A 564,393-nucleotide genomic window follows, 5' to 3' on the forward strand; every position below is an offset into this window, starting at 1 on the left:
TGAAATAATTTAATAATTAACTGACCTTGAAATTCCACTAACATTTCAAGCATGTAGGAATGAAAATATGCATTCATTTATTAATTACTGACCTCCAAATTTCATAAAAAGGTCAAGTAAGCAGCTTTAATTTGAGAAGTACGAGCTGACGTCTTAATCTTTGAAACAACTCGTGCACAAAAGTTACTTGTTGTGTCAGTTAGAACCGATTAAACATTAATAAAAAATAAAATATTAATATACAGTATAGTGACATCTTAAGATCAAAGAAAGCATTAACAAATGATGGTTAGATAGGCACTAAAACGAAAATATAGACAAAAAGATGTATTCAGGTGGTAAAAATTATTATACATTTACGAACCTCCCCTCAGTTTTTCCTCCCTGTTTTGATAACTGAAGTCTTACATTGTATATTCACGTTATCAGTGGTTTCATTATTTAAACAATAGGAAAGCCTTGAACATTGCATACGGTGAGAACATGATTAAATGAGAATGATAGAAAAACAACACACATAAATATCCTGATGTTACATTCACAACATGAGCTAATGAGTGAGACAAAGGAGCATAGGAAATGTCAGACACAAACAACAGTAAGTCAGCAAGGGAAAAAATTAACTATTTGTGGGTAATTACTTTTACTAACATTTCATCAGCAGCATTACGTGTATTATGATTGGAACTAATCCGGTATGATGAACTAATCAAACGTTTTGATAAAGTGAAAATAATACGAAGTAAAAAGTAGAACTGATGATTGGCATCGTTTGAAAGTGTTTGCTCTCTCTCTTTCTCTCATAGGTATTTGGGTATTGATGTTTATATACCCGAGAGGGTCAGGTTTCGTCGATCTCTCCTCCTTCCTTTATATTTGTTTTTGCAACTGTCAAGTGTATTTATACCCTGTACACGGGGGCAGAGTAACCCGTACTTACTCAGGCCCCTTTCAGGGCAATGTCCATGCACTATCTACACGTACACTTGGTGCAAAAATCATTTTTCTTTATAGTTCCATGATTATTTGTACTTTCGTTAAATAGGTATTAACTATAAAACATTTACATTAAAAAACCCTTTCATCGTTTAGTAATTAACCCCTAAACTAATGTGTAGTTTAGTTTATAGATTACCTTTTCTCTTTATTTAGAAAATATATATTCACTGGGAAAAGGTGTTTAGGTCTATCCTCATCATGTATACAGTACCTGTGTAGTTCGCTTACCAGTTCGTTTTTACTCCAATTTTTGTCAAAATAATTCATTGTACTATGTAGGACTCTGTCTGCTATTGTTTTGTGTGTGCGTATTTATGCATGAATTCTGATAATGTTGTTCTGGGTACTTTATAAGCTGTTGTAAGTAGTGTATTGTGTTTTGTTTGTTGTTTTGTTTGAAGTAGTTTTTTGCTTACATTTATCCATGCAGGGACTGCATAATCAATGACGGGTCTAATGTACGTTTTATATATTTTTACGCTGTTATCTGCCGTAGTTCCACTATTCTTACATTAGACTCTTAGCATAGTTTGTTTTTCGCCAAATTTTTCTTCTAATATCACTTATGTAGTTTAACCACGTTAGTTTTGAGTCAAATGTAAGTCCTAAAACTTTTGCAGATGTAGCAGTTTGAAGGGAGTGCCCCATTCATATAGATCTGAGGTTGTGTTTTTTTTTATGTTTAATTAACTTTATGAATACTACTAGTTGTGCTTATTTTGATTTTTATTCTATTTCATTGTGGTTGTATGTTTGTGGCTGCTATTTCTGGTGTTGGTACATATTTTTAGATTGCTACATCGTCTGCAAACTGTGATGAGTATCCATTATTTGGATCTTTTAGAGACATATCATTCACGTACATGATGAATAAGATAGGGCTAACCACCCCTCCTTGAGGGACACCAGCTTCTAGAGTAAAACACTCGGAGAAGGTCCCTTGAACATTAACTCTACATAATTTGTTTCCCACAAAGTTAGATAGCCAGTGAATAATTCCCCGCGGTAGCCCCATTTCTTGTATTCGGAACCGGAAACCGTTATGCTCTACAGTGTCGAATGCCTTCTCAATGTTGAGAAATCAAGCGACAGTGCATTCTCGTTTATTAAAACTATTAACAATTGCTTCGGTTAATCTCACTAAATGGTCTGTAGTTTGTCTGAATTTTCTGAAACCATTTTGTTCTTCTGGTAATTTTGATGTTGTCTCCAGGAATGTGGAGAGTCTGTTACTGATTATTCTCTCAAGAATTTTGCCTACACAGCTGGTCAGGCTGATTGGTCGGTAGCTATTTGGGTTATTAGCTGGCTTTCCTTCTTCATGGAACAATAATACGTTTGCATGCTTTCAAGAAACCAGGATACAACCAGAGTATAATGATCAATTAAAAATTGCTATGAGATGTTCAAATAATTTCGGAGTGCCTCTTTCAAGAAGAATGGCTTGTATACCATCTTCTCCTCGTGATTTAGTTTTTGTGTTAGTTATTGCATCTATGAGTTCTTGTGCGGAAATTGTATTTGTGTATTCGTTTGTGTTGTTGATTTGATAGTTATTTAAGTTGTCTGGCAAGAGTGGTTCAAATACTTCACTGTTATTCGTTATGAAGTTGTTTACTTTGTTATAAAAGTGTGTGTTCATGTCTGAGTCGTTGTGTGTTTTAAACGTGTTTTGAAGTTGTTGTTTGAATGTTTTGGCTTTTTCTTTATTTGTATGTGTTGTGGTATTATTATGTTCTAGTGGTGGGTATTTTCTTGTTGCTGTGTCTCCATTTGTGAGTCTTTTTAGGTGTGTCTAAAATTGTTTCGGATCTGTTTTTCATTAAGTTGGGAGAAGAAATTGTCCCTTTTTTCTTGTTTTAATAATTGTACTTCTGCTCTGATATGGTTTCTTATTTTATTTATTTGTTTTTAATTCTCTATTTCTTGTCTCCATGTATTGTTTTCTTAATTGACGTCTATGCTTGATTAGTGTTATTAGTTGTTTGTGTGGTTTCCATGTATTATTAATAGTTTTATGTTGTTGTTTTGGTATTGCTTTATTTGCTGCGGTTTGAAGGCACTCCGTGATAATTTAACAGTAATTATCAATATCTATTTTATTTTTAGCTGTTTTCGTAATTTTGTTTGGTAGCCAATGGTCTTTTTGGTATTCCTTCCAATTTGCTTTTTTGAAATCAAATTTTTCTTTTCTGTATATTGTATTTTTATTGGGGGTGGGACCAATGGATGGGACACACCATCTTGGTAAATGATCGCTGTATACATCTTTTCTCACATGAAATTTAACTAGTTTTTGGCTCATGTTATACGAGGTTAGTCATACGTTTAGTATGTCACTGGTATTAGTGACATACATAATACGTGTAGGCGTGTCGTCATTCAGGAAGACTATGTTGTGTTCATCTATGAATTGGAGGAGAAGTCTTCCATTTGCATTTGTTGAATAGCATCCAAGGTTGATGTGTTTACTGTTTAAATCTCCAATTAAAATGACGTTTTGATTGTGGGAAAAGATGCTGTTAATTAAAGTCTATTTGTTTTGTAAGTGAGCAATAAATTACTGCTATTGTGATTATAGAACTATTAATTAACATGATATCGGTAGTTATGTGTTCGTTGTTGCTGCTGACTTGAGTTTTAGTAACTGATAGATTTGTTTTGTGTAGCAGCAACATTCCTCTGTTTTCATCCTGTTTATCTAACCTGTCTTTCCTGTTGGTTGTGCAGTATGGTATTTCAAATCTACTGGTTTTGTATAGTAAAGTTTCACTTAATATTACAATTTCTGGGTTAGTTTGTTGAATTATGTCTTCGATCTCATGTTTCTTGGAACCCAGTGCACCTTGGATGTTGGTATATACAAGAGTGAATTGAGGTTGATAGCATGTATCCTGTAATTGTTCTTAATATTTGTGGTATACAAGATATGATGTTTCTTTATGCTGTGTTTATTAAGAAGTCAAGGTAAGTTGTTGTTTGTGTGGGTTTTGTGTATTCGGCTATAAAGTTTGTGATGAAATTTGTAATTATATTTACAAGTAAGTTTATCTTGTCATTTGTGTATGTTTCCTCAGTGGAGTTGTCATTATCTTGTGGTTTTGGTGTATGTGTATTGTTGTGTTTTATCTGCGTGCTATTGTTTATATAATAATAATATTTGGAAGTGTTACCAATTTCAGTCTTAACGTTTGGAGTTAAGCACAAAGCTATGTGATTGGCTATCTGTGTTTTTAGCGTTGAAAGTCTTTAAATTTACCTCTCAGCCACTAGAGGGCCTCTTTTAGTGGAATAAATGCTCACTTTATTTATCTGTAAAAATTGCTTTATTCACAAGTTTTTCTTTTGCAAATAAAAACTTTAAACTATTTTGTTAAGATGTTAATTTTTAAACTTCTGAGTTAGTTAAATAGCGGTTTGTTTTAACGAAAATAATAGAGCGTAATTTGTTTTCATAATTGAAAACTACTGAAAACTCCTGTTAAGTCTCCCACCCCCTCACCTCCAGTGGCACAGAGACATGTCTGCAGACTTATAATGCTAAAACCGGGTTTTAATAATTATGGTGGGTAGGCAATAGATAACCCATTGTATAGCTCTATGCTTAATTACAAACAAAGAAACTATTGTTAAAATATGTTTATAAATACTCAACTTTGCAAATTCTTCAAAATTAAGTATTTCCAGACCCGGTGGCTAGGTGGTTGAGGCGCTAAACTCGCAATCTGAGGATTGCGGTTTCGAATTCTAATCATACCAAACATGCTTGTCCTTTTTAGTCGTGAGATCATTATTATGTGTGGTCAATCCTGTTATTCATTGGTAAAAGAGTCCCCAAGAGTTGGCGGTGATGACTAGTTGCCTTTCCTCTAGCCTTACTGTGCTAAATTAGGAATGGCTAGCGCAGATAGCCCTCGTGTAGCTTTGTGTGAATAGTACTATACCTGTACTATTTTTATGACCCTGGCACAGAGAGGTCCTGTATATCTTCAGTTTAATAGGAAATATAAAAAGGACAGTATATAAAAAAAAACTATGTTATTATCGTCTACTACCTATGTTACAGTAACTGATGTTATAGAATGAAATTAATCTATTTGCAAAATGTTACGTATCTGTACATACCAACAGAACGTTTTTGACGACTCCTTGTGCACCCACCCAACCACCCCTAGCGCAGGATTGCTTCCTCCTTTGCCCCCCGCTGGTACAACGGTAAGTCTTCGAATTTACAACGCTAAAATAAGGAGTTCGATTTTTCTTGGTGGACACGACAGATAACCCGGTGTGACTTTGCCATAAGGAAACACACATACACACTTATGCTGTTTACTGATGGGTTTCAATACTTGTGGCAGGCACAGCACAGATAGCTTATTATGTAGTTTTATGCTTAATTACACACACAAACATTGGCATCGAAACCAGATTTTTAACGTTTTAAGCCCTATTACCTACTTCTCAGTAAGTAGAAGGCATAAGTGTTCCTTCCTATAACTTCTTTAGTTAGTTTAACCAAATATTCTTTGTTGGGGCGTACCTAACTCTACAGTAGACGCTAATACAACAACTTGGTTTAATTGTTGGAAGCACATGATGCTAATATAACAATAAATTAACAAACAACAATTTATAAACATGTTGAAGTGTTTTATATTGTTTATGGATCGTTGTTTTTCAATTTACTATTAAATAATCGCCAGCGGTCGCCTAGTCGGCTCGGATATAAAAGACATAGTAGTGACAAACGATAAATATACTATGAAATTACATAAACTAACATTGTGAACTAGATCAGGTTGGAGAACTGTATTTTTTATACTTTTGTATGAGCCAATTACAAATCAGAATTAGAGCAAAGATTACTAACACAGTATCATTTATTAATTTTAATACCAATAATTTGTCATTATTATCTATTTTAATTTAAATTAATTTTAAGAATCACTTAAAATAACCGACAAATCAGGATCAGTTCCCTTAATGTTTTTCTCCTCATTGTGAGTATTAGTTGGAGGGATAAAACTGTATCTCTCAAATTGGTTCTTTTACCATTTAGTATATAAAATCATCCTGAAACAGTTAATCAATCCCCTTAATAAATAACCACCTTAGCCTCACTTTTAAACACCATATCACTATTAAATAAGTGATAACCTGGCATGTCAGAATAATTCCTATTAGCAATATCTGACAAACATATCTTTAAAGTTGTCACCTAACCTGTAATGCTTCCCCCAATTTCCTCGTTATCTTAATTATTCTAATTTGTTTATTCCCATTTTCACTCACCCCTGTGCAAGTTTAATTTATTCTGTGTTAAATTAATTTCTTTACAGCTTTACATAATATCTTGTTTTCTAGCCCGTTTCTAGAGCCCAAGCTCATTTCTAGCGTGTAATTCGCTCTTACCTTGTGAACTATCCCGCCAGCCCAACCCAACCCAACCAACCCATCTGTTGCCCTAAGTATATTTTGACAGTCTTTTACTTAAGGTTTAAGTTCTGCTAAGTAATTCATTCTCGTACATAGCCTGAGGGAGATAAATAAGAAATCAAATAACTTATGACCGAATCTTATAAGATATTTTTACATTTCGTAATATCTACTTAATATTGCTCTAGATTTCTACCAGAACGGTAACCTAGACAGGAAATTCCATCTCTATAAAACAAAAACGGCGTATGACTACGATAAAAATTAAGGTCACAGAACAAGAAAGTGACGAATGTTCAATTCATCATGAACTCAACATGAATTTGGTTCTTCCCTCTAGAAAACATACTAAACTGAAAGTATGAGGCTTGTTAGCACTGAATAGCATCAGTATAGAGTTGGTTCTTGCAAGATCGACTGAACTGAAATAATCAGATCTCTTACTGAACGTGTATACAACTTAGTTCTCTACGCGAAATATGACACAAAAATAACATGGTCTACTTAATAAAATTAGTAAAAATAAGTAAACCTATTACCAAATCAGCATACATTACAGGTGGTTCTCTGTAAGACATTCTGATGTGAGAAATTTGGGTCTTCTTATTAGAATAAGCATAATGTTGGTTCTCTGCAAAAGTATTTTGTTTTTGTTTTTTTGGAATTTCGCACAAAGCTACTCGAGGGCTATCTGTGCTAGCCGTCCCTAATTTAGCAGTGTAAGACTAGAGGGAAGGCAGCTAGTCATTACCATCCACCGCCAACTCTTGGGCTACTCTTTTACCAACGAAAAGTGGGATTGACCGTCACATTATAACGCCCCCACGGCTGGGAGGGCGAGCATTGGCGCGAACCCCGACCCTCAGATTACAGCGCACGCCTTAACGCGCTAGGCCATGCCAGGCTTGTTTTTGGTTTGTTTTGGAATTTCGCACAAAGCTACCCGAGGGCTATCTGTGCTAGCCGTCCCTAATTTAGCAGTGTAAGACTAGAGGGAAGGCAGCTAGTCATTACCATCCACCGCCAACTCTTGGGCTACTCTTTTACCAACGAATAGTGGGATTGACCGTAACATTATACACCCCCACGGCTGGGAGGGCGAGCATGTTTAGTGCGACGCGGGCGCGAACCCGCGACCCTCGGATTACGAGTCGCACGCCTTACGCGCTTGGCCATGCCAGGCCTCTGCAAAAGTAACTAAACTGAAATAATTAGGCCTATTATTGAATCTTCGTAAATTAGTTTGTTTGTTTTGGAATTTCGCGCAAAACTACACGAGGGCTATCTGCGCTAATTAGTTAGTTGCCTGCAAGAAATAATAAACTGAAATAATGAGGCTTACTGAAAATTATCAGCAAAAGTAATTAAATTGGAATAATTAGGTCTATTACAGAATCTGCTTAAAACTTATAGTACTATACAAGATACAGGGTGGCCTATAAGTCCCTACCATCCATATATCTTATGTATCCATGTATATGTGTGCTGTCCCTCATTCTTGCTGCATAATATTATGCGACGATTATATCACAATACGCTCTTCAAGTGTAAATGGGTTTACATCGGCCATATTTCTCTCAAAAAAAGAAACAAATTTATAATATACGCGTAATTGAATATAGCATAATAACATATGGATGGGTAGGGACTTACGGGCCACCCTGTATAATAAAATGAAATACAAAGGCCAGGGGCGTGGATTTTTTACACCCGATGGGGGGGATGATTTTTACAACCACTTATGTGGACTGTTCAATTTGTAAATTGGTAGTCTCTGATTACGTGAACCTGAAAGCTGTAAACATGCAGTCACAGAGTAATCTTGTTGCCACGATACTTCAAGGTTTCCATGTAGGTTTGTATAAGTGAGGTGTAGTGAACAGTTTTCAAAATGTTAGTAGAATAAAGACAAATGTGTCACAAATTAACTGCCACATGAATTTATTCCTGCACACTGCACAGTATAAAAGATAGCCATTATACTTGACATTGCATAAATTACGTTTTCAAATATTAATGAAATTAGTAATTACTCTTGATAAGTTTATATCTACTGAAAAAACTGTTTATGTTGTTTGATAAAAATATTCAAAATGTCTTTGTGAACTCTTGAAAAATACACATCAATACAATGTAGCAAATAATTATTCATACTTTTCATTGAAGTAAGATTCATTTAGTCCTCTAGTCTTCATGTTCCCAAACGTAGACCGCATTTGTGATGATCTGTTTATGAATTCTTTCATAAGCTCTTCTATATTTATCTTGTTGACCTTATCTTTGTGAGTGTGACAAACTGCCACATGGTTGAGGCGGCACTGAGACATAGTTGACCTTAACCACGTCTTCAACCGTCTTAATGCAGAAAATCTGCGTTTACATTTCCAGCTGGATACTGGACATACAAGCAAAATTTTCATGAGAAGAAACACTTCACTAAACATCTGCTGGCTTGTTTCATGCATTTTACAATAAACATCCTTCGCACCTTTCAGAGATACTGCTTTTGTTGTTCCTTTGAACATGGGCAACTGAAACTAGGGATAGAAGTTTATAACTGAGTTGTCAATCTTGCCAGATGTGATCATGTTCTCAAGTGCCAAATATTGCCTCAAGTCATTGTTGTCTGCATTGAATCTAGTGGTCAGATGTTCTATGACTGTGTCCATAAATTCAAAATATTGGCTTCTGTAGTAATCTCTAACTGTTGCAAATGGTGTGCTGAGCCATCACCTGTGATCCTTCTGGGGGGTCTGCGAATGCGTGGTAGTTCAATAGGCACCAGATCTAGGGAAGTTACCTTTTTCTCAGCTTCATCAAATATCTTGTTGTAATTTTCCTCTGTTCGCAATACCCGCAATTGCTCAACTGTCATTTCAGATGCTTCAGTCATGCCAGATACTGTCGCTGATTTTGCTTGGAATGCACGGTTTAGTTCCTCTAATGCAGCTAATGGATGCTGAGCCATCAATAATCCTAAAACTGTCTTTCCTTTATCATATCTGTCAGGCAGACCTCGCGCTTTCACTGCTACATTTGATTTTTCATTTGCTAATTCAGACAAAGAATCAACAATGTCACTGTAGTGATCATTAGCACGTGTAATTGCAGATAGGCGGCACAACCAGCGTGTTGGACACAGTGGGCGGATGTATTTAACTGGACCATTGTGGCTGTCTGACGATACAATATTTTCAAAGATTCTCTTGTATTTGCCTGACTTGTGAATCAAGACACCAAGTTCATGTACTCACTGGATAGAATCTCGAACACATTCACAATCTTCAACTGCATGTTACATTATTAAATTAGCCTTGTGTGCTCCGCAGTAAAAAAACAAAGCTGACAGTTGCTTCTTTTTTATTTTTGCCTGGTATCAACTGTACGCACCATCATGTTAGCGGCTCCATCATAAGTTTGTGCTCTTAATCCTGACAGTGGTAAATTGAGTCTAGTTAGTACATCAAGTATAGTCGAGGATATTGTTTCACCAGTTGTATTTGAAACACTCTACAAACCAAGAAATGTCTCATGGACGTCAAGGTTCTCATCTACGTATCGTACACACATTGCTTCCTGTACGGCACCTGTAACATCTTGTGTGCCATCAATCATCAATGCAAAGATTTTACTTTGCTGCACTTTGTGTGCTATGTTCCTCAGTATTTGATGGCTGAACATCTCCATTATTTCATTCTGAGCCTGGGGTGATGTGAATGTGGTTTTCTTTGACAAGTAGGCCGTCAACTCAGGATCTTCCTCTTCCAGGAGCTTCATTAACTGCAGGAAGTTCCCCTCCGTATCAATATGTCCACGTAATGCTAAATCTTAATCAGTGATGTCGAGAAAACCCACTTGTAAAGAAATATGTATGCAAAAACGGCTCGTTTGGGTTGATAAAATATTTTACGTAGAAGAGCGAACAACGTTTCGACCTTCTTCGGTCATCGTCAGGTGAACCTGACGTAAAATATTTTCTCAACCAAAACGAGCCGTTTTTGCATACATAATGCTAAACCTTGACGCAGTAAGAAACGTAAGTTTGGCTAGACTTCTTTTGCATTCTTCCTGCTGCTTCTTTTTTCCATCATGTAGCTGGACAGTCACTTGAGTTACACTGAACCTTCTGGAGATATGGCGAATCTGTGCTAAGAGGAGGATTGGTGTTCGTTGAATTTCTGTTTTGCCTTTTTCCAGTTGCAAAAACCGGTGGATATGAAGGTATACTTCACTGGCCTCTCCGATTTCCCTGTAAAAAGGCCTCTATTTTTCGCCTTGGCACAATGAAAACATATGACTTTTTGAGTCTAATTGTCGAAGTGCAGCAATGGGAACTCATCAAACCACTTGCCCTGGAAGTTGATATTTTGAGATTTTGCTTTCTGTCAAGGTATCAGTTGTGTGTCCGGATGATATGGCTTTCCACACTGTATCTGTGAAGTGTCAGATTTTTCATCACTGCATAAACTTGTTTCACAACTATCTGGTGGTTCATGATGTGCAATAGTTGCACAAGCATTTTCAGACGGCCCAGCATGGCCAAGCGTGTTAAGGCGTGCGACTCGTATCTGAGGATCGCGGGTTCGCATCCCCGTCGCGCCAAACATGTTCGCCCTTTCAGCCGTGGGGGCGTTATTATGTGACGGTCAATCCCACTATTCGTTGGTAAAAGAGTAGAGGTTTTCAATAAAGACTGTATTTTAGCCTGTTGAGTCATCTGGGAAACAGATTCCAATTATAACAAGCAAGCGTCTGAAACTGTCCGATATTAGACAGTTCTGCAAGCCGGTTACTGGTACTGCAAGTGACAATGCAGATGCAGATAATCCAACAACCTCAAGCAAAGGAATAGAAACTTGCCATACAGAGGAAATACCATGTTCATCAGAGGACGAGTCTCAAAATGTTTTGTTTGTTTTTGAATTTTGCACAAAGCTACTCGAGAGCTATCTGTGCTAGCCGTCCCTAATTTAGCAGTGTAAGACTAGAGGGAAGGCAGCTAATCATCACCACCCACCGCTAACTCTTGGGCTACTCTTTTACTAACGAATAGTGGGATTGACCGTCACATTATAATGCTCCCACGGCTGAAAGGGTGAGAATGTTTGGTGTGACGGGGATTCGAACCAAGTAACCCTCAGATTACGAGTGAAGCGCCCTTATCATCTACAACAGACAGTACTATTAATTATATTTATATAGATGGCGCCAGTGCATTAGATCCGTGTATGACGTATTCGTTACATCATATCTGTACTTCAAAATTGGAGAAAAAATAGTTCTTCATAACGGGAAACAAAGGTGAAACGGAAAAATAGTGACCCCTATGGCAAACTTACATGCACGAGGATAAAATTTTCGTGAAGATGGGGATTACATATCGCGTAATAAAAAAGTTTTTCCAGTATCATATAAGCAAGAATTCCATTATAGTATGATGTGCCACTTGAAGATTTCTATTTGTAAATATATACTATCGCTATGTAATTATTATTACAAGCGTAAATTTGCTTTTATTACGTTTAATCAATGTGAGAATGCAGCTCTTCCTGCATCTATTTGGTAGTTAGAACTTTCCTGTGCAATCTGAAACAATGCAAGTTTTTTATAACGAAAAACAGAAATAATGCATTAAATCACTCATTAAATGTTTATGGTTACAAATTACAGCTGAAGAAACAGTAAGTTTTCTTTTTATCTTATTCAGTGAAACTATTAAGAAATATGTCCGACATTTTCCTGGTAATTTTGGCTGTTTAAACCGGAAGGTTTGTTATCTGAATTATCGAGGTATTTAATGGAGGTTTTGTTTCTTCTCCAGAATGTAATATTTTAAACAATATTTTTTCTAGTAACCTTTTTATTAGAATAAAAACACAAGTTTAGAATTAATTAAAAGCTAACAAAATAACTACTGTAACAGAAACACATTCCTGGTCGGACCGACCTCAAGTCCATTTTTTTAAACGGTACCACCTCATGCGGTGTACTATTGCGACTTCCCTGCGGACAAGTGAACGTCCCAAAACCGTGTCAGTAGCGCCAAGCCACTCACAGTTCGTGTTTGCCTTAACGGAATGTGTTGTAATAGAATGTCTTTTACAGTCATATAATCTGTTCACACACTATGATTGGTTAATCTCACCTTTTTGTCGGCCAACTAGTAGCATTGGAAGAAAACAGAAATACAAAATAAAAACTTACACATTCGCATCTAGTATTTGTTTTGGAATTTTGTTTGGTAGATATTTCCAAGATGTCTAACACTTTTCATTAAATTTTATGTGAACGAACTAATTGGTATGGTTCATTAAAAACGATCAATTTTGGTAATTACTGTAAGCCCAACTGATGCTAGCCAACCATAAACATCACTCTATATCTACACCTTGGCGTGCGGGGGCAGAACGGGGTCAGACTGGTCTCCTATATAAACTCTACCTGTTTACGTCATCCACCATTTCACCTCTCTGTGCGCAGAATTGAGATTGCCTTATTGGTTTTCCTTTTACCTTAGTGGTGAATCGCTTTTCATTCGTTGTATCATATTTAAGTGCAAGACAAGTCGAGTAAGAGATATCACACAGGAAGTGTACAACTTGTCACTGAAACTGAAGTGAATAGACTGTTATGTGGCTCAGGTAAGACTATGTTCTTCCTCTCTTTGAAGAATCCCTATGTAAAGTTTAATGCTCATTAAAACTTAAAACAAGCTTGGTACAAGCGAAATCAAGTAGCTGTTTTTGCCTTCTTTTACATATGTATTATGTATGTATTTGATGTGTAGATCACATATGTCTTTATTCACTGCCACGCTTACGAGTATGCAAATCAAATATTCGCTGACATAACTTTTGTATACCCGTTATCTCTAACTCGAAGCTAAATATAGTTTCACTACGTATGCCTAAAGGAAATGTTCGAATATATTTATACTTTATCAGGTACATTACGTCTATACCGTTATTTCTGAGCAATTACAAACGCCAATCGTAGATAGTAGAAATTGTTTTAATGTTTTCTGTCTTGATCGATTTTTTAACATTGTAAATATATTAAACTCGGGAGAATTTCTAGTTGTTATTTTGTAGGTTATGTCAATGTTAGTTTAAAATTACAAACTAGTCGGTTTCAAATTTGTAGTTTATGGAAATTTAGAAACACAAAAGTTGACTTCATTTGAAATCTGGAAGTGATAATCAATCAGTGTCTAAAAATTAAAAACATTTTTCTGCAGTTATGATATATTAAACGTGTAAAGTAAACATGTTTTTTCCCACGCAACCCGCAAGTTTTTACTTACAAATCACATTAAGGTTCTTTGAAATATTTCATTAAGTTTTTAATTTAATTTTCAAAAGTTTTTAATTTAATTAAAAATACTTTCATTGCTTCATCTCTGATACCGATACACAATTTTACACTACTTCCTTTTATTGTAAACCTGCGTCTGCTTGAGGAGTAACACAAGAATTGTGAATATTTCTAGGATGTTTTTAACGAAATCGGAGCATTGAGAGTCGGAAAAAACCTTCTCACTTTTTTACTATTTTGTTACAACTTGTAACGGATTTACTATAATGCATTCATTTTAACATCGATGTTTGTTTCAGTTGAATATATATTTAGAAATGTATGTTACTTATAGTGTTAAATGTGTATTTCGAAAGTCACGCCTACTCTCTAAATTTGTACAAGAATCTCGAGACTAAGAATCAACAATGTAAGATGTGTATGTAAAGTACTAGTGATTGCCAGATTTATTGTCAAATGAGCTTTCGAGAACCTCATCTTTAAGCTTGTAAAAGATAACCAAAGCAACGCGGAGAGACAGTTTAATGTTGTCAATTTGCTACAATTAATAAACTATAAACCTTATTAATCGAAAAACTACAGATATTTTATCAGGAACGTTTATAGATTTCGAACATTACAAACCGTTTAACTTCAGTGAATTAACTTCGGTCGCTAGTATTTCTATGAGGATATTAGATATTTTCGTCGATGAAAGAGCTGATTTGTAAAGAAGCTAGCTAGCTTCCCGTCCAGTTAAGTATACCCATGTATCAATATAGAATTAATTCGCTCATCGTGAACTGTCGATAAAATATTCAGTTCCAAACCAGTTAAAATACTCGGTATTGTTTGTAAGTTTATGAATTTTTGGCACATAAATGTAATAATTATTATAAATTGTGTTTTTGTTTTTGTATTAAAATACATGTGTTAAGTTATAAAACTGTGTGTATCAATCTTGTTGGCAAATATCATAAATGTTATACATATCGGCATTCAGTTCACTTCTAAATTAAACTTAAAATTATCGGCTATCTGAAATCGTAACGTATATAAATCGCAATAACTCGGAAAGTCGTTCGAAATAAATTATTATACGTATCATGACAAAGTACCTTTCCGGAACATTATTAAAGTTATTCAAAGATATATATATATATATCCTTCGATGTTTCTTCTTTGAGGGGGATTCTTGGGAAAACCTTGTTGCGAAACTTGATCTTCACGTGTGTGAACATTTACATGAAATATCCGAGAACTGCATACTGACCTTCACATGTGTAAGTAAATACTTGTATTAAATATTCTGGAACTCCATACAATTTACACAGAGTAAGTTTCGATGTTTCGAAATAAGAACAATATTAAAATAGAAATAATTTTTTATTTGTTTGTTTGCAGCGAAGCACGAAGCTATACAGTGAGCTATCTGTGCTGTGCCCACTACGAGTATTAAAACTCGCTTTTTAGCGTTATAAGTCTGCAGTCTTACAGCCGTCCCGTCCCGATGGGAGACAAAAATAATGACTATTAAACTTTAAAAAAAAAAAAATACGGAACTGGATCATTACAGCATAAATCGTAGAAGCCATCACTCCATGTTCGTGGACTAATGGCCAAAACACCCTCAAGACTTATGTTTGTCAACAGTATTTTCCGCAACAATTCACATATCAACAAACCCAGGGAGCTCACTGAAATGGAAAGACATGTTAACACTGATTCACTCCAGTGAGGTTTATTAGTATCAATGAATGTTAACGCTCTGTTTCCCAGGATACGTGTCAATATTATAATCACTGTTTTAATTAGGAAATATATTTTGAAAACTTGGCACAAATATGTACACGGTAATTGGATTTTAATATACTGTCAGAAATTGTTTCTGACTTCGTGATAAGATTTTAATAATTTATAAATTTTGTTGACAGAATCATTGTAGGTGTCTAACTCACGACATCATTACAAGACAAGAGTTGATAAACATATTTTGGTGCCCTATATGTTTCACGTTTCCTTCAAAATGTCGCTATTATATATAATTACACAATGATATATATTTGTTTGTTTTTTATGTAAAGATATTTGTTCTATAAAATATCTCATCTATTTGATCGCTATCCCGTTATTTATGTTTGTCACACTCTAACATACTTCTCCGACTTGTAACTATCACTATACTATCAAGAAAATTATCCTGTCACATTCTGTGTCCTTTATCATTTAGAGTGGAATACACTATCTGTTAATAACAGCCATACCATCCCACTCCTTGTTCATCTGTCAATAATAGCTATACCATCTCACACCTTGTTTATCTGTTAGTAACTGCTATACTATCCCACTCTTTGCTTATCTGTCATTAAAAACTATACAATCCCACACCCTGTTTATCTGTCATTAAGAGCTATATTATTCTATTCTCTGTTTATCTGTTAGTAACTTCTATACCATCCCACTCCTTGTTTATCTGTCAGTGAGAGCTATACCATCGGACTTACCGGTAAGAGTTATAATTTCACAGTTTTTATCCATTATTATAGCAGTGTTGTGTACCCAAATATGCTGTTTTACCATCAGCAACGAAAGTTTCGTATAGGTACCGGAAATTAAGGAAAAAAATCTCGTGCATTTCATTGACCTATATGCGTGTGGAATCATTAATTCACTTTGAAATAAAACAAAGAAAGTAAAGGGGTGTAAAGTATCACAAAACAGCATTAATGGGGCTTAGCTTTACTTCCGGGTAATTTTATAAATAACAACACCAGTAGAAGGTTCTGCCATACCACTATAGCACTAAGAAGTCACACGAGAAATATACTGTCCTCAATCGCAAAGTAATCATATGTCCATTGTGAAAGCTGTATGTTATTTGTTTTGTGTTTGTATAACAGAGTGAGTTACAGTTGAATAATACAAAATCGCCCGGTAACAGATTTATACAATGGTTAAGGCCACATCGAGGCCATTGATTTTACATGTAATTTCCTACTTCATATAAGCCATAACTATGTTTAGGTCAAACAATCTAGATGGCTCTCTTGCAGACAATGACCGGTTCCTAGGAGGACACACGAGAAATATACTGTCCTCAATCGCAAAGTAATCATATGTCCATTGTGAAAGCTGTATGTTATTTGTTTTGTGTTTGTGTAACAGAGTGAGTTATAGTTGAATAATACAAAATCGCCCGGTAACAGATTTATACAATGGTTAAGGCCACATCGAGGCCATTGATTTTACATGTAATTTCCTACTTCATATAAGCCATAACTATGTTTAGGTCAAACAATCTAGATGGCTCTCTTGCAGACAATGACCAGTTTCTAGGAGGACCGCGTGTTGACAGAACAAAGTATTATAAGAAAACATCATTTTGCACATATTGGACAGTTTTTAAAAGGACCACGTGTTGACAGAACAAAATATTATAATAAGACATGGATATCTTAGGCTGTCTATTCCAAGTAGTACCTTTAGAACTATTCTTTCAAATTATGTACGGCTCTTATCTTTTACTTCTACATTTTTTATCTTTTCAATAGAAAGAAATATTAGTTCGTGCACTATGAACTTTCTGAAAACGGATAAAGACGTGCTAAAAAATGTATGTTTATATATAGTAACAAATCAGACTGACAAGCTGTCCATTCACCTTTCTCATTGACCTATATACGAACAAGTTGTACTTGAAAATGGATCTTAACGAGCATCGTCCATTATCCTTTAGATCAGTATTTCTATGGAAAAGACAACTTCTTATGTGAAAACCTGAATCATGAAGAGTACAAAGGAAGACGGTGTTTGTATATCGGCAAACTTTCCGCAGTCACTGACTTATGTACAGATATTATTTTGGTATATATTACCATCTTTGTTACTTGTGTTCTGAAAAAGTGATGTCATTGACACGCTTGATGGAGTTTACTGATATGCATCGCCGGTTGAGAGAAACTCACTCCACGTTTCTAAGATAACTTTCCTACACGAACAAGAATTAGTTAGGCTAGAGATACGTGTTGCTCTCTAATGACTTAAGGTTCGTTTGTGTGTAGTTACGTACACTATGGATTATCTGTGCTGTGCGTACAACGGGCGTCGAAACCTTGATTTTAAAGTTATAAGCCCGCAGACTTGCCGTTGTGCCACTGGGTAGTGTTGCTTAAGAAAATTCATATTATTGAAGTTGTTTATAACTCCGAAAGATGACAAAGCAATGAAAATCAGTAAGCCTAATATCTGTGATACAAATCAAACAATACTAGAAACATTTTGTTTCGTTTCTGCATCTCATTTAATTGGTCCATCACGGATTTCCAGTCAAAGTTGTGTGAAAATAGCATTCTATATCCATCTTTTGGGTGCTGCATGTGAAGGTAGGTACACGCGGTATCGTTAGTAGTTATCTGGGTTTGATAGTAGGGACACTCAACTTGGAATATATGGGTCGCGGGTTCGAATCTCTTAGTGAATATGGTTGCTCTTTCAGCCATTGGAGTGTTATAATATGCAGGTCAATTTTGATTGATTAGCTCAAGAATGTTGGTGTTGAGTAGTAGGTAAATTAGGGATGCTTAGCGGAGCTCAAAAGTAGAGAAAATCAACATGCTGACAATAACATATAAAAGTTTATCTCGCAGGAATTTTTATATCCAGTAAAAATATAAAACAGTTTTTATTTTTCAGCAGCGCGTGAACAGTATGATAGACAATCTTACTATAATGAACAAAAAAGTAAATTCCATCTGATTTAAACGATTAATGAATGACAAACTGAATATTCAATTAACATTGCCACCTGTTGTTAAAATTTTATTTGTTATATATATATATATATATATCAGTTATTTTTATCATTATAGAAATATCCTTTTTGGCAACTTTCAACCAAACAAGTTCCATTTATCAACAACTACTGATGAAAGTAATGCAACTGTAGAAATGAATGAGACATTGTTTAAAAGATAATTTCCCCTATATTTATTAAAACCATCATTTTTAAATAGTTATATCCCAGCTTATTCGTCTGTACGTCACATATAGTCTTCTAAAATAATGAAACGATTATGTTTTACCCACGCCACAAATATGACCATGACGTCATGGTTGATATGCTGAGCAGCTATCGTGAAACAAACACGATAGTAGTTCATAATAGGGAGCCCATTGAACTGCACAAAACCCTAACAAAACGTTAGTAGTAAAGACTCAATTCAAAAACACTTTAAAACCTTCATAATTGACTGTTAAGTCTGTATACATATAAACATGCACAAAACAACCAAGCAAGTTAAATCTTCAAGGAAAATGAAATAGACTGCCTGTCTATTAGTATATTGTACCAAAACCTTTTGTAGAACACTAAATAGGGAACAGCGAAGATCGTGAGTGTTTTGAAAACTCTATTTGTTTTTTCTATATTTTATATTAGCAAAAAAAGTCATAAATTTAGTGTACGCGATGTTATAATTACCCCTTGAAGGTAGCTTTCTTACAAATACTTCATGTTCCTTTGGAAAGCTCAAGTATAAGTTGAAACAAGAATTACCAGCCTATAATAAAGGAGCATTAGATTACTGTTAGATGTGGATACTCAATGCTTTGAACACCATACAATCGGTGTTTTTAGGGAGCCAATCCTATATTATGTATGAAGTGAAGAGTAAAAAAAAGTCACATAATGTTAAATTTGGCTACACAAATTAGTAGAATAATTACTTTAAAATACACAAATGCTTATAGTGATGTTTTTAAACGTATATGTTTTATTGAAAAGACTACTTTTCTGCTTGTAAGCTTTTATACGCGCTTAGTGGGAGCTGTCTTAGTTTAGATGTATATTTGCCCATTGCTATGCATCATATATATAGATAGAATTTAGTTACACAGAAACTGTAAATGCTCATTATATTCTCAGACAAATCTCTCTGACAATCTCCAGTTGCAGTTTAACATTTTACATCTCGAATTAATGCGATCAAGTGTTCAACAGCTACAATAAATCATCATGAACCGTATTAAATTGCTACCAGCTGCGTTTATTGTCATTACAATGCATAAAGTTAACTACCATACCAAATAATTATTTGCCCACAGTTAAACATAAAAAAATGCAGCAAACAAGATAAATAAAAAATTTGGAGTTTAGAAAAATATGATAACATTATATTAAAGAAAAGCCTTTCCAATGAGAAACAAACATTAATACAGGAAAACTGTTAAGTAATATTGAAACAATAGACAGAAATCCTATCAAAAGAAATGGAAAAATAATATAATAAGGGCTTTAGGAGGGCAACAGGCACGATACTGCATCACAAACAAATCTACATTCGCAAAGACAAGGAGATGGTTGCGAAAAGGTACCCTCTGACCCAAAAACTATTTGCGTTGATGCTTGTTATATCTCCTGACTCTGTCACCAAAATAAAATGTGAGATTTAACCTCGCTATCGTGTTATTGTGACTATCAAACTGAACTAGAGCCTCATGAAGGTAGTACTTCACGAGAAAAGCACGAGACCCATAATATTGTTCTCATGGGACACGATAACCTCTGTGGAAGAAATACACTCAAGTTGAGTAAAGTTGGTTAAACTAACAAGAGCGATGGATGTAGATTGAAAATATTTTGTTCGATGGAAATTCCTGATGGATGTCTGATAAATCTGAAGTTCAAACAGATAATAGTACACGTACATTAATAAAGGAATAGTTTCCATATCTTTCAACCATTAATATTTAATCATTTAAATCTACTGTGTTATGACATTGAATTGCTTCTCACTCACAATATTATCCAACAAAGTTAGCAAGGCCTCATCCTACACGAAAGAATCTTATTTTCAAACATGTCAGAACAACTACCTCCTTTTTATATCTCTTACGGCGCTTGTGAACTGTTCTTTGTATTAGAGAAGTAATTAAATAAAATGAGGTTCTGTTTCATGTTGGTATTTGGTAAACGAGCATTTTTTCCGGTGTTAAACTCGAGGGTGCACATGACATTCATCTACTTTTATTGGAAGGAAAGATGGCGCCCACCCTCTGTTCTTGAAGAAATGCCAGTTCTTCCATACCACTGTCTACACTTTTATTTGTCTTGAATAGTGAGTAATTTTTGAAATTTTGCTATTTTATTTCGACGTTGGATAACCCTACACAGTCTACGCCCCTTTTCTGTAGGAGTCTAACCCTTCACCAGTATAGCTTTAAGCGACTACTTCACGAGCATGCTTGTCTTCGTTGCTTAGCAGTATTTTTTCATGTGATAAATTTGATATTTTATTTCGTATTGACTGTCTTGAAGACGCACCAGAAAACAAGTTGGTTGATTGTTTCGGATGTTCATATAAAACTAAATTGATTGGTTGGCTGTTTTGGACCTTTCTGCAAACTAAGCAAGGGCTAACTGCGCCTAATCTTTCGTAATTATGAAGTTAGGTGAAAGGAACTAGTAAAGAGCGTTAACCCCCAATTCTTATGCGACCGAATAGTGGGATATGACTGTCATTCTTATAAATTTCCCACGCCCCGAAATTGTGAAGCCTGTTTTTACAGAAATAGCACATGATCTTCGAACCCTCAGATTCATGGGCAGAACACTTTAGGTACTAAGTCACGACATACCCTAGAAGTTGGGAATTGTTCATCACTAGAAAATAACCCTTGCATTACCTTTGTTTTCATAGACACTGATGACGTAAGCGATAACTTCAGCAATTCAAAGAAGTAAGAGCACCACCTGCTGCACGTGAATCCGGTACGTGATGGCTTGTTCTCCATATTTGGGTAGAAGAACAGTATGTTGATGCTGTAGTAAAGTAACAAATAACAGTTTACAAGCACGTCCATATTTACTGTATTTTGTGGTTTGGTTTGTACCATAAATATCATTGTACTTAGAAATCTTAGAATTTCCCACGCATGTAATCAAAGTGTCTCTGTTAATCCTTTGTCCACTTTCTAACTCAGGTTGCGGTGTCGTCCAGTATACGTTTCCAAATGATTCTATCGTCAATTGCGATTTTCAGAAATTCTCAAAAGGTTAGGATGAATATTATTCGGTAGACATGTTTTTAGTATTTCAAGTAATAACTTCTCAAAGTGAGTTTTAAATTATGGAAAAATTTAGAAATATATATATTTTGTATACCAAAATACGATCGGTATATATTAGACGAAGCAATGTATTAGGTGTTATATGGGGCCAGTTGTGACTAGTGGTCAACGTGTCGGGCTGCAGGAGGGTGGTCAAGGACTCGAGAAATAAAACCACTGAACAAGCTCCGCTATGGTCGCGCTATAAAACCGTCAATCTTGTTACTCGTGACGGCGAGTGTTGCTGGCTGCTTTCCATCTAGTCAGTATTTCAAAATAAAAAAATGGCTATATTTAAAGTTTATTTATGTTAAAAAAGACTACATTTCAATAATATTTATGTTAAAAATGGTTATATTTGAACACTGTTTATGTTTAAAACGGTTATATTTAAATTCTATTTATATTAGAAAATCTCATTCCAGTTGTTTTCATTAAACATAAAAGTACCCTTAACAACAAATGTTACGAAAACAAAACTTTAAGCAAGTCTAACGTAATTTATATTTAAATTGATCAAACATTTAATGGTGTTTAAGAGGAAAACTATTCCTTTAACAACTTCTTTTTAACTAAGGTTTTGCGTTTCATTCTGTTTATTTCCTAGAGGACGTACATTCTGCATTCTCGTCGCACCAAACATGCTCGCCCTTTCAGCCGTGGGGGCGTTATAATGTGACGGTCAATCTCACTATTCGTTGGTAAAATAGTAGCCCAAGAGTTGGCGGTGGGTGGTAATGACTAGCTGCATTCCGTCTAGTCTTACGCTGCAAAATTATGGACGGCTAGCGCAGATAGCCCTCGTGTAGCTTTGCGCGAAATTAAAAAGACAACATCTGTCGTCTTCTAGTTTATCACGGATCATAAATCTAAATACTTTCACGGGTAGGCATGAAATAAAAACAGCTGGAACTAACAATCCACGTTATCATGTTTTGGAGGTTTGTTTTTTTTGTTTTTTTTTAAGGAAGAGTGTACAGGAAAATAATAAATAATTGAAGAAACTAAAATTGTTTTGATCTACTTTACACGTATCCATAACAGACGAATACCACAACGTATGACATTAGGCCTGAATGTCAGGGAAAAACTGGTTCTGCCAAAATAATTTATGGCATATGAAATGAGTGGAAAAAAACAACCTGAGCTCTACTTTGTTAAGACCTATTGCCTCAGGCTCAGGGCTATTAATGCACCCAAGTAGTGCATACTGAAGGTTTAGACTATAGAGGAAGGAAATATCGAGGTCAAAAGGAATTTCTTGCTCCCTGAACGCTTGCACAATTAATTCAATGGATATTTGTTAGGGTTAGCTGAAGAGAGGCTTGAGGTATATACCGATATATTCCAACGTTGCAGATAGCTACTGTTACTAGAATGTCATTACCGACTTAGAAATACTTCATCTGGTATGTTAGGTAAGGGTTGTATTCTCATCAGCTTTCACACTGAAGTTTCTTTTTGTTAGATATCAAATGGCTAATTCGAGCATTTCAAAATTCTAGAAATGTACATCACGTTTCTGATGACTTATCTTGTGGTGGTAACTCACACACATTTTACTGATATAGTTTGATATCGTCAAAAGTAGACTTACGTCTTATTTAAATAAACTGTATAAGTTCATTTCATAGAACAATAACATTAAAAAATAATAACATAAAGCATTTACGAAATATCTTAAGATTATGGTCTTCATTAGTAGTTCCATGTATTACTGTATCTATTTCTGATGAGAGATATCTTCATGTGGTACTATATCGATTTATTTTTGCCGAGAAATATCTACTTTAAAGTCAGGAAATATCAGTAGCTTGGGAAAAGAAAGTGAATTAACACATTTATCGACACTAGATGGCACTACTAATGCATGAATTTAACACCTTTTTTTTCTATTTTCATAGCAGTATCCTGCAAGTAAAACTAGCCACTTTAAACAACTACGTTGTCTGTTTCATTTGCTATAATAGTAACTCGAACACAAACAACTAGCGGCACAATGTTCTGATAGTAACTCCTAGTTTTAACTTGAACCGAATATCATTTTGTTTGTTTTTTGTCTGTTACTTATTTAATTACCTTTAATATTACCAAATAGAAAACACATTACTATAGAAAAATGTCTTCAGTCTCTCTCTAAACTTTCATTTTAATGTGTTTCTACGAAAAATAATATTAAAAAAATGAAAGAAAGAGGGACGAGGAGAGAGAGAGAAAGAAAAGGATAGATAAGTTGAAAAATAGAAAAATAGATACCATTCGACTCTATAGTTTGAAATATATGAAAAGAAAGGAATTTATCACGTGATCTTATCTGACATCACTAACTGCCTGAGTAGTTGTACCAGCCTGACACCATTCACACTATGTTTCAACTTATTCATTTACTTCACTCTTATCCTCAACTGGAGATTTATTTTTACCTTTGTGATTCTTTACCTTCATTGATGACAGTTGTAACAACTCATATTTTTGCTAGTATTTCTCTTAGCCTAATTGCCTTGGACTCAAATTATTATATTTATAATTCTTGCTTGTTTTCCCTCTTTTCTATAACAAGCTGGGACGTTTAGAAATTTGTATTTGGCCTTCACTTCCGAAGAAAGAACACCTCTTAAATTTCGAAAGAGAAAGTTGCTCCTATGGGGTATTTGAATATCAGCCAAATATTTTGTTTGAACAGAGGCACATAAACATTGAGAAAACTGTGTGACTATTTCACTAAACCCTGACCTCATTTTTTCTTGAGATGACATGTTGTTTACTTGCTTTTCATACCTTATCTAAAATGACTGGCGATTAACGTTTCGAGAAATTGATGAAAAAAGTGAGGTTAAATAGTTCTTGGTTTAACGTTTGTACTAATCACACGTTCATCAGTTACGTAACTAAGATACACCAGACGTAGTAACCAGACTAATGTTGCTAGGCAATGCTGCTGAGAAATAGAAGTTTAAGCTTCTAGATGACACTGTAAGACTTATAACAGTAAGTTTACAAATTACTAATTACCAAAATCTTTAAAAGTTTGAAATGTGCAAAAACTCTGTTATACAAACATAAGACACCAGAATCACTTTCCTACTTAAAACTAAAATCTTACTTCATTATCTTATTACATCATGACCATTTATCTATTCAGAAACGCTACACGAGATCCAATTTACGCTTTAAAACATATTTTCAGTCAGAGTTATTTTCCTGTCCATAAAATTCATTATGGTAGGGCCAGTTTCCTGCTTGAAAACATACCTCATCATCGAGGCGGGATTAAAGGTTTTATTGGCCTTAGGGTTTTCGACTTATAAAAGCCCCCTCGACGAAACCTCTACGTGCAATACATTTATAGTCATAGCTTGAGACCCTGTAGTTAGTGTGACGCTCTGGACTTCAGCCTGGTAAGCCCATGCCTTAATCAGGGGTTTCTCATTATCTTACTCTACCAGGATTTTTTCTCTGTCTGGAAACAAACCTAATCCAGAATCTCTTTACATAAGAAGCATTTTCTATTCCCCCAAAAAATTACCGAAATCACAAGCTCGCGTTATATAATTGCTGGGCTAATTTACAAGTTATAATACTCCAAAGTTAAGTTTCTCATCTGTTTGTGACTACAGACTTGATTGTCGGTACGAACTAATACGTTACCACTCCTTATGTTTATAGTATGGTCTAGAAGTTGTCATGGTCTACTGATGTTCTGCACATAGGTGTCAAGAGGTTAATTTACTCATAAATAAATACCTATAGGTGTAAACACCAGAAACGTTTGTTGTAAGTAAAATAGAAGGCAAGAGTTTTAATCTACAAACATGCAAAATAAATCCCTGACGTTTAATCTTACTACGATTGATTATAAAGATAAACAATAACAAAAATATTTGATAGTGTCAGGAAAATACGCAAGTTTAAAACAATCATTTAAAGGCAAAAATAAAAAAACTCTATAACCTAAGCACTTTCTTCATCAGGAGCAAATTGGGGTGTGACAAAAAGTGGGATGACGTCACCATCACGACCAGAAAATATTCTGATTAGTTTTCAAAGAATTGTTGCAGGTGTAACTCATTTCTGTTGCGCAATAACACAGGATACGAGGACGTTAGATATAAAGAGGTCAGAAAGGTTTCGTTTTAAAAAGTTAGAAACAACTCGTAGTCTTGCGTGAAATTGCAAGCCAAACAAAGCCTCTTTTTTTTTTAAGTAACACGGTAAAATGTTTTAAAATATTCACCTAGTTCACGTAACAAAAACATAAGCTAAAGAAAATAACCATACCTGGAAACGTGTGCTTTGATACCTGAAGTCATATTTCGTAACGTCTAATTCTACCTTGACCTAGAAACGGTTGCGTGGGAGAAATAGAAACGCCTTTTGCCCAGAAAAACAGCTATCCTGATCTTGTACTGTATGCCTGGCATAGCCTAGTGGTTAAATACCAATCTGTCACAGGTTCGAATCACTTTGATTGAACATTGTTGTATTTTTAGTTGTGGGGATATAATTTACGGTCAAACCCTCTATTCGTGAGTAAAAGAGTAGCTGAAAAGTTGGCGATGGGTGGTGATGACTATCTGCCTTCCGTATAGTCTATCTCTGCTAAATTAGGAACGACTAACACAGAGTAATTTTGTGCGAAATTCAAGTCAAATTCTTGTACTTGAAAGATGGCAGTCATACACATCTACTTAATGAAGTTAGTCCATTAGTGTTTCCAATGTTTAAGTAGTTTCCAAGACCAATGTAAGTTTAACAAAGTTTGAACAATATTAGTTTTCCTTACGAAAAACATTGTTTTGTTACGATAATCCCCTGACAGCAGTGAGTTTGAGTTTCTTGTTTTGCACAGAAAGAAACTCGTCTTCATAACATATGTTACAAATAACACTTCATGGTTTCAGTTTTGTTCTTCACTTGCTTTTTACCAAAAATTTACTTAAACAAAACTGATGTTACCAAAAAGTAACTTTAAATAAGATTTTGACACCGAAACTATGTCAGAAATTAGAAAACCTATGGTGTTAGCTAAACGGCTTGTATTAGGTGTATCGTGTTAACTATACAAGTGTCTTTTATGTATAGTTTTAACTATACAATATATATTATATATATGATTTTAGCTGCACAATGTGTCTTAAGTATGTGGTGCTAGCCAAACAGTGTGTTTTAAGTGCTTCGTCTTAGCTATACAGCATTTTTAAGTACATGACGTTAGCTATATAGCTTGTCTTAAGTGTTTAGTGTTAGTTATACAGGGTGTTTTAAGTGTGTCGTGTTAGCTATAAAACGTGTCTTATGAAAACGTTTGTTTGTTTTGTGAATTTCGCACAAAGCTACTCTAGGGCTATCTGTGCTAGCCGTCCCTAATTTAGCAGTGTAAGACTAGAGGGAAGGCAGCTAGTCATCACCACCCACCGCCAACTCTTGGGCTACTCTTTTACCAACGAATAGTGGGATTGACCGTCACATAATAACGCCCCCACGGCTGAAAGGGCGAGCATGTTTGGCGCGACAGGGATGCGAACCCGCGACCCTCAGATTACGAGTCGCACGCCTTAACACGCTTGGCCATGCCGGGCCTGATTTAAGAGTTAAATAATAGCACAAACTATCAAATGTGTGTTAATTTGATTGTAATTAAGATTTATATGAGTTTAGTTTTGCAGCTGTTATATTAAGTTAAAAATAGCTATGTCTTGATTTTGAAGTAAATTTCAATTTTCATATAACGGTATGACATTTATTTCCAACTAGGTTATCAGCTGTCGTGTTGTCACTGCTGGTGGTGACACACGCCCATGTGTCACGCGAGAAACGTCAACTGTCTTTGAATGGTCAACGGGAGAACTACGAAGTTTATGTAAAACCCTTACTGGAGAATAATCCAAGTGGACAGTTCCAGCCTTTACAGACACCAGAAACCCCTCAGAAATTCCAATATCAGCTTCCTTTACCTCCTCAACCTAAACCCCACTTAAATGTGCAGCAGCTGCCCCCCGGAGTTACATATAACGTTCAGACTAATGTCCAGGCCACTCCTCTTCGTTCTCAGAAACAACAGTATGAACCATTAATCCAATCAACTGCCCAACAAGAGAGAAATCGCCCACAGTATAAACTCCCAATTCTTCCGCAACACGTTAACTCCCAACCTCAGTTTAGTTTCCATCCACAATCAGAGCAACATCAAAATCTACAACTGAAACCCCTAGGTCAGCAGCCCAGTCCACAGCAGGGCGGAAACCAACAGGTGATTTATATTAATGGTCAGCCAGTAGTCATTAATGCCCCTAAAGACCAAAGCCTAGTAACACCTACAATTCAGCAGCAGTCTGGATCACAGGGTATTTCTTTTTCAACCTCTCACTCCACGGAGGTGATCCGTCAGGGGAAGATCGGATCTGTGCAGCCATCTGTGCAATCTGTGATCCAGAAAGCACCAGCCTCTGAGATCGAATTCAACAAAGGACCTGCCGTTAAAGATAAAGACGGTAAGCAGGACGAGTACGTTATTTACTATTACTATTATTATGATGACGACACCAATAAAACTAACCCAACACTCAACTTTGATGATATTCCAAATCTCGAAACGTATGACCAGTCCCAAGGAGGCAATGCCAAAGACAAAGCACAAAGAAACGACAAAAGAACTGGTATCCCACAAAACGTGATAAACAATGCCTTCAAGGACAATAACGATTTTTCAGTTTCCCAGTCAGCTTCCCAAGCCTCTGATCAAGATGGAGCATTGACTGGAGATCTCAAATCAGGCGGAGTCTCTTCAGTATCAGTGTCTGCAATTGACGATTCTCCTATTTCCAATATTTATCGGTATGGAAATAATGTTCCCAGATTCCCTATATCACCAAATTTAGTAGATCGTCACGATGGTGGTTCATCAGAAATATCCAATAAGGGAATAACTAACGATCACAAATCTGACTTGAAAACATTGATCAATGGTTCTGGTGGGTCAGATAAAACTCCTTTACCAACATCGGCTCTCTCTGTTAATAAAGAATCGAACAAGGAGGAAAAATTTGAACGTAATAATGAAGTAATCGAAGCTAAAACTGAACCAGAAACTACAGAGGCAATTACCACTACGACTGAAGTTACAACTACAACCGAAGAGCCCACGACCACAACAGAAAGAAATCGAAGACGTACATTTGGTTCTCGAAGTAGGTTCGGGACAAGAAGGCGAAGGCCAGGAGCATTTAATATACACCCTAGAAGATCTAAGTCAAGAACGACGACAACCTCTGAGTCCACTACAGATGAAGAAACCTCAACAAAAGGATATCAGCCACGCACTATAGGTAGACAAAGAAATCGCTTTCGATCTTCTTTCCGAAGAAATCGTTTTCGTAATTCCAATGTTGATAAGGAAGAAGCAGAGGATGAGAAAAAGGAAATTACAACAATCGAACCTTCTTCTTATGGCACAACAAGAAGACGTTTTGGGAGTTCCAGGCGTTATGGAACTACCAGAAACTCGGGTCGATCTTCTACAGAGGACAATGAAGAGGTCTCAACATCTAAACCCACTCGTGCTCCAACAAGTTTCTTGAGTCGTAGACGAAAGCTAAACAGACCTCGCCTATCCTTCTTGCGTGGTGGTCGAAGAAGATTTGGACATCCTGATGAGGAAAAAGGAAAAAAAGAAGTAGTAGAAGAAACTACCATTACCTCCACGTTAATCACAGATGCTCCAGAGACTACTGTGACGACCTTATCACCCACAGAATCCCCTGAAGAAAAAGAGGACCAGGAACCAGGTGATGTAGTCGCCCAAGAAACTACCACTACTGAAAGCAGTCGTTTTTCTGGACTTTTTAGGCGAAGGAAGAGACCATCTCTATTTGGAAAACGTCCAAGCTTCTTGAATAGATCGCGTTGAAGAAACGAAGATGAAAAGAAAAATTAGAATTGACACATATTGATGTGTGTGTCAGACTATTGACACATATTGATGTGTGTGTGTGTGTCAGATTACTGTGACTTCTCTTGTGCACTAAAAATTATTGTCAAATTCTAAGTTAAAGCATTAAAAACTTATTTCAGATGTCATGTACAACGATAAATATTATTAAATGTTTTTACCTATTCGTGCCCTAAATAGACCCACTTCGTTTAATTCTCAAGTATCAATAAAGTTAGCGGGAAATCAATGGTAATGTTGCATGATTGAATTTTTTTTCGAATCTACAATATAAAAAGAGAAACGATAAATTTAAATTGAACAATTTTTTTCTTTAAAAATGTTTGCATTATTTTATAAATTTAGGGGAAAAATTGACATTTCATACGTAATATTAAAAATTAATCTGACATATTGTTAAGTTTGGTGTGTAAGTTAAGAAAACCGACAGTTACATCGCCAAATCGAAAACGTTACAATAGCTAGTTTGTGTAATGTTGCTGTTTTTTCTGTAAACGAAACTTTAAAGAACAACTTGTGTGTTTGTTTGTTAGTTAGTATTAACTCTCACGTGTTCCCTAACTTCTCAGGATTTTTTATTGATAAAACGTTATTGTACTTTTGTTGGACACAATGGACAGAAGAAAATGACAAAACAGCAAGTATAGTTTCGGTCTCAAACTTTATAAAATAAGCATGGTATCCTAAACACTTAGCGTAGGGAAACTTCCAGTGATGTGAATATACTTTTGTATTATTATATTGACGAATCTCTGGTACGGTAAGGTTTGTTGTCAAGGTGAGTAAAGGTTATAATGTTATTAAAATGACGACAGTTTGGTATGCTAAGATTTATTGTCAAATTCAGTAAAGAAGTACAAGATATTCGCCAGAGCTTTGCAGTTTAATAGTGCAGCCTTAAACCATTGAAAATATATGTGATGTCATTACAAGATCAAAAACACACAATTGGACTATCACTGTTAATAAAACTAGAATCCAGATTCACCTAAGATCCCTTTGTAATGACCAATATCACTTAGCTCGTCTTAAAATTCAAGATAACAGTTTGAATAGATTAGTAAAATAAATCTTGAATAACTAAAACTTTTGGTAGTTTTATTCTTAGTTTTGCTGTAAGAAAAACTACCATGTAAATATTTTATATGTATAAAATGTTTAATATCCTTGCATAAGGGGTGACAGTTAATACGAAACTTATCAAAAGATGCAATACAGAAGTCACCAATGCGTGTAATACGAAACTCATTATAGCATGAAACATAAAACTCACTACAAATGTAAAACGAAACATACTATAAACATAAAATGAAATTCATAAAAACATATAAAACTAAACTTACCAAAATAAGCACTAAAAACTCACCAAGACATGTAACACGAAACTCAGATAGTCGTACAATACTAATTTCACCAACACGTGTTATTCGAAACTCACCAGGTATTTAGTACGAAATTTACCAAGGGGTGAAATACAACTATACACCAAAGTTTACTCTCACCTATCTGTGCCTCTGTGTATTTCACCCAAAACTTCACGTAACATAAAAATTCTCTCTCTACCTATAAAAAAATTTAACCACTAAAAATTAAGCTTTAAAAAGAGTGCAGAAATTCAATTGTATTATCAGTGTAGCATGAACAGTAATTATATAACCCTAAAGATAAGTATCTAACCCTAAAAATATTTACGAAACCTTATCTTCAGTTGTTAATCTCCATCTCAACGAAGGTATTTTTTTATTGTTGTTTTTGTTTTTACAATATGTGCACTTAGAATTTACGTGGTAATAATTTTATTAAGTAAATTATTTTAAGCATAATTATTTTGAATTCCTTGAAGCAAATATATTTATTCTTGTCATAACTGCGTATGTACTTAAAAGACTCGATTTTATGCACGCTAAGCCTTTATTCACATATTATTTCTATTAATAAGTTTTAGCTTTAACTTTTATCATATATATATATGTGTGTGTGTGTGTGTGTATAAGCTAGAAAATTTTATTTTATTTTTTAGTTTGACAATGTATGGCCTTCTTAAACGCTCAATAAAACGTTTCATTATTTGCGTGCTTCAGAATGTAAAATTTGATTGTTTGTTCTCAAACAAAGAGCTATACTGTGGACTATCTGTGCTGCGTGCGTCACGAGTATCAAACTCCAGTTTTTAGCTTTCAGACCAACTTCTGAGCCAGTGGTGCGAAAGGATATATGAAAAAGAGTAGAATTATAATTTAAAATATAAACTATCACACTAAACAAATTTTATTATTAACAAAATGCAATTTAATGTCCTTTATAGTCCTTGTTCTCTCTTTTTTACGTCTTTTTTTGATAAAAATAAACACTTTACGACAACTCATTATTTCAAGGGCATTTTTATACATCATAGAGGTAGTAAAATTTGGACTTGAAGTAGGCCTAATTAGAAGTAGAAACGTCGTCCCACTCTTTAAACAGGTAATAATAGTCCAATCATCTCACTCTCCAAACAAGAAGTAACAGACTAAAACTCTACAATTGTCATCAAATCTCGCTAGTGATGAAGTAACAATAAAGTTACTGTAAGCAGATAAAGAAGTAAACGAGATGGTACATCTCATGTTATAGACTGTAGTAACGTTAAATTTATAAATAAGATTGAGTTGTACTTTGAAGTAAATGTTAAAGAAACAAAAGAGATTGAAAAAAACAACAACAAACATATTGCGCTGAACAGGCTTAGTGATGTAAAGTCCTATTTTATATAACCTGAATGTTTCAACTCTAGATGGCGCTAAAAGAATCCAAATAATTATGTCGTATGTTAGTCGACCAAATTTCAACTCTAACTGCTGAAGATTGTGGCATAAGAACGCCAAAACAAGTAGAGTCATTTTATAGCTAGTTCCTGATTTAATAAATTAATTATTGTAGCGTTGTAGTTCTTTTAACTATGTTCATGTACAATAGTTGTTTTTATTGTATCAATGGCTTATATAAATTGTTCTAACCATTACTGGTCTGAAACAAAAACAAAGTAAAATGTAATAAATTTTGTTATTTATTTATCCGTAAGGTACAGTTGTGGGTAAGAATCGTAGAATTCGTATCCGTATATTCTGGACCGAAAACCACATTTATGGCATTATAAACTGGTATAGCTTTTAAACTATGACTCTGTTGTTTTAAAAACATGCACGTATGTAATTTTTTCAGACAGTTTCTGATAACAGAATCTTCTACGTGACACCTAAACTTTTCGTTACAAGGAATGATAAAGCAGATCCCAAGAAATATATTAAATGTAGGGTTCGTTTTCTGGGCTTAGTTCCAAAACTGAAAATTCCTGAAAAAGTTGGCCTACATTGGACTCTAGCTATCAGATCAACCTGAGAAATGAATACTCTGAATACACAAACTTTGTTTGTAACAGTAACATTCTCCATAACGTTAGATGTCCTAACTTTTGATTGTCCATAACATCAGATGACCTGACCTATTATTGTCTATAACATCAAGCTACCGATCTTATTATTGTCCATAACATCGGATGACCATACCTATTATTCTTCGTAACATTGGATGGTCTAACCTGTTATCATCCATAACATCAAATGACGTAGTCTGCAATAGTCTATCACATCAGATGATCTAATCTGTTATTGTTCATAACATCAACTGACCAAACCTATTATTATCCATATCATTAGATGACTTAACCCATTGTTTTTCATATTATCAGACAACTTAACCCATTATTGTCCATATCATCAGACGACTTAACCTATTATTGTTCATATCATCAGATGACTTAACCTATTATTATCGCAGAAATTCTTGGGTGTTATAAAAGTTGCTTCACAGAAATGTTGAGCTATTGGATTATTTTGTCCAAAGTCTATTTAAATTACGGTTTGAAAACATTAGAAGTAGTAGACGTATACAGTTCTTATATGGTAAAATATTATCTTGTCATTTCACTCATAGACACACTAAACAGAGTTTTAAGTTTTCCCTTCTCTTTAATATTTATTTAGGTTAATCGTGAACGTTACACGCAAATATTTCCTTGATGTTTTAAACTGGGTTATTTGATACAAATCTCTAGAATGACTTTCTATAGATTAATATATCATTCAGACAACTTTAAAAAACAGAAGGAAAACAACTGCAATTATTATTAAACGCTGGCTTTTACTGTTGGTACTAAACGAAGAACACAAACCATTTAATGTAAAAATAGAATAATGTTACGAAGTGAATAACACATCAAATTGTAGCACCACTTCCAGCTCGTGTTGGACTTTCTACTTTTCGCTTTCAAAGTTTTCAGCTGATCTGTTCTATTTGTGTTGATTTTGAAATGATATCTTCATGTTTGGCGATAAACGAGGATATTTTTCTTCCTCAAGTTTGGTGTTCAAACAGAATTTAAATATACGTAGTAATTTGCTACAGTGAAAATTGGAGTTCCGAAATGAACAGTTTATTGATGCACTAATTCAAATTAAAAAAAAAATGTTTCGTTTATTTGTTTAAAATAAAGGTGCGTGATTGTCAGTTTTGGCTCTGTGCAGCGCGAGAAATCAAACCTCGGATTTTAGTGTTGGAAGTCCATAAACTCACCCGAGATCCAAGTGGAGACAGAATCATAAAAGTATACAACGGTCTGTCTGTATTGTGCCCACCGTGACTATTAAAATCCAAGGAGTTATGATAAGTTCGTTTAAACTAGAATTATGTTTTTTTTAAAATTACTACTAAACAATGACATCGTACACTACCCAGAAACACAAAGAGTGGATTTAGGTTTAAACTCACGTGGGTAATGAAACAATTGTACAGCATTCTCGACTAAGACAAGTAGAAGAAAGATGAATCATTTCGTGAGTCAGTGACTTTCTGTCTTGGTATCTTAGCAGTGTTCCTTGTCTTGTTTTTTGCTTGTTGGGTAGAGAAACAAAAGTTAAACGCTGTATCATTTTTTTAATCTTTAGTTGTATATTTGTATTAATATTATGTCTGTGGAGTACTTTGGTTATCCCTACATATACAGTCTACCTAGATGAAAATAAGAGAGTTGTATTTATTACCAAATTCTTATTAACTGCTTGTTTTTTACAGACCACCTCCTATTCGAAATCAACTGATGAAAAAAGAGAAGCACGATAAGTTGCATCTATAGTTAAATACAGTTTTTTATCACACAGCTAGGCCTAATCAAATCTGTTTTATCTAGCAACTCGATCTACTACTTCTGACTGGATTTTCACCTTTCGTCTGCTTTGTTAACACAAGGCGTTAGATATTTTGCAGACTTTAACAAAGCAAAATTTTATCTTAATCATCGTTATTTTAATAAGAACCATATTCTTGAACCAAATTTTAAGTCATTAATTAAAATTTAAAATCAACTAAATTTTCAATTAAGAGTCTTATAACCCGCCAGCTACAAAATAACGTTACCCATAATACCTTGTGAAATGAACTCTTTTTTTAACATTTAGACAAATACTAGTCATTTATTAACGTCGCCGTTTGTAAATCTCAATCCATGTAAATGTTTTAAGAAAACAGACAAGACTTTTGCTGAAGTATAGTATTTGTTTTATCATATTTTAGTGTTGGCATAGCCAGGTGGATTAAGGCGTTCTACTCGTCATCTGAGGGTCGCGGGTTCGAGTCCCTGTGGCAACAAACATGCTTGCCCCTTTCACCCGTGGGGGCGTTATAATATTACAGTCAATCCCACTATTCGTTGGGAAAAGATTAGCCCAAGAGTTGGCGGTGGGTGGTGATGACTAGCTGCCTTCCCTCTAGTCTTACACTGTTAAATTAGGGAAGGCAAGCGCAGATAGCTCACGAGTGGCTTTGCGCGAAATTCAAAACAAAAACAAACAAATTTTAGTGTACCAGCCATAACTGTGTTGAAATAATTAAATCTACACATTTTAACACGCTTTTTCTAGCACATAACTCAATATAACGTGTTTGTGAATGTGTGTTTTTCCGATAGCGACACCGAAGTACATAAGAACTCCATACTATGACGTAATGATTAACACCAATATTTATCAGATTGAGTGGTTAATAAAACACATGATAAGATGTAATTAACAACATCTAAGCTTTTCAGGGTGACTATATAATAACTCTTAAGTATGACGTATCCATTAACACCAAATTTTATCATACTGAATGGGGAACAATTTTTTAGCAAAATGTTTAATTAACTGGAGTGTGCAACACTTACAACAAAGTAGAAGAATTCTTGGTGATTAAAAATAGTGTATAATGAACACGGTTACCTTATGATTAGAGAACTGATAAAAACTCTTCTTAAAGGAGAAATATTATTGTCAAATTTCACAAATTCAATGAAAAACCTCAACCAGATATTTTAAAGAAATGAGATTTCACTGAATAAAGCAAAGGAAGGGTGTGCGTTGACCCAATGGTAGAGGACGCTCTCGATGTCGAAGTTAGGAGGCTGGGTTCGATTTTTTGCGATACACAAAATATTCCCTCACTTTATGCCTGTGGTTGCATTATAAGCATGATAATCAATCACTTAGCAAGGTTATTGGTTGATTCCGATTGTCTTTATCCCATCTAGTCAATTGTTCAAAATCACAGACAGAGCGGATATCTTTAGACATTCGAAATTTGATAATAATCAAAAGAAAATAATGTATTTAATGCAGCAGACGAAACATATACATAAAAAATAAAATACAGATAGCGCTTTTTCGGAACGACGGCGCCTCGTCTTTTGTGTTGCCGCCATACTGGCGTCATTTGGACGATGGTCCAATCAGTATTTAATACATCTAGTTAGCGACAGAGATGGTGTCGAGTTATAAGGGCTACTTCATAGAGTTTTCTTGATGTTTAAAACACGCTGTTCCATGTCATCTAGTTTGGGGATATAAGACTAGCCTTTCGGCGTAAGTATTCCTATTTAATACTAGTTGAGGTATCCATTCAACGCACGGGGAAAACATACAAAAGATTACTCCCTCTGTAACCCTAAAATTATACGTGCTAGATTTGGTGAAAATCGGTCTAGCGGCTCGCCTGTTATAAACAGACACAAGTTTATCAAATAATGGCTTGGGTAGCTTAAGTTAAATTATTTTAATTTCTGTTTTATGTTACCTATTTCCAAAAGAACGTTTTAAGTCTTCGATAAATGTCCAATTTTTATTCCACTGATGTAATCTCCAAGCTTTGTTCTCAATGTTTAACAACCATTCAAACCGTTCAATCAGAGAAAATTCAGTTCAACAAACACACCGTAAGTCGGCACCTTTTAGTTATTGTTATTAAACACAATCGTAGTTGGCTCCATATTCTTCATTATCTGTGTAAGCGATATTTCTCTAACTGACACTAATTTCTGTTTTATTTCAGAATTAACGGATGATGTAGTATTTTTAAACTCCCTCCATAGTAGCCACAAATTTATGTTCCGTGATTGTGATTAGGCTTACTAATACTACACTTTAAGGTACATCTAAGATGCGCGCCGATACTCCTCCATTCACATCTGTTAAACATCTGGCCTTTTAACGTCTTTGAACTAAAATTTAAAGAAACGTCATATCAATCATGTAAACATTTTGTAAAGATTTTTATTTTTTTATTGGAATTCCACAACGAAAAAAAACTCAAAATTTTGAAAATTATTTTGATTGCAGGAATAATAACGTAATTTATTTTGAATGTTCTATTTGTGTAAAATTGTATGTTAGAGAACTGAATTTGGGAATAAGAGTCGAGTTACGTCCAGTTAGAAATTCGGAAAATTGTCCCCTCCCAGAAAGATTTTTTAAATATTTTATTTGTGTTATTATAAATATTTTAACAAATCAATTTAAACTGTTGTTATTTGTTTGTTTTTATTTTTTTCTATATTGGAATTATAATGAAACGAAATTTTAATATTTGAAAATACTTTAATTGATCGTTTTGACGCTTCCATAAATTTTTAATTTAAAACCGTTAGTAGGCTAGATGTTTAATAAATAGGGGTGCAAAGGTATTGTTTATTTTAAGTGTACCTTAAATTCAAGTGTCGTTATGAAACTTAAACAAAGGTTATCAAGGTTATTCAGGACAAAGTAAGTAAAGCATTTGAAAAATTAAGGTGTCGAACTTTTGTTTTTTTATTTTAATAAATTTTAGTTTTAACGTTAAAATATCTTAATGATGATTTTAGACTCGTTTTGATGTTAAATCGTTAGAAAACAAAACAATTTAACCATAGATTTAAGAAACAAAAGAACTTTAATTAGAAAATAATAACTTATTTGTTATATTTATTTAAACTACAGATTTTAAACTTTAACCTTTTTTCTTTCAAAAAAGTGTTTAGTTATTTTTTATTTTTACAATTTTGTGATTGAAAATATAACGGACTGAAAACACCACTGCAACAAGGGTAGAAAAACAATTTCTTAAACTGTAACAACAACAGAAATCTGAACTAAGACTTTCAAATAATTGTAACAAGTGTTATAACTTGTAAAACAAAAACAAATTGATGTTAGTAAGTCCGTACGTAGTAAGAACTTAATTCAAACGTTAGTGGACGATAAAACATAAATATTGATGTTAATATTGTTAGTAACTTAAAGAGAATCGGAAGGAAAAAAGACACGGAAAGGACCCAATATTCCAAAATTAAACCATCTTCTCAGAATCAATAACAATATTGACAAATTTTAACTATATTTCGTGAACTAATTTATTTAAGATCAAAAAGAGGTTCTTATTTACTGCTTAGAACACGAGTTTACAGCTCATGAGACTAGCTAATTTGCATAGTTTTCACAATATTAAGATGTGTGCGCAAAAGATAGGGGAAGATTGTGTCAGTTTCAATGTGTTGTAGCTAGAAGGCGAGTTAATGCTTTAATATAATTAAAATTTATGACTGAACTAAATGGTAAAATGAATAATGAGTGAACGGTAAAGAAAACCATAACAAAAGAAAAGTAAAATTTGCTGTCTTAAGTGAAGACAGAGTTCGTTTTCTTATACATGTTCACCTTGTAATGAAACTTTAAATTGTAGTTTGAATAAATATGTAAACGATACGAAGTCCTGTATCATGAGAAAAATGAACTTTTTCGATGTTTGTTATTATCACTGATACATGTCTATAATACAACAAAATTTGATAATGAAAACATCTTAAACTAGTGTACTGAGTTGATTATATTATATAAGTTAGATATCCGAGACTGTTTATTTGTAATTAAGCACAAATCTACACGATGGGCTGTGTGTGCTCTGTCCACCACGAGTATCGGAACCCGGACTTTTACTATTGTAAGTTCGAAGACATACCTCTATGCCACTGGGGAGAGGGGCGTATTCGAAACGTTTTAAAACTACCAGTGTTTCCATTAACAAATTTACCTCGCCGAAAGCAAGTTGAACCAAGAATTGGTTAGGCCTATTGGTAATATTTGTTGTTTTTTTTAGAATTTTTCGAGTGAATTTGCTATCAATTAGCGTATAGACGCTCTTAATATTAAATTCGTATACTAGAGTTAGGGAGTTAAGACTTAGGATTAATTTAATTGATATAATTTTGTCGCTAATTGTTTTATTTATAAGAAATAAATCAAATATTCAAGTATGGTTTTACAGATGTCGAGAAGGTATATAATTTGGGATAAAATTGTTGGTTCATTTTGTGGCGATTGTTTTTTCTAGATGAGAACGTAATAAAACCACCAGTTCTAACAACGCAGAATTCTTAGAGGTCGATACAATGGTACTGTCAGAAGTAGGTTAGTTCGCCCTTTCAGCTTACTGTTCATACATGATCGATACAGTGGCGCGAATTGTTGAGGGAAGGTGGTTATACTGTATCGGTGTGCATGTATTTAACAATTTTAAGAACGTTTTTGAAAGATACCAGAAAGGATGAATTACCAAGAGGAACATGGAATGCAGATGATAGTAAGATATGATTTGAAGTTTTAAACTGGAGTCGATAATGGAAATGCAAGCGTCAGAGAATAACTAAAGAAATTGTTTTCAAACTTTCAGTGTAAACAAAGTAAATAAATCCGTTTTAAAACGACATCATGGTGCAGAAACCACGTACTGAACCGGGAGGTGTTATAGTGAAAAAAAACAATGACCAGAAAATTGTAGAAGTACTGTAGAAAATGATTTGGCTTAGAGTATAGTGGAATGATGTGGTTTGAAGAACAACATGACAATGGAAAGTAGTGTCACAAAACTGAAGTTAAAGAAATGCATCTTAACCATTTTCTGACTGATCAAAACAGAGTAATAAACCTTACAAGGGTAATATAATTTAAAACAGTTAACATTTTGTTTCCTTTCCATGTGTTTTGAGTTTTATCAATTAACAAATTGTTTTCGGCTTTACTTTTCGTTTGTGACGTGAATATTTGAAGGACGTTCCAGATCAGAATTTTCGTTTGAACAGACAGCTCACGTTTTTAGTTTCTAACTGAATAAATCCTATTTCTAACTAGACAGTTATGATGAGAATAACCTTAACCCTAAAACATCGAGAATGTTGTAGGTAGCAGCATCAAATGGTGACAGCCGTTTAAGGGTTAACGGAGCTGTGAACTAGAAATATCTTGGTGTCATAGTTGATCAGTCTTTCAAACCAACCAACCATGTTGTTGTTAGTAACAGGGCAAATAGGATTTTAAGTTATGTACATAATACTAGTTCACTGTACAGGTTATTAGTTAGATCATAATTGTCTTAAAAATGCACAGAATCCCTGGAAAAAATATTGGAGAAGGGATAACACCTTGGATTTATTATACGAGAACAGGTGAAGATCTCTGAAACTGTTGTCTCTAGAAAAAAGGAATTTGATTGATGTGCATAAGATTGTTAATGAAATTGGTAGTATTGATGGTCTTTTGTTTTTTTTTTAAGGGGATGCTTTATAGGACAGGAGTCATAGCTGACAGCGTTCTTTTTCTAACAGGACGATTGGCTTTTGGAATGAGTGTTACCTTCGTACGTGTTGGATGAAATTAGTTTAAGAGGATATTTTGACAATAAGGTTTTCAAAGTTTACTTTAACGAATGTGGCATTTTAAAACTACCAACATGTGTCCTGTTGTATTAAAATTATATGTAAATTACTGTTACTAAGTTAAAAAACAACTATAAATTACGTTCCAGTTAGTTGATCGCACCACAGATAACTTTGACATTCGTTTCCTAATGCTTCGAGAAGTTTTCTTTTCTTTTCAGTGGAATAGTTATTGTGTGCATTACGTTTAATTGTTTAGTCGTATAGACAAAGTTGGTAGATATGCTAATTAACAATGCGCTGAACTAAAATGTACACAATAATTAAGATTCTAATAAACCATGAATAAAAAAAAAAACCCGTAAGAAAACAACATTCTAATAAACTATGAATCGGACACGTTAGGCTTAAAATACAGTAAGGAACATGGTAACGTTTTTCACTCTAAGAAAACGTCTGTTCTGTAAGTTTCACATTCTGAGGACCCCTGCCGTTAGTTACCTCTTTACCCCCACCAGTGGCTTAACTGTAAGGCTGAAGGATTACGATACTAAAATCTGGGCTACCCATATCCTTGGTAAGAACAACACAGACAACCTGTTGTGTAATTTTGCACTTAACAACAAAAACAAACAAGCTGATGGAAAGGGCTATAAACTTCGTATTTTTCTAAAGTTGTATATTAATGATATATCTCTTCCACTGATCTTAGGCCAGAAATATTAAAGAATTCCTAACCTCCCTCAGAACAGAAATAACTTCACTAAAGTTGTTATATACACAAAAGATCATAAGACCGGGGTGGGGATATTTAGTCTACATTTATTCACCTTACAGGAGAGTTGATTATTTTAAACAGTTGTCTCGTGAAAATACAACAATTTCATTTAAACTTGATTTAGATGACTTTAACTGGGAAAACCCCGTCAGGCGGACAACTTTTATTTATATTTTATCCAAGAAATTATACAAGAGAGCCAGAGATAAGGAAATCGCTTCCCAAAAATAAGCTTTAGCAAGTCATTATAAAGGGCTAAGAAAGCCGTTTAACAAACATTTATTATTTTATGTCTCCAGTATGATTTTATTTTCTTTAGTATTACTAAGTTTTATTTATTTTTAGGGTTTAATGTAAAAGTTTTTTTGTCAGGCTGTTGGTGTTACTGCTACAAGTAATTTCGACAAATGTCCGAACGATCAATAGTAGGACGCTGGGTTTTTCAACTCAGGATAATGTATTTTCAAGACGGCTGGTACGGGTATTAAAACTTTCATTGAAATAAAGTACAGAACAGCGTTTTGAGAATACATTTTTATTTCAAGTGGGTTTCTCACCATCATGAACAAAATAAGATAAATTCATGAAATTTGTTTATTTTTTGTTCACTATGATCGCTCCCGCCAGTAACGTAAAGTTTATACTGAGTCCACTGATAGCCTACTATCGAATCCTAATGACCATTAATGATGGCCGTTATTGCGTGGGGTAGCGAACCTTCTATTGACATATGGCGACCTTGTCGGCTATTTAATATACCAGCATTTCGTCTAATTGAATATTCCACTGAATGAGCTGCCACCGAATTCTGTGTTTGTCAGGGTTCCAACATTTTAACACATCTGGCAATTTGTACTTTCGTTCCAACACGCAATCACGGGATCGAATTCTCGTCACCGAACATGTTCGCCCTTTTAGCCGTGGATCGATATAATTTTACGGCCAATTCCACTGTTCGCTGATAAAAAGGGTAGTTCAAGAGTTGTGGTGTTAACTAGCTGACGCCCTTGTAGTCTGGGCCCAGCATGGCCAGGAGGTTAAGGCATTAGACTCGTAATCCGAGGGTCGCGGGTTTGAATTTCCGTCACACCAAATATGCTCACCCTTTCAGCCGTGGGGGCGTTATAATGTGACAGTCAATCCCACTATTCGTTGGTAAAAGAGTAGCCCAAGAGTTGGCGATGGGTGGTGATGACTAGCTGCCTTCCCTCTAGTCTTACACTGCTAAATTAAGGACGGCTAGCACAGATAGCCTCGAGTAGCTTTGCGCGAAATTCAAAAAGAAAAAAACCAACAATAACAATACACAAACCGTCCCATCACCAAAGAGCGTTGTCACACAGTTGTGCAGAAACAATGATCAAATCTGAAAACTAACCGAGGGTTCTGTGTTTTGTAAGTAGACTACACGTTTATCCTCACCCCAGGACCACTTGTACGTCATGTGAATATTTTTTTTAAACTACAGTTTAGTTACATTTTCCAAAATTATAACTAGGTTAAATTACTTACGACGAACATAATAATCTAAGTATTTATTTATTCCTAATTTCATGTTTGGTTTTCAGAATAAACTAAGTAATGTTCGTTCCTGTGCCCGAGGCCTTCGTCCCGTACTCTGTGTTATTATTCAACGTTGTTTTCTTCAAGATTATGCGGAATGTGACGTTTGCTATCGTGCCTTCACACATACGCCTTCTGGTGGCAGAACTTGTTTCGACTTTAGAACTCTGTAGCGGCTACGCAGAATTAGGTAAAAGTATATTTATTTGCTTTTAGCAGAAGTTTTACAAAACAGAAATGTTACTAAAATCTATAACATTAATCGTATTATTAATATCTCGATCCACACCTGATATAAAACAGGAAACAAACACCTTATTAAGGCTATCTGAGTCCTTGATCAGTAAGATCAATTATATAATCGCCTCGCATAGGTCAAGAACATTTGCGTTCAATAAAATTTTGTTTCCTTGTTTGAATTACTGTTATACATGCTGTTTGTATTTTTTCTTGTGCCAAGAAAGTTCTGTGGTTTGGTGACAGAGATAGAAATCCGCTACCGTCAGGTCACGAGCCGAACGCCTAAACTACCTTAGGCCTAAGTTCTGAATACTCGTCTGAAACTAACATCTACCGCGTTTATTACTCTATTTCAAGTGATTCTCCTACATAAATGAAGACTCGTTTTATATTAATATTCATCTTTATCTAAAATTCTGAGTTTTTTTTTAATTAGTTTTAAAATAATATAGATTTTGTTTCAGTTTTTTCGAAATTATCCAGATTATCAGTGCTTGTATTCAAAATATTTTTCCTAAGTTTGTCCTAGATAGTAAAACAAATTGCTGTAGATTATTGGGAAGGATTAGACTGAAATATTTTCTCTTCTTCTAATAAGCAAAGCTATTTTGCGATTTAAATGTAACTATTAGTGTATAATTTTAGCGGTTATCACATAATTCTTAAAAGTTGCATGGTGTTAAGTTGAAAAGTTGATAACGATAAACCCACTTTGAGGAAGAATAAACGTTTTGAGACAGCTTGATCATATAAAGGAAAGTTTTGTTATAAATGTACGACGTTTTGATGAGATTTAGTCAACCTCATATTTCGGGTAATAGTTGTTAGTTTTGTTGGTAGGCAGCGATATATATTGAGTGTTACTGAAAGGAGCGTAACACGAAGACAAACTGAATTAAAATCTAAAAATGGGTTTTACGTTACATTTTTGTGGGACACTTGGTGGGAATTTTACCTCTTCATGTCTCTAAGTGTCTAGAGACCGTAGTAATCGCCAAGTTTGATGGTGATTGATCAAATAATATACAAGAAGTTAGTTAGTGGACAGACAAACATACAATATCACTTATACTGATTCTACATTTTTTTCTGATTATAATTAACCATCAGGTGTAGTCTACGAACGCCAAGGCTATGTTGCGTTAGGACTAACCCTGACTTTATTAAGTTATTGGTGGTATCAAGTATTTGAAGATACTGAGGCTTGTCCCTGCTGTCCCGTTGAAGACTACGTACTTAGATGTCCGGTGCCATCTGGTGACATAACAAGGAAATTAGTTGGTCAAATTCTGGGGGGAATTTACTCAGTTAGGTAATGTTTCAGATTTTATTCATATATTAATAGTAGACAATAAATCTGTCGTTTTAATTCATGTTTATCGTTTTTTGGCATTTTGGCAGTTATTTTTAACATAATAAGACTATTAGATCTTATCAGTTTGAAAATAAAATGTAAAGAAAATATTTTAATGTTTATTTTACAGCAAAGCCACATGGGGCTATCTGCTGTGTCCACGACGGGGAATCGAGCCCCGAATTTTAGCATTTAAGTCCGTAAATTTACTGAAATAATAATATATATTTTAATTACCTTTATTTAAATATTTTTCTTTGTTTCTGTGTTTTCAAAATTTCTTTTTAGTCATAAGTTCTGGAAGTAAATCGGAATAATAGAAAACATTTCACTTTAAAGGAATTAAACTTAATGAGAAATACCTAAGTAATTATCAAACTGAGTAAAGTAATAGAACAATGACTTTTTTTCAGAATGGTGAAGGTGAAAAACTGTTTGTTACACATGCGCCGAGGAGGGCAACCCGGCATGGCCAGGTGTTTAGGCACTCGCCTCGCAATCTGAGGGTCGCGGGTTCGAATTCCTGTCACACCAAACATGCTTACCCTTTCAGACGTGGGGGCGTTATAATGTGACGGTCAATCCCACTATTCGTTGGTAAATGAGTAGCCCAAGAGTTGGCGGTGGGCGGTGATGACTAGCTGTCTTCCCTCTAATGTTACACTGCTGAATTAGCCCTAGTGTAGCTTTTCGCGCAATTCAAAACAAACAAACAAGCGCCAAGGCGGAATTAATAAAATATATACAATTTTTTAAATTCTGTTTTTCTTCAAAGCCACAAGTAAATAGTTGATAAATAATTTGTTCAGTTAAGATATTATGGGATATGTTTCGGAACGATCCCATGCAGTTATAAAATGTTCGTTACACAGGTAAGCGTCAAGTGTCTGAGAATGAGTGGTAGTGGGATAAAGTTCTTGTTTAACCACTTCAGCCCCTTGGCTTTAAGATACTGATCAGCCGTATAAAATGACTTGTATCGCACACAAAAAATATACGTTTTGTTGTTACAATTGTTTTTTATGATGTGTGTTTTTTGAGCAACATCTTATATCATATACATTCAATTTTTCAAATGTTTCAAAATATATCAATACAAATATATAAAGAAACCTTGAAAGTCGTACATTAATTGGTCACTTTTTATACACACACTCGTGTCATTCTGTTTATTTGTATAGAAAGGGATATGATAATGAGTTGTTTAGAATCTGCGCCATTATTAAAGATTATTTTAAAAGTCGTCTGTTCTGAAATATCTGTCATAAGGTTGAGCATGCTTATAAACTAAAATAAACGCCAGACTTTGTTCCAACTGACTTGTGATACATGATTAAACAGACATGTAAATTTAAACAGATGTCGGATTGTGTCATAAATTATTTCTTGGAAAGTCAACAATCTGCAAGCGCGCGATGCGAAGGACATTAAAAACTGCCGCATGGAAGCCGACAACTGTAGTCTCGTTATGCTTAAAGCGCAAACTTTAGTATTTAATGACCATGTTGTATACTGTGGGTTACAACATCGTGACAGAAGTGAGGTCTTTCGATTTTTCTAGAAGGTTAGATAATTAGAAAGTACCTACTTTGGTGACCGCTCCATATTTATATCTGACAGCAGGATATAAAAGTAGCTCTTCCTTGGCCAACACGATCAAATTATCTCCATTCGATTGTTGTCTTAATATCTTGTTTGAACATTGCACTGTCCCATGCGAGACAACTATGAACTCGTTTCGGACCTAGAGTCCTCAAAATATTTATTACAAATGAACAAAATAACAACCAGAAGTCTATAGAGTGTCCGTCATACCAAGTTCAACCTGGAAGAAGGTTCATCCCGATTTTAAGTAATATCCTAATAAAATCTCCTTTCAGTGAATCTTGTTTATAACTTCCTGAGATCTTAAATATAGCTAGCGTCCCATCAAAGTGATTTAGTTTGTAAAACGTAAAAGGATTAATTAAGTAAACAGTTTTCGTGACAAATTCAAAATTCGTAGGAGTATTTTATGTATACGAATACCTAACTGACTCCACCCTAAAATATGAACATTTCATACTATAACTTGCACTAGCACGAGATCGCTGTAAACACAGATGATTGGCGGGAGTTCAATGTAAACATGAATTACTTACCCTAGCACGAAACGTTGTAAATACGAGACTAAGCCACTGTAACTACGGAAACGTGTAATTAATTATTGTAGATCGATACATAATTTAAACGGAGTTTTTATAACCTCTTCAAAGACTATTATGCATCTAATCGTTTGTTACGATATATTTTGCAAGAGAATCGAAAAACGTCAAACAAAGTATTCGCATTTCACATTATAAACAAGGACAAAAAATACCAGAAAATATCAACTTACATTTATTAGTGGTACTAAACTCAATATCTATGTCTGTGGTATTTACAATTTATTTTAGTATTAGTTACGAAATATCTGATTTTATTTGTAAAATATGAAATGTCTTTTGAATCTGAATACCTAAATAACATTTCACCTAATTTTCTTTTATAACGCTCTCTGAGGAGTTATCGCTTCACTGCTTATAAGGCTAAAATGAGTGATCGATCCTCGCGATGGGAACAGACCAGATAACCATTATGCAGGTTGGGTTTAACAACGGCCAAAAATTATTCTCATGTCGACCGCAACTAGTTTTCAAAATGGAATTTATTAATTTAAAATGTAATATATTTTATATTCATTATTAATTAAAGTTTGTTTCTGCAGTAATATAAATATAAGTAAATTTGGTTTTAATTTAATTTGTAATTAAAGTTGTTTGTTTATGAACAGTCTAAAATAAATCGTACAACTGTGTGATTCGAATTGTCCGGAACTTTGAATCACACGTTTTTTTTTTTTTTTGCTCTCAGTTATTTTTTTATGCGAAAAACAAACTACAGTATAGATCATGTAACCAGGTAGAAACGGAAATAGTTGAGTAAGAAGAGACAGCCACCAGGGCGCCGTAATATATTTCAGTTGATTTAAAATATGTTGTTCTCTCTCATGGAGTGATTAATCTCACTCAAACTTTGATTAAAATTTCCAATTTTGTTTTCAGGTACACAAAGCTAATGTGGTCCTTTCATCTAATATCAGAGCATCGTGTCTTTCACACAACTCAAGTTTGCAAAGCAGGACTAAAGGTTTATATTACTACGTTGTAATATAAGTTTCAAACAATACGTTTCTTTAACTATTTGAAATTCTTTTTTAAAATATAAGATGTAAAATGTTTTAACAACTTTTACCTTTTCAAAGATTATAACTGAATATGTCTGATTATTTACAAGCCCGGCATCGCCAGGTGGTTAAGGCACTCGACTCGTAAGTTTGATGGTTGCGGGTTCGAATCCCCTTCGCACTAAAAATTCTCGCCCTCCCTGCCGTGGAAGCGTTATAATATTATGGTCAATCCCACTATTTGTTGGTAAAAGAGTATCCCAGGTGGTGATGACAAGCTGCCTTTCCTCTAGTTTTACACTGCAAAGTTAGGGATGGCTAGCGCAGATAGCTCTCGTGTAGCTTTGTGTGAAATTCAAAAAACAAACAAACAAACTTTGAAACGGAGAAATTGACGGAGAAGTTGTGTAAGCGCCATGTTAAGAAAAACTGAGTTAAGCCTAATCTAAAAAAATAATTTTCGATAGAAAAACCTCTATTTCGTTGGCCAAGTTGTCTTTCCTAAAATTATATCGACTGAATGGCAGACAATAATATTTATAGTAAAATTTAATTTTAATTCAAGGAACAACTATTATATACTTTTTTATTCTCTTCCGTTCCATTTAAGTTTTAAACGCAAAATTGAAATGGTATTAAGTGTTGTTGATTTTCTACAAGTACTATTTTAAAGTTATTTCAGTTGTAAAACCTAGATATCATGTCTACAGTAAACCTCCTTTGAAGGCCTAACTTTAAGTTAGAAGGCTCATACCGATAAAACTCCAAACTTGATCCCTAAAGTAGGCTTAACGAGGATAGTCAGCCTACTATATAGCTTTGCACTTAATAACAAATAATCTATAATAAATATCTGCCAAAGCTTTACGGTGGTGACATTTCTTTTATCACATGCCACGTGATTTGTGCGTACAATAGCAGGAAAATTCTTCAGGTCTAGAAGCTTAAGAAAATAATTGTTAATATTATGCAATAAGATGTGCAAACTTCCCTGTGACAGTGTCTTCGAGATCATGTCCTGCAGAAAATTTGTTAATACACATGGTATACTAAACTCCTTAGCGGCAAAGATATAGACAATAACGAAGAAAGATGTTAAACCACAAATGACCAAAACTGTTCCACAACAACAACATTTGTAGGTATAAACGCAAATGAGGTAAACATTATAATATTTTACAGAATGGTGGCAAATAATATCTCGTGCAATGCTCGAAGTGTCAAACGCTAATAATCAGTTTTATTCTCAATAAAGTTTGGTGTTTTTGTTCTGTTCACGCGGTGTTTATGAGTAAATGAGCCTGTAGTACGCAGTCGGTGACAACTATTTCCTGATATATAATACGAAGGATGACATTTATCAGGGAACCAGTCGGAATATAATCTGATAGCAACAAGGCATTTTGGTGACTGTTTTCCTTACAGCAGGATCTCATGCAACCGTTTTTGTTTGTTTTTTTATTTAAATACTGTTTCAAGATTTACATGATTTGGGAGCAGCTGCAGTAAACGATTGTATGCTACCTTATTCAGAAGTTTTATTTACCACTTTTAAACCTTTTTATTACCATTTGAAGACGCAGCGAGGTGCTTAACCACCTCAAACCTTGGTTTGCGTAGCAACTAACAATCTCTACTGTGATCACAATTTGATTTTTTGTGACACACTTTTTACGTGTTGAAGGAATTCAAATAATTGTTCTTGACGAGAGATTTTGATAAATTGTAGTTTAAAATGATTTATTTATTTTGACGTTTTGAGTATGTGATATTCGTTAATATGACCTGGAATGATGGTTACAAGAACGACGCGTCTCATTCCATCGCTGACAGTTATTTTCCTGGAATGATGGTTACAAGAACGACGCGTCTCATTCCATCGCTGACAGTTATTCTCCTGGAATGATGGTTACAAGAACGACGCGTCTCATTACATCGCTGACAGTTATTTTCCTATAACTCTCAATTCGTGAATTACTAAGTACAAAGCTACACAATGGACTACCTGTGCTCTGCCCATCATGGGTATTGAAACCAGGTTTCTAGCAGTGTAAGTCTGCAGACATACCGCTCTGCCACGATGGGTATTTCACTATTGGCTGGACAAAACTAAAGCTAACTGTAACAATAAAGCCACATAAATTCCTCTATACTTGTTTATGTAGTGAATCAAAATTACACTATTTCAACTAATTTTCATCTAAGTAAGTAAGTGACTTTTCCAGACGAAAACAAAACACAACGAAACTTCTTGCTCTAATTATTTCACAGCACTCGTCTGTCTGGGATCCAAATTATTCCATTTCTTATACCGAAAAGGATACTAGCGTGTGTGCAGCGAATGCGCTACTTTGGGTTTGTAATTAGATTTCATGTAGGTTCGTAGAGATTCTAATGAGTAATGAAACTGAATCAAGTATAGGTGCTTCTTCCGCTTGGTTTTGATTGTGTATAAAAATATAGCTAATGAAATGGAAACAAACGAGCATAATAATTATAAAAAGTTAATGAAGACAAGTGGGGATAGATATATGCGTAACATAGCTAGCTGTAATAATACAGAAAGTTTTAGTACCACAAGAAGTGTTGAAGCAAGAATATTGAAACTGTAAAAACTCTAACACTAGTTTAACTTCTCACCCTGAACATCAGACATATCTACACTGTATGATGAAGTTTTTTGACCTATGTATGTATAAGTCGACACGTGATGGACTTTCAATCGGATTTTTTTCACTTGTATTTAGGTAACTGTGCTATGTGGTGCCTTGATTGAAGGTTTTATTACTTTCGTCAGCCGGCTGATGGCGCTTCAATCTAGAAAGTGGGATGTAAGAACAGCTGGTGTCGCCAACTCCATCACTACTGCGGTTCTATCGTTAGGAGGTGAGAGAACCGTACTGTGAGTAAAAAATAAACTACTCGTTTAATCCTGAGAACGAGATTCATCTCCATACATAATTAATTTCTAACATTTATCGACGAGTGTAAAAAATAGTGAAAATGCATTTCAAATACCAATATTTTACTCTCCATTTGTATTCCAGCTCTCAGTACAACGGGAGGATTTTTTAACCCCATCTTAGCGTCCGCCTTAACACTTGGTTGCCATGGTAACACATTTATGGAACACATTGTCGTTTACTGGATTGGAGCTTTTCTTGGTGGACTGGTTGCTAGATTACTTCATCAAACACTAGAGGAAGTTACAAAACAGGAAGAGACTTAGACTTTACTTGTTTATTGTAAAGCACAAACCTGTTACGGTGTGCTGTGCTCACTGCTTGAATCCAGCCCCGAATTTTGGTGTCATAAGCCCTCGAGTTTGCTGCTGAACCACCATGGGGCTGAAGTTTAATAATAATGGATCCTGATTGAGTTCACGTTCAATATTTAAGATACATTGTATTTGCTTTCACACTTTTAACAGATAATGGTTTTCTTTTCTTGAATTACCCGGATTTCTGGATAAGAAAAAAAATAGTCCATTTCTCTTACGTGAAGGTGTATTATTTTAGAAATAAAATGATAAAAACAATGGCATGATTTGTCACATTTTATGAGCATCAGTTTGTCACAGGTTGACGTCAGTTTTAATATTTGACATCAAAATGTAACTCTGATTAATTATGTGTTTATTTTTAGCGATCACTAATTCCTATTTTTACACTTAGTTTTCTCAGTATAAATCGGTTATTTTTAATTATCCTTCCTTAACAGTTTATGTTTTAAAAATAGATAACAAGGAACATGAAAACTAAGTAAAGTTATCTAATTTACTTTATGGTAGGCCCAGGTGGGTTAAAGCGTTCGACTTGTAATCCGAGAATCGCGGGTTCGAATCCCCGTCGTACCAAACATGCTTGCCCTTTCAGTCGTGGGGGCGTTATAATATGACAGTCAATCCCATTATTCATTGTTAAGAGTAGCCCAAGAGTTGGCGGTGGGTGGTGATAACCAGCTGCCTTCCCTCTAGTCTTACACTGCTAAATTAGGGACGGCTAACACAGATAGCCCTCGAGTAGCCTTGTGCGAAATTAAAAAAAAAAAAAAAACTACGTTATGGACCACCTCTTTCTACTTATTAGAGCTTCGAAAGATGAAAATAAGAAAAGGGAAAATAAAAATTAAACTTTTTTAGCATTTAATAAGGAAAATGTGAACACTATGAAATTAGCCTGAATACTAGCTGGTCAAAAATTTAAGACCATACTGAAACGAAGTGTTGGAAGTCCATAAACTCACCCGAGATCCAAGTGGAGACAGAATCATAAAAGTATACAACGGGTTGTCTGTATTGTGCCCACCGTGACTATTAAAATCCAAGGAGTTATGATAAGTTCGTTTAAACTAGAATTATGTTTTTTTTTTAAAATTACTACTAAACAATGACATCGTACACTACCCAGAAACACATAGAGTGGATTTAGGTTTAAACTCACGTGGGTAATGAAACAATTGTACAGCATTCTCGACTAAGACAAGTAGAAGAAAGATGAATCATTTCGTGAGTCAGTGACTTTCTGTCTTGGTATCTTAGCAGTGTTCCTTGTCTTGTTTTTTGCTTGTTGGGTAGAGAAACAAAAGTTAAACGCTGTATCATTTTTTTAATCTTTAGTGTGTATATTTGTATTATGTCTATGGAGTACTTTGGTTATCCCTACATATACAGTCTACCCTAGATGAAAATAAGAGAGTTGTATTTATTACTAAATTCTTATTAACTGCTTGATTTTTACAGACCACCTCTTATTCGAAATCAACTGATGAAAAAAGGAGAAGCACGATAAGTTGCATCTATAGTTAAATACAGTTTTTTATCACACAAGCTAGGCCTAATCAAATCTGTTTTATCTAGCAACTCGATCTACTACTTCTGACTGGATTTTCACCTTTCGTCTGCTTTGTTAACACAAGGCGTTAGATATTTTGCAGAATTTAACAAAGCAAAATTTTATCTTAATCATCGTTATTTTAATAAGAACCATATTCTTGAACCAAATTTTAAGTCATTAATTAAAATTTAAAATCAACTAAATTTTCAATTAAGAGTCTTATAACCCGCTAGCTACAAAATAACGTTACCCATAATACCTTGTGAAATGAGCTCTTTTTAACATTTAGACAAATACTAGTCATTTATTAACGTCGCCGTTTGTAAATCTCAATCCATGTAAATGTTTTAAGAAAACAGACAAGACTTTTGCTGAAGTATAGTATTTGTTTTATCATATTTTAGTGTTGGCATAGCCAGGTGGATTAAGGCGTTCTACTCGTCATCTGAGGGTCGCGGGTTCGAGTCCCTGTGGCAACAAACATGCTTGCCCCTTTCACCCGTGGGGGCGTTATAATATTACAGTCAATCCCACTATTCGTTGGGAAAAGAGTAGCCCAAGAGTTGGCGGTGGGTGGTGATGACTAGCTGCCTTCCCTCTAGTCTTACACTGTTAAATTAGGGAAGGCAAGCGCAGATAGCTCACGAGTGGCTTTGCGCGAAATTCAAAACAAAACAAACAAATTTTAGTGTACCAGCCATAACTGTGTTGAAATAATTAAATCTACACATTTTAACACGCTTTTTCTAGCACATAACTCAATATAACGTGTTTGTGAATGTGTGTTTTTCCGATAGCGACACCGAAGTACATAAGAACTCCATACTATGACGTAATGATTAACACCAATATTTATCAGATTGAGTGGTTAATAAAACACATGATAAGATGTAATTAACAACATCTAAGCTTTTCAGGGTGACTATATAATAACTCTTAAGTATGACGTATCCATTAACACCAAATTTTATCATTCTGAATGGGGAACAATTTTTTAGCAAAATGTTTAATTAACTGGAGTGTGCAACACTTACAACAAAGTAGAAGAATTCTTGGTGATTAAAAATAGTGTATAATGAACACGGTTACCTTATGATTAGAGAACTGATAAAAACTCTTCTTAAAGGAGAAATATTATTGTCAAATTTCACAAATTCAATGTAAAACCTCAACCAGATATTTTAAAGAAATGAGATTTCACTGAATAAAGCAAAGGAAGGGTGTGCGTTGACCCTATGGTAGAGGACGCTCTCGATGTCGAAGTTAGGAGGCCGGGTTCGATTTTTTGCGATACACAAAATATTCCCTCACTTTATGCCTGTGGTTGCATTATAAGCATGATAATCAATCACTTAGCAAGGTTATTGGTTGATTCCGATTGTCTTTATCCCATCTAGTCAATTGTTCAAAATCACAGACAGAGCGGATATCTTTAGACATTCGAAATTTGATAATAATCAAAAGAAAATAATGTATTTAATGCAGCAGACGAAACATATACATAAAAAATAAAATACAGATAGCGCTCTTTCGGAACGACGGCGCCTCGTCCTTTGTGTTGCCGCCATACTGGCGTCATTTGGACGATGGTCCAATCAGTATTTAATACATCTAGTTAGCGACAGAGATGGTGTCGAGTTATAAGGGCTACTTCATAGAGTTTTCTTGATGTTTAAAACACGCTGTTCCATGTCATCTAGTTTGGGGATATAAGACTAGCCTTTCGGGGTAAGTATTCCTATTTAATACTAGTTGAGGTATCCATTCAACGCACGGGGAAAACATACAAAAGATTACTCCCTCTGTAACCCTAAAATTATACGTGCTAGATTTGGTGAAAATCGGTCTAGCGGCTCGCCTGTTATAAACAGACACAAGTTTATCAAATAATGGCTTGGGTAGCTTAAGTTAAATTATTTTAATTTCTGTTTTATGTTACCTATTTCCAAAAGAACGTTTTAAGTCTTCGATAAATGTCCAATTTTTTATTCCACTGATGTAATCTCCAAGCTTTGTTCTCAATGTTTAACAACCATTCAAACCGTTCAATCAGAGAAAATTCAGTTCAACAAACACACCGTAAGTCGGCACCTTTTAGTTATTGTTATTAAACACAATCGTAGTTGGCTCCATATTCTTCATTATCTGTGTAAGCGATATTTCTCTAACTGACACTAATTTCTGTTTTATTTCAGAATTAACGGATGATGTAGTATTTTTAAACTCCCTCCATAGTAGCCACAAATTTATGTTCCGTGATTGTGATTAGGCTTACTAATACTACACTTTAAGGTACATCTAAGATGAGCGCCGATACTCCTCCATTCACATCTGTTAAACATCTGGCCTTTTAACGTCTTTGAACTAAAATTTAAAGAAACGTCATTTCAATCATGTAAACATTTTGTAAAGATTTTTATTTTTTTATTGGAATTCCACAACGAAAAAAAACTCAAAATTTTGAAAATTATTTTGATTGCAGGAATAATAACGTAATTTATTTTGAATGTTCTATTTGTGTAAAATTGTATGTTAGAGAACTGAATTTGGGAATAAGAGTCGAGTTACGTCCAGTTAGAAATTCGGAAAATTGTCCCCTCCCAGAAAGATTTTTTAAATATTTTATTTGTGTTATTATAAATATTTTAACAAATCAATTTAAACTGTTGTTATTTGTTTGTTTTTATTTTTTTCTATATTGGAATTATAATGAAACGAAATTTTAATATTTGAAAATACTTTATTTGATCGTTTTGACGCTTCCATAAATTTTTAATTTAAAACCGTTAGTAGGCTAGATGTTTAATAAATAGGGGTGCAAAGGTATTGTTTATTTTAAGTGTACCTTAAATTCAAGTGTCGTTATGAAACTTAAACAAATATCAAGGTTATTCAGGACAAAGTAAGTAAAGCATTTAAAAAATTAAGGTGTCGAACTTTTGTTTTTTTTATTTTAATAAATTTTAGTTTTAACGTTAAAATATCTTAATGATGATTTTAGACTCGTTTTGATGTTAACTCGTTAGAAAACAAAACAATTTAACCATAGATTTAAGAAACAAAAGAACTTTAATTAGAAAATAATAACTTATTTGTTATATTAATTTAAACTACAGATTTTAAACTTTAACCTTTTTTCTTTCAAAAAAGTGTTTAGTTATTTTTTATTTTTACAGTTTTGTGATTGAAAATATAACGGACTAAAAACACCACTGCAACAAGGGTAGAAACAACAATTTCTTAAACTGTAACAACAACAGAAATCTGAACTAAGACTTTCAAATAATTGTAACAAGTGTTATAACTTGTAAAACAAAAACAAATTGATGTTAGTAAGTCCGTACGTAGTAAGAACTTAATTCAAACGTTAGTGGACGATAAAACATAAATATTGATGTTAATATTGTTAGTAACTTAAAGAGAATCGGAAGGAAAAAAGACACGGAAAGGACGCAATATTCCAAAATTAAACCATCTTCTCAGAATCAATAACAATATTGACAAATTTTAACTATATTTCGTGAACTAATTTATTTAAGATCAAAAAGAGGTTCTTTATTTACTGCTTAGAACACGAGTTTACAGCTCATGAGACTAGCTAATTTGCATAGTTTTCACAATATTAAGATGTGTGCGCAAAAGATAGGGGAAGATTGTGTCAGTTTCAATGTGTTGTAGCTAGAAGGCGAGTTAATGCTTTAATATAATTAAAATTTATGACTGAACTAAATGGTAAAATGAATAATGAGTGAACGGTAAAGAAAACCATAACAAAAGAAAAGTAGAATTTGCTGTCTTAAGTGAAGACAGAGTTCGTTTTCTTATACATGTTCACCTTGTAATGAAACTTTAAATTGTAGTTTGAATAAATATGTAAACGATACGAAGTCCTGTATCATGAGAAAAATGAACTTTTTCGATGTTTGTTATTATCACTGATACATGTCTATAATACAACAAAATTTGATAATGAAAACATCTTAAACTAGTGTACTGAGTTGATTATATTATATAAGTTAGATATCCGAGGCTGTTTATTTGTAATTAAGCACAAATCTACACGATGGGCTGTGTGTGCTCTGTCCACCACGAGTATCGGAACCCGGACTTTTACTATTGTAAGTTCGAAGACATACCTCTATGCCACTGGGGAGAGGGGCGTATTCGAAACGTTTTAAAACTACCAGTGTTTCCATTAACAAATTTACCTCGTCGAAGGCAAGTTGAACCAAGAATTGGTTAGGCCTATTGGTAATATTTGTTTGTTTTTTTAAGAATTTCCGAGTGAATTTGCTATCAATTAGCGTATAGACGCTCTTAATATTAAATTCGTATACTAGAGTTAGGGAGTTAAGACTTAGGATTAATTTAATTGATATAATTTTGTCGCTAATTGTTTTATTTATAAGAAATAAATCAAATATTCAAGTATGGTTTTACAGATGTCGAGAAGGTATATAATTTGGGATAAAATTGTTGGTTCATTTTGTGGCGATTGTTTTTTCTAGATGGGAACGTAATAAAACCACCAGTTCTAACAACGCAGAATTCTTAGAGGTCGATACAATGGTACTGTCAGTAGGTTAGTTCGCCCTTTCAGCTTACTGTTCATACATGATCGATACAGTGGCGCGAATTGTTGAGGGTAGGTGGTCATACTGTATCGGTGTGCATATATTTAACAATTTTAAGAACGTTTTTGAAAGATACCGGAAAGGATGAATTACCAAGTGGAACATGGAATGCAGATGATAGTAAGATATGATTTGAAGTTTTAAACTGGAGTCGATAATGGAAATGCAAGCGTCAGAGAATAACTAAAGAAATTGTTTTCAAACTTTCAGTGTAAACAAAGTAAAGAAATCCGTTTTAAAACGACATCATGGTGCAGAAACCACGTACTGAGCCGGGAGGTGTTATAGTGAAAAAAAACAATGATCAGAAAATTGTAGAAGTACTGTAGAAAATTATTTGGCTTAGAGTATAGTGGAATGATGTGGTTTGAAGAACAACATGACAATGGAAAGTAGTGTCACAAAACTGAAGTTAAAGAAATGCATCTTAACCATTTTCTGACTGATCAAAACAGAGTAATAAACCTTACAAGGGTAATATAATTTAAAACAGTTAACATTTTGTTTCCTTTCCATGTGTTTTGAGTTTTATCAATTAACAAATTGTTTTCGGCTTTACTTTTCGTTTGTGACGTGAAGATTTGAAGGACGTTCCAGATCAAAATTTTCGTTTGAACAGACAGCTCACGTTTTTAGTTTCTAACTGAATAAATCCTATTTCTAACTAGACAGTTATGATGAGAATAACCTTAACCCTAAAACATCGAGAATGTTGTAGGTAGCAGCATCAAATGGTGACAGCCGTTTGAGGGTTAACGGAGCTGTGAACTAGAAATATCTTGGTGTCATAGTTGATCAGTCTTTCAAACCAACCAACCATGTTGTTGTTAGTAACAGGGCAAATAGGATTTTAAGTTATATACATAATACTAGTTCACTGTACAGGTTATTAGTTAGGTCATAATTGTCTTAAAAATGCACAGAATCCCTGGAAAAAAATATTGGAGAAGGGATAACACCTTGGATTTATTATACGAGAACAGGTGAAGATCTCTGAAACTGTTGTCTCTAGAAAAAAGGAATTTGATTGAAGTGCATAAGATTGTTAATGAAATTGGTAGTATTGATGGTCTTTTGTTTTTTTTTAGGGGGATGCTTTATAGGACAGGAGTCATAGCTGACAGCGTTCTTTTTCTAACAGGACGATTGGCTTTTGGAATGAGTGTTACCTTCGCACGTGTTGGATGAAATTAGTTTAAGAGGATATTTTGACAATAAGGTTTTCAAAGTTTACTTTAACGAATGTGACATTTTAAAAATACCAACATGTCTCCTGTTGTATTAAAATTATATGTAAATTACTGTTACTAAGTTAAAAAACAACTATAAATTACGTTCCACTTAGTTGATCGCACCACAGATAACTTTGACATTCGTTTCCTAATGCTTCGAGAAGTTTTCTTTTCTTTTCAGTGGAATAGTTATTGTGTGCATTACGTTTAATTGTTTAGTCGTATAGACAAAGTTGGTAGATATGCTAATTAACAATGCACTGAACTAAAATGTACACAATAATTAAGATTCTAATAAACCATGAATAATAAAAAAAAAAACAAAAAAAAAAAACCGTAAGGAAACAACATTCTAATAAACTATGAATCGGACACGTTAGGCTTAAAATACAGTAAGGAACATGGTAACGTTTTTCACTCTAAGAAAATGTTTGTTCTGTAAGTTTCACATTCTGAGGACCCCTGCCGTTAGTTACCTCTTTATCTCCACCAGTGGCTTAACTGTAAGGCTGAAGGATTACGATACTAAAATCCGGGCTACCCATATCCTTGGTAAGAACAACACAGACAACCTGTTGTGTAATTTTGCACTTAACAACAAAAACAAACAAGCTGATGGAAAGGGCTATAAACTTCGTATTTTTCTAAAGTTGTATATTAATGATATATCTCTTCCACTGATCTTAGGCCAGAAATATTAAAGAATTCCTAACCTCCCTCAGAACAGAAATAACTTCACTAAAGTTGTTATATACACAAAAGATCATAAGACCGGGGTGGGGATATTTAGTCTACATTTATTCACCTTACAGGAGAGTTGATTATTTTAAACAGTTGTCTCATGAAAATACAACAATTTCATTTAAACTTGATTTAGATGACTTTAACTGGGAAAACCCCGTCAGGCGGACAACTTTTATTTATATTTTATCCAAGAAATTATACAAGAGAGCCAGAGATAAGGAAATCGCTTCCCAAAAATAAGCTTTAGCAAGTCATTATAAAGGGCTAAGAAAGCCGTTTAACAAACATTTATTATTTTATGTCTCCAGTATGATTTTATTTTCTTTAGTATTACTAAGTTTTATTTATTTTTAGGGTTTAATGTAAAAGTTTTTTGTCAGGCTGTTGGTGTTACTGCTACAAGTAATTTCGACAAATGTCCGAACGATCAATAGTAGGACGCTGGGTTTTTCAACTCAGGATAATGTATTTTCAAGACAGCTGGTACGGGTATTAAAACTTTCATTGAAATAAAGTACAGAACAGCGTTTTGAGAATACATTTTTATTTCAAGTGGGTTTCTCACCATCATGAACAAAATAAGATAAATTCATGAAATTTGTTTATTTTTTGTTCACTATGATCGCTCCCGCCAGTAACGTAAAGTTTATACTGAGTCCACTGATAGCCTACTATCGAATCCTAATGACCATTAATGATGGCCGTTATTGCGTGGGGTAGCGAACCTTCTATTGACATATGGCGACCTTGTCGGCTATTTAATATACCAGCATTTCGTCTGATTGAATATTCTTGAATATTCCACTGAATGAGTTGCCACCGAATTCTGTGTTTGTCAGGGTTCCAACATTTTTAACACATCTGGCAATTTGTACTTTCGTTCCAACACGCAATCACGGGATCGAATTCTCGTCACCGAACATGTTCGCCCTTTTAGCCGTGGATCGATATAATTTTACGGCCAATTCCACTGTTCGCTGATAAAAAAGGGTAGTTCAAGAGTTGTGGTGTTAACTAGCTGACGCCCTTGTAGTCTGGGCCCAGCATGGCCAGGAGGTTAAGGCATTAGACTCGTAATCCGAGGGTCGCGGGTTCGAATTTCCGTCGCACCAAATATGCTCACCCTTTCAGCCGTGGGGGCGTTATAATGTGACAGTCAATCCCACTATTCGTTGGTAAAAGAGTAGCCCAAGAGTTGGCGGTGGGTGGTGATGACTAGCTGCCTTCCCTCTAGTCTTACACTGCTAAATTAAGGACGGCTAGAGCAGATAGCCATCGTGTAGCTTTGCGCGAAATTCAAAAAGAAAAAACCAACAATAACAATACACAAACCGTCCCATCACCAAAGAGCGTTGTCACACAGTTGTGCAGGAACAATGATCAAATCTGAAAACTAATCGAGGGTTCTGTGTTTTGTAAGTAGACAACACGTTTATCCTCACCCCAGGACCACATGTACGTCATGTGAATATTTTCTTTTAAACTACAGTTTAGTTACATTTTCCAAAATTATAACTAGGTTAAATATCTTACGACGAACATAATAATCTAAGTATTTATTTATTTCTAATTTCATGTTTGGTTTTCAGAATAAACTAAGTAATGTTCGTTCCTGTGCCCGAGGCCTTCGTTCCGTACTCTGTGTTATTATTCAACGTTGTTTTCTTCAAGATTATGCGGAATGTGACGTTTGCTATCGTGCCTTCACACATACGCCTTCTGGTGGCAGAACTTGTTTCGACTTTAGAACTCTGTAGCGGCTACGCAGAATTAGGTAAAAGTATATTTATTTGCTTTTAGCAGAAGTTTGACAAAACAGAAATGTTACTAAAATCTATAACATTAATCGTATTATTAATATCTCGATCCACACCTGATATAAAACAGGTAACAAACACCTTACTAAGGCTATCTGAGTCCTTGATCAGTAAGATCAATTATATAATCGCCTCGCATAGGTCAAGAACATTTGCGTTCAATAGAATTTTGTTTCGTTGTTTGGATTACTGTTATACATGCTGTTTGTATTTTTTCTTGTGCCAAGAAAGTTCTGTGGTTTGGTGACAGAGATAGAAATCCGCTACCGTCAGGTCACGAGCCGAACGCCTAAACTACCTTAGGCCTAAGTTCTGAATACTCGTCTGAAACTAACATCTACCGCGTTTATTACTCTATTTCAAGTGATTCTCCTACATAAATGAAGACTCGTTTTATATTAATATTCATCTTTATCTAAAATTCTGAGTTTTTTTTAATTAGTTTTAAAATAATATAGATTTTGTTTCAGTTTTTTCGAAATTATCCAGATTATCAGTGCTTGTATTCAAAATACTTTTCCTAAGTTTGTCCTAGATAGTAAAACAAATTGCTGTAGATTATTGGGAAGGATTAGACTGAAATATTTTCTCTTCTTCTAATAAGCAAAGCTATTTTGCGATTTAAATGTAACTATTAGTGTATAATTTTAGCGGTTATCACATAATTCTTAAAAGTTGCATGGTGTTAAGTTGAAAAGTTGATAACGATAAACCCACTTTGAGGAAAAATAAACGTTTTGAGACAGCTTGATCATATAAAGGAAAGTTTTGTTATAAATGTACGACGTTTTGATGAGATTTAGTCAACCTCATATTTCGGGTAACAGTTGTTAGTTTTGTTGGTAGGCAGCGATAAATATTGAGTGTTACTGAAAGGAACGTAACACGAAGACAAACTGAATTAAAATCTAAAAATGGGTTTTACGTTACATTTTTGTGGGACACTTGGTGGGAATTTTACCTCTTCATGTCTCTAAGTGTCTAGAGACCGTAGTAATCGCCAAGTTTGATGGTGATTGATCAAATAATGTACAAGAAGTTAGTTAGTGGACAGACAAACATACAATATCACTTATACTGATTCTTTTTTTCTGATTATAATTAACCATCAGGTGTAGTCTACGAACGCCAAGGCTATGTTGCGTTAGGACTAACCCTGACTTTATTAAGTTATTGGTGGTATCAAGTATTTGAAGATACTGAGGCTTGTCTCTGCTGTCCCGTTGAAGACTACGTACTTAGATGTCCGGTGCCATCTGGTGACATAACAAGGAAATTAGTTGGTCAAATTCTGGGGGGGGAATTTACTCAGTTAGGTAAGGTTTCATATTTTATTCATATATTAATAGTAGACAAGAAATCTGTCGTTTTAATTCATGTTTATCGTGTTTTTTTTTGGCATTTATAATAAGTTTGTTTGTTTGTTTGTTTTTGAATTTCGCACAAAGCTACTCGAGGGCTATCTGTGCTAGCCGTCCCTAATTTAGCAGTGTAAGACTAGAGGGAAGGCAGCTAGTCATCACCACCCACCGCCAACTCTTGGGCTACTCTTTTACCAACGAATAGTGGGATTGACCGTCACATTATACACCCCCACGGCTGGGAGGGCGAGCATGTTTAGCGCGACGCGGGCGCGAACCCGCGACCCTCGGATTACGAGTCGCACGCCTTACGCGCTAGGCCATGCCGGGCCAACATAATAAGACTATTAGATCTTATCAATTTGAAAATAAAATGTAAAGAAAATATTTTAATATTTATTTTACAGCAAAGCCACATGGGGCTATCTGCTGTGTCCACGACGGGGAATCGAGCCCCGAATTTTAGCATTTAAGTCCGTAAATTTACTGAAATAATAATATATATTTTAATTACCTTTATTTAAATATTTTTCTTTGTTTCTGTGTTTTCAAAATTTCTTTTTAGTCATAAGTTCTGGAAGTAAATCGGAATAATAGAAAACATTTCACTTTAAAGGAATTAAACTTAATGAGAAATACGTAAGTAATTATCAAACTGAGTAAAGTAATAGAACAATGACTTTTTTTTCAGAATGGTGAAGGTGAAAAACTGTTTGTTACACATGCGCCGAGGAGGGCAACCCGGCATGGCCAGGTGTTTAGGCACTCGACTCGCAATCTGAGGGTCGCGGGTTCGAATTCCTGTCACACCAAACATGCTTACCCTTTCAGACGTGGGGCGTTATAATGTGACGGTCAATCCCACTATTCGTTGGTAAATGAGTAGCCCAAGAGTTAGCGGTGGGCGGTGATGACTAGCTGTCTTCCCTCTAATGTTACACTGCTGAATTAGCCCTAGTGTAGCTTTTCGCGCAATTCAAAACAAACAAACAAGCGCCAAGGCGGAATTAATAAAATATATACAATTTTTTAAATTCTGTTTTTCTTCAAAGCCACAAGTAAATAGTTGATAAATAATTTGTTCAGTTAAGATATTATGGGATATGTTTCGGAACGATCCCATGCAGTTATAAAATGTTCGTTACACAGGTAAGCGTCAAGTGTCTGAGAATGAGTGGTAGTGGGATAAAGTTCTTGTTTAACCACTTCAGCCCCTTGGCTTTAAGATACTGATCAGCCGTATAAAATGACTTGTATCGCACACAAAAAATATACGTTTTGTTGTTATAATTGTTTTTTATGATGTGTGTTTTTTGAGCAACATCTTATATCATATACATTCAATTTTTCAAATGTTTCAAAATATATCAATACAAATATATAAAGAAACCTTGAAAGTCGTACATTAATTGGTCACTTTTTATACACACACTCGTGTCATTCTGTTTATTTGTATAGAAAGGGATATGATAATGAGTTATTGTTTAGAATCTGCGCCATTATTAAAGATTATTTTAAAAGTCGTCTGTTCTGAAATATCTGTCATAAGGTTGAGCATGCTTATAAACTAAAATAAACGCCAGACTTTGTTCCAACTGACTTGTGATACATGATTAAACAGACATGTAAATTTAAACAGATGTCGGATTGTGTCATAAATTATTTCTTGGAAAGTCAACAATCTGCAAGCGCGCGATGCGAAAGACATTAAAAACTGCCGCATGGAAGCCGACAACTGTAGTTTCGTTATGCTTAAAGCGCAAACTTTGAGTATTTAATGACCATGTTGTATACTGTGGGTTACAACATCATGACAGAAGTGAGGTCTTTCGATTTTTCTAGAAGGTTAGATAATTAGAAAGTACCTACTTTGGTGACCGCTCCATATTTATATCTGACAGCAGGATATAAAAGTAGCTCTTCCTTGGCCAACACGATCAAATTATCTCCATTCGATTGTTGTCTTAATATCTTGTTTGAACATGCACTGTCCCATGCGAGACAACTATGAACTCGTTTCGGACCTAGAGTCCTCGAAATATTTATTACAAATGAACAAAATAACAACCAGAAGTCTATAGAGTGTCCGTCATACCAAGTTCAACCTGGAAGAAGGTTCATCCCGATTTTAAGTAATATCCTAATAAAATCTCCTTTCAGTGAATCTTGTTTATAACTTCCTGAGATCTTAAATATAGCTAGCGTCCCATCAAAGTGATTTAGTTTGTAAAACGTAAAAGGATTAATTAAGTAAACAGTTTTCGTGACAAATTCAAAATTCACAAACTGAACCTGACGATGACCGAAGAAGGTCGAAACGTTGTTCGCTCTTCTATGTAAAATATTTTCTCAACCCAAACGAGCCGTTTTTGCATATAAATTTCTCAACAAGTGGGTTTCTCGACATCACTGATTATTATTTCACTACTTTGAAGTTAATTTTTTGTTCAGTTTGTTTGTTTGTTTGTTTTGGAATTTCGCACAAAGCCGTTTTTGCATATAAAAGAATACCTAACTGACTCCACCCTAAAATATGAACATTTCATACTATAACTTGCACTAGCACGAGATCGCTGTAAACACAGATGATTGGCGGGAGTTCAATGTAAACATGAATTACTTACCCTAGCACGAAACGTTGTAAATACGAGACTAAACCACTGTAACTACGGAAACGTGTAATTAATTATTGTAGATCGATACATAATTTAAACGGAGTTTTTATAACCTCTTCAAAAACTATTATGCATCTAATCGTTTGTTACGATATATTTTGTAAGAGAATCGAAAAATGTCAAACAAAGTATTCGCATTTCACATTATAAACAAGGACAAAAAATACCAGAAAATATCAACTTACATTTATTAGTGGTACTAAACTCAATATCTATGTCTGTGGTATTTACAATTTATTTTAGTATTAGTTACGAAATATCTGATTTTATTTGTAAAATATGAAATGTCTTTTGAATCTGAATACCTAAATAACATTTCACCTAATTTTCTTTTATAACGCTCTCTGAGGAGTTATTGCTTCACTGCTTATAAGGCTAAAATGAGTGATCGATCCTCGCGATGGGAACAGACCAGATAACCATTATGCAGGTTGGGTTTAACAACGACCAAAAATTATTCTCATGTCGACCACAACTAGTTTTCAAAATGGAATTTATTAATTTAAAATGTAATATATTTTATATTCATTATTAATTAAAGTTTGTTTCTCCAGTAATATAATTATAAGTAAATTTGGTTTTAATTTAATTTGTAATTAAAGTTGTTTGTTTATGAACAGTCTAAAATAAATCGTACAACTGTGTGATTCGAATTGTCCGGAACTTTGATTCACACGTTTTTGTTTTTTTTTGCTCTCAGTTATTTTTTTATGCGAAAAACAAACTACAGTATAGATCATGTAACCAGGTAGAAACGGAAATAGTTGAGTAAGAAGAGACAGCCACCAGGGCGCCGTAATATATTTCAGTTGATTTAAAATATGTTGTTCTCTCTCATGGAGTGATTAATCTCACTCAAACTTTGATTAAAATTTCCAATTTTGTTTTCAGGTACACAAAGCTAATGTGGTCCTTTCATCTAATATCAGAGCATCGTGTCTTTCACACAACTCAAGTTTGCAAAGCAGGACTAAAGGTTTATATTACTACGTTGTAATATAAGTTTCAAACAATACGTTTCTTTAACTATTTGAAATTCTTTTTTAAAATATAAGATGTAAAATGTTTTAACAACTTTTACCTTTTCAAAGATTATAACTGAATATGTCTGATTATTTACAAGCCCGGCATCGCCAGGTGGTTAAGGCACTCGACTCGTAAGTTTGATGGTTGCGGGTTCGAATCCCTTCGCACTAAAATTCTCGCCCTCCCAGCCGTGGAAGCGTTATAATATTATGGTCAATCCCACTATTTGTTGGTAAAAGAGTATCCCAGGTGGTGATGACAAGCTGCCTTTCCTCTAGTTTTACACTGCAAAGTTAGGGATGGCTAGCGCAGATAGCTCTCGTGTAGCTTTGTGTGAAATTCAAAAACAAACAAACAAACTTTGAAACGGAGAAATTGACGGAGAAGTTGTGTAAGCGCCATGTTAAGAAAAACCGAGTTAAGCCTAATCTAAAAAATAATTTTCGATAGAAAACCTCTATTTCGTTGGCCAAGTTGTCTTTCCTAAAATTATATCGACTGAATGGCAGACAATAATATTTATAGTAAAATTTAATTTTAATTCAAGGAACAACTATTATATACTTTTTTATTCTCTTCCGTTCCATTTAAGTTTTAAACGCAAAATTGAAATGGTATTAAGTGTTGTTGGTTTTCTACAAGTGCTATTTTAAAGTTATTTCAGTTGTAAAACCTAGATATCATGTCTACAGTAAACCTCCTTTGAAGGCCTAACTTTAAGTTAGAAGGCTCATACCGATAAAACTCCAAACTTGATCCCTAAAGTAGGCTTAACGAGGATAGTCAGCCTACTATATAGCTTTGCACTTAATAACAAATAATCTATAATAAATATCTGCCAAAGCTTTACGGTGGTGACATTTCTTTTATCACATGCCACGTGATTTGTGCGTACAATAGCAGGAAAATTCTTCAGGTCTAGAAGCTTAAGAAAATAATTGTTAATATTATGCAATAAGATGTGCAAAACTTCCCTGTGACAGTGTCTTCGAGATCATGTCCTGCAGAAGATTTGTTAATACACATGGTATACTAAACTCCTTAGCGGCAAAGATATAGACAATAACGAAGAAAGATGTTAAACCACAAATGACCAAAACTGTTCCACAACAACAACATTTGTAGGTATAAACGCAAATGAGGTAAACATTATAATATTTTACAGAATGGTGGCAAATAATATCTCGTGCAATGCTCGAAGTGTCAAACGCTAATAATCAGTTTTATTCTCAATAAAGTTTGGTGTTTTTGTTCTGTTCACGTGGTGTTTATGAGTAAATGAGCCTGTAGTACGCAGTCGGTGACAACTATTTCCTGATATATAATACGAAGGATGACATTTATCAGGGAACCAGTCGGAATATAATCTGATAGCAACAAGGCATTTTGGTGACTGTTTTCCTTACAGCAGGATCTCATGCAACCGTTTTTGTTTGTTTTTTTATTTAAATACTGTTTCAAGATTTACATGATTTGGGAGCAGCTGCAGTAAACGATTGTATGCTACCTTATTCAGAAGTTTTTATTTACCACTTTTAAACCTTTTTATTACCATTTGAAGACGCAGCGAGGTGCTTAACCACCTCAAACCTTGGTTTGCGTAGCAACTAACAATCTCTACTGTGATCACAATTTGATTTTTTGTGACACACTTTTTACGTGTTGAAGGAATTCAAATAATTGTTCTTGACGAGAGATTTTGATAAATTGTAGTTTAAAATGATTTATTTATTTTGACGTTTTGAGTATGTGATATTCGTTAATATGACCTGGAATGATGGTTACAAGAACGACGCGTCTCATTCCATCACTGACAGTTATTTTCCTGGAATGATGGTTACAAGAACGACGCGTCTCATTCCATCGCTGACAGTTATTTTCCTGGAATGATGGTTACAAGAACGACGCGTCTCATTCCATCGCTGACAGTTATTCTCCTGGAATGATGGTTACAAGAACGACGCGTCTCATTCCATCGCTGACAGTTATTTTCCTGGAATGATGGTTACAAGAACGACGCGTCTCATTACATCGCTGACAGTTATTTTCCTATAACTCTCAATTCGTGAATTACTAAGTACAAAGCTACACAATGGACTACCTGTGCTCTGCCCATCATGGGTATTGAAACCAGGTTTCTAGCAGTGTAAGTCTGCAGACATACCGCTCTGCCACGATGGGTATTTCACTATTGGCTGGACAAAACTAAAGCTAACTGTAACAATAAAGCCACATAAATTCCTCTATACTTGTTTATGTAGTGAATCAAAATTACACTATTTCAACTAATTTTCATCTAAGTAAGTAAGTGACTTTTCCAGACGAAAACAAAACACAACGAAACTTCTTGCTCTAATTATTTCACAGCACTCGTCTGTCTGGGATCCAAATTATTCCATTTCTTATACCGAAAAGGATACTAGCGTGTGTGCAGCGAATGCGCTACTTTGGGTTTGTAATTAGATTTCATGTAGGTTCGTAGAGATTCTAATGAGTAATGAAACTGAATCAAGTATAGGTGCTTCTTCCGCTTGGTTTTGATTGTGTATAAAAATATAGCTAATGAAATGGAAACAAACGAGCATAATAATTATAAAATGTTAATGAAGACAAGTGGGGATAGATATATGCGTAACATAGCTAGCTGTAATAATACAGAAAGTTTTAGTACCACAAGAAGTGTTGAAGCAAGAATATTGAAACTGTAAAAACTCTAACACTAGTTTAACTTCTCACCCTGAACATCAGACATATCTACACTGTATGATGAAGTTTTTTGACCTATGTATGTATAAGTCGACACGTGATGGACTTTCAATCGGATTTTTTTCACTTGTATTTAGGTAACTGTGCTATGTGGTGCCTTGATTGAAGGTTTTATTACTTTCGTCAGCCGGCTGATGTCGCTTCAATCTAGAAAGTGGGATGTAAGAACAGCTGGTGTCGCCAACTCCATCACTACTGCGGTTTTATCGTTAGGAGGTGAGAGGACCGTACTGTGAGTAAAAAAATAAACTACTCGTTTAATCCTGAGAACGAGATTCATCTCCATACATAATTAATTTCTAACATTTATCGACGAGTGTAAAAAATAGTGAAAATGCATTTCAAATACCAATACTTTACTCTCCATTTGTATTCCAGCTCTCAGTACAACGGGAGGATTTTTTAACCCCATCTTAGCGTCCGCCTTAACACTTGGTTGCCATGGTAACACATTTATGGAACACATTGTCGTTTACTGGATTGGAGCTTTTCTTGGTGGACTGGTTGCTAGATTACTTCATCAAACACTAGAGGAAGTTACAAAACAGGAAGAGACTTAGACTTTACTTGTTTATTGTAAAGCACAAACCTGTTACGGTGTGCTGTGCTCACTGCTTGAATCCAGCCCCGAATTTTGGTGTCATAAGCCCTCGAGTTTGCTGCTGAACCACCATGGGGCTGAAGTTTAATAATAATGGATCCTGATTGAGTTCACGTTCAATATTTAAGATACATTGTATTTGCTTTCACACTTTTAACAGATAATGGTTTTCTTTTCTTGAATTACCCGGATTTCTGGATAAGAAAAAAAATAGTCCATTTCTCTTACGTGAAGGTGTATTATTTTAGAAATAAAATGATAAAAACAATGGCATGATTTGTCACATTTTATGAGCATCAGTTTTTTAACGCTTTGTAATAATAATTTTTGTCTGTCACAGGTTGACGTCAGTTTTAATATTTGACATCAAAATGTAACTCTGATTAATTATGTGTTTATTTTTAGCGATCACTAATTCCTATTTTTACACTTAGTTTTCTCAGTATAAATCGGTTATTTTTAATTATCCTTCCTTAACAGTTTATGTTTTAAAAATAGATAACAAGGAACATGAAAACTAAGTAAAGTTATCTAATTTACTTTATGGTAGGCCCAGGTGGGTTAAAGCGTTCGACTTGTAATCCGAGAATCGCGGGTTCGAATCCCCGTCGTACCAAACATGCTTGCCCTTTCAGTCGTGGGGGCGTTATAATATGACAGTCAATCCCATTATTCATTGTTAAGAGTAGCCCAAGAGTTGGCGGTGGGTGGTGATAACCAGCTGCCTTCCCTCTAGTCTTACACTGCTAAATTATGGACGGCTAACACAGATAGCCCTCGAGTAGCCTTGTGCGAAATTAAAAAAAACAAACTACGTTATGGACCACCTCTTTCTACTTATTAGAGCTTCGAAAGATGAAAATAAGAAAAGGGAAAATAAAAATTAAACTTTTTTAGCATTTAATAAGGAAAATGTGAACACTATGAAATTAGCATGAATACTAGCTGGTCAAAAATTTAAGACCATACTGAAACGAAGCGTTAATCGATAAATACGTAACGAAATTTAGTCATTTGTGTTCAAGCATTAGTGTTGTCACCATCTCCCACTGACATCTCCTGTGTTACATTGGGTAAAAACATGGCAAAGGCTAAAAAGTTGAAAGAGCTTGAATGTGGCAGAATTGTCGAGGTGCAAAAGCAAGGTCTCTCTCAACGTGCCATCTCTGGTGAGATTGGGCATAGTAAAACTGCTGTTACAAATTTCTTAAAAGAACCTGAGGGATACGGAACGAGAATTTCATGTGGTCGGCCCAATAAAATTTCGCCGGCGTTAAGCAGGCGGATTCGATGGGTTGTCCGGAAAGATACCAGCCGATCGTCGAACCATATTAAGACCCTTACGGACTCAGAATGCAACTCAAGAACAATAAGACGGCATCTACGAGAGAAATGCTTTAAAAACCGTAAACGTCTTCAAAGGCTACACCACGAAACAGCTCGGTTAAACTTTGCTGAGAAGCACCAAACATGGGACATAGAAAAGTGGACGAAGGTTTTGTTCTCTGTTGAGAAAAAATTTAATCTGGATGGTCCAAATGGCTTCCAACGTTACTGGCACGATAAGAATATCCCACTGGAGACATTTTCTACATGATACAGTGGAGGAGGTTCCATCATGATTTAAGGTGCTTTCTCCTTCCATGGAACAGTGGAGCTTCAGGTTATACAGGGGCGTCAAACAGCAGCTGGCTACATTGGCATGTCGGAGAGAGCATCCTTATTGACTGAAGGCCCTCGCTTGTGTGGAAATGACTGGATCTTTCAGCAGGATAACGCTGCAATCCACAATGCCCGCAAGACAAAAGACTTTGTCATGGCGAATAATGTGAGTCTTTTGAACCATCCAGTGTGTTCGCCCAAACTAAACTCCATTGAAAATGTTTGGGGGTGGATGGCAAGGGAAGTCTATAGAAATGGACGTCAATTCCAAACTGTATGATTTTTGTGAAGCCATCTTCACCACTTGGAATAACATTTCAGCAAGCCTTCTCCAAACGCTTATATCGACCATGCCAAAGCGAATGTTTGAAATTATTCCCAATGACGGCCGTGCAACTCACTACTGAGACCTCTTGTTGGGCATTTCCTACCCTGTTTAGGACTTCTTTTTGGTATGGCCTTAAACTTTTCACCTAGTATTTAGGCTAATTTCATAGTGTTCACATTTTCTCTATCAAATGCTAAAAGTCCCCCCCCCTTTTCTTGTTTTCATCGTTCGAAGCTCTATTCAAATAAGTGTTTGAGTCTGACAACGCAAAATGCATATTTTTTCTTTATGTTTACTGGCCTTAAGATTTTGGCCAGCAGTGTAAGTTAAGAATATATTTATTTTTAATTTTACTGTATTTACGTATTATCCCTTGCTACTTTAACGCCATGAGTACTTGTACAATATCTGATTTTTAATATTTTTACTTATTTTTTATTATAATTAACCTGTTATTACTTAACATAAATCAGCTAGAATTAATTTTCTTTTTTTATAATTGTTGAATTCAAATTAACTGTTCCTCTATTTCTTTTTTTTCCTTTTCACTGGTGTCTTGCTTAAGATGCAGTTAACTGTTTTTCTTTACTAACTTAAATTTGTAGTAAATCACCTAGTTTCAGTTTTTTTAGTTAGGCCTATTGTACATGAATAAGTTATATAAGCTCTTACTTAAGGTAGTTTAAATATCTGCTTTCTCATGTTGACATAAATTAAAACTATTTTTAGTTAACTCTAACGCAGATAAACTATTTCTGCTTGTATTTTTATCCGTTTGTTTGTCATTGAGCACAAAGTTACAGACTGCACTATCTGTGCTCTGCCCATTGTTGGTATCGAAACCCAGTATTTTAGCTTTATATAATCCCAAAACTTGCCACTGAGAAAGTTCATTCTTTGACCGTGAAATTTAACGATACATTTATAATAATTCTCTCTACTGTTTACAGTAGAATAGGTTCCTTTACAGTATTTTTGTTATCGGTGCTGTTTCTTTATTTTATGATACAGGCCAATTATCTTTTTCATATTTCTGCTTATTTATCACAAAGCTTATCTTCATCCGTTCTGTTGTAGCTTTATACTAGCTTAAGTGAAAAATTTATAGAATTTGAACAGATTCAAAATGTTATTTAAATATTTGATTTGATCATTTTTGGATATTACGAGAAAACATTAGATTATAAAATGTTTTTTAATAAACACATTAAATCTGTTATATACCTCTTAAATTAGCCAAAAACAGCTATGGAAAACAACCAAAGCACTTCAGTATTTTAAAACCGATTTAAACATGAGGTGAAGTTAGTATAGGACATCTATCTCTTTACAGATGTATTAACTGGAAACGTTATTGGATTTGTATGGACGTCTATCCAATCAACCTGTTAACAATATACAATTTGGCCTTCTTCGCATCTAGTCCAACCAATCTTTCAACAATAAACAAGTTATCTTTCTCCTCACTCTAGCCTAATCGTTCTTTTAGTAATAAAAAAAATAACCCTACTCGCCACTTACCCAACTATTATTTATATTATTTTTTTTATAAAGTTATCAAAAGAAAATCACACAAACATGTTGTGTAATATCGTATTTTAAAGTATTGTGTGAGATAAGTGAAATGTTTGATATCCACTGTGTATAACTAAATGTAATAGAACAAGCTATATGTGGTGTGTTCACACGAACATTAATCACCGAACTTGTATGTTGGTATTTCCAATTGTGAGTCAATAGGTTAAACGAAAGGCAGATAGTCAACAGCATCCTCCGCCAACTGTTGGAATACTCTAATTAAAGTAGCAATTATTTTCGTAGCGTATCGATGGCTCCAAAGTGTTGAGCGTGAACGGAACATAGATAACTGAATTTACAGTTTTGGCATACTAAGCTATAGACTATGTCAAAAGCAAAAACGTGACTTCCAGTAACGAGTTAAAATCTAACCATTAATGATGACAAACTGATGCATAAATGTTAAGAACACCCGTGTATAGGAGAATTGATATGTATAGATTATCTAGAACCAGTGGATATGTCGGGTCTTTTATGGAAGACACAGAATAGCATAACTTCAGTAAGTTTATTTTTTTCTAGCTTAGCTTTATTTGTTACCCTAATTAATTATGTTCTAAATACATAAATACATGTATATACGACTAAAAATATGGAAAATGTTTGTTTGCTTTTGAGCGCAAAGCCACACATTAGGTTATCTGTGCTCTTCCCACCACGAGTGTTGAACCCTGGATTTAAAGTTTCTTAACTCTGCAGGCTTACCGGAACTGGAATATATTAATTTGACACATATGAAAATAATTTTTTTTAGTTACTAAACGTTGGAAACGTAAAAGGTGCAAATTAATTATATCTACTCAACACCATTAAACATATTTTGTAGATAGTTTCACACGTGCTTTCTGTTTTTAATTTAGTGTGAATTTCGATAAATTCACTTCTTCTGCGTCGTTATTTTAACATAATTAATTAGATCGCTCTAACGTCGTTTGGAAAATATCGCATTTTGTCCACAACTTAAAAAAAATTATAACGTTTACGTAATTAATAATTCTTTATCACTTGTTTCCCACATGATTCGTTAGATTGTTTTTTGAATTTCGCGCAAAGCTACTCGAGGGCTATCTGCGCTAGCCGTCCCTAATTTAGCAGTGTAAGACTAGAGGGAAGGCAGCTAGTCATCACCACCCACCGCCAACTCTTGAGCTGCTCTTTTACCAACGAATAGTGAGATTGACCGTCACATTATAACGCCCCCACGGCTGAAAGGGCGAGCATGTTGGGTGCGACGGGGATTCGAACCCGCGACCCTCGGATTTCGAGTCGAACACCTTAACCCACCTGGCCGTGACGGGCCGGTTCGTTAGAAGCTGACATCTTTGCTGCAGAATTATATTCTATATTTGATTGGTTGTGGTATCAAACACTGGATAGTTTTGAAAATATCTTATACAATGTATTTAATGATATTCCTACGAGGTCTTTAAAAATCGTTTTGTCTTTACTACGCTTCTCTGTCTCACATTGTATAGTAGATAAAAGAGGATGAGTGTTGTGCTACACAGTATATATAGTACTACGAACAATCTATTAGGAAAGGGAAAAAGGTCAATATTATGGTAATCGTGGTTTGTATTGGATATATGTGCAAAGCTTTGCAAGAGCTATCAGCGCTAGCTGAAATTAATTTTGAAATAATAGGCTAGGAGGAATGAACCTAGTCAACAGCACCCACCATAAACCCTTAGGACTACTCTTAACTGACATAGAAATGGGATTTTTTTTTCTAGCAAAGAGAAACAAACGTGACTTTGGATCCACAGTTCGACAAGTGAGCTACGCCCGGGTCCATGATTTAAAATTAAAAATTGCTATCGTCATACAGATACACAAATTATAATGCATGTGATATTGTTGTATAGCTAATTACTAAAATTAAAATTATTGTATTGAGATTCTGTAAAATTAAAACTAATCACAACACGCGTTCAAAACTCAAAAGTACCAGATTAATTATGAAACATTCAGAAAAGCTTTAATCTTATACACTGTAGTTAGGGACGTTTTGAATTACTTGATTTAATGGATAATTTTTTCAAATATTCTACCTACTGAATTGTGCGTTCAAAGGAAACATCTTTTCAAAACCCCTTAAATATCGAACCCATCACGAGTTTTAAATTAACTGTTAAACCAATCAATAAATAAACTAATTAGAGATCGTTGTCACGAGGGTTTTATTCACAGTGTGGTCATTACTTGTTTTTTTTCTTTAAATTCTTCAAAATGAAATTTTATTTCATTTTAGAGTGTGGGAAAAAGACAGCATTTTTAAACACGTAGTTTGTCAGTTATATCATAATAATAAATTTAAAGCCACCAACGCCTTCGGTTTCGTAAATATTTTTAACATATTATTTTAAAACAAACAAACTTGTATCCGGTTAGCAAACATTATTCACGTGGCTGGAAAAACCGCTTCTTCCAAAAGCGTACCTGAAACAAACAAAAATAAACGTTATTTCTTAGCTACATTTTGACAGGTAGACCTTGATTAATCATGAGGTAAAATAGCTGATAGAAATTTTTCATTGGTTCTTTAAAGATGTTTTTCGTATTATACAACACATTTCTCGTGCCTCTATTATTTTCTTGGTTACAGGGTTACTAATAACGCACGAGCCACATACTAAAGATGTAAACATACTTTCATTAATATTTCTGTTTTCACTGGGGTTCGTTTTGTACTTAACACAGACCCCCCAGAGGCATAGCGGTATGTCTGCGAACTTATACCACTAAAACGGGTTTTGACACCCGTAGTGGTCAGAGTACAAATTGTTCTTTGTGTAATTTTGTGATAACCAACAAACACTTAACAGAGAAAACACGTAATTTCACCCGATATTTCATAAACTATTTACACTAACTGACGTAACAGGGTAAACATAAAATTACTCAATATGATGCAATAAGTGGACCCTAACGGTCATAAACAGTATTAAACCAAGTCGGTAATTTGGGGGTTAAATGTGAAAAAAAATATATATATAGTATTGTAATTGGCCCGGCATGGCCAAGCGTGTTAAGGCGTGCGACTCGTAATCTGAGGGTCGCGGGTTCGCATCCCGGTCGCGCCAAACATGCTCGCCCTTTCAGACGTGAAGGGGGGGTATACTGTGACGGTCAATCCCACTATTCGTTGGTAAAAGAGTAGCCCAAGAGTTGGCGGTGGGTGGTGATGACTAGCTGCCTTCCCTCTAGTCTTACACTGCTAAATTAGGGACGGCTAGTACAGATAGCCCTCGAGTAGCTTTGTGCGAAATTCAAAAACAAACAAAACAAGTATTGTAATTAATTAAGTGTGTGTATGTGTTTTCTTATAGCAAAGCCACATCAGGTTATCTGCTGAAATTAATTAAGATAACAGTATATAAAAAAAAAAGTACTATGAATTGCGACCTTTTATAACGTGAGGACGACCTGTTACTATGGTAACTGTGACTGCTTGTCATAAAATCAATCAGATTGCCCCATCAGTATAAAAACTACAAAAGTTCTGGTAGCCATACTATGTCCAGTAGTATTGGTATAATTATATACTTGGCTCCCGAAACTGAACCCATCTAACGAATGTGTAGAAACAAAAAAACGTTGGTTTATCATGAATAATGAATCAAGATTTTTCAGGCGAAGTTGTATGAAAAGACGGTGCATGAAACTCGCACGGTTAATATTAATAGAATTTGTTTGGACAGGAAACAAACAACTCTTCAAAAGTGATGTGTCCAATATCTCAGGGTATGTTCTTTACTAGACAGAGGGCAGTTAGGTATAGATCTCGCAAAGGTGCTTTCTGTAAATTGTAAGTACAGATGTTACCTCCTGAGCAGGAAAGGTTTTGTTATGTTTGTTTTACTTTCGAGCAAAGCTACACGATGGCTATCTGCGCTAGCCGTCCCTAATTTAGCAGTGTAACACTAGAGAGAAGGAAGCTGGTCACCACCACCTACCGCCAACTCTTGGGCTACTCTTTTACCAACGAATAGTGGGATTGACCGTTACGTTATAACGCTCACACGGCTGAAAGAGCGAGCATGTTTGGTGTGACGGGGATTCGAACCCGCGACCTTCGATTAACCACCTGGCAATGCCAGGCCTAGCAGGAAAGGGGAATCTACGAAAACCACTGCTGTGAAGTTAACCAAACTAAACTTTGAAATAAGACTGGAATACAAACAGTGGAATGATTAAAGAGTGAGATGTGTTCTAAAACAGTGGAATAATTAAAGTGTGGGAACCGTTCTAACAAACAGTGGAATAATTAAAGTGTGAAAAATGTTCTGACAAACAGTGGAATAATTAAAGTGTGAGAGGTGTTCTACAAACAATGGAATAATTAAAGTGTGAGACATGTTCTAGAAACAGTGGAATAATCAAATTGTGAGATGTGTTATACAAACAGTGGAATAATTAAAGTGTGAGAAGTGTTCTAACAAACAGTGGAATAAGTAAAGTGTGAGACGTGTTCTAACAAATAGTGGAATAATTAAAATGTGAGAAGTGTTCTACAAACAATGGAATAATTAAAGTGTGAGACGTGTTATACAAACAGTGGAATAATTAAAGTGTGAGACATGTTCTACAAACAATGGAATAATTAAAGTGTGAGAGGTGTTCTACAAACAATGGAATAATTAAAGTGTGAGAAGTGTTCTAACAAATAGTGGAATAATTAAAGTGTGAGACGTGTTATACAAACAGTGGAATAATTAAAGTGTGAGACATGTTCTACAAACAATGGAATAATTAAAGTGTGAGACGTGTTATACAAACAGTGGAATAATTAAAGTGTGAGAAGTGTTCTACAAACAATGGAATAATTAAAGTGTGAGACGTGTTATACAAACAGTGGAATAATTAAAGTGTGAGACATGTTCTACAAACAATGGAATAATTAAAGTGTGAGAAGTGTTCTACAAACAATGGAATAATTAAAGTGTGAGAAGTGTTATACAAACAGTGGAATAATTAAAGTGTGAGACATGTTCTACAAACAATGGAATAATTAAAGTGTGAGAAGTGTTCTACAAACAATGGAATAATTAAAGTGTGAGACGTGTTCTACAAACAGTGGAATAATTAAAGTGTGAGACCTGTTTGTATGATAAACTATTTTCTACCACCTGCTCATCGTTACTCGCTGTTTGTGACTTCTACATACCATAAACAGTAAACAGGGAATTATAAACAAAGACAACGTTTACCTGCAATACAAGCAGTCATGAAGCAAGCAGCAGAACCAGCCAACATAGCCCGAACAGCAAGCTGGGCTAAATCTGGCTTTCTCTCAGGAGCCATTGCTCCTAGTCCCCCTATTATGATCCCTATAGAAGCTATGTTAGAAAATCCACAGAGAGCGTACACTGCTATAGCGTTAGACCGGGCCTATGAAAAAAAAATGTGTGAAAACATCAACAACAAAAAGGGTTTATAACAATAAAAGTGTGTAATTACAACAAGTGTGTATAACGACGTAAATAATCTATGACTTTTAAAAACAATAGCAGTGTTTAATTACATTCAGTTTTACAAATATTTTCCTTTTTTTACTTTTTGATACTGTAAAATATATAACATAAGTAGGAGTTTACCCTGAACACAGCTGCTGTAAAAACTGTAAAATATATAGCATAAGTAGGAGTTTACCCTGAACACAGCTGCTGTAAAAACTGTAAAATATATAGCATAAGTAGGAATTTAACCTGAACACAACTGGTGTAAAAACTGTAAAATATATAACATAAGTAGGAGTTTACCCTGAACACAGCTGCTGTAAAAGCTGTAAGATATATAGCATAAGTAGTAGTTTACCCTGAACACAGCTGCTGTAAAAACTGTAAAATATATAACATAAGTAGGAGTTTACCCTGAACACAGCTGGTGTAAAAACTAAAATATATAACATAAGTAGGAGTTTACCCTGAACACAGCTGGTGTAAAAACTGTAAAATATATAACATAAGTAGGAGTTTACCCTGATCACAGCTGCTGTAAAAACTGTAAAATATATAACATAAGTAGGAGTTTACCCTGAACACAGCTGGTGTAAAAAACTGTAAAATATATAACATAAGTAGGAGTTTACCCTGATCACAGCTGCTGTAAAAACTGTAAAATATATAACATAAGTAGGAGTTTACCCTGATCACAGCTGCTGTAAAAACTGTAAAATATATAACATAAGTAGGAGTTTACCCTGAACACAGCTGGTGTAAAAAACTGTAAAATATATAACATAAGTAGGAGTTTACCCTGATCACAGCTGCTGTAAAAACTGTAAAATATATAACATAAGTAGGAGTTTACCCTGAACACAACTGAACACAGCTGCTGTAAAACTGTAAAATATATAACATAAGTAGGTGTTTACCTTGAACACAGCTGCTGTAAAAACTGTAAAATATATAACATAAGTAGGAGTTTAACCTGAACACAGCTGCTGTAAAAACTGTAAAATATATAACATAAGTAGGAGTTTACCCTGAACACAGCTGGTGTAAAAACTGTAAAATATATAACATAAGTAGGAGTTTACACTGAACACAGCTGCTGTAAAAACTGTAAAATATATAACATAAGTAGGAGTTTACCCTGAACACAACCGGTGTAAAAACTGTAAAATATATAACATAAGTAGGAGTTTACCCTGAACACAGCTGCTGTAAAAACTGTAAAATATATAACATAAGTAGGAGTTTACCCTGAACACAGCTGCTGTAAAAACTGTAAAATATATAACATAAGTAGGAGTTTACCCTGAACACAGCTGGTGGAAAAAACTGTAAAATATATAACATAAGTAGGAGTTTACACTGAACACAGCTGCTGTAAAAACTGTAGAATATATAACATAAGTAGGAGTTTACCCTGAACACAGCTGGTGTAAAAAACTGTAAAATATATAGCATAAGTAGGAGTTTACCCTGAACACAGCTGGTGTAAAAACTGTAAAATATATAACATAAGTAGGAGTTTACCCTGAACACAGCTGCTGTAAAAATTGTAAAATATATAACATAAGTAGGAGTTTAACCTGAACACAGCTGGTGTAAAAACTGTAAAATATATAACATAAGTAGGAGTTTACCCTGAACACAGCTGCTGTAAAAACTGTAAAATATATAACATAAGTAGGAGTTTAACCTGAACACAACTGGTGTAAAAATTGTAAAATATATAACATAAGTAGGAGTTTATCCTGAACACAGCTGCTGTAAAAACTGTAAAATATATAACATAAGTAGGAGTTTATCCTGAACACAGCTGCTGTAAAAACTGTAAAATATATAACATAAGTAGGAGTTTACCCTGAACACAGCTGCTGTAAAAGCTGTAAGATATATAGCATAAGTAGGAGTTTACCCTGAACACAGCTGCTGTAAAAACTGTAAAATATATAACATAAGTAGGAGTTTACCCTGAACACAGCTGGTGTAAAAACTGTAAAATATATAGCATAAGTAGGAGTTTACCCTGAACACAGCTGCTGTAAAAACTGTAAAATATATAACATAAGTAGGAGTTTACCCTGAACACAGCTGGTGTAAAAACTGTAAAATATATAACATAAGTAGGAGTTTACCCTGATCACAGCTGCTGTAAAAACTGTAAAATATATAACATAAGTAGGAGTTTACCCTGAACACAACCGGTGTAAAAACTGTAAAATATATAACATAAGTAGGAGTTTACCCTGAACACAGCTGCTGTAAAAACTGTAAAATATATAACATAAGTAGGAGTTTACCCTGAACACAGCTGCTGTAAAAACTGTAAAATATATAACATAAGTAGGAGTTTACCCTGAACACAGCTGGTGTAAAAAACTGTAAAATATATAACATAAGTAGGAGTTTACACTGAACACAGCTGCTGTAAAAACTGTAGAATATATAACATAAGTAGGAGTTTACCCTGAACACAGCTGGTGTAAAAAACTGTAAAATATATAGCATAAGTAGGAGTTTACCCTGAACACAGCTGGTGTAAAAAACTGTAAAATATATAGTATAAGTACCACAGTTGTATTTTTATATTGATAGTTAAAATAAAATAAAATGTTATATAACTCATTTGATCAGTAAATTTTTATCAACAACATATATATGTGGACATAACCAATGTATAAATAAACAAATATATCCAAACAACACTAAGAAAGGTCAGAGGTTAACTGGTGTTTCGTTGTGGTGGTTTAATGCACACACATTTGTAATTAACTAATGACAGTAAACACAAATATCGTTGAAAACTTACTCAACTTACAGATAGCAAATTTTGATCGTTCATTTCTTTCAGTTTCTGATAAGCAACGAACTCGTTAACTATAGTTTTCAGACCAAGTAACTGTCCAACTTCGCCACATTCTGACCAGTCAACTCCCATTAGGAAAGCTAACGGCATGAAGACTTTTGACAAAATCCACTGTGAAAACAAACAAACAAAAACGCAGAGTTACAGAATAAAATAATAAATCGATTATTAAAAAAGAAAGGTTTAATTTGACTTGAAATATCCGCAGCTACAAACTACAAATCTATGATAATATATAGTAAAACAAAGAACATCTAAAGCCTTAAGTGCTTCTCCGAATTTAAACAAATTGCATTGTTAGTCATAAAGTTACACAATGGGCTAGCAATGCCGTGCCCATCACGAGTAGCGAAACCCAGTTTTTTATTTATACGACTTCAGACTTGCTGCCAACCCACTGGGGATGGGGATATTCAGTGAGACATGGACTACAATTACTAATTTCTAATAGAAAATAAATTTAACATTTTACAGAGTGTTGAGCTTAATGACCATTAATATTAAATATTATTATTTATTTAAAGCATGTGTTTATTTTAATAACCACGATTACGACTTGAAGATATACATTAATTGTTGTAACAATTTCAGTTTTGGTTTCAATTCTCCGAACTACCTTTAGTAATTGTTGTTTTTAATGTAGAGCTACACAATGGGCTATCTGCGTTCTACCCACAAACTTACACCTTGCTCACCAGAGGGACGCTGTCTTTATAATATTGTATTGCGTTTAAGAAGCAAGTATCCGAAACATCTTCTCAATGAATGATAGTTAAATGTGTCTTTTCTCTCTAATAGACCAAAATTATTTGGTAAGACGGCTATAATTCTGAGGGCTCATACCACTAACAATTGGGTTTCAATACCTCTAGGGCCAAACCCCACTGTGTAACTTTGTGCTTATCTAAAAAACCAAACCTAATAATAAAACAGTAATACTTTATGTAGTTTACCAACCAAGAGATAAAAGTAGTTAAACTAATTAAATAAAAATTGATGGTGCAGTCCATGGGTTAAGGCGTTCGACGCGTAATCTGAGGGGTGCGGGTTCGAATACCCGTCACACCAAACATGCTCGCACTTTCAGCCATGGGGGCATTTTACTGTTACGGTCAATCCCACTATTCGTTTTTAAAAGAGTATCCCAAAAGTTGGCGGTGGGTGGTGATGACTAGCTGTCTTCCCTCTAGTCTTACACTGCTAAATTAATGACAGTGGAGATAGCCCTCGTGTAGCTTTGCGCGAAATTTCAAAACAAACAAAAATACAAATACCATAGCAGAATATACGACCAATCAAAGATCGCATTAAACCTATGCGTCATAGGTTCTCTTTCGAATTTCACTTATGGTGAAAAATTATAAAAAAAACAACAATTTTAAAACACGTATATACAATAACTAATTAGTGTTTTTACTGTCGAAACCGTTGTCGTAATAAATGAAATATTTTTTAAACGTACAGTCTCATTGTTTTTGTTTGTTATTTTTCCCTCAGTTCTGTAATTGTGGAGTTTCAAAATGTAACAATGGTTTCAAGTATCAATTGTAAATTAATCAACCTATAAACAAGAGGCAAAATATTCTAATAGAGCGCTATCTAGTGATACATCTACTAACTTTACATGCTATGATAATTTACAATTACAATTTAAGATCATGTTGTTTAGCTGAAACCATGAGGAGAGCTTATGAATAAGGTAAAACAGTTGTCGACATAGATATAAGCACAAAGAAAATTTATTATTATTTTGTTAAAATAAATTATTGTTATTGTAATATTTTGTTCTTCTACTGTTGTTTGTCATAATTAATGATTAAATCAAGTAAAAATAAGCAAAATGAACGTTAAAGGTAGGAACGAAACAGTTTAATCGTAAGTAAAAGTAGAATTATTTATAACTTCTTTCAAAAGGCACTAGATGGCAGCTCCTTCTGTTCAATTATGTTGTGTTTCACTTTACTCTGGAAAGAATGCTGTTTACGGATGTGTTTTATATTAGGTTAATACAATAGACTATACCTTGAATGTATATTAAATTAAATCATTCATGTATAAATTTGCAATAATATGCACATAGAAGATAAAAATTGATTTAGTTCTCTGAGTGGGGTCACGCGATGGGACAGCGGTAAGTTTATCGATTTACCATGCTTAAATAAGTTTGAATCACCTTAGTGTACACGCAGAGAGCTTAATGTGGCTTTGTTGTAAGTAAACACGCACACTCTACCTGGGACGATTGCTTTCGTGAAACCTTTTCAAACCTTACTGTGTTTACATTGTTTAAAACAATAATAAAATAAAGATAAGTCACATCTAAGTTAGTTTAAAATAAACCCCTTCATGTATCAGAATAAAAGCTCATAACATATTACTTAAATGTATATCAAAACTTAGTAACGCCAATTAACTACGAGTCGCAAGTGTAAAAACTGAACATGGATTAGGATACTTTCTCTGTTCCTTTCCGACAACATTCACAAGCTTAACGACTGGCACCTGTGAGCATGTGGTTACAAATGTTAAAAGTCTTATAATATAGACAGGCATCAAAAAGGATTTTATATTATCCTTTCGAAAGGATAGACAATATTTAAATTACTTACACTATGGACTTAAAACAGTTTTAGTAGTATAGAGCTTAAGTTTATAAAATAAGATGTGGATACAATACCTCATTGAAACTACCTTTGACTGTCTACAGCCAACTGTAGTAATATAAATTTTAATCGTGAAAAGGTAAGACCACCTCTGGTGGTAGAAGTATTAATTAATATTTTAATATTTATGTTTACCATAACAGTCTGATCTCCTAGTTTGATTCACGATTTACTTATTTATTTGTTTCTTTATTTGCTTACTTATTCATTTATATTCTATTCGATAACTAAACATACTATGTAAAATGATTATTCACACAAAACGTTTCAATACAGGTAATTAATATAGTAATTTAATAAAAAGATAGTTTCAACAACGTTGGATCAGTAGTCCCGGAAAGTGGTGGTTCATAACTTTCACACTGTGAATTTACAGAAAAGGAGAATTTGTTTTTGTTTTTGAATTTCGCACAAAGCTACTCGAGGGCTATCTGTGCTAGCTGTCCCTAATTTAGTAGTGTAAGACTAGAGGGAAGGCAGCTAGTCATCACCACCCACCGCCAACTCTTGGGCTACTCTTTTACCAACGAATAGTGGGATTGACCGTCACATTATAACGCCCCCACGGCTGATAGGGCGAGCATGTTTGGCGCGACGGGGATGCGAACCCGCGATCCTCAGATTACGAGTCGCACGCCTTAACACGATTGGCCATGCCGGGCCGAAAAGGAGAAACCCAACTTAATAAGCGAGAGATATCAAAGTCAGTGTAATGTTAATTATTACCGCACTGTGTGGTCTAAACCGAACCAATTTTTTATCTTGGTTTAACTGCGCTTTCTTTTCAAACTAATAGATTTTTCACAAGATTAAAACTTACAGTGAGAAAATTAAAAATAAAATTAAAATAAAACTGCAGGTTACCTCGAACGTTAGGAAGTCCCAGCCTACTAGGTTCCCACACCATTGCAAAATTGCATCCAAAAATGCCACAAAAGCGACAAATGCAACCAGATTGGCAACAATATTGGCAATCACTTTTATCGCCGAACTAGCGCCATTGGCTGCTGCCTCCAAGGCATTGGTTTCCGTACTGTAAAAATAACAATGTTACATCTGAGAAACGAAAACAGGGAGCACTGTTAGAACAGTTAGCAAAACATCTGGAACCTACTATCGTGAGAGTTTCACCAAACGAAGAATAATCAAAATATAAATAAAATATACAGAAGCATGTCCTCACTGAAAATAGTTCAGAAACCCCTGCTTTAAATAATCGGGAAAAATATGAATCGTTTATTTTAGTTATAAGGATTCGGTTCCCAGAAAAATATCATAAGTAAATGAAAGAAAATTCATGCAGAAGGTTTGTAACACATACAGATAATGGGTCATATCTTAATTACATTCAAAATACATTAAATAAAAAATTAGCTATGCCTTACTTAAATTCAAAATGCGTGCAATAAAAAAGTAAGCTGTGTCTTACTTATATTCAAAATATATAAAATAAAAAATTATGACACGTGTTCCTGCGCTACAATCTATACAGATTAGTAATTCATGATCTTGAATACTGATACTAGAATGAACATTTAGGCCTAACAATTGTTTCTTTCACCACCATTATGGTATCTTGATTGTGGACAGTAACACGACTACCACTACAGGAGAATTTGACACAATAACCTAAGGTCATTGTATTTCCAGTCCTCTTTACAATCTTTTTAAGGATATCTATCGACTTCAAATGACGACCTGTGAGGATCCTCAGAATTCATACAAGCCCAGGACTGGTATCTCATAAAGTTAAGGCATATACTACCATTCGTTCTTGGGTACAGTGATGTAGCCCAGACTGTAACTGGTGAGACACTTGCCCTGCCCCTGCTTGAACGAGAAACGGCAAATTCTCAATCTATAAAAGTACTGCAGCATTAAAATAAAAAAATTAGTTTCTGTATGAAGGCAAAAAGTGTAATGATTGGGAACAAATGGCTGACGTAATCACATAATTCATCTATTAGTTTGTATTGTTGAATGTTCCCAATGCATATAAGAGGTAAACTCACTAGTTGCTTAAGAACGATTGTTTAGATGTAGTTACACACTATGTAATGGAATAAGTTATATATTTATACGACCACAGACTCAAACATGTTCTACATATATAAATATAAGGCCAGTGTGATGTCTGTAAAGTTAACATATCTGATAGTACATGGACAGTTTTAATGGTTGGTCTGTGACAGTGGTCACATCTTGTGGAAGAAATGGTACTTTGACTTCGACGTATCAATGGCTGGTTTGCCTTGGTGGAACCATAACTTCTTGACATCAATTACACATAAAGATAGTAGCGCCTTACGGTATACAACAACCAGGATATTAGCCTGATGAAAAATTCACTTTATGTTTACTCAATTTACAAAATGATTAAATTATCATTGTAGGTGTCACCTGTAAACTCGACAGGCACTTTTGTAACAAGATTTATGTCATACTTAAAATGTTGGATCACCAACAGTATCACGTTGCAGATATTTAATAAATAAAGTTGTGTTTCATCCAGTGTGGCTAATACTTTCATTTTCACGTGCAAAGTTTCTGACAGTTAGTTAACCTTCCCTTCAACTATCTTGATACCAAGTGTAAAGTTCCTGACAGTTAATTAACTTTCCATTCAACTATCCTGATACCATGTATAAAGTTTCTGACAGTTAACCTTATATTCAACTATCCTAATACCACGTGTAAAGTTTCTGACAGCTAGTTAACCTTCCCTTCAACTGTCTTGATACCACGTGTAAAGTTCCTGACAGTTAATTAACTTTCCATTCAACTATCCTGATACCATGTATAAAGTTTCTGACAGTTAACCTTATATTCAACTATCCTAATACCACGTGTAAAGTTTCTGACAGCTAGTTAACCTTCCCTTCAACTATCTTGATACCACGTGTAAAGTTCCTGACAGTTAATTAACTTTCCATTCAACTATCCTGATACCATGTATAAAGTTTCTGACAGTTAACCTTATATTCAACTATCCTAATACCACGTGTAAAGTTTCTGACAGCTAGTTAACCTTCCCTTCAACTATCTTGATACCACGTGTAAAGTTCCTGACAGTTAATTAACTTTCCATTCAACTATCCTGATACCATGTATAAAGTTTCTGACAGTTAACCTTATATTCAACTATCCTAATACCACGTGTAAAGTTTCTGACAGCTAGTTAACCTTCCCTTCAACTATCTTGATACCACGTGTAAAGTTCCTGACAGTTAATTAACCTTCCATTCAACTATCCTGATACCATGTGTAAAGTTTCTGACAGTTAACCTTATATTCAACTAGCCTCACCATTTTTATAGTTTTTGACAGTTAATTTCAATTCAACTATGTGTTTTGGGAGTAGCCTCTGTACACTGTTTTTGTTGACCGACTTCCGTGTTAATTATTCTGTTTTCAGTTCCAAGACAGTTTCTTTCTTTGTTTATAGTGTACCTCTGTGTTCTTGGATTATTTCAGTTAACAACTTATTCATATTTCTTCACTACTGGTAGCAGCCAATCCTTCTCTTGTGTTGTCTTGATGGTTCAACATTAGATATTAAAAATGCGCCTTACATAATCTGATAGTCGCAGGATAGAACTTTGCCTCAGAAAGTCCAGTAAGGTAATTAATTACTCCTTCTGTAAATCACCACACTTCAGGTGTGTTGAGTCTTTCAACCTTTGTATATAACACATATTTATATCGTATAATTACGCTATACACACACACATATATATATAATTCACAATATATTTACCAATACATACCCTTTAGTTATTACAATGTCGTGTGCTTTGGTTTTGCTTTGTTCTAATTCTGGATAGAATAACTTGGAATATGCCAGTGCTGCAGGAGCAGACATAACCGAAGCTGTCAGTAAATGGCTAGCATTAACCTGTGAAAACAGAAAACTGTGACGTTTATTTCACCAAACGTATAAGCGTTCATAAAAAAATAACGTTGTAGAAGTTCTATAACAAGACTAATACATTATCTACGTTAAAAACTTTATCACAGATATAAAAGTATCGCAGTATGTATGCTCTGTAAGACGTAGCCTCTTCCTTCTACATTAACATTGGAAGGTTGAAACGCTTTAACAAGTGTAGTGTCAAATATATTTATATTTATAATATATTTATATATGTTTTATTCTTTAAATCATCGTTATAAAATATATTCAAGAAGTTGTGAGTTTTATGTACAGTTTCTTTGTCGCTGATCCAGGATTCACGAACTGGAATAAGTCTTCGACGTTTCAACAAACGTTCATCATTAAGATCTTGTGAAATTAAAGCATCTTTCACCTGCATTATAAATATAACGTGTGTATCGATGAATCATTATATATACCTTATAGATATATTTATACCTAAAAAATGTGTACTTTGAATTCACGGTGTTCCATTCTTAACATTATCTACAGTACTAGGGCACGTGATGCGCATATAGAGAAAACGACGCGAGAGAATTTGTTGTCGCCATTTTGAAATTTCGCCAGGCCTCGTTAAGCCTAACAGGAGCTGAGCTTATAACTTAAAGAACTAAATCATATTACATCTGATAGTTTTATGGTTGTATTCGCCTTCGTTCAGCTATAGTCTGAACTTATATCACACGTATAATGTTATCAACTAATAACATGGTTAAATGGACCAATAAAATCGTATTGTTGATGCCATAAGCTACGGAAATCAAACATCACACCTCGCTCTGCGCACTTCAAGACTGTAGGTGCGTTATAAGTGTAACAGTGAGATCCTCCTATTTAATTAGAGAAACTCAAGGATTGGTAGTGGGTGGTGTTGACTAGCTGTCTTCCATTTAGTCTATCAGTTGAAAACTAGAGGAGTACGATTAGTCCTTGTCCAGTTTTGTACAAATTTTCGAAACAAACCAAATGTGTTTTACTTTTTTTTTTTTCTGTCATGATTCGTCTGATGTAGTCTGTTGAATTTCACATAAAGCCACTCTAGGGCTATCTTCTCCTGATATCCTTGGGTATCTCCTCTAGATATTCTTGCCTATTTTCTCTAGATATTCTTGAATATCTTCTCTAGATATCCTTGGGTATCTCCTCTAGATATTCTTGGCTATCTCCTCTAGATATCCTTGGCTATCTTCTCTTGATATCCTTGGCCTTCTCCTCCAGATATCCTTGGCTATCTCCTCTAGATATCCTTGGGTATCTCCTCTAGATATTCTTGGCTATCTCCTCTAGATATATTTGGCCATCTCCTCTAGATATCCTTCGGTATCTCCTCTATATATCCTTGGCTATCTCCTCTAGATATTCTTGGCTATCTCTTCTAGATATTTTTGGGTATCTCCTCTAGACATTCTTGGCTATCTCCTCTAGATATCCTTGGGTATCTCCTCTAGATATTCTTGGCTATCTCCTCTAGATATATTTGGCCATCTCCTCTAGATATCCTTGGGTATCTCCTCTATATATCCTTGGCTATCTCCTCTAGATATTCTTGGCTATCTCTTCTAGATATTTTTGGGTATCTCCTCTAGACATTCTTGGCTATCTCCTCTAGATATCCTTGGGTATCTCCTCTAGATATTCTTGGCTATCTCCTCTAGATATTCTAGAATATCTCCTCTAGATATTCTTGGCTATTTCCTCTAGATATTCTTGGCTATCTCCTCTAGATATTTTTGGCTATCTCCTCTAGATATCCTTGGCTATCTCCTCGAGATATTCTTGAATATCTCCTCTAGATATCCTTGGCTATTTCCTCTAGATATTCTTGGCTATCTCCTCTAGATATCCTTGGCTATCTCCTCTAGATATTCTTGGCTATCTCCTCTAGATATATTTGGCCATCTCCTCTAGATATCCTTGGGTATCTCCTCTAGATATCCTTGGGTATCTCCTCTATATATTCTTGGCTATCTTCTCTTGATATCCTTGGCTATCTCCTCTATATATCCTTGGCTATCTTCTCTTGATATCCTTGGCTATCTCCTCTAGATATTTTTGGCTATCTCCTCTAGATATCCTTGGCTATCTCCTCTAGATATTCTTTAATATCTCCTCTAGATATTCTTGGCTATCTTCTCTTGATATCATTGGCTATCTCCTCTAGATATTCTTGGCTATCTCCTCTAGATATTCTTGGTTATCTCCTCTAGATATCCTTGGCTATTTCCTCTAGATATTCTTGAATATCTCCTCTAGATATCCTTGGGTATCTCCTCTAGATATTCTTTGCTATCTCCTCTAAATATTCTTGAATATCTCCTCTAGATATCCTTGGGTATCTCCTCTAGATATTCTTGGCTATTTCCTCTAGATATCCTTGGCTATCTCCTCGAGATATTCTTGAATATCTCCTCTAGATATCTTTGACTATTTCCTCTAGATATTCTTGGCTATCTCCTCTAGATATCCTTGGCTATCTCCTCGAGATATTCTTGAATATCTCCTCTAGATATCTTTGGCTATTTCCTCTAGATATTCTTGGCTATCTCCTCTAGATATCCTTGGCTATCTCCTCGAGATATTCTTGAATATCTCCTCTAGATATCTTTGGCTATTTCCTCTAGATATTCTTGGCTATCTCCTCTAGATATCCTTGGGTATCTCCTCTAGATATTCTTGGCTATCTCCTCTAGATATTCTTGGATATCTCCTCTAGATATCCTTGGCTATCTCCTCTAGATATTTTGGCTATCTCCTCTAGATATCCTTGGCTATCTTCTCTTGATATCCTTGGCTATATCCTTTAGATATCCTTGGCTATCTCCTCTAGATATTCTTGGCTATCTCCTCTAGATATTATTGGCTATCTTCTCTAGATATCTTTGGGTATCTCCTCTAGATATTCTTGGCTATCTCCTCAAGATATTCTTGGCTATCTCCTCTAGATATCCTTGGGTATCTCCTCTAGATATTCTTGGCTATCTTCTCTAGATATTCTTGAATATGTCCTCTTCAATAAATAATTACTGTGAGGGGTGCGAGAACTTATTAAAATTTGTTAGGGGTGCGGGGCATAAAAAAGGTTGGGAACCAGTGCTCTAGATATTCTTCAGTTATTAATGCGAGACAAACCAATATTCTACAGTTAACTCCCCCTTCCCCACTCCTCTCAGATTGGTATTTCCTTATCTACTCTACTTACTCCAAATATGTTAACATAGAGGGCTAACACCGTCCCTGCGATGGTTGCAAATCCTCCTGTCATCACAGCGTGTAGTTCTGATTTCGTCAATAGAGGGAGATAGGGTTTAATCATCAATGGAGCCTCCGTCTTGTAAAAAAAGGAAAGAAAAAGAAATGTTAATAGATATATTATACGAAAGCGTTATGTTCCTCAAAAGAAAAATATCTCATGTATTTTAAGACTTTGCCCGACTTTCTTTACTTTTAATTTAATCATAAGATTAAAAAAAAAAAAGATACCAAAGGTGGAACGGTATTATTAATAAATAACATAATGGGGAAACTGGGTACTCACTCACCTGTGTGTAAAGATATGTGTCTCTAATATTACATGAATGAACTATTAATATTCTGTTATATGAAATACCATATGTCTGCGATGGCTTTATTATCATGATTTTTTTACACGTTTAGGAGTGATTCCTGTACGATTAATTTGAAATTGATATCAATTTTACTCTATCACGTACACATTTTTCACATATGCAGTTTTACACAAATGAACCGTTTTCATCGAAATCACGTAACGTTTTGTTGTTATTAAAATGCTAACAACCACTAGCTACAGACTTCTTTAGACTAATCGCGACATCACAGTCTTATCGGTCGTTCCAGAACCCAAATATAACAAATATAATAATAAAAAAATACTATTGTGGTAAACGAAATAATAATTTGATCCAAGCAAGACTGTTTTTTCTTCCCAATTTGTAAAATGTAAGTATGTGATATGAAAATAAATATAATTTTCGAAACCTGCGTAGCTGAATTATGAAAAATCAGTTATTAAAACTGAACAACATTTATGAAGTTTAAATTCGCAGGTCTGTGTAATCCGTTTCGGTTTTCTGGTTAAAAGTTGTTTTTTTTTCGTGGATAAATATGATATGGTTTACTTAACATGTGACCTGCTAGAATAATTAAAACAAATACACAGATAAATAAAACATATTTATCACCATTCCCAGGAAGATGTTTCCAGCTGCGTTCATTGATTCACATGCTGTAGTACCAATCGTTACTTGTAGAAACCAACCAGTTTTAGAAACCAACCACTGCATAATCCCGTAATAGTATAAAATGGACACGATGAAACTAAAGAAGATAATCACCGGAAGCCCCTGGTGAAAGATCAAAGTTTCCATTAGTTTCTAATTATTAATATCATGTAGCTTGTATTACAGCCACCAAGGTTGATAAAACACATGCAACGAACCTTATCTGTACAATGGGATTTTATTAAAAGTTGATAAGGGTTTACACTATAATATGATGCGTATTTTATTTCGAGGTTTAATCAATATATTTGAATATATGAAATAATCATATACTTGTATTACGACATTTTGATTCTTTTTAAATCGTACATAATCACAATTCGAGAAAACAGAAAAAAAGGTAATAAAAGTCGGATGTTTTGTGGCAGTTTTAAGTTTTATTTACTATTATTTATTGGCACTGTCTACATGAAAAGGTTAAACCCACACCTTCATTTCTTCTTTTATTGTTGCTTTATCTCAACTATAATTGTTCCACAAGGGTCATAATGTCACATTGGTTATTCTTATAACTACATTTACCGGATCCACACGAACCATTACTTTAACTAGAGCAAAACAAACACCAATAATACACGTTTTATCCTTATCGCTGAAATTGTGTATTTTGATAAAAATAAAATTTGGGGTTCAACTGGATTACAGTGGTTTCAGGGTAACCCACCCCTCATCAGTAAGATACTCAAAAACACAAGAAAAGGCCACATTAAGATAAAGTAATTTTGTTCTGTGTCCGATGATGAATTTGGTGAGAGAAGGACATTACAGAACCAAACAAAACTCACTTAAACATCTACTTACATTCTGAGAATTACTACACACTTTCTATATACTTTTGCAGTCATATACCAATAATTACCGCTCTTATATGTAAAAGACAGATAAAAAAAACACAAATGAGCCACACATGAGTTTAGCAATCATGAGTTTCACCTTAAAAGCAAAAATTCCTGCTTGAGTTTGTGACACGCCCTCTAGATTTCCGGTAACCAGGTAACCGAACACGAACGAGGAACCAGCATCAGTAAACGACAGAAAGACTTCGATCTTGTCCCCCAAACATTGAAATACTTTTCTTCCAATCGGCAACCGCAAAATGACGAAACCAAAAACGAACTGTAGCATAACACCCCATAAAACTTGTCTCCATATAATCTGCAAAACATAAATAAAGGTGTCACTACCAGAACTAGGCTATATAAATACACCAAAAACATGTGAACTCGCAAAAATATAATCCTCTGCACTTTGGCGTTACTTTTAAGCCAGTATAAGTGAGTCATGTAAGTCAAGTTAACAGTGAACTGTTTACCACGTTCACCAAAGAAAATGACGATAAGTCCCAAAGTTGCTGGTAGGATGTTTTACAATAGTACAAAAAAAAAATCATATGAAAATCAGTTGCAGGAGATTCTTAATCAATTCGGAAATATAACACAAAAGTAGACTAAAAAAATAACATTTACAATTATTGTTTATATGGAACTGCCCCCTTGTGTTTTAACAGTAAGTCTGCAAGTTAACGACGCTATAAGTCGGGCTTCGATATCCATAGTGGTCAGAGCACAGATGGCTCAGTGTACAGTTTTGTGCTTGACTAATCAACATAACAACTGACCACAAATACGTCATAAAGTGATACTGTTCTTGAATCAGATGAAAATTATTAATACACTGATAACGTCGACAGCCAGAAATATACACTTTTATCTCAAAAGAAATAATCTACTAATATACAGTCATAATTAGATCCTAAGAGACCATAGGAAAAATTGTGCTACCCGCCTATTCAATTAAATTAGTTTCCGTGTATGTTACTTAGTATTTTCTTCTTAACTTTGGTATTCGAAATTTCAAATACGACTTTAAAATACAAGTCCCTGGACTATGTACTAGCTGTATCACCTATACAGTAGTTGTTGAAATAGTTCCTTTGCCCCTTTCATTGGTATATGAAGAGTTTGGAAGTAAAAAAAAACCCAATGTGCTTTGGGTGAAGGAAGATCCTTCACAGATAATAGATGGGTGCCGTAAATTGTACCAACTAGTGGCCATGTTGTAACTTAAATGAAAAGAGTTGGTAAAAGTTTTTCAAATACTAATTAAAAAAGAAAATCCCATTGCATCGGCCGGGAATCGAACCCGGGCCGCCCGCGTGGCAGGCGAGCATTCTACCACTGAACCACCGATGCTCCGATAAAAGTATTATGTAAGTTCTTATATCTACATTAAAAAACACATTATCAGTATTACACAATCGATTACATTTTATGGATTTATCTCAAATACAAACCTCAACATCAATTGGCTTCCTCCAAACTAGCAGTAATTCTGAAAAATGGCTTCTAAAAAAAAAAGTAACCCTTGAACCTATACGACGCGATAACTGTTTCTGATACCAGATATAAGATATATACAAAGGACAAAACCCTCAAAGTAAATTTATACTCAGATAAATTCCAAACTGGGATAACAAGACTTATAATGTGAGTATATATACTCACATGATAAGATATATAGGTACTTAAAACATTCCTATATAATACAATTAAATCAACATTACAATGTTCTCAACAAACTATCCTAGACCGTCTTGCCAGTTGGATGCAAATACATGAGGAAATAGATTCAAACTAAACCTTCCAAAAGCGTTTAGGTCTTCCCTGATCTCTGTGGCTGTTCAGGTCTTCCCTAATAGATGTTTTTTTTAGGTATTTTTAAATGGCTCTGATTGCTACCTATATATTTGCATTGCTACCAGAATAGCTACATCCAAGTTATCCTTTTAAATAGTAAATATTTACAAAATATTTTTCTTTATTACTGTCTTGACTTACTGAAGATACAGTAAATAAAACGCGTATCAAAGACGATACAGTGTATACAGCAGTTGACTTACGTTTTTCCTATGGGCTGAGAAGATATAGCCCACAGCTAGAAGTACAAGAAGCCCTCCGGCAGACACAAGTCGTTTCCGGTTGTCTTTGGTATCGATGACCAAAAATGCAACCACTCCCCCAAATACAAAAATCCAGGCCACCCTAAATCAGATGTCGACCGATTCAGGATAAGTTGTTTGAAATATTAAAACTAAAGAAACACGAAAAATTCCAAAAGTGAAAAAAAAAAAACTTCCTAAGAATGAAAAATAAGGATCTTTTTTTCAAGCTTTTTTTTTCAGTGGAAAACAAAAATGGAAGGATACACCTATTTATATGTACAATGTGATATTAAGCTGTCTTAGTGTTAAGCTTGCTCGGATTGTGAACGCAAGGATTTAAGGTTCGAGACTCGTTTTCTCAAAGACTCGCACCTTACTTTGAAGTCGTGGATGCGTTCTAAGAGTGAAAACGAACTCCCGCTATTCGGTCGTACAAGAACAGTCTAAGAGTTAGCGGCGGGTGCCGTTGGTGAGCGGTTTTACCTCTAGTCTACAATTTCTAAGTGTATCAATCATACTAGTAGAACCCAATATCACACGTTGATCAAAATGTAGATCGAACTTGACCTCCTCTGACCTTAGATTTTAAGTTTAAATAATTTTCAGTAAACTAAGTTTATTTATTAGTTATACATGTATGGAGGCATGCACATATAACCACTTGCATAGATAGGTTTGAAACAAACATTAAACTACACTTATCTACCCAAGCCCACGTGTTACAGTAACTTATGCTTAGTTCTATAATAATGGATTAAACGTAAACTTCAATTTACTAACCTGAAGATGGCCTAAGAACGACGAAACGTTGTTCTGTACATTATCTCGTTTAAAGCTTCAATACCCATGCCAGCCATCTTTCGAAAGACCCGGTATGGTCAGGTGGCTAGGGCGCTCGATTCGTAATCTGATGATCCCAGGTTCGAATTCCTGTTTCACCAAATATTCTCGCCCTTTCAGCCGCTGGAGCGTTATAATGTTACGGTCAATCCCACTATGCGTTAATAAAAGAGTAGCCCAAATGTTGGCGGTGGGTGGTGATGACTAGCTGCCTTCCCTCTAGTTTTACACTGCTAAATTAGGGACGGCTACCCCATGTGTAGCTTTGCGCGAAATTAAAAAAAAAAAAAAAATCTTTCGAATACGTGCCAATTACAAAAGTATTACGTTTTCGGAATAAGAAAAGTTACAACCAATTACTAAGGAAACATGTTTTCAGGATAAAAAACGTTACACCCAATTAATAAAAGTATCATGATTTTAGGATAAAACCAAAAAATAATAAATTTAATATATTGTCAAAAACGAACTACGACTTTTCAAATGATAACATGTACCTTCCATTAATGTAGATAATAGTTTTTATTATATATAAAACAAAACAAATAATTAATCAACTTGATTACAGTGAGACTTAGTAAAGCATTTGAGGGCTTATAAAGCTAAAATTCAGGATTGGTGGCTGCGATGGGCACAATACAGGTAGCCCGTTGTGCAGCTTAGTAGTTAATAACAACTAAACACAGAATCTTACCATATGTGTGGAATCCTTCTCACAACTTTTGCCATAAAATTAAAAGTAGGTCCAAAAATCCAGCGTCCGAGAAAGATATCATAGAGCATGAAAAAATAAGCCACTGTAGTTACAATAACTAAAAACTTCACTCCGTCACACCAAGTTGGCGTTTCTTTCCAGGAACGGAAAACAGCAAATCCTAAGTATATGTTATATAAAACAAAAATCAATCCCAGCGAGATTCTTTTACCCCATTTTTTCACGTAAGACTTAACTTGAATCAATATTCTATCAGTAAAACCATCGGGTCTCGTTGCTTGGGGTACGTTTGCTGTTTCTACGCTGTCAGACTTCTCATGAGATTCAACCGTCTTGTTAATATCGTCCGTCTATAATAAAGACAAAAAACGTATCATTAAACATTATCTTAAAAAATACTATTTTTAATGCCACTAAGGAAATATTTTGAAATTTAAGACATTGCTATATCTTTATGCAAATAAAATAACCTAAAAAGGGAGAATAAACATCTACCCCCGTCTGTAGGGTGATCAAATTATGTTTGATAAAAATAAATATATAGGTAAACAGTATAGGCGACAAAGACATCAAAATTAATAATCGCCAAGTTTTTATATAGTTTTATTTAAATTAGATTGACGTTCTGAACTAGCGGTCTTCTTAAATCGTACAGCTTACAATACAAACGCATGAGCAAGATTCAAATACACTGCGTGTGTAGTATTTTGTATATAGGAGAGAAAATCGTTCATTTAAACCAGATGGTTGAAGTGTCCACAGATTATAGATTAATCTACTTTTCAAATACTCTCTAGAATGTTTGTTGGACCACTAACAAGCCTCAGAATAAAAAGTCCTCAACTGTATAGTTATTGATGGTGAAATGTTTGCCTATAGGTATACACTGGTTCGGCAGTTTAATATAGTTTAAATGTTATTGTGCCCTATCACCTAGGACGTTATGTGCAATGCATAAACTATTGAAAACTTTTACAAATTGTACAGCAAATGAGACATCCAGTGATAGGTAAAGAACTGTCTTATATTGAAGGTTGTGTTCTTCCCTAGAATATGTGGGCAGAGGACACACCTGTTTGATTTATACGTGCGAGTGTTTGGATTATCATTTTATTTTTAAGGTTATTGTTCACCAGGATTACCTGTTAGGATTTTGTCATATTTGTAACAAAAAATGTGTGTACGTGGCCCTTGAAGAGATATTTAGGAGTAGGGTATTCAGTAAATATTGTGAAATTGTTAAGTAAAATGTTGTTGGTCTAATAGTATGTTAACACACGCGGAATATGATACGTGTGTTTTTTCTTTCTAGGATTGAGTGTTTGCTTCAGGATATATGAAAAAGCTTTAGTAGCAACATCGTGAATGAGAGAATCAAAGTAGTATTTTTTAGAAAAGAAAGTTTTTTATGTATTTGGATTTTGATTTATAGTTGTTACTAACATTATATAGTTCGCGTCGTCGTGGAAACTGAGAGTATGGTATTGACTGTTCATTACTATATAGGTGGGAAGTTTGGTTTGGGTTTGTTTTGAATTTCGCGCAAAGCTACGCGAGGGCTATCTGTGCTAGCTGTCCCTAATTTAGAAGTGTAAGACTAGAAGGAAGGCAGCTAGTCATCACCACCCACTGCTAACTCTTGGGCCACTCTTTTACCAACGAATAGTGGGATTGACCGAACATTATAAAGCCCCCACGGCTGAAAGGACTGGCATGTTTGGTGCGACGGCGATTCGAACCCGCAATCCTCAGATTACGAGTCGAAGTACGTATAGGTACGTGTGTAAATACATTACAAAGATGGTCATCTCTTATGCATTTGTTAATTTTTAAAGAAGGGTGGAAAAATAATAGAAAGTGCAGAAAAGTATGTCTTCAATGTCGCAACGACACATCATGGGTACTGGTCCGTTGTATTCCTTAAATATGAGATTTTTGGTGTATCCATTGGCAATAGTGAGGCCCATTTTAGTCCCCATAGTGGTCCCACGGATTTGTTTGTAGCAAACACAATTAAAAGATGAAACACTAAGTATGAGTACAGGTTCGACTAACATGCGTGTTGAAGGATCCAGTATGGGCCTTTGGTCTAAGAAATGTTTTAGTGCAATTAAACCCCTATTGTCGGGATAGATATGTATGGTGAATTTACATCCATGGTAAAAATTTAGTTATTCATACCAGTTAGCCCTTAAATAGCAGGAATGTTGTTGGTACCAGCATCAATTTATGATGACCACCATTTAAAGGTTAAACGTGTTTTTAATTAAATAAATGACACGAGAGGTATCCTTTATCTGTGTTGGTAAATTCATGACAGACGGTGATATAGTTCAAGATAACTAGAAATTTTCTCAACAGAGAAACTGCATACAAATACAATGGGGCTGCCCGGAAGTCCATCTTTGTTTATTTTAGGGAGATAGAAAGTAGGAGTTGTAGGTCCATTTACAATGAGATTTTTGGCTGTAGTAAAAAATTCGTCGGCATCGACCATATTACCAATCGTAAATGTTACTATGTTGTTGAAGTTAAAAACTAGAAAGGAATGGGAAAAGGATATATAAAGTACTGATGTTGTCTCAAAGATTGTTATAATTAAATCCTTGAGCAAACTACTGTGGCTCCACCTTTTGTTTACTGGTTTTATAACAGTGCCGTCTTTTTGTTGCAAATTATTCAAAACTAACCGTTCGTCGTGAGAAATATTTTTAGCTTAGCTCTTCAGGTTTAGATCCAATTCATGCTTTCATTCCTACACTTATGAATGAATTAATGAAATACGATGAATTCACCGGAGGGTGAAGTCCGTAAAGAATGTTTGAAGAAAAATTTGAGATCAAAGGGGGTTTATTTTAGAAAAATAAGAGTCTAAGATTTTAGAAAAATGAGTTTTCAGTCTTAACATACGAAAAATACATTCGCTATCTTCCACTGCGCGAAAGATGTCGATACTACATTTAATAAAAACAAACTTTGTTTTGTTTGACTGCTTTCAGTAAAGTTAGTTTATCACTAGGACACATTTCTAGAAAATCATTTAATGTTCTTACCATAAAGCTCTCGAAACTAGTTATGAATAACTTTTAAAGTACACACAATTTTAAAAAGATAATGAAGTTAGTAATATGGAAAATATACTTAAGCCTAGACTTATCGGTAATAGTCATGGCTACTAGAATATTAAAGAATTGTGTTGATTAAAATGGCATACCTATCAGAAATCAAACGTGAATAACACTGTTAGAATAATGTACCTAGTTAAGATCAACCGTGAACAACGTTATAAAAACATATCCAGTACATAGCAAATGTTAATAACTATGTTAGAACAGTAAATCCAATACAGATTTAAATTATGAAAACATGCCTGTGCTAGACTGATTACTTGAGAATATTTATATTTGTACTAGTTATATCAATAGCATACCTTGTTCTAAAAATAATCGTGTTGTAACTTGTAATAAAATAATAATTAATCAGTAAATTAGCCCAAAACAAAACTATTAATTCAAATTACACTGTCAATTACAGTTTGTTCATAGAATTTTGTTATTTTCTCTAACGCCAATCTATTCTATCACCTTTTTCTTTTGCCATTACGTTTATAGGCCTAACCCGATTCCTCGAAATACCACCTCAGACAAAATACTATCTAAAATTCGTAAGAAACAGGGCAATTACGTGTATCTCTAACCTTTTGTAACTGCAATTATAGTTTCATTTTCTTTTCTCGAATTCTACAAAAGCGAGTTAACCCTAATGTTATCATAAACTTCAACAACCCGTCCATGTTAGAGTACTTGAAAATGATCTCACCAACATTCAATCAATAAGTAAACTCAAAACGAAAGTATTAAATTAATCTCTTAGTTTTATCAATATTGAACTTTTATTGTTTCATGTTAAACTTAAATGCTCATCATATTTTATAATGTTTAGATATTCGAATTTTATTTTTTATTAAATAATAAAAACAATTCTGAAAGGTTAATATAAAAAAATTTGTTTTCCAAGAAATAAATAGAGAGAACTTACGTCTAACTCGTTTTCATAAGCTCTATTAACAAAATCAGTTGCGGTCTGTAGTTGTGCATCTTTTTCTGTATCCTGTTCATCAGTTATTGTGAAAATTAAGGACGCCATTTAATCTAAAAAACATAAAATATAAAAGTTTCAGTAATTATAACAGAATATGCATATGAACGTACTTAACTGTCAATCGAAGCATTATGTAGTAACAACTAAATTTTCGCAAGACTAGATATATGTTATAAAATTACACGTTTATTTTTTTTAACAGTTGAATTAAGTTTCGTGACATAATACAAAGAATGTTACATGTGTTTGTAAATAATACATGCGCTAACAAATCAATTACATCAAAAGTATACGGGTATTACTTGTGTTGTTCGTTCGAACATTAGGTCTTCTCGGTGATATAACGGTAAGCTTACCGAATTACAACGATAAAACAAGAGATTAGATTCTCCTCGGTGCATGCGTCTACCGCTTTCAATCAAACGCTGAGTTTTAGCTTTGTAAGTCCGTAGACTTACCACTGTCTCATCGAAAGACTCCAGGGTTTGTTCCCTGTCGTGGGAAGAGAGACCATCATGTAGCTATGCGCTTAAAATTTTGTTTGTAGTTAAGCATAAAGCTACACAAAGGGCTATCTGTGCTCTGCCCACCAAGGGTATCTAAATCCGATTTATAGCGTTGTAAGTTCACGCCAAAACAGACAAGTAGCGGGCGTAAGGTAGACGAACATAAAAAAATATATCGAACTTACGTTTATTTATTTTTATATACTGTCGATCGTTAATCAACAGCAGAGCAAAGCGAGTTATTGTTTTTCCAGAGCTTGCATCCACACTGAGGTAAAGAATCTTCTTATAAAACAACTTCACAATTAGTTCGTGTTAACTACACATCTATTATCCGTGGTTGGAGCTTAGTCAATACGTACCTACACTAAAATAATCAGTTTTATAAAGCACTCGCACAGCAAGCCTTTCTTATCTAGTTACCTAGTCACGTATCTGTTCCACATTTAAATCAGTTTTGTTCAAAGTTCGAGTAATGCTTTTGTCATGGAACTGCCTGTTAGTATTAATAAAGTAAACTCATAAGAGCTGAAAAAGGAGAATAACATAAGCTGGTAGGTTATTACGTTCAATGGAAAATAATAATAATCATATATAGTTTTCTTGTTATTTTATTGAAGCCAACCGCGGCCACTCAACAATACATACATGTTTTTACACTCATACGCAAATAATTAGGAATCGTTTTCCATTTTATTTATCATAAGTGATAGCGTCGATCAACAGGTGGCACTGATAAGAAACGTTTTCTACAACTAAATCTAAGGAATGAACGATCATTTAACTATCACTCTTCGTTAGTCCTCCTCTGGTAGAGCAGTTAGTCTACGGATTTACAACTCTAAAATCAAAGGTTCGATCCCCTTTGATGAACTAAGCAGAAGGTGGCTTTGTTATAAGAAATCCCACACTCTCTTCTTTAGCATTTTTTTTTTATTCAGTAAAGGACTTTTTAATAAATAAAAGTAGTTTCGTCATAACCAGTGTTGTCATCGTTAAATGTATAAATCTGGCGATAATGAATTGCTTTACTTCATGTGTGATGGCCCGGCATGTCCAGGTTGTTAAGGCACTCAACTTGTAATCCGAAGGTCGCGGGTTCGAATCCTTGTCATACCAAAGATGCTCGCTCTTTCAGCCGTGAGGGCGCTATAAAGTTACGGTCAATCCACTCTTCGTTGGTAAAATAGTAGCCCAAGAATTGACGGTAGGTGGTGATTACTAGCTACCTTCCCTCTAGTCTTACACTGCTAAATTAGGAACGCCTACTGCAGATAGCTCTCGAGTAGTTTTGCATGAATCATGTGAATAATTATGCACTCTGTACGCTATAACACAGAATTAAGACTGAATTTGAAAATCAATAAATAAAAATAAATATTTCTCTTAATTTTTCAAACAGAACATTTTTGGAGACCCTGCGGAAGTACATTGAGTTTATGAATATATTTTGCATCCCAAACACTAATGCCATCAGTTTTTTAGGGGTTGGTTTGATTTGAATTTCACGCAAACCTACATGAGGGCTGTCTTCGCTTGCCGTCCCTAATTTTGCAGTGATGAGCTAGAGGAAAGGCAGCTAGTCCTCACCACTTATTGCCAACTCTTGGGCTCCTCTTTTACCAATGAATAGTAGGTTTCATTGTCACATTATGATGCCCTCACAGCTGAAAAGGCGAGCACCTTTGGTGACTGTCTTCGTGCCACGCTCCTTTTTTTAAAAATAATGTTCAGTAAGTTATATCGTTGCTTAGCAACAAACCTACCACATGGTGCTTATATACATGTTGATTTCTTAGAAACGTTTGTTTTTCTATTCTTTATTTTTGCATAACGACAGTGATATCTAGGGAAAATGATTTAATTCAGAAATTATTTAGATTTGGAATTGATATTTTTTCTTTCATTGGAAGTTTTATTCACTTGGGCATAGGGCAAGTTATATTACCCTGTATATTTACTTTAGACTTAATTACAAAACAAATAGTACTTTAGGCTCACTTATCGTGTTAAGGCGTGCGACTCGTAATCTGAGGGTCGCGAGTTCGCATCCCCGTCGCGCCAAACATGCTCGCCCTTTCAGCCGTGGGGACGTTATAAGTGACGGTCAATCCCACTATTCGTTGGTTAAAAGAGTAGCCCAAGAGTTGGCGGTGGGTGGTGATGACTAGCTGCCTTCCCTCTAGTCTTACACTGCTAAATTAGGGACGGCTAGTACAGATAGCCCTCGAGTAGCTTTGTGCGAAATTAAAAAACAAACAAACAAACCGATTCATCATGTTAGGTACTTTACGTATTACAGTTTCAAGTAGCCGGAAATTTGAATTTAGAAGTTGATTGAATGTTGATATGTATCATATTTATGATATTTGCCAACAAGATTGATACACACAGTTTTATATCTTAACACAGATATATTTTAATGTACAAACAACAATACAGTTCATAGTAACGGTTATTGCAAACAGTTATTACAAATAATGATTTATATACAAAAGTTTTCCAAACTTACAAATAACACCGAATCTTTTATGTAGGCTGAAACTGATGATTTTGTTTAAGATTCAAGACAAACGAATTAATTTTATGTTGATATCGGTACAATTCATTTAGCGGGTAAGCTATCTCTCTCTGCTCACACGCGAGTTTTTCACAAACGAAGATACTTAACGTCCTTGTAGAAATATTAACATCTTACGTTAATTCACTGAAGGTAAGCAGTTTGTAATGTTCGAATTCTATAAACGTTCTTGGCCAAGTATATGCAGTTCCCCGATTAATAAGCGTTAGTCATATTATAGCTTTTGAGATTTATAGTATACCAACTGTAGGAAACCAAAAATATTAAACTGTGTCTCCACGTTGCTTTGGTTACCTTTTACAAGCTTTAAGGTGAGGTTCTCGAAAGCTCATTTGGCAATAATACTGGCAATCACTAGTACTTTACATACACATCTTACATTGTTGATTCTTAGTCTCGAGATTCTTGCATAAATTTAGAGAACAGGCGGGACTTTCGCAATACATTTTTAACAATAAAAGTTACATGCATTTCTTAATATATGTCAAACTGAAACAAACGTATATATTAAAATAAATGTATAATATTAAATCCGTTACAAGTTGTAAAAAATATATTATTTGTTTCTAAGCACAAAGCTACAAAAAGGGTCATCTGTGTTCTGCCCACAAAGGGTATAGAAACCCAGTTTCTGTAAGTCCGCAAACGTACCACTTTGCCACTGAGTGAATGTATAAAAAAAAAGGAAAATAAAACTTACAACATATTTCAAGAAAGTAGTGTTTAAGCTATGTTTTACGTTTCGTTTATGTTTTAGGCTTAATGCTTTTTAATCTGACTATAAATATACCTACTATTGTTAAGGTTATCATAAAAGAATGACTTTTTCCTTATACAGCAAAATATGTTTTTTAAAGATAAGTACTTCTTTTTCAATCAGTTACATGATGTGTGCGTGTTTTCATATAGCAAAACCACATTAGGCTATCTGCTGATAGTTACATAATCACCTTATAACTAATTATAATAAGTCATCTTTTAATCAAGCTTTCAATTATTCGTTGATAAAAGGAAGCTTCGTTTTAGAGAACTGTCCACTGATGGGACAGAAATAAATCCACGGATTTATAACGTTAAAATCAGGGATTGAATTCCCCTCGGTGTGCCCAGCAGATAGCCTGATGTGGCTTTGCTAAAGAAAAACATAAATCTGAGAGAGAAAATTCTACGAGGGCAGTTTGATATAATCAATAGTTTTGAATGTTTAATCTCCGAAAAAAATATCGTATAGATCAAAATAAATGGTAATCTGAATCGGTAATATAGGGGGAGTGTGAGGCAAGACTCACCAATCCAAATCTGTGATCTTGTTTCCAGTCATCTTGCACTCTCGTGTTACAGAGTGATCCCTTTTCTGTTGATCAATTATGGATGTTTTTCACTGAGATCCTGATACCTGCAGTCCAGCTGTTGGCAATAAAGGTCTGCTGTTGTAGTCTAATTCCATTTCGATAACTAAGAGTAAATTAAGCCGACTCTGTCCCATCAAATGAACAGCAATACTTTATGTGTGTGTAAACCTGGTTTGGCTGTCAAAATTGGTCTTAAACCATATCTAAGCCATTACTTCTTGCACTAGATGTTGACAAAAAAATCCAATTTCTTATCTCCTGGTTCTTTCTCGTGTCTGGTTATAAATGAATTGCAAATTGCCATATGTTAAGAGTTTGGGTTGAATTTAAACTCTATTGACCTTTTCGAACTGTTTAAGATGTTCTTCAACATCAGTTTAAATTTTTGTGGCAACTGTTGGACAGTGTGATGTAGGGTTTGATTTACCCTCTGACATCAGGAGGTCATTCCCCAACTCTACTGGTCTCCCTGAACGATGGTAATCTAAGAGATCAAAACCACCTGACCACAATTTTCTGAACCACCTCTGACATATATAGGCACTCAAAACATCATACTATTGAAACTCTTGTTTATATGATACCGGAAAAAAAAATCAATTACGCGATGTGTAACCTCCAGCTTCGTGAAATTTTTTATCTTGTATGCATGTAAATTTGCAACAGGGGTCATGATTTTCCCGTTTTCAGTCACTGAGAACTTTATTTTTCTCCATTCTCAGGGTGCAGATATTTCATAAATACATCACAAGCAAATCTACCATATTAGCGCCATCTATATAGATATAACAGTACTGTTCATGTAAACTCTTCGCAGAATTTTGATTGATCTTCACCAAAATTGGTATGAAGGTTCATTAGGTCCGTTGGGAAATACACATACATTTTTAATTTCTGCGGTTTTCAAGAGCGTTTTTTTTATCACTACTACACCCCTATTGATGGATCTTCACCAAATTTGGTGTGAAGGTTTGTTGGGTACATGAAGAGATACATGTAAATTTATGGTTTCACATATTCTTGTTTTGCTTTTTAGTTTAAAAATTATATATAAAGAACGTTTGTTTTTTGAATTTCGCTCAAAGATATTCGAGGGATATCTGCGCTAGCCGTCCCTAATTTAGAAGTGTAAGACTAGAGGGAAGGCAGCTAGTCATCCACTCATTGCCATGTTTTTGGCTACTCTTTTACCAACGAATAGTAGGATTGACCGTCACATTATAACGTCCCCACAGCTGAAAGGGCGAGTATGTTTGGTGCAACGAGGATTCGAACCCGCGACCTTCAGATTATGAGTCGAGTCCCTTATCCACCTGGCCATATACAAAGCAAACAACTTTTCATGCTCTAAGATAACCTTTCATTAATAATGAATTTACATAACTTTCGTACAGGATACGGACAAAGCAGGCAGTATCGAAACTGATTTTCGTTTGGTACGTTTTTTTTCTTTTCTAATTAGAAGAAAACTATTTTTGTTAAGAGAAAATTGCTAAAGAAGAAAGATTATCTTGCTGCTAAATCAAAATTCACTTGAGAAAAAACGAAAGCATATACTTAGAAACGATTAAATTTAAGGTATCAAAAACGACATTGCTTTCCGGTACCCCTTATATTAACGTTAATAAGTTATATAATACGTAGTTACGTGTGAACAAATATTTAAATTACGCTATTAAAGATATTTGTTTGTAATTAAGCACAAAACGGCTTATCTATGCTCTGCTCACCACGTGAAGAAATATTAACGTTAGAGACATCATTAAGAAAGGTTACCTACGTCTTACGATTCATATCAACAGTTTATTTAAATATTACTTTATGAATTATAGTGTAGAATTCCTTCTTCCTGTAATTTTTAATTAATTTATACCAGTCTTTACTGAGCTTTCTCAACACCCGTCATTTCTAACGAGCTATATACTAAACATAAAATACAAGATAGACGCCAAGTGAACCAGACAGAACAGTGTGTATATAAGTGTGAAGTGAAAAAAAAAAAAAAAAAGGCTTTGCCATCCAAATGTGTAGATCATCATTGGGTCGGACACACTGATCGTGGTAATTATAGTTCCTCTCCTCAATTCAATAGATGGCAATGTTTTTATAAATACACTTTGATTAAAATCATTTAACGTATAAAAAGAATAGTGCAGCCAAAAAAGGATTAGAATTTAAATTGTTGTTAAACTGGGAGGTACGTTTACAGCATTGATAACAACTTTACAGCAAATATTCATTTATTAATTAGCCAAGCCGCGTTTATTCAGCTTGAGTCATGACGGTGGTAAAGATATCTAATGATAACAAACGATGCCGATGTATCTTAGATACCACAATACATTCTATGTAAATAGAGACGTCATCTTAACTAAATAACAAATCTGTGCCGAAATGTCATACTTATAATATAATAGCAAAATTGTTGTGAAAATACAGGGTGTTCGGAAATTCACTGTGCATTTATATATTTATTAATAGACGTTTCAATACAGAAGGTAACTATGAATGACAATTATGTTTTTTTTTTTGTTTGTTTTTTAGAATTTCGCACAAAGCTACTCGAGGGCTATCTGTGCTAGCCGTCCCTAATTTAGCAGTGTAAGACTAGAGGGAAGGCAGCTAGTCATCACCACCCACCGCCAACTCTTGGGCTACTCTTTTGCCAACGAATAGTGGGATTGACCGTCACATTATACACCCCCACGGCTGGGAGGGCGAGCATGTTTAGCGCGACGCGGGAATGACAATTATAAACAATGTTGAAAGTGATTCCCGTTGGCATCAATACAGGCCTGGATCCTTCTTATTTTGTTCCTAAACACCGCTATCAGTTGCTGGCTTGAAATAGACTGAATAAAATATGATTACAAAACTACAGTGATTTTCCGAACACCCTGTAGATGCTGTCCCTATATCTTACCTGAATAAAAATAACTCTAAGTTATACACTGAACGCTAAGGAACTGGCGTACTTTTTTCATCAGAAACACAACTGTCAGTTCTCAAAAGTTTTTAAAGCTATTATAAAATTAGAAATACTCTCACAAGACTCCACCTTTACAGGTTCGTGCCACATAAAACCTAGTTCAAAATGGTGCAGTTTACATTTATTTGAAGAATGTCGTAGATTAAAACTCATTGGGTTTTAAATAAGCCACTAATTCAAGTGTGGCTAGCAAACGATTGTCGTTAAATATATTGTAAAATTTCAGTGGAATTTCTTTGATTTTGTTATTTATTATGGATGGAACAGAAACAATCACTACATCTTTATGTGGACGGGACTCAGTGTACAGTGTATTTAAAATTTTATTTATCAGGTGAAGGGGTATAACTTTCCAATAGAGATTATTCTTTCCACAATCCCTGTACAAACTCCTTGGATGCGTAACAAGTTTTGAAAGTATTAACCCGTTTAAGGGAGCTCGTGGCCATATGGTGACCTCAAAATACGGTTTGAATTACTCGCTAAAATTATGAATCTGGCACAGGAAATCAACAGACAAGACAAACTGCAAGATGACGCTCTCAGCCGCCAACTCGTGCCCATATAAATTCTTACTTTACACAACGATTCTCGTGATTACAACGACTGATTCTTAGATTACTTTCTTGTATTTTTAAGCCTGTTGTGTTTGATAGTTTGTTTGTTTTTTGAATTTCGCGCAAAGCTACACGAGGGATATATCTACGCTAGCCGTCCGTAATTTAGCAGTGTGTGACTAGAGAGAAAGCAGCTTGTCATCACCACCAACCAACAATACTTGGGTTACTCTTTTACCAACGAATTGTGAGATTGAGCGTCACGTTACAGCATCCACAGTTGAAAAGTTGAGCATGTTTTGGTTTGACAAGGATTCGAACTGCGACCCTCAGATTAGGAGTCAAGCGCCCTAATCGCTTGGCCAAACCGAGCCTATTTAATAGAGAGACATTCACGGGTACAACAGAGCACCATCTTCACAGTAGGCTTAAGGATTATCTTCCCAACATTTCCACATTATCAATGAGAGATGAAATACTGAATATCACCTGAAACCTTTTCTGTTTGTTCTTTACAAGAGAAGTTTGCATACTGATTAACAAATAATAACAAACAAAACATCTTCAATAAAATGGTATTTATCGTTAGTATAATACATAAAATGATAGAAAGAACACACATCATGATGGCTATCTTTGGCAAACATTTTCTGAAGAGTCAGCATAAACTTTACAAAAAAAATAGCAGTTACCCAAAAAAAATCCTTGAAACAACACAAGCCTATTACACAAGATCTGAATAAAATTACTTGAGTATGATTCTTGCTTAATATATTAGGGCCGGTCTTCAAACACTGATAAAATCAGATGTCTACCACTCGTAGTTACAATATGACTGTGGATTGATTTTATACAACTACAGAGGAATATTTCTTTTAGAAAATTTAAATGATGTGTTTAGAAACAAAAAAGTTCACAAATTAAATTAAAACATTTGAAGCTGTGACTAAAAGTTTGTCTTCTACTACACCACATTACTGAATACTTATAGTTGAAATCTAGTGTTAACAAGTTGTTTTAGCCTTTATATCAGAGAGACAAAGATGAGTCATGGAATGACTTCTATAAAACTGGAATGCCTTAAATGGTTGTGAAAGTCTATGTCTACACTCACAGTAGTTCTATGTAAGCAACAACAGAACTGGTTTTGTGCAAGATATTCTATTTTAGATATTAAATATGAATAAAAAACATACAGCAAGTTTATAAACATAAATATTTATAAAATATCCTTTTGTATGTTCATTGTTCAGCTTTCACCCCCTAGTGTTTGTTTAAGGCAGAACAGTCCAATATAGCAAGTTTCCTAAAACATGAAATAGGGGTGTAATTGGGTTTTAATTCTGGTATATATTTGGTCACTAAGAAATTAACTGGTTTGAAAAAGTTGAAACAGATGTAACTGCTAATTCTTGTTTCCTAACAACTTCTACAGTTTTACATTAAGGTTAATTAGTAAATCAGATTTTTACACCAAATGATGTTAATATCAAAGAAAGAATGATCTATGCATACAGACACCCTGTGAGGTATTTGAGGGTTTGACTGAAGATAAAATAAAATGAGTTTCTGAAAAAATAAAAATTCAGTAATTTGTTCTAACAAAAGTTTTCTTGTTGACAAGCACTGATAAGATGATCCTATAAAAAGAACAACTTGAGTAGTAAAATACATGTTGAGCTTGAAGTAAGTGCTACAAGCCACCTGTTTGTTCTTGGTATACTTCAATTACATCATCATTTTCCATCTCCAACTGAAAAGAACAACAAAAATTGACCATAAAATTTATTACTAATTTTAAGCTTTTAAATGTAAAACAATTTCTTATACTTAAAATTAAAACTTATTCTTTTATTTATACAACTTCAAGATACAACAAATATCTTGTAAGATGTATTCCTAAATACTTGAAAGTGAACTTTTCTATTATAATTTTTTTTCTTGAGTGAAAAGAATACTAAAAACAACCATGTCTTTCATAACTCATCTTTGATCACAAAAAAATTTTAAAAAGTTGAGAAAGAGTAATAGACTTGTTTTGTTCAAAACTCAGTCAGTGGTAGAATTAAATATATATAGTACTTTGATCTTATGATCAGTTTGGATAAAAAAGCTATGAGTTGTTATTTATCAATAACTTTCAAGAAAAAGAAAGCTGATATTAGTATTATTTATAAATTAATGAGCCTAAACTCACTAGTTAAAATATTAGAAGCTTCAACCTAACAACACATTGAGCCACCATTTCCCTTGACTACAGCCTGGATATGATGTGGAATTGACTGAAAGGTATCTGCTTCAATCTTTGATCACTCCTTAATCAATAGTTTCCAATCTAGATAGACAGTAACCAACTGTGTCCAAAAAGCTCACTAAGAATCTGATAGGAGTGCACTGTGCAGGCCAAGGTAGATGGAAATCTTTATCAAGTAAAATGAACCAATCACAAATTATTTTAGATATCAGTTGGTAGAATTATCAACCAGGAAGTAACCAATCTCCATTAGGGTAGAACAACACTGAGTTGTATCTGGTCAACAAGGATGGTTAAATACTCACAGAGTTACAGCCATTCTAGAGAAATGAAGAACCTAGCCCGTATAAATGAGTCCGATAACAATACACCACTTCAGAATCTTGTATTATGTAATATTGGTCCATGACTTTAATTAGGTTATCACCACATGCTAATCCTATCATCACCATGTAATTACATGAAATCTGATTCATCTAATCACATCACACAATCCAATCTTGTTGACGTAGGCACCAAGGTAATTGTTTTGACTGTTAGCAAAAATCAGTGTTTTATATAACTGGGCATACTTACCAAACTTAGTTTCACACACTTTTCTATGTATCTGACCACTATTAATGTTATTAGTCAGTTGAACATCTGTTAGCCTAAACAATCCCCAGTATGTGCCTCCTATCTCTCTTTGGTAGTTTTCTTCTCTGACTCCCACCTTTTTTTGACCTAATAACCACATAGTTTACATTTGAGACACAGCAGTTCTTTTTATTTTTCAGTCAGCTAAATCATCTTTAAAACTGACATATTTGTTCATCATGTCCTCATGATAACTTATTCAAAGCTTGATAAGTCTTCCATCTTTTCCATACTAAAACTGATGTTCATACAATTTACTACCTGAACTTATGAACCTGGTAGTTTTATTACTCCGGAAATGTAAATACCTGTTTTATAAACATGAGGTGAAGGTCAGTTTATTCTGTAGGTAGATGTTTCTAATAACAATGATTTGTATATGACCCATGTAAATACTAAAACTATTAGTTCTGTTACTAGTCAGGCAATAGTAATAAATATTATTGACATTTTCTGATGCTTAAAACTAGGCAATAATTTAGTTGTGGAATTTTATCACTAACTCATTACTTGGATGTTTTCACAATTTTGCAATTCCAAAATCCCACGAGGTTTGGCCAACCACATGCTGAGCTAACAATACAAATAAACCTTTGCAAGTATAGAGTGTAATACTGATATTTATAACAATGTTAATACTCAAAATTACATCATACTCACAATGTTTATTTAATATGATTAACAGTAATCACATTTATACTTTCTGAAACTTCTGTGTTTGAAAAAAAAAACTTCCCTATCATTGATACCATACATTCACATAAAATTTGAAGTATTACTTGGAAACTATTATAAAAACTTTAAAATAGTTACAGGTTATTTAAAACTGTGATCAAATGGGTATAAGCCTAATGGTCAAATATCTAAGCAGTACTGAAATATAGCTTAAAAAGTACACTAATTTATCACTTATCCAATTCATAGTAAGTTCTGTTCAACCTCACCCCTCATTTGTCTATACTGTTTCCAAATGGTGGGTTAAAATGTCTATAATAGAGTAATTTTATGTTCGTGCCTGTTACAACACTGAGTGTTAAAATCTGACCAACATATAAGAGACCCATGTACTACTGATGATATCTTTACACTAATTCTGTGAAAATGTTATGTTATTAAGAACTCAGAACCCTGTAATACATATGGGCATTAGCCATGAGCAAGTCAGTGAATAAATAGTTTAAAAAGTGTCTTTCAAATAACTATGGAATCTACAGATATCTCAACCTGTATATCAATCACTGAATGCTCTTGTTTTAAGTAGCTATTAATATCACTTGAGGCATCCTAATCTAACTGAAATTTTTATATCAGAGGATTTGATGATGTCAATCAATGAAACAAAAGATCTGAAGTTTCAAAAAGTAGCTAAATAAACTGTTTCACAATAATGAAACCCTGGTTTCTAACAGAGAAACAAGTACCTTATTTCTTTATGACTAGCATAACAATCCACCATACCTGTTTAGGTGTTTCATCATCATTTATTCTTCTGCCATCAAAGAGAAACCTCAAGGAACTAACTGGAACTCCCTGATGTTAAAAACAGTTACTTAATGATTTTGTACATACACACAGAAATATGTACCAGAAAGTTTTCATTTAAAGTGACAACTTTTTCAATAAAAAACATGTGAAATACTAATTATATAAACTATTGTATCAGTATGTGCATTTGTCATGGAAAATGTAAAAGGATGAACATCAGTTTACCAACAACAACCAAGTTATCTTTTTAAAGATATTAAGAAATAAAACTGTAAGAATCAGTCCTTTTCTAACCAATTATATGATGCAGTTTTGGAATCAGAAACATGATTACTGACTTCCAAGTAACTCTAGCCACAATAAGATAATTCATACTGCCACATATAGCCAAGGACAATTAGTGCTAATGGATTAAGTTCATTAATAGTTTATTGTCAAATGGAATTGATTTCCTATGTTCAGATCCTTTTGGATTCTATAAGATCTTATTAAACTACTACACATTTTAATGATACATACAAAATTTAGACTTAAATACCTTTTTGAATTCTAAATTGTTGTAAAAAACAGCATGTAGTCAGTGTAATACAGAACTAATAACAAGTTGAAAATAACATTGTGTAGATTTCTTCCTTCCACAAAAATACTGTATACTGGCAGACAAAATGAACATTGCATCCAAATCAGAAAAATATTTAACAGAGACTAGTGAAATTACTATTGTATAAAGGTTAAAATATGTAATGTATGTTTAGTTCTAGAAATCGAGATTACTATTTTACACAAAGCACTATACTGAGACAATACAAAACACGGTGGTGAACAGAACATACACAATTCTAGTGTAGAAACAAAGGATGTCTTCACTAACAGCAATTTCACTTGTTAGACGATATATAATAAAATGATTGATAGTTAAATATATCAATGTAAATTTAAATATTTTTACTACAAATTCATTAATTAATTTACATCTGCAATTTACTATTTTAACTGTCAAAGATTCAAGTCCAATTGCCACCAAACATGCTTGCTCTTTCAGTCGTAGGTGCATTATTGTTACAGGCTGGAGAATAAACAAAGACAATTACTTCATTCATCATTAACTATGGTTTTGTCAGTAGAGGCATCGTCATGTCTTGGTGAAAAGTACATTTCTCTTTGGTTCTTTCCTCCTCAATTCTGTAATTATAGAGTTTATTCTCGGTAAAACTCACTGTTTATTGATCCAAAACAATAACTTAAGAGTTGGTGGTAAATGTTGCCTTCCCTCTGGTCAGCAGATTAAAATACAAGTTCCAATTAACAGACTACAAGTAAGGCCTAAACCAAAGAAGTGAACACTTAAACAATGATCAGGAGATTCAAATAATGAACATGAAACTGGTAGTTAAACATAAATCAGGTGTCTCTTTAATGTGATCTGGATGAATCCAGAGCTGACACAAGTTAAAGATAACACTAAAAATAAAAAACAAGTGTTCGTGTGGACCAAAAATCTTCTTAAGTATAAAATAAAAAAACCAACTAGGCAGCAAACACCAGGAAGAAATCAGTGAGGACAGAGTCAAGAAAGATAGCGACAAAAGTGAATAGTTATTCAGTGACAAAGAAGCTAACCCATATATTTTTGATCATTTTTTTTCTGAAACCTAAAACATACAATAAAAATAAAAGCATTCTACAGTAACAGAAACCCCTATTACAAACTATTTCCTATGCTATATATTATACAGAACAGTTTCTCAAAATCATTAACCCCTACTACTTTGTATTTCCTATGCTATATATTACACTGAACAGTTTCTTAAGATCATTAACCCCTACTACTACTTTGTATTTCCTATACTATATATTACACAGAACATTTTTTCAAGATAATTAACCCCTACTACCACATATTTTCTATGCTATATATTACAAAGAACAGTTTCAAGATAATTAACCCCTACTACTAAACAGTTTCTTAAGAAACCTACCCCTGCAACAAAGTATTTCCTATGTTATATGTTACACAGAACAGTTTCTAAAGGTAAATTACCCCTACAACTAAAAGTATTGCCTATGCTATATATTACACAGAACAGTTTCTCAAGGTAATGGATATTAGTGGTAAAAATGGGTTGAAAATTGATATTGCTCTTAGGTCTTAACAATCGAAAGATGAAAAGAAATTAAAGAAAATTTTCAAACAAAATATATGTTCATTAAATCAACAAATTGATTACTTAAAGCATAAACATATAAATAAAGGAAGTTTCACCAGTATGTTTCTTTATTTAAATAAATGCTAGTAATAGAATCTGACAGTACTTTAAAATAAGAAAAAAAAATCAGTGTAATTCTAACCCAACTTTTTTTATACAATGAATAGAATACTTTTTTCTTATTTGCATTAACAGACATCACATTTTATTAGATGCACACTATATGCTTTAATATCGATTTTCTTTGATACGTGGACTAAGTATATCAAAAATGAATTGTTTGTTGCAATTTTTATGAAGTATAATACAACAGGCTCAAAAATATTTAGGACGAATGTAAACCAACCTACCACCCTCTCACTGTAAGACTTCTTAAGTTTACCCATCTGAGTTGTCATTTTAACTCTGAAATGGATTTCGTTGCTGTCCTAAAGAAAGATCCACACAACAAAATGTTAAAGTTTTGTTTATTTCAAACTTATGATTACTTTCATTAATATATTAAAGCAGTCTTAGTCCTTGATTAAGTAACTTAAGGAAAATGTATTTAACAATCAATTCATTAACATGTTTCAACATTTCTGTATTTTTTAGTGAAATTTTTATTCAAATGCTAAAGACAAATTTGGTAAAATTTTTTAAAATTTTGTTATCATATAACTTAAAATTAAATGACCCAACAGAAGTGTTTGAATTAAAAGTGACTGAAAACTTCCCTAGAATCCAATAAATATACACAGACATTTTGAAATTGTTCAAACATGCAATACAGATGTGTCATAATAGTAAACTAACAAACAACAATTTACTAGCATAATAAAGTGATTTGTTTTGGGGGAAATATTCTACATCTTTTAACAGAACATTGGTCTTCAGAATTGAAAAAATATATAGTAAGTTCTTCAAATTAAACTACTTCATTATGCTTGTAAATCCTTGTTTGTGAATTTACTGTTACATTAGCATAATGTGCTTCCATATGTAAGTACACATGTACAACATATCAAAACTAAAACTGGTGTTATTCAATAGAGAAAGGATGATTCTCACATACACCCATCTTTACTATTAGAACTTAAGTTTCCACATCAAACAACCATCTTTCAAATAGGCATTTTAGCCAAGTCTTAAGTAGAGAAAACCAGCATTAAAAAGTATTTCAGAAATATAGCACATGAAGTATAGAAATATACCATTTTTTAACACTCCTACGAAAAGACGTTTCTAGACCTGATTTCTCCAAGCCCGTTCCCCTGGCTGTGGTTTCGCTAGATAGTAGATAGGGACAGTGGGAATCTCGTTAATCCATTCATTAATGGATTTAAATGGCAATTTCATTTAAATACAAAATTATTAGCCTAATATTAATAACCTTTCAAGTTGCTCTGGGGCCTATTAGGCCCCACTTTTCATAGGAGTGTTAAAGAATTTGTTTTCCATCCATTTATTAAAAAATAAGCCCTCTTTTTTCTTTCCCAAGATAATTCTTTTTCATAGCTTTCCCATCTGGACACACTGTATCACTTAAGAAAGTTGTTAATCTTATGTTACTCTAAGAGGAAAACAGGTCTTTCACACAATTTATAATTTTGGCTCTCTTATGGGAATAGTGTAGCATTTTCCTGTACGTAAATCAGACAATAGCTGTGAGTAGCAATACCCTTTGTCTGAACCTCCTGCTGGCTAGTTAAGTGAACAAGAGTCGATCACAGTACTTGCATGCTTCATGGCCAAAACTTATCAGCGTATTTAAGTTCACGTTTGGAGCTTGACAGATGTTTGTCATCAGACTCTTTGAAGTTAGAAGTTTATGTTGTTTATTTGGTATGTATTTAACAGAATTACCCTGTATAGATTACCAGTCTACTCTAGAAGACAGTGAGGTAATCGAGAGGTTTTTAGTTAGCACTGTCCATAACTGATAGACTGGCAGAACAAGAGTGACACATTTCAGTGCACATAAAGAAAATTATATAGATCAAGGAACTAATTTCAACCTGACAACTGTTGGTACCAAAAACTCATACTTGAGTTTTAACCTCAACTATATTTAATTAAAGCAATAATGAATGTCATCTCATACTTACCTCTTGTTAAATTTTCATTCCAGATTTATGATCAAAACATCTAAAGAGCCTGCTGTTATAATTTTTTTTTTCCCAATCACAATTCTAATTATCGTTATTCTTAATAAGAGCTCAGTGTTTGGGGTAGTTGTGGCTATTTATATTCCTTGTACCATTATTAGAACTAATATTAAAAAAGATGTAAAATAAAATTAATATTGAAATTTGAAGTAATATGCATTCGTAAAGTTCATCCTTTTTTTTTTTTCAACTTAAAATTTATTTGTGTTAGCGGTCTTTATCATTGTTTGAAATTTCTTTGTGTTAACACGATAATTGGAATACTCAATCCTGAACACCGAAGCAATATGATTTACTAGTGGCTGTCGTGCAGTGGCTGTCACTTCGCTAGATTTATTTATTATACACTAAGACATATTAATGTTATTACTGCTACGTTAATTAGGCCTAACTCACCTGACCAACAACTTTAAGTTTAATGTACTCTGATCCTGCATCACCTCCTTCTGGTTTCTGATTCTGAAAAAATTAAAATGAACTGAACTTTGGAAATTGGGAAACTTTTAAATTTAAAACAGATAGATAAACCAAAAACACTACCTGATGATCTGCCATCCTATTATTCCGGCAAATGCTATGCCACTTTTGTTTCGCTGCTTTCGAATACCTCGTTAGGTGGTGCCACACAATATTTTGAAATAGAAGAATGGCGGGAAAATATATTTTTATGTATAGTATTTTATTACTGGAAATAAAAGTAAACCTGCATTGCATGTTTTTACAATAATATATATATATTTCTCTCGCAATATACCATTCATGCAAAAATATTTATCTCACTTTAGAATACTCAGAGGACGTATCACAGTGCCTAGATCTTTGTATAAATTAGTTAATATTAGAAAATAAAATGTCTGCGTCATGTATTTTTAAAAAAATATTGGAAAGTAATGAAAAAAAGTATTTAATTGCTATATCACTTAAAATGTGAAACATATTTGGTTGGATTTCAATAGTTTCAGAAAATTAAATACTTCCGAACAGTTCATTAGTCTAAAATAAGTTGTTCTGGGTCTTTCAAAACCCACTTCATTTGTTTTTGTAATCCTCTGTTTTAATTATTTCATCATGACTAACATAAATTTTATCATATTGGATAACACATCTCATATCATAATGTCCATGGTAACTCAGCGATAAGTTTAAGGACTTATAATGCCATTCAATTAGATTTGAATGTCAGATGTAGGCAGATCAAATCTTGTAGCTTTGTGCTTGATTTCAAACGAACAAATAAACTCTTACAAGTATCTAGTTATAACATATATTTAAAATGATAGTGCTTATTTTCAAAAGTACGGATAAAGTAATTATAAAGTTCCAAACCACATTTTAAAACAATGTTTATGGTTAACGAAAACAATGCTAAAGGTTCCTCATTATTTAGAATTTGAGAAAAGGCTTAGCTCACATTACATAAAGCCCTATTATTTTCCATAGTAAAAAAGTAATACGACGTAGAAGTTCTCTTTATTCTTAATAGAGGTTGGAGTTAAAAATATGTTTGTGTGATGATTCTTTTCAGACACGATATTATTAATTGTGCTGCACGATCTGTTGTTAATGGCTTTGACATTGCACTCTCGCTGTATTTAGGATAGAACATGTAAATTCACCACAGCTGTTTACATGAATTCACAACATGAGCAAAACTTTCTAAACGTCAGAATTTGTTTCACTTGCTAAAATTTGCGTAAATCTACTCGAGGGCTATCAACGCTAGCCGTCCATAATTTTGAAATAATAGAGTGGAGGGAAGGCAGTTAGTTAACATCACCCACCGCAAACTCTTACTCTGCTATTTTATCAACAGATAGCGAGAGTGGCCGAAACTTTATAATAACCCCACGGATGAAAATGAGAGCATGTTCAATGACAGGAAATTGGAGTCGAGTGTTCTTGCTACTAGGTTATGTGAAGCTTAGAAAAGCTAAAATATATAACTTAATCCCATAGATCTTTGTCATAGTCGAATATCTCTCCCAGTCTTTAAAAGTGAATTTTTTTTACTTCATAGTTTATAAGAATAAATTTTACAGTGAAAATTCTTAATCTTGTATGATCAACTGTTTCTGTTTGTTTCTTAACTTTCACATGAAAGTAAAATCCCATATATGTATAAGGGAAAACCAAACCTTTAAAAGAAATAACTACGATACGACTAACAACTCTTTATAGTTCCCTCAAAATATTTTATGTATATGTATTCCCCAGATTGTAGGACCTCTTTAACTGTTTGTTTGGTTTGAATTTCGTGCAAAGCTACAAGAGAACTATCTGCGTTAGCTGTCCCTAATTTAGCAGTGTAAGACAAGAGGGAAGGCACCTAGTCATCACCACCCACCGCCATCTCTTGGGTTACTCTTTCACCAACGAATAGTTGGATTGGCCGTCACATTATAACGCTCCCACGGCTGAAAGGGCGAGCATGTTTTGTGCGACGTGGATTCCAGCCCGCGAACCTCGGATTACGAGTCGAGTGTCTTAATCATCTGGCCATGCCGGTCCCTCTTTAACTGACATTAATGGTTAAATGTCAGAGACAATTATTACTCGAAGAAGCGATGTCAATTTATTACAGTCTTAACATAGGCTACTGCTATGAAAATTACAGTTTTTGAGTTTTATTTTTACCATGGTTCGTAAAATAATTTGATTAGATCATGTAGATGGCAGGAAGTAGAGAAGTTCTGTGTGTCTAATTGTGCTGTTACCTTTGGTTTCACACTTTCTGCCCAATCAACTGGTTCCCACAGTTCTGTTTTTTGTTTGTCAGTTTATTTTTGCATAAATAAAAATAGTAAAATCTCGAAAAGTGTTTTTAGGCCGAAATATATATATACATATCTTTCAATGTATGTTTATTAATCAAAACCTTCAAGTTATTCGTGCAACGTTTGGAGGGGTGGTTACAATAACATCGCTATCGTGTCCCTTATAAGTAGCCTACAAAGCGAAATTATGTTGTTTATCTGTGTTTGCGGACTTCATAGAATGTGGATATATGTGACTCATAATCATAGCAGCATGACTCTGAATTATCAGCACATGTTAGTATTTTGTATTCCTCAGCATAGTGTGTAAAGATTTTCTTCACAATTTGATATTGACAGGTTGTGTACCTCGTATTATACAAACCATCTGGAACATACTGATAACGGATACAGCTACTAAAAGATTTACATTACAGGGGATTCAAACAGCGTCCGTCACACCAAACATGCTCGCCTTTTGAGCCGTGGGGGCGTTATACTGTCACGATTAATCCCACTATTCGTTGGTAAAAGAGTATCCCAAGAGTTGGCGGTGTGTGGTGATTACTAGCTACCTTCCCTCTAGTCTTACAATACCAAATTAGGGACGGCTAGAGCAAATAGCCCTAGTGTAGCTTTGCGCGAAATTCACAAAACAAACAAACAGCGTCTTACCTTGAAATATGGTGGCTCTGTGATATTTATTATCTCCATGGTGACCTGCATCCACTATTTAAATCATACACAGATATTCTTTATCAGACGAATTTTATTTTATTTTTTAATATTTGGCACACAGCCATGCAACTTTCATTCCAATGGCCCAGAAATTCAATTCAGGGCATTTACGTTCAAAGTCAGAGCAATTAATGCTTATGGCAGTCATTACACTAGAAAGGTAGGCCTTATTTATGTGTGCAAGAACACGTACATTAAATTTGTTTTATAACAGGATAAAAGATCCAATCATAAATAGTATGTATACAATTTAATGTTAGATCGGTATATATAGAGTAAGATTTAATTTTACTCGTTTCTTCAAAAATGTTTAATAATTATCCATTTACCTTTACATTGTGATAATTTTAATTGAAATAAAAATATATATAGCTAGGTAATTACGAGCATTTCTTTGCACTTAATTGACCGGTAGCAATTGGCAGAATTCTGCTAATTCTTTAAGTATTTTCGGAACTAAATTATAAAATATGCTTATATCTAACTTCATTTTTACATTATATAGAATAGGAATAGCAGTGTAAACACATTTTTTCACACAAATCACCATTCGAACTGTTTTAATACATTAAGACTATTAAACACGTGGTTATTTATATGTAAATATCGTTTGTTCTGCACTATCTCCATTTATAGTCCAAGTTACTCTGGTGTTATGTATTTTAGACAACATCCAAGTATGCGCATGCTATAAACACGAACACACCAATGTGATAAGGTCTTGAGAGTATTCGGTTTACATTAGGACTGCTGTAATTGTGTTACATAACGTAATGTATAGATGTTTGCAACATGGCGATGTTTAGTTCTCCTTATAACAACGCAAGAATGTTTAAATACGTTTCCATGTGTAACAATGTTTCTAGATACTAATATACAACTCCGGATTAAGGTATGGGCTCACCTGGCTGAAGCCCAGGGCCTCACACTAATTAGGGGGCTTCAAGCTATGACTATAAATGTATTGAACGTAGAGGTTCTGTCTCGAGGGTGTCTCTATAAGTTGAAAAGCCTAAGGCCAATAAAACCCTTAATCCGACCTTGCTGATGTAGAAATATATACCTTTGGCTACAAATGGCCCTCTGGTATTATCGTTCGCACACTTCAGGTACTATTGCTTCTTCACTTATGTACATTTCACATTTGTGTGTACGAGACAATATTGTGATTGTTGTAAATGTCCCATTCCAAATCTATACCTGAGAGAGGAAGGCCTATCGGGTTTCTTGTTCATTCTCAATCCGTACATGAAGCACTCCTGTCAATTGTGTGTACCAGTGATGTATTTCTTTATTATAGATCTTTCACTTCTGTACATACCACAACTGTGTGCGCAAGTAATACGCTATGATTATTATAACTCATTCATTTATAACCTTCTGTAGTTGAGGTGAAGAGAAAGACACACTTTCGGTCCAACGATTTTTCTCTTTCCCATTTATTTTTAACTACAAGATCTATAACCTTTATCACACATAATTCGACTATCAACATTTCTGTCCTCAGAATAACTGAGAAAAACGTTTTCATTGATCAGGTAAATTCAGCGAATATGTGAGAACAATTTTTTTAAGGGTTCGTGATATCACGTTCGTGTAACATAAGCAAACATTTTCATTTATAGAATACTTACACGAATAGACTCGTTATAACTACTTATAAAAATAAAAATTTCATATAAGCCATCTACTATAACCGACTTGTATTTGTAATAAGTTTGTTTTGTTTGTTTTTTGAATTTCGCGCAAAGCTACACGAGAACTATCTGCGCTAGCCGTCCCTAATTTAGCAGTATAAGACTAGAGGGCAGGCAGCTAGTCATCACCACCCACCGCCAACTCTTGGGCTACTCTTTTACCAACGAATAGTGGGATTGACCGTAACATTATACACCCCCACGGCTGGGAGGGCGAGCATGTTTAGCGCGACCCTCGGATTACGAGTCGCACGCCTTACGCGCTAGGCCATGCCGGGCCGTGGTTTGTGTTAAAAAAAATTGTGTATCAGATATTTATATGCAAAAACGGCTCGTTTGGGTTGAGAAAATATTTTACATAGAAGGTCGAAACGTTGTTCGCTCTTCTATGTAAAATATTTTCTCAACCCAAACGAGCCGTTGTTGCATATAAATTTCTCAACAAGTGGGTTTCTCGACATCACTGTGTATCAGATAACTTTTAAATTCAAATTTCTGATTGTTTGAAGTAGTAATATGTAACATACATAAAATAATAAATCGGAGACTTGTCCGAAATAAACTATAATACGTAATAACTGTTAGTTTAGACTGACTTGTATAGTCACCATCAACCCATCCGGTGTCTCAGTGGTGACCGATGGTTCATAACACTAAAAATCGGATTTTTCGATACCAGTAATGGGCAGAACAGGCATAGCCTAAGGCCATTTCATCGACGGGAACAGTTAACTTAAAATTTTGTAAAAAACATAACTGTATGTTTACTTATTCTTTTATCAGTTTGTTTATTCCAACAGGATTCATTTCTTTTATATAGTTTGATAGTGTAATATGCAAAATTGTTAGTCTGGTAATTCTTTTGGGGGACACGTATACTCTTAGGCACGTTTTTTTAATATACTCTCGACTACAGAGTTTCATGATGCCAAATAATAGCTGTGTCCACAATGAGAAGCACCGTCACACCAGTAGACAAGGAATAGAGATAAAACTGATATAACACCGGTAACACTTTAGCCACTAGTATCTGAACCTTAACACACGATCAGGTGTTTCTACTTTATCCTGTTTTAAATCTAAAATGAAACGCCGCGGGCATATAATACGTAGTAAAGAATTAAAAATAGCAGACATACATCCGTTTCACAAATGTTTCCTTATGTCTAATTGAAGCATTTTTGTTTTCGTTTCTTCCTTGAACTGACGTGTATTATTTCTGCATTACGATGTATGGCTAACAAACCAAGTGTCAGTAATGTAAGTACTTTATTAGCTTATTTATATTATTAATTAACAGTGTTTGTAAGAAAAATATCCGAGTGTAATTTTCATTATTCGTGCATAACGTCACTGGTCCAAATTACGTTACATACTAAATTATCAAAAGTACATCATTTGTCTAAATCAGGGTATATTCTGTACCATCAAAAGTACATCATTTGTCTAAATCAGGGTATATTCTGTACCATCAAAGTACATATACAGCATTGGTCCAGGTCACGATACATTCTAAATCATCATCAGTCAATTCGGCTGAGCTCGTGTAAAAAGCATATTGATAAAAAAAATGATATGAACACAGGGGTTGATAGACAAGTTTAATTTAAAAGCTAATAATATTCGACAAAAAAGTCCAGTAGTACTTTACTAAAAAAAAAACAAAACTAATTCCTCTTACCACCCATCATTGTAAGATAATGAATTACGAAAAAAACAGTCATTTACTTTCACTCAAATATCTTGTAAAAATAAAATTTCCCAAAATTTTAAGAAAGAAAAACAAATAAGTCAGAATTAAAAGATTTATTTCTAGCTATATGATTGACACACAAGTCCCACAACATCTGCACCATTCTGTTTCCACAAATTTTAAATATTCTTTTAGAAAACAAGTCAAATGATGATGAATAACTCATCTAAATTTATCTTCTTCACTTTTAAATGTTATAGATATTTTATAGTTCTAGTTTCAAATGCTAAAGATTGTGTGAAAAAGTCCACTTTCCACTCTATTGATACTTAAGTTATATGGTTTATAACTACACACAGTACTATAAGTAAATAAAAAGTTTGTGAGTGACATTCGTCACAAGCTGTAACTTATAGAATTGAAAAAAAAATTCCTCATTGGTTTCAACACTACCAGGGACGAAGCAGCAAAAGAAACCAAGTGCTGATTAAACAGAGACAAAAAGCGAATGTAAGAAGTGGGCAGTTTACATTTCATCCGTGTTTTAACTTTACACTTACAGGCCTCACGAGAACGATTGGAAATGTAAGGTAGTGTCTGAAGACAGTACCTATCTTACGTAAAAAAAAAAAAAAAAGTTCAGTGTTTTCCAAGTTTTTATAAAGTTAATCTTTTTTATAAACAAAGACACAAACACTAAACTATATTTTAAAGGTTTTATGTGTCTTAATAATGTAGATAAAAATATTGTAAGAAACACATTCAACATAAGGAAAAAATTAGTTACGTACATTGTTAGCTTGTTTTAAAATAAGAGGGGTGACAGAAGGAAAGTAACATTGACCTAGGTGTGATTATAGGAGCTAAGGGTCATATGAAGATGAAACTGTAATTTACAAGATGTAATTCGATATGCACTTAACACAAACATCTGCTTAATTAAAGTAAGCTATATTTACTCAACTCAAAACCAAAAATCAATCAATACAGTTACCTAGATAGACTAATTTTGTGTTCCAGCTTGTAAACATAATAATTGGCTGCTTCATCATTTGAGTACCTCACTGTTAACGATATTTTTTAGACACACTGTGTTCAACTTGCTGTAGTTCATATAGTTATCTTCAGGTTAACAAAATATTTTTTCAGTAAAACAAGATTTTGGTTTGCTTTGAATTTTGTGCAAAGATATCTGTCCCTAATTTAGCAATGTGAGACTACAGGGAAAGCAACTAGTCATCACCACCCCTTCCTAACTCTTGAGTTACTGTTTTAACAATGAATAGTGGGATTGACCATCACATTACAATACTACAACAGCTGAAAGTATAACTTTGTTTGGTGCGTTGAGGGTTCAAACATGCAACCCTCAGGTTACATGTCAATCACCCTAACCACCTGGCCATGAAGCGTTATTGGTTACTCAATATTACGATTTCTAATGATAACTGTAGAGCTCAACAAAAAATTACATGAATACATCTCCCAGTTTTTCATTATTCATGTACTTTATTTTATGAATAACTGTAATTTATTCTGTTTAAAATAACAGGAAGCAAAAACATTTTTTAAGTTTCTGAAGTTAATATTTATCTATTTTCATAGAATTATTATAATCATTAGAAAGATGCACAGTGAGATTTTATCTGTTTAAGATTTACTAATCCAATAAAACCTTCATTCAGTCAAATCTCAAAAGTGAAATTTACAAACAGATTGCAAAAATGGGGTCATTGAAATAAATATTTTATTTACATTAGCATAAAGCTATTCAATGTCAGTTCTTTAAGATCTTAAATGAAGTATTAAAAAAGATAGCATCAAACGTAATGGAGTGAATGTTTCTTCAATAGCTGTAATGTGCATACTATTACTATGCTGCTCTTAAGATAAGCTTAAAAAGATCAAGTTTGAGCCTGTAAGTATAAGTACACAAAGAAAATACCTTAGATGATAGTATTGTAAAGTACAGTGTAAGTTATAAACTTTGTTGTTTCAAGAGATTTATTCATGTGAGATTAAAGCCTTTTTTTTTTTTTGCAAATACTTTATGTAAGAACTGGTTTGTTTTGAATTTCACACAAAGCTACTCAATGGCTAGCCATCCCTAATTTAGCAATGTAACACTAGAGGGAAGGCAGCTAGTCATCATCACCCACTGCTAACTCTTGGGCTACTCTTTTACAAATGAATAGTGGGCTTGATCTTCACATTATAATGCCTGCACAGCTGAAAGGGCGAGCATGTTTGGTGTGACGGGAATTCAAACCTGCGACCCTCAGATTTTGAGTTGAGTGCCTTAACCACCTGGCCATGCCGGGCCTTTATGCAAGAAAAAAAGATTATTAGTACATTGTGCACAAAACATTTTTCTAAACACTTCTATTTAATCACAAACATTGACAATTTGAAAATGGAGAAACAAAAAATATTTTGAAAAAGGTTACAATATAAATATTTTTGCCATAAGTAACTATTGTTAACCACCATTCAGAAGTTTTCTTGAGGTTCAAGTGACTCCAGTCTTGTTGTACAAATAATTTTTTATAAATATTAATGAGAGGAGTTGAGAAGCAATGAAACCTAGAAACTTATTGATAACAAGTCACAAATAAAGTGGGCTAGATGGAAGTCACTTTTTAAATGGTAAGAAGAAAAATCTTTAGTGGTCTTGCCTGCTCAAGATCTACTTTAAAGAAAAGTATCATGCCACAACTGGGTAAACCTGCTGAATTGTGAAGAGAAAAACAGGAGTCTACAATTATGAGAGTACATAGCAAGTCCCCCCTGTCATTTGGAAGTGTATAAAACTGTACAACCAAGAAATGTAAAGACAAATTATTCAAAATATTTTAAAACAAATCTGTATAAAGCAAGTTTAATTTGAGTCAAGACTAAGTGGCTAGATGTTCTTGTTTTTAATACTTGATGTGCATATTTGTACAATGCAGTCCACCCCACCATTAACATACCACTGTATTAAAGGGTATAGGATACAGAACACACTATAAATACATTTTATGTTCATTTTGATTTGAATTAACATACACCAGATTAAATTCAGAGTACAATTCTCATCATTAAAAAAATAATAATAATCTTCCGACATAAGCCAACCATCTGTATCTTCCAATAGAGAGCACTGAAACCTCAAATTTCTAACACAGAGTGCCAACATCTTTATATAACTTGTGCATGCCAAATCATGTGTACATATGAAAATGAAGTTGCTATTTATTTTTAAGAAAGTCAAACTATTAGTCAAATGTGAACTACCAAATTCAAGAAGTATTAAAAACAAAGCATCAAATATGGAACTTATCCTTGCAATAATATAATGAAGGCTTCATTGTTTTTAAAGATTGTATTAAACAAACAGTATTGTTGATCAACAACAAAAGCTGTTTAGCAGTAACAGAAGAAAGAGAATGACATTCAACAAGTATCAGATATTGTATTTCTCAAAACCATTACACCAGCCACAGAACAAAACTGACCATCCATCTTCAGAATGCAAAGCAACTTCCAATGTGGTTGGTCAATACTGTTCAATGTCTTTTATTATTATTAGAAACAAACACTGCCTATAATATTGCCTAACTCTGCTATTAATTAAAACAGCTCCAATTATAATGACCTACTGATTATGGGAACATTATTACAAAAAAGTAAAATAAATGTAAACATCATGACTTAATTTAAAAAAACAACAAAACATTAACTGATCTGTTTGTATTTTTACTAATGGGGAGAATTCTTGTGTTGATTGTTATATTTCTGAACATTCATACAACACTTTGAAATTATATATATAACAAAGTTAGTACAAAGAACAATTGCTTGTATTTGAAATTAAACCCCCCCTCCCCCATCACACACTCATGGAAATATAATAAGTCACCATATTTAAACAATAAAGGGTTAGTTCTTTTTATACATGGTCACATACAACTGTTTGAATTCAACTTCTCAATGATGCAGAATATTCAATACATAGAGAAAGGTGATGTTTAACATATCACTGCATAGTAATTTTGATGTTTAGATATCAAATAACAGAACATCTTTGGCCAAACTCACTGCATTTTTAATGATGAAATGTACAATTTACCTTTGAATCACATATCAGAACACATCTCCCTTGATGCTAAGCTTATGTAAATGATAACTATTTCCATTTTTGGATTGACAAAACCAAATATTGATGACATTCATTGTTTAGATGCAAAAGTACAAAGAAATGATTGAAGCAGTTGTGATAAATACAAAAATGTTGTCAAATGACCTTCACTTCGGCCCTGTCCATTTTGCCGAAATATAGCTTACACTTCTGTTCCTGTCTCTTACATATAATTTAACCATTTATTTGTGAAGAATTATCATATTTTTATTCATCACTTCTAAACTGTATGTTAATTTATTGAACAAAATATGTTAATGGTGCAAGTTTATCCAACACCTTTCTAAAACCAAGAAAGAGTAAGATACACATGGGTAGCATTCAGAAAACATTTAAAACATTTTTATTTATTTTTTAGATTACGTACTTTTCTAGTAATATATAACAACCTGAAGGGAAGTTTAAACAAATGTTTTTGTAATTCATTTAAAAAAAATTAATTAACACAAACCATTATTGCTGAAAGATAATTTTACAAAATATCTGTACTGGTCTCATACGTTTAAAATCAATGATTAGTAATAGAACATTTGAAGGATTTACAAAATACACAAACTGTGTTTGGTGGTAATTAAACAAGAGTTTTAGTAAAAGAATCTTTAAACTGTTGTAGTTTGTTTTGTTTTTGTTTCCCTATAAACACTTTTGTTAAAGGCTTAAACAGTGTGCAATTACATTAAACTAAGTTTGATATATTCAATACCACAATTTACTTCCAGTATCCCAATTATACACATTTAATAAACGTATGCAAAACTGTTGTAGTTTGCTTTGTTTTTGTTTACATATATAAAAGTAAATGCTTTTGTTAAAAGCTTAAACAGTGTCCATATGTAATTACATTAAACTAAGTTGATACATTCAATACCAGAATTTATTTCCAGTATCCCAATTATATGCATTTAAAAATGTTTGTAAAACTAGGCTTATAAACATCAACAACAGAAATTGATTTGTCCACACCGTTATTGAATTTTACTTTTCAAACAAGATAGACTTCATCAATAACATTAACAAATATATAAAAATACATTGTGCTTCAAAACAAACCACTCTTCTGAACCTTTATTAATAAACATATTCTTTATAAGCTACTTAACATTAATCTCTCACATAAACAGGTCATACATAGTATGGTAAATATTGGGTAGCTGTGGAGCTATGCTGTAACCCTAATTATACTTGTCACAACTCATTAGTATTAGGCCTATTATATTTCTTAACACTAATTTTTATTCAGTCCCTGAGGTTTTATCAAGAAGAATAGTGTTTAAACCCAAGAGGTTGAACAAGGCATGTTGCATTAAAAACATGATAGACCCAATAGTAACTATGCTATGACCTGTATAATAAATCATATTTCTAGGTTAGAAAAGGCATTGACCATTTTTAAACACTTCACTTTTACATTTTAAATGTGTATGTCAAATTTGGAAATCTGTTTAAGCATGAGAACATATAACATTAATATTTATGTTGGATTTGATGAACTAGCATTCTCAAAAATATTCATACAATACAATACTAAGCAAGTTTCTATACATTCCAATTTGCAAATCTTCAAATACATAAAATAAGCAGTTTAAATACCATTATCACATGATTAAATTTATTCAAATACATTAGCATCTGAAGCACAAAGATGGGTTTTTAATTTACAAACTATTTCCATGATCTAAAAAAGTAATTTCACATAATTTCATACATTACACGTGTGAAATAAAATATGCTGCCAATAGGCCCATGTAAATATTGTGATAACCTTTAAACAGTACTTTTTTCCAAAACACAAAAATCCCAGTTGGGTCAGTTCTCCCACTGATAAACCAGTTACATGCTCCCTTAAGTAATTTCACACTTACTCCTGTGATTCTCTCTCAAAAGTATTCAGTAGTTACAAAGTACAAATATCAATTAAACAAATACTAATTTGAATTGATGATTTGAAACTTTTTACTCTACATGTAGTTTAATAAAATTGATGAAATAGTTACAAATATCTGAATATTTCTTACTAGTCTAGGAGTGAATGTAGTCAAATTAAATTGCTTATGAGACATTTTCTAAATGCACAGGATTTATTACATCTCATCCAATTTAATATTGTTCAAATCCCCCATTCATTATAAATGCACCACATTATCGATTCCACTGATATAGCTACTATTGTTTTTATGATAACCCATTTTATCTAGCAGCACTTGAACAGCATATTTACCAATAAAAAAAAAACTTTCCTGCATACTTAATACAAATGTCGATAAATCCTGCGCAGAATAGGCTGGCTCAGCCAACAGATCACAGTATTTCACTAAATTTTAGGAAGTTATTACAAAACCAAACAACCTTACTGGAGTCCTTCACAAGAATAATAAATGAAATAATTTAACACCACACATGTTCAAAGAACAGAAGTTTCTTTCATAGAGGAATTCCACGGTGTATTGCAGTCAGCATTAAAAAAAGGAGGAGGGGGGTTCAGGGATACATCTGATGACAAGCACAAGGGGTAGTCCTAATGGGTCGAGTGAAGAGAACTACAATTATCCTGTTTTAAAACATGCATTCAAATGTTGTGATTTTTGATACAAGCCCCAATTGAAATTTTCTGCTACCTACTTTAAATTCCACATTTCATACAACAAAAAAAATATTTTAACACTTAAGTTTTCAGTTAGTCGGTATTAGTGTAATTTTAACCTTCAGTAACAACTGCAGCATTCCAGACAAAAGTAAGTTTGTAAACATAGCTTCCATAATCAGACAGTATTACTTTCATTGTCATTCAAGACTTTTAAGACCTCTGAAATGTTGTCTCAAGAAATGTAGAGTTCTGAGGCAATATTAATTTTCATCTTTGGCTCAGTTGATGTTAATTTGCAATGAATTGTTGGAAAGTGTGTGTACATATCTTTACATATGCCTCCTTCATACAAGTAACTGAATAACACCTGAACTGTACTTCTTGGATTGATTGATCCTATCATATGGTTTTCACACACGTGCTAGTGTTAGCTGTATGTACAGGTCAGAAATGTTCTGTGTACTTAGACAGATATGCAAAGTACAATAGCTGAAAGATGTGAAAACAGGACTTTATAAAGGTTTTTGCTGGTGGTCAGATAACTGTACAATAGTATACTGGTTGAAGTAACAGAGGAAACCTCCAGTGTAAACCCCAGTAACTGATATTCCATTGTTAGCTGCCAACAGGGACACTATCCAATTCCAGGTCAGGTAGAAAATCCATAGTTACTGCATGCCCAGGTAATCCAAAGGTAACAGCACATACATACACATGCTATGTGCTGTGAAGAGAAATGTTTTCCAACAACCTGCCTTCAAATTGATAAGAACTGTGCAGATATACAGCAGCACCATAAGACATTCTCTCTCCAGAATGGGGATTCAACAGAATAACAGCTAGGTGCAAACTGCTCCTTAATCACACAATATTAGGTTAAGTTTCCAACAGGCTACAAGAATGTAAATAAAGGCTCTTGTACTTTGGGACAATTTAATTTTTTATGAAAAGATCAGGTTATCACAATTCCTTCCTGATGACAGTAATGTTTTCATGTGGTGCTACCCACTTCAGGAGTACTTACTACATCTGCAAGCCACGAAAAAGCTATGGTGATTGTTCTGTCATGGTGGTGTGGGATCAAGCTTGAACAACTGGTCAGTCACAGCTGGTGTCTTGTCATGGTTCTGGATCAAGTTTGGACAAGTACACCACAGTTGGTGTCTAGTCATGATGTAAAATAAAGTTTGGACAACTGGTCAGTCACAGCTGGTGTCTTGTTATGGTTCTGGATCAAGTTTGGACAAGTACATCACAGTTGGTGTCTAGTCATGGTTCTGGATCAAGTTTGGACAAGTACACCACAATGATGTAAAATAAAGTTTGGACACAGAGCTGGTGTCTAGTCATGGTTCTGGATCAAGTTTGGACAAGTACACCACAGTTGGTGTCTAGTCATGATGTAAAATAAAGTTTGGACAACTTGTCAGTCAGAGCTACTGTCTAGTCATGGTTCTGGATCAAGTTTGGACAAGTACACCACAGTTGGTGTCTAGTCATGATGTAAAATAAAGTTTGGACAACTGGTCAGTCACAGCTGGTGTCTTGTCATGGTTCTGGATCAAGTTTGGACAAGTACACCACAGTTGATGTCTAGTCATGATGTAAAATAAAGTTTGGACAACTGGTCAGTCACAGCTGGTGTCTTGTCATGGTGCAAGATCACATTTGAACAACTGGTCAATAACAGTTGATGCCATGGTGTGAAATAAAGTTTGGGCAACTAATTGGTCTAAATTGGTGTCTATCAAGACTAAACTGTCTGCAACCCAAGATTTATGACCTCATTTGTAAGTGGAGGGTAGATGAAAGAAATAAGTTCATTATTTCCTTACTTATGGGGAAGGCAGTGACAACATAAAAGATAATTTAACAAAGTGCTAGAGATTAATTAAGCTACAGGAACCTCTCATTCATCCACTTTAGAGCACAGTTTCAACACAACCTTTAAATGAATTTAATACTAAGTGAAAATAAAACATTTCTGAATCTTGACAATAAAGGCTAGTTACAAATAAAGAATTAGTTATGATTCTTTTTGAAAATACAGAAGAGTTTTCTTTCTTTTGAAATACTGACAAAAAATAAAACATTCAATCTTGGGAAGAAGAATACACATTTCTAATGGCTAGGATAGAAACAAAATGTTTTATCCCTTTCTGTTATTAAATTATAAGCTTTATACTGAAAACAAAAGTACTTAAATATGTAATGGAATTATCATCATCTTAAAAAGAGAAAGACACCTATCTATTGCTCATAAAACAAAAGATTCCACTTTTTAACATTCTGAATCTCACAGATTTCCATAATAAGATGTTCACTTGATCTTCCTTCCTTCACTCCCAAACACAAGCCAGCTGCCATGTTGTAAAATGGAGTGTTTACCTGTAAATATATAAATGTTACAGGATGTGTGAACTCTGATAAAGTATTTCTTAAAATTAAATAATAATAATAATTACACACACAGTTCAATGGGAAACATACATATAGTTTACTAGTAAAAAAGAAAATATAAACATTAAGTTCATCAAGGGTTATTTCAAGATACTACGTAATAATCAGTATATTTTCTAAATAATTTTGTATTTATGGCAAAGCTACCAAGACCATAATTTTGAATAATTGATCAACAGGAAAAGTACCAGTTGGGAAGGACACTAGTGTCCACACTAAGGGTCTGATTGTTTCTTTTATAATACCTCCACAACTGGAATGTGGAATGTTTTATAACACAACCTGGATTCAAAACAGGCTTGACAGCTCAAAAATATGGAACCCTACCAACCTGCAATGTTAGCTTATTTATTAACCTGAATACAAGTGTAAGTGATTGGTTCAACATATATGTACATGCAGGTGGCAATGTGAATTTGTATAACAAAGTGAAAACAAAACTGCACAAATACACTTGTATAGCAATTAGTTCATCACACTAAAGTTACTGTTGTTTGTTTAAGCATAAAGTGGAACAATGAGCTTTTTGTACTGTGCACACTGCAGTAGTTTGTTTCAAATTTCACACAAAGCTATGAAAGTCTTCCTTAAGTTATCTAGTGATAAACTAGAGACAGTGCAGCTAGTCAACAATGCCAACTCTTCAGATACTCTTCTACCAATGAATAATGAGATTGACCATTACATAATAACATCTACACAGTTTGAAGGGCAAGCATTTTAGGTAATGGGGATTTGAATCTGCAACATGCAGATTGTATATGGCAAAGCCTTCAGAGGTCAAATACAAAATTTTAGTATTCTAAGTAAAAATGAGAGAACTATTGTAATTTCACCAAATAAAGTAATTCTTTAGTTTATTTTTTCAAAGTGGAATTTTGTACATAACATGTAGTTTTTTTTTCAGCAAATTTGTTAATATTAATTTTGAGAGTTCACAAACATTTTTTACTCAGATTTTGTAAGATGTTTACTTTTTTGTAACTTTACAAGTTTTTTTTTTTTTTTTGAGTGTGTGTAAGTTCCAAACTGTGATTCTCCTTCCCAAACACACTATTCTACAGGGTGTTTGGAAAGTCACTGTGCAGTTTTGTAATCATATTTTATTTAGTCTATTTCAAGCCAGCAACTGATAGCGGTGTTTAGGAACAAAATAAGAAGGATCCAGGCCTGTATTGATGCCAACAGGGGTCACTTTCAACATTGTTTATAACTGTCATTCATATTTACCTCCTGTATTCTATATTGAAACATATCTGCTAATAAATATACAAGTGCACAGTGACTTTCTGAACACCCTGTACGTTCTCTTCCCTACACTGGGACAAGTCTAACAATTAAAGTAACCACTCAAATGTATGTCCATGAAAAACTGCACTGTAATAAATTTCTGCAAAACCAGAAAAAATCTGCTAAGTGTTACAACTAGACCTCAACAGAGAAATTTAGAAACTTTGTGGAGCATTTTGTGTTTAGTATTTTCATTAATAATTCTTTTTATATATATATATATATATACGTGCAAAACACAGTTCACAGGATGTTTCCATAAAGATTGTTTGCCACAATTTACAAAAGTGAATATAATGGTTTAAGTATCACTTCTGATTAGACCCTGTGAAGTTAAACCGGACCATTTCTACAATCCTCAGGAGGTTATTAAACAAATCCAGTTATCCTAAAGAGGTTAACAAATTAATAAACAAACCAAGATTATTTCAGTTAAATATGTTTTTTTTTCACTTAAAGAAGTAAGAACAAACTAAAAATCAATTGTTAAATAAAAGAGTAATAATAAAAATGTGCATTTTTAATTTTATAGCCATCTTTGACATTTCCTTTAATCTACTTATATCTGTCATAAAGGATTTCAAGGAAGATCATTACAAGGATAACTAGTCTTATAAATAAATATTCAAAAGGTATGAACATAACACTGAGATCTGGAAAATTTCAAGGAGAATTCTGAATCAAAGAGGCCAGAAACTGTAAGGGAAAAAACAGAGGAAAGAAAAGAAAGGGAAAATAGAAATAATGTCTGTTGACTTCTGGGCATTTTCTATAAAGCTATACCACTATGGCACTGTTATCAACCATTGAGACATGGCAATAAATTAGATGAATAATTTTAGCAGTCTTGATTGAGGGTAAAGCAAAAACTGATCTGATTGGAAAATGCTTTTTTGTGTTGGGCTACTTAATTTGAAATTCACAACCTTGAATAATAATGTTTACGTACATCACTAGAATGCCTCCAATCTTGGGTTCCACCCATTTCGTGACACTTTGCTAAACGAGGATATCTTTCGGCAGCATCTAAACACAGAAGCTCAGCCAGTCGCAGGTCATTCTTCTCAGTCTCGTGCCATATCTACAATTACAAAATATATTTTCAATGGCCATGAAGATGCAGATATTTGAAGTTTGACTGGACTGTGTTTTACTTTCACAAAACAGTACAAGTGTTCGGGAAGTTAGTGCACTTAGTTAACTTACAGTGACAAAAAATAAGCTTTGTTGAGCCTTCTAGAACCACTTCTGTCAAAAGAACTTTTAAAAACCATGGAAAAGAAGGGCTTATAGAGCTGAAAAACCAGATCTCAAGATCTCATATTTTGTAGGTTATTTTAGATTGTGGTATGGATTTTACTCCACCAAAGCCTAAAAAATAGTGCAAATTTGGCCATATTGGTGGAAAATTCAAATTCCACATACCACAAGGAACTCAAGCCTCTGTTCAGAAGTTGAAAAGAAAAGGAAAGTACCAGAAAACTGTTTGAGAATCATCCCACCAAATTCATACCCCTGACAAACATTGGGTGTTAAACCTAAAAATACAGAAGCACAATTTGTACATCAGAAAACAAAGTTTCAAAAGAAATTAAGATTTGTGTTAACTGGTAGACTAAATAAATATCAAAACTAGAGCTTTATAAATGCATCCAATTATTTTTAATTTACAGATAAAAAATACATGTATTATTTTATTTCAATAACTATTAAGTAAATGTAGCAATATAATTTTAAAGAACAGTGATCACAATTTCCTAGATCAACATGCTTCTTTCAGTGCTTAATCATACTTGTTACACACAAAATAATATGGCAGTGATGTACAAAACTACTAACAGATGGTGCTGAGGTATAAGTATCTTGTGATGAGAAACATCACATTGTAATCAATACATTTACGGTAGAGTAAGTCTTCAAACATTACACATCAGTATCACACCTAAAAAACAACACTCATACAATATAAATTTACCAATGTAAACAAGGCATATGCTTAACTGCCATAATAATAAAAATACAATATTTTAAATAGGAGAAATGTAAATTCTCTTCTTAAAGTTCACTGCACTTAAAATTTTTATTAATTATCTTCCTCTGATATTTTTCTCCATTTGGCTTGTACGTCTGATATCTTCTACACAATTAACTTTTAATAACAGACCCAACATACCTGTTTTTTAGTATGAACACATTTCTTTAGTATCAGTAATGTACCCTTTGTGGTTAAATCATCTTCTGATTCAATGCAAAGGTTGGTTCCTGCCAACTGGATCTAAATTGAGAAACACATAAACATACTAAGACTGCCAAAGCAATTCCATGAACTTTGAAGGGAGGACATCATTTCTAACCCTGTGATGAGTGTTAAATATATCAATTTGAAAGTTCAGGTCAAAACAAACAAACAAGGAAATAAACTACAGAACAAAGTCAACATTATACAAAGATTGTACAGGTTGTAGTACAATAATTTTAAATATACAAATCAGCAAGTCATGTGACAATCACACTGGTATCAAGTTATGATGGAACAGAATGTATCAGAACTACACTTTGACATTACTTGGCATAATCAGGGTAAATAATAGTGCTTTGTTATGTAAAATATTCATACACATGGGCATAAATGTGTGTTTATATCAGGGATTTACAAGTTCCCAGACAGAGACACTGTTTGTAATCAGTGATGTTGAAAAATTAATGTGGATCAATTTACAGAACAAAATTTCTCCGGTAAAAAAACAACAACTGAACATGCAACAAATCATTCCACAGCCATGATGAGCAAAGTGTGGCATCTTGTAACAGACAAGAAACCATGAACTCAAATCTCAGTGGGTAAAACTGTACTTGTACCCCTAGCAATAGTACACAATACAATCAAAAGTTTCCATCTGAAAATGAGGCCAACATTCACCAAGATAAAAATTACACTGATACCTCTTGTTGAAATGTTACATGCTTCAAGCAGCTGGTTGATTTAGTTTTATGGCACAAAGCAACTAGGCTATCTGTGCCAAATGTCTGGTAAAAGGTAAAAGTAAATTTAGTAAAATTCATAAAAGGAAATTAAGGTAAAACAAAACAAAGTTAAAAAATAAATGAATAGCATAAAACCAGTGTTTATATCTAGTCTACAATGTCAAGAGAAAAACTACAGTAATTCAAGTTGTAAAGGACTTTCTGTAGAGTGACTGTAATAATCATAACTCACCAGGAAGACTAACAGGTAAGTACAAAAACCACCATCAGTCACCTGAAGTTGGCCTTTCCAGTTCTGGTTTTGAGTTACTTAATATTAGAGCCAGTTTCTAATTTCAAATTGAACTAGATGAACTGTGATTTTTAAAAGAGAACCACATTAAAAAGGTGTAATGTATAAATTACAAAAATTTAAATGGCATTAAAAAGATTAATGGCCTTTAAAAACTAAAAACATTACCAAGGTAGACAGTGTCATTATCACCAATAACACTGTCTAACGTTATGGTCAAACCTTAGGACAGAACATGTTTAAAATGGTGCCATCGTTATGACTCTCAATGACAACAAGAAAGTAAAATGTGGCTTATTGTGATCTGAGTGTTACACAAGCTACATATTGGTGCATCAGTTCCAGATAAAAAAAGATGAGTTAAAAAACTGTGACCAATGCTTAGTCTAGTTAGAACAACTTACTCTTTCCAATCCTAATGGAAGCAAGACAGCCAAAGTCCAATATAGGGTTGTATTTGGAAAAGCTTGTTTTCATGTTGCTCACTCCAGGTTGATTGCCAGCTAGGAAAGGCCCCGAGCCTTGAATACATGACTACAGTCCATGTATGGGACAGGCACAGCAGTGATAGTGCCAAAACAGATAGATTTAGCTGCGGTGTCGGCGAGCTCATTCCCGTGAATACAAACATGGCCCAGTATCCAGAAAAACTAGATAGAAGTAGATGTTAAAGAGAAATGGGCCAGTCGGTTTTGAATATCAGCGAGAACAGGGTGTGGACCAACGTGAAGCAATTCCAGGGCCAGTAGAGAACTAAGCGAGTCAGTATAAATCGTGCAGTTTGAGTACTGCTTAACTTCTATGTGATCTAGGTCCAGAGAAATGACATACAGTTCAGCAGTGAACACAGAAGCTGTAGAGGGGATTCTGCACGCAACCACCAAACCAAAACAAACCATGGCAGAGCCCACACAATCACCTGATTTCAAACCATCTGTTTAAATAGGAATGGAAGGATGGTTCAAAAGATGTTCAGGAAATAGCAGACAGTATTTCCTAAAAGGAGTGTCTACTTTTCTCAAATGACTTAAAGATAGGTCACAATTGGAAGCAGTAAGAAGCCATAGTGGGATGGGCTGACTAGTGGATAGAGCAATGTTATCCAACGACCAACACAATTTACCCAACTGCACCTGGATACGAAAGCCAAAAGGAGCAATGGCAGACCATCTGGTCTGAAAAAACATGGCTCATCAAGGAAGGAAAACACAACCTCAGGTTGGTAGGATGCTTTTGTAAGGAATGAAGTTTCGAAGCATATAGTAAAGACAGTTGCAAATGGCCGCGATGCAAAGAAGGTTCATGAGACTCTATGTATAAGCTCTGAACTGGGGAAGTGAGGAAAGCCCCAGTGCAGAGCTGAAGTCCTTGATAATGAATAGGGTCTAGCATCTCTAAAGACATTGGTCTAGCAGAGCCATAGACCAGTGATCCATAATTGAGTTTTGATGGAATAAGAGCATGATATATCTTTAGCATAGAATGTTGATCCAATCCCCAAGTGGTGGAAAAGAGCCCGTTCAGTGATGGCATTAATTTTGATACTGAAAAGTGTGACACTCAGAACACACTCCCTGAGGGCAAGTTCCTGTAGAAATGAATGGGAAAATGTCAAACCCACACAAACTCGGAATCTCCTGTCCATTCAAAAAGTTCTAATAAAAATGGGCAAATGGCCACGCAACCCATATATATGGAGGTCTCGCAAAATGCCATACCTCCATGTTGTATCATAAGCCTTCTCAATGTCAAAGAATATTGATACAAGATGTTGTCGTTTGAGAAAGGCTTCTGTGATTGACGCTTCAAGTCGAATTAGGTGATCCATGGTGGAGCGCTGTTGTCGAAACCCACACTAGGTGGGTGAGAGGAGGTTGTTTGATTCGAGAAACCAAACAAGACAAGCATTAACAATCCTCTCTAAGGTCTTACAGAGACAGCTTGTCAAAGTAATTGGATGGTAGTTTGAAGGAATCTTGGGATCCTTCCCAGGCTTGGAAAAAGGCAGGACAATAGCCTGGTGCCAGGCATGAGGAAAAACATTCTCCTGCCAGATCTGGTTAAAAACAACCAGAAGGATAGGGAGAGAAGCAGGTGATAGATGGTGCAGCATTTCATAGTGTATATCATCAAATCCAACCAATGTACTGCAAAACCAATGAAGGGCCAGTTTGAGTTCCACCAGTGTAAAGGGACAATTATAGTTATAGAGACATTCAGCTTGAAAGAAAAGAGGCGACTGTTCTGCCCGAGTCTTGATGGCTAAGAAGGTGGAAGAAGAAGCAGAAGTGCTAGATACCCAGCAAAAGTTTTCACCTAGATTATCAGCCATTTCCTGGCCATCAGAGAGCAAGATCAAGAGGGAGACAGAGTGATATTGCACACTGACCTTTCGAATCTTTTCCCAAATAACTTTGGAACTAGTTGTAGAGGATAATACTGGTTGTGAACTTAATCCAAGATTCCTTCTGGCTTTGATGTCTCACCCATCAAACATGTGCATGGGCCCGCTGGAAAGCGATGTGGTTTGAGAGTGTGGGATGCCTACAGAAAGTATCCCAGGATCGTTTTTGAGCCTTCCATGCCATGTGGCAGGCAGTATTACACCATGGACGAGGATATAGTGGAAAACGTGTTGAGGTTTTAGGAATACATTGAACAGCTGCTTATATAATACAGTCAGTTACTGCTGCCACACAGTCATCTATTGATGGCTTACAGACAATGGCAGGATCAAGTTCTGCAAGAACAGTGAAAGATGGCCAGTCTTCCTGATCCAGCTTTCACCTGGGTACGTGGGTCGAGTGGCATCAACCACAGCCAGTCTCTCTCCAGGTTAGAGGAAAATGATCACTGCCTCGTGGATTATTGTCAACCCTCCATGAAATATTGGAAAATAATGAAGAGGAGCAAACTGAGAGATCAATAGCAGTAAAGAACTGACTAGGCACATGTAAATAAGCAGAAGAACCAGTATTGAAAAGAGAAAAGTTATGATCAGAGAGCAAACGCTCTATAGAGCGAACCCTCCAATCAATATCAGCACTTCCCCAAGGGGAATGATGTCCATTAAAGTTCCCCAGGATGAAAATGGGAGACAGCAACTGTTCAATGAGAGCATCAAGGTCTGATTGATCATATGTCTCTCCAGGTGACAGGTAGAGAGAACAAACAATGATGGTATGACCCAAGGAAACACGGACAGCTACGGCTTCCTAGGGTGTGTTGAGTTGCAGAGACAGAGTGGGCACATGCTGATCAACTAACAATGCCACCTCTCCATGCACTTGCCCATCACACAGCCTGTCATTTCTGTATAAAGAAAACTGCCAAAAGGTGACTGTATAAGCAGGTTTCAGAAATGTTTCCTGTAAGGAGAGACAAACATGATGGTAGGAAGCAAACAGAGTTTTGATGTCATCCAGATTAGAACGTAAATTTTGACAGTTCCATTGTATCAGGGTGGCCATTTTTATTTATGTGTAGGCGAATTGGGTGGAGAAACCTTCTGTTTATCACCACGTCTTTTCCCTTACTTTTTATATTCGAAGGAGATTTATCAACCTCCATGGATCCTGCTCTGGGTTGACTGGGCAGGTCTTTGCTGTTGAAGGGGATTCCAGACACTGAGGATGTGAACAAATGATTGTTTTGCATTTTGGGGTGAGAGAAGAAAATGGATCCAAGGAAATGCCTGTACCTGGAACTAAAGGATGTAAATCTTGGGGTTTGGTGGAATGTATATAAGGGACAGAGATAGGTGCTGAAGTTGATTCATCAACTTTTTTAACCATGGAGGTCAAAAGACTTTTTATTTTTTTGGAGAACGATTCTTTAGGAGGCACAGAGAGATCTGTCTGCACTCCTGCAGTAGATATGGAGCAAAGTGCAGCAACATACGTTCGAGATGAAGTGGTCAACAGCAATTTTCAAGGATGGGTGTGAATCATTGCAATTGATGCAATGAGGGTCTGTTTCACATTCATAGGCATCATGGTCTTTGCCACTGCAACAAGCACACGTCAAGGAACCACGACATGACGTCTTTGAGTGACTGAACCACTGATACTGGAAACATCGGAGAGGGTTTGGAATGTATGGCCATACTCTGCAATTAAGATAACCTGCTTTGATGGTGGTAGGCAGACGTGGTGACGTAAATGTCAGAATGAGGACAATGATCGGCACCATAATTTGCGAGTGGAAATACGCCTCACTGCAGAAACTCCTTGGGTGGAGAAATCAGCAAGACTCTCTGACTCTGGGATATTCTTCAAATTCCTCTTAATAATAACTCCTTGTGACGAATTCAAAGTAGCATGAGGTGTAACCTCAATAGGTATATCCCCAATTGTCTTTGAATGCAAGAGGAGTTCACTGTGTTGAGACATGGATGTTTCCACTAATATGTCACCAGATCAAAGCTTTTTTACTGACTTTGGAAAGCCAGCAAGCCCACCTAGTCCCTTCTGAATGAAAAACGGAGACATTTGCCTTAAAGATTTGTCTGAAAGTGAGTGCAATACAAGAAAATGAGGAACAACAGGTGGTACGGATGGTGAGGATTGCTGCTCAGAATCTTCAAGACGTGGTCATTTACCTATAGTCTGTTTTTTCACTATTTTATTAAGATTTTTAATGGGAGTATCCATAATAAAGAAAGGGAAATTTCGGTGCCCACTGACCCCACCTACCGTGGTGCCCTATGAGGGGATGCGTACAATGTCAAACAAGAACACTGCAGCAATGCCAGGGTTTCGTGAGCACTATACCCAAACACCAGCATCAGATATTATGTCCACAACAACTGTTGAGAACATCCAGCACTGGCACTTCGTTGACCATAGCCTGACTGACCCAAGGGGGGCCACCCGTCTACAGGAATTCAAGGCCAAAGTGGTGTGTCAGGGTTGGACCCCTCAACCACCAGGATCCTCTTCTCCCCCTTCATGGGTTGCCACACACAGCAAACACGTGGGTGGATATTTAAATCCCAGAGGAGGTAAACTGAAAGAACAGGACATTCCCTGGGAGGTCCCATCACCACATTCAAGCAGCTGAGGAATAAAGTTAGTATTTATGCTATTTGATATAAAGACATAGTGGTAAGAACATGGATTTTTGAAATATTAGAATATTGAAACATGTGCTAGGAAACCATCATTCTCAGACACTACTGGATCATGGAAAACATGTTGGAAGTATTGGTGTGCTTTGGACATGACAGCATTAGAGATATCCATTTGTAACAAAAATTACACTACAGGCTGCTGTCAAGATAAAACTTCATCAGACAGGTACATAACCAGACATGATAAGTACTACTGCAATGTGGTAAGACTTCAAAATAAGTTTAACATACTCCACCCTCATGTTACAACTGTAAATGTAAAATGCAGGTACACATACTAAAGCTCATACCATTCCTGATCTGTAATGTCCTTTACTGTCTACCTCCAGTTGCAAGGAGGTCTGGCCAGCATAACAGTACGTAAACATTTGCTGACTTGTTTAAACTCACAAACTGAACTTTCAAAATAAAATTCTTAAATTTAAAGTAAAATAAAAGTTGGTTACTTAGTACAGCTTAACCTCTGAACTCTTAACCAGTTTATACAAGATATATAAAATCTACTGTAGATCAGTAGGATGATATACATTTAAGTTTTAAATCCTAGAAACAATTCAGAACTTACATTATGATGGGAATATTAACCAACATTCTTCCTCATATCTTTTAAGATATGATCAGTTTGAAATATTATTTGTATCATAGAAACCTGCAGGGAACCTTATAAAATTGTTTTTTTGTAATTTATCTTTTACCCTGCCTCACCTCATGAATATAAAATGTATTAGAAAGTTGCATGAAAATTTAATATTTTTTCCACCATGGTTAGAATTCAACATAAAAAGAAAATCTTACCTGATACTGAGAAAGCGTTCTTGGTTTCGTATTTTTTTTCCCAATAAACTTTCCTATTTTATGATTTTTCTGTTTAACATGGTTTAATTTTTCCTTGTCTGTTTTAGGTGGTGGTGGTGGACCCAAATCAGGATAAACATTTTTTAAGTACCAATCAAATGACTTGCACTGAAGCTTCTCTCGAAGTTTCTTCCTTTCAGTTATGTCTCCATAGTTTTTGTCTTTGACATCACCACGTGTTTGGAAGTAATAATCCTGAAAAAAACACAGGAACACAGCATTACAAAGACCTTACAAACATATTTGTTTGTTACTTGCTATCTATGCTAGTTATCTCTAATTTTGAACTGATACACTAGAATAAAGACAGTTAGTTAAAAGCACCCACTCTTAACTTGTTGGTTTATTCAATGCAGTTGTGGTATTTTATGATCACTCTCATGCATGCAGAGTCCTGAAGCTGCAAACCAAAGTTCATAGCAACAAAACACAAAACATGTATTGTTGGATTCAAAGTTTAGCATGCTAACCACTAAGCCACCATCTGAAGAGACTTATCTGAAGGAACAAAGTTATTGCTATTGTAGAGATGTTTCCAAAACTGTATATCAAATAATCAATTAATACACAAGGAGACTTTCATTCATATAACAGTGAAAGTGATATCCACGTGTTGAAATGATTCTTAATTAACAAAATCATTAAAACTTATAACCTCAACACTATGCACCTTTCTCACCTGAGAATAACTACATATAATAATAATCTGTTTAGATGATTTCTTAAGTTTATGTCAAGTGGTTTTCTAAAATTCCAATGTATAAAAATCATTTTTAGCTAAACAGGTTCCTGCTTTTATCCAGGTAAATAACAGTTGTTTTCATCAGTCAGAGTCAACATTATTACTCCCACAATGGAGAAATTCAATAATGATTGGAAACATTTTTTTTCTTTACTCTAGTGAGTTTTAGTGAAGGCATACAAAATTAAGAATTCTAGACCCACAACTTTTCAGTTACATAAAGGTGACAGGTGTTTTATAGTTTTTATTCTACAAAAAAAAAATTGTTCATACTTTATATTTGTCCATCCATACGTGAGCAACACGCAGAGAATTCCTAGTCAATGTGTCCTCACCAAACGGAGAGCCATATGGTCTTCTACGTCGAAACACGTGGCCTACTCTGGAACAAGGAATTATCTCGAGCATACCACCACACATCCAGATCTGGTGTGGAGGTATAATATAACTAAGATTTCATTTGTAATCTTTCAATAATTCAGTTAACTAGATCTAAGTAAGAAATTTAATGATCTCTGAAGTTCACTTACATATCAGTTTCTTTGAAACAGAATGATATCCATATTAATAGCCTACAGGCATTAATTGCCTTGTGTATTGTAACCATTAACAAGTGAAAAAAATGCATACTTCTGACACTAATCAAACTCAGTTCTCAGTGTTATCACCAACAAATTCTTATATTTCAGGTGTCCCTAAAAAAAAATCTAAATGTAAAGTCGACAGCAGTTATTACTTAGCTCAAACAGTCATGCTATTGACTTTAATAAAAAGAGCTCAAACTAGGATATACAGAGGTCAAAAGAAGTTAAAAACAGGAATGACAACAGGGTGTTTGTTATAGCTGCAGAAATCTAAAATTAAGGTAAAAATTTGATAAAACACTTGTAGTAATGAAAATCTATTAATTGACTCATGTAGATGCTCCAATAAGAACATGACAAATGACAGCATTTCAGTTATGATTGTTATAAGACAAAGTTGACTTCATACACAAAATGGCAATTCATATGCTACAGTTCTCTCAAGGATAATGACAGAGTTGACCTGAGGAAGGGTGAGAACCATTGCAGTTGATGCAACGTGGGTCCGTGTGACACTCATAGGCATAGTGGTCCTTGGCACCACAACGAGCACGTCAGGGAACCACGACAGGACGTCTTTGAGTGGATGAACCTCTGACATTGGAAACATCGAAGAGGGTTTGGAATGTACAGCCGTACCCTGCAAATTAGATAACCTGCCTTGATGGTGGCAGGTGCATGTGGTGATGTAAATGTCAAAACGAGGATATTTGTTGGCAGTGTAATTCCATCTTTGTGAGTGGAGATGCACCTCACTGCAGAAACTCCTTGAGTGGAGAGACCAGCGAGAATCTCTGACTCGGGGATGTTTGTCTTGTCCCTCTCAACAATAACTCCTCGTGATGAATTCAAGGTAGCATGAGGGATAACCTCAACAGGTATATCCCCAATTGCCGTTGAATTCAAGAAAAGTTCACTGTGGTGGGTCATTGATGTTTCAACTAATTTTGCCCTAAAGATTTTTCTGAAAGAGAATGTAATATAAGAAAATGTACAGGTGTTACAGATGTTGAGGATTGCTGCTCCGAGTCTTCAAGACATGGTAGTTTACCTATTGACTGTTTTTTCACTATTTTATTTAAATTTTTTGTTGGAGGATCCATAGGAAACAAGGAAAAGTTCAGTACCCACTGACCACACCCACCATGGAGCCCTATGAGGGATGCACTACAATGTCATGCAAGGACATTGGAGCAATGCCAGGGTTTTGTGAGCACTATACCCAAACACCAGCATCAGACACAATGTCCACAATACCCGTTGAGAACTTCCAACACTGGTACTTAGTTGACTCTAGCTCAAGTGGACCAGCCAATTGACCCAAGGGGAGCCACCCAAAGGCTGCCCGTCTACATGAATTCAAGGCCAAAGTGGTGTGTTAGGGTTGAACCCCTCAACCACCAGGATCCTCTCCTCTCCTTCACAGGTCGCCACTCATGGCAAACACGTGGGTCGATGTTTAGATCCCAGAGGAGGTAAACTGAAAGAACAGAATCCTCCCTGGGAGGTCTCCCCACCACGAACAGGAATCCACACCGAGGGGCTTTCAATAATTTAGTTAATAATTTATCTGTACAAATAAATGTGGATATACACATCAATATACGAGTGTATCAGTGGAGTGTATGTGTGTAAAAACATATGGTTAGGATACATGTTAGGTCATACTGTTCTGTACAGTTCAGAACATTTTAACATTCTATAACCTACATATGTACATGATTATTTATCAGAATGTAAATTATTATAAAGTACTATAATATAAAAATGTAGCACTTATCATTAAAAAAAAAAAACTTACTCTAAAGGAAATTTCTAGATTTTCACCACCCCAAATGTCCATGCCACTATCATATTCTCCTAGGTCATGAAAATACTTTCTGTCCATAGCAAAAAGGCCACCAGCCATTGTAGGAGACCTAATCAAACAAAACAATGTTTACATTAAAGTATTTGACAGACATATGCTAATAATATACAGAAGTAATAACAATGCATTAAGAAACCACGTGTTAAGTGTACTTGTATACTTCTTCGATTAATGCCATTAATCCTTTCATAATGGACTCGGTATAAAATACTGAGTACACGTATGCTTTTGCATTTATGTATTTATACTATATTTTTCAATATGTCTATCTTCAAAAAACTTAGTAGAAATTTTAAAAATGTTACAAGTTTTGTGCACACAATAAAATTAGATTTTGAAATGAAGAATGTTTACTAAAAAAGATTTATTTACAAATATCTCAAATTTGTTTTGTTACTAGTCCAAGTGCAAAGTAATTTTCGTGTTATGATTTAAAATATTTTTCGTGATCCCAAAATATATTTAAATGTTTGTTTTTACTAACAGTTTATACTTTATCTGTTATTTTTTCTACCATAACTCTATACAAGGCTGGTCAATTCGACTGCCTTCGTAACCACTAAAACAAAAATTGAAGTAAATTACCTTTTTTATTTTCTAGAACAACTTCAAATTGTAACATGAAACTGCATTCATTTACTCTAAGTAACTTTAAACTCATAACAGTGCAACTATTTATACACAAGTGTTTTATTGCCTTTGAACTGTGTCTAACTACTGTTAATGCCATTATAAAGCGTAAACTTCTTGGGGAATGAGAGGCTCACATTACACTATCAAATTACATTACTCATGAGGTACTTCAAGCTGCTTGGGTGAGTGCCTCATGAGTAGGTTTTCAAGTTCACTAAACCTGATTCTGGCTTCAGAATTTCTATTCCTATCTCCACTAAGGATCTACAGGAGCACAATGTCTGAAATTCTATTAATACCCCAACACAAAAGCTAATGAAACCAAAATTGATACATGTGTTCAAGTATTGCCAGTAGATATTTGAGTGGCCTCCTTTATTGTAGGTGTAGAAGTAATTGGGACCTTCAAAAATAGGAGGAGAATGGCTCTGAACCATGTAGCATAAGTGTTTTATGCTAGTATTTTTTTCTCAAAATATTCTGAACAAATATGATTTGGATAACAACATGAAAACTTACTGAATGGGCTTAATGAAATCTTCTTTATTTCTCAGTTGATGATGTGGTAATGGGTCCCATTTAAAATGAAGACCCCAATTAAAGCCTCCACGAACAACTGGTGAGGCAGTGTATTCAAATGTGTCTGCATTAATAATATCAATTACTGGGCAGACCACAGTGGTGCGATTTTTGTGTATACGCTCCAAAAGAGGTTCCAACCAGTTCCTGTTTACCTCACAGTGACTGTCAAGAAACACCAGAACCTAAATGAAGAAAAGCTAATTACAATAACTTCCCACCAGCCAACTGAGAAATATGTTCTGAACTAGATTCAAAATGTATAGACACAAAAAAGTGAATGTCATTGAAAATATCTGAGAATAGAAAACACATTTATACCCAACACAAGGCTAAGACAACAGTTTAACATTATCCTATTGGATATTTCTGGAACTTCTTCAAACTTAAGTATCATAAATATATTTCTTTTTTATATGTATATTTATATATATATAACTTTTTTAGAAGAACCTTACATCTCCTGTTGCTTGTCGAGCTCCATACATTCTTGCTCTGATAAGTCCTTCCCTCAATGGTGTCCTCAGGAGTTTAACTTTCAAAGGGAAGTTGGCCTTAACGTACTTGGTTAGGTCCTTTTTCAGTATTACTAAATACAGATAGAAAACATTTATGAGGGAGCATGCCAGCATTCCAAAACACTGCCCATCTTTCCAACTACCTCACAAAGTGTAAATATTACACTTTTGTGAATTCTGTCGACCTTTCTACTAGTTGTTTTTTGTTATACAGTTAAATACCTTTTCAACTAAACTATTAAACCTACATATTACATTATTTATTTTTATATAGATTTTTAAATCTACAAAATTGTATCATATTCAAATTGAGTTTTTTTTCCAGTTTTCAAAAAATAAGCAAATAATTACAAAAATGCCTTTTCAAATACAATGTTAATAATAAACTTATTTCTTAATAAAAAAAAAGGTATTTATTTCACATACTTTAGCAAGTAGTAATTTATTCTTTAGAGATATGTCTGATACCATAATATAGAGGAGCATCTAATACTGATACTATAATAAAGAAGATTGTCTGACAATGCATTTCATTATATATTGTGGGCAAAAACTAATTTCTGTGTTGTACCTTTCACCAGATTGCTAGTGCAAAGTACCCCATCCCTAGGTAGCACTTTTTGCAAAATGAATGCATGAGGAAGGGATCTAGCATGACTTTACATGATTTTACCAAAAATATTAAGGAAAATATAATATTTTGATACAACAAAATAGTATGCAATATGCACTGTTTAAAAACAGTGCCATGATAAATGTATTTACTGATAATATCATAAAAACCTTTAGTGCATGTCTGTCAGGTCCTGCACTTTGCAGTGTTGTTTGCAATAAAATAACTGTAGTAAATCTAATACAAGTTTTAATTCTCTACCAAAATTTTGGGGTAAACTCTTTAATATTTCCAAATTTGTAGATAGTTTTCATCAACACGTCTGAAGCTACTTCAATCCATTTAGGGTTTGAATCTAATTTGATTAGATTTTCTCAGTTACTTTAAATAGTATAGTTGCCCATCCAATGTCAGATTCTCCATGAGACTATGTTTTATGTACAAAGTTTTTCTTTCTAAGGTAGTCTGTGAGTTGCTACAGAGACATTATGATGCAGATAATACTTCTAATTTAAAGTAGTGTTCAACTAAAACTTGCAGCAAATATTCTGAATATTATAGAAAGGTCTTGAAAAGCATAAGCATTACAACAGGTAAAAGTTACACAGGTTACAAAGATCTTGATGGCAAGATACATTACTTCAAGTATTTACTATCTCTGAATATATTTTTGATGTCCCATTAGTCAAAACACACTTTAGTTTTTTATTTTGCAGTATCTTATATCATTAGTTTGGTATTTTCCATTGACAAAAATGAAAGCTTCAGACTTACGTTTTCCACAGTTGAATTGTAAAATTAAAATCACGTGTTTTCAGTAAGTAAAAGCATCATTCATACACACATAAAAGTATGATACTAAAGTTAGAATAAAAGTAATTAATATTTTATAAGCAAAAGGTCTAAGCTTACACTTCATGAATGTCTATATAATCCATTATATTCTCTATCACCACAAAGTCAAGTGTGTAGAAGCATTCAAAATGTACATTTAAACTTACCGTCACTGCTATTGTCATCTACAACAATGACTTCATGAAGAAGAACTGATGCAGTTCTATCCAGAATGCTGTGAATTGTCCGGAGCAAGGTAGACAAAGCTTCATTGTAAAAACAAATTATAACACTAGCAGCTGGGAGACTAGACGAATAAGACTGTAATTTACACCTGAAAAAAGTTAAAGCAAATTTATGTAAGTAAATCTACAAAAGTATTTAACCTTAGTTTTGAACGTACGATATATAACATCTATCATAACTATAACATACAGCATACAGTTAAGTGACATGTAGGACTACATGTCAATAACCTAGGTAAGTGTGGAAGGATGTAAGCAAGACTATTCTCAGGTGTAGAGTATGGGTCTCGGACATCAGAAAAATGTATCATACAAGGTCCCATTGACTTTACAAACCATGTCCTTCTGTCTTAAAAAACAAACAAAAAAACAATAGCAGTAGTGCTTTGTTGTATGTTAAGTAACAATAAGTTACATGTACCATTACACACATCTGAATCTTCAAGTTTTTTCTTCTTTCTGTGTTAAGCACAAAGCTACATAATGAGATGTCTGTCCTACTTATCACAGATATCAAAACCCAATGAGACTCGGATGGGGGGGAGAGCTTGAAACATGAATTACATATTTTAGAAAGACAATGTGATCTTGATTTGCATAAAATGTCTGATACTAAGCGCACAGATAACATGAGGTACTGCAAGTCACATATTTCAGCCATTATCATGACCTTTTATAGTACCACTTCATCCTCAATGTTTAACCACTGATATCCTTCACATGTAAGAACAATAGGTTTAACTGTATGTTCACTTTCATGTTTAATTCAGACTAAATAAACATTACTTTCTATAACAAGAAAACTAGAATAATAACCACTGATAAAGATGTTACACAAGTTGTATGAAAACCTTGTACATCATGACAGATTACACTGTAACACAAATTTTGTTCCTGGATAGTATGTGTTATTTCTTAATTACTTATATTGTAAAAGTACAGAAAATTGCCATTATTCCCTTCAAACTTTGCTTTTGTAACCTGGATAATGAAATTTAGAAATTAACCTATTTTCTATGTTAAAATAGGCAATTTTGCACATTTTTATTTACACAAGGTTTGAATAAAATAACATATGAATCGAGATTTACATGTATTTATGCTAAAGTTATACAAAAATGTTTAGAAGTGAGTAGTTTTCGAGATTTGCAACTGTCATGTAAATCACTTTCACAAATCAGCCCCCAAAATTTGTCTTCCATCATGTTTTCGTTATATGCCCCTTAGTAACAGCGTTCAAAGTCCAGTACATTTTAGTGGAAGCTCTCGCCTTGTTCCTCTGAGTATACTCCCATGTTCTCTTTGAAATTATCAAGATGAGTGTTAAGGATATGGACTTTCAAGGACATCCTGCAGCCCCTTTTGCTGTAGTTCTCCACCAGAGCCTCAACAAGTTCCACATAATTTTTGGCCTTGTGGTTGCCCAAGAAGCCTCAAACCACTGTGACAAAGCTGCCACAAGTTTGTTTTTTTCTTTCCTACTGAACTTCTTGGGAAATTCTGTGCACTCCAGGACCTTCTTTATTTGTGGTCCAACGAAGACACCAGCTTTGACCTTTGCCTCAGACAGTTTAGGGAAGAAGTCTCAAAGGTACTTGAAGGCTGTAGACTCCTTATCAAGAGCTGTGATAAATTGTTTCAAAAGACCCAATTTTATGTGCAATGGTGGGAACAACACCTTCTGGAGATCCACTAGTGGATCACACTTGACCAAGTTCTTTGTGGCCAATGCTTCCTGTTGTAGTGCACTGTGGTGTCCCTGCTGCCCCAAAGCCAAAGATAACAGGGAAGCATGGTAAAGCCTCCTTGGAGACCCATCAGGAATGCCACCATCTTGAAGTCTCCAATAACCTCCCAGCCATACTCATCATACTTCAAGACAGATGCTATCACAGAGTACTTTTTAGCTTGTCTTAATAAATTGGCCACATACATAGCAGAATGCATCTGGAGAATGCTTGCAGCTTCTTGATGCCATCTCTAATAAAATGAGATAGGTCTATGTGTTCACTCAGACAGCTAGAACTAAACTGAAGTGGTGAGCCCCTGATTATATATAACTATGGAAAGTTCTAGAAAATTCTCTATCAGCTACTCAGCACTGAATCTTCCTGAAATGTTAAGAAAAATGGGTAAATTTGAAAATTTCATTACCCAGGTCACAAAAGCAAAGTTTGAAGAGAAAAATAGGTGTTTTCCATTTACTTTAGGCATAAGAAATTGTGAAATAACACTTTCTGCCCAGGAACAGGAAAAAGTAAAACTTTTTTTTACATAGTGTTATCAACAGTCAACATTCAAAGCAAGTTCCTCTAATTCAGTCTCTTGTCCACCAGAGTTCTATGCTACTGTCAAAACTGTAGTAAGTTCCCATAACCTAACTTTCTAACATTATTCTACAAGATTAAATATTTCAAAACCAAAGTATTATTGATGAAACTTTGTAGAAGGGACAGAAAAGAATATCAAACAGTCTTATTGTAATAATATTCTATAACAACTTTAAAGTGTACATGTTCTCTATTTTCTAAATTGTGAATTGCTTTCTCTTAGCATAACAAATAATTTGCACCAACTCACACAGTTAATGATGTGTTGTGACTCAAAGTAACAATGTACTAGATTTTCACAAACATCACCAAAGGATTCACTTGAAGATTAACGACAAACTTTCAACCACCATGTCTCCAATTTTAAAACACTAACATCACAAAATATGGAAAGTAATGATATAACTAATATTTTTTCACAATGTACATATGCTTATAAATGATCTAAATACTAAATTTTTGGATTATGTATGCTGAAAAATATGTTCAAAAATGAGAAATTTCAAATTAAATTACATTCTGCTATTGGTACAGTTTAGTCTTCTAAATAAAAAAGAAACAAAGATTTCTCTAAGTTAGCCTCTTCAACTTTGACAGATGTATCTGTGTTGTTGTGAAGTAGGACACATTTTGGTTCTGGAATAGATGTACGTACGTACAGAGATTTATAAGTTGCACAAAATTACTCAAAATGCTTCTCTCCAAGACATACAATGACAAACAGTACATCAGTATAAAACTGATGACAACAAATAGTTCATTACCACGCGAGTTATTATTACATTTAAAGTTATCTAAGATTAATTATAAACTGTTCACCATTCAAAGTTAATTTCACACCTGACAACATGTAATTTTCAGGCATTAAAATCATGTGTTTTGTTTATATAAAACATTTTATTTAAAAATGTTAAGTTATAAGAAACAACAAAGTTTAAATCCTATGTTGCAAGCACAAAAAAGTCTACACATAAAAAAAAGTGCACAAATTTCCTACAAATGATATATTTAATTGGTAGTAGAAAAAGATTAGATGTAAATATACAAGGTCACAGCCTGACACCTGGAAAAACCAGTATAACATTTACTTACATAATTGAACTAACCTCACCAGGTAGCTCTGAAGAGGCATAAATTAATGTTAGTTTGTTTAAATAAGCACACACACACACCTAATATGGTTATCTATCCCATAAACTTCTGTAAACCTAGATACATGTACTAAAATTACCTAATGTATAGGGTACAATGTACCCATGTATCTGGGGAAAAATGCTAGAATATGAACTGCCATATTTTTATTCCAACATTTGTACTAAGATCATAAAGTAATCAAGTTACTGTAACACAATGAAGTGAAACAGGTCAAAAAAATTTGTTAATAGTAGTCTTTTATATGAATCACACAAAATAAATTTATTATTTATGTGTAATAATGCTCAACAGGCAATATGCAAGTTTGTTATTACCATTTAAAAACAGTATTTTGTACTAAAAATGAATTAAAAAACATAATTATGAGAAGAACACTTGAAAATACTTCCAAATAAATTTTATTCTACAATAACAGATTAATTGATATATATATAAATAATATATTGCATCATAAATGCTTTCAAATGTTGATGAAATTGGAGATTAGTTGATCGACAACAGGAGATACCATGAGTTGGATTAAAACAACAAATATGACCCAGTTTTGTGGGGATTGAAGTTACAAATACAGCACAATTATATGGGGATTAAAGTAAGACAAATATAAGACAATTATACAGGGATTAAAGTAAGACAAATATAGCACAATTATATGGGGATTAAAGTAAGACAAATATAGCACAATTATATGGGGATTAAAGTAAGACAAATATAGCACAATTATATGGGGATTAAAGTAAGACAAATACAATTATATGGGTATATGTATTTCTAAACGATGAAAAAATGATTATTTACACAATTTCCAATACATTTTCACTATTATTTCTGTTTTTCTTTCATAATAACTAACATATTCTAGTGCTCATGTTAAAGCACATTCAGTAATAACATCAGTAAAACGTACTTCTCTGAATTCATCACAGAATTTAAACCTTTGTCACTATTCTATTCCAGAACATTAATTGAATACTCCATTCTTATATTCCAATTTACAAAAAATGTACCACAAATAATTATTATACAAAATGCTTCACCTGGATTGTAATTGTGTAAATACATTAATTAATTTTATTCCAAACTTTTGCTTACTGTATTTTGGAGCAAACAAGCTACTTCAGAAGAAAAAAAACCAAAACCAACTTACAAAGAATGCCTAGTATCAGGAATATCCCTGTGGTAACCAAGACGACTACTAATCAAAAGATTAAAAGCATGATGACGATCACCTTCCTCTTTCAGCCGTTGGTCCTGAGGATTTCTGATGACACCAAGTCCCAGCAGATCTGTCGAAAATAAACCCCCAACATTTCCACCTGATACCCCTGAATAATTAAAGTTTTTAAACTGTTTTTCATCAAGAACCTCGTCATTATTAATCATATTATCCTCTATTACAGGTCTCTTTAAACTTGAATATTTGGAAACACCATGACCGTTCCTGTCTTTGCTGATTTTTGAATCAAGGTCATGATGAACATTTTCATAGCGAGGTTTCAGTTTTTTTCTAAATAAATGATTCAATGATGGAATGTTTGGTCTTTTTGTATATGCCAAGTCAGAATACATGTATATAATCACAAACCAAGTAAACGAAGTAAGTATCATCCCTAGACAAAACGAACGGTAACGTAAGGCAAACATGATATTGAGAATACTAGCTAACACAGATATAAATGGAAAGACAAGTTAGACCACAACCAAGATCTGATAATATTCCTTTTGTTCTCAAATTCACCTTTTTCTGAGTGTACAGAAATTGCATTTTTCTGGTGTGTACTGTCTGATTTTCTTTAATCCTTCTAGCACAGGTCTGAAATCTACAATTTCAGTTGATTCTTGTAGAAAGTTCATTTCACGCTACTGGTACTGCAAAATCCACAACAAAAATAACAGTAAAAAAATGCTAGTGGTGTTGGTAGTAGTACTAATAATAACATACAAACAAGTAATACATTATAATTTATACAACATAATAACCTTATTTCAGAACTGTACTGCAGCTCAAAATTCGTTTACGTTTTAAATCATATTCTCAGCAAACTTACGACAGTAACAAAAACTTGTAAGTTAAACTGAAAGCTAAGAATAAAACAAATCTGAGGCCCAAACTTTGATTGCATGCCAGTGCTAAAGTTCGATATGCGGTTTTAACAATCGCAGGGTTTAGTACTACATCACGCTTCAAAAGACCGTTTCGTGTTTGTTAATAAACTGGTATTTGAATTTAAACTTTCATTACGTTATTTTTTCATTTAGATAGTATATACTCTTAAGCGAGCAGTATTCATATTTAAACGAGCCATACTTTTAAATTTAAAAACGATTACTGTCAGTTGCTTTTCCAATGTAACTGCCAACTTGGAAAGCCGGTCACTATGGTACACCAATCCCGTTTCCGACTTTAAACTAGGTTATTTCTAAGGGTGTTTTCTATGTATTCATACTCTTGAGCCCTAGTATGCCATAAATATCAAATTATAATTTGTGGTATCATTCAAGTTTGCTGATAGCCTACAGTTTTATTAAAAAGTTAAACTTCAGAGTAAAAATTGCCATAAAGCATCAAGGACAAGTTACTCACCTACTTCCATGAAAAACAAAATAATAATTTACTCTCACTCAGTATTACCATACATCGCTGACACATCCGAAACATTCCTAATCGAATATGTTAAGCTAACTAGAGCCATCTATGCGAACTATGTAGAATATCCAAAACGCGGATGAATTTTTAAGTTGTATTATTTCGTGAAAGTCAAAGTAATGAAATAGAAAGAAATCGCGCAGATAGCCCTCGTGTAGTTTCGCGCAAAATTCAAAACAAACCAAACAAACAAGAAAGAAATAACAGAGATACTAATAAGGCTGTAGCAAAGAAAACATTCAGTATATGAAAGTTTTTTTATAGATCATCATACACGTATTTGCAAGAGAGTAAAAAGAAACTAAGTTATTATTTGAAGATGAAATTAAAATTTTCAAGATCCTTTAAACTTATGGTCAGTTTCATTTGGTCCTTAATTTAGCAGTGTAAGACTAGAAGGAAAGAAGTTAGTCGTCACCACCCACCGTCAACTCTTTTACCAACGAATAGTGGGATTAACTGTATCATTATAATGACCCCACAGCTGAAGGGGCGAGCATGTTTGGTGGGACGGGGATTGTAATTCGCGACCCTCAGATTACGAGTCGAGCGCCTTAGCCACCTGGTCAAAACTATTCGACTATTGCCAAAAAATCTAGAATTATTGGCTAGAAACTGCTGTTTATTAAATAATTAAAATGTGTATTAATAAATCTACCATGTAAATAAATGCATGTAAACAACTACATAAGTTTTTATGAGAAAGAGAAGATATCCATTCAGAGTTACTGACTATCATATAATAATCTTATATGCAATTTGCTACCCATGAAAACATATTAAAAGTGAATATGGAGTCCAAACTGTTATTTTAGTCCTCACTTGTTACTCCATTATATTGTTTTTGAAAATTATCGCTCAAAGAAATAGTGATTTCAAACATCTATCAAAAATACACCCAGCTGCCATTTCCTATACTTCTACAAGCTTACTAATTCTGGTTTGGATTGAAATATTACAATAATGGAAAATGATTAATCTCAAGAATATGAAACATCTTCATTGGATTCTGTATATTTTTAAATTTATATCTGTGGTTAGACTTCAGAGTGGCTAAAGCACATTAAAAAATTAATCTTTAATTTTTCAGAAAACATAACGAGGATGGTTAACTTCGATTACTAAAAAAAAAAGGAACCTGTACAAAACACAGTGAGAGTAACTATGATATATCTATGTAAACTACAGTCATTACCTTCCCATCAAACAATACATTGATACTATGTTTAATACTAACATACATATATAACATGTAAACTGCAGCTGTCACCTTCCAATAAAATAATACACTAATACTGTATGTAATAATAACAAAATCTTTGTGTTTGGGCTTGGGTTCGTTTTAAAGTGTAGAAAGTTCTACTACATTGTAACACTGATGCACACATACCAAAATCGGTAAAATATAGATGGTACTCTAGAATCAGATAATACACAGATCTAAGATAAAATGATACATGTACACTATAACATGTAGAGTAACAGTGGTTACCCTCCATTTAAATAATACCCTAAATATTTGTTAATGTATGCACAGCACAATTATTAGAATATGTCCTTAACACCTGTAGTAGTGATGAAGATAACAAGTAGCAAACTGTTTCCAGATACTATCTGTAAAACTAATTATTGTTTACCACAATATAGTGTTTATATAGAGTAGTGATGGATGTAACAGGTAGAATACAACCTTTACTGTCTTCATAGGCAAAATAATAATAGCCATAAAAGTAGTTATCTCACAAGAGTGGATGGGGTAAAAAACAGAAACAAGATGACCCTATAAACTGCAGTACACAGTTGAAGTTTGGAAACTTACCCAAACAATACAGACTAAAGGATGAGTTTATATTTACAAATGTATTAACAAAGCTTTACTATATCACATACTTTTTATATTAAAATTACATATTATTTCTTAAGTGTCTCAGGAATGACCCATGATTAAAAAACAAAACAGCTGCTGGTTGAATAACAATACAGTTAGTAATCTATCTAATTAATCCCACTTATTTTGTAACATCTAATACCAACGTTAGGGAAGAACCATTACAGTCAAGCATTCTGATAACAGCAAGTGATGATTAAATGTATTCTAATCAATAGTGATTTTAGTTTTCTAATGAACTAGTTTTGAGACATCATGTGACATTATTATTATGTTCTATAATACAAGGAAACTGTCTATTACATCAAATTTAATGAGGACAGAGGATATCTGTGATACAAGATTTAACATGTTACAAAGTGTTACTAAGAATAAACAATTATATTTAGTTAACAGGACTGTTTTGCTAGTTACTTCCACTTTTAAAAGATTGTCGTTACTATTCTGCAAGAACTTACATTTTCAAATCAAATTCTTCAGTAATCTATGTGGTTCATTTGATATGCTAATTAACTCTGCTGATCTGTATGGATGTGAAATATTAGATAGGAGGTGGTTTCGATCACCTTTGTGGATGTAACACTGGATGAGTGAGCTAGCTGTGCTTGACTAGAACATAAAATTTATACTAACATCGTCAGTAGTAGTTCAAAAGTTTCTTTCGAGTTGTATTACTATACTAGTTTCTGTGTTTTGTTGCTTGTAATATAAATCATAATACAAGGGATCTTAGCCTTCATTTACATATACACGTACAATAACAAGCCACACGTAACAGGAGGAAACATACAATCCATCATCCACCAGGACATATTAAGTGTGACTGACACTTCAGTTGCTCACCATAGAATCAAGGATTGTCAATACAATAATGATTTTTAGCCTCACAATGAATTCCTTAGAATTTGATACCATTGATTTACGATTTGTTAAAAGTGTTGCTTAAAAAATTTGCACCATAAACACTTGTTCAGTAAAATATAGGCCCACATGCAGAGATTTGGTTTTGTATGGTCAAATTGGCAGGTGCACAGTTTGTGTACCATCCTCAAAAAGACACTTTAAAAAATTTGGAATTTCCCCCGATTTTGTGGTCTTAGCACAGCACTGATTATGCACTTCAACACAGAATTGTCTTTCTTACTGTTACAAGTCATATTTTGGACTTAAGCTAAACAGTTAGTTCTTGCTTTTAGAAAATTATGAATTGATTTAAACCTGTATGATTGGAAATCACCTTTATTACATTATATATATATATATTCAGCTTGTGATGTTGAACTTATAGAAGTGTTTTATGTTACAATTAGGCTGTCAAAAATTCTATTTTAAAGAACTGTAAAACATTGATATGTTGTGCTTGTTTTTATTTCCTTCACATTATATTACATATTTTTCAGTTTGTAACTAAATTAGCTCCTATATCTAGATCTTTAAACATTTTGTAAAGTCAAGAACATTTTTATTGCCTATTACTTCTTTAAAAAAATGGAATTTCAGTCCACAACTTGTCATATTTACATAATTTGAAGTAAATGAACTTTCTAACTGCTAACAAATCAGTCATCAGAAACAGCAATACCTTCATATTTTATTGCAACAACAACAAATGAACTTCAAAACTTTATTCTGTGAATATAACAAAATTATTATTACCTGAACCACAACATGAATAAACAAAACCAGACATTTGGTTCCAAATTCTGAAAGTCATCAAAAGTAATTTTTTTTCAAATTCTAAATTAATACTGTCAATCTTCTCATATTCACTGAGGCAGCTGCACGTTGAAGAGAATTCATCTTTTTTGATCTATATTAATTAAATTTTTATATTATATCACCATTAGAAAATTTTTCAAATAAAAAGAGTTCAAAAATCTTTAAAATAGCTTTTAGATATAGATAAAAATTACTGAGAAAATTAGATAAAAGCCAAAGAATACAAACTGACAGCTGAAAATATTAGTTTTCTAGAACTTACATAGTACATTTTTTTTACGTGTCACATATACTGCTATCAAAAAGTGTTTGTAAAATGCATTAACCTTACATATGAAAAAGTATTTATACAAAAATAACATGAACATTTCAGTTTTCTCTTTTCTTCTGGACAACCTTGTGTATATTATGTAATCATCAATACAAGACATACAAACCAAAAATGGAATAATACCAAAATAAAATTAAAAATTCTTTAGGGGAAATTCAAAGGTTAAAATATAACCTTTGACATATAGCAACAGACTCTAGAAAGAAGAGAACAGGATATAAACATGCCACATTTACCAACATTCACAAATACTTTATTAAATAAAGAAACAGAGCAACAGAATCATGGACTGATGAAGGGGATGGAAGTTACAAGAGTGAAATTCCAAAGTATGAAGTTAAAGGAAAACCTTTTGTACATATCACATTAATATTGTTGATCAGTAAGTGAGAGTCAACCATTGAAAAAAATTAAGGTCTAAAAACTGATGTATGATGCCTAAATAATTCAATACATATCAATAATCAGAGCACAACTTAGTCTGGTCACTGGCACACTTGAAATTTCTATAACTGCTACAAGCAAGGATGTTAAGATGCATAGGCTATTAAAACAGATACCATATCCATCAGGGGGTAGAATAACTTATAACTCTCAGATTAAAATATGATGTAAAAAACTACAATTGGGCAATCATTTGTATTTATACAGATAAAGGTGAAACAGTTGAAAGTAACTGTGCTGGATTACAGTAAATACAGCTGCTACGTGTGACAAAATTCTTCAGGCACCATCTTTGTATTATAAATATTAAGAGCACTGGAGACATGCTGCACATCATACTCCCAAAATGTACATTACACATCCTATACAATGATGATAAACATGTGATGAATGAGGAAATTATTCATTGGACCCTAATCAATTATTTACACAAACACACACCCAGAATAACACAGAATTGACTTGGCAGCAACAAGGCAATTAAACCTAATTTTACACACCTCCATAAAGGGCCACAAGTAGTATTTGAAAACATTGCTTTACTGTCCCGATGTTCAATATATGACTTTGAAGAATCAAACTTGGCTGTTTCTTATGTTTAGTCATTATCAGAAAGACTTGAGTTTTTTCCACCATAAGTTCTGTAGCACCTAACATATTTTAAGAAATATTTTATTTTCAGAGTTTAAAAGTTTAAGTGTATAACAAGTTTAGAGGAACTAAACTTTGTTTCACTGGGTAACAAATGTTTATAACTTTCATCACTAACTGATCATAAATTACTAATTTTCATTCTTTCACATAAATATTAATTGAATCATCTTGCCATAAATAGTTCAGGTTCTATTTAAATGTTATTTAGCTTCTTAAAATTCTTTACATTTTGTAACATTTATAAACAGTCATTGCTTCTCTTGATATCATTAATGGATACTAGAGTTTAGATACCTAAAGATGTTAGTATCAAATAGTTACTACAATTATAACAGCTTATAAAACAATAAGCTGAAATTAATTATGTTCATTTTAAATTCTGATAAATCCCCACATCCCCAAAAAATTATTTTCTAACTTTTTTTATAAAAGTAATTCAATGTTATTCATCAACACAGTACAGTTTCAAATTCAAAAGTAAGACAAATGCTGTCAGTACTGGCATTTTTAAAACATTCAATTAAGCATAAAAACTTATAATTCTTTGTGTTAAAACTAAAATATAAACATTAAGATTATTATATTGTAAAAATTTAAGTTCAGTTCCCAATTAGCTCCACATAGCTTATGGACTTTTTGCTACTGCAGAAACCTGACTTAGAGACCACAGTAATGCAAATTAGACCCTGCTAATAGAGTATGGAAACAAGATTAACACAGTCTAACAAATAAGTGCATGAACCAAGTAATAAAACTGGACAGACCAGACAGATTTTTATTCCACGTTTGTAGAGATTTTTTAATTTCTTAGACTGAAGGTAATTCTATACAAATTATTATTCAATTATATAACGTCTTTGATAATAAATTTCCATAATCTCTCTTTCACTTATGGTAAATACAATTATTTAATAAATGTAGCCTTCCTTACAGCCTAGCATTAAGCCTTTTCATGACTTCTGGAAAACCTTCATACCAAAATCTTAACATAAAAGATATAAATACAACTTTCACAAATGTTTGTTATTTGAAGTTTCCACATTTAAACATGCAAGATGAAAACCTTAATGGTACAACAGTACTGGTTGTTGAACTATGGCTCCTTTTATTTCTTTTTCATAGGGTTCTTCCATCTCATTCTTCACGTAATGACCCTGATTTTTCTGGTGCTTTGCATGTAGCTGTTCTAGTTGTCTTTCACGAAGTTTTCCTGTTATAACAGTGGGGGATCTGGTCAGGAAATAGTTGGAAGTACTTGGAGAAGGAAATCGAGCAGATCCATAAACTGCCAAGTATTTTCGGTCTCTGTCAACTAGTTCCTGGTATTGCTTCAATATCCTGAAGAATACATTTTCTAAATATGTATTTATTTCATCAACACTTAAGTGCTATCTATAACCAGAAGAATCATACAGAAAAGTTCAACATTTTCCGAGATATAAATTACAAAATAAAAGTAGAAAATACTGGCTATTTCTAATGAGCCTGCTGCAAAGATCTAGTCTAGAATCTTAGGATCATAAGCCCTCAACCTTACTATCAAGCTATTAAGACTCATTTTGTTAATTTACTTGCCACAAATGACATAATGACTGATATTCTTTAGTGACCATTTGAAATTCTGTAAATACCATATATAAAAATTAAGAAATGTTAAGATTTAATTTCTTTTGTTTTACAAGTCTGTAAAATGCACCATACTACTGCACCATATAAAGTTCTTGATAAAATGATGTTACTAAAACAGAGTTGTGAAGGATAGGCAAGACATTCTCCCATATACAGAGTAATGAAGAGGCAAGACCTCTTTCCATAGAGTTTTTGTATAAAGCTAGACTACAATTTCCTACATACAGGTAATAAAACTTGTATTTCCAAGTATACTTGACATATTTGAAATAAAAGTTAAGATAAAAGTACATTTATACACAATTTTTGTTTCATCATTTTTTTTTTACTAAACATTAATTAACACAGCCTTAACTAACTTCAGTCAACATGGTGAATGTACTAATAACCATTAATTTTTTATCAACAACTATTTATATCTAAATGTTTCATGATGTATTAACAAATACATTCTATTGTTGAACCTATAAATCATTAAAGTTAGAAATAAAAACACAAACTGACTGCCCAGCTGATCAAAATTATTTAATCCCAATTACTGAATACATGTAAATCTGTCTCACAAAACTGCTGGAATGAAATATTATATGATGTACTTTTGTCAATAAGAATTGACAATTTTTTCTTTGATACAACAAATCAATATATCTAAAGGTAGTATCATTCTGAGTAAGAAACAAGAAAATATAAATAAACCATTTCAGAGTCAGTTGGTTAAACATACAGTTCCAGACTGCGAGCAAAAAGAAGGAAACCAATTCATATTTAAATTTCCAACCACATTAACAGACTTACGAAAACTCAACAAACTGGTATTAATAATTAACAAAAGTATATCAGATATGCTTTTGAATGCTCTTCATAAGCATAAATTTATTTCATTAGATTTTTATAAGAATTGTTGCCATACATTGGTATTCCTGTTACATTTTGTTTTCACAATGAACTAGGAAAAGTACAAAAACAGACAGTTTTTTAATAAAAAAAAATATAGCATTATCAAATACAAGATCTGAGCAATGTATAATAATAAACGTAACAAGAGAGCTTCATTAAGCTAAATTTGACATGTACACTAATGCTAATATTGTAACAAACTTAGTAAATCTTGATGACGAGAAACCCACTTGAAATTTGAAATAAAAAAGTATCTCAGAACTGCTGGTTATGGGTATTAATACTTTTATTGATAAGGAGATAACGTTTTGACTTTCCTAGGTCATCTTCAGGAAGGTCAAAACATTGTTCTCTTCTTATTAATAAAAGTTTTAATACCCATAACCAACAGTTCTGAGATACAAACTTAGTAAATCACATCATGATAACTTACTCACTTTTCTTGTTGTTTGGTTTTCCTGGTTTTATCTATTTCACCCTCTTCTATTACCTCCTGGCTGATTTTTATCACCTCTTGTGCTTTCTTGTTTTTGCCAACCCTGAAAACAATTTTAATTATTACTAGCAAAAACCCATAAAACATTTAGAATCAAATTAATCTTTATTGCCACAGTACTTTAAATACAGGATTACTAGAAATACACAGATATTCTAGTCAAGAGTTAAAGTGTTAAAGTACACTTTAACACATAATATCAGTTAAGTTTTTTGTTAAGAGTAAACTATAGTTGATAAAGAAATAAGTAAACACCAACGTGTATGTTTTTCGCTTCAGTTAGGTTTAATTTTAACGTATCTATTACCGTCAGTAAATAAACTTAATGTAATTTTATGGCTTAATGTTAGACCTTTTCAGAAACTGTTAAGCTAATACATTGTTGTATAAAATACCTACTATTTGTAAAAATGAAGTAAGCACATGTACATTTAGATAGTATAGTACACAAGCATTTTCAAGACAGACAAAACTGAGTATTATTATAATAGATTATTCATGACACAATACTGATTTTAAAAAAATCAATCATATATAAATTAAACTAAAGTTTAATAGTAACTCTTGAAGAGGTATAACTATATTGTTACTAAGACTAATGAAACAACACAAAATGCCTAAAGGCATTTTAAAATAATACCAGCTACCTTTAAAATAATGTACATTTTGAAATTTTAAAACAAGTTCACTGGATCAGGCCAGTGACCTGACCTGAGACCATGAGAGCCAGCATGCAGTTGTTAACTTGTAAATATAAAGTAACACAAACAAAACTGATATGTTTTGGATGTGGTTGTGAATGTGACGATCCAACTGTAGTGATTAAACTAAACTGTGGGTCCAGGTCGGGTAAGGGAAGAACTTAATCAAAAAGTTCCCCAATTGATTTGATATACAAACTAAATAGGAGAATCATTGAGTGAGCACTGCATTGAAAGTAAAACATCTTCAGAAAACAGACACAGTGATATAATTATCTTTAAACAGGGGGAATGGAATCATACACAATCAATTATTAATTTCAAAATTTTGTGAAACTAACAAAACAGTGAATCCCAAAGATGAAGTGTTGAAGCTGAAGCTAATACATTACAAGATGATTCCATATTGATTATCAAATTACAAATATCATTTTTGAAATGATTGATTGATTTAGTATTTTATGGCACAAAGCAGCTAGGCTATCTGCACCAAACGTCTGGTAAAAATAAATTAAATGTAGTAAAATACATAAAAGGAAATGAAGGTAAAACAAAACATCATTGAAAAACAGAAAAACATAAAACCAATGTTGACACCTAGTCTACAATGTAAAGAGAGAAAGCAGAGTAAGAGAAGTTGTAAAGGACTTTCTCTAGCAAAATGGTAATGATCATAACCCACCAGGAAGACTAACAGGCAAATACCAGAACCGCCATCAGTCACCTGAAGTTGATCTTTCCAGTCCTGGTTCCAGGTTACGTGGCATTATGGCCAGTACCAAAGGGTAAAGTAATAAAAGTTTAAAAGACATGCAGCAAAATTGGAATAACAACTCGCCAGGACTTCTAACGGGTAGTTCAAACAGCAGCATTAGTCACCTGAAGTCCTGGTGTTGAGTTATTTAATGTTCTGGCCATTTTACAATCTCAAATTGAACTAAAGAGAATGAAACTGTGAAAAGGGAACCACAATTAAAAAGGTGTAATGAATAAATATCCAACACTTAAATGAGATTAAAAAGATTAATGGCCATTAAAAAACTAAAAACTTTATCAAGGTGGACAGTGTCACCATCACCAATAACATTGTCCAATGTTACAGATAAATCCTGGGAAAAAACATGTTTAAAATAGTGCCGTCGTTGAGAATCGTAACGATGGCAAGAAAGTAAAATGTGGCTTATAGTGATTTGAGTGTTATACAAGCTACATATTGGTGCATCAGTTCCAGATAAAAGAAACCGATGAGTTAAAAAACTGTGACCAATGCGTAGTCTAGTCAGAACAACTTCCTCCTTCCGAACCTTACGGAAGCTAGATGGCCAAAGCCCAATACAGGATTTTATTTGAAAAAGCTTGTTGTCACGTTGCTCACTCCAAGTGGACTGCCAGCTGGCATGGAGCCGAGCCTTGAATACAAGATCATAGTCCATGTATGGAATAGGCACAGTGGTGATAGTGCTGGAGCAGATAGATTTAGCAGCCATTTCTGCAAGCTCGTTTGGGGGCTGTAATAAGCAATAGTGGGATGAGCTGACCTGTGGAATCTGCAATGTTATCCAAGGACAGACCCAATTCATCCAATTGCACCTGGATGAGAAGGCCAAACGGAGCAATAGCAGATCATCTGTTCTGAAAAAGTATGGCCCACTGAGGAAGGAAAACACATCCCCAGGTGAGATGCTTTGGTAAGGAATGAAGTTTTGAAGAATATAGTAAAGATAGTTGCAAACGGCAAAGAGACAGAGAAGGTTCATGAGATTCAACGTATAAGCTTTGAACTGGAGAGGTTCAGAGTCGAAGCCCTTGGTGATGAATGGGGTCCAGCATCTTTAAGGCCGAGGGTCTGGCAGAGCCATAGACCATTGATCCATAGTCGAGTTTTGATCGAATAAGAGCACGACATACCTTTAACATAGAACATCGATCTGCTACCCAACTGGTAGTAGAGAGGACATGGAGGATGTTCAGTGCTCTTGTGGATTTGACCTGTAGCTGCTTTAATTGTGGTATAAAGGTCAGCTTACAGTCCAAGATAAGCCCCAAGAACTTGGTCTCAGAGACCACTGGCAGTGAAACTTCACCGATATGAAATTCAGGATCAGGGTGAATACCCCGTTGGCGGCAAAAGTACATGCAAACGGTTTTAGAGAGAGAGAAATTAAAGCCATTTGCCATAGTCCACATCAGTACACGATTGAGAGCAGTTTGTAGTTGCCGCTCAATATATCTCATGTTCGAAGACTGACATGAGATGTGAAAGTAGTCGACATACAGCCCATTTGCAACAGTGAGAGGGAGTTGGTCAGTGATGGCATTTATCTTTATACTGAAAAGTGTGACACTCAAAACACAGCTCTGAGGGACCCCAAGTTCCTGTAGAAAAGAATGGGAAAGTGTCAAACTCACATAAACTTGGAATCTCCTGTCCATTAAAAATATTTTTAATAAACATAGGTAAATGGCCACGTAACCCATATGTATGGAGGTCTCGCAAAATACCATACCTCCACGTTGTGTCATAAGCTTTCTCAATGTTAAAGAATATTGATACAAGATGTTGGCATTTGAGAAAGGCTTCTCTGATTGATGTTAAGTCCAATTAGGTGGTCAGTGGTGGTGTGCTGTCGTCAGAACCCACACTGGGTGGGCGAGAGGAGGTTGTTTGATTCGAGGAACCAAACAAGACGAGCATTAACCATCCTTTCTAAGGTCTTACAGAGACAGCTCGTCAAAGCAATTGGACAGTAGTTTGAAGGAATCTTGGGATCTTTCCCTGGCTTAGAGATAGGTAAAATAATAGCCTGGCACCAGGCATCAAGAAAAACATTCTCCTGCCAGATCCGGTTAAAGACAATTAGAAGGACATCAAGAGAAGCAGGAGATAGATGGTGCAGCATGTCATAGTGTACATCATCAGGTCCAACAAATGTACTGCCAGACCGATGAAGGGCCATTTTCAGTTCCACCAGTGTAAAGGGACAATTATAGTCAAAGAGACAATCAGTTCGAAAGGAAAGAGGTGTACGCTCTGCCCGAGTCTTGATGGCCAAGAAGGTGGAGGAACAAGCAGAAGTGCTAGATACCCGGCAAAAGCTTTCACCTACAGTATCAGCGATGCTCCGGACATCAGCCACCTCCAGACCATCAGAGAGTAAGATCGAGAGGGGGACAAAATTGTAGTGCCCACTGACCTTTCGAATCCTGTCCCATATGACCTTGGAACTGGTGGTAAAAGATATACTAGTTGTGAACTTAATCCAAGATTCCTTCTGGCTTTGACATCTTACCCACCTAGTATGTACACGGGCCTGTTGGAAAGCTACGAGGTTCGAAAGTGTGGGATATCTACGAAAAGTATCCCAGGCCCATTTTTGAGCCTTCTGTGCTAAGTGGCAAGCAGGATTCCACCACGGACGAGGATATCGTGAAAAACGTGTCGAGGTTTTAGGAATACACTGAGCAGCTGCTTGTATAATACAGCCAGTTACCGCTGCCACACAGTCATCTATTGATGGCTGATTCACGATGGCAGGATCAAGTTCTGCGAGAGCAGTGAAAGTGAACCAGTCTGCCTGATCCAGTTTCCACCGGGGCACGCGGGTAGGGTGGCATCGACCACGGCCAGTCTCTCTCAGAAGTATAGGAAAATGATCACTGCCTAGTGGATTATTGTCAACCCTCCATGAAAAATGGGAGAATAATGAAGGGGAGCAAACTGATATCAATAGCGGTAAAGGACTGACTAGGTGCATGAAAATAAGTGGAAGAACCAGTATTGAAAAGAGAAAGATTGTGATCAGAGAGCATATGCTCTACAGAGCGACCCCTCCTATCAATAACAGCACTTCCCCAGACGGAATGATGTCCATTAAAGTCCCCCACGAGTAGAAATGGAGACAGGAACTGTTCAACGAGAGCATCAAGGTCTGATTGATCATATGTCTCCCAGGAAACAGGTAGAGAGAACAAACAGTGATGGTATGACCCAAGGAAACACGGATGGCTATGGCCTCCAAGGGTGTATTTAATAACAAAGACAGGGTGGGCACATGCTGATCAACCAATAGTGCCACCCCTCCATGTACTCGTTCATCACACAGCCTGTCATTTCTGTACAGAGAAAACTGCCAAATGGTGACTGTATCAGCAGGTTTTAGAAATGTTTCTTATAAGAAAAGACATACAGGATGTTAGGAAGCAATCAGTGTTTTGATATTATCCAGATTAGAACGTAATCCTCGACAGTTCCATTGTATTAAGGTGGCCATTTTTAACGATGGGTACGCAAAGTGGCTAGAAAACCCTTCTGTTTACGACCACGTCTTTTTTCCTTACTGTCCTTATTCGGAGGAGGTCTATCGACCTCCATGGATCCTGCCCTGGGTCGATTGGGCAGGTCTTTGTTATTGGAAGGGGATTTCAGTGACTGAGGACGTGAACGAATGATTGTTTTGCATCGTGGGGTTGGAGAAAAGGATGTATCAGAAGAAATGCCTGTATTTGAAACCCGAAGGATGTGGATCTTGAGATTTGTTGGACTGTATGGGAGGAACAGAGATGGGTGTAGAAGTCGATTCATCAACCATTTTAACCATGGAGGTCAAAAGGCTTTTCATTTGTTTTGAAAATTATTCTCTTGGAGACACAGACAGATTTGTCTGCACTCCCACTGTAGTTGTGGAACGAAGTGCAGCAGCATATGTCCGAGATGGAGTGGTGAACAGCAATTTCCGAGCCTCAGGATAACTAATGTTATGAGTCGTTTTGAAACGCTGCACCTCTTTTACCTCCAACCATTTTGGGCAAAAACGAAAGTAAGAAGGGTGAGACCCATTGCAGTTGATGCAATGTAGGTCCATGCCACATTCATAGGCATAGTGGTCCTTGCCACCACAACGAGCACATGTCAGGAAACCAAGACATGATGTCTTTGAGTGGCCGAACCTCTGACACTGGAAACATCAGAGAGGGTTTGGAATTTATGGCCGTACCCTGCAAATTAGATAACCTGCCTTGATGGTGGCAGGTGCACGTGATAATGTAAATGTCAAAATGAGGGTATTTGTTGACAGTGTAACTCCATCTTTGTGAGTGGAGATGCGCCTCACTGCAGAAACTCCTTGAGTGGAGAGACCAGCGAGAATCTCTGACTTGGGGACGTTCTTCAAATTCCTCTCAACAATAACTCCTCAAGATGAATTCAAGATAGCATGAGGGGTAACCTCAACAGGTATATCCCCAATTTCCGTTGAATTCAAGAGAAGTTCACTGTGGTGGGTTGTGGATGTTTCAACTAATATGTCTCCAGATCGAAGATTCTTTACTGACTTTGGAGAGCCAGCAAGACCCTCTAGTCCCTTCTGAATAAAAAAGGGGACAATTGTCCTAAAGGTTTTTCTGAAAGAGAATGTAATATAACAAAATGAGGTACGTGTGTTACAGATGTTGAAGATTGCTGCTCAGAGTCTTCAAGACGTGGTCGCTTACCTATTGACTGTTTTTTCACTATTTTATTTAAATTTTTTGAAGGAGGATCCATAGGAAAAAAAGAAACATTTCGGTACCCACTGACCCCACCCACCATGGAGCCCTACGAGGGGATGCACTACAATGTCATGCAAGGACAATGCAACAACGCCAGGGTTTCATGAGCACTATACTCAAACACCAGCCTCAGGCAAAATGTCCACAACACCAGTTGAGAACTTCCAACACTGGTACTTGGTTGACTCTAGCCCAAGTGGACCAGCCGATTGACCCAAGGGGGGCCACCCAAAGGCCACCCGTCTGAAGGAATTCAAGGCCAAAGTGGTGTGTTAGGGTTGAACCCCTCAACCACCAGGATCCTCTTCTCCCCTTCATGGGTCACCATGCACGGCAAACACGTGGGTGGAGGTTTAGATCCCAGAGAAGGTAACCAGACAGAACAGAACCTTCCCTGGGAAATCCCTCACTACAGGAATCCACACCAAGGGGCTTTGAAATGACGAGTAAATACAAGATTAATAGTATAATACCCAGTATAGTACCACCATAGTATAATCTATACAGATTCACTTATGCAATCTCTTCATTAAACATTTAGTTGTTTGTTTAAAGTTGTGCCAAACTCCACTAATTAAAATCTATTGAAGTAACCCTAAATTACAAGTTTATGGAATAACCACTATTGATAAAGCCCAGTACTAAATATGCTGGATTGGCTTATGTGTAAGGTGTTAAAATATATGTTTTATTTTTTGCTTGGAAACAGGCTTATTATTTTCACCGATAACATATGTAGCCTGTAAAGGAATGACTAGTTGAAATTATCTCTGTATGTGTAGTATCTGGAACAAATTTTGGCTTTCTAATGCCTTGTATTGCATATATAATTTTAAATGTAATAAAATTTTAAAATATTGGACCCATCATAACAATAGATTTTCAGTTTTATCACAAAATTTGGATGAAAAACAGTTAAAAGTACAAAATTTCATTCCTCCTGTTTCTCATCAGTAACCCTTGGACAGTGAAAAAGAAAACTAATGAGAGTGTTTGTTAGGTAAGACATCACTTTTTCACTTCCTAAGCAACTGTGCAGTACTTACTTAAACACAGCTCCTAATCCTTTCCATAATCCCTTCTTCTTGCTTTGTTTTGAGGATTTACGATGAGGACTGAGAACCTCATCAAGGATATGACCAGTACCAGAAGAAAAGCTGAACACAGCTGCTAGGGAAGCACATCCATGATTTCTAGAATTAATCAGGCTTCCATTTTCACTCGCTTCATTCTCTGTCATTAAAAAAGATACCAAAAGCTTTGCAACACAAAGAAAAAACATTTTATTTACCCACAGAAACTCAATTTTTTCAATACAAGCTCTAAATAGGAACATGAAAAACAGCCAAATATTACTAAATCTCTCATCAATTCCAATAGCTATAGCTATTGTGATTACAAGTTAACTCTTAAATAGATAAAATATGCCAAGTTAATATGTTTGTGAAGTCTAAAGGTACATTTAAGTAGAAATCTGTAGCTTGTACAGTTATGCCTTGTAAAGATCACTATAATTTTTACTTAGTAATTAATACTGGAATTGCTCCATGTGATAAGGGGGGGATTGCTAATGTTTCAAGTCCACTGAAAAAAATCTCTTCATGAGATTCTCAATTACTGTTATACTGATACAGTCAAGGATAATTTTAAACCATCAAAGCCATGACACTGTATTTTTAAACATATCAACTTACGGGTTTCTGTTTGAAGAGTTCCTTCTAAAGGCTGATCACCTGCAGTTTCTTTATCATCTGTGGTTTCCTCTCTTGTTAGTTCTTGTTTAATTGTCTGAAGACTTTCTAAACTGTTAGATTTTCTCATACCTAAGAAAGGCCTAATCTGTGGCTGCTTTACATTTCCTTGTGAGAATGAATGATAGAATTAGAGATCTCATATAACAATAATCAATAGAATACTTATTTTACTAGCATGTCTCTTGTAACAAAGGGTAACAAAAATATGGTACTTTTTTATACTTGTAATAAACTTGAACAATGCAGTTCAAATAGTCAGTCAGTCTTACTGTATAACATTAAAATTCATCATCATTACACAGTATTATCAAACTCCTTTTATTATCATCTGTACTACAACACTATTCTTCTCGGTGATCAAAGTAAGCTACCTACATACAGGGTGGACAAATGTCTGGGCACCTCTATTAAATACCGTACGTTAAAGAAGTTACACTTCTTTAATTAATTTTCCATCGTGATTGAAGATTTATTCAAAAATTTAAAATGAAAAACTAAATATCATTCAAAATATAATTAATTAATTTACATGAAATCTACAATTTCCACAGAAACACATACATGTATACATAGCATAATATAAGAAATGAAAAATACACAGAAAAGTATTAAAACAAATTATACACTACATAACAGGTAAAGTCACAACTGACTTGAGATGTTGTGGGTACAAGCACTCAGCTCTACACCATCTGATCTTCTATGATTGTTAAATAGTTCATCTGCACTTGAATTTTATCTGATAAGTGGGGTATCCCCAACACTTTTGGGTGCTATCAACCACAGACAATTTCTGTTACAACTTTAAGGTTATGACTGAGAAAAATAGAAATAGAGTTTAAAAATATTAATTTAAGACTTAATTTATATTAAATTCATTATTGTTACATAGTACTAATTTTACTTGCCTATTTATAACTAATGTAATTAATTTAATAATAGTTTTGAAGCTATTTACATTACTATATCATATATACATACAAAAAAACAATGTGCCTGAAAATTCACTTTTAATGAAGATTTAAAAGTACAGTGATACTTACAGACAAAAATATATAAATACAAACCAAATCAAAGTAAAAATAAAGTTTCTGTAACAAGTACCAGTATGTTTACAAATTGTTTGTTGCCAAACAACTTGAGCTTGAATCCACCTGTGATGAACACTTCTCTACCTTTACTTGTTTTATTTATATTTTTTGGTGTTTCCATACAGTTCTAACATTTCATCTCAATTTGTAGCACAGCTGTCTCTACCAGCTAAAACTTTAATTTCTACATATTTGTTATTTCTGTCCAGAAAGCTCTGCATGTGTTCAACCATAATACTACAGGTAAGCTTTTACAAGCATTATGCTATCACAGTACTGTCTGAATGGTTGGATAACAGCCAATTGCTCTTTAAACCACTAACACATGGCCATACTATAGGTGCAGCTAATTTTTACACAAAGGAAGGGTAGGGTAGAGGGAATCCTATAATATATCCATTTTACTAACTCCTGCAATCTTCAATCTATAAGTAAACAATGAAAATTATATTTTTCTATGCTATAATGAATAATAACCCAGGATGAATATAAAATATATCAAGACATAAATATTATACTTTATAAAAATAACGTTAGAAACATTTTAGTCAGCTACACTTCTCACCATCTGTATGGTTTTCTTCAGAAACTTGATCTTTACAGCATGGATAATGGGATAGTTTGTGATTTTCAGTTGTTTCTCCTTGTGTCCAATGTTCTGTTTCTACTGTACCCTTTTTTTCGCTCTGAATCTGCTTTGGATTCTCTCTTTCTTCCCTGACGTGTTTCTTTTTCTGTAAAGTGTCCACATTATGAACATCCAGGTGAGCATTACGTTTTTCTGAAACACTTTGTCGACCAAAACCATCTCGGGAGAGATTGAAAGGGTTTCCATCATCACCAGGAATGCTATGGAAGTTGAGGATACAAAAAACTGAGCTATTTTCATTAATTGGATGGACAGAAATTTATTTATATGCAACAGTATCATAATGTTTTGTTTAACATTATTACAATTATACCATCTTGATTTTTAAACAAGTTATGAATAAAAGAAGGAACAAAAATATCAGATGAAAAATGTATAAAATAGGATTTAAACAAGTTAGAATTATTATTGAGCTCTTCTCTGAAGATTACAATAATTGAATCTTCAAACATACAAAAGTTGTAGACTAATAATAACATCAAAAACAACTAAGTTATCAGTGCAACTAGTACATTGTACTAGATACAGGAATCATAAGGAATAATGGTTGAAATACACACAGCTACTATGCAATTCAGAATTTATATTTAATTATTAGAAAATGAATCGTGTTTGAAGTTAATGGAAGAAACTTACTGGCTGGCTATGATGCTGACTGTACAACCATTTTCCTCATGATGATTATCTTCTCTTTCGTGATTTGTACGAGGTGTTGACAAAAAATGTTCAGGGGTTCCTGGTCGATGTTTACCACAGGCTAGTTGGTTTTCATGTAGGGATTCTACTTCAATCATCACTATCGGAGATTGTACTAAATCACTGTAGGTGCTACCAACCAGTTTGGTTTGGTCACAGATAGACTTGTAAAGTTGTTTATCACCTAAACGTTCACGACTGCTACAGAAATAAGATTCATTATAAAAAAGAGTCGTCCTATCTGTTTGTATTTGAGATTTCTGTCCTGTTAGTTGGTCGATTACAGGATTTCTGCTTGTATTAAGTGGACTGATAACTTGATTGAGATATTTTTCTTTCTTGTTTGTATTTTCATCAAAGTTTGAATTAAATTTAGGCTTACATACATTACTATGATTTTTCAAAAGGCTTTCCTCTTTTTCTTTTCCAAAGCTTTCACTACCTGTGTATTCCATTTGGATAGATGAGTTCTGAATCATATTGCCTTCTGAAAATTTACATCTAATGTCACTTCCAGAGCTAAACACGGAGTCATTTAGACAATTTTTCTTTGGTGAGCCTTGACTATCACCTTCTGTATCAACTACACTGAGAGTCGACACCCTACGAGCAATCTTCACAGTGATGGCACATGGAACAATATTTGGGCCTTCCTCTGGAGCCACAGCCTTTCTTAGTGTTTTCATAGCTTCTGTATTTGTCATGTTAAGCAAGGATATTCCATTAATATTTAATAGTTGATCATTTGGTTTTAGTCGTCCATCCTTTTAGGAAAGATTAAAAAAATAACTTAAAATTAATAAAAACAAGATTGTTAACATAAATGGTGAACACCTACAATGATATCTTACAAAAGTATTAAATATTCACTTTAAATGTTTCAGAGACATGAAATGGATCTAAGAATAAATATGGATATAACAGATAATCCACACAACTCTTCACATCAAAATAAAAAATACCTATTGAGCAACACAACACAGTAAATCACAGATCCATGCACTTGGTATTACTTTTACATCAAGGTTTAGCCTATCATTTATGATTACACACTTATATATTTTAGTACTGGAGACTTTCACGTAACAATTAATGTTTAATAAACAAAACAATAAATGACATTTTCCAAAAATAATGTGATAAATTATTGCTCTTTTAGATATCTTTATAATACATTTAAAAAGACATTACGTTTTTTCTTACATATTCAACTAAAATACGTCAGGCACAAACTACAGAGGATTGTAGATGCTATGATCACTATTTTCTATAATAACATGTAGTGCTGTGAAGAACTGATGAATAGGAACAACATTGACGATGTAAGGTTCCTACTGAAGCCACTGATATCATCACTATAGTGACTTTTGTTATGGATAAAAAAAGTTTATAAAGTAAGAAGAGAGGTTAAAAAAAACAACACAAGAATCAGGACAGACAAAGTCAGTCAATTAAAAAAATACAGGAATAATAAAATCATAAACTGCTAGTCCAGCTAGAGGGATATCTATATGTACACACACAGGTACACAATAAAGGTGAAATACTCAGAACAAATCTATTCATTACAACTTTTGTTAGCATCTTAAAACAGTATACAAAGGGGTACAAGCAGTAAATGTGATGTAGATAGGTAGCACAATAAGAAAAAATTATAGTAAAGAATGAATAATTTGTTTATGTCTAAATTCTAATTCATACATAATCCATAAGTTACTTTTAAATACTTTCAAACCTTGAAAGCAGCACCTCCATAAATAACAGACTTCACAAAGATCCCTAAATCTACTGGTCCAGTGGAATTCACAGATGTGCGACCTTTGACACTAACTCCTAGTCCTGCCAATTCTGTGTCGGCTACAGGAACGTCAAAAGTTAACACTTCTTTGTGAAGCCAAGGGTATATTCCAACACTGTCACCCAATTTTCTTGGAGGCTAATAATAAAACTAAGAAAAGTCAGTTTTCCTTGCACTAACCTAAACATTTAAAACAGAAGGGTTAAAAAGGTCTGATTCTCATTAAAGGTCACTTAAACAAGCATTCGTTAACACTATCTTCATACTATGGCAACACAAGATAGATATGCTACTTAATTTTCCTGAGTTCTTAAACACGTTAGAACCCAATGTCACAATTTCCACCCATGAACTAGAATCTAAGAGTTGTCTTCCCTTATTAGACATGAATGTAAAAAGAGAAAGTTAACAATGTATACAGAAAACCCCAGTTGGTCACCATTCTGCCAGACATGACATCTAATCACCAGCTATCACATATCTTCCTACTCCACATACATAAATCATTCAATACAATGTTACACCCACTTAGACTTATTACATAGAACTATTTAAAGAACACAGAACTACCTACAGGTTTGAACACAAACTTTATAGACAGGACTGGTATCAAGTTTTTAAAACAATAAGGTATGTTAAATCTAACCTTTCACCTATGAACAAAATAAAACAGCATATCTGTACTGGTAATAAAACACATAAAATTAGATATTCCATTGAATATACAAGACCAACTAAATTAAGAACTGTTCAGAGAAAATCTAGAAATTATAATTACATCAACATCTTGTCTCGACAAAACAAGATGTACAGTGCCACCTGGTGAGATATTCCTCAAAATTGTTGCTGCATCAGCCTGGGAGAGACCTGTCATTTTAATTCCATTTACCTAAAAAAAAAGTAACATTGTTTCATAATTAATTTCTAAACAGTGTAATCTACTAACTTAGAGCAATAATAAAATTTACTGTGGTATTGCTAATAAGCATAACTAATTAAATATACATTCTTCTTACTTTCTTATTTATAAATATTACAATGATTTGTCAGTTGTTAATGTTTTTGGCTAAGTTCCAATAACATCACAAGGGCTTCAACTCTTTCAACCCAAATATCCTTTATTATGAATGACAAAGTTTCAGTGTCTTATATTCAGAATTAATTTAGCAAAAAATCTTAACTAATAATCCATATTTTAGCAAGTTTCACATCCCTAATTCTACAAGTAAATATAAAAAACAAAAATCCCAAATTTCCCCTAGTGCGATACATTTTCTCTAGGCAATTAGACCTATCTATATTTTCTACCACCTCTTGAAAGAGTGAGAATTTAAATATAAATCACTCATTATAGAAGTGTTATTGTTCAGACAAACCATAATTTTTTTAGTCTTCAATTATATTTGGTTACAGAGTTATCAATAGAAAATAAAACCCTTCCTGCTACATCCATCCATCACATCTTTTCTAACAACATACATTTAGTTCTCTCTTACATTTAATTATATACTACATATAACCAATAGAAAGCCAAGGTTTTCATCTATCAAAAGACATAGTGCATAACACTGTGTACTAAAAATAGTCAATTTCACTTACAGTACAAGCAATATTCCAATGAGAAACTTGATGACTAAGCTTGGATAAATTTGTAATAGCACATGTGACATAGTAAGACAGCCAGAAAAACTGAAAGGTAAAGAAAATTGTCTACTTTCTGATTGTTATTAGTGTGTGTTCTTTGGTGCATTATTTAATTAAATAAAAATTTATGCCTTATTTCCACGAGTATAGAAACATGGGCTTAAATGTCCTTCACAACTGACAGCAAAAAACATTGGGTAAGTACTTTATTTATCATTATAAAAGTAACTAAAATGTAAAACTGTGGATCTTTTTTAGGTTACTTTAGATTAGGTAACATAAATAATAAAAATGTTTCATGAGGCAAGCAATCAATCAGCACACAGGTAATGTGACTTGATAGCACAACCTGAGCTGCAAATGTTTTGAGTAACTTACAATTTAGAGGTGAGGAGAGCAGTTAGACATGGTTCAAAAGGCTATTCAAAATGGCACTAAAATAATAAAATTTAATTACAAATAGACATATATTGGTACAAGCTCAAAGCTACTGAGGGTAAACAAATCTAGTTTCAATGTTACACTTTTAAATCATTCCAGAAAGAAAAAAGGGTAATTTACATTTATTTCTATTTCTTTTTGGTGACTACTAGGTTGGTCGAATTGGCTGAAACCCCCTTTAAGATAGGACAGAGAAAATAACAAATGACATACAAGTTTTAGTGAAAAAAGTTTGAAATGTATTTAGAAAGTTTTGGGGATTATATGGAGAAATCAGATTTTTGAAATGAAAAAAAGTATTTTTAATTTTAACATGAAAATTACTTTGAACATGTGCTATTCAAAACAACTACTTAATACATTAATGGAAATGTTGTTTAATTTATTAAAAATACTTTACTAAAGAAATATGACTTTGGATTTAAAAGACTTGTGTTAACTGAGAGACAGTCATTTTGTAAAAAATATAAACTACATGGAAAGCTAAAACTATTAAATCAGTAAATACTTTAAACAAGTACAAATATCAGGTGATAAGTAAAATTGTCTAAGCCTATATTGACAGAGTTAATGAGCATAGAAGATTGATGTTAGTTCTGGATTCATGTATTAAGCTAGCAGCAAAAAATAATCTTTATAATAAAAGTATAACAATGAAAAGCTAAAAAATTAATACAATCAGATATTTTAAACATTTAAACTAGTGCTATCCTTTTAACAAATATGGCCAACAAATTGCAATTTCAACTTTAATGTTGAAAGTAAGCAGAATAAGAAAATAAATAGACAGATTTAACAAAAGTTCACACTAAGAATTGTAATTAAAGACAATCACAGCAAATCTGACACTGAAGAGTTAAGGTATGACATGGTAAACAAGTTGTAGTTTTTTGTTGTTTTTTTTTATAAAATGAATAACAGAAGAATTTAAAACCAACATTGTAATTACATCTTTTCTCAATCATTAAGTAATTACTTTAAAATTAAATTATATACATGTTCACTTCTAAGGAGGGAATCTGTTGTAAGGGAAAAATGATTTAAACATTTAATGCTATACATTATAAAAAGTAATACTGTATCACTACATCTAAGCCCTCCAAAAAACTAACAAAAAACAGCTGATAACTGGAATAAAAAACTTTCAAATTACAATCTTAGTACAGCAATATGAAAAACACTACCACTTAGAATACTGTATGAAAAATAATCTCTAAAGAGTATTTCTTTTGCAGTCTTAAACAACTGAGTAAAAAATGTGATGTCAAACCAAAAGGATGGTTTACTTTGTACAGTGTCCTTTAAATCTCTATTTTTCAACTGTACAACAGACATTTATTTTTCAATGAAAGTATACACACATTCAAAGCTATGATTGAAACATTACTTCCAAGAGTCTATCTCCTGTTTTCAATCTACCATCTTGTACTGCAGCTCCTTTGGGTAAAATATTCTTGATGTAGATAGGACAATGGCCACCAGCGGGATTATCTCGAGTAGTAATACTAAAACCTAAACCATCAGAACCTGAAAGTAGCAGATGTTATTTTCTTTGGTTAGCTTGAAATATACATTAGTAAATAAACGATAAAGAAAAGTAACAGAAGTTCAAAAAACAGATTATTCCAACAATTTTCATTGGTTGGTAACATCACAAACAGGGTTTACAAGAGTAAAAATTGAAATTGTACAAAAAAGTTGTTAGCAAAAGTGGCTTATGGTAAAATTATTTCTGTTTTAAGTACAGGGTTTACAACAATCAAAATTAAGTACAGGGTTTACAACAATCAAAATTGTATAAAAGTTGTTAGCAAGAGTGGCTTATGGTAAAATTATTTATGCTTTAAGCAATAAAGAAAAAAAACCCCACAAAGCTGTTACAACATATTAAATATTTTAGTTTTTAAATATGAGGATATTTATTGTAATCTCTTTGCTCTAACACTGTATAGAATATATGGTAGTTTGCTTAACACAAGACTTGAAACTTTTGAAGAGTTATTACCTTTTGTTAATTTTAAATCAAGTTTTCTTCCCATTTTTCTAGTATTGGATGCAAGAAGTAGATTTTTTTGACCAAATGAGCCTGGCTGTCCTTTACTGTAAGATGCCGATGAGGGTTCTACAGGTTTTTTGTTATGTAAAACAGAAATTACTCTATTACAAATTGTTTATAAATCCGACATATGATAAAACATTTATTTAAAAAATAATTTATGGTATTCAGTGGAACACCACAGAACAGTCAGTGCTTTGAGAATTTATTTTTATACATTTTCAACATGAAAAATTAACTTTCGCCATTTCAACTACAATATTTGTTGTATGTTTCTACTACTTGTAATATCAGAACTCTTCAAATAGGCAGCCCAAAATGTTTAGTCTCAATTAATGCATTATTTAGTGTTATCACAAATCCATTTGACTTGTATCAAAAAGCTATAATTGTGGGTTATTTGCACCTGGTCAACTACAAATAATCAAACCCCAAATTTTACTTTGGAGAAGGGGGTGCATATAGTTATCAGACTTTTATTAAAGGAAGTATTTCACCAACATTATGAAAATATACAATATTTTAAGTAATGATAACACTTCAATGGGTAACAGAAAACGTTTGACATTTAGAAAAATGATGTTATAGTTCACCCAACGTATTCCACATATCCCCAAAAAGCAAAAGTTCTTAAACTGTTTCAAAACATGTCTATTTGCTTTCTACAGCCTGAAAAGTAAATGGTCTGCTACTAATGACGTATGCAAAAATAACATTTTGCTTTTAAACTTCAGTCTTACCTAGGTTTACATAGGTCAGGCAAAAAAATTACTTTAATGACTCCTCATTGAATACCACAGGCCTAAATTGGTAAGTGTTGAAAATTATTAACATTGTTCTAGTGATGTTCTGCAACAGTATATAACTAAAAAGAAAGAAGTTGTGCATTTTGAATAGTTTGAAATATTTTTTTACATTTTCCCAATTGCTGTATTATCTTCCAAAACCTAATATAATAAACACATTATCAATTTCTACTTTATTTCCAACTGTATGATTACGTAACACCAAAACACAATACTGTAGGAAATTTACTGGAACATGAAATACCAATATTTTTTTTGGATTACATGCAAGATTTAAAATAAAGTATAAAAAACCCAAACTGCTTATGGGTCTCCAAATTTTATGGTTATACACCCCCTAATAAGAGTCACACATACACACAAAACAGTGTCAATATTGAAATTAATCCAATTAATTACTATAGCAGGTTATTTGTGTATAGATAATAGCTGAGTTTATCAATTGTCCTGGTCAGTTTTATATACTGTTGTAATGGGCCAATATGAAATTATTCAATAAGATGTAGAATGTTGATCCTTCTAGTAGTAAATGGTACATAAACAAGTTGAGAGTTTAACTGTTGTTTAAGTTGGCATCCAATAAGCTTAAGTCATAACAATAAAACAAGTTGATATTGTTGTTTGGAAGTGTTAATCCAAGTTGAGACTTTCATGATGACTAGTTTTATATATTAAGTAATTTGAAGTATTAAAGTCAAATGACATAACCAAATACTGTCCTTCTGAAGACAATACTTCCCAAAACAATTCTGTTAGTATGCCATTAGTAAGACAGCTGCAAAGAATAGTCTTTCTAGAACAAATACAGTTTACTAAAGCTATACAAAGAACCAGACAATGTAACACTGCTTTCAGCAATGAATCAAGAAGGTCCAACTGAGAATTAAATACCTTTTCCTATTTCTTCCATTTCAGAATTTTCACTTGTTTCACTTTTTTCTTGAGAAGAAACATTTTCTGGTGATAAAAGAAAGTTCTTCAAGGATGGCTCAGTTCCTGTTCTGAATTGGATGCATACCTCCTGGTCTTTAAGAGCATTCTTAAATATTTCTTGAGCTTTCTGAAAAGTGACATGAAATAAACTCTGCCCATTGATACAAACAATCCTATCACCAACTTGCAGCCTTCCATCTCTGTCAACTCTACTACCTGGTTCCACTCCTTGAATAACTAGTCCAGTATTCCTGAATCAAGTATATTGATAAATATATTACAACAATTTCTCATGAGAATTTTCAGGTGAAGCATCCAATTTATTATTTTTTAACTATGATTCTGAATGTACACAAGAAATACTATTTTGTTATTAAAACTCAATTCTTTTATTCTGTCCAATCTTTCCATAAACGTCCAGTTGTAATCCTAACAATATAGAACCTACAAAAAAAACCTGTACACGTGAAAAGAACAACCAGCTACCACAAATGGATAAATATAATACTATTAAACACATTAATAGCAAATAGGTGATCAAATCAGCACTATATAACAATAAAAAAATAACACTAGTTATTCACAATGAGACTAAAAAAAATTGTTACCAGTCCTTGACATGAACATTCTGCTATAAGTTAATGACAAGGACTGGTAACAGAAATGTTTAATTTTGATTTGTTGTTTCTTTGCTACTGTTTTACATACACGTGAATTTAAGGAAATCATTTGTAAGTATATATTTTATTAATAATGTGGTGAATATAATATTAATAATGTGCCCCTTACATTCAAGCCACAGTAAATATGTATGCAAGGGTATTCCAGCAAAGAAGTTAATATTTTGTTGAAGTATATTTAAATAATATATGCAAAAGAATACAAACAATTCATGTTAATTTTACAAAAACTGGAATTTTTATTAGAATGAAATTAACCTCAGCTTAGCTTCACACACCATTTTATCACACCTTGATGTTTTGTATCCTAACCAAGACAATACTGGAGGGCATTCATACATTATCATGTTCACTATGTTTGACATTCATGCATTATAATGCATTTAGTAGGTAGAGCTTTAAAACACTGTTGTGTTTAGTAGGTATGGGATTCATCTATTATTATACACTGTAGAATGGACACTGATGCATTATCATGCTTTCCTTTCACACTGAAAAAGTCACTTGTAACAGTTACAAAAACATCCCAAGCTGAATGATAATAAAATGAATGAAAATGCATTTTGTAACATTGAAAGGGCAAATTAAGTAACAATATCCTTTTCCAATTTTTCCTGCAAGAATTTCAAAGAATCACTTTTAAAGACTGTTTTTATGAAATTTCATCCAAAGATGGGGAACTATATCTACACAAAGAAATAACTGCTCTAAGTGTTGTTCCTTTTGTATTTGTTACCACAATTTGAAAAGCTAATTTTAAAATTTCAACAACAAAAAAATTGCCTTCCAAATACATCTAGAAAAAGTTTTTACTTTTACATTAGAATGATTTCAGAGTTAACACATAGAAGTGCATTTGTGCCATTAATGTTTTTCCCAATCTTTGCACTACATTTTCACTAGTAAGCTTTTTTTCAGGTGGGGATGGGGGACATCCAAATAAATGTATAAAAGGAACACATCACCACACCAGCATAATTTTATTATCCCTATTTTACATTAGTTAAGTAAAATGACCCTTTCAAAATTTACACTAATACCTTTTTACACAACATTCAAGTTCTAGATATCTACAAACACATGATTAAAAGCAACTTCTTTCATACAATCTTCAATCTCTAGTCCTAAATATGTACAAACGCATCATGATAAAATATTAAGAAAGAGTAGCACCCTCCTTTTGACTTAGAATCTTTAATGAAAGGAGACAAGACCTAATGATTCAATCTTTACTCTTAGTATTTTAACATTCTAATTAATTAACTTTACATTCTCAGAAGTCCACACATGTATGCTTTTGTCTGTTTTACCCTCTAGTTTTGCATACATCAACAATGTCATGTTGAAGATCCTACACCATGTGGATTTTCTTAAATATTCACTTAAACACTATAATAAAGCATAAAAAGGTATAACATTTGCAAGGAAAAGGGTTTTAAAAATGAACACAAAATCTTTTTTTGCAATCTTTAAAAAAAAAAATTAAAACAAATATATTTCCTGCCCAAAAGACAAAAGATTTAACAAGCCACACCCTTATAAAAGAAAACAGATAAGTATACCTTCCATCAGAATCATGTCCAGGGACAACATGTATGCCTAGAGGTCCAGGTTCATATTTAAGTGATATTATCCTACAGAGAGTAAGAAATAAATATTAGATATAATTCTCAAACATCAGTGACACTAAACTGGTGTTCATAGGGAGTGTCAACTTTGTTTTTAGTTTTATTTTACTGAGTCCAACATATGTTAATGAATGTTTCACACAAAGAATTTAAACAAAAAAGCACAAATATATGTGAATGTTTGGAAACTTTTAACAAGTTATGTTTTCAATGTTAAGAAACAGCTTCACTCAGATTGTGGTCACTTTTATAGCTTTCTTACAATAGCAGTTATGGCTAATACCAGACAAATATAAAATTACAAAATCCAAGGAACAATACAACTATAGATTAAACAAACCTTGAGTTATCAATCTTATGTAAACATATTATTATTCACTTTCCAACAGAAGTCTGATCAAAGATGTCTAAGCCCAACCTACCCCACCTTCACCTCAGAAAAAACAAAACAAACATGACTTCTTAATCAGTTTTTTTTTTTTTTTTGAGAAACTAAATAATGCAATGTTTCTGAAACATATATCAAGTTATTTGTCCTAACACACTAGTATTCAGTATTCTTACACACAAATAAATCCCATTATAAACTTGAAAAATGCTGACATAGTATAACATCCATCCAACATTTTGTTTTTGGAGTAACTAAGCTAAAATATATACCAAATAATTTTCCACCCTCAAGTCTGCAGGTATAAGCACCAAGATATTTTCCTAACTCAGTTTGTTTTTTATATCTCCAAAAATCTCAATTTGCAATAACACTAATCACAAAAATGGTTTACTTTCAGTGTGGCCTTTACCTTTGAGATATTTCAATCAAAAGTTCATAAATTAGTTCAAGGAAACAAACTTTTTACTAAATTTGATCAAAATCAGATGGTGAGTTTGAGCTATGACATTCACTTAGTGAAAGCAATAACCACAACTGTTGGAAAGGGATAATCATTAAGGAACACATAACATAAATTATGGCAACATCTCAGATATGACAAATGTCCACACATTCTGATGACATTATAGAAATGGATTCTGAAGGAACAAGACAGAGAACAGGAAAATACTAACTTTTCATTATCTTCTTCAGTTTGTGCTGTTAGTCCCTCTGGTGATTCTTCTCTCTTCACTTCTGGACTCTTCAAAAATTTGTGAAAAGTAAGTCTTCTATTTCTCATTCAAGTAAATCAAGTCTTATTGAAGAACACGCACACACACAGACACATTTGGTGAGGTTTTCATTCCCTCCATAAGTTAACAAATATATCCTAACAAGAACAGATTCATCTCACAATAAGAATTTTACACATACTTACCTTTATTTACCTCAGTAATCTGACCCAACTTCAATAAGTCACCTCTATAGATCTTGTCTCACCTGAGTAGCCTGACCCAGCTTCAATAAATCACCACTGTAGGTAGGACAACAAGTGAAACAAGATCTAACTTTAATAAATCATCACTAAGGATCTTATCTCACCTCAGCAGCCTGACCAAACTTCAATAAATTATCACTATAAATCTTGTCTCATCTGAGTAACGCAACTTTAATAAATCATCACTAAATTAGTTTATGTGTGACAATATATAGCATATATAAGAATTGTCCAGACAACACTTATTGAATTTTTTTACTTGTTTAAGTTAATTGTGCTGAATTTAATACTATAGAAACCTTAAAAATGGTTCTGGTGCACTATATTTATGATCTAAAGCAAATAAACAGTAACAGCTTGTACTATAAAGCTGTCATCAGGATATAGAAGTTCACAGGTCTTTTCTTGCTTAAATAGTATTTGTAAATAAATACGAATAATTAGCCACACAAAGACTAACACAGACAACAATAATACTACCAAAACACTGCACAGATGAGTTCTGGTATCATCAGGAACCTTGCACTATTAGGTTTAAGTTCTTACAGCTTTGTTGTACAAATGTTCACCTAATCAAACTTCATCAATTTACCTGCATTAGTTGCTGAGCTGCTTCTCTCCACCTAGTAGCATCTACACCATTAAGGAATAGAGACTTTCGAGCAGAACTACAGGCCCCAAAGGATAAAAACCCCGTTATTTCCTCATCTGTAGTCGTACTGTTGTCTAAAGACATTGGTTCAGGTTTATCCATACTCTTCTTCTGGGTGATAAAAAAAAAAAAAAAAAAAAAACTTTTGGTTTTGAGTAGCTACACTCTCATAAGATGCATTGTTCTCCAAGACAGAACAAACAACTCATTTCCAGTAATAATATATTATGAAAGAAAATACAATTTCATCACTTAACATACGATATTACATGACCTAGTACACAAAAACCTTTTCTGTATTGTAGAGAACCTGCTTGACATAAAATATGTTTCATTTGCTATGGTGTTTCCAACTGATATCAATACAATTGTTAACACTATGAGTGGTTCCATTTTACTGGAAGGTAAATAACAAAACTACAACAACAATTAAACAAAAAGCATAAAACTAAATAAAGGAAAATTATTTGTTTCACCAAAACAACCATATTCTATGTTGCATTCACAGGTGTCAAACAGAGCATTTCTTTATGTGATCATACTTCCGTTTGAAATATTGATCTTTTACACAAAGAATACGTCTCAAATACTCCAAATAAATTCACGTATTCCAAAGTTCTTAACCAATACAAGTATATCACACTTCAGTCCAAGAATTGAGACATTGGTTGAAATTGACTTAACGAATCTCATGTACTCTCTCTCTCTCTCTCTCTCTCTATCTATCTTCCCATAACTGTTCATGATGTCACATCATTTACGACTTGGAGATGAAAACTCTTCTAAAACTTTAAATTACAAAGAATATTTACAGTACCAAATTATATCTCAAAAATAAGGTTCACTGTAGTCCATGAATAAAAGTAACTTGACTTGTAACAAGATTATGAGTATCTTTTTAAGCTAAGAAAAGTTAGGACTAGTTTGTCAGCTTTCACTTTTAGTCTAATCAGTGTAGATTATACTTTACGATATGCTCTCCTGTAAGAGTTTCAGTGTTGAGTTTCCCTTCCCACAACTTTTATTTAATTAAACCTTTATACTGAAAGAAAAAACAAAAACAACTTGCATTCAATTGTTTCTCACCAAAAAGCGAATAGAAACAGCAGATACAAAATATTTTAGTCTTCATATAACACACAATTAATGTACTGTATTTGAGGTCCTTCTTCAGGGTAGAGTAAGAAGAGTTGTTTAAATAACATGCAATATCCCATCCATTATTATTTGCATTATATATTTTGTCTTTCTCCAAATGAATTCATTTTTTAAAATCTTTAAATTTTTTTTAAAATGTGCAACAATAATAAAAATAATAATAATAGGAGTTCAGAAAGTGAACCCAGAAATTTGTACCCATCGGATCCCATCCTGATAAATTTTGGCTAACAAGTGAATCCTTGAAATAGCAATTTAATCATTTACCTACAAGCATCAGTTATATTGGTTAGCGTCACAAAAATAACAAACCAAACAAAATTAGTTTCTGAAGACTATATCATTAGATAAGTCCAACTATCCATGTCATTTATTACAGTCATTATGTATGTATGTAAAGCCAAAGTTATACAATGGGCTGTCTGCTCTTTCAACTGGGGATATTAGAAAGTAACTTTAGCATTTTTTTTTTTTTTTTTAAAGATCACTTAGCTTAGAGCTAGCATGATCTTGTTACTTATAGGTGGGGTTCTCAAATTCCATTCCAACCACTATCAAACTTGGGCAATCTGTCTAAGGCAAAGCTACTAAGGTTTCATGCAACTGTCAATAATTTTGAATTTTGAAATGTTAAATAGTTCCTTGGTGGATCAGTGGTAAGTCTATAGATCTACAATGCTAAAATCACAGGTTTTATTTTCCTACAAACTGAAGCATCTATAAGCAATGTCTCTTCAATTGAAGTACAGTTAAAACTAGTAGTAGCAGTGAAGAAGAAGAAGAAAAAGAAAGATTACCTCAGCGTGCTTTGAAGAACCGTCATGTGAGAGGTTATTAACCAATGTGCTTGGCACAGCTGTGGGTGATTCTGAAATTGTTTCAGTTTCTAATGGCACAAGACTGTTAAGTGCAGGCTCACTTCCTCTCCTGACCTGCAAAACGGATGAACCTAAAGTGACCAAAGAAAATTATAATTAATTTAAGACTACTAACCAATATGATTACAACAGTAACTGTACAAAATGTTTTAAAGTTATTTAGTTTTTATGTATGACTAATTCACGAGGTTTAACACACACTTGGTTGTCATTTGTTTAATATCACAAAATTTTACTTACAGGAATGCAAGTATTTATCTTATAAAAAACAAAACTGTCTTAATACTGTCTCACATTTCAACTGTCATCCAACCTAACTTTGACAACTGTTTCTATAAACAGCTAAAAATCTATTGTCTGCCACCCACACACATGAAGGTATAAAACTAATGCCCTGTTCACTGTTTAAACAAACCTACACCTTACTGTTCCTTACCAGAAGAAATCTGAGCTGCAGTTATCTCTACATCTGTGGAACTGCAAGAATCTTCATCCTCCTGGACAATGTCCAGTTTGTTTCCACTAAATGTAGCTAGACTATCAGTGTCGGAGAAACCAGATCTGATATCCTTTTCAATGTTATGTGATGAACAAGATGATGGATCCTCCTTGTAAACAGCAATAATCTAAAAAATAAATTTGTAATAAATAGTGGAAAAATTTTAAATTAAAAAGTCAGAAATGACAATAAAATTATGCAAAAAAAAGAATTAAATGATAATATGTTCACAATGCTAGCTTTTCTTCACTTTATCATTATTTATTCAGGATTTTCACCCTTGATTAAATTTAATTTTCAATTAATTTTAGCTATTTTTCATAACAATAGCTTTGCATCACCTCCTCACATCATTCCATCCTCATGCATTTTATGTTTTTGTCTTATTTAATTCACGACCTTTGAATATAGTTCTTTAACTGTTATTACGTATAATGCATTTCACAGTCATTGATTTTCCTCACTTTTTCAGCAATTCTACATTTATCTCCATTTTACGACTTTTACGCACTTAGAAATAAACTTCAAAAGTTTTTCAAGTTTCCAGAGTGTGTAGGAACTCTGTAGTTGTCTGTTATACAGCTTTCTGCATCAAACATACACATTCTGTGATATACTTTTCACTTAATCTGTTGTACTCAAATGTATTTCAATTTCTTTAAGCAACCTAGGGGTAATCAACAGATTTAAAATTCTATCTACATACAGTCTATAACAAGAATTACAATATGTTCTACTTATAGAAAATATGAAAAAAGGTACATGTTGGAAACCAATCCAACCAAGTTTCTACCAATACATAGTGGATACTGCCAGTTATATTTAATTCATACACAATTGTTTCTCAGTGGTGAAATAACCCAAACTCACTGGCTAAATACCAGAACAATGTGGTTACACTAAGGCAAGACAAATATTTATGCTTCAAGGTTTATCAATAGTTCAAGGATCAAAAGGAATTGGAATGCATGCTACACTAATCTGAACACAAAACACCTTACTTGGCATGTCTCCCCTACTGTTTGTTGTGTTAGGTCTACTAAAATGTGATATTAAAAGCCAGTGTATTTGAGTGGTTTAGAAATTTGGGAATAACAGTGTCTGTTAATGCTTGACCACTGAAAATTATTGTACTGTGTGTACTACACATTCTTAAAGTGTACAAATTTGAACAAACTGAACAAATTATTGTATAAAAATGTATAAACTTACATGAGATAATTACTATTTGTATAGTAGAATTCAGACAATCAACTTGTATTAAATTGAACTATACTTAAATATTATATGAAAAGCAAAGCAAAAGTACAAACACTACTCAGTCTATTAAAGCTTGGCAATTCACTTTATTAATTAACATAATTATCTATAAGCATCAGTTACACTGACTGGTATTACATTAGATAATCAGTTATGACTACATCTGTTACAAAATAATCAAGTTGAAACTACTGTTTTTAAGTTATTCCAGTTATCCAAGTAACTCAAATATTGACATTATTGAAATTGAGGTTTCTAATTATTAAAGTCTCACATGAGAGAAGTCATTTAGTTAAAAATTAACTGATCAACAAAGCTAGACAATTAACCAGTTATTGAATTATACTAACTACCCAGCTTTAAGTCAATTAATGGTTAACTTAACTCCACTTAAAAAGCAGATAAAATCCAAAATTCCACTCTGTTAACATGCACATTCTTGAACACCATCTCAATACTTAATGTTACAATACTAGTAATGCTCCAAGGAATAAAACTGAATTATCATCTTGGTGAAGATACTTATATAAAAATTAACTGTTCAGATATCCATGGTTAAAATCAATGTACAACAGGTATCAAGTGTTGTACTTATCATAAAAAAAATTAAAGTTCTTAATGTGAATTAACTTGAACATTTAGACATTAATCTTGGATGAGATGGCCTTACATTTGGATGTCTGAACATAAAGTACAAGGTAGGAATTGTTTTTAGAGAACAAGGTTATTTTAGACACAGAAAAATTTCTCATTTTTAGCTAACTGTAAACATCAGCGTCTTCAGTATTGTGTTTCCTAGTTACTGTTACCCTTGACTATACATGCATATTTTAAAAGGTGTATTTAGACACTGATCCAATAAACATGGTATGAACTTTACTGTATGTTTATTAAAAGCACCTATTATAAGTTTTGAATGTTCACTTCTCTAGCAAATTGAAAAAATACATTCATTAATTTGTTATTTTCGGAGCAGCCTGTACTGCAATGACACGCGTTTCACTGCTTCAAAAATATAAACAAGAATTAGTTTATATACATGAATCAGCAACACAAGCAGTATAATGCAGTGCACTTTGTGATATAGTCTAGGTCTAATAAACCTTTCACAAGTTTCAATAACCAAGTACAATGACATCAGTTAAATTAAAATGATAATTAATTATCGTTAGCTTTAAAAATTAATGAACACTGAAAGAAGGCGAAACAATCGGAGAATATCGGATATACCTCTTCAGTGATGATAAGGTTAAAGAAACTGTTTTGGAGCAGCAGTTTCAAATAGGTAGTTGTGATTAACTATCGGTTTATTTTAATTGGTCTGATATAAAATTAAAACCTAAATTTATGTACTAAATGATATTAATTTAATTAATAATCACCCCCATGCTTATTTGAAGTGTGAACTAAAGTTTTGTACAACTTTATGCGGTGAAAAACAGTTCTGTATTTGAGTTCTATTAACATACATGTAATTGTCAATATTAGCAGAATTCCACTTTAAACAAATCAAAACTGTTTCAAACAAATACTTCACTTTGTAAAATAGATATATTCACTAACAATTAAGTTCTTATATATATATATATATATATATATCTTGTATAAAAATATACGTAATACAGCCCCTTAACAAAAACAATATTTGATCAAATATCGGCTAATACACAAAAAATATTTACTAAACGTAAGCACTCATTAATTAAAAAACGAAATACATCACTGCATTTTAACTCTTGTTTACAGTGTCATTTTAAAAAGTTATGCACGAGTTTCTTCTAGTCGCACGTGCGTGTGAAGGCGCCGAAAGGAGCATACAGACAGATTCGTCATCACAGCTAATGGAACATAATATCTATTAACTGCAAGTGTTTTGGGTAGACTTTTCTTTTAAAAACTAATTAATATTCCTAAAATATCGACCGTATACAGGTGTTAAAGAACAAAACAGTTTACAAGTAACATATGGTTAGGTTTAACTATGAACGTATATCGCTGTAAGCCCTTTCGTATCGAGTTTCATATGATGTACGTTTTATTGATTCACACAGCCCGCTAGACACTGTATTTCTGTTTCCTTGTTCATTGTGTTGTTCAACTGTCAAACAGACTTAATAAATTCCGACTTCCTAATCTATGTCAATTATGCACCATTATATAAAAAAAACGAAACATGTCAACCGTGACCGGACGATGTTTTGAATGTCACTTCCTTGTCATCTGTAAGTTGTTCACAGGAACTATGCGATACATTTTTGACCGATTCACGTTTGTAAATTAACCTAGATCGATAACGAACACATGTTCAAATTTATTTACTTCTGTAAAAGTAATGCTGTAAACAGGAGTGTGTTGTCTGCTTCTTTCCACTGTTTTCAGCCGTACCACCTTTTTGATATCGTTCCGGTTCTACTAAAGACGGCAAAATGGAAATTAATGCCAGAATCGAATCTATCGTACGATCGCTTGTCTATTTGAACTCGACCTTTCGCGGGTCTATCCGGACTGTATCGAATTTCATAATTTCAAGTACGTTAGCGTTTTTCTAGTGAATATTGCTAAAATACAATTTCTCAGGTAATTCCTGAAAACGCAAAGTTCACTTTTTGATAAATAGTATTCCATTTAATATTGCTGGAAATAGAATTAGATATCCAAGGCTTACAGTAATCCGACTTGTATTTTATGTAATATTTGGCGCAAAATATCACGTATAATAAAAAGGAAAGAATAACAAAATTTTACGGAAATTGCTTATTGTACACTTTCCGTTGTATAGCCTTCAATTAAAGTAAGGTTATGACGGTCGGATATCAAATCTTAGTAGCCTGCAGAATCAAGTTGATAACCAATATAATTACTTTAATAGTTGTAAACTAATTAGTCTTGTATTTGATGTATGACAAAGCTACTAAGATTATCTGCCCCTGTCCTTAATTTTAAACTATTGATCAGAAGGAAGGCAGGAAGTAAGCACCAACCCTAAAAGATTTATTGTCACCCTTATAACGCACCCACAGCTTAATGAGCAAGAACATTTTGTGGGTTTACACGAATTCGAACCTGGTTCGCTAACTCCGAAATATAAGAGTTCTACTACATGGATTACCCACGCTTTCAACTAATTAGTTAATTAGTAACTAGTAATTAAATTAAAACTAATTAATGCTTAGAGCTGTAATGTCACTACGATAACCTAAACCAAAGGCTATAATTAAATATGACTATAACAGAACGATCACCTACATATTACACTAAAATGTATTTCATCCAGCTGCATTTACGGGATCACATATATACCAATCATAGTCAGTATAAGACATGAATAAAGTTATTCTCTTCCAATTGCTTATCACTATACTTTTCTATTTTGTCAATTTTGGAATCGTTATTACAATACTACGATTCCAAAAACACATCAATGCCACACTCAAACATGTAAAATATGTCGTAGAAAAAAATATTTAAAAAGAATCGGAGAATCAACAAGAAAGCTTCAGCACCTGTTCGCGATCGTCTGCTACATGACTCAGTTGGTCATCAGGGTCGAGAATACCGCCATCACTGGAGCTCTTCAATTTAAGAATTGTCACCCACGAGTTCTAAAAAAAAAAAAACCTGAAAATTTTTGTTCATTTTTATGACATGCTTAATCTAGAAAATAATGTTATTTTACTACTGTAATAAAGAAAATAGACTGTAATCCTCCTTATTAAAATGACAGTAGAACTGGAGAAAGCACGGCCACAAAACAATATCATACTGATAAACAAACTTAACGAACTTGTCCTAGTTCATACTGAAACAGTTGTTACTGATAACTCGAATACCATCTCAATTACTACTTTTGTTCTTTCTATCGGAGCTGGCCTGATGGCTCCTGGTATTCGACGAAAGGCTTCTTCGGTTCTGGATACAACAGATTGTTTGTTTGTTTTTTGAATTTCGTGCAATGTTACACGAGGGCTATCTGCGTTAGCCGTCCCTAATTTAGCAGTGTGAGACTAGAGGAAAAGCAACTAGTCATCACCACCCATCGCCAACTCTTGGGTTACTTTTTTTACCAACGAATAGTGGAATTGATCGTCACATTACAGCACCTCCAAGGCTGTAAGGGCGAGTATGTTTGGTGCGACGGGGATTCGAACCTGCGACCCTCAGATTACGAGTCGAGCACCTTAACCACCCGGCCATGCCGGGCCGTATAACAGATTAGTGACATTATACATTTGTTCTTAGCTACATTTATAAACTGTTAGAATTACGACTGTCATATTCATACAGACGGCTGTGTATTTCTCGCTATATTAAGGTAACTAAATATGACGTTTCCATACATTTTAAGAATATTCGACTGAAGTGAAAGTTTGAGCCTCCCAAGTCCCCCTGTTATATGGCTGGATTAGGTAATTACCCCGCCCACTTCAGATTTCCACTCTTTAAATTCCGTCGTTTTTGTGTGTAACTTATACAACATAAGCCATTTACATAATTTCTCTTGAGTATTAACACTGGTCCGGCATGGCCAAGTAGTTAGGGAAAGAAATCGTGTGATCGAATCGCTGTCATACCAAACAAACTTGTATTTTCAGCCGTGGGGGCGTTATAAAGTCACGGTCAAATCCCACAATTTGTTTGTAAAAGAGTAGCACAAGAGTTGGCGATGGGTGGTGATGACTCGCTGCCTCCCCGTCAGTCTTTCACTGCTAAATCAGTGATGGTTAGCGCAGTACCTTTCGTGTAGCTTTACGCGAAATTTAAAAACAATGTTATTATACATCTTCCAGGATATGTGTCGCAACCAGCCCCAAAGAAACGACAATTCATTTCCTTGATAACACCAATATCAAAAGCTACGTGCCAAGTGCTGTCAGACATCAGGATTTATTCGCCAATTAGTACTACAGAAGCAGCTATAGAAATGAAAAACAAATACATTTACTGAAACAACTTATTACTATAGAAACAGCACCAACAACAGGAAGTACTTTAAATCCAAACTGACAGTCGCTCTAAATTATAACACACCCAACTGGTACTATCTAATACGAGCACGACATAGCCGTAAGGCATAAGCTTAAGGCTTAGATTTGACAGATACGTAATTTCCTAGCCCTCATGAAAGAAAATTACCTGATTGTTCGTTTAAAATATATCACATATATCGAAGTTGCCTTAATCTAGGGTCAAGTTCCAATAAACGATAATTTTCTCCCATCTTCTCGATAGGAAACCGCGAGTGACATGGATTATGCGATTTTTCGTTTCGCAGCACTGATATTCTTTCACTGTGGTCAAATAAACAACTGAAGTGAGTTACATGAATTCCACTAAATACCATAGCATTATCAAATACCCAAGTTAACGTATGTTACTATACGATGAAGTTAAACGGACTCAAAACCCCGTGGAAAATAACATACACTGTCAAACTAATATAGGCCCGCATTGGCCAGGTGGTTAGGGTGCTCAACTCGTAATTTAAAGGTCGCGAGTTCGAATCCCCGTCAGTATTTGACGTTATAATGTTGGTCAATCCCACTCTTCGTTGGTGATGGGTGGTGATCACTAGCTTCCTTCCCTCTACATTGTTAAATTAGGGATGGCTAACTAGTCCTCGCGTAGCTTTGCGCGAAATTCAAACCAAACTAATAAATATATTGCGATGATAAACACAAAAGCCCGGAGTCGCAACAACAAAAATCATTAACAGAGTTTCCAATTATCACATACTAAGTTTCAAGGTAAGCTTGTGAAACTTAAACACAACATTATTTCCATGTGTACTATTTAAGCTTATGTATTTAGATATTGTATCTGTCAGAAGCTGGGGACTGTTCGTGATAACGTAGAATCGTAAAAAGGTAAAATAGGCCTACGTTATTTCAGATAGTGAATTTTATGAGTAAGCGTATTAGTCGGGCATGTATAATAGGTCTGCCTGCACCCCCCTTTCACCATGATCCTCTGAAACCAACTTTTTTGAAAGTTTTTAGGATACGTTTGAATATTAAATATGTTTCCGGTTGCGTTTTCATGGTATAAGGGGGTTTTCGGGCCATTTTCAAAATGGCCGCCACCGAAAATCGTAAAATTACACAATGTATATGAAATGATCATTATTTGCATCCACTTGGCCTATAATATTTAAATTGTTGATATTCACTTATGTATAAAGCACAAATTGGACCAAAATATGGAATTTTGAAATTTTGTGACTTGGCAGAAATCCAAGATGGCGGCCAAATTTTGGTGTATTTTCGCAAAATCGCTCACAACTTTTGAACCAATTAACGTACAAAGTTGATTTTGGTGCCTAACCATATGTTTTACCACATAAGGAATTCAATAGAACCATAATTAGAATGATTCATCCAACCCTAGCCATATTAGCAACATATTAACTGTGCACAATGAGTGCAAAGTGATTCATGCCATTTTCCGAAAAACGCCCACTCTATACTCAATGCTTCGTACATTTGATTTCCAACATTTTTCTGAACTAGGTACATAACAAATGACCTTATTCAGCAATTTTTAGAAATATTTTGTACAAGTCTATACTGAATAAACACTTGTTAAAAATATTTATTTCTGGTCACATATGGCACACACATATACTACACATCAGTAAAACATATAAAAATAACAGTAATCACATAAGATAAGTTGCAATATATACATGTATTGTAAAAACACTATAAACATGACGAGTAATGCATTGTAACATGTCATTTTAAAATATCTTTCTTTGTTATAGGTGGCATAATTACCAATCAACGGTGGTTAACAAGACTCACAGACTTAGAGCTTTCCTATTCCTAGCGGTGTCGTGATCTAATATTGCAGTTGTAAAGACACTTTGACATCCGTCTGCATTACCATGCCCAAAGCAAAATCTAAAACTTGTGGTGGTGGCACTGACTCTGGTGATGGTCCAGCTAAAAAAACAATCACGCCTGCCAGTTTGTATTATACACACTGATGGCATCAAAAAATGCAGGGAACCTGACTTTGATTTCCAGCCTTTCAGATCCACAAAGAAGGTACAATGAAATTTGTAACGTAAGGGACAGGCAATTGTTGCTACCAAAAGTTTCATCAGAAAGGAGAGAGTCGGCATGTTCCCTCATCCAAGAAATTCTCCAAGATCACCATGGGTATGACAGAAATTGCAACCAGCGATTCACTGATCATCTGGACCAGCTTCTCTTGCTTGATCCTACCAGTGTATCACAAAGCACCGCACGTCAAGACTCTGCAAGGCACATCAAATCCTTCTCGTAGATCCTTCACACAGGAGATCACATTCTGTTCAAGAAAGACTGTATATTCTGCAACAAAGTTGGGCGTATCAAAGTCGAGATTGCAGGAAATTGGGAACAGCAGTCCACGTCAACGTTCGAGTACGGTGGCGGTCAAATTATTATTGATATTGCCACAAGCCACAATGATGGCAGACTTCTAACACGCATACGTGGGAAAGACCTCTTTGCTTGTGAAGCCCAGTATCACCCGAATTGCAGAAAGAAGTATACATCAAACCCTGCGCAATGGAACAGCAAAGACCTTGAGAACATCAAACAACAAGCAGGTCTGGAGGAGGCACACCAGAATGCCTTGCAGAAAGTTGTCGATTATGTTTCCAACACCATAATAGTGGAGCAAAATGTTGTCATGTTATCGCACCTTCGACGTTTGTATGCTACTGAATTGCAGCAAACACGCTATGACAATTCACACTACAGAGCTGAGAAACTGAAGGACAAATTACAGAAACACCCAGAATTAGGTTCCAAACTTGAGTTCACATTGGTTGAGACAGGTCGTGGCAAACTGCCATTTTATCTTGTATTCAACAGCAGCACCAAAACATCTAGTGCTATCGCCAAGGCTTACCAGCTTGCTTCACAAGATCCGATGAGAGATGTGGCCATGATCCTTCGTGGAGCTATCTTGCAGGCATATGAGCAAGCAGACGATGCTCAAGAGAAATGGCCCCCAGACCCAATGGAATTGATTGTCCAAGATGGGGTGATTCCACATGTACTTCAACGGTTTCTGGGTCTGGTTTTGACAGGTAGCGAAACGGTTAAGACAACACGAGCTAAACGCATTATGCTCTCCATTGGCCAGGGCATATGCTGAGCCGTAACTAATGGAGAGTAGAAGCTGCCTAAACACCATTGAGTCCTTCTCCTCAGACGACGACTTGGACAATGAAGTATAAAGAAACAGTGTGGTTTCATGATGATGTTTTTTGGTTTGTCCATGTTCAAATGGTTATTCTTGTAACAATGTAAAGTTTGATTACATTGATTAAAGTTTTATGAATACTTACTTGGTTTTTCTTTGTATGCAGTGATATTAATACCATATAAAATAGCGATATTACCTTATAAAATAGCAGAATAAGGTCATTTGTTTTGTACCTAGTTCAGAAAAATGTTGGAAATCAAATGTACGAAGCATTGAGTATAGAGTGGGCGTTTTTCGGAAAATGGCATGAATCACTTGCACTCATTGTGCACAGTTAATATGTTGCTAATATGGCTAGGGTTGGATGAATCATTCTAATTATGGTTCTATTGAATTCCTTATGTGGCAAAACATATGGTTAGACACCAAAATCAACTTTATACGTTAACTGGTTCAAAAGTTATGAGCGATTTTGCGAAAATGCACCAAAATTTGGCCGCCATCTTGGATTTCTGCCATGTCACAAAATTTCAAAATTTCATATTTTGGTCCAATTTGTGCTTTATACATAAGTGAATAACAACAATTTAAATATTATAGGCCAAGTGGATGCAAATAATGATCATTTCATATATATTGTGTAATTTTACGATTTTCGGTGGCGGCCATTTTGAAAAGGGCCCGAAAACCCCCTTATACCATGAAAGCGCAACCGAAAACATATTTAATCTTCAAAAGTATCCTAAAACTTTAAAAAAAAGTTGGTTTCAGAGGATCATGGGGAAGAGGGTGCAGGCAGAACTATTATACATGCCCGACTATATGTTAACAATCACACTATTTTGTACAAATAAACTGGTTTTACTTTGTATAGTACAGTTGGCGTGGCTGAAAACTCGTATCTATAAGTACATTAAATCTGTTCATGATTGTTATAATGTTAAAAGAAGAAAAATTGTTTTCATTTAAGTGGGCAAAACGTTGAATTATTTCCACGAGATAATTTAAAAAGAACCACGTCATAATACAATAAATTATGGTTTTGTTATATGTTCTCTACTAATCGATAACATATCGATGTTGAGTTATTAAAAATCATATTCATGTGCAGGTGGTAATCTCCCAATACCTTAAAAACATTTTTTGTATTTTTTAATTCGTGCGTTATTCTAAATAACTTTGTAAACTTCTAAAGTGAATTTAAGCACAAAATGCGAGATTCATTTGTTGACTCTGTACGAAGCAAACGAAACTATAACAATTACAACTTGAAACACACAAATGTGGATAAAGATAAATAACCAATAAAACAAGGTTAATTACCTTAAATCTTTTAATTATTTAAAAAGTGGAAATTTAGACTTTAAGACAATATAAAACATCTGTTATAAACACGTTTTTCTCAGACTTGTTTAAACTTATTATGACGAAGGGTAGTTACACCTAACAGTTCACGTTCCTTGTCATTATGCCTGACCGTTCTTGCTTGTTGTGATGGTTGTAACACATGGTTTATATAGTGTTCCGACCAACACCATACTTGCTGTGTACTAGTTGGCCTGATTAGCTCTGGATTGAGCGAAACGCGTAGTAGGTAATGAATATGGCGAATACACTGTGGTTGAAAAACTATTCTTCTACATTTCTCTAATTCTTGAAAATCCCTAAGAAACAAGATAAAGAATGTAGTGTAAAAAAAACGTGACAAAACTAATACTAATATCATATGACAAGTAATATTAACTCTGCCCAATCTCACGTTTCTGTCAAAAGTTGGATACTAGGCCTAGTCTTTCAGGTTTCCATGTGGTTGGACACTAGGCCAAATACTGCAAGAGAAAACTTGTAGAAAACCGTACACATATCTTACCACCATACAAAATACAGATGGAACCTTTAGCAATAACTACCAGAATTTTTAATTCAAGGAAATCGTTGACCAAACGAAGGTGATTTAAAGACTTGCGTAAGTAAACCTTTCAGTACTGTCTTAATATAGCATTTTAACTGTATAGATATAAACAGAACACACAACTTTCAGATGTCTGAGAACCTAACTTTAAAGCTGAATCTCCAAATACCGGTAATACAGTATAGAACTTTTTGGAAAAGAAAGTATAGCAAAAACAAACCGAACATCACTATTTTAAATAAACCTTAGAACTGCCCTTGGCTAAATACTTGTACCCTGGATGTCAAATGAAATAAAAATTTTCTAGTTAAGAAAATTCTTGCAAATACTATGAAACAATAATTAAAGTCCATAGATTTTAATCATTAAACTGGTGGGTGTGAAGACTGTATGTTATGTTGTGGTGAGACAGGATGTTGTAAAGGGTTACTCAAAGAATTTTCATTGAATGTTTATCTGGTACTCTATGAAATTTTCCCAAACAAATATTTTGCATTATGCATTGTGAATGCAATATGAACGGAAAAAACAAAACAAAACAGAGAATAACCTGGTATTCTGAAACGTATGATGGGATTTTGTTGTCACTTTTATGTGAAAGTAGATTTAATTTAAGACAGACATGATAAAGTTGAGATACAACGCTTAAAGAAAATTATAACTTAATCTTTAATCTAGATAATGCGATTGTTGTCAGTCATCTCGACATCCAAGCGGAACAATCAACTATCCCATGACAAAGTAGCATGTATGGATTGATAAGTCACAAATTAATCATATAAACTCAGTTGGACAACGATCAACCACGTGCACTGACTGAGAATGTTGCAATTAAGCACGGATAAAGATTTATACCACAACGTTGTGCTCAATGATGATAAGCCACTAATGTATCAGATGGTGAAATACAGAAACGTCACTTGTTGAAACTGGAAACCGCCTCCTTCCGTACACAAATCATCAGTTACGTGCATTGATTGGTAAATCATCAATACGAGACATTACCATCCTCTAAACAGCATCCTAAATTCTCAAAGAAGGGCTGTACACGAAAAGAACTGCAATTCGTTGTATGCAACTGGCTCAAAGACTACTAGAAAATTCTTCGGCAGTTTGATTTGATTGTTGTTAAACGCAAAGCTGTACCACGATCCGCGCTCTGCTCGCCACGAACACAGAAACCCGATTTTTTAGCGTCAGTAAGCCTATGAACTATTCGACTTTTAGACATCTTCAGAAGAAGAAAAAAAGAGAGTGGGAAAGAGGGGGAAAATAACCACGTGACAATTTTTCCCAAATTTCTAACGGACAGTGGACTGAGGTGCACTTAACTCAACATTAACATTCAGTGGTAATAAATGTTCCATTGGTAACTAAATCTGGGGTAAATGATGCATGTATAAAATAGTGGACCAATAGCAGTTACACCTTAACGAGGGCGAGAGAAAATATCTCAGGTGGCTGGTATGGGTATTAACACTTTTATTAATGAAACATTGTTTTCTGCTTTATTAGTAAGTGTTAATACCCATATCAACCGTCCTGAGATATATTTTTACTTCAAGTGGGTTTCTCGTCATCATGAATTACTTCATGAGGGCGAGAGAAAGCTAATTTGGCCATTCGATAAGAGCCAAACACTAGAACCAAATAAACTGAAATTTAAAACTTAATACACGTTTAACAGGCAAACAAACACACAGTATCAGATCATCAATATGGAGTTCTGGTTAAAAGCAACTCATTACTTAATTTAAAAAATCAAAATAAGCCGGATAATGAGTATAGCTACCCAAATATCACACTATTACTTTTTAAAATAGGTTCATCAGTCAGTTACCCGGACATTCGCTGATAGTATTACTTGCGACCGTAAAGATTATTATTTCGAGTTTTCCCAAGTCCCGCTAAACGCATTTTTTTAATTTATTTTTCTTAATATCGTTTATTTTAACAGCAAGATATCTTTGGTGTTAGTTTGGTGTGTGTTAAATTTCGCGCAAAGAAACTCGAGAACTATTTGCGCTAGTCATCCATTAATTTAGTATTAATAGATTAGTAGGAAGGCAGCTAAGTCAACACCACCTACAACCAGCTCTTGGACTACTCTTACCAAAGTAATAGGACTGACCGTAACATTTTAACGCACTTACAACTTAAAATGTCCGGTGACGGACGTTCGAACCAACGACCCCATAAACTCTCCAGCAAGCTGTGTATCACGTGTGTTGGTTTTTGAATTAAAAATAAAATCCAACCACAATTATAAATAAGGCAAACATCTGATGACATCCACTTTGGTCTTCGTAGAGCAATATCATATTAAAATACCATAATTGTAATCGTATAAAAAACAAACAAAACGACGAGCCCATTCAAGCCTGAAGGTCACATTGAATTTTCTTAAAAACCTTTCAACAGCCTCCAAGGTGGCTTAGAGAGAAGTATAAACGTATGAAGAAGGTAAACCTGGGGTTTGAACATTCTTAGGTTAACGACAGATTAAAAGAAAACAAAAAAAAACCTAACACGAGTTCCAACACACGCAGTAACGATGAACTTGGTTACACGTGCGTACATGCAAATATTGTTTTATAGTACGGTTCCTATAGAACAGAACTGATATCATGGTAAGATACCGTAACGTGTTTTCGACCAAGTTACGGCAAGAAAATTATGCAAATCCTTTATGGATGAAGAAATTTAATAAATATCCCACTGACATGTAAAGGCATATTCCTTGTACACAACACATTAAGATAACTCGAGGCAAATCAATTTGCTGTATATGCCAGTAGACATCCTACCTTCAGTAGAAATAAAAGTTAACATTACGTGATATCAAATTCGTATACACACATTTGTAATTCTACGTAACAGGACAGTAATTTTTTTTACTTATGACGGGCTGGGACTACAGGATTAAAACTTGGAAAACTATAGTTTATTACTTATAAAAGGTGCCAGAATTGGACTTTCTGCTGAAATTACTTGTGGACAAAAAATAAATAAAATAGAATTAGAGATTCGTGTTGAATTTCAATTAAAAGTTGCTGTGAATTACAGCAAGTGTGAGAGAAAAGAAAACTTAATCATTAGGCCGGGTGTGGCCCGCAAGTTTTAGTGTGGCACGCCTATAACCTTCAGCGTAGCGTGACAATAAGGGATTGTGTAAGACTGCTACAAGTTTAACACTTCCCTAACAATTTATTACTCTATGAAACGATGTATACAATGGATTAATCCTAGAATTCTTGACACAGTTTTCTAATGACTTCCTAGATTGTTTGGTGTGTGGCCGAGGACAAAAAAGCAAAATAGATCTGGTCAACGTTAAGAAATATCATGAGGGAAGAGAGAGAGAGAAATATGAGCTATATTTATTTATTTATTTTTTATAATTCCGATGACATTTTGATAATTGACAAAACTCACGAAAGGAAGTCTTAACAAAATCTATGTCAAAATTCACTAAGGTTAAAACAAACTTTAAATTTAATTTTAGAAGTGTTCACTTTCTAAACAAAGGCTGTACCGAGTGAAAGTGATACCAACAATACAAGACGTTCACTTGCTTCAGTTTTACCATTAAACAATTATAAAATGTTGAATTAAATTAATAAATAATATTTACTTTTATATGTGACGGACTCCCTCGCCATATAATTTTTTTACTATGCACAAAGTCTAACAACATTAATAAGATATTATCCAATGATTATCAAATTCGACTCTCTTTTTTTTTTTTATATTCACAAGTTAAAATATTTCAATATTGCCGAACAAAGAGCAAACTTACCCTCGGTGTTTTCTTTTTAGTGGCCTTATTAAAGTCATACTTCCGGTTTCGTCGTAACAGCCTCACTGCTATACTACCAAGCGTTTCCATATGATAATTTAGGCCTAACACTTTTCCAAACTTACGTTTAGAATATGCTGTCCAGAGAACAGCAAATATCTAACAGATCCTTCATAGAGTTTCCAAGTGCTAGTACCAAACAAATTACTGTATATTTATAATAGAGTTAAAGTTATCTTCTCTTAGTAATTAAATACAAAACCTCCTTTTACCGAATACGTAATTTCATATACTTATAATAGAACTTCAAATAGTTGACAGTTCGCGCTAATCGAGTTTTATTATAAAAGAACCAGCGTTGTTATTATCTCTTAAGTTATTGAATGTGCGGAACGAAAACGGATCATGTGGCTTATAGGTTAATTACGTCAAATACAGCTACCAATCACCTGACGGTCCATCTGCAGTAAATTACTGGTAGCAGTATTCTACACGAGAAACAAATCTTGCTCCGTACAATGACAACGGGTAGATCTCGGAGCCAATATCTGACAGCCACTACATTTTATATTATAGTTTTAATATCGTAAACGTTTAAGAACTGTAAAACCTCAAAGCGTACCCGGTCAAATCTGGCGGTAGAAGGGGGAAGAGACAATATGTAATCAAAATATCTTAAGTCCTTACATATATATTTCGCGTATGATCAACAATAACGAATAATGGCGCAATAATAATATTAACACCTATATTATTGTTCATTTTTAATCGCAAGTTTGAATACACATTTTTCAACATGGCTAAGTGAACCAAAATCTCTAACTTTTTTTCCCTAACTACAATCTTTTAGCTCATGCTCCATCTCTTGACTGATTTGTGAAATAATTACAGCCGCGGCTGCTGATAATTTTCTCGTTTATTTTATAATTTGTTTCCTAGATTTCTCTCGTCACGGATTTACTGTTATATATTTATTTAAAGAATGATGTTTGTTTCGGCTCTAGCTTATTCACTAAATTTGTAAAAGATTCTCGAATGTAAGAATGAACAATGCATATATGTATATAAAAACCAACATTGTTGCCTTAGCTGAAATTTCTAGGAACACTCCAGTCAAACTAATAAACCAACGTGATACTCCAAGAGACAGTTTAAATTGTTGGTTTTCTACAGATGGTGAGTAGTTATAAACCTTGAAAGCTATAACTGTGATTAACGCGTATTAATCGGGGAACTACATAAATTGGACCAGAAACGTTTATAGATTTCTAACATTATAAACCGTTTAACTTCAGCGGATTAACTTCGAACGTTAGCATTTCTACGGAGACGTTATGTAACTTCAACAGAAAAAAACAACAAAAAACTCATATGTGAAGAATTAGCTAAGTTAAATGATTGTTTTTTTTTAATTTCGCGCAAAACTACTCAAGGGCTATCTGCGCTGGCCGTCCCTAATTAAGCAGTGTAAGACTAGAGGAAAGGCAGCTAGTTATCACCACCCACCGCCAACTCTTGGACTACTCTTTTACCAACGAATAGAGGAATTAACCGTCACAATATAACGCCCCCGCGGCTGAAAGGGCGAACATGTTTAGTGCGACGGGGTTTCAAACCCGGAACCTTCAGATTACGAGTTGAATGCCTTAACCCACCTGGCCATGGTGGGCCTAAGTTAAATGAACTTTACCCATATCAACTCGAAATCAATTCGCTCTTTGAACCATCGATAAAATATTCAGTTTTAAACGAGATAGTAGACTCAGTGTTTTTTGTAAGTTTGTAAAATATCTGTATATAAATCGTTATTTGTAATAACTGTCATTATAAATTGCATTATCATTTATATGTTAAAATATACTTGTATTAAGAATGAAAATATTATTTATCAATCTTGTTGGAATGTACCATAAACAAATATATCTTGACATTTAATTAACTTCTAACTTCAAATCAACTCAGTTTTAGGCTAGTAAATTGGAGGTTCGACCGAGATAAATCATAATACATAACAATCTCTTCACGTAAACTTACCTGTTCAGCTACATCATTTACTTGTTCCGTTTTTCTTTATAGTTTCTTATACTAAGTCTTACTGGTTATGATGTTCAAAACGATTATTAATAATGTTTAAGATGTTTGTCAGCTTATTATAGGGATTAATGACTTAACTTAAAGCTTTTATGTCATGTGAGATATTGAAATTAAGCCTGTAAGTATCGTTAACATAAGAAATACCTAACTTACAGTTACTAGATCTTAAAAAAAAACAAAAAAAAAAACAATGAGAATTTCATATTATGAAAGGTGGGTGTGGCGATCTATTGTAGGTATAGTAAAAGATGTAATAAACAAAGTTGAAGTCAAAATGAAATTAAAAGTATTTCAACACAGTATTTGGTTATTGGCTATAAACTGGTAATAGAACGTTTGTAAATAAAGTATTTTAAGTGAAAATATATGGAAATAGTTAATATGTGTTTAAATGGTGAGGATATAATACAACACTCAACGATAGAACTTTCACAGCAAGTTTTAACTCTCTCAGTAACGAAGAGCAATACTTTCATCACAAGTTGGAACTGAATCTGATCCGTAAACAATAAAACTGCATTCATAATATGTATATAACCTCTCTGTAACCGACCAATAAAAAACAGGTGCCAAAATTCGTAAATCTCTCTTTCATTTGACAGTCTCGAGGCATCCCCATACACAAGTTAAAATATGATATAATGAAACTACCCCATGAAACAGACGATAGGTTCATTGACTGGTAAAGTTACAAAAAATAACAATCCAAGTTGGATTTAGCATGTAACTTCAACTGGATATAGGATTATCCAAATCATAATTCAAAATTTCATAGACAGAAAGTGTATACTACAATCAAAACGTCAAATGCGATCCAGTGAAACTGGATCAAAATCTCGACAGTCATACTGACATTACGAACCAGCAATATAATGAATACTGTAAATAAACACTTCATAGGAGATTCACATGTATGATTAACGAACTCAATCAATGCATAGTGCTAAATAAAACAGGCAATACATGACAAGGCAAATACGATAACCAACCACTTAGAATACATTAAATGAAACACAGAATATACATGTAACACAAAGAACCCTTTAAAATTACAATAAATGAAACTTTTTAAACTCTGAATTACAAAATTAATAAATCAAACACTTTATCAGAGAAACACAACTAACCAATTGGCTAGAAAATTAATCCTTTACTTTCAATAGAGAAAGGAAAGAAAAATCCTTTTATAATAAACAAAATATATCGAATTAATAAAAAACAAACATGAAGTGTCAGAGGATTAGAAAAGAGTGGAAACATACAAAGGGTAATATGTAAAAGAATAATAATATTAAAGAAAAGGAATTACTAAATAAAGTAACCAGAGCTAAAATATGAGTTCAAATTAGTTTACATAATACCAATAATCAAACCAAAAATAATACGCCAAAATTACATGACAAAAATTATTAAAAGTACAATTTATTTGTTTTGTTAATTCACAAACACACACACAAAGTAGAACAGTTGGGATATTAAGTGTTTTCATTGCCAGGCTCTGCACTATAATATGTTATTCCTATCAGTATGTGTACCCAACATTACTAACGCGAAAAGAAAGTAAACAATTCACCACACTAAAACTTTCTATAAAAAAGTAGTACATAAAATTGTTGCCTGGTGTAAATCACACTTCGTTCGTGATGTGATCACGAGAATTATGGACACCAGTGTTGTCTGTCTGTCTTCACTAAATACCAGACTTGTTATTCACTTTAGAACGTTTTCACAAAATGTTTTTGAGGTAAAGAAAAATAAAGTAATCCAAATTGTCCAAGAAGTAACATCCACATACGTGGTAAAGTTATTTCCATCTCATCCAAGGAAAATAGAAATACCAATAACCAAAATACACGAACGTTGTAAGTTCTCTAGCGATTTCCAGTCACCATTTCTAAAAACTAAGTTCCAGTGAATAATATCAAATTTTGTGTATATACCTCCCTATGAAACTTCACTTGATACTTCAAACAGTAAGGGTGATAAATCATTACCAGCTCTCTACAGGTTTAAATTCGTAGCAGTTATCTCCAGCCATTTAAACTATTGTATTATATCTATTATCATAAGGTATCCTAACAGGTGAAAGAATTTTGGTATAACTTAGTGAATTTTGGTATAGGTATAAACATTTATAAATATGTACACATAAATGTTGAAAAACTGTATATTTTCACTAAGTATCCCGGAAAGTATAGGTCACAATTTCCTTTCACTGTTTACTCGATTGAACAATTTGTTTTCCTAGCTTTTGAATAATCAAGTGGCTATTACACGATGTGGTACGCACACCATACCATGAACCACTACTTGACAGCTCGGAAAATAAGGGTTGCTAAGATACTCTCCTGAGTTTTGAGAATTGTCCTTTCTCTTAACTGATAGAAGCACCACCCTTATTGAATACGAGATTCTTGTCGCTACGTGGAGTCAACTTCTATTTTCACAACGAACAGGCTCCGGGGTACATCATGCATGGGGTGGAATGGTGCCCAAACCACCTGAAGATAAAGAATGTTGAATTGGCGAATACCGTCCGCAAACTGCTGCTAATTTATAATCACGTCCAAGAGATCCAACTATTTTGATGCTTCACGAGTGCTGGGTTCCGATCTTTGTGATTTGTTGTACAATCCGCCTCAGAAATTACAGCATTACCAAGTGGACATAAATATTACAGCATTACCAGGTGGACAAATATTCTTCTTCCCTTCCACCTCCAGTCTCAACCAATTCGTCCAAGATCGACTGACATTATTAACAGTACACCACATACCATCTCATGGTAGAAGGTTAAAAACACGAAGCTCAAAAACACCTGGTGTGGTAGAGAACAACATCCAGCATTAAAAAAAACAAGACTCCCCCAACTTTACTGGAGGCTTTCCCCCTCTCTGCTAAAATTAACATTTACAGAATTAACATGCAACTCTTGAACATAACCTCACAAAGTGGTCGTTGTTTTTGTTATTGTTGAATTTCAAGAACTATTTGCACTCTATTTTTAAAGTGACAAATTGAAGTGAAATCAGATAGTCAGTACCACGCACCGCCAATCGGTGGACAATTTTCATCAAATAGTAGAAGTTGAACGTCTCTCTTATAATGCACCCATGGTTCCAAAGTATAGAGTAAGATTTTGTTTAGGGGGGCAGTGGCGGTATCGGATGTAAGCCTTGGAACCTTACCTCAAATCCACAGTATGGCATGTTAATCTATGAGCCAAGCCCGGTCAGCACAAAAAAACAAAAAGAAGGAATTGAAGACACAAACAAACTGAGACTTCTACATTAACAGACCCTTTTAGTGAAACCATAATTTGTTTAATTAAAGTTATCTGTGGTAATTCAAGAATAGACCTAGCTCACATCTACTCGCTCTTTGCAAAAAACAATAAATTCATGGATATAAGGCACAGAAAGACAGCAATTTATTACAGATGAAATAAAACAGACAAGACACAATGCTGACGTCAAAACAAATATAAAACAGTAGCAGTAACACCGTTACTAAAATACAACAGCAACAGTAGAACCGATACAAAACCACAACAGTAACAGTAAGCTAACTGTAAATAAATGAAGACAGTTAAGCTTTTTTTTAATACAATAAAGAAATACATGCGATTGGCTATCACAGAAGGAACTACTTTTCTAAGAATTCAGTGAATCTGAACTGAAAGCGCCATGATTGCATTCATGTAATAGAATCTCTTAATCTGACCAATTAGAAAAGGAGTAGATAATGTCGAAGTGTCTGTTCCCCATACTATAATCGTGAGGTATCCTTATACAAAAGATTGCAAATGACATATTACAACTATCCTACGAAACATTATACTGTGTGACCCGTAAGTTCCTACCCATCCATATGTTAAAGGGCATTGTGTCTAAACGTTATAATACTAATGATGAGTTGAAAGCAGCTGTTACCGCAGCATTTGGAACAATAACCACTGCTATGTTGAGGAAAATGTCTCAGAGAACACGGTGTCGCATTATATTATGCAGCGAGAATGAGGAACAGCACCCATATACACTGGATACATAAGATATGTGGATGGATAGGGACTTAAGGACCATCCTGTACAAGTTTGTTGACTGATAAAGCTATAAGTAACAACTCAAATTGAATTCATCATGTGATCTCGACCAGATTTAGGATTGTCAAAACAGGATCTTATAATTCTTTTAAAAACTTTGTGGTTAAAACATGTGTTCTGTAAAAGAGTAAGGTGTGTATCATGATAGTATTTCACTGTATTTCGCATGTACTGCACTTTCCTTTTCCCTCAGTTTAGGCTTGTCAAGAAAACTGGTTTAACTTTAAATTCCATTTAAACATTACATAGATGATAGCCAACTGACGATTTGAGGCAGTCCAAACATTATAGCTCATAATAACTATAAGTTAATACGATCTTAAACATTCATAGTCAATAACGAGAGAGCTTTGTAAAACAATCTATTTTTATGAAGCGTCATCTGATACGACGCCATCTATTGAGAAATACTATACCTATGTGTCATAAAAATTGAGCTTCAAAGTTTGGACCGGTGAGTAGATTTGTTACTTATCCGAGATATTAATTACAAGATTTCTTAAATACGACTAATTTAAATATATTTTGATATTATTTTCATATTTTAGCATTCGTTAGATGCATTTGTTTGTTACTTTCCTACACGTTATGTAAGATAGCGGTTAACAACCAGTGACTTAAGATAAAGGTTGAACAATAGATGGCTTAAAAGTGGATCTCTCACTTCTGGTAGAGGAAAGTAGTCTGTTACTTTCCTACATGTTATATAAGATAGCGGTTAGCCGCCAGTGACTCCAGATAAACCTTGAACAGTAGAGGGCTCTCACGGTGAATCTCTAACTGGCGACAGAGAAAATTAGTTGTTTATTTGTGTTTTTTTTAGCAAAGCCACATTGGTCTGTTTAACGTGTCCACCGCAAGGAGTCGAATCACGAATTTTAACGTAGTAAATCCGCATACTTCTCAATGTCCCACTGCGGGACCGTAGAGAAATAACACATAATAAAAAGTGTGAGATGTCAGTAAAGGTTCTGCATGGCACCTATGATAATTTGATGTAAAAAGGAAACGTCTATTTTTAATTCGATTGTATTCCATAAGGTCAAGTCGACATTGGCGAATAGCAATACTAACGAAGTAAAAAACTATAGAAGAGCAACAATATAAAGTTACTGAACTGGTCACATTCTGCAGAGGTTGGTTAATTTGTTGTTGTGTCGATTTTTAGTCAGAAAAAGAAGAAAATAAAGCAAGGAAACAATACTTCAACGTACAAGATATTTTAAATGAGAAATATTACACGTAACTAGTCCTAGGGTTCTTAAGAGTTCTGTGAAGGCTTATAATTACTCGTTATGGGAATAGTAGAGATAGCCCATTTTTGTGCAGCTGGGTTTACAGTCCATGATAAATGTAATATACTTTAAAATGGCTTGTCTGGTACAGAAAAAAAAAAGTGCAAGGTGTCATTGATTACTCATATTAATTTGTCACAGTTTTACTATCTTCACAGCCGTAAGAAATAACACACATTTTCAGTTCCTCAATTAAGGAAAAACAGCTTTCGGAAGAGTGTACACCGTTGCTAAGTTATTGAAGTTAAAGTATATAGTTACGTATGCTTAGAAGATCTCGGAATATTTTTAATGACCTAATAGACAGACAAAACACTATATTCTACACAAATCATCTCGGAAGAAAACGTTCAATGCAGCTTGATCTATTCACTTCAGCGCCACAAACACACACATGTCCTCAAGCTATAGGAGAGACCAGAACCTACGTGACCTTTCTGAAGGTCAAAAACATGTATGGAATACATTTCGCTAGACTGATTCTTCCATCCAAACTATGGCTGTTATATTTTTGTTGTGAAAATGTACAAGGTTAAGGAATTTATTTACACAGTCGCCTCAACTACAACAAAAACCAGCGACCTTTGACCATTTGATATAAATATCTAGTATTATGAGTATGAATAAACCTTCACCATATTTCGTCAAACTCGATCGTAAACGGTCTTCTTCTACTTGTTGAGAGAGCAAACATTCAAGATGGCTAACTACGCATTAAAAAGCAATAACACGACTTAAGTATCTTGGTCAAGAACACGTAACGGTCAAGTGAAATAAATGCGACTTTGATGTAATTCTTTCACTAGACATGTACACGCACTAGTTAAAATACAAAATTCGAATCAGGCACACACATATATATGAAAAATCAAAATTTATCATAACATTTTAATTGTGTTGTTGGGCTAACAAAATATACGGTTGATGTCGGAATTGTTTGGTTTTTCTGTTATTTTTTGCCAACCTGTCTTATTACGTGAGAATTAAGAAGTATTTAATTTAATTCTGTCTGTTTTGAATTTCGCGCAAAGCTATATGAGGGCTTTCTGCGCTAGCGATTCCTAATTCAGCAGTGTAAGAGTAGAGGGAAGGCAGCTAGTCGTCACCACCCACCGCCAATACTTGGGCTGCTCTTTTACCAACGAATAGTGGGATTTACCGTCACCTTATAACGCCCTCATTGCTGAAAGAGCTAGCATATTTTGTGTGACGGTGAATCGAACCCTCACCTTCAGACTACGAGTCGAGGGCCCTAACCACCTGGCCATGTCGAGTCAAATTTAATTCTGACGTATACCTTTTTCATATAATTTAATCAGGTTAACTACGGGGAAATACGGTCTCGTCAATTTAGGTTTTCGTAAAAACATCTTCATAAGAATGTTGTGATTTGATTAAAATCCGTACATTACAGCCATATCTAGTATTTTAAAAAACATGCTTATAAATTTTACGTACAAACGTATAATGACTTGTTCTAATTCTAGATTTTGAATTTTCTGACTCATTATTGGTTTTGTCATACAGAATCTTCCCAACGAAATATTTGATATTTCTTCACATAATCAAGTGAGTATGTTAAGTTAAACAGGAAGTGAACACCGTTAGATTATTTTAGAACTTCCACTGCCATAATAAGCGTGCTGTTATTGAAGGTTACAAACTAGAAAGTCCGAGATTCGTTTTTAACTCCATAAAGTATCGATAAAAAATCTGGAAAGAAGGCACGTAACCGAAAAAAGTAATTAAGTTTAGTACACCGTGTACTAGAACACTAGCAGCAGTTTTATGATCCAGAAGTGTTTAACTGAAGTTCGTTACTAAATACAATATATTTCAGGGCTTCTGGATACTTTATTAATGAACTGAGTTTGTTCCAATGTCTTAACATATGTCCGCAGAGGGTTACAGTTAATTGTAATGATCTATACTTACAGTGGTCAACGCAGATGGTTGAGGCCACTGCTTTATTTTCTGAACCAGGAACGTGATTGATTGTTGAACAGTTTTCTGGAAAGACCCTTAATGGGTATAATCTGTAGCATTTTTGAATGAACATGATTGATTCTAACGGTCGCATATATTTTTCCATATTAGATATTCTAGAAGAACCAAAGAACCCAACTTTTCCATGAGGATGTTCGTCACATCGTTAGAATACCTTCAGCAGTTGACTGTTCGAAGAATAAAAGCAAATATTTCATGTGGTATAAAAAAATTACTTTATTAACAATATGTGAAAACTGGAATGCAGTTCAAGACGTCATATTACATATTTCTAGTTGTTCACTTCTAACAGTTTGTACTCTAATTATTACTGAAGTCAGGTTTCATTTTCGTTTCTGAGGTAAGAAGTTTTTCTACGAGTTTATCAAATGGCGCAGTTGGGGGTTAATAGAACCCTCACCACTTTTAAAGGAACTTATCAGTTAAATCATATTCTAACATACTGTAAGCTGGTCAAATCACCCTTTTCTTGCAATTAATCAATCCCAATAGTTGCCATCCATAGTTACTCCTAAGAGCAGGATATCCACTTTGAAATACTGATAAACTTTAATATGTTTTTGAATAACCAATCAAAGATTCGAATCCCCTATCACACCAAACATGTTCACCATTTCAGTCGTAGAGGCGTTATAATGTCACGATTAATCCCACTATTCCTTCATAAATGAGTAGCCCAAGAGTTGACGGTAGGTAGGCTGCCTTCCATCTAGTTTTACGTTGCTAAATTAAGGACGGTTAGCGCAGACAGCCTTCGTGTAGCTTTGCGCAAAATTTAAAACAAACAAATAAATACAATATAGTGATTACGCAGGTTCGAATTCTGCAGGTTAATAGTCTTTTTTTAAAAACAGCTGTAAACATCCACAGACCTGACAATGGAAAAACAAAAACGGCATTAACATGTGGAGTTCTTGGTTTAAAGAGCTCAAAGCTTAACATAAAAAGACAGATCTGAGTTGGGCACCATTTCAGACCTGAGATGTCAAATAATTTAACTACTCAATATTTTAATGGTTGAATCACCTTCTCACTCTATTTTGCCCTAAAAATGACTATATCTTTGACATTAATATGTGGTCGATTTACTGTAATCCACTACCTTTAAAATAACTTCTTTATCTTACTGTCTTTACATTAAATTCAATGTGTATACAGTCACATGAAAAATTTAGGGCACCCTATGAAGCCTGTGTATTTTTGAAACATTTATGAATACATAGATATTTAATCTCAATTTTAACAATACTGAGAGATTATAGGAATATAACTAAACAATTAAAACTGAAGAAAAGACTTTAAAATCTTCTGTAAATGTAATTCTACAAAAATGCATATTTTAACTGAGGAAAGTGTTAGGACACCCCGACATTCATTCTCACTTAAAATGGCTCAACTCACACACAGGTGTATCACACCAGGTGCACATGGTTAGTAGATCGTTACTCAGCATTTTGAATGAGGCTTGCCCTATTTAAACCTCAGACATTTAGTTTGGTGTGCTCCTGACTGTTGAAGTGAGAATGAGCACCATGGTGAGAGCAAAAGAGCTGTCTGAGGCCTTCAGAAAGAAATTGTAGCAGCTTATGAGTGTGGTAAGGGATTTAAAAAGATCCAAAAAAGTTTGAAATCAGCCATCACACTGTCCGGAAAATAGTCAACAAGTGGAGGGCTTTCAAAACAATTGCCAACATGCCCAGGTCTGGTCGTCCAAGCAAGTTCACCTCGAGAGCAGACCGCAAGATGCTAAAAAGAGATCTCCAAACACCCTAACATGTCATCACGGGACCGACAGCAGGCTTTGGCTACTGTTGATGTGAAAGTGCATGCCTTTACAATCAGAAAGAGACTGCACAAGTTTAACTTTCATAGGAGGTGTGCAAGGAGGAAACCTTTGCTCTCTAAGAGAAACATCGAGGCCAGACTGAAGTTTGCCAGAGAGAATGTAGACAAAGACCAGGACTTCTGGAATAATGTTTTTTGGACAGATGAGTCCAAAACTGAATTATTTGGACACCAGAACAGAGGACATGTTTGGCGTAAACCAAATACAGCATTCCAGGAAAAGAACCTCATACCAACTGTGAAGCATGGAGGTGGAAGTGTCATGGTTTGGGGCTGCTTTGCTGCAGCAGGATCTGAACAGCTCACAATCATAGAATACTGCATGAATTCTACTGTGTTTCAGAGGGTGCTTGAGGAACATGCGAGACCATCTGTACGAAAATTAAAGCTGAAGCGGAACTGGACCCTGCAACACGACAATGACCCAAAACATACCAGTAAATCCAACAAAGACTTGCTGAAAACCAAGAAATGGAGAGTCCTGGAATGGCCGAGTCAAAGCCCAGATCTTAATCCCATTGAGATGCTGTGGGTGACTTGAAACGGGCTGTACATGAAAAAAAAAACAACCCTCAAACATCTCACAGCTGAAAGAATTCTGCATTGAGAAGTGGGACAAATCTTTTTCAGACCGACGTCAGAGACTGGTAGATGGTTACAAGAAGCGTCTCACTGCAGTTATTTCAGCCAAAGGTGGTAAAATTAGTTATTGGGGGTAGGGTGTCCTAACTTTTTCCTCAGTTAGAATATGCATTTTTGTAGAATTACATTTACAGAAGATCTTGAAAAGTCTTTTCTTCAGTTTTAATTGTTTAGTTATATTCCTACAATCTCTAAGTATTGTTGAAATTGAGATTAAATATCTATATATCCCAAAATGCTACACAAATACACAGGCTTTCATAGGGTGTCCTAACTTTTTCACATGACTGTATATAAGCTCATCATTGCGTTCAAGTTCCAAAGCATTATTATTATTATTATTTTGGGAAAACCCAGGCGAACCAGTCTCGCCCTAACTTCATCAAGGAGAATAACGATATTGGAAATAAAGATACGAAAAATTAAATTTAAACTACTCACATATAAATATCCAGGGTGCGTCAGATACAAAGTAATACCATACGTGATGAAGTACATCAGAAACTCGAGAGTAGTGGACCACAAGAACTGGACTTTGGGGGTGATTCTGGTATCAGAGAATATAGCTAGACTAGATCTATTTCAAATGTGTATGACCTTATACGTCTGTTAATATCAGACTAACGTTCACTAATTTGAATTGGTTCACAGAGACAACACAAGGTAACAAATTAGCATTTTATTAACAGAATACTAGAAAAACAACAGAAAAAGCTAATTCGTGTATGCGAGTATTGTCTGTTAATAATATTTTTATATACTATATACATATTTAGATTCTTTTGTTTATAAACATGTTTCATATAAAATATGCGTGGATTTCTTTTATAAATGCATACAGAAGTTATTACTTAACTTTAAAATTCAGCAATGATTGTTAAATGTTCGTTATTTAAAGTCTAGTTTGTCATAAACTAATTTTTATTCATAATGGTGTCCCAGTTGCCAAGTTTCTAGTTTTTTACAATCTATCCTGATGACTTCTAGACGTCTGAATTAAGTTTTAGTTGATTATACAAAACTTGTATTCTTTGAAACAAATCTCACACTGCGAAGACTTAAGTGATGTTACGCTGTTAAATATTTCTCTGATCTACAATCACGTTAACAAAATTGGAAAGTTAAGTCTAATTTTTATTGTCAAGTGTTTGTAATTAATTTCCACTAATCTCCTTTTGGAACGTTTGAAGACTTACGTCACGCTTTATAAACAAGCTCATCATCAAACATTATAGTTAACCACAAAGTTACCCAATAAGTTATTTGTGCTGTTGCCAAGTACGGGTATCAAAACCCGTCTTTTAGCGTTGTAAGTACGTAAACTAACCGATATTCCGCTACAGACATCACACTCTGTAAAAGTAAATTTAACTTGTGTGATACTGCAAGAGGTCCACTGAACTTAGATCGATAGACACTTCGTTCAGGGCCGTCACCTACTGGTCAAAACAGTTTTGGTACAGAGATAATAAACTTAGCTCACCAATGCTATGTCACAGAAGTTATGACCTGTTATGATACGTGTATTTTGTTGCACACACTAAAGGACATCTCATGAGGTTGTAAAAGTTTTATTGAATGTTTCATCGGGAAACGTCTTACCATTTTATCTATCCAAAACATTAAGTTGTTCCATTCTTTAGTTAAGTTGTTATATAACCTACTTGTTTGTTTGTTTGTTTTTAAGTTAAATACACGCTGCACTATGTTACAGTAAAAACAAACTAAAACATGATGCACTGTAGTGTTCTTTGACCAATGACTCCCAGTGTCTCAGTGGGAAGTGTTCAGTTTCCTAACGCTAGAAATCAGGTTTAGATACCCGTGATGGGCGTAGCACAGATAACCCAGCGAGTATTTCTGCTCTTACCAATAACCAAACAAAGCCTTTGATCACACTTAAAATGCAATAACTACAATAGCGTAAATACAGAAATACACCGGTCATCTAGTACTCGCGGTATAAAATTTTAAAGCTGGCCTAGTTTGTATCGCTATGGTAACTCCTTCCCCCTTTCTGTTTTACATAAAGATTATTTGTTCTTGAGTTTCGCGCAAAGCCACACGAAGGCTATCTGCACTAGCCGTCCCTAATTTAGCAGTGTTAGAGTAGAGAAAAGGCAGCTCGTCATTACCACTTATTGCCAACACTTGGGCTACTATTTTACCAACAAATAGTGGGATTGACCAAACATTATAACGCCACCACGGCTGAAAGGGCTAGCATGTTTGATGTAACGGGGATTCGAACCCGCGATCCTCAGATTACGAGTCGAGTGTCTTAACCATCTGGCCCTGCCGGGCCACTTTATACGAAGAAGCAGCTAGAAAAAATGGTCACGTTCAAAAAGACTTTGGCTTTTTTCGTGGTATACTGACCTCCAACAATTTTTTTTGTCAGTGACAACTATACAACTTTTTTTAAAGGTCGTTTTATATTTACACAATCATGCGTTTAAAAATGTGTAAAAATTACTTTCTTGTCTCTTACTACTTAAATGTTAAAGCGGATAACCTAACGAACATGAACTTCATCAACAGTGACCTCTAAAAACTTCTCCAACCGGTTTATCTAATCTGGACTTCTAGATGTTTGTCTTCTTTACGTCCTCATAAAAACCATCTGTTTTTTGTATAGGCTGACGCACAACGTAATACTGACATACTGTATACCAAAGTAAACACTTCTAGTTAAGTCGACTATTTAGTAGTAACTTATTTAAAAACACGTTTTTGTGTTTTGCAACTTTTTCCACCAATGGCGGATTATTAGTTTGTTTATTTTTAAACTAAGGTAAAACATTTAGGTAACTCTACAATTATATAAACTACTTGACAGTTCAAAGCCTTTCAAGCTGTTGGGCCTACAAACTTTTTCCTCACCATTTATCCACTGAAGTTGCGTTCAAATGTCACGTGCCTTATCCAATTTAGACAGGTAACCAGACGTTTATCATTTACATTTTGTTCAGAAAACATTTTTCCGCCATATACAGACATGTTCCATGATAAAAGCTCTTTGTATAAAAAGATGTCTAAAACATGACTGAATCATACATAGTGTTAATAACCAAAATATGAAATAAATGTTTTTGTTTGTGGTTAAACACAAAGCTACACAAAGTACTATCCGTGATCTTCTGATCACAGGTATCGAAACTAGGGTCCTAGCGTTGTAAGCTTGCAGACATACCGCTGTGCCCCTGGGGTGGTGGTGGTGAAAGATATGTTTATTTCCTTTTGCCGTGTACGATACAGTGTATCAGCAGTTTTATTTTTTTACAAAGGAGAAATCTCTCCTTTTGTTTGTTGTTTTTTTTGGGGGAAGGGGCGACAGCACAGGCCTAAGTGTTATCAATACTTTTCGTACAAGCTACATTTTATTGTAGGATATTGTTTATAAAATAACAGAAGTATGATTATTTTGTCACTTTTTATAGTAAAACGTTCTGCAAAAAAAGGGGTAAAAGATATACGTTTATTGTACATTATTATACAGAAGTTAATAGATGAGTAAAAGCAGTAGATATGGTCAGTGATGTCGAGAAAACCCACTTGTAGAGAAAAATATACATGTTAAAACGGCTCGTTTGGGTTGAGAAATTTTTTTACGTTTCAAAACGTTGTTCGCTCCTCTACGTAAAAAAATCTATACGGTTTTAACTATATTTTACTAACCTTAGCCACGGTCACAGTTTGAACTCTGTGTTAATACACACAGGTACTATGGTTAACTTCTCTAAAAACAATGGTTCAAGGCCCACTAGTAGTGGTTACTTTCCAAGAATCCTCCACGTGATCTGAGAACTGGTCCCAAAATGCCAATCACATCAAAAGTAGCGCTACCCTTTCCATTAATTCTGATGCCTTTTGTTTTTTTGGGTAGCAAGCAAAACAGAGTGGGATAAGATAGGTGGATAGTTCGTGGGGTCTTTAAGCTACCGAAGTGGTCCGCAGACGAAAACGTTTGATAACAACTGTCCTACAAAGGAGCCTCCCATGACGATAGACTTTGAGGTATGTCCTCTAATTAAAGCGACATTCTAAAAAGACCTGTTCGATTTGATTTTGGTCGTGAATCTAAGTTTATTTCTCACAAACTCCTGCTGGAAACGGAACAGAACTTTACGAGTCACAATACGAGTCATCATGGTTTAGTTAACCATGAACTGAAGCAGTTAAAATCACCTCCCACCCACAGCCTTTCCTTGTTGCTGTCCACCCTAGATATGCCCGTCCCAAGTTAAGGATTAGCAACTACGTTTATAACTCCAGATAATATTTTCACATTGATACTGTCACATACAAGTTCTGCACGCCTACTTAATCTTTACTTTGGACAATACATGCCTCAAACGATTCAAACTCGTGACTACTACGAGTCTATGGTCTGCACAGTTGCACCGCTAGCAACACACGTGGTTACGGTCCTCTTTTCATAATAAGAAAAGTATAAAAAAACAAGCAAATGTCACGCGCAGATGTTGGTTGCCACGTTTTATAAAGTTATCTGTTTGATTTAACATTTAATTACAAGTATAATCATTAGTTCATTCAGAGTTACAGTACAGTATGTACATTTGTTAGTTTATGGTTGAGTTGCTATCACAGTTACGGGGAAGTATGTATATTTGTATGTTTAGAGCTAAGCCGCTATCATTGTCTACCTCGATTTCTAATGTTTTATTGCCTTTCCTGTAATCAACACCCACCGCCAATTCTCGAGCTACTCTTTATCAACGACAAGTAGGATGGACCTTCACATTATAAAGCTCTAACAGCGACTAGTTTCGATCCCGATCCCGTAGATTGCATCTCAACCGTCCTAACCAACCTGCACCAACTCTCTCACACACACAAACTCTGAATATCTCCAACTACGTCCAATAACAAACAAGCACCCAGGGCGTACAAATAGTTGAACAAAATATCTTTGTGTAAATATTATCTAATGAACAGCCGCGAACAACGTCGAAAGGACGGAAGGGGGGGAGGGAGATTTTAGAGAACCAGCTTTGTATTTTACTTTATTATGCTTCGATAGCAAACATAGCAAAAAAAATCACGAACATCGCTAAAATTGTCATTTCAAATGACAGTAACGATCATAGCTTATATGTAAGCCTGAAAATCACGAACATCCCTAAAACTGTCATTTCAAATGACAGTAACGATCATAGATTACATGTAAGCCAGAAACAGTAGTAACAGCTAGAAAATCACGAACATCGCTAAAATTGTCATTTCAAATGACAGTAACGATCATAGATTACATGTAAGCCAGAAACAGTAGTAACAGCCAGAAAATCATGAATGTTTTTGTAAATATTTTTCTTTTAAACATAAAACTTGAGTTTCTCGACTGTGTTATAAAAAGAAATGAGAAAACAGAAGTTATTGAATAGATTTTGATGTCTGTGCTCTTAGTCAGTGTTTAAAACAACGTTTGTATTACCACAAAGATGATTCATAGTGTCGACAGCCATCATTCACAGCTGGCTGGTTCGATTAACATTGTGTTTTGTTTGGTAACCAGAAAATGCCCGACAACGTACGTGGGCTACGTTGTTTTAGCAGTTTTGCCCGAGAAGGGAAATAAAAGCACCTTGATATGGAGTACATTTACACCTTCCTGTAGAATTTTGGTTTTGAACTTACAGACAAAAGTACTAATTTAACTAGTTATTATTACCTTCCACATAGCAGGGTATGCGAAGAGGTCATTACGGATTTGATAACAAAAGAAAGAAGAATGGGAGACATTATCCGTCGTTGTTTTTTATGCTATTTTTCATTGTTAACAAGCACCCATAACTAGTACAATGTGAAAAGTAAATCGTATACGTTTATCCGATGTCAACTGCGCACGCGTATTCTGACGTAGAAGTAGACGACGCATGCTCTATACAAAATAATTAATTAGAAACTAAATTGTTATCTGGTTTCGTCATATCAGAATTAATGTTCTTCAATACGTAAGATAAACATAACAGAATCTGGTTTATTATAGTCCCTGGCAGGGTGTAAAGCAGTAATTATCGTATCCGGGCTGTGAAACCGTAGATTCGTGGTTTGTGGGCCGTAGCCACGTTTTGGGTCCTTGGGTGGCTAAAAATGATAGTTTTTACTATGAGACGGGTGTTGCAAACTAGTTACTTTACCTCTTGTTCAGTGTTTCTCAAACTGGGGACTACGAGACATGTCAGAAATTTCATAGAAATATTTTAATATTTGCATTCTAAAATTAAATTATATAAACTAAAACACTTGAGTTTGGAATACAACTTTTTACGTAAACGTATTTTTTTTTTCAAAACAAAAATATCGATGGGTCTGGGGGGGCAGAAAAAAGTGAAAAAGAGGTCCTGGGATTACTAATGCTTAAGAATAGCTGCCCTAGTCTATTCATTATCCTTTAAAATCGAAGACGGTTCTGTAGAAATAGCCTTTGTGTAACTTCGCCAAAAAAGTCCAAAATAAACCTACAACAGAGTATTGATATAAGTGTTATAAGGCTTCAATCTGAAATACACAATGTAGTTCTATTCAAAAAGGTTTGAAAGTTTTTATGGAATGCAACTATCTGTCGCGTTTGTTTGTTTTTGAATTTCGCGCAAAACTACACGACAAGATTAGACAGAAGACAGCTGGTCATCACCACCCACTGCCAACTCTAGGGCTAATGTTTTACCAACGAATAGTGGGATTGACCATTACATTATAGCGCCACACGGCTGAAAGGGCGAGCATGTTTGGTGCGACGGGATTCAAACCCACGACCCTCAGATTACGAGTCGAGCGCTTTAACACTCCTATGAAAAGTGGGGCCTAATAGGCCCCAGAGCAACTTGAAAGGTTATTAATATTAAACTAATAATTTTGTATTTAAATGAAATTGCCATTTAAATCCATTAATGAATGGATTAACGAGATTCCCACTGTCCCTATCTACTATCTAGCGAAACCACAGCCAGGGGAACGGGCTTGGAGAAATCAGGACTAGAAACGTCTTTTCGTAGGAGTGTTAACCACCTGGTCCATCTGTCGAGTGAAAAGAGAAGTGTTTTGACTTGTATACTGAAGAACACCTAGCTCTCAAACGTACCATGTCTACTCAGCGAATGAAACAACATAGTTAACCCAATAATAAGCAGAAAAGTTATGATAAAAGTCACGTTACAATTTTGTTTTTCTCTCCACATTGCTCATAGTCTGGCAATTACAGGTTAAAAACCAGAAAAGCGTAACTTTTTTGTGTGATATTATTGTTGTTTCATACATATTCAAAGTACACGATGGTCAGATTTTAACTGCTGGTGTATCATCTATGTATCACATTTTATATTTGTTATTTTAATGTTTGTTTTTGATTTTCGAGCAAAGCTACTGGAGGATGGTTGTCCGCTGTCTGGACCAACCATCCTTAACTTTGGAGTGACAGAAAATACCTAGCCACCACCATCAACAGCCAAGGGCCCGGCATGGCCAGGTGGATTAAGGCGTTCGACTCGTAATCTGAAGGTCACGGGTTTGAATCCCGGTCGCACCAAACATGCTCGCCCTTTCAGCCGTGGGGGCATTATAATGTGACGGTCAATCCCACCATTCATTGGTAAAGGAGTAACCCCAAAGTTGGCGGTGGGTGGTGATAACTAGCTGCCTTCCCTCCAGTCTTACACTGCTAAATTAGGAATAGTTAGCGCAGAAAGCCCTTGTGTAGATTTACGCGAAATTCAAAAACATCATCATCAACCACCAACTTCTCGTGCGCTGTTTTAATCGAACAGTGAGATTTGACCATCACTCTAATAACACATATAGAGAGCAGCGCCTTTTTTTTTCCTTTTTTTGTTACGCGAACTATGGAACTTCGTATCCACAGTCCAGTAGGCTAAAAAACAGGACCGATTTTATACACCTTTCAATACTTTATTATTATTATTTTGTTATGGATATTTCATTTCACATTTCATGATTAGAACATTTTTTACACTTCAATATACTCCGGCGATATATGGATATATTTATGCAATTTTTATGAATATTCTAAATAATTAATATATTTTTTCTTAACACCAGCAAATAATATTACAGTTCACACAGGTCTGCAGTGTGTGAAAAAATTAGTTTTGGTGGTGTTTGTTTCACGATGCTGAATAATCGGACATAAGGGAAAGACAGAGCCACCAAGCGGAAGAAAGAGTTAGTCACCGGACGGGTATTCTCAGGGTGTATCCGGCAGGATTGGTGACACATGGACATTTGTCAAATCATGGTTTAGACGGTGTACAATTCCTTAATTATCTCAATAAAAATATAATTATTATTTAGAATTCTCCATTGAGGTTTTCGCAAGTGTATACACAAGTAATTTGTCTGTTTGAAATATATAAGCCCTTGAAATTTATAAGGAACGAATATTTGACTAGTTTCTAATGTAACCATTGTTTCAACTTTTTACGAGGGCATCCTAAGAAACAATTCCAAGCTCACAATTACCATTGCCGTCTAGGCTCTATTTCCATACTGGGAATATCACAGACAAGAATTTGGACTGGAAGAACTACTGAACCCATAGGGTTCAACGGTCTGTCCGATTTTTTCACAGAGAGACTGTTGTGTACAGAAGAGGAAGGGGGGCAGAAGAACAGGGTTACTTTATGATGGACGACTGATTTATCTTCTTGCAAACGTAATGGGAATAGTGAGGTAAACTGGTACCGCAAGGCCTAAAGTAAAACCTGTTCTTAACTTTACGTTTCATCCTTGCAAACGGATGTCTGAAAGCCCATTTCAATAGATAAAAAAAGATTCTGCAAGCTGTTTACGTAGCTATTAATAACGAAACTTGGAGTACGGTGTATCACTGAAACAGTAACACTATTTATGACGTTTACACGAATATTGTCAAGGTCACTGCAATAACTCGAGTTTTCGACGGTGTAACTGCAGGAGGAAACAGACAAATCATTACAAAACCACCCTAGGTATCACACGACACCAGGAGGCTAAAGGTAGTATTTTTATATATCGTGATGCCACATCTCCAAATACAGTACGATCTTCGTAACATTACAAATTACCAAAGATAGTTCTTATAAACGTCATCAACATGTAACACATTCAACACATAAGGCCAGTATTATACCTCGAATGCGCACGTGTAGTTAACACACATACTTTGGACTAGCCTTCAGCTGAGAATTCATGATGTCTGAGGGTATCACATCACTTTACCGCGAGACGTTCGATTAGGGTACTCGGTAACCTTGACCTTAACCTTTGAAGCTAGGAAATTTACAAAACAAAAAAACAACAACACACATTTGTGTAAACGACACTGATAATTTAATGTTTTTTTAACATGTAAAACTGTTTTATCATCTTTATAAGATTACACACAAAATACTCCCCTTTTAAAAAGAAGTTTAAAAGTAATTTAAGTAAAATAGTTAATGAACATGACCAAAAACTAACACTTTGTAAAGGACAATGATTCGTTACGTAAACTGGTGACACAGAGTGACATCGCAACAACAGGAGATTCCTTACTTACCAAGAATGAACTGCCTGAGGCTTATTAATGTTTATAGAAAATATACATAATATGCTACTTGTAACTATTTATTTGACTAAATTAATACCAATTTTTTACACTTGAAAGAAAGCAGCTTGTGTTTATAAAGAAAATTTTCAACTTCTCAGCCCATGAACGTTTGCCAGGTTATTAGGTATGCCTAAGAGAGATTATAGAAACTCTACATTTTTATCATTTTATTGTATTTATAAGTTTCAGAATCACTGTAATCTCTCTCCACTTTCAGTTACTAGATAAGTTCCCATTTTTCAAAAGCTTCCAGAGACTCCATGATAAGATGTTTTAATTGGGTGTGCAAGTGACATGTGGTCATTCCCAGTAATTTAAAGTTAGTGGACAAGTGTAGTAGAGAAAAAAAAATTCTGTCAAACTCATGCATTTTTTTAAACAAACGTAATAAATGATGAATTACACTTGTTTAATACTAATCCATGATGACAAAAAAAACCACTTGTAGAGAAAATTATATATGTAAAAAATAGCTGGTATGGATAGAGAAAGCACTATATAGAGGAGCAAACAATGTTTCAACCTTCTTCAGTCATTGTCAGGTTCTTTAAAGTATACTGTTATGACGTACTGCCACATGAATCATAACACGTTTGGTATGTATTTCATAAAGTCTCAAGACTAATAAAAACTTCATATCTCACATTAAACTGGTAATATCACTAACATTGATGATTTCTGGTTTAAATAATGATGGTAACATACATCTGTGTTATTACTCCAGTTCAAGAACATGGACCAATGATGAAGAGTCCAAAGATGGAAGTTCTGTTTCCACAAAGAAATTGTAAACCCTGTAAGTTTAGCTTATATCCTGTTTACTTTACTATTTCAAATTAAAGGTCAAGGTAAGTAAACAAAAGTCAATCAATATGGATGAGTTTACGTTCTGTGGGGGCATTTATAAAGTGGTAATGTACAGTTTTTCAAGTTTATTGGTTAACTAAAGTTTGTCTTGAACAGTTAACTAAAAAATGACACATAAGTACTCTGAATGTTAAGTAATTTTAAACATTTTACAAGTTGAATGTGAAATAAAATGAATTTTTTTAATTCATGAATCTGGTTGTTATTTTGTGAACTACATAGTATCTTCTGAATTATAAACATTACTCCTCATTCACAGATTTTTTGGTTCACTTTAACCCTTACTGATGGACCCTCACTGCTCTTTTCTAAACTATTTTTGCACCAAATTTCTTGTCAATCTTCTGTTGTTAGTAATAAAGCTATTAAAAGCATTAGATATATTTACAAAAATAATTAGGAGAAACTTTAAAAAAAGCAATTATCTCTTAATACATAACTAGTCATAGCTCACTTGATATACTGTTTAGAGTTTTAATTACCTTATTTATCAAACAATAATGACTTGATCCAGATTTACTGAATTTAAAAAAACTATTGAGGGGTTGATAGCATTAAGGCCTCAAACTTTTTATACCATATTTTGACAACAATAGGGCAAAAAGACAGATTCAAGAACTGAAAAAAAGGCAGACTAAACTCCAGTTGAGACAGTTATATTTTAACATGGTGACTAGCTAATACAATAAGTTATCTCCAATATTAAGAAAAGTTTGTTATTTACATGAACTTAACAAAAGAACAGATGACTTATTTGTTGTTGTTTTTTACCATTTATTAATTAAATGGAAGGCTAGTCAACAGTTTTCAGCATCAGTTCTTCTCTGACCACAGAGTGGGACCTGACTGTCACCCATACAACACATCAGTGACACCAAAATGCAGAGTGAGACTGTATATTCCTCTGAGAGGTAACAAGGCACAAACTACAGTTTAGCATAGTAGACATTGGATTCAGCTTGACCGGGATCAAGTTTCCTTGTGGTCCACATAATGTGTCAAAAACATCTGTGAAAGTTAATGACATGTACCAGACACACCTATGTTTGTTAAAGGAGACAAGGTATAAACTAGTCATATAAAGATACCTTTAGATAAGCTTGAATTTTCTAACCTAAAGCATCAGGGACAAAGATGTGGTGTAACACTATGATAACCAGCAAGAAATACAGTCAAATGCAGATATATCAGCTCATATATACAACAGTGAACATCAGCCATATTTGTGCCCTGCTAGCTGTATACAAAATGTTGTGTAAGATAAAAGCATGCTGTGTTTTTTCAAAAAATAATCCAAAGATAATTAGTTTCATAAATAAAACATCTGTTGTGCCTCTGTAAACCACAGGTAAGATTTGTTCCCCAGTTATACCTAGTGATTATTGAAATTTGATAATTAAATAATGAAGTTAATGATAAATCAATTAATTCAACTAACTGAATATTCACATTAAACTTGAATAGGTGGAACAATAGTAAACACTATTAATTTGAAACACTAATTTAATTACTAATTATTTTTAATGAAATTAATTGAATTAGTCAATTATTTTGCATGACATTAACAGGTGTCCATGGGTCATTGATTACATCAAGTTAATCTCTCAGTCCTAACCAAATCTTTTACATGTTTAGATACTCTATGGTATACCAAGATGGGAACTTCAATTAGATCTAGTTTGAAGGATGGAAAAGATTGCTTCATCCCATCTAGAGCAGAGGTCTCATCTGGTTGTGGTTAGCCTGAACACTGTTGTAGCTGTTATTGAGTTTGGCTACAAAACACTGATACTACAATGTACATGCACATACTTCATTCTCATAGGTGAATCAGCACTGTTTTTTCATGGGAACTAGTAGAGCCAGTGGCCACTTTTAAGTAGGACTACCTGTTTGAGTCAGTCGGATTTATCTGTGACTGTAAGTAAACAAAGTCATTTGACTAAAACATTGACCATATAATTCTCCTTCCTTCTTCATGTAATGATTTTAGTCACTTCTTTATATTTTTGATGTTATTGTGTTTAAGTGACATTTGGTTGTTACTCATGAACCAATGAAAACTCTCCAGAGAAATGTTCATCTGTTGCAGGTTGGATAAAAAAAAACACATCACCCTTCCAGTAGTAAGTACAAAATCTTGGAGATCTCTCTTTCTTACTATCCACATAAACGTGGACAACAATTTACTTTGTTATAGAAGTAATTTTTACAGTTAAGTGGTGAAGTAAACATAAAATCAGAAATAAAAACCCACATGAATTCACAGTCAAAGTTGTACATACAATTTCAGTAGCATTAAAGAAAAACTCTAATTACACAGTTGATTTAGAAGTGCTTGTTTTCAAACTAACAAAAACTTGAAAAAGTCTTTAACATGTATTCACCAACCATTAATGTGTAGCCAACAGGTAGAACCAAGAAAAACTTCATTTAGAAAGCTTTTTTTTTTATTCAGCACAGGAAGATAATTTCAGATGATGTTATATACTTCTTCTGTATGTATTGTTAAGCTTTTATTTTAATGTAAATTATTCAAATTACATGTACATAGGAAACAGCTTTTCTTTAAGTGTATTTATAGAGATAGATAGTTTCTTGTTTCACTATTCCTCTCTACTTAAACCTATATCTAGAACTTTTGTGTCATGAAACTTTGAAAGGAACCTTTTCTTATTTCAGTATGGTAATAGTGAGGAGGTCTACTTACCTTAGCCAGTGCTTTCTTGTATCTGGTGATGGCTAGTTCCATAAGATCTCGTACCAGGATGCTACCATCTCCACAAGGCACTATGACACCAATATCTCCAAAATTCACAGTCACTTTCATTTTGACTTTAAGTTACCATTTGGTGTATTTCTAAGGTGGAACATCACAAAAAAGAAAAAGGTTCAAGTATCCAATGTATTATTATAAGCTACCAAAACGTAACTTTTGTAAATAAAACTAGGCCAAAGTTTAGTCCTGAAGCTTAACAGACTTAGATTTCTCTCTTGAGATGCACTAAAGCTGAAATTGTAAAATATGTAACTAAACTTAGGTAGTTAACAACTTAAAATACAGTTTATGTGCTCTTATGTTCTTTTAAGATCAGTGTTACATAAATAAGAGTGTCTTGGTTTGTTTGGAGTAGCTTGTATTATAGTTTTAACTAGATTTTATGGTAGATTCCACTTGATTAAGCATCAGTTTTACCCATCACCTGTAAAATCATTTAGTGCTGGTACAGCCTTTGAGACATTATCAAAATTAAATGTAGACAATATGAATAACTTTTGTTTACTTGTTATTTATATGTAATAATAAGAGGTCAGTCGAAAGGCATAAGCTTAATATTATTAATAACAGCCAACGGTTTTACCACACCAAGAATGAGCAAGTTTATCGATAAATACGATATACCACAAAAGTTTAAATTACAACATTGACTCGCATATAAACACCCATCGCTGGTTTCACTTTTAACTTATTTTTGGAATAACTTAAGATTCGTCTTACTGACAGTTCTCACTCTTAAACTAAATTAAACTGATCAACTCAGTCGTCTTGTAATGTAGAAGTTGTAACCGTAAACTGTAAACTGGCACGTTACAATAAAGTAAAAAAGAATGACCGTTACGCTCAGGCGTCGGCGTTAGCGGTTATTCATTAAACGAAACACTAGTAATAGTGCTAAAGAACGGGGAATTCCTCACCAGTTCAGATACCTAGGCTTACCATCTTCACAGTTGTTCAAAACACTGTTTATTCTATCAGTATCACTACTTGGTACATTAAGTAATATTATTACTTACATTTACCTGGAATCATGATATAGGTTTCCCATAGAAAAAACAAGCTGTATCCTAAAATAGTTCATGGTGGCTAAAAACTCAGAAATATACTCTTGCTGTTTAAACTATTCATCACTCAGAATGGACGACGAACCACCTAACAACGTGTCTCAACTTCATAAATTTTTCATTGGCGTTTGAATCAAAGGTGATGGGCTAGCAGACGACGAAGTTAAACAGAATAGATGTCGCTAAAATTACAGTATTGTAAAAAATAGTAGAAACACTTTCTAAATGAAAGTATCCGCGCTACGAGTTTATATGGAATGATTAAAAATAAGTAAAATGATTTATAAAAGTTTAAGAATGTTTGAAAACAAAACCACGTGCTTTTAAAAAAGAGAGTTTATATGTACGTATATATATATATATATTTCTAATATTAAAGTATCAGGGTGAAAATCAAAATATTGTAACAGTACACCTGAAAATGACTAATTTCTTACATCTGGTCCAGATAGTAATAGGAAGCGAACTGAAAACTGACATTATTGAGAACCTGAATTATGTTTCTAACACTGACATTATTGAACCTGAATTATGTTTCTAACACCCCTAATAGCTCAGTGGTATGTTTGAGGGGTTCACACTCTGAGTGAGCACAGATACTCTATTTTGTAGCTTTTGTTTAACAACAAATAAATAACATAATACTTGCTCCAGTAGTTAGTATATAATTAGTAAAATAAAGTATAATACTCTTTAAAAGTAGTTTCATATTTAGATAAAATTCGAAATATATCCTTTCTTACTTTCAGAGTTACAATACGTCCCAAGGCAGATTTTGGATATTATTTTTCCCAACAATAATTTTTTAAATTTCTTAAGGAATTTTCCAATTCTATTCTGGAACAGTGAATCAATACATATATTCACAGTCACTTAATACTGGATTTACCATTTTTATCATAAAACGATCAGTCTTAACAGAACATAAACTGTGCGAGATACTTAAGGTTTCCTTGTTCGATAGTAGCCTATTTGTTGGAATGTGTAAACAAAAATTAGTTCATGGATCTCGAAAGATAAAAATGGCAGTTAATGCGACGTTCGCATATACATCGAATTTGTTCAATGGAATTAAAATAAGTGGATTGAAACTGTTATGAAAGATAAATGAAGATCGTCAAAGTTGAAATACAGTATTATATTGAATAATATAATATTATATTATAATGCAGAAACGTTATTTAAAATTCTAAACTGAAAACGAACCCCCTGTAAGAAATCAGGCGTGGTGGTTTTGGAAACAAAATATAAAGATTATGTTGTAAGTTAAACCATCAAAGGCAGTAAAGTGTTAATTACACATATTTATAAATGTTAATTTATAATACTGATATAACACACCGGCAATTAATTTTCTTCTTCAGTAGCTCGGTAGTGGTTAGGGGCGTTCGACACATAATGAAAGGGTAAAACTACAGTTCCTCCTTGTTGTTATGGTTTGATAAAAACATAATTTCGGTACTCATTTCCAGATAAATGGAATTTTACATTTCTAGATAAATGGGATTTTACATTTATGAGCTGAATCAGATTATTATAATGATTACAGGAATGTTTTGATTATATTGTTCGATTAAAAGCAGAGGCTAGTGAATGAATGGTTCCTTCTAAACGACACGTCTAATGAAAACTGATGGACCTATATTGAGGGCAATTTAGAACTCGTGTCTTCCAACTTCATCCTCACTCGCTGCGGATGCATTCATCTAATACAAACTATCTGCCATAAATACGTCAATTAATAGTGAGGATACCATAGTAATCCTAAATAATAAAAATATCACCCTTATCCCTTGCAAGTACTTGCAATAAGCAAGTTAGATAAAAAGTAAAGATTGGTAAACATACGTACAAAGGAACACCAGAATATAATATTAGCTTAAATTCAAGAAAAATGTGTAAAGTAAATTAAGACTTAAATATTTTGTTCACACAGCCCATATTTGATAAAAGTAATTTTATTTTAAAAATTCTTTATTTTTCACTTAAGGTGTAATTGTAGATATTGCTTTATTCCTTCAGAGAAGAAAACTCCATTTTTGATCGTCTCACGTTGGTACAGCGGTTAGTCTACAGATTTACAATGCTAAACGCAGAGGTTCGATTTCCCTCAGTGGGTTCAGGAAATAGCCCGATGTGGCTTTGCTATAAGAAAACATATACGCACGCACCTTTTTGATCACGTATGCATTTGTGCTGCTACCTAGTGCATTAAATTATAACTAGATTAAATAATAAAAATTAATTCCTGAAATATTGAGATGTTAAATGCAGTTTATGGATTAGATGACTGTTATTTATTTGTATTTCTACAGTATAAAAACATCTTTGGTAAAAGTAGAGAAAAATAATGCTAGTATAATCTGATTAACCATGCACGCCCTTTTTATTTAATAAAAAATATACTTTGTAATTAATTAATCACGCGTTTATGCTACCGTTCTCCAATAGTACAGCGGTATATCTACGAATTTATAACGTGAGAGAGCGGCGTTCGATACCCGTGGTTGGGATACCTCAGTGGGTAGTTTAGTTTTAAAGACAACCTTATGATAACGAGTAGAAAATGTTATTATATACATTCAATATGTGAAAAACCCCCTTGAGCATGTCTTCTGTTAATTGTTGTATCATACAGTAATGTAACAGTGGTGAAATATTATCTTGCACTTATCTCTGTGACCAAAGTTTATTTTTCAAAATATTACAAACCATAAGAATGTAATATTGATTATAATATAGTGCTGAATCTTTGTTGTTAGAGTAGTAAATACAGTTTTAATATAATTAGTGACGAAACTTACGAAGACAATAGTGTTATATCACGAGCATTCCTCTTATTTTAGAAATACTTTATATTTATTTGAAATGTTGTTTATACAAAAGTTTCAATCATAATTCAAGATTAAAATACCATCTACGTCTTTATATCAACAACAAATGTAAAAAAAAGTGAAAGAAAGATTTTAAGTTAATATGGATTTTGTTATTTTGTGGACTAACGTGTATCGTGTTAATGTTTCTGTTGAGCTAAGGAAAGAAAATGGTTGATATTTTAATGTTGGTTTGTTTTGAATTTCGCGCAAAGCTACACGAAAACTGTCTGCGCTATCCGTTCCTAATTTAGCAATGCAAGACTAGAGGGAAGGCAGCTAGTCATCATCACCCACTGCCATCTCTAGGGCTACTCTTTTACCAACGACACATTATAACGCCCCCACGGCTGAAAGGGCGAGCATGTTTGGTGTGACAGGGATTCGAACTAGCGACCCTCAGTCGAGTGTCTTAACCACCTGGTCATGTCGTGCCAAGACTAGAGGGAAGGCAACCAGTCATCACCATCCACCGCCAATTCTTGGGGTACTCTTTTATCAACGAATAGTAGAATTGACCGTCACATTATAACTCCCCGATGGCTATAAAGGCAAGCATGTTTGGTGTGACGGGGATTCGAACCTGGAACCCTCGGATTAGAAGTCGAGTGCCTCAACCATCTGGCCATGCCGAGCTATTTTAATGCTGAAACAGATTAAAAGATTTAAATTGAGGAAATCAAAATCTTTTCATTGGAACTCGTTATAAATGACAGTGGTAGCTTGTTTATGAACTATTTATATATGTATTAAGTATACGTTTAATATACATTTTACTATAATGATATTATCAAACATCATAGTTAAACAACAAACTTTCATGGATTAAAAGTGCAATAAATAGGAAGAAATCTATATTCATATAATAGTGCTGTCTATTGTATGTCCATTTAACTACTTCGCAGGGTGTGAATGAATCTTCACCAAAATTGAAAAATTATATGTAATGCCGCACTGACCTAATGAGCCTCCATATCAAGCCTGCAGCACATTTGACATGGATGTTCACTGGGTCCGTGGAGAAATACATACAAATACTCATTTTTGAGTATTTCGGTTTTCACGAGTGTTTTTTATCACTATCTAATTTTCTGTAAATGGATCTTCACCAAATTTGTGTATAGAGGTTTTTTGCAACCATGGTGAGATGCATACAATCTTCAGTTTTTAATTTTTTTTGTATTTGTTTTTCAGTTTTTATAAACATTTTGCCACTATTTCACCTCCTGTTGATGGATTTTCTCATACATAAAAAAGTTGCGGTTTCACACTTTGTGTTTTGGAGTTTTTATAGCGTGTTTTCTTGTTTTTTTTATAGTTACATGTAAGAGAAGCAACTTTTCATGTTCTAAGATTTACATAACTTTCGTCCAGAGGGCGTGTACTCCAGCTAGTAAAACAATAAAGTAATATTCGAATGGATAACTAAAAATATCTTAAAGTACAGAGAATTTACCATACAACGTCTGATTGTCAGTCCCCGAATTGTAGGTTAAAAAACACTGAATATGGAAACAGTTCAATTACAGGAAAACTGGATATATCTGAATTCTACGAATATAACGTTTAGTTACCTTTGTTTACTTAATTTGGTAAGCGTTGTTGGACTCTATAAAGCTAATTATATTTAGTTCATTAACCATATTTATTAAGTATTTTATACATTAATTTAAAACTATTGCTTATTACTGAAACATGTCTTTCTTGAGATATATCACACACTAATATTTTTAGCAAATAAGAAAGTTCTATACTTCTAATTATAATTCGCATGTGGTAATTTTCAGCCTGTAAGTCATGCAACTTACATTTCGTAGCAGACTCTTCTGAGACCTTAGAATTAGGAATCTGTTATGTAAGAATGGGTTATCTAAGAAAAAACAAAAACAGAATTATTACATTATTTACTGAATTAAATTCTATTGAATTGTAAATATTTGTTTCTCGCAGCTTCATTACTAAGTTATCTACTTCATTATTCTATAATTCATTAATGCAAGTACAGACGTTTGTTGTAATTTATTTTATAGTAATAATTACGAAACTTGCTCACATTTTTATCCTCGGCGCATAGAATGGCTCTGAAGTATTTGGTATACAAACTTTTAACTCATAGCTCCGCCATTTCTTGACTGATTTGAAATGAAATCACAGTTTTGGACTCAGGAGATCAACCCATTTTGATTGGTATATATTGTCATGCGCGATATTTCACACACCAATTTACTCTAATCTCGCTAAAAATAATTTCTATTTGAGGATAGGCTGGTAAAGATCCTGATGAGTAATAAAATTTAATAGGATATACGCATGCTCCACGATTGGTATTGCTGGCACACAAAATTATAGGTAATAAAGATGGGAAAATGGCCTCATACATTAATTTACTCTAATTTTACTCAAAAGATTTCAAGTGTCGCGGCTACTGACGATTCCTTCTTATTCACTTATTCGAAATTGACAAGGGAAGGGAGAAATAAAATATTTCATCTTTTTTTTTCTAGTTTAGGTAATTGTTTCGTCACTGAATATAGTTGACATTTATTCGTGTGTCCTAGGCCAATGAAAGTTATAATATGTTGGTGTAATCTTTATTCCGTTTATGAAATTAACATTCGTGGCTTATAATATAACCTTGTATTCTAAAAAATTCAAATACTAAGTAAAAAACCACGTTGAAATGCTGCAGATGAAGAGCTTTTACCTCACGCTTTGGCTCTTAGGTTTGAATATTTCGCAATCTCTCATTGGCTATTATCACACGAATGGAAACAAAGTTTCGAAGTTAAAGGCTGTGCCACGATGTGTATATTCAGATTCTATGTTCTCTACGCGAGTTTGCTACGGTAGGCTTCGGGGTTTGGTAAGTCAATGTATAGATATTTATATTTATCTTTACAAAAGGATATTAATATCTCATTAAACACTTGATGTCAGTATTTATGAGTTGTGTGTTTTGTTTTTGTTTATCGTGAACGGCATTTAAACTACAAAAGCGCTAATTCCAAAATAAGTTTGTAAATTCGAGATTTAGAAAGTAAAAGCAATATAAGTAATCTCACTGACAAACATATTTAAAATTGTTGACTTTGTAGTTATTCATTTAGGTCTCTTAAGTAACTCATGAACTTCAGGTCGTTGGACCGAAATGATTGTTGTATCGAATACGTGTATATTCATGTCATGTCCCATCCAAATCTCTACAGTATAAGTCACTATTTAATTAGTGAAGTTGTGAAACTTCATTGTCGCATTTCTGGATATAATAACGAATACGTAGGCCTAACAATCACTCTTGCAGAGTGCAAATTTATTCTCCGACTATTTATACGTTTTAAATTTAATAATCAGATGCGCTAAAATTTAAATTTATTTATTTTTACCAAGTTACGAATAGTAATTAGTAGGACTAATATAAATCAATGCCAGATTTGTAGCTCGCTTTTTGAGAATCTTCGTAAAAGAGTTTTTCACGAACTATCTGCGTTGTGTTTGGTGCAAAGTTTTTTTCTTTGTGCAAACCTCGAAACCAAGATAATTCGTTTGGTACCATTGAGAAATTTGTGTGACTGGATCTGATTATATGGATTCCTGAATTATATTTTATTCTTTGAAATTCGAGGCTGGATGTCTGAGATTAAAATTATTTTTCCGTAATGTTCATAACTCGGTAAAATGGAAAATGAAATGAAGTAACAAGACTTGTGTATAGTTACATATGAATTGTTTATACTATTTAGTTTATTTCATAGTTTTATTTGAAATACTTATAACACAGGATAAAATCGACAATATACCAAATACAAATGTTCTTGTATTTAAAAACAATAACACACTTCCCATTTGATAACTCTCTAACGTTTACTATTCAACAACACAAACTATGGTAATGGATAGGTATCGCACAAAAATCTGTTCTAAACCCTAAATTAACATTCGGGAAAACCACTATAAAAAACTTTTTTTTTTCGTGAAACCACACCCCATCCTTCCTTTCTAATAGTTAAAACCACTCAAACATTGATAGTAATAATAGTGATTTCACAACTGTTAGACAAAATTTGAATTACGGAGGTACCCTAATAATAGGGAACCGCGATGAAACAAAATGGCGGCCATAAAATTCGTCCGTTTAAAATCCTCTTTAACATGTTTGAATATTAACAATAATAATTTCGCAGTATTAGCTGAACAAAACTAAAGCTTATTTCACTTATAAAGCCGCTTAAATAACTATATACCTGCTTATGGAGTGAATCAAAATTACACTATTTCAACAAATTTTCATTAAAGCATACAGCGAAAATGACAAACCTTATAAGTCTATTTTTTTTTTCAGAACTTTTCGTCTTGGGTACCAGTGATTTATTTTTTCTACCAAAAATTAAAGTAGTACATATATATGCGTTAGTTTTGGCATATAATTAGATTTGAGGGTAGGTTGATAAAAGTAATGATGATTAATAAAATCTGATTGGGTAAATACGCGACCACGTTTGATATTACTGGCGCACAAAACTCAATAGGTGTAAAAGTCAAGTGTCGGTCGGCCACATTAGATGTCTCCAAATGTCTGAGTTACATGTTTGCTCCTATTGTACTTCCTAATTTTGATTGCCTGTTCTTATTTTAGGTGAATTTAATCACTAACATAGGTATAAATAGTTCCTAAATTTTGGCTTTTGTTTCCGCCATATAAAAGCCTGTTAAGGAGGGAATTAGTAGGATCAGATCACGCATGGCGTTATGAGTGTGACACACATCATCAACGTCATTATGACGTCAAGCTAGGTAAAATCCAAATAGGAAAGCCGGGATGACAAGGAAGTGCAACCTTATCAACGCTTGAAAAAAAAAACACAAAAAAAATGTTTTTATATTCTTCAGGTACGGGAGATATTCTCATGATAGGGTTTGGTTTCCCGAAACCAGAAAACCCTGTATTTTCATTATGTCTATTTACAGGCGGCAAAATTGTTAGCACGTAATGAAGGATACAAAAATGGTAGGATTTGGCTTCCCACCATTTTTGAAGGGATTTGATGCATTATAGTTAATAAAAAGGAAACAAACAACTATAATATCTTTTTTTTTTAAATTTTTATAAAGACAAGTAGGGTTAGATATATACGTAACCGAGTTATCCATAGTAACATAGAAAGTTTGGATGCTACGGAAATTAATGAAACAAGAAAGTCAACTACAAAACTTAGTTACTTACAATTGAAAAAGTATCCCTACCTTAACTCGGAATAACACAATTAAAGTTATTTGGCCAAAGTAGGAATAAAAACAATTTAATTTGAAGTAATTTAATTTTCGTAGTTTTGACTTTTTCATTAATTACTGTAACAATGAAACTTTCTATATTACTATAGCTAGCTACTAGGTGATGTATATATCGGGACCGACATGGCTAGGTGGTTAATGCATTCGACTCGTAATCGTGGTTATGATATATTTAGTTCGTCAATGTACAACATATCAAAAGTAGTTCCAGATGAAACATTTCCTGTGTAATTACACCCGGCATGGCCATGTGGTTAAGGCACTCAACTCGTAATCCAAATCCCCGTCACACCAAACATGCTCGTCCTTTCAGCCGTGAGGGCGTTATAATGTGTCGGTCAATCCCACTATTCGTTGGTAAAAGAGTAGCCAAAGAGTTGGCGGTGGGTGGTGACGACTAGCTGCCTTCCTTTCATTCTTACACTGCTAAATTAGGGACGGCTAGCGCAGATAGCTCTCGAGTAGCTCTGTGTGAAATTCAAAAAACAAACAAACGTTCCCTAATTTGTTTTTATAAAATTAAAAATATATATATCCACCATACTTGTATTGTTATTATTCATATTATTGTTGCACAAGTGTACATCCAAATCAGTTGGTTATTTTACACGACTCGAATGTTTATGGCTCTTTTTAAGTTGATTTTACGTTGTTACTTTAAATATATAATAGATGCGAGGTTGTTATAAATGCCTGCCTTTGTACTCGACACTTCTTTACACGAAACCTCAGGCATAAAGCTATCTGGTTCGGCAAGTAATGACTGGGTGAAAAAAGAAGTCAGCAAACTGTTGATAAACCATGTACTATTCAATTAATCATTATTCAATTATATAGCTTAAAATGCGTTCAACGTGAGTTGATTTAAAAGAACTTAAAAAGGAATATTAGTAAAAACTGTTAATTTAAAAAGAGAGAATAGGGATCGTCGAAAAAGTGCAGAAACAAGCTGAATCAAAATGGAAATGTTATATTTTCAAGCCTACAGTTAGGAACTTCATTTTGACTCCATGTCTACAATAGTTATCAGTTTTAGTGGAGTCAGAATAGGGATTTGTATCTTGAGAGAATAATGTGGACAATATATCAGGTCATCCCTTAAGTAATGTCCTATTTTAGGTCCAGAAAAACAGAAAGGATTTGAAACGCTTTTAATGTAATTTAATCTATAAAGTAAGATGTAAGAACTTAACTGAACAGGATTTGGAATATTTAAATGAAACTGGGAAAAGTTATGAATGTGATTTTTGTATGAGAAAAAGAAAGTTAAGCCTAAATAGTGAAACTCCATTAAGAAGGACTGTGTCCATTTCGTTAGAGGGGAGACAGTTAATCTTGTTGAGAATAGTGAGCTTGATTTAAATATGGGGGAGGCAGATATGAAGTGGCTTAAGACAAAAGTTACTGAAATTTTGTCAAGACTTGATGACTTTCACTTAATTAAAGTAAAGGTCGAAGAATTAGTGACTTCCTTTCAATATTATTCAGAGAAGGTAGAAACTATGAGTGAGGATATCACAACTTTGAGAGCTGAAGTTAAGGAGTGTAAACAGGAAAATAAAACATTAAAGCATGAAAATGAAGAATTGTGGAAGGAGATGGCAAGTTTTCGGAGGAAGATGTGTGAAGCGGAACAATATTCTTATAACTATAATGTTTTGATTGGAGGTATTCCAGAGAAGCCTGATGAGAATTTGCAAGAAGTTGTTGAGAAGATTACAACTACTTTTGGGGTTGACTGTGCTCCTACAGATATTGACACTGTTCATCGTATAGGAAAGAAAACAACTGAAAATAAGAGTCCGAGACAGATTGTTGTTAAGTTTTGTCGTAAGCAAATTAAATTTGATCTGCTTAAACTTAAGAAAACTAAATTTCGCTCTCTTAATACTAATGATATTAAGGTCTGTAATGAATCTTATCCAGTTTATGTTAACGAACATCTCTCCCCATATTATCGTGATATTTTCATGCAAGCAAAACGAAAACAGAAAGATCTTGGCTATAAATTTCTTTGGGTATCGAATGGTAATATTCTTATTAGGAAATCAGAAACTACTCAGCCCATTGTTTTACGTTGCTTGATTGATCTTAATAATTTATAAATACTGCAATGGCTGATGATTTTGATGATATTGTTGGTGTTACACCAACTTTGTCTTCTCTTTCTGATTTACCAAATGTTTTTTCTGTTGGTCATTTAAATTTAATACATGTTAATATTCGAAGTTTTACTCAAAATTTTGACCAATTTCTTGTTTTTTTTACAATCAAGCGTTGTTAAATTTCATATAATAGCTTTTCTGAAACTTGGTTTGTTGAGGATGGATTTGTTTCCTTTTCGATTCCAGGTTACTCCTTTTATTCTTCATCTTCTGGTCTAAATAAGGCTAGTGGAGTGGCAGTTTTGTTAAATTTGAGATACTGACTATGATAAAAGAAGTGCAGTACATTAAGTCTGATGCTTTAATTTTATTTTGTATGATTCAAAATAAGAAATTTAATCTCTTTGTTGTTTATCGATCTCCTAGATTGCCTGTATTGAAATTTATTGATGAGCTTTCATTAGAATTGAATTTATACAAATATGATATTAATATACTTGTTGGTGATTTTAATATAGATGTTTTGGCATTTGATGATGTTTGTTATAAGAATGCATATTTTAAGTTTTTGTCTGAGAACAATCTTCGTATTATTATTTCTTCTCCTACACGGATAACCAATGTTACTAATTCTTGTATTGATCATTTTTTAATTAGTGGAAATACTGTTAAAAATTGTTATTCTTATATTGTTGAGAGTTTTTTGACCGATCATTTTCCAATTGTTTTATGTATAGACATTTTATCGGATCTAGAACATGTCTCAAATGTTCAAAAGATTAAGTTCAATGAATTGAGTTCTTGTTTGAATTTTCAGATTGGTCCTGTGTTATGAATTGTTCTGATGTTAATGTTGCTTATGATAATTTTGCTGAAGTGTTAACTGATTGTATTCAAAGTTGTACTACTACTGTTTCTGTGTCACGAAAGTTTAGAAAAATTAAGCCATGGATTACCAGTGAATTGGTTTTGTTAATGATTAAAAGAGATAAGTTAAAAAAAGAAAGTACATCAATTTCCTGATGATATTTATTTAAAGATTAGATTTAAGTGTTTAAGGAATTATGTTGTTAGCTTGACCCGTAAGACTAAATGGACTTATTATCATAATTTGTTTAAGAATGCTAAAACTATTAAACAAAATTGGAATATTGTTAACTCTATTATTGATGTTAAAAAAAAAAAAAAGAAATTTTGTAATTTTGGTACTACTGATTTATCTGATTTGAATTATTTTTTTGTTAATGTTGCTAAATCTACTTGCTCCAATCCTAAATTTTGTTCTCAGGGCATGCCTCCTGCTCCTTCTTCTTCTTGTTACCTATATCCTGTTACTGTATCTGAAACTATGAATAATATTTTCTCCTTATCAAATTCAGCTTCTAATGGTGTAGATGGTGTTTCGGTTAAGATTTTGAAAGCTAATGCTAATCTTTTTGCACCAATTTTGACTTTTTTAATTAATTTATCTTTTACTCAAGGGAAGTTTCCTAATGCTTTAAAGTTATCATTGGTCATTCCTATTTATAAATCTGGTAATATTTCTGATTTTACGAATTATAGACCTATTTCCTTATTAATACATTTCTCTAAACTATTTGAAAAATCTATGAAGATTAGAATTTTATCATTTCTTGATAGACATTCAGTTTTGTCTCCTTCTCAATTTGGCTTTCGGCCTGGGCTTGGAACGGAGGTTGCTGTTGCTAAACTTGTGGGAAGTATTACAGAAGCTTTGGATTCTGATCTTCATCCAATTGCTGTTTTTCTTGACTTAGCCAAAGCTTTTGATTCTGTTAATCATAAAATATTGTTAAATAAATTATCTTATTATGGTTTTAGAGGCATTGTTTTGATTGGTTTTTTTCTTACTTTCACAATAGAAAGCAATCAGTTTGTATCCATAATAATTATAGTGATTGGCTTACAATTAATGTTGGAGTACCACAAGGTTCTGTTCTGGGCCCTTTATTATTTCTCATTTATATAAATGATATTCTTTACCAACAGTTTTTGGAGATATCCAAGCCTATGCCGATGATATTGCTGTTGTTTATAGTAAGCCAAATCTAATTAATGAAGCCATTATTTCTAGTGATCTTAATAAAATTAAAATTGGCTTTTCTGTAATGACTTATCCTTAAATATATCTAAATCTTTTCTTCTTCAGTTTAACCTTTATGGTGTCATTCCAGCTTTTCCTTCTATTTTTTATCATTCTAGTGATTGTTATACTTACCCTAATTGTAAGTGTCCCAAATTGACTCAAGTTTCCTCTGTTAAATATTTAGGAATTATTTTAGATCGAAAATTAAATTGGCAATTTCATATTAATTCTTTAGTTAATAAATTAAAATATAGTTCTATGCTAATTTTGAACTTAGTCATTGTGCTCCTTATCATATTTTGTTAAGTGTATATTATGCTCTCTTTCAATCTTTCTTACAATATTGTATTTCAATTTGGGGTGGCACATATAAGACTTTTTTAATTCCTATTCACAAGTTGCAAAAAAGTGTTTTCTCTCTTATTTTTACTCATAGGCTTGATACCGATTTCAGTAAATTTAACTCCCTCTTTCATATGATAAACTTTATTTATATTTTTTAGCTTTATCTACATTGCATGTTTCTTTTAATAGGCCTTTTAAAGTCACTTCATATTTTACACGACATCAATCTTTTTTTCCAATTAATGTACCCACACCACGTAAAACAGTTACACTTCATCAATATCTTTATTTGGCACCTCGTATTCATAATTTTATTCCCTATAGTATAAGATCTTCTATTAATCGTGTTAATCAAAAGAAATACTTAAAACAATGGATCTTAAATACTGATGATAATATTCTGGGAACTTTATATTGATTTTGTAAGTTTTGATTTTACATTATTATGTGTTTAACCATCACAGGACGAGTTAACTCTTTGTTGATGGTTTTATATTGATATTTGATTTTTTGTGTCTAATTTATTGCTTAATAAATTTATTATTATTATTATTATTATTATTATTAAAGTATGTTCCATTATTATTAATTACTTCCTGCCAACGATTCACATGTTTCTGAAAGCCACTTTTATAAAATTCTTGGGGTTTGGAGGATAAGAATGTAGAGAGGGTAGAGTTTTAACATCTTCATGTGTTCCAAGCTCTTTTCCATCAAGATAGTTCTGCAAACTTCGGAATAGATGATAATCAGATGGGACAAGGTCTGGAGAATAAGGAGGATGTGGAAGATTTTCCAGTCCAGCTCTTCAATCTTTGTAGATGTGATCCTTGCTGTAGGGACCGCGCATTATCATGGTGTAACACAGCATCTTTACGATTGATCAAAGCAGGCCTCTTTTCTTTCAGTGCAACATTCAAGCGCTCTAACTATTGATAATAGAAGTTTGACGTAATCGTTACACTGAGTGGCAGCAACTCAAAGTGGATCACACCAGCAATATCCTACCAAGCGCTTAAGAAAATTTTCCTAGGGTGGAGGTCCAATTTGGGCTGTGAGTTACGTTCACGAGAATGCAGAGAATTGCAAATGTCCACTCTTTCTTTAAGGTTGGCTTCTGTCAAATCATGGGAGACCCTTTTCCATGCTGTTGCAGATTACAATGAACTGTTGAATGGGTTGAATTAAGCTTCTGTGCTAGTTCTCCAACTGTTACAGCACAATCTTCATCAAGTGTAGCCAGCAGCAAGTCATCATTAAACTTAACAGGAGGACTTGAATGTGGTGCACCTCTTAAGCTGTAGTCATCTGATCCGAACTTCTGATACCACCTTCGAAATTTTCTTTCATTGAGAGACCTCGCACCATAAACACCTTGAATGTTTTGTGTAATTTCTGCTGCACTATTGCCAATTTAAATCTCATAAAGCATTATATGTGGCCTGGCATGGCCAAGCGCGTAAGGCGTGCGACTCGTAATCCGAGGGTCGCGGGTTCGCGCCCGCGTCGCGCCAAACATGCTCGCCCTCCCAGCCGTGAGGACGTTATAATGTGACGGTCAATCGTTGGTAAAAAAGTAGCCCAAGAGTTGGCGGTGGGTGGTGATGACTAGCTGCCTTCCCTCTAGTCTTACACTGCTAAATTAGGGACGGCTCAGTGCAGTGGGCTAACAACCTACTCACTCAAATACTTGTTGAAGAATCCGCAAGCGATTCCTAGATGGAATCTAATGGTGATAACTAAAGCATTATATGCCAAATGTGCTCCTCAGATACATCTATCTTCATAAGGGTTTATTTGATGAATTAGCTGGAAAAGTGGAGTTGGGTTAGTTTTTTTTGTTTGTCTGAACATTTTTATACACGTCCTGCTACATATTTTAGTCATTAAAGCCTTCTACAAAAACAGAAATGATGATGTACTTTCTGTATTAAATTTTCGGACATTAGTTATGAGATAACCTGATATATCATATTTGGGGTCGCTAAAAGTAGGATACAAATACTCAGAAAGGGTAACTCGGTGAAAGGCTGTTTAATAACTGTTTAAACTTTCAATATTTTTGTGTGGACAATACAGCGGAAACATTTAGGCACAGCAACTTTTGTAAATTTACAAATATTTAATGCAATACTATTTATTTATTTCAGAGAGGTGCTGATAGCAGATGTATGTGGCAAGTCATGATACTGTTTACTTTAGCTGAACGTTTGGTACAACCGATTGCTTTCAAACTTCAAATATCGTTTCAGCAAAGGCCCTGTCTCCTGCAAAGTACAGCGTAATATTAATCTGATAATGTACAGATCAGAATTTGTTTGTGTGAAATCAAGCACCACGGAAATGAGGATTCTAGTGTTGATATTTAATTAGTGTTTATTTTAATTTGATATTTAATTAGTGTAATTATTTTTATAATTTCATTTCTCTTATTTTCGGGTTGAAATGTTAGTTTTCAAGTTGTTATAAGTCCAGGATGTTAAGAAAATTCTCTTCGGTGGATTAGCGGTAAGTCTGAAGAAATATAAAATACGGATTTTGGTATCTGTGGTCAGCAAGACACAGATAATTCATTGTATATTTCTGCACTTACTAACTACCATTTAGATATTTCAAACTGTGTTGTTCATAATAAAAGTTCGTAAATATACCAGTTCACTTACAAATCTTCAAAGTTCACAAAGCTGAAAATTAATGTTTATGAATATTTTAATCGTCTGCCTTGTGCTGTTTTGTGAAGACGACTTATACTAAAGATAAACGACAGTTGGTCGTTCTGTGACTGTTTTTTTATATTTTTTGCTAAATTAAGATCAAATTCTAAATATTTTATTCAGGACGGTGGACGTAAAGTGACCTAAATACTAGATAAGTTCACGACACCCAATAAAAGGTTTTGAAAAGTAATGACAAGTCGATAATAGTTTTGAAATAAATAAAATTTGTGAAGGTTTGTTAGTTTGAGGTGAAGCACAAAGCTACGAGATGGGTTATCTGTTCCTTGCCCACCACAGGTATCGAAACGTAGATTTTAGCATTGTAAGTCCGGAAACATGCCGCTGTGCCACTACGTATGTGTGTTTGTGTGTGTGTGTGGGGGGGCAATTTGTAAAGAAAATAAAAACACACAGTCACAATAAGTTTCGTCAGCGAACATAACCATTTTAACAGTTAAACTTGACATTAGTTCAATTGAAGTCAAATTAGGCTTAGTTGTTGCTCTTTGATCCAACATAACAAATTAAATTATGCAAGCTTTTATACATGCCATCTAGTGATGAGCGGAGCACGGACAGCGCATTGCGAAGTTTTAATAAAAAGTAATTTGAAATATTTATTTCCACTAACACAGATTCTCTGTTCTTGTAGTTTACAATGTGAAAACCTTTTTTCGAATTTATATATTATGAGATGATAATAGACACACTACTTTCAATGTCGTATACGAAATATTTTCGTTGATGAATGTGTTTCACAAAGAATGTTTAGTACTTACGTGTTATTAGGGGGCCATTAAAATCACTTGAATGTATGACAAATTTAAACATACATTTTTCATACATTCAAGTGATTTCAATGCCCCCCCCCCACCTGATAATACCTACGTACAACATGTTTTATATAAAATATACGTTTGAAACATATACGCTTGTTAGTTCTACTTTAGTTGTACGTAATAGAACGTGACACTGCTTTACTCTGTATTTATTCAGGTCGTGAATGTATAGAAGGGCGAAATAGACAGTAATCACCTTCCAGGCTGCTGAGTACCACTGGACCAATAACGTATCATATTCAGGTGCGTTTTCGCGGAAAAACCAACATGAATTTACAGACCGTATTTTTGAAATATAATATAGAGGTGAAGAACAGATAATTACACTTTAGTTAACACGCAGTTGTCAAATAAGAGGAATGTATGATATTTTTTCGTTCGTTCGTAGTCAGTTAGGAATTACATTATCGCGTTTCCGACAGGTATTATCGCTCATTGTCTGTCGTAATGTTGAGGATACATATGACAAACCACCACGTTCTCGGATGAGAAAGGCACCTGGACTGTCTCGTGTAACGTTAGCTTTGCGATGTGATATTCAATATATTTCTCTATTGAATTATCAATGTTATTAAAGGAGTCTTCGTGGTGATTGGTAGAAATGCCATGACAATACCTCTGGTATTGACGTTAGTTTTGCGGATTTTAGCCCATGTTATTAAAGAAAAAAAAGTATTTGAATTTAATCTAACGAGCAGAAAAGTGTTGTGTAATGGTGTGTTGTTAAAATTAATTTCTTTCATATGGAAAATGTCCAGTTCAATCCATGTCATCTAGCCAGAATAAACATACATCTAATACCAATAATCGGGAATACCACCATCAAGGTTTATCGGTACACCTAAACACACACATATATAAGTACAGTAAAATATACAATTTTATAAGCACACGTCGATTTATACGTAACCTTATAGTCAGGACTGTAAGGGGCTATTTATAACAGTATTTTTGTATTATATAGTGCATGAATTTCAATGTAGTGCATTGAAAAATAGGTCACATTTGCCCAAACATTATTTGTAAAGTTTCTGTCATTATGTTTGAATATATATAAATCGAAACTGGTACCTATTTACCTACATTTATTCATTAATACAAGTGACAATGTAGTAAGTTATAATACAGCTTTCTTATAAATAAGTCAAGTTAATAATTCGTTGGTTTCTATCCCTCTAGTTCCCCGCTAGGACAGCGGTAAGCCTTTGGATTTACAACTCTAAAATCAGGTGTTCGATTCCCCTCGATGGACACATCAGATAGCCCTATGTGGTTTTGTTATAAGGAAACACACGCACACACACTATCCTTCTGATGTATGTATGTATGTTGTAGCTTCGGCCCCTTTCCTTGAATACCATTTTCTCTTCAAATGTATTGCATTCTGAAGAATAACTTGAATGAGGGGCAGGGGATACATTGTACTTGTGTGCGAATGTTGGAACTTCTAGTTTTTAATTATCTTCCGAAATTCCGAATTACCACCGTATTTGTATAATATCGTTTCAATACAATGTCTCTCGTTGTTTTAGTCGGAAAATGTGACCTTTATGTAGCTTACTATTGGCATCGAGTTTTTAAATACCTGTATCATTATTTATCCATTTAATGTTCTGAAATAAAATTGAATACCCTTCTTGAATATGTCAGTACCAAGAGAAGGTTAGGAGACAAGGTTCTTTGTATATCCTCGAATTTCTGTTTTAAAGAGAAACACACAGCGTTACTTCAATTTTTTTTTTAAAATTCTATGGACGGAAAGATATAGCAAATAAAACCAAAACATTCTAACTCCACTAAAAGATAAAATTATATCTATCTGATCACTTACTCCTGGGAAGAAAAATATAGCCTGTAATGCTCTTTCCACGCATTATTGGTTTAAAATTCGAAATGGACAAACAGAAAGAAACGTAACAAAAACTTCCTAGGTAATTATTTCTTATATGAGAGCTATTGAATCTCGGTACACCGACACTTTTCAGCGTTGAAACTGATTGACTAAAACGTTTTACTAATAAAAACTTGTGTTATAAAGCAAGCACCACTGTTATCGTCTCATTTGCAGGTTTTACTGAGAGCATAGCTTTCTGCCATCTTCTAGAGAAGAGAGAAAAAAAAGGTGGAATTTTAATAACCTTGAACGTACAATGGGTTCCAGAGGTTTACGGGTTGGTGTTGCTCAGGTAAGACTTTCATTTTTCCAAATTCTAGATAATTGGGCATTACTCTGACGTGTTTGTAATTTCTAGCGCTTCTCTTTGATCTTATAGGCAAAAGTAGGCAAATGGTTGGTGTTGGGTGACATTGATTAACTAGTTTGTTATTCAAAATTATGGAAAGCTTGAGTAAGTAGCGTTTGTGTCATTTTGCAACAAAATGAACAAACCTACCAAAATCTTGCACAGTTTTGCATGGAATATCTTTGATAGCTTGCCATACAGAACTTATCCTAGAAGCTATGACTGGATTTATAGTGCTACTGATGGGCCTCGAGTGACTGCGACGACTTTTATAGGCTTTATACTTGCGTGGCATTTGCTGGTTGATTGGATTACAGTCAGGTGTAATCTGTATTGTAAAGACATTCTGAGCTCTTAGTCTCAATGTTTGAAGACAGGAATTACTCTGATAACAACTTATATACGTCACTCAATTCATGTTCGAAGACTAGAATTACTATAACAATTTATATACGTCATTCAATTAATACTGCTGCTTAGGCAGATCCAAAGGATTTAGGTTTTGTGTTGTTTGTTTATAGTTAAACAAAAAGATACACATTAGACTATCTGTTGTCTGCAGGTGTCGAAACATGATTTATAACGCTATAAATTCCAGACTTTCTGCTGAGCCCCCGAGAAAGGGGGTCAGTGTAAGTAATATAAATTTTGAAAAATTTGATTAAATTGATTAAACCCTCTCTTTCGTAGGATAGTTTGCTCTTAGTTGTAAAACAAGAAAACCACTTGAAATAATTTATGGACAAACAAAATGATAACAGTATCAACTATACTTAACTTCCCGGCTGGGAAAAGGCTGTAAAGTCTTCGAATTTACAACGCTAAGATCAAGGGTTCATTTCCCTACGGTGGACATAACAGATAGCTCATTGTGGCTTTGCTGTAAGAAAAAAAAACACACACATCCATTCGTAACGTCCCCTAGTGGCGCAGGGTATGTCTGTTGACTTAGACCATTAGAAACAGGATATCGATACCCATAGTGGGCAGAGCACAGATAGCTCCTAATGTAGCTTTGTGCTTAATAACAAAACATATAATCAAACATGCTCGCCCTTTCAGCCGTGTGGGCGTTATTATGTTTCAAACAATCCCACTATTCGTTGGTAAAAGAGTAGCCCAAGAATTGGCGGTGGTTGGTGATGACTAGCCGCCTTCCCTGTAGTCTTACACAGCTAAATTAGGGACGGGTAGTGCATATAGCCCTTGTGTAGCTTTGCGCAAAATTCAAAACAGACCAAAACCCTCTAGTTTTGCGCTGCTAAATTAGGGACGAGTAGCGCAGATAGCCCTCGTGCAGCATTGCGCAAAATTAAAAAGCAAACAAACAAAACATATTAATACTCTTTTATTCTTTATGTTTTTAGTGGTTTCCCTGGGTGGATGTTTTCAACAGAAATGGAACTGTTACAATTGGTGGCCCGATGGCTGAAATATTTGAATATTTGTCTTCGTCCATGAATTATAGGTAAATTTCTTACGTACATACAAGGAATCCGTTTTAAATTTATACGGTTTAAAAATCTAATATTATAAAAAATATCGTCAAAAAGTTTATTTTTAGGCTAACAGACATTGTGGTTAGTTAATTAAGTCTCTCAGTGTTTTTCTAATTACTTGTTTATTTTTTATGGTTTATATTTCACTGTTATTCGACAACTTCTACCAATAATCACAATAGTCTTTTAGTTTCGTAAATTTACTGTATTATATATCTATTTCATATTTATGTCAAGTCTCCGGTAAGTCTTCGGATTTACAACGCTAAAAACAGGGGTTCGATTCCCCTCGGTAGATATAGCAAATAGCCCTATGGCTTTGCCATAAGAAAACACACACACACTTATGTCAAAGTTACTAAGCCTATTTACTGCGGTCCCTAATTTTGAACACTGACCAGAGATTAAATTGAGGAGAGCAATATTTTGGTTTCGCACCTACTTAAACCCGACTCATCATCTGTGAAATTCAAAGCTCTATCAAAGGGCCAATTTGCGCCCTACTTTTTATTGTAAGTTAAATACTTTTTTAAATTAGTTCCATTACATTATTATTTAATGTAATACTTCCTTTTTTTTGTAAAATTCTCCACTGTTTTGATACTTCTAGAAAAATATGTCGAATATTCTAAAATGTATGATCGATATTTTCTGTTTCGCACAATACCTCAACAAACAATGCTTAACTCTATTGGTCTGCAACTACGAAAAACCACTTATTTAGGTGAACTTTTAAAAGTAGTTCAAGTCCACTTGGGAAACATAAAAATGCCAGATACGGCTTGGGAGTTAGCATGTGAAGTTGCGAATGTCAAGGCCTATGGTACATGTCCTGTGTTTCGAACTTTGGGGTCGCAGTTGGAGGCGGGTGTTGTTGATTTTACTCTAGTGTATCAGTTCAAAATAACGTCTTTTAGCGGTTATGTACGAGTATCAGAAAACAGTTGAAGAAACCTTCTGTGGTATAAAATATGTATTTTGGCAAATATAGGCTAACCGCTGGTTCGTTACTAGTAGACCCGGCATGGTCAGGTGGTTAAGGCGTTCGACTCGTGATCCGAGGGTCGCAGGTTCGAATTCCGTTGCACCAAACATGCTCGCCCTTTCAGTCGTGGGGGCATTGTAATGTGACAGTCAATCCCACTATTCGTTGGTAAAATAGTAGCCCAAGAGTTGGCGGCGGGTTGCCTTCCCTTCAGTCTTACACTGCTAAATTAGGGACGGCTAGCGCAACTAACCTTGGTAAAGCTTTGTACAAAATTCAAGAACAAACAAACAATCCTCATTAGTAAAAACCACTCTCTGAAATATTTCAATATGACGTTCTCAAAATATTAAATTTTCTTTCTTAAATGAACTATTTTTGTGACCAATTTACAATTGAGGACCTCTAGAAGATTAGAGGTGAACGTTGAAACTACTTTTAATAACGAAATATTTAAAACAAACAAGTATAACAAGGAACAATAATGAATATGTGAAAACCCACTTTAAAGTAACTTATATCCTTTAAATGTAAAAAAATAAATAAATCACAATTTATTTTGAATTAATTTTCAGTGTTTTCCTTAGTAAAGAATAATTCTTCACATTCCAATAAAGTCTGGGTTCACTTTCAAGATGTCGTGCTTGAAGTTGTCAGAAACGTAGACTTGTTTTTATTATATTCAAATTAGCCGCAGTGGTCCTGTTATACTGCATGTGCTAGAATATGTCTTTGTAGCAATTTGAGTACATTTTCAGTGTAAAAGGTGTCACTGTTAAGAAACACGCATTATGAAACTGACAAGGAACATAAGTTAAAGCATATTTGAGAACTAAGCATGCATTAGCAGGTCGCATTGGCTTACGTCAGTGGTTCCCAACCTTTTTTATGCCTCGCACCCCCAAAAATTTTAATATGTTCTCGCACCCCTCACAGTAATTATTTATTTAAGAATAAAGAGTAAGGTGGCCAAAACAAATTTTATCTCGCACCCCCAAGGGGTGCGAGCACCTCTGGTTGGGAACCACTGGCTTACGTGAAGAACCAAAGAAACAACAATATACGTTATTGTAAATTCAAGCCTTTAAAGTTACAATGATTTCTATTCAGCTTTACTTACGTCACACCAATAAGCGGTATAACTGGTGGACGGTTGCCGAATGGAAGCTACTCTGGAGCAATTGGATTACTCCACAGAAACGTAAGGAATTCTCATCTATTCTAAGCCTAATTATGACTTGTTAACATAATCATTAAATAAACGATTTCCAACTAAACATTTATAAATACATTTGCATTAAATTTTAAAAGTATCGATTGCTAGAGGGCATTATTAACAGTGACCAGAACTTATCATTCTACCATTTCCTTAGCCTTACCAGCCGACCACCATGTTAACTTTTGTCACTTCGTTATGACACTAACACATCTTCTTCAAATTTCGAAAATTTGTCGACTATTTTCAACAAAATGTTTACCTTTGAACTAATTATGTTTATGTTAAAGGCTTGGTCGTGGTTTCTTACCGAAATGTACGCGTTAATTAAATACAACTTGTTTTTGGATTCATCATTCCTAAACTACACCACTACTATTACCACATAACCAGTTTCACAGTAGATATTTGTGATTATATCTACGTACAAGTTGTTTCATTATTAAATATAACACTATATTCTTGTATACAATATCAATAACAGCTTTTCGATGTTAAGAACTTGTTTATTTTCAACATGTTTAGATGATGCACGTGAGCAACTTAGCCGGTGACAGATTCTTTGAAATGTAAACATGTCACTTGTGTAGAGATTGAGGTAGGAGTGTGACAGGTTTCTTGAAGCATAAACATGACTAATTTATAGAGATATTCAGCGAGGCATCTGGTTATGCAATATCCTCCATTCGTATTAGTTTTAATAATTTATAAGTATATGAAGTCTACCAAAAACAGCAAAGAAAGAACTATGAATATCAGTATAAATAATTATAAAAATTATGTACTAATGATAGAAAGGTACATTTAAATAACACCTCTTGTGACATTGGTTTTTCTCGGACGTATTTTAATTTTGTTTGTTTTTTAGCTTTTGTTTCCAAAATGCTTGCTTGTGGCCTCAGAAGTTTAAGTAGAAACATCTGCATGACGTCGACAAAATATCGTTATTATATTTATTTTGTTGCATACTAATACATTTACTAACGATTAGAAACTATTAATTATGAATTCTTCCCCTATAGGAGGCAGACTTGGCTGTGGGTCCTTTCACTGCCACTTACGAACGCTCTCAGATATCAGAATTTACAGACCCCATCTATGTGGACTACTTGACCGTTCTGACTGGCGTTCCTCAAAATTCGAAGAATATCTTCAGCTATTTAACGGCGTTTGAGTGGAAGGTTATTAGGGCTTGAATCAGATAGTAAAATTTTGATAAAGCTCTCAGGTCAGTGGTTTCCAAACTGTGTGTCGCGGCAAGTTGGTATGGGTGTTGGGAGTTTAAACAAAACGAGAAGGAATTAATAAAACAAAATCTTCAAAACTACTGCTTTCAGAAGCAAGAGTATCGCGCATATCAAGGTAAGTGGACTAGAGTGTCATCAACAAAAACAGCTTGGAAACTATTGGCTTAGCTTCTCCAATATCTACATCACTGTAGTTGGTATTAAAGTTATTAAATGTTACAAGACGAAATAAGTGAAAGTTTGTTTGTTTGTACTTAAGCACAAAGCTACATGATGGGCTGTCTGTGTTTTGCTCACCAAGAGTATCAAAACTCTGTTTCTAAAGTCGTAAGTCCGTAGGTAAGTCACCGTGCCACTGGGGGGACAGTAAACTAAGGAACCAGTATTTGGATAGTCTGAAAATTATTCTTCATCTGGACAATCAATTTCTAGAAATCTAGAATAACTATTCTGCAAGAGGACATTGTGTTTGTACTTAGTTCGTTAATAAGGAGTCTTTATTTCATGTATTACTCGTGCTCAGGCACGTTGTTTTGTTTTACAAAGACTCGGTTAGGTGAGAGTTTTAGTTTCACTTTGTAACTAATATCGTAAACAAATGTCCTGTTACTGAGCGAGTCTATCTAATAACTCAAACATGTATTCACTTCACCTGAACACATATAAAATGTCTTCTTTTTATTAGGAATATATTTGCATTTTGTTTATTGTATTTCATTTTGACCTCATGAGTAAAAGAATATTGAAGGAACACGTGTAGAATTGGATGAAAATATGAAAAGAGGGGGTAACATAACTCTCATTTTTATATATTTATGTGCGTGTCTGTGTAGGGGATGGACACAAAAAGTGGCCTCCCTTCAATCTGTTGTTAATTTGTCATATCTTTTATTAGATAACAAAAAAAAAATGTAAAACTACATGTTTTTCAAACGCACTCGGCGAGGTCTGTTCAAATATGATATCAAATCCTAATTTGATCACTGGCTTTCGTAAACACCTGAACTTTTCTTGAATTTAGTTAGATTTTTTGGATTAGCTTAAATTTCAGTAAAAACCAAACCCTTCATATTGAACCTATTTCTAACAATGTAAATTAATATTTAAACTTGAATATAAAAATAAATAAATTAAATCACGTTAATCTTGAAGAAACTTGAATTCTGAGAATAATCGAAGTGAAACATAATACCATTTGAATAATTTATAAAGTAGCTTCATTATTGTTTTATTTGACATATTAAATAATTATTATAGCTGCTCTGTTTTTCAGGTGTGGTTAGCCATGTTCAGTGCATTATTTCTAATGGCTGTTACGTCAACGATAATGGAGGGTGTCATCAAGAAAGAACGACGTTGTTCGATTTATAGATTTCTGTCATTTTTGTGGAACTTCTACCGTTCCCTGTGGAACCAAGGTATGTAATACTTACTTTCCAAACTTTTTATTTCATGTTTAGGAAGCTCGACTCCTAATCTGTCGATGGCGGAATCGAAATCCATCACCGAACATGATCGCCCTTTCAGTCGTTGAGGAATTATAATGTGAGGAGCAATTCTAGTTTTTGTTGGTAAAGAATGGTCCAAGAGTAGGCGGTAGGTGATGTTGACTAGCTGCCTTCCCTCCAGTCTACCACTTCTAAATTAGGGACGGTTAGTGCAGATAACCCTCGTGCAGCACAGTAAAAAAATTTAACAGACAAATGTTCTATTGATATTTTCATTTTTTATAGTTTTGAATTGCTTTATTCAAAATGATTCGTGTCGTTTTTGCAAAATTCATTTTTTTTTGTATCTGGGGTTTAAAAATATTTTTGATCCATTATTATCAAGGACTTTAATGTTGATTATAGTAATATATAGAAGTAGGTCTAAGCTATTTTATAATGGCACAAGATGTATCACTCTTTCTGTTACAAGCTATAACAATTTAGTTCAAATGTTACATAAAAAGACCACTGTAACTAAGTCTTTTTTATTTTTTATATTTTTCTTTATTTTTAATGCCACTCGCTAGTACAGCGGTACGTTTACGGATTTACAATGCTAAAATCAGGGGTTCGTTTTCCCCTCGGTTGGTATTACTATTCTGAGTAACAAACGCTATAGTAGCTGCCTAAAGTTTCATTGATGTTGGAATGAACTTGATTTGACCAAGGAAAGTTTACATTGGTCAGGTAGCTCAGAATAGTGTGCAAAATACACTTTTGGAACGAAAAGCATCTCGGTGTTTTTTGGAGAGGTTCTGAGAGCATACCTCTCCTAGAAACTCAGGTTCTTTGAGATTAAATTTTGTGGTAATTTCATTGTAACTTATTGACGGTATTAATCCTTTGTAAGCACCTCTCCATGATTCACAACAATAAGTGCTCACTGACACTTTTACTCACTATAGTTATATGTAAACACAAGTAGGTACACTTTGAAATTACACGTTATTCATTATGCCTTGTTATAGTGATTCATACGTATTACTATAAGTCTCTGCCTAATTACATATAAACAATTTTTAAAGTGCAAGTTAAAGCTTAAAAAGCTCTTCAGCTACTCTTATAAAATGTTGGTCCGGCGCACATGATGAGTCACCTGTGGGTTACACTGGAATACTTTAACACTCCTACGAAAAGTGGGGCCTAATAGGCCCCAGAGCAACTTGAAAGGTTATTAATATTAGGCTAATAATTTTGTATTTAAATGAAATTGCCATTTAAATCCATTAATGAATGGATTAACGAGATTCCCACTGTCCCTATCTATTATCTAGCGAAACCACAGCCAGGGGAACGGGCTTGGAGAAATCAGGACTAGAAACGTCTTTTCGTAGGAGTGTTAAGGGATAATGATAATTATTATTATTTGTAATTTTGAGAATGTAGATTACTGATTATATCTACAAATCTAGAGACTGAAATTTGGAACTGGCTAAATAAGAAATATCTTGCTCTGTAGCCAGATTGTTTCTGATTGTTATTATCATAATTACCAGTACTGTGTTACTATAGATTACTTGCCATTCGTCTTGCATATTAATACAGACAAAAAAGGCTTACCTATACCTTTTCTTACTTCTACCATGACTGAATAGTTAAACCTCTATTTTCAACTTTCTCAGAACGTTTCAAGTTTAGAAAACAAGGATTGATGGTTGAAAATCATTCTACGTGACACGTTTTCACATGGATGATTCACATTTAGAAAATAGAAAGGAAATAAAATAGTGAATTCTTTTTATTTTAGAAAATTAACATTTCATCAGATATCTAGTTGAATCAGGACTTGAGTTGAAGAGGAAGGAACCAGAGTGTCATTCCTATTGTATAAGAAACTGTTGTGAAAACGTTCCTGTTTTAGAATGTCTAAGAATATATACGTAAATTTAAAGATAAGTTATCATAATCTTAACAATTCATACCGTTTAAGTAGGCCTACATTTGAGTTACTTTGTTTTGTCAACATGCATTGTGATGTCACCAAATAATCGAAATAAGAGACTCTGGCGGCTATAAAATGAAGCTCCACTTGATAACTTTACACAATTCAAGCCCTAATTGAATCTCAAAAGCAAATGCTGTTAGGTCCAGTCTTTCCAGTTTTTGTCTTCTACTATCATCTTGTTTACTTGACAATAAAATGACAATTAAATGTTTTAAATAGATTTCTGTTATTTATTTTACATTAAGAACCTTTCTGTTAAACCCACATCATTGTTGTACCTTTCACCTAGTTTTGTTTTCTGTTCTTTATCATCCATATTTCTCTCGAAACTTGGTGGTATATTGGAAAATTGTTCTGTGATTTTTTCTTTAAAATGTAATTGTAATTGTGGTTACGGTACATTTAGTTCGTCAATGTACAACATATCAAAAGTAGTTCCAGTTGAAACATTTCCTGTGCGATTACGCCCGGCATGGCCATGTGGTTAAGGCACTCAACTCGTAATCCGAGGGTCGCGGGTTCGAATCCCGGTCGTACCAAACATGCTCGCCCTTTCAGTCGTGAGGGCGTTATAATGTGATGGTCAATACCACAATTCGTTGGTGAAAGACTAGCCCAAGAGTTGGTGGTGGGTGGAATGACTAGTTGTTTTCCTCTAGTCTTACACTGCTAAATTAGGGATGGCTAGCGCAGATAGCTCTCGAGTTGATTTGTGCGAAATTCAAAACAAACCAAACCTGTGCAATTACTTAGAAATTAAAAATGTGTCAGTTGTGATTCAACGCCCTCTGGATTTTTAAACCGGCTTTTATTGTTACGCCATCGTTTCTCCACGCTTCATCCACAGAAACGAAATTATTTAATACGTAAATTGAGGATGTGTGGAACGTTGAAGCTGTAATGTATATCCTTGCTGAACCTTCTGTCTTTTATTTTTAAATATCGCTTACGAGAGTTTTCTCAAGTTCAGTACAGAATTATATAGTCAGATTTTTGGTCAAACTAAAATATTTTAATGTTAATTTAACGATCCGTTTCAATCAGCTTTTGGTTTTGAATTGTTGGTATGAAAATAATTTATTTTGTGGCCCGATAAATTTAAATAATAATAAATAAACTAGAACATGTAAAGTGAAAATATAAAACTTTTGTTTTATTTAAAATTTTAAACTTAAATTTGTTTCTACTAATTTTTAGCCCGAGCTGCTGCGAAACCGGTTAAATAAAGAACAGTTTGATTTCACGTCTTGTTACTCATATATATGTTGAAGTGAAACCAGCTTGAATTGTAGTTTATATTCGTTTCTTTGAAATTTGCAAGAAGATAGATGAACGCTGTTTGCGCTAGGTTCCCCTAATTTAATAGTAAAAGACTCGATGAATCTTTAGTTCATCTTTTACCAACAAATAGTGGGACTCACCGTCACATTATAACGCTGAAAGGGCGAGCATATTTGGTGTGACGAGAATTCAATTATGATTCGAGCGCCCTAACCACCTGACCAACCAGTTTATATAACATTTATATATATACACAGACTTATTGGAGTTTAATGACATGAAACCACTTTTTGAAGATAAAAGTTTGTAGACGATTCGAATGGCTGCCTGGTTGTTTGTAGCAAAGCACAGCTACGTTGAGCTGCCTGTTGTATTCACAGCAAAGAATTGAACCCCATATTGTAGCGTTGTAAATCCGTGAAATGAAGAATAGCTTTAAGGGGTAAGAAAAAACTATTTTAAATGTACGATCTTATAATAGTTTATTTTTGTAGCTATTGCAGCCGTCTCCACACTTTAATCAAATAAATATATTTTACTTTTGGCTCAAACTGCCAGTCATTGTTCATATTGCATGTTTTGAAGGTTTAACCCGACTTCCCGAGCTTGTTACCATGAGGCTACTTCTGGCGTCCTGGTTGCTAGCCGTACTAGTGTTCATGGCAAGTTTTGGTGGCCATCTTCGATCTACTCTTTTACTCGAAAAACAAAACGATCACATACGGAACTTAGACGATGTTTTAAGGTTTCCAAACGTCCAGCCCCTACTAGAGAGCGGAAGTTCAGCGGAAGCACTGTTTCGTGTGAGTAGGTGTCTTATCACATTGGTGCTAGTTAAAATTTCAAGAACAAACTTTTATTTAAGTTTAGTGAAACGAATAGAATACGTTCATTTGTCGATTATTTAGGAGGGGGTATATGTTAAGGTCAGAAAGGCTTAATGAAGTTCTGCAAAGTTGAAACATTTGGACTGATTCCGTTCAATAATTTCAAACCAGGCGTGTGATTTTAATATTAAAATAAAATAGGTATGTGCCAGTTTAAAATCTATTTTGAAAACGCACTACTTGAGCGACTCGCCATCTGTATAATTATTTATTTATTTCTATTTTACAGTAAGAAGTAAGTAGACCTTAAACTTGCGAACACTTTCCACTAGGGCGACCAATAGTTGACTTATAAAATCTATGTGGATAAAACATTCTGGTTATACAGTAGTAAAGCATACTTTTATAGGATAAAACATTCTGGTTATACAGTAGTAAGGCATACTTTTATAGGATAAAACATTCTGGTTATACAGTAGTAAGGCATACTTTTATAGGATAAAACATTCTGGTTATACAGTAGTAAGGCATACTTTTATAGGATAAAACATTCTGGTTATACAGTAGTAAGGCATACTTTTATAGGATAAAACATTCTGGTTATACAGTAGTAAGGCATACTTTTATAGGATAAAACATTCTGGTTATACAGTAGTAAAGTATACTTTTATAGGATAAAACATTCTGGTTATACAGTAGTAAAGTATACTTTTATAGGATAAAACATTCTGGTTATACAGTAGTAAGGCATACTTTTATAGGATAAAACATTCTGGTTATACAGTAGTAAGGCATACTTTTATGGGATAAAACATTCTGGTTATACAGTAGTAAAGCATACTTTTATAGGATAAAACATTCTGGTTATACAGTAGTAAGGCATACTTTTATAGGATAAAACATTCTGGTTATACAGTAGTAAAGCATACTTTTATAGGATAAAACATTCTGGTTATACAGTAGTAAGGCATACTTTTATAGGATAAAACATTCTGGTTATACAGTAGTAAGGCATACTTTTATAGGATAAAACATTCTGGTTATACAGTAGTAAAGCATACTTTTACAGGATAAAACACTACAGTATTTTACTTTTACAGCATACATTCTGGTTATACATAGGATAAAACATTCTAGTTATACAGTAGTAAAACATACTTTTATAGGATAAAACATTCTGGTTATACAGTAGTAAATTCTGGCATAGTAAAGCATACTTTTATAGGATAAAACATTCTGGTTATACAGTAGTAGTAAAGCATACTTTTATAGGATAAAACATTCTGGTTATACAGTAGTAAAGCATACACATTCTGGTTATACAGTAGTTACAGGATAAAGCATTCTGGTTATACAGTAGTAAACTATACTTTTATAGGATAAAACATTCTGGTTATACAGTAGAAAAGCATACTTTTATAGGATAAAACATTCTGGCTATACAGTAGAAAAGCATACTTTTATAGGATAAAACATTCTGGCTATACAGTAGTAAAGCATACTTTTATACATGTGTGCTTGGGCTGTTTGAAAATCACGAACAAGATTTTTAAATGCAGTTCCAGGCGGAATCACTGGTTATTATACATAAATAAAATACTACATGAACAGAGTGAACCAATATTTATAATAAAATCTTTATTATCTCTGGCTTAGATTTAAATGTATATATTTAGAACAATTTGTTTATTGTCTTTTCTTTCTAACTAGTGGCACATCGGTATGTCTGCGAACTTCTACCGCTGGAAACGACGTTTAATACCCGTGATGGGCAGAGCACAGAAAATTCATTATGTAGGGTTACGATAAAAACAAAAAAAGAACTTATTTCTTTCCTTGAAGTTAAGCACAAAGGACTATTTTAGCTCTGCCCACGACAGATATCAAAATCCGGATTCTGACATTGTGAGTCTGCACACATACCGCTTTGTCACTGGGGGCGTTAAACACAAGTAAAATGTGTGGGGAGTTCACAATGAATGTCGCAAAACCTAACACCTTTCATTCTTTGTGATTAACTCTCAGTTTTATTATTAATCAGAATTATTTCGAGTGAAGAATTTCATAAAATCTGGAATAGTTGATTCCGATTACAAACAAACGTTTATTTATTTTATTTTTACGAATTGTATGGTACCAAATAAGGTAATAATCTTTTGATAACTTAGTCCTATTGAATTTCTTTATATAAATATTTATTTATTGAATTATTCTATTACGTAACAGAGCGGGTCTCATCCTACTTATAAAGCTATATGGAAGAGAATTTCTGGTAAAATCCCCTTAGACGATCTCCTCTCTGAAGAAACTTTGGATAAAGTAGAACATGGCAGTCACATTGTCATTACAGAAGTAAGCAGTTTGGTTGGAGGGCTCGCTAAACGTTACGAGAAGAAGAAGACATGTTCGTATTACATCAGCGACACCTTTTTTCCTAAAAATATGGTCATCATCATGAGAAAAAATCTTAGTAATACGCTTCAAAGAGAAGTGAAGAAAAGGTTGTTTTTGTGCTTTACCAATAGTCAGAATACGTTAAGTGTGTCTAAACTTAAATTCCAACAAGTGTTAAAATGTGATATGTAATATCCTACAAAATGAAGTATATTGTTGTTGTTTTTTTAATTGAATAATTGGTCGCAAACACTGGAATTTTCTATCAACGAAAATAATTGTCAGTACACCAGGAAACACACGTGTAATCATTAGGTATATTTAAAACTTACGGTACACTGCCTCTTTTTTTCCTTTTAACGAACCAGATCGATAAGAAGGCCCCCTATAAAGCCGTGGGGGCGTTATAATGTTACGGTCAATCCCACTATTCGTTGGTAAAAGAGTAGCCCAAGAGTTGGTGGTGGGTGGTGATGACTAGCTGCCTTCCCTCTAGTCTTACACTGCTAAATTAGGGACGACTAGCTCAGATAGCCCTCGAGTAGCTTTGCGCAAAATTCAAAACAGACCAAAACCCTCTAGTTTAACGCTGCTAAATCAGGGACGAGTAGCGCAGATAGCCCTCGTGCAGCATTGTGCGACATTCAAAAACAAACAAACAAAAACAAACCTTCCTTTCACGATCTGTTGAACAGCAACAAACGCCAGCCTATAAACAGAATCAAAATTATCCAATAAAACGTAATGGATAACTACTATTGGTCGAAGGTACAGTTGTGGTGTCGTTAAGGTTTCATGATAAAATCATGAGGCCTTGAAGATTTTCAAGTAATTTACATTTTTGTTGCCAGCATTTGAGATACAATACTGTTCAACTACTTGAACTAGTTATACCATTTTACAATAATCTAAGATTTTCCATACAATTCGTTCTACTAACGTTGATATAAAATTAATGTGTTTTTATTATATATGTTTAGGGTTGCTCGCTTTTATCCAATCGGAGTGGTCAAGCATAGGGTCATGGACCGTACATCGAATTCCAGAAAATGTCTATACACATATAAAACCACCGCCAGTGTAAAGGTCATGACTGTTACAGATTTTCAAGGCGTTTTTTATCTTTGGATGAGCGGAATTCTTCTGTCGTTTCTTTCCTTCGCGATGGAAATTTTGGTGTACAGAAATTCTTCAAATTCTGATTGAAAACACTGAGAAGAACATGTAGACTCTGAAGAGGTTCTTTCAACACCCACTAGGAGAGCTATAAATCTTATGTTTTACACTTTATCTAAAAATAACACTTTTCTAGTATTTGTGTAATTCCATTACTTTATCGGGTTTTATCAAGTTTTTTATTGCACACGGCTAGCTACGATTGGCTAACGAAATAGGATCCTTTTTTGGCACTTCACGTAAATTCAGATCTGAGCCTGATAAGACTTGCTATAAAAATAAAACTATTTTATCATGTTCTAAATCCAAGTGAAGTAACAATTATCCAGCAGTATACCATTAAATTAAGAGTAGTGGTATTAGTAGTATATGTGGGTACAAAATAGTGTCCGTGTAGAATTGTAGTAATATCAGTAGTATATGTGGGTAGAAAACCGTGTATATGTAAACACGAAACATTCTAAATGTTTACAAATATTGTAAAAATGTTGTTGTTTTTTGAGAACTATTTTATAAATGTACAATGCCGGCACTTCAAAACAATAAAGTCCCAAAATTAGCTATAAATCAAGTGTTGTTTCTGTATTTCTTTATACTAAAATATAAGACATTTAAAGAAATTTAATCCAGTTTTGTTTTAACTAACTAGAAGGTTTATTACGATTGGATAAATGTTTGTTTGGTTCAAAATTTTTGACCAAAGCTCCGCAAGAAGTCATATGCAAATACCCACTCGTAAGGGTGAATTGAAATATAAGAGAAATCTCTTGCTTTTACCTTGCTCTTACTTGAATAAATAGTGAGATTTGACTGTCAACTTTATAACCACAGCTCCAAAGTGCGGAATGCGTTTTATAGCAGCGGGTTGTGAACCATGAACCATCACTAAGTCACACCCTAAAGTAATTTTAGCTTTCGCATAACTAAAACATTGGACTAATATCTATTATACTTATCGACATTCGAACAACTTTCTTTCATACTTTATTTCAATATCTGTGTAACGACTTTGTTATTTTCATAAACATTCACATGACCCGTTGACGTCACTAAGTAAAAATTATATGGAAAGTATCTGAATTTTTTTAAACCTAAGCCATAGTTTGATAGTTAGCAAATATAGCTCTGTTAATTGGTGTATCCCAAAGGTCGTTGCTGTTTGTGATTATAAAAATGGGAGTGTATAGATAATAAAATGTTTTTAAATTATTAGACCAGCTATAATTTAAAGCGTACGAAAGTTTCATCTAAGTAAAAAAAAGTTCTTTGTTTTAGAACATTTGTGTATCATAGTTCATACTGATGGATCTAAGTAAAATTATGTTTCTCTACCGTGATAGTTACTAATAAATTAGGGTTCCTCTATGGATGTCAAACTTGCGCAGTAAATAATATTCAGTATGCAACGTACAATATAACAAATCCACAATCTCCACTTATTCTTTACCCAGTCCTACTCTATGTTTCGTATGATAACAGTAACAAAAGTCTGTAGATATAAACATTACGGAAGTTTTTCTAGCATTAAAACCTTCTCTTCTAAATTCATCAAAATTTAACTCGTCAATACGTAAATTTTCGCTATTATAATTGTAGTCAGGTCTGTGGACTTCGACACAGAAACGTTCACCGTACAAGATGACTGTTGTTGGCTCAAAATTATGGACGGTTATTGTCAGTTAGCTGTTATAGTTTTGTACGAAAATTCGAAACATATTTAAATTACTCTGTTGGTAAAAAGGAACAATACTTCTCCAGTAAAACTTCTGGTACATTAGATTAATTAAATCGCATAAAAAAATCATTGAGCTGCTTTTAAATATTCTATTGTCACTACAGATACTATTTTAGTCGAATCCATGGTCTAACAAGAGCTTTACAATTAGACAGATCGTTACTACGTGGAGACCAATAAATATCTACATAATACGTTAAGCTATTACTTTTCTTTTACCAATTTAACCAACCAGAAGAGACGCAACACGTTTCTTTAAAAGCCTGCAATAACAACTAGTTCCAGTTTATACTGCAGTCCAAAAGCGAATCGACAACACGGCTGCGAAGAATGTGTCTTTTACACAATCAAATAATGGGCAGTCATGCTTATAAATTATTCAACAAATGTATCTTATGAATACAGTAGCATCTAAAACCTACTCCTAATGTCGCTGATAGAAAATATGATTATAGATTATACAATAATAAAATGGATAACATAGAACCATATTTCAGCTTACGAGACATTTATTTATTGTTTCTATGCGATTTATAAACGAAGTTGTCACACACACACGTAGCAAAATGTCTACGATAATCATGTATCAAACGTGATGTTTTGTGAAACATTTATTACTGAGTGTTTTATATGTAACTTTGAAATGTAAATTTTTTATCAATATGAGATACATATTTGTATGTTAATAGTTAAACTCCAAAAATATTTTTTACATATTAATTTTATGGACATTTTAGCACTAGAATATTATAGAAAGCGAAGGAAGACATTCTACTTTTAAATTTATTTAAAATACAATTATTGATAAGTACCATCTTATTCTTCCTAACCAGTATTTAAAATCTAAAACTGGGTAGAAGAACAATCGTCCAGAACTTAATACTTCGACAAAGATGTGATTTATCCGTTTAGAAAAGATAGAAGTTTAAACAAGTATTTGATAAACAAAATTAAATTTCAGTCCTGGTGGTTAAGGCGTTTAACTAGCAAATTCAGGGTTGGAAGATCAAATTCCTGTCACTGAACGTGCTCGCCCGTTTAGGTATGAGGGAGTTATAATGTGACGGTAAATGACTCTATTCTTTAGTAAAAGAGTAGCCCAGAAGTTGGAAGTGGGTGGCGTTGACTACCTGCCTTCCCTCCAGTCCATCATTGTTAAATTGGGAACGGTTAGAGCAGATAGCACTTGTTCAGGTTAGAAGATGCTGTGAAACGCTGTCATTAACTTTGGTAATAAATAACTATCTACTTCGAAACCGGAAAAACCAACAAGTAATAATCTAAAGTTAACATTGTGGCTGTATTTATACATTTAACTGAATAATTTTATCACAATGTAATAAGCAAGTAAATATAGGAAACTTATGTTCTCTATACCACCGTGTGAAAATCATTGTACACCATAGTAATAATAGAATATTGAATTATTGTACAGCATGGCAACAGCAGAATATTGAATCACTGTATATAATCACAGTAAAATGTTAAACTATGTACACCATAGTGACAGTAGAATGTTGAACTATGTACACCATCGTGACAGTAGAATGTTGAACTATATACACCATAGTGACAGCAGAATGTTGAGCTGTGTACATCACAGTGACAGTTGAATGTTGAACTATGTACATCACAGTGACAGTAGAATGTTAAACTATGTACATCACAGTGACAGTAGAATGTTGAGCTATGTACATCACAGTGATAGTAGAATGTTGAGCTATGTACATCAAGTGATAGTAGAATGTTGAGCTATGTACATCAAGTGATAGTAGAATGTTGAGCTATGTACATCACAGTGATAGTAGAATGTTGAGCTATGTACATCACAGTGATAGTAGAATGTTGAGCTATGTACATCACAGTGACAGCAGAATGTTGAGCTGTGTACATCACAGTGACAGTTGAATGTTGAACTATGTACATCACAGTGACAGTTGAATGTTGAGCTATGTACATCACAGTGATAGTAGAATGTTGAGCTATGTACATCACAGTGATAGTAGAATGTTGAGCTATGTACATCACAGTGACAGTAGAATGTTGAACTATATACACCATAGTGACAGCAGAATGTTGAGCTGTGTACATCACAGTGACAGTTGAATGTTGAACTATGTACATCACAGTGACAGTAGAATGTTAAACTATGTACATCACAGTGACAGTAGAATGTTAAACTATGTACATCACAGTGACAGTAGAATGTTGAGCTATGTACATCACAGTGACAGTAGAATGTTGAGCTGTGTACATCACAGTGACAGTAGAATGTTGAGCTGTGTACATCACAGTGACAGTAGAATGTTGAGCTATGTACATCACAGTGACAGTAGAATGTTAAACTATGTACATCACAGTGACAGTAGAATGTTGAACTATGTACATCACAGTGACAGTAGAATGTTGAGCTATGTACATCACAGTGACAGTAGAATGTTGAGCTATGTACATCACAGTGACAGTAGAATGTTGAGCTGTGTACATCACAGTGACAGTAGAATGTTGAGCTGTGTACATCACAGTGACAGTAGAATGTTGAACTATGTACATCACAGTGACAGTAGAATGTTGAGCTATGTACATCACAGTGACAGTAGAATGTTGAGCTGTGTACATCACAGTGACAGTAGAATGTTGAGCTATGTACATCACAGTGACAGTAGAATGTTGAGCTATGTACATCACAGTGATAGTAGAATGTTGAGCTATGTACATCACAGTGACAGTAGAATGTTGAGCTATGTACATCACAGTGACAGTTGAATGTTGAACTATGTACATCACAGTGACAGTAGAATGTTGAGCTATGTACATCACAGTGACAGTAGAATGTTGAGCTGTGTACATCACAGTGACAGTAGAATGTTGAGCTATGTACATCACAGTGACAGTAGAATGTTAAACTATGTACATCACAGTGACAGTAGAATGTTGAGCTATGTACATCACAGTGATAGTAGAATGTTGAGCTATGTACATCACAGTGACAGTAGAATGTTGAGCTATGTACATCACAGTGATAGTAGAATGTTGAGCTATGTAAATCACAGTGACAGTAGAATGTTGAGCTATGTACATCACAGTGACAGTAGAATTATTACTAATTTTGTAGTATAAAACACTGTAACTATACTAATTATGTAGTATAAAACACTGTAATTATACTAATTATGTAGTATAAACACTGTAATTATACTAATTATGTAGTATAAGACACTGTAATTACACTAATTTGGTAGCATAAGACACTGTAATTGTACTAATTATGTAATATAAAATAATGTAATTATACTAATTATGTAGTATAAAACACTGTAACTATACTAATTATGTAGTATAAAACACTGTAATTATACTAATTATGTAGTATAAAACACTGTAATTATACTAATTATGTAATATAAAATACTGTAATTATACTAATTATGTAATATAAAATACTGTAATTATACTAATTATGTAGTATAAAACACTGTAATTATACTAATTATGTAATATAAAATACTGTAATTATACTAATTATGTAGTATAAAATACTGTAATTATACTAATTATGTAGTATAAAACACTGTAATTATACTAATTATGTAGTATAAAACACTGTAATTATACTAATTATGTAATATAAAATACTGTAATTATACTAATTATGTAATATAAAATACTGTAATTATACTAATTATGTAGTATAAAACACTGTAATTATACTAATTATGCAGTATTAAACACCGTAACTATACTAATTATGTAGTATTAAACACCGTAACTATACTAATTATGTAGTATTAAACACCGTAACTATACTAATTATGTAGTATAAAACACTGTAAGTATACTAATTATGTAGTATTAAACACCGTAACTATACTAATTATGTAGTATTAAACACCGTAACTATACTAATTATGTAGTATAAAACACTGTAGGTATACTAATTATGTAGTATTAAACACTGTAATTATACTAATTATGCAGTATTAAACACTGTAATTATACTAATTATGTAGTATAAACACTATAACTATACTAATTATGTAGTATTAAACACCGTAACTATACTAATTATGTAGTATAAAACACTGTAAGTATACTAATTATGTAGTATTAAACACTGTAATTATACTAATTATGCAGTATTAAACACCGTAACTATACTAATTATGTAGTATTAAACACCGTAACTATACTAATTATGTAGTATTAAACACTGTAATCATACTAATTATGTAGTATAAACACTATAACTATACTAATTATGTTGTATTAAACACTTTAATTATATTAATTAGGTAGTATAAGACACTAATTATACTGATTAGGTAGTATTAAACACTGTATCTGCACTAATTATGCAGTATTAAACACTGTAACTATACTAATTATGCAGTATAAGACACTAATTATACTGATTAGGTAGTATTAAACACTGTATCTGCACTAATTATGCAGTATTAAACACTGTAACTATACTAATTATGCAGTATTAAACACTTTAATTATATTAATTAAGTAGTATACTCTTGAAAACAAGAAACGCAAAAGGGATATTTTTGTTATTTTAAAGAGAAATATATGTAATAACGTTACAAGCTCAGAGTATGTGATGCTACACGTGTTAAGGCACTGATTGTCAGACCAAAATGACAATAAAAATTGTGCACTTTGAAAACGGAGGAAAACATCGGATGTTTCGCCAAAATGCATGCGTGTCCAATAACTTTGTTTGAGAGATCTGCATGTTCTGCAAGTGCAACATGTGAAAAATCCCAATAAAAGTGACGGGTTCTTGGTTTCCATACCTCAGTATTAAGCCACCGACACGCAATACAGTTACGCCAAGACTGACTGAAGCACAACGCAACAACGCCATTTGTCGCTTGGAAGCAGGCGAATCTCGATCAGATGTTGTCAGAGCTGTGAATGTCCACCCAAGCACCATCACAAGGCTATGGAATCGTCACCAACAACATGGATCAACTCGTGACCGTCCACGATCTGGCAGACCTCGTGTGACCACGCCCGCACAAGATCGCAACATCCGGTTACGTCACCTTCGGGATAGGACCACCACTGCGATGTCTACTGCCTCAACCATACCAGGGCTGCGTAGGATTTCCGATCAGACCGTACGCAACCGTCTACGAGATTCGTAGGCCCCATGTGCAACCCATCATGGTGAACGTCAACGATGTTTTTCAACATGACAACGCCCGTTCTCACACAGCCCGACTCACCACTGTCTTCTTGAGACACTACAACATCAACGTTCTTCCCTGGCCCTCCAGATCACCAGATTTAAACCCCATCTTTGGGACGAGTTGGACCGACGTCTGCGACGGCGACAACCTCAACCGCACTCTACCTCAGCTTGCAGCAGCTTTGCAGGCTAAGTGGACAGCCATTCCACAGGATGTGATTCGTCATCTCATCGCTTCCATGGGCAGGAGATGCCAAGTAGTTATTGATGCTCACGGGGGGCATAAGCGTTATTGACGTTGAGTGACGTTAAACTTCACCTAGTGAGCGTGGACTTCGCCTTTGCAGACTTTGAATGTTCAGCAGTGAATGTGCAAAGTTTTACACATGTCATACAGAACTACGCGGAATAAACTTCGTAACAATTTGTCTCATATTTTACCTTTTGCGTTTCTTTTTTGAAGAGTATATAAGACACTAATTATTCTGATTAGGTAATATTAAACACTATTATTACGTAGTTATTTTCGTGTCCCTCGCCAATTCCTGATTAGTCTAGCTATCCCGTAGTTCTCCAAATTATCCAGAGTTGCTTAGAATCTCCACTGCATCTCCAGATCCAGAATGGAGATACTACAGAGTCTTGTGCATATTTGTCGTACAAACACCTTGCGAGTAATTCATGCTCTTATCTGGTCTAACAAGGAAGAAATATTAGCTGTCTAGTAGATTTCACAAAGTTGATAGATGTATTAGAGTTATTAATAAGCATATCTGAAGAATTATTATTGCAAAAGTACAAGCGGAATTATGTATAAAAGAATATATTGGGATAAATTGGTTGGTAACTTGTTCATTGTAATTTCAATGATAATGAATATAACAGAAGATATAATTAATTAACATATTGTCGTTGAGAATGGAAAGCAATAATTTTGACATCGAACTGTTTCAAAATAGTTTGGAAACTTTGATGGAGACGAGTGTATGAATATCTCGTATTAAATGTTATATTAAACAGTCTCCACGTGAATTTTTTTTATTCCAAACGTTTGCCTCCTCCAGTTGGTGGTTTGTATGCTTAACTCATGACTGCATAACCTGGCATTAAAAATGAACAAATGTATTTCTAACTGGTGCTGAGTCGAACCCAAACAACTTCATACTTGTCAGTTCGTTACGTAATAAATATCCAGCTATATTTCTAAACCCTGAAGTGTTTTCGTTAATATCTGAAGACGTTGACGCAAAACCTCTTTTCGTCTCTTAAGATTTTCTTCCATAATTAATGCTTCCTTAATAAGTTCGTCCAGTCGCTTCAGTGAGAAGTTTTCAAAAGCTCCACTGTCACTGAAATAAAAAGTTGTCATAACAAGTCATTCCCAAAAATGTAACTTTTTCTGTCCATACCAATAAACTTTTATAAAGGTTATGCCATCAGTTCTCACCTTCGTTAACAATACATTGAAGATTATAATGGATATAAGTTAATACATGAATATATATACATGTATAGATATACTGTCAGTCGCTTATAATAAAGAATATAAGAAATGATGTTAAAACAGGCTACCAAGAAAACTGTAAGGCTTTCATTTGACAGAAACGTAAAACAAATAGTATAGTCTGAATTCATGTAAGAAAAATAAACACATTAATGTTGTGTTTACAACTCACCTCAATGCTCCAATCCACTTTATACACACCATTTTAGCTTCCTGTCCTTGGTCTGTATGAATAACGTAAAACAAAACATTCTTTATAATTAAAACAGTAGATATGGCTATGACTTACATGGTTATATTTCGTATTTTTACGATAGGAATTCTTTATCTAATTTCTACATATTCTCACATTCCACTGCAGATAAAGGATTTCACTTTGCTTACAACAGAAATTGTGTTAACTGATATTTGGACCCTTATATTATACAGTTATCAAACGGTATCATTAAGCCTAATATTTATAAATTTTTGAAGCACAAAAAGTGTTTCCAGAATCATTGTTTTGTAGCATTATGCACATTTTGGTAGCCAGCTTACCTTTAAGTAATTTCTCCAGAAAACGTTTGGAGTCACCTTGATGGATCGACTCCTGCTGTATAGTATCACCTCCACCACATTCTGGGTCTAGGTAGACGAAGGTTCTTAAATTACTGCTCAGGAACTTTCTATTAAACTTATTCTAACTTTAACCAGGACTGAAGTTAGTTGGTATCTTCCTCTAAAGACACTGACTTTTAAATTATATTTTTCTACTTGATTAAAACAACGAGCATAAAAGTTTATCATTATGAAATACTTTTAATGGTGTACTTTAAAGTATATTTTACTGTTAACATGTATCTTGTTATTTTTGTTATCCAGTTTCCAACCTTGGAAGAAGCAGGTCGGTGGCTTTTTGGCTAGTCACTTAAAAAACTGTAGCTTCCCATGAAAGGGTATACAGATTGTGTACACTTGGTTTGTTTCTTTTGTGAAAAACTACACAGTTGCTATATGTCCCCCACACACACACACTAATTTCGAACCGACAGTCATGAGCGAAAGTTGTCATTGAATGGTACATCGCCAAAATGTTCTTTGATTCAACAAATTTCGATGTTTGAGAATATTCGGAATTCTGTTTGTATAGCAAGCATTACATGTGAAACTTAGACAGTCCCAATTGTCTAAGATGGCCCATATGTTGTCGCTATAAACCCAGTATATATATGATATTATACCACCATTAACTGGGTTAGTGATACCACTTTATTTTACGTCTGACAATAATAACTTTATAAAATTATACAGTTATGACAAAGTGTTCGTACCCTTGCGTCCCGAGTAGTTTTTTGCTCATAATTTAAAAAAGTCTCACGATTAGGCGAATAGACGTAAGGTATATTATAAATATTATACTAACACACATTTACATAAATTTCTATGTAAACTGAACAAAAAATAAACTGTTTAAAAACAAATAACCAAAAATAGGAGGAGCAGAAAGTGTTCGTACATTTCAAAACGTGTGAAAAACTGATATTCCCGTAAAAATTTTGTTTAGTTTGGCGAATAAACTACATTATACCATTCCAACTTAGCGCCGTCTCCGTCATTATCTGCTTGGTCATCATGGCTAACAGGAAACAACTGTCCAGTGATTTAAAAAAACCGAATTATTGTAAAATACAAGTCTCGTGTGTCTCTTTCCGGTATTGCTACACAACTTAATGTGCCGAAATCTACTGTTCAAAGCACAATTGCCAAGTTTAAGATTACAGGATCAACTGCTAGCCTCTCTCGTTCCGGACGCCCCACCAAAATTCCAGAGAGAACCAAGAGGAAGGTTCTCAGAGAAGTTAGTAGGAATCCTCGTTTAACACGAAATGACATACAGAAAATGGTAAGAAAAACTGGGGTTGAAGTAAGCACCTCTACAGTTACGAACATATTACGCTCTCCTGGATTCAAAGTATGCCGTCCTCGTAGAACTCCATATTTAAAGCCTGTTCATTTAGAAGCACGATTGAGGTATGCAAGAAAGTATGTAAATAAACCCTTTACCTATTGGAAGAGTATTCCTTGGTCAGACGAGACTAAAATCGAGCTTCTCGGCCACAATGATGTTCGCAATATTTTCCGTAAGAAGGGGGGAAAGAAATCTTCCAAATAACACCGTCCCTACAGTTAAACACAGAGGTGGCTCGATCATGCTATGGGGTTCCTTCAGCTCTTCTGGTGTAGGCAGCCTTCACCGCGTCAACGAAATCATGAAAAAGAAGAGTACGTTGATATATTGTTTGTTTGTTTTGGAATTTCGCACAAAGCTACTCGAGGGCTATCTGTGCTAGCCGTCCCTAATTTAGTAGTGTAAGACTAGAGGGAAGGCAGCTAGTCATCACCACCCACCGCCAACTCTTGAGCTGCTCTTTTACCAACGAATAGTGGGATTGACCGTCCCATTATACGCCCCCACGGCTGGGAGGGCGAGCATGTTTAGCGCGACGCGGGCACGAACCCGCGACCCTCGGATTACGAGTCGCACGTCTTATGCGCTTGGTCATGCCAGGCCATTAGTACGTTGATATATTAGGCACTTATACTAAGAATGATGCTCGGAATCTTGAATCTTCCAGCATGACAATGACCCTAAGCACACATCGAAATATGTGCAATCGTGGTTGCAGAAGAACAATATAAGCGTTCTGAAGTGGCCATCGCAGTCACGCGATCTCAATCCAATTGAAAACGTTTGGCATGAGTTGAAGACCAGGGTTCATCAGCGTCATTCGAAAAAACTTGCAAGAGTTGGAGGCCTTCTGTAAAAAAGAATCGAAGAAAATGCCAGTCGAGTGATGTCAAACGATCATGGAGGACTATGAGGAGAGATTGCGCCAAGTAATTCACCTAAAAGGCTACACAACTGACCATTAAAGTAGACGCACAAACACTTTCTGCCCCTCCTATGCTTGGTTATTTGTTTATAAACAGTTTATTTGTTGTTCAATTTACATAGAAATTTGTGTAGATGTGTATTAGTAGGGTATTTATAATATACTATACGTCTATCAGCCTAATCGTGATACTTTTTTTAAGTTATGAGCAAAAAACTTCTCGGGACGCAGGGGTTTTGTTTTGAATTTCGCACAAAGCTACTCGAGAGCTATCTGTGCTAGCCGTCCCTAATTTAGCAATGTAAGACTAGAGGGAAGGCAGCCTGTTATCACCACCCACCGCCAACTCTTGGGCTACTCTCTTACCAACGAATAGTGGAATTGACCGTCACATTATAACGCCCCCACGTCAGACGTAAAATAAACTGGTATCACTTACCTAGTTATTGGTGGTATAATTTTTAATCATACACTGGGTTTATAGCGACAACATATGGGTACGAACACTTTCTGTCGTAACCGTACCACCGTTTCATGTTTTATTGAAATATCTCTCTATTTTTCTTTGCAAAGCAATTTTCTTTATTATAATGTGTTTAGATTTTTTTTCCCTGAATGATACATAATCTAATTGGTCACTAAACACCATGTTTCTGAAAGTTTGAAATGTAACTGACAAATTAATTATACTTTTCATAATATATTACTACTAGGCCTACTATAATTTTTAACACTGTATTATTTACCTACTTCCATAGGGATTTAAAATAATTAAAAAAGTGTATTACAATAATATTCCAACTACGTTATGTTCACTACATCTGTTGCTGAGGCCGCGTTTCGCTCAGTTTAGAGCTCATCAGATTGGTTGGAATACAACAAATACAGTAGAGCGTATCAGAGAACGCGGCAAGTATTTCGGTTTAAAATTTAACTGGCCCTAGCCGGAGCTCTGACGCAAAATCAACAGTAGGCGCTTAGAAATTTATTTTCTCTCTTCACAACTACAGTTTGTTTGTTTGCAAAGCTACTCGAGGGCAATCTGCGCCAATCGTCCCTAATTTAGCAGTCTAAGACTACAGGGAAAGCAGCTAGTCATCACCACCCACCGCCAACTGTTGGGCTACTCTTTTACCAACGAATAGTGGTATTGACCGTACCTTTATAACGCCCCCACGGCTGAAAGGGTGAGCATGTTTGGTGCGATCGGGATTCGAACCCGCCACCGTCGGATTACGAGTCGAACGCCTTAACACGCTTGGCCATGCCGGGCCCACAAATACAGTTCTCGTTGGAACACTATTTTTACAAACCATTTGTTACAACAGTTCTTTTGGTGTGTACACAGCAGCAACTGTTGTTGTTGTTGTGGTTGACAAATATAATTTTTTTTATTCTATGGAGAAAATAAATTTTTATTATTAAAATTTATTCTGTTTCAAAAATTGAATAAAACATCAAAGACAAAAATATTAGATTAGAATTTTCAGGTAAAGGAACTAAGAACATAATACCAACTAAAAACAAAACTTAAAACTCAAAACCTTTGATTTTAATAAGCGTTTATAAACTTATATGGCCCGGCATGGCCTAGCACGTAAGGCGTGCGACTCGTAATCCGAGGGTCGCGGGTTCGCGCCCGCGTCGCGCTAAACATGCTCACCCTCTCAGCCGTGGGAATGTATAATGTGACGGTCAATCTCACTATTCGTTGGTAAAAAAGTAGCCCAAGAGTTGGCGGTGGGTGGTGATGACTAGCTGCCTTCCCTCTAGTCTTACACTGCTAAACTAGGGACGGCTAGCACAGATAGCCCTCGAGTAGCTTTGTGCGAAATTCCCAAACAAACAAAATAAACTTATATAGAAATGTTCATTCAAATCAATAATTATATTAAATGTCTCGATGTTAGTTTCTGTATATTATGACGTACATTTTATTGTATTATTGATTCAAAATTTCAATGTTAGAGATATGTGAATGTTTAAAACAAAATCCCACTTCATCATACCTGTAAGGCCCATTTTATGTCAACAGATTGACTGATAAATTCACGTAAGTCATTACATTTCTTGGAATGGCACCTGTGTAGTTTTGTGCTTACCAATAAAAAAACAACCGAGGTTTAAGGTACAAACCGTAATAGTTTAATTCCATATATGTATATTTTGTTAGACGTAATATATGAAAATTGTAATACAAGACTTCAGTAAAAATGTATAATGTAACTGAACAAAATTCTCGTTGTTTTTTATACGTCTTAACCTTAAAATTAAATTTATTTTTTCAAATCATTGTTTAATGTTACAATTCATTATGGATTAGACTCCAAACCACACGGATTTATGGTCATAAAATATTGTATTAAATGTCCTCGGTTGTATAATTTGAGAGACAAAAATACATAGTGTTAAATTCAAAATTTCTGAATGGGGTAAAATATAGCGTTATAGCTAGCTGCAATATATACAATAAAAGCACCCAAATTTAAAACGTATTACAACAAATTCATACTTTCCATCCAAAGTTCAAAACTGTCTTTCTTTGGAGAAGAATTTCCTAACGCCAACTCCAAATTACTGGGAGCCTATAAGCAAAGGAAATTATGTTTAGATGTCATTATTGGACGTTGTGGTCAACATATAATAAAAAACGCAACAAATAATGTTACCTGTAAGTAAAATTAATAAAATATTGATTTAGGAGTTTGAATAAAAATGGCTTTGATAACAACCAACCCTGACGTTACGTATTTATAAAAATTAAACCGTCTACCTACATCTGAAATTGTACGTTTATCACTGTTACTAATGTAAAACAATATCCAAGATAAAGAGAGAAAAACTAACTCACGTCCAATCAAAATGAGTTAAGACGTACTCAGTTAAAATATACAGTAATGTCAGTTTTAGGTCAATACTGATTAAGCTGTTAAAAAAGTTAAAACGTGACTACATAAATATCGTCGTGTCATGGTTCCTTGGAGGTCCTAGATTTTATAGTTCGACAGTCATGTTGCCTAATAATATCAAGCTTCAAAACTGACGGTTGTAAGCAGATTAAAATATGTTCACCTCAGTTTTAGCCATCCTTGATAGGTCCTCTTCAATATCGTTCTGACTGTTGGTAGATAATGTAGGTTCCATAACGGTCTAGTAAAAACATAGAGACTTAGATAACATAAATAGATGTTCCTTTCTTTATAATGAATACACAATTTTAAATTCTTTATCGATCTCAACATATAAAATTATAATTATTTTGTTCAATTTCGCCGAAGTTATTCCAGGGCTATGTGGTTCATTGTCCTAATTTCGAAGTGAGAAGATAGCTATTCAACACCACCCATTACTATTTACCTATGAAAAGTGCGATTGACCCATTATAACTCGTCTATTCCTGAAAAGTCGAGCAACTTTGGTGACTGATTTTGATTCCGCGACTCACAGATTATGAGCGAAGTACGCTCACCATCAGGCAGTGTCAGGTTCCTAAAACTGTAGCATTAATAACTATTTTGTAGAATAATTTGAGTCAGTAATTGTTTCTTTAATTTTGCGCAAAGCTATTCGAGAACTAACTGTGCTAGCTTTGTGTAATTTAGAAGTGACAGAAAAGAGAGACGGAATCAGACAACACTACCCACCGCCAATTCTTCAGCTAGTCTTTATTAGCGAAACGTGGAACGTAGGAATGACCGTCATATTATAATGCCCCCACAGATGAAAGGGCAAGTATGTTTGATGATAGGATTGGAACTGGTGACATTGCTTAGCACCCTAAGTACGTAATGTATATCTACTTTAATATTTAGTTTAAAGCATGTTTAATGACGTGTACTTGCATCACAAACAATGAACAGACAAATGTTAAAACATTTTGTAAAAGATGTGCGTGTTCGTGGTTATTCTGGATAAAAAAAAACTTATAAAATAGTAAAACATTAAAACGAAATGTTTTTCTTCATAACTGTTTAGTCATTTTATGACTCTGAAAAAAATCACGTTTATTTTTTGCTAACATTAAAAAAAATGTCATACCACGCAAAAACTACAACATGGAAATCAATGATGTTAAGTATTTCCATCATGCTATAAATACCTTATATTAATTTTATGTATTCATGTAGAACACTAAATATGTTTGCCAGTTTGTATATTAAACAATAATTTAATTACATTGTAAAACTCGAAAGATTAATTATTTGGTCCATCGGAAAAATATTGTATTTGGGTGTTTTATCTTATATAACGCGTTCTCCTTCCAATTGTTCAGCGGTAAACTTGAATACTTATAACGCTAAAATTCGGGGTTCGAGCTCTGCAGAAGACACATCACAGAAAGTCCATTGGCTCTTAACAATAACAACAACAGAAGGACAATGATATAACTTTTAATAAGCTTCATATGAAAATAAACAGATATATACCAACATTTTCCCCAGTCGTTGTTAGTGTTGGAATCCATGATATAAATACAAAAAAAAAAAAAAGTGTCGTTAAAGAGTTAAGTCTTGAAATACATATTGTAAATGTAGAACTGTCTTCAATGACGAAAATCAGGTACGAACAATAATAGTAAAACAAATATTAGAAACATATGTAAGAAATTCTTCACGTTAACTTTTTCAGTAGCTCCCTAGTGGCACAGTGGTACGACTGCGGATTTACAACACCAGAAACCGGGTTTCGATACCCATGGTGAGCAGAGTACATATACCCCAAGTGTATCTCAAGACAGCTGGTATGGGCATTAAAACTTTATTGTAATAAAAGTAGAGAACAACGTTTTGACCTTCTTAAGTCATCTTTAGGTTAACAAAGAGAGAGTTTGCAAAGAGAGTTTTAATACCCAAACCAGCCGTCTTGAGATAATTTTTACTTCAAGTGGGTTTCTTGTCATCACAAGATATCCCAAATGTAGCTTTCTGCTTAACTTCGAATAAACATTTTCAGTAATATGGCTTCCATAAAAGTAATAAGGTATTAAGTTTTGTTATGCATTTAATAGTCTCCGAATTTATAGCAGGGTTCGATTCACCCTGGTGGGCACAGCAGATGTGGCTTTGGTCTAAAACAGACAAAAGCTCAGTTTATTATGAAGGATCATATTTTCTAGCTTGATGTAGAATATTATTACATCTGGCTTATTCAATTAATTTAAGTAGAATAAAGCACTTAATTATTTTCCAGTAAGAGTTAATTAATAGGGATTATATGATAAATGATATCTACATTTTCTACACTCCTCCTTTTAATAAATTTCATCTTGTATTACACCATCTTATGCAGACAGAAAGACAGGTTAGTACACAGATACTAAAACTATTTTAAACTTAAATTACCGTTTTGTGTGAGTTTAAGCAACGTTAGACATACTGACTTTGAAAATATAATAAGCCTAAATGTAAATGCTAAGTTATCTCGTTAATAATTCAAATGCAATTTTTTTAAAATTTAAAAACATGACTCTGATGTACCCATATATATATATATATCAGCTAAGCCTATAATAATTTGATAATACGTCTATTTATATCACTATTATTAGTTTAATGTGGTGTTTAAGTCCTGGTACGATATATAATATGGAATAATGATTTAGGCACAAGTTCTAACATTATTCAAACACCTAAATTATTTCAGGTTACCTTAGTGATGATACCAAATGACTTAAAAACCATATTAATGTTTTATAAAAATCAATTTTATAAGAGGCCTAACAGTATTTCATTCTTTGCCAGCCCAAGCTGTGCTGATGAGCCTTGAATAGGCGAAACTGGAGTTCACAGCAGAAGGTAGGGTCAATCAAAGAAAGTATTAGGCCATTGCGTCACAGATTCTCGTTTCGATTTTACCTTTGGTAAGAAAGAAAATAAATCTGTAACATATATATTATTAGCTTAGTACTTCTTTTATTCTTAAGCTGAGCCTAAGCGTTACCAGCTAGTGCCTATAATAGTTCCAACATTAGGCTTATTGGTTAGGCCTGAGCTTACATATAAATTGTAATTTAGTTTTAGAAAATAAATGATTATATTATAATTTTGTTAAAATAATTAACTAAGTCAGTAAAGGTTTATAATAAATGATTTATAAACATCTTACAGTATGTCTTATTTTAAATCTGACAGTTAACTTAAGCCTAAAATGTTAACAGCCACACTTTTGATAACTTTACCTTTTTCTAAATCTCATGTCAGAATGTATACAGATGATGTCATCATTCTGATATAATCGCACAATAGTAATAGAAATTGAAAATATTGAAAAGTTTGTTGTTAGGGGTAAGACCCATTCATTTTATTTTTTCTGATGTTTTTCTTTTGTTATTGCTTTTAATGAATCTAAACTTCATTATTCTGGTTGTATAAGATACAAACATATATATTGAAATACTTCACTAAACAGTGAATCTTTAAATATAACACTGAACATTTAAATAGACTATGAACAGGTTTTACTCCACATGGAAATATATTCACTACAGTAAATAAATTTTATTGTGGTGTAAATCCTATACATTTTCTATTTGTTGATTGTTTAATCACATACGTTATGAACTTTAAATAACACAAAAGCAGCCTGACAGTTATATCAGTCTTTGTGTTAATATAATAAAAGTTACAGTTTGAAGATTCCACAGCAGAAAAAAATATTTTTGTCGGTCAAACAACTAAGAAGATAACTGCAGATATATATTCCATAGTGTCGGTCTGCTCCACAATGGTACAGTAGTGTGTCTAAGGACATACAACCCTAGAAACCGGGTTTCGGTACCTGTGGTGAGCAAAGCGCAGAGAGTCCATTGTGTAGCTTTGTGCTTAGCTTCAAACAGCAAACAAAGTGTCGGTCTATTGCAGAGATATTACTTTCAGATTTCATTTAGGAAATACTTTTTGGCATATCATAAGATTAGACTAATTTTAGTGCCATTACAGATTAATATATTTCTTAAAGAATATAGAATATTTCATCTCTGTCAGACAATATTCCAAATGTAGAGAAAAGATTAAAGTTAAATAAAATGACACCAAAATATGACTTGTTAAATCTTTTTGCGTGAATGTATAAAGATGCTGTTAGGTAATACAAATTTCGTTGAATATTATTTCATACTTATAAAAGTTTTATTGAAACTTGTACGTAGTTATCTTAGGGACCGCGCTAGGACAGCGATAAGTCAACGGATTTACATCGCTAAAATCAGGGGTTTGATTCCTCTCGGTGGATACAGCAGATAGCTCAGTGTACCTTTGCTGCAAGAAAAACACACACACACAGTTATCTTAGGAATTTTATGGTTGTTTGTTTGCGAACAGTGATTTAAGTGCTAAATGATATACATAGTGCTAAGCGTTTTGTGTAAAGTGTGAAGTTACTTTCACTTTAAAAATATTTAGAAGCTAATTTTTATTGCTGGATTTCGTCACTATGACTGTGACACTCCCCTGGTTATGAACTTTGTAACTAATTGCCAAAACTGTATTCACAAAGAGCTTTGTGGTGTTTTGAGTGATAAATCCCATTAGCGCGGATCAGGTAGGGAGTAATTCCCCTTTGCTCGTATGATACTGATACATATTACTTTGAAGTAACATATTTTGTTTTCCAGATTGCAACAGTTGTATCATTTTCCTGCTCGGAAAACGACATGTAAAATAGTTATTAGTGACCTTCGTAAGAGATCTACTCTTCCCCTAATGTAAACTGAAACACGATCTCCACCCCTGTCTTAGTATAGACCAGCTTTTTTGAACCCCCCAAGCATTTTAGTGTTTTTCTCTATAAACCTATACTGCAGATTTAATAAGACATATTAGGTCACCTGCAACTTTTGGACAGTCGACTTATATTAAGTTTGTTGTAAAAATAGCGTTTCTTTCTTACCCCTTTCCCAAACGGACATGGTTCTACTATAAGCCAGATCAAATAGCTTTCGGAACATAGGCCACAGGCTTGCAACCCATGGCCTTCAACATAAGTGGGAGTTAAGATGAAAAAAAAAGATGCTCTTGAAATATTAGATTTTTATTTTGAGATAATTGTATGTATTTTGTATGAGTTTTATATATTATAAGTTAGTGAAATTGCACAGATACTCGATCTTCATTATTGAAGACAGCATATTCTATCAAGCTGAACAAACATTTTTTATTTGGAATTACGCAAACAAACAAACAAAAACTATAAAAGAGAAAATGCTGGTGAGGATTCCTTAAAAATACATTTGTTCAAATTTCCACATTTCGATTTCCCGAAACAACATTCACCGACTGCTGCTCTCGCCATAAAAAATAGCCCATCCAGATTACAACTGAGGCGAATCATGTTTTATCATATTTTAAAAGCCAGTCATTTTCTCTAAGTGTATAACTGTAATGAACTTTTTAAAAGCAGCAAAATAACTTTAATCGATAAAATTCCGAGTATTAGTTTTTGATAAGTGCTAAGGATTTATTGTGCTACGTAAAACAGCATACGAACAAAAAAACTGCTTCACGTTTATATAAAAGGATCATATATTTAAAAAAAATGATATTAACCTAACAAATAGGATTTAAAACAAGGTCAGAGAAGTTCTGAACACCGTTCTTCTATTCTACAAAACTTATGAAACTCTTTTAAGCTTACGAAAAGCCACATGTCGGAATTCTTCAGAGTTTCTCAAAAACAACAATTCTCGTCTGTCCTGGAAGTCAATAATTTGATGAAGGTTGACGTAATAAAATATTCTGCTTGGATGTCTCTTATTTTTGTATATGGTGTCGTCATATCAATCAATCAAAGAATACAAACAATAGAGAGACAAGTTTTTTTTTAGTATTTGATGGAACTTGCACGTTTCGGTAAGATTGGTAATTTTTATTCATTAAATTTAAGTGTCACTTCATTCTCATAGATGGCGACACCATATATAAAAATAAAAGACATCCAAGCAAAATCTTTTATTACGTCAATTTTTCTTCCAGGAAACATTTAAGAAATACTTCTAGCAAGAAAAAAAACAAAACTATTTCCGTCTGTATAATTTTCTTACTATGCGAACACTAATTTATAATTCTAGACAAATAATTATTCAGCTAACTTATGAAAATATTATACAGGTTAAGAACAGTAGTTCAATCACTACTAGGCTTTTTTTATTTCTTCTTCAAAGAGATGAAGCGTTACTAAATTGTTCTGTTAATGCTTGTTATCATTTACCACTTGCTTCAAATGTATAAAGAAAACTCACAAGAAAGTAAAGTATTATATGAACCTTATACTTCAAGTAACACTTTGCTATTCTGTCTAAAAACTATTGTATTGTATGTTCTTATTTACTTGTGTGAAGCATAAGGACTTTTGATAAACCAAACAAGTGGTGGTTAACTAAACATAAAGACTTTTGATAAACCAAACAAGTGATGGTTAACTAAACATAAGGACTTTTGATAAACCAAACAAGTGATGGTTAACTAAACATAAAGACTTTTGATAAACCAAACAAGTGATGGTTAACTAAACATAAGGACTTTTGATAAACCAAACAAGTGATGGTTAACTAAACATAAGGACTTTTGATAAACCAAACAAGTGATGGTTAACTAAACATAAAGACTTTTGATAAACCAAACAAGTGATGGTTAGCTAAACATAAAGACTTTTGATAAACCAAACAAGTGATGGTTAGCTAAACATAAGGGCATTTGATAAACCAAACAAGTGATGGTTAACTAAACATAAGGACTTTTGATAAACCAAACAAGTGATGGCTAACTAAACATAAGGACTTTTGATAAACTAAACAAGTGATGGTTAACTAAACATAAGGACATTTGATAAACCAAACAAGTGATGGTTAACTAAACATAAGGACTTTTGATAAACCAAACAAGTGATGGTTAACTAAACATAAGGACTTTTGATAAACTAAACAAGTGATGGTTAACTAAACATAAGGACATTTGATAAACCAAACAAGTGATGGCTAACTAAACATAAGGACTTTTGATAAACCAAACAAGTGATGGTTAACTAAACATAAGGACTTTTGATAAACCAAACAAGTGATGATTAAGTAAACAACTTAGTCGACCTCTTCCTCGCAGCTTTTGATTATAGTACCTGATATCAAAGATTTCCAAACTCTTTTAGTCTGAGGCTCCCTTGATGTGAATAAAAGTGTTTGAGGCCCCAAACCTATAACTTTAGCATGGTGAGTGAAAAACAGTATCACAGTAAAAATAACATTTCCTTTCAACATACTGAAGTATTTAATCAATTCAATATAATTTTTATGGGCTTATTGTTTATTTATAATTAAAATTAATTGACAACTTTGTTTTTGGCCCATTTTTTTGAAACACTTTAATATATATAAATTTACTTCGTCACGTTTTAATGAGGAAATTGAGAATTACTTTTTATCTCGCAGTTCACCGTATTATGTTTAGATAAAATACTGAGAGCTAGTTATGAGTAATATCAATTCTTTTGAAAAGTGTGCTACTATAATGTTCCGAAAACAGTGTACCGAAGTGATCAGTTAGGGTACATGTAAAGCAATGATGTGAATACTTCTGTGATGACCAATAACTTCAATATTCAAATATTAGAGTAACGAGTTAATAATATTTGTGAATTATTGATGGGAAGTTTTAAAACTGTAGAACATGTGTGTTGTTTTCAAAGTAATGAAAATAAATATAATAAAGAGAAAAGCACAATGTGAAAGCAACGAAAAATCGGAGGCAAAATCAAGTTTCCTGATTTTCAATTTTAAATTCACGTATCGCCCCTTTATGTTGGTGTAAAATTTAATTATTAAAGCAAAATTGAATTTCTCAGACTACGAAATAATAATAATAGTTACAGGTGGCATCCTTGGTCAGTTACTTTGAAGTTGTTGACAAATAAACAATATAGTTCACGTCAAGAATTGGTAAGCCTTAGTTTTGAAATGTATGAATCTTTTTCTCAACATATTGCATCTCTTGCTAGCGCTCTCTGGTGTACGAAAGTGTTGCTAATGTTAATTTTTCGACGCTTTTCTGCACTGATATTTTCTCTTTTGTCCGTATTTTTAGAAAATGTCTGAGGTTTGCATAATTAGAGTGGAAAACGGTAGAATTTCTAAGGTGATTATTTTCTTTACAACGTTAATTAATAAATGTTTAACACTGGAAGAAGGACCTTATCATATGACAGAATATGCGAAAACGGATATTAAAATCTGGAGTGAACGATCGACAGCAAAGCAACCGAAAATGAAAAAGAAAGAGCTAAAGTCATTATGTCCCTTTCTTTTAGCACAGACGGAGAGACGTGCGAACTTACGGTTTCTCATTGTATGTTTTACAGTTTTTATGATCGTTTTTTACAATTGCATATAAGGGAAGCAACTTTTCATGTCCCAAGATAACTCATTAATCATGAATTTACATAACTTCCATCCAGAGAACGGATACTCCAGTTAATTATAAATATATATACATGCATGCATGTATATGTATACGTTAATAAATAATTAAATAAAATAGACGTGATTTTAAGCTTTATCTGTTCTTTTTCAAATAGCTCTTTAACAACTTCCTGTGTCCGCACTTCATTTTGTTATTAAACAAACTTTTCTTAAAGAAAATTTAAAATGTATCGTAATATTAACTTAACCCAAATATATAAAGTGAACTAGATAGAAGTGTCAACAAAAAGTTACTTATCCTCGGGCAATAAAATACTAAATCTGGGATAAAATGCTAAAAACTTCCCTAAAAGTAAAATAGCATCTAAGCCTACAAGAACCTAAAGCTAGTTACTAAGATGTTATAACGTCTCAGCAACTGGCTTTAGGCTTTAAATATATTTCATACTTTATTTTTTACATCCAGTTTTCGTATAATATTACTGTTTCCGTGTTGAAATCATTCTTTTAGGCCATCGTGTAGTGCGAATGGTAAACAGGAAAAAAACAAATTTACAGACTTTTCTTTAAATATCAATGTATGCTCTCTGGTGCATACATGGAAAAGAAGCGAATTTGGAACAGAGAGAACTTAAAGCCTCTGGCGGCTCAGCGGTAAGTCCGAGAACACTTGACGCAAGGAACCGAATTTCGATAGCTGGGGTGTGAAGAGCACGCATCACCCATTGTGTTTACACACAAATGAATAAATGTTCTCTTGAAATCTATTCCACAAAAAAACATGAATTGTTCATCAATGGAAGAATATACGACAAAACAAAACAAAAACCATCATTACAATTTGATGATAGATTATTAAAGTTTTGGTTGTGATAATAATTCTTTGTTTTGTTTTCATTAAAGGAAATTTCTAATTTTAGAAACAGTGATGTGCACAATATACAAAGTAACGGTTTTGTAGAAATGTAGTTTGAGCTCTAACATACGTAAATAAAATGACAAATTTAAGATTGATGCTCTGAACTGGGTCAACATATAGTGGTTAAGATTTCACTCAATATAACTACTTTTCTTTTCATAAATTCACTTTTATACGTATATGTTGACAAAGCTTTTGTATAAAAATACCAGATAAAAACTCCTAAAAAGGTGTTTATTTTTACAGATGTCTGTACGGTGTGGTACTTTAGTGTAGGGCCCGGGGTGTTTATTTTTACAGATGTCTGTACGGTGTGGTACTTTAGTGTAGGGCCCGGCATGGCCAAGCGCGTTAAGGCGTGCGACTCGTAATCTGAGGGACGTGAGTTCGCATCCCCGTCGCGCCAAACATGCTCGCCCTTTCAGCCGGGGGGGCGTTATAATGTTACGATCAATCCCACTATTCGTTGGTAAAAGAGTAGCCCAAGAGTTGGCAGTGGGTGGTGATGACTAGCTGTCTTCCCTCTAGTCTTACACTATTAAATTAGGGGCGGCTAGCACAGATAGTCCTCGAGTAGATTTGTGCGAAATTCAAAAACAAAACTTTAGTGTAACTAGATGGTGTGATACATGTTTTTGTACTATGTTTTGCCGTTGTAACATTCTAGTAGAGGTTTGATATCAGCTACAAACTGAGATATCATACATTTTAAGTGGATAGAGACTGAAGATACAGAACCGTGGTACTTTTTAATAAAATCGGATGATTATATCATCACTATATCCAGTTCAGTTTTATAAAAAGTTTGTAAACACCTGTAAACTGAAAGTCGTGGAAAGAAACAGTTATAGGTTTAGTAAATTTTCTTACGTACAAATAGGTTTCATAGTGTGTCATTTTATTTACAGGGTTCGAATGTTTCCCGATCATGTATCCATTGATAAACAGTTATTTTATATCACATGTAAAGTACAATTAAGCAAGTGTGACGTCACTATCATGTCTTCGGAGTATGTTAAATTTATTCGCTGTATATGATCAAGTGTTGAGTCTCTATATGTCCTGTTATCCATTTACGATCAGTGAACTTTGTTAGATATTAGACTTTGCTTTAAAAAATGGCTATGTGGTATGTTTGTCTGTTATACGCAGTTCACTTAAATGCCTACACAATCCTCTAGAACAGGGGTGTGCAACAGGCGGCCCGCAGGCCACAACCCGGCCCGCCAAGCCATTTAGTGTGGCCCTAGTTGTTGTAATCTAACCATGTGGCCTGATCTGTAATCCAACGCAAATGGAATATTTTTAAAAGCATCGATCCTACGGGATTCCTAGGCTTCGACTCGACAAACTTCTAAAATTATCTTTGCTAGAGAGGAGCAGGCCGAATTCGATTGGTCGGCCTCCTTAGGGCATGAATAGGTGACGTGCACTAGCACTATTGTCTACGACTCAACGTCATGTCCTGAACCTCGCCTTCGCCCGCTGGCAACAATTTTCCCTAACCTCTGCTGTCCGTCATTCATTATTGGTGAAAATTTTATTACCTTTTACAGTTACTACAAGAGATTGAAGGTAAATTGATTATTATTTAGCATATTGTTGTGACTTTACTGAATTTATTAAAATTTTTGCTTTCAGATGCATTTGATTCTATGTACAGTGTGACCTCGTTATTCGCGGGGGTTACGTTCTTTACCCTCCCGCGAATAGCGAAAAACCGCGAATATTGGATGCAGTTTTAAAACGTATATGTATGCGATTGTATACTATATGAAATGCTTCCCAAACACTAATGATACTTATACTCATTGATGCAGTAATAATGTAGCAATATTGCATACTGTTATGTATTTCACTAAATTGTACCGTGCGTTACCGGGCTGTGCTTTGCCGTTTGCGTTGTTGGGGAAGCTGAGGCAGTCAGCCAATAGCAGTCAATCTTGTTTGGTGAAGACGACAATTGATAAAACGGCTTGATTGAGTAAATACAACAGAAATCTCCTCGAAAAGCCCTTTCAGTCTCTGTGACCTACAAAACGCAGTTCGCGCATAACCCGCGAATATGCGGGGCCGCGAATGGCGAACCGCGAATAGGCGAGGTCACACTGTATTTTGCTATTCTCAATTAATTTAAGTACCGGAAGGCTATGATCGGGATGCCAATTTAGAAACATGTGTTTCTGTCCATAAGAGGTTCCATGTGTAAATAAATTCTATGTTTTTTCTACCTTGCTATTTTCGTGAGAATAATTTTTGTTTTGATTTCAGGGCTAGTAAAATGTCAGCAGTTAAGAAACGAAAATTGATGATGAGGGAAGGTTATTCAACAGTGAATGGTGCACAAAATATCTTGTTGTCCCACATAATCAAGGTGTTGTCTGCCTCGTCTGTCAAACTACAATTGCAGTCATGAAAGAGTACAATATTAAGCGACATTACGCAACTAAGCACTCCTCCCAGTTTGATGAAATTGTTGGTCAGGCACGAAAGGACAAAATTGAACATTTAAAACAACCATTGAAAAGCAACAAGGTGTTTTTACCACTTTCAAGAAAAATTCAGAACTGGTGACAAAACTGAGTTTTAAGCTTTGTGAATGTATGGCAGAAAAGAGAAAGCCTTTCAGTGATGGAGAATTTATTAAAATTGTTTAACAATATTCACAGAATATGCATGTCCAGAGAAAAATATTTGGTGGAGCAAACTAGGCCTTTCCGCTTTACTGTCTCACGCAGGACAAAAGATCTTTCAGAGGACATCAAAGAAACTTTGAAGAGAGATTGAATTCGTGTGAAGCTTTCAGTCTGGCTTTGGATGAAAGCACTGATATCAATGACACATCCCAACTTGTCATTTTCATCAGAGCTGTTACTGCAGGCTTTGATGTTTTCGAAGAGTTTTTAGATATGGCAAGCCTTTCCTCCACAACCACAGGACAGGATATTTGTGAACAAGTGCTTAAGGTTGTAGAAAAGTTTGAACTGAATCCTTATAAATTATGTGGTGTTACAACAGATGGTGCTCCTTCCATGACAGGTAGGACAAATGGATTCACCAAGAAATTTCTAACTGCAATTGGAGCACAAGACGTAGTTGTAAGCCATTGCATTATTCACCAAGAGAGCTTGTGCACCAAAGTTCTGGATTTTGCAGAAGTCATGAAAAATGTCGTCCAATGCGTAAATTATATTCTAACACGAGGATTAAATCATCGACAATTTTAAACTTTTTTAGATGAGCTGGACAGTGAGTATTCAGATGTTTTGTACTTCTCTGCTGTACGTTGGCTTAGTAGAGCTGCTACTTTGAAGAGATTCTGGAATCTGCGAGAGGAGATTAAGTTCTTCATGGAGAGCAAACGTCAGAATGTGGACTTCTTGAGCAATGAGAACTGGCTGAATGACTTAGCATTCCTCACAGACATTACACAGCATCTGTCTGATTTAAACTTAAAACTACAAGGGAAAAGTCAACTTGTGAATAAGTTGTTGAGCATATTTGTGCTTTTGAGAAGAAATTGGAACTTTTCCAGGTTCAGTTGAGAAGAGCCATATTGACCCATTTTACATGTCTTGCAACCAGGAAACTGGAATTTCCTAATCTGGATTGCACCAAATATGGAACCAGTGTACAAAAGCTGCGTGATGAGTTTGCAAACAGATTTCCAGATTTCAGACAAACTGAAATTAGATTGAAATTGTTCGCTCAACCTTTTGATTTGGCAGTGGAAGACAGTCCTGATGATTGCCAAATGGAACTCATTGAACTGCAGGCTGACATGGACACTAAAAGGAAATTCTCTGAAAACAGTTTGCTAGACTTTTACAAACTCTGTGTACGTGAAAAGTTTCCCAATTTGTCCCGTCATGCACAAAGAATTGCCTCCCTTTTTGGTAGCACCTACTGCTGTGAGCAATTTTTCTCCAAAATGAAGCTCATCAAAACCAAATGTAGAAGTCAGCTGACTGATGAACATTTGACCAGTCAGTTAAGAGTGGCAACCACTTCTGTCAAAGCTGATATTGACAAGCTCTGCAAGGACTCTAAATTTCAAGTGTCGCACTAAAATGATCACTCATGCAAAAATATAAAATATTATTGCTTGCATTTTGAGAATTTTTTTTTAATTTATTGTGCATGTACACGAATAAGCTTGTTTTTTAAGTGGCCCCGCTTGATTGATGAGGTTGGTTATATGGCCCACCGACGAAAAATGTTGCACACCCCCTGCTCTAGAATATATGCCATATTTACCAAGTAAAGAAACTTCGTAACCGACACAATGCATTATTTTGAAAAATAAATGGTTTTACTTACAACATCTAAACGTTTTCCAAGAACTTTATCATATTATTAAATGGACTTTGTAAATAGCATACAGTTTCTCTGTGCTGGGAAAATAAAATTCGAGGACAAAATACACACTTAAGTTTTTCTAAAACAAAACTGATGTGAAACTTTACCTTAGCATTGAGGCCTATAAATAGTATAACTGTATTATAAATAGCAAGTCACCGCAATAACTGGTCAACAATCGTTTTATTGGGAACCTTTTATTCTGGTTCATTGATACTGGTCATCAATATATAATAGTAAGTTGACGACAAATGACGAATTTGTTTGTTTCAAACGTCAACGGAAATGTAACTTCATTAATACAAAATAAAAAAACAACAACATTCACGATAGCTTTCGTCAACATTAAACGGTACCTGTGACAACAAACACCGAAAAATGTAATTTTGTTTTCATTAAACACAAGACAACACAGTAGACTATATGTGCCATGCCCACCCTAAAAACCAGGTTATATAAGCCTTCAGACTTGCCCCTAAGCCACTGAGGTGAGGACAAATTTTAAAACATTCAGAACTAACTTTGTGTTAAATTGTTTGTTTTTGAATTTTGAGCAAAACTACGCGAGGGCTGTCTGTGCTAGCCGCTCCTAATTCAGCAGCGTAAGACCAGAAGGAAGGCAGCTAGTCATACCAGCCAGTGCCATCTCTTGGACTACTCTTTTACCAACGAATAGTAGGATTGATTGTCACATTATGACGCCTGCACAGCTGAAAGAGCGATCATATTTGGTGTGACAGGGATTTGAACCCGCAACCCTCAGATTACGAGTCGAACACCCTAACCACCTGTATTAAATTGCATAGGTTTTGTTTGTTTTCTTTGAATTTAGACACAAAGCTGCACAATCTATGCTTTTCTAACCACGGTATCGAAACCTGAGTTCTAACATTGTAAGTCCGGAGACATAATCACCGTGCCACTGGGAGACAAATTGCATAGGACAATTATTAGAATATAAAGGAACCTGAGATCAAAATCCCTGCACTGATTTTTTTTTTGTTTGGTTTTGAGTTTGTTTTCATAAGTCATGAAATATGAGAAGGTAAAATTATTATTTATTTTAAAATATACTTCCTGTTGATTTATTAATTGGTTCAGGAAAAGGAAGTCACAATTAATTGCACTAACAGTATGAAACTGTTGTACCAAATAATTCTTTACTTTCGTAGAGTTGTAATATTTTCAAATACATGTTACATTGAAATCGAGGCTCAAAACTATAATTTTTTTAAAATTTATTTATTTGTATACGGAAAAATAGCAGCAGAAAAACTAATGATGTTTTATAACATGATAATGTCTGATCTTAATAATATCAAGTTACACTAATAAAACTATTGAACTAACAATTTGTATGGCGTTGACGCCTTTTACTAGTTGGCGGAGCACGATTATACTCAATTATACTTGTAACATGTAGGCCTATTAATTTTTTTTTTTTTTAAACTGCGTATTTGATCTAAACCTTTAAAGGACTAGATTAAGATGGCCTAACGTAATGTTTTATGACGGTTATAACTTATAACTGTGTATAAACGGTTATACTACTGTTTTATAACTGTTAAATTTGACGTTAACTCTAGAATTAATTGTTTTATAAATTATATTTAGTTCTATTAGTTCGTTTTCTTCTAGTATTCAATATGTCTTTTATACTCCCATGTGCACTAAAATTAAGAAACGAAACATTATGAACGTGTCCCACCTGAACTTCTTTTTTCCACTTTCCACAATTTCAAAAGAAATGTCATTTTTTGACATTTTAAATCGTACAATCAGGGCCTGGCATGGCCTAGCGCGTTAAGGCGTGCACTTCGTAATCTCAGCGTCGCGGGTTCGCGCCCGAGTCGCGCCAAACATGCTCGCCCTCCCAGCCGTGGGGGCGTTATAATGTGACGGTCAATCCCACTTTTCGTTAGTAAAAGAGTAGCCCAAGAGTTGACGGTGGGTGGTGATGACTAGCTGCCTTCCCTCTAGTCTTACACTGCTAAATTAGGGACGGCTAGCACAGATAGCCCTCGAGTAGCTTTGTGCGAAATTCCAAAACAAACAATCAGATTGTGTACCGTCAGACGATTTCGACTTACCAAATAAAATATTGCGGTATTGGAACCTGCCACCTCTGTAAGTACTGTTTCAGTTGCTTTTTTTTTTTTAAATTTAAAGCTTGCCAGTGTATATCGTAATTTGTTTCATGTACTACTTTTGTCGTTGTATTTCAAAATGTTCTTACAAAAGTGAACCGTTTCTCTCTCTTTTTTAACAGCCGTAATATATGACGTTTTTGTTCGAAGTGTTGAATGAGGACTAGCCACGTGAATAGTTCGGAAGTGTGGCACTATTACGACATTCTACGCTGGTGTAACGAATCTCTTTTATTGTAACGGAATTCACTTAGTGCTGCCTCCAGTGACACATCGATACGTCTGCAGACATACAGCGCTAGAAACCGGGTTTCGATACGAGTGGTGGACAGAGCACAGATAGTCAATTGTGTAATTTTGTGCTTAACTACGAACAAACAACCCCTAAGCGCTCTGCTAGAATAACTTATACACATCTTTAAATTAATATATATATACATATATAATAAAATCGGGCATTCGATGCTTTTCAATTCTGAAACCAACAAATAAAAAGAAAAATATAAGAAATAAAAACGTGAATTAATTAGCATAGTTTGAGGCGTAGACCTGTATCACCCATTTACTTATGAACGAAGACTTGAGACTGAATACGCGTAGCCATTGTAGCCATTGTTCAAAATCTTATCCTTCACATAGCACAAACAAACACTTCTATCAATATAAGTCCTGGCAAACCCTGTGTAACAATAAAGTATGAAATATTCCGGTTCCAATTTTATTATGCATGACAGCTGAAAAACCACAGCAAAGAAAACGTCCTGGAGGTTTTGTGTTTGTTTGTTTTTTATAGCAAAGCCATATCGGGCTATCTGCTGAGCCCACCGAAAAGAATCGAACTGCTGATTTTTGTGTTGTAAATCCGTAGACTTACCACTGTACTAGCGGGGGGCTATTTGGGAGGGTATTGAGTTTGTTATAAAAGTGATAATCAGGTTCCACTGTTTAATTACAGTAGCCCAAGCATTGACAGTGAGTAGTTGCTGTTAACTAGACATTTTTTTTCTATTACATAAGTTTGAAATTAAAGACAATTAACGTAAATAGACCTTATCTTTAGGTTTGCTCGAATGTCCCGAACGAACCAAAATGATCAACATTTTAATAAATTAACAATTCAGTTTTTTTAAATACACATGACCATATTTGGTGTTTGTTGAAATTCTCAAAGTCAAAATTACCTGTTTTCTACGAATATGTATCTAGGCAACCACATGCCACACGCTGTTGTCACCAAGCGACGGATGAACTTCCCGCTGCTATAAATAGATCCAGGCTTCGCACCATGTTTCAGAATGCAGTCACGGAGGTTGCCTAGGGATTATGCGGGGGTGGAAAAGTAGTTGTTGCAACGCTTGTAGATGGCGCTGTACAGCAGGGGAGATGACAGCGTTTTCTCGTGCATCAAATGACGTTGTGTCTTCGTTAAACGAAGAATAGAAGTTTTCTCCGTCCGCGATATCGATACTGATGTAGAAAGCATAAAAAAAAACCTTGGCGATTTAACTGTTCGATTGGAGATTTCTGTGTTGGTCGTAGAAAACCATAATCAAGGTTTATTGTTCGTCACGTTGGTGTTGTTGGTTGGAAAAAACTAAATCACTGGAAGGAACAAAGGTAATTGTATAAATCATATCTATAGTGCAATACAAATCATAACTTATTGCTTGGTATTTAAAACTTCGCATGAAAATATATCTAAAAATGTAGCTGACATAACATATTTACAAGATAATATTACATAGTATGATTTTATTGCCATTACCGTTATAAAAACTGTATTTTTAAAATAATTATAAATAACTAAGAGCGTGTATATGAATGTACTGTAAATATATTACTTTTCTGCCTTCTATCCATTCAGTGTCTCACTGTTTATGTCTTTCACCACGTATGAACAGGTGACGAATTTACGTTCCTTAATACAAACGTACAATAATTGAAGATAACGAACATCGTTCGTTATGCACAGTAAATATTCAGATTAAAAAAACAATATATAAAAATAAGGAGAAAATGTGGTATGAATTTATAATATTGAGGATGTTGAGGTACAATTTTAATTTAGAGAAGTAACATATATACAGGCGTTCGTGATGACAACTGTTTTAGAAATAGCATACGTTAATGTTAATTGTTATTATGTGACATGATTTCCATTACCCACAAACTAAATTTAAGTGTTGTAAATGAATATCAAATAGTTTATTATTATTGAGCCTAACTCAAGAACACCTACAATAGTTGTTACGAAAACACCAGTTTTCTACACAAATATTAAATAAAAGTTTTATATTTTTAAGATACCTAAACTTTTGTGAGATATATTGTATAGTTGTATTGACACTTAAAAGAGTTATTGCTCGAATATGTGCAGTGAAAAGGGCTTGAGCCCCTGCCCTTATGCCCAAAATTACCATTTTTTTTTCTCTGTTATAAAAATAAACAAAGACGTAAAACGTTCACCTGATTGAGGGTCATTACTATTACGGAAAAGAAAATTACTCAGCTTTAAAATGAATGAAACAAAGAGACTTGCTGGTCTTTATGGTTGTAAAATAATTTAGATGCGTTATTACGTGTTAGTACGCGATAGCTTACTGTTTAGTTTTATATCGTAAAAAATGGTTCTGAGACAAACTCAGTAGGAAGTGAGGAGAATTTGTTTGCTTCTTGTAGGCGAAACACGCATCTACACCTAATATCCCTATTAATTGTAGCCTAAGCTTCTATCGACATCTAACATCCCTATTACTTGTAGGCCAAATATGCATCTACACCTGACATCCCTGTTACTTGTAGGATAAACTTCTATCGACACCTAACATCTCTGTTACGTGCAGGCTAAACTTCTATCGACACCGAAAATCACTATTACTTTCAGGCTAAACTTCTGTCAACACCTTACATACCTATTACTTGTGCTAAACATGCATCTACACTTGAAATCCCTGTTAGTTGTAGGCTAAACTTCTATCTACACTTGACATTCCTATTACTTGTAGGCTAAACGTCTGTGGACACTTAAAATCCCTGCTACTTGTAAATGGCATATTTATTTTATTTATTTATTCACAACACAGACTCACTAATAATAAGTAGCTTTGATTTAGAGAACTGTAACCACATTCGAGTAACAAAATAATTTCGTGAAATCTTCTGTACTGTTGTTTTAATGTGTGGGAAGATCTTCAAATAACCTTGCTTTAGGCAACTCCTACGTACAAACAGATGCCAAGTACTATTATCTCGTAACAGTAAATTCTAACCTGTTCTTCGGATGAGTAGATACACGATAAGTTTAGTGTTTGTAGCTATTAATATACGTAATATTGTGAAAAATCTTTCAGCTTATTGGGTAAAATTCTGTCTCTGAAAAATATTTGTTGCGAGTGTCAAATGAAAGTTTGGTAAAAATATTTCTATAAAAGCATTTTAAACATTATGAACATATTTTAAATCTGAATAAGGAATTTCTCAATTGATAACACCTCATAAAAAATTAAAAGATAGTAGAAAACGTTTCAAAATAATTACTTCAAGTGATAATACTACAAGTCATAATTATCATTTTACGATATTAATAAAATGGCAGAATTATTCAACGGTCTATTTTACGTAGAAATAAAATATACATTTTCGTAAACTAAATCTGATCGTTTATTATAAACAAAAATTACGGTTTTTATGCTGTTTTTTTTAGAATTAAAGAAATTACCTTACGTAGTTTTTAACTTAAAACTAATGGAAAATTGCTACTTCTGATGCAACCAACTAGTTTTATTAAATTCACGGTTCATCAAAGGTGTGTAAAAATTGCTGAGAATTAGAAAAAAAAATTCTTACCATTAGTGATAATCGTGTTATAAATATGATGCATTATGTGTGTATATATGTTAATAGTGTGGCTGGTTTGGTTGTTATAAGTTTTGGTCTAGCAACTGGAAACTCTTTGACAGTAAACGTGAGCTATTTTGTTTTATAAATTTTGAATGAAAAAGTTGATGAAAAAGTCCCTCAAATGAAGTTAATATTGAAATTTCCGCAAAGCTACACAAGGGTTATCTTCCCTTAACAGGCCCGGCATAGCCAGGTGGTTAAGGCACTCGACTCGTAATCCGGTTAAAATTCCCGGATTAACGTATTCATTGATATAAAGATATATTTTTAAAACCAGATGCTTAAATATCATAATCATTTTATTTATTTCGCAAATTAAGAAGTTTTTGTTTGTTTATTTGTTTTAAGTGCGTGGATTGGTTCTTTAGATTATAGGAAAATATATTGGAGCGAAATTATAAGCTGTGAAGAATGTGACCTGTTCTAGAAATTATTAAAATGTTTTATTTCGTAGAAAACATTTCCTTTTGTTTCTTGACTCGTAGATCTTGTTTGTTTTTGAATTTCGCGCAAAGCTACACAAGGCCTATCTGCGCTACCCGTCCCTAATTTAGTAGTGTACGACTAGGGAGAAGAGAGCTAGTCATCACCACCCACCACTAACTCTTGGGCTACTCTTTTACTGACGAATAGTGGGATTGACCGTCACTTTATAATGCCTCCACGACTGAAAGAATGAGCATGTTTGGTGTGATGGGATTTTGAACCCGCGACTTTTCAGATTGCAAGTCAAGCACCTCAACCACCTGGCCATGTTGGGCCCATCACAGTTCTACTCCCCCTATGGGCAAAGTCAAGCACCTCAACCACCTGGCCATGTTGGGCCCATCACAGTTCTACTCCCCTATGGGCAAAGTCAAGCACCTCAACCACCTGGCCATGTTGGGCCCATCACAGTTCTACTCCCCTGATAGATATTGTTTATAGCCCAATGAGGGTATGCCCTAAAATAAGCAAACAGTTTCACTTTTTTTTTTAAATGCAGCCTTCCAGTAATACAGTAGTATGTCTGCGGACTTACAACATTATAAACCGGGTTTCGATACCCATGGTAGGCAGAGCACATATAGTTCATTGTGTAGTTTTGTGCTTAAATTCAAACAAACAGAGGATTTGTTTATTAAACTACATAATGCCTTTTGAAATCGATAACCCAAATTGCCTGAGTGTGTTATTTTAAAAACCTAATTACAAAAAATGCATTTCGAAGACTGAATAAGAGTAAGTAGGATCAGATAATTAAGTTATTAATCCGCTTAGCCTTTTATCAGTGGATAAAAGATTAGATTAAGAAACTACTAATACACATAATCTGCTAATAGTTGATTAAGCATCGAATGAAGAAACTCTTCATATAAATATGATTCCCAACTTATCGTTCGTTTCACCTCTTGACACTGATTGATATTTTGGTTTCGAGGAGTTCGTCTTCTCTTACTCTTGTGTTGTCGACACCTAACATCCCTGTTACTTGTAGGCTAAACATGCATCTACACCTAACATCCCTGTTGTTTGTAGGCTGAACATGCATCGACACCTGATATCCCTGTTACTTGTAGACTGAACTTTTATTAACACCTAACATCCCTATTACTTGTAGGCTAAACATGCATCTACACCTGACATCCCTGTTACTTGTAGGATGAACTTCTATCGACACCTAACATGGGTTCATATTTATTTTCGGTGGTTTAAACAACTGAATAATTCCGAGATAATATGTTAGTGGCATGAATGCTACGTAGTTTTTAATTCCTATATAAGTTCACTGAGTTGGCTGGGTACAAGAACCTTAAAACACGTCACATGTTGTTTACACTATAAGAAGCCCAGTCTAACTGTTTTGTCTGATTATCTTGTCAAGTGGTAAAAGCTAAGATTATTAAGGTAATAATCTAGTTATCTAACCGCTTTATCTATTGAGTAGCAGAATGCCGTATTTTGTTTGTTTGTTGTTAAGTGCAAACTACATGATGAAATACTGTCCACCTCGAGTATCGAAACCCGATTTTTATCGTTACGCGTTCTCGGACTCGCTGCTGGTGTACCGGTGGTGAAGAGGGCAAAGTATCAACGAAGGAAACAAGAAGAAGTGAACTTTATGTTACTGAATCATTAGATCAGTTAACAATGGTCCTGATACCTTAGATACTTAACAAACACCTCTCAGTAGCATAACGGAATGTCTGCGGACTTACACTCCAAAAACATGGGTTCCGATACTTGTGATGGACAGAGCGCAGATAACCCATTGTGTAGCTTTGTGCCTAACTACAAACAGACAAACACTTAACAAACATAGCCATTATAAATTAAATTAATGGACGATCTGCCTTTCAATAATTGATAAAATTTCAAATCAGTTAGGTTGTTTCCAGTGAAATATGTTATTTATTTTTTAATAACGAGATGTGTATATCCGCCCTCACCCAAAGCTACACATATATCAGGATAACCGAATTGTGATTTAAAATGCTGGTTTTCACTTAGAGTGGTCCAGTGGTTCTGTGAGCCTGACTGTAGGTCTATGGTGCACGTTCCGTCACCCCATCTCCTAAAGAAATCGCGTTCTTCTCTTTAAGGCTCAGGGTAGGTTATAAAAATGCAGCTGACGATCTCTAGTTTTCTATATCACTTAACTTATGATACTATCTACTTAGTTTTAACCTACAAAGCACCACAACGTGGCGACACTCATAGTGGTCACAACACAAATAACCCATTGTGTAGGCTTGCGCTTAACAACCAACATACAATTAAATTAAAATAAGACAAACGAAAATTAAATTCTGATACATACGATTAATAATTATGAAAGTAGACGTACAAAACAATAAGTCTTAATACACTACTATTGTGAATTAAGACATAATCTTATGAAATAAGATTAACAAAATAAATAAAATCCATATATACGACTATTGTGAAATCAGGTTATCAGACCCGTAGTCGCATCGCGGTAAACCTGCGAACTTATAATGCTAAACTTAGGCTTCGATACCCGTGGTCGGTACAGCACAGATGGTTCATTGTATAACTTTGTGTTTAACTACAATCAAACGAAGACGAGCAGGGTGTATTCTACTGAGGTAAAACACGTGCATCGTACCGTTAAATCTCGCAATGCTGCTATCGGTCCACCATAAAGAAATGTATGTTTATGTTTTCCTTATAGCAACACCACATCGGGCTATCTGCTGAGTCCACTGAAGAGAATCGAACCCCCCAATTTTGCGTTATAAATCCATAGACTTGCTGCTGTTCCAGCGGGAGGTACGCATAAATAAATACAGGTATTTTAGTTCTTATCAGGACATCGTTTACCCTCATAAAGACATGCTGATAAAAAGGTAATAGACAAAAAAAGGTCAGATAGCGTAGTAGCTTTTGCCCAGGGCTGTGAAAGATAATGCACTACTTTTCCGTTTTCTTTTTTTAACTCATTCCGAGAAGAAAAAAACTGGTTGCACAGGCTATATTTAGTCATTTATTATACAAACACTGTATTACATATCCACACATATGGTCATGTTGAGACCGTAATGTCTGACACCCTCGTCTAGATAAACATGTGTTCAGTCCGTTAAACTACTGTGCTGGGAGTCTTTATGCTATATATATGAATGTCTATACTGAATCATTCTATATATACAAACAAAACTGGAAAAAAAAAAGGACGCTCACACACACATATTGCCAGTAAAATGGTTTGAAAATTTAAAGTAAAATAATTTACTGAGATCCTAAAACCCAAGTACTTAACGTCACACCAGTGAGAATATTTGTTTAGGCTTAGTTGGCGAACAACGTTACTGATTTTTTCTGAAATTCAGATTTTAAATATTCTTAAGTTCAAAAGTATTACTTGTTTTTAGTTTGTGTTCTGTTAGTTTTTATTTGTTTCTGAGGTATTTAACAGTTTGTCTTCCATAGCTTGAGAGTGTTAATTAATAATGAATTATTTTAAAGATAATTAAGACCTTTCTATACAAGTTCGTTCTACGTTCAATCCGTTGGTTATGGCCCCCCCAGTGGCTCAGCGGTATGTCTGCGGACATACAACACTAAAAACCGGGTTTCGATACCCGTGGTGGGCAGAGCACAGATAGCCCATTGTGTAGCTTTGTGCTTAAATTCAAAACAACAACAACCGTTGGTTATGTATTTGAATCGTCTATTTTCACATACCTTACTACTTTCTATTTAAGATTTCCGCTAAAAATGACATCTTGTTCTAGTTGAAGTAGTTAGGTATCGCATGTCTACTTTGTTTCTTTTTGCTTCGAAATAGGTCTTCATTCTTATTATTAACGATGTTATTAATACCAGAATCATGTCCATTGAATTATGGGCGAATTAGTTTAATCATAAGAACCCTGTCGGGGGTTCGTCATCAGAATTAGTAATTTGATGTGTGGAAGGGGATATTGGACAGAAACGATTTCGTGGTAGTATCTTGTGAGGGAATAATTCTAAAACCAGGGGTTCGATAACGCGCGGTAGATAAATATCCTACTGTGTATTTTCGCGATTAACAATGAGGCTAACAAGTATTTTCTGTCTTTAACTAATATTCAAATACATTTATTTAGAGTAACATACGATGTTACTATTTTACTGGTGGCGTGTCAGAGAGCTCTCATGATGTTTATTGTTACTTAACCTTTGAGCTTTGATATTAGTTCTAACCCAGAAGCATTCGGAGAGAATTCTGCGGTCATTTGTTGCGTCTTACAGTAGTTTATAAAGTAAAATGTTTTGTACTACTTAATGTTTACTTTTGTTGATTTCATAACTCACAGTTTGGCTTGAATTTCGCGTAGATAGAACAAGATATAATTTGAATTGTTTCTTTATATTAAGAGGTTTCAGAGAATTGACCGATATATTATCATCTACAAGATGAAGAAAAGTACACAGTTTCTGTTCTTTAACTGCTGACAAGATTATAAATTAAAAGTATCGCTTATTTTCTAACGACCAAAAACACATTCTTATGGTCTAGTTTGCTTTGAATTTCGCGCAAAGCTACACGAGGACAGTCCCTAATTTAGCAGTGTAAGACTAGAGGGAAGAGAGTCATAACCACCCACGGCAAGTCTTGGGCTACTCCTTTACCAACGAATAGTGGGATTGACTGTTACATTATAACACCTCCACGGCTGAAAGGGCGAGTATGTTTGGTGGGACAGAGATTCAAACCCGCGACCTTCAGATTGCTAAAAGAATGTTCTAAACAGTGGGCCATGCTGGGTCATTTTGTAGGTTACGCCCTTGGATAATGCTCCAGCTACTCTCAGTGCTGTCCCCCTGCGGAACAGCGGTACGTTTGCGGACTTAAAGCGCTTTAATCGGGGGTCGAGTCCTCTGGTGGACAAAGCCCAATGTGGCTTGGCTCTAAAAAACAAACTCTTTCAACTTTATGAGATCCGTGTTGAAAGAACTTGGACAACAGTATGTTACGAAAGTAACAATAACAATTAATCACCCTGAAAAAGCGTCGTTTTTATTCCACGTGTCAACATGAAAAGCAAAACGGGAACCAAACACGTGCAAAAGCCTTCGTAAACTGCTATCTTCTATTTTATACGTAAACTGGTAAAATGTTATGCTATACAATATAATCATGAGTTATCTCAGTAAATAAGTATTAACAATAAATACACCGTTTCAATTAATAAACACATTTAGTAAAATTTTATTGGGACACACTGTGTTACTATGGGTTATTGTTATAAAAAATTAATGTCTTTTGTATCAATAAATATATACATTGGTAAAATTTTGCAGAGACACACTGTAATATCGTGAATTCCCTTAATAAAACAAAACAATACATGCTTCATATCAATAAACATATGTAATAGTTACATTTTACTTGGTCACGTTATGTTACCACAGATTAAAAAAAATCTGTAACAAAGTTAATGCTTCGGTTAAGCACTAGATCCTAATAGGAATTCATGGTGATGTTTTGATTTTGGTTCCTTTTGGGAGTTTTTAATTTTCCCCACTATTGATAAGCTAAAATAAATGAGACGTTTCCTGGTAGACGACATTTTTGGTGATGGTTGTAGGGACAAGGTGATTGGATAAGCACAGAGTTATCATAAGGAACTCTTCTGTTGGCTCAACTCATGGATAAATCACGGACCTATAACGCAAAAAATAGGGTTTCAATACTCGTAGTAGGCACAGTACATATAACCCATTGTAGCTTTTTGTTTAACACAAAACAAGCAAGTTATTATAAAAGGTAACTAACCCTTTATAGAAACGTAACGTAATTAGTTTTCCGGGTCTAGATCCGATGGTTTGTTATTGGACATTGTCAAATGTTTTATGTTCTCAACTTACTTGTACTGTGTTGGGTTTTATAATAGAATTTGACTAATAGTTTTTGCCTACCACGTGTTTATGTAGACTTTAGTGATTAAGACCTTTTAATGCCATCTTCTAGTGGAACAATAATACGACACAGATACAGACAGCAGATTTTAAAGCATTTTCAGTAAAAGAATCTATAATTAGTCGCGAAGTAAATATTGACACTCGTCATCTAGGTTTGGTTTCGTTCGTTTTATTAGTTATAATAATTTTAATATTATTATTATTGTTATATTTATGTAGGTTATTCCACATTATTATCTTAATACATAATTTAGAATTAACTAAATCTCATAAACTGACCGAACATTCTGAGATATTATTGGATTTACGGCCAAAAAGTATTTAATATCGTGGATAACTAACTGATGTAGTTCTTATCATTATAAGTTTCAGTTTTCTTTTTGTGTTGATTTGTAATATGTATTTTTTGTCAGTTTGTTATACTTTTTATGTATCTGAAGACGGCTGGTATGGGTATTAAAACTTTTATTAAAATAAAACAGAGAACAACATTTTGTTAACCTGAAGAGGACCTAAGAATACCGAAACGTTGTTCTGTATTTTAATACCCATACCAGCCATCTTGAGACACATTTTCACTTCAAGTGGGTTTCTCGTCAATCACTTTTTAGTTCTGATTTTTATAGGTAGGTTATATTTAATCAAAAGTTATAAATTATCAGGTAATTTAATACTTAAATCTACTTCGTACCTTGTCAGTTTACCCGATAAATTATAATCAGATGCGTTGTTGGGTATACATAGTAAACTATAGTGTATTTGCATATATGTCACAATTAACTCATTGACCAAGATTACCGGCCATATTGGAGGTGTCAAAAAGTAAACTGAGCGCTGGACCACCACAAAGACAGACAGTATTCGATATAAATCAAATGCAAAATCGATTAAAGCTACAGAAAAATTGCACGAATTTGCTTTTAAGTATTGAGATAATATTGATAAACAAAAAATATGAGGGTAAGTTGAAGCTTGTAAATGTAAATTTAAGCTGAACTGTGCATGTCCAAGTATGAAAAACAGTAATTAAAAAAACATAGTAACATTTTTACTTTTGGTATATGCTGTGACATATTATTCATGAAACACAGAACTTTAAAATATCACAAAATCAAAGTTTTTAGATAAAATTTTCCTTACTTAGTTAAAATAGACAACATATTTACACATGTACGACAGACAACACCAATTCTGTTAATCAGTGTTAAGTTTTAGTTTGCTTTACACATAAGAAAATCGACGGGTAATAGTCCTCCTAATATAGTATATAGTTCTAGTTATTCTATCCATATGAATTCTCACATGTGTAATGTTTTTGGTTGTTTCTACTTCAATTGATGCCAGCTGGCTTTTTCCTCGTTTAAGGGCAGGTATTTTTAAACCTGCCATCACAGTACCCACGCTAGCTTCAACATTGAACCCGCTCTAAGCAAAGATTAAGTCACTGGGCACAATATTATTGAGAAATTCACTATTTTCTGTTGTGTGTTTGTCACTTAATCTGTCAACTCATGGTCTCGATATAAATGATATGTTTTTCGGTGTAACACCAGTCACAAACTTGACAGTATTGTAGTACTTATAGAAAGACAATGTTTCAGCTCCGGCCTTGAAATTAAATGTTTGTTTGCAATTAAGCACGAAGCTACACAATAGTATGTCGGTGCTCTGCCCACCGGGGGTATCGAAACCCGATTTCTAGCGGTGCGAGTCCGCAGACATACCGCTGTACCACATGCGGGCTACAATTAGATGGTTTGTCAATAAACATATAAAAACAAATCTATATTCATACATGTAGCTCAAAACATGGCCAGGTAGTAAAGGAATCCGACTCGTAATCTTAGGGTCGCGGGTACGAATCTTTGCCATACCAAACATTCTCGCCCTTTCAGCCATGGGAGCGTTATAGTGTGACAGTCAATCCCACTATTCGTTGGTAAAAAAAGTAGCCCAAGAGTTGGCGGTGGGTGGTGATGACTAGCTGCCTTCCCTACAGTCTTACACTGCTAAATTAGGGACGGCTAGCACAGATAGCCCTCGTTTAGCTTTGAGCGAAATTCAAAAACAAACAAACAATACAACAAGAGGCCACGTGCGTACATCATATCAAAAATAACTATAGACATTGTTGCAATAAAAACCTGGAATTCACATGACAAGAAAGTGGCACTAATCCTAATTTTATAAGTTTAAGTATTAACATTTGATACTTACTCATATAATTTTTAGTGGCAAAAATGTTTCTAAATAAGTAAAGAAAAGAGATAACTTTTGGTAAGATAGCAAGTCAATGCAGAAAATAGTTGTTCATGTTTACCGCCAACGTATGCAACATCGTTCTTTTGAGTTACGTGTTTCAACTGCGAACTAACTTAAATGTTTTCAATCATTAATTTTTACCATTAATTTATCATGTATGTCAATAATTCCCCATTCAAATCCATGTGGGTTTCAGTTTCTGTTCCCACCTGTTCTTCAAATGCTTCCTGTCCTATTTTTTGTGATAAAAACAATGATTGGACCAAATCCGTGTTTTTCTTGTTTTCAGTTCTTCTTTCTCTATGGTTAAATCGTGAGACATCTGATGACAATAGAATTTTCTCTCTAGTTTTTGTAGCTGTGGTATCATGTTGACAGGAAGGACCCAGTATGGGTTATTTTTCCAGTAAAGGTCCTAAAAATAATTAAATTACACTGTGTAACAAATTTTTTACTTTCTCTTGTTCCTGAACAAAAAGTGTTATTTCCCAATTGCTTATGCCTAAAGTAAATGGAAAAGACCTATTTTTCTCTTCAAACTTTGCTTTTGTGACCTGGGAGCGTATAACAAAAACACGATGGGAGACTATATTTGGGGGCTGATACGCGAAAGTGATTTACATTACAATCGCAAATGTCGAAAAACTACTCACTTCTAAACATTTTTGTATAACGTTAGTGTAAATACATGTAAATCTTGATTCATATGTTGTTTTATTCAGACCTTATGTACATGAAAATATGCAAATTTGCCCGTTTTTACATAGAAAATAGATTAATTTCGAAATTTCATTATCCAGGTCACAGAAGCAAAGTTTGAAGGAAATAATGGTCATTTTCTGTACTTTTACAACATAAGCAATTAAGAAATAACACATACTATCCAGGAAGAAAGTTTGTGTTACATGATGTAATTGAAGATTCAGACAACTGTATACGTATAAAGGTACAATGTTCAGTACTAGCCATTTTCTAATCGGTGTACTTTAGTTTTGACTAGAATTCGTATAGTATTTTTTCTCATTTTACATGTGTATAAAAATAAACAATAAATTACTACATTACAAAAGCAGACAAATACCTGCAGATTAAGACCATACAAGGATGGTTGAGGTCGGAGACTTGAATAATGTTTGGAGAAAATAGGAGCTTAATTTTTTTCAGGCTGTTGCATATGAAATATTCGATTTTTAAAGGAAAGTTTGAAACAAATACATCTATTTGTTGTTTAATTTATTTGATCAAAATAAGCTTCTTCAGACTCGATACACTTCTGCTAACAAGTTGTAAGTTTATAAATGTCATCTTTAAAGAACTGAACATCCTTTGATGCAGTGAAGTCTTTGAAGGCACTTTCAATTGACTTTTGGCTTGCAAACATTTTTTCTTTTAAAAAGTGTTCAAATGTTTAAAAAAAATCATAATCTGTAGGGGAAAGATCTGATGAATATGGCGGATGAGGTAAACTTTCATATTGAAGGTCATTTAGTTTTTGGACTGTAATGTGTGGGACACGAGGTTGAGCATTGTCATGAAGCACTGTGAGTTCACTGTGATTAATTATTTCTAGATGTTTTTGTGACAACTTTTGATGTATGATTTCAAGTTCACAGCACTATTTTTCTGCTATTATTGTTTCTCTTGGATTTCATGGATCGCACCTGCTGATGACAACCAAACACTGACCATAAGCTTCTTAGGGTGAAGAACTGGTTTTGTAATATGTTTTGGTACTTCTTCACAGTCAACCCATTGTCCAGATTGTCGTCGATTGTCATAAATAATTCATTTTCATCACAGGTTACAATTCTGTGGAGAAATGGGTCATTTTTGTTGAAAGTATGGAATGAGGAACAAATTTCAACTTGTCTTGTTTGATGGTTTCCAGTCAATTTCTGAGATACCAGTTTATCAAGCTTTTTCGTCTTACCACTTGCTTCAAGATGCTGGGAAACTGTTGAATAATGAATATAATGTTCTCTCATGGTTTGAAGAGTGTCTAATTCAACTAAGTCTTTCAACTCTTCCTCCTTAGTGACTGCCTGAGTGTGGCTCCGAGATTCATTTTCAAGGCTTGTGCCACCGGAGCGAAATCTCCTAAACCAATACTGTGCTGTGCATTTATTGGCTGTGCCATCATCAAATGCATGATTGATATTATAAGCTGCTGTCACCACATTGAACTCGTAGAAGAAAATTACACGAATATCAATTTATTCATGGTGATGAAAACCAATATAAGTATGAGTTAGTTTCTGGAATAATAAAAATAAAGTTAACTTGAAATGAACCAGACAATATACTATATTATTATGATAATTTTACGATAATGCTTCTCGTTCGGCCACTAAAAATTGTCTTTCAAATTTGCACATGAAAACCCAACATTTCATATTTAACAGTCTGATAGTTTGTTTCCAAGCCAAGGAAGACTAAAATATTCAAAGCTATGCCCATTTTTAAACCAACGAAGACTATAAAATGTTCCAAACTACGCCCATTTCCAAGACAAGGAAGACTTAAAATATTCAAAGCTATGCCCATTTTTAAACCAAAGAAGACTATAAAATGTTCCAAACAACGCCCATTTCCAAGACAAGGAAGACTTAAAATATTCAAAGCTATGCCCATTTTTAAACCAAAGAAGTCTATAAAATGTTCCAAACAACGCCCATTTCCAAGACAAGGAAGACTTAAAATATTCAAAGCTATGCCCATTTTTAAACCAAAGAAGTCTATAAAATGTTCCAAACTACGCCCATTTCAAGACAAGGAAGACTTAAAATATTCAAAGCTATGCCCATTTTTAAACCAAAGAAGACTATAAAATGTTCCAAACTACGCCCATTTCCAAGACAAGGAAGACTAGAATATTTAAAGCCACGCTTCTTTCCGTTTTGTTTGTAAAACAGTTGGTTGTTTAAGACAGATGAGAATTGTATTAAGAACAAAACGTTCCATGTTACTATACAAAACAATATATAGATAAAGATTGCCAATAATCACTGGAACTCACTGATAATAGGTGCTATATGTCTACTGCTGTTTTCACAAACCGTTGCTCAGTAATACATATTTACTCACGAAGTAATTATGAATAGAAATATATCTATTATCATATTACAAAAATATTTCTTACCTGAAATAATGAGCTGAGGACACTCCAGTATTCTTAGACACTTAGTTTTTTTAGATGACATCCAATCACGCAACATAATAGCGATCATTGTTACTAGTATTTAAATATTAAAGGCTACACAGGTTATCTCACGAATCATAAACAAATAAAAAATCGATATCCCCAATATGGCTGGCTTCCGTTTTGATGGCGTCACATGAAAACAGTGTATAATCGGATGTGACGTTCATTACATTCGTGTAATTACATGGATTTTATATTTATCATGCTACACACTGTCTTAAAGTGACACTACGAAATGAATGTGTTCATCTGAATTATCGCATCCTTAAGTGTGAACTACTATTTTGAGGTGTAGCAAGAAGATGAATTTATGCTGCTGAAATTACTACACGAATTTACACAAAACAAGGTCATAAAGAAATCCGAAAGTATTTTTAACCGTGAATCGTCAGAGGAAAATGAGGTTGAGTTGCGCACAGAGGGAGGGTGTGAATGGGAAGGGGGTTGTAGTAACGGAAGTCGTGGAATGTAGCCGATAACTGACATTTTAAACCACCTCTTCCACAGTTTTCAAGAAAAACAAACAAACAACCTCATCCAAGAATGTTTGGTAATGAAAATTTAGTACCTCATAAAGAGTTCTGACTGAAGCTTAATGTAACAAATCCTTCTTTTCGTAAAAACTGCTAATTAGTAAGTGAAAAATACACTACAAACAACACCCAATAGAAAATACCGTATAGTTTACTTCACCAAGTGTTTGGTAAGGCCTAGAAGTTAGGGTACTCGACCCGCGATCTGCGGTTCGCAGGATCAAAACCTGGCGCCGAATATTGTCCCTCAGCTTTATAATGTGACGCTCAGTTCGTTGGTAAATAGTGACCCAAAAGTTGTCGGTTTGTACTGCCAACCGATTGCTTTCCAATGGTCGACAGTTCAAAATTATGGACGGCGGCAGATAACCCTGGTAGCATTGCCATGAATAAACAAACATACGTCAACTGTCCACAGTCAAATGTGACGCCGAGAGTATAGTAACATAAACCTATCACCAATTAAATCTTAAAGCGTATAAATCTGTTCAAAGAAATTTCAAACAAGAGTATACAAACATGAAATATACATAAAAACTATCATAGCGGGTTTCCTTACATAAAATTCTTAGAGCAAGATTTGCTAACATAAAAATACACAAAAAAATCCCTTTGACATAATGTACCCACAAAACTTACAGCTAGATTTTACGTACATGAAACTACACATAAAACCCTCATAACTATAGTTTACGTACATAAAATCTCACAGCAAGATTTTACGTACATGAAACTACACATAAAACCCTCATAACTATAGTTTACGTACATAAAATCTCACAGCAAGATTTTACGAACAAAAACTACAGATAGAAATTCTCACAGCGAAAGTTTACGAACATAAAACTACCCGTAAAAACTCATTGCGAGAGTTAACGCACTTTAAAAGAATATACTGAATACATACTGAATGAAAATGATCCATAAAACGTTGTCAAGGCAATAGTTTGGTTTCCTAAAACTGTTAAAGTTAAGTCGATGTCAAGTGTGATATATTCTACAGTGTAGCGGTTGACTTGTTATCTTGCTCACTTTTTACAAGTAACACACAAGCTTTACTACCACCACCCCAGACGACATAAAAATCATACACTTAGATGAGCAGTTCGTGAATACCCGACTTTTGAATCAGCAGTAAAATGTTTATTATTTTATTTTGTGGTTGTAATGATAACAACAAATGTATATCTTTAGGCTGTTGTTACGTAAGAAAAAGTGAGCTCTAATAACGAAACTAGTACATGTGATCTTACCAATCCGTTGTACTACTTCAAAATGATTTGTGACATTTCAGTCCAGTTCCACCCAGTAAGGAAACTGCCGGGTCTAGCAAATGGCTGTGCCCTCTCAGCGTGAAAAAGATAAAAGTTCGTTTGTTCTATTTTAGCACAACGGTAAACAATGCTATGTCCACAACCTGCCCACCAAGGAGTTTCGAACTCCGGAGTTTAGCGTTGTAATTTCTACAAAACTATGAGGGAAGTGGGGCAACAGAGCGTTTTGTTTGCGGCTCAGAAAGGCACAGCGTGCTATCTGTGCTGTGTTCATCTCTACTGTCAATTGTTAGCGTAATAGGTCCTCGAACATACTGCTGAACCACCAGGTTGGGGATTGAGGGCTTAGAGCCTTAGACAGAAGAGGTGACTGATCGAAGTGGATATAGGAGATGGTGTAACCGTGTTACTCTGGTACCAGTCCAAACAGTATGGTGGTGTAACTGCGTTATTCTGGCACTAGTCCAACCAATACGATGGTGTAACTGTGTTACTCCAGCACCAGTCCAACCAATACGATGGTACTCTATATGGTGTATTTTCGTTACAATGTTGCTTGAAGCATAACTCTTTATCTCTTCCTTGGATCAACATCAAAAGTATCAACGTAATCCCTTCCTTTCACGAAAAACGTATTATTGGATTCTAAAGTAATCTGATTTATATATATTAACTTGCACAAGAAATTGGATCGCATACACTTCAAAAAAGGTAAGAGACTAGTGTAATCTAATAGAGTGCAAATTTAACAATGGATTAGATTTTTTTTTCATTGTTAAAGTTGTTGTTACCAGCTCCAGACTTTATATAAAACATTATAGTTTTAAAGTTTGTGACAATATAAGTATATGAATCTAGAAAGTTCTTACTGTTAAATATACCTCGGTTTTAAAAGTACTATTGAAACATTTTTTTTCTTAGAAAAATAACTTGGCTTCGTACAATAATTTCTTATATTGGTTGTAGAAAAAAAACATAAAAAACACTGGATTCTTTTGTTTGTTTCGAATTTTGCACAAAGCTACACGAGGGCTATCTGCGCTAGCTGTACCTAATTTAACAGTGTAAGACTAGAGAGAAGGAGATTAGTTATCACCACCCATCGTCGACTTTTGGGCTACATTTTTACCAACGAATAGTGGGACTGGCCGTCATATTATAACGCCCCCACGGCTGAAAGGGCGAGCGTGTTTAGTGTGACAGGGATTCGAACCTGCAGCCCTCAGATTGCGAGTATAACTTCCTACCCAGCTGGCCATGCCGGGCCTACAAGTTCTTTAATCATTGGTTTGGTTACGTTAACTTTTTGGTAACTAAAATTCGCAGATCGGTGCGTTAATATTCATTGATACAAACACTTACGATGACGTGTGTTAATTGCTTTAGTCACACTAATACCTCTGTAGTATGTTAGTTGGTTTAATCCTTCTACCTCAACACTAATACTTGTATAGCATGTTGGTTGATTCAGTCATTCTACACCAACACTAATACTTGTATAGCATGTTGGTTGATTTAATCATTCTACACCAACACTAATACTTGAATAGTATGTTAGTTGATTCAGTTGTTCTACACCAACACTAATACCTGTATAGTATGTTAGTTGGTGTGATCCTTCTACGCCAACATTAATACTTGTTTTGTATGATAGTTGATTCAGTCCTTCTATATGAACACTTGCCGCAAAAGTCACAATTTTCAATATACAAAACGTATTGTTTTTAAGTGTCTATGGTATAACAACTAGGATCTTATACGAAAAGGTGTATTATTTTGGCGACAGCACTTTTATATTTATCTTGTATAAAATACCTAATTTCGTTGTGAAAATAAATGTTTTTTCTGAAAGTATTTATTTATGCAGAATTATACTCACAGTAAATTATACCTACAATCAAGTATGACTTTGCTCTTAATCTGCTTAGTTCCACTGCACGTGCGGACGACTGTTATAAAAATGTTCGTAACAGGAGTTTTGTTTGAATGTTGTGACACATTTCAACAAAGGGTTCCAAAGGCCATCTGGAAAGGTCACCAGTTTTAACCACTCGCACCATCAGTAAGTCAGTCAGTAGACACTAAAATGACGTCACATAAGTGACGCTTAACTTTGCAATTTGTACTGTCTTAACGTCAGTAAAATGTCTGCATGCCTTTAATCACGAGAAGAATTATACACTGTGTAGGCTACAACACAGCATGACGTAGGAACTTCAAAAGCAAGAAAAAGTATTTGTTACTCTTAATTTTGGTATTATTTACTCTTGAAACAGAATATTTTCGGTGACCCCGCGGAAGTATATTTAGTAATAAACTATTCAGGTTACCAAACATTAACGGTTACTGTTTGAGACCCGCTGATTTAATTTGCAATCTTAAACCCGTACGTCACACTTACGCACGTGGGCTAAACTATCAAGTCAGAGTTTTAGATGTAGCCGTCCATAATTTTGAATTGTTAACCATGAGGAAAACGGCGAGAAGCACCTCCGTCTTGAGGGCTTTGCCTGGCTTTTACAAATTTAAAACAGAATTGACTGTCGCATTCTGTAAGTTGACAACTAAAACTGTGATGCATTTTCAGCAGCATTGCACCTCGACCTTCGATCCGTAGCCCGGTTCATTAAACTCTGAGCCAAGTTAGTCTCGTCCCATTGCCAACTGACGTAAATTTTTAGGACTAATATATTATGAAAAGTTTTTTGAGTTTGATTCCACGTGATACCGTCTATAAATAATAGTCACCATGTACTGAAATATACGTATGATGTTTAAGTCTTGCTTGATATCTGCCATACAAGTTAACTAACCTTACCAATTTTGTAAACGCTGCCCTTTTAAGGGAGTGATTTTGTCTGTTATGTATAGAGAAACGGAAATATGAGGAGGCGTTTTGAAAGCAGAAATGGTGTTGTTTACATATTAAGTGACGTTTGTCACATCCGTGAATGCGAAATAAAGTTTTATTGGGTTTCGTCTTCTTTCTTCCTGTTTTGGTTCTTTCTGCGAACCACTGTACCCTGAATGTTGTGGTAAGGGGTATGCAGAAATAAAGGTGATTTTATTTTAGCTAATTTCTTCCATGTTACAGCCAGTAGGTGGACATTAGTTGTATTAATGTCTGTAATTTTCAACATGATAAATACATTTCTTTTATTGTTGCATGATAATCATCTCAGCGGCAGTTGAATAAAATCCAAGTGTAGTGTTATCAGATCAAATGCATACAGTTAGCTAGTTAAGGTTCTTGACTCGTAACCTGAGGGTCGTTGGTTCAAATCCCGTTCCACAAAATGCTCACACTTTCAGCCATGGAGGCGTTATAATTTAACGATCGATCTCACCATTCGTTGGTAAAGGCTAGCCCAAAATATGGCAATGAGCAGTATTGATTATTTGTCTATCACTTCAAAATTGGGTGCGACGAGTGCATATAACAATCGAGTAGTTTTGCTTTAAACGTTGAAATGAACAATCGTATAACTGCCTTAAGGACATAAGTTGTCTGCAAGGGTTGGCATCCTTAAGAATAGGCCAAAGAATCGGTCATCGCATGGTGGTAGGTGGAGAGACTATTTCCAGAAGGAGAAAAGAAGAATTGTTTAAATTAACGTTTCGTTAATTAAAACAGCTTTTTCTTAAAGTACTTCACTGACGTGTAATATGATAGGACCTGAGTTTGCAGGATACTAACCTATTAAAAAAATTATTACTTCGTCGAATTATATCCAGGAAACGTGGGAAAGATCTGTAAAAATAGCTCTTGTAGTCTTGGTATTGTAGCTCTAAATATATACGTAACGAGCCAGGTGGCTCACATGTTTACCTCTTTGTGCTAAAATAGTAACAGAACACAATGCCAAGTTCTGCTTCAATTTAATTAACGGTTTTATAAACGGTAAATGACGAAGATTTGACAGAATATCAAATCTAGTAAATACGAACTCGCTAGAGGTTTGGAACACTTTATATTCTGAAGATAATGAAATATATATATATATTTTTTTATTTTTTGTGGTCTGTTTTTGTTCTTCGTCTTTATTTCCCTTAGTAGTAGGCAATACAAAATAGTGTCAAATAACCGGAATTTTCTGAGGTAAACAATGTGCAGGCGCTCTAAGATAACATTTCCGTTTTAGTTCCTTATACATATGTATGTAATATAATTTTACAGTACATAACCTAACCTGAAAACTGTTCCTTGTTTCCTGCAAAAAACAATGTACGCGTGTATCACAACAGAGTTAGTAAAGTATACTTTACGATACACGCGTTTGTAAAATGTTGATGCGTAAGAAAAACGAAACGTTGAGCATCCTATTTTTGCAACGATTGTGTGAATAAGAAACTCAAGTTGACACACCCATTCAGCCCATGGAGGATGACGTGAGAGGTTCGGGTTTAAATGCTGGAGTATACAGTCATGTGAAAAAGTTAGGACACCCTATGAAAGCCTGTGTGTTTTTGTAACATTTTTGAATATATAGATATTTAATCTCAATTTTAACAATACTGAGAGATTATAGGAATATAACTAAACAATTAAAACTGAAGAAAAGACTTTTCAAGATATTCTGTAAATGTAATTCTACAAAAATGCATATTCTAACTGAGGAAAAAGTTAGGACACCCTACCCCCTAATAGCTAGTGTAACTCCCTTTGGCTGAAATAACTGCGGTGATACGCTTCTTGTAGCCATCCACCATTCTCTGAAATCAGTCTGAAGAAAGTTTTCCCAACTTTTCAATGCAGAATTCTTTCAACTGTGAGATGTTTGAGGGGTTTCTTGCATGTACAGCCCATTTCAAGTCACCCAACAGCATCTCAATGGGATTAAGATCTGGGCTTTGACTCGGTCATTCCAGGACTCTCCATTTCTTAGTTTTCAGCAAGTCTTCGGTGAATTTACTGGTATGTTTTGGGTCATTGTCGTGTTGCAGAGTCCAGTTCCGCTTCAGCTTTAATTTTTGTACAGATGTTTCTCTTAGAGAGCAAAGGTTTCCTCCTTGCACACCTCTTATACAAGTTAAACTTGTGCAGTCTCTTTCTGATTGTAGAGGCATGAACTTTCACATCACTAGTAGCCAGAGCCTGCTGTAGGTCCCGTCATGACATGTTAGGGTGTTTGGAGACCTCTTTTAGCATCTTGCGGTCTGCTCTCGGGGTAAACTTGCTTGGACGGCCAGACCTGGGCATGTTAGCAGTTGTTTTGAAAGCCTTCCATTTGTTGACTATTTTCCGGACAGTGGAATGGCTGATTTCAAAATCTTTTGGGATCTTTTTAAATCCCTTACCAGACTCATAAGCTGCTACAATTTTGATTCTGAAGGCCTCACACAGCTCTTTTGCTCTCATTTTGAATTTATTTACAACAAAGAAAACAGGACAAAAAGGCAAGACGTGAAATATAAACAAGCGAAAAAACATGAATATTTGCAAATGGAAAAAAAAAACAAGAAATATATACAAACATGAATATTTGCAAATGGAAAAAAAAAAAGAAATATATACAAACATGAATATTTGCAAATGAAAAAACAACCAAGAAATATATACAAAAATGAATATAGCAAATGGGAAAAAACATGAAATATATACAAACATGAATATTTGCAAATGGAAAAAAACATGCAAACAAAAAAACACAAGAAGCTACAGTGGAGGCAGGGCAGCTCAGAAGCCGATCTCCACCCGAACCCCCACCAACGCACAAAGAGGCGAGACGTCCGACCGCCATAGATGGTAAAACGTCCAAGAACCCAGGCGCTGGTAGTCCGCCTCAAGTCAGAGTAATCGCCGGTACCTTGCCCTACCAAGTATCGAAAAGTACGACACTGGAGCTTGCTCGAATAGCAAGTCGTTTTGAGCAAGCCAGATGACGTACTTAAAGATGATAAGTGTATACTGAAAGGAAAAGGCCAGGTGGCTGGGAACAGGGACCAGTACGTGATACAGGAAGGTCTCTGCCGAGAGTGGCGGGACCCGGAAAAGGCCCGTAACCCTTTCCAGGATCTCTGCCGACGTCAGACAGAGGACCAACCTGTGCAAGACAGACTCCACCTGGGTGTGACACACGGGACAAAACTCAGTTGTACATGAGTTCCACAGGTAGGTACACTCCCTCACCGGCAGGATGTTATGCACCACACGCCAGTTGAAAGCCTGGAGGTAGCGATCAACATGGTGTAGTGCAACTCGGCCTCAAACCACGTCCCACGGCAGAGCAGGGTGGCATCGCTCGATCCTGTGGGGACCAGCAGGCGGTAGAGAGAATGGGGTCCGTCGGTACATCAGCAGACATAGTACGACACCGCCGAATCGCAGCAGCAGCGCCGACGTACCAGGAAGGAGGGTCAAAATACATAGGTGTCTGCAGGCTCAAAGGAATACCAAAGAGCCTACACCCCGTGCCAACCAAGATTCTCATCAGGTAGCAACAGGGGTGACCCTCCAAAACAGACAGCAAAAGGTAACAGACAGAAGAAGGGAAAGACACTGGGTCCGGACACGTGGGATGCCCAGACCACTCCACAAGGCGGCAGCTTCAAGGAGAGCCGAGACACTGCCTCTGGCTTGCTGCCCCACAGGAAGGCAAAGACATGGTGTTTGATGGCTCGTGCAGTACAGTCATCCAGAGGAAGGATAGCCCCAGGTACCAGACCAAGGGGAGGATCCTCCTCTGCACAACCTCTGTCCTGTCGAACAGGTTGACAGGGCAGTAGTGGTAATCGTACACCATTGAACCACCACACTGAACCACCCCCTCCCATGCAGCCCCAGGGCCCATGATAAAACGAACCCTGAAGCAGGTGATCGGGGAGGGGGTCAATCCAAACCACACGGGGAGTCGGCAGACGAAGCCCACTTGCTAAAGCCCCGCGCATGAGACTTGGGGACATTTAGCTGGGCGGCGCTGGCCCGAGAGTAACGATGTCGTTAAAAAGTCGGACGAAGGAGGGTCTGACGACATGCCACACGTGGCTGTAAAATTCCACTAGCAGCCCATCCGGCCCAGGACACTTACCGAACGGCATGGACCTAATGGCCGACCAACGCTCATCCATGGAGACTGATTTCACCAGCTGTTCATGAAAGGAAGTGTCGAAGGAGAGCAAAAACCAAGTAATGTCGTCCCACAACCCATCGTCCATGGGTGAAGCCGAAAATAAACGGCGATAGTAGCCAAGGCAAGCGTTCAGAATGTCGGAGATGTCAGATGACGATCGACCATTCTCCAACATCAGACTGGAGAAATGTCTGGTCTTAGCCATCTCCCATGCCTTGCACAGCGAACCCTGGTGGCAGTTCTGGGATCGAGCGACTCGATCAGACTAGAAACACTCACTGCACAGAACAGGTTGAAATAGTCCAAATCTATTTCCCTATGGAGTGTCTCAATGTTTGAGAAGACCCAGAAATCAGTCTGTCCACCATGAAGCAAGAAAGCCAAGATGTTCTGCTTGCCCTGCAAGGCCAGACGGCGGGCCCGCGAAAGCCGCATGTTAGCTTGCCTCAGTAAAGAGACACAGGCCTCCTTGAGAACCGCCCACCAAGACCCAGTGACAGACTCGTCAGAACAGAGCTCCCAAAGAAGGGCAAGCAAAGTGTCTCCAACCTCATCCTTGGCAAGGAGGGAGACGTTGAGCTGCCACACACCAGGGCCCCGAAAAACGGAGACAAGTTCCCGGAATGTGGTGAGAAACGCCCGATGGTCAGACACGTAAAACGAGACATCTCCAACCCGATGAACAGCAGCCCCGCCGAGGCTCTGCCGAAGGCCAAGTGTCACATAGAACCTTTCAAAGCGACAAGAAATGCCCTGATTAGTCCAGGTAGCCACAAAAGCAGACCCATGCAGTGCACGCCAGACATAAGAAAAGTCGAAATCTGACAGCACTGCACACAGAGATTATATACACTGATCACCCCCAATCTTGTGGAGGTGAGGATCCAAAATACAGTTGAAGTCGCCACCAAGGATTATATCGGCCTGTGTTACCATGAGCCTGTCCAAGTCTGAAAAGAAGGCCTCCTGCTCCCTGGTCTGGACAGGCACATAGACATTGACAAGCCGAATTTTATGACCCCAATGACAACATCAACGTACACCACCCGCCCCTCAGCATCACTATGTGATGCGAGGATGGTCCCATTAAAATGCGGGTGGAATAGGATCCCCACCACACCCGAACGTGCAGTGCCAAACGACCAGAAAGCACGGACAGGGTAACAGGAAGAAAATGAAAAATGGTCCCTCCGAGAAGCAAAATGGGTCTCCTGCAAAAAAATAGGATCAACAAAGCGGTTGATCAGGGAGAATGCGTAGAATTGCTTAGCAACGCTGTGTAAGAGTTAAGAGTAAGGCAGGAAAAATACATCAACCAATCAGAGGGGAGGACTCAGTGACGCTGCAGCTTCGACAAAGTTGACAGAGACAGGGGAGCATGTGGCCTCTTGAGGCTACCCGAACCCACCCCCTCTTTGCAGCAGCGGCCGTCAACATCCGACCACCGCCGCTGCACTACAGGAATATTTGGACCAAAGTCCAGCAACAGGACAGGGCTGCAAGGCCCTTGCACCTCCCCACTGTCCTTACTCAGTTCAGATAAACAAGGAAGACTGGGGAAGTCTAAAAAACTTGCAAACGAGCTGGGAGACGGCAGCTCGTCCAGAGTCCAGGGTCGGCCAACAACCCTATGGCTAGTGCCGAGGGTCCCTCGAAATCCCCAGCCTCTGCAGCATAAGCAGGGAAAGCCAAGGTATCATTGGAGTCCCTAACAACCCCATTGACCCAATCCAAACAGGGAGGCAGGACCCTCCTCAGAGGGATCCACCCCAACATTGATGGGGGACAGGACCCTCCCTATCACGTACAGGGGTGGCAGGATCGTGGGCGTCCACACAGTCCCCAACCCCCACACCACCCGACAGGGAGGCCTGAACCTCCATAGAGACAGGGGATGCCTCAGAGCCACCCGGGCCCGAAGGATGGGCCGAAGCCTTCACAGAGACCCCCTCCACCCGAACAGCACACGAAGTGCTACCCTCCACCTCAGAGGGCACAGCCTCCACCATCTAGGTGGGCGAGACATTGCCCCTCTCAGAGGACCAAGGCTCCCCCTCCCCTGACATGTTAGGCGCCGGGACAGGTGCCCCCTCGGGGACCCCAACCACGGACGACGCGCGAAGACGAACGACCGACCCCGCCTTCTTAGCCCTGGTCTTTTTGGGCCGCGAAACTGTCAGCGGCCCCGCAGCCACAGCCACCGAGGCATACGTCGCCACACGCCCTCGCGATGTCCGAACAAATACTACATGAGACAGTACACGAGGCGTCTACAAGTCCATACGCCAGACATATCCTGCACCGTGGGGTCTGGCACTCTGCCAATATGTGGCCCACGAGGCCACAGCGGCGACACATCCGTTGCATTCCCGGTTACCCGGGAATGACACATTACCTGGAACCTGTTAATGGACACGAAGTTCAGAACCGGCATCTTCATGAGCAAACAAAGACACACGACGGTTCCCCGTACACACGGTCTGCCGTGTCTGTTGCGCTATTTTGCACACCGTTCCGTACGCCGTCAACACGTCCTTGACGACGTCATGAGACAGTTCATAGGGAACCGATCTGAGGGTGATCCACTTTACGTTCAGGCTGGCCGGGTCCACGGGCACACGCTGGTCCCCCAAGGGAAAGTCCTCCTGGTCCAGCAGGCGACGGGTGTGAGCGGCCAACTCCAGCATCCACATAACGCCCGTCGCCAAGGTGTTGGAGGCACTCAACGTGGCTACCCTCGACAGCGGCATTCAGAGCGTCAATCACGGTGGATGGTAGTGAGGCCGCGGGCACTACTAGGCGGATGGGCCGCGGCCGAGCAAAGTATGGTTGGATGGCCGTAGCTATACCGACCTACACACACACACACACACACACACGAAAACCCAGACACCAACACAGCACAGAGGCGACACCCGAACAAGGGCCACGAAAGATACGTAACACGGTACTGGACACGATACACACGATATGCCGGTACAAGCAATCACAGTCCCAACGCCACAGACGGTAGGGACCACTCCACACTTGACGGCCCGAACACGGAGAACGACACGAAAGGCGCGACAGCCGGAGAAAGAAATTCGAAATTTATTTGCAACAAGGAAAACACTACAGAATGCATGACAGTAAAAGTGGACAATCGAAAAAATTCGAATATGTACAAATGAAAAAAACAGGAAATATATACAACATTAAATACATACAAAGCAAAAAAACATGAATATATACAACATTAAATACATACAATGCAAAAAAACGGAAATATATACAACATTAAATATATACAATACAATATATATATATATATATACAACAGTAAATATATACAAAGCAAAGAAAACATGAACATATACAACATTAAATATATACAATACAAAATATATTTATATATACAACAGTAAATATATACAATACAAAATATATATATATATACAACAGTAAATATATACAAAGCAAAGAAAACATGAATATATACAACATTAAAGACATAGGAAAAAATAAATATATACAACAATAAATATATAGAAAGAAAAAGAAAAGGAAATAAACATAAGCGAAAAAACACAATAAACACTAAAAGCGAGAGTGGAGGCTGGGCGGCTCAAAAGCCGATCTCAACCCGAACCCCCACCAACGCAGAAAGGGGCGAGACGTCCGGCCGCCAGAGCTGGTAAAACGTCCGGGAACCCAGGCGCTGGTAGTCTGCCTCAAGGCGGAGTAACAGCTGATACCTGGCCCTACCCAGTATCGAAAAGTACGACACCGGAGCCTGCTTGAAGACCAAGTTGTTCCGAGCAATCCAAATGACGTACTTAAAGATGGTAATTGTGTACTGAAAGGTAAAGGCCAGGTGGCTGGGAACAGGGACCGGCACGTGATACAGGATGGTATCCGCCGAGAGGGATGGGACCCGGAAAAGGCCCGCAACTCTTTCCCTGATCTCCACCGACGTCGGACAGAGGACCAACCTGTATCAGCTATACTAACGTCATTTAGCTGTTAATAATAAAGTAGGAGCAATAGTGACGTATATCTGCCAAATGTTTAATATTATCTTATACAATTACTGTTAAAAAGAAAAATCTACGTGAATATATAGGTAGTACATACACCAATTATTTCTGAAGATTATAACGTGATTGACTACATTAAAAAAAACAACACAAACAACCTCTACTTCAACATTAATTGGATCATATTTTGTGACACACTGAAAGTATCAGATGATATCAGTGGTTCTAAAAATGACAGTTTTACGTCAAAACGTTACTTGAAACCCATGGGCGATAGGTTAATACACATATAGTTTACACTAATATTTATTATAGTTGCTGGACTAAGCTACAGATATCACTGTTGACGTATCATGTGTTTTATCCAGTAAGATAAATAGTCATGATTTCTAACGACATTGCTATAGTGGTATAAGTTCTGTAGAAATAATAGCAGTTTAAATGTATATTCTCCTTTATAACAGTTTTAATACATGTGCATTCTGTTTGGTAACGGTTTTAAAACATGTGGGTTATATTTTAACAATGGTTCAACTAATGTCCGTGCTATACTGTAGTGTTTAACACATACCAATTCTACTAATGTAGTGTTTAACACATACCAATTCTACTGTATAAAGTTTTTAAAAGAGGTACTTTTGAATAAAGGTGGATTCTGCTGGTAAAACGGTAAAAAGGTAAATTATTCTTTGTAATGGTTTCAATAATAATGATTTATACTTTAATAAAGGTTACAATAGAGGCGGATTCTACTGTGTAAAGATTACTATAGATGTGGATTTTGCCGCATAAAGATTACAATAAAGGAGAATTCTGCCATATAAAGGTTACAGTAGAGGTGGATTCTACTGTATAAAGGTTACAGTAGAGGCGGAGTTTGCTTTATAAAAGTCCCAATCGAAGTATATGATACTTTATAAAGGATGCAATACTGAATTTTTACATACTCAAATTATCATTAATTCAAAAATTGTAACCAATTTTACAGCCTGGCTGGGACCGTAACTATTTGATCACAATGTTTACAGCCTGGCTGGGAGCGTAACTATCTGATCACAGTGTTTGTAACCATACTAGATCCGTAACTGTCTCATCACAGTGTTTACAGCCTGGCTGGATCCGTAACTGTCTCATCATAGTGTTTACAGCCTGGCTAGATCCGTAGCTGTCTCATCACAGTGTTTACAGCATGGCTAGATCCGTAAACATCTGTTCACAGTGTTTACAGCCTGGCTGGGACCGTAACTATTTAATCACAGTGCTGCTTACAGCCTGGCAGGGGCTGTAACTATCTGATCATATTGTTTACAGCTTGGCTAGATCTGCAACCATCTGATCACCGTATTTACAGCCTGGCTGGGGCTGTAACTTTCTGATGAAAATGTTTACAGCCTGGCTAGATCTGTAACTGTCTCATCAGTTTTTACAGCCTAGCTAGATCCGTAACCATCTGTTTACAGTGTGTACATCCTGGCAGGCGTCGTAACCATTTAATCACATTTTTTACAGTTTGGCTACATCTATAACCACCTGATTACAGTGTTTACAGCTTGGCTAGATCTGTAATTGTCTAATAGCAGTGTTTACATCCTGGCTGGGGCCGTAATCGCCTAATCAAAGTGTTTACAGCCTGGCTAGTTCCACAACCATCTGATCGGTGTTTACAACCTGGCTGGGACCGTAACTATTTAATCACAGTGCTAACAGTCTGGCAAGGGCCGTACTATCTGATCATATCGTTTACAGCCTGGCTAGATCTATAACCATCTGATCAAAGTGTTTACGGCGTGGCTGGATCCGTAACTGTCTAATCACAGAATTTACAAAATGATATCGTACAACTGGCGACTGGAGCTCCACGTGTAATGTAAAATACACCGGGATATTTAACTGCGTATGTAGGATTGATTCCAGTGGTGATGGTTTATTTGTTAAAATTTCTTTGTGTTATACAGAAAGTTTTAGTGCTTTTATAACGAACAAACTTGATGGTCCAACAGACTTTACGTACATAAATAATTTATAAAGATATTTTTAGATGAAACGAAAGAATCTATTTTTTTGGCTCCAATCGGTACTTTTAAATATAAAGAAATCTCCTACTGAGTGCTCGAAAATTGATAATATAAGCTGTGCAGTTCGAGATCTAGATTGGAGAAAAGGGCGGAAATTCAAAAATCCTGAACTGTATATCAGATGCATATATTTGATCTTTTCGTTAATAGTTTGGGTGTCACTTGTTTCCTGTTTGTGCTGTATCATTTCGATGTGATAAGTTCAGTGACGTCTCGAATAGTTCCTATTATTACGTGTTTTTTTTCATTGGTCACACAGGAAACGAAACCTGTAGTTCTGGAGATTGTCACCATATTGGCGTATTTTCGTTATAGTAACACTGGGATTCCTAGAGTAATGAACTTGCTGTTTATCGAAAATGCCTTGTTTCGATACCCGTAGTTGGCATAGCACAGATATCCCACTGTGTAGCTTTGTGCTCTAATTACAACGAAAGAAATAAACCTTGTGTGAAAATCAGTTTATATTACTCTGTTATGTATCCAAGGGTCATGGCATGGCCTGGCGGTTAGGGTGCTTGATTCGCAATGTGCGGATCGCGGGTTCAAATTTCCATTACCGAACATGCTTGCCCTTTTAGCATTTGGACATTATAACGTGATGGTCAGTCCCACTATTAGATGGTAAAGGAGTAGCCCAAGAGTTTTCGGTGGGTGGTGTTAACAAGCTTCCTTCCCTCTTGGCTATCACTGCTAAATTAAAGACGGTTAGCGTTGATGATTCTTCGTGCGGAATTAGAACCAACCTAAAACGAATCTATTTTGATAAGAGTTCTGCCATCAAAGAAACAAAGATCGAAACCTAAAGCTTTCACTTTCAGTAAACCACCTGGAAGTATAACATACCTTAAACATATAATATACTTTATATGATCATATAACATATTTTATGTACAACATATATAAAATTACGCACTGAAGACTTCAAACATTGCATTGTTAAATCTATATAAATATAATAGTACTGTCTGTTGTGTGTCCATGTAACTACCTCTCTATATAAATATAATAGTACTGTCTGTTGTGTGTCCATGTAACTACCTCTCTCTATAAATATAATAGTACCGTCTGTTGTGTGTCCATGTAAATACCCCTCTATATAAATATAATAGTACCGTCTGTTGTGTGTCCATGTAAATACCCCTCTATATAAATATAATAGTACCGTCTGTTGTGTGTCCATGTAACTACCTCTCTATATAACTATAATAGTACTGTCTATTGTGTGTCCATGTAACTACCTCTCTATATAAATATAATAGTACCGTCTGTTGTGTGTCCATGTAACTACCTCTCTATATAACTATAATAGTACTGTCTGTTGTGTGTCCATGTAACTACCTCTCTATATAAATATAATAGTACTGTCTGTTGTGTGTCCATGTAAATACCCCTCTATATAAATATAATAGTACTGTCTGTTGTGTGTCCATGTAACTACCTCTCTATATAAATATAATAGTACTGTCTGTTGTGTGTCCATGTAAATACCCCTCTATATAACTATAATAGTACTGTCTGTTGTGTGTCCATGTAAATACCTCTCTATATAAATATAATAGTACTGTCTGTTGTGTATCCATGTAACTACTTCGCAGGGTGGATGGATCCTCACCCAAATTAGTATGTAGGTTCAATAGGTTCATACGGGGGTACATACAACTTTTCAGTTTTGCATTTTGCGTTTTTTGCCACTACTACGCTCCCTGTTTATGGGTCTTCACCAGATTTGGCATGCGGATTTATTGGGTCCATGCGGTTTCAAATTTTATGTTTGGTAGTTTTTTATAGCCGTTTTTTTTACAATTACATATAAGGGAAGCAGTTTTCCTTATCCTAAGATAGCATTCTCTTAAACATAAATTTACATAACTTTCGTCCAGAGGATGGGCACTCCAGCTAATATCCAATAATTCTAGAGTTGGATAGATGCACTTTCGACCAATGAATCGGTGAGAAAGTTGTCATTTTGTTTTCAAAGTTAGAAAGAAGGAACATCACTATGGTAGCAACTTTTCCAACTTTATTATTTATGACCTGCGAGATTTTACGAATAGTGTATTGAACCTTATAATACATACCATTCAGATCGTAACTGTAACCTAACAGAAAGAAAATGTTGGGATTAGTGTAACGTATTAAAAATCTGTTTGTGTGAAATGTGAAAACTTTTAGTAATACAAATATGTTTGTATGAAATGTAGAAACTTTATTATTCAAGACTCTTTGTGTGTGAAACACAAATTAATATAAATCTGTGTGTGAAACGTAGTAGTTTATTAACATAAATCTGTTTGTATGGAATGAAACGATTGTTAATTGACATAAATATGTTTGTGTGAAATGTAACAATTGTTAACTGACTTAATTCTGCTCTATAATTTTTATATATCACTTGCTCCATATAATTGTTCCATAATAATTGCTCTATATAATTGTTCCATATTAGTTGCTCTATATAATTATTCTCTATTAGTTACTCTATATAGTTTTTCTATATTAGTTAATCTGTATAATTGTTCTACATTAGTTAATCTCTATGGTATATATTATTTAATCTGTATAATTGTTCCATATTAATTACTCTATATGGTTTATATATATTATTTAATCTGTATAATTGTTCTATATTAGTTACTCTATATAGTTTATATATATTAGTTAATCTGTATAATTGTTCTATATTAGTTACTCTATATAGTTTATATATATTAGTTAATCTGTATAATTGTTCTATATTAGTTACTCTATATAGTTTATATATATTAGTTAATCTGTATAATTGTTCTATATTAGTTACTCTATATAATTGCTCTGTATTAGTTACTCTATGCAATTGTTCTGTATTAGTTGTTTTATATAATAATTCTCTAACAGTTGTTCTGCAATACAGTTTAGTATCAGTTGCTCTATAAAATGGTTCTATATGTGTTGCTCTTTATTTCTCTCCCCATCAATTAGAGGATCAGGATCGTTAATGGCCTGAATGAAAAGAAGGTCCTGGCCCCATTTAACAACTGGTAGCTCACTTTAAATAAAGCTCAATATTGCGTCGATTGAGGTCACTGTTTCAAAGTTCAATACGAGAAGACTCGATAAAAAGATGTCAATGACTCAGGTTTGCTAGGTAAAAACAGACGTTGCTACATAAGGGACATTTTGTAAACCAATCCTTAAATTCATGGAGCGAAGTAACTTTACAATCATTATATATATATATATATCAATGCTCTTTATTGGTTAAAAATAACTCTACCATTTCAGTTCGAAGCGGACCAAAGTAGGTGTATACTACATAGCTGAAACACGTGCGCGTCGTTATATCTAGATGGTTATAATGTTTTTTTGTTACAACACTAAAAATTTTTATTACTTGTGTTTTGTCTATTCCTTCGCATTTATTCCTTCCTTTGCCTCCTCCACTTCCCTTTATCTTATCCAGTAGCTCAACGGTAAGTGTGAACGCTGGTAACTCTAACATCAGGGTTCTAATACCCTTGAGGAACAGAGCACAAGTATTCCATTGTGTAACTTTGTGCTTAATTTAAAATGAAAATCTTTCTCATAGATTATGACTATATTATACTATAAAACACAGTTTTTATTTTTTCTTGTTCCTGGACAGTATGTTTTTTTTTTTTTCCAAATTGCTTGTGCCTTAAGTAAATGGAAAAGACTTATTTTTCTCTTCAAACATTGCTTTTGTGACCTGGGTAATGAAATTTTCAAATTTACCCATTTTCCAGAACATTCCAGGTAGATTCAGTGCTGAGTAGCTGACAGAGAATTTTCTCGAACCTACAAGAATTTTCAAGAACTTTCTAGAATGCTGTAGAACTTTCCATAGTAATATATATACAGGAGCTCACTGTTCACCACTTCAGTTTAGTTCTAGCTGCCTAAGTGAACACATATACCTATCTGATTTTATCAGAGTTGGCATCAAGAAGCTGCAAGCATTCTCCAGATGCATTCTGCTATGTATGTGGCCAATTTATTAAGACAATCTAAAAAGTACTCTGTGATAGCATCTGTCTTGAAGTATGATGAGTATGGCTGGGAGGTTATTGGAGACTTCAAGATGGTGGCATTCCTGATGGGTCTCCAAGGAGGCTTTACCATGCTTCCCTGTTATCTTTGCCTTTGGGACAGCAGGGACACCACAGTGCACTACAACAGGAAGCATTGGCCACAAAGAACTTGGTCAAGTGTGATCCACTAGTGGACCTCCAGAAGGTGTTGTTCCCACCATTGCACATAAAATTGGGTCTTTTGAAACAATTTATCACAGCTCTTGATAAGGAGTCTACAGCCTTCAAGTACCTTTGAGACTTCTTCCCTAAACTGTCTGAGGCAAAGGTCAAAGCTGGTGTCTTCGTTGGACCACAAATAAAGAAGATCCTGGAGTGCACAGAATTCCCCAAGAAGCTCAGTAGGAAGGGGAAGAAAGCTTGGGGCAGCTTTGTCGCAGTGGTTTGGGGCTTCTTGGGCAACCACATGGCCGAAAATTATGTGGAACTGGTTGAGGCTCTGGTGGAGAACTACAGCAAAAGGGGCTGCAGGATGTCCTTGAAAGTCCATATCCTTGACGCTCATCTTGATAATTTCAAAGAGAACGTGGGAGCATACTCAGGGGCGCAAGGCGAGCGCTTTCACCAAGATATACTGGACTTTGAACGCCGCTACCAAGGAGCATATAACGAAAACATGATGGGATACTATATTTGGAGGCTGATACGTGAGAGTGTTTTACATTACAGTCGCAAATCTCGAAAAACTACTCACTTCTAAACATTTTTGTATAACTTTAGTGTAAATACATGTAAATCCTAATTCATATGTTGTTTTATTCAGACCTTATGTTAATGAAAATGTGCAAATTTGCCAGTTTTTACACAGAAAATAGGTTAATTTCGAAATTTCATTATCCAGGTCACAAAAGCAAAGTTTGAATGGAATAATGGCCATTTTCTGTACTTTTACAACGTAAACAATTAAGAAATAACACATACTATCCAGGAACAAAATTTGTTTTACATAGTGTTATATTTTACGCATGCTTTTTTTCTATTTTTACCTTTTCATCAAGTTAGTATTTTTCTGCATTATTCACTTCATTTATTAAAACGACTTCTTTTCTTCACTTCATTATGAACGTTATTCTTAATTTCACCTCTAACTTCAATATTTTTACAACTTTGGTGTAATTAATGCTATATTTATTCAACACCCCATCTTCGCGTACACACAAATATGCTTAAGCTTTTCGTGGTATATTTAGGGCTGAATGAAGCCCAATGGCTAGCGTGCTGCTAAGATTGTGAATCGGCGGATTCAGGGTTCACGCCCATCTGCCGCTAGAAACTGCACTCCACACTTTAGTCCTATTGGTGCGCTATAACACTGAATTTTGAACATTTAATTTGGTATGACCTTTTTACCTTCAGTGTCATGTTTTCTTCCACTGTTATTTATTTTTTACTTTAAATATCTTTATACATTATATAAATTATATTCAGGGGTGTAGTGCTGTTGTCGTGGAGTTAACTTGCGACGGACTGATATCCCATCCAGGTTAAGGAAATAGGGTAACCATTCTCATCAGCTTGTGCTACATGAAACCAGAGTTCAAAACACCGGTTCTTTGTGCCTTGTACAGGCAGAGCAGTTATTTAATTTTTAACTCAACCAACATAATCAAACTCCTAGAGTGTCAGAGGACACCCTGAATAGTTTTTATTCCCCGTGGCCACTCGTAAAACTCTTTCAGACATTACAGCACACTCTATCACACTCCCTCAGGAGCTGGCGTCAGGCACAGTGTAACTGTTTCAACTTAAGTGCTAGTTTTAGAAAGTTAAAGTGTTTTTCGTACATACTACATGTTTATTAAGAAATATTAAGAATATGGTACTCAAACATTACAAATAATTTTACAATTGTGCCATGGGTTTAAAACATACTCATTATTTTTACAATATGTAACGAAAGTTGCTTTATTTAACTTATTCATGTTAGCAGGACAGAAAGTGCACATAACATTATAAAAGTCAAAACTCAGTGATGTTTTTGCATATATAAAAGTTGAAACTGTTAATACTGTTTGCAGACTGTGGTAACTAAACTGTAGTTGAAAAAGACTAAAAGCGTTGTACAAATGGTAATCAGTTGTCTTTTGTTCCATGGTGCCTAGCTTGTAGGAAGTTTAATTGCGTGTTTTCTCTTGTTAACTTGTACTCATCCAATTTATTAAGTTTAAAATTGATGTTAATAAATAGAAGTTAGGTTTTGAATATAGCGATGTTACACATCTGACAAATTTTGATACGGATTGTTTGCTTGCAGGTTAGCACAACACAACACAATGGGCTATTTCTGCTCTGCCTACCAAGAGTATCGAAACCCACTTTCTGACGTTTTAATTCTAGAGACATACCGCTCTGCCACTGGGGGAAGGGGCAATTTCGACATGGATCCTACACTTTCAGATATAGCACTTTGAATTCACAAAGTCTGTTTTCTTACAGCAAAGCCATATCAGCTATCTGTTGTGTCCTCCGAGGGGAATCGAACCCCTGATTTTAGCGTTGTGAATCCGTAGACTTACCGCTGTACCAGCAGGGTCACACAGTGAATTTATGCTTTCTGCATTATCTCAACACATTATTTTTGTTTTAGTATTTTTTTATCTGTATGATACGGGCGTAAAATCATACCGGGCTGTGGATCCAAAGATTCAAAGCTCAACAGGTGATACCGCTGAACATGCTCCGCACTTTCAGGTGTGAGTGCGTTATAATAGTGAATGTTTATTTTGTTAATTGCTTCAAAGAACCGGAAATCCACTGGCGTTTACCGCAGCTAGAAATCTTTTTCTAACGTAAATAATGTCTCAGCTTTTCTTAAGTCTACCATATCCCACCAGGTCGGAAGAGCCATGGTATACGAAAGGCATCTTCGTCATCGGATATGATAGATACAGCGTCGTTGACACATACTGTTCTTTACTTTCTCTCTTGAGTTCAAAATTAGGTATGAGCTATACCTGAGCATTAACGATCTCTGACCTGGTCTTCAGCACACGTGCGCATAAGATACCGTTCGAGTTATTTTTTTTAATTCAGTTTTTATTGCCTCTCTGTTGGTTTACCTCCATACATATTCTAATCCCAATAGTTTTTTAGAGTTATATTTATTAAAAGCTTTAGCCTTAACAGGTTATTTCTTGGGGAGAATCACGTCTTTACTATACGTATTCTGTATATATTTCGTCACTAGTTGAACTTCGAAGTTCTGGTTGCTATTTGTAGTTTTACAACATTTCAGTTTACTGATTGTAATGATTACTTCGCTCATTTATAACTTGGTGGCTAGAGGCGCGGGACTCGCAGAATATAAACAGAATATACTTGCCCTTTCAGTCTTGAGAGCGTTATAATATAACAGTCAATCTCACTATTCATTGGTAAAATAGTAGCCTAACAGATGGCGGAGGATGGTGTTGACTAGTTGCCTTCCTTCTAGTCTATCACTGCTAAATTATGGACGGTTGGTGCAGACAGCTCTCGTTTAGCTTTGCTCAAAATTGAAAACGAAGCAAAACCAGATTATTTAACTTGTTTAAAGCCTCTTTTAATCCGGTTTGCTACAACACAAATATCATATAACCAGATTAATTTTAACACAATAAATACACGCAACGCTATCTTTCATTAGATACGCGACACAAATTTCATTCGGAAAGTTGAATATAATAATACTTAAATTTATTCCACGACATGTAGCAGTAACTAATTTTGTCGCACTTAAAACCACTTTCGATAAAGCATATTTTTAAAATTATGTAATTGTTTTTGCAAGTCAGAAAAAAAAACCCAACAACAACAAAAAAACGTTTCTAGCGTGGAGAAATTCTGTTCAGTCTATAACTTTTGCGTTTATGTTTTCTTCCTGGCGTTATAGTTTTTGAACAACTGCCAAACCAAATAAAAGGTCTTGTTCATTTTTACACACGCCGTGGGGGCTAAAAATAGTAGGCCTAAATATACAGTATTTCAAGTCACGGCCTCTAAAACAACCAAAGTCATGACTTGCAAACAAAAACTGAAAAACCGACGAATTAGTAAGAGGTCACTGGGGGGGGATATTGGCTCCAAATTTTTAGCCGGATAGTACGGTCTTAAACTCTGAACCAGGTGTATTACGCGAGAAGTCATGTAGCTGCAACGTAGCCTCCGTTAATCAAGGTTAAGTCCTTGGATTCAGTTAACCCTGACTCACTTCCCGCTTTTCATTTAGAATTCCATGAATAGGTTGTTCTATTTTCGTGTTTTACTCATAATCTCTGCTATGTATAAGCTTCCAAAGTTTCAACTTTAGAAAAGCGATACAAGCCTTGAAAGAACGGGTTAATGAGGCTATCCTGAAAATTTGGCTGAAATACATATTAAAGCAAACTGTGTCTCCACATTTTAGCCATGTACACTGCTGGCCAAAATCTTAAGGCCAATGAACATAAACAACAAATATGCATTTTGCGTTGTTAGACTCAACCACTTATTTGAGTAGAGCTTCGAAAGATGAAAATAAGAAAAGGGAAAATAAAAATAAAAACCTTTTTAGCATTTAATAGGGAAAATGTAAACACTATGAAATTAGCCTAAATACTAGCTGGTCAAAAGTTTAAGACTATACCAAAACGCAGTCCTAAACTGCAAACATTCGCTTTGGCATGGTCGATATAAGCGTTTGCAGAAGGCTGGCTGGAATGTTATTTCAAGTGCTAAAGATGGCTTCACAAAGATCATGCACTGTTTGGAATTGACGTCCATTTCTCTAGACTTCCCTTGCCATCCACCCCCAACATTTTCAATGGGGGTTCAGTTCGGGCGAACACGTTGGATGGTCCAAAAGAATCACGTTATTCACCATGAAAAAAGTCCTTTGTCCTGCGGGCATTGTGGATTGCAGCGTTGTCCTGCTGAAAGATCCAGTCATTTCCACATAAGCGAGGACCTTCAGTCAATAAGGATGCTCTCTCTAACATGCCAATGTAGCTAGCTACTGTTTGACGCCCCTGTATAACCTGAAACTCCATTGTTCCATGGAAAGAGAAAGCACCCCAGATCATGATGAAACCTCCTCCATTGTGTCGTGTAGAAAATGTCTGCGGTGGGATATCCTTATCGTGCCAGTAACGTTGGAAGCCATCTGGACCATCCAGGTTACATTTTGTCTCATCAGAAAACAAAACCTTTTTCCAATTTTCTACGTCTCATGTTTGATGCTTCTCAGCAAAGTTTAACCGAGCTGTTTCGTGATCTGGAAGGAGGCGTGGCATTTGAACACATTTACGCGGTTTTTAAAGCCTTTCTCTCGTACATGACGTCTTATTGTTCTTGAACTGCATTCTGCGTCGCTAAGGGCCTCAATCTGGTTCGACGATCGGCTGGTGTCTTGCCGGACAACCCGTCGCATCCTCCTGCTCAACGCCGGCAAAATTTTCTAGAGCCGACCATTTGAAATTCTCGTTCCGTATCCCTTAGGTTCTTTTAAGCAATTTGCAACGGTAGTTTTACTATGCCCAATCTCACCAGAGATGGCACGTTGAGAGAGACCTTGCTTTTGCACCTCGACAATTCTTCCACGTTCAAGCTCTTTCAACTTTTTAGCCTTTGCCATGTTTTTACCCGATGTAACACAGCAGATGTCAGTGGTTGATGTTGACAACGCTATTGCTTGAACACAAATGACTTAATTTCGTTACGTGTTTACCGGTTAACGCTTCGTCTCAGTATGGTCTTAAACTTTTGACCAGCTAGTATTTAGGCTGATTACATAGTGTTCACATTTTCCCTATTAAATGCTAATTTTTTTTATTTTCCCTTTTCTTATTTTCATCTTTCGAAACTCTACTCAAATAAGTGGTTGAGTCTAACAACGCAAAATGCATATTTGTTGTTTATGTTCATTGTCCTTGAGATTTTGGCAAGCAGTGTATCTTAATAGACAAAAACAACTTATTTCATCCAGATAACCTGACAAATTATCTAAGTTTTAAAAATATATATACTCACTTTAAACTAGTTTGTTTCAGATATTAACATAAAGCTACGTTAACTGCCCCTAATTCTCATTTGATAGATTTAAATCAAGCATCCAGTCAATAACACCCGCCGCCAACTCTTTGGTTACTCTATTCAAATGATGAGATTCGACCTTCATTCTTAGGGCTCACCAATGGATTCAAAATGCGAAGCGTGAATATGGGGTAGTGGGACGCGAACATTGCGCCCTCAGATCCTCAGACCGGCGCCAACCACTATGACACTCTCCATTATCTGTAAGAAACTTCTTTTTATGTTATTATTATTATAATTTGGGTCGTAAAATGAAATCATGTTAAAAGTACAACTTTGTTCACATACATATTTTATATTTAAAAAAGTTTCCGTCGATGGTTCTTTCGGCGTTTGAAGGTTTTACCTGAAACACTTGTCTCAGGTATTATTAATTCTCCGGTAAAAACAATTTTGATTAAAATCGAAACTGATCGTAGGTGACATATATAAAAGGTTAGTGGTGGTTGTAGTATTTACTCCACCCCACTGTTTAAGCCAAGAATTGTATCTCGCTCTCACGTTCTTTAAACCAAAATAACTAAACCTTTTTTTTTTTTTGAGTCTAAGATAAACCAATCACCAAGCTCTCGTATTATTCTTAGTGTAATATAATTGAATGTTATAACTGTGGATCATTTTTTATAAAAGAGGCCTCACGTGAGTATTAATTTTTAATATATCCCAGCATCCTTTTACACAGTTCAAAATAGCTAACTGTTCCACAGAAAACATAGGAGTTAATGATGAAGTCTAGCCATGTGAAACGTGTAATCCAAGTTTCATATAAGTAAGAGGAATACTCACATTACTTATTTATTTTTCTATAGTTCACTAGGGTCACATGCTGTACCATATTGTGTATATTTCTTACAACACCTATTGTAAAGAACTGAAAAACAACATCAGGTGAAGTCACCATTTTCTATTTTAGCAAACTGTATTTTCGAGGTTATAATTTAGTTGTTTGACAGAGGGTCTACTAATCGTGATTGTGATGTACTATCATGCTAATGATGATGAAATAATCAAGAAACTGGTTGGACTATGTAAAACTATGATATTATTTGTCAGTAAAATTACGCACAAAACTAGCCTCCTAATTCTGAAGTGATAGACCAGATGGAAAGTCAACACAACTCATCTTCAACTCTTGGGCTACTTTTTATAAACTTACACTGCTAAATTAGGGACAGCTAGCGCAGATAGCTCTTGTGTAGCTTTGCGCAAAATTCAAAAACAAGCAAACAAGTATCATCACAACTTCGGATATTTGAAAGCCGCAAGACACGAACAAATATTACACGTTTTTGTTATTATCTGCACATTTTGTTACATAAATTTTATGTAAATATTAAGGAACATATGTATGTAATAATATTTATTAATGTATGTAATTTTTAAACTGTTAATTTGTATTAGTTTTGATAATCACAAAGTACACATATATATATATACCAAATATTTTCAAAATCCTGGCTGATTTATTGTTTTAACTACATTGAGTGTATTTAATATGGTAGTGAACTACAGAAACATCTAAGAAAAATATGCAAATTTGCATTTCATTAACGTCAAACGAGACTGACAAAAATAAAAATAAAAGGGGTAAAAACGGATATTTTTAATGATATTTATTTGTCTCAGAAAATATCTGATCTAAACATGGAGGAAAATATGTAAAACAATAAAACTAGAGATATTCTAATCAGATACCGCCTTAGAAAAGTTTAGTCTTACCTTTTTTTTTACATAAACAGACATTTATAGAATTATGAGGCTATTTACTGCTTGTAGAGGTCTTGTGAGTTTCTATCTTGATTGTGAGTCGTTGAAATTCTGACTGATATGTTGTCAAGGCTGTATGAATCAGCTCCGTATTGATTTGTAAGGATTACAAGTATTGATTTGTAATTTCATTACAGATTACAGTGATCCACAGCAGTATGATGTGCTGAAAATTGAAACTAGTCGCACACTAGTTTTCTTCAATTCAGGATATTTTATTTCTTGAACTTGCTTCTAGAACTCAATTGTAGATTGGGATTTATGGGTCATCTTCAGGCCCAGGTCCTCCTGTAGTTTTATTAGTTCCATTCATTGATGACATTAACTATGAATGAATTTACAAGAAAGGCAAATCAAGGCTTCAGCTTCTGCAAATCCTCAAACCTGTCTAGGAAATTATTAAGCAGCCCTTGTATTTTATCTTTGTATTATTACAGTTTGTGGTATTTTATTTCAATATCAGGGAATGTATTTACTCTTGTTTTGAAACTTGGAAAGTAACTGAAGTTTCTTGACAATATGTCTCTTTGAAAAAGTCTTATTTTATTCTGAAAGCTAAAAATTGGCTGAGTAAGAACAGAAACAATCTTAGCCTTCCCATGGAGTGCCAACTTGAGAGTTTGTACATGATTCATTATATCAGTAAGAAACGTTAAATCTTGTATCCATTCATCATTTCCCAGTTGAGGATAGAATTTTTTTTCTTTTCTTCAAGAAAAGTAATAATAGGCTCCAACAGATCCACAAACCTATTTAAGACATTGCTGGTTGACAGCCACCTCACAGTGCAGTAGAAAGAGACATCACTGGATTTATCTTCAAGTTCTTCAATAAAATTTTTGAACTGTCGGCGGGTCTTTCCGTTTAAGCGTATGAAATTGACAACTTCAAAATCAAATTTCATAACATCTTCATACTTAAAGTATCTGGCTGCCATGTGTTCATGATGAATAATGCAATGAACAGGGAGAAACTCTGGAAAGCTGGGATCACATTTCATAAGTGCAATTAATCCTCCATTTTTCCCCACCATTTCAGTTGCTTCATCTGTTGCAACACTGGCGACTTTATACAGTAGAATATCAGCATTTTTTAAGGCTCTGTCAAGCGTATTTTTAATGTCAACACCACGAGTTGTTTCTTTTAATGCCACTAAGTCCAACATCTCTTCCTTCACAGGTACATCAGAGGAAACATAACGAACAAATACCTCCAGTTGTGGGTTGTCTTGTTTGTTTGTAGATTCGTCAAGGGCTAGGCTGAGTGCAAAGGAATTCTTTAACTCATTTTGCATTTTGCCTGCAACGTCATCACTTATCTGGGAGATACGTCTCTCTGTAGTGTGGTGTGAAGTTGGTGTTTGTGCTATTAGTCGCTGAAGTTTTGTGTTATTTGGATCTAACACTGCAAGAACTTCAGCTATATTCTTCTTGACAAATTCACCATCAGAATATGGGCGTTTAGCACGAGCAATATTCCATGATATAACAAAACTAGCTTCAGTCATTGTATGAGCTTTCTTACTAAACGTTGTCAACAGTGTCTGCTGGCTGTTTAGTGATGATTTTAACACAGTTAACTTGTTTTCCCATAATTCTTATTTAAGTGGGTAATCAGACGAAAAGTTTTTGCGATTTGTTTCATAGTGGCATTTCAAATTACTGGTTTTGTAATGACTGAGTAACACATTGCAGTTAAGACACAAAGGTTACCTCTTTTAATGGTGAATGCAAAATATTCCTCCCACTTTGTCTAAAAATTTCTGTTTTCATCTTCATACTTTTGCTCCTTACAATTTGATGACGCCATCTTTCTTCACAAACATTTCACAGACACTTCCGAAAAATTAAAGTGAAAAGAAACAATAAGCTCCAACACGTACAATGCAACCAAAATCTACAGCGTCCAGTATCACACTAACACCCCGCTAACTTCATTGCCCGCAATACAGCCACACAAACCACAATCACGCTATCACAAGCCACGCCCACTAAAACTGATATTGTCAGCACTGGCTTGTACGATCACTGATTCTCCAGCACAATTCCTTTGTAATCCTTGCTGATCCGAAATTTATTTAATCCCTAACTAAAATCTAGCATTAAAATTAGGATTTAAATTCTTAAATATATTTACTCACCATGAACATTAAACGTACGTTTTAATCCAGCGGACTCTCAGTTTATACCCGGTAAATAATTATAAAGCTTGAAAATTTTTTATTTACCTTTTACATTAATTGTGATGCAAAAAGGAGCTCAGCCGACATATATCTGCAAGCTGCACATTATACGTGAAAGAGCCGCATGTGGCTCGCGAGCCACGGTTTGGCCGCCACTGATATAGCTTAAATAACATTGTTAACAGGGGAATATAATAAAACAGTTATGATGAGGGTATAATGTAACAATTATGGTAGGGATATAATAAAACAATTATGGTGGGAGATATAATGAAACAGTTATGTTGAGGGTATAATGAAACAATTATGGTGAGGGTATAATGAAAATATTATGGTGAGGGTATAATGAAACAATTATGGTGGGAGATATAATGAAACAGTTATGTTGAGGGTATAATGAAACAATTATGGTGAGGGTATAATGAAAATATTATGGTGAGGGTATAACGAAACAATTATGGTGGGAGATATAATGAAACAATTGTGGTGAGGGTATAAGTAAAAAATTATGGTGTGGGTATGATAAAACAGTTATGATAAGAGTATAATGAAACAATTATGATGTGGGTATAATAAAAGAGTTATGGTGAGAGGAAAATGAATCAATTATGGTGATGGTATAATGAATCAATTATTGAATGTTAATTTTGGTAACAAATCATTTGTTGTCATCGAGAGTGAAAATTTATAGCCAATCTCAATTTCTCGGAAAATAAAATAATCTATCGTATTCATAACATGTCAATAATTGTTCGTTATTCTCTCAGACAACTACATTTAGGCTAATCTACTAATTATATCAACCACTAAGCTTTATAAAGATGGCGGAAGGTATACATTGTAATAAAATGATTCTACAATTTTTCTTCAGTGGTTTGTAAAACGTAACTTCTAGATCTAGGTTTAAGTGGCTGTGGTTGAGAATTAGACACATTACCCTTAATAATAAGATTATAAAAACTTATGTTTTTTTATGGAAATTTACCTATTAAAGAGCCATATGTTGGAAAATAATTAAGCTTATTCTTACAATCAGTGCTATTTAATTATGAAACATAGCGAAATATACTTTTATAAAGTTATTGAATAAAGTGCCAACACATTAGCCACGACAATGAAACGTTGGTTTATATATAGATATATATATACTGAGAATAAATTCCATAAATTATCAATACTTTAGCCATGACAATGAATGGCTAATATGTGTGTGTATTATATATATATATTTATTTATTTATTTAGAAAGAATTTTATAAATCTTTAATACATCAGCATTTTATTTCATTTAAATGTCTAGTTACATCGGATCTTAATGGCTAACAACATATACCATGTATTAATGGCTGACAACACATAGGCATTTATTCTGAGCTACACCACTAATTTTTAACCTTTCTTTATTTCTTTTCAGAAACGTGGTGTTTTTTATTATTTTCTAGAAAGCCCCATGCTATTACAGCGGTATGTCTCCAGATTTACAATGCTAAAATTAGGGGTTCGATTCCCCCCGGTGGGCTCAGCAGATGACTATAAGAAAACACATACACACATTTTCTAGAGAACCTGACCATTTTATTTAATTTTAATATTTTCACATAAAAGTGTTATTGCTAAGGGGTATACCTTAGCATGTTCATTTTACTTATCCGGTTCTATTTAATTGAACTTGGCAACAAACAAAATTTTTAATTTTTGACAAATCTGATTACCTATGTTCGTCTTTTCGAGGTTTTGGAACCCTCCAATCGTTATTTTTTAACTGCAGTGTTTTTAGTCCTTAATATTCATTTATTTAAATACTGCGACGGAAAAATGTGTAATTTTTCATAGAGTGCTTTATTTGTTTCAGAGAACGTTAGGCTTACCTCGGACATGGAGATGAACCCTTGTTACACCTACCTTCAAGAGAAAGGTAGAATTCAGTTTTATTATTCAAATATAATAGAAGTTTTATAAGCTATACTTATTTGGAAACTTATATTAAAAACAAATTTCTGAAAAATAACTTATTAATAAAGAAACAATTGTTTAAAAAAAACATCTAAAATAACACAGATAATAATTTTTTTTTTCATGCATACCAGTCCTCGAGATAAAACTTTTCCACTGCGGATTTCTAATTTCACAAGTACTGTGTTTATTTAAAAGCTTGCGAAGTGTCAGTACAAGAGTACATTAAAAATACATGTGTGATAACGATGTTATTTTAAACAATACTGATTAAAGCTTGACGTCAGCACAAACTTGAGAGTTGCAGATGAACAGACATTGTTTATTTACGTCTTGATCACTGATATCTAAATCATTCATGGAAAGTTTGAAGCATAAACGTTGGAGACAAAAGGATAATCTCTCAATAGAGAGAAGACAGAGACAGTGGAAATTTGAAACATTGATACTTTGAGACTAAATGGTAGGCTTTCAATGGAAAGAAGATAGAGACATTGGGAAGTTTGAAATAGTTATAATTGGAGATTATGTGGTAAGCTCTTAAAAAGGAGAAGATAGATACAGTGGGAAGTTCGAAACATTAATACTTTGAGAATACATGTTAAGCTCTCAATCTCAGTCTCTTTACTTATCACCAACAGAGCAGTTGTACAAACCAAAATTGTGGACATGTCACTAATATAGCCTGGGACCGTTTCGGCCAGCAACTAACAACCGACTCACAACTGGCACTGAGCAGAGGATCCGACTATCTAGTTAAAACAAAACATTGCAGTGACTGTTGGACAATGCTGACGCAATGTGATTTCTGCCCAGTGATCCGAATGTCAAAGTGAAGAAAATCAACCAAGCTCGGGTAATCGGCGAGAGTAACTAATGACTCTCTTAAAGAGTTATAGATCCCCAGCACTGTGGCTCTCTAAGTATCTCTTTTACTCTGTTTCTCACTTACTGTTATTATTATTTCGCTTTATTTTCATAATCCTTTATTTCTCTTTCTCTACTCCTCCTTTTTCTCTCTCTATCTTCCCTCTTTTATTTTGTTTCTTGCCCCAACGTCTCCAGAAACGCTGAGTCCAACATTTCCCTGCTCAACCTTCGACTATCGTCAATCGATGTGGTTTCTCCACATCTCCATCGCGGATTCTCCCGACGCTCATGGCTCATACTTTACTATCCAAGCGACACACCACCGAACCGTCAAGCTGAGGCCTAACTTTATGTCGATAACACATAACATCAATATCACGCGCGGAGCTAAAGAGAAACAAATGTTTCTAAGCGACCCTAGTTGTCTCGCAAGCCTCGAAGGGGCTTGCGAGATATTAAACCAAAATGAATGACCTGTATGATTGGATTGATAATCTTTTAATAAGGAGAAGATAAAGACAGTAGGAAGTATGAAACATTGATACGTGGAGAATAAATGATCAGCTTTGAATAGAGAGAAGATAAAGACAGTGGGAAGTTTGAAACATTTATACTTGGAGAGTAAATGATCAGCTTTGAATAGAGAGAAGATAAAGACAGTGGGAAGTATGAAACATTGATACGTGGAGAATAAATGATCAGTTTTGAATAGAGAAAAGATAGAAACAGTGGGAAGTTTGAAACATTGATACATGGAGAATAAATGGTAATCTCTAAATAGAGAGAAGATAGAAACAGTAGGAAGTTTGAAACATTGATATGTGGAGAATAAATGGGAAGCTCTGAACAAAGAAAAGATAAAAACAGTGGGAAGTTTAAAACATTGATACTTGAAGAATAAATGGTAATCTCTGAATAGAGAGAAGATAGAGACACTGGGAGCTTTGTAACATTGATACTTGTTCTGAAAATATTTATACTTTGTTAACCGTTGATACATACAAGAGTTCAGTAGTTTACCGTGGTTTGTGCGTCATTTTTTTCATGGCGTCACTGTAACACGCAACACCACTACTTTAAGGCATCAAGTTCAGAACCTAACACTTTATAGACAATGACCGAGAGCTATTTCCGAACGTAGAAAGTTCTGTGAAAGACGACTGTCGTCTTTAATAACCATTTCCACTTCCCACTCCTTTTTTTCCTTTTTTTCTGCCTTACTTTGGAGAAATCGAAGAATTGCCAATTACATCATCTCGTTTTCCAAATAAAGATTTGATTTCTTTAGGGAAAGAACTGCCTTTTTTGAGTGTATTGTTAAATCATTTATTCAAAAGAAGATTTATATGTTTTAAAATTTAAAACAATATTTTATAGTGTTATAAAACAGCTTTATAGTTTAAATAACTGTTTGTGTCGAAAATGAACAGCATGTGCTTTCTTACGGTTTTGGCTTCAGAGGAAATCATCAGTTTCTTAGATCCAATGTTTATTACTAGGTTGGTGATAATATAGTTTTTTTCTTCAGTTGTGTCTAATTTACATTTATTTACCACACAGTAATTGTCGAGATAACGAGAAACCCACTTGAAGTAAAAACGTATCTCAAGACGTCTGGTCTAGGTATTAAAACTTTTATTAAGATAAAGTACAGAACAACGTTTCGACCTTCTTAGGTCATATTCAGGTTAACAGAGAGAGAGTTGTAATAAAAGTTTTAATACCCATACCAGACGTCTTAAGGTGCAGGGTAGTTGTTGGTTGTAGGACAAACAGGTTTTGTGTTTTGTTATAGTTTGGTACATATTGAACAAGGATACTCGTCATGTATTTCCCGTCGTAAATTTTAACGTAGTCTTTTTTTATTACCTGTTTGTACTTAAGAGGAAAACTACACCATGGGCTATATAGGATCTCAGTTTGGAGGGGAGCACATAGGTTAGGGAAAGGGGAAGAAGACAATACTACAAGAACACGCACAACACTCATGAAAACACAAAATTCAGCCATTGAAGAACACACTGTGTATTTGTTTCTTTGTTTTTTCAATTTTGCGCAAAGCTACTCGAGGGCTATCTGCGCTAGCCGACCCTAATTTAGCAGTGTAAGACTAGAGGGAAGGCAGCTAGTCATCACCACCCACCGCCAACTCTTGGATTACCCTTTTACCAACGAATAGTGGATTGACCGTCACGTTATAACGCTCCCACGGCTGAAAGGGCGAGCATGTTTGGTGCGAAAGGAATTCGAACCCGCAACCCTCGGATTACGAGTCGAGTGCCTTAACCTATCTGGGCCATGCCGGGCCTCACACCATGTGAAATGGATACAAAATAAACTGGGATAAAAACTTCAATCATTGACAGAGACATTTTGGAAAACAAGAGAAATTAAAGAACATTTCTACAATAACATATTACAACCTTCACTAAACAGAGATTCGGGGTTAGAGGTTAGCAATCTACGGCTACCAATCAGAAGTAGGGATAAACAAACCAATCAGAACACGCCTTTCACATTCCACCAGGATACTGTAAACACCTGCAACATCTTATACTCGCTGACCCCAAAGATGGAAGACCTTCAAAACGTCGTCCTTGACACTTGTGTTTCTACAACAGGCAGTTGTTGTCCACTTCAGTTTACCCACTGTGAATATCAATCCGTTGAAGAGTAAGTGAATATTATATACAAGCTTGACTCATAAATAAATGAAAAGAATGGATGAGCCAATCAAAAGATACCGACTATCTCACATACTCAAGGAAAATCACTCGTTTTAATTCTCTTCAAAACCGAGATAATATTGTTTATTGTAAGCTGTGATGACGTAAGCTCTCAATAGGAAGTTCAGTTCAATAAGTCACTTCCGAATAAACCGTCGTCAGTGTTTAAACTTTAATAAATATTGACATAATGTCGTAGTCGTTTCCAGTTGGTCAGGCTGAATAAACCTGACATTTCAAACTGACCTCAACAATGGGGGTTTGGTTTGGGTTGAATTTCGCGCAAAGCTACACGATTGCTGTCTCATAGTGTGTATGTGTGTTTTTTTTATAGCAAAGCCACATCGGGCCATCTGCTGAACCCACCGAGGGGAATCGAACCGCTGATTTAAGCGTTGTAAATCCGTAGACTTACCGCTGTACTAGCGGGGGGGCACGCTTTATAGACGTCCTTAATTTTATAATAAAATAAGAGGGAAGGCAGGTAGTCATCAACTCCCACCGCCAATTTGATAAAATTGACCGTCACCTTATAAAATTCTCACAGCCGAATGGGCGAGAATGTTTAATGGATAAAGATTCGAACCCGCGACCCTCATATTGCGAGTCAAACGCCATAACCACCTGGCCATGTCGGAGCCTAATAATGGGCACACTGCACAGTTTAAAATTATAAAATGAGATGAACTAAACTCATGCATCCATGTATTGAATCAAGCGTTGTTATTTTAGGGGATATGTGGTCTAAATAACATTGAAGATATTTTGAAACTCCCCAGAAATATTCGCCTAATTTTGTTCGCCTTCTACTCTAATGATTCAAACGTAGTTGGTGTTTAGTTTGTTAACTTAGCGCAATTACGTAAACACGCGCTTCTTTTTTCTGCTGGGATATTTGGTATAACATTTAATTTAATAAGGCAGCTTTCATAATTAATTCCTGGATTTTCATGGCGTGTAGGGATTTTCTTTAACTAAAGGAGTAACAGCGCTGTCTAATAGTTCAGGCTTCTCTTCTCACGTGCATAACATGTGGAGTCACAACATATTTGTTGTTGCACGTACGAAAAACAAAAAGCGTGGGCGCCATTATTCGATGCCATTACGAAAACCTTAACCAATGGATTAATGAAAATTACATATTTTTGTATAATCGTTACTCGTATATACGTACAAATATCTGTCACGTACACAAGTGGGTAACTTTGTGCCGGTCGCTACTGCCTCTATAATTAATGTAAACTGAAAATGGTTTTACTGATGAAGTCTTATGTTGTTAAAGCTCTGACTAATAGAGTTTTACTGATGAAGTCTATGTTGTTAAAGCTCTGACTGATAGTTTCATATTCTTCTTTTATTAGTTTAAAGAACTTTCATGTTTCATTTCCCTGACTATAAATATATCATTTGAGTCCCGGGGCAATCACTCGAATAGTTTGTTTGCTTTTTGAATTTTGAATTTCGCACAAAGCTACTCGAGGGCTATCTGTGCTAGCCGTCCCTAATTTAGCAGTGTAAGACTAGAGGGAAGGCAGCTAGTCATCACCACCCACCGCCAACTCTTGGGCTACTCTTTTACCAACGAATAGTGGGATTGACCGTCACATTATAACGCCCCCACGGCTGAAAGGGCGAGCATGTTTGGCACGACGGGGACACTCGAATAGTAATAAAACTACTCTTTCTGACACAGGCGCTGGAAATTCTGTATGTAAAAAACGTCAAATGCACCAAAAGATTAGTAATCCCATAACATCATTGAAATATAGTACAGAAATGCATGCTAATAAATCAAAAAGGTAATCTAGTACGTTTTTCCTGTATACTTTAAATCACTCAGTTTTCTAAACGCAGGACAAATTAATTGAATTCAAATTTTCTATCCATGAGGTGATTACTAAAACGTTTTGTTCTTCTTGTCAAGCACAAAGCTGCCCAATGAGCTATTTGTGCTATACCCACCACGGATATCGAAATTGTTTTTAAGTGATATTAAGCTTTCGTACTTACTGTGAGTCACTGAAGTAATAAAATCTGTAGTCATAAGAAATGTGTTTAATCTTAACTTTATTGGAACGATGGACTCTACAGTGTTTGTTTGTTTGTTTGTTTTTGAAATTTCGCACAAAGCTACTCGAGAGCTATCTGTGCTAGCCGTCCCTAATTTAGTAGTGTAAGACTAGAGGGAAGGCAGCTAGTCATCACCACCCACCGCCAACTCTTGGGCTACACTTTTACCAACGAATAGTGGGATTGACCGTCACATTATAACGCCCCCACGGCTGAAAGGGCAAGAATGTTTGACGCGACGGGGATGCAAACCCGCAACCCTCAGATTACGAGTCGCACGCCTTAACACGCTTGCCCATGCCGGGCCGACTCTACAGTGAGTAAGCAATGTAACATTAGGAACATGTTATGGACTTTACAGTGAGTAAACACTGTATCATTAGGGCCATGTGCAACGAATTATCGTTAAACACTGTAATATTAGGACTATGTTGCATTGGGACCATATGTTTATAAGCCGTAATAAACTAACTTGCATGTTCATACGAAACATTGGTGAGTGATGTCACATGAAGACTGAATAGGCCCGACATGCACAGATGGTTAGAAGTACTCGACTCGAAATCTGCAAATCGCGGGTTCAAATCTCCTTGACACCAAACATACTCGCCCTTTTAGCAGTGGGTGCGTTATAATATAACGATCAATCTCACTATTCGTTAGTAAAAGAGTAGCCAAAGCATTAGCGATGGGTAGTGATGACTAGTTGTCTTCCCTCTAGTCTTACACTGCTAAATTAGGGACGACTAGCGCAGACAGCCGTATATAGCTTTGCGCGAAATTAAAAACAAACCAAACCAATCAAAACTGTATGAGATCATGATGACGCCCTAATTTCTTGGAAGTAATGTCACATAAACATTGTATCAGATCGTAAGTTTTATCTGGTTATTAGAACGTGACGCGTAAGAACTGTACTATAAGGACGTAGTATATTCAGTCCTACACAATCAAATCTAGTTAGAAGTGATGTAACACGACAGTCCTCTTATTTCAAGAACATGATTCATTGAACTATACATATGAAGTTAATATGCATAATTATGAGTGGATTCTTATTGTAAATAGAAAACTAGCAAATTTTCTATTTTGTTTGTTTCCGTGTAGAGTGCTTACTTTTTATTTAATTGTTAAATGTATCTTTAAAACCTGTTTCATGGCAGTAAAATGACCTCTCTGGTAAAAAACAATTTTACAGCGGCAAGGTGACCTCTCTGTTGTGAAACTGTTTTACAGCAGCTAGGTGACCCATCTGTTGTAAAACCGTTTTACAGCAGCAAAGGGGCCTCTCTGTTAAAAACAGTCTTACAGCAGCAAGGTAACCCCTCTGTTAAAAAAAGGTTTTACAGCAGCAAGGGGACCTCTCTGTTGTAAAGTGTTTTACGGAATGTAGGTGACCCCCTCTGTTAAAAACAGTTTTATAGCAGCCAGTTGACCCCTTTGTTAAAAAACGTTTTACAGCAGCAAGGTGACCTTTCTGTTAAAAAAAAAACAGTTTAGCGGCAAGGGAACTTTCTGTTGTAAAGTGTTTTACGAAATCTAGGTGACCCCTCTGTTAAAAACAGTTTTACAGCAGCAAGGTGAATTCTCTGTTAAACAAACAGTTTTATAGCAGCAAGAGGACCTCTCTTTTGTAAAAAAAAAAAACTGTTTTAAATAACGACAAGACCTATTATATTTCGCTTTGTTTATTTTGTAACATCACATTAAAGTTTTATGGTTGAAACGTTTTGAGGCTGTCTACCTCGAAAGAATAACAAAGTAGGGTTACTGGACTGGTTCGAGAGTCTTACGGAAAGCAACATGGACAAAATATGTAAATCATGCTAAATAATAAACAAAACATGACACAAAATTTGAATGTCTTTAAAATATAAGATCATAAAGTCATCTCATTCGTACTAATATCTGTTTTAATTAAATATTTACTTACATGTACAACCTTAGTTCACCTGGAAATTTGAATCTAAAACATTAAAGATAATCATATAAGTCATAACTCATCAGGGAATTTGAACCTAATATACTATAAGGGAAACCTAACCCATCAAGAAATATTAATACGTAATTCCCATAAATCTTATATACATAGCTATTAAACTAAATGACTACAATAACAACTTGTCGTTGATAGGATCAACTTGATTCTACATCATGTTGTATGTCGGCATCAGTTCAAGAAATACGTAATAAAAACACATTTTAACGACTTTTCACATATGCTACGTTTCGAATTCTCTCAGACATTATGTTAAACATTTTCAACCACATTAAAAATGTTAGAAAACAGGTGAATTGTGATTTTCAGTTGTGACGATATGTTTTGCCTCACCAGGTATCTCTAATATTGATAGTTGCGTTTTGTGCTTGAAAGTGGATTGAATGTGTAAAACTTGTTTTTTGTTTTAAGCACGAAGCTACGCAATTGGCTGTGTGTACTTGGGGTATGTGTATGTGAAAAAGATTTATTTTATTTGTGAGTTTCGAAATGTGATTTTTAGGAGGGGACGTCCCAGTGATTCAGTGGTGTTAGTCTATAGGCTTATAGCGCTAAAAACCGAGTTTTCATATATGTGATTGGAACAATACAAACAGCTTATGCTGTGGCTTTGTGCTTAACTACAATTTGTTTTTCTTCGTTTGCTATGAAAGATCTCTAATAATAAATAATCCTACCCGATTGCTACTTCCAAAGATTCACTGTTTTTTGTTTTTTCTTTTTAGTAATCCAAAGGTATAATGTTGTTTAATATCGCCTGCTACCCATCTGTCATCACGTAAATAAAGAACTCCTCCCTGAAAAGCCTTTTGGTGGCTCAGTGGTAAGTCTATGGGTTTGTTACTCCAGAACTCGAGCTTAGGTACTCGTGGTGAGTACATTACAGATAGCTCGTTATATAGCTGTACGCTTGACAACAAAAATCTCTTCTTTTAAAAAAGGGTTATGATTATTATTTGTTTATACTAATTCTGATACCTAAACAAATATTTATATATTGTATTTAGGTGCTAAATTTATTGTGCTCATCGCGAGTTTCGAACCACTATTTTTAACGTTATAAGCTCTCAATCTTACCGCTGAGCAACATTTCTCCGCATTTGAATAAACTTGTGTAGGAGGAACCATTTTTGTTCTAAACGGCTATGAAAAAGCTCTTCGAATCTAATCAATAACTAATTAATATTTGTTTTAACATCTTCTTCGAAGAAAACATATCCATCGCATCATTTAGGTTTTTATTCAGCATTCTTCAGTTATCCTGTCTGTGATGTCAGAAGACATGTTTGTACACATTTACTTGGTTATGTCACGTCGAGATCTCTTCTAGTTTCATTTTAGATAGGCCCGACATGGCCAGGCGGTTAAGGCACTCGACTCGTAATCTGAGGGGCGCGGATTCGAATCCCCGTCACACCAAACATGTTCGCCCTTTCAGCTGTGGGGGCGTTACGATGGAACGATCGTTGGTAAACGAGTAGCTCAAGAGTTGGCGGTGACTAGCTGCCTTCCCTCTAGTCTTACAGTGCTAAATTATGGACGGCTAGTGCAGATAGCCCTCGTGTAGCTTTGTACTAAATTCGAAACCAACAAACAAATCATCGTAGATAATAAATGTATCGGTAACATTACTAATTTTAACATCTTAACTCCAGTATGTTTGAATGGTTCCGATTCTGCCTTGGCCAGTATGAACAACACTCTCACCCCTGCACTCCGAGAACAACAGATGAAGTTTCAGCAACAACTGTTTCATTTGAAACAACAGCAGCAACTACAACAACATCTTTTGATCCAACACTTTCAGCAGCAACAGCAACAACTTGTCCAGCAACATGAGAAACAGCTACAGGACAGTTTTAAGGTAACTGTTTCCTGGTGCATGCAGTTTTTGTGAGGTGTTATAACTGTAACAAAAAAAAGATTGATCTACAAATCAGTGTGTGACAGTGAAAGCTGAATGACTGGTTAGTAAGTAAACATGTACGCTTTCTCTAGTTATAAAGCTTTGTATTTGCTAATATTTCTTCAGTTTTGATGTCCAGAATATTTTACTGTACTGACTGAAAAAAGAGGTAATTAAGAAGTGTTAGTAACATTTTTTTCCTACTGTGTATGCGATAAAAAAAACTTAGAAATTTGTCGATTAGGTTTGTTAGTAGTTAAGCGCAAAGCTCACAATGGGCCATCTGTGTTCTGCCCACCATGGAGCATCAAAACCCGGTTTCTAGTGGAGTAAGTCCGCAGATATACTGCTGAGCTACTGGGGTCGGGTGGAGGGGCTATCGATTAGGCATTCGTTTCATGGAAAACGTCAATCATTATAAATCACACGTGCTGTTTTTGTTCGCACGTATGAATCATGTTAACGGTGTTACAAGATATTAAAAATGTTTTCAGTAATCGGAACAAAGAGGCAAAGTGCGATCAAATCTTACATGATAATATTTTAACCTTGAATTAAAGGCCAAAATCATGTAGGTATTCGCACTAGTAGGCAATCTATCTAGTTTAAAACTCTTTATTTTCGTGAACGTATTTCCTCTCAATGGCCAGGCATGGTCAAGTAGTTCAAATACACGGTTATGGATCATAAGGTCCAAGGTCCGACATGCAATATGCTACTGGAAACGTTTTGCATTTTGAGTTGTGGAGATTTTGCAATCAATCTTGTCAGTCGGTTAAGTTGATTGGTGAGTCTAAAGGTTTTGAATACACACTTTTAACAAACTATAAATTTCGATGACTTTTTGACTAAAAAACATACATGTACAAGTTATTAAAATTAGTAACAGGTATTGATTTTTTTTATAATTTTATTTATTTAAAAATCGGTGGGGTGGATCTGAAGCCCCACATATAGATGCATTCATGTGTTTCTTTTTCATGGTGCATTGTTCCTTCTTCCAGGTATATTTACATCAACAGACATTGGAGGAGCAACAAAAACGTGAAAGAGAAAGAACCGAAAAGGAAATTATTGACACAATAAAGAAAAAAGAAAAACGTGAACAAAGTAGGTGGCGTTAGTCTTGTAGTTTTCTCTTATTTTACTTGTAAAGCTGTGTTGTTGATTTCTTATTTTACTTATAAAACTGTGTCGTAAGTTTCTTTTATTTTACTATTAACACTGTGTTGTTCAAATTTTTTTTACTTATAATGCTGTGTTGATGCGATTCTTTCAAAGGTAAATTTATATGTTCTAAACAGAATCAATCTGAGAAATATATTAGTACGTTAGAGCCGGGCGTGGCCTACTGGTTAAAATTCTCAACTGTAAAACTAGGTTCCTTGATTCGTGTCTTTTTGCCATAAACCAACACTTTGCACTTTGGAGCACTGAGTGAATTATCAATGTAACGGTAAAAATCCAACTATTCGATTAGATTAGGGATATTCTGGTGCGAGTAACACATGTGCAACTAATCAACTTATGTGCTAATGTGGGAAATGTGCGAGAAAACGAATTAGATATTCTCACTATGACGCAGACCACAGTAAAGAATGGTAATTAGTGTTAGAAATATTTGAAATATAAACTTCAGTTCAGAGTTACATATATTTTTCTTTTTATTGTTGTTTTGTATGTGATAAATATTGAGATATTTAAAGTATCTTTTGATTAAACTATTCAAACGAAAAAAAAGATTGTAAAGGATGTTTCTTCCTCTAGGTGCCGTTGCTTCCAATGAGGTTAAACAGCGTCTTCTGGAGTTTGTATTGAACAAAAAGCAACGAGAAGCGGTGATAAGTAGTGTCAACAACTGTCCAACTGGAAATAAAAACTGGTGAGTGTCCAGTCTTATCACGCTCTGTAATTTTTCTTTTCGGACCTGCACGTGCTTTTCCTAACGGTAATGCATTTAGTTGCTAATTGTTATACGCTTCGAAGAAAAACAAATTATTTAAAACAAAAGGTGCTTTGATAGTTGTTTGCAGGAAACAAAAAGAAAGTTTTGAAATTGAATTAATATATTGAAATGAAAGGTCGTACCAGGTAGCCACATAAGCTTTTACTGATGCACATGCCCGTAGGAACTGTTTGGAATGTGACAAGACCATGTGAGTGGCTGCACAGCAATTACGTCACTACAGAATGCTGTCGTTTTCGCATTTACACGATGTACTTGTACAAAAAAAAAACGTAAAGAAAAACAAAACTGCACGTGTATTGTGCTTCTACCAAACAAGTAAAAAATAATAATTTATTTTGGTCCCATGCATAGCTCCCTAGATGAACTCTTTAGTTCTGCCAGAGGACTAGTAGACTGCCAATGTACACAAGTATATTTATATAGAACAACAACAATGACAAAAAATAATATTCTTTTCAAAACGGGGAAAAAGTGGCACTGCCATCTGTTGTACTGATTCTCACAACCCCTTAGCAGTTTTTGAATTTTAAAATGTTTTAAAATAGTTTAATCGATTTAACTAAAAGAATAAGGCATTTTAATACCAAATATTTGTATAATAAAGACGTACATTGGTATATAAGTCCTGTGTGTGAGTATTACAAACATTTGGTATACCACTCCATAGCAGATCACGACAAAACCATCTTGTTAATTAACAGTTTCTTCAAACTGTATTCTATATAAAGGACCACGAACTGTTTTTGGTCGTCGCTTTTCCAGATTAAAACAAATGTTTACTAAGTTAAGTCGTCTGTTAAAGACATTATAATGAAAAGTGCAGAATTCAGATTGAACACTGTTATTCATTTCCATGTTTTGATTGAATGATGGGATACTTCATCTGTGTTATTCATCTCATTCTGCGTTTTCTCAGAAGAAAACTGGAGCCATAAGAATACAGTTGACAACACTAACTCAAAGGAATGACACACGAAGTCTGACACCAGTACTTTAAATAACCACATAGCTGTGTGCACATTTGCGCTATCTGGTGAGAACTTACATGCTGTGTATCTGCTTTTCATCAACAAGCACATGATCTCGGGTCCTACAGTTAGCCCTAATTTTCTCATCCATCACGGTGCAAGTCCACAGAAACAGCTTAAAAATACTCTTTAACGTTGAAAATATTGTGCAGGAAAACTAATATAAAATAAATATTATTATAACGTTAATACTAACGTGAACATCTGAACGTAAACAAACCACGTGCGACTTTGTACACTATCAGGTTGCTAAGGCAATTTTGGAATAGTCAAATACCGTCAGCCTTTATTATTACACCCAATTAAACATCTTATGAGTGAAAATATAATTCCCATGTTTAGTTAAGGGTTGATAGCTTAACTTCTTTAGGTACACAGTAAGAAAAAGCCTTACTGTAAGAAAGTTATGGCTATCCAGGAGCTCTTAAAAACGAAAAGAAATTAAATAAGTAACGCAATAACTCGAGTTTTTACTCTGTTTAAATCCTAAAATATGATTATAACTTTTAAATGCCTGCAGTTCTAGGGCTCCAGTTCCTACCTTCAAATTAAACCTCGAATTGCTTCGCTGTCCAGGTCTTATATTATTGTGTCTCGTACCTGATATTGTCCAATAATCAACTGTTAATAATTATATAAATTTATATTTCTAACACTTGCTTCTATTTTAGCCACTATTTTAATTTTAATTGCCGATATATGAGTAATTCATTTTAAGGAACTGATAGAGAAAGAAAAAAATACGCGAAGCACTTGAAAGCCACTGGACAAAACTGACGACTTATTTTATTTATAATTATTTCACAAATTATATCTCTTTCAGTTATTATTACGTAACAGTTAGTGGTGCAACAAGAACCTGAAAAGTTCCTGGGTCAAGAATTTCCTGTTGGAAGAGATGATGACACACCTTCTACCAGTTAACTCTTCTCCCATGGTCACTTAAATGCTTCAAACCCTTTCCTTTATTGTATTACCAGTTTTCTTAACAATACAAATACATTTCGGCAAACGGTGCTATCAGTTTAATTTTTTTTTCTTGCATCTCATTTGTAGGCATACTATTTTGGATAAGTATAAAGAAGAATATCCTCTCCGTAAAACTGGTAAGTCCGATACTGAGTCTCAAGTTAGAATACTGTCTGTGATTTCACATTTTGTCAAGTTCATCAGCTGTTTATGTTTCAAAATAACTTTAGGTCATTCCATGCCAACTCACCCAGCAAAAAGAAACTTTCCCAGTTCAAGTCATAGATTTTCTTGAAAAAAAAAATCAAACAAAAACTTCATTTTGATTCATTCAGCCATGCAAAATCCTAAAGCTCCACAGCATGACTGAATAAATCAAAATAAAATTTTCGGTGAAATATTTTCAAGGAACTTTATGACGTGAACTAGGAAGCGAGTGGTGAATTGGTATAAAGTGACCCCTATATTAATGACGTAAGGTAAAGTATTAATAACAATTTCTTTATTATTATTAAAGTACGTTGTGCTAGTGTATTAAAAATAGTAATTACAAAAACGTCTTTTTTAAACAGTAATAAGTTATATTGTATAATTTTATTTATTATTATGCCAAAAAATGTTTTTAAAGTGTTACTCTTAAAATAATAAATTCACCATTTAATGCGACACACCCGGGAATTCCGTTTATTGAATGTGCGTATAAATGTATTCTCAAGATTAACCTGAAGATGACCTAAGAAGGTCAAAACGTTGTTCTGCACTTTACTTTAATTAAAATATTAATATCTATACCATCCGTCTCGAGAATACATTTTTATTTCAAGTGGGTTTCTCATCATCATAAATTGTGTGTATACTTGAATTTCTTGTTTAATGTTCCAGAGCTGCTGAAATAATAATAATAATAGGTGATAAGCAAATGTAAGGGGGACTGGATCGCGCAGATTTTCCAATTATTACTTTTATATTTTTAGGAGGCGAATGACATTCACAATTCATTCTAAGTTTAAAGTGTTCAAATAAAAATACTAAAATAAAAAGTAGGGCGAATAAAACGCAAGTTCTGAACTTATTTTTATTATATTTTCTTTTCATTTAGACTGAAATATCAAAATAAAATATAAGGGGCAACTGAAGTGCGTAAATCTTCAAATTATTATTGTTTATTATATTGTTTTTATTTAGAGAAAAAGACTGGAGAAAGTGAATCAGAAAATATTTATTTTATGAATTCAGTGTAGTTTATCGGAGTATCTTCGGATAATCTAAATTTTTATGAATGTTATGTAAGTTAGTTTACTACTGTTGAAATATAAAAGTAGGTTAGGTTGAGTATATATATATATAGTTATATTTATATATTCAGGGGCAGATCTAGCACAATTTTATTTAATGAAACATTTTCTTAAAGACTTGTTTTTGTATTAGATCATTGGAAAGGGGTATAACCCCCAGTCTGGATCCGCCCCTGATACAGTTTGGTAGGATTATCTTATGGATATTTGGTTTGGAATTACAGTTGCGAATATTTAATTTCTCTAATGTATCCAAAGAAAGATAATTTTTACAAAAGTAAAACTCTAACCTATTAATTATGGATGGTTTTAACATTTAGCTTCTGGTAATTAAAAGTTTGCATCTAACAGCAGTTTTTTTTCCTATATCTAATTACCATAATGTAATAAAAATATCTTGTTACTGTCGTACACTTTTTATTTCTATTTTTCATAACAATTTGCTTGTTTTTGTTTTTTGGAATTTCGCACAAAGCTACTCGAGGGCTATCTCTGCTAGCCGTCCCTAATTTAGCAGTGTAAGACTAGAGGGAAGGCAGCTAGTCATCACCACCCACCGCCAACTCTTGGCCTACTCTTTTACCAACGAATAGTGGGATTGACCGTCACATTATACGCCCCCACGGCTGGGAGAGCGAGCATGTTTAGCGCGACGCGGGCGCGAACCCGCGGATTACGAGTCGCATGCCTTACGCGCTTGGCCATGCCAGGCGAACAATTTGCAATAATATACATAAATTCCAGTGTGTTATTTGTTTACTGTGTTGGCTGATGGTGCCAACCCCGGAAATGTTGCTAGTGTTGTAATAGTTAACTTGTGTTCTTATTTTGAATGGCTGTAATCGCTTCTAACGTCTGCTAAACTAACTGTCACTGTCTGTCTCTGTGCTTGTCTGTGTCAGTTACATAAGTAGTAGTACACGTTGTTGTCCATTAAACCTCCTTAGGCCTCACTTGTTTAAAATATATAAAGTTGAATGCTAATAATAGGCTTACGTTAGACGCACATTTTCACGTACTTTTAGTTTTCACTTTCCCAGATTACAGGTTGACATCGTAGGCTTTTTAAAAGACGTTTTTTTCCAAACAGTTTATGTATTAAGTTGCTTATGGGTCCAGAATATTGTTCGTTACACAGCCCCAATAATAACGACATACGACTCTCTATCAAAATGTAAAAAATAAAATAAAAAATATTGAAATGAATTCCACTAATTAATCTCTTTTAGGATCCCCCTATATATATAAACTAGATAATTTCAACAAGTATATGGTTAGTTATTTACAGTGAATGGTGCAACTTCAATTAACTGGAAACCGCCGGTAGTGAAAATTATAAAAAAGGGTTTTTAGTTTAAGGTCAGTCTGTATTCAAGTCTGTTTGTTAACTTTCCGGTTGGATTATTCGATGTTACGATAATCATGTTTCTGTCATCGACCATACTTTTAGACTGCCTAACAAAGAAAAGGTGACCGACAGGAAGCACCAACCGCGACTCTTGGGCTATATTATTATTCCCAGTGAATAACGGAATTAACTATTACAATATAATACCTATACACCTGTAAGAGAGACAACGTTCAGTGCTGAGTTTCGATCCCTTAACTCTCAGATCGTTAGTTGAGTATTCTAACCACCAAACTAAAACTTCCAGACTCACCGTTTTTTGGGGGGTTGCTTTTAACCTCTTTATTTTTGAACTATAACATAACCAAAATTTAAAAATATGTTCCACGAACTTTTTGGAGAGTTGAATTAATCTAATGAAAGTTGAATATTGGTTTACTTTAGCCGATTATAATGCCAAAATTCTCCTGAGTTTTTACGGTTATAATAAGCTACTGTCTCAATTTATGCCGATGGTGTTAAAGGTCTTGGATTTGTGCATTCTTCTAAACAATAAATATAAAGTAGTTATTTTTTATTTTTTTACTATCTGATAATTTTTGTTTCATAGATAAATTCTCTTGTTTTTTATTGTTTGTTTTTGTCGTTACTCTGAATGAGTCAGCTTGTAGTTAGAGCGCTCGACTCGTAGTTTAAGAGTCACATGTTCTAATCCCTATCACGCCAAATATTCTCGCCCTTTCAGCCGTAGGAGCGTTATAATGTAATAGTCAATCCTATTATTTGTTGATAAAAGAGTAGAGTAAGAGTTGACGGTGGGTGGTGATGACTAGCTGCCTTCCCTGTACTTTTAAACTGCTAAATTTGTAGCTTTGTGCGAAAATTAAAAAAACAAACAACAAATCCTTCAGCTTAGATATATCAGTTTGTCTGCAAATATGTAGATGATCATGTTAGAGAGCAGCTATTTATTCCTACGGATTTACAACGCTAAAATCAGAGGTTCGATTTCCCTCGGTGGACTCTGCAGATAGCCCGATATGGCTTTGCTATAACAAAACACACACACACAGCTATTTATTCTAGAACGCCCCCTAGTGGTACAGCGGTATGGCTGTGAACTCAGCGCTAAGAACCGAGTTTCAATAACTGTGGTGGGCAGAGCACAGTTAGCCCATTGTGTAGCTTTTGTGCTTAATTCTAAATAAACAAACGAATAGTTCTAGAACTGTTATAACTTCTATCACGCAAATAAAGTAAATATGTGAAGGTACATGGTCAGTACTGTTGAGGTTAGAGACCTTTTTTGTTCTAATGTCGTATAAAACTAGAGCCCAATATACAAAGTTATCTAACTTTCACTAACTTTATGACGTCGGTTGTTTTTCCATTTTGTTATTAGCGCTGTTACTAAATCCAAACTAACACACTGTTTTGTATGTGCTGAGTAGTTTGTGAGGCTAATATATCTTATACGCAAAGACCATGAATACATACTGTACGTAAAATGTTAGGGGAATATAAGATCCTGCTACACAGTAGCTTGCTTACCTTTTAGCCTCGGAACCAAACCTAAAAGTTCGGTCTCTGCTGAAGCAAAAGGTGACAGAAAGGCGGAATAGACAAATTCTGAGACGTAAAGAAAAATGCCCCTTGAAGATGAGAGAATCACCATTCACAAGTAGGAAATAGACATTGTCTTTGTTGCAGTCTGTACCTGCACAAGCTTGTTCATGGTGCATGCCTAAAGATTAACCACTACTAATGTGAAAAAACTATGATAAAATTGAACAACGTTTAAAGAAATATATTTTCAAGTTAGATAATGTGCACAATAAGCACGTAAATCTCAAATAATTACGTGTTATTCGAGGCTAATGTTGTCATGACATCGATAGGACGTTCAGGTTTTCTGTTTTATTTTATTTCTGATGGGTATTTATATTAATACCTTTTGATATATCTAAAAATAATTTGAACTTTCAAATTTTACAACGTTAAGACGTCAACTTGAGGATTCTGGTAAACCAAAACAGTAGTCAAGCTGGGCTTTTTGGAGGTCAAGAGTTTCGAATCAGTCCCACCAGGAATTTCAAATTGGACCTGGAGTTCTGTATGTGCGTGTGATAGGTTTGAGAAGCATGATTTATTAGTGCATCAGTTATGTTAGTATCTGAGGTTCGAATCCTAGGTAGGTCTGAGTTGGTTGAGCGACTCAGTATATTGATTGAGACAGTTTAGAGTTTAAAAAAAATTGTAAAACTGTGAAAAGTTTCACATTCTCAGGGTTTGTCCAAAATATTCATAGTTTCACTGCATACGAAATAAGTACTCCAATAATTTCTAACTCCTTAATTTTGTATTGTCATGATTTTGAATGGCTAGTCAGAGGAGTATGAAAATTTCCCTTTTTTTGTGTGTATTTTAGAAAGTGGAAATAACAAATCAGACTCTGGGCCTAGTTCTCCTCAAGAGTACACTTCAATTCCAAATGTATCTCAAGCAACAAGCATAAGTAAACCTCTTTCCCAGGTAAGTTCATAAATGAGTAAGAAACATGGCTATCAAATATATTTATTTATATGGCTTCCACAAAGGGTTTGGTGGTGTTCATAATTTCTGAGAATGATTGCATACAAATAACAATCTCCACATTAATAAATACCTCCAGCTAATGCACCATAGTTTTAGGCAACCAGGAATCGAGTAGTAATTTCTTTCCATTTAATGTTGTGGCCCTCAGTTATCTCATACTGATTACAAGTTTGTGAACTTTAACCTAGTAGTATTAATAAGATATTAATGTGTGTCAGTCAAGTTACTGAAAGTACTTTAATAGCATTATTGGGATGAGTTCAGTAGAAAGTTTTGTATGTTAATCAGTGTTCAAATAGAAAACTGAAAATATATACTGACATTTATCAAATTGTGTGTTGGTACTTTGACACAAAATGCATTGTTTTAAAGTTCATGTGTAAACTATTCCAACTAAATAAGAATACTCAGTAATAGCATAGTAAACACTAGCCACGTATTGACTGATGTAGCATGTAACACTTAACCTAGGATACTCTGCTGCTTTATAATACACTTGACTAGATGTAACATTATACATTTTCCAATATTAGCTATATATGCTTCCTCACACCATAAAAACTGAACAGAAACATATGTTTGGTCCAGGTCAAACTGTTATCTGAGTTACTTGGTCCATCACAGGCTTTTAACTCAGTCACTAATTCCAGTTTAACAGAATTACTAAACCCAGAATAAGTCTTATACTTTCTTACTAAGTATAACGTAAGCCTTCCAAAATAAGACTTAAGCTTTGTAAATAAGTTCTACATAAAACTTTAGCATAGGCCTGTAGCTCAGTTACTGAGTGTAGCATAAGCCTTTAACTGTTACTAAGTCCACTGTAAGTCTGTAGCATAGTTACTAACTCCAGTGTACAACAGAAATATGATGTGTTTCGTTTATTGCAATGCTCTTAAAATTTATCCTTATATTTCTGACTTGAGTTGTTCAATAAATGCTTAAATGTTTGTTATAAATTATGGAAGAAGGCAACAAGCTAAACATCTACCTAGACTGTATGAATGAACTGAATCTATGTATGCTGTTCTTCAAACATTTAATATAAAAGGACAGTTTTTATCTTCTAACTATTTTTAACACCTCAAGTAAGTATATAAAATATGTAAAATTCAGGAATTCATAAGACTTATCAAAATGTTTTGTTTCAGAAATATCCACATAAATTCCCTTTTTTTACATTTTAAATATTGTGAAAAAAACTTTAAAAAGTTTGTATTTTTGAATCCTAGGATGCTGGAAGACATCCATACGATGCATCCATTGGTCAGTCAAGTGGATTGATACTCGGTTCATCTTCTATGCCAAACATTTCTCTTGGCCGTCCTCCGACACACTGCAATACCAATGTGAGTGTTGTAATATGTCAGGATTTATTTTTGTGTAGAAAGTAAGGCAAATTAGATTTGATGGTACTCCATCATTATAAAGTTATCAAACTGGAGTTTTCAGAGTCAATAACTTACCTTTAATTTTAATGCTTTTGAAAATTTCTAAAGTCATTCCATTTTCAACATACTTTTACTGATAGTGTTTCCTTATCTAGCTATATAATGGGATTGACAGATCGTCTTTGTGTAATTGAGTTAAAAACAAACAAACAGTTGAATATAAGTGTTCTCCAGTTGTGAGTGTACAAGACTAGGGCTATTGTATTGATTAGTAATGAATTCTTTTATTCTTTCTCAAGTGTCAAAGGTCAGTATAGGTTTTTGTTGCCTGTGAAATATTCCAGTTATGGTAATCAAGCAAACCTTTAATATTACATAGCATCTTTATCTTGGTCCATCTTTGTATCTTGGCCCTAAATACTGGTGTTAGTATGCCTGATACAGCTAAGTGTTACAGTGGAACAATTGTAAATGGCCAAATCACTTCACCGTTCAATTTGATGAAATATGGGACAAAGGGGAAGACTCCATTTCTTTTAGTTTGAAATTAATAGTCTTGCTGGGACACTGAAACAAAGAGCTGGAATTCTTTTATTGCCTCTGTTTTCATATCCAGCCTGGTTTTTATTTGGAAAAGTATTCAAAATAGACTAGTTTATGAAACAGTTTTAATTATTATTATATAATTTATGGCTTGTAAACACAGTTTCTCAATTATAAGTGTATACAATAAAAATAAATGGGGTATTGTTTTGCTAAAACTCTCACCTTTCTTGGGAATTCAATATGTGAGACCGTTGAATGTTGCAGCTAAGTCTATTTTGGAAGTCACTTTGTTGTTTTACAAATTTCAGTATAAAAACATATCAGACTGGTTCATGTTATTTAAAAAAAACACCTTACTACAGTAATGTAAGAGGTGTAGTTTCAAGCAGTATCATAAGTTTGATAACAAACATCTCATAGTGAATTTCATGCTAGTGTTTATGGTGCAGTTTGTTTATCCATTTTTTATGCTCTTCCAAAGTTAAATTAAACTGTTAATCTATCATTAATTAGCTTTACCACTCCCACTGGATTAAAATGTATATTAATGCAAATGTTATAATTAGTTGTGAAATGTATAATCAGATCTTGAAGTAATTTTTGATGCAATATTTACCTATTGCTTAATAATTGTGATATTTTTCAACACTGCTGCTGACATGAAAATTCTAAATTTTGTTTCCAGGTTTTCACATGCTTCTATGAGCCAGGAGTGTCAGTCATAGCAAAATGATTTTCACTTGTTTTACATTGTTACAGAATTGTTAAAGACAGATTTGTTTTTCTTTTTCTTTACATTCTATAGATTATAAAATGTGAGAAACTAAAAGGCTTAACCTATGTAGCTTGTAACTGGTACTTATGAAGTTAATATCTTTGTGTGAGTGTTATTATTTGAAATTGAGATACCGCTTTCCATTGAAGATAGAAAGTTCCCAAACTCAATACACTTTGCAGCTGAATGTATATGTTTGATTTACAATTGTAACTGTACTAGACATAAACATTTTGCTTGGTTTGCTACCCCTGTGTAGTGGACAAATATAAAAGTACTTGGTTTGAAAAAGGTTCAAGTTCCACTGGTTTTAGTTTGGTCTTCTGTATATTTGTATGTTTTATTCTTTAACATTGTTATGTAGCTTGTTAGTTGAAGTTCATTGAAAAGATAAAAATAGAAAAACAAATTTTTGCCCTTTATTGCCTCCCCCGTGAACTTCTGTGGAATTGGGGGGGTGTATAATGACCTCACATTTCTCACTAAAGCAACATTATCTAAAACATTTTAAAGCATACAACATTGCTTTAGTAATGTATTCTGTCTAATGTTTGTGTATTATGAGAATGGTATATTTTGGGCTGTGACCCCCTTATCCACACACAGATTGATAGCAAAATACTGTGTGTACTCTGATATGACTATTATTGCAATATTGGCTATGATCTTATGGCCACCCTTTTGTGTTGTGACCCCCAATTGTGAAAAATGCATATTATAACATTAACGTTTATTTACTTGGTATAAAAAATGGTATTATCAAATATTTTGGTTCATAATATGTCGTTTCTCATGCAAATAACAGTAGTATGTTGCAACATTTTGCATATTAAGAGCACCATTTGTTTGTAATATTTCAGAATATTTGATTTGAATAATTAGACAAGTAGTTCATTAAACATAATCATGGACGGATAACTGAGTATTTTACAAAGTTATAATTGAAAGTGATGTAATGTCTGGATAATTTTTACTTCAGAATTGACATTCAGTTAGTCGAAAAGCTTTCAACTTCCATAATAAATCTGGAACTTATACCAGAGTTTGATGATTTACTTCTCTTTTAACCACTTTTGAACTAAATGTATGAGCCAAAATTATTACACAAAAATCATTATTATTGGTTTTTCCACTTAGAAGTTTCAGAAAGATAATTGATTTCATAAAAGTCATTCCTGAATTTGTTTTTAAAGGAAATTACATACTTTTTTTTTCACAAACTAGCCTAATTCAAAACTCACAGGTGAACGTTATTCTCTGAAACATAATAGGAAAAGCAGGTAGTAAAGTTTTTACAGTTAGAATTAATTTCATACTTATCAGTTGTTTTCATTCTTTCCAAATTAGCTGGACCAACTGGAAAACATTTCAAACACAATGAAAATTTTCTTTATGGGAAATATGCATAGTCAATAAATGGTTTAACATGTACAGTGCACTTGAAAGACAACATCAAGTCAGACTTTTCTTGCTGTTGTGTATGGGTTTTGAATTTGGGTTTCAAAGTAAGAAAATGGAACTGAATGTGATTAAATTATCTCAGATATTTCAGGTACTTTAGCCAAAACTACTAATAATATTGATACACAAAGATGTTCACTACTAGGTAATGTTACACCTTGTTAAAGACTTAGAAAACCAACTATCTGAAGTAGAAGAATTTAATGATAAACGTGTATTTACATATATTACTATCAGGAGAGTCACTTATATTATTATGTATAACAACTTTTGGGGAGGTTTAATTTTCACGTAGTTAAAGATTAAAGTGCTTGGTAGTTGGTGAGTAAAATAATTGACTAGCTGAGGTCAAAGAGTTATTGTGATAGTTTTGTATCTTTAAAGAGAACTGGTTTGCTGATGCTTGTTATAGAAAGGTGGTGATATGTTAGTTTAGAATTGGATCAAAACAAATAGTTTTCTGACCTGTGTTAGGAATCAAAGGATATAACGGCAGTGTCTGAGGCCCAGGCTAGAGCCACAGCTGCAGCACAATTAGGGTTACCACTGACGTCTCACAGTCTTTGTTCCTCTCTTCCATTCTACCCATCCCTACCAGGTACATATTTAATACTGCTTTATGGTACATCCTTCTTGTGGGAATTATTGTCCATTTAGTTAGTAATTGTTTATATAAGTTGTAGAAATATTATTTTCAGCTGTTGTAATATTAGACATGAGTGTTGGGATGTTGGGCATTCATTATCGAGGTTATAGTTAATGCTTATTTTTTGTTAAGCCAATAAAATGGTTTTCATTGAAGAATGTATGGCATTCTTTCAAGTATTTTAAATGTCATGTGTGAAGTGTGTATGTGTAAATACAGAATAAGGTGTAACAGATATTAAATATATATATTAATTCTACCCAACTTTATTTTAAATCAGGTAGTATATGAAAGAATGTAAATAAAACTGCTTTGTATTTAAAAAAAAAAAATAGTTTTTGAATTTTGTACTCCCCATCCTCAAGAGAATCTTCACATCACTGAAAGCCTTAATTCACTTTGTGTTTTTTTTGTTGTAGTCATAGATGGAGAATTTTCCTCACCGACAAATCCTGCTTATATCCAGCATCAGATGAAAGCACTAGAACAGACTTCATCTTCGAGACAGGACCTTTCAGTAAATGAAGTTATGTCTGCTGTCTCTGAAGTTTACTATCCTGTCAGTGGTGTTACAGAGGCTCAGGCTAGACTACATCGGTAGGTACTCATCTTTCATGTATTGACACTTAACTGTGGTCTGGTTTTGTAATACAAAGAAAATTTTGTATTATTTATTTGCTCTGATCTGAGTTTGGCCACCTTGCTTCAGCAGATGTTTCATCAAAAATATCTGACATTTACACTTGTTCATAATCCACTGTTTTTACCAAAGGTAATCATGGAAGAACTCTTTACAACTATTTGTATATATATACACTGTGATTGTTGTATTTGAAAAAAAATTGAAATATTGGGAAACTTTAATAATTTTAATTGTCTTTACTCTCCCAGGAACATCAGCCGTCCTTTAGGCAGAACTCAGTCGGCTCCTTTGCCCCTTGGTCATCCCCTTTTACAGTCTCAAGGGATTGTTCTTTCATCCCCTCAAGGTGAATCTTTCTTCTGGGACCAACAACATTGTCTGTTGAGGCAGGTGGGTAACTGCAGTATAAGCTGAGATGATTTTAAAAGCATTTTATTGTATTTCAAACATCTTTATGAAAAGGTGGACTCTGTGCTAGACACTTTGTGTATCAGTTGTACAAAGGTAAATTATTAAAAGTAGCATACTTAACATCCACTTGTCATCCTGTAACCTTTGTTTTTGTTTGATGCTATAACTTGTTAAACCTACACCAGATTGGGGAATATTTTGTACTCTGGATTGATAAAATGGGAGGGGCCTCACTAATCAAGTTGGATATGTCTCATGAGCTGAGCTGAAAATTATGAGGTGTTGCTTTTTTTTTGTCTCAGCCCTTACTAATACTTATTAAGATTATTACTGGATGACTGAATACTGAAGCACCTAGTGGTCCAACTATTAAGTAATCAGATCAGTATTAAAAATATTCTGTAGATAGATGTCATGCCTTATATGGTGTTGATTGGTTTACTACATTCATTTAGCACATCCGACAGACAGTACTGACACGTGCCAGCAGCAAAAATCAAGTGGAAAATGTTGAGGAAGAAACAGAAGCTGCTGTGGCTCAAGAGATGAAGGATTCATCTTCCTCTGATCAAAAGTGTCTCATCCCTGTGGAAACTATTGACTTGACCGAACCCAAATTAAAGGAGGATAATGGTGAAGTTAATATGGGACCCAGCTGTTCCACCAAGGACAATTTTCTTCAAGTGCCTGATGGTATATTAGATAAATATATGATGACTATGCAGAAATATGTTTAAATCAGTGGATTGTTCAGGATATAGTACCTTACTCAATCAAGATATGTAAAACATATAGACAATTAGGATGCATATTTTACTTTGTAAAAAAAATTGAAAGGCATTAACCATGGTTTTTATATTTTAATCCTGTATTTTTAAATTTTTATAATCATTCCAAGATAATTTCTCTAAATTGTTTGTAGGGCCAGTTTTTGCTTCTCGTAATCACGTGGCTCGCCCATTGTCTCGTGCTTTGTCCAGTCCATTGGTGAATCTCAGTTCTGTCGGAAATTCTCAAGAGAAGTTCGTATCCACTCATCATCCATTTACTACAGGTAACGTCAGGTGTTGAAGACCATAGACAATGCGGTGATTGATAATAAAGTACTGGTAATTTCTAATTGTGTTCTTCAACACCAAAAGTACTGGCGTGTAACAAAATAACTCTTAAACTTGTGTAACACTTTCTAGATTTGAGTGTATGCTAGTAATACTGTTACTTTTTTGACACTTTTATTTAGAGATAGTCATTATAAACTTTTTTTTTTCCAAATGAATAAATAGTGTATGTAGATTAATATATATTTGCTATTCTTGTTCCATGTTTATTATTATATCCTTTATGACCTTTTTATTTCAAAATTAAATTTAATTTTTATTGATCTTATAATCTTCTAATGTTGAATTGTGTTTTTTTGTGTGCTTAGGCTTAGTATATGACAACTTGATGTTAAAGCATCAGTGTGTTTGTGGGGAAAACTCTCATCATCCTGAGCATGGCGGAAGGTTGCAGAGTATCTGGGCTCGGCTTCACGAGACTGGCCTTGTGGCACGGTGTGAGGTAGCTTTAACATGGTTCTTAAAATGTGTCAATAGAGAGTATTATTTGAATAAAGTACAGATGTGATTGATGTTTTGAATAGATGCTTTCACTTGAGGTGTTTTGGGCCCGGCATGGCTAAGCGTGTTAAGGCATTCGACTCGTAATCTGAGAGTCGCAGGTTCGAATCCTGGTTGCACCAAACGTGCTCGCCCTCCCAGCAGTGGAGGCATTATAATGTGACGGTCAATCCCACTATTCGTTGGTAAAAGAGTAGCCCAGAAGTTTGTGGTGGGTGGTGATGACTAGCTGTCTTCTCTCTAGTCTCACACTGCTAAATTAGGGATGGCTAGTGCAGATAGCCCTCAGGTAGATTTGTGCGAAATTCAAAAAAAGAAAAAAAATTGAGGTGTTTCATAAGTGTTATCTGACTTTTAGTCAACATGACTCTTAAAATGCATTGTTTTAGGTGTTATATGAAAATCTTCTTGACTTTTAGAAAGTGAGGTTATCAAGAGAAAATTATGTGAGAAAGTGTTTCATATTATTTGGAATGGTATGGTGAATAGAGCACTTAAGTTGTAAATTCAACTCACTGAACATGCATACCCTCTCGGCCATGGAGGCATTATAATGTGATTGTTCATCCCATATAAGTAGCCCAAGAGTTGGTGGTGGATGGTATTGATTAGGTGCCTTCTATTTAGTCTGTCACTTCTAGGTAGCTCTCAAATAGTTTTGCATGAGATTCAACAAATAAACAAGTGTTTGATGATGTTTACATGTAGAATGTACCACCTAAAATCATAGATTGGAATCCATTATTAGATATTACACAAGAAGCCACTTCATCCTAGAATTGAAGGAAAACAATAATAAAAAAAAAGGATGACATCATATTGAACAAATTAAAAGACATTTCGATTGAGCACATGCATCAGCAACCTCAATTTGCCATCTTCATGCATGGTTGTCATAACAGGTGATTTTAAAACTTCAGTACGTGCTTTTGATTGAATCAAGATGGTGTTGCCTGTTTAATTGTTTTATAATTACTGGTGGTTGTGGTGCTCAACTAACATGTGGATTGCAGGATCGAAACGTGGTAATGAACACACCCTTTCAGTCCTTGGGGTGTCATAATGTTATTTATTGTCAGTCCCGTTGTTTTTTGGTAAATATTTGTCCAAGAGGTATTAGTGGGTGCTGTTGGCCATTTATTCTTTCTTTGGTCAGTGGTTAAAAATTAAAGACAGTAGCGGATAAGTTTAGTAGCTTAGCTGTAAACAAACATTAATTAATTAAAAAATTCTTCAAATGCTAATATACACTCTTTCCAGAAAATAATATTAGGCCAGAAAAAATTTATTCTTAAAATTGTGTCTTGTTATGTACAGTAACAAACCCACTACATAGTAAAAGTGTGTTGTGCACACTCATTGTTTTAACATTACCTCTGAGTACATTTAAAGATTAAATTAAAAGATTTTATTAATTTGGTTACTAAATAAATTTTGTTTTTGAAATATACTTTCTGTTATACATGTGAGTCAACATAATGCTAAGTTTTATTTCATGAATTATGTTTCAGTCAAAATTAATATTTTTTATGAAAATCTAAATGCTAAATTGATAAGCAAATTTATTTGTTTTATCTTATTACAGAGGGTGAAAGCAAGAAAAGCCAGTTTTAATGAAATACAGATTTGTCATAGGTAAGAATTTTTTTATTAAACTCTAAACTGACTCTTATTTTTAAAGTTTGTAGGAGGTCCTGGCATGGCCAAGTGATGAGGGTGCTTGACTCACAATCTGTTGGAAGCAGGCTCAAATCCCCTGCAGCCATGGGGACATTTAATTTTAATGTGATTGTCAATTTGATAAAAGAGTAACTCAAGAACTAGTGGTAGGTGGTGATGGCTATTTGCTTTCTCTCTAGTCTTTTGCTGCTATATTAGGGATGACTTGCACAGATTGCCCTCATGTAGCTTTGTGTGAAATTATTACTGCATCGTGAAAATATTTCTAATGTCACAGAAATACTAATCATTTTGAAGAACGTTGATCTTTCATGTCAAAAGATTTTGAGTAAATAATAAACTTTCTTTCTACTTAAATATACAAGAAGTATTAATATTTTGTGTATGTATTTTCTCAAAGTTTTATAATTTTTCTCTTGTTCTAATTCTGAGAAATGTCTTGCACGACCTAGTTGTTAGGGGAACTTGACTCGCAATGTGAATCATGGGTCCATATCCTGTAATGAATATACTTGTTTTTTTATCCATGGAGTCATTATTATGTGTCAGTCAATCCCAATATTCAGCAGTCAAAGAATAATCCAAACGTTGGCAGTTGGGGGTGTTGACTAGCTGCTTTCCCTCTGGTCTGTAACTTCAAAATTAGGGATAATTTGTTCTGCATAAAATTCAACACACATGGAAACAAAAATAAGAAATATAAAGCTAAAACAACTAAATGGGTTTTACAGTGTATGTGTTTCATAGCACTAAATGGTAAGAGAAAGAATGACAACAGATCTCTGTTTAACTGCAGTCGCAACAGGGAATTATAAAGTGTCTTATGTCTATCCTAGAGCTCACTCTTTAAGCCTATTAAGATTCTACAGTATTTTCGTCTGCCCAATACAATTCAAACTGATATTCTGTTGGACTGAGTTTTTAAATGTGTGAAGATCCTTTAATATTTTACTTCAAACCTGTAACTTATCAAGATATTTGTTACATGTTGTTGTAAGCTATATTTTAAAGGTTTTAATTCAGATTTCTTCTAGAGGGAGCTAGTCATGAAGATGATACAATATATCTGGAAAGTTCATGAAAGCTAAGTAGGCTAGTAGTTTTGGACAGAAACAAGGAAACAGTATAAATATGAAGACAAGCAAAGAAATAATTAACAAGTAGTGAGTTACTAAGTAGCAAATATTATTGAAGGAATAAATTACTTCATTATCATCATGTGCCCTTATTTATCAGATAATCCAGAAATATCTGTCCAGTAATACCCCAAAAAATGGTATGAACATTTTTATACAGGTTTATTAATGAAATACCATTCAAACAACTTCAATGCAGTACAAATTACATGTGAACATTACACACAACTTCTTTTAAACTTAAAAAAAATACACTTACAGATTTAATCATTTTCTAAGAAGAGAGCAGTATGGTGGTTTTATGGAGCATTGATTGCATACAAAAGTGTTCATGTTTATATCCTGATGAAAATTTGTTAAGGCAAGTCCTGCAAACCGATGGTACTCCGGAACTATGTTTTAAGATGACAAAAAGTGCAGAAAGAGTATCTAGGTAATGTTCTAAGTCAGTGTCAGTAAAAACTACAACACAATTACATACCTTCTACACCAAAATATATAAGGGAAAATTGGAAACAGTTTTCATAAGAACTATGCATAAGCAGTATATATGTGAAATGACAGTAAAAGTCAGTTCGGGAAAAACTGAAATCATATTTTATATTGTCATATAGACTACAGGTCTAGGTCTATGAATATAACTGTTTAAATAAAGCAACACTAGCTGACATATAAAGACACAATAACAGACTTACACTGGGAATGTTTATTAACTGGTCATGGTTCTTCAAGCATGATTGAGAAAAGTTTGTTCATGTACATGTGTATACTGTATCCCCCTGTGGGTACTGCTGGAACAGATTACAACAGTATCTAATAAAATTATGTTCTTCCTTTATGTGTTTTTAGTACATTTTTCTAAAAGTCAGAAAGTTGAGATATATTAAAAATGTGTCATGTCATTGAAATTTACACTTTTCATCCCATAATCTGATAACATTTGATGTAAATGACATTTGACATATACTTGTAATAAAAATGTACAGAACCTTGTCGTTCCAACTTGGAAACACTTTTATCAAAAATATTAAACATATTCACATCAAGCTAATAGAAGTTATCTTATTTATTAAATTGTGGGTTAATAAAATTACCACATAAACATTTGTCGAATATAGTTCTACAGTCAGTATACAGAAGTTTGTCTTTAATTATTCTCAAGTTGCAGAAAATATAATTAATTATTTTTTGGTTGTATTTCCAGTAATCACATTTATTCAATGTTGTGCTAATCTTAAATTCTTTAATACACCCCCGATAAGATAAAACAAACTTTCTAATGAACAGACTTTAACTTCCTGTTTCTCATATCTCTTCTAGTGAAGCCTACACCATGTTGTTTGGTACAAATCCTTTAAACAGACAAAAGCTCGACCTGAACAAGCTAGGTGAGTTTTTCATTCAAGAGTGTGTATCATGTGTATGATAGTCAACTTAACATTTAACTAGACCTATCACAGAGCAACAGGTTTGGAAAATAATTATGCACTCCACTTGTATTATAACTGTTGTGATTAAAAGGCTGAATTGTTTTGAATCTTCAGAGAAAAATCAAGGTGGGTGAGTGTTGATCCATTGCTGTATCACCTCTGACACAGAAGATTGATTGATAGGTAAAATTTAAATTACATACATAAGAAATAAGTTGTCATTAGACATAAACTGGCAGAAAATATAATGTACAAAGTTATGTTATGGCATTCGGAACACATCATCTCAGCAGATTATTATTTGTTTGACCTACTATTGTCATGTTTGCATCTTATTGCTTTAAAAGTATTTGGCTTGATACCCATGTATTAAAGTAAACACCAACAGGAAAGCATTATTTTTATTTAACATAGGTTAATAGGCAATTATATTACATTAAACCTCTTTCTGGTTCATTAAAATTAATCTTAAAAATAGTATAAGTTTAAAAACACAGGACAGACTGTTGGTAAATTTAAAATAACATTTAACATTTAATGTTTTTTTTTTATTCCTCACAAAACTGCAGCAAAGTAACAGCTGTTCAGTCTCTTAAGATAACACTTAGGACACTTAATTAAAAACCTGACTTAGAGAAATTTCAGTTAAATGACTCAAATTAGATGTCAAAAATACACACTCGAGAAACAGACCCTTAATCTTGGTTATGTAAACCTAATTTACAGAGCAAGACAGTTCTTGGTCTTTAGGTCCTAACAACACAGATGTCTATACTTTATAGCCATGACATCTGTAGCTTCTGGTTTTTACATCTATGATAACACAAACATCTATACTTTATTGCCATGTCATCAATAGTTCTTGGTCGTTAGGTCCTAATGACACAGATGTCTATACTTTATAGCCATGACATCTGTAGCTTCTGGTTTTCACATCCATGATAACATAAACATCTATACTTTATTGCCATGTCATCAATAGTTCTTGGTCTTTAGGTCCTAATGACACATATGTCTATACTTTATGGCTATGACATCTGTAGCTTCTGGTCTTTACTTCCCTAATGACAGACATCTATACTTTATAGCTATGACATCTATAGCTCCTGGTCTCAATAAAATGTGTTAAAAGCCTTAAATTAACTTTTGAGTGGTTTATTCTTTTAGTTTCTTTATATCACCACAGTGTGATCAATATTGTTGAAAGAAATCAAAATGTTTAAAGAAACTTTCCTTTAGTGGTGAATTTTATTCACTTGTAAAGTGGTTTGATTGTCTTCCACAGTGTTAAATATTCTACTGTGTTGCAAAGAATATAGTGGATAAACATAAATACTAGAAATACCTAGTTATATTTGTCCATTCTTGTGAAATACTGGTGTTAATTCTGTCTCTCTTCTAGACACTGTACTTAGCAGTGCTCTACAACTTTTTGTACGTTCTTAAAAAAAATAACTTGTTTTAAGTTAATTGTATATGTTTTGATATCATCGTCATTTCAGATTTACCATTAAAGAACTTTGTAAGACTTCCCTGTGGTGGTGTAGGAGTTGACTTGGACACTGTTTGGAATGAGTTGCACACAGCAAGTGCTGCACGAATGGCAGCAGGGTGTGTCACAGAGCTGTCTCTTAAGGTTGCCACCAGGGAAGTAAAGGTAATACCAGTAGCACAGTTATGTTAGATATTTTCTTTTGTTTCAGTATTCTCTCTCATAACACTCACATAGTTTTTTGAGTAACAGTGAACTTTATTTTTCTCAATTACTGAAACAAATCAGTTTATTGCTAGTGGGCCACAAGATAATTAGAATAAAAAACTTATTAATTGCACTATGTATGGTGATAATTGTACTCTTTTCATTGTTGGTTAATTTCTAAAGCTAACTAAAAGATATTTGTTGCTTGCTAGTGTTTCAGAAATTTATTGGTTCTACTTAACAAAATGTGTCTTAAACTTGGCTTGAAATATGAGACAAGACAGAATTTTAGAGTCCTAAGTTTAACAACTTTTTAAGTTAATTTTATGATATTTAGGAGTCTTCATTTTTCTTTTTCCTCATCACTTATTTATAAATATCAGTTTTTTTCACTTTACATTCTATGAAAACTATAATATTAAAACTAATATATCAATTTAATCAAGTATTGATATTTTCATTTTTACCCCAAATGTATTTTATGTCTTGTCCTTGCAGAATGGTTTTGCTGTTGTTCGACCTCCAGGTCACCATGCCGAATCTCAGCAGGCCATGTAGGTTGACAGTTATGATCATTGGCAGTATTTTAATCAAGAAGCTATCTTCCTAAACAATATGCATTTTTCATGTAATAAATGTTGCATTGTAATAGAATGTTTCAACAACTTTTACAGGTGTAAGAATTAATTCATTAATAATGTTTACTTAAAGGGAAAATATTGGAAGTAAATTTGGATAATGTATATTCTAGTACTTTGTTTTGAATATAGGACTTTTCAAACTGTATTTTAAAGTATGTTACTGTGTTGTTATTAATTTAACATATATTACGTTGAAAGCCAATGTAGGAGTCTATGTTTTATTTTGAAGCTTAGAATACTAAATCAGTCTTTGTATTGAAATTATAATTTAATATGTAATTTTAAATTCAAAATTAGTGCATTAATATACCGGAATATATTCATAGTAATTTCTGTGGTAATTTAAGTTCTGGGTTCATTTACCCACTTGAAACAGGCACTACAAACCTATGTAACAAAATTTGTAATTTATTACAGGTTATTATTAAATTGTGACTGTTATGCATAATTTAATTAACATTTAACATACGAAGTTATATTGTATTTTTCTAGGGGTTTTTGGTTTTTCAACTCATTGGCTATTGCTGCAAGACAACTCCAACAAAAGTTGAAATTAGAGAAAATCCTCATAGTTGACTGGGTAAGAATCAGTTATTGTGTTATGAGAAAACAACATACATTTACGACAGAAAGTGTTTGTACCCCTGCGTCCCGAATAGTTTTTTGCTCATAACTTAAAAAGTACCACAATCAGGCTAATAGATGTATGATGTATTATAAATATTATACTAACACACATCTACATACATTTTTATGTAAATTAAACAACAAACTTTATAAACAAATAACCAAAAATAGGAGGAGCAGAAAGTGTTCGTACATTTCAGAACATGTGATAATACTGATATTCCTATAAAAACTTTGTTTAGTTTGGCGAATAAACTACATTATACCATTCCAATTTAGGGCTGTCTCCATCATTATCTGCTTGGTCATCATGGAGAACAGGAAACAACTGTCCAGTGATTTAAAAAACTGAATTATTGTAAAATACAAGTCTCCTGTGTCTCTTTCCGGTATTGCTACACAACTTAATGTGCCGAAATCTACTGTTCAAAGCATAATTCCCAAGTTTAAGCTTACAGGATCAATTACTAACCTCCCTCGTTCCGGACGCCCCACCAAAATTCCAGAGAGAACTAAGAGAAAGGTTCTCAGAGAAGTTAGTAGGAACTCTCGTTTAACATGTAATGACATACAGAAACTGGTAAGGAAAACTGGGGTTGAAGTGAGCACCTCTACAGTTATAAGCATGTTACGCTCTTCTGGGTTCAAAGCATGCCGGCCTCGTAGAACTCCATATTTAAAGCCTGTTCATTTAGAAGCATGATTGAGGTATGCAAGAAAACATGTAGATAAACCTTTTACCTATTGGAAGAGTATTCCTTGGTCAGATGAGACTAAAATCGAGCTTTTTGGCCACAATGATGTTCTCAATATTTTTCATAATAAGGGGAACGAAATCTTCCAAAGAACACCATCCCTACAGTTAAACACAGAGGTGGCTCGATCATGCTATGGGATTCCTTCAGCTCTTCTGGTGCAGGCAGCTTTCATCGTGTCAACGAAATCATGAAAAAAGAAGAGTACGTTGATATATTAGGCACTTATATCAAGAATGATGCTCAGAACTTGCAGCTTGGGTGTCACTGGATCTTCCAGCACGACAATAACCCTAAGCACACATTGAAATATGTGCAACTGTGGTTGCAGAGGAACCATATAAACATTCTGGAGTGTTTAACACAGTCACCCGATCTCAACCCAATTGAAAACGTTTAGCATGAGTTGAAGACTCGGGTTCATCAGCATCATCTGAAAAACTTGCAAGAGTTGGAGGCCTTCTGAAAAGATGAATGGAAGAAAATACCAGTCGAGTACTGTCAAACGATCATGGAAGGCTATGAGTAGAGATTGTGCCAAGTAATTCACCTGAAAGGCTACACAACTGACCATTAAAGTAGATGCATGAACACTTTCTGCCCTTCCTATGTTTGGTTATTTGTTTATAAACTGTTTATTTGTCGTTCAATTTACATAAAAATGTATGTAGATGTGTGTTAGTATAGTATTTATGATATACCATACTTTCATTATCCTAATCATGATACTTTTTAAGTTATAAGGAAAAAACTACTCACAACGCAGGGGTACGAACACTTTCTGTTGTAACTGTACCTATGATCAATATATTTTGAAAACTGTGAGATATAATTAGTTGACTACTTAGTTATGCTACTTTTTTAAAATATATTGTCACTAAATGTAGTTACGTCATATCTCAGGACAGCTGGTATGGTTATTCTTCAGGCTAACAAAGATGACCTAAGAAGATTGTAATGTTCTTCTCTGCTTTATTAGTAAAAATGTTAATACCTATACCAGCTGTCCTGAGATGCATTTCTACTTGAAGTGGGTTTCTCATCATCACATAGTTATTTTGTATTGTTTTTATACATTGTTGCATAAGAAGCCTCAAAACTCTCATCACAAGTTTCCAGATGTTTCTTTTCAAGTAAAAATTTGAGTTATGAAATAAGACAAGAGACAAAATATACATGATTTCTCTGTTGTTGTTTCTTAGTATTTCTTTCAGTAACATTTTTACTGTTCCAGACAATTCCAATTAGTGTTTAGTAACAAGGAAAATTTGTTATTTTGTCAAACATCATCATAAACAGTAGAGTATTTTGTTGGAGAAAGAAAGAACTGTGTGAAACACTATTCAAGGTCCAAGAAAGTCAGTGACAGTTCATAAATATAAATCTAATAACATGAGGTTATAAAAGTTTTTATTCACCAAACTTTGAATATGCAGAAGCAAAGCTAAACACTCAAATGACACATTTTTCCTGTCGGTATTGCTTTGAGTAGTTGTACATTTTAAACTATTGTAATAGATATGGGATGTGGACTCACTATAAAATAAAACACTATTATCTTCACTGATTTCAATTTTCTTCATTTTAGTAAATCTTAGTTTTGATAGGTTTTGTAAATATTACAATATATGTAGCAGCAATGTGTTGAAGTTTGCCAGTATGATCATTGTTGTGGTATATTCACAGTAGGATATCTTATATTTTAGAAATCTGTCGTGACATTAATTTCTGTATACTGAGGTTGATTAATTTAATACAAAGGATGTTCACCATGGCAATGGACTTCAGCAGATCTTCTATGATGATCCCCAGGTTCTTTATATTTCTCTTCATCGCCATGATGATGGGAACTTCTTTCCAGGAACAGGTGCTCTTGAAGAGGTAAGTTCAGTTTGTTTCGTATTCGTGAAGGAACAGTTTTCCTTATTCCGATATTCTGAAAACTTTTTATTTTATAAGTTTACCCCAATGTATGTATTGTTCATATCATATGATTTGATGTATATTATTTGTTTTATAGACCTTTGATAACTTGTAATTTTTAGCCATGACATGGCAGTTCATACATTGGTTCTGAGTTTCTTTCAAGTACAAACTTTTATCTCGTATCTCCATCTCTTTACCAACTTTGGATCTAATTACAGCCAACAGCTATTGAGGCTCTCTCTAGTTTGACTTGCAACTTCGTATGTGCCCTTTTCTTATCATGAAATGTACACAGTAACAAATGAACTTTTGAAATCCATTGTTTTAATTTTGTAGGATATAACTAATGATGTAATACATCTCCTACATATTTTTACCCAGATTTTTTCCTCACATTTGATCTATGAATCAAGGAGGGTTATCTTTTGTTAGGACAAGATCATTTTCTAGTAGATATTTTTGTCAAAATGTTCTATTTCCATCTCTAGGATAGTGTTTCAATAACTAAATATAATTTTTTTTAAGTTACTACCAATGTTTAACTTATTTCACCTGGTTGTTTTAGTTTCATGTCTTGCATTATGTCTGCGATTGCTGAGATTCATGTTGTTACTTTGATCTGTATAATTCTGCATTTTTTTTTGTATTATAATTATTGTTTGAATTGTTGTTTACTTCATAACTATCTAGCATTTTTCATGTATTAATTTTCTGTAAATAATATTTTTACATTTCTCATTCCTTGGTGGGACAGCAGTAGCTCTATGAACTTACACTGCCAAAATCTGGAGTTTGATTCCCTTTGGTGGGCATGGCAATTAGCCCAATTTGGCTTTTCTCTGAAATGACTAAATCAATCTAAATGTATGTTTCTCTACCTGTTTTATATCTTTGGATATTCAGGGTTCTTTTTTGCTGTTCTTTCTGTGTTACCTTCCAGTTTATGGAATTCTACATCATTCTTCTTGTGAACATTTTTTTTAATCATCATTCTTACCATATTTAAGAACAATAGGTCTGTTGGTCCATCTTCGCTGCATAATTCTCTGAATTAAACTCAAACAATAAAATAAAACAGTTTTTTTAAACATCTTAAAGCCAGCCCTTATCATTCATATACTTATCAAGTTCTTTCTTAAACTCACACAAATTTACTGCCTTTCCAACGTCTGAAACAACACACTCTAGAGTCCAACCAACTTGTTAAAAAATAAAACTGTCTTAGCTGAAGATGACTCCTATCTAACCAAAATTTATATTTGTGTCCTCTGGTCCTTTCCTATGTTTTAAAAGATTCATTGTCACTCTTCCTGTACAGTACATAATATTAAACCACTTGTAACCTCATCACATCATCAAAGTCCATATTGTCATGTCCATCCACGCTCAGGTTCGAATTCCCGTTGCACCAAACATGCTCACCCTTTCAGCCGTGGGGGTATTATAAGTGATGGTTAATCCCACTATTCGTTAGTAAAAGAGTAGCCCAAGAGTTGGTGGTGGGTAGTGATGACTATCTGCTTTCCCTCTAGTCTTACACTGCTTAATTAGAGATGGCCAGTACAGATAGCCCTCATGTAGCTTTGCACGAAATTATTTAAAAAAAACAACAACAAAAAACATCCATGCTCCACCTGACAATCATCTGTCCTTTAAAAAGCCCTTTGACATTGCCATCACCTACAGTGCAAAAGGCTTCATTATAAGGTTGTCATGTTTGAAAAACACCTACCTTCTAACTTTCCATGTGAAAGCTATTGTACAAGGACAGTGGCTTCTAATGACCTGTTTCAATAGTCAAATAGCACAGAAACCCATAGGCATTGTATTGGGGAGCTTTACTGGTATATTTTCATCTGGAAGAGTGTGAATATCCATTTCATTCTCCTGCTAGTTGAGGTGCGTGATGGTGAAACTAACATATTTGTGAAAGCAACTTGTGTACATGTAAATTGTGTTGTTTTTCCACATAAAAATCCTTTTGTGATAACATAGCTTTGGTCAAGTTTACAGCTTTTACTACTGAACTTTGTCTTCATAGCTTTTCACCCATTACAAGATGCTGCTCACTATGCTTATTGCAACTGTACTGAAACTTATTACAGTTCTCTTTCTGGATGGTTCTGGCACCCCAAGTTGATTCATATTCTTTTGTTTTCCAGTATACTTAAGTACAAAGGATGTCCCTGTCTTAAATTCTAAATCCCTAATCTGAAAACATCTTTCTGATTTGAATGTATGAATATATCTTGTTGGAAAGGGATGTGACATACTGTATCAAAAAGCAACAAGTTTTTTTGATGATTGCACACTGTCTATCGATAGAAATGCCAAAATGTAATTTTGGTAAATGCCATTCCAGTGTGACTTTATATCAGTTATCATTATCATGCAACTTGTTGATCTGCATATTCAGAATTGTTTAAATGGAACATTCTCAGCCTGTAATAACACATTATTCTATCTTTGCACTAGATTATTCAATAACACATCATTCTTCCATGACATTGGTTTGTGTAATAACACATGATTCTGCAGTTACACTGGTTTGTATAATAACACATCATTCTTCCATGACATTGGTTTGTGTAATAACACATCATTCTGCAGTTACACTGGTTTGTATAATAACACATCATTCTTCCATTAAACTGTTTATGGAATAACATGTCATTCTTTTGTGACATTGGTTTGTGTAATAACACATCATTCTTCTAGTACACTGTTCTATGGAATAACATGTTATTCTTCCATGACATTAGTTTGTATAATAACACATCATTCTTCCATTACACTCTTCTATGGAACAACATGTCATTCTTCCATGACACTAGTTTGTATACTAACACATCATTCTTCCATTACACTGTTGTGTGGAATAACGTCATTCTTCCATGACAATGTTCTGTAGAATAATATGTCATTCTTCCATGACACTGGTTTGTATAATAACATGTCATTCTTTCATGACACTGGTTTGTATAATAACATGTCATTCTACCATGACACTGGTTTGATAATAACACGTCATTCTTCCTGTACGTTAGTTTTCACAACCACATCATTCTTGTGTAGTTTTCCAAATTTTTTGTTTTTTAAATTATTTTCTCTGCTCAGTATCAATCCAAAGATCTCTCATTCTAAGTGAGTGTTCTACCATCTGAGCTTAAAGGATTAATCCACTTGCAACTTCTAGTAAAGACACCTCTCAACAACTCAGATTAGCAATCTTGTGTGCTGTTTTTCTTAGATTTCCACATCTTTCATCTTGTACACTTGTTGTTATATTTTGTAATCCTGTCTGTTTTGTTTTGAACACAGTTTTTTCTTCCATGTCATTATTTTCTGTGTAATCTCTTCTGTAACACTTTGATTGTTACTTTGTTTTTCTATTAATTTGATTTTGGCTTTTGTTATACAATTGTCTTTTTTTTTTTTTTTTTGGAACAGGTGGGAACTGGTGATGGTGTGGGGTTCAATGTGAACATACCCTGGGCTGGAGGACTTAACCCTCCCATGGGAGATGCTGAGTATATTGCTGCTTTCAGGTAAGTTCTGCTTGCATGTGCCAAAATTGACTGTTTGTTTTTTAAATGCATACCCATTAACACATGGTATGAACATAGCGTTGTTTCATTGTTTTCACCAGTAGCTAGCTGGTTAATGATATATTCTGAAGGTTTCAAAAGAAGGTTTTATATTCTTTTATCAAATAAATAATTCACAAACAGAGAACTGTAGTACTAGCACAATGTGTACTATATTCTACCTTTTATAACCTGAAAATTGTCAGTGCACACCACTAGTAATACAATACTTGTAATGGTTAAACAGCACTTTTAAAAAATCCTTGTACCAAAGGAAATTTTCTTGTTGAAGTAGGTTATCCATACATGAGATAAATTCTACTTTACATGATATCTTAGTAAAATGTTAGGCTTACAGTCTTATCCAATTAAATATCAAAAATTAGTAAAAGAAAAATCACACACACACACAAACACAAAATTAAATCAAAAGACTTTCTGGTATGGGAACAGTTTACACATGGAAGTAAAAAATTCACTTTGACCAAAAATGAAGAAAACATTAAATTAAATGAAGATATAAACAAAATAGTTATGAGTTTATGGTACTAAATTATATAAGGAATGCCATCAGTACCAAAAATTATAATCTCAAACTTTTACGTGAATTATTCTCTGATGCTTGAGAAATAGATTTAACATCTAGAGCAGTAGTTCTTAACCTTGTTGGAGGTACTGAACCCCAGAAGTTTTGTACTTGCATTCACTGAACCCTTCATAATTGGAAAAATAAAATATGATTTTTTTCAAATCCAAAACATAAGTAGATATTTTATTAGTGCACAAAATGAACCATGCATCAGTTGCACACAATATCACTGTGTTCAAAGAACAAAACCAACAAAACATGAATTTCACACAAAAACATAACTCAATGAATATTTACTGCAAATCAATGTGACTTTTGCTGTTGTTTTTCAGAGACAAGTTCAAAAATGAGCAGCTTCACCTTGGCAAGTGCCACTCTCATATCATTTTCGTGACAAAGTCTGTTCCTTTTCTTTGTTTTTGTGTCTACCATCCTCGAAAAAGATTGCTTGCAAAGATACGTTGCAACAAACAGCGTGAGTATCTCAAGGGCTTTCTTAGTAATAAGAGGGTACACTACAATTTGATGACACCAAAACGTTGAGAGCATTGTTGTTCTGAAAAGTTGCTGTTGAACCTGGCTCTGCTGAAGTTCAATGATTTCGTCAAAGTATTCATCATTGACATCTGCTTTCACAACAGTAAACATGAATGGCTGTCTCACCCATACTGGATATGACTCTCTGGTGTTTCCATATCCGTCAGAGACTTTGCGAGCTCATCTAAATGCATGGCAGTTGCTTGCTTCAGTTCCCCGGGTACTGAAATGTCTCCAATTTCAGACACATCTTCGATCTTACACAATCATCCAGCAGGGCAAAGTTTGCAAAGTTATCATTCTCTGTTCATCCTTTCCATAACGATAGCTTTTTTTGAAAAACCTTCAGGTTTTCTTCTGCTTCAATGATGTTGACTCCACCACCCTGCAGCTGTTGATTGAGATGATTGAGAGCATTGAAGATATTGGCCATGTAAGTCAAAATGAGAATGAACTCAGATTTTTCAAAGCAATCTGCATGACAATGTTGGTACTTTTGCAAAAACAGGGCTAATTCCACACACATGGCTAAAACACGATTCAACACCTTTCCTCGGGATAACCATTGAGTGTTAGAATGGTACAGAAGTACCTCTAATTCAGAGCCCATTTCATTACACAGCTCCTTGAAGATGCAGTGCTTCAGGGCACTATTTTGCACAAAGTTCACACATTCCAATACAATTTTTAATACTTCTGCCAGTTTTGAAGGCAAGGTTTTGTTGCCAACACACGCCTGTGCAGAACACAGTGTGTTACAATGATGTGTGGTGCATTGGCTTTCACCAGTGCACCAAAACCAGAGTTTCATCCTAGCATGACTGGAGCTCTGTCCGAACAAACTGCAGAAACCATATCCCACAAAAGAGCGCTGTCTCTGAAGAAGTCATCCACAAGTTTCTTCACGTCAGCTGCCTTAGTTGTTGTTGTAAGAGGCTTACAAAATAAAAAATCTTTTATCTCGTCATTCTTCACATAGCGCACGAATATAACAAGCTGGCTTAGATTGGAAAGGTCGGTGGTCTCGAAGAGTTGAAGGCTGAATGTTGCTGGGCTTTAAATCAGATCTGCAACTACTTGAGCCAAAATGTCATCTATTCTGCTGCTGATGGTGTCATTTGAAAGAGGAATTTGGGATAACTTATTTTCAGCAGCTTTTCCCAGCATGATATTCACCATCTTCAATGCAGCTGGTTTTACGAGTGCTTCACTAATAGTGTGTGGTTTGCCCTGCTTTGCAATCAAGTACGCAACTTCGTACGATGCTGTGAGGATTGGTTTGTCGATTAGTACAAAGTCGAGAACAAGCAAAGTAGCCTTTTCATTGAACCTGGCTCTCTTTACCTTGAATTCAGCAAGAATTGTGTTTTTGTATTTCCCATCTCCATGCAGCTTTAGGGAGTGTTCTCTTAGTTTTGCTGGTACTAGACTAGAATTTCTCAACTTGGCATTGCAAATCATGCATTGAGAACGCTGACTCCCATCATGTTTCGTTATACACGTGAACCCATATTGTACGTATTCGTCTGACCACTTTCTGTTTTTGCTCGACATAGTTAGTATGAAGGGATTGAAAGATTAGGAAAAAAATCACAAATGATGTACAATTACTACAGTCACAAGTCGACTGCTAAGCGCACGAAGTTCCCTGCAGAACAGATATTAAGGCCAAGTGATGCAACATGATCAGCCGCAGCCAATGATGGCCAAGTGGAGCATGACATCACGAACCATACAAGTGGGGTGAATGGAACAGACACACACACAGTGTGTGTGTCTTGACCTCCATCAAACTCCTGGGGTTCAATTGAACCCAGGTTAAGAATCACTGATCTAGAGGAAGAATCAGTTTAATAAGAAGACATGTTTAGAAATTGTATACAAGTTTCTACATGGCTCATTATATGAACATATGTTTTGAAACATGCTTCCTTAGGGTCAAAAAGCAATAGGAATTTTATGCTAAAGTGAATTTAAAAAGTAGCTCTGCATGGAATTAAGAGTATATAAAAAAAAGACTGAACACTAGAGTGACTAACACATATTTTATTATCTTGACAGATCCATTGTGATACCAGTCGCTCAAGAGTTTGATCCTGAGATAGTTCTTGTAGCAGCAGGATTTGATGCAGCACAAGGCCACCCCCCACAACTAGGGGGCTATAACATCTCTCCAGCTTGTAAGTGACAGGAAAATTAAAGCAGGATTAATTGCAGAGGTCAAAAGTTAATATTCTTTAAAATCCAGTTGTGAGGAAGGCATGACTCGGTGACTTCTCACTTTGAACTCATAGTTGGATGGTTGTGAATTCAAAATTAGCCAACATTATGTTTTTGGTCCACTGAGAGAGACACTTTATCTCACTGTGGGGAACACTGTAGTAATGGTTTAGAATACACTGTCCATGTAAAAATCATAGAGAGCAGTATAGTAATAGTTTAGAATACATTATCCATATAAAAATCATAGAGAGCAGTATAGTAATAGTTTAGAATACATTGTCCCTCTAAAAATCATAGAGCAGTATAGTAATAGTTTAGAATACACTGTCCTTGTAAAAATCATAGAGAGCAGTATAGTAATAGTTTAGAATACATTGTCCCTGTAAAACCATAGAGAGCTGTATATTAATGGTTTAGAATACATTGTTCCTGTAAAACCATGGAGGAGCAGTATATTTATAGTTTAGAATACATTGTCCCTGTACAACCGTGGAGGAGCAGTATAGTAATAGTTTAGAATACATTGTCCCTGTAAAAATCATAGAGAGCAATATAGTAATAGTTTAGAATACACACTCCATTTAAAAATTATAGAGAGTAGTATATTAATGATTTAGAATACATTGTTCCTGTGAAATTGTTTCTCTCATGTATAACAGCTGTAATAAAGTGAAGATGTAGAAACGATTTATAACCATAGTTTTTGAAACTTTATTATGCATTAGTTGGTTTGTAGTTTACTTTTGGTTGTGTCTATCTTGTTAGCATTAACTCAAGACTGAAGTGCATTTGAACATATATGTGCATTCAGATTAAAATACCACTTGCATATTAATCGTTATTTTACAGTAAGTTCAAGCTTTATTTCAAATTTTTCTTTCAAAATAGGTATCTGTTGTAAGGGTTTTAATTCTCTGTCACTTGAACTTCATACTCTTTGTTTATTGTTTTAATTTTTTACACTAAAACGTGTTTGGTTTTTTATATTATGCTTGCTTTATAATTTATATAAGCATTTTTTCTTATGTTTCAGGTTTTGGATTTCTTACTAAACAACTGATGCAGTTAGCTAAAGGGAAAGTAGTAATGGCCTTGGAAGGAGGGTCTGTATCTAAAATTCCAGAAAACATTTTACCTTGGTTTTCTTTTAATTTTTATATAGTAGAAAAAATGTATTCCTGTAATCTGTCTTTGGTTTTTAATTTGTTTTAGATTTAATATAAATTTCAATTCAGGCAAGCAAGAATATTTTGTTCTTTCTTGAGTAAGTAAATTACAACAATTCTTTTTTGTACATGTTCAGTTTTAACACTAACATCGATCTTAAAATTTACGTTCGTGAAATATTTTATGCATAAAGAATAAAATATTCCAACAGATATGACCTACCAGCAATCTGTGATTGTTCACAAATGTGCATTGCAACACTTCTTGGTGAAACTTGCTGTTCATTGACAGATGAAGAAATTGTTCGACATCCCCACCAGGTGGCAGTGGATGTACTCAAACGTGTGATATCCATGCAAGGTATTTATTGTTGATTCAAAATTTGAATTATTGATTATATTATAAAAAAATAGTTTTGGAAGTTCCATTTCTTTCCTGAATTTTACTAAATAGTTGATGTTAGCTGGACAAATCATTTAACGTATATATTTGATTCTGTGGTATCTTAACAAGATAATTTAATATGTTGTAAGATGTATATATTTTTAATGCTGTAATTTATTTATAAGGTTAAGGAGAGTTGCAGGTTTTCAATAGTAATGTTAAGTTTTTGGAATGAAGATAGGCCCAAGACTTCTAGAGAAAATAAGAATGTGCTGTAAAGTGTTCTAGCACTTTCAGACATAGGTTACAAAGAACAAAGTTTGAAGATAGGCCTAGAACTTCTAGAAAACACAAAAATGTGCTGTAAAGTGCCTGGCACTTTCAAGTATAGCTTATAAATAACAAAGTTAGTTGCAGTAAAAGAGAATTATTGTAATACTTTATGCGAGTGGGTTACTTATATGTTAGTCTTAGTACCATTGTTTGATAGATATAATGTTGTTTGTAGGCCTAAATAGTTTACAACATTTTATGGCACTGTTTAACTTCAAACTTATAAAAACATTTAAAGGGGAAATAGCTTAATTTCATTTCATTAAGTAGCCTGAATATTGAACTATTTACACCAGCTAATTTGAAATAAGTCACCAGCCAAAGAACTAACCCTACAACAGTAACTTCTACTGAGGCCACTAATTTGATATGTGTATCAAATTGGTGGCCTCAGTAAAAGTTACTGCTGTACCATAGGTGATAGGACAAAAAGTGACTATACAGCTCTTTGATTTAGAAGTGTAGTTTAATTCATGATATAGCAACAGTGAAATGATGTGTCTCCAGCAGTATGGAAAGCTAAAGAACAGGATCTCAAAAGATTATCTTTATAACAGCTAAAGTAGTATCTTGCATGAGGAATTTTATCAACATGCACTTCCTACATGTAGGGCTGCTCATGGAAAGGTAAAGAATTGCACAAATATAGCTTATCAAGTAAGCCAAAAGGATGGTGAGAAAAATTATTCATCTGCAAATTAATAAAAAACTGTTAGGAAAAGAAAGAGGAACTTTTCTCAGAGAAATGTTAGAAGTAAGCTAGATTAATAAAAGTGGGACCTAATCAAACATGTGGTTACCTATCTTAAACAAGTTGTAATGAAGGAAACGTGAACAAGAATTATATTTATTCAGGGCATGGTATAATTATGTTATAAGGTAGAGATAAACAAATCTTTACAAACCAAAAACAAATGATAGAACAATCAATTAACAGTAACTAAATTAGTTAATTTTGTTAAGCCTAATGTTTAACAAAAAAAAACGATTTAATCATACCATACAAACAGTCCCCCAGTGCTGAACATTTGTTTCATTGATTTGCTTTTTTTTTTTTAAACAGCACTTTAGTGAAAAGAGCTGGAATATATAATTGTATTATTGGACAGTTAAAATTATGATAGTATGTTACAAGGAAAGCTAGGGATTTACTTATATTCTTTTTTTTTTTTTACATAACTCTTAATCAATAAATGGTTATGTTATTAATTCTACTGTTAATGTTTCATTCACAACTGCATTGTAAAGAAATTTCAAAATTCTGAAATGGGTATCTTTTTGAAGCTTTAATTCTTTTTATGTATAATTGTTAAAAAATGATTCGGTGGATCTGAAAAAAAGATTATTTGCTGTTTCCTGTAGTATCACACTGGCCTAATATCAGACGAAAGGCACACTTGATTGGTTGTTCATTACTAGAGATCCAGCAAAGAGAGACTGGATTGGTAGACACCATCAATAGTACATCGTTTTCTGTGACAGTTGTACAAGAGTGAGTAACTTACATCAAACTATGTCTTAGTTTCTACTTGTACATTTTGTAATGTATTCACATTAGATTTTTAAAAAATTATCTAGCAAATTAATTTTGTTGTCACTTAAGCCTTAAACTTTCATGAAATGTATAGCAACTGTGTTTACAGTAGGGCTGAGGCATTCTGATATAAATCACTGCCATGGTTCCTTATGTATACTAGTGATTCTTATTAACCAGTGAGTTATGGGTCCTACCAGATTGGGAAAAATGTGAATGCCCTAAACTAATGAGTCATAAATTGCATATCTAAGCTTTTACTGTTGTGCCAAATAAAAATGTGGCTTTGAAATATTAAAGTTTGAGAAACCTAGCCTATACTATCACCTAGGTCAACTAATTAGTAGTTTGTTTTAATACCTGGAAACTAATTAGTTTTATCCTTATTTATTGTGGCTATTTTACAGGTTAGATAGGTTAGTGATAATTGGTATCTAGTTGTTAAAAATTCCTAATCAACAATTAGATGTAGGTGATCTTATAGACTACTATATATATAACCTAAAAAGTGGTTGAGATATCATTTGTGCCTACTTATGGTCCAATTATTCTGAACCTTATAAAAAAAAATTACCTAATAGCATTGCAGGACTCGCATGCTCAATGTAAAAACACAACTTAAAACATTAGTGATGCATGTGTATACTAATTTAATGGAACCATGTGTTTAATCAAAGCAGTGATACAAATATTTATATGTATTTTTATGCTTTGTTCTTCTTATTTTTACTGTTTCTTATTTATAGGAATTTCATAAATTACATAATAATATATTGTTACATTAAAATTACTTAGTTTTAAAGTTTACAAGGTGTTGTCTTCTTAAATATATTGTATAAGTTATTTTGGGAAATTATACTAATTGTTTTTCTTCAAACTTTATCACAGAAAACAAAGGACAGTGGTCAGTGCTAATCAGAATGAAGAATCTATGGATGTAGATAAGTAAAGATACTCAGGTTTAAGTCATTACTGACAAGAGTTGAACCACTAGAAGACAGTGTCTGAACTGTAGGTTTGTGTACAAAGAATCTTGTTGGAATAAGAGTCAACATGAACAGTTTGGTTTGCAAGCATTTAAGCAAGAAGACAACTTAGAGCAAGTCAGACTTGGCATAATCAGTTCACATAGAAAAAAATAGGTGTGATACAAGAATATAGTGGAAAACACACCAGGACCCATTGGTTCTAGAGTGTATAGCTAATACTGTGAGAATAGATATTCAACATCTCATATTCTGAAAGTTTTGTAATGAACTTGTTATCGTACACTGTCAATCATATACAAATGTGTGTAACATATTGTCAAAGCATCTGCTTTGAACTTACTTAGGAATTGTCTTGTGCAGTCAGCTTAATAACAGTAATATATTGTTGTTTTAGTTTTCATGAGTATTTCTGTATCTCTAGGTTCAACCACCACCTTCAATTCATGTGTGAATATGTCAGTGTAATGTTATTCCTAAACAGCATTAAAATGTTTGAAATAAATTTGATTTTGTTAAGGAATATGGAAGTAGTTAAAGAACATCTGTTTTAAAGATAGCAGGGGAATGTCTACACCAAAGATAGTTGGGAATATTTACACCAAAGATAGTTGGGAATATTTACACCAAATATAGTTGTGAATATTTACACCAAATATAGTTGTGAATATTTACACCAAATATAGTTAAGAAATGTCTGCAATGAAGATATTTGGGAATATTTACGCCAAAGATATTTGGGAAATGTCTTCAACAAAGATAGTTCAAGAATGTCTTCTATGAAGATAGTTGGGAAATGTCAACTGTATAAAAGTATTTGGGGAATATGTGCATCAAAGGTAACTGGAAAATGGTTGCTCTGGAGAAGTTTACTCATGTTTATTTCCAGTGCTATTAATTTCAATTACTTTGTACAAAAGCAGGCAAAATTTGAAGGGATAAACTGGTGTAAACTATTTGTTTAGACATATTCCTGATCTGAGCTGACTATTTTCTAATACATTACTGAATGTATTTAATCACCATTTACAATATTTAACACAACAATTCCTGTTCTGGATATATTTCAGTGAAATATAAAATTGCTCACAAAATGTCTCATTAAAATATATTTGACTGTTATCTACATACAGCTATAAAAAATATGTCGTACAGCATTCTATGTGATTGCACTTCTTGCATATTTGTAGTGATCCAGTTGTAGTTGAACTTGGCAAAATAGCATTTTCTTTAGAAATAGTACTTTGTTTAGAATGTCTATGTATCACATTTTCATCCAAATTGATCAATGTCTTGATTATATTTAAGTTGGAATATAAAAGTAATATCTTTTTAAATATGCAGATGAGACCTTTACATAGGAAATTCATATAACTGTATAACATTTTTTTAAAATGGATTAAGTTGTACAATTATCAATTGTTACAAGTGTTTATGACATATTCTCATTGGTTCACATTTTTGTCATGGAAAGCCAGTAAGTGTATGTAATCAGACCACATTGTGTATTAATTTCTTCCAAATGGTCAAATTGTATCACAATAAGCTTAAAGATGTTAAGTATCTATTTGTGGAATTCTATGTGTTGGAAAAATTAAGTGTATCGACAGTGGTTTCCATACTTATAAGCATGTCTGTCTGTGTATCATTACTTAATATAAACTTAGTAAAAAGAAGGAAAGATTTCTTGAAATTGAATTATTATGGAATGAGGGAATGGCCTAGGTTTTTCTGGCTAAATCGTAAGTAAATACTCTGTCAAAGATGGAAAGTTACTGGTGCTTGAAACAATGCTTTAATTTTCTCTGTAATGTTCATGAAGTTGATTTTCTATGCTTTTTAACTAAAATATTTAATCTGTAGTTTACTACCATTATTTTCATATGTTTATGTCTGGATTTAAGTATTTTCCAAATCGCTCTGACAGAAACTCCTCATTACTTCTATAGATTGTAACAGAAATTATATTTCTCATACTATGGATAAATAAATAGGTGTATTTTTTTAAGTATTTATAAAACACTGTTACTGTGATTTTACACCTTGAAAACAGAATCATTCACATAATTTACTATTACTGTTTTGACTTAAATTTTAAAATTGATAACACTTAAAGAATAAATCAGGCTGCCACAAACGAGATCTTAAATGTTCAAAGTTCTCTAATGAACAGAACCATTGTTATTAATAGTATTGAGAAAGAATACATTATTTTTCCATTTAAAAAAAAAAGATTTTAAGATGGACTTTAGATCATAAACAACTAATGTTTTTTTTTATACATAAAGAATAAAGGTTTATTTTTCTAAAGTATATTTTTTCTATATTTAGAAATTTAAAAAAAATTATGTTTTGAAATAGCTGAAGCTTGTCATCATATTTTCCCAAATTTTGTTTTAATTATTCTATAATGGTGTTGGTGTTGTAAAAAAGTTGACTATAACAACTATAGGTTTTGACTATAAGAAAAAAATTGGTTCTATAGTTTGAACTATATTTAATTCAAACTTAAATGATTCTACAAAATTTGCCAACATTTCAGGAAGGTTAGTTTTATTATACATTTAAAAAAGTATCTTTATTTATTTTTCTTTAGTTTAATTTGTGTGATTCTAGATGTATTTCTATTTAGATTAATAACTACTAAAAGTTGTGTATAATTGGACATCTAGAACTCTGAAAGTTACCATATTTCACTGAAGATAACTTAAGAATTGAGACATACTATAGTGAATTGTGCTCATTGTATAAACCACAAATCCACTAATACTGTTTTGACTAGTTTCTGAACATTGGAATGCATTCTCTAATTTCAGCCATTTAGAATGTTTTGGGGTTTTTTCTGTAACAGATATTGGAACTGTATTACAACAGAGGTACTTTTCGAATGATGAATTTTAAAACTATTTTAAAAATCAGTAAATAAGCTGTCGGCAACAGGAGTAGTTAATTAAGATGAGACAAAATTGAAAGAACTTTTTTATGAATTTCTATTTTATGATGATAAGTATCTGATTATCTGTAATTTTATATTAGTATTAATAATTCTGATTTTCTTCTAAGCCAATGATGTACTTGTAAGCAAAGAAAAACATTATAAAGTCTTATTATCTTTTAATGTTTTCATTTCCTGTAAAACATGTAGCAGCTTAAATTTGAGATGTAATAGTGCTTACAATGACTGAGCCTTCAGTTTCCCATCTTGTACAGAAGCAGGGTGTCAGTTATAAATATTGTGGATTGTTATTGTCAGTCTGACTTCTGTATTATTAAAATGAAAATGTCTAATCATATTTTGTTCTATATCATGATCAGTTATCAAGAAGAAACAAAAAAATATTCCTCAATTTTTAGAACAAAGTTTCTGTTCCTGTTACGTTAAAAAAAGGTTTATTTGCGCTAAATTGAAGGTATTTATAACTTTCAATGAATAACAACATCTAAGTTAGTTTGTAAGTTTTATGTTGCTATGATTACATCTGTATTACACTAAGTGTTGTGTCACTATCACCATATTTACTCTACTTTATAAGTTTGGTATTCTCTTACCACACATAATCTGTTTTATAAGTTGTGTTGCTGTAACTACATTTAAACTGCTCAATGTGTTTGATATTGCTATCACCACAACAAAGCTACTGTGTAAGTTTCGTATTTCTGTAACTACATCTATGTACAATATAAGTTTCGTATAGCTATGACGACATCTAAGCTACTCTACAAGTTAAGTGTTGATAGCTTTGCTAGTATGTTTGCATCCAGCTAACTAGAAATAACAAGTTTCTTTCTAGAGTTTGATCTACAGAGTATTGGTAGGCTTTCTACCTGATTTCAATTAATTATTTTCAATTAATCTTGTTTTCATACACAAAAACCTTTCTCTCACCCATTTACTAAACATAGCTTTGATACTATTTACTAACAAGTTAATCTTGTTTTTGTATACAGAACCTTTCCCTGACTCATTTACTAAACACAGTTTTGGTACGATTTACTAACAAGTTAATCTTGTTTTTGTATACAGAACTTTTCCTTGACTCGTTTACTAAAGACAGTTTTGGTACTATTTATTAACAAGTTAATCTTGTTTTTGTATACAGAACCTTTCCTTGACTCATTTACTAAACACAGTTTTGGTACTATTTACTAACAAGTTAATCTTGTTTTTGTATACACAACCTTTCCCTGACTCATTTACTAAACACAGTTTTGGTACTATTTACTAACAAGTTAATCTTGTTTTTGTGTACAGAACCTTTCCCTGACCCATTTACTAAACATAGCTTTGGTGCTGTTTACTAACTGTCATTTTCACAGACTAATTTGAAAGTCCAACACCACCTTGCATTAATAATGCATCCATAACATAACCACTGATTTATTCACACCTCAGATGTGACAGTTTCAATATAAATATTAGCAGTATTTGTTCAAGGTTTAACTAGGTGTATCTCCATGTTGATATGTGTTTTCAGTGTCACTGATTATTGTTTTTATAATATTAGTTTTGTACTTTAACTTCATAATTATATCATACAAAATGTGCATTTTTTACATCATTATATGTACAAGATCTCAGTTTATTTGATCTTTTGATGTGTAATCAAAAACTTTAAATTCGTTTTTTTAATGATTATTTTCTTAAAGTATCGGAAGAACGTTTTTAACATCATACATATATATATAAATCTGATGGATTAAGAAACTTTCTAAAAAAAGTGACTTGACCCTTGGTTATAGAGGTGGTCATGCTCTGTTTTAAACTCTTGTGAGTAGTATGTTTTCACTAAATATTTATCCAGAATATGGCATAACCTGTTCAAATTTTGAAGTGTTATAAATATTGACGTGGTAATAAATGTTCAATGTGTTGTTATCAGGTTAATATTCTACTTTTGTTGTAAAAAAATTTATTAATGGTTACTAAACATAACCATCTCTATTAATACTTTTAAATAGTTGATTTAAAAAAAATTTCAAACTCCAAATGGAACCTGAATTAAAAAGGCTTAAGGCTTACTTATTTTTTAGAAAAGCATTTAACCTCAAGACACTTAAGTTTTATTTTAATATCTGCATTAAATCATACAGTGTTTAAAAACTTTTTAAATGCTATAAGGATTTATGAAACTTTAATTCAAATGTGCATTAAGCTTGTTTAAAGATTTTTTTCAATAATATTTATAAGTTTTTGCCTGTTATTTGGATACTGAACTACTTAATTTGATAACAGCTGACACTTAGAACAGATGTGAGTTTGATGAAAGTAAATTTTATTTTGTAATTCATAATTTTTGTACACATCATCCTGTTTTCTAAGTCAGATTAACTATGCTCCAAAAATCATCTTTTGAAGTAATAACTTTGGTAAGTGTTAATTAGTTTCCAAGCTGGTAGATTTATGTGTGCATGATGTGTAGCACTTTGTTGATACTGTTTCTTGTTACACGAAGCATGTGTGTGTTTGTAGACCAAATTCCTTCAGAACTAAGTTTTAGTCAGGAAACCTTTCAAGTTACATATTTTTGTTGTTTTTGTGCTCACAAAAATTGTAGTTTCTATATCTAGTGTATCCTTGTTTCTTTAAGTTACATATTTTTGTTGTTTTTGTGCTCACAAAAATTGTAGTTTCTATATCTAGTGTATCCTTGTTTCTTTAAGTTACATATTTTTGTTGTTTTTGTGCTCACAAAAATTGTAGATTCTATATCTTGTGTATCCTTGTTTCTTTAAGTTACATATTTTTGTTCTTTTTGTGCTCACAAAAATTGTAGTTTCTATATCTTATGTATCCTTGTTTCTTTAGCAAATAGTATTTGTGTATTTATAGTTTTTAATGTCATGCTAGTCATATTCCAATACTGTAGTGATATTTCATGTTTTTTTTATTTTTTACAAATCATCCATTTAAAATGTAAACTTATGTTTTTGTTGTTTTTTTCTGTTGAGAAAAGTTAAATAAAAATTGCTTTTCATTTTATTTTGTAAAATAAAAAGTGTGCTCACTCTAAAATAGAATAATTAATTGAAAACAAGGTAAAAATTTGTCCTCTGTGGGGATAATTATTTTAAAATAACAAAATAGTATGGTGAGAAAATCATTTGGAAAACATTACATTCCTGTAATGTTTACAAAATTAAAAATTTTAATAGAATTGAATACTTGAATGATATAAAATTAACCTAAAATATCTTTCCTTATTTGAGATAATGGACACCTAAGAACTGTAATTACTTTTATGTTAACCTAAATGAAACCTGTTTGAATGAAAAATTCTACAACCCAGTGGCAAGTGTACCAGGGTGTAGTTCTGTGGTTTGTACCCAAAATTGTTTTGGGGTCATGGGTGCATTAAAGATTGACAGTAAAGTTCTGCTATTTGATTAGAGTAGCCCAAAAGTTGGTAATGTGTGGTGTTGACTAGCTACTATAACTGCAGAGTTGAAGATAGCCAGCACAGATAGTCCTCAATTAGTTTTATAAAATATTTAACAAACAACATGTTGCAATAAAGTGCACTTAATAAAACTTCCACTTCTGTAAATTTGTAGATTATTTTTATACAAAGATAAAGATGACTTTTCTGTCTTCCAGAACACTACTCTTGACACCAGAGCTCTCACCTAGTTGATACCCAACCTTAACCAGCAAAGAATTACTTACAGTGACACTTGTCTAGTGTTTCTTAGAATTAAAGGTAGCCCACTTTTAGAAACATCACACCAGATCACATTACTAGATAGCAAAGAGTTTCTGTTTTTCTGGGTGACTTTCCTTGCTTTACAAACTGTCAGATGAATTCTTGTTTGATGTGATGAAATTATCTAAGCAAAATAATGTTTTCAATAGATATTGACTTATAGCAGTATAAAGTATTCTATGAGGATAAAACACTGACTAGTCTCCACATCTTCCAGAGAGTTTGATTTGTTTGTTTTGAATCTCGTGCAAAGCTACTAGAGAGCTATCTGCATTAGCCCCTAATTTAGTAGCGTAAGACTAGAGGGAAGGCAGCTAGTCATCACCACCAACTCTTGGGCAACTCTTTTATCAATGAATAGGAGATTGAATGTAACATTATAATGCCCCCATGGCTGAAAAGGAGAGCATGTTTGGTGTGACATGGATTCGAACCTGCAATCCTCAGATTATGAGTCAAGTGCCTTAACCACCTGGCTTTGCTGGGCCTATGGAGGGTTTATCACCCTCATTCAGAGCAGCAAGGACTCTTGTACTAATATAGAAAATAACCCTTACAAAGTTATCAGTCTCTAGCATCTAATATGTTTCAAACAGTGATGGCACTCTTCACAGGTATGTTAAATATATAGGTTCATGTGTTCGTAACTCCATCAACAATTCACTCATCTTTATTTTTATAAAGCAAAATCTCTTTAACAGTTGACTCTACAACTACTTTAATCATGATATTATAAACTTTTAATTTTACATTTTCATTGGTTTGTGTTACTACTGTGGAAAATATTTTTATTTGCAGTTGTATTGCATCAGGTATTTTCCACTCAACAATGGTTAACCTTGATCTAAGAGACTGGTTTTAACCTCATGGTTAGCTAACAAACCTGTGAACCTGAGATATTGTAAAAGTGATAGTCAAATCCCAGTATGTGATTGGAACAGTCCAAGAGTTGGTCATGGGTGCTATTTGTCAGTTAAACCTTCCTCAAATATCGTCCATCAGTTCATAATTAGGAATAACTGTATTCAAAAGTAACCTTTGAGTGTTTTTGTGTGTGTGTGTGTAACAAAATTTCCAAAAGTAAATTCTGAATTTTAAACATAGTGCACATTTAGAGCTTCAAAAACCACCTGGTATCTCATCCATAATGACTCCTAGTAGGCCATTGGTAAGTTTATGATACTTACAAAGCTAACAATCAAGGGTTGAAATATCCGCATTGGAGAGACAAAAACAACAATAACCTAAAATTATTAATATTGATTATTCAGAGAGTAGACAGATCTCTTTTGCCTTATACTCGACCATAATAGTCCGAAATTTCTCCAAATAAAACCAGTGAAAATGTAAACTGCTATAAAAATCGATAAATTTGTTGCATATAATTTATATAAGCAATTTGAGCGTACAATGTACGAGACACGGAATGTGTTGTTTCTGTTTTTTTAAATATATACGTATGCATTAATTGTCAATATGTTCTTAAACCGTAATATTTATCATATAAATACCTGTGCAGACCAAATGTTCTTCAAATAATTTGACCATCGAAGTTTGTAAACTGAAGTTCCTTTAAAATCAGACTAGGTATGACCCAGCACTTGGCTTTTTTGACTGCAACGTTAAATGCCTTGAGCTCAAGACATAATGCTACCAAACACTCTCCACACAAGGACCAGATTTATTAAAAAGTAGAGCAGATCATCAAACAGAACTTAATAAAAACTAATGTGAAATATATGTCTCTAAATCATTATTTAAAATATCATACATTTCCCAATGGACCTGCGGTACGTTTGTGGATTTAACAATGCAAAAAATATATAAAAATCTGGGATTTTATTCCTCATAGTACACAGAGTGCAGATAACTCATGATGACGATAAACTGCTTTATTAGTAAGAGCGCAGATAACCTGTTGTGTGGCTTTTCGTTAAAACAAACGAAACATCATTAATTTTCTGGAATTACACCTGAATACAATTAGTGATAAAATAATAAAATTAAACATTTAATTAACTAACTAATCACATCCCTAACTCATTCTCCGTTTTGGTTGTTGAACGTACATTATGTATCAGGTCATCCATTAAGTAATGTCCAATTTTAGGTTCAGAAAAAGAGGAAAAAAAGATAATGTAAAGAGAGTAGTTTTGACATCTTCACGTGTTCCAAGCTCTTTTCCATTAAGATAGTTCTGCAAACTTCGGAATAGATGATAATCAGATATGGTAAGGTTTGGAGAATAAGAAGGATGTGGAATTGTTTTCTAGTCTAGCTCTTCAATATTTGCAGATGTGATCCTTGCTGTATGGGGCCGTGCATTATCCTGGTCAACACAACACCATTACGATTTACCAAAACAGGCCTTTTTTCTTTCAGTGCAACATTCAAGCGCTCTAACTGTTGACAATAGAAGTCTGATGTAATCGTAACATTGAGTGGCAGCAACTCAAGGTGGCTCACACCAACAATATCTCAACAAATGCTAAACAAGACTTTCGTAGGGAGGAGGTCCATTTTGGGCTGTGCTTTAGCCAGTTTACCTGAACTGAGCCATTGTCTGCAGTGCTTAACATTTTTATAATATATCCATTTTTCATTTTCAGTCACAAACCTGTCCAAAAAAGGTGAGTTACGTTCATGAGAATGCAGAGAATTGCAAATGTCCACTCTTTCTTTAAGGTTGGCTTCTGTCAAATCGTGGGGGACCCATTTTCCAAGTTTTGACACCTTTCCATGCTGTTGCAGATTAGAGTGAACTGTTGAATGGTTTGAATTAAGCCTCTGTGCTAGTTCTCCAACTGTTACAGCACAACCTTCATTAAGTGCAGCCAGCAGCAAGTCATAATTAAATTCAACTGGACGGCCTGAACGTGGCACATCACTCAGGCTGTAGTTACCTCATCTGAACTTCCGATATCACTTTCGACACTTACTTTCATTGAGAGACTCCGCACCATAAACAAATTGAATGTTTCGTGTAGTTCCTGCTGCACTATTGCCTTTTTAAAACTGATAAAGCATTATATGCCTAATATACTCCTCATACACAACCATCTTCATAAGTGTTTATTTGATTAATGATCTGAAAAAGTTGATTTGAGTTAGTTTCTTTTATTTGTTTGAACGTTTTTAAACACGCCATACTAATATTTCAGTCATTAAAGCATTTTATAAAGACAGAAATGATGATGCACTTTCTGTATTAAATTTTCGGACATTACTATCCACAAAGCAAAGGTATTACAAGAAGATACATCGTTAATATTGTATTAAAGCTATTACAAATTGTACTAATATAACTGTTGATAAACATGAATTTTTATTTAATATTTTCTGGGGTTAGAAACTTGCATGCAACGGCAGTATATATAAAAATAATGAAACCTTCATACAGCCAATTCGGCCCGGCATGGCCAAGCGTGTTAAGGCGTTCGACTCGTAATCTGAGGGTTGCGGGTTCGAATCCCGGTCGCACCAATCATCCTCGCCCTCCTACGCGTGGGGGCGTTATAATGTTACTGTAAATCTCACTATTCGTTGGTAAAAGAGTAGCCCAAGAGTTGGTGGTGAGTGGTGATGACTAACTGCCTTCCCTCTATTCTTACACTGCTAGATTAGGGACGGCTAGCGCAGATAGCCCTCGAGTAGCTTTGCGCAAAATTAAAAAACAAAACATGCAGCCAATTCAATTTAATGTCATTCTTCTACTCGTCTGTTTTGATATGCAATTTTAATATTCTGGACTTATAATTTGGAATATCATAAATGTGGAATTTTTAATCTAGCTAGTGTTGTTTGTTTTAACCAAAATGTATCAACCTTTATTTGTAATATAATTTTAAACTGATCAATGCAATGAAAATAGGGCATTACGTCGGTAGGAGAAGGTCTTCGATATTTTTTGTTCTCAAGTCGGTGTACGTAGTGCATTTATGAGAAGACGGTTAAAAAATAAAAGTATGATGTTTTAAAATTATAAATGGGCACGATCTCGATTTACCGACGTTAAAAAAAAGTTTCAGTTCAACTTTTAATATGTTTCGAACGTAAAGTGAAATTAAATGTTGCAAAAGCAGAAACACATTTTGTTAAGAAATATTGTTGTTAGGCCTATTTTCTCTCAGTCTCTACTTTTGACGACTCGGACTGATAGTAGTATAACTTCTCGTCGATTTATTACAGCAGTACTTAAGCTTAGTATAAATTTGAGAAGATCTGGAATTGTTTTGAGGGTGATTGGTCGGTCTTGTCATTATTCTGACATAAAAAATTTTAATATTTCATCAATGGCCCAAAGTAAATTTGAATACGTCAGGAAATTTGAAAGCGATGACAGATGTTTACCAAACTGCTGGTTGGTTGTTAGGTTGGATGGAAAAGGCTTTCACAAGTTATCCAGTGAACATTACTTTGAAAAACCAAATGACAGTCGTGCTTTGGCTTTAATGACCAAAAGCGCTGTTCATGTAATGGAAGAATTTAATGAAATCTGCTTGGCATATGGTCAGAGTGATGAGTATAGTTTCGTCTTTAGGAAGGATTCAGAACTCTACAACCGAAGAACAAGCAAGATAGAGACAAATATTTGTAGTTTGTTTTCCTCATCTTTTGTATATCATTGGAATGATTTTTTTCCACAGACGTCTCTGAAGTATCCACCAGCATTTGATGGGCGTGTTGTGTTATATCCAACTAATCAAAATCTTCGTGACTATCTGAGCTGGCGACAAGCTGATTGTCATATCAATAACCTGTATAATACAACATTCTGGGCCTTAGTGCAGCAAGGTGGTTATTCCCCAAGAAAGGCTGAAGAGAGGTTGAGAGGTACTGTTGCATCTGATAAAAATGAAATTTTATTTTCAGAATTTGGCATGAACTACAATAATCTTTCAGAATTGTATCGTAAGGGCACCATTCTGTTACGTACAAGAATGGACAAAGAACACCAGAAAAGTGTTGACCAAAATGGTGTTCTGGAAACACAAAAGTATACAAAAAAAAGGATGACCATTCTTCCTCTAAACGTGGACATTATTGGAGATAAGTTCTGGGAAGAATATAGTGACATATTGGGGTCAAATATATGACAAACTGTTATTTTGGAGAAAAGTAAGGTTTTATAATATTAATAAGCCCTAAATGTTAAGTGTCATCTAGTTTAAACTAGAGCATTGTTTTAAAATATGTATATATGACTATTTAAAGAATGAAATGCTATTATGTTTTTAAGTGATTAATTTGTAAGTATGGATTCCAGTACCTAGTAATCTTTTTATGAGTTCACACATTGTGTACATGTCAGTTGATATTTTTAATTATTTTTCATTGTGTATTGCTGTAAGAAAAGTTGATAATGAAACTTAATTATTTGTATTTTTCTAGTTGCTTTATTTGAAAAAATAAAATTTGATAATTTGATTATTACAGTAGAATATGACTATCCCTCAATGTTGTTTATACTGTTAAACTTGTAGAACTTTGTGATATCTACAACCTTGCCATTTATTTATTTGAGTGAATTATTTTTGACGATAGATATGATATACATAAAAACAAGCTTGGGTCGTGTACATCAAACTCTTACTGAACAAAAAAACTGCATTCAGTGTAAATACATACTGTTAAAAACTATATAAAATTAAGTAATGATATACACAGGTTTAATAAAACACACTAGGATATAGATTTGGAAGTGTTGCTACATAAATATTTTCACAATGAAAGTATGAAATCTTTCTTAAAACATCTGGTTGAAGGTGTATTATTTAAGAAGTATCATAATATTTTATTAGTAGGTTGGGGCTAGGGGCATAACTGTCCTGTTTCTAAACAAGATGAAGCTATGGGCACAGCTGCTGTGTTTGTAAGTGAAATATTATGCTGATAAAGAAGTCTGCAAATAAGTACATTTTATGTAAGCCCTTAGAGGGAATTAAAAACAGAAGTTAATAAAAAATAAGTGAATTTGTTGGAGCACACCATTCTTTGGAAGACCAGGCATGCTTTTACTCTGTACTTTTACTTATAAAATGTATTCAATCACTTACAAAGAGTTTGCTGTATCCTTGAGCATAAAACTGATTAGAATTGGTGTTTTAAGTATGATTTTGTAAGTAATAATAGAATTTTTCATATATGTTTTCATGGCTATACCTGTAAAGCAGTCAACAGAGATTGTCGTATTTTCACATCACTGTACAACCATTACATGGTAAGGTGTACAACAGTAAAAGTGTTAATATATATAAATAGGAAAGTTGCATAGCATCAGATTATGCCAAATAATACCAGCTCCTTTGGTTCCAAAACTTATTGCGATTAAAACCACAATAAGAATGCCCAAATTTTGACAGTTGTTAAGTCGTTTTTCTCAAATTTGTACTTAGATATGTATGTAATAAAAGGCTTTGCTCTGCCTTACAAGATTTGTGTTATACCTGGTTGACAACTATTACAATCCTTAAGCCTTGAAACAGCAGAGTCTAACAAGTTTCATTTTGTGTACAGAGACCTATACAGTGTTCACACATTCTTTCATTTCATATCAAACATAAGGAAATAAAAATGTAAAAAGGTAACCAGGTTCCTTTCTGCTGAAATGTAGATTAAAAAAAATATTTATGTAAAAATATGTAAAAACGGCTCGTTTGGGTTGAGAAAATATTTTACGTAGAGGAGCGAACAACGTTTTGACCTTCTTCGGTCTTCATCAGGTTTACAAAGAAAGAAAGAGGTAACTGACCAGAAGCTGACCACATGTTAGAAAGGGGTTGTGTAACTAAGTGTCAGAATGTAGTGGGCAGTGTCAAATGTTTGAATATATAATTTTATATTATTTATTTTATTATTTTTAATATAGATATAAAGGTGTTCCTTTGTATTGGTTTAAGTTGTTGTATAAGTAAAGCTTTTTTAATTTTGCATTTGTTTATGTTTGTTTGTTTATTTAGTATTTGAGTGTTTTCTATGGTTATGTTGTGTTTATTTGACTTGCATTGTTCGAAAACGTGTGAAGGTGACTTTTTTATGTTCATTGAATCTGGTTTCCATTTTTCTACTTGTTTTTCCAATATAGAAGTTGTGACAGTTATCACATTGTATTTTATAAATAATGTTGGTGTGGTGTTTGTCAGTGTAGTTGTCAAACATGTGGTCAGCTTCCGGTCAGTTACCTCTTTCTTTCTTTGTGAACCTGAGGATGACCGAAGAAGGTCGAAATGTTATTCGCTCCTCTACGTAAAATATTTTCTCAACCCAAATGAGCCGTTTTTACATAAATATTTCTCTACAAGTGGGTTTTCTCGACATCATTGATGTCCATCATCTGTTTCTCTGTTTTGTTTCTCTCACTCTCAATTAAAATATTGTCTATTTGCCTTGTTGCAAGGTAATAGCTGCCACCTACATTTTTATATACAGTGGTATTCTTCCTAGAGAGACTATCATCGAGTCAAATGTCAATTTCACACTCGGTTCCCAGTACATTAAATGCAGTGAAGTGATCCAGTGTGTTGTGGTTACACAAATTTACCCTGGCATTTATCAGCCTGCAGGGTGATCCCTTTTCAGTAACACTGATGCAGCATTAATGTAAGTGGCATGCAACATTTTGTGAACTTAAGCATAAGTCAGTGATAGTGAAGTTATAAGTATGCTTTGTATCTCAATAATCTTGTGACAGGCCAGGGATAAAACGTGAGTTTGTATAAACTTTTGCACATGTTAAGTATTTATACTATAACTTTTAATGCAGTGTATGCACCTTCAAAAAATTGGTAGACATTTAGTAATGAATCCTAATCTTTTTTTCACACAAAAATTTATGTTTTTTTAATGAAGTATTTTTTACTTAAGATTTGTTTGTGAATATATCGATTCTGTTTTGTTACTGGTCTAAGTATGAAGTGATTTCCATGTTATGATTAAAAACCTATTCTTTCTCGAAAAAACCTCAAATGTCATATGTGTAATCTTTATAATCTTTTAAATGCATTTCAATTGCTGTTTTTTTTTCTGGTAAATCTTATTTAATTGTTACTATGCAGGGTTGGTCTATTTAACCAAACCTTTAACCAACATAAAAAATTAGGAAATATAAATTATGCTTTGTTCTATAATAACTACAAATTGTGGCACAAAATACGAATGTTTAGTCTAAAGTGGTTATATCATGTAACATTATACATTTATATATATATGTATTATTTTTATTATACTGACTTTTTCAGTCATGCCTGGCTAACAGTGCAGAAATTGCAATGATGTAGAGCACATTCACTTATGTCACCAGCATGGCATGGTTAAGGTGCTTGACTTGTAACCTGAGGGTCAAGGGTTCAAACCCCTATCACACCAAACATGCCTGTCTTTTCAATTGTGGGTGTGATATAATGTTATGGTCAATCCCACTATTTGTTGGTAAAAGAGTAGCCCAGTATTTGGCAGTAGGTGGTGATGGCTAGTTGCCTTCCCTTTAGTCTTGCACTGCTAAAATAGGGGTAGCTAGCACAGATAGCCCTTGTGTAAGTTTGCACAAAATTCAAAACACTTATGTTGCCATATCTAATAATATAAAACTGACCTTCAGTCTTTAAAATGTGACCTGTCTTGACTTGTGTTTTACTGGACTAGTATCTTGTAAATTTGTCTATGAGGTATAAATATCACAGTTAATAAATTATTGGCACAAACAACTGCTTGTAGGGTGGCATTTCCACTAGTATGGTAAGTATTGCAAGTAAAGTAATAGAATATCTCAGTCAAGAAGGCAACATTTACAGAAAATCTCAGTTTTTAAGTGAGCTACATAACCCATTCTTTGCTGAAAGCATGTGGTATATAATTACTTTAAGTGACAGACAAGTTACATATTCCATTTCGAACTGGTGATGCATTTCAGTATCTAATATTTTATCATAGGTTAAGCTTCATAACTGAACTCCCAATATAATGGGTTTACCTGGTGAACTCATCTCACAAGAAACCAAATAAAATATTACAAGAAAATTGTCCAAAGCTGTTGTAATTACATGTCTGTTTTGAAAATGTTTCAACATCTTTTCTGCTGTTTTATAAGAAGGTCTGTTTAACTTTCCAGAAATTATGTATTTCACTTTTTAAATGTTTTGTATACTAGGACTGTACAGTATTACATGAAATACAGAGGGGAGGCAGCTAGTCATCACCACCCACTGCCAACTCTTTTACCAACAAATAGTTAGATTGATCGTCACATTATAACACTCCCATGGCTAAAAAGGTGAGCAAATTTGGTACAAAGGGGATTCAAACCAATGACCCTCAGATTATGAGTTGAACACCTTTACCCACCTGGCCATGCCAGGTCTATTTAATAAGGAAAATTGTAAAATAAATGTATTCATTATAAATCATTTAACATTAGTAACATTCCACAGGTTAAAGTATGTTTTATTTAATGCTCATTAAAGCAATATGTAGAACTTATAGCACTATTAATACATTTGAAACACAGCTGAGAAGGTTATATAACTAACAAAAAGTTGTATACCAAAAGTAATGTATTTATAAAAGCAATAAGAAACTGATTCACAAAGGGTATAGCTTTTCAGCTGTTACAACAAAATATTGTAATTTTAATTTTTACTGCAATAACCAAAGCATTTCATCAAGACACACTTAGTACTAGAGATTTTGTTAACAAATCACTTTATAAAGAATCATAAAATAATCAGAAAGTAGTGATATATTTAGTTAATAAAGTGTTTAGTTTTTATATATCAAAATAGTTTCTCCTAACAAAACTATGTGAAAACTGCCCTTACAACCAACTACAAAAAACTATAATTAATTTTGTTTAGAAAAACAGATTGATAAAATGTCTATGGTTATCATGTTGCATAGGTGAAATTCATCTTTAATATTATATTATACAATCTGTGATTTTTGAGAAGTGTCACCAATAAGTAAAGACAAGAATTACAAAACACAAATCCTGTAACAGGAATTGTCACAGAAATATCTCATTAGTATATAACATCTGTTGGCGTACTCTTTAACTACCCTGTTGGTCTTCTCGGATGTTCCACTAGATAAGCTTTCCCTGAATTGTACATGCCCGCATCAAACAGTTTAATATTGTATTTGGCCCTAAGAAGATTGTAATTTTAAATTTCCTTCCATTAACCACTTCTGTCTACTGTTTCCATCACACACTCTCAAAAAAGACACTGTAATATCTCGTTCTTGACCCATTGTTAGACAGTTTCCTGTATACATGTGTTGAATTGTTTGGTCCTGTAAGAAAATTAGAAGGTTGTTGACTGGTAGTACAATCTACAAAAATAAACATTCATTACACTTTACAGAAAGCATTTTTTACATGCTTGAATAGTTAAATGATATAATTAACTTAATTACTTAGAGAAATAAATATTTTTTCACAATATAATTTGCAGTTCCAGCTGAAGAAGGTTGAACTGAAAACTTGTACTGCATTACAAATATGAAGTTTTATATCTATAAACAATGACAGCTCAGCAGAAAGCATTGCTAGATAACTGTGAAAATAGGAGCTGTTATAGGTGATTTGGAGCAAAAAGAATTGACTGGGCTGGTGGATGACCTTGGATGCTTGGAAACTAATACCTATTGCTCTTGAGCAGATGAAAACTTGATGATTGTACATAGACAAACTAATATAGAATTACTAAGAACCAGAAATGAAGGAATTGTGGCAATATATGAACTTCCTTGTTAAGTGGTTTCACTATGGTGTCAAAAGACACTAATTTCACTGACCTTTTTAATTAATCTGAATTAATACTTAACTCAGTAATAAAGTGTGATCCAGATCCAGTCCACTTTCCAAACATTTTGCCAAAACTATTTATATTCCAAGATTTTTGTAGGTATGGGACGTTGTTCAAATTCAACATAAAATTTCATTAAAAGAAAAAAAGTGCCATAAATACTGTAATTAATACAACTAATTAATTTTTCTCTCAGTTATAGAATTATTTCTGGTTGAGTCATAGTTTTTCTGTGGTAAGCTCTACAGCTTAGGGTCAAACCTGAGACTTCTTTGACTCCAGACTGAGGTAAATGGTTAAACCATTTACATTTCCAAGTAAGAAATCACTACAACTCACTTTACCACAAGTGCTCACTAGGCTTCTGCTAGCCATTAACCACATCACCATTGGCGAAAAGAAACAGCCTGTGGCTAAAAAATCTAGTGTTGGTTTTGCCACAGTGACAAAAGATAATAATTTTTCGGTCTTGGATGGTTTTCCTTTATTTATTCTGCTCAAGTTTCGGTCTTAACAGCTTTCGTGGTTTTTATCACCATCCACGCCATTAATGATGACAAATGACCAGAGGTGCCCCCCAGCGAGTTGAAGAAACAAGAAATGTCTTTAAAAACTACCACTGACTGTAATCTATGTTTTCTTTATATATGTACTTTTTATGATTTCAGGGATATGACAACTAACAAATTAAATTAAAAAAAAATTATTAATCAGCTGTGCTAATAATTTCTTTTATTTTTATTTCTTATGCTACATGTTTGATTCTGCCCTTGGTACACAAACAGTAATCAGAGAAAACCTCACTTTCGTCAAACCAACATATGGTCTGTATCAAAGTGAAAATCCCATCTTGAGATCATGACAACTCCTAGATAAGATAAAAAGACATCCAAACAGTTAGATATATCAAGTTTTTTTCAAATGAAGGTCGAAGCAACAACATCAACTGATGGTGGGAAATCCACTTCCAAAAGAAAAGACGGCTCTGAAGAAACTGAAGCTTGCAGCAGTGATCGGTGTGAAAAAAATATATACCCGCAATTTTCACAGAGTTGTTAAAGAAACTTGGTTTTCACAGTTTCCTTGGCTGGAACATGTTTCCCAACAAAATACATTTCATTGTAAATTATGCAGGGACAACAAGAAGACAAACATTTATGCTACCACTAGGAAAAATGCTACTAAGCATAAAAAAGACAACTTGGTGAAGCATGCATGGTCAGAAGGTCATCACAGTGTAGTAGCATCAAAAGTTTTGAAGAAGGACATGTCAACTGCTGCTTTGAATGTGTATATGGGGTGTAAATGTGGCATTCAGGCACAGATGGCCACATCACTTGTACAAGCAAAGGAAGCCATCCCAACTGTGAAGTTTTATTCCCTCCTTTCACTACAAGTGTTCAGTGTAAGAATATTCTTCATTCTAGTATTAATAAGATAGTTTCTGTTTTTCACAGTATTTTCTTAAAACAAAAGGCAATTTGACAATTTTCTAAAAGTGAAACATTTTGAAAATATGTATCAAAAATTAAGTAGCTAGCCAACTCTTTCAAATATCTTTGTTTATTACTTTAATTGGTGGTCTTATTTCAAAACACAAGTTCTTATATATTTTTTAACAGGGAGTGACCTCTCAAAAGAAACTACAGACTCAGTCACAAAGTGGAACAGAGAGCTTCATATACACCCACAACCAATCTCTGGATGGTATGTACAGTGCCCTAAATCATGTAGTTCAAGATGAAATGCAGGCAGACTTTTGGACATTGCCTTTCCCATTGTTTGCTCTTGAAGCAACTGATGCAAGAAACACCTCTATAGTGATAATTTATATCAGGTATCTTTCATCATTAGGTGAGGTTACAAGTCGATTCCTTGCTGTGCATGAGCTGACCAACACTGGGGCTGATTCTATCTGTAACACAATATGCTCAGTCATGGCAGATCGATGTTTGATGTTGATTTGGTTGGACTTGCAACTGATGGTGCAAATGTCATGGTGGGAATAAAAACAGGTGTTGCTACAAAATTTGAGGATTGCCTCTGGATAATAACAAGTCATTGTTTGGCACACAGATTATAGTTGGCAGCTGAAAAGGCAGCAAACCAGGTGCAATACCTTTTGAAGTACATTTCAGTTTTGAACCAGTTTGCAAAAAGCCTGAAATATTCTCCCAAGTTGTGTTGGGTTCTGGAAGAGAGCAAAGCATTGCATGGAGAGAAAAGCAACAAAATCAAGCAAGTGTTCTTCACACAATGGTTCTCTTTTAATGATTCCATCCAAGCACTGGTCAACTGTATTGCATCTATGATTAGCTGCCTGCAGGTCATAGCAATGGAACGTGGTACTCCAGGCCGAGCCTTGCTACATGGTCTAGTCCAGCAAATGTCATGTTACAGCTTTGTCATGATGACACATTTTTTGGCTTATGCTGTTGGCATTCTTGGACTTTTGTCAAGATCTCTACAGAGAGCTGATTTATCTTATGATCAGACTAAAACAATTATTGATGGGTCAATTCTGTCAATTCAGTCACTGGTATACATCCCTGGTCCCACAGACTGCACCAAAAGAACTCCCAGAAGCTCCTGATGCCAGTGGTTACACTTATTACAGAGGCCATGACATTAAAGATACTGATAAACAATGTGAAAAGTACAGATCAGCTGCTGAGTCATTTGTTGAAGAGGTGGTCACAAGACTACAAGTATCATTCCCAGACACTAACATCGTGTCATTTTTTTCAACATTTAGCCCATGTCATAGCAGAGGAGTATCTAATGAGGATGACCTGAAGAAACTCATCCAGCACTTCACTTCATTTGTAAATGAGGATGACGCACTGACTGAATGGCTGCTACTAAGGAACATAATGGAACAGGATGCTCACAAAAACAGAAACATGAAGAGCTTCTATAAGGAATACATCCACCAGACCCATTAAACTTTTCCAAATCTGTCTCAGCTTGCAGCAATTGGATTAATAATTCCAGTTACATCTGTTGACTGTGAGCAGGGAATTAACAGGTACAACAGCATCAAAACAGATGCCACGAGCAGTCTGTCTGTAGCCAAGACAGAAATGTTACTGAACTTATTCATGGAATCCAAACCTTTAGATCATTTTAACTTCGACTCTGCATTCAGATACTGGGTCACTCACAAAGACAGATTTGGTTACCATTCCCTGTTGAAGAAATGTGCTTCGGAACCTCAGGTGTCAACTTCTACCACATCTTCTGTTGAGAATGATTTGGCTGAAGAGCTGCCATTGGATTTATCTACTTATTAGTCATGCTACCGTATTCTAGTTTTAAGTTGTTTTTTTTTTCTGTGTTATTTTGAGAAATGTATCTCTTTATTTTCCTCTTTATCATGTTTATTTTGTTAATTTGTTTGCTTTGATATTTTTTGGTGGGGAAGATTGCTGGAGAATAAAAAAATAGTACAAAACTTAATGTCTTGTAGATTTTCACATAATTACAACTATTTTTTACTGGATGGAATTGATGCATATTGAAAGTCACACACCATACAGTTTCAGGCAACCTAAAATTGTAGCTAAACAACTGTCACTGTGGCTAAAAGAAAATTATTTTGTTTAGCCACAGTGGCTAAGAGAGTTATTTTTCTAGTGGAAGCCCAGACTCATATACAAACTTCCCAGATTCAAAAAATGCATCCATATGAAACTTTTCAACACGAATGTATATCATATTTAGTTCTTAAAATTTACCTTATTGTGATATATCCACTTCTGATTTCCTCCCAATCCACTGCACCTTATTAGTCTGACAGGTGCATTAGCTGATGTTCCATCCAAACAGTTTTCATCAGACATTATTTGGTGTTGTTTTGTGTAGGCAAAAACCTGGAACGAAAAACATATTCCCTCTTTTTTTTTTAATATCTTTTCTACAATCAAAAAAAATTATGTAAGTGGTATGAAAAACTGTACAACAGAAATAAACTTAGCATGTACATTTCAGTTAATACAATGTTTTTATAAAAAGGGGTGTTAAAATTCACTCTGTTACATTTCATTTTTCACACACCCACAAATTATGTGAACCTAAGGTGTAGCATACTGTAATGGTATCATCATAGATTCTGTAACTCGTAACTGTCTTTTTTTTTTACCATATTAACTGCTGATAGGGTTTCACATGCAGTATCATACTTGGTAGTTTTACATTTTTTTCCTGTTACAATATGCATTGTAAAACTTTGAATAAAGTTATCCATTTTGCATGTAATGTGAAACAGAGGACCCAAGCTGTAATTAATGCAATTAACTGTAGTCTTTATGGTATTGTTTACATAAATCATATCTCACAAGGACCCTTGTAACTAACAATCATTGACCAAAAAGCAGTTGGATACTTTAATAATTACCAGACAGGACTAAAATTTAAAAAAACTATCCTTAAGGATAACATATTCTCTTAAAAATTGTTACATGCATCTGTGAATACCATTCACAAACATACTAATTAAAAGTGTTTCTTCATATGTTATCTTTTATGGTATTTTAATGCTACACTTGTGTTTCTGGTGATTAAACATGATTAGCTGATTATAAAATGCAGTGTTCTTTTAACAATGGATACCTGATATATTATTCCCAATAACTGCATATTCTTTTACTACAACATATCTTTAATCACTTAGTTACTAGTACATCAGATTTAATATAAAATATGTGATGAATTTTCACTTTATTTCAGCTTTTATATACGAATAATTTGATGTTACTAAGACAATGTGTTCTTTTAACAGATTTGTTTGTTTTTTAATTTTGTGCTAAGCTACACGAGGGCTATCTGCACTAGCCATTCCTAATTTACCAGTGTAAGACTAGAGTGAAGGCAGCTAGTCATCACCACCCACCACCAACTCTTGGGCTACTCTTTTATCAATGAATAGTGGGATTGACCATCACATTATAATGCCCCATGGGTGAAAGGGTGAGCATGTTTGATGTGATGGGGATTCAAACCCACGATCCTCAGATTACAAGTTGAGTGCCTTAACCACATGGCCGTGCCAAACCCAACCGATTTGTTTGTCGCTGTGTTGTGCTCACCACAGGTATCAAAACCTGGTTTAAGCATTATAAGCTTTTCGACTTGCTGATGATTACTGAGTAGCTATCCTTTTTAATAAGTATTTTCTCATGTTTTTAAAGTATCATATTGTATGTTATCTAAAATCAAGTTTTTTATATTCATCTTGATGATGCCACATTCTGTCATTCACCAAGATGTGTACAATAAAGGAAGGCTGATAAAATCTCATAACATTTTTAAACAAGAATAGCACAATTTGATCCCTGCTTGCTTGATGTGAGATCAAGTTCAAAGTGTTAACAAAACAAATCTTGTTTATAAGGATAGATAAAGAGAGAGTTATAAAGGTCTGTATCTGTAGATACTGTATCTAATACAAATACTACTACATTATAGTTCTTGTTAACAGCATGCTGAATTGAGTGCTTTTCAAGTTTTCCTTTAAATACATAACATCATGATTTAACTAAAGGTGATATCTTGGAAGAGTAGACCATGAAAGATGCAGTATTGGCTGTGATGAACATAAACAGAATACTGGTTTTAAAGCATACTGAAAGAGAAGGTATGGAATCTAGCTAAAAATACTTACTTGGTTTCCTCCATATCCATGACAAACAGTGACAGCAATGTTTTCTCCACTTTTGCGATCCAGTGTATCAAGGCACATTCCCAAATCTGAGTTCTTTATCTATTTTGTATGTTTCAAGGAAATACATCATGTACATATTTACACAAAAAATTTAATAATAATAGAAAGGGTTTATATTTGTTTAGCTATTCTTTTAAGTAAGAAAGAACTAGAATGAATTGTTTTTACTATAAACTGGAAAGTCTTGATGAAAAAATATATATATAACTCACTTAATTAAAAACATTTTCAACTCAATTTTGGAAGTGGCAGAAATAAAACATACTTCCCCAAGATGGTAGTAATTTAGTGGCATTTGTGATTCTGGATATATATTTTCCAGGTACCAACGAAAACTTTTACATTTCAGCTTTTCTCGTAGCTGTTTCCTAGCTGTAATGTCTCCCACCTCAACTTCCTTGGCTTCTACAATGAATAAAATTAAGTGTAACAGAAGTTGTTGTCTACATTCAGTTAAAAATACAGTTTACTAATATTGTATTTTAATAATTACTATTACACATGGTGCTATATAGGAGTGCAGATGGTTTCCATCACTGTTCACTTGTTTAGTTTCTTATCACAAGTGCTAACCTCCAATCCTATAGTTGAAGATTTCATCTGTGGTTATGTATACAGCTCTCCCCCCAATTTTTTTCTTCTAAAATGCTTGTTACGGAAAAGCATGTTTTTACAGCTATGTTGGTTTTGTACATGTTTAGCAGATACCAACTTTAAATGTTGCAGATGAATATTTTTTATTACTTTATTTTAAAAGTATAATTCAGCTATAAACTTGTGATTTTTATTATTTCAAATTTACCCCCAACCTGAATTTGTGCAGCTGTTTTTTTTTTCTAATTTTCACCTTTACTGTATTCCATAGATATTATTTAAGTAGTGAAATTACATGTGATTTTGTTTCGTCTATTCCTTTTCTGTTATTATTTAAAAGGATGACAAATCCATATACAACCTTTCTCCTCTCCCCATTCTTTTTGTTTTGACATCTTGTAAAACTAAAATGGCTGACATGACCACTGATCTTACCCAGTGTTATAAAAGCACATAAGTTGTGTTTAAATACAGCTATATCAGTACAAATGCTCGAATGGATATGACATCCTGGTTTCATGTCATGCTTGTAAGAAATTTACTGGATAATGTTTTACCAAATTTTCAGAAGATATTTTTAAATCTAATTTTAAAGGCTGTTGTTATTTTATTAATAGTTACAGGTTGTGTAGTAAGGAAGATTATTTTTATCAGAACAAGTACAACGTTTCGATCACTTGTGTGATCGTTCTGGAGTACACAGGTTTTAACAGTAAATAAGGTTCTAGTATTTAAAACAACATTCAACAATCTAACAATGAATTTAAATTTTATAACTGATAACAGCTACTTATGCATGCATGTGTTGGTCCACATGAATTGATAGATTATTGATTTACAGCTGAAATGAAAAACAAAACAAGTGAACAGATGTGAAAATGTGGAATATGTTGTGTGAAATAATAGTATAACATTAGGAATGTCTGAACAAATAATGATACATACAGAGATGGATTATAGCTTGTAATAAAATAATAATTAATCAGTAAATACTAAAAAAAAAACTGATTGTAATGGTATAAAATGGTGCTATAAAATCATAATAATTCCCTCAAAATCTCAATGGCTGTCATCTGTGGTTTATTATAACTGATTTTCTTAAACATGACAAGGATTTACCTTAGAGAAAATTCCCAAGTGGCTTATATATGGATATCATTTTTTCTACTCATGATAATTTTAATTTTCAAAAGTGGAACTAGGTTATTGTGCTTTTCAAATAGAAGTTTGTGATTTTATAAGCACTAAACTATCAAAAACAGCACAACATTACTTGAGCTTAATTTAAATTTTGTGTTAACATATATGACCCTAACCATAACAGTTAAAAACACATTGTCAGAAGCTTTACTGGTGCATTTAGCTGGTAAATTAACCTTAAACCTGATTGAAATTTTATTATTAACAATGTACTTGTAATAGTATAGTTTGTTAAATGACATGTAGAGATACAAAACATCATTTCACTTTAGAATCACAGTTTTGTATAATACATTTTTCACTGAGTTTCAACTGATCTCCTCACAGTAACATTCTCTATTCTAGTGCAAATATGGGAACTTGTTAATTGCATGTAAAGCAGGCTTTTTGTCAGGTTTTTACCTTGAATTCCAATAAAGAGAAACTAACCTAAAATTTATAATTACTTTATTAAAAAATCTCATTTTGTTTGTTCACTTACACTTAAGCCAGGCTCCATGGAACAATAAATCTCTTACCTGGATTGAACATATAATAAAAATCTTTCCATTCATCCAGCCAAACTGATGCAAGTCGTGCACGGTTTTTATTAATAATATTCCTTGTACCTCCAGGAAAGGTGTATGGTGTTGATTTACGGAAAACATGACCAACATGAGAACAAGGGACAATTTCAAGTGTTCCTCCACACATCCATATCTGGAATAAAATATAAAAAATGTTTGTTTATTTTTATTTTTTTATAACATATCTTATTTTTGAAATGATAAATACACCAAATAAGAGTAGGTAAGGAGTTTTTGTAATATTGTAAAATACAAACAACTAACAGCTAATTCACTTTTATATCATACTCTTATCCCTAAGACATGTACCCAGTAATGGTCAAGCATAGAAAGAAAAATAACAATCACCTAGTCTTTTTTAAATCATGTTAAATTTTTATCTCTTTGCTCCTACATGCTTACTGTTATTATCACACAAGATATTGATATACAAAAAGGTATAGGTTATTCTGTGAAGAGCTTTATTTCTTTATAATATACATTTATGCTTTTTCGTAAACATATTTTGATAAATTCTGAAAATTATCTTGTATGACCACTTTCTTTTCCCATGGTTTCTGGGATATCAGCAAGGCTTTATTTAGATATATTTTATTCTAGAAGTATTATACCATGAAAACTACTAAATCTTTTACTTTACATAAATTTTAACCTTCAGATCAAAAGGGTAGCTTCAAGAAAACAAACCCTCAATGACAATTCCAGGTTTTCACTCCCCCAGATGTCCATCCCTTCATCATACTTTCCTATATATTCAAAATAGTCTTTATCTATGGAAAATAACCCTCCTGCAATGGTTGGAGATCTGAATAATTAAGAAGGAAAGTATATTGAATATTTTCTAGGAGCTGGAACAAAACAATCATTATTTTTATAATTAAAAAAGATAGGAAGTATATTTAATATTTCCTAGGAGCTAGGACAAGGCAATAATAAATTTTATAATTAAAAAAGATAGGAAGTATATTTAATATTTCCTAGGAGCTAGAACAGACAATTATAATTTTTATAATTAAAAAGGATAGGAAGTGTATATTAAATATTTTCTAGGAGCTAGGACAAGACAATTATAATTTTTATAATTAAAAAGAAAGGAAGTATATTAAATATTTCCTAGGTGCTAGGACAAGACAATTATAATTTTTATAATTAAAAAGAAAGGAAGTATATTAAATATTTCCTAGGTGCTAGGACAAGACAATTATAATTTTTATAATTAAAAAGAAAGGAAGCATATTAAATATTTCCTAGGTGCTAGGACAAGACAATTATAATTTTTATAATTAAAAAGAAAGGAAGTATATTAAATATTTCCTAGGTGCTAGGACAAGACAATTATAATTTTTATAATTAAAAAGAAAGGAAGCATATTAAATATTTCCTAGGTGCTAGGACAAGACAATTATAATTTTTATAATTAAAAAAGAAAGGAAGTATAATAAATATTTCCAGAAGCTAGGACAAAACAATAATAATTTGTTTCTATAAATAATTTGCATTATTAATGTGACCATGAGTGGCTCAGTGGTAAGTCTAAAAACCTAGAATGCTAAAAACAGGGTTTCAGTACTCATAGTGGGCTCAACATAAATAGTAAATTATGTAGTTATGTGCTGAACAACAAACAAACATTGATGTGACAGTTTACAGAGGTATATATGTGTATATAAATATGTATATATTTAATGTTGAAGTTATTTGTTAGTTTAAACCATTTATGCTCTTACAAAAGAACTAATAAATATGTAAACAACAAAACTGGTTAACTTCTAACAACTGTCTTTTCATGTGCATTTACTAATTTCACTTTTTTTGCAACAGTTTCAGCTCTTATCTGTGTTGTGAGGCCTGTTAAATAAAGGTAAGTAGAATAGATGAGTTTTTTTCCAACACAATGAAACTCAAGTATTTCAATAAACACTTCTGCTAACAAGATATTGTACAACATCCTGTTTATTGATTATTTAAATAAAATTCCAAGAAACATCTTACCGGACAGGCTTAGTTCTGTCACCATCACGGCGATCAATTTCCCTTTGAGGAATTTTGTACCATCGAAAGCTTAGTTTCCAATTGAACCCACCCCAGGTCATGTCTGATACAGGGATGTATTCAAATGTTTCATCACTAATAATATCAATTATTGGAGAAACTATTCGGCTCCTGTTTGTTACAAAAAGCAACAAATGTTATTAGTTTTCGTCCCTAAAAACATCAATTATAAAAAAAACTACTCAATTCCTGTTTGTCACAAAAGCTACAGGTTTTATTAATTTTCCAAAGTATGACTCTTATCAAATTAACACTTTGGTTTCTTTTTTTTTGCTTTTTTTCTATTTAATTTTGTAAAAAAATTTCTTAAAATTATTTCATTCCCTATGCATGTTGTTTCCACAACATACATGCCCTTACAAGATACAAGTTCTTCCCGGCATTAAAACTAGTTGCAAAATGTTTTGTATTGGAAGATAAAAATTATATTTTCTTTCTTCTACCAAAACTGACTGGGTAGGCCTGGGTGTTGATTGGTTAGATTACGACTTGCTCACACCCACTCCCTGGGTTATGGTACTGTAATCTAAATAGGACTGGAATATGGCCTTTTGATTGATCTAACTGAAATACTGACATACTGATAGTACAGGGTGTTCGGAAAGTCGCTGTGCAGTTTTGTCTGTTGATAAATATATAAGTGCACAGTGACTTTTCAAACACCCTGTACATGTATGTAAACCAGTTGTATGCTCCATTATTTTTACTTAAAACCAGACATGTTTTTTTCTGAATGAGCAATGTAAAGGTTAAAAAAATGAAAATCAGTTTTGCTAACTAATGTTTTGATAAGGAGGATATAAAGTTTCACACTTTCCAAATACTTTACAATTAAAACTATTTCTCCTAAATGTATTGCCATAACAAAATTTATTTTATTATGCAGTTTCAAACAATAAGATAAATACTTTAATTTTTTAGGACTAAAATGCAGTTCAGTATCTCTTTTGGATTTTTAAGAATTTAATATGCTTACCTTATTTTCTTCTCTTGTAAACTCTTATATGACACACAAAAAATATTCCCACTTATAAAAAGTCATTATTTCCAGCTATATCAGTGAGTCGTATTTCAAGATGTATCTCTTTAAAATGATTGGATAGGAATTAAGTCCTTTAATTAGCTTATTAAAATGTTATCTTTCATCAATATAACTGAGTTATACTGTATTTTTGTATAACAATGTCAACAGACATAAATTGTGTTCATTCTTAGTAAAAGTTACAACACTGACTAATGAGTATGACCATTGCTGCCAGTTAGGAAATGTTAAATATATTACTGTTTGTGAGTACCATAAACCTTAAACATGTGATGGCAGACTAGTTTGTTGGTTTGCCATTTCTTGAGAATGATGATAAAGGTACTTTGACCCCAGTGGTACAATGGTATGTCCGAGGACTTACACCTCTAAAAACCAGGTTTAAATACCCGTGGTGGGCAAAGCATAGATAGCCCATTATGTAGCTTAGTGCTTAATTCTAAAAAAAACAAAATAAAGTTACTTCAAATATAATCAAATAATAATACAAATATAGTTACCATAAAAACCTAATGTGTGAGTGAGCTAAATGAAACTGATAATGAGTACAGTGTAACTGTTTAATCTGTGTAACATTGTAACAGTTATTGTTGATGATACATCACCTAGACCATTACTACAACATATTTTAATTCCAAGTGTCACAAGATGGTTTGTCTCACCAGGATTGTATTTACCTGCAAACAAGCACTTCTGACAAATGACTATGTGACTGGTCAAGTGAATAATTTTTAAATATTCCTGTCAGAAGCTCACCTTAAGAAATATTAAAAAAAACTCGGTTACTGAAATCTGAATTGAATTTAAATTAAGCATGAATCTCTTTGAGGCTCACTCTGTCAAGATGTTGTTTTTCTGATTGAAAATTATACTCTTAAACAACAGTTAAAATGTAAATCAAATTTTCCAAATCTGTCACTTCTATGTGTTTTGAAATAATGATGTAAAAATGGCTTTTAGTATCCAAACTATCAGTTCCTACAGATATATCACTTCTATATATTTTGAAATAATGATGTAAAAATGGTTTTTAGTTCCCAAACTATCAGATCTTCCAAATCTGTCACCTCTATGTGTTTTAAAATGGTTTTTAGTTTCTAAACTATTAGTTCCTTCAAATATATCCCTTCTATGTGTTTTGAAATAATGATATAAAAATGGATTTTAGTTCCCAAACTACCAGATCTTCCAAATCTGTCACCTCTATGTGTTTTAAAATAATGATATAAAAATGGTTTTTAGTTTCCAAACTATAAGATCTTCCAAATCTGTCACTTCTATGTGAAAATGGTTTTTAGTTTCCAAATTATCAGATCTTCCAAATCTGTCACTTCTGTGTGTTTCAAAATAATGATATAAAAATGGTTTTTAGTTTCCAAACTATCAGTTCCTCCAGATATATCACTTCTATGTGTTTTGAAATAATGATGTGAAAATGGTTTTTAGTTTCCAAACTATCACATTTTCCAAATCTGTCACTTCTATGTGTTTTGAAATAATGATGTGAAAATGGTTTTTAGTTTCCAAACTATCACATTTTCCAAATCTGTCAATAATGATATAAAATGGATTTTAGTTCCCAAACTACCAGATCTTCCAAATCTGTCACTTCTATGTGTTTCAAAATAATGATATAAAAATGGTTTTTAGTTTCCAAACTATCAGTTCCTCCAGATATATCACTTCTATGTGTTTTGAAATAATGATGTGAAAATGGTTTTTAGTTTCCAAACTATCACATTTTCCAAATCTGTCACTTCTATGTGTTTTGAAATAATGATGTGAAAATGGTTTTTAGTTTCCAAACTATCACATTTTCCAAATCTGTCACTTCTATGTGTTTTGAAATAATGATACAAAAATGTTTTTAGTTTTCAAACTATCAGATCTTCCAATTCTGTCACTTCTATATGTTTTGAAATAATGATGTAAAAATGGTTTTTAGTTTCCAAACTATCAGATCTTCCAAATCTGTCACTTCTATGTGTTTTGACATTATGATGTAAAAATAATTTTTGGTTTCCAAACTATCAGATCTTTCAAATCTGTCACTTCTATGTGTTTTGAAATAATGATATGAAATGGTTTTTAGTTTTCAAATTGTCAGATCTTCCAAATCTGTCACTTCTATGTGTTTTGAAATAATGATATAAAAATGGATTTTAGTTCCCAAACTACCAGATCTTCCAAATCTGTCACCTCTATGTGTTTTAAAATAATAATATAAAAATGGTTTTTAGTTTCCAAACTATCAGTTCCTCCAGATATATCACTTCTATGTGTTTTAAAATAATGATATAAAAATGGTTTTTAGTTTCCTAACTATCACATTTTCCTAATCTGTCACTTCTATGTGTTTTGAAATAATGATGTAAAAATGGTTTTTAGTTTCCAAACTTAAGAAAATTCATAACTGAATTAAAGAAAAAAAAGGCAGTAATACATGTTTAAATAAAAACTATACATCTAATCACAGTGGGTGAGGAGCAACAATACCTACTACGACTTACTTGTCCTCAGCAATTCTGGATAACAGTGGCTCTAGCCAACCCTGAGAACACTCACAATGAGCATCCAGAAATGTGATGATCTGACCTTTAGTCTCAGCTGCCCCTTGAAGACGTGCTCTGGTCAACCCAGACCTTTTGTCAGTATGCATAACCTGCAATGTTAAGAAGAAATTCAGTATGTAAGTTCATGTGATGTTGAGTTGTCTATAACCATCTTTAAGTATATCTATTTTCATTGTTACTAGTCTCTGTGACCACATTTAAGTATGTATGCTGTATCTGTTGTTGTAGTCTGTAGTCTATGTGACCACATTTAAGTATGCTGTATCTGTTACTGGTATTTTGTGTTGTAAAACTATGCTGTTTGAAACGTATAAAAACTATTATTATTAACTATGACTTTTAAATCTTAAGAAGCTAATTAGGATTTTTTTTCATAAAACATTACCAACAAAAGAAATGTTACCAAGAAGAACTATTCATAAGCCAATTTGGCAGAGAGCATAAAATATAAACATTTAGTTTAATACCACTAAACAGATTTATCTTTATGTTAGGTAAAAAGTTGTACACAAGGATAAGATAAAACACTTACTTTAACTGGAACTTCTAGCTTTGAGACATAATCTTCTAATTTCTGTTTGAGGTAGCCTTACCCAAAATAAAAAGCATAATTTAGTTTTTGTTTTCGCATTAACCAATTACATTAACTTTTAATGAGAGATTTTATAGAGAATTCACAAAAGAAAAATAACACTAAATTAACTGCTTCCTTGGGTTTTGTTATTATTAAAAGAATCTCTGTTAAATGAACATTGTATGGTTTGATGTTTTTTGTAGAATTACTATCTGTTAATATAAACTATACACTTGACAATATGTAAACTTGCTGGCTGTCAATAAATTTTTTTCTTTTCTGCTTATTCTTAGGAAAATTCTGATGATTGTAAACTTTGTTGTTGTTTTTTTCATAATATTGTTTTATAAAATGTAATAATTTATTAGCAGAAATTAGAGTAACATTCAAAGAAATTCAAATACACTCTTAATGGTGTTAAGTGATGTGATAAATTGTTTAATGTCTTCACAAGAAAGGAGCTGGGCTACTGACTGAGTTTGGAATTATGTTTGTTACAGTGTGAAGTATATTTTGGTTTGTCATGTTATGGCCAAAAATAAACATTTCTGACTTAACTAATAAGTTGTATTGTTTACACTACATATTGACAATAGTTCTTTTATCAAATATTGATACCAACTATAGAAAGTGTTTGTTTTGAATTTTATGCAAAGTTACACAAGGGCTATCTGTGCTAACCATTCATAATTTAGCACTGAAAGACTCTACGGACGTTTGCTAGTCAACGTCATCCACTAAAAACTCTTGAGATACTCTTTTACCAGTGAATAATTAGATTGACTGTCACATTATAATGCTTTCATGGCTGAAAGGATGAGTGTGTTTGGTGGGATGGGAATCCAAACCCGTGAGTCAGTTGCCCTAATGACCTGCCCATTTCAGGCCTACAGAAAGTTCTTCCTTTATAATAACTTGAACCAAAATATAAGATAAAGTTATTATAAAAGTTCTCTGTTTATTTTTGCTCAGGTGAAGGCTACTGCCTCTTAACTTAATGCACATCCTAAACCCAGAGTATTTCTGTAAATTTAATCTGTATCCCCATTTCTTTTCCTAATTTATTGCTCCTAATTATTGTGTGAAACTGCTAATAAAATTCTGAAATAATTAGTTTTCCTTAAGGCCTAAAAATCTTTTTTTGAAATCAACTTCATAGCATTTCAAGTTTTTCACTTAATAATTAATATGAAAACTACTGTGTGTGTGTGTGATTATTGATGTAATAATGGAAAAAAAGTTTCACTAAAATTGGTAGACACTAATAAACATCAAAGTGTCACATAGAATTATTAAAGTTCTGTGACACTTAGATTGTTGCTTTCCATTGGAAAATGACACATAATAGGTGTAAAGCCATAAGTATATAGTTTGAGAAGCTTTTATTTACATATATGTAAAAAAATAATAATAATAAAGTCACAAAATAAGTTCCTAATTTTGGATTTTTCTTTGCTTCATTCTCATCCAAAATATAAGAAATTACAAACTAATTAATTCAGAATGGATAAATTCCTGATTGGATGATCCCAGATATTCTATGTACATTTTTTTTTCTTTTACAAATTTCAGCTACAGTTTATATATGATTTAAAAAACTTAATTTTAATACAAGGAACAAAATATTGTAACAAGATGTTCAAACTCACCATGCTCACTGTAATCATCAACTAAGATAATTTCTTCCAACAGCTGTCTCGGAGACGTACGAATGATGCTGTGAATGGTACGTAACAAGGCCGACCAGGCTTCATTATGAAACACAATCACAATGCTGGTTGTTGGCAGTTTCTCAGGGTATATCTTTTTTTTACATCTTAAAATAAAAGTGCATTATTCTAAATTTTATCATACTGTACTATTATTTAACAGTTTTACATAATCTGAAAAATGTTTATGGTGAATACTGTCTCCTGTATTTTCATTTACATTATTAGAAAAACTAGTAATAATTCTGATGAATATAAATATTTACCTGGTTGAGATTATATGGTGCAATTGTTGAAAACATTTATGCAACAGAAATAAGGTAACCCTGCATTCCTCTGAAAAGCTGATAAGATTTTGTTAATGTTTATAGTACTTTGTAAACAATGAATGACCTTTATGATGATGAGAAATCAACTCGAAGTAAAAATGCATCTCCAGAAAGTTGGTGTGTGTATAATAAAGTAGAGAATAATGTTTCAACTTTCTCAGGTCATCTTCAGGTTATCCTGAATGTTTTTTTTTCACTTTAAATGTAAAAAATACCTTTCTTCATTTTATTCTTTTCATATTTTATTTCCATAAACTCTAGAGTTTCCTAAATGAATATCTGACATTTTTATATTTTATTATTCTTTATCAAAAGCTGTTATCATTAACATACAATGAAATGAAAAGATTAAAACTAGTAAACAGAAAAAAGTACTTTGGTAATATTTGTAATTTCAAGTTTTTCCTTTTCATATATAGTTCATTTTTAATTTTTTCTTTTCATATGCTTTACCATTTATTATTCATCTCAACACAGATCAGCAGTTCCTTCAAGGCATACTACAGCATCTGTAGCAGACATGTGCAATATTTTGGCAAAATGTTCATGCACCATATAATACCATAAGCCTTGAGAACTGGCACAAAGTATGATGTATATTTAAAAAATGTTTAAACCTTTTAATGATACATTTTAATTAAGTAAAATATAATAGTAAGACCGACATACAATTTAAATTGTATATTCAACAATAACATATTTAGGTAAAAAACAACTGTCATAGTAAATCAAGCAGGCAACAGTATTACACATCAGTGTTACAATAACTGTTATTAGATTATTGTATAAATTGAGCTCTTTCTAGTGATTAGACACATGGTGTAACATCTATATGAATGCTATAAAACGTAAATAAATTTGAGCATGGTATCTTTAAGGAATTGAAACAGGTTATTACTTATTTCAACTGCATTCATTCAGAGAATGTTGAAATGTGCAAGTTAAAAGGTTATGTAAGCATTGTAGAGTGTATTTTAGTAGCTCATTGGTCACTTGACAATACGATATAATGCCAATTTCATTCACATACATTGATGAAAAGGTATATCATGAAACTTTGAATGTAACATGGTGACTTACACAGAAAACCATTTAAAGGGGTACCTGTTGTGAAAGGATTAAAACTTTTAATCAGCGATGACAAGAAAACCCACTTGTAGAGTAAAATGTATGTAAAAACGGCTGGTTTGGGTTGAGAAAAATTTTTATTCTCCTCTGCATAAAAAATTTTCTCAACCCACACCAGCCGTTTTTACGTATATATTAAAACTTTTAAATTTGGTTTGAAATAATCCTGGAGATACTTTTTAGTTTTAAAAGAACTTTTAAAAAGAGCATATTTTAGTGGTAAAATCTTTGATATTTTTGGTTAAGTAAGAATGTGAACTGAGTAGGAATACCTCAACTCTTATGTTTTGTTGAATTCTAACACATTCTACAAGTAAAACAATAAAACTGTACACACAGTTTTCTGACATTCTACAAGCAAAACAATAAAACTGTACACACAGTTTTCTGACACATTCTACAAGTAAAACAATAAAACCCTGCAGGGTGGCCCGTAAGTCCCTACCCATCCATATATGTTATGTATCCAGTGCATCTGTGTGCTGTCCCTCATTCTTGCTGCATAATATTATATGACACCATGTTCTGTGAGACATTTTCCTCAACATAGCAGGGGTTATTGTTCCAAATGCCATGGTAACAGCTGCCTTCAATTCATCATTAGTATTATAACATTGTTTAGACACAATGTGGATGGGTAGGGACTTACGGGCCACCCTGTACACACAGTTTTCTGGCACATTCTAGAAGAAAACGATAAAACTGTACATACAGTTTTCTCAAAATGAAAGTTGTTAAGATAGGAAAAGCAACAGAATTATTTTGTACTTCTGTCATAAATATATTTCTCATATCATACAGCAAACTGTTTTTATATTTACATATTAGTTTATTTCAAAAATAAATTTAATAGAACTTTTGAAGGTAGGTATGGTCCAATGAAGTCTTGATTTTACAGTATAATGCAACAATATATTTTTCTTTACAAAGAATGTTAACTTATAACTGTCTAAACCTCTTCAGCTGCTCTCTATGAAGGTTGATTTCTTATCATACATAGCTAACTTTATATTCTACAGAATCTAGAGAGGATATGTCAATAATGTTTGTAGAAAAATTTCTGTTTGGGTAATTTTTTGAAGCGAAAATCAAGTATAGACAATAAAGTTTTATGTAAATATGTGTTTAAGACAATACTTCTGAAAAATTATATGAATTAATTACATCTGTGAATTTAAATAAGTATAATTTTCTGAAATTATCTGCTACCAGAACTACAATTACATGACATTAAAAATTAATTTTTTCACAGTCATGCTGTAAAGTTGTAAACATATTTGAACAATACTTAACCTAAAAACAATGAACTAGATCATGACAACATCCTTACCAGTAGTAAAGGTAAAGTATAGATGTGTTTGATACTTACAAAGATCTTATAATATGTAACATTGCATTAGGCCAACCACTCACATGTCTGGTAATAATTTTAAACATATACTATAACATCCATAATGTTCTTTAGTTATACACTTTTACTATCAACAGCTTACTCCCATGTGTACTTTCTATAACATCTAACAAAGTACATTGTTAGCTTTATATACTATATTTAACAAAGTACACTGTTACCTTTATGTGCTGTAACATCTAACAAAGAACACTGTTACATTTGTATATTGTAACATCTAACAAAGTACACCATTATCTTTATATACACTAACATTTAACAAAGTACAGTTAGCTTTATACACTGTAACATCTAACAAAGTACACCATTATCTTTATATACACTAACATTTAACAAAGTACACTGTTAGCTTTATATACACTAACATTTAACAAAGTACAATTATCTTTATATACGCTAACATTTAACAAAGTACACTGTTAGCTTTATATACACTAACATTTAACAAAGTACAGTTATCTTTATATACACTAACATTTAACAAGGTACAGTTATCTTTATATACACTAACATTTAACAAAGTACACTGTTAGCTTTATATACACTAACATTTAACAAAGTACACTGTTAGCTTTATATACACTAACATTTAACAAAGTACACTGTTAGCTTTATACACTGTAACATCTAACAAAGTACAGTTATCTTTATATACACTAACATTTAACAAACTACATTGTTACCTTCACTTACAGTTGTTGAAATCTGTGTTCATTTTAGCAAAAACTTGCACAATGGGCTATCAACATACTATCCAGCCACAGCAGAGAATTAAACCCCAGATTTTTTAGCTATAAGTCTATGCACTCACTGCTAACTTATCAGAGGACAGTAAATGTCTTAAAAGATTACATTGTACATTTACATATATATAATAAGTAGACAAGCACAAGTGTTATCTATTATTTAAAGATGCTACATCATATTTGGATTGAACTAACACATTCTTTCAGTAATTTGTTAAAATGCTAATAATCCTAATATTTCTTTTCAAACCTTAAAACTAGTCTTACCTTTCCATTCTACCATCAGGAATAGATCTATTGAAAGAGATTCGATCACTGGCAAGCAGGTTGAACAGATTGACCTTAAAAGTTCATTTTTCAAAGTTTCTTCCTCTTTACCAATAATCACTGCTTTTCCATTTTCTCCTGGCCAGTGAGGTGGATTATTTTGTAAAACTGAAGGGGTGGGAGGGAAGAAAGATATTTTTATTAGGCAAAACACCAAATTTCCCAGCATTTATCTTACTGGAAAGCCATATTTCATCTCTTAATAAAAACATCAGTATGGAAATACAAGATAAAATTACTTTGTAGAAAAACACTAACATTCACACTAATTCTGAGATTTGTGATGTCTTTTTAACATGCCATATAAAAGAGCCTGAGAACTTTACTCCAAATAACTTTACTTTTTTACTTTAGGGCCTGAAAAACTAGTAAAATGTAACATGATTTTAACAAAGTACTTGATTATTTCAGGATAACCAAATGTTCTCTATTGTCAATCTGTCTTCATTCATACTGATACAGTGTACTAAAATAGTTTCATCATGAAGTACTGGTACCTATGATGATGAATAGATTACACTTTATGATACTGAAGCATCCTTCTTCAGTTTCTGTGAGCTTTCATTAATTCTAAACTGTATGGAAAAGATTGTGGTTCACATTCAAAATGTACTAAAAGTTAACTTGCATGAAAAAGTAGTTTGTGAAATTTATTTGTACATCAAATACATGCATAGAATTGAAAAATGAGTCACGTTTTTTTGCAACAAGGTGGAAAGTTTGTATCATAGTGACAACCCACAAGACTGAAGGATAGCTATATCATCGTGGCAGAACATATCATAGTGACAACCCACAAGACTGAAGGATAGCTATATCATCGTGGCAGAACATATCTTAGTGACAACCCACAAGACTGAAGGATAGCTATATCATCGTGGCAGAACATATCATAGTGACAACCCACAAGACTGAAGGATAGCTATATCATCGTGGCAGAACATATCATAGTGACAACCCACAAGACTGAAGGATAGCTATATCATCGTGGCAGAACATATCTTAGTGACAACCCACAAGACTGAAGGATAGCTATATCATCGTGGCAGAACATATCTTAGTGACAACCCACAAGACTGAAGGATAGCTATATCATCGTGGCAGAACATATCTTAGTGACAACCCACAAGACTGAAGGATAGCTATATCATCGTGGCAGAACATATCTTAGTGACAACCCACAAGACTGAAGGATAGCTATATCATCGTGGCAGAACATATCTTAGTGACAACCCACAAGACTGAAGGATAGCTATATCATCGTGGCAGAACATATCTTAGTGACAACCCACAAGACTGAAGGATAGCTATATCATCGTGGCAGAACATATCTTAGTGACAGCCCACAAGACTGAAGGATAGCTATATCATCGTGGCAGAACATATCTTAGTGACAACCCACAAGACTGAAGGATAGCTATATCATCGTGGCAGAACATATCTTAGTGACAACCCACAAGACTGAAGGATAGCTATATCATCGTGGCAGAACATATCTTAGTGACAACCCACAAGACTGAAGGATAGCTATATCATCGTGGCAGAACATATCTTAGTGACAACCCACAAGAGCTATATCACGTGGAAGATAGCTATATCATCGTGGCAGAACATATCTTAGTGACAACCCACAAGACAAGGATAGCTATATCATCGTGGCAGAACATATCTTAGTGACAACCCACAAGACTGAAGGATAGCTATATCATCGTGGCAGAACATATCTTAGTGACAACCCACAAGACTGAAGGATAGCTATATCATCGTGGCAGAACATATCTTAGTGACAACCCACAAGACTGAAGGATAGCTATATCATCGTGGCAGAACATATCTTAGTGACAACCCACAAGACTGAAGGATAGCTATATCATCGTGGCAGAACATATCTTAGTGACAACCCACAAGACTGAAGGATAGCTATATCATCGTGGCAGAACATATCTTAGTGACAACCCACAAGACTGAAGGATAGCTATATCATCGTGGCAGAACATATCTTAGTGACAACCCACAAGACTGAAGGATAGCTATATCATCGTGGCAGAACATATCTTAGTGACAACCCACAAGACTGAAGGATAGCTATATCATCGTGGCAGAACATATCTTAGTGACAACCCACAAGACTGAAGGATAGCTATATCATCGTGGCAGAACATATCTTAGTGACAACCCACAAGACTGAAGGATAGCTATATCATCGTGGCAGAACATATCTTAGTGACAACCCACAAGACTGAAGGATAGCTATATCATCGTGGCAGAACATATCTTAGTGACAACCCACAAGACTGAAGGATAGCTATATCATCGTGGCAGAACATATCTTAGTGACAACCCACAAGACTGAAGGATAGCTATATCATCGTGGCAGAACATATCTTAGTGACAACCCACAAGACTGAAGGATAGCTATATCATCGTGGCAGAACATATCTTAGTGACAACCCACAAGACTGAAGGATAGCTATATCATCGTGGCAGAACATATCTTAGTGACAACCCACAAGACTGAAGGATAGCTATATCATCGTGGCAGAACATATCTTAGTGACAACCCACAAGACTGAAGGATAGCTATATCATCGTGGCAGAACATATCTTAGTGACAACCCACAAGACTGAAGGATAGCTATATCATCGTGGCAGAACATATCTTAGTGACAACCCACAAGACTGAAGGATAGCTATATCATCGTGGCAGAACATATCTTAGTGACAACCCACAAGACTGAAGGATAGCTATATCATCGTGGCAGAACATATCTTAGTGACAACCCACAAGACTGAAGGATAGCTATATCATCGTGGCAGAACATATCTTAGTGACAACCCACAAGACTGAAGGATAGCTATATCATCGTGGCAGAACATATCTTAGTGACAACCCACAAGACTGAAGGATAGCTATATCATCGTGGCAGAACATATCTTAGTGACAACCCACAAGACTGAAGGATAGCTATATCATCGTGGCAGAACATATCTTAGTGACAACCCACAAGACTGAAGGATAGCTATATCATCGTGGCAGAACATATCTTAGTGACAACCCACAAGACTGAAGGATAGCTATATCATCGTGGCAGAACATATCTTAGTGACAACCCACAAGACTGAAGGATAGCTATATCATCGTGGCAGAACATATCTTAGTGACAACCCACAAGACTGAAGGATAGCTATATCATCGTGGCAGAACATATCTTAGTGACAACCCACAAGACTGAAGGATAGCTATATCATCGTGGCAGAACATATCTTAGTGACAACCCACAAGACTGAAGGATAGCTATATCATCGTGGCAGAACATATCTTAGTGACAACCCACAAGACTGAAGGATAGCTATATCATCGTGGCAGAACATATCTTAGTGACAACCCACAAGACTGAAGGATAGCTATATCATCGTGGCAGAACATATCTTAGTGACAACCCACAAGACTGAAGGATAGCTATATCATCGTGGCAGAACATATCTTAGTGACAACCCACAAGACTGAAGGATAGCTATATCATCGTGGCAGAACATATCTTAGTGACAACCCACAAGACTGAAGGATAGCTATATCATCGTGGCAGAACATATCTTAGTGACAACCCACAAGACTGAAGGATAGCTATATCATCGTGGCAGAACATATCTTAGTGACAACCCACAAGACTGAAGGATAGCTATATCATCGTGGCAGAACATATCTTAGTGACAACCCACAAGACTGAAGGATAGCTATATCATCGTGGCAGAACATATCTTAGTGACAACCCACAAGACTGAAGGATAGCTATATCATCGTGGCAGAACATATCTTAGTGACAACCCACAAGACTGAAGGATAGCTATATCATCGTGGCAGAACATATCTTAGTGACAACCCACAAGACTGAAGGATAGCTATATCATCGTGGCAGAACATATCTTAGTGACAACCCACAAGACTGAAGGATAGCTATATCATCGTGGCAGAACATATCTTAGTGACAGCCCACAAGACTGAAGGATAGCTATATCATCGTGGCAGAACATATCTTAGTGACAGCCCACAAGACTGAAGGATAGCTATATCATCGTGGCAGAACACTATCTATATAGTGACACAACCCACAAGACTGAAGGATAGCTATATCATCGTGGCAGAACATATCATAGTGACAACCCACAAGACTGAAGGATAGCTATATCATCGTGGCAGAACATATCATAGTGACAACCCACAAGACTGAAGGATAGCTATATCATCGTGGCAGAACATATCATAGTGACAACCCACAAGACTGAAGGATAGCTATATCATCGTGGCAGAACATATCATAGTGACAACCCACAAGACTGAAGGATAGCTATATCATCGTGGCAGAACATATCATAGTGACAACCCACAAGACTGAAGGATAGCTATATCATCGTGGCAGAACATATCTTAGTGACAACCCACAAGACTGAAGGATAGCTATATCATCGTGGCAGAACATATCTTAGTGACACCCACCCACAAGACTGAAGGATAGCTATATCATCGTGGCAGAACATATCTTAGTGACAGCCCACAAGACTGAAGGATAGCTATATCATCGTGGCAGAACATATCTTAGTGACAGCCCACAAGACTGAAGGATAGCTATATCATCGTGGCAGAACATATCTTAGTGACAGCCCACAAGACTGAAGGATAGCTATATCATCGTGGCAGAACATATCTTAGTGACAGCCCACAAGACTGAAGGATAGCTATATCATCTGGCAGAACATATCTTAGTGACAGCCCACAAGACTGAAGGATAGCTATATCATCGTGGCAGAACATATGGCAGAACATATCTTAGTGACAGCCCACAAGACTGAAGGATAGCTATATCATCGTGGCAGAACATATCTTAGTGACAGCCCACAAGACTGAAGGATAGCTATATCATCGTGGCAGAACATATCTTAGTGACAGCCCACAAGACTGAAGGATAGCTATATCATCGTGGCAGAACATATCTTAGTGACAACCCACAAAACTGAAGGATAGCTATATCATGGTGGCAGAACATATCTTAGTGATAACCCACAAAACTAAAGGATAGCTATATCATGGTGGCAGAATATATCTTAGTGACAACCCACAAAACTGAAGGATAGCTATTGCATGATGGAAGAACATATCATGGTGACAGTTGACAGAGCTGGTGGATAGCTATATCATGGCAGCAGAACATATCACAGTGACAACCCACAAAACTAAAGGATAACTATATTGTGGTGGCAAAACATATCATAGTGACAACCCACAAAACTGAAGGATAATGACATTGTGATGACAGAGTTAGTGACCATATGATAATCTCATCAATGACCTAACCACATTCACATAAGATAAAAGTACTTACTATGACTAATAAGCTTTCAGTGATTCATATTTCTGTAACACACATAGGTGGTTTCTTCTTCAGAAACCACGAATGAGTGTGAATTTGCCTTTGAAGATCAACAGGAAAAACTGCACCAAGTCTTTCAAAAATGAAGTGAAATGTCCAAAAAAGCATGTGTTGCTTCTGCAATGTTGTCAAAATTTGGTAAACAAAGGTTAAAATTTACTATTGAAAGCTAAAGTGAAAATATTGTGAAAAAAAAATTTAACACTTCAAAGTGCTAGTGTGGAATCTCAAAACTAGCATGTGTAATGTATGTCTTATGCTAACCATTGTGACATCCATCAGTTGTTCTTAAGTCAATTCTTAAAAGTTCTATATTTAACTGGTTGTCTTTTCATATCAATTACACTTAGAAAATGAATGTTGATAAAATAAGTGTAGGTATAACAGGATGGACAAATGAATTTCACATATACAGGGCAGGTGATAACATCATAACAATGAACTGAAAACAAAACTGTCATCTAGAAGCTGACAAATAACATTCCATTACTTTAGCAGCAGCTACTTCAAAACAACTTAGGGGTAAATATAAGCTAAACGAAGCTCTTTTGAAAACTGTAAATCTTGTTACGTGTCTTAAAAAAAAGGAAATTATTTCAATTTAGATAAATACTCTTTTAGTTCTAAGTTGAGAACCTGGATGAACATGTGAGGTTATTTTTTGCCCTTTTAAGCACAGTTTCAAAAACTGTGATGAACAAGACAAACTAAGAACAACTCATAAGACACATTCAGATTAAAAGGAATTAAGGTAATTAATAACCTGTCAGTTATCCATATTTTTATTAACATATGTCTATTTGTCCTTGGATTATCCTTTAGTCAAATGAAATTACATGTGAAGACATAACAAGACCTTTGTTCATTATATTTTAGTGGCTACAAATTAATATGATCTAACCCTTGACACTTTTATTCATTAAATAATAACATCAGCACGTATATTTTAACTATTTACATTGACTGAAGATAAAAAAAAAATCTTACCAGGTTGCTCCCACCTTCTGAACTCCCCAGCTGGTGAGTTAGATGGTACATCAAAATGTGCTGACTCTTCCTGTTGAATTACTCCTTTTAAACTATTTTGGTTTTCATGTGATGTGTCAATAAAGTCTGTGTAGTACATTAAAACACAAATTCCCAAGAAAAACAACACTAACGAAGCTGCAAAAATAATTTTGCATCTATGCAAAGACATTTTAATGGATATCATTATTTATGAGTCACTTTATGAATAAACTATAAACTAGTATTTACACATCAGAATTAACTTTTCTTTAAAAGAGTTTCTCCATTGCCCCACTTTTTCTGAAACTTTAGTATAGCAACAACAATATGACTAGGGTTAACAAACTCTTCATCAGTAGATAAACTTAAAAGGTTTTCAGACAACTTCATACCACCTGTAGAAGACCTCTGGTGCCTTTCATGACAGTCACTCTTTTCACATCAGCTTTTATGATCTTCTGTTAAAAAATAAAAGAAAGATCTGACATTTTGTGCCCAATAACCATAGCATAACTTATATTTTTCTTAGATGTAATACAAATTTTCATGTTGTCATAAAAATAAATTACGGCTATGGTTGTCTAATGTCAAAATAAACTTGCAAATGTTCATCATGTACTTAAAATAATTTTATAAAAGTCAACGATTACCCATAGTGTATGTTTCTTATAACTGTAATATGTTTACACAAGTGTTCTGTTTTATATCTTTACTAAACAGAAAATCTAAACTCTTGGATGATATCTTAATAATAATAAAAACTTTATTTCAGCCAACATTTCACCATTGTGCCTTCATCAGAGCTAGTAGTACAAGAATTGATGAAGATCAAACAAACATTCTTATTGGCCTGCCCATGGGGGCATTAAAATGTGATGGTCAATCCCACTCTTTGTTGGGAAAAGTAGCCCAAGAGATGGCAATAGGTGGTGATGACTAGCTGCCTTCCCTCTAGTTTTCCATTGCTAAATTAGGGATGGCTAGTGCAGATAATCCTTATATAGCTTTGAGTGAAATTCAAACCAAACATTCTTATTATTATCTACATAGTAAAGGTCTTTTTTTTTTTTTTCTAACTTAATTACTAAAATATTTAATAAGTTATGCAGAGACCAGTCCAAGTTTTTGACGAGCTTACCAAGAAGTTTTTTAGTGTAAGTGCAACATTTGCTCTTTGGCACAGCAGTGTAATGATCTGGGGTGTAATGCTGCCAGAGCACTGCTCCACCACTTCAAATTGGAGATGAATTCTAACATTTCAAAAACTAAAAATATGTTCAGTTTGCACCCATAGTCAAGTGTCTTTCATAATTAAACACTCAGAATGCCAGAGAACTCTGGATGTTTACAATCTTCCACATACATTTTGTAGAACTCTCTTAGACTGCCCAATTTACATACACCCACAATGACACTCTTCCTCAGGAACTGGCATTAGGCACTATGTGACTGCTCTGGCTCAAAAGCAGATATCAGGGCATTAAAATGATTGAAATGTTTCTTTTCATATGTTACGTGGTATTAAACCACTAAATAAAATACATTTTACAATTGTACTGTGTGTTTAAAACACAATTTGAAAAGGCTCATTGTTATATACAATGAAGTTTGATTTATTTTAGTTATTTGTGCTGATATGGCAGGACGTAAGCAAAGTATTATTAAACTCAAAATTGTTAATGTTGCTGAAACTGAAGCAGACTACAAGTATTGTCTATATGCTATCCAGTTGTTTCTTTTTAATCCTTGTTACTGAATTAAAGGGTGTTGTGTGTTTTCATTCAATATGTGTATTCAATTTGTTACTAATGAAAGAATTCTCAAATAATTAATGTTTCATACATTTTCTCTATTTAAAATGGACTAACAAAATTAGAAATTAAGTTTTGAATATGACATCTTTGCCCCAATGGTGGCATAACATGTGGCAAGTTTTTGCAGGGTTTAAATACTGTAACACTTATCCTTATACCACTGATAATCCTTTTGAATCAGCTTTCTTTTTTTTTAATTTATGAAAAACAATTTGAAATTAGTAAAGACAGATTAACCAAAACAAGAAAAATTAATCATCATCTTGTGACAAATTGTTACAACTCTGGACCTGTGTGTACGTATATGGGCAAGAAACATTTTGAGGTGGGGGAAGGGGTAAAATCAAGTCTACATATGTGTAAATATTCTCTGTCTCTCATAACTTTATTACGAAAGATTGTTTATTTTTTTGAATTTCACCTAAAGCTACTTGAGGGCTATCTGCGCTAGCCACCCCTAATTTAGCAGTGTAAGATTAGAAGGAAGGCAGCTAGTCATCACCACCCACCGCCAACTCTTGGGCTAATCTTTTACTAACGAATAGTGGGATTGACCGTCACATTATAACGTCCCCACGGCTGAAAGGGCGAGCATGTTTGATGTGACGGGTATTCGAACCCGCGACCCTCAGATTACGAGTCGAACGCCTTAATCCACCTGACGATGCCGGGCCTATTATGAAAGAGTTTAAAATGAATTACTCACTGTATTCCATTATATTTCTAGACAATAGTGACAGTTTCTTCAACAACTACGTCACTTTACACCTAGTGTCACAAACACATTCAAATATTCCGTTGATTAATATTATTTAGTGTGATGAATGCTGTGTTATTGCATAATGTATCGTAGCAATCACTTAACAGATAAAACTATCAATCAAATCGATGTATGTTTCAGTTAACTTGTATTTTTCACTGTTGTGACTGAAATCTAAGCTGATATACAGTAATAAATATTGTAGGACAAAACAATATACAAACAATATATATACAATAAAGTGCAGAAATCTGTTTCTTTGTCCGTTATTTAACTAATCCAAAGTCGACAGGCCAGTCTTATCCAGACTTTGTGTGATGACAGTTAGAGGAGTTTACTATCCCTTCCGCACCCCATTATTGCTGTTATTGAACGTTTATTATCTCTGAACCAAGTCAACTACATTCATAGATGGCGCTACGTCCTTACATGAAAAAAAAAAAATATTGCATTTTCTATAACAAAACATACATACAGTGTAGGGGTAAGGCATGCAAATGTCCTGTATATCTCGGAGTTTGCATTAGCACTCGTATAGAGAAGAACACAATGGGAAAAAATTGTAATAACACATAAACCCAGATGAAGCTTCTATTTCAATAGCCACCATGAAGCTGATATAAAGAGCTATTTTTGAGTTATACTAACCAAATACTCTGACCCGTGATCTTTCAACTTCTGCCTGTAACACCCTTTTCTTACTCGAACTAATGCGGTCAATTATTCAGCTACAGTAAACCCTCATGAACAGTAATGACATGCGATGTTTATAATAATGTATAAAGCTATCTAACATATTAAATAACCTTTTACCAATAGTTAAGCATAGAAAAACCCAGCAAACAAAATAAATATAAAAACGGGATCGTGAAAAAGTAAGGAAACAAAATTGGAGATGCTGTAAATATAATTTACTGGACTTACGAATGTCTATTTTGACTTCACTAAATATAATTATAGGTAACAGCATAGAGCTAAAACAGTTTTTAGTCATGTTTGTCAGCCATGTTTCCTTACTTTTTTGTGATCCCTATCTGAAGGTTTTTTAATTTCCAATTTTCTATTTGTCCCTCACCTTCCAGCCCAAGTTCGAATTTCTGGCTGTGAATGAAAGCCCCCCCTCCAAGTGGCACGGTGGTATGTTTGCGGACTCATACCGCTAGAAACTAGGTTTCGATACCTGTGGTTGGCAGAGCACAGATAACACATTGTGTAGCTTTGTGACAAAAATCACTCTTAACTGTAGGTGCTTCCCCCCTCACCCACGTTCCTTTTATTTGTCCACTTAAGATTTAAAATCTGGTGTGTGAAAAAAATAAAATTTGGGATAATATTTTGTCACCTGCTAGTCGCTGCCCAAGAGTACTTTCATTGACTGATTGATTATTTCGAATCAGGCACAAAGCTAAATATAGGTGTATTGTTGAAAGAAGTTATGAAGTCAATAATCAATCCAAAACAAACAGATATACAACTTCTACTTTGTATAAAACAACTCATGAGTGATTTGTGCAATTATTATAATTTCCCAAAACCTTTAAGAATAATTATTTCATTACACATCTCTTTACCTGTTGACGTATTCTCCATTCATTTGTTTACACTTTCCTTTATGCTGTCAGTCCTTTTGTTCCAACACATACGTACATCTAATCTATACCACTCTGTCTAACTAACACTTAAACTCTGAGAGATACTGTGTAGTTTCAAGTCTGTTTTTGGCCAGTTTGGCTTTTGTTGGACCAATAATTAACCCTTGTCCCTTTCCGGTTTTTTTTTTTTTTTTCATCAACAGAGCTACTTATCAAGCAAACTAATCATCCCTGTGCCAAGTCATCAACACAGTCAGCACTTTTCTACTTGTTTAAGTGCTACTCCTTTATCTGAACTTTCACCCAGTCATGTTCACCTTATAATCCATCTACTTGACAGATTTACTATTAAATAACGTTTGTTTGTTTAAATTTGTGAACAAGACTACACAATGGTTCATATCTACTCTGGCCACCGCGGGTATCTTAACATGATAACCCATCATTCTTACCGCTCAGTCAACTAGAAGCATTAGATTTTGAAATACTTCACATGTGAAATACTATTTGAATGCATTCCGTCTAAGGGCTTATAACGCTAACAATAGAGTTACGATACCCGAACTGGGCAAGGCACAAGTACCCACAGTAAAATACAAGGAACTGGACATAACTACATTTAACTACTGTGTTTATTAGCTACACTCATGTAAATACTGCATTTTCACAAAATACTTCTGACACAAATGAATCAGTACGAGGGTGCAAAGTTATCTTTTTCTTTTAACGATTTTTTCAACTATAATAAACACAAGTAACCATATTTGCTATAAATTGACCCCAGGTTTCTGTATCAATAGGCTTAAAGAGTTGGTGTTTCTTATTCCCACGCTGTTATTTTGCGACAGCTCTGTATTACTGCCAATTTAATGTCATCTGCTTTCTTTAACTTTTAAATTACATATTAACACTTTTAAAAAAATTAATAATACGAACACACGCGTTATTTTAGTGATCCTGAAGCTAAGAAATATTTATGGTTTGGTTTGTTTTGAATTTCGCTCAAAGCTGCAATAGGGAAATCTGCGCTAGCCGTTCCTAACTTTGCAGTGCAAGACTAGAGGGAAGGCAGCTAGTCATCACCACCAACTCTTGGGTTACTCTTTTACCAACGAATAGTGTGATTAATCGTAACATTATAACGCCCCCACGGCTAAAAGGGCGAGCATGTTTGGTGTGACGGAAATTCGAACCCGCGCTCCTCGGCTTACGAATCGAGTGCCTTAACTACATGGCCAGAAATATTTCTGTTAACTAATCAAAATTTACATTCCATTTTTTAAAAAGATTTTTGCGAAAGAAAATGCTTATACAATAACACAGTCTTGCGAAGTTTTTAAATATTGCTACATGTAACACATGCCATTTACCAACAACATCGCATAAACTAGTGATGACTCAGTTTTTTAAATTAAATACTAAAGAAAAAAACCTGAATGAATATCACATTTCACTTATGTTTGCAAATAAAAAATAAAAAAACATTTTAGCACACGTGTGATTGATATCTTTAATGATATTTAATAACTTTCAAGTTAGATATTCTTACACTTTGTAATAATCATGCCAATATCGTACGGTATTTGTACCCATATCTAATATTTGAATAAACACAAAAAAATGTATAAGCTGTAATAATTATTAATAGTGTGCGCAAGTTAAATGTTTGTTTTTGAATTTCGCGCAAAGCCACACGAGGGCTATCTGCGCTAGCCGTCCCTAATTTAGCAGTGTAATACTAGAGGGAAGGGGCAGCTAGTCATCACTACCCACCGCCAACTCTTGGGCTACTCTCTTACCAACGAACAGTGGGATTGACCGTCACATTATAATGCCCCCACGGCTGAAAGGGCGAGTATATTTGGTGCGACGGGGATTCGAACCCACAACCTTGAGAGGAGGAGTCGAACGCCTTAACCCACCTGGCCATGCCGGCCCAAGTTTAATAATAATGTTAATTGTTAATTATGACTTGCTTCAGATCGGTTTGTTTGCTTTGAGAGCAAACCCACTTTGAGGTATCTATTATGTGTACCGCAGGTAATCGAACACCGGATTTTAGCGTTGTAAGTCTTTAAACTTATAGCTTTCCCATGTGGGCTGCCTCAAATCGAGCGAACATTATAAAATATTATTGTTTCTGTCTTATTAAATTGTTGATGAAACAATATAAATCATTTTGCAAGTAATTACAACTTAGACTTTGTGTATTAACAGGTAATGACAAATAACGTTTAACCATTCAAAAGCCGAATAAAGTTCACCACAAAAGTTGCGCATCATAGTTTGAGAAACGCTAAATTTTAAAAGCATCGAGACCTTGGAATCGATTTGCTTGTATTTTGAATGTAGTAACTGAAACTCGTTACGAGACCAAAACGACACTGGTCCATACCGTGTGCAGTAGCCATTCAGGCAAGCCTACAAATTAACAAGTTCATCCAATTAGAACAAAATCTTTGAATCAAATCCACAATAAAACAAAGCTTACAAATAATACCACTCACTGCAAATACGTAATTCGTGAAAACTTTTACCTCTCGTTAAGTATGTATAGTGTAATATTTGAGCATTTTTATTATTTTGGCACAGCGTTTTAGTTTTATGCATTCAACACGAGCATAAACTTTCTGTATGGAACTCTGTCACTCAAATTAAAACCATTATATTCTAAGAATTAAACTAGATAAAGGAGTATATATTGTAAAAATATCACATTCCTCTTAATTTACTGTTGCAGCAAATTCCGACAGTTGGCGTGATATTACAAACAAATAGGCCTAACACTTTTGAGAATTTTGAATCCGCGATGGGCAGATTAGGACGAATGTTGAGGAAAACGTGCAGTTAACGCGATTTTTATCATAAATTTTAAGATATACTCTTGTACGTTGTTTAATCACTAAAATACAGCGGTCTCAATTAGAGTGATAGTTTACTGTAGAAAATGTAGTTTCTAATAATGACGTAGATTCTAAACATTGTGTAAATAATTTTAAAATAAATTGAAATATTGTTTGGAGTTATGTACGCCAGTAGGCATTAATTAAAAAATATATAAATGCTTATCATAGTATTTTTGATATAAACAAAATATGTTTATATGTTTGTTATTAAGCACAAAGTTACACATTAAGGTATTTGTGCTACGCTAATAGTGAGTATTGAAATCCGATTTTTAGAATTAGAAGCACTGTGGTTAGGCTATTGTTATATTACTTAAATAGAAAAACCATATTATTTTGATTAAAATAACTTGTCTTCTGGCTCACTCATTTATTGAGTGTTCATAGTTATCTTTAGAAATAGTATTCTTCCCTCGCTAATTTATTCAACTAATTTGTACAATACAATAGGCCAGGCGGTTAGGGCCTTCTTCTCATAATCTGAGGATCGCGGATTCGATTCCCTATCACACCAAACATGCTCGCCATTTCAGTTGTATGGGCGTTATAATGTGACGGTAATCCAATTATTCGTTGGTAAAGGAGTAGCCCGAGAGTTGGCGGTAGGTGGTGATGACTAGCTGCCTTTCCTCTAGTCTTACACTGCTAAATTATTGACGGCTGGCGCAGATAGCCTTCGAGCAGCTTTGCGCGAAATTCAAAACAAACCAAGCCTTTCCTTTGGTTAGCAGTCACTATCGAGAAAAAGGAGAAAAATACAAAAAAAAATATATATATGAAAATACAAAAAATAAAAAATAATAAAAAATGAAGAAAAAAAAATAAGAGAAATAATAAAAGGAAAAAGAAGAAAAAAACTTCTTGTTCGTCCATGCATGGACTGAGCCCTGAAATGGGCCTGAGTATGATGATATACTTTTACTCTGGCCCAAAGCTTAAAAAAAAAAAAAAAACCCTAAAGACAGACGCTATAATCGTTCGGGAGGGAGGAAGAGGTCAAATGTACCTGACCCTCCTGGGTATTTAACAACATCAATACCTAAATACCGATACAGTGAAACTTGGAACTTGGAACTTTGTTAGCAGTTTTAAACCAGAGATGACTGTGCCTGAACCTTAGGACTTTTGACTTATCCATTTAGTCCATCTGTCGCAAAAAAATCTAGTTCCAATTTAAAATACTAACTGCAAGCACAGTATCAAATTTATTTCAATATTCACTGTCATAATATATAAACGTACATCTACTTTACTGTAAGGGTAAGATATAGCCTAGTGGTTAGAGTGCTTGAACTGTGAATCTGATCATTTGTGGTTTCGCACCCACTTGGCACGAAAACATAATCCACATTTTGGAACGGTGGGTGCTTTTAAGGGTGACAGTTAGGTTCTATTATTCGATCAAATAACAGTTGGCGGTCTATGCTGTTGACCAGCTGCTTTGGGGCGGCTAAACACGTGCAACTTTTCGTATAGCATTGCGAGAAAATTCTGAAACACGGTGTTGTATTGTTCATTTTTCACGAACAGCTCGATCGAAATATTAAATTATTAAACCAGTTTCCACACGAACTTTTCACATTATCTCAACATGATTGTTTTGACGATGCCAAAAACTCATCAACAGGGCTGTAGCGAAGTATCGATGTAAAAATCAATACCAGTGTCTCGTAAATGGCTAAGAAAGTTTATTATTAATAAAGCGAAGTAAGATAAGTACCTCTGTACTTCAATAAAGTTGGTATTAATATACGGGTAATATAAAGATCATTAGAGAACCAATACTTTTTCGTTTTCTAATTCTGGATATTGTTCTACAGAACAACGTTTTGACCTTCCTAGGTCATCTTCATGTTAAGAAAGAGAGAGTTTGCAAGTGACCGTTGCCGGACACATGTCTTAGGGACGAGAGCATAAACGGGTACGGGATTGTAAGGGGCGTTATAGTTGGATGTTAGGTTACATTGCACAACAATTTTTTTTGAAAAATTTTGCTTCCTGAAAAGTTTTTACTGATTGTGACAAGTACCTGGTGGGTATGCACAAATATAGTTTTGGTTTTGCTTCATCACGTAGGAACTCTGAGAAATAGACAGTTAACTGTTTACCGGCAATAACATATTTAATTGCGATTATGTTTCCAATACGCTGTTAAGTTAAATATAATTAAAAGTGTTTTGCTCCTGATTTTCGTTTGTATTCAAAGTCCAGTGCATCACGTTGCAGTGTCCAACAGTAGTCAGCAAGCATTGACGGATTCCAGTTGTCTTGATATCGTTTTTCCACTGTAGCAAAACTGAAGATTTTGATGAAACGGTACGTGATGGGCAAATTTGGATGTGATTTTCGTGATCAGCAGCCAAAAATCTATAAGGAACACCTAACAGTGTTCAAGAAGCAAAAACTTTGTTGTGCAGTGTTATTAATTAGTATAGGTAAAAAGGTGTTACTTCATATTGGTTTAATTTTGGTTTTAGTCTCTCTTCGATCAATTCATCCTTACACCCACCACTATACTGGTACAGGTATGTTGATGATACAATTGCAGGATTCACATCTACAGAACACACACTTAGTTTTTCAATCACATTAACTTGATACACCCCAACATTAAGTTCACCTGTGAACAGAAAAAACTAACCAAAAAGCCTTTCTTCACCTCAAAATCACTAGAACTGATACACAATTTAAAACAGAAATCTACAGGCAAATCACCCATACTGGATTATACATTCTATGGGACTCAGCACATGAAACAAAACAAAAACTCAACATATTAAGAAACCAAATAAACACAGCCACAAAACTATGCTCACCTGCTAAAATTAACAATGAAATCAACATCAACAAATTTCCTCAAAAAACCATGGAAGAAATTATACACACACATCCAGACCAACAACAAACAAACAACAATAAATCCCAACATACAACAAACTACAAAACCTTATACCACTGCATACCATACGTTCCCGACATCAGCAAAAAAATAACCAACATTTGGAAAAACTTATAATAAAACACAACATTCCAGTAAACACCAAATTTATTCAAAAACCAGGTATAAAACTAAAGTCCATACTATGTAAAAACTGCACTGACAAACACAACACCAACACAATTTATAAAATACAATGCAACAACTTTCACGACTTCTATAGTGGAGAAACAAACAGAAAGATGGAAACTAGATTCAAAGAACACACACACACAAAAACAACAACACCTTCACACGTTTTTGAACTCTGGAAACCAAATAAACACAGCATAACCATAGAAAACACCCAGATATTAAGTAGGGAAACAAATATAAACAAACGAAAAATCAAAGAAGCCCTACTTATACAGCAACTAAAACAAAATTAAATCAGTATAAAGGAACACCTTTATACCTATACTAATTAATAACCTAACATCCAACTGCAATGCCCCCTACAATCCTGTACCAGTTTATACTCTCGTCCCTAAGACATGTGTCCGGGAAGGGTCACTTGTAAACTTGTTTGTATGTTTTTGAATTTTGCGCAAAGCTACACGAGGGTTATCTGCGCTAGCCGTCCCTAATTTTGCAGTGTAAGACTAGAGGGAAGGCAGCTAAGTCATCATCACCCACCGTCAACTCTTGGGCTACTCTTTTATCAACGAATAGTAGGATTGACCGTTACATTATAATGCCCTCACGGCTGAAAAGGCAAGCATGTTTGGTGCGACGAGGATTCGAACCCGCAACCCTCAGATTACGAGTCGAACGCCTTAACCCACCTAGCCATGCCGGGCCCACTTGTAAACTCTCTCTCTTTTAACCTGAAGATGACCTAGGAAGGTCGAAATGTTGTTCTCTCCTTATCAATGAAAGTGTTAATACCCATACCAGCTGTTTTGAGGTACAAATGTGTTTATTTCATTTGAATTTAATAACTATGTCAACTTAGTAATAACACGCTTTTACACCATAATTACGAATAGGATTTCAAAAGTAGGTTTAAATTAATTTTAAAATGTTCAATGAAAATGTCTGGTCCATTTTCAGATTTTTGTATGTACGTTTATTGGTTTATTTTTTTAATTTCGTGCAAAGATACACGGGGCTATCTGCGCTAGCCGTCCATAATTTAGCAATGAAAGATTAGAGAAAAGGCAACCAGTCATCATTACTCACCGCCAACGTTTGAGCTACTCTTTTACCAATGAATAGGAACACGGATATTTCATGTTAGTTATCATTATTCAGGTTCATCACTCCCTTTTCTGGAAACAATAAAGTCCAAACGCAAAAAAACAACAACTTAATTCCTGTAATCTTATCACCTAGATCAACTTTAACTCATTTTATAGCTAACACAATGGACAACATAGATAACAAATAAAAACACGAAAGTTTCCTTTCGAAACGGAACCTTCTGACAGCACACAAAGTTCTACAATCTTGGTGGACGAAAAGACGGGAGTTTCAAAGTGTCTTAATAAATTAACCCTAACTTTCTCCGATGTTCCTGAAATAGTAGACACGAATAGTAATTTAGTTAAAAGTGTCTTAATGGCAGGTTTACGTGACTGAAGCCAGTTACAAGACTAGAAGACTGCACATGCCATCTGGATTTTCGGAACTATCTAGAATGTATCTATTTAGTGTTGCCGAATACAACAAGTTTAATCAGTGACAAGACATGGTATCAAACGCTGCGAACACTTATTACTACAGCAATATTGTAGAAGAATAAATGTGTAAATTTGTTTTTGAAATTCGCGCAAAGCTACACGAGGGCTATCTGCGCTAGCCATTCCTACTTTAACAGTGTAAGACTAGAGGGAAGACAGCTTGTCGTCATCACCCATCGCCAACGCTTGGACTACTCTTTTACCAAAGAATAGTGGGATTGACCGTAGGATTATAATACCCCCACGCCTGAAAGGGTGCGCATGTTTGGTGTGAAGGGGATTCGAACCCGCGACGCTTGGATTATGAGTAGAGTACCTTAACCACCGGGCTATGCCAGGCCAGTGTAATTTTGTAAGAAGCTAAAACAACTTTGAATCCACCATCTTTAAAATACTGATCTTTGAAACTTGTTACCCATGTTTTGTCATAGCTCAACTGTATAATAGAAATGAGGCCTATAAAGTAGTGACTCAGTATTTATGCAGAATGAAAAATATATCTATGGTTAACACAATTATCGTGATATTTAAAATTATGGTGTTATATAGTCATTGTGACTGTGTTTTTACCTGTCTCACTAGTGATGGGTCAGTAGCGTAAGTATACTCCCGCAGTGGCTCAACTCATTTATATGCGTGTGAGGGGATCATCTATTGTAGTTACGCCACTGAGTGAGGCTCACATTTTACGTCATATTGGATAATTGTATGCTTTTTTGTTTTTCAGAGAACTCACTCGAAAAATTTGGTCTAATCAATAATTTCCATGCAAACATATAGGGTGCCCTAACAGCTATCAGTGGAATTAATAGTCATATTTTGCTTGTTTCGTACTAAATACAAAGCTACCCAAAGGGCTATCTGTGCTCTGCCCAATACAGGTATCGAAACCCAGTTTCTAGCAATATAAGTCCGCAGACATTTGTTTCTTACCACTAACAACACAACTGAAGCATTTTATAACAAAGTTATAGAGTATGTTCACGAGTTAGTTTTACAAAACAATTGTCTCTCGGTGGGTGAATGGTCAGTTGACGAACTTACAACGCTAAAATACGGGATTAATTTTCCCTCTATGAATACAGCAGACAGCCCAATATGGCTTTGCTTTAAAACAAACAGTTCTTCAATATCCGCTTTTTCAGAGCACATTTCTTGTAAACTAATTATGTGCCTAATATCTTGTAGACCCACAAGTTCTGTTGTTTGTAGGGGCCCTAGTAACGAAAGATCCAGACAATCCCCCATCAATATTGTAGTTTATCCCGTTAATTATTTCTGGGCCCATTGTGTGTTTTAAGCAGCGCTCGAGTTGTAGCGAAAGCATCAGAAAGCCATTGCAGCACTTGTTTTGGAATATTTTTTTAAAATAAATAAACATATTTTTAGTGCAAACTTGGACATAGATATGTAAAAATATATCAAAAAATTCACTATCGTGGCATCACCTCGATCTGAGATGTTACAAGAAATTCACACTGACTAAACAGTAAAACGGAATGGTCTATTTGTTTTGTAAGGGTGTGCTAGATTTTTGTTAGAGTTACTTCAATTTACATCTCTTTTAAGTTCTATAAACACCACATGTGAAATGGGCAAATAATAACTAACTATATAATTCTAACTATTTAAATAAACTAATATACACTGTGGATGAAATAAATGGTAAATTTTTATCGTGTCTGTATACATATATATATATATCCGTTACGCTCACAGTTCATTATTTAAACCCTTGTAGCACAATTTAACAAGCTAATTACTGTTAACATAGTAACAGTGAATAAAAATATTGCAAAACTTCTTCCGAACAGAATATTTAGTTTTCGAACATTTTTTTTAGTTTCTTTATCATTCATTTATTGTTTTAATATTTTGTTTGGCTGTTTTGTTTTCGTTCACATGAACTTAAAAAAACACAGAAACACTAATAGCGGTACAGTATTTTCAGTTGATTAAAAATCAACTGGTAGTTTGCCAACATTTTTTTGAACTCGAGCACTGATTTTACACAGAAAACGAATGAATTCTCACAATTTTTCATTGTCAGTTTTTACACTGAGTATTGTAGTAGATAAAAACATAAAATAAGTAAAAAATATGTTATTTCTGAAACCCCACCACCAGCAATGAATAACCTTTAAAAATCAGTAATTTTAAGGGTTAAAAATTTAAGCAGAACGTCGTTGCTAAATGATCAATACAATAAATAAGTCATCAAACAGGTAAATAACTGATTGGTACGAACGATAAAATATTATTTATGTGTAACAGAAACTGACGAAAAGATGTAGAAAACTGAAAATCTACAGAATCAGTACGACCTCACGCTCATGCATACAATTTACACATCTATACAAATATACTAGATGACGTTATGTAGGACAGATTAACCTTTAGGTTCAAATATATACAGTGCTCCTGTTTTAAAAGTATAAGAAGTAACGTATACAGTAAAATCATCTGTATTGTTTTTCACAGGTTATTAGGAAGTGGTGATTTCATATTAGCCCTAAAACATGTTTACAACTCGAATTTGTTCGAGAGAAGCAATATATAAGTTCTGGATATTTCATCAACATAACAACAGATGGCACTAAATATCCCATAAAAAAAGAAACTGCAACTTTATCTAAGTGCTGTCATCATCAAATTTTACTTTAAGACTTAACATAACCATTTTGTAAGCAGTTATATGTATGGTGCACGTGTCTCTTACTCAAACGAATAAGTACTGTCGTATGCATCAGATTAATTTGCGACACTTTTACAACTTACACTTCACGTACGCTTACCTCTGTTAAGTGTATGTTTGAGTGGAAGAAACTATAAAGAACTAGTGATAGAAGGAGGCGAGCATTTTTTTTATAAAAGTATTTAAAAGAGGGTGGAAAGTGTCTCTTATGTCCCCCCTCCTCCATCGTTTAGGCATCTATGTACAACATTTAATAAAACTGCTCTTCAAACAGAATTATCAGATTAGTTTTACAGAACACATCCTTAGACCCAGGTCAAAGTTTTCCGTACAGTACAAAAAAGAAGCACCGTATTATTACATGCTTAATGGACGAAATTATATACTTTTTTTCTTTTAAGAAAATTATTTCATTTACTTTAGCAACATTTGGGAACCAAAGTTCATTTGCTGGATACGTGAAATTTTGATGAAAAGATAAACTATTTTCTGATGAAGCAATTCTCATTTACAAGTACAAATGCTGTTTCCATAAACAAGAATTCCTTTTCTATGATATACAGATTAAAGTACCCGTCCTTTTTCCCGGTTATGAACTTTGAGAAAATGTGTGGGTGGATGCTATGATAAATAACATAAAAATTCTAACCTTCACACAATTTATTTATAACATAACACGTTATTACAGTATTCATTATAACATAACCAAAAGTTCTGTATAAGTTTAAGAACTCAATATCTATATATTTAAAACGTACTGTACACTGTGCAACGGTGAGGATAACTTGTAGGAAGAGGTAGCAGTAAAGAAGTGGCACTTTCAACACCCTTCCACAGTATTTCACATGATTAATTAACTGACAGTCACTGATCGCAGAAGTGTCTCAAAGCTGAAGCTGAAGAGCAGCAGGAGGTTAATACAACTGAAAAAAAATTAGCCCTCTGGTGGCTGTAGGAGTAAAAACTTCAGCTGAGTTTATGTATTATTGCAACATTGTTGGCCAGAACTTTATGTAACAATCACCATTCCAAGCACGTTAAAATTTATGGTCGTTCTAACATAAAATTGTTGATTAATTAAACATACTTAATGAACATAACAATAAACAATAATATATATGCAAAAACGGCTCGTTTGGGTTGAGAAAATATTTTACGTAGAGGAGCGAACAACGTTTCGACCTTCTTCGGTCATCGTCAGGTTCACAAAGAAAGAAAGAGGTAACCGACTGGAAGCTACCACATTTTTGGAAGGGGTTGTGTAACTGAGTGTCGGAATGTAGAAGGCGGTGTTAGATGTTTGAATATATAATTTTATTTTATTATATTTAATATAGGTATAAAGGAGTTCCTTTATATTGGTTTATTTTGGGTTTAAGTTGTTGTATAAGTGAGACCCTAACCAAACTATAGACATTCCCAGCAACCAATTAACAACCCTCATAGAATTCACCACGATAAAGACAAACTTCATGTTCAACAACCACAACTATACACAAACAAATGGTCAAAGCATAGGCAACCCAGTATCACCAGTTCTAGCCAATATTTTTATGACACAAGTTGAAACACAAGCAATTAACACAGCATTACATCCACCACTATACTGGTACAGATATGTAGATGACACGGTTGAGGGATTCAGATCTACAGAACACACGCTTAATTTTTTTAATCACATTAACTCTATACATCCCAACATTAACTTCACATGTGAACAGGAAGAAAGCAATCAAATATAATTTCTTAACCTCAAAATTACAAGAACTGACACACAATTCAAAACAGAAATCCACCGAAAAATCATCCATACTAGACTATACATTCCTTGGGACTCGGCACATGAAACAAAACAAAAACTCAACATACTAAGAAACCAAATAAACACAGCCATAAAACTATGCTCACCAGATAAAATTAAAAAATTAACGATGAATTAGACAAAATAAAACAATACTTCATCAACATCAATAAGTTTCCTCCACAAACCGTAGAAAACATTATACGCACACACCTAGACAAAAAGCAAAATCAACCACCAACTAAAGTAAATACAGCTCAAGAATCAAAAAACCACGAAACCATATACTGCTGTATACCATATATTCCTGACATCAGCAAACAAATAACCAACATTTGGCAAAAAATTAGTAACAAAATATGACATTCCAGTTAATACCAAATTTATTCAAAAACCAGGCACAAAACTGAGGTCTATACTATGTAAAAACTACACTGACAAACACCACACCAACATTATTTATAAAATACAATGTGATAACTGCCACGACTTCTATATTGGAGAAACAAGTAGAAAAATGGAAACCAGATTCAAATAACATAAAAAAGTCACCATCACACGTTTTCGAACACTGCAAGTCAAATAAACACAACATAACCATAGAAAACACTCAAATACAAAATAAAGAAACAAACATAAACAAACTCAAAATTAAAGAAGCCTTACTTATACAACAACTTAACCCCAAAATAAACCAACATAACGGAACGCCTTTATACCTATATTAAATATAATAAAATAAAATTATATATTCAAACATCTAACACCGCCCTCTACATTCCCACACTCAGTTACACAACCCCTTCCAAACATGTGGTCAGCTTCCGGTCAGTTACCTCTTTCTTTCTTTGTGACCCTGACGATGACCGAAGATGGTCGAAACGTTGTTCGCTCTTATACGTAAAATATTTTCTCAATCCAAACGAGCCGTTTTTGCATATATATTTCTCTACAAGTGGGTTTTCTCGACATCACTGATTAATAAACAATAAAAAAGCAGATGAACAATAACAGCTCGATCACAAAATAAATATGGACGTACAAGTGTAATAGTAAGTTACAGTTATTGTCATAAGTTGTGTATTTTTAACAACGTTGGTTAATTGAACACGTGCCTTGGATAAGGATGTCAGCCAAATGAATAAATAAAAATACTTACACATAGATAACACAACAGTTATAAAATAACACGGCTCCTATCACTTGGTATTCGATATATTTTACTGAAGTAATGTAGCCGCTAAATGTAACCCCCTCCACTTTTGTTTGAATGAAGATATTATGCAAACCAAAAGATCGAAATTTCCATGCGAATAACATTTGATGCCGGATAACTTCTGTTAAACAAGACATAATAAAAAATAACCCGACACTGTTTGAATGGAATTTGACGAATTTTCGAACACAGTCTTATAACTGATTGGTTAAATGGTTATGCGGGTTTGATAGTTATATCATCAGTTATCGTAACAATGTGCAATGAGACGACAGGAGTTACAACTCACTAAAGAAAAGAAGAAAAGAAAAGCGTAGACAAGGCTCAGCTCTCATGTAAAAATCTAGGCATATTGATCACCTATTCTTTATCAGCTTTTATATATAATAAACTCTTTTTGTATAACTTATTTAAACTTTGTTTGTTTGTTTGGGAATTTCGCACAAAGCTACTCGAGGGCTATCTGTGCTAGCCGTCCCTAATTTAGCAGTGTAAGACTAGAGGGAAGGCAGGTAGTCATCACCACCCACCGCCAACTCTTGGGCTACTCTTTTACAAACGAATAGTGGGATTGACCGTAACTTATACATCCCCACGGCTGGGAGGGCGAGCATGTTTAGCGCGAACCCGCGACCTTCGGATTACGAGTCGCACGCCTTACGCGCTTGGCCATGCCAGGCCTAACTTATTTAAACACTATTACACTTGATTTGTTTTAATAACAATTTATTAAAAATTTAAATCATTTTCAGCTTTTTAATTTATTTGCGCCCCCACTAAAATTTTCCGAAAGGTTTCGAAGTTTATTTTAAGCATGAAAGGTAGGAAAGATCTGTTTGTTTGTGAGATAAGTGATATTAAGATCGCCAGTTCTATTGGGTATATTTGGATCGAAGTCTCTGAGAAGGAAAATCGATGTTTTTTTTTTTGTTTGAATTTCGCGCAAAGCTATACTACTGACTACTGACAGGTAAATTAGGCCACTAATAGAAATAGGCTTAATATTTATAACAGTAGCAACGTGCATAGAACATTAACAGAGTATGCTTTATCGAAAGAAAAACAATTTTCCAGTTAGTGAAGTAAGCCTTGAGGAGGGCTGAAGTACTAGGGAGACCATGACTTAATTCTAATACGCACAGGTAAAAAGAAAAGAACGATAAAAAACAAATATTGTTTTATTCCAATTCAACTGGTTTTATAAACTTCTAAAATTTAAAACCAAACAGTCAAGTCTTAACACTTGTTATCACAGTCTTTTGTTTTTACTCAAAGGTACTACAAGTCTCTGTGTTCTATTCATTTTAAAACTGGAATATTTTTTCATCATAATAAATCGTAGCAAGGAAAGTATGAAACGACTTTTCTGTGGGGAAACTTGATAGTAGGAACTTAACTTCTTATGAGGCTATATATTTTAACTTGGTGGAAACCGTTTTTTCACTTAGCTTTTCTTAGTAGCATCATTATTATATACCATTATGTTGCCATAATGCGCCTGTAACAATATTTATTTGTAAATATCTCTACCAAAAACCACACATAGTTACTGAAACCCATATTAGACAATAAATTTTAATATACGTTGTTGTAAACTGTATTTTCAACGTTGTTAGAGAAGCTGCTAACACAATAGTGACGCCAAATTTAAGCTTAAGATACTTGTCCCAGAATACGTAAAATATCTAAAAATAAATACGACAATCAGTGAAGAGATGAAACAGTTTTCATTTCTTTAACTGATTAAGAAGAGAGTGAAGTATTCAGATAAGTGTCAGTTATCGCGTATATTCAGTTACTCGATTGATTTGTATAAAGTTTATTTTCACGCTAGTCTCAGTATCATTAGCGAGGAAATTTCAGTTGAAAATATTATTTATGAACTCTTGGCTACAAGTGCAACTGCGTACAAGTGTACTAGTCCGGGGCAAACGTTAAACTTTTGTTATTATCATGTACGGTCACCAAATAATTATGTGTTTGGAGTGTTTTGTTTTTTAATTGGCGCAAAGCTACTCGAGGGCTATCTGTGCTAGCCGTCCCTATTTTAGTAGTGTAAGACTAGAGGGAAGGCAGCTAGTCATCACCACCAACTGCCAATTCTTGGGCTACTCTTTTACCAACGAGTAGTGGGATTGACTATAACATTATAACGCCCCACGGCTGAAAGGGCGCGACGGGGATTTGGACCCACGACCTTCAGATTACGAATCGAACGCCTTAACCCACCTGGCCATGCCGGGCCAGTTTGGAGTGAGTGCTTGGTTAACCCAATACCGTTTTTCAGAAGTGTGATTTTATGTTTGTTTGGAACTAAGTGCAAAGCTACGCAATGGGCTATCTGTTGTGCATTGTCCACCACAGTTATGGAAACCCGGTTTTTAGCGGTGTAAGTCCGCAGACATGCCGCTGTCCCACTAAGGGCGCAGAAATTTAATACTTTAAGAACACAAATTTTCCTACTAATAATAAAAAAGATACTATTTTACACAAAATATTTGAATATACTTAAATTTAAAAATCAAGTTCCCGACTATGAACAGAAAGTATCAATGCCTTATAGTTTTTATAAAATTACTCAAAGTTTACTGTACGTACATATGTGACATACGTCAAATTTTCTACACGTTGTAAGCACGCTTACACAAATTACTTATACATTTCAATGCTATTACTTTTCAAAACATATGCACACCAAACTTCAGTCATTTTGCTATCTTACGATTTATGGATTATGTGCTTACACTGAAACTTTCCATGTGTTTGCCAGTTTACCTTTGCGTGCTATTTTTAATTCAATAAGAAACAGAATTTGAATATATATATATATAAAAAAATGTTACGATGTAGTAACAACACTACTTCTTAGCTTACGTGTCTTGACGTCTTCCAGTTAAACGTTCAATCAAACCCTCTTGAAGATGAAAATATAACACTGATAGAACACGGATCGGCAGACGATAGAGGCGGTGAACTCATAGTACTTTACTTACATAGTATCACTACGTTCTTACCGATGGCGGCAAATTACACGAGCGCCAACTTATGAACAGTGAAACGTACTAATAAATTAATATCTCAAACGGTTTCGTTTATTCATTAGCACGTGAAACAAAGCACCAGATGTAGCCACTTATGTAATTTTCTTCTTGTTAGATGATAAATTACTTTAAAACTTAAGTAAAAGCGTAAGAAATAGAAAAGTCAATTAATTAACTTAACATTAATTAATTTTCATGAAGTAATTACAGAAATTTAATAAGTAATTACATAACACAGACTAGAACTTTTCACACTGATCGTTTATTACTAAGTTTTGAAATCATGTGACACGATCACACATTATGTCATCAAGATACATTAACTTGCGAGTAATCATTAACAAATCACCGTCTGTCTTCATTCCAAAGAAAGCTATTCGGTGTTCGTTAGTCTTAAATACAGCTTTTTCTTGTCATCAATATTTGAAAATTTTATTTATTCACTTTATCCTAAAATAGTGTTACTATTCTAGAACTTATATTTATATATACAATATTTTTTATCACAAGTTGTTTGCTATTCATATTAATTTTTCTTTTAAGTTTAACTTTTTAACATAAATTATACGACAACTCAAAGCCAGCCCTTATCATTAAAATATAAAGGGTGTCCCAGAAGTCTGGACCCATAGGGAAAATATACATTATAATCTTAACGTTGAACATAAACATTTCTAAAGTCAGCTGTACATATTTCAGGAAACTAAATACTACGATGACACAGCACACTAAGAACTGATATATTTATGGTTGTTAACAACATAAAATTTCAATAATAAATAAATTTTGCATTTTTCTTTACGAGTCCAAACTTCTTGGATACCCTATATATGAAGCTTTCACTTACATACCCTTTAAGCGCATCCAGTACATTCGAAGGAAACTTATTCCAAAGCCCAACCACTGTTAAAAAAGTAAGGTTGTCTTAGCTGAAAATGGCTCCTTCCTTTCCAAACGTCACTCTTGTTTCTTCTAGTCTTACCATTTTCACCATTAAATATGAAAAATGATGACACATTAACATTATTAGCTTCTTTAATAATATTAAACACCTCAATCAGGTTCCCTCCAACTCGTCTTTTTTCTTAAACTCTCCTCGTATGACAACCCCTCCATCCCAGATATATCCCTACTAGTTCTCTGCCGAATCTTTTCCAACAATTCAACGTCCTTTCTAAAAAAAAGGAGTGCAAAACGACTGAACGCACATAGTACTCCAAACGTAGCCCAATGACCTATACAATAACATTATAACCTCTTTAAACTTGTATTTACTATTACTGTAGATACTTCCTAAGATCAAGATCTGTCACTTCTATCACACTGTTAAGGTTCCCATCAATATTATAATTACTTAAATTGTATTTTCGCACATATACCATCTTATGATACGTAGAATTAATTATAAACATGCTATACCAGCTTGGAAATGGTATTCATACCATGAGGTTAATTCAAATAAATAATATCTCAAGTTAACCACTATTATACTCTCCAATGCCACTAAGTTTAGAACAATTCACACATAATTTTGAAGCTACTTTTCTTTCCATTTAAAATAGTTTTAAAGGTGAAATGACATTCTACTTTAAAAGTGCATTTTTCATGTAATATGCAGGGATTTCAGGACATCAAAAAAAGTATTCGCAAGATATTTAATTATTTTCTTAACAGAAAACCATGCTGTTTATGTCTCAAAATCAAAGGTAGTTAGCAAATTATTAAAATATCTGAAAGAATAAAATGTTTTATATGCAGGATGGGGACAGTAAGGTGGAAATAATACACTAGCACAGGTCTTTCCCACTTTTATAGATTATTGATATTGGCACACATTATCAAAGAACTTTCAAGTGAAGTGAAATTAAGTTATAATTTGATGTTAATTAACTTAATATGTACGTTTTTTATGAAACATATTAATCTAAATTACTGGTAAACATCCTGAAATAACAGCAACTAATATAAGTTATTATTTATTAAATTAGATTTTACACACAATTTGTTTCACATATATAAGGTCTTCTAGAAAATTTAGCTTACTAACACATTCACTTCTATGGTCATATCTGTGGAATTTCACTTTGATCAAACTTTTTTTTTTTTTAAATAATAATAATACGAAGTATTGTAATTTGCCAGATTTAGGGTTGTTAGGTATAAATGTTTTTTCTTGGTAAATTTCAATAAATAAGTGACTTGGGCCTCTGTGAAAGCACACATCCTTCCAGGACCATGGATCTCACATCGTTTTTCTTCTAACAAGATGTATATTTTATTTTTAATATAAATGACCTAGTTTAAAAAAAAATGTTTTTCTAAAAGGGCATACAGTTGTAATTAAGTGATTTCATGCAGGAACATTATTTTCAAACCATAAAAAAACACTCAAATTTAAAGTTATGTGAATCACATTTGTGTGATGTGGATTTAACCATATACTGTGCGTTACTCATATGCGAGTGACAATGTGTTACCCTAAAACTATGTTGGTCAAATACCAGTGCAAATGTTAAAGGTAAAGAAGTGTCAATTTGTTGTCATTATATAAAACAAAAGTTTCTCTTTTCAACTGTTACTACTTTCACCTCTTGTGAATCCTTGTTAGAGGTACAGGATCAAGAAACATATGGTGCCAGCAATGAAGCAGCAAAAATATAGTTAACTTGTACTGAATTAGCTATGTGGATAATAAGAACTTGTCTCATAAGTTTTATGGACAATGCTAAGCACATAAATCTGTTCTGAGTTCCTTAGAATGTAGCTAATTATGTCTACAATGTTTACTGACTACTTATTACAACTTTTTGTTAACACTATCCTTCCATGAATTATAATTTTTAATTGTGTGACACTACTACATTTGGATTTTAATATGCCAATTTTGTTCTTGACTTTAGAGATTGAGATAAAACAATGTAGCCCTAGAGTCCATAAAATATGACTGGAGAAAAGAAACCTATGTAATTCAAACAGCAAATGATGAAGGTAGGATCACCCAATCCTTGTCAAGAAGTGGAAACCAGAAGAAAAAGTATGTATTGGAACAATCAGGGTCATTCAGAGACGGGGGTAGGCAGCTGAAGAAATGGAAGGACAAAAATTCCAAGAATCCTGGATATGAGACAAGAATGGAAACAATTATCTGGAGCGTACTGGCAGTCTGGTCATCGATTTTCAATGTTTTCAGTCACCACTACAGGAATTGGTAACCGCTCTTGAGGAACATCATAACTTTAGATGTAATGTAAAAACACGAGGTGATCCACAAACCATCTTATATGTGTGTGTGTATATACACTTTTTCCAAACATTTCTTTTTTCTTAAGAAAAACACATCTGAATGCAGTAAGGTGAAGGAAAAGAACAAACCTTTGATGTAAAGCTAGTGCTTGTGGGATTTACTGAGCATGGAATTTGTTCCACCATCCAACTGGTTAAAGGCTGTAGTTCAATCATGATTACATTATGGGATGGTGCAGTCTACATTAACACCTATAGGGATTGGATTTGCAACCTGTACAAAACTATCATGGTAATAGCTCTTTGTTCTACAGATTGGTGAGTACTGTTTTTTAAATACAATGCATCAACATGTTTATGACTATATGCTTCTACTGTTAGATTTGATATTTTCATAAATTTATTAAGAACATAAATGCAATGTGCCCTAATGTTTTCTTTTATTATTATTATTATGAAAGTGCAATTGTAGAAAGACTGAAGAAGTTTAACATATTCTCTCAAGCTGAAGGTTAAACCACATTGTCAGTTGATATTATTTTAAACGTTTCTACAAATTAGTTTCTTCAAGTCATGATCAAGTAACAATAGCTTTCACTCCAAACTTTATTGTTATCTCATTACACTCTACATAAAATATAAGTATTCTCTGGTCAAAATATATCTCATCAACATACATATTTAAATGTTTACAGTCAATTTTTTCGTACAAAACAAAACTTCTATACAGAAAGAAAAAAGGAAAGAAAAGCTCTTCTCAATGGAATAATGTTTCAGTTATATTAATAACTTATAGCTAAACAAACTTGATTGATACTGACATTTTGTAAGATGGCTGGTAAGCTACCACTTTGAACATTTTGTTACAAAATAATTTAGATGACTGCCTTAAATATAGCTGTTTACCGCATGTACGTACATTTTTTCTTCAACATTAAATACGTCACATACACCAAGTTGATCTTTCCAAAATGGAAGGGTGTACTTAAAAAAAAAAGCACTTCAAGGTAAGTAATATTAGTATAGTTTGATTTCTTGTCTTCTTGGAACAATAAAAATAATTTTACAGACTTTCTTACTATGAAGCTACAGATTTGTTTTGATGTTATAACAACTAAAACATACAACATATCCTGCTTTGAAACAGGTATACGAATTCTAACAGCATTTGACAAAATTACAAATCAGTGTCCAGGAACTTCACAGATAAAATCACTTTCAAATTTAGTTTAGGATGAATATAAATGGCAAAAAACTATGTACGTTTAATATAGTTTAAGAGTATGGAAAAACAACGTATAAAAAAACGAGTCCCCAGCACCCATCATAAACTTAAATGAATGTCTTGTGGTGTTAAGCCTGTCTCAGAGGTAGATTTATAAGCAAAACCCACACAAAGCAATATAGGAAATAGTTTGATTTTGAAATACTGAACCAAATGAGTTAATAACATTTCTCATGGTATACTAACAAAATCGTGTTTAGTAATAATGAATACAGAAACTAGAAGTTCAGAAAAATTAAACAACTTGTGTAATCTAAAGCTACTTTATATGGTTCCATGAGATTTATTTATTACACTTACTTCATACACAAAAGTTAAAAAGGAAATTTTTATTGTTTTTTTTAAATAATCCTTCAAGTTTATAAAACCCTAACCCATACTTGCAGCAGAAAAAAGTGTATTTTCTACTTTTAATGACATTATTTTATTTATGTTGTAAAAGACTACTCAGTAACTTGTTTTTCTTTCATGGTCCATAAAGCTTTTGTTAAATTGACAAAACCCTTCCCTGAAAACAATGAGACATCTTATGTTATGAAAACTGAAATGATTAAAAATAGGCAAATGAAACACTGTTTCATAAGTTAATGTCTCATTCACAACATACTTTATATCATTTCCTGTTTTCAGCCATTTAATTTTAAGCACACAAACAAAATCAAGATGGATCAAATTAATCTCATTAAAACGTTCCTTAATATTTAACCATTTCTGCCAAGAAAGACCCAACCAATGCAACTGCCTGTTTTAGCATTACATAATACCACCTTTTTATCCCAAATTCTTTTTCCCTGCTTGTACCAACACACAGAACTTTGACTGTCTGACAGCCCACACCTGACTGGATTCAACGTATGCTGCAGATATGAACATTACGATGTTGGCCTACAGTGAATACAAAGGTAAAATGATAAGGTTACCAATCTCTAGTAAACAAACTTGCAGTGTTCTAATAAACTCATAAACCAACTGTCCTGTCACATACTAGTCAATCTTCATGAATCACATTAAGATCTCACACAAGTTAATACAATCTCCCTCATCAAAAGTTAAAAACAAAAAATGAATTTTTGAAACTTGGACAAACTGATTTTCATCTTTAGTTTGTTTTGACCCCAAAGGTTTTACAAAGCTGACTGAAACCAAGTAATAGTTATTCATGCATGATAGTCTTTACTGTCATAAATAAGACTTTTTATTCCATAAGTGATTACAGAAAACTTTAAAACTGTGAAACAGTGAGAAAATGCTTCACATTCATTTATCTCTTTAATTTCCATGCATTTATCAGATAATGCAATGTAATGGAAATGTCAGTAATGTAAATAGTTGTTTTTAAAACATTCTCACTTAGCCATGAAACAAACCTTTAAATCAGTAATTCGATACTAAATTGGAATCATGCCTCTTCCTTTTTTCCTATCTGACTGGACCCTACGATTATGGTTACCTATTCGATGTTTGTGACGATCTTTAAAATTCCTGTTATGAACAGTTTGTTCTTCTTGACCTTGACCTTTGGGTTTTCCTGAAATTGAAGATTTTTTGTTTGCATTGTAACAATGAAAAAACTTAAATCTTATCAAAATGTTAAAAGTTCTCTAAGATAAATTTTATTAAAAAAAACTGTTCTGAGAAAACCATGTAGAGTTGCATGATTACTTATCTTTTAATATTACTCCTGAAGGTGTAATATGTTACAATATAACAAGGTTGTAATACTCAACATCTGTGGCCCATCTGTTTACTTGATAACATTATAAGATCTAACATGGGATATACACATCACAGTGCTTATGGAACAGGAGTCACTAGACATGATTCATTGTGATATAGTGGGATAAAACTTTATACAGCATAATGCCACATTACAGAAACTAGTAAACATGGTAATCAACATAATACAATATGTTTAAATACACGAACAGTATTCAATGAACATGGCACAATACAGTTAAATCAGGAAGAGAATCTAATGAGCATAACACAACACAAAAAAATAAGGAAACACAATCTAATGAACATTAAGCAATACAGTACATTACAGCAGCGCCATCTAATGAGCATGAACAAAATATATTAAATATACGAATACTGTCCAATGAACATAACACAATACATAATACAGGAAATATAAAACAGCCAAATGAATGTAAGATGTCAAAAACTACCAACAAAAACAAAACAGTGTACACACACATGACAAAAGCTATGAGAAGCTACATACATGAATGACACTGAGACCTTCAGTTAAAGGTGAACCAACAAAGGCAATTTCTGTCTTTTTAAAGGAACCTATAGGCAAAAACTTCATTATGGTACTTTTAGCCATGATAGAAATTATAAGCATAAAGATTACTGTAATACTTTCAACTATAATGTAAACTACATTGGAAATAAACAGCACAGTACATATCAGTGAAAGAAATAGCAAAGATTACTGTAATACTAGAGAAATACAACACTGTAATACTTTCATATAAGAGAGAAACTAGCAAAAAACAACACTGTGATACTTTCAGATGTGAGATAAACTAGAGAATAACAGATACTTTGAAATTAGAGATAAACTAGAAAAAAACACTACCAATACTTTCAGATAAAAGAGTAACTAGAGAAAAGCACCACGATACTTTCAGGTAAGAGAAACTATAGAAAAACAACAGTGTGATACTTTTAGATATGAGAAAAACTAGAGAAAAACAACAGTGTAATACTTTCAGATATGAGATAAACCAGAGAACAACAACAGTGATACTTTCAAATTAGAGATAAACTAGAAAAGAACATCACCAATACTTCTAGATAAGAGAGACTCTTAAAAAAAACAGCATGATATTTTCACATAAGAGAAACCACAAAAAAACAACAGTGTGATACTTTCAGATAAGAGAGAAACTAGAGAAAAACAACACTGATACTTTTAGATATGAGAGAAACTAGAGAAAAATAACACTGTGATACTTTCAGGTATGAGAGAAACTAGAGAAAGACAGTAGTGTGATACTTTCAGATAAGAGATAAACTTGAAAAAAAAACAACACTGATACTTTCAGATAAGAGAAACCAGAGAAAAATAACACTGATATTTTCATTTTTTTATCACTTTAAATACTTAAATTTCCTCACTAAACAAATTTCTTAAAAACAGAAATTTAAGAATAAAAATAAAATTACTCACCCCTACAACTCCTGTTCTGTGGGGACCTGTGTTGATGCTTATCCTGCCAACGCTGTTGTGCTTCAGCTCGTTGCTGTGCTGGATCAGAAACAAATTCATCTGTTTTTTGTACTTCTTCAACATTTTTCTGAAAATTGAAATTATCTCTGAGTCATTGTATTTAATTAAAAAGATGAACAGGACTTTTCTAGTTTTCTGTAACTGCATAACTTGTATAACCTTGAAGAAAATAAATTCCAATAAAGCTATTTTATTACTTTTGATTGTTTAATGTGTTCCAGTTATAAACTATGCTGTTAATCATGTTTAATTAACACCAGGGGTAAATCACGGGACAAAACATGTCTAAAATGGTGCTGTCATTGAGAGGTTTAACAATGGCATGACAGTAAAATGTGGACTATTGTGACCTGGGTGTCACACAAAGCACACTTTGGTGCATCAGTCCCAAATAAAAGAAAACGATGAGTTGAAAACTGTGACCAATGTGTAGTCTAGGTAGGACAATTTCTTCTTTCTGATCCTTACAGAAATATGATGGCCAAAATCCAAAAGAGAGTTTTATCTGGAAAAAGCTTGTTTTCACTTTGCTGATAGCTTGTGAGAAAGGGCAAGAAGAAGTAGTGATACTGAAGTACATCAAATGAGTTCTAGGGACTAGAGTAAGGAGGTGAATTGGAGGAGTTATTGTTGTTAACTGATGTTCTTTCAGGAATAGATATCTGTTTACACTAAAAGGAGATAGCTGTCTCAGGTAAGTAGATGCAGAATGAATTCACTGCTTCATGTCACTTGCATTAGGATTAGAATACGTTGCAAAAGTGTGGGAGATAAAAAAACTTGCTGGCTGTGATCATTTTGGAAGTCCTAACTCCAATGTTGTCTACTGCACTAAATGTGCTTACTTCTCAGAATTGCATAATGAAAAAATGTGGGTTTTATTTTGGGAGCTGTTTTAAAAGGAAATTTTAAAATTTTCTCTATAAACTCTTAAAAAAACAACCTTCCAGAAAAGATTACCACGACCAGTGTTTATAATGATAAATAGTGAAAAAAAGTTACGGATTTAAGGAAGTAAAAATTTCATAAGGTAAGAACCAAATCAGCAGCTTAGTGAGGACCGTATCAAAACTTTGGAAAAAAATTGTTTATTTACGAAAATTCTTACCTCAAAATCAGGTAAATAATTTTATTTATTACAACATTAACCAAATGAACTAGATGCAAATTATTGTGTATTAAATATTATAATGTCAAATAAGTTATTAATTTTTTGAAATTTTCACACTTTGATTACAGATTGGGTATGATTGATAGAAAACTTGCTTGAGACACCAATATTTAAATAGTTAAATTGAAGAACAAGAAATTTAGGAACCATTTTTTAAAAATAAAACTTCAACTTCTAACTACAAGCATAAACTCTTTTGGGTACATATTTCTAATGCTCAAATGCTTATGAAAAACAAACAATCTGAGCTACAGTAATTTTAGTTTAGTTTAGGTTGTTCAATCATGATATGGGTATCATTCTATAACTGTGTTATGTTCACCAAAGAAAACTCTGGTTATTATTAGATCTTCCATTGCTTCATAAAGTATAAAACCTGAAAGATTTCAGTAAACACAAATTACATTTTTCTAACAGCTCTTCAAATAAGGTTTTAAATAATGGAAACAAACTTGCTCATAGCACTGTTTTAAGCTACACTAATATTAATTGAGTGTCGTGATGGAAAGCTTGTTTCCTCTGTTTCAACAACAAAAAAATTAAAGTTCAGTTCACATAATTTTTCCAAAATATATGAGCATACAGTTACAATTAAAATAATTTTTATACATATATCGTAGCTACTTTTTCACTTACTTTTAATAACAATAAAACTCAACACACAAAATTCCATAACAGCCTGACAAAAAATAAGTAAAATTACTCATACGGATGTCTTGGGGCATATCTTAAAAGAATAGGAATCTCTGATTCAACATCCAGCCTCCAAATACAGTATTTTTAGATTTGCTGTTACTAACCTTTTCTAAGTGAGTCTGGTATTCTTCAGAGTTCTTTACCTCCTCCTTGTTCTCTTCAGGGTTTTCTAATACTCTTGGAATTGTGAATGGCCTAGCATGAGCCAAAGATTTTACACAATTTTAACAAACTGAATACTTCTGAGAGAAATAAATATTGCACTGTTGATTAAAATGATTGCAATATGGTTTGTTTTTTGCCGTTTCTAAAATTCCAACAGCTTAACACATAACACATTCAGCACAGTCTGTTGATCAGCATGTGAGAAAGAGACAGCCTGACTTTTGAGATTTTTAAATGAGCAACTACTGTCTTCTGTCTTAACAATTTCAAACAATTCACTTTACACACATTTGAACCAATTAGATTAGACTTCTAAAACATTCTACTAATAATGTTATTTTATTACAAGTTACAGCTTTTACAGTAAGGAAGAATATTTTTAAAAGAGGTAAGATGTTTTGATCATGGGCGTGTCATGCTTGAGAATGATTTCAACAGTAAATGAAACATTGTACCCATTTTAAAAATATTCTTTCTTACTGTAAAAGCTGTAACTTGTAATAAATACTTATAATCATTGAGTAAATAAAAATGAAACTATTAATTCTACTAACACAGTTACTGCTTGAATGAATTAAAATACTTTTGAAAACTGTATCTCAGAATGGCTGGTATGGTTTGCAAACTCTTTGTTAACCTGAATATGACCTAGGAAGGTCAAAACGTTGTTCTCTGCTTATTGACAAGTGTTAATATCCATACTAGCCATTCTGAGATAGATTTTTATTTCAAGCAGGTTTCTCGTCATGAAGAATTACTTTTGCAAACTGTTAAAAAAAAGTATCTTGAATTTATTATGGGTTTAGGTTCAAGGGCTGTAATTTCCCCTATGACATTTTCAGTACACTTAATAACATAAATTCTGCTTCAACAATGTTTGTGTTTATTATATATGGCTACATCAAGGGGCAAAAAGAAAATGTACTTTAAACAAGATAAAAAAACTAATCAGTGGCCGCTGTTCTAACAAAACCAAGACTTCTGACACGTGAAACATATAGTAGTTCCAAAACACTTTGGTTGATGGCCACCTTTTATTTGTCTTTTAAAACATTACCTTCTGAGTGTGAGTTCATCGGTCAAAGGGGGAGTATCTGGACCAAGTGCAGTCAAATCGTACGTGTCATCATATTCATCATCATATAGATTTGGATCCAAATCTTTCTCTTCTACAATATTATCATACTTCTTATAGAATGCTCTCATAGATTGTAGTTCTTCCTTTTCATTCATTAATTCACTAAGATTGCTATGTTTACTTTCCCTAAAATAAAAATATTCAAATGGTAATAAAAATAATACAACAGACATTTGTAAACATATTTTTCATTTCAAAACTCAGTAACTGATTATGCTAGTCAAAATATAATTTTCTACATACAATATCTGAATAACATGACTTTCAGGTATAAAAAAATTTAGTGTAGGTACTATTATTAATTTATTTACTTTGCATTTGTAATTTACTGACGTCAATGATTATCAAATATTGTGTTTGCAATAAATTAATGTCAAGGCTATGGAAATTTCTAGAAGACCTAAATGATAGGTGTAAAAATAGCTGCAGCCAAATGAGCAGAAACAGAGTAAAAATCAAGTCATGTGAAAGAGACGTTTGGCCAGAGAAAAGTTAGAAAATATAAAGTTAACCATCATGGTAGTGAATACCTAACAGAATCTGTTAAAGTAAGATTAACAGTTTGAAAGAGATAAGGAGAATTATTTGTCTTATCAAAGGGCGTTCTAAATTAAATGATTATGCTTGTGTGGACTTTGACAAAAGGCAAACAATTATTGGAAGTATGAAAAGCAGACAATTACTGGAAGTTCTGGATACAACTGCAGTAACTCATGTGACAGCATAAGTGAATTATACACAGATATTATTGCAATAAAAATAGTAGAAAATAATTTGGTTTATCAACTGAATTCTAAGGTAACTAGACTGGCCTAAATGGAATTTTGACAAGAAGAGAACTATACAGTGTTTAAGATATAAATATGATCACCATAGCATAAAAATTTGTGTACATCTATTTAACTTGTTTCAAATATATATTATTTTGAAGACAAGTGGTGTGTGTGCTGTTGGTTTATTGTCAAAGATATGACAATGGCAAACAAGTCTTATATACCTACAAAATTTGAAAATCTAAAATGTGAAAGGATCAAATATATTACTAACAGGAAAGATACTCAATTGAAAAATCATTGTTTTTCAAGATAAATATTAAAAAGTTATTAACTCTCTCACTACAGGTTTAACAAAATCAACTGAATTCATGACCCAAAATTAATATTTACAGTTTCTATAACTTAATGTTTTGTATATCTGTTTTGTGAAATTTCACAAGCTTTCCATAATCATTAAGTCATTTGTAAACAACAATAAAATAACAAGTTTTTAATGAAATATTTTCACTAAAAATTTCTTCATGAATATATGGAGTCAAAGTGTTGTCTACTCCAAGTGCAAAGTGATTTTCATGTTAAGATAAAAATACTTTTCTCCATCTTAAAAACTGAAATTGCATTTGAATAGTATCTCTAAAATCACCTAGAACAATTTTAAACATTCTCATTTTAGTAAAACGTACTTTATCTATTGCCTTCTATTTCTATACAAGGTTGGTCAATTTGACCACCCTTGTAACCATCAAAGAAAAATCTATCCAATTTTTCACTTTTACAATGAATTCAAAACTACATTTCTTTATACTAAATAGGTTTAAACTCATAGTTATATATCTGTTTATACTTAAATGTTATTGTTTTATTGCCCTTTCTTAAAGCCCTACTTATGACACCTCATTGTATGATTTGCCTTATTTCATTGCAAAAAACTCGAAAAACAAGACAAAATACTTTGAATTTTCTGAAGAACTTTTTACAAATAACACACCTTCTGCAAAAAAAACTTATTTTTATGTGTGATATTTGTATGAATTCACAGCTTTTAAAATCTGAAAATAATTTATTAAGATGTTTCCTTTTTTTCAAGAAATAACTAAAAATACCTATACTGATTTTTGTGTTTGCTACATTCTTCTAAAACTTTTCTTTTTCTATAAAATTATTTTAGAAAAAAAAGTATCCTTGTTCAGAATTAAAAAAACATAATTTTATCATGTTCACAATGATTCAAACATACAGAAGAAATACATACTTTACGTACCAATATTATAAGCAAGCCCAATGTCTCAATTATTAATAAGATTTGACTTACTATAAGTAATAACTTTATATTCATAACAGAACAAGCAAATGTTACACATATTCTGAGGTAATTATGAGAAAACCTTCATTTTATTCAGTAATAAAGTATATACACACCAAATATTACAGTCTTGACTTAGCCTAACTCGTATAGTTCCAAGAAAAACATTTCTTTTTTTTGTCACACTGCAACATAAAACGTAAACAAAAAATGACAAAACGTGCTTTTAAATAAAACTAAATCAGGAGCGTAACTGCAGTGAAATTGTTCACATCAGCAAGTTAAGTTTATATCACTTTGTTCCAACCTCTGTACAAATCTTTGCTGAACCAGAAGAATTATTACTTTTACAATTGAAAAGAACATTCACTGTTGTTTAGTTCTCTATCCTATGGTTTCTAAAACCTGAGGTCACCATGATAACAGAAGTTGAGAAGCAGTGACTAACTAAAATAAAAAAAAAACACACTTGTATATGAAGTTACAAGGTCAAACAACTGTGACCTATATCCTGTAGGACTACAAGTGTTTTATTATGCTTAGACAAAATTCAGGAAATTCATAAACACAAATGATTTTGGGTGGAATGTGGGTCACATCCAGTGGTGGGATTCAGGGGATTCGCAGGGGTTCGCGCAAACCCGTTCTTAAAAATTTTTGAGCTTAGCGAACCCGTTGATGGCTTCAATTATACCATCGAATTGTTGATGTCGTGGAAACATCTCCTTGAGAGAACCCCTTCTTAAAATTTTTGAATCCCACCACTGGTCACATCACTAAAACCAACTCAAAATCAGTGTGTGCATATTTTTCCATGTATGATATTAAATAAATACACTTCAGAATTTTGCATGCTGAAGAAAGAATAAAAGCTTATTTTCTGAAATATGAATTATTTCAATGGTGCAATTTTTTCGCTTGAGACAAAATGCAGCCATCCAAGTGTAATAGTTAACATGGCTTAAAGGAGGGTTCATTTATTATTAAGGAAAAGCAACAGGTTTGTGGTGCTTAATTGACAACTTGTTTAGGGAGGTACTAAAACACAAAATTGTTGAACTGAACATTTACTTTAAGTAAAATCTGTGCATTTTAAATCATTTTATTTTATATTCTCATTACTATACAAACTGTTGTACATTTAGGTCATATAAATATGCATTATTGTAATAACTATGCAGAATTTTTTTTCCTTTGTAACTTAAAACATTAAGTTAGTTTACCTTTTTCCTTTGTGGATTCTAGAAGTGTCTACGGTATCATTAGAATAGATATCAAACTCATCATTATCGTAAATACACTTCCTATTGGCTAATACTGCTGGTTTTTTAGGTTGCTCCTTCCTTCTGTGAATGGACAAAAAAAATGTTAAAGCAATTATCTAAACAAAATATTATGGTTGTTTTAAATGTACATTTTAAAAGCACTCACCTTAGTAAATGATAAAATAAAGCTGTATTTTATTTCTAATCAAATTCCACTAGATCCAGTAGATTGAAAATGTTTAATAAGGTCTCATGGAAAGGACAATTTTAACCAGGTCAATCTAGATGGTGATAAAATTTTATTTGTTTGGAATTAAGTACAAATCTACACAATGGATTATCTGTGCTTTGCCCACCATGGGTATCAAAACCCAGTTTGTAGTGGTGTGAGTTCACAGATATACTACTGTGCCACTGGAGGCAGGTAGAATTTTAATCAAGTGTGCTGGTTGGTAAAATTCCAATTCTGTCTGCATGAAGGGAAAATTTATACTTCGCTTTCATCCAAAAGAATTAAATGTCATTAGAATATTGACATGAGAAGGAACAAAGAAGAAAATGCTACTAGGCCTACACCTAGCAACTTACATCACATGAATAAATGTATTCAGTGTCATATAAGTCATGTCACAAATTCAGGTTACTTATGTAACAGTTGTAGTATATTATAAGATGTTTGGAGGTAATCAACAAATTCAAAAACTTTTCATATAGAAAAAAACTGTTCCCTGCAAATTACCAGTTTACTATGGCCTCATTTTAGAGTGCTCATTCCTAGCCCTCTTAGACATCCTTTATGAATGTTCAACAGAAATTACTAGCCAACTTCTACCACTTCTAGGGATGCTTGCTGGGCATTGTTAGCACAATGTGAACTCTTTCAGGAATGCTTGCTGGACATTACTATCTCACTCTGATGTCCTCTACAAAGATGTGCAAGATGTTACTACCTCACTCTGATGTTCTCTAGGAACATGTGTAGGATGTTACTATCTCACTCTGATGTCCTCTACAAACATGTGCAAGATGTTACTATCTCACTCTGATGTTCTCTAGGAACATGTGTAGGATGTTACTATCTCACTCTGATGTCCTCTAGGAACATGTGTAGGATGTTACTACCTCACTCTGATGTCCTCTACAAAGATGTGCAGGATGTTAATACCTCACTCTGATGTCCTCTAGGAACATGTGCAGGATGTTAATACCTCACTCTGATGTCCTGTTGGAATATGTGCAGGATGTTAATACCTCACTCTAATGTCCTATTGGAACATGTGCTGGACATTACTAGCTCACTCTGACGTCCTCTAGGAACACATGCTGGATGTTACTAGCTCACTCTGATGTCCTATTGGAACATGTGCTGGGCATTACTAGCTCACTCTGATGTCCTCTAAGAACATGTGCTGGATGTTAGTACCTCACTGGTTGATAAATGCAAAACTTTGGAATTTTACATACTTCAGTGCTGACTTGATACATAAAATCCTATTTCATTTAAAAAGCATTTTTATTATTAAACAGCTTGTCTACTTAATAATTCAGAATAAGGAATTAGTAGCATAGCAATGCTACATATTCTGCAGTGCTAGTACAGAAATAAATGTATGTTGTGGTAAGTAAAATCAACTGAAAACATGTAGCGTGATATTTACTGATGAGTTAACTGCGTGAAAAATTACAATATTTTGATGTGTTTCCTGGATATTTTTATATTAGGACTGCCACTCTTCAACCATAAAATCTGCTAAAAGATTTGAATGATTTGAAAACTGGCATTTCTACAGTGAACACTTTTCTGATTAATTTAACATATTACTAAACAAGGGTAATCAGGCATAGAAAAAAAAATTATTTGAAATAAACTGTACTACCTCTCCATGCTTCTGTCAAGGGAAGCAAGTTCTTCTGGGAGACTGTCTTCTAACAGTGCATTGATAACAAGTTCCACTTCAAAGTTGTAATATTTCAAGCACTCCTGTGAAAACAACATAATGTCTCTACATATTACATTCTGTGTTCATGTAATAACACAAGTTTTTATAACCTTTATCTCACAGAGAATCTACCAAGATAGCAGCTTATGCACTGGGTAAGATTTACCGAAAACACAATTGAACAAATAAAATAGATTCCTATGATTTTTCTGAAAGAAATGGATATTGTAAACAAAATGTGAATGATTCAAGCCATAAAACATTTTCTATTTTTAACAATCAAACTACTACACTATTCAGTATCATAAACAGTTATCTACGTTTCACAGGTGTAAAATATAACTGTAGAAAACTATAATACCATTCAAAATGTTATTTGCTAAGCAAAATACAGAAGTGTAATTATATACAAATATCAATGTCAAATGTAAAATAGTTACTAACACACAAGGACTGCTGACTGGCTCCTTTTCTTTATAATGCATTGGTACTTATTTTATGGATTTCAAATACAAAAAGAAGAAAATAATCCAACTTTACCTCTACAAAACCTGGTCCTAATTCAGGTAATAAATCCAAAACTTGTGTTATTAATAATTCCAGCTCAATTCCTTCTGCATTTGGTACTCCACAAGCTTCTTCTAAATACTGAAGTCCATTCTTGAATTTAAGATTATTCAAGCTATGAGACTCAAGTTTGAACATTGACATACACCACACAGCCTACTAAGTTTATTTTTTTTTTACCCATGGCACTAAATCTTTCATGAATAAAGAACATTTTTCCAACTAGCATAATTTGCTCAAAATCTTTCTTGTTACTAGTTCAAAACTGTACAATGTAATGTAAACATTGCATTAAAGGCATTATGTATGGAGATGGTACCAGGAAATGAAACAGTTTTCCTTCCTCTAATAATACATATAGCTCTAACCTTTACTCAGTATCCTTTAAAACTACAGACAAAATCAAATTTCTTATTTTTTTAATATCATATAACACTGAGGTACCAAATAATTAAAAACATTAGAAAAGGTTTATGGTAAGTGAGGCTAAAAAGAAGAAAAAAAAACTGATGTAAAAATATTGACATAACAGTAGGTAGTATACTACCATTAAAATACGTTAGGAAACACAAACACTGACATAACAGAAGGTAGTATACTACCATTAAAATACGTTAGGAAACAAACACTGACATAACAGTCGGTAGTATAACACAATGAAATATGTTAGAAAAACAAACATTGACTTTACAGCAGGTAGTATAACACTAATGAAATAAGAAACAAATACATAGTGACATAACAATAGGTCTTATAACAACAATGAAATAGTCAGGAAAAAACACATTGACATAACAGAAGGTATTATAATAACAATGAAATATGTTAAGAAAGGGAAACAATGACATAACAGTAGGTATTATAACAATAATAAAATACATTAAGCTTTTAAAGTTTATCTACAGAAAAATGGAAGACAAGATAGATGGGATATGTAAAAAGAAATGAGCACACATATTTAAGCATTGAGGTAATTAATAAAACAATAGAAATCTATAACAACAATCAGATTTATAAGATATGTAAATATTGAAAACATAAACATGTGAAAGTGAAGAACTAAAGAAGATTGACCCTTGCAGGTAATTCCTGTGGTTCTTTTCTTTGGTGTTTCAGATATCATTTGGAGTAAAGTCTTTAGTAATCAAGAGAATAAAACAAACTAATATTTAAGGTAAGTTACCTCCAAAAATCCAACTTCTTTTTCATACATATATTGTACTTTTATGAATAGGAGATGAATAGAACACCTACCTCTAAACAAGTTGTGTCATTATCCTGAACTGCTGTGGAATTATGACCTTTGTTCTCAGCAGCAGTCACATTTAATGAAACTTGTTTTCTCTCACAGCTCTGCCCCAAAAGCTCATATGATGCATAGATACTGTTCAAAATATACTCTGTTCTAGTAGAGTCACTGATTGTCATATGGTCAAAAAAAACCTCAGAGGCACATGTATACCTATAACTGAAGGAACTTTACAGACTCATCCATACCTATAACTGAAGGAACATCACACTCATCCATACCTATAACTAAAGAAACATCACAGACTCATCCATACCTATAACTGAAGGAACTTCAGCAACACATCTATACCTATAACTCAAGAAACATCACAGACACCTCTATATCCATAACTGAAGGAACTTCAGAGACACATCTATACCCATAACTGAAGGAACTTCAGTGACACATCTATACCCATAACTGAAGGAACTTCAGTGACACATCTATACCCATAACTGAAGGAACTTCAGTGACACATCTATACCCATAACTGAAAGAACTTCAAAGACACGTCTATACCCATAACTGAAAGAACTTCAAAGACACGTCTATACCCATAACTCAAGGACCTACAGGGACACTTCTATGCCTATACCTGAAACACTCTACCATACCAAAACTATTGAATTAACTGTCATTCTTATAATGCACCTTACAGCTTAAAGTGTGGGGAATATTTTGCAGCTTTACACACAGCTAATAGTTCCAGAGTTCAGGACCAACCTTCATACAAGAAAACAGCACAGATGTAGGTAAACACCACTATAAATCTAATATAAATTATAACATTACACAAGTTTTAATTATAAAGATCATTTAACAAAGTATAAAATTCAGGACTAAGTTAATTTCAATAATCATTATGAATCCCTTTTGAATTTACAGTAAAAAATATTAATGGTGAGGGAACCCAACTGATGAAACAATGCATTCTAATCACTAAAAGTAAAAACTGTATAATAAATTAGCTATATTAATGACTAGGTTGATTTTCTGTTTTGGCCTACAATATGAAGTTAATATTATTTCAAACTCTAGACTATCAAAATTATAATAAGTAATGAGCTTCATTTACAACACCAACACAGAAATACTAACTCTAATTTCAACTTCTTACAAACTTTAAATTAATAATATTACACTAAAAAGATACAGGCTAAACTTTGTCTGAGACAACATGTCTAGATCGTCTTCAAATGGAAACATTTTCTGATAATCGCAGATAAACCTATCATAAAATAAACATGTCAATAAGTAGAAAAAATGTATCTACACATCTTTAAATACATGCAACCTATTTAGACACCAGTGAAAATAACACATTTCAGTCTCTCAATCACATAGCACTGATTTTTTTTTCGTAAAATCACATTTTTCATGATTTTGATTTAAAGTAAGATGAATATAAAAGGTCTGATACTGTTACATTCTCAGTTTTTATTGCGTTGTGAAGATGTTTTTAACTGTAACTGTTTTTTTTTAAATTTCATGCAAAACTATATGAGGGCTATCTGCACTAGCTGTCCCTAATTTTGCTTTGTAAGACTAGAGGGAAAGCAACTAGTCATCACTGCCCACCATCAACTCTTGGGCTACTCTTTTACCAACAAATAGTGGGATTGACTGTCACATTATAACGTCCCCATGGCTGAAAGGGCGAGCATATTTGGTGTGATAGGGATTCGAACTTGCAACCTTCGGATTACAAGTCAAACGCCTTAACCCATCTGGCCATGCAGGGCCTAGTTATAACTGATTTGGAGGTTGTGCACTCCACTTCAAATGAAATACTCTGACCAAATCAAAGCAAAATGTAAATTACATCTCAAAGAAGCCTGATTTCTAAGATAACTTTTTTTTTTCCTTTTTCTGATTAAGAAGTTAGCAAACAGCACCACATACAAAAGTTGAATTTTTTTTTCCAAACAAGATCCAAAATATAAATACTCCAGTTTTGGGTCTTGTTTTAATTTTTTTTTTCACAGCATTTAAATTTCAAAATGAATTAGAATGAATGACAGAAAATTAAAAAATAACTGATGTTGAAATGTGCAATCTAAAAGGGCTGCTTTGAACTGATACTTTGGCATATATTAACACTTTCACAAAAGTAATAATTTTAATATACTGAAAATGTATTTCTGATTGGCGATTCCCTCTCCTCAAAAGATCAGCTATTTCCATCTGATGCTGCCATCTATAAGAGAACTTTTCTTTACGCATGCCACCAGCTTTTCATTACCACTTGTTGGAATCATATGATGTCAACATGTCTCTCACATAAACTATCATGTGTCACTCCTCCACCAATAGGAGCATGGCATACCAGTATGATACATGTGACTCTCTCTATACCCCTCTACCGAACTATAACTTCAAGGTTTGGCAGAAAACATAAGCACTGAAGGAAGGGTGTGAAGTACCTATTGGAAATAAATTTTCAGTGTAGGAAAATTATAACTTCCAGTACAGTATTGTCTTCCTCTCACAACATCAGATAAATACCACATTAATTAGGTGGTGGGACCAGTGCGAGGGAATGACAGAAGTGCACCCCAAAAGCATCCTAGAAATGAGAGAGTCAGATCCAAAGATCTGATGGAGAGAACTGCACCACTTCTGAACCATGTATACACTTTACCCATCCATAAAATGTGTAGTAGGTAAGGACAGAAAAAGAAAGGAACACATTTAAATGGGAGAAAACTGTAGCAGAATAGTGATCCTAACAAAGTAAATATATATGTAACTTAATCCCACAAAGTATAAAGGTGGGCAAAACAATGGGTGTGCCCCTAGGTGTAAAATGGCTAGGGTGTGATGAACCGTACTCAGTACGTCAACATCCAAACCCATGCTACTGGGAAATGACATCCATACAGGTACAGGATAAGAATCATATCATCTTCACCTCAAGTTCAAGAGACTGAGGGAAATCTAGAACCACTCTGATGCCTGAGCATGACAAGTGTTAACTCTGATCTATCGATCTGGGAACCCAACATCTGGCATCAAAAAGAGTGTCTATATAATATAAATTACTTCCATGACAGCAAAACTGACCAGAACCATCCAAAAAGCAATAACACAGAAGTGAATGCAATGGGTGACCACAAAACCCTATTTTGAAATGTAGACTATGTTCAAAAATAGAGACATCTTGATCAGGTGTCTCCATGGTAATTTATGTGTTACCACCATAGAATGAATTATCACCAGACATTGTATGGTGAGAGGAAGGAAGCGATTTAAAGCCTGATGAACTATGAGAAATTAGAGGAAACTGATATGCAAGGACCTTCGGTCTACAGACCAATGACCTGAAGTCTCTAAATGACAGACCTATGCACTCATGCCCTAAAGACGCAAATCCAAATGAAGAAGAGGAAGCAGGACACCTGCCAAGGTATGGGCCTTATTCAATCACCAATGCAGATCATTCATCAGAATTGGAGGAAGGGTAACAGGAGGTGAAAAAGGATCCTCAGCAAGGTTTTAATGATTGTTAAAAGCCCATTGAATGGATGGTACATGTGCATGACCAAGGGGGAACAATGATGCCACTAAAGACCACATCCCCAAAAATGATAGAACCCTGCAACCAGAAAGTAAGGAACCTGAAAGGACATGGCCAACTGATAGTTCCATGGAATGAAGCAGTAGAGGATAATGTTGGGCCTGACTGAGATGAATATAAAAATTGACAAAGTAGTCAAAGTATTGGGTAAGTCACATGAAAGGCTTCTCCAATATGATGAAACACCTTACCTGAGCAGCCTCTCTAAGAAGTTGACAAGTGGGGGTGGCCGACTCCAGTTTGGAATGAGTCAATACGAGGCAAATCATCCATATAATAGTGAAATTACAACCCCAGAGCATGAAGATAATGATAAAAATCTCTGACTACACAACAGGAATCATTAGGGGAGGGAAGCCCAAATGCATGGTACAAAATTGATAAACCACCCCATGAAGGATGAACTGAAGATACAAACAAGATTTTGGTAATATAGAGAGATGGGGAGATAAGCATTGGCAATGTCATTGTTGATCATCCATAAGCTTGTAGAAAGTGCCAACTGTAGGGTGATAATAACTCCAGGGTAAAACAGGACAGTTGAATGAAGTGACTGAGTTGGAGCAAACCTATGACAAACCTCCAGTTTCTGGTTCTCTTGAGAACAATAAAAAGTTTAGAAATAAAAATCTGGTGAAGAATGTAAAACAAGCTCAACGGCCTGTTAAGATAGTAGTTCCTGAATTGCCTGTAATAGATGCTGGCTGGTCAGGGGATTCCAAGGCAGAGGGAAGGAAACAGTTAGTTAAAAAAAACAATTGGATCATGAATCCTTCCAATAAAACATGAAAAACCTAATGATCTTTTATGAGAACATGCCAGTGATAAAAGATAATTTGCAAGCCATGCTCCCACTTGGTAGCCATCAGTACTATTGATAGTGTAACATGTTAAAGAAAGTAGTGAGATACATCCAAGGAAGAAGGAATAGGTAAGGGTTGGAAAGGGAAGCAGAAAAATCTGCCACATTGGGCTTCAACTGAGACAAATGGGCAACAAGATTGAAAAGGTTAGGTTTTCCTGAAGGACATCAATTAGTCTTTGTATTTACAATGCAAAAATCTGGGGTTCAATTTCTCTCAGTGAACATTGCATATAGCCTAGGTGTGGCTTTGCAATAAGAAAACATGTACATCCATGGTAAAGATAGATTTTTGTTCCACTGTTGTAAGTTATGATTCCAAAGACTCAGAGATTGTGTCAAAGATGTACTGCCATAGAAATGGGCCATACATAAATCCTAAAGACAAGACAATGAAAAACAGGCATATAGAGAGAATTACACACATTACTTTCCTATTGGTGGTGAAGTGAAACAATGGTTTACATGAAAGACATTCCTGTAGGAGGAAGTGGAAGGCTTGTGGCATATGTTAAGAAAACATTTACATATAGAGAACAGTACTGGATGAGAATAGCTAATCTCTGTATCTGAAACTTTTTTTTCGAAGGGTAAAGTACATAAATACAATTCTTTCAAACATTTAGCAACAACCTTTTTTTCTAAAATTGTAAGAGTGACTACAGAGGCAAATCTACTTTACATGTATTGTTTGTGGCAATTCATTTTTAAACTCTATGCTGCAATGGGTTACTTGTACTCTTATCACTGCAAGTATCAAAACTGACTTTTTTGCCTTATAACTTGTAAGATTCATTGCTGAGCCACCAGGACTGCTTTACAGATTTTTCTGATCTTTCTTTCCACATTATATTAAAACTTTACTTTAATCATTAGAATTTATATCCACAAAAAATGCTTCTACAAACATTCTTCTTGTAAACCTGGAAGCAGGCTTAAAACCTATTATTTATAACTAAATATGAAACAATTTTTCACCAAGAGAAAGGAATATATTTTAAAACTATCACCCACATTTTATACATACTTTGGCTTTATTAAATAACACATCAATAAATCTTTTGAATTTTACCATATGTTCTTTCTGACCAATGTGATTATTTGGATGTAGTACTGAAGATCTCATGAAAAATGAACACAAGTACCCTATCCTCACTTAATTTGGTCTAAGAAATAATTTTGCGTGCAAGAAGTCATGGTTTGTCACACTAACCTATTGTTTTGTTTCACCAATTTCACACACCAAGATGATTTACTGAGATTAGTAACTACCTAGTTTGTTTACATACATTTCTAGTTGAAACCACAGGGATATTCACAATCACATGCAATGTATCTACTTGTTAGTTTAGCTTTTCTATATTTACAAAACTTTAGACCCAAATTTGTTGAAATCTCTCTGTGACTTTCTGCTACTTATTGCCTTATAGAGTTGAACAAAACAGAAAATTAATTTTAAACATTTAGATCACTAATCTACAGTTAATTTACATGACAAAATGTGAATGAGGTTGAGAAACAGTCACTGTCCAAGCTTTATACAACTGCATTTTTTCTGAATCTACAAGGTTCAAATTAGTTCTATTTTGTTCAAAACTGTTAAATGTTAGAACTCAGCATGATGCTGACTAAACATAACAATACTGACATTGTTACACACAATAAAACATTTCCTCAGCAAGTTGTGGTATCATAATCAAATAATTTTACTGAGGACAAGAATGCTGTATAATGATAATGATAACATTAAAAAATTCACAATGACTGATATATATTCATTTTGAGTACACTAAAATTAATCCAAGATCAGCATTTACAAGCTTTTGTGCATAAAACTAAGTAAAACCTTTTTTATCTAATAAATTATTACTCGGAAGTACATAAGAAATGTTGGGAAAAATCACTAAAAGTTTATTTTCTATTCAATGGTGCAATTTTTCCCTCAAGCAATAGTACCAAAAAGTTAATGGGCAATAAATTTTAACACCTATCACAACTCAGACTTTCTTCCAATGCAATAATAATAATAATTGTAATAATGTTGTTCTATTACATTTAATAAACCTTATAATCAGCTGGGAGTATTAACATTGAACATGTTAATATTTAAATATTGAATTATGATAATATTAATAACACCTCCTTTAAGCAAACCACCATTTATACAAAAACAGTATTAAATAACCCTTTCATGTTGGGTCAGGGTTCAAAGCCCACATCATTGCATTTGTTGACTTGCATTCAAAATTTTATTGAACTACTATTTTATAAATACATGTCAATAAGTTTGGCATTAAATCATAAATTATAATTGAAACTTTAATATTATACACAAGCTAATTTTTTAACTTTAAAGTAAATATTAAAATAATACATTTAAATATAGCTTTTAGTGAGTCATGTGGTATGGTGAATGCAGCACTGTTTAAAATCAGATGTTTATGATATCAAAATACTAAGTCTATAATTTTGTATAAATTAGGAACTGAAATTACTAATACTAATGAGCTAGAGTATAAAATACAAACCTCACATATTTTTATTTTACTGAGATATGGCTTATGTACTGAATCAAACATGGTAGCCCTGTTCAACTCTTTCCAGTTTTTGAAATGGTCCTTTATGTTCTATTACTACAGTATATGATGTGTGAATAACCAATTAGCAGCTTAGAATGTCCACAGAGTGGTTCTCCCCATCATTTTAATCTCTGAAAGGCTTCCATGTTCTTTCAGTCCAAGTTCCCAAGGGGGTAAATTATATCTTTAGTATGCTTGAAGTTTTATATTTTATAAAATTTGTAAAACCTTCATTACTAAGGTAAATAAATTATTGTGGAACTCTATGGCACCAGTGTAGTTATTTACAATTTTTTGGTTATTTAATTGTATTTATAAAACTTTAAAAAAATATTGTTTGATATCCTCCGTGTGTGAAATTGTAAAAGGCTTAGCAACCTGTGTCCAGCAACAACCTGAATACAAAGGTTGTAGTGAGAAGAGATAATTGTTTGCTTCACTTCTTTCTTTACTGTTCTCTGTTTTAAAAATAAGTTTAATAATTTATCTCTAAATAGTAATAATCTATATACATACATAATGTATAATAATTGAAATGTGACTGTATATTAAAAAACACTGGTCCACTAAAACACAGCCACAATAGGGAAGACTAAAGGTCAGTTTTATATTACTGGATATCGTAGCCTGAAAGCATATGGACTGCATCAATGCAAGGTATGTAATGTTAGCTAGGCATGACTGGAAGGTCAATATAACAAAAAGTAATATATTTTATAATTTGTATATTATACTGAGCCCATTGTGAAAGAGTTAATGTAACAAAGAGGTGCACTCATCTTCGATGACAGTTCACAGCCAAATCAAATTTCTACATGCTCTAATTTGAACCTTCTCTTTAGGTACATATTTCTTTTAATCATGGAAGAATAACTTTTTTTTTTTTGCAGGAAATTTTGTACTGTACTGATCTCACTAGAATTCTAATGATTGCATTATGACCAACTGAGAGGTCTGTAATACCTCAGTAATATCAGTAAACTCTTAATATGTATACTTCATAAATAAAGATAATACATATTTTGCAATATAAAGCTCTTAGCAACAAACAATACGCATAATTAAAAAGTAGTATAAATTGTTATATGAGATACCTTTTCTCAGAAAGACAAGTGCTTAAGACCTGTAGTAAGTCCTCTAGGAATGGAACTTCTCCACTTTGATTGTTGGAGCTGAAAATAACACATAACAACATTAAACTGGTCTCACTGTAAAATAAATAAATAAATATACATTTGCTATGTTTTTTGTATATACACAGAAACCATCCTAAATCCAAAGCTAGAAGGTGCTTAGAATCTCACCTAACAGGAATACTTTATTTGATAATAAATAATTACTGACCATTACTCATTCTACAATGTAATTAAAAAAAGTAGAGAAAAATATTAAAGGATTCACAATAACTAAGAAAACATTAATAGATTCCAAAGCAATCAAATACAGTTTCAAGTTCACACATTAAAATAAAATTTACCTTGCCTCAATTATAGGTTGAATACAGCTGTGAACCAGAATATTCCGAAAGATTTTAATGAGACAAAACTTAGACAAAGAGATTCTTTTTCTGACTTCCTTCACAATACTAAAGAATAGAAAACACATCACAGAGAACAATGTTCATATTAAAGACATAGTACACATCCTCTAGCAACTAGATAATATAAATTTATGTTTTAATATTCAAAAAAAGTTTTTGATTAAGCCTCAAATGTAACTGCTTAAGCATCAAAGTGAAAATACTCTTCAAATGACTAGGTATCTAATCTTTTTTACATTACACACAAATACATTTAATAAATGTTCAAGAAGAGACATTCAAAACCTTGTGCATAAACCATAGCAGCTTTTAACCTCACACAAGGACAACAATAATAAAAACAAACGAAAGCTTGTTTCCTGAAGTCAACTTGTTTACACAGTTAAATGCAAGAGGTCAAATAGCAACAAAAAGGGCAAGTAGACGCTGACTTTTCAATGTTACATCTGTAGAAACATTTTTTTCACTAGAAGACATGTTCAGCTATTTACCATAATATGAAAAAACAAAATTCCTATTTTTCTTAAATATATTTTAGCATCCAAAGAAAACTAATAAAGCTAATCTAATAGTAAATAAACACAAAAATGTGATTTCTTTAGAACTGTAATAATAACAAAGTGATTTAAACCTTCCATACTATAGCTAAGTAATAAATTTGATCTTGCTATTATGTATCTGAGATATTCCACCATATCTTAAAGTTTTCTGCTACTTGCTTCATTATAAGTAACCACTAAGAGATATCCATTTTCAATTCCACAGTCTTCAATAGTAATGATAATACTAATTAAAACTGAGAAAACAAACTAAAACTAAACAATATCTGATTTAAATAATATTTTACAATGTGGCATAAGTTTAGAACATACTTTTTAATTTCCTCGTTTTTGACTCTAACAATCAGTTCTTCTTCCAAAGGATAGAATGTGCTTTCATAAAAGCTTGCTAACCTAAATTAATATAATAAAAAATGACAAAAATTGCATAATTAACCAAAGTTTATCTAATTTGTTGGCTTAACACAAAACACCTAATAACATATATATCATTTAGGCAAAGTATTCATGATGAAACTTTGTAGAATGGACAGCAACTGCCTGTTGTAGAGACACAAGTGTAGAGGACGACGTTTTGAAAGTTTTCCGCCTTTCGTCTGAACTTTCAAAATGTTGTCTTTTACATTTGTGTCTCCACAACAGGCAGTTGCCGTCCATTCTACAGTTTCAACACATACATCCTTTATAAATATTTACATAGTGCTGTTTTCAAATATCTCATATGATCAAGAATATGAAATACTGAACAAATACCTAATACAATCAAGGATATGAAATACCAAACAACAGTACATTGATCAGTGGATAAAGACAGATGACTGACTGCTTTCGATTAGAATTTTGACACTTGCAATTTTTATTTAAAATAACACCATGCTTTAGGTAGGTACAATGTTGTGTAATTACTACAACATACAACAGTGGCTGAGGTTTACAAAATTTTACTTTTAAGAATTCCAGTTGATTAAAAGTGTGAGAAGAGACAGTGATACACAGATAATTACATGTTTATTGAATGTGAAAAATGTAAGTTGTGGGTGACTGGTTGAGTCATGGTTCAAAAGAATAATAATAATTCTGAATGAAAGAAAGCAAAATCAACCCTCCAAAAAAAACATTTCCCTCTAATTTAAGTTCCATATAATCTATTAAAGTATCACATTCTAAGTAGTATTGTGTGAAATTTCTGCAATGTAGATTAGTTTTAAACAAATATTTTCTGTCTAGCTTTGTAACTACAGACAAGTAAGACACACAATATTACACTGATGTTACAATAAACCTAAAACCATATATAGAAACATTAGTAATGAAAACTACAAAGTTATTAAATGTTATTTTCACTTAGTGAAAAGAAAAATGATTTTTATATAACACCTTGGTGCTGTCCCTTGCTGGTAAAATACATGACAAGCAGGTGGATATACATCTAGAAAGGCACATAGGGTAACCAAAGTATCAACCAGGTATAATATCACATCTTGTAACTGTGGCCATGGAATTGTGGTCAGAAGTAATGGTTGACATACTTCATCAAGCTTCTGAGGGCCAGCAGTCTCTTCTGATTGGCTATCATGGTCCAAGCCTAGTTTTTTCTGAATTGTATCAAACACCTGAAATTACATGTCTTTATTAACACCAATAGTTTATTTAATTCAACTACAAAATAAACAATGGCTCTCCAATCACATTTATATCCCCTTCAGACTATATTTTGACTGCCCAGTATAAAACACCAAAATTATTTTCACCTTTAACGTGTCTCAGAACTGTGACACCTGAAAGCCCAAATTACATAATACTAAGATACCTCATGCAACTGACAGGAAGGGTTAGTACCTAGCTAAAACATACTTTAGTTTTATCTTACAGCACTTAAAACTGGTGTTCACTTCACTACCATGTGATTTGACCTTATTATTAAAAGAATAGTCCACCACAAACATAAACACTTATGTATCACTTGACAGAACTTCTACAAGGAGTTTCTTGAGCACTTGTAAGTTATGTAACTGAGATTATGTAGATTATAGAACTGAGTAAAACTACATTAAACTCCAGATGAAAATACGCTCCAATAAAATGAAAAGTATCCAAGTAGCATATGAAGCATCAAAGGTTTGTTTGTTTGTTTTTGAATTTCGCTCAAAGCTACACAAGGGCTATCTGTGCTAGCCATCCCTAATTTAGCAGTGTAAGACTAGAGGGATAGCAATTAGTCATCACCACCCACTGCCAACTCTTAGGCTACTCTTTTACAAATGAATAGTGGGCTTGACTGTCACATTATAATGCTCCCACAGCTGAAAGAGCAAGCATGTTGGTGCGACCGGGATTCAAACCTGCAACCCTCAGGCAATAAGTTGAATGCCTTAACCCGCCTGGCCATGCCGGGCCTAATAATCAAAGGAACAAGACCAGTCCTACAATAGAGTACCATGCGAGTCTTACACAAATTCTTTAAATGTATTAACACTGCAGCATGGCCACCTCGTTTCTTGTGTGATGGCAGGCCTTGTAATAATACAAGTTAGTGATTAATAAATTGCATGAATATGACAATGACTTTACTACTTCACTGCTGTAATCTGTTGTAAACAAATCACATTCTTATCGCACTAAATAACATTATGAAATAAGTCGTATAAAAACAACCACCACTGTCCAGATTTTTAATTTTGTAACGTGTTGTTTATTTATAGTCTATCAGTGGCTCAATGGTATGTCAAAAAGACAGCCTTTTGTGTAAAGATTTGCACTTAACAACAAACAAATTACTTATAAACAAAACTGACTGTATTTGTATGAAACTTTTTATTTAATGAAATGGTTTCAATGAGCCACTAATAAGTATTTAACATTGTAGCTAAATTGAAAATACTCTAAAATGACTCATCTTGAAACTCGTATAATTTTCCTAAACCAAGTCCAAAAATAACATTCATACCTCCAAAATTGTCGGAACAGCTTCTGAAAGGTCATTTTCATATGACCTTTGTGCCATAAAAATGTTCTCCACCATTTTGTGTAGTAAAGCTTCATTACCTTGGGAGTAGAGTACTGCCAGGTCCATCAGTTTTGGAATATCGAAAAGGTAGTTATCGTAAATTATTGTACCGAACTGTTTTGGCGTAATATGGGCTGACTGTTTAAACAAAGGACTTACAATAAAGAAAAGTAATTTATTAAGTTAGATATTTTCAGATAATTGCAAGTTTCAGACAGATTATTTGAAATGTTTCATAACTATAAAAAGCTCATATTCTTTAACTTACAAGTGTTATAGTATTTCATGAACAAAACTAATTTGGTGATAATTATATTTAACTACTTGTAAACTAAAATTATATTGTTACCAAATACCTTTCGTAATGAAATTTTACAATGCTTTTATAAGTTTCCTTTTATAATTTATTCTGAACTGTTAAAAAAGAAATTATGATAAAAAAATTGTTCTATCAACTTATATATTTAATATATGAGACCCACTGGTGGTATAAATTAGTTTTGTTCTATCTTTTTTTTTTGCCATTTAAAGTAATACAACATGTTCCTGGTTATGTGAAAACAAAACAATCTAACAATATAAGAATATGTACTGAGAAAATGAGGTTAATATTTCTCATGATTATTATGTTACAAATCTGGTTAGTTTTTTACCTTATCTATTTATCAGTAACTACCAATTCCATCATACTGTTCAGGATGCATTTCTCAGTTTCATATAATTGTGTTTGAAACAGACACATATACTTTATAATAAAACTAAAAACAGACTCAGAAATGAAACAAAATAACATTAAAGACCACATCTAACTTGTACAATTTTGAAACAATACTGTTCGGTTCCTAGATTTTATTGCTATAATACTAACAGTTATTGAAACTAATGTAAGAAATCTTGCCTTGGTTTCTTTGTACGTAGACATACGTAGGTACACCATAAAAACCAATCTGTGTACCTGCTGAAAGGCCTGTTTCATTTCTTCAGTCACCATTAAGTCATCTAGGTCATAATACCTAGACAGAACAAGAAAAGTTTTTAAAATCTACTGTGAGTATAAAAACACATATTTGAGAAGAACAAAATGAGCTTTTATGACAGAGTTTTGAAAATAAAGCAGCTGGTGAGTGTGAAGCAAAATAATACGTTTATCCAACTTATGACCAAACTTTCATAAAATATACTTAACTGTTCCCATAAAATTTATCATTTTATAACAACCAAATAAAGACTACTTGTATTTATTTAAACCACTATTAATTTAACACATCTTTAATGTAGGAATATTTGTCTTTATATCAGTATTAATTTAACACATCTTTAATGTAGGGATATTTGTCTTTATATCAGTATTAATTTAACACATCTTTAATGTAGGGATATTTGTCTTTATTTATAACAAAATATCCTCAACCAAAACCTTCTTTAAATTGGTCAAATCACTGTTGTTGATTTTTCCTTTCTATAAAACCCACATATATCAAACCATACCAATTATATTACACGGTTTCCTGTGGTCTCGTACACTGCTGGCCAAAATCTTAAGGCCTGTGAACATAAAGAAAAAATATGCATTTTGTATTGTTATACTGAACCACCTATTTGAATAGAGCTTTGAAAGATGAAAATAAGAAATGGGAAAATAAAAATAAAAAACTTTTGTAGCATTTGATAGGGAAAATGTGAACACTGTAATTAGCCTAAATACTAGCTGGTCAAAAGTTTAAGAACATACCAAAAAGAAGTCCTAAACAGGGTAGGAAATGCCCAACAAGAGGTCTCGGTAGTGAGTTGCACGGCCGTCATTGCGAATAACTGCAAACATTTACTTTGGCATGGTCAATATAAGTGTTTGCAGAAGGCTGGCTGGAATGCTATTCCAAGTGGTGAAGATGGCTTCACAAAGATCATACACTGTTTGGAATTGATGTCCATTTCGACAGACTTCCCTTGCCATCCACCCCCAAACATTTTCAATGAGGTTCAGTTTGGGTGAACACACTGGATGATATAAAAGAATCATGTTATTTGCCATGAAAAAGTCCTTTGTCCTGTGGGAATTGTGGATTGCAGCGTTGTCATGCTGAAAGATCCAGTCATTTCCACACAAGCGAAGGCCTTCAGTTAATAATGATGCTCTCTCCAACATACCAGTGTAGCCAGCTGCTGTTTGATGCCCCTGTATAACCTGAAGCTCCATTGTTCCATGGAAGGAGAAAGCACCTCAGATCATGATGGAACCTCCTCCACTGTGTCGTGTAGAAAATGTCTCCAGTGGGATAACTTTATTGTGCCAGTAACGTTGGAAGCCATCTGGACCATCCAAGTTACATTTTGTCTCATCATTTTGTCCACTTTTCTTCATCCCATGTTTGGTGCTTCTCAGCAAAATTTAACCCGAGCTGTTTTGTGGTGTGGAAGGAGGCGTGGCCTTTGAAGATGGTTATGGTTTTTAAAGCCTTTCTCTCGTAGATGCCATCTTATTGTTCTTGAGCTGTATTCTGCATCTGTAAGGGTCTTAATCTGGATCAACTATCGGCTGGTGTCTTGCCGGACAACCGATCGAATCCTCCTGTTCAATGCTGGCGAAATTTTCTTGGGCCGACAACTTGAAATTCTCGTTCCGTATCCCTCAGGGTATTTTAAAAAATTTTCAACAGCAGTTTTACTATGCCGAATATCACCAGCAATGGCACATTGAGAGAGATCTTGCTTTTGTAGCTCGACAATTCTGCCACGTTCAAACTGTCACCTTTGCCATGTTTTTACTCAATGTAACACAGGAGATGGCAGTGGGAGATGTTGATAACACTAATGCTTGAACACAAATGACTAAATTTCATTACATGTTTACCGATTAACATTTCATTTCAGTATGGTCTTTAATTTTTGACCAACTAGTATTTAGGCTACTTTCATAGTGTTCACATTTTCCCTATTAAATACTAAAACAGTTTTATGTTTATTTTCTCTTTTCTTATTTTCATCTTTCAAAGCTCTACTCAAATAAGCGGTTGGGTCTAACAATGCAAAATGCATATTTGTTCTTTATGTTCATTGGCCTTAAGATTTTGGCCAGCAGTGCAGTTATAGCAGAGTACACTGACAAGTGTTTCTCTGATATCAACTTTATTTTATTTTGCCTAGTTTATCTTTACAACTTTGACTTTAAATAACTTTTATAGATTCCTCTTCAAATTTGACCAACTTTTTTTCTTCATTAAAATTAACTGTTGATTGTGACCCAAACAATATCCTTTTTTAACTGGTCAGAGCAATTTGACACTAGGTTTAAAAGTGTATTACATGCAATTTAATATTTGAAGAACATGCATCCCTTGTATAAGACCCAGTGACCATTCTGGATCCATAGGCAGAATATGAGTATCATTCAGTATGTCTGAAATACCATGTTGATAATTTTAAAAGTTAAAAATATTAAAAACAATTTTTATTAGTTTTACTCTGTTCTTCATATAATGTTTGATATAAATCACTTCATTTTATTGTAAAGTGATATATAAAACCCTCATAACTAACGTATTTCTACTTCAAGTTAAAACGACTATATCTACATAAAATGGTATCATTTAATAAAATAATATTATATAAAGTGTTAAGATATTCAAATACTTGTACATTTTGATATTCAACTGGTTCAAATAATAAAAAATCAAAGAACTAAACATTTATTCTTATACTAGCTAGAAGTATCCATTTCCTGGATGGAAGTTACTTGAATTCACGATTAATGAAATGTTATCATACGACATGAAAGGTTGATTCCCTTATACGTAATTATAAAAAGACACAAAAATGTCCACAAAAACTGCAAGATACAAAATTTGAGACTGCAAATTTACGTGTATTTCTGCACAAACCTAACAAATCCTCATGCCAAATTTGGTGAAGATCTAACAACAGAGGGCAAAATAATGGTAAACAAAAATGCCCAAATAAAAATCACAAAATGCAAAATTGAAAATTTGTATGTATTTCCCCATGCACCCAATGAACTTTCATACCAAATTTGATGAAAGCCAATTTACAGGAGGTGGGGTTACAGCACAAAATGTAAAAGTATCCACAAAACCACAAAACACACAATTAAGAATTTCAATGTACTCCCCCATGTAGACCTAATAAACCTCCACACCAATTTTGGTAAAGATCCATCTACAGTTGCAGTAGTTACATGCACATATAACAGACAGTACCATTATATTTATATAAATATCACATAAGAAATTTACTACTTTAAAGATAACTTTAATTAATCTGGTAAGACAAGCATTGATTCTGCAATGAACTGTATCAGCGTGGATTCTCTCAGTGGACATCAGTTTCTTTGTAACTTGTAAGGAACCCTGTACCAGACAATACTTTCATTTCTGTGTCACTGGCCTGGAGTAATATTGTGGACAACACTTTTGTCCCTTCAGTGGTCTGATATCATCAACTCAACAGTGAAAGATTAATAAATCTGGTCATATCTAATCTACCAAAAAATGAATTGTCATTATGTCTTAACAAAGACATTATATCAGTTTTGTATAAAGAAACTTGACTAACACTGATTTTACCTTGGAGCATAAGATAAGTAGGATCCAAGACAGTTTTTCAGAGTCTCATCAAACACTACTTGAGACCAAAACCTACAGTGAGATATCAAACACATTTCATTATCTGTTGCCAAATATTAAAAGTTAAGTATAATCTGCTGCTAAATATTAAGCATATTCTGTTTTTATAAATAGAAAGTAGCAGTTTTCATCAATTAAAACTGAAATTCTTCAAACATACATACCATTAGGGATGTCTGAAAAAAGTGAATTATTAGCTGTCATAAAATAACACTAAACTTTAATATAATTTAGATTTTATAAACAAAATCAAGTGAGAAACAAACAAAACTCTTGCTCATCACAATATTTACTGTAAAATCAAACATACAATCAATTTTAGTCACCATGCAATTTGATTTGGGAAAAATAGAAATAAAACAATATAACATTATTAAAATGAAACAAAGACTGATATAACAAAAAAATATACTGAATTCACTTGATAAAATATCCTAGCATTTTATTTTTATTTCCATATTCTCCATGTGAATGGTTTTATTTTTACTATCAGCATTTGTCCTTTGTCCCCTTAATTTTAAGTACCTAACCATTTTAATCTGTAAGAACAACATATTTTTTAATACAAGCTTAACTATGAAGTTAAACACAATAACCAGGATTGACAAGAATAAAAAGAAAATTTAAGCAAGTTTATAAAATAATTTTTGTGACTAGTTCTTACAAAAGATTAATTATTATTTTGTCTTAAGTAGTAGCTTGATCTTAATACCTCACTAAGATATAACATAACTACAAGAATTTCATCAGGGCATCAACACCATTTGCTTTTCCCAGCTCAAAGTTCAGATGAAACAAAAGAAAGGATCAGTTTTTCATTGAAGTTGGATATAAAATGATGAAATCAAAGAGTGGTTAAGGTATTCCCTCTCATATAACATACACACAACAAAGGACTAGTTCCTTTGAAGCTTTCTTGTACATACTGTTCATGCCATAGGAAACCATTCACTCTTTTATTAAACTCTTGTACACACTAGTATCTTAACTGTCATTTTAAAATATTAAACTTGTGTAAACTTATCTTATTATTTCCAGTAGACAGTAAGCAAAGGTTTTTTTTATCCTGTCTATCCATACTTTTAGAAACTTTTGTAAACTTCAAAAGTGTCATCTCTTTTTTTCAAGAGAAAATCATCTAAGAAATCTTAACATATCCCATAAAACAATCTTTCCATCTCCAGAATAATACATTAGCCATCCTCTGAACCATTTTCAATAAATCAATGTGCATTCTTAGGTAAAAGATCAAAACTGTACATGTAACCTAAGTTACAATAACCCAAGTTTCTTACCCTGTGCCCCCTATAGAGAGGTCATTACACTTAATACAAAAGATACAGAGGATAAAACATTAACTATGTTTACAATAAGGAGTTAAAGAAAAAATCTGTGAAAACTAGAAGGAATGCTGTAAGACACCAAATCATAAATGCAGCATTCTTGAATTTTAATGGTACAGTAGTAGTGCAGTGGTTAAGGTCAAAATGAAAACTGAAAGGTGTAAACTGCTAATGTACTAATACAAAGACATAAATACAAAACCAAAAAGTGAATCTTTCTTTATCAGACTAAACACTGTACCAATGAGGAAGAAAGAAAAAACACAGAGATAACCACAGTGATTCAGACAAAAGAAAAGATAAATTAAAGCCATTCAATCACAAGACTCAGCAAATGCCTTATCAGTGATAAATCAAAGTAAGAAAACAATCAGTCCCCCAGTGGAATGTCTGTAGCCTCACACCATGAGAAAACAGGTTTCAATACTCATGGTGAGCAGAGCACAGACAGCCCATTGCATAGCTTTGCTTAATTCCAAACAAAAGCAACAACATGACAGCATTAAACAATACTATAAGATTTTTTTCATATATATTCCTCACATATCTTTGTGTGAAATAATAAACAAAAACAAGCAATTCAATAACAGGACTCAACAAGTGTCTCATCAATGATGAACCAAAATAGATAAAGACACAAGCAATTCAATAACAGGACTTACCAAGTGTCTCATCAATGATGAACCAAAATAGATAAAGACACAAGCAATTCAATAACAGGACTTACCAAGTGTCTCATCAATACCAAGTAGTCAATTCAATAACAGGACTTACCAAGTGTCTCATCAATGACGAACCAAAGTTTGTTAAAAATAATTATTCACAAATATGAACCAAAAGAGAACAATAGTCCCTGAGGAAGTGAAGATGGTATCTTGACAATTAAATCAAAATTTCAATTGAAAAGGAACTACAGCAGTAATACAAAAAAAGAGAAAGTAAAAGAATACAGAAACAATTAAAGGATGCAGATCACACAAGCAATATGAAATAGAAAAGGGAGGAGGAAACAAACTTCTCAAAAATAAAATATCCTTTAAGTTTCTACTGAACGTGCAAAAAATGTTCATAAATTAAATAACAAATTGTAAGCTGCAAAAAAGACATTTTTCCAACTATCAAAAACTTATTTACCTAGTTCAATGAATAACTGATAAAACAATTAAATGCATTCTCGTGCACTCCAGTGCTCTGACAAAAATAAATTATGCTTCAAGATCACCTCTATTTTTGTACAAAACAACAACAAACACTGAAACTGAGATTCTTCTTGATTGTTAAATGTGAATATTATTAAAACAAGCATGGATGTATGCAAGTCCTTTGTACATTTAGTAGTTCAGTTATCTAGACAGAACTTAATTACACCAGTGAATCCCAGTTTAATTTTTTCTCTCCTGGGTTATATTGCATTTTAATTAAAATCTAACTTTATTAACAAAACATTGAGGATTATATTTCGTACCTATGATGTGGCATTTTTAAAAGATGATGAAGGTCATCTTCTATCATTACCATTCTGTCTAGCCACTCTTCAATATCAGCCTTTTCCCAATCATTCATTTCATGGCCATCTAGCTTCTTGTTGGATTTGATTGTAGGAGGAGGTTTGTATAGGATAAAATTTATTGGTTCTGCAAAACCTTTATGCTAGATATAAAAAGAAAAATATAGATAGGAATTTTTTATTACTCTAACAAAGTAAATATATTAAACAAAATTAATTTAAAATAGTTTACTTTATACAATATACATAAAAGTAAATATTTCTTTACATTACCTTCATTTATACTTTTCTTTAAAAACACAGAAAACTTTGTTAACAGTACAAAGGCATTCCAATTAAAATTTTATTTTTTACCTTTGTTTATCATATTATAGATTAATCTTAGCTTTGTTCAACAAATTTAGTTTACTTTTGATCAATAGTTATTAATACCTAACAATAAAGAAAAACGTGTGTACTCAATAAACTTAAAGTCACATACATATCCTACATAAATACAAATTCTCTCACATCGACTATACTTAAATTTGATAAAAACATATTGTATGGATAAAAACAGGATAAGAAATAAAGGACACTTAGAGGCCACGAACACCTGGTTAGTTGAAAAGCTTTGGTATTGTTAGTGCAACTTCACTTATAAATCTTTTTTTAATAATACTATCAGTAATATGTTCAGCATAATAGCAGTGTTTCTCAAAACAAATATTACTGTTAGGCTAAATATGATAGCATACATTCTTCAACAGTCTCTTTCAAAGCTTAAAACCATTAGATGTAATATTACTAATTACACATACAGTGTTTACTTTCAAAATGATATATGATGATGATCAGAAATATGATACCATGATACAAAGTGGTACTATGAAATATATATTTGTCACATCCAAGCATATATATAAACAAGGACAATGCTAATATTTAAAATACTCAAACAATATTTGGATACAATAATTTTTTTAAATTATTGTTTTATATTATACAAAAAGAAGTCCTGCAATGGAAGGACTGCATATATTCCTTTTTAATTCTATCTGATCTGGAGAAGAGAGTGAAGGTGATTTGTTTTTACACTAGATTTCAAATGATGTTGAATTTCAAGAGATAAAAATTACTTAGTTTCTGTTCTAACAAAAATTCAAAAATATACTTTTATATTAGTCTGAATGAAAGGAAATATCCACTGAACCATAACTTCTGATTGGTTAATACAGGTACTGCATATAATTACTACATTACTTCACAGCTGACTGGTTCAAATATAGCTTTGAAGCATGTCTGTGTATAATGGCCCATTTAATAACAATCATACTGAAAAGATCTGGTGTGTAAACATTTTTATAACACTCAAACTGTGAGTTGGTTCTCATTTGTTGAAAACATGTTATACATTAGCCTAGGTCTACTGAGAACTGGAATGGTAGTAATCTATTAATCAACAGTTTCATGTAATGGAGTGTGGAGACATTTTGAGGTATGATTTTCTTTGGTATATATTTTTCACAATTATCTCTATACCAATACTCTGGAGAAATAGGAATTTTTGTACTATACTAAACCAAAGATAAGAATTTTACTTGAAGAAGGAACTTATACTTACCAAAGCTGACACCTTTATACTATTTCCTTGCTTGTTCACAACATCTAGAAACAACTCATCCAGTGGTTTGCTTGTAAATTCCTGATGAGACACAGAAATACAGAACTTAATAACTTGCAGAGTACTCGTACAAAGAACAAACAAACATCAGTGAAATATGGTAGCAGGTAAATTTATTATAGTACATTCTAGATGAGAATAATTACTAATTGAAATTATATCACTCTAAGATCCTTTGGGAATAAAACACAATGTTAGTGAAAACAAACTTTAAGAAATAAATAAAAGTTTCAGTTGCTGAAACACAGGTATATAAAGCTTGTGTGTGAAAACGTTTCAACATACTCAGTACCACAACAAAATCAGATAAATTTCAGCAAAAACACTAAAATTGAGAAATATATTTTAAAAATGGAAACCATCATCACTAAAAGCAAATGATATAAAAGAGAAGCAAGTTATAATAGAAAAACTAATTCAAAAAACAAAACCAGCAGCCACAGACTTTTTAAAACCAAGCAAGAACTATTAATGCTGACTGAAAATTTTTGTAATCTAGTGCACAGTCATGACTCTGACTAAGTCAGAAAAAAACATTATTCAATTTACCATTACCTTGTAAATAAACCTAAACTTTTGACATCTTTCAGTTTTTTTTTGTTTTTTTTAATTTTGCACAAAGCTACACAAGGAATATCTCTAATTTAGCAGTGAAAAATTAGAGGGAAGGCATCTAGTTATTGCCACCTACTGCCAACTCTTAGACTAATCTTTTACCAATTAATAGTAGGATTAACCATCACATTATAACACCTCCACAGCTGAAAAGGGAGAGCATGTTTCATGTGACAGGAATACAAACCCATGACATTCAGGTTGCATGTCTAAAGCCCTAACCACCTGATCATACTAGGCCCTCAGTGATCTTAAAGTTCATCAAGGAAAAGAACAGTGTCACAAACCTTATGGCAAAACAACATAACATACTAAGTAACTTAATCTATTAAAGATTAAAAGAAATAATGGCTCAGAAAACGCAAGTTACTATTTGTGTTTAGAAGATAAAACATATAGGAAACAAAAATGTATATACAGTAGCCTATCCTATTAACATTAGTAGCTTTCAAAGAGATACAACATAGTGATTCACCAATATCAAATATTCAGTTTCAAGCTTTTCTTTTCATAAGGGTCATTCCATGTCAAATCATCCAGATTTTGGAAAATTTTCCAGGTGACCCCCTCAGAATGCCTTGACAAAATTCACATGTGCTCATCTACCCATATAATGAAAATTTGCCAAAGATTGGATTAATGTCTCTAATAGTTTCTGATTTACAGCCCTGTAAAATGTAATTTTTTTTTTTTTTTTGGCAAATTCATTTTTGGGCAACTTTGGCTGCTTTTGAAAACCCAAAATCGTAGAAAACATTTGTTTATTTGATAAGCCATAGCTCTAAGACTTAATATGATACAAAGCTGAATTTTTATTTCTAATTTCCTATAACATATTAGTTGACAAATCAGCAATTGTTGTAATTAACAGTCTGTTAGATCTCCTGTAAAAAAATTTAGCTGCATGCAACTTTTTATGATTTAGCTAAAAATAGCCCTACTTCAGGCCATAGTTTGACCATGTCACCAGTTATTCAGCCTTTTTAGGTTTTTACCATATATTCTTACATCTCTGAATATGATCTACAAAAAAATCAGGATAGTGTTCAACCTGCTTTGTGAGTTATAATTTTTTAAAGTATCCTTGACCATATTTTTTATTTAAAAAAAAATTCAGTTCAGGTGTGTTACTGTGTGCAAATATATCCATACAATTTTGAAATAGTTTATGAATCCCATTGAAATATTCTAATAAGCCTTTAATAATTTTCACATCTCTAAACATAATCTTAAAATAAATCAAGGTTGTGAAAAATAATAAATTATCAAATTTTAAGTGTCTCTGATATGTACTATTGGGCAAAGGACCACATTCAGGGCATTCAGTTCTTTCTTGTCAATCAGGAATCTTGTGGATATATTTGCACACAGTAACACACCTGAACTGAATTTTTTTTAAATAAAAAAACATATGGTCGAGGATACTTTAAAAAATTATAACTCACAAAGCAGGTTGAACACTATCCTGATTTTTTTGTAGATCATATTCAGAGATGTAAGAATATATGGTAAAAATCTGAAAAGGCTGAATAACTGGTGACATGATCAAACTATGGCCTGAAGTAGGGCTATTTTTAGCTAAATCATAAAAAGTTGCATGCAGCTAAATTTTTTTACAGGAGATCTAACAGACTTTTAATTACAATAATTGCTGATTTGTCAACTAATATGTTATAGGAAATTAGAAATAAAAATTCAGCTTTGTATCATATTAAGTCTTAGAGCTATCACTTATTAAATAAACGTTTTCTACGATTTTGGGTTTTCAAAAGCAGCCAAAGTTGCCCGAAAATGAATTTGCCAAAAATAAAAAAAATTAATTACATTTTACAGGGCTGTAAATCAGAAACTATTAGAGATATTGATCCAATCTTTGGCAATTTTTCATTGTATGGGTAGATGAGCACATGTGAATTTTTTTCAAGGCATTCTGTGGGGGTCACCTGCAGCCCCCTGAATGATTTGATGTGGAATGACTCAAAAGCAATCACTTTAAGACTAAGTCCAATACTTTTATACTTCTTCTAAAGTAACGTTTCTCCAAATTCCATGCCCCAACTTAATGTCCTTATACTTTCAAGCTTATTTTCACATTTCCGGGCAATCTGCTCTACTACTAATAGTAATATTAGTACTGGAATAGAGGGCTAGTGTTACAATCACACTAGGATTTAACTGGTAGTAACAGTAAAATCTTGTCAATCACACAGAAGCTTCTCTAGACTGAACTATACTTAATACCCAGATATGTCAGTAAGAACTAAAATGTCTATATATAACAAAGTTTCTGTAAAAATAAAAGGATAACGTTTTAAATGAAGAATGCACTTTTCACCGAACAAAATAGACTGAAACCACTTCAATTACCTCAACCTTTTTTCTTTCATTAGTAGATGCCATTATGGTTTTCGTTTCACATTTCTAATGCCACCTGGTAAATCATTTGTATTAAGTTTATTTAAACATTCACCTTTCTTTAATTTATCGCTGTAAAATGTGCTGCAATGTATATTATAATAAATATTTATTTTACATTTGAATGTTTTTAAAATTTTCTGATAAGTCAGTAAAACATTTGTATAAAATGGAGCCTAAATAACTTATTACGATATTTAATTTTTCGGAATCGTTATACTGTAATTCTCATGAAGAAATTAGACCATAGGATCAGATACAAAACTTGTAATGATTTTCAAACCAGACCCAAAACTAAAACGCTTTTGAATAGTTCGTTATTTCCCTCTTGAATGTTTTAAAGTTGAGTGTTCGAATCTGACATACATCAAATTAGATTGTTCATAGGTATCTTCAAAAGCATTTATAAAAAATATTTGATGTGTCAAATAAGATACTTTCAAAATACTCTTTTACCTTAAATAACCGGGTAAAAAACAGTAAAACTGAAACAATCGGTCAGAGAATCGATAATAACTTGTGAACAAAACAAATAGTTAATATTCTTATAATGGCTTGTCAAACGTGGTAAAATTGTGATTTTGACCTCCAAATTAAAATACCTTGATATTTGATGTTGGAGGGAAAAAAGCGTGGAATTTTCGACTTTGGAATTCGATTTCTCCGTGAAATCACATTGTGGAGAAAGGGGTTTTCTGATTCAAATTCAGGGAGCATAAAAATGCAACAGCAAAATATTAGTCTGGGGATTTTGCGACTTGAAACTTGTCGAGATATTTGCGTTACTTTGATTGGTAAATTTCTACTTACTCAGAGCAATAAGTACAACCCACGTGTGATTATTTCTATTTAAATGTACGAGGGATGGTTCTAGCCTTGGTGTGTCTGATCTTCCAGTGCAGGACACTGTTGTCAATTTTAAGGTACAAAAGTGCAGCTTTAGAGATATATACCTCCAAGAGCAGAATAGGTATTACTTCCAAGAAAAAACAAAGATGGCCAGAATAGAATAAACTTATTGTGTTCTTTTTTCTTTTGTTATGCGGAAATTGTGCATAATAAGGAAAAACGAAATATTTTGAAAATTTTTTTAAGTGGGGTAGCAGGTAGCACTTAGTGCTGCTCAATGAACTAGAGATCCTGTCTAAATCGCGATTACTGGACTTAACAGACTTCGGCTGTCAGTACGCGGTTACAGCCCCATACTAGGGAAACGATGAAGTTAGTGGGAGCATGATGCTATCTCGGAACGTTTTGATAAGTTCAGTTTATAACGGTCAGAGTTGGCATACTGGCAGGCAGAAGAATCGTTTTTATCAATGGTTGGCAGTAACTGATGGTGTCACTATAAAATTGCACACAAATAAGATGCCCGGCCAGAGCGTTAGTGAAGGGCCAAAATCTCATTAGAACATGGAAAGTAAAAGAGACCATAGTGCTCAAGGCCAGATGAATCATCATTCACATGGAAAAGAGCTGGTTCAGCTTCACGACGCCTCTGTTCTAAATCCAATGGGAAGATCATAGACCAACAAAGAAACTTACAAGTCTACCATAGATGTTTGTACATGAAATGTAAAAAAAAAATTAAATTAAGACGAGGACTTAGAAAGACTGCTGAAAGAGATTAAATAATGGGACATCTTGGGTGTAAGTGAAACTAAAAGAATTGGAAAAGGCCCAGTAGAAACGAAAATAGTATGGATATATGAGAAAGAGAAAACAGAACAAGATTCACAAGCGAAAGGTGTAACCTTTATCGTTCATCTAAACGTGAAAAACAATCTTAGAAACTTTCATACACAATCGAAGAGAGTCATATCCATAGATATAATGGGCCCGGCATGGCCAAGCGTGAAAAGGCGTGCGACTCGTAATCTGAGGGTCGTGGGTTCGCATCCCGGTCGCGCCAAACATGTTCGACCTTTCAGCCGTGGGGGCGTTATAATGTGACGGTGAATCCCACTATTCGTTGGTAAAAAGAGTAGCCCAAGAGTTGGTGGTGGGTGGTGATGACTAGCTGCCTTCCCTCTAGTTTTACACTGCTAAATTAGGGACGACTAGCACAGATAGCCCTCGAGTAGCTTTGTGCGAAATTAAAAACAACAACAAAAAACAAACCGTAGATATAACTCTCGGAGAAATGGAAGCAATTACAATAATAATCCAAGTCTAGGTCTACGATGATGTTGTAAACGAACTAAGAAAAAGCAAAACACAAAAAGTAAACGCGTGATTTAAGTGTCCAAATATGAATTAAAGGAGACAATGAACCGTTTCAAATTATAGGAAAATATTATATTACGTAGGTCAAAGAAACAATAGAGGTTTGTTTGGTTTGTTTTGAATTTCGCGCAAAGCTACACAAGGGCTAGCTGTGCTAGCTGTCCCTAATTTAGCTGTGTAAGATTAAAAGGAAGGAAACTAGTCATCACCACCCACCGCCAACTCTTGGTCTACCTTTTTTTACCAACGAATAGTGGGATTGACCGTCACATTATAACGTACTCGTGGCCGAAAGGGCGAGCATGTTTGATGCGATAGGGATTCGAACCCGCGCCTCAACCATCTGGCCATGCCGGGCCAACAATAGAGAAAAAAAACTTACTGAGTTTGCAGGAAAAGAACAGTTAGTAATATGAAATTCCAATAGGAGATATGAGAAATTGGAAAGCCCAGATGGAAACACAAAACAACAAATTTACTTCATACTGGTGAACTATAAAGAAAGTATGAAAAATTATGAAGACGAGAGGCGAGACTTAAAACTATATGAAATTAGAAAGCTCTCAAGATTAATATTAACCATTTAAAATAAAATAAAATATATTTGAGTTAAATCTAAGAAACTGATCCAGAGTGTTGGAAGAAATCAAGTTCTAGATAACTTTTGTGAACAATCAAATGAGATATTAATTGAAGTGAAGAAAGAGAGAAACAAATGAAAAGGTTTTCAAAACAAACTTTAAACAAAGATGAGGATTATTAGATTATAAAGAAAATAGGTGGTAGGAGAAAAGAAATTAAGATGAATAGAGAGGAACGGCTGGTATTGGTATTAACATTTTTGTTGATAAGGAGAGAACAACGTTTCGACATTCCTAGGTCATCTTCAGGTTAAGAAAAAGAGAGTTTCAAGTGGGTTTCTCGTCATCAAGAAAAGAAAGTTGAATACGTTGAGTTAACAAAGATAGTACGGAAGAAAAGAAGAAATAGAGCAAGAAAATGAAGGAAATAAAATATTTTTCTTAAAAGGTGGTAGTGAACCCAGGAGTATTAACAGAGGAACCGTAAACAGGAAAATATACTCAATAAAATACAAAGAAGAAATCACCACAAGTGGAAAAACAAAAGTAGTTGAGGTATGTGCAGAATTTTATTAAGATTTATATACATCAACTATTAAAGGCAAAGCAAGAACAGAAATTATTTTTGAAAACAATAAAGCAGATAAAACAGAAGTACCCAAAATGTCAGTCTTGGAAGAATAAAATGCATTAACTGAAATGAAGAGTAGGAAAGCTCTAGGAAACCATATGATTACCAGTGAGATTTTACGAGCAGGTGAAAATGACATAATTAAGGCAGATGACAAAATTGTTTGACAAAATATTGGAGTTAAAAACATTCCAAAAAATGACAGGGAGCAAAGATCATCATTTTATAAAGAAAGAGAAAAATCAAGATATAAAGAATTATCGCTATATAAGCCCATTACCTCACTTATATAAACTATTCACAAGAGTATTATAAAAAAAAATACTGGAAATAATTTTAGATTAACACAATCCAAGAGAAGAAGCAGGTTTTAAGAAAAAAAATCTCAACAACAGATTATTTACATACAACTAATAACAGAAAAATCTAATGAATACAGTTTACCTTTATGTGTGGGATTTATAGATTATGAAAAAGCATTTGATTCAACAGAAAACAACACAGCAGTAAATGCTTTAGCTACAATAGGCGTCAATCTAACGTACATCGAAATGTTGAGAGTATATATATATATAGGGACGCAGAAGCAGAAATACATCTTGGTAAAGAGAACTAAGTAAGAGAATGAAGATATAAAAATAGCTGGCGAGACATTAACAGATCTAAGGTGCTCATATGATGTTTATAAATTCAATGGAAGAGATGGAAGCCCTGTTAAACAGCTTGAATGCCAGTAGTAAGAGCCCGGCATAGCCAGGTGGTTAAGGCACTTGACTCGTTAACTGAAGGTCACAGGTTCGAATCCCCGTCACACCAAACATGTTTGCCCTTTATAATGTGACGGTCAATCCCAATATTCGCTGGTAAAAGAGTAGCCCAAGAGTTGGCGGTGGGTGGTGATATCTAGCTGCCTTCCTTCTAGTCTTACACTGCTAAATGAGGGACGCCGAGTGCAGATAGCCCTCGTGCATCTTTGCGCGAAATTCAAATCAAGCCAGTAGTAAGACAGCAGGATCAAAAATACTTAAGGGAAGAATCTACATATATGTCTAACTATCGTTTAAACTGGGATTGAATAAATAGAGGAAGTGTCAGAATACAAATATTTAGGACGAACTCTTAAAATGGAAAACACAACAAGGGAAGAAATTATGGTAAGAATAAAAGCAAGATGGCAACATTTTGGAATATGTAAAGAACTTCTGAAGGATCAAGATGATCCTATTAGTTTGAAGAAAAAGTTTAAGTTTGTTTGGAATTTCGCACAAAGCTACTCGAGGGCTATCTGTGCTAGAGGGAATGCAGCTAGTCATCACCCCCCACCGCCAACTCTTGGGCTACTCTTTTACCAGGGAAAAGTGGGATTGACCGCACATTATAACGCCCCCACGGCTGGGACGGCGAGCATGTTTTGGCGAGACTCGGGCGCGAACTCGCGACCCTTAGATTACGAAGTGCACGCCTTAACGCGCTAGGCCATGCCAGGCCCTTGAAGAAAAAGATCATGGACCAATGTGTACAACCAACCTTAACATATGATGGCCAAACATGTGCGCTAACAAAAGATACAAGGAAAAATATAGAAACCACGCAAAGAGCTATGGAGAGAAAAATACTTTATATATATATATATACACTACAAGACAGGTGGAGATTTGACAGAATAAGAAAAACAACATATATAATACGTACAGTAATGCTCATCCTAAGAACTAAATGGAAATGGGTTGGGTATGTAGTAAGTTATTTCGATAATAGGCGGACATTAAGAAAAATGGAATGGCCACCTAGGATACAGAAAAGATCTAAGAGAAGGCAAAAGAGAAGATGGAGGAACAATGTAGTGGCGGAAAGAGGAATTAGATGGACACAGTATGCTTAGAATAAGAAATATTGGACTGGTCTGACGAAAAGTTAGAACCAACGAGGGATGATTACACTTTAGATAGATGCCTGAATTACATAGTCACTAATTTCTTACAGAATAATTCTCATTGAGTTTTTTAAAGTAGGTCAGAAGTCATGTAATTCATTGTAAAGAAACTTTCCTTGTTTACATTTTGAACTTTTAGGCTCTATATCTTTATGGAAACCTTATATTACACTGCAGAAATTAAAAAAAAAGAGTCTCTGTTGCTTTTAGAGTATCGTCTGTTTGATTAAGAGAATACCACGATTCGAAAGTGCTTAAACCGTTTTAGTTATTTTTGAGCTGATTGAATTGTTTTATATTGAGTCACTGTGCTAATTTACTTACATCACCAGGACCATAAACTGTCTGGAAATAGGCTTTTCGGTAGAAAATGGCAATTTCGTCTTCTGCCTTCACTCTGATACTTAGATTGCATAGGAGTTAATGAGGTAGGGAAAAGCGGGTCAGAGGAGTTGGTTGTTAATTACAAGAGCCACAATAACTTAACTGTAAACGGAATACTGCTTAGACGTAATTATGGGAATTAAATCACAGAGTGAAGTAGTGATACCTATGTAGAGATGGGTTCAGGTAAACATAGCAGCCTGTACATTGCGTATGGTACTGTGTACGCCAAGATGTCGGTAAAACCTAGACAAAGGGATAGATACGAAAAGTTCTTCGCTAATCAACTACAAAAGCTTGGCTAACCTACCTTGACATCTGGTGAAGGGGCCGAAAAAACGTCGATTTTCTTCTTTTCCGTCAGCTGTAAGTCATAAACAACAACGTGTCTTTGACCAGATCGTACTACTCCATAGAATATGCCTTTTCGTACTTAGAACAGCAAATGATCTACGATAGGCTAGTTAAGGCCCAAAGTACCAATCACTATCTCTGATCAGTAAACTATCATATAGATAGTTTACTATTTTCTCCTTCTGCGCTACGCAGTAACCTGGTCATGACTTATCTTGTTTCAAGAAGTATCGTCTATAGATTATATCATGGCTCCCTACAGAATAGATCTCAAAAAATTAGTGAAATGGTGTCTTCCACCTGGATGTTACAGTCCCACTGAAAGCCAAGACTTCAGCTTATAAAAATTGCAAAACTAGTCATAAAAAATATTCTAAAATTATTGGGATGTAAGGATGAAAAAAGATCAGATACGAGGGACCATTTGGGATGGTGAGAAATCTGCATTACCCATTCCTACATTCCACCACTTGACGTACACATACACCATCAGTGTAATTCCAGTATACGAGTTATTGGACTTACCGCTGTGCCGCTAGGGGATCAGGTATATGGACTTGGAAATGTTAAAGTTAAATTAGCAGTGAAACAGATTTTTATAAACTCTTCAGAATGTTATTCTTTCTTAATTGGCCAGGTAACCTACTAGGAAAGATGCTATTTTAGATGTGTTATTAACTTATAATATAGAAATGGTCAATATCATGGATATCGGGAATATGTGGGATTAAAAGGTCATTGTTAAATTAGCTTCGACGTTTTCCTGCATATAGAGAGAAGCAGTAATGAGATTTTGGTTCCTAATTTCAAGACAAGTTTTGAAGAGTTGGTGCGAGAATAATTTGTTATGAATTGCGCAACTGGCCAAATGTGGAAACTTTTAAAATTAACATTGTAAATATTCAACATAGACATGGTTTTGATAGAAGAAAATGGTAAATGCAGGGAAAAGTAAACTGGTTTGTTCAGAAAGGGTATGGAGAATGAATTAAAGGAAGGCATTATAAAGGTAAAAGTTTAAGATGACTGTTATAAGGGTAGATTTAAAGAATTGAATAAGGTCAAGAGAGTTGATTAAACGAGAAATTAGGAAATTGAGAATAAAACTACATGCAGAAGGGTTAGTTGAAAATTTAAATATTAATAGTAAGAATTTCTTACGTATATTAAGGATATGTAAGACGTTAGGATAGTAATAGGATCTTTTAGACGTGGTACAGGAAGGCTCATATCTGATAATTGTGAAATGGCTAAATATTAAATTATACTTTTTCCTTAATATTTATTAATAAAGATTTAAACAATACTCCTTCTTCTGAGCAGTTGCTAGACAAAAACAAAATCGTGCAAGAGTGGTATGTCATGTTAGGCCTAGCTAAAAATGGTTTGAAAACTTATGCTACTAAAGTTACTATGAATAAATTCCACCTTTATTAAATGTAACAGTTTCTTCTTGATTATTCACTATTACCAAACATGAACCTAAAATGGTTAATTGTTATTAACTACTTGAGGATTTTAGTTGAATTAAAGAAAACAAAATATTTGGGAACTAAAAGTTATCAGAAGGAATTTACGTATATATAACAGGTGTAAATGTATCCCCTTCATTGATAAATATAAAAGATAAAATTAACATTATGATCATAGAAATAAGATTTTATTTACAGCCACGAACAACCATAACAAGCCAGTTTCATCGTTTCAAAAAACAGTCCTATATTTTTTACACGAATTAATTTGATAACATCTTACATATTAATTTTACACCCTCACACATACAATTTAAAATGTTTATTAAAGATCAGATATTTTATTTTTAGTTTCTTCAAGGACGGGGAGGGGATGGAGCATCCTCTAATGGCATGTCACTTGGGTATGTGTGGTGCTTAGGATCATTGTCTACTGTAGTAAGAAGAGGTTGGCTAGACTGATAGTCCCATTCAAGTGAAGGAGTCTTGTGAATGTGTCGGATTCTTGCAGATATGGCTCTATCTAACTGATAAACAAAATAATGTAAAAGTAAGACAATCAAAATATTCATTCATTGAATGAGTTCATTCAATAGAACTCATAGAATATGTAGTTTCATTTCAGGCACATTGTACTATTGTATAAGAGTAAAAACAAAACGACTTTTTTGGCATAATAAAAAGATTATATTTTTATCAGATATTTCAGTCGATTAATTTTGGTAATGCAGTTACCATCATTGACCCTAATGGCGAAAATTAGTCGCCTAAAATATTTAATAAATATTTTATTTTTCATTATGCCGAAAGCGTTGTTTTATTTTATTCCTAAAATCATGGAAAGTGGAACACATATTATGTTAAGACTACCATGATAATTTCATTGTACGGAAAACCAAGAATATGGGCACATACGTAAAAATATATACACAGTAACCATGTTTTCACTTGTCTATTTTTGTTAAATATATAGCTACTGTGCAGCAGTGAGTTATAGCCCCAGACTAAGTATTTCAAATCACAAGAAGTAGAAAAAAATCGCAATCGTTACAAGTTAGTAGCTATAGCTTTTGACTTTTCCGTGTTCTTGTTTTAAGTATTCTGTTCTAACGGCCAATGATAATTTGAGCTGCTAGTTTTTGATTAAAGCAAAGTTAACATTGTCCGTAATGACAAGAAACCCACTTGAAGTAAAAATGTATCTCAGGACGGCTGGTATGGGTATTAACACTTATAAAGCAAAAAACAACGTTTTGACCTAAGAAGGTTGAAACGTTGTTCTCTGCTTTACTAGTAAGTTTTATTACCCATACCATCAGTCCTGGTATACAAAGTTAACATTGGTTTAAATTATACAATTCAGTATTCCTATTAAAAAAAGTCACACAATGTAATAAGTTGTTTTCCATTTATATAAAATTCTAAAAGTTATATTAAGTTCAAGAAAGCAAGAAAGGAGTGTTTTGTTTTCTTCTTTTAAAATCAGAAGCCTAAATTTAATATTTTTTTCAAAAGTTCATATCAAGATAATGACGAAAAGAGCATCAATTAATATTCAATATCATTTAAGACCTAAACCTAAAGAAAACACATTGCTTAAAAATGACATTTTAAACTTATAACGTTTTGGACTAAACTACAATAAAAATAAGAGAATAAAATCTGACCTCCTGTTTGCTAGGGGGAGGTTTTCGTACTCGAGGTTTTTTGAAGGTAATGTCTTGGAAGGTCTTTCGAATTTTACCCAAAAATGTGTTTTGTGCTTGATGGTTCTCCTTTCCTTCAAGTGAAGATGGAGAAGTGATATTATGTGGTTGTACAGAGTTTGAAGTATCGGATGCAACTCTATTTTTAGAATGCATGAGGCAGCAGTATTTGAGGTACAAGACGAACCTAGAAATGGTTAGGCATAGTTTTATTTTAAAAATTCAGTTTCCCGAGTGAAAATATTTGAAAATAACTCCATTTTGGACGGAATAAAAAAAAATCGTGAAATATTTTTTCATCTGTGCTTTCATATACATATTCCAAGGAATTTACTTTTTTAATAGAATGAAAAAGATGAGTAAATAAATATATAAACAATTGTTAAGTAAATTTCACTTTTTACGATCTTATATCAGAATAATACAGCTAGTAATTTTTATCACGCCTTTTTCTTTAGACCTCACACGAGTTTCTAGTATAATATAATGATATTTCAATTATAACTTGTTTTGTAAACCTATTTTATATTTTTCGGTTCATTTAAAAGCTCATCAGACAGACCGGGCTTACAAGACACAAACACTCGGTCGAAACACTATTCATATGAATTATCTAAAATAAATCTGATAGTGTTTGACGTCAATATTGGCGAAGCATGATTGTGTGATAACAAATCTTTCACCACTATAAGATTAAACTTTAATTTGATGTTTTTAAGTTTTCTCTTTTATATCTTAACTGTCATTTCTTCGACAATGAATTTTGTTTTTACAAGCTATAGGTTTTACAGTAAGGAAAAAATATTGAAAAAAATAGGTACGACATTTCGATTACTGGTGTAGTCATTCTGGAACATACAGATTATAACGGTTAAACTCTCTCTACTGTTGTAATTATAGCATCAAGAATAGAAATGCTGTAGTCGCTTTTTTATTCGGATTTTTTTCTTAGTGTCAAAGATGTATGTTATAAAAAAGTGCTTACAATCAGTAAGTAAACTCAAACAACCTAACAGCTAATACTAGGACAACTTAGAGAATAATATTATCCTAAACCAACAGCCTTAAACCTATTCTTGAAAAAAATGTATTTGATTTTTTAAAGTTTTATCATTATAGTCTGTAGCATTTAAATATATTGCGTACACGTTTCTTACATCGTTAGTAACATGCCAGTCAAAATTCCAACAAATCCAGCGATCCAACACTGCAAAGACAAGAGGTCTGAAGACATAAGATAATCAGGAACTCTGATTTGGGATCTGTAACCAATGTGAAATGATTAAATAGTTGTAAATAATATATTCGTCTGCACAAGTGATTAGAGAACTAATAATATCTAGAAGTATTGTTATACAGTAATACAGTACTGTGTAAAACTGTTAGGACAAAGCCAAAAATCAGATTTTAGACTACTTTCAAATAACAATGAAATGTAAATCACAAGCGAAACATTAATATTTTATTGATATTCACATTTAGTACAACAGAAACTCAGTGGAAGTGCTTGAGTTCAATAAACAGTTAATATTTTGTGTGCTCCCTTTTTGCTTTAATAACTAAAGACAGTATTTCACACTTTCACAAAGTTTTTTTTTGAAAGTAGCTTTTTATTTGTTATGTTTTTGGTCTATCAAATCCCAGAGCTGCTCAACTGGGTTGAGAACGGAGTTCTGTGGAGGAACGTTGTATAACTTGAATTACACTAACAGCTTCTTTCTCAGCAAAGTAATTTTTACATAGATTGGATTAGTGTTTAGGGTCATTATCATCTTGGTAGTAGAATCCTTTACCAATAATACACAAACCACTGGTATTCCATGATGGATCAGTATTCGATGGCATTTGTACTGGTCCGTTATTCGATTTATTTTGCAAATATCTTCTGTCGTCTCAGCAGAAAAGCACCCCAAACCATCAGACCTCCTCCCCCATGCTTCATGATAGGTGCTATGCATTGAGATAAGTATCTTACACCTTTCTCCCTCCGGACGTACAACCTACATTTTGAACCAAATATTTTAAACGTGGACTTATCCGTCCATAAGACCCTTTTCCAATCATCAACAGTCCAGTTTTGTAGTTTTTAAACAAATTTTAGAGTCTTGATAATATTTGGAGATCGAAACAAAGGTTTTTAAACTGCTACGCGACCAAATGTTCTATTCTCTTTCAGTCTTCTTCATACTGCAGATTTGGACACTTTTCTGTCAAATAGCACACAATTGTTTATCTTAACATCACTATCATTGAGTGTAGGTTTTCTATCACTTCCTTTCTTAATTTAAAATTTACCGGTCTCGATCTCACGATCTAAGGTGTACTTGACAGTGTTTGGGAAGCGTTTCAAGTCTACAGCAATTTGTTGAAATTCCAACCAACATAACGTAAAGCTTTTATGCGAACTCTTGCTCTACTGACAATTCTTGAAGTTTTTTGGGGGAGGGGGCGTAAAACATTACCATAGTGATGAAATTTAGATTTTGTGATGGAATGGAAGAGTGAGCCCAATAAAATGGAAAGAATGACAAAATATTTTTTGTTCTAACACTTTTGCGCAGTACTGTTTGTTTGTTTTGAATTTCACGCAAAGCTGTACAAGGGCTATCTGCGCTCGCCGTCCCTAATTTAGTAGTGTAAGACTAGAGGAAAGGCAGCTAACCATCACCACCTACCGCCAACTATTGGGCTATTCTTTTACCAACGAATAGTTGGATTAACCGTCGCATTATAACGCCCCTACTGCTGAAAGGGCCATCATGTTTCGTGTGACGGGGATTCGAACCTGCGACCTTCGGATTAAGAGATCGATGGTAAAAGAGCAGCCCAAGAGCTGGCGGTGAGTAGTGATGACTAGGTGCCTTCCCTCTAGTCTTACACTGCTAAATTAGGGATGGCTAGTGCAGATAACCCTTGTTGTTAGCTTTGCGCAAAATTAAAACCAAAGAAACCAGCAGCTGAAAGGGCGAGCACGTATGGTGTGACAAGAATTATGAACCCGCGACCCTCAAAGAACGAGTCGAGCGCTCTAACAACCTGACCAAGCCCATTAGGAATGAGTAGGATAAGTAAATGGTTATAAACAAACTTGTATTTACTGTGTCGTTTAATACTAACGGTGTTCATAGTTTGTTAAAAAGTAGAATCAAATCAAAGAAAGTTTCTGGTAACCAGTTATGTTGGTTTACACTATTTACGGTATGTTAATTAACGTGGATCAAATAAGTAGAAACGTTGGAAACAAAACAACAACTGTTTTGTTTTTGAACCGTTTCATTCTCTTACTTTAAATAAAAATGTGTTACACGAGGTTTCGTACTTCTGGCCGTCTTCGTATGGTAGGATTTATACAGTATCAACAACAATAGAACAATTCTAATCTGTAACCTAGCAACAATACAAACTGTTGCCATCCATAAATTACGAAAACAAACAATACTGATTTAATCGAGACATTAAAAAAATATTAAAAAGAGAGGGAGATGTGGAAGGTGCAAGCAGCAAAGTGAATATGGTAGAAATTTAAAAGAGCATTGACCAAAATTATACCAGACACAAACTGGCGACAGATAGAGCTTTAATTATAAGCGAAAACGAGGTACATGATGCTGACGTAGTGAATAAAATAAATAGAACAAGACATAATTTGAAATAAGAGGTTTCAGAGAATTTACCGATATATTTGCATTTATAAGCTAAAGAAAGCTGCACAGTTTCTGTTCTCTAACCGTTGACAAAATTTAAATTAAAAGTTTTTCTTATTTTCTAATGACCAAAAACATATGTTTATGGTCGAGTTTGATTTTAGTTTCGCGCAAAGCTACACGAGGGCTATGTACGCTAGCCGTCCCTAATTAGAAGTGTAAGATTAGAGAGAAAGTAGTTAGTGATCACTACCGACTATCAACATTTGGGCTGTTATTTAACCAAATAATAGTAAGAATAATTGTCCATTATAACGCCTCTTCGGCTAAAAGGGCAAGCAAGTTTGCTGTAACGAGGATTTGAGCCCGTAGAGTGCCAGTCGACCGTCGTAACCACATTGCTATGCTAGGCCTAAATGCTTGTGGATACGTCAAGCAGACAAGTCGTAAAGCATGGAAAAATAATTTGGTGATGTATAGTAAGTACAATATTTTAGAAGTTTTTTTTGTAACTAATTTAAACTACGGAGGTACACAAGTAACACACTCAATCTTATTATAGATTATTCTCAGGCAGGTAGGGCTGGATTTCGCATTTGATGGCTTGGGACAAATTTTGTAGGGCGGTTGGCTCAGAACTAGATTTCATAAAAAAATAATCAAATATAACTCATTAATATATATTAGATATGAACAGTGCACAATTGCCGGTGATAAACAGGTAACAAAAATATTGATCTAATATTTATAATGAATATACAGAAAGAACAATATTTTATTTTCAGTGATATTCAATTACAATTCAAAACAGAAATCCACCGAAAAATCACCCATACTGGACTATACATTCCTTGGGACTCAGCACATGAAACAAAACAAAAAACTCAACATACTAAGAAACCAAATAAACACAACCATAAAACTATGCTCACCAGATAAAATTAACAATGAATTAGACAAAATAAAACAATACTTCATCAACATCAATAAGTTTCCTCCACAAACCGTAGAAAACATTATAAGCACACACCTACACAGAAAGCAAAATCAACCAACTAAAGTAAATACAGCTCACGAATCAAAAAACCACGAAACCATATACTGCTGTATACCATATATTCCTGACATCAGCAAACAAATAACCAACATTTGGCAAAAATTAGTAGCAAAATATGACATTCCAGTTAATACCAAATTTATTCAAAAACCCGGCACAAAACTGAGGTCTATACTATGTAAAAACTACACTGACAAACACCACACCAACATTATTTATAAAATACAATGTGATAACTGCCACGACTTCTATATTGGAGAAACAAGTGGAAAAAAATGGAAACCAGTTTCAAAGAACATAAAAAGTCACCTTCACACGTTTTCGAACACTGCAAATCAAATAAACACAACATAACCATAGATAACACTCAAATACTAAATAAAGAAACAAACATAAACAAACGCAAAATTAAAGAAGCCTTACTTATACAACAACATAAACCCAAAATAAACCAATATAAAGGAACGCCTTTATACCTATATTAATATAATAAAATAAATAAAATTATATATTCAAACATCTAATACCGCCCTCTACATTTCGACACACAGTTACACAACCCCTTTCAAACATGTGGTCAGCTTCCGGTCAGTTACCTCTTTCTTTGTGAACCTGACGATGACCGAAGATCGAAACGTTGTTCGCTCTATGTAAAATATTTTCTCAACCCAAACGAGCCGTTTTTGCATATAAATATTTTATTTTGTTAACTGGTCGAACCAACACTATGATAGATAAGCTATAAGAAACTTTTTACCCACTTGCCTTCTACTGACCCTGTATGCAAGAAAACCAGAAGAAAAAAAAAAGCTGTAATCCATCTACAGTATATAAATTTTATGTTTTATTGCTGTAATGTGATAAACCAAGTCTCAACATCAAACATAGCACCAGAGAAAGAGGTGTCATCTATCCATGGTACGTAATTTTTATGTTTTGTTACTATGGTGTGATAAACCAGGACTCAACACCAAACAGAGTACCAGGAAAACAGGTGTCATCTATCCATGGTATATAATTTTTGTTTTGTTTCTGTGGTTTGATAAACAAAGACTCAACACCGAACACAGAACTAGTGGTGTAAAGTGTATCAGTGTAAAGAGCAAAATAAAATAACATTTTAAGACTTAAGTGATATTTTTATTTTAGGTTTTTATTGCAGGGAATGTGAAAGTCATTTAATCTCACATTTTATATCCATTTGTCATGAAGCACAGTGGGCTATTTCTGCTATGCTCACTACGGGCATTGGAAACCCGTTTTTATTGCCCCAAACTTAGAGTCCTCCCCTTCCCAGTGGCTCGGGGAGCTCACAGTTACTTATGAATGACTGCAGCTTAAATAAACCTATAATGAATACAAAATCTTCACCGACTTATACAATATTCTGAAGAAGTTAGAAAAGAAAAGACTGTATCATAAAAGCTGTAATTGTTGTATTTGATATTTATTTTGTCTGTCCATTCCTAGAAAATAAACAAGATGTGGTAATTCCTAGTTCGTCAAAACACTTGCCATTCTCTCTATTATTTATCTCCCTTGAAGTTTGCGAATACCTTTGACATTTTTTTACGTTTTGATACATTAACGCGAAGCCTCCTAGTGGCAAACGGTATTCTGCGGACTCAGAACGCTAGAAACTGGTTTTCGATAACCGTGGTGGGCAAAACAATAATAGCCCATTGTGTAGCTTTCTGCTAAACTTCAAACAAACAGGGCCCGGCATGGTCAGGTGGTTAAGGCACTCGATTCGTTATATGAGGGTCGCGGGCTCGAATCCCTGTCACACCAAACATGCTCGCCCTTTCAGTCGTGAGGGCGTTATAATATGACGGTCAATCCCACTATTCGTTGGTAAAAGAGTAGCCCGAGAGTTGGCGGTGGGTGGTGATGACTAGCTGCCTTCCAACTAGTCTTACACTGCTAAATTAGGGACGGCTAGTGCAGATAACCCTCGATTAGCTTTGCGCGAAATTCAAAACAAACAAACAAACAAACAAATTTATTAAATTTTCATGATGTCAAAAATAAACTCGCGATTCCTTTTATCAAGTCTCGTATAAATTCGTAGTATATCAAGTTTCGAATAAATTCGTGATTGATTCTATTGACTTACGAATAAACATATGACTGAAACTATCAAGTCACATATAAACTCATGGTTGATGTCATCAAATCATGAATAAGCTCACACACATACCGGGAGCTCAGCTGAAATCTGAGAATTTATAACGATGGAATTTTGTTTCCGATGGTTGCGATGAACAGAGTGCAAATAAACCATTGTGTATCTCTGTTCTTAACAACAGCAACAAAAACTCCTTAAAAATCATTTTTTGTTTTAATCAAATATAATTTTACTCTTGAAATGACAATAGTGTATTATTGAAACCCAAGAAAGAGTGAAGAGTGCTTGACTTTCTCGGAAAAGGACGTGCATATACACATATATTTTAGTGAAATTAAATACTTACAGCCAAATAAGTGAACAAAATCATGAGGAAGGACTGCGTTAAAAACAGCATATCCCAACATTTGAATAATTGTAACCGTAATTCTTAAGCCATAAACAAAATACATTAAAATTAAACAAAATACGCTGCGCATTTTTAAAAAGATCCTATGGTACGAGGGGCAACATGAGATTATAAAATGTATCCTAAGTTTTAGAGGTGATTAAAGAAGTAGGACCCACATTGCGGTGGGGATACACTGTCTATCAGTCTTACCCTCCATTTTGTTAGTCTCACAAAAGGAAATTAGAAATTTAGAAAATAGGAGAGCGAGATGTGGGTGCTGAAACTCACAATGTCCCACATCTCTATCACCCTTCACTGCCTGCAGACAGTTGTGGGAAGGTGACTGCTCTCACAAGTTAAAATAAGAAAAATAAAAAGATTAACATAAATAATGAACAAAGAATAAAAAATAAGGTACTGCCATTTGGGGATAAGTAAGATAAAACTTACCTCTTGAAGTTAGCATTTCTACCCCCAATATGGTAGGGGCAGTAATTAACACGACATCAATAAAGTGATAGTTTACTGTGACCGTCTTGCTTTTATATGCGGCTCAAGGTGTACATCCGCGTAAAGTAGTGCAAAGTTCTTAACTGACCTTATTTTTAACTAAAAATAATTAGTAATAATTTATAATCCCGCGTTGTAGTTTGTATCCTATGATCTGTTTAAAATATGCAGCGTATTTAGTTTAATTTTAATGTGCTTTGTTTGTGGCTTAAAAATTATGGTTATAATATATGTATATTACATATATATATGCATGTATGTTTTGTTCTTAATTTTTTAATCTTGTTTCCTCGTTAGGAGCGGGTTAATTGAATTTGAACACGACAAAGTGATTAAATATAGGATTCATGCCTTGAGTTGTCCTCACAACTCTGTCTCTCGGTGTTGATGGAACCTTATAAAACAAGTAGCTTGTTGCATATGTTTGGGCCTCGCATGGCCAAGTGGTTAAGGCATTCGAGTCGTAATCTGAGGGTCGCGGGTTCGAATCCCTGTCACATCAAACATGCTCACCCTTTCTGCCGTGGGGGCGTTATAATGTTACGGTCAATCCCACCATTCCAAGAGTTGGCAGTGGGTGGTGATGACTAGTTCGTTCCCTCTACTCTTACGCTGCTAAATTAGGGACGACTAGCGCAGATAGCTCTCGTGTTGCTTTGCGCGAAATTCAAAACAAACAAACAAACAAACAAGCAAACGTTTGTTTTCCTGCGGAGCTTGTCACAACAATTACTCCAATAGGTGACCTTCTTCAAAGATATCGAGCTCGTAAAATATTGATTCCTTCCCTTTAACTGCGTTTTTATATCATATCATGTAATTTCTTCCTATCTCGTGCTCTACATTTCATAAATTGTTAGAAACTCTGAGTAACTACAATGTTCGAGGAAATTCGTTTCGGAAATTAGTTTTCGTTTTTCTACATAATATGTTCGTTTCTGACGTGGTTTGACGTATTACCGAGAAAAGGTAAGCTAAAAATTTATAATTCAACGATAAGTTAACTGAACAAAAAACGCTCGTCCTGTTTTATTAAAATTAAGCGAATTTTCCAAACTCACATTTCATTTTATTGCAAGTAATTGAAGATTTGCATGAATGTAAAAAAATTGATAGTTTCAGTAAATACACTGCTGGCCAAAATCTTAAGGCCAATGAACATAAAGAAAAAATATGCATTTTGCGTTATTAGACTCAACCACTTATTTGAGTAGAGCTTCGAAAGATGAAAATAAGAAAAGGGAAAATAATAAAAAGCTTTTTTAGCATTTAATAGGGAAAATGTGAATATTATGAAAAAAGTCTAAATAGGAGCTGGTCAAAAGTTTAAGACCATACCAAAAAGAAGTCCTAAACAGGGTAGGAAATGCCCAACAAGAGGTCTCAGTAGTGAGTTGCACGGCCGTCATTGCGAATAACTGCGAACATTCACTTTGGCATGGTCAATATAAGTGTTTGCAGAAAGCTGGCTGGAATGCTATTCCAAGTGGTGAAGATGGCTTCACAAAGATCATACACTGTTTGGAATTGATGTCCATTTCGATAGACTTCCCTTGCCATCCACCCCCAAACATTTTCAATGAGGTTCAGTTTGGGTGAACACGCTGGATGATATAAAAGAATCATGTTATTTGCCATGAAAAAGACCTTTGTCCTGCGGGCATTGTGAATTGCAGCATTGTCATGCTGAAAGATCTAGTCATTTCCACACAAGTGAGTGCCTTCAGTCAATAAGGATGCTCTCTCCAACATGCCAGTGTAGCCAGCTGCTGTTTGATGCCCCAGTATAACCTGAAGCTCCATTTTTCCATGGAAGGAGAAAGCACCTCAGATCATGATGGAACCTCCTCCACTGTGTCGTGTAGAAAATGTCTTCGGTGGGATATCCTTATCGTGCCAGTAACGTTGGAAGCCACCTGGACCATCCAGGTTACATTTTGTTTCATTAGAGAACAAAACCTTCTTCCACTTTTCTTCGTCCCATGTTTGGTGCTTCTCAGAAAAATTTAACCCGAGCTGTTTTTTGGTGTGGAAGGAGGCATGGCATTTGAAGACATTTACGGTTTTTAAAGCCTTACTCTCCTAGATGCTGTCTTTTTGTTCTTGAACTGCATTCTGCATCATTAAGGGTCCCAAATCTGGTTCGACTATCGGTTGGTGTCTTGCCGGACAACCCATCTAATCCTCCTGCTCAATGCTGGCGAAATTTTCTTGGGCTGACAACTCGAAATTCTCGTTCCGTATCCCTTAGGGTCTTTTAAGAAATTTGCAACAGCAGTTTTACTACGCCGAATATCACCAGCATTGGCATGTTGAGAGAGACCTCACTTTTGCAGCTGGACAATTCTACCACGTTCAAGCTCTTTCAACTTTTTAGCCTTTGCCATGGTTATACCCAATGTAACACAGGAGATGTCAGTGGGAGATGTTGACAATGCTAATGCTTGAACACAAACGCCTAAATTTCATTATCGATTAACGCTTCATTTCAGTATGGTCTTAAACTTTTGACCAGCTAGTATTTAGGCGAATTTCATAGTGTTCACATTTTCCTTATTAAATGCTAAAAAAGTTTTTTATTTTTATTTTCCCTTTTCTTATTGTCATCTTTCGAAGCTCTACTTAAATAAGTGGTTGAGTCTAACAATGCAAAATGAATATATCTTTTTTATGTTCATTGGCCTTAAGATTTTGGCAAGCAGTGTATGTAGATATAAGGGTTAAAAGAAAAATCTTTATTTGTATGTCTAATAACAATAATTACAGGTTGTTATAGTTTCATTAAATAGATGGATATCACGATAAACAAGTAAAATCTCTATTTGTATGTCTAACAAACAACAGTAAGTGCAGGTAGTGTTAGTTTCAGTAAATATATAGATATAAAGATGAACATGTAAAGTCTTTATTTGTCTATCTAACAAACAACGGTAAGTAGAGGTTGTGATAGTTTCAGAGATATATGTAGATATAAACATGTAAATGTAAAATCTTTATTTGTCTGTTTGTTAGACAAATGCGTGTGATAGTTTCAGTAAATATGTAGAGATAAAAATGTAAATGTAAAGTTTTTATTTGTCTATCTAACAAACAACAGTAAGTACAGCTAGTGATAGTTTCAGTAAATGTGTAGATATAAAAATGTAAATGTAAAGTTTTTATTTGTCTATCTAACAAACAACAGTAAGTACAGCTAGTGATAGTTTCAGTAAATATGTAGATATAAAGATGAACATGTAAAGTCTTTATTTGTCTATCTAACAAACAACAGTAAGGAGAGGTTGTGGTAATTTCAGATATGTATTGTTTTACTATTCTGTTTGAGTGTTGGTTTAAAGTGTGAAGCTATAAATTTCACTTTATGGCGCTTCTGGGCAGCTATTTACCTACGTATATATTAATGTTGAAATTACCTTCATGTTATCACACCAATCACAGGCTGCATCATATTGAGTAATATGCTGTTTCACGTGAAAGTTTTCATTTTCCATGTAAAAACACTGAAGCCTCTTACAGTAATAAGTGGTAAATAAAAAATCAGGAAAATGTTGATATTCAGCCAGCTTCAGGGTTAAGAGAGAAGGACTTATAAAACAGACAGACGCTAATACATTATGGTGACAATCTGGCTTTGTTCTGCAAAAGTCTCAGGCGTACCACTCTAGCTAATTATCCTTTTTAGATACATTTCCGTCGTGTAGGTGTAGGTCACTTATTCTTTGTGCATTGTAGTGTTCTGTAAATGAGAAATGTGTTATAGTTTCGTCAAAATAATGAATGAATATTATAAATGAGTGTGTTTCCACTATAAACGACATACAGCCTGCGATATTAGGACTTCAAACTTTTAGAACTTTAGTAACAGATAAATTACACTTTTAGCTATGAAGCATATAATTTTTCTAAAACTGTAATTAGAAGTTTGATGTGGTTGATTTGTTGTTTGTTTCAATCACATTAAGACATATTGTTCGCTTTTAGCTTTTGTATGTTGTAGCTGCAGTACGACTTAAATTGTTTACCCCGATAATACACCAAGACTGTTAAGCCTAACTTTAATTGGTTTGGTTTTATTTGAATTTCGCGTAAAACTACACGAGGGCTATCTGCACTATCCGCCCCGAATTTAGCAGTGTAAGACCAGGGGAAAGGCAGCTAGTCATCACCACCCACTGCCAACTCTTTGGCTTCTCTTTTACCAGTGAGTAGTAGGATTAACCGTTACATTTTTCAGATATTTAGGGTTGAAAGTGGAAGTGTTGCCCTTTTAGAAGTGCCCTCTGGGCTTATATACGCATGAATTAAGTGTTAAGGAGGATCCAAGCCTTCAACCAAAGATGATCAAGAAAATATTGAGAGCAACAGGAATAGTCCTCAGGGTTACGTCGAATTATATGTCAAGAGATAAAATTCACTTATATAGGTTTGATAGCGTATATATTTATATATATAATCTCTGAAAACGTTTATTAAATCTACTTTAAACTCCTGTAGTTGTGAGAAAGATTTGGAATAAATAAATAAACAGGATGGCTAAAGTACGGAGAAGATTGGAAAGAGGCTTAGAGCAGACGGTATATAACAGTTTTCATGATTAGTTTGTCAGGCTTAAAGGTGAACTTAGTTCCTATTATTCCAGCGTTAATAGTGGCATGAACAAAATGAATGCGTTTTAGACGCAAGCTAAAAACTATAAAAATGTGAGAATTTCCGAAGCTCGACTGTATTTGGAGAATATTGACAGTTGGAATTGATTAAAATGTCAATACAAAGTTATTTAGTAGTAATGGAATATTTGAAAGTGGATGGTAGGATGGCTGTTTTATAAGAAATGACATAAAAGAGTTGCATATATATGTGTTAGAATAAGATATTTCAACAGCAGATGGAGATTAATTTGCGATTGTTATAAACCATTTGATAACAATGAATTTGCCAGTAAGAAGTGTCGATGCTAAAATATGGACTTTTACTGATAATCATACCAGTATAATAATTATGGGATACTCTAATTTTAGTCTCACTAATTGGGATTGTATGGAAATTGGTGGGAAGGAAGAAAGTGTTTGTTTTTGTTTTTTTTTAATTTCGCACAAAGCTACATGAGGGATATCTGTGCTAGCCATCCCTAATTTAGTAGTGTAAGACTAGAGGGAAGGTATCTGGTCATCACCACTCACAATCAACTGTTGGGCTACTCTTTTACCAACGAATAGTGATATTGACTGTTACATTATAACGTCCCCACGACTGAAAGGGGCGAGCATGTTTGGTGTGATGAGGATATTTCGGGTCGAGTGCTCCTAACCACTTGGCCATGTCAGATCAGAAAGAGTTCTTAAAGTGATTAAATGTTTCCTATACCAAATGGCTAACCGTAGTGGCTGTCAGTTCAGATTCATTGTTAACCACTAACGATGGAGTGGTTAGAATACCTGATAACGTTTGATGTTCCAATCCACTTTGAGATAATAATAAAATAAATTTTTATTTTTAGTATCAGCTCCGAAATACAATAAGAGCAACTTTCACAACAGGTAAGTTCTGATTTTGATTAATTACGATATTCCTACCAGCAGTATCGAGTCGTTAGTAGGTAAAGACAGCATTCACAAAGGTATACTAAATTCTTTCAGAGGTTCAGAGACAAACATGGGGGGGGGGGCTAAGCGTTGTAATTATTAAATTCAGAAGTTGCCCACTGTAAAAGCTGCTGCCATTATTTTGTTAAGTTGTATTTTAGTTCTAAATTCTCAGGGCTATCCTGAGGCCATGAAATAACGTTTACAACCAGTGAATTAGAATAACCTAATAGGCGATATAGGACACATATGGGACGTTTTTAACAGTAAAACGTCCCATATTTTGATTTAAGATGAGTATAATAGAGCAGATTAAGCATAGTAAACGTAAACACACACATAAAGAAGAAAGCCAACGATAATTACCCCCCCTGCAGTGGAACAGCGGCATGTTTGTGGACTTACAACGTTAGAATGCGGGTTTCAATACCAGTGAATGACAGAGTACGAATAGCCCGTTGTGTTGCTTTATTCTTCACTTCATAACAAACAAACAAATCAACGATAACTTCTAGAAAAGATTTGTACTTACAGAGATATAGAAAATTTGTGGATATGGTTAAGAAATTAGGAAACCACGAAGGATTTGTGAGAAATAGCTACCTGATAGTGCTAAATCTCACAAAAGAGATATTTTAGAAGTATGTTAAATTAAAGCAAAATCTCAATTTTTCTTTTTTGTTTGTCAGTTGAAGACGGTAGAACGAGATGAAACAAGTGCTAGTTTAAACTTAATGCTAGTTTTTTACATGTAAATAAATTTTGGTCATTAAATTAAGAGGAAATCAGTTAAAATAACTAAAAACAGAAGTTATGAGTTGAAGCTTGACATAAGTAGAGCCCATTTTTAAGTTGAACCCGTTTTTGACGTCGTATTCATTGGAAGAAGTACCCCGGTGGAACAGCGGTAAATCTTTGAATTTATAATGCTAAAATCAAAGGTTAGATTGCCCTCGGTCGACAAAGAGAGTAAATTGCCCGATGTGGCTCTGCTTTAAGAAACACGCACATACTCGCCCCCCCCCCCAGTGGACTTACAGTGTTAGAAACCGGGTTTCGATACCCGTGGTGAACGGTGTACAGATTGCCCATTGTTTAGTTTTGTCTTTTACTTCAAATAAACCCAAAAGAATGTGAGAACTTCCGTTATAAAAAACAAATATGTGTATTTATTTTATAACCGAATGTTGGAGTGAAAGACCATATGAAAGTGTGAAATTTTCGTGACAGACTGAAGAACACGTTCCAGCTCCTATTTACAGAGCTGACAAGACTTTTCGTTTAATACCAAGTGGCATTAGGCTGTCTGAGATACCAATATGTAGAGGAGAGGTTGAGTCGTTATTTATACTGTCAAATTACACGAACAAAAACTCTTATAATGTGAACTAAATCAAGTTGATGAAGTGTAATTTTATGTATGTCATTAGAGTTAGGGTGAATAACTTTTATGTATGTCATTAGAGTTAGGGTGAATAACTAATTTATTTAACGCTTAAACTATTTTTTCAGCTTACAGTTTAATAGTTATTGTTTATAAAGTCTACTGTTGTGAATATTTCTGCATATAAACGCAGGATAATGAGTTTTATGATTACCTGTTTTATGTATTCTTTTTTCATTACTACAAATCTAGCTACACGTATTTGCTGGGAAATGCACTTTGAACTTCGCACTGTAATGAGCTCTGCTGTAATTGCTTGTTATTGGTTGTTTAAGTGGGAATGAAAACGATCGCGGCAGAGTTTGTTGTCATTAATGTTTTGCAATCCACCACAACTGTTTACGTTGGAGGGTGACAGATATATCGTTGCGAGATTCGGTATGTATTCTCTCACAGTTCACTATATACTTCCTAGCGATTTATTTTAAAGTCTAAGGTTTGTGTGTGAGGTCGATTATACTATATTAATAAAAGGAAGTATTTGTATTCGCATATAAGAGTTAGCTGTAGTATAATAACTATTTATTTTATTCACCACATTTTCTATATGAAATAGACAAAAAGAAATATCTTTTTTTTACACAACAATTTTTTTTCACTTAATTCAAATACTTCCGTGATTTTCAGTCTGTGGAATGAGGATTCACAGGGTTTTGAAAGTAAAAAAGTCGAGTTTCTATTATAAGAAGGAGGTAGGTAAACAAAAGGAAAATGTTTAATTTTCATATTTCAGTAACTTATTTGATAACTTTTCCCAGTGCTCTTTAGATTAGAACGGTATCTGTTTTCACACTGTTGTTTGTTTGTTTTTTTTAATTTCGCGCAAAACTACACGAGGGCTATTTACGCTAGCCATCCCTAATTTAGCAGTGTAAGACTAGAATGAAGGCAGCTAGTCATCGCCACCTACCGTCAACTCTTAGGCTACTCTTTTCCCAACGAATAGTGGTATTGATCGTTACATTATAGCGCCCCCACGCCTGACAGGGTGCGCATGTTTGGTGAGACGGGGATTCGAACCCGCAAATTACGAATCGAGCGCCTTAACCACCTGGCCATGCCGGGCCCACTCAGTTGTATTGACTTTTTTAACAGTAAATAATAAAGATTTAAAATTATACCATTATCAGTCTCAAAATACAATAAATTTTGTTGTAATTTTACTGCATAAAGATAAAATATTGTAAGGCTGAGGGCAAGCTCATTTTAAATCTTTATTGTTTACTGTTGGACGTTGGCTTTATTCCTTTAATTTAACGTATTTTATTCGTTGGGAGGGGGGATCCATGACAGTATCGTAGCTACACTAAAAAAAAACTCGTATTATATACGCCAAACGTAAAAATCACCGAGTTTCCGCCCACTTCACTCACTTTTATCTTGGTCAAAGCCTAGAAACAATGTTTATGATATGTTTTGTATTCTCCAAGATTTGTACAAACGAGTTGGGCAAGAAAATTTCCTCGACATGCATGATATTTTGCACCTTCACTTAACAAGTTCTCCGAAATCGAGATTTGACAACTTGGACTGCAAATTTCCGCCCGACATCTTCCATCTCCGGTTTGGAAAGGGTATCAGGACTTAATATTAGATCCTGACCTCACATATGACCAGCTTTAACATCACGACAGGAGATCCAAATCTTCAAAGTAGATTTCTTGCTGTATTTGATGAAGGTAGATATAGTGTTGCATCTGGTGAAAGAATGAAGAAGCTGAACTCTTCATGGAACTCAGATTGGTTGCTATATAGTAAATTGAAACAGTCCTGGGATGAGCATTGGTTTCAGCCAGATGCCAGACATAATTTATCTAGACCCCTGTGGAATTGTGAAATGGTCAAGACAAGAATGTTACTGTTAACAGACAGGTCCGTGGCTGTCTGGATATTGTTTGCAATCGTGTCTACAATATTAAAAAGTATTTAGTATTTTGTGGTTGAAAGTTTCAGGAAAGACTATCAAAGAAATATCATGATGTACTGGATGGAATTCAACGTTGTTTGCAACTCTAAGATCCGTTATTCGTTGCACACACAAGAATGCAAGCATTTGGAAAGCTACTGCTTGCTATTAGTGTTCCTAAGAAAGTTCGTGAAGTGTTTCGGTATACTGCTAGACAACTGGATACTGAACTTTGACTCCATTCTTCTCTTCTGTAAAGCTGTTGGGAACGTAGTTGTTCCATGTTATGTCCTTGCACCGACCTCAGTTTGCATCTTCCTTATACGAGCTTAAAAACACTGCATGAAGGTCTTTAACCTATTTGCTACTAGCATGTTAACTACAGGGGTGCAGTCAATAATAATTTCTTCAACATTCTAGAGAAAAAGTAGTTGTGCTATCGGAAGCTTTCTCAAGTAATGGGATGTATTTTAAACCAAGGTGGATTTAACCTTCTATAGATATCGAAGGCAAGAATGACTGATTTTCAAGTTGAAGGGTCTTTTATAGATCAGGGCTCCTATTCTGCATTGGAATGAACAGTTAGGTGAATAACTTATAACCTGTCTTCTGGTTTTAAAGAAAAACCTTTTATGGTGATATTTTGTTTCTTTACATAAGATTTGCAACCTCCATTTCTATTGCAACAAGGTCTCTTTATTCAAAAGCCTCTTCTACACAAATTCTTTGTAAATTTGGAACCCTGTTTCGTCTCCTAGAGTTACAGTTTTACAGTACTCTGTGTCTGCGATGGTCTTTTAGTATGCGATCTCTAAATCTGAACTGTTATCCAGAAAAGGACTGTGAACTCTTTATAACTAGCAAATACTTTTTTGGACTTTGTGCAGAAACAGTCACTAAAACTACCTTGACTGTTCACAACAGGCGTCTTTCTCAGCCTATACTATTTCCCAAGTTACTTTCAAACTGTTGTTAAACTTCTGTAATTGAGGACCATCTATCATCAACTAACGTAGAGCAATCTTAACCTAATTGGTTTATCTTCTTCCTTGGTTAGAGCATTATGCTATTTGTCAGTTTGTTCTATCGTCTTTGATAAAAACAGCTAAAGATATAATTTATTTATAAGCTAGACAATATCAATTTCACATAATGGCAAAATGTGGGTCGAAGTGCACAAACTATGACCTTTTACAGAGTGACGTTCAACATGGTATTAAGTATTTGGTGTTAAAGTTATCAACTTTATTTTACCCTACATTACTGATTTATTAACAAATTTTCTATTCACTATAACAAACATCCACGTCCACAGTAAAAAATGTTCACATCCACCATAAGTATTCATATTCTCGTCCATCATAACGAACATCCTCCTCATCCACTATAACAAATATCCACGTCTACCATAAGAAATGTTCACATCGTTCACTATAACAAACGTCTGTGTTATAAGACTTCCTCGAACAATACATGCGCATGTCATAAAAAAAAATCTATAAGCAAATGTTTCGAAGACAATAAGCTTACATTTCTATCCAGAAGGTCTTTTGTTGCTTTCATTTTAACACCTGTTTTCCTGGAATATAACCTTTTACGCATGGAACATCAGGTGGTATATTGTACGTGAATTCCATAAAAGGAAGCAGATGTGAAAATCACAAATGTTTCTTTGAATTTATTTACGGTGGTTCAGTTTCAAAACTGCAAGTTTTTGTTGAAAGATAGTGAACGTTTTGAATCCACTGTAAGTTATATTCTACTATTTCTAAAGTTAGTTTCATAAACAATAGTGATTAAAATGTTTAATAGACAGATATTTTACATATATTGCTTATTATTATGATTATGTTGCATTTTTAACTTATTTGGATTCGAGATTAGCCTGGACCTCCTAGGCCTAACCTTGTTACATATTATTTCAATAAAGGACGAAAATGTCGTTAACAATTAGCCTACTGAAATGATGAACAAATCCTAACTTTTCTTTTGTTTATAACGTGGCATACACGTAGTTAGATCGATATATTATATTAATTGTATTAACTACTGGTTTCATATTTATAATTGATCTGTGTGTAGGTAGTTTGCTTTTATCTTGTTATTTTGCACATGACAATATTTATTACACTTATCAACTGTTATTATTTGCTTAGTGTAATACTCAATATATAACTGGTCGAAATTAGTGTATGTGCGTTTTTATGTCTGTAATGATTGATATTGACTGGTTGGTTTAGAAATGTGCTTGATTGTAATGAGGCTTGGGTCTGTTTAGATGAAAATCCATGTATTGCGGACGGTATTTACTTGGAAACTCATAACCGGGTTGAAGGAGTTTGAAAATAAATTTCTTTTAATTTGACTTAATTAAGGGTTAAAGTGAAAATAGATATAATGTCAAATTAAATAACAAAAATATAGGGTGACATTTTAGAATTTAAATTACGAATTTTAATTTTGGACGTAAACATTTAAATCTAAAGCTGTGGGACTATAAATTATGATATGTTCGTATAGTTCAAGTAAAAAAACAATGTCTCCTTTTTGCTGTCATTTCACAAATGAACTAACAATTGAAAATTAGCGAATGAATGGCTATTACGATTAACACTACAGACGTCAATTTTATATTTTGAACCGACTAACCAATGAATTATTTTGTAAGGAGTATCTTTTATTCTGTGTATTAAAAATAAGTTACTGAAGTTTCGAAGTCCAAAATAAATATTTATGCAATGATTTAGTCACGACGAAACCGCGGTTGCAAATATTTGGTTTAAACAATGAGAGTAATAATTGTTTCTTCAGCCAAATAATTAAATGAACTCATAGACGCCACGTAGCTTCAAAACACGTAAGACCTTTCTCTTAATTATTAGATGCCTAAAATATTAAATGTTTTTAAAGAAAGTCTCTGACAGACAAAGACAACATTAGTTTTCAGGATAAGTTGTTAACAATTCATGGTACCTAAGGGTTATCAAAAGTTGAAATTTAACATATTTTAGTTATAGATCGATATGTTTTATTTAAAAAATGAACATTTTAACCTATTGATTGTCAAGTATTTCAGCTGCTACAGCAGCTCCTATGCCGTTTTTTTCAGCAAAATTGAGTAATTTTTAAAACAAAGGAAATAAGCAACAAATACTATTTTTTCTCTAAGTCAAACTTATAGTAGTACACAAAATGAAGAAATATGTACAAAACGTGAAACAATAATGCAGAAAATGTCATTTTTTGGGTATTGAAGTGCATGACCCATTTAATAATTCACTTTCGTGTGAAATGTTTTGAAGCAGGGGTCAACACAAAGAGCACTTTGGAATCAGTACATTCATATCTGCTTTCCCTCCTCGAGGATTTGTTAGACCACACTTTACCCTTTCTAGTGGGGTACTTTTTCTTTCAGTTTGAGAAATAAGTGTTGGGAAGTGACGTTCTGTGAGGCGAAAGGGGTTTTCCAAGGAAGGCCGTCCTCCGGTGGATTTTGGGCACTGGGCGTTGTAATCTTTAATCAAGGAACGGATGACACCGAGTTTAAACTCCAGGAGAAACAGGTTGTTTCCCAGTGATTTGTAAACTACCAAAGCATTGTACACTGCTATATCCATCATGTGAAAAAATACTTTTTTGTACCACTTGACAGTCTCGGATAAGCATGCAACACACTGTCACATAAGTCAACCCCTCCTATGTAACGATTGTAATCAATGACACAGTTTGGTTTTACAATAGCTACACCAGTAGCACGGTTGATCTTTCCAGTGTTTTGCATGGTATTGTCATGTATTGCACTCAACATGAAAATGTCCCTCTTATCCTTCCAGTCTTTTTGTGCCACTTCCATTTTTCCCCTTTGGATATTCGTGAAACATTTCGGCATCCCTATTCGAATTTTCATTACCATCCCACACAAATAGGTGTCACGATCAAGCAATGACTTTGCTAAAGTGGGACTTGTAAAAAAAACGATCCAAATAGAGCTTATAATTTTGTCCAAACAATGGTTCCATCAATGTGCGTACAACACGTTCGCCCTGTCCGCCCTATTTAGTGCTGTACTGTGTAATAGCACCAGTGTAGATGAAAAAGTCCCAAACGTAGCCTGTTACACTTTCACGTAGCTCATAACTTTTGACTCCAAACCTAGTCCTTTTAGATGGAATGTACTGTCGAAATTCCAGTCGACTCTTCCATAGTATCAAAGATTCGTCAATACAAACATGCTCGTTTGGTACATATGAGGTTCTAAATTTTTCCCGTAAATGGTCAATAATGGGCTGTATCTTGTGCTGTCGTTGGTCAACAATATTTTTCTTGGTATTGTCAGCAAGGTGTAGCATCGATAGCAGCAAAAGAAACCGGTTTTTGACATGCACTGACCAAAATAGATTTGGCAAGCAAAGGGTCAGTACTGAAGTACATGGAAATAGTTGGTTTTCTTTCTACGTCCATTAGCATTATCAGACCCATAAATTCATAAATTTCCTTTTCATTCGTTAGCTTCCATGATTTTACTTTAGAATGTTCCTTCAAATCAGCGCGGGCCATCATAGTTTCTGCATATTTATTGGTCTCTGTTACAATATAGTTGACAATTGTGGGAGGGAAGAACTTTTGAAAACAATGAAAAGGCTTTGAGTCTTGGCTCAAATCGTCGTACTGGACACCATGACTTCCTAAGAAAGGGTTCATAACTGGAGCAGCAAAGGATTCAGCATTTCAATCATTTTCATTAGAGCACTTTTTCTTGGAATTGTTCTTACCACGACTTGCAATTTTACGTTTACTCCCTGGTGTTATCGTCCATTTACCAGTGCTGGTTGATGGCCAGTTATCATAATCTTCGCTAACATCTGAGCCTTGTATTTCCGTATTTTTCAAAAAATCTTCTGAATCGCCATTGCTATCTTCAAACTCCGAACCAAGTTCAAAATACAACTCTAATGCTTCTTCATTTTGTAACTTTTCGTGACGCTATTTTGGATCGAAAGTGAAACAGTTTTTAAGTAGGTCAAATGCATGTATGGTGCTGACATATCGCGTTAAAGTTCGATATTATTGAGAACGAATTAACTCGTCCGTGGCACTATGTTACCGATCGGCTTGGACGAGTTATCTCGACTACGGCACGGAACAAGGTAATCTTTGCTTTATAGAATATATAATTTGAAAGTATATGTGCCTGAAAAGGATAAGATGTAGATATGTTAGTTATTTCCACTCGATTCAGCACGTAAACTTTTGAAACTTAAGTAGACATAAATATGAAACGACTCAGTAATCGAACGACTAATAGCAGTATGGAAAAAATGAACTTTTATTTTTTAAGAATGCAAAAGTTTTGGAAAAAGTATTTCCATTTTTAAATGAAATGAAATTATGAAAGAAAATTAGAAAAATAAATAAATCTAGTCTCCACATTTGGGTGACAGAAGAAACGGTAACTGTTCGAGGTGTCCTTTAGTGGACCAACAGTGAGTTAACAGACATACAGTATAAAAGTTAAGATATGTTAATATTAAAACAACTGTTGAGTGAGAAGTTAATGTTTGCTGATATTAAAGTGATTGTTGAGTGAGAAGATAATATATGTTGGTATTAAAGCGAATGTTGAGTGAGAAGATAATGTATGTTGATATTAAAACAAATGGTCAAAATTATTTACTTTGGATCAATTATATTTTATAGATGATTTATACCTGATTGTTCAGATCACTGTTATCCGTTTTAAAGCCAGTTTCATAATATTATTGTTATAACGTTTAAGGTAATATATTATTAATAGTTTCATTGTTCATTTTTATTCATAACTCTGAACAACAAAACGTTGGTACTGATCAATAAAACAGTGTTACTAAACAATAAAAGAGTAGTATCGAACAACAAAACAATGGCACTGAAGAATAAACCAATTGTATTAAACAATAGAACATTGATAGTGAACAATAAGACTAAACAATAGAACATTGATAGTGAACAATAAGACTAAACAATAGAATATTAATAGTGAACAATAAAACTAAACAATAGAACATTGATACTGAACAATAAAACTAGACAATAGAACATTGATACTGAACAATAAAACTAAACAATAGAACATTGATACTGAACAATAAAACAGCGTTACTAAACAATAAAAGAGTAGTACTGAACAACAAAATGGCACTGAACAATAAAACAGTGCTACGAAACAATAGAACATTGATACTAAACAATAAAGGAGTAGTATTGAACAACAAAACAGGGGTACTAAACAGTAGAACATTGATACTGAATAATGAAACAGTAGTACTAAACAATAGAACATTGATAATGAACAATGAAACAGTGGCAGTAAACAATAAAAAAGTGCTATTGAACAATAAAACAGTAGTACTGAACAATAAAAAAGTGGTATGAACAACTGATTAACATTTCGTTTGTACACTTCCACGTGTTTTAGAACTTAGCTAAAGACTCCATCTTGTGTTAAAAAATTACCACATTGTACATACATCATGCCCACCAGTGGCCCAGCGATATATGTGCGAACGTACAACACTAGGAGCAGGGTATCGATACCCGTGGCAGCCAGAACACAAATAGGACATTGTGTAGTTTCATACTTAGCTTCACACAAACAACCATAAATCGACTTCAATGCTAAGATCTCTCCTTCCGAACGTCATCTCTACATCAAAATAATACAGTGCATAAGATCATTGTAGGCATAATGAAGTTTATGTCGGGGAAACAGAAAGCCAACTACAAGTTGGATGTAATGAACATACAGGACCTTCGTTGATACATGCCAGACTATCTGAACATTGTCTTGATGGTAACAACCTTAGATAGCACAAAAACTGGAAACATTTCAGCAAGAAGAGCATTATTTAGGTACAAAAATAAAAAAAATAATCACATTCAGAAAGTTGTGTGTTAACCGAGTGTATCACTAAATTGATATAAAAGAACAAGGGAAAATGACATTTTTGTGTTAGAATAGACACCTACTAACAATACTTATTTTAATTTTTAGTTACCTATTAACAATGCTTATTTTAATCTTATATACCTTCTACAAATACTTATTTTAATTTTAGATACCCACTAACAATACTTATTTTAATTTTTAGTTACCTATTAACAATGCTTATTTTAATTTTATATACCTTCTACAAATACTTATTTTAATTTTAGATACCCACTAACAATACTTATTTTAATTTTAGATACCCACTAACAATGCTTATTTTAATTTTATATATCCACTAACAATACTTATTTAATTTTTTAGATTCCCACTGACAACATCCAAAGAATGAAACGTTCGTACATACGATGTAATTTACATTCACTTGAGGGTGGATGGGTGGGTGATATTACTTGAAAATAATACAGTTAAGTACATAAAGATTATAGTTAATTACACTAAACGATGGTATCGCTCTAGGCTGCTTGTCTGTGATACAATTGTAGGACTTGCTTATTCATAAGCAACACCTTTGATTTAACATGTAGTTCTTCTGTTTATGGTGTATACCCAGTAGTCGAATACCTTTAATTTAATCTGTAGTTCTTGGTTTGGTTTGAATTTCGCACAAAGCTACACGAGGGTTATCTGCACTAACCGTCCCTAATTTATCAGTGTAAGACTAGAGGGAAGGCAGCTCGTCATCACCACCCATCGCTAACGTTTGGGCTACTCTTTTACGAACAAATAATGGGATTGACCGAAATATTTGAACGTCCCCACGCCCTGTAGTTCTTTTGTTTGCAATGTATACCCAGTAGAATAACACCTCTAGTTTAATCTGTAGTTCTTTTGTTTATAATGTATACCCAGTAGAATAACACCTCTAGTTTAATCTGTAGTTCTTTTGTTTATAATGTACATCCAGTGAACGAACACCTCTAATTTAACTTGTAATTTTAGATACATGCGTTACTGGAAACATGCTGCCACAGACATTTGTTCCAGGCTTCCATAGTGAATCTGATGTTCGAAAGATGATGTACAAGTCCTTGGGCAACACTGGGATGTTTGTATCTTATCTCAGCCTTGGTGAGTGTATATTGACACAAGGTAAACAAAGAGTGTATACCCTCGTTATGTATCAGTATTTGAATTCTTTTGGTAAATACAAAACAGGTCAAACGTTTCTTAAGAAATACCATATTCTCATTTGATTGTAAAAATGTTTCATCAAAAGTTAGGCACGATCATCAGACGTCAACACTATTCGACTTAAATTATAGCCCTGCCCTAACATGAAGGGTAGGTAACTTCTTTGGCACGTTACTTTGTGCTATTTGTAACCTCTGGACTAGCTTTATACGTGTAAAACAACATTTATTTCTTACAAATTATTAAACAAAAAGATAGGTATAGGAACTGTATGATGTGCTACATAGATAGTTTTACTGCTGTGAAAAAGATCTGTAAACAAACTGGTGTATAGTATAACTTGATTTGTATGTTTTATAATCTCGATATGACACTGATAATTATTTAACTATTGGATGCTTCAGTAATCAGATTCGTTCACGTGTAAGTCGGAAGAAGCTTCGGTTTCTACCTCTCTGTAAGGACATCTGATGATGAAGCGTTTATATAATAAATTGGAAAATATTTCTTTGATGGTGTCACCTGTACATTGACTGGTCACTTTAAGATGACCTTTCCACTATATGTACATTATTATATGCAAAAAAAAAAAAGCTCAACATGTGGTAACTGATTTACCTGTGAAAACTCAGGGACATTGTCATAACACAGCTGGTACCGATAGTAGCGGGTAAGAGCAAAGATCTACTTTCAAAACAGTATGATATGTAGGTGCCATTCTAACAAAATGTTATGTTTTGTAAAGTAGTTTCTTTTATAGCTTGTTTAAAGTAATATTTATTCTAGATGTATCAACAATGCCAGTCGAAAAGGAATAAATCTGTCGTTAGTGAAGCTGTGGTCAACAGCAGAAAGACAAGACAATTGAACCATGTTACAGTTAACTGGTGTTTTTCAACAGAGAGCAGAATCCAACTCCAACCAAACTGTGTAAAGAACGTTATAAAAACTTTCATTTGATAGCCAACAGCTATTCCAAAAACTCGTTCTTTTAGATACAGAAATAGAGGTTTCAGCGCTACTTTGTACATAAATTGTTATTCATCAGTGACTGCAAATATATAATGTGGTCATTTCACCCTTCTCTGTATAGATAGTTGAGTAAACGTTTAACAATATCACAAAAGATATGTGGTGCTATGTGTCTGATCTATAACAATATAAAATGTATAGGAGTTAAAAGGTTTGGATGAGGTATACTGTCACAGGTTAGGTTCTTTATAAATGTAACACAATCTAGCCAAACGTTTATTAAATATAGTTTATGTTAGAAGAACACGTAGGTTCAAAAGGTCTTGATAGAAATGAAATAGAAACCCTATAACTCGAGGGCTTTCGAAAGGTCCACCCCTCAAAAGCGCTCGGGTTATGAGATTTCTATTTCATTTCTGTAGAATAGAATTGGTACCACAATCCTTTATAGAAACCAATAAAATAAACTTCTATAAATACTTAGAAAAATTAAGTAAAATAAGCTCACTTCAGAGTCACACCAAATTTAGTTTCTTACAGATCATTAGAAAAAGACGGAAGAAACTGTATTTGAATAAGTTTACGTGAGGATAACTTGATTTGTATGTTTTGTTACTTATTTATTTCAGGTCTGAGATAAATATTGTTGGGACCGGTAGAGAGTTTGGTTTGTTTGTTTTGTTGCTCACTTATTTTAGGTCTGAGATAAACATTATTAAGGGAAAAAAAATCGTTTAAGTCAAATAACAGTGTCGCCTCTCTGTCCTATGTGTATCCAGTGTTTATGTTATGATATCGTCACTAGAGTTTAGAAATCTCAGAGTATGTTATAAAAGTTAGGTTGAATGATGTAACAAACCAGCAAGCAAACAAACGTGGTGTTTGAAATCAGTGTAATGGCTTTACAACAGGTAGAATGAAATTTCTCTTATTGGGGGAACAATTGAAAAAAGGAAAAAAACTCCTAATACTGGTTGTTAGTACAAGTTAAAGTTTTAAGAGTGTGTGTGTTTTTCTTATAGCAAAGCCACATCGAGCTATCTGCTGAGCCTACCGAGGGGAATCGAACCCCTTCTTTTAGCGTTGTAAATCCGTAGACTTACCGCTGTACTAGCGGGGGCCTACCGTTTCAAGAAGTTCGTACATCGTGCTGTGTTTTAAAATATCTAGAACTTTTCTTATGGTATAGAATACAAAAACGTTGGGGAATAAAAGTTTTTTTTTTTATTTTTACGTTAACAAAGGGTCTTCCCAGTTAGGATACTTATACCAAACATCACGTGAGGAAGACGGGATCAACATGGTTCGAGAAGCTGTACGAAAAGGTATAAACTATATTGACACATCCCCCTGGTACGGATTTGGAACAGCTGACGTAGTTCTTGGTAAGGTGAGTCGGTGAAGACCAATAATACATGTCATCATTCCATTTATGAAATGGACAATTCGGTTCTTGATAAGAAATGTTATCATTTATTATCCACGTATATTTCTAAAACAGACCCTATAATAATGTACAATATTATGTTTCTTTTTGTCTCACTATATTTTTAATGATTGTAGTATTCTTAAGTTATAAATCCCTATTCTGACTTCACGAATATTTATAAGAACACTAGACATGGAGTCAAAACAGGTACTCGTACATTAAGAGAATATAACATTTGGATTTTGATTCAACTTCTTTCTGTCCTCCTTTTGGCCATTTCTATCCCCCTTTTTTTGAATGAATAGTTTCAATTATCTTGTCAAACTTTGCTTTAAACACGATTATTGCTCATTCACTGTGATCGAAGTTTTCGTTTCGTAAATGCATTCTTATAATAAGACTCCAAACGAAGTATTTTAAAGTTTTATCAACGAAAGTTTTTTTTATGGGTTTGTTAATACGAATATTGCAAGTTACAGACACTAATAAAGTTATTACATCACACAGGCGTTAAAAGGAATTCCGAGACAGGCCTACTACTTAGGTACCAAAGTTGGAAGATATAATCCAGAATATCCAAAAATGTTTGATTTTTCTGCTGCAAAAACCATGCAAAGTGTTGAAGAAAGCCTTCAAAACTAGGAGTAGATTACGTAGATGTTATTCAGGTAAGTTTAAATCAGGTCAAGGGAAAAAGAAAACTTTATGAAAGCAAAGTGGAAGAGTTAAAGAAGGTGGTGTTATATTAATAATAAACAGTGTTAATGAAACAGGTAATTTGATTCTGTTTGTTTTATTTTGAATTTCGCGCAAGGCTACACGAGGGCTATATCCGCTAGCCGTCCCTAATTTAGCAGTGTAAGACTAAAGAGAAGGCAGCTAGTCATCATCACCCACCGCCAACTCGTGGGCCACTATTTTACCAAAGAATAGTGGGATTGGTCGTCACATTATAATGCCCCCACAAGTGAAAGGGCGAGCATGTTTGGTGCGACGGGGATTCGAACCCGCACCCCTCGGATTACAAGTCGAACGCTTTAACCACCTAGCCATTCCGGGTCTGCAATTTGATTCTATGGTAACTGATCGTTTATCCAATTTGAAAATTTAATTCAGAAGGAATAAATATTGTTTGTTAGTTTGTATGGTATTAAGCACGAAGCTGCATAGTGGGCTGTCTGTGCTGTGTTCGCTGCGTGCATCGAAACGCTTATTTTTGTATATTACGTTCCTGAGCTTACTGCTGAACCACGAGGTGGCAGTAATAAGTATATTGACCAATGTTTGATAACGAGAAACTAAATTTTCTTTATTACTAATGAGTCCTTGTGGTTTTAAAAATATAATTTGATATTCCATGTGGAAGAGTGAATGTTTTCGTGAAAAACACCCACCTTTGACAAGTAATACAAGGCAACTCAAACCTTATCAACACTTTTAATCGTTCTATAAATATTGCCTTGAAAGTTAGAGTGAATTGTAATCCCTGGTGGCAAACATTATAACTAAAACCATACTTGTGAGACATCTTACTCCAAGAGAACTTTTTTCCAATAATGGCATTCTTAACTTTGTACTCGTACATATTTATACAGTTTCTCTCGTAGGAGGTACTGGAATTAAAATAAATATTTAAAAACTCACCACCCGATTAGTTAATTAATTAAACCTACCATATATACGCACTATCGCAATATATATATATATATATATATATATACATGTTTTTTGCTTAAGGCATTAACTGAATGGTATTTCCATAATCAGCAACTTTACTTAAATATTTTCTCTCACAATTATGTTGTCACTTTAGGGTTGTGAGATAGTCTGTCTGTCCCTATGATTCTTGGCAAGGTCACCCTAGGCGCCGAGGTCGAGGAGGAGGGGCCAGACTATGAACAACACAGAAGACCTTAACGGTGGAAGGAATGTGGAACATTTCAAACGGTTGTGATGGCGAATGAAGATTACAACAGGGAAGAACTGCCAATCTTGTCGGTTGTCCATGCCATTGGAACATTGGTACCGGATTGCCAAAGTTGTGTAGTTAAGATATATCTCCACTCTAAAAGAGGTCACGCTCGGGCTTCTCCTGGGTCGTTTAACAACACGTTAAAGCCCTAGAGTAATTCCATCAGAGATGCAGCCTTCAAATCCTTGGAATCAAATGGGAAGACAGGAGAATCGACATCAATGCCATCGAAGAGGCCTATTCCACAGGCACTGAAGTCCAGCTGATAGAAGATCAAATTCCTTGGACCTGTCACTGTCTTCGTATACAGGAACATCGACTTTCTTGTCAGATCCTCCACTCGGAACTTCGTCACGGCACTTGTTCTTGGAGTGGACAAGTACAAAAAAGGTGGAAAGATAATTTGAAATAGAACTCCGAAAAAAAATCCATCAACCTCAACACATTGGAGGAGAATGTGTCTGACCATTCGTTGTCTAATTTATAACGTGTCAGAAGAGGAGAGAAAAAGAAGCCAAATCTTCCAACGTCTTCCTCTGAGTGCTATCTGCCAGAAGTGTTCCATACAATCTCCAGTTGGACTATTCAGTTACTTGAGGACACATTCCCACGAGGAGTCATCGTCTTCGTTCGCAGAGGACTGCTATTGCTGTCAACTAAAGACTATAAGACAGGGAACCCCACTTGCTCCGCAGTAAAGTTAAAGGCTTATAACATTAAAATCCACTATTCGATCCCCGTAGCATTGCGCTTGACGACAAATAATTAAATGATTGCAAAATAATATTTTTTAAACTTTGTTTTCCCGCTAGGATTCCGTGTACTTGCAAATGACTAAAACGAAATTCCATTCACCTACGATAAGCGTTAACTCGTTGTGCCGTCGTAACAGATTGTAACACCTAGTAACGTTATGTGCTGTTACTTTCACACTGTTTTAATATGCTATAAATTCCGAGTGGTTAAACAGGATCTCGCGCTCCAGTGCTGACATATTGTTTCATTCTTGTCCAGAAAAATGTAACTGGACATTTTCCAGGTTGATTCCTTTGCCTGTAGTTTCACTGGATAATAGAAAATGATAATTGAAACCTCGTTACATATTTCCGCCGCATCATATTCGTTCTGAGCCACGTTACATGATGTATGTATGTTTTTCTTGTAAGAAACATCTTATTCAGAAGACTATGAAAGTAATTGTGATATTCTGCACTAATACGAAAATAGCCAAAATTGTATTATAAAATTATTCTTGAATAGATCGGTACCTGTGGGACATCTCCCAAGCAAAGAAAATCGCTAAAAAGAGCTCCCTTTCTATATGAAGCAACAGTACTTAGGTTAAAAAAAAACGTTGTCTCCCGTAATATAGTTTTAGGTTGATGCAGTGGTTAAAATCTAGGGGCCCCCAAAGCTCAGAAAATAGCTAAAACAAGAGACCAAGGAGAACTGATGTTTTATTGTGATAATTGAATGTCCGTAGTGGACCTACAATCCACAGTATATGATTATACGAAAACTTGTCTTCATCGGGCAAGATTGACATTAGGGCTAACTCCTTCAGTTGGGTGGATCTGGTAGTAAAGGTCTCACGTCTCTGGTTGCCACAAAAACCGGTGACTCTAACGTACAGCGTATGATTAACGAAAAGCTGTATTGGGCACGTGATTTTTCTAAGAATGACCTTGTGGGTTAGGCAATATTCCCACCCCAGGGTTTCTATTTCAACCTCGCCAACTGTAAATTAATTAGTTTCTTGAATTACATTACGTAAGGCCAAACTATTAAATGTGGTATTTAATTTTAAAACCAAGAAACAAATTAATTTCCTTGACGTTTACCGGAAAAAAGCGTGCACGCTTCAGTGTATCTTTTATCTATTAAAAAAATCTTCACCTTGAATTTTAAGACAGCAGTATTACGTTAATCACAATAAAAGTTTTGATTATTTTTCTCAATTACAGTTTTAAACCGTAAGAAAAGTATGGTATACGCTTTCAAAGCAAAATATATATATATATCAAGATATATACCCTTAACCCTATCTGAAGAAAAGTAAAATGTATTGAACTGATAAATATTTACTTGAGATAAAGTGGTTACGGAATTATCTTCAGAAGCGACAAATAAAAATGTTTAACAAGGACGCAGAGTGTAAAAAGATTTGAATGAAAAGTGGTTCTCAATTTTTTTTACAGATTTTTCCATGACCTCCGGAGTAGTGTTATAACCTCGGACATGTGTGCTAAAAGTTATGAAAACAATCAGCGCTCTCCCATGCTCGTACAGCTGCGATATTTGCTATATATGCACTAAGACAGTGTGAGACTTCTAGGTGGTAAAATGTGACTTAAACTTCTTGTCTTCTGGTTTGAACGAATTAAAAACAGGTTTTATTTTTACCTAGAACAAGAATACAAACAAATCAAGTGTTAGAAAGGAATCGCCACATGATAATATTGATAGTCTGAATTATGTGTGTGGGGTGTGGTTTTTGAATTTCGCGAAAAGCTCCACGAGAGCTATCTGCGCTATCTGTCCCTGATTTAGCAGTGGAAGACTAGATTGAAGGCAGCTTGTCGTCACCACCCACCGCAAACTCTTGGGCTACAGTCGAATAGCACACAGTTTGAAAGTTTTACATCGAACCTACGTTGTACTGGTATATCTGTGCCTAACACTGTACATTTGTAAACTGAAAATTCAGAAACGTTTTTGAGAACCGTTTCCATTTACAGTTACTTCGCAACAATTGTTGAATGTTTGTTGACTTTACAACTGACTGTAATACCTCAAGTTGCTATACCTCGTGAGACACTGTTGGGATTATGGCCCAAAATACCGTAAACAACAAGAATGTGCAACTCATGAAACGATACATCCTACTCTTTATAAACTTAGAAGTTTATAAATTCCACAAATCTCTAACAGTGGGCTTTTTATTCTTCCCACCAGGTACACGATCTGGAATTTGCTTCTTCTTTGGATATCATATTACACGAAACTCTACCAGCTCTGCAGAAAATAAAAGAATCGGGAAAAGCTAGATTTATTGGAATTACAGGATATCCTCTGGGTGTACTAAGGTGAGATATATAATTTAAAACAAAAAGATCAATACGTTATTTTAAAAATCACGACTTTAAAAAACACAGGTAACCATTATATGACATATTTCTACATTTGAAATTCAGGTGTTTATTCTCACGACTGTCGTAGATAAAACAAATAATTTCATTGCAATCGAATTAGGAACTATAATTATTACATAGATTTTTGCTTTGGAGCATTTTCTTTATTTCTTTATAGTTGAGCACAAAGCTGCACAACAAGTGGCTATCTGTGCTATGACCACCACGGGTATTGAAACTCTAATTATACTGTTATGAGCCCAAAGATCTGCCGTTGTACCACTAAAGGGCTCCTCGTTTTAAAAATGTAACGATTTCTTTTCGAACGGGTCGGAAGTAATTTTACTCTAGGGGCGTTATTTTGTCATAAAGTGAAAAACACGTCTTCCATTGGAGGCACTCTTTAAAATTTTAAACTCAAAAATTCATCGTCTGTTTTTCTTAATAGCTCAACTATTAGCTTGAGGACTTTTAACGCTAAAATTCAAGGTTGGACACAGAGGATTTTCCAGTTTGCTCTTAACAACAACAAAACACCCCCATTTTACTCGTTCTTGATTTTTCTGTTATTGGATACACATCCACAGATAAAGTTTCAAGGTAAATGTTACTCTCACACCACTAAACGTTTCAGATGTTTATTTTCACACTCTTACTTATACCTTATGTACACCCTTGTGGTCTTACTAACTATTCAAGTCTTTCGCGTGGATTATTGTTAATAACATTATTTCGTCATTCTGCAGCCCTGTAATTACTAGAGGTCAGTTTACTCTCCATTTCCGCCGATATCTGTCGGTGATCACGTTTATGGAAGTCATTTTAATTATCTAGATTTCATTATGAAAGCCATGATTTCTGCATCAATATACCTTATTGTGGTTTAAAACGATACGTATATTTCTTCAATGTGCCTGATTGATCCCCATGTTTAACTTTCAAACCGAGGGTCGTGGGTTCGAATCCCTGTCAAATCAAATATGCTCGCCCTTTCAGACTTGGAGGCATTATAATGTGTCGGTCAATCCTACTATTCGTTTGGGTTGAGAAAATATTTTACATAGAAGTGGGTTTTCTCGACATCACTGAATCCTACTATTCGTTGGTAAAATAGTAGCTCAAGTGTTGGCGGTGGGTGGTGATAACTAGCTGCCTTCCCTCTAGTCTTATACTGCTAAATTACGGACAGCTAGCGCAGATAGCCCTCGAATAGCTTTTCGCGAAATTCAAAACAAAAGAAACCAAAAACTTTCAAATAATCTCGTTCATAATACATATAGGGCACTAGCATTTCAACAACATCACTTTCAAAGGAAATCGTTGCTAATGGAATCTTTTATGCAATACCAGATCTTACTAGGTCGGTTACATTCACAACACAAAAATTCTTGTTTGAAAGTTTCATTATTTCTGTTATTCATTACGACATATAAATATTTATGTTAATATTGTTGAAGCTGGCGAATCATTCACTATGTTGGATAAAGTAGGGAATGTAAACAGAAATCTGGCAAATTGTTATCGGTTTCATGACAATGAAAGCCGTGAAAAACAAAGATCTCGTAAATTACTATCTCTTTCACGATAAAGTAAGTCTTGATAAACAAAGAGCTGGAGAATACCAATTCGTTTTAAGATAAAGTAAGTCATGATAAACAAAGAGCTAGTGAATCCCTATCCGTTTCAAATAAAGTAAGTGTTCATAAACAAAGAGCTGGTGAACCACTATGAGTTTGAAGATTAAGTACGTCCTGATCAACAAAGAGATGATGAATTCCTATCCGTTTCAAGATAAAGTAAATCTTGATAAACAGACAGCTGGTGAATCACTATCTGTTTCAGGATAATGTAAGTCATAATAAAGAAAGACCTGGTGGATCACTATCCGTTTTAGGATAAAGTATGTCATAATATTGTTTGTTTGTTTGTTTTGGAATTTCGTACAAAGCTACTCGAGGGCTATCTGTGCTAGCCGTCCCTAATTTAGCAGTGTAAGACACGAGGGAAGGCAGCTAGTCATCACCATCCACCGCCAACTCTTGTGTTACTCTTTTACTAACGAATAGTGGGATTGCCGCAACTATATAATACCCCCATGGCTAGGAGTGCGAGCATGTTTGGCTCGACCGGGATGCGAACCTGCGACCCTCAGATTACAAGTCGCACGCCTTAACACGCTTGGCCATGCCGGGCCACAAATGTCATAATAAACAGAGAGATAGTGAATCCCTATTTGTTTCAAAATAAAGTAAGTGTTGATAAACATAGAGCTAGTGAATCACTATGCCTTTTAGCATAAAGTAAGTCATGATAAACAGAGAGCGAGTGAATCCCTCTCCATTTTAGGATAAATAAGTCTTAATAAACATAAAGCTGGTGAATCACTATGTGTTTCAAAATTACGTAAGTCTTGATATACAGAGAGCTGGTGTATCACTGCATTTCAAGATAAAGTAAATTTTCATAAGCATAGAGTCGGTGAATCGCTATGCATTTAAAGATAAAGTAAATCTTGATGAAGTGAGAGCTGGTGGATCACTATCCAATTTTGGATAAAGTAAGTTTGATAAACAGAGAGCTAGTGAATCCCTATCCTGTTCAAGATAAAGTAAGTCTTGATACACAGAGAGCTGGTGAATTACTATCTGTTGCAAAATAAAACAATTCTCAATAAAATGAAAGCTGGTGACTCACTATGCATTTCAATGTAAAGTAAGCCATGATAAAGAAATAGCTGGGGTATCACTATCCGTTTCAGGACAAAGTAAGTCATGATAAACAGAGTGCTGGTGAATCCCTATCCATTGCAAGATAAAGTAGGTCTTGATAAAAAGAGAGCTGGTGAATTTGTATCCGTATCTGGATAAAGTTATCCTTCATAAACAGAGAGTTGGTGAATCACAATTCGTTTCAGGATAAAATAACCCATAATAAACAAAGAGCTGGTGAATTCCTGTTCGTTTTAGAATAAAGTAAGTCATGATAGACAGAGAGCTGGTGAATCCCTGTCTGTTTCAGATAAAGTAAGTATTGATAAGCAAAGAGCTGTTGAATTTCTTCCGTTTTAAGATAAACTTATTCATGATAAACAGAGTTGGTGAATCACTATGCATTTTAAGATAGAGTAAACCATGATAAAGAAAGAGCTGGTGGATCACTATCCGTTTGAAGATAAAGTAAGTTTTGATGAACTGAGAGCTTGTGAATCAGTATGTGTTTCAAGATAAAGTAAGTCTTGTTAAATAGAGAGTCGGTGAATCACTATGCAATTGAAGATAAAGTAAGTCTTGATAATTAGAAAGCTGGTGAATCACTATTCGTTTCAATCTAAAGTAAGCCATGATAAAGAAAGAACTGGTGTATCACTATCCGTTTTACGATGAAGTAAGTCATGATAAACAGAGTGCTGGTAAATCCCTATCCATTTCAAGATAAAGTAAGTCTTGATAAACTGAGAGCTGGTGAATCACTGTACATTTCAAAATAATGTAAGCCATAATAAACAAAGAGCTGGTAGATCACTATCCGTTTTAGTATAAAGTAAGTCATTATAAACAGAGTGCTGATGAATCCCTATTCATTTTAAGATAAAGTAAGTCCTGATCAACAAAGAGATGATGAATTCCTATCCGTTTCAAGATAAAGTAAATCTTGATAAACAAACAGCTGGTGAATCCTTATGCTTTTCAAGATAAAAAAAGCAATGATAAAGAAAGAGCTGGTGAATCACTATCCTTTTCACCATAGGTAAGCCATGATAAACTGATAGCTGGTGAATCACTATCTTTTTCACCATAGGTAAGCCATGATAAACTGATAGCTGGTGAATTACTATCCTTTTCACCATAGGTAAGCCATGATAAACTGATAGCTGGTGAATCACTATCCTTTTCACCATAGGTAAGCCATGATAAACTGATAGCTGGTGAATCACTATCCTTTTCACCATAGGTAAGCCATGATAAACTGATAGCTGGTGAATCACTATCCTTTTCACCATAGGTAAGCCATGATAAATTGATAGCTGGTGAATCACTATCCTTTTCACCATAGGTAAGCCATGATAAACTGATAGCTGGTGAATCACTATCCTTTTCACCATAGGTAAGCCATGATAAACTGATAGCTGGTGAATCACTATCCTTTTCACCATAGGTAAGCCATGATAAACTGATAGCTGGTGAATTACTATCCTTTTCACCATAGGTAAGCCATGATAAACTGATAGCTGGTGAATCACTATCCTTTTCACCATAGGTAAGCCATGATAAACTGATAGCTGGTGAATCACTATCCTTTTCACCATAGGTAAGCCATGATAAACTGATAGCTGGTGAATCACTGTCCTTTTCACCATAGGTAAGCCATGATAAACTGATAGCTGGTGAATTACTATCCTTTTCACCATAGGTAAGCCATGATAAATTGATAGCTGGTGAATTACTGTCCTTTTCACCATAGGTAAGCCATGATAAACTGATAGCTGGTGAATTACTATCCTTTTCACCATAGGTAAGCCATGATAAACTGATAGCTGGTGAATCACTATCCTTTTCACCATAGGTAAGCCATGATAAACTGATAGCTGGTGAATCATTATGTGTTTCAAGATAAAATAGGTCCTGATAAAGAGAGAGCTGGAGAATTCCTGTCAGTCTCAAAATAAAGTAAATTTTGATAAACAGAGAGCTGGTGAATAACTATGCATTTCAAGATAAAATAAGTCATGATAAGCACAGGAAGTGAATCACCATGCGATTCAAGATAAAGTAAGTCTTGATAAACAGAGAGTTGGTGAATGACTATGCATTTCAAGATAAACTAAGTCATGATGAACAGAGATTTGGTAAATGACTATGCACTTCAAGATAAAGTAAGTCTTGATAAACAGAGAGTTGGTGAATGACTATGCATTTCAAGATAAAGTAAGCCATGATAAAGAAAGAGCTTGTGAATCCCTATCCATTTCAAGATAAAGTAAGTCTTGATAAAGAGAGAGCTGGTGAATCACCATCCGTTTTATGATAAAGTAAGCCATGATAAAGAAAGAGCTGGTGGATTACTATCTGTTTCAGGATAAAGTAAGTCTTGATAAACAGAGAGCTAGTGAATCCCTATCCATTTCAAGATAAACTAAGTCTTGATAAATAGAAAGCTGGTGAATAAATATGCATGTCAACATAATGTAAGTCTTGATAAACAGAGAGCTGGTGAATCGCTGTGTGTTACAAGATAAAGTAACTCTTGATGAATAGTGAGCTGGTGAATTCCTATACGTTTCAAGATAAAGTAAGTTTTGATAAACAGAGATTTATTTGTTTGTTTGTTTGTTTTTCTTATTTCGCGCATAGCTACTCGAGCGCCATCTACGCTAGTCCTTCCTAATTTAGCAGTGAAAGATTAGAGGGAAGGCAGCTAGTCACCACCACCCACCGCCAACTCTTGGGCTACTCTTTTACCAACGAATGGTGTAATTAACCGTCATATTGTAACGCCCCAACGGCTAAAAGAGCGAGCTTGTTTGGTTCGATCGGGATTCGCAACCCTTAGATTATGAGTCGAACGCCTAAACCCACGTGGCTATGCAGGGCCTTGTAAACAGAGAGCTGATGAATCACTTTGTTTTTAAAGATAAAGTAAGTCTTGATAAATTGAGAGCTTGTGAATCACTATACATTTGAAGATAAAGTAAGTCTTGATAAAGTGAGAGCTGGTGAATCACTGTGCTTTTCGAGATAAAGTAAGTTCTAATAAACAGAGATCTGGTGAATTCCTATCCGTTTGAAGATAAAGTAAGTCTTGATAAACAGAGAGCTGGTAAATCACCATACTTTTCAAGATAAAATAAATCACAATAAACAGAGAACTGTTGAAATTCTGTTTGTTTCAAGATAAAGTATGTCTTGATAAACATAGAGCTGGTGAATCACTATGCATTTCAGGATAAAGTAAGCCATTATAAACGAAGAGCTGGTGATCGCTGTCCGTTTTAGGATAAAGTAAGTCATGATAAACAGAGAACTGGTGAAACACTATCCGTTTGAAGATAAAGAATGCTTTGATGAACAAAAAGTATAAGGTTAGCTTTCATCTAGGTAACGTCTGCTTTTTGTGTTACAAAGTACATATGTATAAAATTTTTCCTTCGAGTGTTATATCCAACTTGTTCATTGTTGTGTTCTCCGAGCATTAGGGATTGAGTGATTCCTTGTGGTGGACATAACGCACATAACTCTTTTTGTAGCTTTGTGCTTAGCTATAAACAAAGAGAAACATAGCCTATCTAATCCCTAATTACAGTTTAGCTGCATTTGAAAGCACAATACAATTACTCTCAGGTGATAAAGTGAACTTTATATTATATATATGTATATAGTAGATTAAACTAACAAGTAACTCCAGTAGGATACACAAGTAAAAAACAAAAAAATGTGAGTTTCATATTTTCATTTGAAAGTGAAATTGATATAAACATTTTCACTGGTTATAGTGCTCTGAACGGTTACCAAACTATTCTACTCCATGAAGCTCGGACCCTCATGGCCAGGTGGTTATGACACTCAACTAGTAATCCGAGGGTCGTGTGTTCGAATCCTTGTCACACTATACATGCTCGCCCTTTCAGCCGTCGGGGTGTTATAATCAATCCCATTATTCATTGTTGAAAGAGTAGCCCAAGAGTTGGCGGTGGGTGGTGATGACTAGCTCTCTTACCTCTAGTCTTACACTGCTAAATTAGGGATGGCTAGCGCAGATAGCCCTCGAGTAGCTTTGCGTGAAATTAAAAAAAACAAACCAAACCAAAATACAATGTTTTCTAATAATAATGAACACTCAGTGACACAGCGGTGTATCTGTCTGTTGACTTACAATGCTAGACTCGGCGTTTCGATAACCGTGGTGTGCAAAACGAGAATCCACGTTGTGTAGCTCTGTGTGCTTAACTTCAACAAACAAACCAATAATAGTGACTAAAATTGCATTGTTTTCCAATAATAATAATAATAACAAAAGTAAACCAAAACATATATTTATTCCAACAATAATGACAAAAATAAAAAATATTGTTTTCCAACAATAATGAAAAAAAACAACAAGTTGCGTACAGGTGATTGTTATTTACAAAACAACTTTGTTCTTACGATACATATTTATTTTTGAAAAAATTATAAAGCATAATTTCTGCTTTCATTGCTTTCCGTGTTCATATTTATGACAGAGAAGTGGTAGAACGGAGCACTGTGAAATTAGACTCTGTGTTGTCGTACTGTCGCTGCACACTATTTGATCAGTCTTTACTGGAACACATCCCATTTTTCCAGGTAAGTACGTATAATTACCACTGAATGAGTTACGAGATAAGATAAATAATTAGAAACTCTACATTTCCAAAAGTGTCACTTTACCTTTAAGTTAGTAGATTTATGATGTTAAAAGTTGGGTTTCAATACTTTAGATGGTTATAGAGTTGACTTGTCTTTCTACTTCTTCAGATTTTTTTTTATTTTATTTTATTCACTTTCTAATATTATAGAATGCTGTATCAACCTCAAACATGTGTACTTGTCTAAGCCTAGTTCGACTCTTCCAAAATCAAACTGGTAATAAGTGCTCGTGATAACGAGAAACCCACTTGAAGTAAAAATGTGTCTCTAGACGGCTGGTATGGGTATTAACACTTTTATTAATAAATCACAGAACAACGTTAACCTTAAGATGATCTAAGAAGGTTAAAACGTTGTTCTCTGCTTTATTTTGGTGAAAATGTTAATACCCATACCAGCTGTTCTGAGATACATTGGTAATAAGAGTATTCTAGGGTTTTACAGCTGACCACCAAAGTTTCATAATCTTGTCAAATGTTTTGGCCTTAACAACCAGTGAGTTGAGAACTGGAACTCATGACAACCAGTCGAGCTGGTACCTAAGGTGGATAGATCTATGACCTTATAAGGCGAGTGTCAGGTTTAACTATACTGGTTCTCTCAGTATTTCCCATTCTCAAAACACGCTTAAGCTTAAAATAGTTATGTTTCTCCGTGTTTTAATGAACTAAAATATCAGAATTCCTTCAAGATCTCTTACACTCTGTGAGTTAGCACATTACCTCTGGGGGGACCATATCTTTAGGTATTCTCAGACTAGCAACCTATGCAAGTTCATAAAATATTACTGATTATTATTTCGATGTTTCTAATTTTCAGTGGTTTGTAAATTAATTTAAGAATGCGTGTACTTGATTTGTTTATAATGAGCTTGAAGTTATAAATATTGGAAGATCCTAAACTGAACTTAGTTCGTAGGGCCGTATTGTAAGGTCATAAAATGAATTTTGCTTCTTAAAGTCGTATTGTTAGGTCATAAACAGAATTTTGTTCTCAGAATCATACTTTACGGTCATAGATTGAACTTCGCTCCCTAGAACTGTATTGTAAGGTCATGACTGAACTTTTCTCCCTAGGACCACACTGTAAGGTCATAAACTGAACTTTGCTCTATACTATAAAGTCACTTTCAGATTTTGACCAACAGCTTTGAAACAATTGTGTTTTTTAAATATTCAAAATCTTCCTTAACATTTTCTTCTTATACTTTCGTGACCTTTTGTAGAATCGAGGTCATCAGTCGATACTTAAAATTAAAGAACAAGCAATGGACAATAGTTAGTTAAGAGAAAATTAATTATTGTCTCCAACAACCTTGGAAATACCAAAGTCTCTGATCGAGAAAGAGCCGATGGGCGACAAATATAAACCGTTTTCGAGTTGCCCGAAACTTCGTCGTCTACTGACTTTATCGTCCAGAGTGTTCATTGGTTTCAAGCTAGTTGGGAGCCTTTAAGGATCTTATCCCATCATGAAAAGTGAAAACACAGTTTAAATCGTCCTTCAATAATTTTAGAACTTTTGTTTTCTACTTTTCAGAAACATGGCTTAGGAATAATTAATGCTGCAAATTTAGGGATGTCCCTGTTAACAGAAGAAGAAATTCCAAAATGGCATCCAGCCCTACCCGAGATCAGAGCAGCATGTGCAGAGGCTATTCGATATTGTAAGGTAGGTCAGACAGCTTCGATCAATAAGTGTTCTGCTAAGTTATATCTTTCGTTTATGGTTACTTCATTAACACTATTGGATATGCTGTTCAAATAATTTTTTATTTGCGTTTATTACTGTTATAATTTGATTATAACGATTGTTGTGCATTGTTGGTGTAATATATGTGTTTGGGAATAACCGAAACCTACTAAACTGCCCGAACCACGTGAAATATTATTGGTGTTACGGCCGAAATCATCGTTAAAAGCGAGAGTACATAGTTGAATAAACAACGCATTATAATCTTTGTAAGTAGCACGTAGAAGACACATCTTTAGTCAGCTATACTGATAGCTTGGTGGATTTTTAGTTTCGCTCTGTGTACACAACTAGCTCGGATCGAAAATTAATATTATTTCGCAACGTTTTTTTTTTTTTCGAAATCTTAGAGTAATAGTTTATTACTGGAAAAATCTACAACGTTACAAAAAAGTGTCGGAATGTCATAGTCAAATAATATGCTTTATTCAGCTCACCTGGTCCAAAGATTTGGAAAATTAACCTCGGGATCGTAGTAATTATATGTGAGTGGGGACACCGTTAAATTGTAGAAAAATAATTACCAACGAATTATTTGTAATTAAACACGAAGCCACACAATGAGCTATTTTTTTCATTTTTGCTCTGCCTACCATGACATTCCGCTGTGCCACTGGGGAGGGTAATAAAATGTTAATATCTTTATGTAATATTACAAACAGTTTGAAATAGTGCACAATAACCAAAACTGCAAAAAAGTAAAAATATAATAACTGTTTCTTGGCTTACTTATTCGATAAAAGTAATAAACTTTTTAAGCATTAATTATTTTATTATTGTAAAACAAAAGTATCTTGCAACATGTTATACTCGAGTCATCAGACGATGCAATTAAAACATGCAACATAATATATTTGTTCTGAAATCATCATCATCATACTGTGATGGAACTCTTGCTTATATGATACTGGAAAACATTTTTATTGTGCAATGTGCAACTCTCAACTTCGCGAAATTTTTATTCTGTGCGCATGTAGATTTGCAAAAGGTGTCACGATTTTGCTGTTTCATCTCCGTTTGCCGTCACGGAGAACTTTATTTTGCTTCTTTTCTGAGTGTAGATCTAACGTCATGAATACCTCACACGCGGATCTAATGTACGAGCGCCTCGTGTAATCGGCTAGTAATAAATAATTATGCTTTAAAACAGTGGTTCTCAAAGTGTGGTCAGCAGCCCACTGGAGGCTTACGAGGGACCTGCAGGTGATGTATCAGCTGGTCACATCAAAAGGAGTTCCATTCTTTTTATTAATTTTGAGGAATTTTTTGTGTGAATGTATGTATGCGTGGTTGTAAGCGAAAGCAGCTGGGATAAGACTAGTGGGTGGTTTGATTCGAGGATAAACAAATTTGATAACCACTGGTTTAAAAGGTGTATCACTTTTATCGATAAAGATAAAAGCGGTTGCCCACATAAATCTACACGAAGAAATACATTTTCTTTTTTGACAGAAGGAATCTTCGTTAAAGTAGAGGTATTTTAGGATTGTAAGAATCAACAATGTATTGTGTGTAAGTACTAGTGATTACGAATATTGTTGTGAACTGAAATTTCGAGGACCTCGCTTAACGATTGTAAAAAGTAGCTTTTGCAACACATGGAGAGACACTTTAATATTGTTGGTTTGCTACAGTTGATATACTATAAACCTTGGAAGATATAACTGTGATGAACACTTATTAAGCGGGAAACTACAGATACTTGACCAGCAACGTTTATAAGTTTCGAACATTACAAGCCGTTTAACTTCAGCAGAGAAAAACTCATGTGCGAACAGTGTGTGTGTGTGTGTGTGTGTTTTCCTTATAGCAAAGCCACATCGGGCTGAGTCTACCGAGGGGAATTGAACCCCTTCTTTTAGCGTTGTAAATCCGTAGACTTACCGCTGTACCAACGGGGAACGTGCGATTAGTGAAAAGCTAGTTTAGTTAAGTGAAGTGTACCAATATCAACTCGAAATTAATTAATTCGCTCCTCATGAACCGCCAATAAAACAATTCCGGATCTGATAGAAGACTCGGTATTGTTTGTAAGTATTTGTATTAACCATTATTATAAATTGTATTATTGTTTGTATATTGAAATATACTTGTATTAAGAAAGAAAGGTGCATGACAACATAATAAATTTGATATATATACATCGATATTTAAGTAACTTCTAAATCCAAATTACAATTTAATCAGTTTTAGGCAATTTAAAAATGTTGAAACGTAACCTACTAAATTGGAGGCTCGTCTGGGATAAATTATAATACGTAACAAACTTAATGGAAGACACCGTGAATCAGTTTGAAGTTATAAACTTATTTTTAAGTGAAAGATCTGTCAGCTTAGCTTTCAGTCCTTTTACCGAAAATTAAAGTTTTTATTGTATAGAATGTTTACAGTAACGAGTGGGTAAAATAAAAAATTAGCGAAGCTTTCCACAGTTTAATAAAATAATTTTAGATATTTGACAAGAACAGAGGAACAGATACAACATAGTTAATGAAGAATGTTTTGTTTCCTTTTAGTGACTGGTGCTTGAGCATTTCTTGCCTGTAAAACAACAAAACAAAAACAAATTACACCAAGAATAAATCGAGAAGCTTTTACAAGTCCTAAGAGAAAACACGTCCTTTGAAACCACGGGCGCAAGTCTCAGACAAGTATTGTTCATTTAAGCATCATGGGATGTGTCTTAAAATTATCAGTTTTAAACCTTCTGTTACGGTACAGAGGAAGACTTCTTAGTTCAATCACGTTATTACGTTACTTGCCCCTGTGGTGTTAGGTCTTTGTTCCTGCATGTATATTAATTAATTGCTATATTGATATTTACAGTATTTCTATTAAAACATGGTTTAAGTTTTAATTTCGGGTACTTTTCTACATATGTGCTATGCCAGTACTTGAATTATCAGATTCCATTATTTTTCAGTGTTTGTTTGTTTGTTTTGAATTTCGCTCAAAGCTACTCGAGGGCTATCTGCGCTAGCCGTCCCTAATTTAGCAGTGTAAGACTAGAGAGAAGGCAGCTAGTCATCATCACCCACCGCCAACTCTTGGGCTACTCTTAACGGATAGTGGGATTGATCATAACATTATAACGCCCCCACGGCTAAAAGGGCGAGCATGTTTGGCGCGACGGGGATGCGAACCCGCGACCCTCGGATTACGAGTCACAAGCCTTAATCCACCTGGCCATTTTTTTCAGTGAATCTGACTAAATATATATTTAAATACCAATCTAAATTAGCACAAAAGTCGTAAATCATTTATTCCATCAAGTTTTTGAAGCAAATTCGAATAAGAATAATAATAAAAAAGCCTCGAAGGTAAGTTTATTATAAATTTATTGCAGTCTCGTTGGTACGTTCAAAGTCTTTTTGTAGAAAGTTCGGACCAAGAACCTAATCTGCCACTGATTTATTCATTTTTTTGAAGGACCAAGGAGTTGACATTTCCAAGCTGGCGATCTGTTTTTCTCTTAACCATTTGGGTATAGACACTCACCTTACAGGAATGGCTGAGTAAGATTTATTTTATACAACAGAATTTAAGTTACTTTGTCAGACAAGTTTCAATATTGTTTTTGCGGGTGTCTTTTAGTTTAAATATTTCTGTCCTTATAATTTTTATCATGAACAGATCACTTGAAGCTTATCTGTTACACTCTCTCAGGGCTTACACTTGTTTTTTTGTATTCGTTACTGAGGAAGATAATGTAAGATCTAGCGGAAGTCAGAAATGTAACTTCTTTTTTCTGTTGTGTTGTTTTTTAAGAAGGGCATGACATTTTGGCTATTTGACGAACTTTAATGTAAAAACATCTATTTTTTAACACTACAGTTAATTTAAGTAAGAGTGAAAAGAAGTATATATACTATTCAAATTATTTTTATTTGGGTTTATTACTGTTGTACTTTGATTATAACGATTGTTTTGCATTGTTGGTGTAACATGTGTTTGGGTATAACCTAATCCTTCTAAGCTTCCTGAACCGCGTAAAATATTATTGGTGTTACGGCCGAAAACATCGTTATATATCTAACAAAACCGAAACACTTTATTAATTGGAGATGTATGAACATGTAAAAATAAATACAGATATTCTATTATGTTATATACTGATCACCTCTTGAATATTTATTTTCTAACAATACCATAAAATATCTTAATTCGTATGGAACAATCATGTGAGTAACAAAGCTATCAATTGAATGGGCTGGGTATGGTCTGATGGTTAGCTCACCGAAATGTGAATCAAAGGGTAAACGGTTCAATTTCCTCTAGAGTAAAATTGTGCTCTGTACTTAAAATGTTAGGTGCGTTATAAGAGTGATGGTTAAATCCCTCTGTTCGGTTACAGTAGCCTAACAGTTGGCGGTGGGTGCTATTCACTATCTCCTTCCCTCTTTATAGCTTTATACAAATTTCCGAACGGTTCTAATTGTTTATGTTTAGCGCGTAAGAAAAAGCAAAACAAACGTAACTCTTTGCCCTTCTATCTTTTGATAAATTATTGTTAAATTTCGTATTGTTATTTAATATGTATAACGTGTGTTTCTTGATGTAAATCTCACAGGTCCGCACATTTGGAGAAGAACTTGAAGACGTTATTTGACGGACTGGATGCCAAAGAAGAAACAGTTCTGGAGGAAATTCAGAAAAGGTTGGAGACGTTTTGTGGTCATAATTATAAAACTTCCCAGCATCTTATTTAAATATGAGTTTACTTGTAGTCTCTGTAGAAAAACTTGCTCTATGAATGAAATATACTTTAGTCTGGATAAGTTGCTGTCATGTACAAAGCTGCACAATGGACTATTTCGGCTCTATTTGCCACAGTTATCGATATACAACTTTTAGAGTAAATATATAAAGATAGAATATCCCCCCAAAAAAGTGTTTATCAGTAAATATGAAGGCTTCTTTCACAACAAACCAGGCTTCAATACCTGTGGTGGGAACAGCACGTGTAGTGCATTGTGAAAATACTTTTTAAATAAGCCCACAGTTTCTATACACAATATGAAACAATTTCAAGCTCTGCCTATTGGCTCAGCGGCAGGTACACTGAAAATCAGATTTCGATACTCGTGGTAGGCACAGCACATATAGCTTATTGTGTATTTTTGTGCTTAACAACAAGGAAAGAAATGATATAAACACACTTTCGCACTATTTTACACGCAGAACATTTAAACAAAGCACATTTCTCGTTACTTTTTTTTCTTTATTTTTAGATTTTTCCGACCTCTGGTGGTTCGACATTGGGAAGAAGTTGGAGTGAAGAAGTACTGGCAGAAATTGGCAGTTAAAAAATAGCACTTGTTGTCAATATAATGTGGTTTTAAAATCCCTGTATAACTGTGTTTTAAGTAACTCAGTATAAATACGAGGCCTGACGTTCACGTTTTCTGTCAGTATATTGTTATTACGTAAAATAAACACTGAATATTTTTACTAAATGTCGTGACCGAGAATAATACATTAAATAGCTTTTTCCTTCATGGACATAAGAGTGGACGGTTCGTCACGAGCAATATTTATATCCTATCACAGATTTTCTAAACTTTGTAATCAGTGCAGATATAAATATATAATATACAAAACTGGTTTAACGACAGGTTAAATACGAAAATATCAGACAAACATACAAGTTAAATAGATGCAAAATGAATAGACTGCGTTAAAAATAGGGCATAGTTTTAAAAACTTTATGCTTTTAAGAATATCACCGAAACATGTATAGTTACTTTGGTTTGTGTTTGATTTACAGCAAAGCCACATTGGAATCGAACCTCGGATCTTAGGGTTATAAATACGCAGACTTACCGAGATACCGTCTCTTTAGAAGACTGTGTCTTGTCTGGAAGGGTGTGTGTGTGTGTTTGTTTTCTTATAGCAAAGCCACATCGGGTTATCACCTGGGTCCACCGAGGGGAATCGAACCCCTGATCTTAGCATTGCAAATTCGCAGACTTATCGCTGTACCAGCGGGGCCCTGTCTGTAAGAAAGCTTATGATCTATAACTATTTAACATTCGTTTTAATAAAAAATGCTCTGATATGGGCATACGAACAAGGGACCATCTAGTCCCTTTACACAGACCCTTGAGAAAAAAGTAAAAATTTAAAGCCACCCTTTGTTCTTCGGAATCTCTTTTTAAACTCTTGGTCCGGCATGGTTAGGTGGTGAGGGCACTCGACTCGCGAGTTCGAATCCTTGTCACGGCAAACGTCCTAGCCCTTTCAGTCGTGGGGACGTTATAATTATGACGGTCAGCGCAGATTGCTCTCGTGCGCAAAATCCAAAACAAACAAACACAGCTACCTTCAGGATAAAGAACCCACGGAACTTCAACCCATTCTCTCCCCAAATAATCTATAAGATCACCTCTCACCCTTCTTTATTTCAAGACCTTGAGGCAACCTCAATCTTAGAATCGTCGTAATACGCCTTCTCCAAACCTTCTCCGATAAGTCAAAACATTTTCTTCGATAAGCGTACCAAAATTGTACACAGTATTTCAAGCCAAGCCGAAGCGGTGGTTTGTATACAAAAATGCAAATTCTGGGTCTCAGTTTCATATCTAGACCAACATAGAATTACTGATATGCATTACGACCCACTTGAGTTCTGATGTTCACGAACCGTGTTTAAATAAAACTACAGTCGAGCAGCAGAGCGATCTCTGCATTCATTCTTTATGATATCTGTCTCTGGCACCTAAGTGTAGAACAAACACGACACTCTCGTGTTCGATTTTCTGCTGGTTGTTCCCATGATATGATACACTATCAACAGTGTAGCTGAGCCAATCAGCGTAGAAGCAATTCTTACAATAGTTTCGAACACTGCTGTTCTGTTAAAGTTTATGTTATTTTAAAATCTAAGATTTATTCACACTGTCTAGAACAGGGAGGTCGAACACCTTAACCTGTATCTTTTGTTTTAAAATGCATATTAATATTGATTGAAAATCTAAATAAGAATTACTTAAAATGTACAATTTTGAGTGGTATAAAGAAATGTCCAGGACTTACTTATGCAGTTCACTACATAAGGACTACATTGCAAGGTGATCGCCAGGGGAACAACACATAAAGGATCGAGTCTTAAATCTAGTTGGATATATGTCCCCCAGTGGTATGTCTGCAGACTTACAACGCTAGAATGCGGGTTTCCATACCCGTGGTGGGCAGAGCACAGACAGTCCATTGTGTAGGTTAATACTTGATAACAAACAAACAGCAGCTGGATACCCAGGTAATCTTAAACTTTTCAATTAATGCTACATCAACTACTTAGAAGGCTGTGGCATAGTGGTTGGTCAGATAGATTTTGTTTTGTTTGTTTGTTTTGGAATTTCGCACAAAGCTACTCGAGGGCTATCTGTGCTAGCCGTCCCTAATTTAGCAGTGTAAGACTAGAGGGAAGGCAGCTAGTCATCACCACTCACCGCCAACTCTTGGGCTACTCTTTTACCAACGAAAAGTGGGATTGACCGTCACATTATAACGCCCCACGGCTGGGAGGGCGAGCATGTTTAGCGCGACGCGGGCGCGAACCCGCGACCCTCGGATTACGAGTCGCGCGCCTTACGCGCTTGGCCATGCCGGGCCTGGTCAGATAGAAATTGTACTTGAAGGATTAGAAATTGTACTTGAAGGATTATCTTACACGTGTATTGTCAATGCAGTCAAAACGACAAGAAGAGTATGTTATCTGCCATACACATCTTAAGGAATTTATAGAAGTTATCCTAATAGTAAAGATCATAAACAGGGCATCCTCCAAATGTGGGACTCCAAAGTTTGTAATATTAGAAACTTTAGAGCAATAGTTTTCAATTGATAGACTAGAAGAAAGACAGACAGTCAACGGTACTCACCGCCAACTATAGAATATGTTTATCTGACGGAGAGGTGGGATTTGACTGCCACTTTTATAATTCATCTACAGATTCAAAGTGCGTAAAGCGAGTGCTATAAAGATGTGTGTTTGTGTGGTGAAGAAAGGTGCAAATTACGAACTCGCAATTCCATAGTCCATTCCACTGACCACTAAGCCACGTAAAACCTCAATACTATTATAATTATCTATTTTTAATAATACAAACAGATTATTTTGCGTTATGTAACCTTGTATTTTAATAAACGAAGACAGGTTGATAACTGAAGGGTTGAAAACGTTTGAACATGACTTTGTAGGAAAACATAAAAACTGCAAAACTCATTCGTGGGTTTTTCAGTAACTACCGCTCGGGGGAACAAACAATACTTCGCTGGTCATGCAAATTAAAAAAACAAATATTACTTAAAACGGGGGGAAGGGGAAAAGTGAATTGATGAAATAACATGAGATTAACTCACGTAACTATAAATTATTCAGTAGAATCGAGGAAGGAAATAAGTAAAAACACAGTTTGTCCGTAGGTTTTATTTCATTTTTTACTAATTAATAGTTTGTTTTCATTTTAAACTAGATTGTTATTCTTGAAGTGTTTGTAAATAAAGCTTCAAGATTGTCTTCACAAAATAGTTCCTGGGCAGTTACGGGTGGTTGGCAAAAGATTAATTTGAAATACAACACAACCAACAGGAGAAATATTACTTGAAGGAGTAAGTAGGAGGAGAGCGAAGGAAAAGTTTTGAAGAGAAACATTATCTTTTGTTTTGTTAGGCCTAACAAAATGCTTTAATATTTCATCAGTGTAGGCGTTTGATATTACTGTATCTAATCTTTACTACGGATTTTGACGTTATTTTTCGATTTCTCTGAAGGTGAACTATACAAAGATTTTGTGAAGTTCAGTCAGCTATTTTTTTTAAAGGTTAGTGCAGGAAAAATGTAAGGATAATAGGTGTGAACTTTTGTGAACTCGCTGAATGGTGTTTAATCGTGTAACATTTAAAAACGAAACTTGTCTGTTTTGGCGATCCTTTCTGGTTATTTACGATGTATGTTGTTTGCTCTAGCTCTATAAGATACCAAAGAATTTTGTATAATCGTATGATTGGATAAAAGTTTCATATAAAGACACGCGCGTTTCGAAGCTCTTACGAACTATTTTTAGTTTGACATACAGAATAAGCTACCATTTCAATAGTTGTAAAACAGATTGTTCAAAAACGGTTCTTTACTTTCGTATTATACTGCGATTTTCTGTATGGATTTCAACTTGAGTGTTTACCGGGTTTTATGGAATTTTCTTGTGTTTAGGCTTAGTATAAAGACATTTCCACAGGAGAGGATTTCTGGAAACCACATTGACTCGTGTCAATAATAATTTTGACTCATTAAATAATGTGTTAATGATCTCCTTGAATCACGAAAGTATAAATCACCTTTACTCGTAAAAAAATGTGTCAGTAATCACTTTGACTCATGAAAGAATGTGTCATTAATCACCTTGACTCGTGAAAGAACGTTTCAGTCATGAGCACCGATTTCTGTCTCTGAAAACACACGAGTTATCACGATTCTTCCTTCGTTTTAAATATATTAGAATTCTCAGAGTCTACATCCGTTTAATATACTTCTCAACTTTTTAAGGGCCAAGAACAGTACAGAAATTAACGTGTCAGGATGTGGATCGAAAGGTTCGAGCTTCCAAATGTGTTACCTATAAACACATTTTCACTTCCACCTATGGGCTTGTTGTAAAAAAAACAATAAAGACAATCAATCCTGTTATCAAAGAGACGAACAAAGTTCAAGCATTAGAGAACAGATCAGGTTGAGAATTCGAAGAGGTTGTTTTTGATATTTTGCTGTTTCATTTTTATTTTTTTCAAACTAAAACTTCAGTAATTATTGTAAGCTATTCTTCTTGGGCCCGGCATGGTCAGGTGGTTAAAGCGCTGCCCTCGTAATCTGAAGTTTACGGGTTCGACTCCCAGTCAAATCAAATATGCTCGCCTTTTCAGCCGTAGGGACGTTATAATGGAAGAATCAATCTCACAAGGATAAATGACAAAAGTTAGTCACCAGTCTGATATCAAGAAAATTAACACGGGTTTTGTTGTTTTTTTCCAGATATTTCACATCACCAGTTTTGCTTGTTTATCTGTTAACCGTGGGTATCAAAACACACAGATGATGGGATTGCGTATTAATGGAAGTGTAAGAGTGGACATTTCGAGCGTATTCTATAAAAGTGTATAGACGTCCAATTTGTGGTACTTGAATTTTGTGACACACTGTACAATGGCCCGGCATGGCCAGGTGGTTAAGACACTGGACTCCTAATCCGAGGGTCGCCGTTTCGAAACCCCTCCCACCAAACATGCTCGCCCTTGCAGCCGTGGGGCTGCTATAATGTTACGGCCCATCACACTATTCGTTGGTAAAAGAATAGCCCAAGAGTTGGTGGTGGGTGGTGATGACTAGCTTCCTTCTCTCTAGACTTACACTGCTAAATTAGGGACGGCTAGCACAGATAGCCCTCGTGTAGGTTTGCGTGAAATTTAAAAAAAACAAACACTGTACAATTTTTGCTATAAGAATATATATTATATGTATCAGAACTCACATAGAACGTAGATAACATACGATGGCGCGACTGACTCGACGCTTGAGAGTGAGGCTTGTGCATGATAAGTTTTGTATTTTTTTCGAACCTACCCCCTCTATCGGTCACAATAGAGCAGTTGTACGTAAGTAAAATATACTCATAAAATAAATACTGCTCGAATAAATGTGTGTGTTTTCTTACGTCAGAGGTGCATCGGGATATCTGCTATGCCCACTGTGGGGAATCGAACCCCTCATTTTAGCCTTGTAAGTCTGAAGACTTACTCTTGTAGCACGGGCGGATGGTAAAGGAATAACTTATTAAAATAATATAGCTTTTAATTATAATTATAGTTGCTGAATATTTTATATTATGACTTAATTACAATTTAATATGAAGCCCCCAAAGGCACGGCCATATGTCTGCGGACTTACAACGCTAAAAACCGTGTTTCGATACCCGAGATGGGCAGAGCATATATTGCCCTTTCCGTAGCTTTGTGCTTATTTACAAACAACAACAATTAATATCAAAACACGCTTAATAATCTCTATATGTAATGCACAAAAATACATGTCTGTGTTTGTCCGTTATCCAACTACTCCTAGGTCGCTGGGCCAACCTCAACTAAACTTCGTGGAATAATAGTTTGGACCAAGGAGCTTGTAGTGTGTGGTTCACAACCCTCTCTATCCCCATTACTCCTGTTACCGAGTATTATTATATTTGACTTAAGTTAATGTCAACTACATTTATAGATGATGCCGCTTATTACACCATACAAAAAATAATTAAATTTTCTAGAACATGATATACACACGAGCATCCTCTATATCTCAGAAAGTGCGCTAGCATAATCTGTAGAAAATGCACTGAAATAAATGGATGTTACTACTGCAATAATACATTAACTCAAATGAAGTTTCCACTCCAACTCTTGATACCAAGAGCGTTTTTCTTGAGTTATGTCCACTTCATACTTTGATCCTTGATCTTTCAACTTCATTCCGCAAGACACTTTTGCGGCCAATGACTGACAATCAAATAATAACGTGAAACAATGCGGAAGGGCATTAAGAGCTGGGTGTTGTAAGCAATAACAGAAAGTACCCCTACTATCACTACTTGGTCTCTACCTCTTCCTACTCTGACTTTCACATGGTGTATACCATATTTGAAGTATGTACATAGAGGTTTCTTCTTAAAACCTTTAGAAAAATTTTGCTAAGGTAATAATGAATACGCTAGTAATAATATGTTACGTTATATATAAATTGTGTTAAAGTTAGGAAGTTTATGTTAATTATCATAGCACCAACCATCATATGTTTTTAAGTTCATAACCTGGACAAAGGAAGAGTACCTCGGCTTCCTAATAATATAAAACAATGTAAAGGTTAACTCTACATTTTTGATAAGTATCGCTAAACCAATGGCAGTGGGAATTCCTTTTCAATGTCAAAACCTCCTCAATAATACTAGTATATATCACTACACAGTTCCCCTCAGCAGATAACCCAGTGTGGCTTTGCTATAAGAAAACACACACTACACAGTTAAACCTTCAGTTTTAATATATACAATCAGGTACTTTCATCATTATATAAACTATTTTAAGAACACTGGAAATATGTTGAGAAAAAAATGAAACCTTTAATTATAGACTGGAAAATTGTTGATAGCAGAACCAGAAGAAGAGGACGACAAAAATGTGATGAGATAACAATAATCTGTTGATTAAAGAAGTTCCATGTGCCAAACCGTTTCCTGATTTCAGTGTTATGATATAACTAGCACATAAACAAGGGTATATTGTATTCAATTTGCCTTTGTTTGTATACTGGTTATGCTGAAAAGAAAGGAATAGAACAGTTATAACTTAGTCACCATGGTAAACAAAAAAATCCACACCAATAAACATGTCCGATCATGACACTGTACATACAGTTATGATCTGAAGAGTACAAGTGTGAAGGAATGTTTGTTTATTTTATTTAAATTTCGCGCAAAGCTACTTGAGGGTTATCTGCGCTAGCCGTCCCTAATTTAGCAGTGTAAGACTAAAGTGAAGGCAGCTAGTCATCACCACCTACCGTCAACTCTGAGGCTACTCTTTTCCCAACGAATAGTGGGATTGATCGTTACATTATAGCGTCCCCACGCCTGAAAGGGTGAGCATGTTTGGTGAGACGGGGATTCGAACCCGCGGCCCTCGGATTGCGAGTCGAGTGCCCTAACTACCTGGCCATGCCGGGCCTGGGACTGGAAGGAAGTAAAGTAATTAACTACATCAATGAAATATAATTCCACGATGGATCGAAGCAGCTTAGAGCTGGTTACCAAATTTCTTCATTTGGGTTTTCAAGAATATTTAAAATCAGTTCCGGACCTTAGAATCGGCAGAAATTAAGCACTGCCCTGATTGTTATTAAAGCGATCCGTTTGCTGTAGTGGTTATATTGTCATCAGATGCATTTCATTGTATGAGGAAAACGTTTAGAAGAAATCAACCTCGAAAGCAACGAGTGTTACGAGGGCCTACATTTGTACTGAAAAAAATTATATAATCATATAACAGTTATTTTCTTGGTTAGTAAATCGTTATTGTTACACAAAATGTGACTGCTCCGAGCAGATTCATCACGCCAAGTACGCTACACCAATTTGAATTTCATGTGATGACAATTCATTCCAATTGTTTACTTTATAACATTGTATTTTAATAATACATTTGGTAAATATTATACTGCACGGAGCTTTTCCGATATATTGTATTTTAATAATACATTTGGTAAATATTATACTGCACGGAGCTTTTCCGATATATTGTATTTTAATAATACATTTGGTAAATATTATACTGCACGGAGCTTTTCCGATATTCCACTCCTGCTGTGTTTCTTTCCTGGCATTTTGAAGAGTAGCGTGTTTCTAAGAGATTTTTCTTCCTCTGGATCATTATTTACTGAGGCTGTGTTATGGTTTGAACTTTTTTTTTTTTTTTAGTTTCGCGTGTCTTGCATGTGTTCATTATAGAGTTCTGGGGAAATGCATAGAAACCTTTTAACAGATAATTCATAGATAACAAGTTTACGACGAGTTAATCCAAGTTTTGGGTCAAAGTCAATAAAATCTCGTAACTCTTCTTCTAACATATGTAAGATAGTAAAGAAGCCTACTGTAAGATCTTTCAATTCCACAATTCCAGGAAAAACGTGTTGTTTAAGAAAAGGTTGCATCAGAGAAGATTGTTTTGTTTCTACATTTACTTGCTGGTTAAAGACTGCTGTTTCTATATTAATACAGGCTTGATTTTCAATTTATTTGGACTTGAAATCATTGAGAATTAACCGCTTCCTTCTCTGAGACTTCCTAGTAGTATAATGGTAAAATTTGAGTTTCGAACACTGCAATAGACACAGCACAGATAACCAATCAGAGTAAGCAAAACTTTACAGAACAGTACATTTAACATTTTCTGTCATAGTTACGTAATTCGGTGTTGGCGATTTTAAACCTCCCGAACGACGGTTTACTTTAGGTTAAACGTACGGGATGACCCTGTTGTAGGACTCTGATTTTCAGAGTAGGCGAGCCGGGTTCAAATTTTTGCGATAACAGAAATTATTCACTGCATGTTAGACTGTGGGTGTGTCACGAGAATGGCATCCGGTTACTTAATATAGGTGGCGATAGAGTGGTTTTCCTGACTGACCATCTTTTATCTTACTCATCTCACCGCTATCCCCAGTAACACAGCAGTATATCTGCAGACTTACAACGTTAGAAACCAGAATTTTATACCCGTGGTGGACATAACACAGATAGCTCGTTGTTTATCTTTATCTTTATACTTAATTTACAAACACAAAGGCCCCCACCACTAGCCCAGTGGCATGTCTACGGATTCACATCGCTAATAACCGGCTTTCGATACCCGTGGTGGACAGAGCACAGAGCGGATTGTTTATTTTTGTCCTTAATTCTAAACAAGCAAACAAAGGGACTTCATCATAAATACAAATTCTCCTGGATGAAACTCGATGACCTTTGTTGATGTTTCTGCCGCGTTTAAAGCAGCTATACTTGCTATAAACCAAAACTAAATTTGAATTCATGAGCGCTGGTTTTTGTTGGTTTTTTTTGTTTTTAAGACGAAAGTAAGTTTGATAACTTTATACAGTACATAAGATGGTTAAGAGAAATACGTTTCCCAAAATGTATAGATATAACAGAGAATCGTCAAATACGAATAACGTGACCGAAGTCACGGAAAGATTCCATGAGGTTTTGATAAGATCATCAGAAAGCTGTAACAAAATAAAATTAAAAATAATAATAAAAACACGGCTGCAAGAAAGATGCAAAGATAAATAAATATTACAGTCAAACAGCGCTTCTTCCATATTAATGGGTTAGAATATGAATAAGAAGGTTCATGGTTCGCGCTCCATTGCCACGGGTACGCTATAAGAGTGGCAGTTAAATACCACTATTTGGTCAGAAAAAAAAATTTTGGCGGGGAGGGGGAGCGCTTTTAACTAGTTTGGTTTCCTTCATAGTCTATCAACTTAAAATTGGGGTTACATGTTAATCGCCCTGCCATCTGTCCCACATTTGTTGACCAAACGTCCAGTTAAGTATCTGCAGTTCACCGTGAAGTGTGAGACTCCGTGACTGTTGTTGGTCAAATGAAAAGAGTTTGCGAATGTTGAAACTTGAACAGACGGCTCCTGCTCTGTCTATTAAATAGTATGTCTAGTTGTCAGGATTGTGTGACCTAATGAGATACATCACTCCATCTACATAGGAGGTGGAGTGTAGGACTATTGAAAATGACATCTGACAAACCGGTAACTGACATCATACAGTCTCTATGGACTGTTTGGGTGTTCTGAACAATTTTTGGGTCTTGTGACTGAGCCGAGCCATCTTTCTGAGCTTTGTGTCTGACGAGATTAATCTCTTTAAACTGTGTATCTCAGTTGAACAAAAGTTTTGGACTGTTTGACTGAACTGAATAATATTTCTGGACTCTATGACTGACCTGAACAACTTTTGGGCCGTGTGACTGTGTTGAACAATCTTTATGGGCCGTGTGCCTGAAATGAACAATCTTTCTGGGCTGTGTGACTGAACAGTCTCTCCAGAGCTATGCTCAACAGTATAACATACTAGCGATGTTATTTCTTTTATCCCGCATTAAACAGCTGCTGACCATTTGAGAACCTCTTCTTCCACATCGTCCACGATTCTGCTCTGTGTTTCATCGTGCTGGAATTTTAACCATCCAAGCGAAACGAACTAACCGGTGGAAGAAAATTAGAAAAGTCAAAATAGAAACAGAGAAGCGAATCCTTCAGAGAACATTGTACTCTGATGTTCCATCTACCTCGTAAAAATGAGTCGTATAACCTTATAAAGTCTGTATATAAATGACTTAGTTAAAATATGTTTAAATTTAGAGTAGATTAGAAAAAAGGAAAAACAAGACAGGTTGTAAGATGTAGACAACCAGCGACTCAGCAGTAAGTCTGGTTACTTATAACGTTAAAAATCAAGTTTTGATACCTGTAGTGGGCACAGCACAGGTAGTCAATTGTATAACTGTACGCTTGACAACAAACAAAATTCAATTTGGAATTGTTAACCTAAAAATTACGGGAATGAAACATACAGATCGTTTTTACGAATGGATTAAATGAAATAAAATAAATACGAACCTCAGCTAAACAAACCATTAGTATTAACAACACAGAGAAGTGAAACTGAATTTTAGTTACTTTACAAAAAGCACGGGTGCAAAAACTAGCAAGGAGAAAAAAAGAAAAACAATGAATTTAGACTAAATGAAAGTCTACGCTGTAAAAGATGTAACAGTTCTATATCACAAACAAATCCAAACTTCTTGTTTTATTTGTATAATAATTTCTTCAAATATCGACATCTTGTTTGTCATTAAAAATGAACCAGTTTCAGCATTTTCAGTTTACGACCAGCTTCGAACTTCTTTCCTGGCCCGGCATGGCCAAGCGTGTTAAGGCGTTCGACTCGTAATCCGAGGGTCGCGGGTTCCAAGCCCGGTCGCACCAAACATGCTCGCCCTTTCAGCCGTGGGGGCGTTATAATGTGACGGTGAATCCCACTATTCGTTGGTAAAAATAGTAGCCCAAGAGTTGACGGTGGGTGGTGATGAATAGCTGCCTTCCCTCTAGTTTTACACTGCTAAATTAGGGACGACTAGCACAGATAGCCCTCGAGTAGCTTTGCGCGAAATTCCAAACAAACTTCTTTCCTACAAAGGTCATTACTTGTAAAAACTTTTGCGCATGTCTAGCAGATATAAATACATTGTTGGATTTTGAATGTTAATTTAAACACTAAAACATTCGTTACTCTAAACACTTGTGTACTTGGTAATGATCGCATCATTGATCGAAACGTTCTACTTGTTCTAAAAATCATGTCACTTACTGTAAAAGCTGTAAATTGTAATAGCACAGGATTTTAAATTTTATGCGAGAGTCACCTGTCTCATAGTATAATATCTAATTTTGAAGTTTAAATGTTGCACACGTCTTGTTTATCAGTGAGAAAGTATCCAACTTGAATATGTAAGTTTATATCTTGTGTCAGGGACGTGCCACAGTTTTGCTGAATTTACTTTAGTTTTTCTTGATATATCGAAAGAAATATTTTTGCATGCAATGGGATGCTACATAAATCTGAATAGGACATGTGGAAGCCGAATGTACACTTGGTATATCTAAAGAAATGAATTGCCCGAAATGGTATATCAACAATAGTATATGTATGTATCTCAGAATGGCTGATACGGGTTTTAACACTTTTCTAATAGAACAGAAAACGAACGTTTCGACCTTCCTTTTGTTAATCTGAAGATGATCTAGGAAGGTCGAAACGTTGTTCTCTGCTCTGTTAGTATAAGTTTTAATACTCATACAAGCTGTTCTGAGATTTCTATTTCAAGTGGGTTTCTTGTCATCAAGAATAGTATATATATATATTGTTAAGTTCTTGGTGGCTTGACCTACATTTTTCTTCTAATATACACTTTGACCTACCAGTAGTAGGGCTAACTTATGAATAAATTTATGCTTGATTAAGTTTCCTTCAAATTATTTATTAAAAGGTTAGGTTTCCATTGGCTGTGTTTGTTTCATCGTTAATTATGCATTGTATACATGAACGTTTAAAATATTTCGCATGCCAGATTTTGATTCATGTTTTCACCTCTCATTTGTCACCATGTTATAACAGTTACTAACAGTAGAGAGTTTTTCGTATTTTGAATTAATGTCGCGTGAGTGTAATCACTGAAGCCAACATTCAGCGTTACCACGGCTTATTTTTGATACGCCATGAAATAAAAATAAATGAATAGAACTTTGAGGCGTTATTGACGAAATCAGTATTTCTGTCGTAAAGAACATCCGTTAAGAGAGAGCTTAGTGTTTAGTATTATGCTGGATAAATTTTATCGTGAATATTAAAAAAACAAAAACTGTATTACATCAGGTTTAATAACAAATACAAATACCTCTTACAAAAGTTGAAAGACATCTGTTTTATTGTAAAGGTGAACGATAGCATTCGTGTCATAACTTTTATATCTTACAAAACATCGAGTTAAAAATGTTTCACATCACACGAAGTATTTAATAATGAATAAATTGTAGGATATAAATATATAATTCGGCAGAACGTCAGAAAC

At 34.1% G+C, this 564,393-nt stretch overlaps 14 protein-coding genes, 1 non-coding gene and 1 pseudogene across 51 annotated transcripts; 7 read left to right on the plus strand and 9 right to left on the minus strand.

The window, feature by feature from the left end:
- Positions 1-12,711: 12,711 nt before the first annotated feature.
- LOC143233633 (uncharacterized) lies at positions 12,712-31,862 on the plus strand. Of its 3 annotated transcripts, none has more exons than XM_076470069.1 (2): positions 12,712-13,076; positions 27,589-31,862. In XM_076470069.1, exons 1-2 carry the CDS (start codon positions 13,066-13,068, stop codon positions 29,738-29,740), a joined length of 2,163 nt encoding a protein of 720 aa, XP_076326184.1. In that variant the 5' UTR covers positions 12,712-13,065; the 3' UTR covers positions 29,741-31,862. The 3 variants fall into 3 exon arrangements, with proteins under 3 accessions (XP_076326184.1, XP_076326186.1, XP_076326185.1); XM_076470071.1 differs by lacking the exon at positions 12,712-13,076 and adding an exon at positions 26,285-26,577; XM_076470070.1 differs by lacking the exon at positions 12,712-13,076 and adding an exon at positions 26,301-27,451.
- Positions 31,863-36,048: 4,186 nt separating this feature from the next.
- LOC143233634 (aquaporin-11-like) lies at positions 36,049-51,495 on the plus strand. Of its 4 annotated transcripts, none has more exons than XM_076470072.1 (6): positions 36,049-36,714; positions 43,161-43,345; positions 44,506-44,707; positions 47,833-47,917; positions 50,702-50,840; positions 51,002-51,495. In XM_076470072.1, the coding sequence occupies exons 2-6, from the start codon at positions 43,174-43,176 to the stop codon at positions 51,181-51,183; spliced, it is 780 nt and encodes a 259-aa protein (XP_076326187.1). In that variant the 5' UTR covers positions 36,049-36,714; positions 43,161-43,173; the 3' UTR covers positions 51,184-51,495. The 4 variants fall into 4 exon arrangements, with proteins under 4 accessions (XP_076326187.1, XP_076326188.1, XP_076326190.1 ...); XM_076470073.1 differs by lacking the exon at positions 36,049-36,714 and adding an exon at positions 37,762-37,890; XM_076470075.1 differs by lacking the exon at positions 36,049-36,714 and adding an exon at positions 39,114-39,236.
- An 11,004-nt stretch (positions 51,496-62,499) lies between these two features.
- LOC143235392 (putative aquaporin-12A) lies at positions 62,500-69,916 on the plus strand. Its single transcript, XM_076473506.1, has 4 exons — positions 62,500-62,532; positions 66,144-66,228; positions 69,122-69,260; positions 69,423-69,916. Exons 2-4 carry the CDS (start codon positions 66,157-66,159, stop codon positions 69,602-69,604), a joined length of 393 nt encoding a protein of 130 aa, XP_076329621.1. The 5' UTR covers positions 62,500-62,532; positions 66,144-66,156; the 3' UTR covers positions 69,605-69,916.
- Positions 69,917-73,720: 3,804 nt separating this feature from the next.
- On the minus strand, positions 73,721-101,901 carry LOC143233636 (putative transporter HI_0519). Of its 2 annotated transcripts, XM_076470076.1 has the most exons (12): positions 101,716-101,899; positions 100,962-101,074; positions 96,903-97,273; positions 95,327-95,468; positions 93,361-93,582; positions 92,329-92,490; positions 91,329-91,457; positions 87,963-88,090; positions 85,060-85,228; positions 81,485-81,643; positions 78,424-78,604; positions 73,721-75,652 (listed from the first exon to the last, which is right to left on the minus strand). In XM_076470076.1, exons 2-12 carry the CDS (start codon positions 101,067-101,069, stop codon positions 75,615-75,617), a joined length of 1,809 nt encoding a protein of 602 aa, XP_076326191.1. In that variant the 5' UTR covers positions 101,070-101,074; positions 101,716-101,899; the 3' UTR covers positions 73,721-75,614. The 2 variants fall into 2 exon arrangements, with proteins under 2 accessions (XP_076326191.1, XP_076326192.1); XM_076470077.1 differs by lacking the exon at positions 73,721-75,652 and having other exon boundaries at positions 78,467-78,604; positions 81,476-81,643; positions 101,716-101,901.
- On the minus strand, positions 94,549-94,619 carry TRNAG-GCC (transfer RNA glycine (anticodon GCC)). The gene has a single exon. It is a non-coding gene; the product is annotated as a tRNA-Gly (tRNA).
- A 7,671-nt stretch (positions 101,902-109,572) lies between the features above and the next one.
- LOC143233637 (small ubiquitin-related modifier-like) lies at positions 109,573-118,381 on the minus strand. 2 transcript variants are annotated; one of them, XM_076470079.1, is made up of 5 exons: positions 118,279-118,381; positions 118,135-118,197; positions 115,942-116,019; positions 113,358-113,429; positions 109,573-110,762 (listed from the first exon to the last, which is right to left on the minus strand). In XM_076470079.1, the coding sequence occupies exons 1-5, from the start codon at positions 118,291-118,293 to the stop codon at positions 110,703-110,705; spliced, it is 288 nt and encodes a 95-aa protein (XP_076326194.1). In that variant the 5' UTR covers positions 118,294-118,381; the 3' UTR covers positions 109,573-110,702. The 2 variants fall into 2 exon arrangements, with proteins under 2 accessions (XP_076326194.1, XP_076326195.1); XM_076470080.1 differs by having other exon boundaries at positions 118,135-118,191; positions 118,279-118,379.
- A 7,875-nt stretch (positions 118,382-126,256) lies between these two features.
- Positions 126,257-157,241, minus strand: LOC143233638 (polypeptide N-acetylgalactosaminyltransferase 11-like). 6 transcript variants are annotated; one of them, XM_076470081.1, is made up of 12 exons: positions 157,084-157,178; positions 155,647-156,368; positions 150,937-151,103; positions 149,263-149,393; positions 148,745-148,989; positions 147,524-147,641; positions 145,412-145,564; positions 144,337-144,591; positions 137,307-137,408; positions 136,083-136,214; positions 133,708-133,771; positions 126,257-126,941 (listed from the first exon to the last, which is right to left on the minus strand). In XM_076470081.1, the coding sequence occupies exons 2-12, from the start codon at positions 156,141-156,143 to the stop codon at positions 126,919-126,921; spliced, it is 1,887 nt and encodes a 628-aa protein (XP_076326196.1). In that variant the 5' UTR covers positions 156,144-156,368; positions 157,084-157,178; the 3' UTR covers positions 126,257-126,918. The 6 variants fall into 6 exon arrangements, with proteins under 6 accessions (XP_076326196.1, XP_076326200.1, XP_076326197.1 ...); XM_076470085.1 differs by lacking the exon at positions 126,257-126,941 and having other exon boundaries at positions 127,523-133,771; positions 156,238-156,368; positions 157,084-157,241; XM_076470082.1 differs by lacking the exon at positions 126,257-126,941 and having other exon boundaries at positions 127,523-133,771; positions 157,084-157,181.
- Positions 157,242-160,349: 3,108 nt separating this feature from the next.
- LOC143233641 (partitioning defective 3 homolog) lies at positions 160,350-231,771 on the minus strand. 7 transcript variants are annotated; one of them, XM_076470088.1, is made up of 20 exons: positions 231,616-231,771; positions 230,525-230,674; positions 194,949-195,047; positions 190,123-190,312; positions 189,606-189,757; positions 187,591-187,761; positions 186,694-186,761; positions 185,563-185,634; positions 183,279-183,571; positions 181,531-181,647; positions 180,913-181,052; positions 179,040-179,129; positions 178,219-178,329; positions 177,378-177,578; positions 175,583-176,406; positions 174,863-175,146; positions 173,147-173,311; positions 172,499-172,685; positions 165,146-165,247; positions 160,350-163,520 (listed from the first exon to the last, which is right to left on the minus strand). In XM_076470088.1, the coding sequence occupies exons 2-20, from the start codon at positions 230,642-230,644 to the stop codon at positions 163,247-163,249; spliced, it is 3,660 nt and encodes a 1,219-aa protein (XP_076326203.1). In that variant the 5' UTR covers positions 230,645-230,674; positions 231,616-231,771; the 3' UTR covers positions 160,350-163,246. The 7 variants fall into 7 exon arrangements, with proteins under 7 accessions (XP_076326203.1, XP_076326204.1, XP_076326205.1 ...); XM_076470089.1 differs by having other exon boundaries at positions 187,591-187,758; positions 231,610-231,771; XM_076470087.1 differs by having other exon boundaries at positions 160,351-163,520; positions 231,610-231,771.
- A 5,471-nt stretch (positions 231,772-237,242) lies between these two features.
- LOC143235399 (glutamate receptor-like) lies at positions 237,243-264,796 on the plus strand. Of its 5 annotated transcripts, none has more exons than XM_076473532.1 (9): positions 237,243-237,393; positions 250,001-250,118; positions 251,543-251,643; positions 253,770-253,860; positions 254,898-255,056; positions 256,396-256,540; positions 260,424-260,641; positions 262,892-263,155; positions 264,040-264,223. In XM_076473532.1, the coding sequence occupies exons 2-9, from the start codon at positions 250,083-250,085 to the stop codon at positions 264,076-264,078; spliced, it is 1,053 nt and encodes a 350-aa protein (XP_076329647.1). In that variant the 5' UTR covers positions 237,243-237,393; positions 250,001-250,082; the 3' UTR covers positions 264,079-264,223. The 5 variants fall into 5 exon arrangements, with proteins under 5 accessions (XP_076329647.1, XP_076329645.1, XP_076329648.1 ...); XM_076473530.1 differs by having other exon boundaries at positions 237,244-237,393; positions 262,892-263,166; positions 264,040-264,796; XM_076473533.1 differs by having other exon boundaries at positions 237,244-237,393; positions 262,892-263,069; positions 264,040-264,796.
- Positions 264,797-272,193: 7,397 nt separating this feature from the next.
- Positions 272,194-310,224, minus strand: LOC143233643 (uncharacterized). 2 transcript variants are annotated; one of them, XM_076470102.1, is made up of 6 exons: positions 310,089-310,224; positions 278,620-278,697; positions 278,060-278,132; positions 273,212-273,298; positions 272,847-272,898; positions 272,194-272,519 (listed from the first exon to the last, which is right to left on the minus strand). In XM_076470102.1, exons 2-6 carry the CDS (start codon positions 278,689-278,691, stop codon positions 272,366-272,368), a joined length of 438 nt encoding a protein of 145 aa, XP_076326217.1. In that variant the 5' UTR covers positions 278,692-278,697; positions 310,089-310,224; the 3' UTR covers positions 272,194-272,365. The 2 variants fall into 2 exon arrangements, with proteins under 2 accessions (XP_076326217.1, XP_076326216.1); XM_076470101.1 differs by lacking the exon at positions 310,089-310,224 and adding an exon at positions 295,558-295,798.
- On the plus strand, positions 295,787-394,657 carry LOC143233642 (histone deacetylase 5-like). Of its 6 annotated transcripts, none has more exons than XM_076470095.1 (27): positions 295,854-295,993; positions 341,060-341,122; positions 350,481-350,689; positions 351,736-351,841; positions 352,499-352,613; positions 354,785-354,834; positions 358,899-359,021; positions 359,769-359,872; positions 361,168-361,284; positions 364,583-364,706; positions 365,174-365,351; positions 365,646-365,787; positions 366,264-366,501; positions 366,731-366,862; positions 367,235-367,368; positions 369,013-369,062; positions 371,564-371,631; positions 373,176-373,330; positions 373,871-373,926; positions 374,506-374,593; positions 377,157-377,276; positions 380,772-380,869; positions 384,096-384,214; positions 385,291-385,360; positions 385,636-385,784; positions 387,504-387,633; positions 388,564-394,657. In XM_076470095.1, exons 2-27 carry the CDS (start codon positions 341,083-341,085, stop codon positions 388,622-388,624), a joined length of 2,976 nt encoding a protein of 991 aa, XP_076326210.1. In that variant the 5' UTR covers positions 295,854-295,993; positions 341,060-341,082; the 3' UTR covers positions 388,625-394,657. The 6 variants fall into 6 exon arrangements, with proteins under 6 accessions (XP_076326213.1, XP_076326210.1, XP_076326212.1 ...); XM_076470097.1 differs by having other exon boundaries at positions 350,515-350,689; XM_076470096.1 differs by lacking the exon at positions 295,854-295,993 and adding an exon at positions 335,331-335,461.
- A 4,574-nt stretch (positions 394,658-399,231) lies between these two features.
- THG (tRNA-histidine guanylyltransferase) lies at positions 399,232-423,399 on the plus strand. Of its 8 annotated transcripts, none has more exons than XR_013018262.1 (5): positions 399,232-400,480; positions 401,164-402,961; positions 416,065-416,104; positions 419,814-420,026; positions 422,177-423,399. XR_013018262.1 is itself a non-coding variant. In XM_076470105.1 (2 exons), the coding sequence occupies exon 1, from the start codon at positions 399,430-399,432 to the stop codon at positions 400,456-400,458; it is 1,029 nt and encodes a 342-aa protein (XP_076326220.1). In that variant the 5' UTR covers positions 399,232-399,429; the 3' UTR covers positions 400,459-400,480; positions 407,784-407,903. The 8 variants fall into 8 exon arrangements, 2 of the variants coding, with proteins under 2 accessions (XP_076326220.1, XP_076326221.1); XR_013018261.1 differs by lacking the exon at positions 401,164-402,961 and adding an exon at positions 404,508-404,630; XR_013018260.1 differs by lacking the exon at positions 401,164-402,961.
- On the minus strand, positions 405,148-427,212 carry LOC143233647 (polypeptide N-acetylgalactosaminyltransferase 5-like; annotated as a pseudogene). Its single transcript, XR_013018258.1, has 11 exons — positions 426,075-427,212; positions 422,134-422,300; positions 420,443-420,498; positions 419,848-419,999; positions 416,236-416,406; positions 414,931-415,048; positions 414,196-414,376; positions 412,149-412,288; positions 411,824-411,922; positions 409,899-410,033; positions 405,148-405,646 (listed from the first exon to the last, which is right to left on the minus strand). The product of XR_013018258.1 is annotated as a polypeptide N-acetylgalactosaminyltransferase 5-like (transcript).
- A 29,675-nt stretch (positions 427,213-456,887) lies between these two features.
- On the minus strand, positions 456,888-495,486 carry LOC143233646 (activating signal cointegrator 1 complex subunit 2). Its single transcript, XM_076470103.1, has 20 exons — positions 495,394-495,486; positions 492,352-492,432; positions 490,707-490,891; positions 487,839-487,910; positions 484,157-484,271; positions 483,199-483,396; positions 481,629-481,864; positions 480,564-480,644; positions 479,629-479,736; positions 479,246-479,323; positions 472,287-472,361; positions 471,097-471,259; positions 469,816-469,935; positions 469,213-469,316; positions 467,294-467,416; positions 463,911-464,117; positions 462,793-462,883; positions 460,762-460,888; positions 458,948-459,108; positions 456,888-458,465 (listed from the first exon to the last, which is right to left on the minus strand). The coding sequence occupies exons 1-19, from the start codon at positions 495,424-495,426 to the stop codon at positions 458,969-458,971; spliced, it is 2,337 nt and encodes a 778-aa protein (XP_076326218.1). The 5' UTR covers positions 495,427-495,486; the 3' UTR covers positions 456,888-458,465; positions 458,948-458,968.
- A 7,702-nt stretch (positions 495,487-503,188) lies between these two features.
- LOC143235665 (uncharacterized) lies at positions 503,189-504,884 on the minus strand. The gene is made up of 2 exons (XM_076473888.1): positions 504,690-504,884; positions 503,189-503,549 (listed from the first exon to the last, which is right to left on the minus strand). Exons 1-2 carry the CDS (start codon positions 504,882-504,884, stop codon positions 503,379-503,381), a joined length of 366 nt encoding a protein of 121 aa, XP_076330003.1. The 3' UTR covers positions 503,189-503,378.
- Positions 504,885-508,559: 3,675 nt separating this feature from the next.
- On the plus strand, positions 508,560-551,606 carry LOC143233649 (uncharacterized). The gene is given in 11 exon segments (XM_076470107.1): positions 508,560-508,851; positions 529,318-529,446; positions 531,726-531,871; positions 532,418-532,544; positions 532,547-532,578; positions 536,838-536,968; positions 544,233-544,335; positions 545,938-546,069; positions 549,580-549,665; positions 550,721-550,807; positions 551,382-551,606. Coding segments are annotated over 11 exon segments (1,131 nt in total). The 5' UTR covers positions 508,560-508,775; the 3' UTR covers positions 551,464-551,606.
- Positions 551,607-564,393: the final 12,787 nt, after the last annotated feature.

The sequence above is a fragment of the Tachypleus tridentatus genome, chromosome 12, assembly GCF_004210375.1.
Source record: "Tachypleus tridentatus isolate NWPU-2018 chromosome 12, ASM421037v1, whole genome shotgun sequence".
NCBI lineage: Eukaryota > Metazoa > Arthropoda > Merostomata > Xiphosura > Limulidae > Tachypleus > Tachypleus tridentatus.

What these genes read in the sequence shown, in the direction of transcription:
- LOC143233634 (XM_076470072.1), top strand. Translation starts at nt 43,174, where the DNA reads ATGTTCGTTCCTGTGCCCGAGGCCTTCGTCCCGTACTCTGTGTTATTA. An exon ending in TAGCGGCTACGCAGAATTAG is followed by an intron (nt 43,346 to 44,505) that starts GTAAAAGTATAT and finishes ATTAACCATCAG; the next exon opens with GTGTAGTCTACGAACGCCAA. An exon ending in TGCGGTTCTATCGTTAGGAG is followed by an intron (nt 50,841 to 51,001) that starts GTGAGAGAACCG and finishes TTTGTATTCCAG; the next exon opens with CTCTCAGTACAACGGGAGGA.
- LOC143235392 (XM_076473506.1), top strand. Translation starts at nt 66,157, where the DNA reads ATGTGGTCCTTTCATCTAATATCAGAGCATCGTGTCTTTCACACAACT. An exon ending in TTTGCAAAGCAGGACTAAAG is followed by an intron (nt 66,229 to 69,121) that starts GTTTATATTACT and finishes ACTTGTATTTAG; the next exon opens with GTAACTGTGCTATGTGGTGC. An exon ending in TGCGGTTTTATCGTTAGGAG is followed by an intron (nt 69,261 to 69,422) that starts GTGAGAGGACCG and finishes TTTGTATTCCAG; the next exon opens with CTCTCAGTACAACGGGAGGA.
- LOC143233636 (XM_076470076.1), bottom strand. Translation starts at nt 101,069, where the DNA reads ATGGCGTCCTTAATTTTCACAATAACTGATGAACAGGATACAGAAAAA. An exon ending in CAGGAATTTTTGCTTTTAAG is followed by an intron (nt 92,491 to 93,360) that starts GTGAAACTCATG and finishes ATCTTTCACCAG; the next exon opens with GGGCTTCCGGTGATTATCTT. An exon ending in GGGACTTCCTAACGTTCGAG is followed by an intron (nt 81,644 to 85,059) that starts GTAACCTGCAGT and finishes TTGTTTTCACAG; the next exon opens with TGGATTTTGTCAAAAGTCTT.
- LOC143233637 (XM_076470079.1), bottom strand. An exon ending in AACTTAAAGTTGTTGGTCAG is followed by an intron (nt 116,020 to 118,134) that starts GTGAGTTAGGCC and finishes ATCTTTCTTTAG; the next exon opens with GACAGCAACGAAATCCATTT. An exon ending in ATGATGAAACACCTAAACAG is followed by an intron (nt 110,763 to 113,357) that starts GTATGGTGGATT and finishes TGTTCTTTTCAG; the next exon opens with TTGGAGATGGAAAATGATGA.
- LOC143233638 (XM_076470082.1), bottom strand. Translation starts at nt 156,143, where the DNA reads ATGTTTGCCTTACGTTACCGTTCGTTTTGTCTAGGGATGATACTTACT. An exon ending in CCTGATACTAGGCATTCTTT is followed by an intron (nt 151,104 to 155,646) that starts GTAAGTTGGTTT and finishes AACTTTTTTCAG; the next exon opens with GTGTAAATTACAGTCTTATT. An exon ending in ATTGGAGGCATTCTAGTGAT is followed by an intron (nt 133,772 to 136,082) that starts GTACGTAAACAT and finishes ATATATTTACAG; the next exon opens with GTAAACACTCCATTTTACAA.
- LOC143233641 (XM_076470088.1), bottom strand. Translation starts at nt 230,644, where the DNA reads ATGAAAGTGACTGTGAATTTTGGAGATATTGGTGTCATAGTGCCTTGT. An exon ending in GGACATGATTCTGATGGAAG is followed by an intron (nt 183,572 to 185,562) that starts GTATACTTATCT and finishes TACTTGATTCAG; the next exon opens with GAATACTGGACTAGTTATTC. An exon ending in AAAACCAAACAACAAGAAAA is followed by an intron (nt 163,521 to 165,145) that starts GTGAGTAAGTTA and finishes TGTATTCTTCAG; the next exon opens with GATATTGAAGCAATACCAGG.
- LOC143235399 (XM_076473530.1), top strand. Translation starts at nt 250,083, where the DNA reads ATGGGTTCCAGAGGTTTACGGGTTGGTGTTGCTCAG. An exon ending in TCTTCGTCCATGAATTATAG is followed by an intron (nt 251,644 to 253,769) that starts GTAAATTTCTTA and finishes ATTTCTATTCAG; the next exon opens with CTTTACTTACGTCACACCAA. An exon ending in CAAAGAGAAGTGAAGAAAAG is followed by an intron (nt 263,167 to 264,039) that starts GTTGTTTTTGTG and finishes ATATATGTTTAG; the next exon opens with GGTTGCTCGCTTTTATCCAA.
- LOC143233643 (XM_076470102.1), bottom strand. Translation starts at nt 278,691, where the DNA reads ATGGAACCTACATTATCTACCAACAGTCAGAACGATATTGAAGAGGAC. An exon ending in TTTTGAACTTTGGATGGAAA is followed by an intron (nt 273,299 to 278,059) that starts GTATGAATTTGT and finishes TCGTCTACCTAG; the next exon opens with ACCCAGAATGTGGTGGAGGT. An exon ending in TCTGGAGAAATTACTTAAAG is followed by an intron (nt 272,899 to 273,211) that starts GTAAGCTGGCTA and finishes TTATTCATACAG; the next exon opens with ACCAAGGACAGGAAGCTAAA.
- LOC143233642 (XM_076470095.1), top strand. Translation starts at nt 341,083, where the DNA reads ATGGAGATGAACCCTTGTTACACCTACCTTCAAGAGAAAG. An exon ending in CGACACACTGCAATACCAAT is followed by an intron (nt 361,285 to 364,582) that starts GTGAGTGTTGTA and finishes GACCTGTGTTAG; the next exon opens with GAATCAAAGGATATAACGGC. An exon ending in GCCGAATCTCAGCAGGCCAT is followed by an intron (nt 373,927 to 374,505) that starts GTAGGTTGACAG and finishes GTATTTTTCTAG; the next exon opens with GGGTTTTTGGTTTTTCAACT.
- THG (XM_076470105.1), top strand. Translation starts at nt 399,430, where the DNA reads ATGTTGCAAAAGCAGAAACACATTTTGTTAAGAAATATTGTTGTTAGG.
- LOC143233646 (XM_076470103.1), bottom strand. Translation starts at nt 495,426, where the DNA reads ATGGCATCTACTAATGAAAGAAAAAAGGTTGAG. An exon ending in GTATAAAGGTGTCAGCTTTG is followed by an intron (nt 490,892 to 492,351) that starts GTAAGTATAAGT and finishes TTTTATATCTAG; the next exon opens with CATAAAGGTTTTGCAGAACC. An exon ending in ACTTGTCTTTCTGAGAAAAG is followed by an intron (nt 472,362 to 479,245) that starts GTATCTCATATA and finishes ATTTTATGATAG; the next exon opens with GTTTATCTGCGATTATCAGA.
- LOC143235665 (XM_076473888.1), bottom strand. Translation starts at nt 504,884, where the DNA reads ATGCATTCTAAAAATAGAGTTGCATCCGATACTTCAAACTCTGTACAA. An exon ending in CTCCCCCTAGCAAACAGGAG is followed by an intron (nt 503,550 to 504,689) that starts GTCAGATTTTAT and finishes TTTGTTTATCAG; the next exon opens with TTAGATAGAGCCATATCTGC.